At 42.6% G+C, this 568,766-nt stretch overlaps 5 protein-coding genes, 3 long non-coding RNA genes and 3 pseudogenes across 15 annotated transcripts; 9 read left to right on the forward strand and 2 right to left on the reverse strand.

Moving 5' to 3' along the window:
- Positions 1 to 179,098: 179,098 nt before the first annotated feature.
- On the reverse strand, positions 179,099 to 408,197 carry sox6.S (SRY-box 6 S homeolog). Of its 6 annotated transcripts, XM_041591130.1 has the most exons (19): positions 408,028 to 408,197; positions 399,895 to 399,967; positions 394,185 to 394,348; positions 357,013 to 357,083; positions 308,172 to 308,291; positions 291,842 to 292,082; positions 281,923 to 282,133; positions 257,457 to 257,546; positions 248,749 to 248,921; positions 247,347 to 247,418; positions 225,811 to 225,931; positions 220,811 to 220,890; positions 213,219 to 213,368; positions 209,391 to 209,556; positions 208,843 to 209,024; positions 192,580 to 192,688; positions 187,456 to 187,629; positions 183,821 to 184,037; positions 179,099 to 183,216 (listed from the first exon to the last, which is right to left on the reverse strand). In XM_041591130.1, the coding sequence occupies exons 5-19, from the start codon at positions 308,246 to 308,248 to the stop codon at positions 182,913 to 182,915; spliced, it is 2,367 nt and encodes a 788-aa protein (XP_041447064.1). In that variant the 5' UTR covers positions 308,249 to 308,291; positions 357,013 to 357,083; positions 394,185 to 394,348; positions 399,895 to 399,967; positions 408,028 to 408,197; the 3' UTR covers positions 179,099 to 182,912. The 6 variants fall into 6 exon arrangements, with proteins under 6 accessions (XP_041447064.1, XP_041447065.1, XP_041447066.1 ...); XM_041591131.1 differs by lacking the exon at positions 394,185 to 394,348; XM_041591132.1 differs by lacking the exons at positions 394,185 to 394,348; positions 399,895 to 399,967; positions 408,028 to 408,197 and adding an exon at positions 388,206 to 388,470 and having other exon boundaries at positions 247,347 to 247,415.
- Positions 394,343 to 397,089, forward strand: LOC121393195. Its single transcript, XR_005960827.1, has 3 exons — positions 394,343 to 394,525; positions 394,707 to 394,974; positions 396,506 to 397,089. It is a non-coding gene; the product is annotated as an uncharacterized LOC121393195 (long non-coding RNA).
- Positions 408,198 to 408,927: 730 nt separating the features above from the next.
- c11orf58.S (chromosome 11 open reading frame 58 S homeolog) lies at positions 408,928 to 414,163 on the forward strand. The gene is given in 5 exon segments (NM_001093296.1): positions 408,928 to 409,051; positions 409,966 to 410,049; positions 410,362 to 410,422; positions 410,908 to 411,017; positions 413,446 to 414,163. Coding segments are annotated over 5 exon segments (567 nt in total). The 5' UTR covers positions 408,928 to 408,985; the 3' UTR covers positions 413,692 to 414,163.
- Positions 414,164 to 435,762: 21,599 nt separating this feature from the next.
- Positions 435,763 to 436,659, forward strand: LOC108715312. The gene is made up of 2 exons (XR_001935486.2): positions 435,763 to 436,028; positions 436,390 to 436,659. It is a non-coding gene; the product is annotated as an uncharacterized LOC108715312 (long non-coding RNA).
- Positions 435,917 to 448,692, reverse strand: nucb2.S (nucleobindin 2 S homeolog). The gene is given in 13 exon segments (NM_001091084.1): positions 435,917 to 437,393; positions 437,535 to 437,622; positions 438,122 to 438,292; positions 439,779 to 439,868; positions 440,307 to 440,399; positions 441,129 to 441,187; positions 441,827 to 441,917; positions 442,092 to 442,277; positions 443,340 to 443,443; positions 443,829 to 443,955; positions 444,134 to 444,241; positions 444,926 to 445,069; positions 448,606 to 448,692. Coding segments are annotated over 13 exon segments (1,374 nt in total). The 5' UTR covers positions 448,624 to 448,692; the 3' UTR covers positions 435,917 to 437,298.
- Positions 448,693 to 454,941: 6,249 nt separating this feature from the next.
- On the forward strand, positions 454,942 to 506,584 carry pik3c2a.S (phosphatidylinositol-4-phosphate 3-kinase catalytic subunit type 2 alpha S homeolog). 3 transcript variants are annotated; one of them, XM_018260365.2, is made up of 34 exons: positions 454,943 to 455,204; positions 457,629 to 457,715; positions 467,408 to 468,553; positions 471,406 to 471,503; positions 481,496 to 481,653; positions 481,900 to 482,020; positions 484,190 to 484,301; positions 485,703 to 485,782; positions 486,564 to 486,627; positions 486,816 to 486,962; positions 487,991 to 488,030; positions 488,112 to 488,322; positions 488,929 to 489,051; positions 489,971 to 490,138; positions 491,775 to 491,886; positions 492,032 to 492,174; positions 498,187 to 498,375; positions 498,668 to 498,764; positions 498,878 to 498,972; positions 499,068 to 499,248; positions 499,465 to 499,569; positions 499,728 to 499,820; positions 500,167 to 500,296; positions 500,607 to 500,743; positions 502,102 to 502,271; positions 502,454 to 502,610; positions 502,821 to 502,930; positions 503,026 to 503,230; positions 503,394 to 503,518; positions 503,703 to 503,820; positions 504,434 to 504,515; positions 504,783 to 504,892; positions 505,226 to 505,351; positions 505,440 to 506,584. In XM_018260365.2, exons 3-34 carry the CDS (start codon positions 467,474 to 467,476, stop codon positions 505,620 to 505,622), a joined length of 5,070 nt encoding a protein of 1,689 aa, XP_018115854.1. In that variant the 5' UTR covers positions 454,943 to 455,204; positions 457,629 to 457,715; positions 467,408 to 467,473; the 3' UTR covers positions 505,623 to 506,584. The 3 variants fall into 3 exon arrangements, with proteins under 3 accessions (XP_018115855.1, XP_018115854.1, XP_018115856.1); XM_018260366.2 differs by lacking the exon at positions 457,629 to 457,715 and having other exon boundaries at positions 454,942 to 455,204; XM_018260367.2 differs by lacking the exons at positions 454,943 to 455,204; positions 457,629 to 457,715 and adding an exon at positions 465,072 to 465,225.
- Positions 506,585 to 519,773: 13,189 nt separating this feature from the next.
- LOC108714945 lies at positions 519,774 to 530,749 on the forward strand (annotated as a pseudogene).
- Positions 530,750 to 532,850: 2,101 nt separating this feature from the next.
- On the forward strand, positions 532,851 to 535,394 carry LOC108715314 (F-box/WD repeat-containing protein 7). The gene is made up of 2 exons (XM_018260368.2): positions 532,851 to 533,247; positions 533,441 to 535,394. Exon 2 carries the CDS (start codon positions 533,527 to 533,529, stop codon positions 534,823 to 534,825), a length of 1,299 nt encoding a protein of 432 aa, XP_018115857.1. The 5' UTR covers positions 532,851 to 533,247; positions 533,441 to 533,526; the 3' UTR covers positions 534,826 to 535,394.
- A 3,358-nt stretch (positions 535,395 to 538,752) lies between these two features.
- Positions 538,753 to 539,480, forward strand: LOC121393199. Its single transcript, XR_005960836.1, has 2 exons — positions 538,753 to 538,837; positions 539,157 to 539,480. It is a non-coding gene; the product is annotated as an uncharacterized LOC121393199 (long non-coding RNA).
- A 6,189-nt stretch (positions 539,481 to 545,669) lies between these two features.
- Positions 545,670 to 547,768, forward strand: LOC108715315 (annotated as a pseudogene).
- A 7,556-nt stretch (positions 547,769 to 555,324) lies between these two features.
- Positions 555,325 to 557,308, forward strand: LOC108715317 (annotated as a pseudogene).
- The last annotated feature ends 11,458 nt before the right edge of the window (positions 557,309 to 568,766 follow it).

Consider the following 568,766-nt stretch of genomic DNA (forward strand, 5'->3'; position numbering starts at 1 on the left):
GTATAGAGGGGAGACTGACACATCCCTTTGTGAGGCCTCCCTTCATAAATCAAGATATAGATTATACATTGCTTTCTGCACTGAGTGGCAGTTAAGGCTCCCCAGCGCCTGTCGTCTCTATCCTTCTATTCACCGGAATAAACAGATTGTTGTTGGGCAAAACGGTTGTAGGAATCGGCTGATTAAAGCCCTGGCTGTTTGGATGTTTGAGGTTTTATGAACATGCAGAATAAAAGAATAAAATATAATTTTCTGCAAGTGGTAAGAAGAAAATTATTTTAAAAAGATGTTGCTTTATCTTGTGAGAAGCCTGTTATTTTCACCAAGAATTTTAATAGTTTGGTCCAAATCAATCAGAAGACAAACTCCATAATAGGGAAGACTGATTAGAACTGCCACAGATAATACCATGACCCTATATACCTCATTAGTGCAGCGCCCCTGCCTAACCCACAACATCCTATTCCCAACCCAAGGGGACAGTGGTGTAACTGGAGTGCACCAGCCCCCCTGCAAAAAAATCTTCAGAGGGGCCCGGCACACTCCAATCCCCAACTCCTCCTGACTTGCTTTGCCCTTCCTCACTTGTAAGAGAGAGTGGCTGGGGAGGAGGGGGTTTTTATTAGCTATAGAGGAAGCAGACCTGACAGTCTGGGCCCCGTGTTTTTCTGCTTCCTCTATAGTTACAACACTGCAAGGGGTTAATATGAGGTTACCCTTCCCTTTCCTGATATTACTGCCCCTACTCTTTTACAAAGTTCCCAATAAATGTTGGAACATTGTTGCTGGGAGTTGCTTTCATTCAGCCACAAGAGCATCAGTGAGGTTGAATGCTGATATTGGGGATCAGGATCCCAGTCGGGGTTCCAATCCATCTCATGGGGGTTCAGATGGGTTGAGGTCAGGGCTCTGTGTAGTCAGGTTTCCATCTCATTTTGTAGGACCTGGCTCTGTGCATGTGGCATTATTGTGCTAAAACATGAAAGGGCCCCCAAACTGTTCCATAAAATAGGAAACATGGAATTTCCAAAATTCAAAGGGATGGAAAATCTGTTGTTATTAAGCAGGATGGTTTTGCTTTCTCAAATTTTGATAAAGAAAAATATGTTTGCCTCAGGCTATAAAGTGTTGGTATTTTACACTGAAATTTCATTCAAAAGTGTCACTCCTAGTCACTGTTTGTGCTTTTGATCTGATACCCGCAGCCCTCCATCCATTATTTATCTACAAGTCACAACTCTGGTCAGCGGATGATGAGAGTTTTGGGACCAGAATGGGTTGGACATTCAAAATCCCCAAAATCCTTCAGTCTCAGCCTGATTTAAGGATGCTGGAGTCTTCATGCTTAAAGGGCAACTAAAGTCTAAAATAGAATAATGTTAGAAATGCTGTATTATGTATACTAAATATAAACATGAACTTACTGCACCAGCAGCCTAATAAGACAAATGATTTATGCTTTCAAAGTTGGCGCAGGGGGCTGTCATCTTGTAACTTTGTTAGACATTTCTGCAATATCAAGACTCGCACATGCTCAGTGTGGTCTGGGCTTCAGTTGGGAGGTTAAGCTTAGGGATCGTCATAAATTATCAAAACAGCACAAGTCAAATAATATCTGCCATAGAAGCCAATACAGCAAGACTGATTAATAATCATAATATAGAGACTGCACTGCGTCTCTGGATACAAATCTCTACAGGGAATCCAACAATGCTGCTCAAGTTCTGGGAAGTAAGGTGGGGGGGCTCCCCCTGCCATTTGAAAGTATGATCGTTTACCTGCACAGCAGTTGGGGACCATCTGACAATTCCTATCAACAGCAGTAAAATAAGGGGGAATTGCACTGCATACAGTCAGGTTTATGATAAAAACTGTAGACATCTTTTAATTAAAGTATATTGGAGATAGATTTCTTTTTCATTAAAGAAAGTAAAAATGGGATTTTATATTTTTGCCTTTACATGCGCTTTAAGCATTCGGGTCCACAAACCATGCAAGAGTTCCTAAACCTTGGCTTCTTGCTGAGCATGTTTTTTCCCCACAAAGATTTTTTCCAAAAAATAAAAAGCTCAGCACCTAAAACCTGCTGAGCTTTTTATTTTATGGTTGAGGGGAACAACTCTTTACAGGAAACCAAGGTATCCAAAGGAAGAAGTGGGTTTTGGACTCAAATGTTTGAGAATTCTTAAATCTGGCCCCCGGGTTCCATTGCAATGACCAGAAAGCACCAGCAGATGCTCATGTGCAAGTGGACAAACTCCCAAGTCAAAAAGGCAGAGAAGCCTTGAGGAAGTCTGACTAAGACGAAACACGTTGGCTGTGACGTCATCCAAAGGGGCCCAGCACTGCACGCTTACCACGCCAGCTAAAGACCTACTACAGCGGAGCGAGTTCTCTGAATGCTGGACATACCCACGGACTGACTATTTTACATGCTAATTCCAAGAATACACTTGTGAGTGCAATTTAACTCTTTTAAAAATTGATTAAAAGTTTTTTTACACGATGTTAAACATATTTCTTTAGAGCTTGCTGGATACCCACTACGATTAGAATTTTCAATGCAAGTGACATATCTAAACGTTTGTGAGTATAAAATTTGCAACCACAGACGGTGTAATTATATAAAAGCTGATAAAAGGTTAAAGGGTAAATTAACCCCACAGGTGAAGGAAAAAATACACTTTACCTAAGAACAATCTTAACTGCACAAAAGGTGTTTTATGTGTTAAAGAAATACTACACTATATACTACTTTTTTGTCTCTTATTTATCCTGAGCTATTAGCGCTGGTTTATCTATACAAACTTCCAAGTTTCTCCCATGTGCCAGAGGTCTTACTGTAAACAGTATATGACCACTGGTCATTCCTGACAAGTCCATGCTTCTTACTTCATGGAACAGTTTGGGGGGGACTTTCCTGTTTAAGCACAATAATGCCCCCATGCACAAACTGCACAGAGTCCTGACCTGTGCAGTTTGTGTATATCCCTATGGGATGAATTGGAACCCCGACTGCGAGCCTCATTCCCAACATCAGTGCCCAACCTTACTAATGATCTTGTGGCTGAATGGAAGCAACGCCCAGCAACAATGTTCTATCATCTAGTAGGGACCTTCCCAGAAGAGTAGGAGCAGTTATAGCAGCAAAGGGAGGGATTACCCAACAGAACCCTTGTGGGATGAATTGGAACCCCGACTGTGAACCTGATCCCCAACACCAATGCCCAACCTCACTAATGCTCTTGTGGCTGAATGGAAGCAATTCCCAGCAACAATGTTCCAACATCTAGTAGGGACCTTCCCAGAAGAGTATGGACAGTTATAGCAGCAAAAGGAGGGACAACCCAACAGAACCACTGTGGCATGAATTGGAACCCCCAACTGTGAACCTGATCCCCAACATCAATGCCCATCCTCACTAATGCTCTTGTGGCTGAATAGAAGCAACAACTCTCAGCAACAGTGTTCCAACATCTAGTAGGGACCTTCCCAGAAGAATAGGGGCAGTTATAGTAGTAAAGGGAAGGGAAACTTCAAATGAATCCCCTTGGTTTGGGAATAATAATGTCAGGGGGCAGGCATCCCCTTCCTTTTGACCATGAACACTGAACATTCTGAAGACCACTACAGGAGGCCAAGCACTGAGTGGGAATTGCTATACAAAAATGATCCTTCTCCCTTTCCTTCCAACTCCAGATCTGAGGAGACATATGATATTTAGTGCACTGAAAGTGCTGGGGGGGAGTTCTAACGAGTGGCACGCTTTCATTTCTCCTTAAACGTGACAAGAACAGGCATTATATTACTGCTCTTTCATATCAATATTGCACTCAAATAGAAAAACGCCCTGACTTCGTTTTAAATTAAACATATGTCCATGCAGCTGGTGGAATTAAAACAAGTCAATTTCGTATGCTGGGCCCGACGCTCTTTTTTTCTTTTCCTCCCCAATATGTAAGAAATGTGATATTATCAAAAGCAGAATTGGTGAGTCGGAAGCGACGGGCGCCTCTGTCACTGCTTTACAAACTCACAATCCCAGCATAAAAGGAATGCAAATTCTGTATAATTAGACTTTTAGATGGTTACTTAAATACCTGTCTTTTTGCTCTACAGGCACGAAGTTTGTGTCTAAAGGGATGTATACCTCAGATATGCTAATCACCCTAAACGCCATCAGATTCTACTAAAACAGACACGTCGTTCCTCTCTTTACACTCCTCTTGGGCATAGGCACTTTCGAGAATATTCCCACTGATTCTCGCACAAGGATTAAGGCAATTAGACATTTTTTGATTTCTTGTTCATTTGAATTGCTCTAAAGTCATCAACATTTCTATCTGGGGGAGTCAAGGTGCCCAATGAGTGGTAAGTAGGTGCCATCAGCACCCAATCAACATCAAAACTGCGCTCACTGAAGTACCCAGATTTGGTCACCAAGCCAAATAGGCAGTGTGGACTTAAACATTCAGATACGAATATTCCCTAAACCCAATGGACAATACACTTTTTTAGAGTCAGAGACCCACACATGAGGAGCTGTTAATCTTCATGTTCCCACCCACATAAAAGTTCATACATTAAACCGGGTGTACAAGAGATGAGTGTGCCTCTTAGTTCTTCTTTGCTATTGGTACCAGGAAATTCTTGGGAACATCTCTATATCACTAAATGACTGGGTTGCAATACAAGATCTATAGCCCCAAACTTCAAGGGCCAGTATATCTTAAATATCTATGTTCCCTGTTGGTGAACAGGCAATGTATAGGATGTATAGCATCCAATGTATAGCATAGGTATTCCCCTGTATTAAGCACAATTCAGCAGGAACAGCTCCTAAGTTTGCTCATAACCCATAACCTGTACAGAGAGATCCCATAAAATTATGGCAGCATAGGTATTCCCCTGTACTAAGCACAATTCAGCAAGAACAGCCCCTAAGTTTATGGTAAGTGTATGTAATGTTCCTTTAAGTAGGCTTCTAGTATCCCTATATTCCAAAGAAAATCTTGTTGCCAGTGAGTGAATGTACCACTTGCAATATTGCAGCCCTGCTGATTCCACTTCTGCCTCCTGCACCCCTTATGCCACATCTTCTGATTCCTTATGTCTCTCCTGCTCACTTACTCTCCATAGATTCCCAGCTCTCACAATGTCTGCAGTACTGTGAAATGTGTTGACAATTTATAAATAATTAATAGAACAAGAATAAAGAATATTTAGCAGTGTTATCACAGTCTGGAACAAGATGCATCTCCCTCCTGGAAATAACTCTTATCATTAACAAAGTGCAAATTATAAGGAATAGGTTGAACTTTAATAAAGAAACAATTTATAGATGTAGATAGAAAAATGCATAGATAAACAAACAGATGGATGTATGGATAGATAGATGATAGATAGATAGATAGATAGATAGATAGATAGATAGATAGATAGATAGATAGATAGATGGATGGATAGATGATGGATGGATGATGGATAGATAGATGATGGATGGATAGATAGATGATAGATAGATAGATGGATAGATAGATAGATAGATAGATAGATAGATAGATAGATAGATAGATAGATAAGTAGATAGATAGCCTACAGCTTAATTCTTGGGCGCCAAAATATAACACTTTCTTGGCTGTATCGCCTAAATCCAGCTATTCCCAGGCAGAATACAATTGGATTAGAAACCCTCACACTCAGATGAAAACTTGCAAAGATGGAGAAAGGGGTCAATGTAGCTGAACTCTAACTCTACAGACACACGTGGTGCCAGTGGTTCTTAAACCAAATAATGATTTCTTGACAGCCGCAGATACTTCTCAGTATATGCAAAATATCAGTGTATTGTCTCTGAGCGTTTAAGGCGGCCTTAAGGAGGCCTCAATGGGTTACAAACAGAGTTTCTTGAGCCCCTACCCAATTGATTCTCTATACTTGGTGAGCACTTCCTTCTAAACTACCCAATACTACATTTTCTTGGTGGAGCTCAGACTGCTCTTTATAGCAACCAGGCCTATCTAGCACTCCTAATTTGTTCTACTTTGTTCTATCTATACTTTGTTCATAGGGTCCTTTTCCCTGTCTTATCTAAGGGTCCTCTTTCCTTTTAGGCCAATAAGCTTATTCTTACTCCGAAGAGGAAGAGCCGTGTGCTCCCACCCCTTAAAAACCTCTGGACCTCTGGTGAGGAATAAGTCATTCAACTCCTTCGGAAATACTTTCCTTCTCCAGTGCATATGTTACAGCAACCAGGAGCTTTTTGGGGAATTAACTGCAATATGATACAAAGCAAACATTTTTAGCCACTTGGCATGATGCAAGCATCTATACTTGGCTATGAGTTGTGTATACATGATATCTCTGTTTGCTCATAGCAACTGAGTCTGGTGAATAGTGTACAAGGTATGTGTTCTTGCTCTTGGCTGTTTAACTTATTGATTCAGGGATTTTCCCCTCCAGAGGCAAATTGGAATCAGCCGGATATATGTATCTTGTCTCTGGATCAAGGAGAATTTAGGAAGGATTCACAGAAGCCAATGGTATCATCTTGATGGACAGCATATGTTCATCTATTTCGCCTATAGTAACACTTGGGCAGGGGTCTGTAAACACATCACTGAGTGGTTCTGCCCCTATAAGGTGCATCTGTAGTGCAGTTTCACCCATAAAAAAGAATGATGAGAGGCCCTAGAAGCAGCTGCCAGTCTTCCCATAAAACAATAAATCGATCGTAGCCGACCGGAGACATTTTTAACTCATTTACAGAAGAAACTATAAAATTGTTCCTGTTTGGTCCTGGGAATTCTGTACAAAAGATGCAGAAAACTTGGTAAAAACAAGAAAGCTGAGGTTTTTGGCAGCTGGCAGGCGAGGAGACTGCCCGAAGCACATGTGTCAGTTTCAAAGGATTATTTTATTAATCCTGCATTTTGTATTTTGTTAGTGGAAAGATCAGATTCTTTGGGGATTCCTGACGCTACGAGCGGTAAAAAGTCTTGAACCAGCCAAGAGAGGGTTATGGAGAACACAGAGAAGATCAGACGCACGGGGGCTTTTCCCCTCCTTTTCGTTTGTTGTCGGGCCGCTCATCGTCGGCCCTTTGTGCGCTCGCGTGCAGGTGATCACAAAGAGAATCTTTATCTGTCAACTTCCCTTCCACCTGTATCTTAATTATAAAGCACAGCGGTACGAGTCCTACATTATATTAAATTGTTTTCGGTTATGTTCCCCCCGAAGCTTTATCCAATGGAAATAGTTACGTTTTTCTTGTTTGACCTAGTTTTTGTAGAGAGTTTGAGAGAATAAGATTCCACCTCTTGGGGTGGGGTATATTTTGGGTTGCTAGTAAATAGTGAGAGGTTTTGGCATAAATTAACCTTTTCTTGAGTTGATGTGAGATTTTTAGGAGTTGGAAATAAGGAGTAGCTGTGGTGGGCTGCATGGAAACTAGTAGCGATGTATCCTCTTATTAACAACTACATCTCAACAACACAGATACATCAACTGAAATATAAGGGATATTATTTTGTGTATGAACTATAAAATCATATTAGTAACATCTAAATATAGCCATGTTTTAGAAACTGCAGCCAACTCATCTGTAGCCTCTAACTGGGAAAAGACTCCCATCACATCCCCTTTAAGCTGCCATCAGAGTGTCCTAGTCCCACCCACTGCTTGTGTCACAGACTCCCACCTGCTCCCGCTATAAGCTGCCCTCAGAGTGTTCTTGTTTCACCCACTGCTTCAGTAAAAGACTCCCTGCATCTCCCACTGCAAGCTGCCATCAGAGTGTCCTAGTCCCACCCATTGCCTGTGTCACAGACTCATAGACAGATGATAGATAAAGAGATGCATGATAGATAGAAGTTAGATAGATGATATATAGATAATTAGATTATAGGCAGATAATAGATAATTGATAGTTAAATGATAAGATACAAAGGTAAATGGAAATAGTTGCTCAGGTCTGTGCTGTGTCTGGTTTGCCATTCAGTCATTAGAAAGAAGATTAAAGGGGTTCTTCACCATTGAGTTAACTTTTAGTATGATGTAAAGAGTGATATTCCGAGACAAGATGCAATTAATTTTCATTTTTTATTATTGAAAGTTTTTTAGTTATTTAGCTTTTTATTCAGCAGCTCTTCAATTTGCATTATAAACAATTTAGTAGCTAGGGTCCAAATTATCCTAGCAACCATGCATTGCTTTGAATAAGAGAGTGGAATATGAATAAGAGAGGACCTTACTAGAAAGATGAGGAAATATAAATTAGCTATAACAATACATTTGTAGCCTTACAGAGCATTTGTTTTTTAGATGGGGTCAGCGACACCCATTTGAAAGCTGCAAAGAGTCAGAAGAAATTATATATTTATTATAAAACTATAAAAAATAAATAATGAAAACCAATGGAAAAAATGCTTAGAATTGGCCATTCTGTTACATACTAAAAGTTTACTTAAAGGTGAACCACTCCTTTAAATACAAAGAGACAGACTCTCAGAATCTCCTCAGGCCAGAGAGTATCTAGAAAGATTCAATTACAGTCAATAGTCCCTGTGGTTTTGCCTAAAGACATACCTATATATCTATATACTGTTTAGAGAGAGATGCTGAGCCTTATTTCTTATTTACTTTTAAACCAAATGCCAATAGATATACATAGAAATATGAAGTGTGCTCATATATCTGTTGGTGTAACTAAAACCCACTTAGTATTTGGGTCCGATCCATTGCTGATACCAATTATCCTCCTGTACATCCCATAGGGATGCGGCTCACCCAGAGCCTCAGCATTCTTCTTCTTCCAATCAATATGCCGCCGCTGGCCAGCTGATCAGGATACGGAGAGCCAATTTCTGGAATATTTCATGAAATCATTCAAAATGTTCCCACAGTTCACGAAATTAAATCCACAAGTTATTTATATATTATTTAGATATTTATATAAATCCAGCTATAACATTTATTTACAAACTTCTGTTATTTGCAGTTGTGGTTATTTTGTTGCATTTGCCGCAAATCCCCAAAATGATACAGAAATTCTGCAAAACAAAACAGTGTTTGTCTTCGAAACTGCACTTGTGACTTTAGAGGGGCGGCTTCAGCTGAAAAAATATTATCTGTTTATGGCTGGTCACAGACTTTTCTATAGCTGCCCTGACTGGTGTAGAAAAGAGCTTTTGTCACATACAGCTGACTTTCTAGTTCCTAAGAAGAGACGATATACAATAATTATTTGTAGAGATGAGTAGCAGAGAATCGTTAGTTAAATAACTGATTTCCCCAAAGCATTGCAGCACGTAACACATTTATTTTAATGCTATTAATATATTAATGTGCATTCTAACATCTTGGAAATGTGTAAAATTACTTTTTTGGGATGTTATATTAATTAACCTTCACTTTTTCATACTTTCCCCTTGCAGAACTGCCTTTGTTTCCTAACACTGACATCCAAAAAAGAGACTCATCTTCTTTTATTATCCCTATTTGGGTAATCCAGTTAAGGTTGAAATAGTAAACAAAAAACCCATTTGTGTATCTGAGTAAAAAGAATCACAAAGAAGCTGTTGTGTTCTTTGGTACTTGTGCATTCTCCATTAACCCAATGCTTGGGTTTTAATTGCAGTGTCCTTTTATCCTGATGTAGAGCATTTGGTCGGTGCCCATGGGTATTTAGTGAACTGTAGGTAGGACTTGTGGGTCCATACCTGCTTCTACAATTTGTGGACGATGGCAGTGGGTTTGAAGATCACAGGTAAGTTTTCTTCCAAGTCCTCCACCTTCTGATGATGTCACTTGCAGTTTCATGGTGACCAGTGGATAGCGGCTGGCTGGCCTGTGTTTGATATATATGTATCTGAGGGCCTGTGCTTGGGGTGGGGACTCACTTGCAATTTTCCAATTGGAAGGGGGCAGGATAGGGAAGTACAGAAACTAAATACAGGCTAGGGTAACAAGTTGGGTTGTGGATGAAACCATTGCAGGTGCGATCTAGCACAAAATTAATTCTAGTGATGTGTGAAATTTTTCGACAGGTTTCGCAATAAAAAAGACTCCCAGACTCCAATGGGTGAAAAATATTGTCAAACAGCAAAAAATAAAACGTGTCCTCTTAGACCTGAATGCATTTGCCAAATTTTTAGCTGTTTCATTAATTTTTGGTAAGACGAAATCCGTCAGATTCGCCCATCACTATCATCACTGATAAAACACGTAGCTGGGCAATGTGCCCCAACTGCCTAATAGTTAGCTGATCCAGAAGAAGGCAAAGCATGGGACTAGAAACTTTTTGCTGAACCTGGTAGATAGGTAGACAGATAGATAGATAGATAGATAGATAGATAGATAGATAGATAGATAGATAGATAATAGACCATTAGATAGATTATAAAAAGATAGGCGATAGACAGATAGATATGATAGATAGATTAGATAAATAGATGATAGATAAATGATAGATAGATAGATAGATAGAGAGAGAGAGAGAGAGAGAGAGAGAGAGAGAGAGAGAGAAAGAGAGATGATAGATTGCTGATTGATTGCTAGATAGGAGCCTGGTGCTAGAGCCGTGAGTTAACCTTTATTTTGTCATTGTCCCGCACATGTCCCCATCGGGAACTGTAAGGTAGGTCCATTGCCAAGGAAACACTGGACCAAGTACAACCATGCACTTTCCATACCCTTTATCAACTTAAGGTGTCTATACATCTGGGCCATACTCTTTAGCAGTCCATAAGCCAAAGGGATGGACATTGTAAGAGGGACCACATTCATGAATGACCACATGTAAGCTCCTCTTCACCATGCACTGAGAAAGTTTAGAACAAAGATATTGGTCAGGATCATCTATTCAACATATCGCTATAAATAATTTATGACAAACTGTAAAGCTGGATTGTCCCATTTGCTGTATGTCTGTCCAAATGATGGCAGATCCTATTGTTCAGAGGCCATGTCAAATGGATGACTGTAAGCTTTTCTAGGAATAGAACGACTGTTTTTCAGCAATTTCCATGCAATTGCCTTCAACTTTGCCACTGGTTGCAAGTCTGCTTAAAGATCACTGCTCTCTCTCTCTCTTTGTAGAAAGTTCAATAGTTTCTGTACCAAGCATTTTTCCATTTGCGGGCCTCACATGGGGTATCTCAACAGTGGAAAATCATAAGTGTCCTACAAAGTTGCACAAGATTTCTGCCCCCTTTGTGATTATTAAGTGCACAGTACCCAAACAGCATGTTGTATCCATTAGTTCTCTGCAAGCCTCCACCACAGTCCTTGGTGGGGAAACAATATACTCCTTCCATAAAAACTGAATTTTGATCTATCTGGTGGAAATTTTACCTCGCTTTAAAAGTATTGAGAGATAAAGTGAAATTAGATTACAATGTTCGCTTAGATGACTTGAATTACGCAAGAAAAATAAAACAGAGGGTGCCCTGTCCTTTCTCCTGAGAGCCTTGCTAAATTGATCTAGAAATTGTTCGAGAAAATTCTTCATGTCATTGTAGTAAAAATAAATAAAAATATTAGAAATAAAAGCCCCTTCCATTAGTGTTCATTAGTGTTCAAAACCTCAAAAAAATTTTGTCTCTTTTTTATATTCTTCTTTAAATTATATATATATATATATATATATATATATATATATATATATATATATATATATATATTATAAAACCATATATTTTACATAATATTGTCACATTTATTTTTTTTATGTTACTTTTTTTTTTCACTTTAAAGCTATATTGGAAATATAAATTCTAAAAATATCTGAATGATTTACTATAGGGGGACTGGCAACTACTGTAAAATAAACATAAATAAGTATAAAAATATAAAGTGTGGTCTGGCTGAAGTGTTAATGGCACCATTTAATTCTGGAGTGGCTAGTTTGCTGAGCGTATTTTGGGCCACGGCTAACAGCGGGCATTCACGCCTTCCCAGCGTTTGAACTGCTGCATAAATGTGCAAAGAAAATCAACAATTTAAGGCGAGTACAATTGCACCTGGAAGCACCTGCTGACATCTGAGTGGCATGTAAAATATTTTTCAAAGGGCTTTACCATTATCTCTCAGAGGCTGGATGCATGTTCAGTTCCCAAGTCTTCTGTCACTACAAGCAGTAATTGCCATTTGGCCTTAATTTTACAGCCTCGGCTCCCTATAAAAGACTTTATCTCCTCTGAAAGCCAAGTTGCAGTGTTTGTGCCTTTTTACCATGCTGCGGTGTGGGCAAACGACAACTGAAAGGAGATTTCACCATCAGCATAGAAGGCAGTTAAGTTAGAGGATTCCCTACCAAGAGACAGGAATGAGTGATTCAGTTGTGGGGGAAGAAGATTTCCCCATCAGTAAAGGAAGCGCTTCTTTACTGTAAGCACAGTCAGTTTTTGGGATTCCCTACCAAGACAGGGGAAATGTGTGATTCATTGGCTGGCATGAAAGAAGATTTCCCTATCAGCATAGGAAGGGGTTGTTTACTATAAGGGCAATGGGGTTATGGGATTTCCTACCAAGAGAGGGGGAAATGAGTGATTCACTGGCTGAAAGCAATGGAGATTTCATCATCAACACAGGAAGGGGTCCTTTACTGTAGGATACATTATGGTTAATAAAAAATCAATAAGGGATTCATTGGTGGCATATACATAAATGGTCATAAATAATTGAAATTTGTCAAACAATGTTGAGCAATTGATGGAGACAGCAATCTGTAAAAATCCATTATACGGGAGTTACCGACCTCTTGTTGGGCCTGAACGATTTATGTTTATGGTTTATTTGTTCAACCCTACTTTCTATGTATCCAATTTCAAATACATTTTATTTAAAAGAAAACGCAAGCTCAGCGGAACAGTGGTGAAACTGATGCAGTGAAACGGAAAAATAATAGGATCAACATTAAAAAGAATAAAAAAGTAAATATTATTTAAAAACGATTCACACCATAATTTGAGGATATATATACTTCCCTTGCAGGCAATTATCAAGTCTTATTCTCCCACAGAAAGAAATTAACACATGAAATTGAGCTCTAATTTGTTGTGAAACTATTTATAGTCAGATTCTTTTCCCCTCCGATTAACAGAATTATCTCCTGGTTTTAACCACAAGAAAATGATTGTCTCATTTATTTCTAATTCACAAAGAAAATTATTTAAAAAAAGCCTAATTCGACCTAAATAGAGAAGCTGGAGATAATATGAACCAAATATAGTATGAATTGGGGAATGCTCCACTTTATGGGTGTGAAAGAGAAGTCAGTAGACATTGGGGTCTGTTTAGCAATGACATTTTAGAAAATGAAGGCAAAAAAAACATTTTGAAGTTTTCTGAACTCGTTTTTTCAAAAATCTAAAATTTAAATGGAAACATTGCAGCTAAAACCTTACAAGTTTTTATATACCTGTAATGTAATGGGGGAGGGTAAAACAATTTTTTTAATTAATTAAGATGAATTTGTGTTTTAAAAATAATTTCATATGTTTACTCAGCTTTTTATAAATTAAATTCAAAAACTGATAAATCTGCACACTGTCGTCTGCTGAGGGGCCTAGGACTGTAAAATATCAGTAGAAAGTTTTGACTAATACACAGATTAATGTCTGAAAAACTCTTTCCAAAATCTGGGATGATGTGGTGATCAAATTTAGTGGGTGATTTATCAACGTTTTGAATTTTTGCCATGATTTAAATTATTTTGCACAAAAACTTGAATTTGAATTATATTTTCAAAAGCTCAAATGTTTGTTATTAATCTTAAAAAACTTGAAAAACACGACTGTAAAACTTCGGCATCATAAAGCTAGTGAATTCATGTAGAAAAAATGAGAGCTATTTTTTAAATTTTGTTTGTAAAATCACAAATTCTATTTTTTTTTACTTTTTTTTATGATTGTATTCAATCGAGGTTTTTATATTCCTATTTTTTAAATTATACGTTTATTCCAAGTAAAAAGGACTCTTAACGCCTCACAAACTCTCCTACTCTGAATTTTTTAAAAACATTTTTATTTCTATTAATAACATTTAATTATAATTTTGTGTTTGTAATCTATCTATAAAATTATATTTTTATTATTTGTTATAGAATGATCCCAGACTGTTGAATACTCAACTTTAATTTACACAATTTTTATTTCTGTGGATTGCAATATCCTTTATTAATTTAAATTATGCATATATACATTTATATAATCAATTATATATGTTTTTTATTTTAGTGTATTAAAATCCCAGACTGTCTGGAATTTTTTTTTGAAAATATATACATTTTATTTATAAATAATGATATATTTGTAATAATTGTTATTAGAGTATTGTAATCTGATTATTTAATACCCAGCTTTATCAATTCAAATATATATAATATATATTTTTGTAATTTTCTATGATAGCATAAAAAACAATTGCTGAATAATAATAATAATAATAATAATAATAATAACAATAATAATAATAATAATAATAATGTATTTTAACAAGATTATAATATAAAATTACTTATCTATTATGTTTATTTGTGTTGAGTCCTATGTAGTAAATTGTGTACTTTGTGTGTCATTTCCATTGGCATGAAGATCTATAGAAGAGAAATATTTAAATTTATTTAAAAATCCCCTATGGAAAAAAAGCATTAAGATATTTTTCTAAAAATGCAATTTGACTAAGGAAGCCTCTACATCATTTTAATCAATCAAGTTGAAATGAATAAACCACCACTGCTAATGTTTGTTAAATAGTCTCGGAATTATCCACTTTATTAAAGAGCATATTTTCCTAATGATGTAATTTTTTTAATTGAAGAAATCTGCACATTGACAGGGCTAATAGGAAACCCGGAGTTATTTATGTGTACAAAACTAAATGGTAATATGTGTTTTCTGTAATTGAAATTGACTATATTTATCCAGATATACATTGTAAGCAATTCATAGTAATAAAGAAATGATCAACTGGATTTCTGTTTATGTCAGTGGAAAGGAACGGCCTGGAATTGGCAGCATCTAAAGACCAAATAGAACAGTTTGAAGGAGCTTTTAGATGTGTCTCGCCTATGAGATTTGACAGAAAGAGGTGTGTCACCGGAATGAATAACTGTCATTGAAGTGGAAGATTTATGACACTTTCAACAAAAAGGAAAGAACCAAGATCAGCATATTGCCAAAAAAAACGCCAGCAAAGGAAATTATAGGGGTAGTTCTAAAAAAATTGCTTTAAAAACTGTTTCATTCTGTATGGTTATTTGACTTTGTAGTCTTCCTCTTCTTCTTATTTCATATTCTCCCAATATGGAATCTAAATTTTGGGACCAAGGCCAGGGAGAGTAGCAGCTAAAAAGTAGAATGATTGTTTTACTTTATTGATGTTAAAGCTAAAATTCATTTAAGGGTAGATTTGTTGTTTGTACATCAAGGTTATATTGATTTGAAGTTAGATTTCACAGTTGGTTGTTAAGCTAGATGTTGTTGATTATAAAGCTTCATTGATAGCATTGCTAGATTGTTGATTGCAAAACTAGACTATACCGATTGCTATGCTATATGTTATTGATTTTAAGATGACAGTTTATTGATTTTATAGCTAGATGTCATTGATCACACGACTAGACTTTTTTCATGAGAAGACTATACAGTTTATTCATTGTAAGGCTAGCCATACATGAAGAGGTTGACAAACGACATTGTCTTTGTCTGATTTGGCCACCAGGTGTAGTTTTCTAATGGATGGTCTCCACAGGCACCCAATGGATGTGATCCAGACTTTGACCCAACAGCCAGTGTGGTCCTTGCTTGGACTTCACAACCAGTCAGATATTTGGCATGGAGGCAAACTTTTTGGCCTCATAAGCTATGAGCCCGTGTTTTCTGTAAACATCAGAAATTCAAACTTCCCACTGAAACCAGTGCATTGAGCTAATAAGTAGATCCACCTTGTCTTGTTCCTCAACATTTTGCTTGGCTCCTACTGTACTATAAAAACAACATTAATATAACGATACCAATTGCAAGTCAATGAGTGACACATAACTTATACACCCACGTCAAAAGCACCACACATCACATGAATAAGCCATGTCAAATAAAAGAGGCATTATCTTATCCAAGTATTCAAGATCAATGTTGCCATAGTGCAAGGATCCCTTCAGCTTCCCTTATACAAACACAGTATTGTTGATTGAGAAGAAAATGTCATTTATAAGAAACTTGCATCAATACAATTGTATGGCTGCCTACTAGTCACCAACTGGTTGGCTATTAAAGGTAATTGGTTTCCAGTGTGCAGAGAAGCCAAATACACAGGATTGGAAGATGTGTGCACTGAAGTCCTTGTGTCTTCTTGGAAACAATTTGGAATGAATATAATATTGAAAGAAGCATTGGCACTTTTCTTCCCCAACTCTACTCCTTTTTAGGTCAGAGGCTAAAGGAGAAAACGTATCTTGGATCCTATCTGAAAACCTGAGCACCATTGAAAAACAAAATATCCGTCATGTGCATGACTAAACCCCAGATCCACTGTGGTCACTCCCCAATTGTAAAAGAAACTCCACCCGTGACTCAACCACTCTAAAACAAGCCTTGCCCTTTTTGATCATATTTGTTTCATTGCAGGCCAAACTTTGTCATGGACAGTATCGGCTTCATTGATGGAGGCCCTGAGAGGACACGAATGTCAGTGGCTGGGGGAGGATTGCTGGTAAAGGTGAGAGGATCCCATTGTATGTAAAAAAGGTATTTTAATAAAGCGGCAGGCAGTAACCCTTCCAAACACTTTCCCCTTATCTCTGTCCTGGAATATTATCCACCTATCTAGTGCTACCAATCTCTATTTCTGTAGGGAAAGAGAGCAGAGAAGACAGTAACCCTTCCAACACTTTCCTCTTATCTTTATCTCTATATATTAGGTACCTTTCTAGTGCTACCAATCCCTTTTTCTGTAGGGAAATGAGAGCAGAGCAGGCAGTAACCCTTCCAGCACTTTCCTCTTGTCTCTGTTGCTATATATTAGGTACCTATCTAGTGCTACCAATCCCTATTTCTGTAGGGAAATGAAAGCAGAGCAGGCAGTAACCCTTCCAACACTTTCCACTTGTCTTTTTCCCTATATATTAAGTACCTATATAGTGGTAACTATTTTCCTTCACTATAATGGCTGTGGAGTCATGAGGTGTGTCTAATAAAGGCCAGTGAGGGGAATCAGCCACCTATATCGGTATCAAGAGACTGTTAATCAGAAATCCCTTCCCCTTACGTTTACGATGCTGTGCTAATTTCCCATCCCCTCCTCGCATGACTGATCAGATGAGTTCCTACACAGGCTTTCAGCTCTCAGATAAATGAACAGCCAGGAAAGAATATTATCAAATGAGCTGTTGAAGTTACCGGTGAATATGTCAGTGAGTGTGACTGCTCTGAGAATGAATTTAGATTTATCTGCATTATTCCCCCCTCCAGTCCTGGATTCACTGGCTCGGCCCTTGCGCTCTCTGCCTGATCGCTTGGCTTGTAATGAATCCTGACAGACATTTGCTGGGAGCGCTCTGACGCATCCAATTGTCTCGTAACTTGTTGGAAAATTAAGTTGGTTAACATTATAAATTGTCTCATTTGACCAGAGGTATTAACACCTCGAAGCTTTGACACATGGGGATTTCTAAATGTGTTTTGTTTCCATTAGACAGCTGTGACTTCTCAGTATTCTCGAAGGCTATATTGGCCTTTTTTCTTTCTCCTAAATAAAAGCACAACACTGTGGCAACAAGAGCAATACAGGGCGACATGAAAAATAGAGAGAATAAAGTGTGAGCATTTTGTTTTTAGCAACAGAATTGCATCCAGTGAGAAACCTCAGCTCTCATACATGTGTATGGCTTCCACAACAAGAATATTTTGTATCTGTCACATTGTCCTGCAGCCATTAGATAGGCACCTATCTATGCAACACTAGATAGGTACTTAATATATCAGGACAGAGACAAGAGGAACATGTTGGAAGGGTTAATTCCTGCTCTGCTCTCATTTCCCTACAGAAATAGGGATTGGTAGCACTAGCTAGGTATCTTATACTGTATATAGGATTTTTTCCTTATTTAGAAATAAAACAGAACATGAAAATAAAAAACAAAACTAAAAGAAAACTAATTATTGAGACGGATCTCCCACAATTATGAGGTCATGATGAAACCTTCACCAAACCTACCCACATTCTCCCATCAGAAGAACCATTTCTCAAAGTCCAAAGGGTTTTGAAACCTGCTGCACAGAAACAGTTGGATCTTGAGCATGAAGCTGGGACAGGGGTTGCCAATATTTCAGTTCATCACAGATCTCTTCTGGGATTGTGTTGGGGTGAGCACTGTCTCACCCAAATGGCTGCCACCTTGATAGCGTGACTGTGGAACAGCTTTGGCATGGTGAGTAGCAATATGACTTCCATAAAAACTTTCCTTTACTTCACCCTGCATAATATCAGTTCCCAATAGGACTTTTGGGTTGGATGCAGCGAGGGGTCTGGGGTTGAGTGGGGGAAATGCTGCTTCTAATGGTGGGCACAGAGGCAGCCTCTCCAAGGGAAAGTAAAGGCTGTTCATGTAACACAGTTCTGTTATTTGCACTTGCACTCACAACCAGCAGATTCAGCACTTTGCACAAACTTTCCAGCAGTTAAAGGGTCAGTTTTAAATCCTTCCCTCCTGCCTGCTTTCTTTATCTGCATTGAACTTTCCTTCAGCTGCACTTTACTCTATTTCCCCAACATAACAGCAACCCCAGAACCATGTCCCACCTCACATTCACTGCTCACACCCCCTCTTACTTCTTTCTGCGGCTTCTCCTGCACCTGTGCAGGTGATTTGGGCCAATCTTTCCCAGCTGCAGTAGCCATTCTCCCAAGGAGGCAGATCTGGTCTTCACTGCTTTTTCCTCCTTGCCTTTCACTGCTGACCTTGTAGATCTGGGTCCCTCCATCACAGGCCCCAAAGCCTGAGCCTCAAAATATAATTTTTGCCTGCCCATGCCTCACTTGGCCTGGGCTGACACTCTCCATTCCTGCTGGTTGCTGTATATCCGCAGAGCTCTGAAAGCCACCCCTACTCTGCTCTCATTTCCCTACAGAAATAGGGATTGGTAGCACTAGATAGGTACCCAATATATAGGGACAGAGACAAGAGGAACGTGTTGGAAGGGTTACTGTCTGCTCTGCTTTCATTTCCCTAGGGAAATAGGAATTGGTAGCACTTGGTTTAGTCTCATGTCATAGGTTCCAAAACTTCTGCCCTTACAACTGAGATAAAGTGCATTTTTTTGAACTTTCAATACATTGCCTTGAGGTGCATCTCATTCCAGACAAGGAACATGTCTTGCTTTAAATACCTGCATCTCCAGTACTGCGTTCAGATGGGGCGGAGGGTGGACAGCATGTGGACACCTCCTTTGTATATTGTGGAAGGCACAGGAGAAGCCAATACTTACCAGGGTAGAATCCAGTGCAAGATGAAGGGTGCCATCTATACAGACAATTACCCAAGACAGAAAAACACTCTGAATGGATCAGGTCCACTTTTGCTTCCTTAAGCACTTCTTTCTGGGGCAATAGCAAATAAGCCCTTAGATTTAAATTTTTTTTAATGGAACTTATTGTTCTAGGTTCAGTGACTATAACATTCAGATAAAGGATTTTAGGCTTAACATTCCCTTTAAACTCCTTTTTGACTTTGAACTGATCACTGTTTCATGGATATAATTAATAACAATATCACTTTCTGGGTCACCAAATGAGTAGGAACTAGCTTAAAAGCCTTTCTATGTTCAGCCAATTCCCAACATGTTCCTGTCTCTATATTCACGTTTCTGACATGAAATGTACTCAATGAATTACATATGTTTCTCTTAAAATGCCTAGAAGCGGATGATTATTATAATGTAAATAAAGTGGTTAATAATTACATGTGGGAAGGTGCCGCCTTTCCATGGAAAGACTTATTTTAGTGTTACCTTCCTGTCAAAACGATTCTTCTCATCCCTAATACATTTAATATTCATTGTTTGCAAAAAGAACAGCGTTCATCTCCCAGCGCAGATTTAAATGATCTAAAGATTAAATGTTTAAAGGAATAATGTGGCAAAATGTTACATGGACTCCATCGATTTTATCATTGGTCATATTTGGTCATTTATACAGAATGAGGAACCACAGATGGACCCTGCCCAGACAGAGGGGGAAAGTGAGGGGTACATACAGAATGAAGAACCACAGATGGACCCTGCCCAGACAGAGGGGACGGTGAGGGGCACATAGAGAATGAGGAACTACAGATGGACCCTGACCAGGCAGTCAAAGGTGAGGGCCATATACAGAATGAGGAACAACAGATGGACCCTGTCCAGACAGAGGGGAAGGTTAGTGGTACATACAGAATGGAGAACCATGGATGGACCCTGCCCAGACAGAGGGGATGACTAGGGGTACATACAGAATGAGGAACCACAGATGGACCCTGCCCGAACCACAGATGGACACTGACCAGGCGGCGGAGGGTGAGGGGTACATACAGCCCCTGTGCATCAGCTGCTGCAGTCGACAAGAAGTGTCTAATCAATTGATTGTACATGTATTGATGTGCTAATGCAGAATGGAAAAGGCACTACTCAGTTTGATACACATAATCCATGAATCTAGCCTGTCATTCACATTTGAACTCAGCAGGTTAAGTTACCCTTTATTTCTGACAACACAGGCAAAAACACAGCTGGCGTATTCAGCGATGCGGTGGCTCTAGAGCGCAAAACATTATTGGGATTTTTTTGCACAATAATTACAACCAGAACTGCATGAATGGAAAACGAGAAGTTTATTGCTGAGACAGAAGAAGGAAGAATTGGGAATCGTTAGAAAACAAGGATTTCGTTAGCAGTGAATTTTTTTAGGGTAGAAGAAAAGATAAAAAGGAATATCCAATTAACACACCACTATAATTGCTTCCAGACACTCTTTTTATTTAAAGATGAAATAGCTAAGAGTTCTCATCAGAACAAGGGTCAGAGCGTACATATTGAATGAAAGCTGCTGATTGGATTTTATTACTCCCTGACTGAAGCAAAAAAAAAAAAAAAAAGGGGCCTCAATCACGTTCTACCATAAATGTCGCCTTATGTGCCAATAATTGGCCAAGTCAGGGTGGCAACAATAACACCCGGCCATTATCCTGATGAAGCAGATATGGAGATTTTACTTGACAACATGAATGGTGACTCTGGGGAGAGGGGGAGGGCAGACGGCATGAGTCAAAGGAATACGTCATATTCTATTTCATTAGAGCTGTCTAATGCTAAAACAACTGTTCTGTGAAGTATGAAAAAGTTACAAAGGCACAGAGTCCACATTAGGAAAGTGATTTGGAGAGACAGCCATTTACATTTATAATCAAATGATCTTGCATTTTTTATTTGTCTTGAAAATTAATGACTTCCCTAATCATTGTCGATCATGTGTTTTTGATGTCCTTAAGTCTGATGCGGAGTGGCAGCATGGATATGAAATAGTCTTCTTATACTTCCATCTATATCTCCCCTCTCTCTTTTATTATGTATGCTTGGCCCCCACGCTAATGTTCTCACGATCCTTAATTGAATCTCAGGCACTGCACTCGCTACAAAGCCCTGAATTTCTACAAAGATATTTCTGTCTCCAAGAACAGATGATTTATGGAACATCATTTACATGGATTTACCTATTGGTCTTACTGAAATGTCAACTATAATTGAAGGAATGCAGCTTGAGCTGCTACTATAGCTACCATCTCTCCCTACTATACCTGCTATCCCACAGTCACACTCCCTTCCCAGAGATTATTATCTCACTGTTACTATAGGCACCATCTCTCCCTACTATACCTGCTATCCCACAGTCACACTCCCTTCCCAGAGACTATTATCCCACTGTTACTATAGGCACCATCTCTCCCTACAATACCTGCTATCCCACAGTCACACTCCCTTCCCAGAGACTATTATCCCACTGTTACTATAGGCACCATCTCTCCCTACAATACCTGCTATCCCACAGTCACACTCCCTTCCCAGAGACTATCATCCCACTGTTAGTATAGGCACCATCTTTCCCTACTATACCTGCTATCCCACAGGCACAAGCCCTTCCCAGAGACTTTTATCCCACTGTTACTTTAGGCACCATCTCTCCCTACTATACCTGCTATCCCATAGCCACATTCCCTTCCCAGAGGCTATTATCCCACTGTTAGTATAGGCACCATCTCTCCCTACTATACCTGCTATCCCATAGCCACATTCCCTTCCCAGAGGCTATTATCCCACTGTTAGTATAGGCACCATCTCTCCCTACTATACCTGCTATCACACAGGCACATGCTCTTCCCAGAGACTATTATCCCACTGTTACTATAGGCACCACCAGTCCCTTTGCAGAAGCTATGAGTTGTAGTTTGTTTGTGTAATTGTTCTCCTAAAAAAGTTATCCTTGGAAAGAGAAAATAAGGCAGACTGTTAGCTTGGGACAGTACAAGTTGTTGTAGTTAGCAGATTTGGTGTTAAACATCCTTCTTTCCATGTTATACCACTTTTCTTTTATTTAAGGGGCAACACAGGCAGCACAGGCAGTTCTTTTTTACATGTAATAATCAATCACTATCTTTATCCTCATTCTAGTACTGATACTATCTTGCCACTTAGTGCACAAGTAGGTGAGCCTTTAAATTTTCATGTTTGTGCGGATTCCCATTAAGCAATACTTGATTTAATGTGCTGTGTCTTGTGCTGACTCTATAACAGCAACAGAAGAACGTGTCTCTGCATTTAAGTGACTTTGTGTCCTGTCCTGTTACTGTTTCCTGGGCCGGACCTGGCACTGAAAAATATGGACTGACAAAAATGTTGACAGATTAAAGGAAAATTGACATTTTATTGAATTTTTCATGCTTTTGAAGCCAATAGGTTTGGACAGTGGGAACAGGGGATGTTGTAGAGAGCCAGTGGGTCTGGGTCCAGTTCTCTCCCCAACCAAACCCGCAAAGGATTCTACAAGAGGGTATGCAAAGAGAATGAGCTGCTCCAATGAAGGCTGAGGAATACAGAAAGTGCAATTCAAATATTGGTTGAGAACTCCAGCAAAGTAGGGGCTAATCAGTAGTGATGAGCAAATCCGTCTAGTTTTGCCAAAAAATGCATAAAAGTCAATTGGCCGTTTTTTCATACAGCGACTTTTCTGTGAAATTTTCATGTGACTTTTTTGTTACTGCAAATTTTTCCATGGTGAATTTTTGCCAAAGTTTCCCAACAAAAGGTGGAGCAAATCCAAAATGCTTGTTTGTAGTAATTAGAATTGCCATTGTTATACATGGGGTCGTTTAATGTTCGGTCCATAAATCTTTGGACAGAGACAACCTTTTTTTCTAATTTTGGTTCTGTGCATTACCACAATGAATTTTAAATGAAACAACTCAGTTGAACTGCAGACTGTCAGCTTTAATTCAGTGGGTTGAACAAAACGAATGCATAAAAATGGGAGGAACTAAAGCCTTTTTTAACACAATTACTTCATTTCAGGAGCTCAAAAGCAATTGGACAAATTAAAAAACTGAAAATAAAATCGTCATTTCTAATACTTTGTTGAAAACCCTGTGCTGGCAATGACAGCCTGAAGTCTTGGACATCACCAGATTATGGGTTTCCTCCTTTTTAATGCTCTGTGAGGCCTTTCCTCCAGCGGCTTTCAGTTGCTGTTTGTTTGTGGGCCTTTCTGTCCGAAGTTTAGTCTTCAACAAGTGAAATACAGCTCAATTGGGTTCAAACATTAGTGTCCCAGTGCCACTGGCAGCCATGCACACCCAAGCCATCACACTGCCTCCGCCATGTTTTATAGAGATGTGGTATGCTTTGGATCATGAGCTGTTCCACACCTTCTCCATACGTTTTTCTTGCCATCATTCTGGTAGAGGTTGATCTTGGTTTCATCTGTCCATACAATGTTTTTTCAAAACTGTGCTGGTTTTTTAAGATATTTTTTTTTTTTATTTTTTAGCAAAGTCTAATCTAGCCTTTCTATTCTTGAGGCTTATGAGTGGCTTGTACCTTGCAGTGCACCCTCTGTATTTACTTTCATGCAGTCTTCTCTTTATGGTAGACTTTGATATCAATACACTTACCTCCTGGAGAGTGTTGTTCACTTGTTTGGCTGTTGTGAAGGGGTTTCTCTTCACCATGGAAATGATTCTGTTATCATCCACCACTGTTGTCTTCCGTGGACGCTGAGTTCATAAGTGCTTTCTTTCTTTCTTTCTCAGGATGTACCAAACTGTAGATTTTGCCCTCCTTATATTGTAGCTATTCCTCGGATGGGTTTTTTCTGTTTTTGCAGCTCAATGATGGCTTGCAGGGCCGGAACAAGGGGTAGGCAGGGTAGGCAGACGCCTAGGGCGCAGTCCCTGGGGGGGCGCACTTTTCATGGGGAATTTTTTTTTTCTTCAATTTTTACAATTCAGTTTCCAATTCCCATGGCCTTTTGTAAAGTATTACAAAAAAAAAAAATTGCATGCCCCCATTCCCCGTTTAATTCTTGTATAAGTTTGAAAGTGCTCCCCCTCTTGGGAGCGTGAGTTGGTGCCTTCCACTTTGACAATGACATGCGCATTGGGCTGCGGCGCAAGCGTGTGTGCATAGAATGGAATCAGTTGGACCCGGCAGAGAGAGGACCTGCTGTGCACGCCTAGAGGGAGGAGCAGTAACACGGCGCTGAAGACTTGTCTGCTCTGTCCTGCTGGCTGGGGCCCCTAGGTGCTTTGGGCAGCTGCCTACTACCACGAGTATTGAAGTATTGATGAAGGCATTGAAGTCGCTTGCTGGGCTGCAGACACAGGTACATATGGGGGAGGCTTGGGTTGGGCTTACACAGGTACAGATGGGGGGGCTTGGGTTGGGCTGGCAAAGGTACAGATGGGGGAGGCTTGGGACCTTGAACTGCTGGCACAGGTACAGATGGGGGGGCTTGGGCCTATGATGGCTGCTGGGCTGGCACAGGTACAGATGGGGGGCTTGGGTTGGGCTGGCAAAGGAACAGATGGGGGAGGCTTGGGACCTTGAACTGCTAACACAGGTACAGATGGGGGGCTTGGGCCTATGGTGGCTGCTGGCCTGGCACAGGTACAGATGGGGGGGCTTTGGCCTATGATGACTGCTGGCCTGGCACAGGTACAGATGGGGGGCCTTGGGCCTATGGTGGCTGCTGGCCTGGCACAGGTACAGATGAGGGGGCTTGGGCCTATGATGACTGCTGGCCTGGCACAGGTACAGATGGGGGGGGCTTGGGCTTATGATGTTTTTCTATTTTGGTGTACCTTATTTTTATTTGTAAATATGACATATTTATATACATTTAAAAGTTTCATTCAATAATGAGACAGCAGTTCACTTGTTTTGTTGTTCTTTGTTATGGAATACCTCTTGTACGGCGTCTGTCCCAAACAACAAACCAGCTTGGTCATCAGATAAAGATGCAAATGTCTTGTTGTTGATAATCAAGCATGAAACTGATATGGAAATGCTGAGAAACATCTCACTAGTCAGTGGTTTGGCACAAGTTAGTGGTGTTAGTGAATTATATCTGCTGAATTCCCTGAAGCCAGCACTGGTTAATTATTTTCACATCTATTCCAGAATTGAGGTTTTTTTTTACAGCTTTGCTGATTAATAAAATATGCCATAGAAATCTTCACCCTACCCCAAAACAGTAGTATTTTCCTCCGTTTGGTCTCCTTAAAGGGGTTGTTCACCTTCCAATACTTTTTTTCACTTCTTTTGGTTTCAGACGGTTCCGCAGACTTTTTCCAATTACTGTAACTAATCTAAATAAGGGCAGTTGCAGGAAACCTATATGAAGGTGGTATGTAAAGGTGGACACCAGAGAGAAGAGGGAGGATGACTGGGCAGCCTGGGAAGACAGGAGCAGCCTTGGAGATATGACGGAACAGCCTCTGGACAAACAGATGACCCAGAGAGTAGCAATAAGGGGCCAGAGGTAACAGTGTAAACTGTATAAATGATCTGCAATTGTAAATAATGTTTTAGTTTAATTTTAATTTTAACAACCAATTGATTTATTATTAAAGTGGACATGTCACTCAGACACAAAAAGCTGTATAATAAAAGTAAAATTTCAAATTAAACATGAAATCCAATTCTTATTTTTATTAAAGCATTCATAGCTGTTGTAAGCTCATTTAAAAATCTCAGCTGTCAATCAAATATTGTCTACCCTTCCTCTATGCCTCATTCTGGTGCACAAACAAGATTTTGAGATGATTTTCAGGCTTGCCTTAATAAGTGTCCACAAAACGGCTCCTGCCTGCTTGCTATAATTATGAATACCCAGACTGTAGAAAACAAGATTCAAATAATTCATATAGTGTAATTAATAGTGATGGGCGAATTTATTCGCCAGGCGCGAATTCGTGGCGATTTTTTTTCGTTTTTCGTTTTTTTCATCAAAAACGAGACGCCAGCGCCGTTTCGCAAATTTTTTGCCATTTCGCGCGAAATTCGCAAATTTTCGGGCGAAGCCAAACGGCGCAAATTCGCCCATCACTAGTAATTACATTTCATTTTGCTTGACTAATGTGATAAAATATGATTTTTAATAATTTTTTTTGGGTAACGGGTCCCCTTTAAATATAATCACTTTACTATACACTTAATTGTGTGGACTGTGGAATCTTTGTCTGCTTGCTCAAAAGAACTGTAACCATATTGGGGGTATATTATAATATGATATTATAGTAACATCTTACAAGGGTCCATTCTATGTATAATATGCTGGAACCCATGGGAGGAGCAATACAGTGCCAGTTTCCATGTATAATACCCCAGAACACATAGCAGGTTAAATACAGGGCCAATTCCATGTATAATACCCATAACACACAGCAAGATAAATACAGTGCTAATTCCATGTATAATACCCAGAACACATTGCAGGATAAATACAGTGCCAATTTTATATACAATGCCTCCAGAACAAATTGCAGGATAAATACAGTGCCAATTTTATATATAATACCCCCAGAACACATTGCAGGATAAATACAGTGCCAATTTTATATATAATGCCCCCAGAACACATTGCAGGATTAATACAGTGCCAATTTTATATATAATGCCCCCAGAATACCTGGCAGGATAATTGGCTTTTACCCCAGAACACATGGTAGAAGGAAAATCTGGGGCTTTCAGGTAGTTTCCATTGCAGTCTAAAGCTGGCCATAGACGCAAAGATCTGATCATACGAATCGAGGATTCGTACGATTTTCGAACCGTGTGTGGAGAGTCCCAACATTTTTCGTCCGGCGGAGATCGGTCGTTTGGTCGATCGGACAGGTTAGAAAATTTCTGTCGGCTGCCGATAATATCTCTGCGTGTATTGCCGATCGTACGATTTTCAGTGAGAGACTGTCACTAGCTTTGGTTGGACATAGATATCGTACGATTGCTGTCAGGGGCAGAACATTGCTGATCTGTTCTTTAACTAATCTGACTGGTAAGGCTTTGATCTGAATGGTTAGTGGCGGGTCGGGAGATGGGGAAGTCCGATCGTACGATGATTCGTACGATCGGATCTTTGCATCTATGGCCAGCTTAAGGGAAACTTTTAAGCATAGTCTCAGATGCTTCTTCACCAGCTAGAATTAGACGCCCAGCAAACCTTATGTGCTTTAAATATGATGAAGAAACATCATCTGGATTGCCCCACTCAAATAAAACACTCTCCCAAACCTTCTTGCTTGTGTTTTTTGCTTTGGAAGAATTCAGTTTTAACCATAAAACCACCCAAAGTTCCTGTGTTAAAGCCACCAATTCGTACGGTAAGCGAGGAGGTTAATTCCTCTTTCAGGGTAAAACCTGTCTGTGGTACATCTTCAAATGATGAACATTTTAATACTAAATATTAGAGACGAGGCTCTCAGATATATCTTCCTAAACCGTAAATCATTCAGCAGCCTCTGAGATCACTGAACGGAGAGCAGTTTTAATACTTAAAATAATCATTTTCAGGAAAGATACATAATTTAGCAAATTAGTGTTTCACTTTGATATTCTGTATAATGTGCCAGTATATTCTGTATGCACAGAATGATGTTATAGAAATCTAGGCTATGGGAATATAGATACGGAAATGCTCCATATCTTAATAAGGGCAGATTTTAAAAGATATTATTCTACTTGAATATCAACCTCATGCAGCTGTAACTAGTAACATGTAACATCCGTAGTAACATCCGGGTAACGTTACAGTCTAGAGAAAAAAAATTGTTTTTTAGGACACAATCCATTCTATTGATATGAGGGGATTAGAGACACCATTGGAAAGAATTCATGGTCAATTGGGATTTTTCTTTTGTAGAATGCCTTTTCTCGCTCCATTATGTCTGCATTTAAAAAAATCTGCATCATTTCTCATGATTAAAAGTTGTTTTCTTTAAAATTGCTTTATGTTCGTACGACTCTTTCTCTAAAATCATGAATATGTATTATCTAAAACTCGTCTAGGGCTGTCTTGACAGACTATGGGGTCCAAAACAAAATACAAATGAGTGACCCTCTTTACCACCCCCCTGACTTTGTATTAAACCATAATGACCTAGGCATGCTAGTGTGGAAAATAGACACTACATTAACTTCAAACATGATAATAAGATCACTGCAGCAAAATGGATTTTGAGCATTTACTAGTTTTAATTTTTGAGTTTTACATTTTCAAAAGATTAATTTCAGTGATATCAATTCTTTACAGATGATCTCATTTAAACTCTAATCCACATCCTTTGTGCATTACACTATGTAAGATCATCACTCTTCTTTTTATATAGGTGTGATGGTTTCTGGTTACCTCCTCTTTTGCACATTTTCACACCTCCACTGATTACTATGCGTTGTGATTGTTGTGAGCTATGTATAAAGACTGGGCTCTGTGCACACACAGATCAGACCATCCTAGAGAATTTTTCTATAGAAGCAAGTCTAATTTGGGATTCCTGGCTATTGCCACTTGTGGTTTTTACCATCAGGAGCCCAATACAAGCATTTGTATGGGTTGTATTGATGGGTAAGTGCCTATAGAATGTTGCCAGTAGACTGGTGTTTTCTTCATTGTGTTTTATTTCTATAGTGGGTCCCTTTTCTCATATCACATTTTCTTTTCCAGAAAAAAACAGTATGCAGTTGGCTTGCAAATATTACTTCACAATGACTGAGGGGCTTACAGGCCACCTCCATACGTCCTCCGTACATTCTGCAAAAGCAAGAGGAAGCAAGGGCCAACATGAGAAAATTGGTATGTAACCTCACTGTGGTGAAGTACCAGCAACTGAAGGCTGTGGTGGATTTAGATCACTGACCGGATTACTTTGTAGAGTTCCTAGAGTCCAAGGGATGTCTCATAAGTTATAAACCAATTTGGAAATGCAAGGGTTGGCTTTTAATGTTGTACGTCTCTGCTTTATTTCTAAGTTACATATTATATTATATCAAATGGTGAAAACTTACTCTCTGCTTTCTGTTGTAGCACTCAGGTTCCAGCAGAGGAGATGTAGGAGAATCCAGAGGAGGATACTCAGGTGAATCCAAAAGAATAGTGGGAGGAAGTGGAGATTGAGAATCCACCAAGATCAAGACTTGATTGACTGATGATGGGCCTCTGGTGCCTCATGGTCAGGCTCTGTTGATAGCAGCCCTGTCTGTTCTGCTCCTTGGGAGCTTTGTAGATACCGATCCAGCCGGTTTTCAGTCCTAGTTCTGCTCCCATGCTTCCTCATTGACACTTCCAGCTATCACGAGCACTTGCCTTTGTTATCAGAGCAGCATGATCTGCGTCTGCTCAAGTCGCCCTCTTGGCTCGTCCCCCTTTTTGATGTTATCACTCAAAATCCTAAAAGACTTGTTTTCTTTCTTCCTTTCTAGAGACAGAAACCTTGTCAGTTTTAAAAAGGACCTCCACTGTAGGGCTTGGCTGCAAGAGACCAGAAGGAGGGCCCACATACCCACTCCTTCTTCACATTGTGACGCTCAGGCAGATGACATAACCTGGTCTCCTGCAAAAATGAAACCTCTGCCTCAACTCAAGGGAGAAAAAAGAAAGCCGACTCTATAGCACCCACAGACTTCACACTTGCAACATCAATGGTCGCAATATGTATTAGGGGGAACAGCCATTTACAAGATGATTAAGATGTGGAGGCTTCCACCCTCCTCTTTGTCCTCCTGTCATCGTGGGAATATTCCCTTTTAGCAGATAGGTCATAGGGAATTTTCTCTGCAAATTCTGAAGTGGAATCAGAGGAGGAGGCATCAGCATCACTTGAGCGACCCATAATTTCTTCCTCCAACTCCACTCTCTCACTCTAAACCTATCAACAGTGAGCAAGAGGGACCAACCTGCAGGATCTACCCCAGTAGGGACCCTCTGTACTTCACCCTTTGCATCCTTCCTCTCAGGCTGTTACCCGGATCACCTTACTTTCCCATCGCCTACATTTACCCACTCACACTGGGCCAATGCTGAAGGACCAGTCCCTCTGGATGGCTGGGCCCCCCATCCGAATCCCCCTATAACCAATGTCCCTCTCCAACTCTCCCAAAACATCCTCATACCTGCATAACCACTCCTTTAAGTCGGCTGGCGGGATGGATTCATTCTCAAGAATGATGTTAACCTTGACTACTGAGGGTCTCAAGACAGGGATTGCTTCGAAACCCTCCCACAGCCCAGATTGCACCTGCTCAAGCTCCCTATACTTTGCCCAAAATTGGTCAAGCTCTTGGGTCTGGCAAAGCTTATCGTGTAGTCCCAGGATACAATGTTATGCACAAAGCAATAAGTATCCTCAGCCACAAACCCCATCTCCAAAATCTTATCAATCACCATCAGGCAAAGCTCCTTCCCCTATCAACTGTAAACGGATGACATTTCTCCTCTTTCCATGTTCTAAAGTGTATATTCGCCCTCTAGGGGGAAAGCCACCCCTTCTGGCCTTGACACCTCCTCCTGACTTCCCTGGATATTTCGGCCTTACTGGTTCATTCCAGCATACTTCCCCCCTCCAGTGCCTGGGCCAACAGAACCTCCTCTTTTAACAGCACTAGCAAAACTCAGGTTAGATGAAACTGCTGTAGCACCCTTTCCCAACACTGGCCCATCAGATGTTTTGTTGGCATTAACAGCATGAGTGACATTAATGTCATTATTATAATTAGTAGCATTAACAGCAATATCGGCTACATTGGCAGCAGCATTATTAAGATTACCAACCACGCAAGCCTTTGCCACTGTTGTGCTAGAAACACCACCAGCTTTACTCACTTTAGAAGCACTAGCTCCTTTAGTGGCTGGACCCTCGGTAATTAGACCCATGGTTGCCATCAGGCAAAGCTCCTTCACTAATGTAGGCGGAGTTGGATTGAGGATTCCGTTACCATTTTCGCCACCTTTGTTACCTTTGTTTGCTTAGCATTTATTTCCTACACTGATACCCGCAACACCCTCCACCACACACCCCACATTCATCCCAGCACAGGGGGTAACACGTACAGGGCCCCACACACTGTTAACTAGCCCCGCTCTCCCCAGATTTATAGCATGCATTTCTGCTTGTACCACAATGCGCTTGCCAACCATTCCCTCGCCATACGCTTGTACTTACACCACCTCCTCCCGCTCAATCACCAATACCACGTCAGTAACCACCACACCTTCATTCTATTCACACACTCCCCCATACCTCCCAACTGGGCCGTTTTCAGCGGGACGGTCCCGCTTTTGACAGCTAGACCCACAGTCCCACATTTGTACTGGAAAGTCCCTACTTTCTCTGCACTGAACAGCCAGAAAAAGAAATAACGTTTCTAACTTAATTGGCTTTTGGCAGAGAGACCAAAACAGCTAACAGGTGCAAATAAGATACTTTGTAACAATTTTCAGAGATCTCTACTTGCTTTTTATTGACCAGGCAAAGACCTTTGGTCTTTAGTAGCGAAACCATACTCTCCTAGCTTCATCTCCAGGTCAAACTAAGCTTCTGGCCCCCGAGATGTCATTTGGGGCCCTACAGAGGCATTACCCACCTCAGGATTAGATGAGCCTCCAGCAGCCTGGGTTGGCCTTTTTCCCCAGGAACACTCTCTCCTCCTGGGCTACAAACACTCATACCTTAGGGCAGTGCTGTTCAACATCTGTAGTACCGAGGGCCAAAATGTTTCCAGCCTAGATAGTTGAGGGCTGATAATGGAAGCCAGTGTTGACCACTCCCTTTTTTAAACCATGCCCACTTTAAACCACACCCATGTTACCACAAGACTATGTCCACATTAATTGTGGTAGCACACCAAAAAACCAAATGGTTGGTGCTCACTGCAGGAATATCACTTATCACTCATATGTAAAAAAAAAGTCAAGTCATATTAAGACATACCCTTAAATCCATATGCCTCCTCTTCCCCTTGGATAACACAGCACCCCCAGCACATGATTAAACACCTTAGGGGCCCCTAACAATAATTTATTTTCAAATACTAACAAACCCCCAGAACAAATACCAGGTTTATGTTCCACAGGCAGAGCAGGGCACACACAGGCAGAGCAGGGCACACACAGGCCCGGATTTACAAACTTGCCGGCTCTACTCATCCCCCCCGCTCCCCTGCCGGTGCCGTCCCCTTCGCTCCCCCTGTCCAGCGATGTCCCCTTGCCTTCCAGGGCCTTCCGCTATCTGTGTGTGCGCATGCGCATAGCTTAACACTCGGGAACAGCACTGTGCCGTCCCCTTCGCTTCCCCCTGTCCAGCACTGTCGCCTCCACTTCCGGTTTCCCCCTGTCCAGCGATGTCCCCTTGCCTTCCAGGGCCTTCCGCTTTCTGTGTGTGCGCATGCGCATAGCTTAACAATCGGGAACAGCACTGTGCCGTCCCCTTCGCTTCCCCCTGCCGAGCACTGTCGCCTCCACTTCCGGTTTCCCCCTGTCCAGCGATGTCCCCTTGCTTTCCAGGGCCTTCCGCTTTCTGTGTGTGCGCATGCGCATAGCTTAACAATCGGGAACAGCACTGTGCCGTCCCCTTCGCTTCCCCCTGCCGAGCAATGTCGCCTCCACTTCCGCTTCCCCCTGTCCAGCGATGTCCCTTTTCTTCCAGGTGCCGTCCTCTTCCCCCTCAGTGTGTGCACGCGTATGCGCACATCTTAACACTTGGGAACAGCACTGGAGACTGACGTGAGTCTCCAGTGCTAGTTACTGATGCGGCTGGGCGCCCTTGAAATTGCGCCATCCTAGGCCCGGGCCTATGTGGCCTTGCCTCAAATCCAGGCCAGGGCACACACAGGCAGAGTATGTAACACACAGGGAGCATAGGGCACACACAGGCAGAGTAGGGCACATACAGGCCATAAAACTATGGCAGCATAGGGATTCCGCTGTACTTAACACAATTCAGCAGGAACAGCCCCCTATGTTTGCTCATAGTCAGTACAGAGAGATCCCATAAAACTATGGCAGCAAAAGTAGCCCTTTAAATATCAGAATTAAACCCTAACAAGATGCAAATGACTTAAATGCTGCACATAACTAATATTGTTACCTGAGAGCAATTCCCAGACAGCCCTAACTCAGATTTGCGAGAACAACGAAAAAAACTAAATGTAATTTTTTTCTCATCCATTATTTTTTTTTTTAAATGGCAATCATTTTGCTGAGACAAGTAAATTCAAGACAAAACCACGGGAAGTGACAGTGAGACGGGCGCAATTGTAAGATATATTGTACATTGTTTATGGAGAGGCGAGGGCTGTGCCCATCTGTCTGATGAAGTTAATATGCTTTATTGTTAGATTCAAAACAAAAAGCAATTCATATGGCGGACCCTTTTGGTATTATAAATGTCCCTAATATGCCATTTGCACACACGATCTCCCCGAAAATGACAGTGAAAACAGAGCTTTGCAGAGAAGAATGCATTAGGCTTGACATGTTCAATTGTATGCACATTGCAATATAAATACTATTTAGCTTGAGCCAAAATTGCCTGAAACCTATAAGTTCTGCTGCTGTGCATGCTCTCCTGGTGGGACGCAAATACTAATTAAAAGGGAAGAAAAGGAGAAATTCCTCCTTAAACCAACACAAATGTAACAATATAAGTATGGCTTGAACAATGACGGTGAAAAAAGGTCACAGGTGGCAACAAATGAATTTTATTTAACGAGGCCTTATTTTATTATGATTCTTTGTCCCCTTTTTGTTCTGACCAATGGAAATAAGTTTATAGAGCAATAAAGGGTAATTCTACCTGTTTCTATATTTTGTTCTATGTACATTTAAGAAGTAATCTCTTGCAAGCAGGATACTGACCCTGCTGATTTATTCAGTGACCTGTTTTGTAAACAGCTTTGTAACTTACTGGCATTATATAAAAAAAAGCATAATGATGACGACCAGAATTTATAATAAGTGACATAGCAACTAAAATACTGACATTAATGGCTTAATATGCAACATAACTGCAACAGAAACTATGGCAGCTTAAAGGGATACTGTCATGGGAAAACATGTTTTTTTCAAAACGCATCAGTTAATAGTGCTGTTCCAGCAGAATTCTGCACTGAAATCCATTTCTCAAAAGAGCGAACAGATTTTTTTATATTCAATTTTGAAATCTGACATGGGGCTAGACATTTTGTCAATTTCCCAGCTGCCCCTGGTCATGTGACTTGTGCCTGCACTTTAGTAGAGAAATGCTTTCTGGCAGGCTGCTGTTTTTCCTTCTCAATGTAACTGAATGTGTCTCAGTGGGACATGGGTTTTTACTATTGAGTGTTTTTCTTAGATCTACCAGACAGCTGTTATCTTGTGTTAGGGAGCTGCTATCTTGTTACCTTCCCATTGTTCTTTTGTTTGGCTGCTGGGGGAGAAAAGGGAGGGGGTGATATCACTCCAACTTGCAGTACAGCAGTAAAGAGTGACTGAAGTTTATCAGAGCACAAGTCACATGACTGGGGGCAGCTGGGAAACTGACAATATGTCTAGCCCCATGTCAGATTTCAAAATTGAATATAAAAAATCTGTTTGCTCTTTTGAGAAATGGATTTCAGTGCAGAATTCTGCTGGAGCAGCACTATTAATTGATTCATTTTGAAAAAAATGTTTCCCATGACAGTATCCCTTTAAGTTTTCTACTTTACTTAGCCCAATTCAGCAGGAACAGCCCCCCTAAGTTTGATCATAGTCTGTACAGAGAGATCCCATAAAACTATGGCAGCATAGCTATTCCCCTGTACTAAGCACAATTCAGCAGGAACAGCCCCTAAGTTTGCTCATAGTCTGTACAGAGAGATCCCATAAAACTATGGCAGCATACTGTAGGTATTACCCTGTACTAAGCACAATTCAGCAGGAACAGCCCCCTAAGTTTGCTCATAGCCAGTGCAGACAGATTCAATAAAACTATTGCAGGAGATATTCCCCTGTACTAAGCACAATGTGGTTAGATTGTACATTTAGTTCCCAGTTGTTACAAATCAGTCAGTGTCCTTTAGAGTTTAATTTATTAATAACTTAATAAATCAGCTTTGAATAAATCGCAGATTTAAGTGAAAACCCATTGTGCCTCATTTACAGCTCCTGATTGTAAGCTGCACATTATCCAGTGAGTGCTGATGTCTTAAAAGCTTCCAGTCAGACGCACTCGGGTGCGTGGTTGTGTTGGCCATTGTGTGCTCATTAGTTAATGTGCCAGGGCCACTGTGTAGTGCTATTGTGCTTACAACACTAATCTGCATAATGTGCTGAGTGTGTATGAGCAGTGTCTGTATGTGTGTGCACAGTGCTCGTTAATGTACATCTGACAGCTCAGTAATAAGCACTATCCAGAGGGGTAGTACAGTTAGTAAATGGTTGTGCCTTACAACATGGGAGTATCCCCTGCTGATTATTATAGTTACCATTTAGCCTCTTATTGAACTGTCCACAAGCAAGTAAGTTCACATACAATACAATATCACCTACTGTACTTTCAACTGAACGTCATATATATAAATATTATTAAGGAGCCTTATGCAGTTTGTCAATTTACATAGAACAAAAAAAGAAACCCTAATTACAGGATCAGATCTATTCCCTCCAAACCCTGTAACGAGTTAAAGACTCAAGATGGACCCATAAGGCAGAAACAGCAGAAATAAATGCATTCCTGCATTCACACATTTCTATCTGTGTGTCCTTTATGCCAAAATATGTGAGATTTTTCCTGCCGAACCTATCACTATACAGCTATTACCATAATGAGCCATGTGCAACGAGATGGGTTTTTTTATCAGCAGCCTTTGGATTTGTCCCTATAGCCCCTGCTCTCATAGGTACAGAAATTAATTTGCATTTCATTAGCAGCGAGTCTAACTTCTGTCTGTTGGACACATTTGTAGGGATGGATCACAGGACACCGTCTGTAGGTATAATTACAATGAGGCACTTTAATGGTCCAGACAGTATCAGATGGGCCCACCTGTGAATCTGACCTGGAGGACCCATTCTCACAACAACTACATATAGACAGTGCTAAATGGAACAGAGGTTAAACTACACAGAGCCCAAGTTAGGGTCAGACTGGGGCATCCCTTGTCTGCCTGCCCATTCACCTTGTGTGTGCACATTCACTTGCCACTTTTTTCCATTAACTGCAGCTGCGAACAGGTGCAAGACAGTTTGAACAGGTGAGGGCAGTCCAGGAGGGTAAGCAGGCCTGGGTTGGCAGGGCCCACCAGGTTTTTTCCTGATGTTCTGGTGAACCAGTCCACCCTGCCCCAACCTAAATGAACTCCTGAATTGGAACCTCTGATCCCCAAAATAAGCACCCGAACTCACTAATGCTGTTATGGCTGTAATGAAGCAACTCCCAGCAACAATATCTCAACATCTAGTGGGAACCTTCCCAAAAACACCGGGGCAGTAATATCAACAATGGGAGGGGTAACTTTATATTAATCCGCTTGGGTTGGGAATGTTGGGGGGCAGAGATCCCCATACTTTTGACCATTTAGTTTAATAAAATGCACCACTCATAGTCTTGGTATCCCTTGGCCCGGCTACTAACAGAGACAGCCCTGGTGACATGTGATTGAAGCCTTCCTTCCCACGCTGCTTATTACTAGCTTTAGGGCAGACCGATGATAATAAGATAACTATGGATCAGTGATACCAGCCCCTGACATAGAACCCCTGCCATTCTATGAGTGTTACAGTTGTACATGTTAGAACCTAACCCTGCTGCCCAGAGTGCGACTCCCTTCATTAGAGATGCTGAATCCGTCGACAGAAAATAAGCTCCTCTGTTCAGCCAAGTGCAAGAAAGGCATAAATAATGCTCATGTTAGTAATGCGCTCTGTGGCCGGGATGTCCTTCTTGTGAGCTGTGAGATAACAGAGGAATATTCCTGTGTGTAATGAGAAAGGCAGAAAGAAATGCTTATTGGTGTTATTATAGCATGCAACTTGTTTACTTTTATTGTTCCTTCTAGAACCAATTTTCTCTTCTCTTTCACTTGAACTTTGCACTGAAAATCAGTGACGCTATTAGATATAACTGGGCTTCACAGCTAGGGCAATAAAGCACTGGTATATTAGAAATGCTCATTTATTAGGTCCTTACTGGGTCCCTAATACTCCTGGGGGCCTTTGCCACCACAGAGTAAGTTTCATCTGTAGTTACACATAAGTAAATATCAAAGACATGCACAGTTTCTCGCTTAAAAACATTTATTGGTGCATATAAACCACAAAAAATAACATATCAATATTCAATTCACACACACCACAAAGCAGTGTCTCCCCCCAGTCTGCCTACCTGTTGTTAGCCATAGGAGGGTGTGTCTAACAACAGGTAGGCAGACTGGGGGGGAGACACTGCTTTGTGGTGTGTGTGAATTGAATATTGATATGTTATTTTTTGTGGTTTATATGCACCAATAAATGTTTTTAAGCGAGAAACTGTGCATGTCTTTGATATTTACTTTGGTTTAATTGGGCCTGTGCACAGTACTCGCTGTATAGACAGCAGCTACCCCATAATTGATATCTGTAGTTACACCCCTCTCTACCATTAGACACATGACTGGATAATTGGATTGTGGGATATGGGGTCAGAGACTGAGCCTGGTGAGGGGAAGCTGTGGGACAGGTACAGTTTAACATCACATTCACACATACAAATTACTTGAAAATGGCATAAAAATTGCCTCATAGACTGTAGGGGATTGGAAGTTTTATTGGGAATGTTGTCTTCGCCATTCAGAAAAGTCTAGTTATGAAACAGGAGGTTTCCACAAATCTGAGCACTGACATTTCCCAGAATTTGGGTATTTTTGTTGTTGTGGCCCGGGCTCAGGATACTGAATTCTCTGCGGGAGGGTGGTTAGAGTGTAAGCTCTGTGGTGCAGTGTGGGAAGCTGTGTGTTGCTATATGAAGATAAATTGCCCAGAAAATTGCATTTGGGAGCAGGGCAGAGCAGGGGGAAGTGTATTTAGAAAGCGTTCCTGTAGGAGGGCTGTTTCCCACCAGTGTGGCCCTGTAATACAGCCGCAGGAGGAATCTCACACTTATTTGGGAGGTAATTGATTTCTCTGCTTGTCTCCATTAGCAGCAAGTCAGCAGGGTTCACAGAGTGAGAGCCAAGGGATTTGGCACCTTGTCAGACCTGACACACGAGGAATAGCGCCAGGTCTGGGTCCCACCCTGCTAATTATTCACCTTGGCTTTGCTGCCCTCTCTTCATTTCCATCTTGATTGGCTGCGTGCGGGGCTAATGCCTGTATAGGAAATGTGCCACAGACACATATGTAAAGCCTCTGATTAACTCAATGGCAACATCCGCTTTTGGCTACGTGACACCTGTCAATCTCACGTCACTCGCACGATGGCAGCTTTAGGATTCACATAAACTGTCACCTTCCGACAGGCTGCGATGCTGTTCAGCCACAAATGTCAGCGAGTGGGTGATGATGGGACATATATAATGTGAAAGTTGAAGCAAAGAGGGCCCAAATAATAATTCCAATTTGAAATAAATGCCTGTTTGGTCTCAGATGTAATAGAATTAGACACTGTCAGAAGCCTGCTTTCTCTATCTATCTATCTTTCTATCTATCTATCTATCTATCTATCTATCTATCTATCTATCTATCTATCTATCTATCTATCTATCTATCTATCTATCTATCTGTCCCTCTGTTTCTCTATCATCTATCTATCTATCTATCATCTATCTATCTATCTATCTATCTATCTATCTATCTATCTATCTATCATCTGTCTAGCCATCTATTTATTCATCCATCCATTCAGTAGAGTTCATTCCCCTCACTTTATAAAGGGTTTTTCCTATTGGTATTTCCCTGCCCTCACATTAGACATTCTAGTTGAACTAGTCTAGTTGAACTAGTCATTAAACATTTTCTCCAGCGCATTGGTGCTGAAGTCGCCCCAGCAGCCAACATTATTATGATCTGGGAACATAATTACTTTTCCATTTGCTCAGTCGGTCCTTTTTACACACAAGGTATCACGTTGCCTTTTAATTGAAGGTTATGTGCGATAAGGAAGTCATAATAAAATTAGTGATCTAGTTTCAATCCACTGGGCCATTAATTCCATGATAAAATATTTCCTCTGTGCCGCGTCATTCTATAAAATAACTATAGAAAGAGGGAGATACGCCACATAGAATAGAAATTGTACTTGGAGATGTTAGCAAAGACAGCCAGGCTCATATACTTATCACACAAGGAATCTCCATTGCATTTTTATATAAAAGAAAGGAAAAATCTTCAAGTTATTCAAGGTTTTACATAAAGAAATTGGTAATTTGGTTGTAGAGTGTAAAGCACTCTGGCAGGGGAGGAGGGTAATAAGTATTTTCTGTGCAGTGAATTAAAGGGAAAATGCAACACGGCAGTCACAAATTGCATTTTTTGCATCGGGCACAGACTGGGATCAGGGGTTTCTTAGTAATAATCAGAAAAAGTGGAACAGTAGGACCCTGAAGTCGGCCCAAAAAGTGGTTTATTGGTGCTTTAGTCCAGGTGTGAAGCTGATGCACCACCTGACATTTTTGACATAAATATGGTTTCACTTTTTTGTTTTTAAAACTTCTCAGTCCTGTAACACATCTGAAAGAAAATTAATTAATAAAGTCATGGGGTCCCTGATGTCCTACTTTTAGAAAATACATGGGAACTAATTGACTTTCTGATGCTTGCGAATCTCCTGCTGTGGCCTATTGGAATGTTGTGTGACACTTGACATTTAGTAGCCCTGTTATTTCATATGAAATATATTCACAGATCACTATGCCTATACTGGCACTGTGTAATCATATGTTTCTGTACAGTGGAATCCCTATACTGCCATAGTTTTATGGGATCTCTATGTACAGATTATAAGCAAACTTAGGGGACTGTTCCTGCTGAATTGTGCTTAGTACAGGGGAATGCCTATGCTGCAATAGTTTTATGGGATCTCTCTGTACAGGCTATGAGCAAACTTAGGGGACTGTTCCTGCTGAATTGAGCTTAGTACAGGGAAATACCTATGTTGCCTTAGTTTTATGGTGTCTCACTTACAGGCTATGAACAAACTTAGAGGACTCTTCCTGCTAAATTGTGCTTAGTACAGGAAAATACCTATGCGGCCATAATTTTATGGGACCTCTCTGTACAGACTATGAGCAAATTTAGGGGGCTGTTCCTGCTGAATTGTGCTTAGTACAGGGGCATACCTATGCTATCTTCATTTTATGGGACATCTCTGTAAAGACTATGAGCAAACTTAGGGGGCTGTTCCTGTTGAATTGTGCTTAGTACAGGGGAATACCTATGCTAACATAGTTTTATGGTTTTATGGTATCTCTCTGTACAGGCTATAGGGTTGCCACCCGGCCGGTATTTTACCGGCCTAGCCGGTAAAACACCTGCCAAGGCCGGGGCCGGTATTACAAATTTACTGGCAATGTAGCTGCCGGTAAATTTGTAATACGATCAAAAGGAGCCCTTGGCCTGCCCCCAATCCCCTGCAACTTACCTTTTCTTTTGCCTCTTCTAGCGTCCGCGGTGTCCGTTGCGTGGCCCGTCCCTTTTGATGTCACGTCCCGCCCCTTTTGACGTCACGCCCTGCCCATTTGAGGCCCCGCCCCCTAGCAGCTGGTAAAAATTTGTATTAAAGAGGACCTGTCACCTTTAGACATCAGTAATATAAATCTTTTCCCTCCTTAGGTTAACTCTTTAGTCAGCTGTTTTTGTCTATATCTGAACTGTATTAGAAAATATCCTACATATATAAAGGGTTTCATAGGCGCTGCCATCTTGAAACAGGACCCCTCTGTTTTCTTAGTGTGGGCTGTGCCAAACGGCCAATGCTTAGCCATAGAGTATGCTCGGTGATAAGACAGGCTCTGCACCACTCATGTCACACCAGGACTTGATATTCTGTTTGGATTGTTTGAAACACCTTCTGTATTAGTACATTGTGTGTGTGGGCTACTATTAAAAATCGAAATAAACTAGGAAATTTCCGAAACGCTAAAAACTACTAAGAATGTGCAGTCCTTTGGGGCTCAACTATAAACAAAGTGTACAAAATAAAAAATAGCAATCTTTAAAATGTTTGTGTAAAAGTATAAATGTAATGTAAGTGTATGTAAGTGTCTAAAAACTTGCACTTACTGTTTCTTGGAGCAGGAACTTGGCCCTTCAACATGACAGCCCCCCAGCCTCATTGCCCAGGGGGCTGATATTCCTCCCCACTCTCTGCAGAGGCGGCAGAAGCCACCGACGCAGAGAGAACAGCTCGACTGCTGAAGAACGTACAGAACATCAGAGCATTTTCCCAGCAGACAAAGGGTTAATTTTTTTTTTTTTTTTTTTTTTTTTTTTTGTATTAAGTAGATATTAATATTCTGAGACAATTTGCTATTAGTTTTCATTATTTATTATTGTGTTTTTTTTTAGCTTTTTATTTAGCAGCTTTCCAGTTTGCAATTTCAGCAATCTGGTTGCTAAGGTGCAATTTACCCTAGCAACTATGCACTGATTTAAACTAGAGACTGGAACATGGCTTGGAGAGCATCTGAATATAAAGATGAATAAAACAGCAGCAATAACAATAAATTTGTAGCCATACAGAGCATTTGATTTTTAGATGGGGTCAGTGATATCCCCAGCCCTGTGTGCTATCAGTCTTAGCTGCTGTAGGTGTGTGGCTCTTGTGGGGAAGAGTGGCATACAATATGAATGAATCTGTGTGAATCTTTGTGTAATATAACACAAACAGATAAAAACACTGCTGGGATTTAGGGTTAAATACAAAAATACAGCCACCAGGAGGGAGTGTGTGAATGGTAAATTAACCTATTGTCAAGATTACATTAATTTAACATAATTAGTAATTTTACATAAAGAGCAAAAAGCAGCAGCTCTGTGGTTAAATTTTAGCTGCTACTCCTGCTCTGTAATGTGGCAAAAATAAGTAGCTCCTTATGTGAAACCTGACACCCGCACCCCCTCCCTCCTCGGTGCTGATAAACATACCGGTGTCCGTGCTTCCCTGCTGTTTGCTGTTGTTCTTCCTATGGCTGACTCCTAAACTACGATAAAATTCACACATTGAGTCCTGCAGCCCCTGACAACTGCAGAAACTGGGGATATCGCAAGAGAAGTCTGCAGGGCTGATTCTACCCATGATGCCTTGCTCTCACGACTTTCAGTAAAGTCGGGCTTCAGTGAGGATCTTGTGGACATTTTCAAAAGTAGTTCTAAACTGGTTTTTAGTGAGATTTGATTGAAATAAATGTGTTATAAATGAGTTATGTGGTTCTTTTTAATAGTCTTATTACCTTCCTAGTGTTAACACAATGGTGACAGGTTTCCTTTAAAGGTGGCAACCCTAACAGGCTATGAGCAAACTTAGGGGGCTGTTCCTGCTGAATTGTGCTTAGTACAGCGGAATACCTATGCTGCCATTATGGTATGAGCAAACTTAGGGGGCTGTTCCTGCTGAATTGTTATTCCATCAGTTATGTTTTGCTGCTGCTTCCATCAGTTATGGAGAGACCTTAAGGGCTAGTCCACACGGGGCGCCCATACAAAACTGTCGCCTGCGCCGGTCGCGGCGACTGGCGCGGCGCTTTGTCGCCGCGACCGCAAACGCGTGGCTATCTCCCCGTGTGGAATAGCCCTGAGAAAGGTCCCTAATGGGACCGAAACGTCACATTGGTTGTACATGTATTTTCTAATACAATTGTCTTGATTTGAAAAATCCCAGTGTTGCTGGTCTGATTTACTATATTCTGGAACATTTTTACCTTGCACCCGGGGATCCACAAGAAGCGGAGTGCTGCCTTACCCAAAGAGAGAGATATATATATATATATATATATATATATATATATATATATATATATATATATATATATATATATATATATATTGCAGTTTTCTTCTATTCAGCCCCATATATGTATACATATATTTACTTCCATAGATTTTGCGCAGAGAAAACCCTGTTTATGAAATGAAGCAGCACCATGGCCAGAGAGCCATTAAAGATGCATGTTCTCTGTGCCGTTCCCTGCAGTCTTCTTAAATCACATTGTTATCTTGCCCTTTGAAATGTAAAAATACTGTAGCTTCAAACAATTATGTTGATGGGGAAAAAAGCGCTTTAGAAATGGATTGAGTAAATAGTTGATTCTTATTTGAGTCAAGAAAAACTCCCTGCTGCATGGAACAACTGCTCGATAAGTAGAAAACATGGCATGAAATTGTTTTTCTACATGATAGAATGTAAATTGAATGTTAAACACGGTTTTTTTTGCTGAAGCATCAATTCCACGAACGGGAATCACTGCGCAGCATGGAGTGCAACACGTAAGGACCACACAGAGTGCATTGTTGGGCACGTAGAACCTCCCAGTTAATAGGGTGCCCTAAGGTTGTAGTTAAAGGGATAATGTCATGGGAAAAAATGTTTTTATCAAAACCCATCAGTTAATAGTGCTTCTCCAGCAGAATCCTGCACTTAAATATTACAGTTTCTCAGGTGCCCCCAGTCATGTGACTTGTGCTCTGATAAACTTCAATCAATCTTTACTGCTGTACTGCAAGTTGAAGTGATATCAGCCCCTTCCTCCCCCCCCCCCCCAGCAGCCTAACAACAGAACAATGAGAAGATAACCAGATAGAAGCTCCATAATGCAAGATAACAGCTGCCTGGTAGAGCTAAGAAAGCAGTTCCATCCTAAAGTGCTGACCAGTGGCGTAACTACCAGGGGAGCAAGGGGTGCAATTGGGCCAGGGCCCGCACCCCCTCAGGGCCCCCCCCCGGCAGCTCGCGTGCCACAAATTCCGCCGGTTCCAGGCATACGGAGGGGGGCCCAGCTGCACGTCCCGTGCCAGGGCCCGCCCCCCTCTAGTTATGTTGCTGGTGCTGACACTTTCTGAAAGCACATGATCAGGCAAAATGACCTGATATGGCGGCCTACACAACAATATTATAACTTAAAAAATATATACTTGCAAATAAATAAAGTAAATTATTTGCAGTATAAACAGAACAGTGTTATTTAGAAATAAAAACTGCATCATAAAAATCATGACAGAATCCCTTTAAGCACTGAGCTACATGTTATTGTTACTTTGTGTCTATAACATGACACCACTTTTTCTATAATTGCCGCAACAGCTATGGTTAAAGGCAAAAAGTTATTGCATCCACAACTTAACCTTAGCGCATGACAGGTATTTGCATTATTCTGAAAACATAGTAATACTTGGCAGAAATTCAACTAACAAATGTGAATCACAAAGGCTCTGTAGCATTAAATGGGGCTCAGCCCCATTATTATATATACATTATATTTGGTTGGTGTCCTTATTTATTCCCTTTATTCCCTGCAGTGTAAAATTTGGGGTGAGTGCTTGCTTGTGCCCTGATTACCCCTGGAACTATAGCAGGGTGACTGTTACCCCAATTATTCTATATATCTGTAACCATGGTATGAGCTAAGAGGACCCAGCCTGAAGGTCAGTTAGGGGGAGATTTGGGGTGAGTGCTTATTTGTGCCATGGGTACCCCTGGAACTATAGCAGGGTGACTGTTACCCCAATGTTTCTATATATCTGTAACCTTGTTATGAGCTAAGGGGGCCCAGCCTGAAGGCCAGTTAGGGGGAGATTTGGCGTGAGGGCTTATTTGTGCCCTGGGTACCCCTGGAACTATAGCAGGGTGATTGTTACCCCAATGTTTCTATATATCTGTAACATTGTTATGAGCTAAGGGGACCCAGCCTGAAGGTCAGTAAGCCCCGCAGACCCTTGAAGCTATAGCAGGGTGACTTACATAAACTAAAGAGGCAGAAAGAGCTGGATACTGTTTTATATTATAGACATCTACATAACTTAAACCTGGATTAAATTCATTTATTTAACAGGCAGATATTGCAAAATGAATGAGAGAGAGTAGCATACTAGAACCTGTGGTTTTGAAAGAGCAAATTCATGTCTCTATTCAGGCACAGCTGCTCTCTAATAGGTGTTAAATCCCTTAGGTGAAATAACCCACTTTTATATTAGCTGATTTTAATTTACTGTAATAGAGGGATGATTTTATTAACTCTCATTTCAGTCTTCCCAGTTATTCTCCATATCAACTTTGTTGCAATTCCTTTAAGCCCTTCCAGTTACTTTCTACATGAATGTTATTGTCTGTCCCTTTCAGCCCTCCCAATTACTTTCCATATAAACTTTATTGCCTATCCGTTTCAGGCCTCCCAGTTAGTTTCTATATGAAATGTATTGTCTATCCCTTTTTGCCCTTCCAGGTACTTTCCAAATAAACTTTACTGACTATCCTTTCAACCATATCAGCTACTTTATAGTTGAACTTTATTACCTATCCCATTCAACCCTTCCATATAATTTATATTTCAATGTCACTCCCCCCTTTGAGAGCACCAGTTACTTTCCATATCAACTTTATTGCCTATCCCTTTGAGAGCACCAGTTACTTCCCATATCAACATTATTGCCTATTCCTTTGAGAGCACCAGTTACTTCCCATATCAACATTATTGCCTATTCCTTTGAGAGCACCAGTTACTTCCCATATCAACATTATTGCCTATTCCTTTGAGAGCACCATTTACTTCTGATATCAACTTTATTACATATTCCTTTGACAGCACCAGTTACCTTTCATATCAGCTTTATTGCCTATTCCTTTGACATCACCAGTTTCTTCCTATATCAACATTATTGCCTATCTCTAGTATAGGTAAATCTAAAAACAACTGGACTAATATAAACTCTTCCACTAATCCAATCACAATGGCACATTGGAACTCTTCAAAGAGGTGACATCTGAAGAAATTCACAGAGGTCAATGTCACCTCTTTGAAGAGTTACAATGTGCCATTGTGATTGGATTAGTGGAAGAGTTTATATTAGTCCAGTTGTTTTTAGATTTACCTATACTAGAGATAGGCAATAATGTTGAGTTTATATGCCGAGAACTTCCCACACCAGTCAGTTGAACTGAAGAAGCTGCTCGGATGAGTAGTGAAACGTCTTCATTGATTACTCAGCAAGTCCAGTTGTTTTTAGATTTACCTATACTAGATATACCATGACCTGGATGAATGAAAATCTTCATAGTCAACTTTATTACCTATCCCTTTGAGAGCACCCAATTACTTTCCATATCAACTTTACTGCCTACACCTCTGAGAGCACAGTTACTTTCCATATCAACTTTATTGCCTATCCCTTTGAGAGCATCCAGTTACTTTCCATATCAACTTTATTGCCTATCCCTTTGAGAGCACCAGTTACTTTCCATATTACCTGTATTCGCTTTTTAACTTTAACCAGTTATATTTCTTCTCCCATCTCTTCCTACCTTTCTACCGTGGGCCCCAAAAGTGGAGAGAGAGAGAGAATCAGGAAAGTGGCTAAACAAAATGGCAGTGAAACCGAAAGAAGAAGAGGATAGAGACCATGGACATAGGAAGGTAACATGTCCCTGAAATATGTCTATAAATGTGTTCATTCATGCAGGTCACAACAACATATAGTATGCATTAATGCTAAGTCTAAAGCCACTGCACTTTCTGACCCCAAATCAACCCTTGGTTAGAACTAAGGCTATTTGGGGTGGTAACATAGAATGGAAATGATGTCCTGTGTTCGAGTATTCCACTAAGAAATCAATTATATGCACAAAATGGAAATACAATGAAATCTGTACCTGTACGATCCAGCCATAATTGTTTCCATACTGTAATCAGTTGAGTGTATCGATGACTCTAATGCAGCCATGGGACTAACTGGCCAAGCTGAAGAAATATAATTTTTACTGGTTAATCTATATTATATGGCTACAAACATCTTCATACAGTATATACACAATAAAAACAAATCTCCTTATACCTGTTGCAGGGAAAAAAATTAGACATAATCTAGTATTTTTCTTTTCATCATAACAGTCATGGTCTACCTACCCTACCTGCCTACCCTGCTTTTTTCTAAGAACCAACAACAAGATTACTTGCATTTCAATTAAAGTCATAGTGGAAATTTCACTCAGAGAAACAGAGTTATTCTTAGAATCTCTAAATAGCACTCACGCATGTGCTTATCCGTGATTCAGCCCACTCCAACATATTCCCGTATAACAAATCTCCATAAAGCATCTCAATTCTCAAGCCTTATTCCCATCTATACTAAAAGAGGTTTCTTGTTTACAATTTAACATTATCCATTTCATATGAAATTCTGTAAAGGCAAATAAATGGCACATTATCTTTCCTTACTAGAGTCATTTGTAGAAAACAGACTTTTACTAAATACATTCCCATTAAATGCTATCTCTGTGGAAAACATTTAAAAATAGGAATAACGCTTTGTAGGAATATCAGAACCTCTCTGTAGCCAAGAAAAACACCATTACTACCCTTCATAGTATTTATAGAACTTTTCGAAATCTGCCTACTATCATATAGGTGCATAGAGGGCCCAGTGAGGTTCTTGCAGAATATGAAAATATGTGTGAGAAATAGATTATTATTCCCAAGTTTAGGGGGTCCATGGGGTATAGAGTGGCCAGTGGGGTTCCTGATTGATGTACAATATCAATATATGTGTGAGATACAGATCATTATCCTCAAGGTTTGGGGGTGCAGGAGTATTGAGGGGCCAGTGGGGTTCCTGACTGATGTATAATATCAATATATGTGTGAGATACAGATCATTATCCCCAAGGTTTGAAGGTGCAGGATTACATAGGGGCCAGTGGGGTTTCTGACTGATGTACAATATCAATACATGTGTGAGATACAGATCATTATCCCCAAGGTTTGGGGGTGCAGGAGTATAGAGGGGCCAGTGGGGTTCCTTATTGATGCAAATATTTAAAATTTCAATTGCATAAATGTGAATTTGCAAACTAGTGTCTGTATTCAGTTCTAGGAGTATTTGATTTTCTGACATATTTGAAAAAATTTATGAATTCAGGGAAATGTCAGTGCACGTGGCCAGGGCAGCCATCAGGAGGGCACAGGGGGGTACAAGTGTACGGGGCCCAGGCCTGAAGGGGGGCCTTGACAGGGCCGAAGCCGTGTCACCTCTCCTGAAGTCCTGAAGTGGCGAACAGTCGAAGTCCCGAAGCTGTGAAAAGACCCGAAGTCAGGAAAGCAGCCGAAGTTGAAGTCCTGAAGCCACAACTTCAGTTCTACTGAACACCAATATGTGTTTTTTTAAACCCTTGGCCACCAATGTATTATTTTAATAATCTATAGGCCCCTGACACCAATGTTTTTTTTAAAAAAATATTCTCTGGTGCCCCAATTTTTTTTAACTTGTATGGGGGGCCCTGGCGCCAATTTCTTTTTAAAAAAAACTTTTATGGGGAGCCCTGGTGCCAATGTTTTTTTTAACTTATAGGTGGGCCCTCGTCACCAATTATTTTTTTTAACTTGTAGGGGGGCCCTGACCACCAATCTTTTTTTAAAAAAAAACTTTTATGGGGGGCCCTGGCGCTACAGTTTTTTTTTAACTGGCCATTAATGGCTTTTTATAACTTGTGTGTATGGGGGGGTTACCGTTTTTAACGCTGATGTCTGTGTGGTCTTTGAACTGTGGTGTGGAGTGTGTGGGATCTAGGGTGGGGCTTGGGGTCCAGGGTGGGCAGGCCCAGGGGGCCCCAAAAATGTTGCACGTGGCGTTAGACATTACACACCAGTTTATAAGGTTTAGACATTTTGATCTTGAAAATATTTTGCTAAGAGGTGAGTTTAAACACTGAGAATATTTTATTATTGGCTGCTTAACATTGTATCTTTTGTTCATCAGATTTATGTTAACCACTGTGGAACAGATGCATGTTAAAGTTTGGAATTGTTGCCAGTTTGGGCTATTTTAAAGCTTTTGGATCATTTGTTCATTTATACGGGACATGTCGACGTGTTAGCCTCAGGAAACAAGTATTCTGGCAACATAACAGTGGTTTTGCTGTTCAGAGAGCCATTGAAAGAGCAGTCTTGGGCTTTTTGATGGGGCTGTTTTTGTTGAAATCACAGAAATTGTGTGGTCACTGAAACTACTGTTTAACTAAAGAGGCTTCTATGAGGTTAGTGTATTTTTTGTGTATTAGCATTCTAATTTTCTACTACAAATGTAGGCCCATTTATCAACGGTCGAATGTCAAATTCATGTGAATTTTTTTTACTTTAATTAATTCAGGTATACTCAAAATTCGATTGAGTTTAAGAAAAAATTTGAACATCTAAAACTCAAACTAATTTTACTGACTCGAAAACTTGATTTGAATTCGATTTGTATTTCACTAAACTCGAATCAAGTTTTTCCTCCAATAAAAAACTTGAAAGTCAGAAAGGCTATTAACATCTTCAAAAGGGTCACTGGACCTCTTCCATTGACTTATACTGTACATGAACTCGGCAGGTTTTAGGTGGCGAATTCGAATCGAGTTTAGATTATTCCCAATTCGAATTTGTGAGTTTTGACCTAGAAAAAAAATGAGAAAATTCTAATTTGAATTTCCTATGCGACCCTTAATAAATCTGCCCCTTAATGTGAACATTTTATTATCTTAGACTTGGGTTAACTCTGGTGCTTCTACCAAGGCAATGTTGGTGGGAATAGGGAGTGGTGGAATTAATGCTATATGCCTTGACTTAATTCACAGGGAAATGAGAAAAAAATATGCAATTTGTCTAATTTCTCATGTCTTGGTGGAACAATTTGTTCTATCAACTGGAACGTCCCATTGTTATGCTGACAACAGGTGTACACGCTTTGCATTTAAGAGCACACATTGAATATGGAAATAGACTACTGTCTGAATGGGAGATGCATTTTTAAGAGTGTTTAGGCCAATTTTGTAGATAAAGAAAGAAAGAAGAGATGTAAAGTTGTATTATTAGGGAGAAGAATTGTTCTTACGAATCATTGTGGTCCACAATGTAACGTAAAAAAACCCTAGAGAATGCAGGATAATTTCATTGCTAAGCAATGGTCTCCACGCTCGGCACTAAGAATGAGTAATTATCCTTCGCGCAGCGTTTCCTGCACTGTCCTGGTCCCCAACAGCTGTAGGGTAGATCCTGTTAAGACGAGTCCCCTCCTTTCCCTCCATCTTTCAAAATTCAGATCCAGATAAAATCAGAGCACCTGCTAAACAAGAACAGGATTTCTAAATATGTTCCCTGTCTTTGTGCACAATTACGCTGAAGTGGTTGTACTCCATTGTTACCCGGCTATTCTTTCTGAATTGAAAAGGCAAATAAGTCTTCAGATGCAGCTGCACAGACTCAATTGTATAACAGGGCCTGGACGCATGCCAACCTCGGAGAACTTAAGCGCCACCAATAGATACTGCGATTGATTCGCGCCGGAATATAATAGGCCATCAGCTTAATTATTACAGAAGTGACAAGGCTCTGGATATTTCATATTTCTATTTGTTAGGCCTTGTGAAGTGTGAATGTATCTCGTTGAAATGCAGGCATTTACATAACGGCATTCAAGAGGAGCGAACACTCATGGCTTTACAAGGCTGTAACAGGCAGGTCTGCCTTTCAGGTCTCACAAACCAGCCATGAGTTTTTCTATAGATAGCAGAAAATGGCAAGTGAAAGGGAAATTCATTTCATAACAATACAAAGTAGAAAATAAAAAAGGATACAAGCAAATAAACAGCCCCAGGCCTTCATTTGAACGCTGAATTGTGTATAAAATAAGTACAATTATTCTCTGTAAATCATAGATATTTTACCCAATGTTACAAGTAGAATAAAAAATATGGCATTATTGTATCCACTTAGCAATTTCTTTCCCAAAAATCATGTATCCCTTAGGGATTCCAAATCAAGATTTGGACTGAAAAGTCTTAAGAAAAATGAAGGTAACACTGCACTAAACTACCCTCTTTGGTGACAGAGGGTCAATTTTAAACAGATATGACCAATATTCTTCCATTCCATTCACAGCCTAAACAAACTTATGAATTCAAATAGTAAAATTGAGGCTAAGGGGTAAAATAAAGCTATGAGTTGGCCTCTGATTTGTTAATTAAATTATGAGTAACAAACCTTCATGAAAACTTCTACTTAAATTTCTAAAGGATATAATTAGACACACACCATTACATTGTTTGTTGCTTTGGGAGAGTGCCACTGATAACAAAGGAAATACAGTTAATAATATTTCTTTACCTTGAGTTTCTTGTGAAATTAAAGATAGAACTTAGAATATCATTCCCAGATTGTTAAAACGTTTAAATTCCTGTATTATACTGATCTCTGGGAAAATTTGCCATTTTCACCCAATAAGAAGTCAAGTAATGATGAAAAAACCAGTAAAGTACCACAACGAAATAAAGGAATTGCCATATTGTTTAGACTGAGATATTATGTATAAGACAAGCTTTTATTACTCCTCTCAGCCGTTATATTAAAGAACCACTTTACAAATGAAAATTACAATTAGTATAGTCAAACAATGAAGAGAAGATCACTCAAAAGCACTGGTACTTTATTCACTGGTACTTTAAGTACTGGTACTTTATTTAGCTGAAATATTTCAAGCTACGCAGAGCCCTTTGTCTATGTATATAGTGATACGCAAATTACATTCAAGTAGAGTCCCAGAAGGAGTGGTTTACCAATAGACCACCCCTACATGTCTCATCCCTCAGACGAGCCATCATGGAGTTGAGCATCTGTATTTTGGCAGCACCACAAAGCTCAGACATACAAACTGTGTTGAAGAAATATAATCTCCTGGTGTGATACACTGGGAATTTCACACCTACGATAACAGTTACTTTAAAGGGATACTGTCATGGAAAAATATGTTTTTTCTATGTTAAATATGTTTTTTTACATTTCTCAAAAGAGCAAACAGATTTTTTTTATATTCAATTTTGAAATCTGACATGGGGCTAGATATTTTGTCAGTTTCCCAGCTGCCCTAGTCATGTGACTTGTGCCTGCACTTAAGGATGGAATTACTTTCTGGCAGGCTGTTATTTCTCCTACTCAATGTAACTGAATCAGTCTCAGTGGGATTTGGCTTTTACTATTTAGTGCTGTTCTTAGATCTTCCAGGGAGCTGTTATCTTGTGTTAGGGGGGCTGTTGTTCTGTTGTTAGGCTGCTGGGGGGGGTGGAAAGGAGGGGGTGATATCACTCCAACTTGCAGTACAGCAGTAAAGAATGATTGAAGTTTATCAGGGCACAAGTCACATGACTGGGGGCAGCTGGGAAACTGACACTATGTCTAGCCCCATTTCAGATTTCAAAATTAGTATCTCATTAAGGAAACCATTAGAAAGTAATAAACAGATGATCCTCAGAAATATATATACAGTATACATATATACTGTATATAGAATAATGAGGCAGTTATATCCTCTTGTCAAAACCAACTAATCTCTCTGTGAGAAGGTCAGAATAAATTTTATATTTTATGCCAAACATGGTATATGGTGAGGATTGGGGCACATTTCTAATTAGGAATACATACTGTACCTGGGATCAAACAGGATTACATATGGTGGGTTTAGAGAGCTGGGATGGATAGAAGATTTCTGATATTGGTGTTTAAGGACAGAGAGAGGTTTGTTCAGAAGTGACATTGTCTCATTTAAATATGACACCCCTGAAATTAGTAATGGATATTTTGCCTCATGAAATTTTGATCTTCCATTGTTCAACCAATGCTCCACTGAATGGGATACAAGGTGGATCTTGCCATTAAAAGTCTTAAAGGTTTGGCCATTGTAATTTTTGTTGACAGGAAAATTGGTAACAATATCAGTGTCTAATCTGCACCTTGGAAATATATTTATACTTTTTAGCTTTACGCTACCTCAAGCCTAATGGTGGACCTTCAATAAAAAACACCTCCATTTTTTTTCTACTGAACGTAGCAAGAATGATAAAGTCCTTTCAAATGTTTGATCCAAAACGCATCACCAAAGTTTTCTGTAGCATTGACACATGTTGCTTCTGGTCAAGAACCCCCTGACTATATCCGATGTGCCATCTTTTGTTGCCAAATAGAAAATAACCTAAAAGCACAACCTTGAATAGCAGAAACATCCCTAAACACAGTAGTTATTTTAGAAAACTCAGCACAATAACCAGAAGACTTTATGCCAAATGGACTTTTTGACTGACTGCTGAGCAACTTTAAATCAGAGAGATTTATTGTGTCACAGACCATTCTGTCTATTAAATAAAACTGACATACTTGATAACTATTCATGTATCTTGAAATATTGTAACTTCTCATCTGTAATCAACTTTCTTTAACGCCATGACTGAATTAAAATGATAATATTTCCCCTGGCCAGGGAGGCTCGATGTTACGCATGCTGGGAATTCTGTTGACATACCTCATGATTTATGGTCCATTCTTCAGTGTCAATGTCATTGCCATGCTAATTTATGCTTTGACTGTTGTCTGTCTGGCAGATATCGAGAAACACTTTTAATTTATTTTCTCCCCGTCTGAAATACAACTGAAAATACAGTAAGAATTATAAGAGGAAAGAATGAAAGTCATTGGAGGAGCGCATCAATCTTAAAGCATTATTGTCACTACCTGCTCCCTAAATCCAGAACAGGTGCTAGGCTCCCTGGTCTCGGCTCTGCTTTTGCCCTCCGCTAATCGGATGCCACCAGGTCTTAATAAGAGAGGAGCCAAGCAAGAGTTCTGGACTGGCAAAGGGGCACGATTTTTTATCAAGGTTTTAGACGGAAGGCACAGTTTTAGGCATATACAAAGCGTAGTCAGGCAGAACGGGGTCGGTGTGGGCAGGTATCAGAAATCCAGACATTTGTGAAAAAAAATATCTGCACATTGCCTCATTAGATAAATGTGTCCATTATAGAAAAATTTAATTCTAAGATCAACTTTCACTTTAATCTGATTGGCTGGTGTGCCAGGCATTGCGTGAAATATCATGATTGGATTTTTGTTGTCGAATTTTGTAATGTAATTTTAACCTAAAACTTTAATTTAAAAATTTCTGGAACAAAGTCCGTAAGTTATGAAATTGTAAATCAAACTATAAAAATCACTTTAAGAAGCACTACATAGGCACCTTATCTATAGTAGGGATGCACTGAATCTACTATTTGGGATTCGGCCGAATCCCCGAATCCTTGGTGAAAGATTCGGCTGAATACCGAACCGAATCCGTATCCTTATTTGCATATGCAAATTAGGAGCAGGAAAGGAAAAAAGTGGAAAAAAGTCTTTTTTTGTGATGAAAAGTCACATGATTTCCTCCCCTAATTTACATATGCAAATTAGGATTCAGTTTGGCCAGGAGCAAGGATTCGGCCGAATCTGAATCCTCCTGAAAAAGGCCGAATCCTGTCCGAATCCCGAATCAAATCGTGGATTTGGTGCATCCCTAATTTATAGTGAATACAAGTGTAAAAAAGTTTTCCTTTTATTACTTTGTTCTACATAGGTGCCTAATGTGTACCCTTTATTATTTGAAATAAGTTTCTTTGTCCACCTTTAGGACTGAACTAACTTATGATTTTAGTTCTAAATGCAGCAGCCATATTTTACTCCTGAAGGAGTCAATTTGGGGGGTTTGCTACAAGGAGTAGAGGAGAAGAGTTAAGGGTATATATTTTATAATGGTAAATTGTTTATATGTTTTCCTCCTTTTTTTCATGAGAGCGCTGACAACTGAATTGGCTTTTACTGGAAAGAATGCTACCTGAGAAACGCTCCTACAATTAAAGCCATCTTCCGAAGAAAAATCATAGATTGAATAATTCCATCTATTTCCCGAGCTACGGTTGCGGTAAATGGCTACAGTGCCACAAAGAAAGTATATATTTTCCCATCATTGATATTGATAATAATGTTGGGTTTTATTAAATGCACAATGTACAGATAGATTTCCTTTCTGAAAATAAAACAAGAATTTGTATCGTCTATGGAGCTGTCAGATGTCTGACAATTCCCTCTAAGTATCTTTATATTGATAGTCTTGTCTTCCCAGAGTTATACTTTCCTGTCTCATTTGCCTTCTTTAAATGAATCCAGTGTCGGTGAATAATACAGGAAATAGGCCGTTATAAATTGTATCTGGGACAGATTGTTTGGGAGGTGAGACATCATGATATTTACAAAAATAAAAAAGGTTTATTCTAAGATTACAGTGTTCGCCCATGGATACTAAATTGCCTATTCAGTGCAACAATCTCGCCACAGGCTTTCATCTCATAACATTATATTTTTCAAATCATTCAGCCTTTATGTTCTGATGATCCCTTTTGACACGGGGGTGGGGGGAAGAGTGAGTCAGATTGTTGGGAAGTTTTGTTTACCACTGACTTTTATATATCGTTTTCCTATAGTCTAAACGTGAACAAGGAAAGTAGCTTTAAGATTAAATACGTGTGAGGGTACATGTTGGAGAAAAGAGTGACAAAAGGGTGTAAATATTTTCTTTCTATACAGTATTTACCAATTATGTTTAGGAATTCATGGCACCTACACCAACAAGCACTGTTGCCTTACTCTTGGTAAAAATCCCAATAAGTCTTGTTTTATTTGGTTGGACCCATAGCATACCAGCAGTGTTGTCTACTTCATGGTAAATTAACCCTTAATTCTTGTGTTAGCATGCCAACACTGTTGACTACCTCTTGGTAAATCAAGCCTTAAGAGTTGTCTTATTTGGCTGCACACATTGCATACTAGCATTATTGCCTACCTCTTGGAAAAAATCCTCATGTCTTGTTTTATTTGGCTGGAACCCATAGCATGCCTACACTTGGGGCCTATTTATTAAGCCTCAGATTTTTCTGGTCAAGTTTTTTAAAGGAAATAAGCAAAATTTTTGAGGGAAAAAAATGTGAATTTTTCAAGATTTTTATGCTCCAAAACTGCAAAAAATCCAGAATTGGAACATGTTTTTTTGCCATCATGATTGTCCACAGCTTCTGGCTGTGTGATGCTGGTTTTTCTTCGATAATCCAATAAATTTGTGGTTTTCATTCAATAATCAGATAAAGTCAAGTTTTTCTCGCAACCATTTGAAAAAGTTGCGTGATTTGAATTGTCACACGATACTGTTGAGACTTTTCCCATATATACAATTTCTGACCTAAATTTTTAGTAAATCTTGGTTGGGAGCAGATCGTGGTTGGGAGTAAGGTCAAAGTTAAATTTTAAACATAATGAGAAAAATTGGAGTTGTTATAAATAGCACCCTCGGTAAACACAACTTTAACCCTTATTTGATTTGGTCAAATCCATTCAAAAATGTATAGTTGTGTTGTCTATAACCATGCAATTATAAATTATATTTTAAACAAGGTTAGAAAGGTAGAACATAAACATTTTCTAATGAGATTGAAAGAACATAAACATTTTCTAAGAATTCTGTTTGCTGGGAATCATTGACTTCTATTTTATTGGGATCCTTTTAGCCTGCATGCTGTATAAAGAATTTCACTAGAGATAGCAAATTACATTTCATTTGAAGTGGGCAGAAATCGTTATTCACAAAAAAAAGTGAAATTAAAACCATGCTGAGTAATAATATTTCATTATATTATCCCTGTGTAGTTTCTATTTCAATATCTATAATTAGAACCCGACATCTACAAATTACACGTAATTGGGTTTTGATTTTTCATCTCTTGTATGGCTTCTGTTTGCAAGCAGTACAAAGTCCATTGTCTTCACATTAGAAAATGGAGCCCATACACACTCACAAAAAAAACTAATTTTGAAAAAAAGTTTGTTCTAGGTCCGACAAGATGTAAAACAGGCACAATTATAGTTTTAGTAAAAATAAACTTGCTTAATCATTTCTGATAACAACGCATTAGCCTTTAAGTGGGAAATGTCTCAGCAAGAGGAAGCTACAAGGTCTGCAGGACCAAATCATTCCTCATGGAATTAGGAGAGTTCTCTCCCTAAAGCTCTTTGGGCTGAGCAGCTTATAGAAAAAGACCACTAGCCAGCATTTGATCTCCCTCCAGCTGGAAGAGAATTCTGTTCATCAGCAGCTCTTTCTGGCTTAGAAATGTCTTTATGTTTTTGTTCTTTCCTTGATTCTCTCCAGATCCTCCCTTTTATTTCAATTTAGCAGAGGTTAGTGACTGTGCCAAGTGGTTTTTGAACATTAAAATCCCAGTAACACCAGAACTTAAAACATGTCCAAAAACATTTACATGGGGAGGCCCATTTTTAAAGTGAGAATTTATCTCATTATTACTGAAAACTACTCCGACCAAATCTGCACAGGTTTTTCGCCATATTTATCAATACATTTTAGCGAAAATTTCCTGTGCTAAACAAAAAAAAGAAAAAATCGTTGCAAAAACTAATCGTGGACATTTTTTGAATTTTCCATCCGAAAACTCCGATTTTTTCTGACTTTCGCCCGAAAACTACGAAATCTTCGGATTATTTCACCAAACCCAGGACAGATCAAGATATCTTCAAGACTTCTCCCGTTGACTTATATGCAACCTCAGCAGTTCTGAGATGCTGGATTTTCGGATTTGGACTTTTTCCATCCTCAGGGTATAATAAATTCTGAAATTATTTTATTTTTTTTCACTAAAAATTTGGATTGTATAGTTTTCAATTCAAATTTGTGACCAAAATCTGAAAATCTACATGTTCATTGTCTATCACATTTGTTTATATCATTTTAAAATAATATTTCAGTGAATCTGTGTAAGTTTTGTTCACAAATACAAGACGTTGAGCAGGATCGGACTATTCATTTTTTTCATAATATTCCAGGAGAACAGTTTGACAGAACAGTGCCAAAAATCAGAACTTTGTATTTCTTTGTATTTCATTTCCATCAAGAAAAATGATGGGCATTTTATTACTGAATTGAATGGACGCTTATCATAAATTGTGATTTATGGATATTAAATTACATGTTTTAATATTTTATCAGCATAAGACTGCTGTTGGTGCAGATGTTAGAAATTAAATGGTTAAAATGTGAACATTTAGAGAAAGCAAAATATTTTTTACATTTTAAAAATAAGAAAATTTTAATGACTCTATTTGAGATTTATTCACGCATGTGGGACAGGTATAAGTCATTAAAGATTTAATAGTGAAAATTTGTAAATAGACACCTTAATTTTATAATCTGCAAATGTTTATTACATATTTTTGTGGATGTATTAATACATTTTTCATTTTTCAGTCCTGAGTGGGTTAATTCCCCTAGAAAGTCTCACCTGGGGAATAATTAGCTGACTAGATCTGCGAGCTGCTAGAGAGGGGAGCTCTCAGAGTAATAGTGAGCTACACACTGAGAGGGCTGAGGGCAAAAAGCCGCTCCTGTGAGACGAATTTCCGGTTTTGATACCGGAAATTCTGCTTTACTAGTGCGAGAGAGCGCAGGTGCGCTCTTCACACTAGTGTTCCTGCCTCGGATGCCTCCCCTCCCGATAGGTAAGCTGGCGAAGGGGGGGCAGCATTTTGCCTCAGGCGGCTTCCCATAGGCTAACATAGCACTTCGGCAGGTTTAATTTGGCATATTGAAGTTTTTTTTAAAGAGACAGTACTTTGATTATCGAATGGTCGAACTATTTTTACTTTGAATCGAATTTGAAGTAAATTCGAAGTCATAGTATCCTATTCGATGGTCAAGTATCCAAAAATTACTTTGAATTTTTTTACTTCGAAAATTCCCTCAAATTCACTTCGACCCTTGATAAATCTGCCCCTAAATGTGATGCTGCAAACCCAGCAGCAAAATAATGCTAATCGTCGGGAATCCTTAAGGGCCCAACAGGAAACCAGCTGCTGATTACACAAATTAACGCCTAATCTGAAGCCAGTAAAGTTACCTTAGAACAACAACAGCATGTTAACATGCATTTGCAGCAGAGATCTAAATTTCTTGCCGAGATATCACAGGGTAGTGTGGCCCTGGGGCAAGTACCTGTAAATAGCCGCAAGGATATGACCCAGATGGTGTAACCTGTGGAGAAGTACATGGCTACTGAGGGCTACCTAGGAGAGGGAACCTCTGCCCAGCACCCTAGAAAGCCTCAGAGACTGCAAGAAAATCCTGGTAAGACTGTTCCATTTGTTAAAGGGGTGGTTTCCCAAAGTAAAAGGGACAAAACCACGGATGTGACTTCAGGACTGAATACAGGTGCCAAAGCTAGGGTGACAACCAGTCAGGGGCAAGAGGCCTCAGATAAAGAGGGTTACAATGCTGGTGGTGTGGAGAATTTGGTCATTCCGCTGCTAGCTGCCCCCTAGCCTCAGAACCTATGGATTATAGCTGGGGGGAATCAAAAATCCATGTATGCTCAGCCTGCATGCCTGGCTCCTCTACAAGAAGAGATTGGTAAACAGTTTTGCTCGGTAGTCATAGACACCGGGTGACAGCTCTCCTGGAATCAGGGAGTTTGGTATTATTATTTCACGCTAGTTTGGTGGACATCCTTTACTCTATAAACCCACGGGTTGGGGTGGTGCAGCGCCACTCTGGCCATGAGGCAAGGTGAGAATCTTGCCTCAGGCGGCATGGATCGGCCAGTTATCAGGGGTGCCAAAAAGCCGCCTCTGGTGACTTTAAGAGCCGAATTTCCTTTTTTTTAAAACAGAAATTCGGCTCTTCTAGTGGAGCGAAGAAGTGATGCTGCCCCTCCTCGACCCACTCCGATGATACAAGTTAGAAGCATGGAGCAGGAGGGGGGCAGCATCAGGGCTGCTGCCTAAGGCGGCAAAGGGTCCTTCATGCAAGGCAGATGAACCATGCTTGTCCCTAGAACCGTTTACACACCCTGAGAATGATGGAAAAGTAGGGGTGACCTCTGATGTTCCCTCGCCCCTTGAAGTGTTTGCAGGTGTTTGTAGAAATGGTGATTCCACCTATGGCTCTGAACCAGGATCTGTGCCAAAGGAATGGACGGCACTCCACTTGAAGAGGGAAAAATGCTTTATTGCAAGCACATGCAGGGATCAAACGGCCCTACGCGTTTCGGGATACAATCCCTTAATCATCCCTTAATGCCTATGATTAAGGGATTGTATCCCGAAACGCGTAGGGCCGTTTGATCCCTGCATGTGCTTGCAATAAAGCCTTTTTCCCTCTTCAAGTGGAGTGCCGTCCATTCCTTTGGCACAGTTCGAGTAAAGCGGTGGGGACGCTGCGGACAGAGCACCCCTGAAGAGGGGTTGGAGCTGCCATAGGAGGGGGAGGCTGAGCGGTCTCCTAGGAGAGACAGAGGAGTCTGAACCAGGATCTGTTATATCATGTGAGCAAAATAAGGGGCGAAATTATAGAACAGCTGGTGGTACCCCAGCAATATAGAAAGGTGGTATTAGATATGGCACAAAGACATGTACTTGGGGGCCACCTATGAGTCGATAAAACTACAGAAAAAATCCTTCAGAGATTCTTTTGGCCTGGATTGGTGGCAGATGTAAAGTGTATTGTAACTCATGCCCTGGTTGTCAGTTAGCAGTGCCAAGACCACATTACAGAGGTCCCTTGGTTCCCCTTCCAATCATTGAGGTACCATTTGAGAGGGTTGCCATGGATTTGGTTGGTCCCCTGCTAAAATCCACTAGAGGGCACCAACACATACTTGTAATATTGGATTATGCAACCAGATATCCTGAAGCAGTGCCTTTAAAGAATACTTTAGCAAAATGTATAGCCATAGAGCTGGTCCATTTATTTTCTATGGTGGGAATACCTAAAGAAATCCTGACAGATCGAGGCACACCCTTTATGTCCAAAGTAACCAAAGACTTGTGCCATCTCTTAGGTATCAAATACTTACGTACCTCAGTTTACCACCCTCAAACTGATGGCTTGGTGGAAAGGTTTAATAAGACCATGAAAGCCATGTTGAAAAAGGTGGTAGATAAAGATGGGAAAAATTGGGACTGCTTATTGCCTTTTTTTTGTTGTTCTCAATCAGGGAGGTGCCACAAGCTTCTACTGGGTTCTCCCCATTTGAGTTACTGTATGGTAGACACCCCAGGGGTCTGCTAGATGTAGCTAAGGAAACTTGGGAATAGGAGGCTACACCCTATAAGACAGTGGTAGAACATATCGCTCAAATGCAGGAGCGGATTGCAGTTGTGTTACCTATGGTAAAGGAACACATGGCCCAAACCCAGGAGGCCCAAAGCAGGATTTATAATAGGACTGCAAGAGTAAGGACCTTTAATCCTGGTGATAAAGTATTGGTACTTATCCCCACAGTTGAAAGTAAGTTTCTGGCCAAGTGGCAGGGGCCTTATGAAATTAATGAAAAGGTTGGTGAAGTAAACTTAGGTACGGCAACCTGATAAGAGAAAGCAGGTGCAACTTTATCATGTGAATTTACTTAAGCCCTGGAGACCTCAGGAGGTCCTGTTATCAGAACCGCTGCAACTGGACCATTCTGATTCCAGAAGTAAAAATAACCGAAACGCTTTTGGTGTCACAGAAACAAGAAGTAAAAGAATTCTTGATGAGAAATAGCGCTGTCTTTTCTGATCTTCCTGGAAGAACTACCCTAATTGAATATGATGCTGTTACTGCTCCTCGGGTAAAATGTAAGGTTAAACTATATAGAATCCCTGAAGCACGGAGACAGGCAGTCTCTGATGAGGTAAGAAAAATGTTGGGTATAAAAGTAATTGAGGAGTCCTACAGTGATTGGTCTAGCTCAATTGTTTTGATTCCTAAACCTGATGGGACTCTATGGTTTTGTAATGACTTCTATAAACTAAATGAAGTCAAAATTTGATGCCTACCCCATGCCTAGGTTAGATGAACTCATAGAAAGGCTAGGCCATGTGTGGTACCTGACAACTCTATATCTCACAAAAGGGTACTTGCAGGTATCACTAACTGAAGTGGCTAAGGAAAAGATAGCCTTTTCTACTCCTGAGGGTCTTTTCCAATACAATGTATTGCGTTTTGGTTTACACGTGATCCCAGCTACTTTTCAAATGTTTATGGACCACATTCTTAAACCACATAATCCCTATGCCTCATCTTATTTGGATGATATGGTTATCGTCAGCCCTGATTGGGAGTCTCACTTAACAAAAGTACAGGCGGTGTGAGACTCCATACGTAAGGCTGGGCTTCCTGCAAACCCTGAAAAGGGTGCTATAGGAATGCAAGAAGCCAAATACTTGAGCTATGTAATTGGAAAAAGGTGTAGTACAGCCTCAAATAAATAAAGTGGAGGCAATAAAAAAAATAGCCCCAACCTGTTACAAAGAAACAAGTCAGAACCTTCCTTGGGATAGTAGGCTTCTATCATAGGTTTTTGCCTAACTTTGCTTCTATTGCAGCTCCCCTTACAGATCTTACTAAAGGGAAGAGCTCAGTAATGGTTAAATGGTCATCTGAGGCTGAAAAAGCTTTCATAGAGCTTACAAATTCCCTCTGTAGGCAACCAGTGTTAATAACACCAGATTTTCAGAAAGAGTTTTTGTGCAAATTGATGCCGCAGATGTGGGTTGGGGGCTGTCTGCTCCCAAATGGTAGGTGGTGAGGAACTACCAGTAGTTTACTTAAAGGAACTGTAACACCAAAAAATTTTTATTAAAAAATCAATTCTACCCACACTAATAATAGAACTACCCTGAATAAAGTTTATTAATATTAAGGCTTTATTAAAAAAAATACTGTTTGGAAACACTGCTTCCTGTCTACTGAAAAACGGCGATAGGGCGACTCACTCTGCAGATCTGCGCTCCAAATCTTCCCCCTAGCCTGACTTCTGCCAAAATCGGAAGCGATGCGACATTGGCAGCGGCAGGAATGTGTCAGTGACGTCTGTTATCAAACAACGTGTCGTTGTGAAGCTGCTGCTGTCAAACTATTACCCCGTTGTAATCACTCCTTAATGCAGCTTGTCACCCGCAGCTCACAGCCTGCCCACCTGACACACCCACCCTGCGCACCTGCGCTCCTCCAGCTGGCTCTCTGCAGCTCGGCCGCTCTGGGCAGGATAAACCTGGAGGCAAGTAGAATGCCCGGAACCAGCCCTGGCAGTACACTGAGAAATGAGTGGCGACTTCTGGCAGCCATCCCTCCTGTTGCAGTGCAATCTCCAGCGACAGTGGGGCCAATGTAACTTTATACCCCAAAAAATATGATCAAATTAAGTAGAATCCAGGAGGCTCAAAATATTTATATATAGGCTATGATTAAGTGTCCTGTGTGGACACGAAACGCGTCAGGCTTTTATTTTTTATACAAGATGCAATAAAACTTTTTTGTACTACTTTATAAATATTTTGAGCCTCCTGGATTCTACTTAATTTGATCATATTTTTTGGGGTATCGGAGCAGTGCCAGCTCTATTTTTCTGTTTTTGTATTAATATTAATAAACTTTATTTAGGGTAGTTCTATTATTAGTGTGGGTAGAATTGATTTTTTAATAAAAAAAATTTTAGTGTTACAGTTCCTTTAAGCAGAAAGCTTACACCGGCTGAGGGTAGGTATTGTATGCCTTGCCATTAAGTGCGCATTAGAGGCCCTCAAGTACTATTTGCTGGGCCACAAATTTAGATTGCTGACAGACCATGCTTCCCTTAGGTGAATGTCTGAATATAAAGAAAATAATTCTTGGGTCACCAGGTGGTTCCTGGTCCTACAGAACTATATACAGTGGAACATAGATCTGGAGCACTGCAAGGGAATTCAAATGCCCTCTTTTTTTTTGCTTTACAAAGTACAGCATGAGGGTATGGCTTATTGTGTGCCCAGAACAATCCTTCTCTATATATTTGTATATGGGAAGAGGAAGGTGACATATTGACAGGGCTGGATTTACATAGCAGGCGCCCCTAAGCCCACTGTTGTTCGTTGCCCTGTTTCCTCCCTTTTTATTCAATCAGGACCAGAGCTATGGGGATTGGTGTACAGGAAATGTTAAAAACTATTGTATCTCCTGCGCCTCCCCAGTGTTTCTGAACCAATGTGGGTGTGGTTGGGCAGCATCCTGCCCCCTAAAATCCTGACGCCCTAGACCCGTGCCTTGGTGGCCTCTCCATAAATCCGGGCGTGCATACTGATTCCCTTAGACAGAACAGTATGAGGGTATAGCTTATTGTGTGCCCAGAACATTCCTTCTCTGTATATTTATATTTATATATATGGGAGGAGGTGCCATATTGATTCCCTTAGACAGTACAGTATGAGGGTATAGCTTATTGTGTGCCCAGAACATTCCTTCTCTGTATATTTATATTTATACATATCTATGGGAGGAGGAAGGTGCCATATTGATTCCCTTAGACAGTACAGTATGAGGGTATAGCTCATTGTGTGCCCAAAACATTCCTTTTCTGTATATTTGTATTTATACATATGGGGGGAGGGAGGTGCCATATTGATTCCCTTAGACAGTACAGTATGAGGGCATAGCTTATTGTAAGCCCAGAACATTCCTTCTCTGTATATTTGCATTTATGTATAAGATTGGGAGCTGCTATATTGTTTCTCACTTGAATATGAGGGTTATGTGACTAGGGCAAAAATAGAGGAGAGGACACAGGCAGATTATGTAGTGCAATTGTTTTTATTTTAATCTGAACATGGCATTTCTATATCTGAAGGTCTCAAACACAAAATATCCATTTCAGGCCTCTAAAGACATCTGTCTATTGCTGATTATATAACTATGATTTGATTTCACTTGTTCCAAGATACAAAGAAGAGTTGTTCAATGTCCATGTCCCTCATTTTATTGGTTGTCCAATGTTGTTCCTACCCAAAGTCAACCTGGTCCCTTAGCTGGTGGAATCACAATTCCTACCCAATACAAAGAAGCAGGTAGAATGTTTTCAGAGACACAATGCCGGCAGGGTGAGCAATGTGTTCTTCAGCCTCAGAGACAAGGTTATCAAACAAAGCCAATCAAACAAAGAGACTTACGCATAATAGAGGCCAGCCATGGGAGAAATACATGGCATAACCTTCATTTTCAGCCTTTAATTCAGCCTTTCCATCTGCTTATTTTTTTCTCTATCTTGTCCTCGCTAATTTGCTATAATCAACATTTAAAAAAAGTATTCACAGTGTTCCATTCTCATCTCAGTGATGCTTTGTCACTTGGATAAAAATCTTCTGTTCCGAAATAGCTTTACCATTTTAACTGCTTAGGTGCCAACAGCGACTGCTTCTCCTTGGTCTTCTTTTATAACTTTGTTTATAGGAGATCCCAGGTGTGATAGCCCATGGTTTACATGGGTTGTATTTTGAGGAATAAATGGTGCCTTCCAGTTGTAGGAATGGGAAGACACAATTGTAGAAGGAAATGTGTATCTCATACACCATGGGGGATAGGGATCCCATGTTCAAGTGCTATTTAAAGACACTGCAAGGGGACTTTCACTGACCACCTCCCCCCAAGATGAAAGGGAGAAAATGCATTGGCAGAAAACCAAAATGCCCTAGACCAAATCACAGTAGTTTATAAAGCAAAAGGTTGTTAGACTTTTTAAGTTCAAGCCCCAGCCTTCATGCAGGGCCTCCATCATAGGTCATAACAAGACTAGAGTTGTAGTACAATATTGCTGTATAATTCATTCAGCATTAGCTCCAAGTTGAGATTCACCCCAAATCTCACCCTCATTTTACCTGATTTGGTGTGTAAACTTATATGTTTAAGGAAGTAAATTGGCTTTCTCTCCAAATCTCACCCTAAGGCTGAGTCACAAAAGTGACCAACACAACAAGACCATGCAGTGTAAGGATCTCCCTTTATTAAGTCAAATATGGGGCAGGTACCCAGGGTGTGCTATTATGCATATCTGTAGTCTACATATTTGAGCAATATCTCGGGGTCTGCCCTGATATAGGGAGGAGATGTGTGGCTATTCGGTTCCTTTTTCCCCTGAACTTGGCCCACAGTTGGTGCATTTGGGTTTGGGGCTTCTTTTGAGGTCTATTGGCTCTGAACCCCCTCATAAGTCTTTGGATTGGAGGGGATGGATAGAGGGGATCTCCTAGTCTTGCAGCAAAGGTAGTCTAAAGACCCTTGGCTCCTTTGTGCCTTTTGGTTGGGGATAAATGGATTCGCCCTAGCCTTATGGCAAAGGTGAGTCTGATTAACTCTTTTTCATGTTGTGCCTTTTGGCCAGATGATTTGGAGTTTTGGGGACTTTGGGGTCATTTTTAAGGCTAAATCAACTGGCAGCCTTGCACTTTTATGTTTTCACTCTGTGTGACACTTTATGCACCGGGTGATTGAAGCACCACTCAAGCTTCAACAAAAAAAATCTGTAGAGCTACAACTCAGGTAGCCAAAGACATTATGATCCACTCTTTGTCAAGGTGACCAAAACTAGCTTATTTTTAACCAATATGACTACCTTGTCCTTGTGGTGGCCAAAGGCAGGCTGATACTTATGTTTGGCTCTCGTGCTGCAAACTCGGCCAGAGGGGACCAATTAGTTAACTGAAATTTGCCTGTGTATGGGCAGCTTTAGGCTTTCTTTTATTTGAAAAGTGTTATTTGTATTGTATTTGGAAGAAGTGTCCAAGGAGGCAACAACACAGTAGTGTACAGATGTCCAAAAAAATGCTGCCATCACGATGAACTGCAGTTATGGATTTCACTTGCCCTTCAGAACCAAGCAAATGGTTCTTTTTTAACTATTTCTAACTTTTCATAATACTGTATAGGAGAGGCCTTATTTTGGGTTCATCTTCAAACAGTGGGGGTCATTTATAAAGTTTGCGCACTGCATATTTGGTTGTATTGCCCATGTTTTTTCTGAACGCTAAAATATTGCACTTTCTTTTTTTTGCGAACTTGCATTGAGAATAAATTTTCGCAAATGGCTCACAAATGAGACAGGACTTTGCGTGAGTGCACCTACTGTGTGAGGTTGTTGTGTGCGAAAATAGCATTGACAATAACTTAAATTTGCAATTTGCAAAACTGTTTTGCGAATATTTTCTCCGCCACCAAAGTTGTGGTGTAATTCAACACAGAGTGTGCACATAATATTTGCAATTTGTGATTTTTGCCATGCTCTTATAGCATTGCAATTCTGTTTGCACACTCTTATTTAGCTTTACAAATGTAACCATGTGCAGGGCAAATATATTGACTTTGCAAACCAATCTGCCCAGCCCAAAGTTTATAAATAGGAATGGTGAGTTTCAAACCCTGGTTTGTGCATTGTTTGGTTGGTGCAACCTCCCGTTGAGCCACAAGGGACAGCAGCCAATACTTCACTTAACCATATCTTATCTCCGTTGCCTTCAGTCTCCACCTCTAATTTCAGGTGCAGACAATTTAGTAATCAAGCCCCTATATAGACCAACACCTGCTAGTTATTACTGGATCATTGACTTAGGGTAGGACTCTACCGTGCGGTTCGAGCCGACACGTCGCCATGCGAGGAAATGCTGCACGCTGCATTTTCATCCAACAGTTGGATAAATGTAGTTCTTACCTGCGATTTCTCCTTCACTTCCTGTATCTTCAGGACATCCAACACGTTGCATGCGTTTCGTCGCATGGCAACGTGTTAGCTCGAACCACAACATTGAGTCCTACCCTTATGTTAGTGTTCTTTCCACTGATCCTGATTCTTGATTGCCTAGATCCTGGTTCCTTATTGTTACCCAGTACTGCCACCCATCCTCCTTCATTGACATCTTATTCTAACACCCAATATGGGAACACCACGTTACCAAGCACTTTGGCGCCAACCTACTAACCCTATTGTGACACAAATGGCTGTAGCAAAAATGATAATGTAATAATATTAAATGCAGCAATTTTCACTTGTTTTCACGTCTTCCCTGTGTGCTGTATTTTCCAATATAATCTGCAGACATAGAACATAAGAAGCATCTCTCTTAAGTGTGACACGTGCCCAATAACATCTTTCATCCCTAATAAGTACATACTAGCTCTGATATAGATTTTCGTCAAAGGAGATTCTAATAATGTGCCCCACGCCCCCCCCAATCGGTTTATTTACTTTTCAAGTTGTTTGTAATATTCCCTCTGACATCTGACTAAAGAGAAATGAGAGATGTTTGTGTCTCATTAACTAACAGGAACGAGCTGAGAAGTAGAATTTCTTCATGTCAGTCTCCAGTAATTAAAAACATGTCTGCCAACCTTCTACATAAAAAAAAATGTAATCCAATTAAGATAAAAAGGTTATTTATAGCATTAGTTTTTAAGGACAAATCGTGTCACTTCAGATCATAATACAATTACTCTGTTTATTTAAGTGGGAACAGTGTTCAGGTTGCTGGGAAGCTAATTGCATCTCCAGAAAGTCCTGTTTGTTGGGGTTCATTTGAAAAATAAATGTGAAATTATGAAAAAAGAGGTGGAAGGTGGTTATTATATAAGGATAGGTAAAGAAAACATGTTTTTTCTTTATATCAAATAGGGTTACCTCCAGGACCCCCACTCTCTTTGCTATAGTTTTAGATCCTATTCAATATGATATGCTACCCAACAGGTCCCCATAGGACAAAACTACCTTTGGCCCCACCAAAGGTCACTTGCTTGGTGGCCTCCCCAAATGAGTGATCTTTAAAAGTGTAACCAGCTTTACTGGCCAGGCACAATCATGAGTCAGTTGGTTGCACCATAGGGGCAGTAATCAAATGGCAATATTTCAAATTGTAGAACATAGTAATGACAATCTTTTTCTCTCTTTTTGGCTATTTTTTAAATGATTTTCAAAACATGACATGAAAGTAGGAACCAACTACGACTTAGCTACTTTGACGGTTACCCTTACCTATGGGACCAGCTCCTTACAGAACATCTCAGTATCAAATGAGGAGATTCCCAAGTCTCAATGGAATATGCAAGTTTTGACTTTGGTTCTCATGTCTTTCCTGTGATGTTTCTGTAAGGGTACCTAAGTAGTGGGGACGCCCACCACCTCGTTTGCTGGGATGCCCGCTGCTCGCCTCTGCTCCTTCCTCATGTGCGCTGCTCCTTTTGGGTTCATGTGGCAATGGGCGGTCTTCGGCTTTATTTAGCGCCTTCACAATTGACATCATTGCGCTGGCGCCCAACGTAAAGTTCTTTTCATAAGTTCTTGGATGCTTTATTCTGAGTGTATTTAGTTGTTACTGACCCTGCCTGTCCCTGGTTCCATCCTGTCTGCTGCCTGTTTTGACCATTGCCTGTTATGACTAGTCTCTTGACCTGTGACCCTGACTCTTCTCTTGCCTACCGAATCTGTACTGCCTCTCCTGTTGGTTCTGACCCGGCCTGTTCCTCCTAGTTGTTCTACATTCTTGGACCACGAGTGGTTCCATTGCCTGCCCAGAACTCTCTTCCTGGTCCCAGGGCCGGGCCGAACCGACCGGGCTCCCTAGGCAAACCAGTCGGCTAACCCCGCCCCCCACATGTTCCCATGAGTGAGCATGCGCCATAGGAGAGGGGAGGCACGAGAGGGGAAGTGGAAGAGGCAATGCAAAAGGGCAGGTAAGTGAGAGCGGCAGAGGGGAGTGCAGCCAGACTAGGGGCAGCCAGCGCCATAGGAGAGGGGAAGCAAAAGAACATGGGATGCAGTAGGGCAATGCGGAAGGGGAGGGAGGGCAGTAAGCGAGAGCGGCAGAGGGGAGTGCAGCCAGACTAGGGGCAGACAGGAGTCTCGTGAATAGGCCCTGCCCAGCACCTCTACATCATTGTGCCCTAGGCAGATGCCTCCTTTGCCTACCCCTTGTTCCAGCCCTGCCTGCCTGGTCCTCTCACACTAAGACCTGGCAGCGCCTGTGTAGCAGAAGGCTCATCCCGAAGCGAAAGGTGGTTGTTATAGGGGGAAGACTCAGCCGTGACCAGGACCATGGGATTGTTCTGGGTTTTGGATACCAATCGTTACAGTACATTGGGCCATTCATGGACGCATGAATGCTTCCACTACCTCTACCTGGCAAGTTTACTTCAGTGCCTTGGGAAACAAGAGTCTAAACAGGACCAGATAGTTGGATACTATCCAGCAACAACCGGTAGCTTCTATGACAGCTCCAGCCTCGTCAAGCAGGCTTTCGTAACTATGTAACCTCTGGCAAGTAGGTTACATCCTGGTGAATCCTCAATCCTGGTACGGTCAGATTGGATTTGCCTCCTGAACTTAAAATTTCTAATTCTTTCTTTATGTCTCTCTCTGCCAGAAATGTCCGACAGTCTCATTCCCCTGCTCCAGTTGAAGGTCAGCCCGAGTACTTGGTGCAAAGGTTGGTAGACCCTTGTTTTTGGTTCACTAGAAGGGCTATGGTCCTGAGGAGAGGTCTTGGGTTTCTGCATCAGATGTTCATGCAGACCATCTTAAACGTCAGTTTCATGCCCGGTTACCTGACAAGCATAGGGGTCTGCTTGCCCCCTCTAGAGGGGGGGGTAATGTAAGGGTACCTAGGTTGCGGGGACGTTCACCGTTTTGTTTGCAGGGACACACGCCACTCGCCTCTGCTCCTCCCTCATGTGTGCTGCTATTTCCAGGTTCGCAAGGCACTCTGCAGTCTTTGGCTTTATTCAGCGTCTTCACGCCTGACATCAACGTGCTGGCGTGAAATTCAAATATTTAAGGTCACAGGCATCATGTCTGCTGCCTGTCCTGACCATTGCCCGTTATGACTACTCTCTTGGATTCCTGCTTTGTACTGCGACTCTGGTGTGTTTTTGACCCGGCCTGTGACCCCGACTATTCTCTCGCCTACCGAATATGTACTGCCTCTCCTGTTGGTTCTGACCAGGCCTATTCCCAATTACGCTGCTTGTTCTCCATTGTTGGACTACAAGCAGTTCTCTTGCCAGCCCAGAACTCTCTTCCTTGTCCTCTCACGTTAAGACCTGTGGCACCCGAGTAGTGGAGGGCTCATCCCGAAGTGAAAGGTGGTTGTTATAGGCAGAAGACTGAGCCGCTATTGTTTTGGGTTCGGGATACCAGTCATTACAGTTTCACCAGCAGAATGCCAGACTAATTGTATATTGCAAAAAAAAGAGTTTGGTGTTTTAAGAGTGGAATTGCTGTGGATTTTCTAAAAACTGGTGTTTTTATTTATTTCCTGTCCTTTCAAAGAATTAATGTCAAACGTGTCAATTTAAACCGATCCTACATTAAACGGCGCTGTTTTTAATTTGAACCAAACTGGGCCTTTGGAGATATGAAGACTGCAAAATGAAAGAAAAAAAGCTTCTGCAACACAAAAAAAAAGAGCCAAAACACAGAAAAACTGAATAAAAGGTAACGCGGGGAAGATGAGAAACAGAAGAGACCTCTATTTTTGGAGGTCATTGGATAATATGGTATAATCTATAATTAAGTCAGTGCCTATAAGATGTAATTTAAAGGATTTCAGAGAATGAATCATATTGGCATTCTTCTTCCGTATTGGCTGCAGGAAGAGCAAATACCTCTTGTATGACAAATAGGATGTGTTACATTTCTGTTAACAGAGAAATAAGTCAATGTAGTTTCAACGGTGACCTGAATTATACACAGAATATGTCTGTAGTATCTTATGAAACCACTGGACCTGGAAAAAACTATTTAAAGGATGGCTCAATAAAATACCATGCCCCCCCCAAAAAAAATTAAGCCAAACTTCAAAAAATGAGCATGACTTCTGAAAAAAAGCATCTTCTTCAGTTTTGCAATGGTGTAACAATACAGGGAGCAGGCTCAGCAGAGCAGTTGTGTAAATTTTACTCCAGAGGGTCAGTGCAGAAGAGATGCTACCAGCAGACAAAGAGGTAAGGAAGACTTGTGGGAGGTACAAGGGAAAGAAAATCATTTAAGAAAATTATTATTATTTTATTAAAATGGAGTCTATGGCATCACCATAATTTTGCACCAGGGCCCTCAGGACACTAGTTATATTACTGCAGCTGACGTTGTGGGGGTAGCAGTGCCACCAGCCCCCATCCTAATTACAGGTATGAGATCCCTTATTCACAGGGTCAGACTGGGCCGACGGGACATCGGGAAAAAAACCAGTAGGCCCCGGCGCATGTGAACTTGCACATGGGGCCCTGGACATTTGGAACCCAGTGGGCCCCAATACACCCTGTATTCCAGAAAGCTCAGAATTATCGTAATGCCATAGACTCCATTTTAATCATATAATAATAATTTTTCAAAATGATTTAATTTTTCTCTGTAATAATAAAACAGTACTTTGTGCTTAATTCCAGCTAAGATAGGTGGCAAACCAGTCCTTCTGGGTTTGTTCAAATAATGTTTTAGTAGACAAAGAATGGTGATCCAAATTACAAAAAAATTCTTTATCTAGAAACCCCAGGTCCTGAGCATATTGGATAACAGCTCACATACTTGTACAAGTAAAATTCCTATGCAACCCAATATAAACACTGGCTTTCAGTATTTCCCTTTAATTACTGTATCACTTGATGACAGATACCAAACTGGATGGGGTTTCATTACACACCGGCTTCTCAGAGCCAGGTGACTTCAAATTGCCTCCAGTGCTGATTTGTTGGAGTAGCGATTAAGGAATTTCATTGGTCCTATAGATTCTTCATTTGGTTTTGAACTTGTTTCTGTGTTTTTTTTGTAGAAACGTACATAATTCCTCCCAACCTGATGGCAAATAAATGTAGAAGGATAAAATATCAGTTGACTCTTTTTTTGTGTGACACCCCTTTCCAGCATATTTTTGCAATGAATCTGATGCCATTTACTTGATACCCAATAAGCATATTAATCATCTTTTATTTTGCATATCCGCTTTTAAAATCTCCATGTTTGAACATTTGTCAAAAGCCGACGATCCTCTAAAAAGACTCAGGATGTCAGTATATTATCCTCCCTGGTATTTTCTATACTGTAATTATCTTGATCCTAAAACAACTCCATGACAGTTACAAGTACTTTTCCAACTGCTGATTCGAAAATCTTTCCTGACTGAAACCTAATGTGGAGCCTTTTTATAGCTGAAGCCATGTATTAAGGCAACAGGAGCCTCCAAACTTGCCTTGATGGGTTTGTCGTTATCTATGCAAATTGTAAATCTAAAATTTTCAGTATTCTGCTCACATTCTTTCTTTTGACATGATGTATTTATATAATCCTGGATAATCCATGTGATATTTTATCCCACAGAATCAAGCACACTCTTAATCCAACAATGAACAATTTATTCTGGTGCCAAGGTTTAGGTCCTGATGATGGACGTTGTCTTAATAAAGGTTCATTGGTAAGACCGATTTGTCCACTTAATAAATAAATATTTAATTATTAAAAAGGAGACCTGCCTGATTCTGTGGGGTTTGTGGAATCTGTATGATAGCAGGCAATGATAATTCAAGGTCTAAATGGAAGAGTCTGCAACTGATGAGCTGAAGAACATGGCTACAGAAGTACATAAAATGTGACTGTGGCTATGACGTAATATGGAGTATTCTATAACTTTCACCACCTTAAAAAAATTGGCCTAAAAATTTTACCTGAATCTGAAATTTTATTAAAAATGACAGTAGAACCCCCATTTTACACCATAAATGGTGTAAAATCAGAGAAATGCAATATTTCAAAAAAGTGTGAAGGAAATGAAGGAAAACATTAAATTGGGAGATATAAAAATTGAGGTTTTACCATATTTTTATGGAACAGTAATTTTTTTAATTCTGGTAAAAAAATAAAATGTCAGCAATTGATGTATTTCTATTTTGATCTACTGCACTTTTTTCTTGCACCAATGAAATAATAAAAAAGATGTGACTATAACATAGAACAGGTTTTTGTGTATTTGTGAAAACAATGGCATAAGTTTAATTGGATGAATGTTGATATAAATAGATTTATATTATTGATTATATAGTCATTATAATAATAGTTTACCAGACTAAGAAAAGATCAAGGTATACTATAAGCACAAGATTTTCTTTGTTTTCTCATCTTCTCCCTTTCCTTGTATAAACCAATCATCAGGCTCAGCAAGTCAGACCACTGACTAATGTAATTTATCAAATGATCCTAAAACGAATAGGAAACCTCTAAAAATGTGAATCAATTAAAAATCGTTCAATAGATAAGCCCAGCTCCCATTGACTTTTATAAGATCTTAACGGCTTTTACTTGGAGAAGTTCAGTATTAAGAGTTTTTTGTGTTTTTCCCCTTTTTATAGAATATAGAATTTTTAGAGTTTTTGAGAAATAAAAAGGACACATTTTTAGACCAAAAATTTGATTCAGGGGGAAAAACTGTGAATGTTAATAAATATGCCCTTTAATTTAATCCATTTATTTTGATGGGGAGATGGGTGTTTCAAGATAAGAGACCTTTCCATAATTTGAATCACCACATTAAAAACCTCAAAAGGATTATTCTGCCGCCAACATTGATTTCAGCTGCTTAGTTATCAGCTTAGTTTTGATTCACCTGCCAAAACTCAAGAAGAGTGATGAGAAAAAATTGTGTTTTGCTTTGCTGGAAAATTGGCTGATTTCTTCTTACATAAGAGTCAATGGCCGTTTTTTTGGGGGGTTTTTTTCATTTATTTTTCATTATTTTTTCAAGTGCCAAATGAAGTCCAATGAAAAAATGCATTCATCCTTACTCAGGACTTTATGGCTCTACTACTCCCGTCTAGACTAATTAACTATTCCCCAGAGCTGACTGATTTATAGTTTCCAAGTGGCCATATGTACTCAAGCAGTATCAGTTGGCAGAGCATCACCAGAGCTTTTCTGCCACACACACACAATCATGAGAGGTCTGTATTATTTCTTATCTTATTATTTCTCTAAGGGGCAGATTTATCAAGGGTCGAAGTGAATTTGAGGGAATTTTCAAAGTTAAAAAATTCGAAATTCAAAGTAATTTTTTGAATACTTCGACCATCGAATAGGATACTACGACTTCAAATTTACTTTGACTTCAAAGTAAAAATCGTTAGACTATTCGACCATTTGACCATTCAATAATCGAAATACTGTCTCTTTAAAAAAACTTCGACTTCAATACTTCGCCAACTTAAACCTGCCGAAGTGCTATGTTAGCCTATGGGGACCTTCCAGAGCAATTTTGTAAGTTTTTTGGTTTAGAAGGAAAAACGTACGATTCGAAGTACGATGGTACGATGAATAAAATCCTCCGACTTCGAATCGAATGTTGGAGGATTCAATTCGATGGTCGAATTTCAAAGTATTTTCCACTTCGAAATTCGACCCTTGATAAATCTGCCCCTAAATGTTGCGTTTTGAACGTTTATTCTTCTTGTACAGATAAATACAGTTATGTGTCACGATTGTGCAAATATATAGGGCAAGTAAAGTCTCAGCATAAAGTCAAAAATTCATCCATTTGTTATGAATACAATGGAAATATAAGGAAATGAAGATGCCCTGGACTTTGATCTCCTGTCTATTCCTGCTATTGCCCCTCCTTGCTTCCCACAGAGAATCTTCCTAGTTTATTATGGATTATTCACTGCTCATAATGGTGTCCATTGTTCCGTGAGCACTCAAGAGAGGTAAATATGTGTTTCTGCTGCACTTCTCCATAGCTATAATTATATCAGGCATAATTTCCAGCCATTCTTCCTCTGTCATTGCCAAGTGTAGATTCTGAATAATATAAAATATTAATAGCAGGGCGAGTGAATTAAATAATAATTATAGGGTTTTTCAAAATAAATTTCCAATTGATGAAGAGAAGAATAAGCTAATCAAAATCATTAGTTTTGGCTTCTTTAAAATGATACAATACTACAGGGTAAAATATAAAACATACTTACATACCTTTCTCTATCTTCTCTAAAGGCTTTCATCCAAATGCACAATATTGAAAGAAAACGTTGCCATAAACTCAATAAAAACAGGAAATGATCTTCTTTTATTTATTGTTACTATTGTTTTTCTTTGAATAAGTGGGTACCATTTGCATATTTGGGACTGAATAGTGTTGATAGCAGCCAGGGAAGTGTGGTCCTGGGAGTATAGCACAATGGGACAGCCAAAGAGACACAGTTTGGCAGAAATATTTGAAGAGGCAATTTTTGACATTTTAAGATGAAAGATAAAGGGGGTAATGTATTAAAGTCTGAATGCCAAAAACTCGAAAAATTTGAGTTTTTTAAACTCTAAAATCCGAATTTTTAGTGGAAAACAAAAACTCGAATTTTTCAAAATGTATTATGCCTCAAGGATGGAAAAAGTCCAAATCTGAAAATCCGGCATCTCACACCTGCTGAGGTTGTATATAAGTCAATGGGAGAGGTCCCTATCCTATTTGGAAATTTCTGTGGTCTGCGCTGGAATTAGGCCAAAAATCGGACTATTTCCGGTTTAGCAATTAGGGAAAAAAGCCCTGTAAAATCGTACAATTTGAGTTTTCTCTCGATTTTATGAAGTTTTTCCCCGATCCAATTAAATCATGCTTTTTTTATAATAATAAAATAATGTCAAATTGTGGATTCTAGTTTGGTCTAACTAACTTTTGTGTCTGTTGTTGACTAATAGAAATCACGATCTCGGATATACAATCTGGACTACAATGGATTTTCGAAGTCTTCACCCTACGTCAATGGGCCCATGTCCTGGTGAGGTCAGAAAAGACCAATTTCATCTTTTACATCAGAAGATGTTACAATACAGTAACACACAACTCAACTTATTACATAGATACAACACATAGTAAACAAGGTTTAAAAAATACATGTCTTCTTTGTCAACTACTTCAAAGTTATTTTGGCAACAGGGTCAGAGCAAATCATGATTAGGACCTATCTAACCTTGGCTGTCAGTAAAAGGGCACACGGGCAGATTCCGGGAGATTAGTCGCCCCGATGACAAATCTCCTCTTCTTCTGGGCGACAATCTCCCCAAACTGCCTTCCCCTACCTTCCCGCTGGCTACAATGAAAAATCACTAGCAGGATGACACTCACGGTGCTTCGTTTTCCGAAGTCGCCCATAGATTCCTCTTGGGGCAACTTCAGACAACAAAGTGCTGCGAGTTCCATCCCGCTGGTGATTTTTCATTGCAGCCGGCGGGAAGGTAGGGGAAGGGAGTTTGGGGAGATTGTTGCCCTGAAGAAGAGGCGATTTGTCACCGGGGTGACTAATCTCCCCAAATCTGCCCGTGTGCCAATACTCTAATACAGGCAGTTGCTAGGGTAGACCTAAATTATATAATTCCTCCCCCTAAAGGTGGACATAGCTTTTAAGATTTTTTCGTTATTGTAAAACCAAGCTTATCTTGAAATGATTGTTTAAATGTACGATTTGCCCATTAACTAAAAAGACCATTTCAAGTGATTTCATCTACTTAAAGCCAGGAAAACTGTCGGTAGCTTAGCTAACAATTGGACAATGGATACATTTCACTGTGACCAATGAAAATTTTCTAACCTGCCTAATCTATTTTCTGACTGATGTCAGACCATTAGATGCACGAATATTCAGTGCCCACTAACCTCAATAATTTGATGGATTTGTTGTAAAATCAGTCATTAACAAGAGAAAAATCTTAACTTCTATGGTGACCTTTAGGTCCTAAGTCTGATTCTAGTAAGCAAACTATATCCTGTGTGACTACAGTGTTTTTGTGCCATTTTATTGCTTCTTCATCATCTGTTCTGACTTCCAAACCATTGACTGATAACTTTTGTCAGCTACACTTACTTTGTAATAGTTTTTCCAGGAAACAAGTCTTGTCTTTAAGACTGCAATGAAAAAGAAGTTATCCCACCAAAGGAAATATGTGAATACTATGCCTTTAATGCATGACAAACACCACTACAATACATTCTAAACACAATAATGTATGAATTGCTTTTATTTTGTAAAAAAAAAAAATTGCATTTAACTATTCTATTTTTCCTACACCAAACCTCCCCACCCCGTTTTTCCTCTAAGCTATACACATTAAGCTACATAAGGCTTTACTAATAAGATTTCCATGTACACATAGACCCTCTCCTTTGAATTGTCTCTACATAATTTATCTCTGGCAGGAGATTTGACCTGTTGAACTGAAGACATTATTCTCTGTGGTCTCTATCAGCCTCTGATTAGCTCTCTTTTCTTCCCACTGATAAGTACAAGTAGATTATGCCACTGCTGACCTACCCCCATCATTGCACTGCAGCCCTTTGCTTGCTTGAAAGTCCTTTGAAGACATTTCTCTTGGGAGTTTTCAGAAATTATCATGAGGAGTCAATTTAGCATCAATATTGTGACCTCAGCGTGATTTTTTTATGCTTATTGGCGTTAAATTTTACATCTCATTCATCTGACCATTCCTAAAAGACCAAGGGAGAAGGGAATGTTGACTTGCTTAACTAGAATCCAGGATATATTTTCTTATAGGAAGGATTACATTCTTGGTTTTTTTATGATGAATTCATTGGCTAATATTGCCTGCAGGAGATATATCCTTAGCTAAATCTTCGGGATGTTAGAAAAGCTTATCTGAAAAATGAATTACAAATATGGAAGGCCATATGTCATTGGAAGAAGAATTTGGGCAGCAATTTCTTTTTACCATTTTTTAGCCTTCCCCACCTACTAGTTTCTCAACCATCGGTGGGTTGGTTCTCAGCAGGAATTTCATATGTTATGTATTGCAAGTAACTAATCAGTCAGTAATCCAATGTGTATTGCAATTTTCTTTTTGTGTTAAAAATAAACGCGGCACATGTGCACTATGTTTTTGCTGCGACCGGCCGTAAAAAGGGACGTTGTGGCAGGAAGAAGCTTGCAGATCTGGGTGTGGATCTGGGCCGGCCAGGCCCACAAGAGCCTGGGGCCCACCAGGTTTTTTCCTGGTTTCCCGCTGGCCCAGTCCGACCCTGAAAGTACACAAAAAACCCAAATGGTCCCAAAAGACATCAGTTGTGCATCTCCAATTAGGAGAATAGAGAGGTAAATATTTGCAGTGATAGAGTGAGATATACTTTTTGTGACAACTCTGGCTATAGATGGCCATACATTGACAGACACACTGATTTGATAAGAGCTTCTGAAAATCAGAACAGGCCCAACTTGGCCATACATGTGCTGAGCCAATAATTATATCTTACAGTGGGTTTACAGAGTACTGTCAGACATAGGTACTCGTCCACTAGTAAAGCCTGCCAGATTGATATCTAGCCAATTGTCAAACAGATATTGGTTGAGCTGGCTTGTCAGTGTGCCACATACATGAGCCAATATATGGCCATATTAGTCTGGAAGGACCACGTAGGCAGATTTTATCCGTCTGTTAAGTCTCTTAATTATGCAACGTACTGGATAAAAATTCACCTTTTTGATGGTCATTCTTGGGTGGTCAAATTATGTTGATCCAATTGTTTAGACCCCGGGGCCAATGATAAGATCATAGTGAGGGCCTATGGGAATATGTCCAATGGAGGATTCTAGTCTGCCTGATAGATATCTGGCCAACTTTAGTGAGATATCTGTCAAACAGGCCCTTAACAAGTGTCAACAAATTGCCAACTCGAACTGGGGACCTTTACCAGCTTTTATTGTCCTTCTATGGCCATCTTAATTGTTGTTTGTGCAGTAGACATTTTCTAATTACCTCATTAGACAAACTTTCCAGAGAGACATGTGCCAACTACAACCTGCCAACTGCCCTATTGTAATACTCCTCCTACTCGCAATATCGCTTTATTATACACCTATTGGATCATCATGTTCAATACCTACCTATTCCCCACCTACTGATCTGCTGATTTCTGTTCGAAACCAGTCAACGCCCATAGGCTGGTCATCTCCCCAGCCTAAAGTGATAATTTTGTGGTGATTGTAATAGCCTCCCAGGTAAAACAAAAAAAGGCAAGTATTAGTTCCATCGGAAGTGCAGGTATGAAATAAATTACAATTATAAAGGCATAACGAATGTATTAAAAATAAATCATTTCAGAGGGTACATTTTGAAAAAAAAAATCCCCATCATGACAATTTCTCCCTTTCTCTTTATTCAACTTCAAAGTTAATGGTACACTGGAATTCTAAATGGCCTGGCTTTGTAGTGAAAGTGTAGCAAGCTTGTTAAATAATTAAATTAAGTGAGTTCTGAAAATGGAGTTTAATATAATTAGTCACAAAGCTGGTGGATTCGGTTGCTGGGTTATTTTTTTCCCCTCGCAGGATTCTCTGTGCATCTGGAAGCTCTTTGTATGTGCGTGCAGTTTAGACGCCTCATTTGAATGCATTAAAATCAAATTCTCTGGGTTCTAAAGCGTTTGGCAACTTTGTCTGCAAAGAGAGAGACAAAAATCAGATACTAATTTTATTTTCTACTTCAAATCTGCTTGTTTTATGCTACACAAATTAATTACTGCTTATTCTGTTTAAGATCCAGTAAATATTGTGTTTTTGGAGCATTGGGAGAAAGGCAGTCAAGAATAAAATATTTTCCTATAATAAGATGTGCAGTAGAATATTAACCATCTTCTTGTTAAAGAATCACAAATCTCGTATTAATCTGGTGCAGAAGAATGGACTTGTGAAATTGAGCTTTTCTTAAGGTGGTCTTACACGATAATATCAGCTTGTTTGGCGAGGTTGACAAACGAGCAGATATTTCCCCAATATGGCCACCAACGGCAGGGCGGTATCAGGTTAATCTGAAAGTTCGGCCCTAGGGAATAGATGCCAATGGGATGAGGGTCGCATCAACTAGTCAATGCAGTCCTCGATCACCAAAAAAATCAAACCTCTGGCCAAGATATCGATTGGGGAGACCTGTCAAAAGCCCCATACACTAGCAGATAAGATGCTGTATTGGTGTAAAGGACCTATATTGCCAGTGTATGGCCACCTTTAGGCTTTATGATAGCACTGTTAGAAATAATACTAGCAAGGGGACATTTATGCCTTAAACCAGTGGATCCCAAACTGTAGATCGACATTCGAAACCCGAGGTAGATAGATAATCCCAGAATACAAGAAGGTCAACTGGAGGAAACATTTATTTACTACCTTAGGTATTTTTGGAACTGACTGTTAAATAAATAATTTAATTTGCTTGTAACTCTGTTATGAGTTAAGTGGAGCAAATGTTGGATCTCAGAGGATTGGTTTGGACCCAAAAAAAAACCTTTGCCTTAAACTATTGGCAATACTTAACACAAACAGGGGCTTATTTGGACTCATTACAGGTGGTTTACAAATAAAGAACCAAGAAGGGTGGGGCTCACAGACTAAACTGGATTAATTACTACTTTATGGGGGGGGGGGTGGCCAGAAGATGGCCATGCCAAACTGCAGATTTAAAGAATTTCAAGGGTAATTGCTTGGACTATTGATTGAGACCCTGCATTATATGATGACCTGAATAAAACTCTTCCCCTTCACTAATCACCTTGGTGTTATACGGTAGACATTTTACACCAATGATGGCCTTCAATGCAATAAGAAGAAAAGGAAATCTCATACATTGCCACTGATCTTGCGCCTTAATGCCTTGGGCATTAATGACGTGGGCCACTATGCTTCTGTGGAAGAAATATCTACATCCCCACCCTGTAACCTAACAAGTTTAATCCACATATAGTGAACTGACCACAAAGCTTCTCTTGATTGGCTAAGCCTGAGAATATTCTTTCCATCAAGTAAAGGTGAAGAACAAAGGAGCAACTAGTAGCAGTTACTTGTCACGGCTACTTGTCTGTAGCAGGGTATTTTTGGTGTTTTGCAGCCATGACAAGTAGCTGCTACTAGTGTCTTCACCCTGATAGGTGTGTCTTTTTATCTTATTAGTGTCTTATTATTCAAGTGAGAATGCAAAACACTAAGGTTGGTGGCACATGGGAAGATTAGGTGCCAAGAGATAAATTTTTGCTGCTGCGGGCAACAAATCTTCCTGAATTGCCTTCCCACTGGCAAGAATGTGAATTAGGAAGAATTTAAATAGGAATAGAAAAGAGAATATTTATCCAAGCTTTGATTCTCTCTGGATAAATGACCCCAGACCAGTCCTGATAACCCTATTATATAAACCCTTCCAACTTTTCCATTCATAAGCCGATCTTCTTCCCTTACTGTCTTTAATTTATTTGTAGCTACACTAATGCATCCAGCTCATCTTTGGATACCTAAAAGAAACCCATGTTGACAAGGGAATTCTCTTTGTGGACTCACTAACTTGGGGAGAGAAACACCAAACTGTGGAAGGCAAGTAACTTCTGGTGGAACGGGTAAAAGAAAGACTTAAAGATTAAAAGAAGGCCAAAGGTGAGACACCATTTAAATTAAATGCATGAAAGAGTTCATCAACATTTAGGTGGGGATTATTTAAGAGGAAGCAGTGTGCCAAAACAGTAGGTCATCCCATTCAGCTCAGTTCAAAAGTTATATCAGTAACGACTCTAACTCTCTTCTAGTGTGTAATACAGATTTAAAATATAAAAAGGTGTAAAAAATGTTGGGATAAAGCAATGGTTAGTCTAATTAATAGATTAGTAGTGTAGTAGTAGTGTGTAGCTGAATCTTGGCTAATGAGATACCACCATATACAATGGTCAATGTTTCAAATTGGGTTTTTTGCCTTCCTCTGAATCAAATAGCATTTAGGCAGGTTAAAATAGAGTCAAAAGGTTGAAATTGATGGACATGTGTCTTTTTTCAGCCTAACTTACTTTGTTACTATGTTTATCTCTGAGAGGTGAGAAGAGATTTATTGAAGTTGATCATTGTTACTCACTTACCACTGAGTATTTAGATATGTAGTGTAGTGATATTATTGTGTTGAACAGATAAGACTTCAAAGAGCCAAATTGTAAGGGCCTTGTAGAACAGGGGCGTAACTACAGAGGAAGCAGACCCTGCGGCTGCAGGGGGGCCCAGGAGGTACAGGGGGCCCCATGAGGCTCTCATTGATGAGCAATTTGAACATATATTGGTAAAACAGGATAAACACTGGATATGTTTGGGGCCCTAAAATTGATTTGCTGTGGGGCCCAGCAACATCTAGTTACGCCACTGTTGTAGAACATAATAAAGTTGTTCTGATTGGATACTGCCATGCCCAGTTACACTAATATACAAGACAAAGTCAAGACCTTGGCTTGGTGGTAAATTCAACAAATCCCTTGCTGCTATATTTTTACATTTCAAACTTTGGACAAAAAGAAGAGCAAGTTCTTTAGAATAATATGTAACTCCCATCTATAGATAAGATGCAAGAAGAAAAAACTGTAACTGCTTTTTGAATGATAGTGGGGTCTGTTGGGATCTAAGAAGGCCGCTATTTAATTATTACTAAAGAATGTGAAAATATAAACAGAATTCCTTGTAATAAATTTTTAAATCTAGGTTGCATGTTTTATTAAATGTGCTCATCCATTTTCAACTTTAAATCTATGAACTTTTTTTTTTTATTTAATAACCCGCATTACAATTTTTTTTTTCCACCACACAAAAAGAAACATCAATAGTTTGTTTTTACACTGCTCTCTGGGGAAAATACAGTGTATGAATATCCGTTTTCTTCTGCTGACAAGAGAAGAAAGAGAAAGTGATTAGCACCGTACATGAACATCCACATTAATCCTGTCATTTATTCAAATGATGGCTTGCTTAGAATTGGCAAAAACATATCAGTGTGTGAGATGTAAACCAGCATCCAATTCTGATATCTTTCTAAAGGAAAGATAAAGATTATTTGTCTTTTGACATGGATTCATGAAGATACAATTCCCATTTCTCGACTGGGCACAAAACATAAGCACTGTATTATTCCTCACATAAAGGTATGTTGGGTTCCTTAGCACATAGCAATTCAAACGTCTTAAAAAGAAAAATATAAAACTGTTTTACACTACACACAGCAGACCCATAGGCTGATACAGGGCTTAGAAGTGAAGAGAGTATAGCGGGACCCCTGATTGATGTACAGTATCAATATATGTGTGAGATACAGATCATTGTCCCCAAGGTTTGGGGGGTGCAGGAGTATAGAGCGGCAGTAGGGTTCCTAATGGATGTACAATATCAATATATGTGTGAGATACAGATCATTATCCCCAAGGTTTGGGGGCACAGAAGTATAGCAGGGCAGTGGAGTTCCTGACTGATGTACAATATATTATTTAATAATAGTAATTAATATATGTGTGAGATACATATAGTTATCCCCAAGGTTTGGGGGTGCAGGAGTATAGAGGGGTCAGTGGGGTTCCTGACTGATGTACAATATCAATATATGTGTGAGATACGGATCATTATCCCCAAGGTTTGGGGGTGCAGGAGAATAGAGGGGCCAGTGGGGTTTCTGACTGATGTAAATATCAGTATATGTGTGAGATACAGATCATTAACCCCAAGGTTTGGGGTGCAGGAGTATAGAGGGGCAGTGGGGTTCCTGACTGATGTACTATATCAATATATGTGTGAGATACAGATCATTATCCCCAAGGTTATATGGTGCAGGAGTATAGAGCGGCAGTAGGGTTCCTAATGGATGTATAATATCAATATATGTGTGAGATACAGATCATTATCCCCAAGGTTTGGGGATGCAGGAGTATAGAGGGGCCAGTGGGGTTCCTGACTGATGTACAATATCAATATATGTGTGAGATACAGATCATTATCCCCAAGGTTTGGGGGTGCAGGAGAATAGAGGGGCCAGTGGGGTTTCTGACTGATGTAAATATCAGTATATGTGTGAGATACAAATCATTAACCCCAAGGTTTGTGGTGCAGGAGTATTGAGGGGCAGAGGGGTTCCTGACTGATGTACTATATCAATATATGTGTGAGATACAGATCATTATCCCCAAGGTTATATGGTGCAGGAGTATAGAGCGGCAGTAGGGTTCCTAATGGATGTATAATATCAATATATGTGTGAGATACAGATCATTATCCCCAAGGTTTGGGGGCGCAGAAGTATAGAGGGGCAGTGGGGTTCCTGACTGATGTACAATATATTATTTAATAATAATAATTAATATATGTGTGAGATACATATAGTTATCCCCAAGGTTTGGGGGTGCAGGAGTATAGAGGGGCCTGTGGGGTTCCTGGCTGATGTAAATATCAGTATTTGTGTGAGATACAGATCAGTATCCCCAAGGTTTGGGGGTGCAGGAGTATAGAGGGGCCAGTGGGGTTCCTGACTCATGTACAATATCAATATATGTGTGAGATACAGATCATTATCCCCAAGGTTTGGGGGTGCAGGAGTATAGAGGGGCCAGTGGGGTTCCTGACTGATGTAAATATCAATATATGTGTGAGATACAGATCATTATCCCCAAAGTTTGGGGGTGCAGGAGTATAGAGGGGCCAGTGGGGTTCCTGACTGATGTACAATATCAATATATGTGTGACATACAGATCATTATCCCCAAGGTTTGGGGTGCAGGAGCAGAGGCGACCTGTTGGCGACCTGTCGGGCACGGCGCCGGCTCAGTGTGTGCAAAACTGCGCATGCGTGAAACTACGCTCCAGCGCGTATGCGCAAAGCTTTGCTACAGCGCGCATGTGCGAAATTGATTTCGCGCATGCGCAGAGGCGCATTTTCGTGAAAGTTACACTCGGCAGTCTGAGACTGAGAGAGACGGGACCGGACACGGTGTAGGCGACAGAGCAGGTACGTGCCTGGCGCACCCCCAGGTTTGCGCCCTAGGCACATGCCTACTCTGCCTACCCCTAGTTCCGGCCCTGTGCAGGAGTATAGAGGGGCAGTAGGGTTCCTGACTGATGTACAATACATTATTTAATAATAAGAATGTTCCCTCTTGTATTAATGGATTTATTATACAAAACACTCTCTTGGCTTATTCACTAGTAAATATTTCCATGGAACAGGCAGATATCCGTAAGGAAGGGAAGAGGGAAGCTTTCACATTAAGGTGTAGAATGGTTGCTACAGTGAGGAAGTTAGTGAAATCTGCTGGAAGGGGCAGTATTGGCAGATACATTGGATATTTTAGTAAAGTGTTGAATTCCTTTTGAGCAAGGAAGGAGATATAGGGTTCTAGTACAAGTTTATCTGGGGTTCGTGTATTGCCCTTTTTGGGGTCAGAAAGGAATGTAACTGTTCTATTGTCAACTTCCTCTGGAAAATTATTTTTCCAGAGGAGAGTCTGAATTTTCATCAAATATTTATTTTCCAACTCTTCATCCCTATTCTCTTAAAACAATCCCCTTTTTGTTTCCTTTCCCATTGGCGCAACAAACCCAAGCTGAAGTTGCAACATGAAAAGTTTGGGATTTTTTATTTGTCACCAAGCCAATTATTCCCGCTTAGGGGCAGATAAACATGAGAGCTGCCGGCTAAATACACAATGCAATAGAGATTATTTGCTTCTACTCACATCCGGGAATTAATTCTGCCTTTACTCCAAATTTTAAAAGCTAATATCATGGCTTTAAATTCAACATATAGAGCCGGGAATACATATACCCACTTTTTTTACTGCTAGCAACAGGCCATCATCATCTTCAAACAAATAAGTCATATTAACACATCACAATGAAACCCTCATTTCAGAGCCCTGTAGAAATCTCAGTGGGATGTACACGGTTTTGTCTCTAATTAGGCTTTCTCATATAAATGTCAAAGGGAGAAACGGCTTCCTTCAAGCATTAGAGTAAATTAACAATTTGTTTAACTATCATATTTTTCAGACGTTGGCCTGTTTTGATGTGTGGAGCTTAAGTGAATCATACCATAACATCACTTAATGGATAGCCTCAGCGCTACTCCTAAATTAAATCACGTTGGCAAAAGTCAACACGTTTTTTTTTCCCTCTGATGTGCCGGGGATGCTTCTTATTTAAAAAGCAATGGGGCTAAAATTTCCATTTCTATGAGGAAAAAAAGAGATAAACTTTATAAATATTTATAGCAATTATTTTTATAAAAATTACCACTTATTGAAGCATAGTCAGCAAAGCCAAAATTGCCAGCGCCATAGTGCTAATACAGGGCAAGAGATTTAAAGGATTTAGGAAAAACCAATATAATGTGTTTCTGTGTGTATATGGTGACTTCTTATATCCTTATAATATACAGTATGGGGTAATTTATCCCTTATAAAATATGAGTGATACTCAGAGTTTCATGTATAACTCAGCCTGCAGCCTTGTGCCTTTATATGGTCACAGAACACCTCAGTGACTTCTCATATCCTTATCATTTACAGTAGGGGGTACATTATCCCTTATAATACATGAGTGATACTCAGAGTTCCTTGTATAACTCAGCCTGCAGCCTTGTGCCTTTATATGGTCACAAAACCCTTCAGTGACTTCTAATATCCTTATCATTTACAGTAAGATGTACATTATCCCTTATAATACATGAGTGATACTCAGAGTTCCCTGTAAAACTCAGCCTGCAGCCTTGTGCCTTTATATGGTCACAAAACCCTTCAGTGACATCTAATATCCTTATCATTTTCAGTAGGGGGTACATTATCCCTTATAATACATGAGTGATACTCAGAGTTCCCTGTAAAACTCAGCCTGCAGCCTTGTGCCTTTATATGGTCACAAAACCCTTCAGTGACTTCTAATATCCTTATCATTTTCAGTAGGGGGTACATTATACCTTATAATACATGAGTGATGATACAGAGAGTTCCCTATACAACTCAGCCGGCAGCCTTGTGTCTTTATATGGTCCCAGAACACCTCTATGACTTCTCATATCCTTATCATATTATAGTAACAGGTCATTTAGAATCTGCCCACAGGTTATAATGTATAGGGTGCCCTTGCTATTACATTCTACACCCGGTGATTTTGCCATAACAACTCACAGGTTATATAGTCCATTCTCACTGAGCAAGATAGGGATGAGTTCTGATAGGCTGGATCTGCTTCCAATAAGGATTAATTATATCTTAGTTGCAGGGCCGGAACTAGAGGTAGGCAGAGTAGGCCTTCTCTGTTTCTCCTACACCCTAGTCTGGTCCCCGCTTGCAGATGAATCCGGCGTGTGTGTGCTTTTTAGCACACGTGCACTGCTCTTTTCGGCTTCTTATTTTTGCGCATAACCGCGTTGGCTTTTCGCGCATTCAGTTTTTTCTCGCATCTGGTATTTCCGCGCATGCGCACATTCGGTATTTCTGCGCATGCACATCTGTGGGCGTTATGCCCGGCCAGGCAGCCTAGGGCGCCTGCCCGGGTTGGCCCGGCGCTGCTTAGTTGCGATCAAGTACAAGCTACTGTTTTATTATAATAAAACAAATATGTATTATTTGGCTAAACTAGAGTCAATGGGAGAGGGCCTTTCTGTAATTTGGAGCTTTCTGGATATTGGATCCCATACATGTATTATATTGTATTTTATCAGTTACATGGAACAAAGAGCAGTGGAGCTGAACTAGCCATTTGCATGAGAAATAAAAGAGATGGTTAACTTTTAGTATGTTATAGAATGGCTAATTCTAAGCAACTTGGTCTTCTTTATTTATTATTTATAGTTCTTAAAGGATTTGCCTTCTTCTTCTGACTCCTTTCCAGCTTTCAAATGGGCGTCACTGGCCCCATTTAAAAACCAAAGGCTCTGTAAGGCTACAAATGTATTGTTATTGCTACTTGTTATTCCTCCTCTTTCTATTCAGACCTCTCCTATTCATATTCTTGTCTCTTATTGGAATCAGTACATGGTTGCTAGGGGAATTTGGACCAGGACACAATGGATATAAATACATATTTTCATAGAAATGTCACACAATGGCACTTTACTCTGTTTGGCAGTGATCTATAGTTGGGGGGCAGCCCAGGGGGCACGTAGATGATTAATCACCCCTTAGTGCTCTTGCATCCAGGCAATAATTAATAACCCCATAGGTCTGGTTTCATGACATGATCCCACTCTGTTTGATACTAAGGTTATTCCGTAACCCCAAACTTCAATCACACAATTCAGGATACTGAGCCCCCGCATCACTTCCTAAAACAACAATATATTCAACAGTTTCTTGAAGTACAAAGTGGATGTTTGATTGGGCAGCACCAGCTTCTCTCTCTCATTCTCCCCATGCATTTGTTGTTCTGATCTGCCCCTGAAGACAAATAGCTGGCGCCTCTCACATATGCCTGAGGCAGCACTCGCAGCCGTTTCTCACACAGACCCAAGCGCAGGAGAAACAAGCGAGCACACAGCAATACTAAGCTGCTTGTTTTATAGATGGCAACGAGAATGGAGTGGTTTATACCTGTGTCCTGGGAAATGAATGTCTGATAGCAACAATATCACACCACATCAATCTCCCCAAACTTTCCTTCCATCCAACTCAACTTTATGTCTCTGTGCAGTAAAGGTAATTACAATGTCCCTTTAATGCCACCTTTAATGGCAAAAGTCTTCTATAAATAAAAATATACAGAGAAGGAATGTTCTGGGCACACAATAAGCTATACCCTTATACTGTACTGTAATTAATATGGCACCTCCCTCCTCCCATTTGTACAAATACAAATATACTATATTTTGGTGTCTGTTTTTTAAAACTTAATCTTTTTCATAATTTAAAATCTGAAGCTTTGACCTAGTCTTTGAGCAGTAAAACAAATCTACTGTATATTGTGGAAATCACCTTCAATAATGAAAACAGGAAGTGGAACTTTGTATTTGCTGGTTTTTAAAGGAAAATAATTCTGAGCTTTGATAACTGCTAGGAAACAGCAGGCCGTCTTATCCAATAATGCCAAAAATGCACACCAATATGATGCTGTCAATAAGAAATGATCTGTTACAAGTTGTCAATCTTCCAATGACATATCTGGAAGGTGGGAATAGAATTCAACAGGTTATTATGGTCTCGGCACCAGATGACAAAGTATGATCCATGTGACATCTGTCATTTTCTATCTATGTGAGGATTCAACTAGTATTCCTGGAGAATTTCGCTATATGAACTAAAAATGCAACGATACATTACTCATTGTCTCAGCCATAAAGCAGAACAGCTGCTTCCAATGGGGATCAGATATGATCTGTGCAGCCACTGGGTCAGAATGCTCTGTTATACAGATAGCTAGAATCTGAGCTGCCATAAAGCAGGGAAGGACTGCTGCTTCCAATGGGGATCAGATAGGAATATTTCGTTAATAGCATAAGAAAATAATCACAAATAAACACACACCTCAATCAAACGAGTGAAAAATAACAAAGATGAACAAAGTCTTTAGGTCAGGCCACTCACATATAAACAACAATATAACCACAACCACTGCCACTTCTTCCCAAACCCACCCTTCAAAGGACAACCAATGATCAAAGTCCTTCTTCTGTCCTTTTTGGCTTCCTCCCAACCCCAAAAAAAGGCCTAGTCCAGAACCCTTCGCTCATGCCTTTGGAAATCACTGCCAACACTAACCTCTTCCCGCACCCAAAAAAGAATTAAAAACCCAAGGAAAATAAAATTGTAGACTTCTGCTGAGGGGCTGATGAGCAAACTCCTCCAATACAAACTTGGCTCTGCAGCAATGGAAAATAAAGTAGGACCCCAGCACCACTCTCTAGATGCCTTTTTAATATCAGCAGTGGTGGTGAGCCTTGTCACTTGTACAAAGAAGATGTCTGCCTGGAGTTGCCCAAGGGATTGGTAGACTTGAAACGTGGCTTCAGGTGTTTTTATACTGTTGACATTGGATGAAATTATCATAAGAGGTAAGAAAGCCATAATTAAATTTCACTTTTAATGCTTACTTCTCCTGCTCTCCCTTTTATCCTCCTGGCTAGTGTCTCCCTCTAGTTCACCAAATCTTTTGACATGAGTACCTGAGGATCTTCATCACCCAAAGATAACTCATCAGAGTCTTCTATCTGACTCCTACAACTACCCTCCATCTCCTTTCTGAGGTTATCTCTTTTTGATCTTGAAGAAATGCCTCTCAGTTTCCATATCTGATTGAGATTCCTCTCCTCTCTCACTTTTATTGCCTAAACGTTCTGCCACAATGTTATCTGTGACCAACTCCAGCCTACACTCTATTGGGCCCTCACCTCTTGTTTTGCCCCTTCCTTTTTAATTTCAGTGTTTCTTTCTCTTCTTCCCTTCCTAATCCTTTTAACTCCTCCACAGCTTCCCCCCCCCCAGATTTGCTTTCTGATAAGGCATAAAACTTATTTTACAAACTTATTTCCATTGATGGAACACACTTTGGTGGAAGAGGTTGCTTTACCACTTTTTTCCTTTCTTTTTTTTATTTTCTGTAGAATCCTCAGAATCATTGGTAGAATTAGACATGTGACTCACTGCTTGGGAGAAAGATGAGGATTTAAAGGGGCCAGTAATCTCTGGGTCTTGTTCTGAATATCCTAACTGGTTTACAGAGGATTGCTGGTCTTGGGGCAGATCACTATGAAGTTCCTCCTGAATTTCCTCTAACAAATCCTCTGCAATTTCCTCCTCTAGCTGGGGGCAGTCTCTCATGATATTATGGAGAGCTTCTAGACAATCCCTGTGAGGATGACAAAAATGCCCACACAAATTGCACTTTACATCCTCACACTGTTTGCTGGTATGCCCTTCCCCATCACACAGTGAGCACCTTACTACGGGACAGTCTCTTGCTCAGTGTCTGAAGGACCCACACTTAAAACATGCCCTCGGCTGACCAGGATAAAACACTATACCTCACTCACTTCAGATGTACAGTGAGTTGGGCAAATATTGAGGAATATGGTGCCTCACTATTAATTTGTGCGCACCAGCCACCAGACCAGTAGTCATTATTGTCTATATCCATACACAGTGGGGTAAGCACTTTCCAATGTCTCTTTGACCAAAGTAATATGTCCTCTGGTGGGACGCAGTCATTTTTTAATAGAATTGTGACCTTTCTTGTGTGAGGTTTGGTCATTGGAATAACCCTAAAATTCTTCCATGGGCCAATATTCCCAAAATTATCATAGTCCTGCCAAAAGAACTCCAGCCCCTGTGAGGTTTTGAACACCAGGTCCTACTCCAGTTCAGAGAGTTTAATGTAGGCTCTAATATCAGTGGGAGATATAGTTGCTTGCTTTAGCCTAGCAACTCTCTCCTAGGTGGGCCATGTGGGGTCAGTATGTATCATAATACTTTTTAAAAATGTGAATAATAAATATTTATTTTTACTGAAGATGAGCCTTGGGACATATATGTTTTGATATAAATTTTTGTGGGTTGATTGCCTTTTGAACCGGGGTATGTCCCTCTGACTCTGCCTTAGGCTATTGGACTCCTGATTATAAAACAGTTCATGCTTTCTTCTGTCCACCTTTAGTTTTCTCTTTCTTCACTTTCATTAACTTCTCACAGATTTCTGCAACTTTCCTCCCTTCTCTCCCTCAGGCTGCACACGCACCGGTACCTCCCTTGGCTTGGCTCCTCCACTCTCAGCTCCTTTCCATTCCTCCAGCATGGCTGCCAACAATCCTCCCAGAGAAGCAGCCTTGGGCTTCCTCACTCCCTTTCCTGGGACTCCTGCTGCTTCCTTCTCCTCCCAGGCTGACTCCAGGCCTCACCTGGCCTAGGCTAACATTCGCCATTCCCCTGATCCACCGGTTTCCTGCAGAGCACTGACACACGTCTGCTTCCACTGGGGATCAGATAGGGATTTTTATTTAAAATAAAAAACAATACAAAGCATAACAAAATCAAAGCATATCAAAATGACACTATATTACAATATGTACATTATTTACAACGAAAAATTACAAGAAATTGACCAAGAGAAATCAAAGTTCATCCAATTTTTTTCATTCACACTTTTTTTCTGAATCTCATTAACCTTAATAAACACAATTTCCCTTAAGATTTTCCTTATTGTTTGGTCTATTGATTCATTTTCTTTCCCAAAAGTTTTCATACATCGGATAGACCACAGATGGTATCGAATGACTGACAGTATAATAAATACAGTCTCTTGGTTATAGCGGTGCTTCCTATGAATGATCCCATAGGCTCTTTCTGCATAGTCATTAGCACATATATTATAAATACCCAACACCTTCAGTACACCCTCATATAAACAGTTTGACACCGAACAATCCACCAAAAAGTGCTCTTGACTCTCCTCCACCCCACACCCCCAGGGACACTCTTTTCTTACATGACTCAGATATTTCATGTTGCCCCTCACATACAACTTGCCCTGCAGTGTCAGCCAGTAGTTATCAAACAGTTTTGGGGGGAGTCTCACGCTGTTTAAATACTTTAGTATCTCCTCCAGGGTTTTGCTGGTACAGTCTCTTATAGCCAGTGGGACAGTAAAGAAGGATGTTAGTACCCTGGCATAGATTTGCTTCCTTGGGGTTGATGATATTTCTGCTGCCCCAATGTCCCACCTCTTTATCAGCTTAAGGGCATGGGCAATGTGTGGTGGGAAATAGCTCTGTCTACACGGACCTCTTTCGCCCTACCGCCCTGCAGCCAGTCCATGATAAAAGACGATGCCCAAGACCTGATACAACTTTCCCACAGGGAGCTTGTTCCTTGAGTCAGACCCCCAAAGTTAAACTTTAAGAACATGACACCAAAGAAGGTCACAGGACAGACCATCCCCAAACCTCCCTCTTTCCTCTGCAGGAACGTTACCCCTCTTTTGACTGGGTTTAGCCTATTCCCCCAGATCATCTGGAAGAATAAGCTATAGACTCGAGCATAGAAAGATTCTGGCAAAGGGAACACACAGGACACATACAAAAACAACGGGATCAGAAAAGTCTTGATAAGGTTAACTCTTTCCCTATAGGTCAGCTTCCACCCTTTCCAACGCTGAACTTTTGCCGAACCGGTATCCAACTTCTCTTCCCAATTTAGCCTGGCATTATCTTCCCTCCCAAATTTAACCCCTAGTATTTTTACTTGAGAGGAGGCAACAGGGAAGGTTCTTAACTCAAAACTGGGCTCTTCCTCCAGACTCCACAAAGCTTCCGACTTTTCACTATTGACCAGAGACCCTGAGGCCTCTGAGCAGCTTCTGATGCAACAGGAGACTCTCTCCACCTCTTCAGGCTTTGAGATAACCACTGTCACATCATCCGCGTAGGCCACCAACCTCAGGCGCTGACCAGAGGGCACCCCTGTCTTACTCCTGCCCCAACCTGGAAGTCTTCACCCTGCCAACCGTTAATTAGTGGGAAGCTTCTCGCCCCTTTGTACAAAACTTTTATCCAACTAATAAATTGCCCCGGGATACCGTATTTAGACAAAACAGCCCATAGGTACTGGTGATTCACCCTATCAAAGGCTTTTGACTGATCTAAACACAGAAAGTATTTCCCCCACCTTTGAGCTTTGCATAATTCCAGAGCCTCTCTAATGGTAAAGACAGCTCCAAAAATGCTCCGCCCCTTCACCGTGCAGAACTGACAGTCAGACAATAAAGTGCTTGAAAATAAACTTAAACGAAAGAAAATAACCTTTGCGAGAATCTTTCTATCTGTATTGAGCAGGGCAATAGGCCTCCAGTTCTCAATATGCTTCTCGTCCTTACCTTTTGACAGCAAAATCAAAGAGGAAAACTGCATAGATGGCGGGAGGTCATCTTCCTCTAAGCAACAGTTAAACACCTCAACAAGTGCCGGAGCCAACAGATCTTTAAAGGTCTTATAGAATTCTGATGTTAAGCCATCCGGACCTGGAGCTTTCTTATTCTGCAGACTCTCTATCGCCAACTTTACCTCCTCCTCCGTGATTTTAGCTGTCAAGGGGGAAAAATCCAAATATTTGTGTCAGGTCCTGGGGTCGTCTCTAAGAAAGCTGTCATCCTTTCCCTCTCCAAAGTTCTTTCCCCAAACAAAGCAGCATAGTAGGATCTCACGACCTCCAGTATTCCCTCCCTTGTCTTTTGCTCTTTACCCTGGAAGTCAATGAGACCCCTCACCAGTTTCCTTTTAACTGACTCTTTACAGTTCCTAAAAGGATCTGGGGAAATTTTCATCCCAGAATCCCTCTCAAGAACCAGAGACCTCTGGCGGCTGTACTGATACTGCTTCATTTGGTTCTTTAACTGGGTAACTTTTTCCCCCACCACCCCATCCGAAATATAGGACTCCAGCTTCTTTCTCAAGGACTGGTACTGCCATTGTCTATTTCCCTCCCTCTTAACAGATAGGGACTTGAAGAAAGCCCGAAATGACCTCGTGGCCTCTTCCCACCACTGTGTTGGTGAATCATAAAAAATCATTTTTGACAAAATATTTTGGATGACAAACTCAGAAAAGGGTTTTAGTGACTCGTCCTTCAATATTTCCAACCCCAACCTCCACAGCCCTTTACCAACCCCCAAACTTTCTGATATCCCATATTCAAAGAAAAGTACTAAGTGATCAGAAAACCCCACTTCAATCTCCTTAACCCCTGAAAAAGGGGCACCAGCCTTAATATAAATCTGATCAATTCTGCTACTGCGGGAGCCACAGAAATACGTGTGCTTGGCCTTCCTACCCCCTTCAGTAGCCACATCCACCAACCCTGCTGTTTGAACCACCTCATTGAGAAATGCTCCCTCATATTTCCTATACATACCAGATCTATCCCCTGGCCCTGTCACTTGGTTGAAATCCCCGGCTAGGATGACTGGCATTGAGGTATGCAAATATTGTCTCATTTCTCTTATGAGTTCCTTCCTCTCCACCCCTGATTGGGGCCCATACATATTAATTAATCTTAGATCTTCCCCTTCTATCTTAATATCAAGTAACAAACACCTGCCCATTTTAACCTCCACCAACCTCTTAACTTCAATGTGCCTGTCACCATTAAACAGAATCCCCACTCCTCCCGCCTGTTCCTCTGCTATGGACCAAAATGAGGGCCCTTCCTGCCAGTCTCTTTTTGCATTGTAGATATCGTATCTATTAGTTAGGCGAGTCTCCTGAACAAAAATGATATCTACCACCAAGGAAAATAAAAACTCAAATGCTACCAATCGTGCCTTGGGAGACCTAATGCTTCTCACATTAAGGGTACAAAAAGAAATTGGGGAACCCATCATGTTTTAGGGAGTTTTGCTGAAGACTCTTCCCCTCCTTCCCCACATCTCTTAACTTGCATCCCCTGAGATTCATCCCCTTCTACAAAAACCAGAAACTCCTCCTCAAAGGAACCTCCCTCCCCAGAGTCTCTCTCCTTCCTCTTTTTCCCCTGCTCTTCCCCAGTAATTTCTAGAACTTCTGGGATTAAAGTCTGGCCTGCATCGGGTTGTGGGGATATTCTTCCTTCTTTTGTTTTTCGCCTTTTCTTTTTCTTCTCTTCTCTGTCCCTTTCTTCCTTCTCTATCTGCCTTTCTTCCTCCTCCTCCTCCTCCTCTGCCATCTCCCCCCAACTCTTCCCACCTGGGAGGGTAAATCTGTTTGATGTGCTCACACCTGCCTTAGCAACCATCTTTCCCTGTTGTTTATTCCCCTTTGCTCCTACCACAGTCCAGTCCTCCTTCTCTGTCCCTTTCTCCTTCCTTTCCTTCCCCCTAGTTTCCTGAGGGACTGCAGGCTCCACTACTCCTTCCACCCTGGTCTCCAACTACATTTCTTCCTCATGCTCCCTCCCCTCCTCCCTATCCTCCTCCTCCTGAAATTCCCGCTCTAGATTAGGGCAATCTCTGACAATGTTATGCCAAGCATTGGGGCAGTCCCTGTGTGTATGACCCAGAGCATTACATAAGTTGCACCTGACCTCATTACATTCCTTGCTGTTATGGCTTTTAGCACCACACAGAGCACACACCTTGGTTTCACAGTTAATGGCCAAGTGTCTGTTTGACCCACACTTAAAGCATTGGCGAGGTTGGCCTGGGTAAAAACAAACCCCCCGTTCTCTTCCTATGAAAAATGAGTTAGGGAGGTGCTTGGGGACATTGTAATGAACCTCTAGTTTCACTTGGGCTTTCCATCCTCCTGCCCAAAAACCTTCCTCATTATAGATCTTGGTGAGAGATCTCTTTAACCAAACAAGGATATCCTCAGGGGGGACTGATTCGTGTTTGAAAATGATGGTTACATTTTTGGTTTCAGGACGTGAGATTGGGATTGCCTTAAAATTTTCCCACTCTTTTGTGCTTTTCTTTTGGTCATAAAGAGCCCAAAACCTCTCCATCCCCTGGGACAATTTAAAGCTGAGATCATATTCAGTAACAGAAATATCAAGAAAAGCATTGACATCATTGGTAGTGAAACCCATAGACTCTTTCACCAGGTTACGTGCCACATATCTCCAACCTGGGAATTTGTCTTGCTCCCCCTCCCATTTAATTCTCACCACATTGCGCTTCTTAAACACCGGCCCATCAAAGGATCTATTTAGCCCAGATGAGTTAGCAAACAGCCTCCTCCTTTCCCACACATTCACAGGTGCTTGGCTTCTCTCTTGCCCAACCTCTGGAGCAGCCTTACTGCCCACCACAGTCCCCTCTCCCATCCCCCCCACACCAGCACTCTCACCCCCATGTACCCCTTCACTCACAGCCTCTCTCTCACCACTTGCCCCACTCACACCTGCACTCACACCAGCACTCACACCAGCACTCACACCAGCACTCACACTCTCTGGCTGCACAACAACATTAGCAGGGATATTAGAGGAAACATTAGAAGAAAAACGTTTCCCTTTTTCCATCTGCTCAAACCTTTCCCGGTTCTTATAAATCTCTTCCCATGGCTTAATTATAAGGAAAGTCTTTTTAATTTCTTCCTCCAGTTCCTCCAACTCTTTATTGTACATAGCAGTCTTTCTTATTCTCTGCCCTCTTAACTCTCCAGTCGCTTTGGCAGCCAAACTAAGTTCTTTTGCAATCACATTATTTAGTTCTTTTTTCCTCTGCTGCAAAAACTCCATAGTCTTTAGAGCTTTAGCAATTGCCTCCTGATTTACAGAGTCTTTAGAGGTGGAGACCCCAGAAAAGTCTTTAGAGACACAGTCTGTAGCAGCAACAGTCTCATTAGTGGAAACCCCCTCCCCCACACAGGCAATTAAGGAAAAGTCAGTTTGTTTGTTACCTGCAGATTTCTCCTCCAGCACCTGTAAAGCCACAGTCTCTGCCAGGTAGCCACAGTCCATGCTTGCCTCCATTCCTCCCTCTGCTGAAGCAGCAGCAGTCGGTGCCATTTGTGGGGGGGGGTTCCCTGATTCTTTGCTGGAATCTTTCCTTTCTCATTGTCTCTGCTGGACTCTCTGCAGTTCTTGCTGGGTGGGCGGAGCTTCCCCTTTGCTGTGCACAAGCCTGTCTCTGCTTCCAAAATGGCGTCCTCCTTCCCAAGCACATGGCCGGCCTCCATTACAGCAGTGCAGCTGGTACCTGCTTTCTCCCTCAGCTGGGGGTCACTGTCCATAGCAGCAGCTGTTTGTGTGTCAGTACAGCCGCTTGTACCTTCCTTTTCACCCAGCAAAGCACCGCTCCTCTCTGCTCCCTGACTGATGCAAATACCAGACCAGGGGCTCCAGTCTGAGCTGGCCACAGGACTTTCCTCCTCCATAGCTATGGGGGACCTGCTTGTTCCTTGGGGGGTGCTCTCTGGGACACAGGTAGCTTGGGATTCACCAACCTTTGCTGAAGCTCCAGATGTAGAGACTTGTAGTTCCGCAACATGTTGCACAGGGGGCTCAGATGCCGCAAACCCAGACAGACTTGACTCAGGGACCTCATCCAGCTTTTCTTCCTCCTCACTCTCCACAGACACCTCTTCCACCTCCTCCTCCTTTGGCAAAACTTTCCCTTTCTTGTTCACTTTCTTTACAGTAGCAGCCATTTTCTTTTCTGCACCAACTACACCTTTCTGGCTCACTGCTCGCCTGCTGGATCCCAGCCTTGCTCGGGTATTCATTGCCCCTGCTTCCTCTGTTGGGGGCAACTTCTTACCCATTTCCAAAAAAATAAATAAATAAATCAAAAATGAAAAGTAAAGGCTACAAAGCCGTAAAAACAGCTGAGAAATCAACCTCCCCAGACCCAGAAGGGCCTGGGTAAGTCAAAATCACAAGTTCTCTCTCAAAATCACGAGCTCTCTCTAAACACGTCTGCTCCCTTCGAGGATCAGATAGGATCTGTGCAGCCACTGGGACAGAATGCTCTGTTAGGGTAAGGCCAGACGAGGAGATTCTGGGAGGTTTTGTCGCCTGGCGACTTATCGCCACGTCTTTTGCGCGACTATTGAAAACGCATTGCTGCGTGTGCATTAGCGCAGGCGATTTTGCGCTGTAGCCTATGGGGAAAAGACGCTGAGGCAGTTCGGGGAGATAGTTGCGCAAAAGACGTGACGATAAGTCACCAGGCGACAAAATCTCCCCCCGAATTTCCTCATCTGGCCTTACCCTTATACAGATAGCTAGAGTCTCAGCTGCCATAAAGCAGGACAGTATTTAAAGGGATCAGTCGTACTGTATCAGACAGTGCAGGTGCAGCAGTCGCAGCAGTGACAGATTCTCGTGTAAAACAGGGATTTACATGAAGCCTTTTTTTCAGACCATTATAGTTTCTGATTGGTTGTTAGTGGCGCTAATTTGGCGCTGTCAAGAGTCATTAACCCCAAGACATTGGCAACATCTGGGGCCACGTGAGGATGAAATAGCACTGCCACGGCTAAACGATTCTCTCTCTGTGACAGGCTGAGAAAAAGACAAAGATCCCTTTCTAATGAGAGCGGTGAGATGTAAATGAGATTAGGAGGCGCAGAGCTATAAATCTCTGTTCCAGAGCGGAGGGGCAATATAATGAGATTGTAACGACCTTCGCTAAATAGCGCAGTTCTGTTTGGCGAAGCCCCAAATCTCTGTGTGTGCTCAAAGTGACATTAATAGGCTACAAGAGATTATGTACCCAGTGCTGCGCAATCAAATAATAGATCTCCAGGCTGTAATTAGGGACTGGGACTCAACAATGAAGTCACATTAATGTAATTTAGCTGCGAATAACGGAGCCGCCGAGTCGATTGAGGAGCTGCCATCACATCTTTCAGCAACGCCGTGCTCTCTGCGCTCTGTACCTGCTCCCCAGCAACCTGCTGGCACCCGAAATGCTCTCTGGCACCAGTCCCTCATCCAGAAACAGTATGGCACCATGCCACCCGCACCTCGCCTTTTTTTCCCTTACATTTCAGGCTATTAAGTTAAAACAATAAAATAACTATACGCTAATTAGCACGTGGGCCCAGACTGCCTGGAACAGACGCACTTGCTGGGCCCATGTATTCCACTCATTCATTATTACTCCCCAAAAACCACAGGTACTGAAAGCGCTGCATTTCGTCTAAAATTCCAGTTAAAAAAGTTCTGTTTGGTTTTGTTTCATGAAGCAGTGGGATTAGTCCTGCTGGGACCGACAATAGATTTGTTATTCAAAGCATGAGGGCTGCTTGTTATTCTCCCCTTCCCTACTGTAATCATTTCATTCTGTCTGGGAAGTAACTGGGGGCAGATATATGTCAGTGCCACAGATAAATATCACATGGTTAGTTAAGGGCCACTGCACCATCCCCTCTCTCCTACCTCTCATCCCCTCTCCTTTACTCTTCTCTCCCCTTTATATACTATACTTCTACTCCACATTTGTGTCTCTACTCCTTAACTGTTTGGCCTTACTCTCCCCCATTCTCACTCTTCTCTCCCCTTCTATATTTCTCCTCTCCCCCATTTGTCTTTTTACTCCCTATCCCCCTTTCCATTCTCTCCTCCTGTCTCTCATCCCCTCTCCTTACCTTTTCTATTCTCCTCCAACTGTTTTGCCTTACTCTCCCCCATCCTCCTTTTTCTCTCTACTTCTATATTTCTCATCTCCCCCATTTGTCTCTTTACTCCCTACCCCTCATTCCCTTCTCCTCTCTCCTTATGTCTCTCATCCCATCTCATGGACTGGAGGACCAACTGTTCTGCAGGGACACAGGTAAGGGAGCAGGCACTGGAAATTTAATCATACTGGCTGGGGGAAGTAATGATAATTCTGAAATCCCCACTGGAATGGTTCGTGGCCATTCTGCCCATCTGCAGTGCAATAGCAAATCTGCTTTGTGAATAAGTCCGAAAACATGTCCAAAACATCGAATTAAAAACTTACTTTAATGTGCATTTCGTTCTTATTTTACACTGACTGCCTTCATATTTCTTAACCTGAACCTTTTTTTTTAAATTTATTTATTTTTGTGCTCCAAAGAAAAGTGCACCGTCTCTATTTCATGAAAAGTAATGGAGTGAGATTATTCTGAATTACTTCCAGCGAGATGATCTTACGCTTCCCTTCTGTTAGGAAATTAGAAGTAAACAGCTAAACAGCGTTGCTGGAAATAGAAGATCCCTTTCTCTGATAGGGAAGAACATTTCACTTTTAGTTACACTCAATTAAATTCTGAAATAATCAGACCGACCACAGGTGACTGATTCAGCAACATTAAAGTAGGTGTCTTCATTCTTCTTTCAGCACTATAAAAAAGGTTTCATCGCATTGCAAAGCTGCGTGTACAGTGAGTTAATTTATTCATTTTAATCAGACCTGTCTGTGCAGTGAAATTTAAATATAGGGTAACTTGCATAGACCCTGCTCATTGGGCCAGCTAGGGTAATTATTGTCAGAAGGGGGCATAGGGAATAGTAGGGGTTGGTGCATACAATGTTAACACTAGGGAAATATGGAGACAGTAGGGTAAGATGGTGAAGGTAGTGCAAGATGGAGACAGTAGGACAAGATGGAGACAGTAGTGCAAGATGGAATAAGTAGGACATGAAAGAGACTGAAGAACAAGCTGAAGACAGTAGAACAAGATAGAGACAGTTGGAAGAGATGGAGACAGTAGGGTATGAAAGAGACTGAAGAACAAGATAGAGAAAGTTGGAAGAGATGTAGACAGTAGGGTATGAAAGAGACTGAAGAACAAGATAGAGACAGTAGGGCATGAAAGAGACCAAAGAACAAAATGTAGAGAGTAGAACAAGATGGAAACAGTAGGGCAAGATGGAGACAGTAGGGCATAAAAGAGGCCGAAGAACAAGATGGAGACAATAGAACAAGATGGAGACAGTAGGGCAAGATGGAAACAGTAGTGCAAAATTAAGACAATAGGGCAAGATGGAGACAGTAAAATTGTATGGAGATAGTAGGGCAAGATCGAAACAGTAGTGCAAAATGAAGACAGTAGTTCAGAATGGAGACAGTAGGGTGAGATAGCAACACTTTTATATTGGTGCTGTCAAACTTCTTTCTCTTCCCTTTTTTTGTATTCTTTTAGGCTGTCAGAGGGTGCAGGGAGTTGTAGCACAAAAAATGTTTATGGACCATAGGTTACACAATCTTTTTCATATATATATATATATATATATATATATAAATGTAAGTGCACTAACATCTGTTGTGCCCTTCAGCCCTTCAGTCTCAAAATTAGTGCGCTACTTTCACATCATTCCAGACAGCAGTGCACATGAGCTTATTCTATTTATATTCCCTGTTATGTTAATATATTTCATCTGTTTCTGCGTTGGCGTGCTCGCTAATGCTATCCATAATATCTGCCTTATATACATTATGTGTCCCCACACGTCAGTCTTCCCTGCAGTTATAGAATGTTACCCTGATCCCCAGCATCGGCACCTGTGAACTGATACAATCTGATTTAAAGTGATGTTCTAGCACTTTAGATGGTTACCGACCTGCTCTTTTGTCCCTTGCTGTAGCACCTTGGCTACTTTGTGACCTGCTCCTTTGCTCCTTATTATAGTATCTTGGATAGTTACCGACTTGCTTCTTTGCCCCTATCTGTAGCACCTTGGATAGTTCCCACCCTGCCCCTTTGCCCTTAGCAGTAGCACTTTGATAATTACTGACCTGCCCCATTGCCCCTTATCATAGTATCATGGATAGTTACCGACCTGCTCCTTTGCCCCTTGCTCTAGCACCTTGGATAGTTACCCACCTGCCCCTTATCATCGTATCTTGGATGATTACCAATTCTTTGGTCCTAGGTATAGCACCATGGATATTTACCCACCTGCCCCTTTGCCCCTAATTGTAGCACCTTGGATAGTTAGGGCTCCTTTGGCCCTTATCATAGTATCTTAGATAGTTACCAATCTTTGCCCCTTGCTGTAGCACCTTGGATATTTATCGACCTGCCCCTTATCATAGAATATTGGATAGTTACCGACCTGCCCCTTTGCCCCTGGCTATAGCACCTTGGATAGTTACCCACCTGCTCCTTTTGCCCTTATCATAGTATCTTGGATAGTTACCCACCTGCTCCTTTGCCCCTTGCTCTAGCACCTTAAATATTTACCCACCTGCCACTTTACCCATAGCTGTAGCACCTTGGATAGTTACCCACCTGCCCCTTTGCCCCTTATCATAGTATCTTGGATAATTACCAACCTGCTCCTTTGCCCTTTGCTGTAGCACCTTGGATAGGTACCCACCTGCCCCTTGGCTCCTTATCAAAGTATCTTGGATAGTTACTGCCCTGCCCCTTTGACCCTAGCTGTAGCATTTTGATTAGTTACCAACCTTCCCCTCTGCCCCTTTCTGTAGCACCTTGGAAACTTATTGACCTGTCCCTTTGCCCACTCTCCACCACCGTGGATTATTAACATTGTGCCCCTTGCTGTGACAGATATTGTAATAATAACAACTACCCTCCCAACATGATTTCTGGTTGTCAAGGTTATTGATCATAGGTTATTGATTATCGTTTAGTTTGATTTTGTTCTACCGCACCAGCCATCACGGACCTGACTGTCAGCACCACAGAATTTACATGTCTAGGTTGCTCTTTGATCTATGCTGTTTCCCAATACTAGATCAAAAGAAAAGAACCCCAACAGATATGGGTACAGAGGTTAAATATCCCTCGATTTTGGCTTATTGCACTGTGGCTGCTGCAGTTGTGATTGCACTAAAATTGCCGCAGTCAATGCGCAAACTGATACCTTTCATTAAATTAATTCCCCAAGGTCTCCCTTTACATTCAGTGCTGACCCCTGCATATTTATTTGTACTTAATGAGCTTTAATTGCCCTGCGAGAGTGAAGAAACTGCGTTTTATTGCTCCAAAAGTACCAACGTGCAGTTTTATCTTCCTTTTATAGCGCTACATGCTGTTAAGTAATCTACAAATTAAGCAGAACATTGTCGTTTCACTTAAAATAGTATTAATTTGTGGTGTTAAAAACATGCATTTTTTAGGGGGCGCGTTGCAGGTGCACTCGGCAAATCGTAGGGAAATTGTAGATGAGAACAAATCAATCCAATTTGCTGCGAGGATGGCAAAGTGCTGGGGTTTTAGATCAGATTTCTTTCCCTGAGTAGTGGAAGAGCTAATTTAACAGGAAAGGAGACAGAAATTCTTTTAATGTTCCATCCAGTAATGCCAAAGGACAGAAGAGTTAAAAGAGGTGATAATAGACTTACATTATACCAAATAAAATCATTTGGTATTGAAGACGAATATTGAAGACGAATATTGAATGGAAAAGGCCCCCGAGCCTCCCGCTCTGTTTATGTTCCACATGTTCTACCTTTTTTCTTTTTAAGAACAATTACCCAAAGTGGCACATTTTGTATCTTTCTAATGTATGGAATTCATTACATCGCTGCTGAATGAAATTATCACGCTGAAGCCAGGACATCTGCCTGCTGTCATACATCATTCCACTCATTTCTCCCCTTTCATCCTCATATATGTCTCCCTGATAAGACAGATGTTTGGACAGGGTAGGGATTCTATTGGGTTTTTTGCCTCCGAGTAACTTTATACTGTTGATTGGAACAACACACTTGGAAACTTAGAGGCTCTGTTTTCAGATTTTATATCTTTCTTCTGCTTGATGCACCTTCCAGCACCTAGTCTTCCCTTCTACTATATTCTCTATAAATATGGGGGGTAAACACAGCTCTGTTTGGGGAGTCTAAGCAGGGGGTGCAAGGATTATTATACCATAATGAATCACTAATTACTAAATTATGATATTCATTGTGTAGCACCAAGTTGTGGGATAGCAGGTATAGTAGGGAGAGGTGGTGCCTATAGTAACAGTGGGATAATAGTCTCTCTGAAGGGAGTGTGACTGTGGGATAGCAGGTATAGTAGGGAGAGATGGTGCCTATAGTAACACTGGGATAATAGTCTCTGGGAAGGGAGTGTGACTGTGGGATAGCAGGTATAGTAGGGAGAGATGGTGCCTATACTAACAGTGGGATAATAGTCTCTGGGAAGGGACTGTGACTGTGGGATAGCAGGTATAGTAGGGAGAGATGGTGCCTATAGTAACACTGGGATAATAGTCTTTGGGAAGGGAGTGTGACTGTAGGATAGCAGGTATAATAGGGAGAGATGGTGCCTATAGTAACACTGGGATAATAGTCTCTGGGAAGGGAGTGTGACTGTGGGATAGCAGATATAGTAGGGAGAGATGGTGCCTATAGTAACAGTGGGATAATAGTCTCTGGGAAGGGAGTGTGACTGTGGGATAGCAGGTATAGTAGGGAGAGATGGTGCCTATAGTAACAGTGGGATAATAATCTCTGGGAAGGGAGTGTGACTGTGGGATAGCAGGTATAGTAGGGAGAGATGGTGCCTATAGTAACAGTGGATAATAGTCTCTGGGAAGGGAGTGTGACTATGGGATAGCAGGTATAGTAGTGAGAGATGGTGCCTATAGTAACAGTAGGATAATAGTCTTCTCCCATATCGGTTTCCAAATACTATAGATTGATATAAAATTGATGTAAGAGGGTCTTTACTTGATCTTTCTGCCTTGTCAGCACCCTTGGACATAACAGCAGGATCTGAGAGGGTTATGCAAGCACCAGGGGGATTGATTTACATTTTTGTATATTTTAAGCAATGTTAATGCAATGCAGATGAATGTAACGCAATACAATATTTACTGTGTGTGATGTATATTTAATTAGCTACTCCAGGTTATTATGGCCTAAGCTGGCTCCTATAGGGTGATTCTGCTCTCTCTTCCAACCGTGAGTTTCAGCCACAGCTACTTAAAACCATCCATGAGATCCAGTAAATTATAGATTATTATGTACAAATGAATGTATAAAATCCATATTTTCTTTATTGGCTTTTGCTGGATCTCACTTGTGTTCCTATTTCAGAGAAAGTCCATTCGATATTGTTATGTTTTGGGTAGCCAAGGATGAGTAGAGTATAACAGTGTTTTATTAGCAGGCTCATGCAGGCATTACACAACAGTAACTTTTACTTTCACCTCTAAACTGTCCGGAAGTATGCACAGTATAAGTCTGAGCACAGTGACACCCACAGGCCATTTGTATAAACACCACATATTCCCCCTATAGTAGGAAAGCATTTGGACAACTATAATAAACAGCAACAATTAAACAGTATGCATTTTAAAACAATATTATACATTCTTTAAATAACAAAGTACTTGGTCCATGCAGGAAGTTTTCCGATTCTCTCAGCATGTCTGCAACATGTAACTTAGTGCACAATTATTCAGCTGGAGATGATTGGGTTGTTGCATGGCGCATTGCTTTGTAGTTATGTAGGAACTCTGTTGTAAATACTTTCCAAGATTTCCCAGTAAGATTTGCTGTCTGTAGTGCTTCTTTCAGACTTCTGTTGAATCGCTCGATTTCTCCATTTGCTTGTACCTACCTACACAATACACTGAAGATTTCCTATGCAAAATATTCCTCTCTCTCTCAGAAATGCATCTTTTTCAAAGTATTTCAAGAAAATATCCTTTGGTAGTATAGAAACAGCTGAACCTGTATCAAGCACCAGGTTAATGGAGTGTCCCTTGTCAGCAGAAGCAATACTGACACTGACAGTCCATATAAACTTGTCTGGAATAAATGTACAAGCTTTATCCACACTTAAAACTGTGCCATTTGTAGTAGTGACTTCATGAACATCTTTAGCAGAACTACGGCAGATCTTAGCAAAATGTCCTACTTTTGTGCATTTGCGGCACCGTTTAGCTTTTGCAGGACATGTAACATGATTTGCAGTGTGTTGTGTTGAACCACAGCAAAATCAGTATTTTCTATTTGTATTTGCTGTATGGTTTTGTAGTGTAGGTGAATCCCTTTCCTTAGCACTGTATTTTGCCTGTGACTGTGCATTATTAGGCCACAGTGCTGAATTCACAGTCTGTACATTCCCAGCAGTTCCCTGACTGAGAGTTTTAGCCTCTGCCACTGCTGTTTCAATTTGGCTAGAAACTGTAATAGCCTTTGCAAGGGTTAAATCCTGCTCTAGGGGCAGTCTCTCTCTAATGCAAGGTGAGTTTGTTTTTTCCACGATTTGGTCTCTTAGCATTTCAACTGTTAGATTCCCAAACTCCACGTTGGCGGAATTTATATCGTTCAGCAACCACATTTACTCTTGGCACAAAAAAGTTCTTTATAGCAGTAAGACCAGTTTCATAAGTATCATCAGGTAATGGTAATGTATAGAATATACTCTGTCCCTCTGCTCCCAGGCAGTGAATAAGTAAAGCACGCTTTCTAGCAGCAGAAATCTTCCCTTGGTCAGGAGCAATAATGTAATTTTCAAACATACGGATCCAAGCAGTAAAGGGTATGGAAGGCTCATCAGGGTTTGGAAGAAAAGTTGCAGGCTGCTGCAGAAGTAGAAGAGCCATCTCGTCGTCAATCTGTTATGTTTTGAGTAGCCGAGGATGAGTAGAGTATAACAGTGCTTTATTAGCAGAGACTCATGCAGCCATTATACAACAGTAACTTTTACTTTCACCTCTAAGCTGTCCAGGAAGTATACACAGTATAAGTCCGAGCACAGGGACACCCACAGGCCATTTGTATAAACGCCACAGATATGTTAAAGACAAGAAAAACGGAAGGAAAAGTCTAACAAATGGGGATTCGGGCACTCACAAACTACAAAGGTCACCAAAAAATTAGAAACAAAAAAACTTTATTTGAACAACATCTTTATTGAATTATGCATTTCATGCTTTCTGAGCAATAGATTCATTCAGCCCATTGAATGAAGCCTAGACATGCCAAAGAGACAAAAGAAGAAAATAAATTCAGAGCATTCCATGAACCCCAGGCAAGCCAGTAAAATCACTGCAAAAAATAGATTCAGGACATTGCATGAACCCAATACATGCCAGTAAGGTTACTGCGGAAATAGCACTATATTAACCACATATATGCCAGTAATATTAAAACATGAATTCAGTCACTGTTCCCGTTTCGCTAGATGGATGCACTCCAGTAATCACTGCTCCCCAGAGAAAAGTCCTACATCAAAAAGACACTTTTGCATACCTCCCAACATTTTGGAAATAAAAAGTTGCAGCGCGCAGCGTGGTGATATTTTTTCACACCATGCCCATTTTTGTGGCCACACCCCCAATTACTATGTTCATTTTACAAAATTTGGCAGGTTATGAAAGTTTGAACATATTTCTGTGTTTTTTTTCCAGTTATTACAGTTTTGCAATGAAGAGCAATTGGATAAACAGACTGTGGACCCTGGCCTAGAGATTATGGTAATGGATACAACTATGCTACAAACAAAAACAAAAGAACCAAGTAGGCCTTGATAAGCTTCACATTTTCCCTATAGGCCAGCCTTCATCCCTTCCATCACTGGACCGTTGCTGTTCCGGCATCCAGTTTCTCATCCCAATTTAGCCTGCAATTGTCTTCCCTCCCAAACTTTATCCCCAGGATCTTTATGTGGGATGGGGCATTTGAAAATTCAAAGGGCTGAAAGTCGGGCTCACCGTTCAACGTCCAAAAAGCCTCCGACTTGTCACGGTTAATGATTGACCCAGAGGCCTCATAATAGCTTTCAATTGCTTCAAAAGCATCCTCCTGTCCTTCCGACTGGATACTGCTAATGTCACATCATCCGCATAGGCGAGGGATGTCAATGTCTGATATCTGGGGACTGGTATACCCCTCAAGCAGGAATGTGTCTATGGCAAATACATACAGGAGTGGACTTAAAGTTGGCCATAGATGTAAGGATTTTTAAAAGATCTTTTAGTTATCGTAAGACCAAGCTTATCTCGAAATAATCGTTTAAAGGTACAATTTGTCCATCAACTAAAAAGACCATTTCAAGCAATGTTGTCTAGTTGAAGCTAAGAAAACTGAGGGTAGCTGCCTGCTTGGCCCTGCAAACAATTGAACAATAGATAGATTTCACTGTGACCAATGAAAAATCGTTAGATGCACGATCATTCAGTTCCCACTAACCTCACGATAATTTGACGGATTGGTTGGATTGCACTGAAATCAGTTGTTCATCAAAGAAAAATCTTTGCATCTATGAGGGCCTTAAGGGGCAGCCCTGTCGCACTCCAGACTCCACATTGAAATTATCTCCCCTCCAATCATTGACAAGTGGGAAGCTTACTGCCCCTTCATACAAAACTGCCAGCCATTGGATAAATTTGCCTGGGATGCCGTACTTTGTCAAAGTAGACCACAGGTACTGATGATTCATTTGGTCAAAAGCCTTGGCCTGGTCCAAAAAGACAATGTAGCAGCCCTTGCTCTGAGCTTTGCATACTTCTAAGGTCTCCCTGATAGTAAGAAGAACCACAAAGATACTCCGCCCTTTCACCATGCCAAATTGAAAGCCTGACAATAAGACGCCTGAAAACTGAATAAGTCAAAAAGTACCCTTGCAAGAATCTTCCTATCGTTATTGAGAAGGGCAATAGGCCTCCAGTTCACAATATGCACTGGGTCCTTACCCTTTGAAAGCAGGAAAGAAGAAGCCCTCATGGAGGGGGGCAAGATGCCCTCCGCCAGGCTGTCTCTAAAGACTAAAAACTAAAACCCAGCTTTTAAGCCACCTGGCGCCTTCTTTTTATGAAGGCTATCAATAGCTGCTCTTACCTCTGCCTCCGTGATTTCTGCTTCCAAAAGGGAAAAGTCCAAATTAGATGTATCAGGCCTTGGGGTTGCCTCCAAGAAGTCAGTCAGCCTTTGCCCATCCAAAGCCTTGTTCCAGAAAAAGTTGGCATAGTAAGACCTCACAACACCCAGGATGCCCTTGCTGGTAGTCTGCAACTTACTCTGGGTGTCACATGACATGGGGCAGCTGGGAAATTGACAAAATGTCTAGCCCCATGTCAGATTTTAAAATTGAAGATAAAAAAATCTGTTTGCTCTTTTGAGAAATTAATTTCAGTGCAGAATTCTGCTGGAGCAGCACTATTAACTGATTCATTTTGAAAAAAAAAAAAAATTCCCATGACAGTATCCCTTTAATAACTTCCTGGTAACAGATTAATGGTAATACTGAAAACTCCCGTAGTCCCTCTCCAGAACCAAAGATCTGTACAGGCTGTACTGATGCCACCTGATCTCGGCCTTTAGCTGGTTCAGCTTTGACCCATCCACCCCATCTGACATATAGGCCTCTAACTTCTTTTATAGGGACAGGATGGAAGAAGCCTCCCACAGGAAAGAAACTGCAAAGTGGTCAGAGTATTCCACAGCCTGCTCATGCACATCAGTGAATGACTCCCCATCTTAACAAAGGCCATATCAAGATGACTGGACCTTCCTGCACAATACTAAGTGTGCCTGCCATCACGACCATTGCAGATAGCTACAAGGCCTGCCTGCTGGATGATATGGTTAAGAAGGCCTTCTGAGTTATTTACTCTAGTTCCTATCTTGTGGCATTAATACCTGGTTGAAATCTCCAGCCAGAAATACTGGAAGGGAAGTAGGAAGTGTGGAGGACAGACAGCAGTGCACTTCTTCCATGCGCAGATTGTGGCGCAAAGATATTAATAAGGCGCATCTTCCTGCCTCTGGCTGTGATGTCAAGGAGACACCTGCCCACCTGGATTTCCACAAATCTATGAATAACAACATTTAATTCAGCTCTGAATAACACCCCCACACCACCACATGGCTCAGCTGCTATTGACCAGAATGAGGTCCTATGGTGCCACTCTGAAGCTGCCTTCTGAAGACCAGCCCTTGTAGTCAGTCGAGTCTCCTGAGGGAAAAATATGTTTTCATCAGATGATGAGAGACTAGAAAAAGCCAAAAACCTTGCCTTTCGCAGACAGATGATGCACACATTAGATGTGTCCTAAGAGTCCTTACACACGGGCAGTTTTACCTGTGCTCCCCTGCGTTGCACTTTCTTCTATTCAGCTGCAGGGGATCGCAGGAATAGATGCACTCAATTATTGTAAATGGGGTTGCAACACTGGGGGAGTGCAAGTAAAACTTCCTGTGTGTAAGGGCCCTAAGTGGTTGTGTAGCCATTATGTTGTTCTCCCTTTAATTTCACCATTACCGTCAACAGTAGGAACAAGCCCAGCCCTATCTGGTTTATTAGCCAAAGAGGCTGAAATGGGATCAACCACAGAGATGCCTCCACTACCTTCAGGGGTTACCTCCTGGTCCCTACTGCTGTACCTCCATCTGCTCCAGAGAGATCTCACAATCTATTTTATGGCATTCTTCCCTCTCCATCTTTAACCTCCAATCATAGCTGGGAATAGCGATTGGATGTCTCTGGACTAAAGCACATGACTCCAGGGGTCTTTTTTGCTCTGCTAGAGCCTGTAACTACTTGCCAGTGTTTCTCACTAGGGGTCTGTGTTTCTTGCAGAGTATGTTTAAGCTTTCCTTTCTTTTTCTTCTTTTTGTAAGGGGATTCCTATGAGATGGATACAGGAGTCTCATTGATATATTGGGTAGGTTTAGGATTTAAGGTGGCCATAGACGCAAAGATCCGCTCATTTGGCAACATTGCCAAACGAGCGGATCTTTCCCCGATATGCCATTAACAGGCATGGCTATATCGGGGGTAATCTGATTACGATGTGCCATGGGCTCCGGCGGGATCGGTCGGGTCAAAATCAAACCTGACCGATCGACCAAACGACCAATCTCCGCCGGACGAAAGATAGGGCACAAGCGATGAGGATGCCCCATACTGCCACACAGGTTACACTTAATGCCCTTACAGAACCTATTTGTATGGCCTTTTTTCCCAGAGAGGATACACTTCTCTACAGCACAGGAACTGGCCAGATGATTTAGTGACCCAAATTTAAAGCATCTTTTGGCCTGGCCAGCATAGAAACAGATGCACTTTTCTTTGCCTATGAAAAAAGTGTTGGCAGATGTTGGGAGCTGCCCTTATTTTTTAAAATGGCAATTTTCTTTTTATGATTACCCAATGGCACAAACTACTAGAAAAGTATATTATTTTGAAAATGGTTTATTTACATGAAGCATGGTTTTACATATTAGCTGTTTTATGCAATATATTTGTATAGAGACCTACATTCTTTGGGGGGTATAGTTTTCCTTTAATGATAATAGGAAAATCCTCAGGACAGGGCACCGGGGGGCTCTCTGCAGTAGGGGACCTGGGGGGGCTGTTTTGCATGTACCACAAGAGCTGCAGATGCACCTGAGGCAGAAGCTGATTCACAGGAAAACTGAGATTGATCAGCAGATATGTCAGTGTCACAAGCAGTATTAGGTACAGATTTAGCAGCTACAGGGTTAATTGCAGGATTGGGTGCAGGTATTTCATTACCTGCTGAACCCTGAGGTTTAGCCTCCCCAGTAAGAGAAAGCTCAGCAGCAGTAACAATGATCCTGCCAGTTTGACTCACAGCAACTAATTTTCCCTTCCCCACATGAACTTTCCCTTGCTGCACAAACATCATGGGGAGTTTCGGCACAACATCACAAGTGGCTGGAATAGTCCGGCTGTCAGATGTAAGGCTTACAGGGGATGCTGGGAAACCTGAATCATCTTGCACTTTATTCATAGGTGAATCACACACAGCTTTAACCCCAACATTGCCATCACATTCAGTTGGGGGACTTGGCTACCTGAAGCAAGGGTTACAGGGGATGCGTACAGGTGAGTAAGATACAGCTTTAACCTAAGCATTTTCATCAGACTCAGTGGGAGTAATTTGGCTGCCAGCAACAAGGCTTACAGGGGATGCTGGGAAATGTAGTTTACTCACAGGTGATTGTGATACAGCTTCAACCCCACCTTGCTTTCTCATACAAAATCTGCCTTTTGCATTCACATTCCCTTCTCCCTCCACTGCAGTGAGATCAGGTAAAGCTCCCACAGAGGCAGAACACTGGAGTTTCTTAGCATTATTAGAAGAGGATTTACTATTCACAGTTTTTGCACCAGATTTAAAGTGCAAGTTTCTCCCTTCTCCTCGGCTGCCCCAGGGGTCAGATTAGCTGCACCTCTTTGTGTCTTCCTTGTTGTCTCACTCCTCCTCACTTCTGCACCGTCACTTCCAGCTTCAGATTTCCTGCCCCCTTGTTTCTCCCCTCTGAGTTCTCACATGCACCACAATGTCTGTGTGTTCCAGCTGGGGAGACCTCCTTACTCACTGCTTGAGAAGGTCCCCCAGCAGCTGACAGTTGGTCAACAGATCCAAACTCTGAGCTTTTATAGCTTGAAGCTTTCCTCCAGGCTAGGCCCAAAAGCCTGGGCCTGGAGTACTGAAGGTGGCTGCCAGAGTCACAAGATCCTGGGATAATGCTGGTCATGCAGAGAAATCAGATTACACACCTGCTCTGTTCTCATTTCCCTACAGAAATAGGGATTGGTAGCACTAAATACAGAGGTGTGAAAAACTATTTGCCCCCTTCCTGATTTCTTATTCTTTTGCATGTTTGTCACACAAAATGTTTCTGATCATGAAACACATTTAACTATTAGTCAAAGATAACACAAGTAAACACAAAATGCAGTTTTTAAATTAGGGTTTTTATTATTTAGGGAGAAAAGAAATCCAAACCTGTGTGAAAAGGTAATTGCCCCCTGAACCTAATAACTGGTTGGGCCACCCTTAGCAGCAATAACTGCAATCAAGCGTTTGCGATAACTTGCAACGAGTCTTTTACAGCGCTCTGGAGGAATTTTGGCCCACTCATCTTTGCAGAATTGTTGTAATTCAGCTTTATTTGAGGGTTTTCTAGCATGAACCGCCTTTTTAAGGTCATGCCACAACATCTCAATAGGATTCAGGTCAGGACTTTGACTAGGCCACTCCAAAGTCTTCATTTTGTTTTTCTTCAGCCATTCAGAGGTGGATTTGCTGGTGTGTTTTGGGTCATTGTCCTGCTGCAGCACCCAAGATCGCTTCAGCTTGAGTTGACGAACAGATGGCCGGACATTCTCCTTCAGGATTTTTTGGTAGACAGTAGAATTCATGGTTCCATCTATCACAGCAAGTCTTCCAGGTCCTGAAGCAGAAAAACAACCCCAGACCATCACACTACCACCACCATATTTTACTGTTGGTATGATGTTCTTTTTCTGAAATGCTGTGTTACTTTTACGCCAGATGTAACGGGACGCGCACCTTCCAAAAAGTTCAACTTTTGTCTCGTCGGTCCACAAGGTATTTTCCCAAAAGTCTTGGCAATCATTGAGATGTTTTTTAGCAAAATTGAGACGAGCCTTAATGTTCTTTTTGCTTAAAAGTGGTTTGCGCCTTGGAAATCTGCCATGCAGGCCGTTTTTGCCCAGTCTCTTTCTTATGGTGGAGTCGTGAACACTGACCTTAATTGAGGCAAGTGAGGCCTGCAGTTCTTTAGATGTTGTCCTGGGGTCTTTTGTGGCCTCTCGGATGAGTTGTCTCTGCGCTCTTGGGGTAATTTTGGTTGGCCGGCCACTCCTGGGAAGGTTCACCACTGTTCCATGTTTTTGCCATTTGTAGATAATGGCTCTCACTGTGGTTTGCTGGAGTCCCAAAGCTTTAGAAATGGCTGTATAACCTTTGAAATTGAACTCAGGTGTGATAAACCACAGTTAAGTTATTTTTTAACAAGGGGGGCAATCACTTTTTCACACAGACCCATGTAGATTTGGAGTTTTTTTCTCCCTTAATAACGTAAACCTTCATTTAAAAACTGCATTTTGTGTTCAATTATGTTATGACTAATAGTTAACGGTTTTTGATGATCAGAAACATTTAAGTGTGACAAACATGCAAAAGAATAAGAAATCAGGAAGGGGGCAAATAGTTTTTCACACCACTGTAGGTACCTAATATATAGGGACACCGAGAACTTATAGGATAGAGACAGATACATAGACAGATGAGCAGGACTAAGCAGAGGACAGTTATTGTTGAATGTCACATTTTCTTATAAGAATGTCTATTTTATTGGTCCCAGTTGGTGCCATAAGGGAAATTTCTGGCACTTGATGGAAATGTGTTTGGTTGGTGCATCGCTGTTGGAATAGAATCTCCTGTTTTATTTTGCTACTGAGGAAGCTCATGGGATGATGGGCTGAATGTCAGTATCAATTAAGAAATATGGCAGGACGTTTTCCCATAGAAAGAATAAAAAGCTTCAAATAATGACTCCCTGGGGATGGAGGGGATTGGGATTGGATAGTGGGGGGGCGGCATACATACCTCCCAACTGTCCCTTTTTCGGAGGGACAGTCCCTCTTTTGACAGCTTAACCCGCAGTCCCTCATTTGTACTGGAAAGTCCCTCTTTTCTCTTCACTGAACAGCCAGAAAAAGAAACAAAGTTCCTCACTTAATTGGCTTTTAGCAGAGTGCCCAGAACAGCTAACAGGTGCAAATAAGATACTTTGTAACAATTTTGAGACACAAAAACACAGTTTAGATAAGGAGAAATATTTTCAAACTTTCATAACCTGCCAAATTTTGTAAAACAAACATGGTAATTAGGGTGTGTGGCCACAGTAAGGGGTGTGGTCTTTAGCAGAGAGGAGCGCAGTGTAGTGTTCAGCAGGGGACCATTTCCTAACCATTAGCAGCTCGGTGCAGAAGAGGTTAAAGCCTTAATCATTTGTAAATTTACCTGTTTGTCAGGACCAATAATTAAAGGGCGCTATGTGGGAACTGCTATTTCCGACTCCTGATATGTGTCAACATCAGTCTCATTCTGATTGGTAGATGATGACTGCTGGCCAAGTCACCTTGAAGGATGTTGTTGTGAATGGGAAAATCAAATTTATAGAAATTTAGTTCCGCTCAGTGTATAAAGGTTTCCCTGTAATTGTGCCGATACATTGGTGCGGCGTTTGGGTAGCCCGTCCCAAATACAAAGATTTTGTGAAACTTGGGCAGAAACATTAGGTGCATGGTGAAATTTTACTACCCTGTGCAGTTTCATTGTCTAAATATTTAATTTTTTTAATTTATTTAATCTACAAAGTGCCGGACACCTCCCTCCCCCAAAAAGCCAAAAGACAGGATTATATAGCATGAAACCAGGGGATAAAGCAACACAAATGGGCATTGGCTGGTTCCCAATTTGTTTCAATATTCCCCGGGAGCAAGTTTAGATTTATGGCGTATTTGTGTGGATCAGAGCCACTGCCATTGTTGGCCGGTGTTGCACTTTGGGTTCACATTCCTAAAAGTTATGGATTTAATAGGCTGGAAAGTGAGTTGCTCCAAGAACAACACACGGGGCAACGTGAAACTCAGATTTTGTCATAGGATAACAACCACAATGGGTATATATAAATATATATATATATATATATATATATATATATATATATATATATATATATATATATATACACAGTATATAATCAATCTTTTAATAAATTATTCCTGGATCAGCACTCCCATTTTTCATGATATAATGTTCTATTATTTATACACACGTGTTCCAACCTTTCGGTCTACATTAGGACCTTTTTCAAGGATAACATATAGGGGCAGATTTACTAAGTTCGAGTGAATTTTCAAAGTTAATTTCAAAGTAAATTTTTGGGTACTTCGACTGTTCGACCATTCTATAATCGAAAGTACTGTCTCTCTAAAAAAAACTTTGACTTCATACTTCTCCAAATTAAAGCTACCAAAGTGCAATGTTAGCCTATGGGTCCTTCCAGAGCACTTTTCTAAGTTTTGTTTGGTCGAATAAAAATCCTTCGGTCGATTGCTAAAAATCGTTCGATTCTAACAATTTATTCATTCGATCAAACGATTTCTATCTTCAATCGTTTGAATGCTAAATTCTGTGAAAAATCCTTTGACTTCGGAATTCGAAGTCGAAGGATTTCAATTCGAGGGTCGAATTTCGAAGTTTTTTTGTAAATCTGCCCCTTATTGTGCAAATCAACCTTAAATAGTTTTAAAAAACTGCCAAAGTGACATCATAGTGCATGTGATGCAAAGCCAATCAAAACTGATTTCATCTAAATATATTTACATAGTGCTTTAAATATGTTAAAAGAGGAACATTTCCATTAAAGAACAATTAGATATACTATACCCGCTGAATGTCCTCATTGTGTCAATAGTGTATCAATGCGTCAATAAAAAATCGGTTCATAAAATGTTCGTGCATGTTTCCTCCTAAAAAGATATAAAACATATTTTAACATATGTAAAGCACTATGTAAATACATTGAAATGAAATCAGTTTTGATTGGCTATGAATCACATGCACTATGATGTTACTTTGGCAGTTATTTTAAAACTTGTTGATTTGCACAATATATGCTATCCTTGAAAAAGGTCCTAATGTGGACTGAAACATTGGAACACTATACTGTGTATGTGTGTATAAATAAAAAAACATTATATCACAGAAAATGGGAGTGCTGATCCAGGAATAAATTATCCCAAAGTGCGGATGCTTAAGGAATGTGTATGTATATGTGGGAGAATCCCAAGCACAAAGCATTTTGTTGGGGCAGGCACCCTGGGATGGGGAATACTTATGTTCTACTACTTGGAGGACAATAATGTCATATACCTGTAACTTTATATTGCTTGAAAAATGAGGGGTTTAAAGCAAGAAATTATGGATCCTCTGGCTGCTTGGGACTGGCTGGAGAGTGGGAGCAGTAGGTGCCTGGGGCTTATAAAATAGGGCTTCAGTGGCCCAGTAGACGGGGGCCTTTTGGTTCAAATATTGGATGTGGCATGAACTACAAATGCACACTCATATTAGTAACATTCTAAGGCTATGATTGGCAAGGAGTCAATCTAGGCCTGTGAACATCCCTCTGATTGGCTCTAGCTTGGTCTATTATTGGCTACTGGCTGGCTGAGCCCTAAGGTTATTCTAATGCTCTGATTTGGCTCTGGGCAAGTTTAGCCCTTTATTGGTCTAATGCTCTGTTTGGCTATAATTTAGTACTAGTCCCACCCACTCTTGCAAAACAAGACAATATAAATTTGCGTCCATATAACATCACCGCCCTGTAATGGCACTGCCTTATAATCCCACATACTCTATATACTCCCACATACTTGCATATACCAATATACTCCCACATACTCAATATACTCCCACATACTCAGTCAGGGGTGCTTCGCCAATGAGGCAAGTTGAGGCTGTCGCCTCAGGCGGCAGCGCCCCACTAGGTGCTAGGGGCAGCAAAAATGCTGCTCCTGGTACTTTAAGAGCAAATTTCCGGGGGAGGGGGGGCAGCAGCAGATCGCCCCTGTACTCGGTATACTACCACATACTCCCTCATATTCCCATATACTTCCACATACTCCCACATACTCAGATATACTCTCAAATACTCAGATATACTCCCACATACTAATATATACTCAATATACTAAAATATAATATATATCCTCCCACATACTAACAGATACTCTATATACTCCCACATACTCACATGTACCTCCCATATACTCCCACATACTCACATATACTCTATAAACTCCCACAACTAACATATAATCTATATACTCCCACATATTCACATATACTCTCTATACTCCCACATAATAACATATACTCCTACATACTAACATATACTATATATACTCCCGCATACTCCCTCATATTCCAATATACTCCCACATACTCACATATACAATATTTACTCCCTAATATTCCCATATACTCCCACATACTCACATATACTCCTGGAGCATCTCCTGCGCAAAGGTTTGCAATCCAATAGAATCCAAAGTTGCTACTGCAGTGGTCCTCTGATCCAAGATCAGAGCATGAAACATATCCAGCATTATACCTGCCCTGCCCGTAATAATGGATCAGCATTGTGGGCATCGCCCCAGTGCCCAAGGAGTTAAATCATCTTTCTGGTGCCATGAGCTAGGTGGGTGCACCCGGGGAGCTGGCAGCATTGCAATGAAAGGGGAGGGGGGGTAATTAATTCTTCAATGTGCTGTTATGAATAAATTCATTGTAAAGCCCTCCAGCAAATCGGGGTGTTAAAGCTGAAATCATGATGTGATTTATGAAGTAATAAGGACGGCGGTGAAGTCGCTGACTTTAGTCTCTGAAAGGGGCTCAGCTTTTCCACTAACATCAGCTCCTGGGTCACAGCATCACAGCTGGCACCGCTGCAAAGGGTTAATGTCAATCACTCATTATCACATACCTCTATCTCCGAAGGGCACTGCTGCCTGACAGTTAGTCAGGTGTGATTGTGACAGCAACTTTATCATCTCAGGCAATGTTCTATCTTGGCTATGTGCGCAAAAAAATGTTTAGTTTGCATACTTCAAACTTGTTGGTGCTGTTTTTAAAATCTGTGTGCTCAGATCAAAATTCACACAACTTTTTGTGTTTCACGCAAAATTTGTTGTGTGTGCTAGCCTCAAAATTTGTGTTCACTCAAGACCTGACTCAGTACAATAATTATACCACAAAGAACTTTATCCAATCCCATTTTAATCTGATATAGTCCTCCCATAAAAGTGGAATGTCTCCTACATTGTTTCAGCATGTCATAACCAGCAGTGCAGAGTTCTAAACAGCCAGACACAGAACTATAAACCCAGTGAAAATGAGGAATGAATGGCCATTGGGAGGTTGTATCAGGAGTCAGAACCAGCAGTGCAGAGAAAGTGACACAATGACAGTTACACAGAACAAGAAACCCAGTGGGAATGAGGAATGAATGGATATTGGGAAGTTGTATCAGGAGTCAGAGGCAGCAGTGCAGAGAAGAGAAAGGGACAGACACAATGACTGTTGCACAGAACTATAAACCCAGTGAGAATGAGAAATCTATGGATATTGGGAGGTTGTATCAGGAGTCAGAGGCAGCAGTGCAGAAAAGGAGGAATGAATGGATATTGGGAAGTTGCTATCTATCATATGGGTGGAGTTTCCCTTTAAGTTGATTCATATTTTTGTTAAAAGCCTGAAACCACAGGAAATGGTATGATGACATAATACCCAGTGTTACTAATGATGTAGGAAATGACATAACTGTTTGAATAAGAGGCAGCCAGTGACATTATCCATGACATCGCTGATGACATCATAAAATATACTGCTGCTGGCTGATGGGGAAGGGCAATAATTCTTTCTCCCAGAAGCCCGGCTGGGAATTCTGCTGCAAAATAATTTTCCTTTAACAGTTTAGGTATAAACATTAAATAAGTGCCTCATAATCAGGGGAACTATAACCACTTAATCCAAATAATTCAATTTCTGGGGACAATTCATTAGAGAGATAAAACACAGCACCAACAGTATCATCTCCAAGCACATTTGTCTGCTGCTGTTTCTCCATGTTTTTTCCCTAAAAATGTGAATTAAGGGCATTGCCACTGCTTGATTTGGTGAAACATAGAGTTCTGACTGCTGCTCTATTTATTAGGAATGCAGATGTTGCAAGCTGCCTGATTAACAGACCAGGAGGAGAACTGACTCCTGCTTCTTTCAATAGCATTTACTGTACATTTACAAATAATCATTATTACCATTGAATAACCATTGCTTGTTTTTACATTGGCCCTGAGTACTTCTGCACACAGGATTACATTCAACTTCTGGGGAAAATTCCTCTCTAAACCCCAATACTGCCCTGCTTAATGGCTGAGATTCTAGCTGTCAACAGAGCATTCTGTCCCAGTGGCTGCACAGATCGTATCTGATCCCCATTGGAAGCAGCAGTCCTGCCCTGCTTTATGGCAGCTGAGATTCTAGCTATCTGTATAACAGAGAATTCTGTCCCAGTGGCTGAACAGATCCTATCTGATCCCCATTGGAAGCAGCAGCCCTGCACTGCTTTATGACTGAAATTCTAGTTCTATCTCTATTACAACATTTTGCCAAATAATGCTTAAAAAGTAAAGCTTGAAATTACAAACTGATAAATCTCACATGGTGTCTCCCACTAACTTCAGTTAGAACAGACTGACACCATTAGTTCATTATGTACAGTTTTACAAAAAAAATTATTTATTTATTATCAGTAATCAGCCATGTAGTTCAGATGATACACGTAGAAATGCTCCCGGGCTGTGCAGGGTTAAAAATCCCCCAGTTAGTGGCAGTACAGGTGTGCCTCGGGGGATAGCAGAAATGTAATTTTCCTGTTACTTACAGAAGATTTGCAGCTTTCAGGAGCCCAAACTGCGATGTCTCCCGTTGCTGACAAACCTCCGCCCTGCGCCGTGCTGAAATATCTTACAATTAAAATAATAACTATGATTTCTTGAAAGCTCTGCGCTGTATGGCAAAGTGTGAACAAATAGTGGCTGCAAAGGTCCCTAATGTCAGAAATGACAGGACCGCTTCCCTCTGCTTTTTATCCTAAGGTCAGTCCTGTGCTTCGTACAAATGTAAAGCAATCGGAGGCTGACACTTTCCCAAACTTTCCAGCACTTCTGTGATAATTTATTCCTTGTACTGCACCTCCCTGTGGTTCAGCCACAGCCAGAGATGGGGTTAAAATATAACAGTGAAAGAAGAACATTTTATAAAAATGGATGCATTACACAATCTATAGGGTGAAACTAAGTAACAATTTAGAATGGAGAGGAAAAGGGTTAATCTACAGAATAATTGGCGAGCAGATTGGGTTAAAAATGCAGGAAGAAGAGGGGAACCACCTACAAAAAACCCAGATAAACAAGACAAATATGTCGCCACATAGATGGGCACAGGAAAGGGTTAACCTTCATGATGTAAAAAAGGGATTGAATTCAAATAAGGATAGTGAGGTGCTTGTAAAATGACAGCATGAACCGTGAGGTTAAAGTGAGTTCATGTGAAGCAAGAGTAGGGAGAGGAGAGGGTTAAATGAAAGTACAAATTGGAAGAGAAGAGGGTTAAAATAAAGGATAGGTGGTTTAGGGGGTTGTATAACAATAAGGATGGAAAAGAGGGTTAAAATACAGCAAGAATTGGGAGAGAAAGATTCCACAGAGATAGACTAGGGATTGAATTACACTAAGGATTATATGGGGTATAAATTGCAATTGAGGGTTAAACAGTAACGTCAAAAAATAAGTGTTTTAAAGTAATGAAAATATAATGCAGTGTTGCCCTGCACTGGTAAAACTGCTGTGTTTGCTTAAGAAACACTACTATTGTTTATATAAATAAGCTGCTGTGTAGCAATTGGGGCAGCCATTCAAAGGAGAAAAGGCTCAGGTTACACAGCAGATAGCAAATAAGCTCTGTCTGTCTAATGGTGTTATCTGATATCCATTAGTTATACTGTGCCATATAGCCGTTTTTCAATTTCCGCCATTGCTCCACAGCAGCTTGTTTATATGAACTATAGTAGTGTTTCTGAAGCAGACAGATCAGTTTTATCAGTGCAGTAGTGATGTGCGGGCTGACCCGGGTTTACCTGCGGGTCGGGCGGGTTCGGGCCGACCCCTGGACAAAATGCTCGGGTCATGGGCGGGTGCGGGTCGAGCTCTTCTCCTGCTCTCCCCACCCGCGACCTAGTACTGCCAGCTTCCGGCGCCGGAATTTATAGACTTCCGCCTGCCCAGCCCCTTTTGTGACATCACTGCGACTTTAATAACATTCCCCCGATTGGGGTTTAAATGGGCCCTGCCTTTGGTCGGTGGGGACTGGCTGACAACCATCTGCTCCACAAAAGGAATCCATCAGAAATAACCCTTATTCCTTATTATTGCTGCCAGAGAACATGATTTGAGGCACCCGGGGTCAAACTATAATTAGTCAAATGTGGGTGACAATGGGGCAACTGCTAGATTTGTTGAGGCAGGTAGCTGGGTGACAGAAAATCTAGGGTGAGGCAAAAGGAAAATGGAGGCTGATCCGGAGTTTATACATCTCAACAAATTAGCCATATTGTGTGAAGAGGATGGGAGTGTGAACTCTGGATTGGCAATTCTAGGTGAGGCTGATCTCTCTAACAGCCGGGAGACCAGTATATCTAGTAGTGGTGGGGAAGAGAGCAGAGTCAGGCCTAAGCAGATTTTGGTTGTAGGGATTCAATTATTAGGAAATGGATAGGGTAATCTGTCGTCCGGATCTCCATAATTGAACAGTTTGTTGTCTACCTTGTGCCAGGGTTCGGCATGTGATTGAACGGGTAGACAAATTATTGGTTGGGGCTGGGCATGACCCAACTTTCTTAGTACATATTGGTACTAATGACAAAATAAATGGTAGATGGAAGACCTTATAGAGTGATTTCAGGGATCTAGGCTCTAAGATCAAGGGACGGTCTTCCAATGTAATTTTTTTCTGAAATTTTGCCTGTGCCACGTGCAAGTTTAGGAAGACAGCGGGAGCTAAGGGAGCTAAATGCGTGGCTCAAGTCTTGGTGTAGGAAGGAAGGGTTTGGGTTCCTAGAGCACTATTTTGGGTTCCTAGACCTATACAGTCATGGTTTGCACCTCAATGGAAGGGGGTCCACTGTGCTAGGGGAAAGAATGACTAAGAGGTTGGAGGAGTGTTTAAACTAAGCAAGGGGGGGTGAGATAAAGAATTATGGGGAAGCTAGGGTAGACGGGGCAGTGGGGTTAGTAAGGGGTCATGGGGGAGGAGTGAGGGGGGCATACAGTTTACCAGCTATGGAGGTCCCTCTGTTACAAGGAAAACAGAATAATACTAACTTAACATATAATTCTCCACTAAGTAATGCAAGTTTAAAAAGTGAAAGTAGTAACCTCTGCTGTATGCTGGAAAATGCACAGAGTTTGTCAGGTAAAATGGGAGACCTAGAATTAATTGCATGCAAAAATTATGATATAATTGGTTTCACTGAGACCTGGTGGGATGAAACATGTGACTGAACTGTGAATTTAAATGGTTACACCCTTTTTAGGGGGGGGGCAGAGGGATTAAAAAGGGTGGAGCAGTGTGTTTGTATGTAAAGCCTGAATTAAAGCCATGCTCTAAAGAAATAACCATAGCTGGCACTGGTGAGGGTGTGGAATCCCTCTGGATAGAGATTTTGACTGGACAAAAGGTTACAAAGAGAATTATTATTGGTGTATTCTATAAACCACCTCGTATAAGTGACGACTATGAAGCCCAGCAAAAATAGAAGAGGCTTCACTACTAGGTCAAGTTATAACTATGGGTGACTTTAATTATCTGGACATTGACTGGGGTAATGCGGTTGCCAAGACAGAAAACACTAGTAGGTTTGTAAATATGCTGAATGATAACTTTTTATTCCAGCTCATTCAAGAACCTACTAGGAATAACTCTCTTTTGGACCTTGTAATAACTAACAATACTGAACTCATCTCTAACATTTGTGTGGGTGAGCATTTAGGGAATAGTGATCATAACATGGTCTCCTTTGAGATTCTGTTGCAGAAGCAATTCTATAAGGGAGTAACTAAAACACTAAATTTCAGACTTGCAAACTTTGACAGTATAAGGGCATATCTGCAAAATATTAAGTGGGAAATGCTTTTCGCAGGGTTAAAGACAGAACAAAAATGGGAAGTGTTTAAAATGGTGCTTAATAAATATACATGTCAGTATATTCCCCTTGTTAGCAAGGAACGTTGTGGCAAAGCAAATCCTTTTTGGTTCAGTAGAAGTGGTGGTGTTGAGGTGGGTATGAAAAGATGTGCTTTTAAGGCTTTTAAAGGAACAGTAACACCAACAAAAAAAGTATTTTAAAGGAATGACAATATAATGTACTGTTGCCCTGCACTGGTAAAGCTGGTGTGTTTGCTTCAGAAACACTACTGTAGTTTATATAAACAAGGTGCTGTGTAGCCATGGAGCAGCCATACAAAGCTGAAAAAGGAGAAAGGCACTGGTTACACAGCAGATAACAAATAAGCTCTGAAGTATACAATAGGATTCTTGAGAACTTATCTGTTATTTACTGTGTCCCCTGTGCTTGAATGGCTGCCCCCATGGCTTCACAATAGCTTATTTATATAAACAATAGTAGTGCTTCTGAAGCAAACACACCAGTTTTACCAGTGCAGGGCAACAGTACATTATATTGTGATTTGTCTAAAACACTCTCATTTTTAGGTTTTAATGTTCCTTTAAGTAAGCTGGGACAGCCAAATCATTTATAAGGTACAAGGAGGCCAAGACATCATGCAAAAAAGTTATCAGGCAAGCTAAAATCGATATGGAAAAGGATATTGCAGCAAGCAATAAAACAAATCTGAAATTATTTTTTAAATATGTTAATAGTAAAAAAAAATTAAGTAGGAAGGGGTGGAACCTTTAATATCAGAGGGGGGTCAGCTGGTTGATGAAAAAGAAAAAAAAGCACCGATTCTGAACACATATTTTTTGTCTGTCTACACAAATGAGGAACTAGCTAATGAATTCTAGTAATGAAGAAATTCAAAAGAGACATGAACATGTTAAGATAAACAAAAGTCCAGGGCCAGATGGCATTCATCCTAGGGTACTTAGCGAGCTTAGCTCTGTGATTGCCAAACCTCTTTACTTAATGTCTGGCATGGTGTCGAGAGACTGGCAAATTGCTAATGTGGTGCCGCTATTCAAAAAGGGATCACGTTCTCAGCCTCACAACTATAGCCCAGTTAGTCTGACATTAGTGGTGGGAAATCTTTTTCAAAGGATTAATAAAGGATAAGATACTGGACTTCATAGCAAATGACAATACTATGAGTTTGTGCCAGCATGGTTTTATGTGTAATAGATCTTGCCAGACTCACTTAAAGGGGACCCGTCACCCAAAAAAATTATTCAAAATCCTGTTTTATCACATTAGTCAAGCAAAATGAACTTTAATTACACAATATAAATTATTTGAATCTTACTTTCTTCAGTCTGGGATTTCAAAATGATAGCAAGCAGACAGCAGCCATTTTGTGCACACTGTTATTAAGGCAAGTCTTGCCTCATCTTGTTTGTGCACCAGAATGGGGGACCTGATGTCCATCCCCATGCCCTGGCTACACAATTAAATGGTAAAGAGAACGGGGGAATATGTGGAGAGCAGTGACATCTAAGAAGTGTTGAACGGAAAGTGAAAGTATTGTCTGCCCTGCCTCTATGCCACGAGCATAGAAGAGTTTCAGACAATATTTGATTGACAGCTGAGATTTTTAAATGAGCTTACAACAGCTATGAATGCTTTAATAAAAGATAGAAATTGGATTTCATGTTTAATTTGAAAAGGACTTTTATTAGTATTCCCATATATGACACAGCTCCATTCAAGATGATAATTTAAAAAGCCTTTATTAGCATATGGCTTTAGATCTGCAACAAACATGATGTTTCAGGCTCACCTGCAGCCCTTTTACAATTTTGTGTCTGGATGACAGGTCCACTTTAAGGTGAGCAGGGACCTCGATTCTGGCATGGCAGTGGATGTAATTTACTTAATTAAAACTTACTTAAAAAATTTGATACAGTGCCACACAGAAGGTTACTGGCTAAATTAAGGAATGTTGGCCTGGAACATAGTATTTGTACCTGGATAGAGAACTGGCTAAAAGATAGACTACAAAGAGTGGTGGTAAATGGAACATTTTCTAATTGGACCAGTGTTGTTAGTGGAGTACCGCAAGGCTCTGTACTAGGCCCCTTGCTTTTCAACTTGTTTATTAATGACCTGGAGGTGAGAATTGAAAGTACTGTTTCTATTTTTGCAGATGATACTAAATTGTGCAGAACTATAGGTTCCATGCAGGATGCTGCCACTTTGCAGTGATTTGTCTCAGTTGGGAAATTGGGCAGCAAACTGAAAATGTTGGTTGAGGTTGAGGTTCAGTGTTGATAAATGCAAGGTTATGCACTTTTGTAAAAATAATATAGATGCAAGTTATACACTAATAGGGATGTCGCGGACTGTTCGCCCGCGAACATCGACCGTTCGCGTCCGCCGAATGTTCGCGAACGTCGCGCGACGTTCGCCAATTTGGGTTCGCCTTAGCTGGCGCTTATTTTTGCCCTCTCACCCCAGAGCAGCAGATACATGGCAGCCAATCAGGAAGCTCTCCCTCCTGGACCACCCCCACACCCCCTGGACCACTCCCCTTCCATATATAAACTGAAGCCCTGCAGCGTTTTTTCATTCTGCCTGTGTGTGCTTGGAAGAGCTAGTGTAGGGAGAGAGCTGTTTAGTGATTTGAGGGACAGTTGATAGTAACTTTGCTGGCTAGTAATCTACTTGATACTGCTCTGTATTGTAGGGACAGAACTCTGCAGGGATTTGAGGGACAGTGAGTTTAGGTTAGTTAGCTTTGCTGACTAGTAATCTACCTTCTACTGCAGTGCTCTGTATGTAGCTGCTGTGGGCACTGCTTCTGATCTCATCTGCTGACTGCTGTAATAACCCAATAGTCCTTGTAAGTACTGCTTTTATTTTCTTTTTTGTTTTTTTAATTTGCTACTATAAGAGCCCAGTGCTATTAGTCTAGCTGTGTTGGGGAGTGGGACTGGTGTGCTGCTCCTAGTAGTTCAGCACCAACCAGAGTAATTTTTTTTTTTAATATACATATATATATATTTTTTTATTTTACTTATCTTACTGTTCTTTAACGTGTCCAGTGCTGTTTGCTGTTCTTCATAGTAGTGCACCAATAGTAGTGCACTTGCAGGCATTGTTTGCCCAGTGTGTTCTTCAAACAACTGCCGCCTAGCTGTGTGAGCTTTTTCACATTCTGTCTAAATATCAATAATAATACCGTCTCCAGAAACACCACCTGAGTGACGTTTTCCAAGCAGCAATAATATATTCCGTATCCACTGCTGTAGTGTATACGTTGACCTTGCAGGCATTGTTTGCCCAGTGTGTTCTTCAAACAACTGCCACCTAGCTGTGTGAGCTTTTTCACATTCTGTCTAAATATCAATAATAATACCGTCTCCAGAAACACCACCTGAGTGACGTTTTCCAAGCAGCAATAATAAATTCCGTATCCACTGCTGTAGTGTATACGTTGACCTTGCAGGCATTGTTTGCCCAGTGTGTTCTTCAAACAACTGCCGCCTAGCTGTGTGAGCTTTTTCACATTCTGTCTAAATATCAATAATAATACCGTCTCCAGAAACACCACCTGAGTGACGTTTTCCAAGCAGCAATAATATATTCCGTATCCACTGCTGTAGTGTATACGTTGACCTTGCAGGCATTGTTTGCCCAGAGTGTTCTTCAAACAACTGCCACCTAGCTGTGTGAGCTTTTTCACTTTCTGTCTAAATATCAATAATAATACCGTCTCCAGAAACACCACCTGAGTGACGTTTTCCAAGCAGCAATAATATATTCCGTATCCACTGCTGTAGTGTATACGTTGACCTTGCAGGCATTGTTTGCCCAGTGTGTTCTTCAAACAACTGCCACCTAGCTGTGTGAGCTTGTTCACATTCTGTCTAAATATCAATAATAATACCGTCTCCAGAAACACCACCTGAGTGACGTTTTCCAAGCAGCAATAATATATTCCGTATCCACTGCTGTAGTGTATACGTTGACCTTGCAGGCATTGTTTGCCCAGTGTGTTCTTCAAACAACTGCCGCCTAGCTGTGTGAGCTTTTTCACATTCTGTCTAAATATCAATAATAATACCGTCTCCAGAAACACCACCTGAGTGACATTTTCCAAGCAGCAATAATATATTCCGTATCCACTGCTGTAGTGTATACGTTGACCTTGCAGGCATTGTTTGCCCAGTGTGTTCTTCAAACAACTGCCACCTAGCTGTGTGAGCTTGTTCACATTCTTTCTAAATATCAATAATAATACCGTCTCCAGAAACACCACCTGAGTGACGTTTTCCAAGCAGCAATAATATATTCCGTATCCACTGCTGTAGTGTATACGTTGACCTTGCAGGCATTGTTTGCCCAGTGTGTTCTTCAAACAACTGCCACCTAGCTGTGTGAGCTTTTTCACATTCTGTCTAAATATCAATAATAATACCGTCTCCAGAAACACCACCTGAGTGACGTTTTCCAAGCAGCAATAATATATTCCGTATCCACTGCTGTAGTGTATACGTTGACCTTGCAGGCATTGTTTGCCCAGTGTGTTCTTCAAACAACTGCCGCCTAGCTGTGTGAGCTTTTTCACATTCTGTCTAAATATCAATAATAATACCGTCTCCAGAAACACCACCTGAGTGACGTTTTCCAAGCAGCAATAATATATTCCGTATCCACTGCTGTAGTGTATACGTTGACCTTGCAGGCATTGTTTGCCCAGTGTGTTCTTCAAACAACTGCCACCTAGCTGTGTGAGCTTTTTCACATTCTGTCTAAATATCAATAATAATACCGTCTCCAGAAACACCACCTGAGTGACGTTTTCCAAGCAGCAATAATATATTCCGTATCCACTGCTGTAGTGTATACGTTGACCTTGCAGGCATTGTTTGCCCAGTGTGTTCTTCAAACAACTGCCGCCTAGCTGTGTGAGCTTTTTCACATTCTGTCTAAATATCAATAATAATACCGTCTCCAGAAACATCACCTGAGTTGTTGTTGTTGTTTTCAAAAAAATGCCAGGCAAAGGCAGGCCGCCATGCAGAGGCACTAGGGGCCGTGCTGCTATGCTATCCTGTGGCCCTAGGAAATTGCCCAGTTTTACAAAGGCAATTACCCTGAACTCCCAAATGCTGAAGAGGTAGTTGACTGGCTTACACAGCACACCCCATCCTCTACCGTTTCTAACTTTGCCACAACATCCTCATCCTCCTCTGCTATGGGCACCCCACGTAACACTTCCTCCACCACCGGCGCCCCTTCTTCACTGGAGTCAGAGGAGTTATTTACACATGAGTTTCTTGAACTGAGTGATGCGCAACCATTATTGGCAGAAGAAGATGAAGGAGATGAGGACGTTACACCAGATATAATTCTGGCAGACAACACAACAGAGATGGACATAATGAGTGATGAGGAGGTCCCCGCTGCTGCTTCCTTCTGTGAGCTGTTAGAAGAAATTGATGCATCTGAGGAGAATGATGATGAGGAGATTGATGTTTTGTGGGTGCCCAGTAGAAGAGAGCAAGAGGAGGATAGTTCAGATGGAGAGACGGAGAGTCAGAGAGGCAGGAGGAGAATAAGACTTAGAAGAAGCAGGGAGGACAGCTCGCAGGGAACAGTAGGGCAACAACATGTATCGGCACCTGTGGTCAGCCGGCCAACGCACCCGCCATTGCCGCCAACTTCTACTGTTACCGCCAGATTGCCAGCTTCAAAAAGCTCAGCAGTGTGGGATTTTTTTAATGTGTGTGCCTCTGACAAAAGCGTTGTAATTTGCAATGAGTGCAGTCAGAAACTGAGTCTTGGGAAGCCCAACACCCACATAGGTACAACTTCTATGCGAAGGCACATGAACGGCAAGCACAAAGCACTATGGGAGCAACACCTCAAAGGCAGCAGACAAACTAAAAGCCACCCTCCTTCTGGTCCAGCATCTTACTGCTCTACCTCTGCTGTCCTTGACCCGTCTGAACCACCCTCCACTCCGCCTTCCACCTTGACCACCAGTTCCCAGTCATCTGCCCCCAGCCAAGTTTCTGTGAGGGCCATGTTTGAGCGTAAGAAGCTAATGTCTGCGAGTCACCCCCTTGCCCGGCGTCTGACAGCTGGCTTGTCTGCACTCTTAGCCCGCCAGCTTTTACCATACCAGCTGGTGGACTCTGAGGCCTTCCGCAAATTTGTAGCAATTGGGACACCGCAGTGGAAGGTACCCAGCCGCAATTTTTTTTCCAAGAAGGGAATACCACACCTGTACCACCATGTGCAGAGCCAAGTCACCGCATCTCTGTCACTTAGTGTTGGGACAAAGGTCCATATGACTACTGACGCATGGTCCTCCAAGCATGGTCAGGGCAGGTATGTCACCTACACTGCCCACTGGGTGAACTTGCTTATGGCTGGGAAGCAGGGAATGCGTGGCTCAACAACAACAGTGGAGTTGGTGTCACCGCCACGGATTGCACGCGGTTCTGCCACCACCTCTACTCCTCCTTCGCTCTCTACCTCGTCTTCTTCCTCTGCTTCCTCCTCCTCTGCTGCTGGGTCCTCCTCCTCCACACCTGTGCACCCCCAGCTCCCCCTAGGCTATTCGACGTGCCAGGTACGCCGTTGTCATGCTGTCTTGGGGATGACGTGCCTGGAAAGCAGAAACCATACCGGATCTGTACTCCTGTCATCTCTGCAGTCACAGGCCGATCGGTGGCTGACCCCACACCAACTGAAGATCGGAAAAGTGGTGTGTCACAACGGAAGCAATCTGTTGGCAGCACTGAGACTGGGCAATTTAACACATGTGCCCTGCATGGCACATGTTCTGAATTTAATAGTCCAACGTTTTGTCTCGAAGTACCCAGGATTCCAGGACATTCTCAGGCAGTCCAGGAAGGTGTCGGCCCATTTCAGACGTTCCTACACAGCCATGGCACGCCTTGCTGACATTCAGCAGCGGTACAACATGCCAGTCAGGCGTTTAATTTGCGACAGCCAGACTCGCTGGAATTCAACGCTCCTCATGTTTGAACGTCTGCTGCAACAACAAAGAGCCGTCAATGAATACCTGTTTGAACTGGGTGGTAGGACTGGATCTGCAGAGCTGGGGATTTTTTTCCCCCGTTACTGGGTGCTTATGCGCGATGCCTGCAGGCTCATGCGCCCTTTTGAAGAGGTTACAAACATGGTCAGTCGCACCGAAGGCACCATCAGCGACCTAATACCCTTTGCTTTCTTCCTGGAGCGTGCCGTGTGACGAGTGACAGATGAGGCTGTAGACCAGCGTGACGAGGAGCAGGAAGCGCACGATTTCTGGTCGGAATCACCAGAACGAGCCCAGGCACCTGCTGCAACGCAGGGAGAGGTGTCAGAAGTGGAGTCAGAGGAGGAAGGTGGCTTTGTGGAGGAGGAGGACCAACAGGAGCAGGCTTCCCAGGGGGCTTGTGGTGACCTTTTGGGGACCCCTGGTCTTGTACGTGGCTGGGGGGAGGAGACCGTGGATGATATAGTCCTTGATAACGAGGAAGCGGAGATGGATACCTCTGCATCCAACCTTGTGAGAATGGGGTCTTTCATGCTGTCATGCCTGTTGAAGGACCCCCGTATCAAGAGGCTTAAGGAGAAGGACCTGTACTGGGTCGCAACGCTACTAGACCCTCGGTACAAGCATAAAGTGGCAGAAATGTTACCAACGTACCACAAGTCCGAAAGGATGCTGCATTTACAAACCAGCCTGCAAAACATGTTGTACAATGCTTTTAAGGGTGATGTCACTTCAGGAACTCATCAACATTCCAGGGGCAGAGGTGCCAGTAATCCTGCCACGAGCGCACCTGCAAGGACAATGCACTTTGGCCACTCTGTAACGTCAGACATGCAAAGGTTTTTCAGTCCAAGGCAGCGCCAGAACCCTTCTGGATCCACCCTCAAAGAACGCCTCGACCGGCAGGTAGCGGACTACCTGGCATTAACTGCAGATATCGACACTCTGAGGAGCGATGAACCCCTGGACTACTGGGTGCGCAGGCTTGATCTGTGGCCAGAGCTGTCACAATTTGCCATGAACCTCTTGTCTTGCCCCGCCTCAAGTGTCCTCTCAGAAAGGACCTTCAGTGCAGCAGGAGGGATTGTAACTGAGAAGAGAACTCGCCTAGGTCACAAAAGTGTGGATTACCTGACCTTTATTAAAATGAACGAGGCATGGATCTCGGAGGGTTACTGCACGCCGGAAGACTTGTTCTGACTCCCCATGCAGCTGTCCTTCTCTGCACGCCGCATGACTCCACACACAGCTGTCCTTTAGCGTCCTCCTCCCTCCGCCACCGTTACAAACTAGGGTGCAAACCCTACTGGTTTCATTTTAATCAAAACTTTTTGGACAGGTAAATCCTGAGTTTTTCTGGCCTCTGTGCTTCAGTGGCTGCAACCAAAAAAATATATATTTTCAGCATTTATATGGCATATTTTTTCTGGCCTCTGTGCTTCAGTGGCTGCGACAAAAAAATTTATATTTTTAGCATTTATATGGCATATTTTTTCTGGCCTCTGTGCTTCAGTGGCTGCGACAAAAAAAAATTAATATTTTCAGCATTTATATGGCATATTTTTTCTGGCCTCTGTGCTTCAGTGGCTGCGACAAAAAAAATTTATATTTTTAGCATTTATATGGCATATTTTTTCTGGCCTCTGTGCTTCAGTGGCTGCGACAAAAAAAATTAATATTTTCAGCATTTATATGGCATATTTTTTCTGGCCTCTGTGCTTCAGTGGCTGCGACAACATTTTTTTATATTTTTAGCATTTATATGGCATATTTTTTCTGGCCTCTGTGCTTCAGTGGCTGCGACAAAAAAAAATTAATATTTTCAGCATTTATATGGCATATTTTTTCTGGCCTCTGTGCTTCAGTGGCTGCGACAACATTTTTTTATATTTTTAGCATTTATATGGCATATTTTTTCTGGCCTCTGTGCTTCAGTGGCTGCGACAACATTTTTTTATATTTTTAGCATTTATATGGCATATTTTTTCTGGCCTCTGTGCTTCAGTGGCTGCGACAAAAAAAACATAATTTTTCAGGAAAGTACACATGCCTAATTTTTCAGGGTTCTGCAACAGTGGCAAAATCGCATCTTTTATGGTCACCGCAGGTGATCAATAAAGTAGACCAAAACTGGGCCCACACTGCAGAATCAGTGTTTTTTGGTTCACTTCACTGTACATTGAATTACCTCTGCCTGACCGTGCACGTGCGCACAAGCACGGTGACTGCTAAACACACCACTACAGAAATATTGCCACCAACAGGACGAACATCCTGGAGGTGACAAGCAACTAGTAATTAAAAACTATTATTTGCTCACTTGACGGTATCATTCATTAAAGCTCTTTGCGTTTTTTGCGTTGCAGTAAGCGCCGCGTTTTGTCTTTGCGTGTGAACAGGCTGTAACCTTTACACGACTTGATTGGCATGTAGACGCCGGACGTTTTAAAGCAGTTTATTACACAAGTTTAGAAATGTAGTGTGATTTCTGCCCTTTACAGAACTCTGCAAGGATTTGATGGACATTTTAGGTTAGGTAGCTTTGCTGGCTAGTAATCTACCTTCTACTGCAGTGCTCTGTATGTAGCTGCTGTGGGCAGCTGTCCTGCTGCTGATCTCTCATCTGCTGACTGCTGCCTGTAACCCAATAGTCCTTGTAAGGACTGCTTTTATTTTCTTTTTTGTTTTTTTTACTTTGCTACTGTAAGAGCCCAGTGCTATTAGTCTAGCTGTGTTGGGGAGTGGGACTGGTGTGCTGCTCCTCCTAGTAGTTCACCACTACCAGCACCAACCAGAGTCAAAATTGTTACAAAGTATCTTATTTGCACCTGTTAGCTGTTCTGAGCTCTCTGCCAAAAGCTAATTAAGTTAGAAACTGTTTTTTTTCTGGCTGTTCAGTTCAGAGAAAAGAGGGACTGGTGTGCTGCTCCTCCTAGTAGTTCACCACTACCAGCACCAACCAGAGTCAAAATTGTTACAAAGTATCTTATTTGCACCTGTTAGCTGTTCTGAGCTCTCTGCCAAAAGCTAATTAAGTTAGAAACTGTTTTTTTTCTGGCTGTTCAGTTCAGAGAAAAGAGGGACTTTCCAGTACAAAAGAGGGACAGGGGGTTGAGTGGTCAAAAGAGGTACAGTTGGGAGGTATGCAAGTGCCACCTAGCTGTGTGAGCTTTTTCACATTCTGTCTAAATAACAATAATAATTCCGTGTCCGTAAACATCACCTGAGTGATGTTTTTACAGCAGCAATAATATATTCCGTACCCACTACTGTATACGTTGCCCTTGCAGGCATTGTTTGCCCAGTCTTTAACCAAGTGCCACCTAGCTGTGTGAGCTTTTTCACATTCCGTGTCCAGAAACATCACCTGAGTGACGTAGTGTGATTTCTGCCCTTTACAGCACAAAACGCAGCGCTGTGTCAACAATGTATTTTTCAGATACATTTTTGCCCTTGATCCCCCTCTGGCATGCCACTGCCCAGGTCGTTGCACCCTTTAAACAACTTTAAAATCATTTTTCTGGCCAGAAATGTCTTTTCTAGCTTTTAAAATTCGCCTTCCCATTGAAGTCTATGGGGTTCGCGACGTTCGCGAACCGTTCGCATTTTTGACGCAAGTTCGCGAATATGTTCGCGAACATTTTTTCCGCCGTTCGCTACATCCCTATACACTAAATGGCAGTGTGTTGGGAGTTTCCTTAAATGAGAAGGATCTTGGGGTTTTTGTAGATAACAGCGGTATTGTCATTCTGTGGCTACTAAAGCAAATAAAGTTCTGTCTTGCATAAAAAAGGGCATTAACTCAAGGGATGAAAACATAATTATACCTCTTTATAGGTCCCTGGTAAGGCCTCACTTGGAGTATGCAGTTCAGTTTTGGACTCCAGTCCTTAAGAGGGATATAAATGAGCTGGAGAGAGTGCAGAGACTAAGTGCAACTAAACTGGTTAGAGGGATGGAAGACTTAAATTATGAGCAAATCAGTGCAGTGTCTGATCCACGTGCAGAAATCCTTATGGGAGGGGACACCTGGGTGGCCCCACTGGCTCCATTTCCACCTGCTAGGATTGTCAGTTTCCCAAAATCCCACTGACAAAAGACAGCTCTGCTGCTGCTATGGGAATCAACTGCCATATTGATTCACTTTGACAGGACAGTATGAAGATATAGCTTATTATTTGCCCAGAGCATTCCTTCTTTGTACTGTATATTTGTATTTATACTTATGAGAGAATGTGCCATATTGTTTCCCTTAGGCAGTACAGTATGAGGGTATAGCTTATTGTGTGCCCAGAACATTCCTTTTCTTTATATTTGTATTTATACATATGGTAGGAGGGAGGTGCCATATTGATTCCCTTAGACAGTATAGTATGAGGGTATAGGAATGTGCATTAATTATATCTTTTCAAGATTATTTGCCCTGAGGGGTATTGAAATACTGTTAAATTGAAGCCCTGTCTATAGGGAGCTTATTAGTATAAGTACCACCCCTGCTGAGCCTGGCACTCTGGAAAGCACAGAGAAGTTAAAATACCTTATCTCATAACTAAAGTAAATAGGAATAGTTCTGATCCAGTATTCGGCTTGTGCCATGGCCACCCTCCTCTCCCAAATATATATATATATATATATATATATATATATATATATATCTCAACCAATCCCAGGACAGGATAGAAAAGTGAATAATTGGTACAAATCTCCATGTAGTAACAAACCCCCTTATTCATCAATAATTGGGGTTATTAGAGAGAGTGGTGACTGTATTTAGATGTATTAGCCCCCAGGGCCGCAGTTAGACACCTTATACCCAACGCCAGTGTTTATATCTGACGCACAATAAGAATGTTGTTTCATTTTGTCTTTTGATAATCCTTAATCTAATCTCCTGCCCGGGAGTGGCCTTGGTGCATATTTATGGGTTTTCGCTAAAACGCAGTTTTTTTCTTTTATGTCCTGAAATTAAATTGGTGGCGTAGAAATCGGGCTCGTAAAAACCACTGAATCATATAAAAGGTTCTGGAAGTCGACACAATATTGCCGCCACCTTCCCTTTTGTGCTCCAGCACCACAATCTCTCTCAATAACGGCACCGCAAATGCGAAACAATGCATCACCGGAACATCGAAATATCCTTCAGATCAGGGGAGATAATTAATATTGCTTTTGGGGACCATCAAGAACATTAAAATTCCGATCAAATCTGGATTTCTCAGATATTATTGATACAAATGAAACTGAAGAAGAAGCAGAAAAAATCTTTTTTTTCGCCCTAATAAACAATATTAATCTGGCCTATAAAACTCGATATTGGCCCTTGGTCTGCGGTGCAGAGACATCACAATGAAAAGAAATCTATCATTTAATTTGCGGCAGCATTAAGAGACACTCTGATCTCATTAACCCTGGCAGTAAAATCCAGATACAGATATTTATAGATAATTTCCAAGAAACACAGAGTCCATTCGTACAAACAAGTCTGCGTTGTTCCTAGCGCATGTGCCGCTAGGAACAACGCAGAGTTTTATCTGGGGAGTAAAATCAGTGTATATGGGAACTTGTAGAGGTATCAGAAAAAGGGGCTGATAACTTCAAGTGACTAGGCCCTCCTACAAAAGATCTTTAGAGGAGCCCGGTGAGCACGTGTAGCCCCCCAATTGCACCACCACCTGCAGTAAAAATGTGAGTGGGCAGTAGGGTGCCACCTTTTCCAAAAGTTTTTACCGGCTGGTCGGGGGCGGGAACAAAAGGGGGCATTCCATGATGCAAAAGGGGAAGGAGATATAGGTCAGCTGGGCCCACATGGACTGTTCCCAAAAAGTTTTTACCCAGTCATCTGCGGGCCCAGTCCATGGGGTCTGCTGTAATGTAGTTACACCACTACGGTCACCTTTTTATATTCTGAGGAAAGCTATTGCCAGAGGTTCGTTTCCCAAATTCCCTTCATGACACCAAATGCTATGGGGACCCCAATACAAGAGATGTTACTTGTTCAATTCATTTTGTTGGATCAGATACATGGAGCAGGGAGACTGAACATGGAGGGTGGTGTACTAATTGGGAGGAGGGAGATGAAATCAGTTTGTGGCTGGGATCTTGCTCTTCCCTTGCTCCACCCCTGAGGAGCAGCTTTTTATGCCTGACCTACCTCCATCTATCCAATTCCACATTAACAGCAACAATCACTAACACCATCTTGCCCATTAACATTTGTATCTTTAGGGGGCATCACCAAAGCACCCACCCAGTGTGCTCCAGGGAGTATTTCCCAACAGATTGACACTAGGAATGCTGGAATTCCAGCCTGGCATTTCCATTAGCGGGCTGTGCCAATAGCTGTTACCAACCAACTGAAGCAGACACTAATGCCATTATAAATGCCATTCACCAGAAGTGATGCCATTCTAACATACACTCAGGGGTCTATTACATTTATTTCATAAATGTAATAGTGTATCTTCTTGCCAGTGCACCCAAGGGCCCATGATTAGGGTGGCAGCTTTAAGGGGCAGACCTCAGATACCAGCTACTTTCCTATAGCTGGGTGCAATTATGCTGTCTCTGCCCCTCTATATCCACTGGAAGAATGATGTTTTGAGCAGAGCTACAGATACGGTCTGTCTGGAAGAACTGTTAATGCAATGGGGCAGCTCTGACCCTTTCCTTACTTCCCCTTTAATTGCACTTTCCTCCTAAAGTGTCCCCCCTTGCCTGCCCACCCCTAGCGTCTGCTCTGCAGCTCTGTAACGTAATCCTGCAAATGCCAGCTTCCATACAATGCCGGCTCGGGGGCCTCAATAATCCTAATTGTCAGATAAAATACAGAAATGGGAAATCCCGTTGCTTTTTATTAAGTAAGAGGCTTTTCTTTCATTACATTCTTCTGGTGTCTTTTTATATTGCGCAGCAAAACGCACGGTGACCCCATTATTTTATGCTTTTAACACACTCCAAATCTAATGAACTCCCTGCAGCAAATGCATCATAATCATCTAGCTCCAGGCGCTAATGTATTGAAGCACATAATTGCAAAAAAAAGAGAGTTTTGACTCTTTCGCATTTGTTACTTTGTATTAAAATAATGACTTTTTGTAATCTATACAGAGAGAGCAATTTCTCGGCTAAATATACGAATCCTGTGTGTCTGGCTGAAAGCGGCACTGTGGGAATGCCGGATAGATTTCCACGTGGGAACGACGGAGTTGGAATCAAATGAGAGCAAAATGAGTTGGGAATGTATCCCTTCCAAAGCCACAGATTGGGGGGGGGAGAAATAACATTTATAATAAAATAAGGAAATACTTGAGAATTTGGGTGGCGCAGTGCAATGAATTTACTCGCTTTGTCAATCAGTGAATACGCCCCACAATTAGGCGCCACAAACCCAGGGATAATTGTTGTATCATAACCTTGCGAGGAGCAGTGTGTAATTTCGGTGCTTAAACATTACACCGTTGGTTGATCACTTGTCACAAACACTTTGATTTGTGCGCACGGAGCCACGAGGGGAGGAGGGATACAGCTCATTCTGTTGCTTTCCCAAATCTCTCCTATCTCACTCTCATACATCTCCTTCACCTGGTACCAATGTATTGTATGTGTCCATAGAAATGCAGGTAAAACTTAGTCCCTTTGTAAAATGTATAATGAAGCAATAGAATTCTTATTGAATCAGATGAACATTAAGCGTAGGACTGGCCAGATATGGGATGACTTTGATGTAGTTGGCCATCTTAAAATATATTGCCATATATGGACAAACAATCCCTGTTTTGCTTAAAGGGTAAGGCGTTTTTCAGTAGCAGTATGCACAAAATGTCAGTGTCTTAAATATATTGATAATGGGTTGACTGCAGAGGATTCTTGTATTTGTCTATGTGAATATTGTGGTCACAGCCCCATTGCACCCCGAATAATGGTTTTAAAAAATAATGGTGAGCACAACTTTTCCTTGTTTGTCCATAGAAATGTGTATGAATAATTGCATTGCACTGCATTCTGGGGAAGGGAAAGTTGTCTGCCACTACTAGCCCTTACCAGAGCAGCTTCTGCCATGAGGCAAAAAGCCGCCTCTTGTAACTTTAAGAGCCTAAATTCCGGGTTACTGCAAGTGCAGAGAGCGCTAGTATGCTTAATGGACTAGCAATATTGCCCCCTTAGACGCGATCGCAAGCGCAAAGCATTAGAGGAGGGGGCGGCATCTGGCAGCAGCAGCCCCAGAATCGACACTGGACCTTACTATTCCCCCACAGCACACTGCAGCCCCTACTATTCCCCAACAGCACATTTCAGACCTTACGATTACCCCACAGCACATTGTATACCTTACTATTCCCCCACAGCACACTGCAGCCCCTACTATTCCCCAACAGCACATTTCAGACCTTACGATTACCCCACAGCACATTGTATACCTTACTATTCCCCCACAGCACACTGCAGCCCCTACTATTCCCCAACAGCACATTTCAGACCTTACGATTACCCCACAGCACATTGTATACCTTACTATTCCCCCACAGCTAATCACAGACCTTACTATTCCCCCACAACAAATCGCAGACCTTACTATTCCCCCACAGCACATTGTAAATCTTACTAATGGGTGATTTTTGAGAACACATGGTCAGACTTTAGGAGGACACGGTGCCAAATGATGTAACAATGTTAAGTTAAATTCTGCAGAGAGCGTTTGGGGGAGACACAGGCCCCAGAGCTGTTCCCCCGAGGGGGTTTCATGTTGTAGAGGAATATTGGAATATTACTATGATAATAAACATGAGCTCACTCGTTCCTACCTGTAATGTGCACAACAAGACAGCTTCACACTTTGCACAAAGAGGCCAAGTATTTGTGTTGCGGGTGCTGCCGGCCACCCACTCGCCCCTGTGTTGTGGTTTTGCGGATCTGTTGGAAGAAAAAGAAACACCGTCAGCCCCTTGGCTCTGCCAACATCCCGGCACATGATTTAAATTTATCATCATTTTGTCAACATGACTTTGGCACAATTGTGTGTGTGAGTGGCCCAACCCCAGGCCTAATCCACAAACACAAGTAAATGTGACTGGATCTGCTCTGCATTCCTTCCCCAGGCAACTCCTCACTCCGGTCCTTAACATTCCATCAACATGGAGCTCAATATGGAACTGTTTTTCGTGCGGCTGGAGCGCATTTAGCAACTGATCCCACTTGGCTCAGGAATCATTGTCTGAATGACAATGATTGTAATCTGGACAATATCACTTTATTGGGCTACTGTAAATGAACAGAACCATTATGCACATTATACTGAGTACTGCCTGTAACATGATTCCTGGCGAGACCCCCCTCTCCTCCAAACAAAAGCCTGTTATGCCTGGAGTAAGTCCCAATGGGATCAGTTAATCATCCGAACACCGTGCTTCATGTAATCCCTGCACAGCGCAGCGGAATGAGACCAAATAACATCAGAATCTGGAAAAGAACCGAACAGGTTCATGAAGGTCTTTGGTGAAGGTGGTGCTGTGCATTGATGTAATTGATGTCTTTCACAATTTTCTACACTCTCCCCATGGAATTGTTGTAGCAGAGCTGGGACAGGAGGGAAAGAGCAGGAAAGGCCTGCACTGGGACATGGAGAGAGAGAGAGAGCAGGAATGGGCTGCGCTGGGACATGGAGAGAGAGAGAGAGAGCAGGAATGGGCTGCACTGGGACATGGAGAGAGAGAGCAGGAATGGGCTGCGCTGGGACATGGAGAGAGAGAGAGAGCAGGAATGGACTGCGCTGGGACATGGAGAGAGAAAGAACAGGAATGGGCTGTGCTGGGACATGGAGAGAGAGAGAGCAGGAATGGGATGTGCTGGGACATGGAGAGAGCAGGAATGGGTTGCGCTGGAACATGGAGAGAGAGAGAGCAGGAATGGGATGCACTGGGACATGGAGAGAGAAAGAACAGGAATGGGCTGTGCTGGGACATGGAGAGAGAGAGAGCAGGAATCAGCTGCGCAGGGACAGGGATAGAGAGAGCAGGAATGGGCCCTGTCACTATGGGTAGGTGCATGTGTAAGTGTACTTTATGTGGCAGATAACGTTCCACCAATAGTAACTGGGCCCCAGTATATCTTTCCTTGCCTTGATCTGTCTTTTGATTGGCTCAGACATCTGTTTCCTATCACAAATTTCTCATAATCAGATATTTTGCTGGATTTCTGTCCATGACACCTTACTTTATATATATCTGCAGATTTATTCCTGGACTTTTTACGTTTAATAAACTCAATGAAGTCGAAGGAAATGTGCTTCATTTATCTTTCTTCATTTCAATCCGTCCGTCCATCTGTCTGATGAAGTTATGGGCCCCAGTTTTCCAGTGACCAAGTGGAACTAACAGAGATGCACAGCCATCTCTCCCTGTGACCCCCAGTTTATATCTCCTATTTATTTTGGAAGTGAAAATAAAAACCACAACATGTTTACAAGTTCTATTAATGAGCAGTAAAAAGTCCAATTAATCTGCCACTTTCGGGAGCGAGAGAAGCGCACACGCCATACAAATATTTTTTTCCCTTTCCTTTAAAAAAAAAACCATTTTCTGAAGTGCAATCAGCTCGGATCCAGGGATAAATATCAGTCTCCGGAGAAGTACTTCTCAGTGCCTTAAAATAAGATGTAAAATAATCTCAACCAATTAAAATGACGTATGTCTCTCTATCAAATATCCCCCCAGGCGCTTTTTAAATGGTATTAATAACGTACTTTAAAGGTTAATCATCCAAAAATTATGATTTCTGCCTCAATATCTGCCACATTCACGGGTTTTAGAGAAATCAATGCAGAATCAATGATTCGTTCTTTCTATTTATCCTGAAACATAACGTTACACAACACATAACACAACATTAGATGGGGTCAGTGACCCCAGTTAGAAAGGTGGAAAGAGTCAGAAGAAGGTGGCAAATAACTGAAAAACTATACAAAAGAAAATTTGCAGTGTAAACAGTGTAATTTAGAAATAAAAACAACATCATAAAAATCATGACAGAATCCCTTTAAGTTAAAGGTGAACCAACTCTTCAAACCATATCATGGCAGAAAGAGAGCATGGACAGCTTGTCAGATAGGCTTTATAGCTCTTTGATGCCCTTTAAAAAAAATGGGCAGTAAAATAAATGTACATTTATTTTAAGTAACCTCTCCCTTGTGCAACAAAGTTTAATTTGTTTAATTCAGGAGAATATGATTTACCCACCTGAAGACCAACTGCAAATTATAGGGAAAGAATTTGAATGAAACTTCATGTTTGATGTTTTCTCCTTTTCAGGGAACTTTTGTAACTGATTTAAATCAGGAATGAAAGAAATGGCTCATTCGACCGCTGCAGTAGAACGTAGATTTAATTTAAAAGAACAACAAAGTTTTTTCACCTAAAATTGCTTAATTTGCTCAGGGTTCGGCCCACGCGCCACTGGAATTAATGTGGATGTTGCAAATGCTCAAGCCACAGGCAAGTCTGCAATACAAGGGGCCCGTGTGGATATTGGAGTGTTTATAATGACATTTGTGATTCTGTAAACTCCACAGTCAAAACAGAGATTCGGGAGAGGCTTAAGGCAAAAGGCCAATAAGACTTTCCCCTCACCACACGGCTCTCACTCAGCTAAACAACAGGGGCCCCCGAGACTGTCTGACTTCTCTCTAAAATATGTTTATATTTTCTTTTTTTAAAAAGCAAAAACAAAATCCTTTCATATCCGTCTCACCTGAAATGTCTTCAAACAAATCCAAGATAACACTGAGCCAAATTGACATTTACACACAACTATAACCCCAGTGAGAATGAGGAATGAATGGATATTGGGAAGTTGTATCAGGAGTCAGAGACAGCAGTGCAGAGAAGAGAAAGGGACAGACACAATGACAGTTACACAGAACTATAAACCCAGTGAGAATGAGGAATGAATGGATATTGGAAAGTTTTATCAGGAGTCATTTTGGAAGTAAAAAGAGGGACAAAATGTTTTTTTTTCCGCACGTAGCGCAGCAATTTTTGGACCACACCCCTTTCTGTGACCACACCCCCTAATTACCATGTTTGTTTTACAAAATTTGGCAGGTTATGAAAGTTTGAAAATATTTCTCCTTATCTAAACTGTGTTTTTGTGTCTCAAAAATGTTACAAAGTATCTTATTTGCACCTGTTAGTTGTTCTGGGCTCTCTGCTAAAAGTCAATTAAGTGAGAAACTTTGTTTCTTTTTTGGCTGTTCAGTGCAGAGAAAAGAGGGACTTTCCAGTACAAATGAGGGACTGCGGGTTGAGCTGTCAAAAGAGGGACTGTCCCTCTGAAAAAGGGACAGTTGGGAGGTATGGCAGTGCAGAGAAGCGGAGAAGGACAAGACCAAAGACCAGCAAAGAACATGGACAACCAAGAAGGCTAGATATTCAAAAGAAAACAAAATACTCTAAAGTGGACTCTTGTAGTTCAACAATCCTCGATGGTGTTTCTGGTGGTACATGGGCCTGACTGCAGTGAGGAGGAGAATGGTGAACGGCTGCCTGAGGTTTCGGCTGATGAGTGCACTGAGAAAACAAAACCTGCTGGTGCATCTGTAAATGTAAATAAGGGTAAAGTTTTGGGTCAGGCTGAGCAAGTGTCACATGTGTCTGTGCAAGAGGTGAATGTGGGTGTCAGTACAAGTGCTAAGGGTGCAGGTGCAGCAAATGTTGCAGTGGTGGGTTGAGTACAGCAAATGAAGTGCCATGTGGGAGTGGCCAAAGTTTTGCAAATGTTGTGCGTGGCAGGGTGTCTGGGGATGTGAATGGGGTGAGACAAACAAATGTGGCTATGACTGGGGTGTATGTGGGGCGTGTGGATCATACTACAGAGGGGCAGTTTCCGTGGCATGGAAGGGTATATCCCCCCAGATTCTGGGCACCGTAAGAATGTGGTGTGATTGCAGTGGGAGGAGGATGGACCCATGCCTGATAGAAACATCATTATTGATAAGACCTGTGATATGTGCTTCTCTGCCAATAACATCTATTGCTTTGTACATAACAAGGTTTTTAAAGATTATTCCAGAAATTAGATGATTTTTGTAGCAAGTTCAGAGAGTTTTCTGATTCAGGCATGTGGGAGGGTTTCAGAGCCGTTCCAGTATCTAGAACTGGGGTCTGTAGGGTCAACATTCTACTAGAGCAGTGCTGTCCAACTTTTTACAGAGGGTCCCGGAATTTTTCTAATCTACATGGTGGAGGGCCGATAATGGAAGCCAGTGTTAGCCACTCCCTGTTTTTAGACCACACCCACTTTAAACCACACCCATGCAAGACCATGCCACATTAATAGCACACCAAAAAAACAGTTGGTTAGTGCTCACTGCAGGGATCAGGGCCATAACTAGGGGTAGGCAGAGTAGGTGGCTGTCTAGGACGCCATCATTGAGGGGCGCACTTTTAATGGGGGGGGTTTTCATTTTTTCAAGCATTTATTTAAGAATTTGTTTCAGTAATCATGGTCACTCAGTATTAATAGTAATAATGGGTGGCAGAGAGAGGCAGAGAGCTGGCGGCCTGCATGGTGTGGCTCACGATTGCTGATGCTGATGAGCCTTGCACAGTTGCACTGAACTGAAGACATTCTTTCTATTACTGTGAAAGTGTGAAGCTTCCTGCTGGCACAGCCAGGTACACATTTGGGCCGGGGGACATATGTTTGCTGTTGCTGCTGGGCTGGGCACTGGCACAGGTACATAAATAATAAATATGCCTCCTCCTCCCCTGTGTATAATACAGTACCCCAGCATATGATTAAACGCCTTAGGGGGGCCCTAACAATAATTTTCAAATGCTAACAAACCCCCAGAACAAATACCAGGCTTATGTTCCATAGGGATCATAGGTCAGGCAGAGTATGGCAAACACAGGGTGCAAAGAGCAGGCAAAGTATGACACACACCGGGAGCATAGGGAAGGCAGAATAGAGCAGGAGACAGCAAAATAGGGACCAGTCTAATATGTACTACATACAGTGACACAGTGCTGGTGCCCCATTAGCATTTTGAATAAGGTGTGAACAAGTGAACAATGATTCAGTCTGGGTGTCAGGTGTGAACAGTAGAAACAGAACACACCAGCACAACATGGGTACTGCTAGCAGGTATAACCTTGCTCGTTTATTGCGGATGCAACGTTTCGGGGTGTGACCCCTTTCTCAGGTGTGAACTGTACTGTTCACACCTGAGAAAGGGGTCACGCCCCGAAACGTTGCATCCGCAATAAACGAGCAAGGTTATACCTGCTAGCAGTACCCATGTACTGTATAGGTGTGAACAATAGAGGTGTCACAAGTGTGAACAATGCAGGGGGATCAAATGTGTGAACAATACAGGGGATTAGTTTGAATTTGATGTTTAAACAATGCAGGGGCCAGTTAATCTCTGTAGTGATACCTTTTAAATTTTACTTATGGTAAGCAGACAAAGCAGGCAGACTATGATGTGGAGGGCCATATAAAGGGGGCCCGCGGGCTGCCAGTTGGACAGACCTGTACTAGAGAAAGAGTCCAATCCCCCACCCCCCGCAGATCTCAGGGTTTGGCTCAAAAAGTATGGGGATGTGATAGAAGAGTTGGAGAAGGATTTTGTGTACAGGGGGATATGGATGGGAGGCTGGGAAGCCAAAGTCCACCTGTGGACTGTAGGTGATGACCCCTAGCACGTTCCCAGCTCCGCATACATTGGCCGGGATTTAGTCTGCTGCTTTTATCCCGGCCAGCCCAGAGAATGTTGGAAGTGTGGCTCCACCAGGCATTTCAGTATCAGTTGCGAACTGAAATGCACCATGTGCCTCTGGAGTAGGTCATGTTGCCAAACACTGTCCAAGGTGTGGAGTGCTTAGCCATGCCTATGATTCCTGTCCTATGTTGTGGCAAAGCATTGATGAGGAGTTCAGGATGGAAATGGGTGAGCCTGAGCCTGGGTCAGGTTATTGTGGTAAATCCTCTTGTGCCTGACCCTGACCCAATCATCCCCCATACACCATCTCGGCCTCCCAAAACCCCACAGCCTTCCCAAACCCCACAGCCTTCTACATCTTTTAGGCCCACAAGGGGAAGAGGGAGGGGGCAGTCTAGTGGTCAGGTGCCAATCTCCCAAGACCCCCCTTCTGAGTTTCTAAGTGTGGTTCTGTCCATAGTTAAAAGCACATTGGGGGATTGGATTAAAGTGAGTGAACCCCAGAAAGCTGATGCCAAAAAGAAGTGGGGGGAACACAGAATAGAAGGTAATGGGGAATGTGCAGAGAGTGCCCATCCACGTGTATTTAGGAGCAGGGGTTGGCCCAATGCCCCTATAAATTAATAGGTTTGCCCCATTATCTTGGGGTGATTATGTAATCTACACGTGCTCCATAGAGCCAAAAAAGAATGGACACATGGTCCTTCCTACTGGTCTCTTATGACCAGTAGGGTAACAGTAAAACGGGTGATTGATGTATAGAATTTGTAGAATCTTCACCTTATTAATGTGTATGGCCCTCAGACACTGAAGGCAAGGAGGGAGCTATTTAGCAGGATTCTTCTATAGCTCTTTCTTTTTACAGCCTAGCTGATAGTTTTTGGTGGTGACTTCAACACCGTGACTAGGCCTGTGCATAGGGGAGGCGCCACAGGTCAGATGGCATCTTCCTTAATAGCAAGGCCCCTTGTCTCATGGAGTTATTCAATAGCACCCTGGAAGAGGGTCTATTCCCTCCCTCTGTGAGACACTCTATGAGACGTTCAAATTCTCCACTCCAAGGGTTTGGACTAATCTAAGGTTGATAACTGTGCCCCATCGTTCTTCTCAATACAGACAGAAAGATTCTGGAAAAAGTCATGTTTAACCACCGTTTTTCCTTTTGCAGAAAGGTTTCTTTGACCCTCTCAGCACTGCACTGTGAAGGTCGCAGCACCTTTTCCACTGTCCTTGGCATCCGGGAGGTCCTAGAGCAGTGCAAGATCTGCAAGTGGAGTAAGTACTGTATTTGCTGAGTTTGGATCAGTCAAAGGCTTTTGATAAACCACAAGTATCTCTGGTTACTCCTTGACAGGTACGGTCTTCTAGGAAAATGTATCAATTGACTAAAGGTTTTGTACAGAGGGGCCGAGAGTTTCCCGCTTGTGAATGGTTGATCTGGGGAGAGATATGGGGTTTCTTCTGGGGTCAGACAGGGCTGTCCTTTGAGCCCTTTGCTTTATGTATTTGCCTTTGATCACCTCATTAGGCAGATAGAGGGCAATGCATTTGCTCTGTCTCCTGGGAGGGCCCTGAAGGTCTCCACTTATGCAGACAATGTCACAGTAGTCATGTCTAGTGGGGAGGAGGAAGAGACTGTGGCAAGTATGTTAAGGGACCACGAGAGGGCCACAGGGTCCTTGATTAACCAGAATAAGTATGAAACTTTCTGGATGGGTAAGGGAGATCCTGCCTTCAGACTCCCAGATGTCTTCCCAGTGGCCCAGCCCAAAATTACAATTCTTGGTATTGAATTTGATCATGGTGATTACACCGAGCAAAACTGGGAAGGCAAATTGCAAACTGCATCAGTTCTGGTGAACTGGTGGAACAGTTTGGAATATACCCTCAGAGAAAGGGTGGATCTTATCAAAACCTACCTGAGTTCAATCTTTCTCTATATCAGCCATGTGTGCCTTTTGTCAGAGGCTTTCTATGTTAAAGGAATTGTTCAGTATAAAAATAAAAACTGGGTAAATGGATAGGCTGTGCAAAATAAAAAATGTTTCTAATATAGTTATTTAGGCAAAAATGTAATGTAATGTAATGTATAAAGGCTGGAGTGATTGGATGTGTAACATTACAGAACAGAACTCTACTACCTGCTTTTCAGCTCTCGTGGTTTATAACTAACTATATAAGAAAATAAATTTTTATTTTGCACAGCCTATCTATTTACCCAGTTTTTATTTTTACACTGAACTGTTCCTTTAAGACCAAAGATCTCTTCTTGCAATTGTTATGGGGGAATAAGACAAACCTCATTAAAAGAAATGTTACCTACCTAAAAAGGAATGAGGGGGGGCTCGGTATGTTGAACCCTGTTGTGTTCTTTGTGAACACATTTATTAAGTACAACTGCAACAACCTCCTTTTGGAGAAACCTCCTTTGTGGGTAGAGATCTTCCTTATCTTGAGCGTTGGCAGAGAGGCAGCTTTGTAAAGAACGTGCTCTCCCGCTTATGTTGTAGTGAGTCTGTAGGTAGTGAAGAGGTGATGTGTGTCTGTTGGGGAGATCAGGGCTTTTCCCAGAAGGGAGATCAATTGGAGAGTCTTGGGTTCCTACTTTCATCATCACTGGCCCTGAAGGACTGTCCAGACGAAGTGTTGAGATCAGGGCTCTCTTTAGTCAACTCCCCAAGGGTCCCCTGAAGTTTAGGGATGTTGTCTGGCGCTCCTTCCATCGGAAGCTCTATATAATGACAATCTAAAGTACAGATGCACAGATGAATGTGATTGCCCATGGAAGGAATGTTCTGGGGGAAGTGGAAACAATGGATCACTTCTTACTTCAGTGCCCCTTTAACATAGATGTTGTCAGGTCCCAGCAGGTCAGGTTCGGGTTGAACCGACGTCTCCTCTGGCCAACGTCCCCACGCCAGCGCCTGTTGCTAGCGCAGGCGCATGTTCTAATGCTCGAGCGCGTTTTAGCACGGGCGCGTGTTCTCATGCGCGCGCGCGTTCTTGCGCAGGCGCGTGTTCAATGCGAGGTGATCGTCTCTACAGACACTAAGCGTATTTACTACTGATGATTATTCTGATTACGACTACAGCTTGTTCCTGACTATTCTTCTGATTATCCCTGGATTCCTGTGTTTGTTATTCCTGATCTCGACCTTGGCTTCCCTGACTACTCTGCTGGATTTTCCTCAATTGGCACCTGCTTCCTGATCGTTCTCTGTGTATGACCCGGCCTGTCCCTGACTTCGTCTCTTCAACTGCAGATAAGTGCTGAGTCCTTATTATGAACTGTTATTCCGCGGGCTCACCTGGTACTCCTGCTATTCCTTATCTGGGACCGTCCTGTACCAACTTTCAGGGCGCAGCTCAGTGGGAAGCGTGGGGGAGGCTCATACCTTCAGACTCGCCTTGATACCTGACAGATGTCTACAAACAAGTATTTACTGCCTTGGCCATTCCTTGCCCCTGTCGTTGTAGTTACCATGAGTGACACAGGGGTTATGATTTGGGCACTCTTCTCTCAGCTCTGTTGTCCTCTTTTACACCTGGAGAGCATGGTACGAGGTTTCTCTGAGATGTGAAGTCCTCCCCTGTCCAGTGGTGGTAGAGATGATACTGGGGGAGCTTGGGAATATACGTTCTTTGGAGGTACAAAGGATAGAAGAAGCAAGGTGGAAGGGTCTGTGGAGGGGTATTCAGTGTTGGGTTTTCACCCAAGTAGATTTTTGCCTTTTTCTATTTTTCTGAAAGGGCTCATACGGTTTTAGTTGAGTAGCCCAATATTTTGCCTTCCTGGAGTCAGAGCTTTGATTTGTATTTTGTTTTGTTATGATTAGAGTGGCAGTCAGTCAGACTGGGCCACTTATTTTGAAGACGGAAAGAATTGAAAATTTGAGTAATGCTTTATATACAGTATGCAGCTGTATAATGAAAGAGAAGCATTATTCTGTAAGTACAAATATGTTTATTCATATATTGTGTGTGTGTATATATATATATATATATATATATATATATATATATATATATAAATGTTTGTTTATTTGGTATGTTATTTAGCTTTATTGTTGTATCAGGATGCAAGAACTTAATAAAGAAAAATTTCCCCTGTACTAAGCACAATTCAGCAGGAACAGCCCCTATGTTTTCTCATAAATGTAGATACCATAAAACCCTATATAATATATAGAAATTTAAAAAAAATTATATTGGTTAGTAATTTGCAGTTACGGAGCAGTTGCCTTTTCACACAACCATATTATTTGGGTTTCAATCAGATTAAACCAACAAAACTGACAAATGAAAATATTTGGAGAGATTAGGATGAAAGTCTCACTCCAGTAGTTAAAGGAAACATTCACTGGGGAATATGAACTGCATTACTGTCAACCTGTCAACTGTCAATTACTGCATTAACCAAATAGTTTGCGTGAGAATAAATTCTGTTGGTTTCATCAAAGTCTTATGGCGAAACATTAACCCTCTTGCCCCGATACCCTAGAAGCTACAAACGGGGACACCCTGCATGGGGGCAATGCTGATCTCAATCATTAATTCTTCCTTAAAGGAAAACTATACCCCCAAAATGAACACTTAAGCAACAGATAGTTCATATCATATTAAGTGGCATATTAAAGAATCTTACCAAACTGGAATATATATTTAAGTAAATATTGCCCTTTTACATCTCTTGCCTTGAGCCACCATTTCGTGATGGTCTGTGTGCTGCCTCAGAGATCACCTGACCAGAAATACTTCAACTCTAACTGTAACAGGAAGAAGTGTGGAAGCAAAAGACACAACTCTGTCTGTTAATTGGCTCATGTGACCTAACATGTATGGTTTGTTGGTATGTTTGTGAGTACAGTGAATCCTAGGATCCCAGGGGGCGGCCCTTATTTTTTAAAATGGCAATTTTCTATTTATGATTACCCAATGGCACATACTAATAGAAAAGTATATTATTATGAAAATGGTTTATTTACATGAAGCAGGGTTTTACATATGAGCTGTTTTATGCAATATCTTTTTATAGAGACCTACATGGTTTGGGGAGTATAGTTTTCCTTTAAAGGGGGGGGGATTCACCTTTAAATTAACGGTTACTGTTTTAAAGATTGTCCTACTCTTAGCAAGTTTGCCATTGGTCTACTTTATTTTTTTATAGTTTTTGAATTATTTGCCTTGAATTATTTGCCTCTTTTATTCTTCTGCCTCTTTCCAGCCTTTAAATGGGGGTCACTGACTCCAGCAGCCAATAAAAATACAACTTTTAATTCCTTAACCCTTCTTTCATTCCCTCTGCTATTGATATTCCAATCTCTCTTTCAATCCCCTGCCTAGTTTCTAAGGTAAACCTGACCCTAGCAACCAGACAACTGTTGAACTTCCAAACAGGAGAGCTACTAAACAGAAAGCTAAATACAGTAGCTGAAAACCCCAAAAAGATGGGAAATAATTTCAAAGGGTCTTCAAATATCAATGTCTACAGCTTACTATCAGGACTAACCAGACTGACATTCTGAATTCAGAAAGACCCCCTTATCCAGAGCCTCTGGATCCTCAGCATTCTGGATAACAGATCCTATATCTGACATATTCAAATGGAAATGCACAGAACCATGTATATAAATCTGGTACAATTAACCCTTAACAAAGTGGAATTTGTGCCTCTTGAATGCCCCCATTAACTTAAACTGGTTATTGAACTTCAAATCAGCTTCACTTTCCATTCGTATTTCCCAGCGGGACCCCCACTCCCCCCAGCACATTGCCCCTCTCGTCTGGATAATTATCCTAAATAAAGTCTAATGTTTCCCCCAAACAAAACCTTTCTCTCCCCAAACACAGAGTCTGGAGGTTTCTGTGGGTTGGGATTGGGTTACAGACCTCGAAGGGCAGAGAGAGCGAAGCCCAAAGTCGCCTTATGATAAAGGTATTTCCGCAACTCTACCTGCCACCCCCCAAAGAATGAGAACAAGATCCGTTCCTGCTTGATTAGATGCAGAATAAGGGGGGTGGTTCTGTGAAAACAAAACATAAATAAAAGTAAATGATGAAAATATTTGGTATGGGGATTAACTTGATCAAACGTTATTCCAGTCTGTGCCCATAACAACGGCCCCACTAGAGGCAGATTTGATTATGTGAGGGTCAGAGGTCAGACTGCAGGTTCCTCCCATTAATTCTCTCCTAGCAGATCTGTTACTTATGGAATGAGGCCTCGCGCCTGAATAAAGTGTAGCCCGAGCAATATCCATCCTTCCTATTTCAGTCATGTTCCCAGAGAAACATTGAGAGGGTCACTTTTTCCCTTTACAGGCTGTGAGCAAACTTAGGGGGCTGTTCCTGCTGAATGGTGCTTAGTACAGGGGAATACCTATGCTTCCATAGTTTTATGGTGTCTCTCTGTACAGACTATGAGCAAACTTAGGGGTCTGTTACTGCTGAATTGTGCTTAGTACAGGGGAATGCCTATGCTGCCATAGTTTTATGGTGTCTCTCTGTACAGACTATGAGCAAATTTAAGGGCTGTTCCTGCTGAATTGTGCTTAGTACAGTGAATACCTATGCTGCCATAGTTTTTGGATCTCTCTGTACAGACTATGAGCAAACTTAAGGGGCTGTTCCTGCTGATTTGTTCTTAGTACAGGGGAATACCTATGCTTCCATAGTATTATGGGATCTCTCTGTAGAATTCAACCTTTGCACCCTTTATCTAGTATAGGTAAATCTAAAAACAACTGGACTTGCTGAGTAATCAATGAAGGCGTTTCACTACTCATCCGAGCAGCTTCTTCAGTTCAACTGACTGGTGTGGGAAATTCTCGTCATATAAATTCTTCCACTAATCCAATCACAATGGCACATTGTAACTCTTCAAAGAGGTGACATCTGAAGAAATTGTAGGTGGAGGTGTAGATTCTGTGTAGTTACTGTGATAGGATTATCCAATGTGTCATGCAACTCCTAGAAAAAGGTGTTACTTGTGAGAGTTGCTTGAATGGATGTGTGAAGTGTTCTGAAACCGCCGGGGTACAGATGTTAGAACAGCATTGTATGATCAGACAGGTGGTGTCGAAGGCCCCCACCTCTGTTAGGGATGGTTTCTCCACCTTGACGTAAATCGCCTCTTTCCTCACTATTGTCAATCATATAATGAGTTCTTTGCTTTTTGGAATTTGAATGTACAGCCAGTCCGTTGCTTCTTAGATTAAATAAAATTCCTGCCGCTGGACTCAGTAGGAAACCCTGATTGCATCTGCTGCACCAGATTCACCTACCTAATATCCTCTCATTTGGCATCAAACCCCACATGCCGTCATCTACCCAGGGCTGGATTTACGTAGCGGGTGCCCCTAGGCCCGCTGTTGTCATCATGGGGACCGGAGCAATGGGTATTGGCATAGGGGAAATTTAATAAATTATCGTATCTTCTGCGCATCCCCAGTGTTTCTGAACCAATGTGGGTGTGGTTGGGCAGCATGCCGCCCTCTAAAATCCTGCTGCCCTAGGCCCGGGCCTTGGTGGCCTCTCCACAAATCCAGGCCTGACTCAACCAAGTGACCTACAAGGTCATTCATCTCTTTATCCAGCAGATATGTAACAGAGAAACAAAGATAATGTCTTCACTGTCAAGCTAAATGCCAAGATGAAAGAAGATTGGTGAAATGTAGGGTATGATTCAGAGATATAGGGTTTTAAGAGACATGGGGTCGTTGAGTGCAGAATGTTCCAGGGACACGAGGTTGTTGAATGTAGAGTGTTCTTGACACAGAGCATATATGTTACATATAAACGGCAGTATTGAGTAGGGTGTTCAAAGAATATGTAGTATATTGCAGGTACATGGGAAACATAGGTTGCAGAGGATGCTAAACCAAGCAGTGTTAATAAAAGCTAACTAGTAAGGGGGAAGGGGGATTTCATTATCAACATAGGAAGATTATAATTGGGATCAAAAGTGAGTTGGACTCACTTAGCATCTATGATTAAAAGTTGTTAAACAGTAAGTAGCAATTGCCTCGAGTGTTATGAAAGTGCTGAGTCTTTCCTCATGTTAGATAAACCGAGTATATTCTGAATATTCACAATGCCACCAAATATATGAGTGGCGGCCTGCGCACTAATTTATTGCTCCCTGAACTCCCCCTCGTCCCCCACCACCCACCCACTTGACTTATATGTACGTGCGATTAAGCGAATGTGTTTGCTAATCCCTGGCAACGCTGAGATGTTTCTAAGCTCATAACGAATGTTCTTTCCTGAAATAAGCACAACCTGCAAACCGACCCATTTCAGGGGATTGTTACTTGAGAAAAGCTCTAGAATTCGGGCTGGGGGGCATTGCTGAAAGGTTGGCTGAGGTATCGGCGTCCAGCAGAAGTTGTTCCCATCGCTCAGCTGGGAACTGAAATTGCAACAAAAAAAAAAATTTGTTCTGAGTCAGGTGACTCTGCGCCATCGCACAATAAACCGTTTACGGCCATAATGCTCTCACGTATTTATATATCTGAGCTGAAACCCACCACAAACAATGTTTCTTTTTCTCTAATTTGTCCATTTTCAGTATTTTCCTTTTCTATTTATAAGAAAGTAATCTGTCCTTGTTTTATGAAGTGCCGGGGAATAGTCTATTTTCACTGTAAGATATTGGGCGAGCGACTCTATAAATACGCAATAAAACCAGAATGGCTGTGTTCCCAGCTTCTTTAATGAAAAAAGTTGCGTCTAACAAACCCTTTTTATATCATTATTATATTCCCCTGTTCCGAGTACTTGAGATTTATACAAACGTTTCCTTGGAAGGCTCCGCGCGGCCTATTATCAGTTTTTGATGGAATATGGCGCTGTCTTTGGGAAATTAAGGAGTGTGGGGGGAGGAGGGCGACCATATAAAATAAACTTAAATTGTGGCAAGTGATCTGTTATGCCCATCACATGGGTATTTATTTATTTCATTATTTTGCTATTGTTGTTTTTGCCCTATTTTGTCAGTTTCTGAGCAAATGATCTGCCCTTCTTGGCACAGCATAGAGGAAGAGAACAGAACTACACATCAAGACCGGCTGAATGGGATGGTGTTTGTTCAAAAAGATCCCAGCTTGTGGGCACCACCTGCTCCTTCTCCAGGGCTGGGCCAAGCCAGCCGGGCGCCCTAGGCAACCTCGCTGGCTGGCCACCCTGCTCCGGCTCCTCCCTCTTGTGCTCGTGGACGTGTGCTGGCGCCCGCTCCCGAATGCAACTTTGTGCACTAAAGGCAGGATTGGGGGAGGTGACAGAGGCGGGGGAACGATGGGGAGCAAAGTGAGAGGTGAGGGTGTAAGAGTGGCAGAGGGAAGGGGACGAAGAGTGAATACTTAAGAGGACTGCTAAAACAGAATAGGGGTAGGCAAAAGACAATTTAAGAAGTACCTGCCTAGCGCCCCCTATTGTTGCACCATAGTTCGGGCCCTGCCCTTCTCGATAAATTGTATATATAAAGTCAAAAGGTGAGCTTGTACTGTAATTCAACTATATTGACTCTTTATTGACCCCGTCCAAGGATGATGACGCTCAGTTGATTCTCTATCTTCTCCTTTTTGTGTCTTTTTGTTCCCCAAGCCTGTATATTGTGTTTGCTCTCCAATTATCCAACACTTCCTTTAATGTAGGGTCCATATTGGGATGGGTGTAAAAATAGGGGAGAGGCACAATGGCAGGAGAGAGGAAAGTTGGAAGGTCCACCTGCACGTGGCCACGTTGCCACTGTAGACCCTACTGTTTGTACAGACACCCAAGTATTTACAACTTGTAGGCTTCATCACACTAAACACTACATTCCATGCTTTGGGCAGGCTTTTTGGCTAAGGCTAGCCCAACAGGCAGATCTTATGCTTAAACTGGGCCTTAGATACTTAGATGGTCCTAAACCAAGTGAGAGAGGTAGGTCACAATCTCTTACAGACTTTGGCAGCAGGGATTCTCTTACAGATTCTTGGGCACCAGTGGTTCCATCCAAGCATTGCAGGAGTTTCCGTCAACTCTTCCAGCTCTTTCAGAGCTTTCAGAGCTTTCCCTGAGGAGCACGTCAGTACAGATGGAGCTTTGGTTTTCTTGGGATATCCTGGAATGTTAGATCTTATAAACTGACCACATGGAACTTTTTTTGGAAATAAGAGGTAATTGAAAACTATCAGCGATATCCATCTGACCCTCCCTGGTGGAGACCAAGTTTGTTGATTATTTAGTACTCATTACAGTTAATGGTGTCCTCTGACTATGAGGTCCAACATTGAGGAGCATCCCTGTCTAAATAACACCAATTCCCACAATGCCTTGCACCTATTGTTATTTAGTACAAGACTGTGGGTAATGTGAAAGCAAGACCTGAGTGCTAATTAATACAATACCCAACCTCCCCAATAAACAAATATTGCGTGTTCACCAAAATACATAATAGATATAATTAATAAAATATCATAAAAAAGCAATTTTTGTTAATTTATTAGGGTTTTTTTTTCAATCTTTTCACCCTGACAGATTGTTAAAGAGATGCACAAATTATTGGGCAAATAAAATCAATTTATGGAAGAAATCTATTTCATATCTGCAAATACATAATATTTACTTTCATGTAGAGTATTAGATCTGAGAAATTAAATACATCTCCTCGTTTGTAATGTTTGCAGTGGCTTCTATGCAGTGTCACTTTAGCACTTTTATGCACATGACCATAAAATCAATATTTAGGAAATATGTTTCTTCCATAAAAGTCGGAAAAACTTATTTTCACCGTATGTAATAAAACAACCCATAATTTGAAGCCAATTTCTCTTGTGTCCTTTGCACCAATCAGGAGGAATTATTTGACAGATCTACATCTAGACAAAATTACATATTTATCTGATTGTTTAAATCAAATTCAGGAAAATTGTTCAGTATTTTATGGGGCTGCGCGGCCCCCAGCTCAGACCTACCAGCCTGGTTTTTAATTTTTACTGGAGGTCATATATATAATTTGACCCGGCAAAGTGCGGCTGCCAATGGCGACGTCAAAGGATCCATGTTTCAAGGCGAAATAAGGCTTTTCCTGGAATGAAATAAACACAGCACATGTATCAAATAAAAAAACATTAAACCAGGGACAGAGTTTAAATACAGCCTTACATTAGCCATGGAATTAATCTTCCCTCCCTTCATCTTCAATGGTTAAATTAATGTTGTCCTCGAATTTTCAGACTCCCTTATATTTCAGCTTTAACTTTTCATACCAGGTTGAACAGTAATGCAGATATTTCTCTTATCTATTAGGTGCCATCTCTATAGGAGGCTTTGTGAATGGGTCTGTTTGCTTTGTGTTGGTTAGTATTGGTTTCTTCCCATTGGGTGTTAATCCTTTTATAAGAAAGAGGAAGAAAAAAAGGTAAAGGGTGCAATAGAGAAAAGAATGGTTGGAAAAGTGGAAAGGATTAAAAATGAGTAGAAAAAGAAGAGCAAAACTTGACTGGACCTGTCTGGACTGGCCCGGCAGGGTACTGTAAAAATTCTTGTTTGACTCCTGGTCCTGCTGGGCCTTGGCACCCTGTTCTTATCCTGTTGCCTCAATGGGTTGTGGATGCCGACGGTTAACAGTGAGCTGTGGGGGGCCTAGGGGTCAGATGGGCCTAGAGGTACCCCAATCTGATACTGTTTAGAAAGCTATAGGGGGAGAAAATGGAGGGCATATTCATTAAGATAAATCAGAAGTGAAAGAAGTTGGAGAGAAAGGAATTGCAGAAGGAGAAATAGAAATAGGGAACTCAAGATGAAAAGGACAAATATGGGAATAGGAAGATGAGAGAAAGGAAGGTGAGGAATGTAGAGAAAATTTAGGATGAGGAGAAAATAATGGTCAGAGAAGCACATGAGAGTATATAAGTGTGGAAGAAGAAGAGACAGAAGCCACAAAGGGAAAAGGAAAAGAGATAAGACAATGAGAAGAAAGAAGTCAAGTCAAGTCAAGAGTGAGTTTATTGTCATTTCATCCATATACGTTTGTACAGTACACAGTGAAACGAAACAACGTTCCTCTAGGACCATGGTGCTACACACAACATAGATGTACCAGACAACAGACAAAAAGTGCAAGTGCAAAAATATGCAACTCCTGCAAGACAGGACAGCACAGTGCAGGGACAGGAAAAGACAGTGCACACTCAGCAGATGTAATATGTTAAGTAAATAATGGTAAACGTCAGACATGATGGGTGTATCATTGTGACATGACAGTAGCAAGAACATCACAAGAAAGAAGAGCAGAAACTTAAGAATTAAACCTGGGTTGCCACGTAAATTTGAAGGGTGCTATAACTATAAGTAATTAAATAAGTAAGTAAATGCAGGTGCAGCAGGGAACTCTTACAAGAAAAGTGTGGAATAAGGTGAGAAAGAAGCTCAGAAAGGGAAGAAGAAGAAGAAGAAGAGACGGAAGACAAAGGCAATGTGAATTGTCTTCATATAAATTTTGGGGGGCACTGTTGCTTGAAGTAAAAATGCAGATGCAGCAGGGGCCTCTTACATTGATATACTGCTTACACTACTGTGTATGTGGTTTGTAAGGGCACATGGTGAAGTGAAAGAAACGATAACCATGTTTCTTCGCCTTCCAACTATTGTGCCAAGCCTGACTTTCATTCGTTTTTTATTGAATTTTTGAGAATAAACATGCATTTACATGTCAAAATATCAATGACAAAAATGTAGAACATTACAGTTGTAACATTAGGAAAAAGTATATATATATGTATATATATATATATATGTATAAAAGTATATATTATGTATGTATATATATATATATATATATATATATATATATATATATTGTAAACCTGACCCTCAGTATTAAGAGAATGTGGAACCCTCCTGTGTAGCACCAGATCCAAACCAAGCAAAATGCAAAGACAATTCTTTAATGAAATGATTTACTCAGAAGACCCCCCTCACTTCATTTTCGTAAACTTGTAGAATTGGTGAATTCATGTTTCTTCCATACAATGAGCCCCGTTTAGATTAGGGGCCAGGAGTTTCTAATTTTCTCTCGACTACAAGAAGGGAAACTAAAAATCTATTGTCGAAAGTCAAATATCAGGTTGGTGTTTCTTTAAGCGTTTCAAGGGGATTTTCACATCGGTGTGAAGTGTTGTGCGAGAGACATGGGTGAGACCTGTTAATGGCGCTGCTGAGTGGGAGGATTCAGTGGGAGAAGGCGTTGAGGGATGGAGGAAGGTGGGGAACCAAGACAAGGTTAATGGGTAACAGGGCCGTAACTCCACTATACAAAGCTCTGCTAACAACTTTCCCAGATGGGCTCAACCACTTGATCGCTTCGCTTCTATGAATGAAACTGAGTGCCAACAGATTCTTACTGGGAATTTCTTTTATGTCCCCTTTTCTTTTCCAATATGGAATACGACCCATAATTACATTCAGGCCATCAGCCTATAAATTCTCCCCTTTACCCAAAAGCCGTTATTGATGGCTCCTTAAAACGACTGAAAAATTCCGCACTGAACAGTAGATCTCTTTACAAACTGGAAACATATTTTCCGACGCAAGGAAGAAAGAGCGAGGCTGAAAAGCAAATAAATGCCTCATGGCCCCGGCGCGGGGTTGTTTAAACGCACAAGACAATTTGAGCCGCTATCAAAAAACCACAAAGGGGGAAGATAAACATTTCTGGCAATCAGCGAGCTCCCAGCCTGTAATTGTTTCCGCATTAACATGATAGCTTTAACACAAATAAAACTGCCAATGATAATGGCTGCTATAAGTGGAGAATAAAGGGGAAATTAACTCAGGAAGCAAATAGTCAACAAGCCTGACATGATGTATGGAGGAGACGGCTGGTATTTAAGGGACACTTCTGTTTAGAGAGAAGTTGCTGTTATTCTAAAGAGCAGGCTTGAGCCATAACAGATGTGTTTGGAAAACAATGCAGCCCTTCAGGACATTCTACGCTCCCGTTCTGTAACCCTTTCCATTCTTCTCTTAGACCCCTTAACTCTTTGTAGCACTTATTCCTTCAGGTTCTAGGAGCCAAATACAGAAAGCATTTATATAAGTTTATCACATCATCCCCTTTAAGTTGACCAATATTGACCATCCTATATCTCATATGTAGGACGCATTTGGCCTTCAAGCATCGGCTGGTTCTGGTACCAGACAGTGTCTGTTCCTAAAGTTAAACATAAAGGCAGTGGTGTCCAAACTATGGGGTATGGAATAGTGGGTGGAGCTCAGACAAAAGGCCAGTTAAGATGACCATTCAAGACTGACTTTGCTTTCGAACCAATGGACAGAGAGAATATGAGGGGGCTACATATATTCTTCCAATTATTCATGCAAACACCACAAATGATCAGAACAGCAGAAAGTGAGGAGGAAGTGTGGACCTGCTTGATCCACCATGCAGTGGCCTTCATAGTGCATACGCAAATGAGATTTCAATTGAAAATTCCTAAACCAACCAATATCTATTGGAGAAGCAGGGAATCCAACTAGGGGAGCTTGGCAGTGGCTGTTGGGCTCAGCCTGAATGCCAGCTATGGTCACATTGGTGAGAATGCCTCCTTGCTCTGCTAGATCTTCCTGAAAGCCCAGTTTCAATGTCAGTTAGGGTGACTGTTACCTCTAAGGGGGCCCAGTCTGAAAATAAGTTAAGGTAAGATTTGGGGTGAGTGCTTATTTGTGCCCTGGGTACCCCTTGAACTAGCAGGGTGACTGTTACGCCAATGTTTCTATATATCTGTAAAATTGTTATGAACTAAAGGAACCCAGCCTAAAGGCCAGTTAGGGGGAGATTTTTGGGTAAATGCTTATTTGTGCCCTGGGTACCCCTGCAACTATAGCAGGGTGACTGTTACCCCAATGTTTCTATCTATCTGTAAGCTTGTTATGAGCTAAGGGGGTCCGGCCTGAAGGCCAGTTAGGGGGAGATTTGGGGTGAGTGCTTATCTGTGCCCTGGGTACCCCTGGAACTATAGCAGGGTGACTGTTATACCAATGTTTCTATATATCTGTAACCTTGTGATGAGCTAAGGGGAGCCAGCCTGAAGGCCAGTTAGGGGGAGATTTGGGGTGAGTGCTTATTTGTGCCCTGGGTACCCATTGGAACTATAGCAGGGTGACTGTTACCCCAATGTTTCTATATATCTGTAACCTTGTGATGAGCTAAGGGGAGCTAGCCTGAAGGCCAGTTAGGGGGAGATTTGGGGTGAGTGCTTATCTGTGCCCTGGGTACTGCTGGAAATATAGCAGGGTGACTGTTACCCCAATGTTTCTTTATATCTGTAACCTTGTTATGAGCTAAGGGGGCCCAGCCTGAAGGCCAGTTAGGGGGAGATTTGGGGTGAGTGCTTATCTGTGCCCTGGGTACCCCTGGAACTATAGCAGGGCGACTGTTACCCCAATGTTTCTATATATCTGTAAGCTTGTTATGAGCTAAGGGGGTCTGGCCTGAAGGCCAGTTAGGGGGAAATTTGGGGTGAGTGCTTATCTGTGCCCTGGGTACCCCTGGAACTATAGCAGGGTGACTGTTACCCCAATGTTTCTATATATCTGTAACCTTGTTATGAGCTAAGGGGGCCCAGCCTAAAGACCGTCTATCATATATGTATCAGACAGACAGAGAAGGCATTAGGATGGAGAGAGGGAGACAGAATTTCTCGTTGGCCATATGATTTGCTAAAGGCTTGTGGGAATCCATATTTAAGGATCAGAAGAAAAGGGTTTCTGTTCTCGTAGATCAGAGTAAGCAAGGGGAGGGAGAGACGGTTTTAATTGCAATTCACAGCTTTGCCCTTAATAAAAAGTGTGCTCCTTATTAGCTAAAAAAAAACCTTCAAAACTGTCTCCTAATAATTTGTTCCCGTGCATAGAAATGGAGATTTTTTATAGAAAAGCATCTTTTGAAGATGTCGCCGAAGAATGAGAAGCCGAAAGAGAGTCAAATTTATTCGTTGGAATAACGACTCACACAACCTTCTTTTGGCAATGTTTTAATGAATTATGCAAAATGTCTGGAGTATTTTACACTAAATATTATGTATACAGGATGTCGTCTCCCGCAATTAATATCTCTCGCCTGCAAATATTTTTCATTAATTTTATACAAGTCAGATTTTGAAATAATAAGCTAATTTAGAATGGTGGGAAGGTTTTAGTGCAAATCATTCTAGGTATCTTTAAAAGAAGGGAAAAAAACGCAGACTAATGCAGTATTATGTTTTATGACGTAATAAAATAATGTGCTGAAATTATGCTCATAAATGTGGCTAAATGTAAAGCAAGCGATTAGTTATGTTTTCCCAGATAAAAGTCATTAGCATAAGCCATCAAACTCTTCCGAAACGCCGTCCGTCCCTCGACGGAGACTCACGGCACAGAATTAATATAAATTAAGAACCTTCACTTGCACCGTGGAAAAAACACTGGAAAATAATAAAAAAACAAAAACAACAAAAATGGGAAATGGGGAAAGAATATTTTGTGCAATTTTTAGGAATTATTCAAATGTGTTGTGAACTTAATCAGACTAAATATTTAATTATATTTTTTATATAATACAAAAATTAATTTCTCTGTAATCGTCAACATGTCCATCAAACTCTATTACAGTCTCTAAAAGCTCTCATTTCTATTGTCTCTGCTTTCATGATGAACTACAAATCACTGTCCCCTGCTAGAGTACAATACACAATGGAGCATCTTCCACTTTCCCGACTTCCCCTTTTACTCCTTTCAGTTTCTCACCACCCTTCTACTTTTAGATTATAAACTTGAACAAGCAGGGCCTCAGTTTGCATGTGTGTAATCTGTATTCTTTTATGCTACCTCTAAAAATGCCTATTGTATATACATTAAGCAGTCCTGCCCTGCTTTATGGCTGAGATTCTAGCTATCTGTATAACAGAGCATTATGTCCCAGTGGCTGCACAGATCAAGGTCGGACTGGATCACTGGGGCCCACTGGGTTAAAAATCTTTGGGGGCCCCCCTGTGCGCATGCGGTGAAATTCCCTGCATATTTCTTTTTGGGGGTTAGCAGGGGAACAGGTCTGGGCCATAAGGGCCAGGGCCCAGCTGTTTTTTTCCCGGTGTCCCATCGGCCCAGTCCCACCCTGGCACAGATCCTATCTGATCCCCGTAGGGAGCAGACGTGTTTGGAGAGAGCTCGTGATTTTGAGAGAGAACTTGTGATTTTGACTTACCCAGGCCCTTCTGGGTCTGGGGAGGTTGATTTCCGAGCTGTTTTTGCGGCTTTATAGCCTTTACTTTTCTTTTTAGTTTTTGATTTATTTATTTATTTTTGGAAATGGGTAAGAAGTTGCCCCCAACAGAGGAAGCAGGGGCAATGAATACCCGAGCAAGGCTGGGATCCAGCAGGCGAGCAGTGAGCCAGAAAGCTGTAGTTGGTGCAGAAAAGAAAATGGCTGCTACTGTAAAGAAAGTGAACAAGAAAGGGAAAGTTTTGCCAAAGGAGGAGGAGGTGGAAGAGTTGTCTGTGGAGAGTGAGGAGGAAGAAAAGCTGGATGAGGTCCCTGAGTCAAGTCTGTCTGGGTTTGCGGCATCTGAGCCCCCTGTGCAACATGTTGCGGAACTACAAGTCTCTACATCTGGAGCTTCAGCAAGGTTGGTGAATCCCAAGCTACCTGTGTCCCAGAGAGCACCCCCCAAGGAACAAGCAGGTCCCCCATAGCTATGGAGGAGGAAAGTCCTGTGGCCAGCGCAGCCTGGAGCCCCTGGTCTGGTATTTGCATCAGTCAGGGAGCAGAGGGGAGCGGTGCTTTGCCTGGGGAAAAGGAAGGTACAAGCGGCTGTACTGACACACAAGCAGCTGCTGCTATGGACAGTGACCCCCAGCTGAGGGAGAAAGCAGGTACCAGCTGCATTGCAGTAATGGAGGCCGGCCATGTGCTTGGGAAGGAGGACGCCATTTTGGAAGCAGAGACAGGCTTGTGCACAGCAAAGGGGAAGCTCCGCCCACCCAGTGAAAGCTGCAGAGAGTCCAGCAGAGACAGTAAGAAAGGAAAGATTCCAGCAAAGAATCAGGGAACCCCCCCACAAATGGCACCGACTGCTGCTGCTTCAGCAGAGGGAGGAATGGAGGCAAGCATGGACTGTGGCTACCTGGCAGAGACTGTGGCTTTACAGGTGCTGGAGGAGAAATCTGCAGGTAACAAACAAACTGACTTTTCCTTAATTGCCTGTGTGGGGGAGGGGGTTTCCTCTAATGAGACTGTTGCTGCTACAGACTGTGTCTCTAAAGACTTTTCTGGGGTCTCCACCTCTAAAGACTCTGTAAATCAGGAGGAAATTGCTAAAGCTCTAAAGACTATGGAGTTTTTGCAGCAGAGGAAAAAAGAACTAAATAATGTGATTGCAGACTGCGATGTACAATAAAGAGTTGGAGGAACTGGAGGAAGAAATTAAAAAGACTTTCCTTATAATTAAACCATGGGAAGAGATTTATAAGAACCGGGAAAGGTTTGAGCAGATGGAAAAAGGGAAACGTTTTTCTTCTGTTTCCTCTAATATCCCTGCTAATGTTGTTGTGCAGCCAGAGTGTGTGAGTGCTGGTGTGAGTGCAGGTGTGAGTGGGGCAAGTGGTGAGAGAGAGACTGTGAGTGAGGGGGTACAGGGGGGTGAGAGTGCTGGTGTGGGTGGGATGGGAGAGGGGACTGTGGGGGCAGTAAGGCTGCTCCAGAGGTTGGGCAAGAGAGAAGCCAAGCACCTGTGAATGTGTGGGAAAGGAGGAGGCTGTTTGCTAACTCATCTGGGCTAAATAGATCCTTTGATGGGCCGGTGTTTAAGAGGCGCAATGTGGTGAGAATTAAATGGGAGGGGGAGCAAGACAAATTCCCAGGTTGGAGATATGTGGCACGTAACCTGGTGAAAGAGTCTATGGGTTTCACTACTAATGATGTCAATGCTTTTCTTGATATTTCTGTTACTGAATATGATCTCAGCTTTAAATTGTCCCAGGGGATGGAGAGGTTTTGGGCTCTTTATGACCAAAAGAAAAACACAAAAGAGTGGGAAAATTTTAAGGCAATCCCAATCTCACGTCCTGAAACCAAAAATGTAACCATCATTTTCAAACACGAATCAGTCCCCCCTGAGGATATCCTTGTTTGGTTAAAGAGACAGTGCACTGTACTAACCCCTCTCATCAAGATCTATAATGAGGAAGGTTTTTGGGCGGGAGGATGGAAAGCCCAAGTGAAATTAGAGGTTCATTACAATGTCCCCAAGCACCTCCCTAACTCATTTTTCATTGGAAGAGAAAGGGGGGTTTGTTTTTACCCAGGCCAACCTCGCCAATGCTTTAAGTGTGGGTCAAACAGACACTTGGCCATTAACTGTGAAACCAAGGTGTGTGCTCTGTGTGGTGCTAAAAGCCATACCAGCAAGGAATGTAATGAGGTCAGGTGCAACCTATGTAATGCTCTGGGTCATACACACAGGGACTGCCCCAATGCTTGGCATAACATTGTCAGAGATTGCCCTAATTTGGAGCGGGAATTTCAGGAGGAGGAGGAGCGGGAGGAGGGGAGGGAGCATGAGGAAGAAATGGAGTTGGAGACCATGGTGGAAGAAGTAGTGGAGCCTGCAGTCCCTCGGGAAACTAGGGGGAAGGAAAGGAAGGATAAAGGGACAGAGAAGGAGGACTGAACTGTGGTAGGAGCAAAGGGGAATAAACAACAGGTAAAGATGGTTGTTAAGGCAGGTGTGAGCACATCAAACAGATTTACCCTCCCAGGTGGGAAGAGTTGGGGGAGATGGCAGAGGAGGAGGAGGAGGAGGAAGAAAGGCAGATAGAGAAGGAAGAAAGGGACAGAGAGGAGAAGAAAAAGAAAAAGAAAAGGCGAAAAACAAAAGAAGGAAGAATATCCCCAGAACCCGATGCAGGCCAGACTCCAAGAATCCCAGAAGTTCTAGAAGTTACTGGGGAAGAGCAGGGGAAAAAGAGGAAGGAGAGAGACTCTGGGGAAGGAGGTTCCTTTGAGGAGGAGTTTCTGGTTTTTGTAGAAGGGGATGAATCTCAGGGGATGCAAGTTAAGAGATGTGGGGAAGGAGGGGAAGAGTCTTCAGCAAAACTCCCTAAAACATGATGGGTTCCCCAATTTCTTTTTGCACCCTTAATGTGAGAAGCATTAGGTCTCCCAAGGCAAGATTGGTAGCATTTGAGTTTTTATTTTCCTTGGTGGTAGATATCATTTTTGTTCAGGAGACTCGCCTAACTAATAGGTACGATATCTACAATGCAAAAAGAGACTGGCAGAAAGGGCCCTCGTTTTGGTCCATAGCAGAGGAACAGGCGGGAGGAGTGGGGATTCTGTTTAATGGTGACAGGCACATTGAAGTTAAGAGGTTGGTGGAGGTTAAAATGGGCAGGTGTTTGTTACTTGATATTAAGATAGAAGGGGAAGATCTAAGATTAATTAATATGTATGGGCCCCAATCAGTGGTGGAGAGGAAGGAACTCATAAGAGAAATGAGACAATATTTGCACACCTCAATGCCAGTCATCCTAGCCGGGGATTTCAACCAAGTGACAGGGCCAGGGGATAGATCTGGTATGTATAGGAAATATGAGGGAGCATTTCTCAATGAGGTGGTACAAACAGCAGGGTTGGTGGATGTGGCTACTGAAGGGGGTAGGAAGGCCAAGCACACGTATTTTTGTGGCTCCCGCAGTAGTAGAATTGACCAGATTTATATTAAAGCTGGTGCTCCTTTTTCCGGGGTTAAGGAGATTGAAGTGGGGTTTTCTGACCACTTGGTTCTTTTCTTGGAATATGGGGTATCAGATAGTCTGGGGGTTAGTAAAGGTCTGTGGAGGTTAGGTTCAGAAATACTAAAGGATGAGGAACAAAAACCCTTTTGCGAGTTTGTTGTGCAAAATATTCTGTCGAAAATTATTTTTTATGATTCACCAACACAGTGGTGGGAAGAGGCCAAGAGGTCATTTCGGGCTTTCTTCAAGTCCCTATCTGTTAAAGGGAGGGAAATAGACAATGGCAGTACCAGTCCTTGAGAAAGAAGCTGGAGTCCTATATTTCGGATGGGGTGGTGGGGGAAAAAGTGACCCAGTTAAAGAACCAAATGAAGCAGTATCAGTACAGCCGCCAGAGGTCTCTGGTTCTTGAGAGGGATTCTGGGATGAAAATTTCCCCAGATCCTTTTAGGAACTGTAAAGAGTCAGTTAAAAGGAAACTGGTGAGGGGTCTCATTGACTTCCAGGGTAAAGAGCAAAAGACAAGGGAGGGAATACTGGAGGTCGTGAGATCCTACTATGCTGCTTTGTTTGGGGAGAGAACTTTGGAGAGGGAAAGGATGACAGCTTTCTTAGAGACGACCCCAGGACCTGACACAAATAATTTGGATTTTTCCCCCTTGACAGCTAAAATCACGGAGGAGGAGGTAAAGTTGGCGATAGAGAGTCTGCAGAATAAGAAAGCTCCAGGTCCGGATGGCTAACATCAGAATTCTATAAGACCTTTAAAGATCTGTTGGCTCCGGCACTTGTAGAGGTGTTTAACTGTTGCTTAGAGGAAGATGACCTCCCGCCATCTATGCAGTTTTCCTCTTTGATTTTGCTGTCAAAAGGTAAGGACGAGAAGCATATTGAGAACTGGAGGCCGATTGCCCTGCTCAATACAGATAGAAAGATTCTCGCAAAGGTTATTTTCTTTCGTTTAAGTTTATTTTCAAGCACTTTATTGTCTGACTGTCAGTTCTGCACGGTGAAGGGGCGGAGCATTTTTGGAGCTGTCTTTACCATTAGAGAGGCTCTGGAATTATGCAAAGCTCAAAGGTGGGGGAAATACTTTCTGTGTTTAGATCAGTCAAAAGCCTTTGATAGGGTGAATCACCAGTACCTATGGGCTGTTTTGTCTAAATACGGTATCCCGGGTCAGTTCATTAGTTGGATAAAAGTTTTGTACAAAGGGGCGAGAAGCTTCCCACTGATTAACGGTTGGCAGGGTGAAGACTTCCAGGTTGGGGCAGGAGTAAGACAGGGGTGCCCTCTGAGTCCTTTGCTGTATGCATTTGCGTTAGATCCTTTTCTTAGAACGCTGCAGGAAGGTAACTTGGAGGGTATCTGTGCACCCAGTGGTCAGCGCCTGAGGTTGGTGGCCTACGCGGATGATGTGACAGTGGTTATCTCAAAGCCTGAAGAGGTGGAGAGAGTCTCCTGTTGCATCAGAAGCTACTCAGAGGCCTCTGGGTCTCTGGTCAATAGTGAAAAGTCGGAAGCTTTGTGGAGTCTGGAGGAAGAGCCCAGTTTTGAGTTAAGAACCTTCCCTGTTGTCTCCTCTCAAGTAAAAATACTAGGGGTTAAATTTGGGAGGGAAGATAATGCCAGGCTAAATTGGGAAGAGAAGTTGGATACCGGTTTGGCAAAAGTTCAGCGTTGGAAAGGGTGGAAGCTGACCTGTAGGGAAAGAGTTAACCTTATTAAGACTTTTCTGATCCCGTTGTTTTTGTATGTGTCCTGTGTGTTCCCTTTGCCAGAATCTTTCTATGCTCGATTCTATAGCTTATTCTTCAAGATGATCTGGGGGAATAGGCTAAACCCAGTCAAAAGAGGGGTAACGTTCCTGCAGAGGAAAGAGGGAGGTTTGGGGATGGTCTGTCCTGTGACCTTCTTTGGTGTCATGTTCCTAAAGTTTAACTTTGGGGGTCTGACTCAAGGAACAAGCTCCCTGTGGGAAAGTTGTATCAGGTCTTGGGCATCGTCTTTTATCGTGGACTGGTTGCAGGGCGGTAGGGCGAAAGAGGTCCGTGTAAGACAGAGCTATTTCCCACCACACACTGCCCATGCCCTTAAGCTGATAAAGAGGTGGGGCATTGGGGCAGAAGAAATAAGATCAACCCCAAGGAAGCAAATCTATGCCAGGGTACTAACATCCTTCTTTACTGTCCCACTGGCTATAAGAGACTGTACCAGCAAAACCCTGGAGGAGATACTAAAGTATTTAAACAGCGTGAGACTCCCCCCAAAACTGTTTGATAACTCCTGGCTGACACTGCAGGGCAAGTTGTATGTGCGGGCAACATGAAATATCTGAGTCATGTAAGAAAAGAGTGTCCCTGGGGGTGTGGGGTGGAGGAGAGTCAAGAGCACTTTTTGGTGGATTGTTCGGTGTCAAACAGTTTATATGAGGGTGTACTGAAGGTGTTGGGTATTTATAATATATGTGCTAATGACTATGCAGAAAGAGCCTATGGGATCATTTATAGGAAGCACCGCTATAACCAAGAGACTGTATTTATTATACTGTCAGTCATTCGATACCATCTGTGGTCTATCCGATGTATGAAAACCTTTGGGAAAGACAATCAATCAATAGACCAAACAATAAGTAAAATCTTAAGGGAAATTGTGTTTATTAAAGTCAATGAGATTCAGAAAAAAAGCTTGAATGAAAAAAATTGGTTGAACTTTGATTTCTCTTGGTCAAATTCTTTGTAAATAATGTACATATTGTAATATAATGTCATTTTGATATAATTTGAATTTGTTATGCTTTGTATTGTTTTTATTTTAAATAAAAATTCCTATCTGATCCCCATTGTAAGCAGCAGTCCTGTCCTGCTTTATGGCAGGATTCTAGCTATCTGTATAACAAAGCATTCTGTCCCAGTGGCTGCACAGATCCTATCTGACCCCCAGTGGAAGCAGACGTGTGTGTCAGTGCTCTGCAGGGAACCGGTGAATAAGGGGAATGGTGAGGGTCAGCCCAGGCCAGGTGAGGCCTGGGTGGGCAATTTCTTCCCATGAGGCCCAGGCCCTGGGGCCCACTTTACAATGCTAAACAAGCACAAAGTCAGCAGGTTAAGGCCAGAAGGAGAAGGCAGCAGCAGGAGTCTCAGGGAAGGCAGTGAGGAAGTCCAGGGCTGCTTCTCTGGGAGGATTGTGGGCAGTCATACTGGAGGAATATCATGAAAGGAGCTGAGAGTGCAGGAACCAAGCCAAGGTAGGCATACCTCCCAACATTTTGGAAATAAAAAAGAGGGACAATAAAAGTTTTGCGCCAAAATGTTTTGACCATGCCCGGTTTTGTAGCCACACCCCCTAATTACCATGTTCATTTTACAAAATCTGCAGCGCAGAAAGTGATTTCATTCACAAACCAGGACCAACTGCAAGTTGCCTAAGGAAATAAATAAAGTTGTGGCTGCTAGTCAGTGGCCAGGTTAATGGCTAACTAGTTGGGTGGGTAGGCAACACCTTTATGTCACAGTTAAAGGGATTGGTGAGTGCCACCTCCTTTCCTTATGTACAGTACTGCCCTACCAGTCCTATGCCCAGTATCACTGGGTATGCTGGCATCCTGCATGGCTGGGTATAGTGTGTGCCCCCAGTTCACCCAGGAAATCTACCCCTCTTTTAGAAATGGGTAACCTTGTGAGTTCCAGAGCCCAGCAGCTGGTACTGTATAACTGTATAGGGGGGAGAGGGTAACCCTGTGGATGCCAGTGGCCAGGGTGAGGTTGGGTGAGCATTAAGCAGTCGGGACTCACCCAGATGTGTGCAGCTCCTTCCTCCAAGAGGACAGTTCGGTGGTTGTGGCAGTGGGTCTGGCACTGGGGGCAGATGAACACTTCAGAAATTTGGAGACGGACTTCACTGGATAAGATGATAACCACGTGGAAACCAGCGTAATAAAATTGTAGATACTTTATTGAACATCACTCTAAAATCACAAGCGGGCAGGGGATATGTGCTTGACGCGTTTCGTGACAATTGTGTCACTTCATCAGAAGCATGGGTGCCCTCACTTCATCAGAAGCATGGGTGCCCTCTACTGGGCTCCCATGCTTCTGATGAAGTGACACAATGGTCACGAAACACATCAAGCACATATCCCCTGCCCGCTTGTGATTTTAGAGTGATGTTCAATAAAGTATCTACAATTTTATTACGCTGGTTTCCACATGGTTATCATCTTATCCGGTGAAGTCCGTCTCCAAATTTCTGAAGTGTTATTAAGCCGCGGTCAGAGCGGTTCCCCTGGATACACCGGTTCGCAGATTCCCTGCATATGGGCTCACTCTACCGGTTATCAACTGCTCCTAACCTTCATACTGGGGGCAGATGAGCCTGGACTGGGGGTAACAGAACCACAGGAGTTGCTCCCCGTGTTCCTGGCAGGTGCCTGCTGCTTGCGGCTCTGCTGTGCCTGGCTGTGCGGGGATCATTCCAACAAGGTCAGCAGGCTCCTCTTCTGGGCTAGGCTGATCTCCTGTTCGTTCAGGATCCACTCTCCTACCCAGGGCTCCCCATGCCCTTCCTGCCTGATTCCTGCCCACGTCTGGGGCTGCGAGATCATTAACAGTGGCCCCTAGTGCCAAGAAAACCCGGAAGAAGCAAGAAGTGCTGTAAGATCCAAATCGCGGGACATCTTCACTTATTATACGGGATGGCGGGACAGGCAGGCAAAATCGGGACTGTCCCGTGTAATGCGTGACAGTTGGGAAGCATGGGTACCTGTGTGTGTGCAGCCTGAGGGGGAGAAGGGAGGAAAGTTGCAGAAATCTGTGAGAAGTTAATGAAATAGAAGTAAGTAAAGGTGGACAGAATAAAGCAGCCATTAAACAGTCAGACAGTGAGCAAAGCTAGGAGATGGGTGAGAGCTCAGAGTGCAGTGTTACTGGGAAAAGCAAATCACTTGCCCCGGTGCAATCTGCTCTCAGTGAGGGGCAGCCGAGAGTTAAAGGCAGGGGCAAAGCTGTGTCTGCTGATAGTAATACACTGTTTATTGCACATGATGAGCCCTGTAAAGATGGTGGACTGGATCTGTCCTGCTCCAAGTCTGATACTCAGTCTGGTTTGTCTGTAACTGGGAGCATTGACAATGTTTCCCCTGATTGCTCCCAATTTGCCTGTGCCACTGACATGCAGCCTTAGGCCCGGGGCAAACCAGGGGAATCCAAGTGCTGTGTTTCTGGTATGAGTGAGACTGCAGTAACTGGCAGCCATCTTTCTTCACCAAAACTTGTAAACAGTCAAATTGTTACTCCCAGCATCAATGGTGCTTGTAATGAAGCAAGTGCACAGATAGCAAACTCTGTCAGTGGCCATATTGCTACACCCAGTTTAGGGATCGATCATGCTGCTGCAAGGCACTGTGGTGCAATATCTCTGGCTGAGAATGGTTTAAAGTGAGCTTATGTAAATCTTCTGGTTGATGAATCTGGCAATGTTGACACTAACCATCTGGTTAAACTAATCGCTCAAGAGCAGAGGCGATCCTCTGTAATCCAGTTAGGATCTTCAGAACAAGACACAGCGATTACTGGCCCCTTTAAATCCTCTTCATTCTCCTAAGCAGTGAGTCACATGTTTAATTCTACCAATGATGCTCCTTGTATTTAGCCTTTGTTTAAACAGCCTCTCCCCCAAAGTCAAAAACATTAGTCCTCTCTGTCTGCAGAGTTAAATACATTTGAACCCATTCCTCAGAACCAGGAGAAGTCACACTGTTCTCCTGCACCTGAGGAATTTACAGAAATTAAAAAAAAAAAAAAAAAGGAAAAAGTGGTAAAGCAACCTCTTCCACCCAAGTGTGTTCCATCAATGAAAATAAGTTTGCAAAATAAGTTTGATGCCTTATCAGAGAGTAAATCTTGGGGGGAAGTTAGAAAAGAATAGGAAGGATAGAAGCAAAAGAAAGACTGGAGTTGAAAGGAAGGGGCAAAACAAGAGGTCATGGCCCAATAGATTGTAGTCTGGAGTTGGTCACAGATAACAGTGTGGCAGAAGGTTTAGGTAATAAAAGTGAGGGGAGTGAGGGGAATCTCAATCAGATATGGAAACTAAGAGGCAACAGGTCAGCAGTTCTTCAAGCTCAAAAATAGATAACCTCAGAAAGGAGATGGAGGGTAGTTGTAGGAGTCAGATAGATGACTCTGATGAGTTATTATCTTTGGGTGATGAAGATCCTATTGCCTCAGGTACTCAGGTCAAAAGATTTGGTGACCTAGAGGGAGACACTAGCCAAGAGGATAAAAGGGAGAGAAGGAGAACGAAGCATAAAAATTGATATCTAATTATGGCTTTCTTACCTCTTAAGATAATATCGTTCCATGTCAACAGTATGAAAACAGCTGATCCCCAAGTAGGGATGCACCAAATCAACTATTTTGGATTCGGCCGAATCCCCGAATCCTTTGTGAAAGATTCGGCCGAATACCGAACTGAATCCAAATCCTAATTTGCATATGCAAATTAGGGGTGGGAAGGGGAAATAATTTTTTACTTCCTTGTTTTGGATTTGGTTATGCCGAGCAGAAGGATTCGGCCGAATCTAAATCCTGCTGAAAAAGGCTGAATCCTGGCCGAATCCTGGATTCGATGCATCCCTAGTTTCAAGTCTACCAGTCCCTTGGGCAACTCCAGGCAGACATCTTCTTTGTACAAGAGACAAGGTGGCCACCAGTTCTTCTTTCTTTTCCATTGCTGCAGAGCCAAGTTCATGTATTGAAGGAGTTTCTTCATCAGCACCTCAGTGGAAGCCTACAGTTTTATTTTCCTTGGGGTTTTAATTCTTTTTTGGGAAGGGGTTAAGGTTGGCAGTGGTTTCCAAAGGCATGAGGGAACTGTTCTGGACTTGGCCTTTTTTGGGGGTGGGGAGGAAGCCAAAAAGGACAGAGGAGGGACTTTGATGATTGGTTGTCCTCTGAAGGGTGGGTTTGGGAGGAACTGGCAGTGGTTATATTGTTGTTTATATGCGAGTGACCTGACCCAAGGACTTTGCTCGTTTGATTGAGGTATGTCTTTATTTGTGATCTGTTTCTTATAGTAATAAAGAAAAATTCCTATCTGATCCCCATTGGAAGCAGCAGTCCTGCCTTGCTTTGGGGATAATGCAGTGCTCTGAATCCATTTACTACAACGATGTTACTAGCGAGTCTATGATAAATGTAGTACTCATTTACCACCTTCTGCCATCATATCTCTCATATCTTTCATATCTGGGGTTAATGCAATGCTCTGAATTTTTACTGCAATGATGTTACTAGTATGTCTTGAATTAAGGTACTACTCATTTACAGTTTTCTTCAGTGATCTTACTGTCATATATGGTGCTAATGAGATGCTCTGAATCCATTTATTGGAATAATGTTACTAGCATGTCATTTACAATCTTTTCTTCAGTGATCTTACTTTCGTTATTATCCTTGACCCTTTTCTTTCCTTATATCCACTCAATAACTAAATCATTGAACAAAGTTGAGCATCTTGATTTTTTTTCATTTGAATTTTTGGTAAAGCTCAAAATATCTAATCAGAATCTCAAATTAGAAAATATTCAATTCTGTGTTTCTTCTTTTTTGATATTCTCAGCTAGCAATATATATTTGACAAGACCTGATTGAACAACAATGCATTGATGTATTATACAAGGGAAGAGGCTATAAAAGAAGGTGTCATGGGAAGAAAAGTAGTTGGACTGAGCTCCCAGCCATGCTAATGAGGAGTCTTCCTGAACCATAATTAATGTGTAGAACTACGTCGCCCTCCAAAGGAAAACAAAAAACCCAAACACACCTCATAAAACAAAATGAATCTTTAATTTGTAAGTGTCAACAGCAGTACAAAAGATGGAGTGATGGTGAATGGATCGAGGGTATATAGGACAGTCTTGAGGTAAATTAGCATAAATAGGCAGTCTGACAGCCATTCTACTAAGGAACATCTCCCCACATATTCTGTGAACTAACATTGTATGTTGGACATAATATACAGATATCACCTTGACCAAATAGACTTGTATGTACTGCGATGGTACCCACCTGTGTGCATTACAATACAACCCACTTGTGTGCATTGCAGATTTATTCAAATTTAACTTCCAGTCCTTCGAATTTCTCTAAAATCCAGACTGCTATCTTATTTATGAACAAATCTGAATTACAAAAATCTGATTGCGAAAAACAAAGTAAAAACACAGAGGCATAAAAAACTGAATTATTCAATTTAGTTGTAATGGAACGGTTAAAAAAAAAACTTGAAAAATAAAATAAATTGTACGTTGATAATACCCATCCCCACTGACTAATATTGTAGCTCACCAGGCTACAATAAATCCCCAAAAATTTTGAGTTTGGAAAACTTGAATTCAAATTTGTGATTTTTTTCCTGCAATTTTCTCCGGCATTCATAAATATGCCCCATAATGTTTTTTCAGTGTTGCCCGGTAAAACCATAATTTATCTCACGTCAATATTGCACAGCGAGATGAAAAAGGAGAATCAGCTAATACAACAAATCAAAGGTAATAATGACAATATATATATATATTTTTTTTATTTCTGTTCAGATTTATTGAATCTTTATCCTTAGCAAACAGGTACTGTATCGATAGAACAGTGCAAGGGACACGTGATGGCAACTTTGAAGTTCAGTTAAAAACTATACACTGGACTGTACAAGATTTGTTTTTTTTCTGATAAACTATTTACATTTTCAGACTTTAAAACATATTCAAAGCAGCAATAAACACCAGTTTATTTTTTTTTTCTTGTCTTTGCAACACCAAAAGGTGACGAGCCGTAGGCTTCCATGTGTACCTGCATTGTACAGAGAATGTCTACTATACAAAATGTATTTTTAAAGTTTGAGATCAAATTTGACAGCGGAGGTCTTACTCCGACGTCTGAGTTATACCCACAAATTTGTCAGCTAATTAAAAAAAAAAAATTCTAAATATTCTGCAACAACACGATCTGGGTTGTCTCAACTGCTCTAAACAACTTTACACTTTACCAAAAAGCAGCTGCATCTCAGTCCAGCATGTCAGTGAATTGTGCTGATTAAATTAACAAAGAGTACAAATTCACACTATACATCACATAAAAAAATTACAATGTCATTGGGGGAGGGGTTACAGTAAGGATAAGTAGTAACAGCTTGAAGCTTGTCATACGGTATATGACAATACAATAATGAAATAGCATGAATGCTAAGCATCATTTTATTCCACTTAAAGGCGGCAGGCGATAACAACAAACAAAATTAGATTTTTTTTTACTTAATGAGAAAAAAAAGCATAAGAAAATAAGAGACAACACATACAACGCACATTAGAGCAGTCTGCAATGTGCAGCATAAAAAGTTAGATATTTGCACCTTCCCAGACTCAAGAGCACCAAAAGGATTCACGGCTCTTCAGTCAGAAACACAAAGCCGATTAGCATCTTCCGTATTTTCCATACCAACGTGTTTCTACAACAACGACATCAATTAAAACATTGTGTACTTCAACAAGCTCAGCAGTCAAATAACACAAATTTGACAATAAAAACATTACATTGGGATAGGAGGACTATAAAAAAAAGTCTTCTACAGTTGAGTATAAAAAAACCCATAAAAACAATATATTGCAAAGATCTGGGGAGAAAACATAAGTACTGAAATGAAATGTAACAAGTGCTTTGTAAACTGAGGCCACTGATATTTGTTTGACTTTAATCAAGAACACTTGTGTTAGAGTCAGTTTTTAGGTTATGGTTTAACAAGAAGCACCAATGGCCTCTTTTATTCACATTCTAATCATAGTTGTCCTTTAAACCCTTCCAATGTTGGAGGTAACAAAATGCCTTGGCCTCCTCCAGCATCAAAATGGTTCCAAATTTGAACCCAACACTGCAATAGAAAAACAGGTACCTTAACAACATGATAAGACAGAGAAGAATAAGGAGATACGACCAGCTTAGGAAAATGATCACTACCAGGTTCTGCGCGACAAATCTACCCCCCTTTACATTTATTCCATAAATTAAACAAAGCATCAAGTACCATCTGAAAGGGAACCAAGCAGTTTAATTAAAGCAGGACATCATCCTTTAAGTTTTAGATTCAATTGAATTTTAGGATAAAGTGTAACAATTTTACAATTTCATTTTAGTTTTACATTTAAGAATGAAATTTAAAATGTATCCATTCTACAATTTCATTCTAGCTTTAGTTTTCTCTAATAATGACATTTCTAAGTTCATCATTCTACAATTTCATTTTAGTATTACAGTTTCATTTTGAAACATTTAAAATGCAATACATTTTGCAATTTTATTTTTGATGTAATCTAAAAATGAAATAAAAAATGTCACCATTTTACAATGTAATTTTAGCTTTTGAGTTCATACAAATTAAAAATTCAAATGTAACAATTTTACAATTTCATTTAAGTATTAGAGTTGATCTGAAAATGAAACATTTTACAATTTCAGTTTAGCACTGGATGTAGTTTCCTCTAATAATTACATTTTTAAGTTAAGCTTTCTACAATTTGATTTTAGTATTACAGTTACATTTAAAATGTAATACATTTTACAATTGTATTTAAGTTTTCAATTTAATTTGATCTAAATTACATTTAAAATGTAACAATTTTACAATTTAATGTTGGCTTTAATGCAATCTAAAAATGACAATTAAAATGTAACAATTTTAAAATGTCATTTAAGTATTAGAGTTTATTTAATTTAAAATAAAATGTAAAATTAATTTGTCTTATGGCAAACAGAATCCTAACACCTGGTGGCTATAAATCTGATACTGATAAGTCCCCAAGCTCCTTTGCCTGGGTTGTTTTTACAGTCCCTACACTGTGCTACTTGTGTTGAACACTGACTCTATTTACGAGCCCTGTTCTTGCTTCTCTCGGCTTCAGTAGCTGTTTTTCAAAAATGCTGTGTAAGAAATAATAGTTGCTGAATGAAAATGTGAACCCGAATGCTTTCTTTGATAATTATGCTTCATTTTATAACGCATGTAATTTATCAAAGCACTAAATATGTATGTATGTGTTTGTGTATAATATTTAAAAGTATATTAAAAAATTGGTACCATTGTTAAAAGTGCTTTCTAAACACCAGGAAAGTGTTATGTAGAAGTATGACGATGAGAGCTCATTGTAAACATGTATTTTTAGGTAACAATTCAAGTTTAATTACCAACAAATGATAAAAAATCTGTGAAATCAGTTGTGAAAGTCAACTATTATCACCTGAATTTTTCTCAGAGCTGCTTAGTCCCCTTTAAATATTCAATATTTTGGGGCAAAACAAGTTAAAATACTTATGTTGCAAAGAAGGGTTGATCTGATACGATCCTTTCCCTGAATAAAATATTTATCTCCTCTGGGGTAACTTTTGCAAACCAGAAATAAATTATAAGCTTTAAGACGACCCTTTAACAACAAATGATACATTATGATCCTATCCGACATGATTATTACAGTGATTGTGCAGGTTGATTGTACCGAAAACATTTTTGAATACTTTTTTGAATACTTTTAACCCTACTGTTCCTGTAGATGCAAATTTTCATGTCACAATGACATGAAGGAAATACTACACTTTGTGGCAATCCCGTTAACACTGGTGGAAGATACGTTTTTGGCAGCTAATGCAAAGAAACATTGGCATGCCAAATAAAAAATGTACTCCCCATGGGACTGATTGTAGCTCCAAAGCAGTTTTCTCAAATGGGGAGGGGCGATACTTGAAACATCTACATTAGGTTCAGTGTCTTCTCTTCTCAACTATGGACCAATAGATTCTACTATAGAAGCAATAAGCAAATATATAAGTTACTGTATACTTCAACAAGTATCCATGAATGAAAAATAAAATCTATTTCCTATGTTATATTTACACAATTAAAAAATCTACAAATGAGATGTGTAAGCCCGTCACTTTGTTGTAAGCTCCAATTGTCGACAGCAAGACCTTTGATTGTCACTACATACTTGTATTTTAGAGCCGGTGAAGGCTAATAAATAGATTTCACTCGTGATGTGAATTTTTTGGAAAACATATTTTCCTTTGTTTAATATTTATCACATTGGCTCTCATTACAGTGTGCAGAATTATCAGCCAATTTCTGATATATATATTTAATAAGAAAGGTTGCATAACAGATTAAGGGTGGCACTTGGTTGGAGCTCAAACAAAGGATTTTAAACACATAATTTTGCATAAATAAATGAGATAAAAATACATAAAGAAATGACTCAGATCTGACAACTGCAAGGCTTGTCCACACAAGCCCAAACAGATGACTTTTTGTTCATTTAGTTTTCGTACAACAGTTTCACATTAGTCAGAAGTGATAAAAAATACAATTTATATCCAGTGCTCATAACACTTAGAGAAACAGCGTCTGTGGGTGCCTGTGTTTCTGAAGTACAAGCAAAATCAAGTTTCACTATTAAAGAAAAGTCCTTTTGTACTTCTTCAGCCTGTGTGATATATTTTTCTTTCCCCAATGGTCGCAGGGAAGGAAAATAAAAAATGAACTGCAAATTAAAATCTTTGTCTGTGCAGAAAAGTTATAAAACAATGTACACTGGTGTCAAAATATCTTAACAAAATACAAAAAATAGATTGCATTTTAAATACAATTAAAATCCAATTGGATGTAAAAATCTTAATCTTAATACTATTCTTTTGCAAAAATTAAATATATGTCATACGGGAAGAAAGATATCTTGAACTATCAAATGTAATAGTTTTCATCCAAAATCCTAAGACATGTGCAAGACACCCCGTTGTACCAAACCTGAACATTTTGTATGAATAACTGCACCCTGATCACTTGGCGGCCATTTCACCAACTTATTTTATCTCTACAGTCCTGACTTTGCCTTGATTGGGCACAGAGATCAGTCAACAGTCAAATTTCTCAAATAGGAAGAAAATGTGTGAAATCTTCGCCAATGCAATTAAATAGGTTTTAAGGTTTTTTTTTTTGTATAGAATATCCTTAGGAACTACATGATTTCAGATATTGGAGCAATAACTTCAAAGCTGGCATGTTACCAAATGCAAGAAGGGCATGAGGACACACATAAATATCTGGGGTTCACTGCTGTTATGACAAAGCTTTTCACTAATCACACACCTCCTTAACAGAACTTATGACTGGTATCACACAAGTTGTACGTGTCCCAGCTTCCAAGAGACAAAACCAAAGAATATAGTAATAATATATGGTCACGATTAGAGACACTGAGAAGAGCAATGAAATGCTAGGTCAAATGTAAATGCTCTCAAAAGAAGACTTTTGCAAACCTCAAGCGATTCTTCTAGAGGAATGACCCTATACACACCCTTTGTTACATTGCAACCCGAAATTTGGCACATTCTAAACCCTTTTTTGGCTTTATTTCACACGCGACTGGGACAAAAAAACAAAACTAATGCTATGGGTTGTTTAGAGGCTGCAGCCTGCTTTGTAAAGGATGTCCTGCCCATCTGAGGACATTTGCTAATTATACTCTACACATGTCAATTTTTCCCCATGTTAGGTATAAAACACCTTAAAACCATAACATCAAAATGCCTCAAATCTATGCAGCTACAATGTTCCAATCTCCTGTTGATTGTGCAGGGGGCTAAATCACCAAGGTGAGGTGTCTTGGCTGTTCAGACTTTTCTTATAAAGTTTTGTTAGGGGATGTGGCACTTCTATTTACACTTTTACTTACACATACTGTATGAGTGGGCTGACTTCTGTTGAAAGGAGTAGGTGCATTTTGTACCTTTTGAAAAAAACATGCATCATGCACGCCAATGGTGGTGCCCAGACTGCACCATGGCAAAACATCAATTGTGTCAGAGGTTGATGCACTCACTCTAAATCAGTCTCCACCATCTATTATGACATGAAATGGCTCCTCTTTGTGGGGGCTACATGTTTCTAAGGGCTTGCTCTGTAATGCAGTTGCCCAAAGTGAAAACAGAACCTAGACATGAAGAACATCACAACCATATTCCTAATCCCCATCCCTTCTGTGGAGGTTCTAAATGAAGTTGGATTTTAAATTAGAAACACCTAGAAGGCTAAAGGCCCACAGACACAATTCATATATAATAAATATTTTCCAATTCGAAGGAATTTAACACAAAATGATTTCCCTCATAGGCTCACTGACGCTACAACTTTAGTGAACCAATTGATGTTGGCTAGTCCTGTAAGGCATTGGGCAGTGATGCGTTAAGGTTTTGGAGCAAGGAAAGATTTAAAAATGGATCATGCATCTGGACCCTTGGCATTCTGGAATGAACAACAAAACAACATTGAATTAAGGGTAATTGGGGTAAGACTGAATGCAAGGGGTTTCAACACAAAAGAAGGCAACTAATTACCAAATTATACACATTATCTGTTAGTTGTGCTGACTTGCCCAAGATTTCCCATTTCAACATGAACCCACAAGAAACCATGAATAGTTCCTACAGAATCCTTAACATTTTTCATTTTAACGTTCCCTGGGAAAGATTTAGCTGTTGGAATCAAATAAAGAGGTGTTAGCCGTCATGACTTAATAACTGCTGCTCCTTGTGCATGGCCACTTTGTGGTCTTAGGCGACACAATATTTTCAGGCCTTTTAGAGTCTTTCCTTAAGACGTCAGATGCTCAGGTTTAACAATACTGAAAGTTTTAACACACAATCGATGGGGCTGGACGGGAGAAGCTCTGCACTTCGTTATGTATCACAATGAGTACAAATCTATCTTCTAATGAATTTCATCATAAAAACACATTCACAACCTGTTGGCTGACACAGCATACCTGAGTGAGACTGAATAACCCCCATCTTAAAAAAAGTAACTTAGCAATCTACCAGCATTCAAAAAAAGGAAAACACACTAAAAATGTAAGACTTAGAAGACAGTTATGGGTTTGTTTGAGTTTTCAAGTCCTGGCGTCTGATTTTTTTCTACTATGTCTTCACTTAAAATTTAAAAAAAAAAAAGCAAGTTTGAGAAAAACTATGGTGTGTCAGACTGTCTCACACATCAAGAAATATTTAAGACCATTCTGCTGATGGAACTGGGGAAGCCACAGATGCATGCAGGCTTTTTTAAGAACTTTTGTTCAAAACTCCAAAAAAGTCAACAGAGTTAAATTTTTTTCCCTCATTGTTTGCGCTGAGTGTCCGTTAACATTCCTCAGTTGGCACTAACAGCTTCGTTGGCTTCGTTTTCACTGCTATAGTCTGATTTGGGATCATCCTCAAAGTCATCGTACATTTCTATTTCGTCTTCTCCGTTCATCAGGTCATTGCCAACAAGGCTCCCACTGTCCAGCTTCATGCCATATGTGCTCTGTATGACAGGGATGCTGGGTTCGGGGCTGGCGGACGTGCTGGAGCAATCTGATGTCATCTGAGGTGATGGCGTTGTTGTTGTCATGGAAATGGCACCGGGATACACAACCCCAGTTGCTGTGCTAATTGGTATCTGAGGCTGTTGCCTAAAACAGTGGAGAGAAAAAAGTTGTCATAAACAGTATCAATCACAGTAGGTGGCTAGTCAATAAACATATTCAATGGGTGTCCAATCACCCTTGTTCCAGGGGAGAAGATTCTTACCTTTGAGTACAGTATTTGGACTTAATCAAATCTACTTTGCAAATGGTATACATTTTTTGTTTTTGTTTGGTTTTGATGTCCCTAAAGAAAATGTTATTATTTTGCTGGCTTATTGGCCAAGTATCCAAGCTAAATTTTTATAAGTACAATTTTTTTTAAATAAAATTATACTTGGTCACTCTCCCATAAAACCTCTGTTCTGATTGATGCCATTTCTGAAGGGTTCATTTGTGTTTGACTACATTTTGCAGTGGTGAAAGAAGATCCTGATCTCATATCATTAATGTCCTATAAAGAACAGTATACATTGATCATGACGTGTCTTTTCAAAGGCCCCATCAGGAAGCAGATGTAGGGAACCCACTGTCAATTTTCTGTTCCATAACACTACTTCCATAAACCAACATTTTAATTTTTGATGTGACAATGACTTTTGAGAACCTTGTATGGGTAAATAAATCATTGAGAGAAAAAATGTTTCCTTACCCAACAGTAAAGAACTGTCTCATCTCCTGTCTTCGAGACCTCATCAACTGCTTGTACTCTCCAATACGTAGCTTTTTGCCATCAACAATACAGGTACGTTTCGGCCGAGGTTTGTACTTGTAGTTGGGGTATTTCTCGAGGTGAATCTTGCTTAGTCGAGCTTGTTCTTCATAGTATGGTTGCTTCTCCTGGTTAGACATGGATTTCCAACGAGAGCCTGCATTGGTTAAATCAGTAGAGAGTACATTAGTAATCTGGGGGTTTGAAGTCTCTAAAGAGATTTTGCAGTAGGGCCTTGTAACTATTATAAAACATAGTTCCAAATAAAGACTTGGGAGTATAGCGTAATCGATATGATTTAGGTGGCAATGAGAGATGAAGGATAATGAAGGTTGATACCTTTTATTAGCATAATGAGCAGCAAGTAAAAAGTATCGCTTAACCTTCATCTCCTGCATTTGGCTTGTGTTGAGCAACCCTTTTGCACTTATTTTTATTCTTCTTTAGCGTCAGGAATCTTCTATGGTGCCAGTCTTTGTAAGTATGCCAACAAAATTATTATGGACATTTCTGTGTTCTACTTCTAAGGAAGGAACATTGATCTTTCAGAAATAATTATTTTAATAAATTATCCTTGCTTTATTGCTAAATATTGAGACATCCAAGGCCGAAACCATCCTGTTCTGTATGATATCAACTAAGATTCAGTAGGAATATAATAGCTACACTCGACCATCAATGGCTCTTGAAAGGAACTCTTGTTTACAAGCACTTCTTGAGCGACCAAGGATAAGCCAGTTGATTGTTCTCGATTCAGGGAGTATGTGTTGTGTGGCTGAACCGTCTAAAACGGAAAATGTATTATGTGTTATGTGCAGACACATTCTGAAACACAGATCTGATTCCAACCTTAACGTTTATGCGACACAAAGGCTGAAGGCTGAAAGAGATGGAGGGGAAAAGAACACTCAGCAGTGAATATTATTGTGCGCATAACATAAACAGCGGGTATTGTTTGAGTCCCTTTCACCGGAGTTTATTGTACGATTCCTATATTTCTTTTCTGGCAGCAGTGGGACTTGGTGACTTGTCACTACTAAAAGGCACTTGAAAATCATGACAGCTAACAATGGATGATGTGGAGAAAGAATGACTGAATAAACTCTCCTTGCTACTGTGAGTCTGACTTAATTTACACCCAAGATGGCAACAGGCATTCATGTATACAGAAACAGAGAAAAAAGAGCAGAAATACTTGAATTTGCACCCCCCCCCATCATCTTAAACCCCTTAGCTGCATAGCATTTTTCATGAAGAAAAGTTAAAATCACGATAATCTCATCATGCAGTCTGATTTTATTTAAAGCTCAACACCATGTCTTTTTGTAGATGGAATCATCATCTGCTACTCAGTAGGTTACTCTGTCATGAGTCGGTAGTTATTGAGACTGAAGGGAACCCAATCAGGGAGGCCATATTGGAGACACAATAAATTATTCTGAATATGTCTTGAATCAGTTGAACCCTAAACTAAGACTAAGAGTGTTTAGAGGACCAACAGACAAGCCTCAACTCTGTCCCCTGTAACAAACAAAAGGTAGCTTGTTTATTTCATTTGAGTTTCATCTCGTTTAATGTCCCTGTTCAAATCATCTCCTATCCCATGATACCATAAGCCCAACTCTCAAATGGAGGCATCTCTGTCCTCTCCTTGGTTTATTTTCGACATTGTATGGAAGGAAACATTTTTTTCTTCCATAAACTCTCTGGAACTATATATTGAAGACCCATCTGATCAGAATATATATTACTTGGGTATGATCAAACCACACATCACTGTACCCAAGAAGAACCTTTAATTCATCTGAAGTCACAACTTAGGTGCAGAGAATTCCCATAAAGTTGAATGTATAATTGTATCTTATTATCTACAAGTTGTCTCACTCCTTATTTATTGTGTACACATGATCCAAGGATCGATGCCATCAAACCTGCCCCTCCTGTGTGGTAGCTATTAGGCAGGGTGACCCAAATGTGCCTTTCTTAGAGAGTAATTAAATATATCCAGATATTACCAGGGTCACTTACACCCATAAGTGACCTACATCTGTCCAGGAAAAGGCCGTAATTATTTAATGACGTACAGTTGGGGCTTTGCTGGTATAATATTTTATAGACTGTGTTTCTAAAGCAATGTCACTTCCTAAAGTTTTGTCATCTAAGCGAATGTCTACTAGGATACAGAAACGCTATTTGCAGTATTATAATCCTTGAATTTTGCATAAGTTACACTAAATTATCCTAACTTTAGCATATTTTGGCAAACACACTAATCCTTTCATTATACACATATTACTCAACCCTGTCTGAGTGTATTAAGCATTATGAATTTCAACTGGTTAGTTATATTTAAAAAGTACAGAAAAAACAGCTTTAGTGGTTGTATAAAGGACTTAATGTGAACTCACAGCTGCAGATCTAATCGGACCTGTCATATTGGGCTGGGGTAAGTAAGTAACAGGAAAACACTTTGGCTCATCTCCTGTAATTTGTAATGAATTTCCCAAACACTTATAGAGAAGAAACAACATTTGGAAAATTGGCTATTGGTCTTTATACCCCCAAACAATGTATTATAATGAAAAGGAATTATTTCTCAGGATTTATAACTTGACCGTGGGGATTGTGTCTATTTTCAAAGAATATTTACATTTAGGAAAAAAATATAAAATTATAATTATTACTTCTATTTACTTATTTAAATTTCAGGAGAGTGAAACATAATTTTAATTAAAATGACAAAAAAATATTTCAGAAGCTGCTCAGTAATATACAAGTCAATAAAAGAGAAGAAAGAATGGCAAAATGAATAAGTTTTATAAAAGGCATATTTTTTTCCTATGAATGTTGGTGAGTCAAAAACTGTTTATAAATTGGCCGGTCATAGGTAATTTAACTCTTTTGCCTGATTAAACAAATTCATACTGTTCTATAAAATGTTACATTTTGTCACCTTTGGGAAAAAAAAGAAACAAAACATTGCAGGAAAACATTTCATAGGAATGCAGAAAAGAGTCTGATGGGAGTGAGGAAGGGAGTCTGATGGAAGTGCGAAAGTAAGTCTGATGGGAACGAGGAAGGGAGTCTGATGGGAACAAGGAGTCTGATGGGAACAAGGAAGGGAGTCTGATAGGAGTGCGAAAGGAGGTCTGATGGGAACGAGGAAGGGAGTCTGATGGGAACAAGGAGTCTGATGGGAGCAAGGAAGGGAGTCTGATGGGAGTGAGGAAGGGAGTCTGATGGGAGCGAGGAAGGGAGTCTGATGGGAGCGAGAAAGGGAGTCTAAAGGCAGCGAGGAAGGGAGTCTGATGGGAGCAAAGAAGGGAGTCTGATGGGAACTAGGAACGGAGTCTGATGGGAGTGCGAAAGGGAGTCTGATGGGAGTGAGAAAGGGAGTCTAATGGGAGTATGAAAGGGAGTTTGACGGGAGTGTGAAAGGGAGTCTGATGGAAGAGAGCAAGGGAGTCTGATGGGAATGAGGAAGGGATTCTGATGGGAGTGAGGAAGGGAGTCTGATAGAAGTGTGGATGGGAGTTTCATGGGAGCTCAGAAGGCTGATCTATTTCAGAACCTACCTAAAATTTTACTAATGTTGGAGTTGTGCATGTCCGGGAAAGCTTGGAGAATTTTCCTTCTCTCATCCTTTGCCCAAACCATGAAAGCATTCATTGGTCGCTTGATATGAGGTTCACTGCTACTTCTACCCCTTGCGTCCCTGTAGACTCGAGCCTCAACGACAGTGGCGCCTCCTGTTGGCCAGAAGAAATATGGTTGTTAAGTAGTTGCAAACCGACCAACATAAATTAATTTCAAAAATCAAAAGTATTTTTTTAAAAAAATGCCCCCAGTCCGACCCTGAGCTCAGTCATCTACTCACTTCCTACTACCTAAAACCCTCTACTGTACTTCTTCCATTCCATCTCAAAGCTTTTCCATCCTCCTTTCCAATTTAAAACATCTACTTCCTACTAAAATTACACATACGTTCTACCCCAAACCATCCATCATTTTATCTTCACCACATTCCATCAACAAATCTTATATTTCATCTTATTTTTTCTTCTTGATTAAAGACTATCTACCTTTCCTGTTTAATTGAAACCATTTGCTCCTGGCCAAAATCCATTTGAGTATCATTGAGCCATTTGTTCTACAGAATATGAAATCCAATAGTTCTTTGGGCCCAAAATCTCTTTTCTTTCTACTATTCTTGTTTTTTCATTAAAACACTGCAATGACTACTTGTTTTTACCATCTAAAACTTTCTAGTTGCCTTTAAATTTAAATCAAAGTTATCATTCACTAATACCATTTACCTCTTTCTTTTATTTATTTTACTTAAAACTATTCCATACTCCTTCTTTACCTAAAACATCTACATCATTAGTGTTCCATAAATATATGGAGGTAAAAATATTTCCCTCAACATTGTTTATTCAACAATTACAATTATGTTTACCAACAAATAAAAACCAAAATTAATACATTTACTTAAAAAGTTTGGAAGATGTAAGTCCAAACACTTGCAGTGTATGAACATATCTATTGTTATAATTTAATTCTTGACTTATTAAATGTGAACTGATCATGGAACGCTTGGTTGAGTATGGGGTGTATAAGTAATTTGTGTAGCAATGCTAATTGGAGCTAAAGCCTTGGTGTATTTATGGAAGCCCCATTAAAAGGCTCAAACTCCCTATTTACAATGTTTACACCAAGAATGAATAATACATAGGCCACAGTACAGAACAGCTCCAAATTAAAATGAATTAAAAAGCAATTTTAAGTAATTGTTTAATGATGGATATTTGCCTGTAGGCATGGTACCTCATTCACAGTATGTTGAGCAGCCCATCATTCCAAACAGACAAACTTGTTAATATAAAGTCAATAAAGGGTCTTAAACAGTTTGGGGACACATCAGCCTTTATTATATATGGTCATTTCTTTTTAACAGTCTCCTAACTGACTTAAAGTAGGTCTTTTCCTTTCTAGAGATTTCGTAGATTGACGGCAGTTAAAGATGAGGAGCCCTAGAATAAGGCAGAAGTTTTCTCAGCCATATGTGAATGAACACTAGATCCTTACTAAAGCCTTTTGTGGGATTTGCTAATGTTTCTCATCTGAATTTGAAAAGACCTAATGACTTTGCGGTGAGCTGATGCGTGCGGCTCGTGGCTTTGCAAAATGCTGGAAATTCGACTCCTTTCAAAAAACGAACTTTTATTCCTTTCCAACGTCTCCCTCTTTGCAGATTTGCTGTCAAAGCGCAAGTTGACTTTTAAGTAAATTGTAAGTACTTTGGCTCAAAGTGATTTTTTTTTTTTTTTATCTTGATGAAACTTTGTATGAAACAAGACTCTTTCTTCTCCTCTGTCTTCAACACAAAAATGTGCATATCCTATAAATACACTTGGAAAATATTCTAGCCTGCTTTAAAAATAGTGCTGCTTTTCCAAGGGCAGAGAATTTGAAGGCTTGTTCAGGTTTCGCACAGCACAGTTACATCTTTGTCTTTGCACTTTCCTTTCATGAGCTGCTCTCTCTTTTTTTCTGTCCATGGCAACTATAAATATTTAGCCCTTACAAGAATTGACAATCAGAAATATTCTTTTCTAGATGGCAAAAATGCAAGGTCATTAACTTGGAGGATGATTAGAAAGCTACAGAGAGAGCTTCTGGCCTCAGTGTAAAAAGAGTTGGGCTGCTCTACCTGACTGCTCCCTGTGCTTATGCCAAGAGCAACAAAAGCTGTGTCCACTAAACAGTTTTTTGGTGCCATTTAAGAGGGTATCGGAGCCCTAACCAATGGTACATAAACATAAAGAATACTAGATCAAAATCCCTGGTGTCCCTATATGGGCTCTGGATTTGGATGGTTTTATCTCCTATGAAGATTCCACCAAGCAAGTCGGTGCAATATCCCTGAATCTGTAAGGATGGGCATTAAAAGATAAAGCTCACATGCCCATCCAACAATTCAGAAGCTATTCTCCTTCTCTCTGTTCACACGCTCTAGAGAACAAATAGATTGTGTTGGTAATTCGCTCTACTCAGCTGACTAGGTCTACCCTACAAAGACCTACAGGACCTCTCACAGTACAATACAATGCCTAGTTGAATAGAGAGAACAATAAATTAAATTTGGATGGCAACCCTACTGACTTCTTTGCTGGATAAAAAGCAAATATCTGGTGGGGAGGATAAAAACTTTACTGACTCTTTACATCCCACTCATATTTCCAAGACGGATACGTAATTGGTACTTGTAAATCTGCACTAAGCCTTTAGGACTAAACTTGCATTTCTGTCATGGAAATATTCATTAACAGGAGCAAATTGTCTGTCTACTTGAAAAAAAAAGAATGTTTAAACCAGCGCTGACTCACAAAATGAGCCCTAATGTTAGTGGAAAAGTTAAATTGTTTGGGTGGGAGTGAAATACAAAAAGGAGCTGAAATTTCCAGAGTAAACTCTCCAGAATCCTCTACAACCCTATTTTGTAATTTAGTATTGGATTATGGCTGGGTCCGTATTTCACCCATTAAAGACAAATTTCATATCTGATTTATTGCGAAAACATAAATGATCGACAAAAACATTTAGTTCTAGAATCTAGAATGAAGAATATATAGATGGTCAAGGAAGGTGAGAGGTTCAAGCTAAGGCAAAATTCTACAAACGCAACCAAAAGATGAAGAAACTGTGGGGTCCAGCCTTATTTTGAGGATAATTTTAGTGTGATTATGGCACTTAAAGGGGACCAGTCACCCAAATAAGTATTCAAAATCGAATTTTAACGCTAGTCAAGCAAAATGAACTTTAATTACACTAAATAAATTATTTGAATCTTATTTCCTTCAGTCTGGGAATTTATAATTATAGCAAGCAGGCAAGAGCCATTTTGTGCACGTTGTTATTAAGACAAGCCTTGCTTCATCTCAGAATCTTGTTTGTGCACCAGAATGGGGACCAGATGCCCATGCCCTGGTTACACAATTAAATGGTGAAGAGAATGTGGGAATGTGTAGAGAGCAGTGACATATAGGAAGTGCCTAAGGCATAGAGGAAGGGCAGACAATATTTGATTGACACCTGAGATGTTTAAATGAGCTTAATACAGCTATGAATGCTTTAATAAAAGATAGAAATTGGATTTCATGTTTAATTTGAAAAGGACTTTTATTATACAGCTTTTTGCGTCTGGGTGACAGGTCCACTTTAATTCAAGAGTGAGGGTTGCACCCTTCTCTATTACAAGTGGATAAGGCAGAAAAATATCACAAGGGTAGATCCCACCAATCAACCAATAGGACTGGGTCTGAGGGTCTCCTGGTCATACAAGAAAAGGGGTGAATACTATAGGTTGATTTGGCCTTTTACCAGTAGGCTGATCCCTGAGGGCATCTCTTTGGCTAAGGACCATGGATCACTGTGCTCACTAGTATGGATGGGCGAATATTTTCGCCTTGTTTCGCCACAAAAATTACGCCCATAGACTTGTATGGCGTTGTGCGTCAAAAAAATTTTGCTGCGCGACAACATTTTTTTGACGCCCATAGACTTTAACGAAACCGGTCAAATCCGCCCATCCCTACTGACTAGTTGAAAAAACTTAACAAAATGTAGGGTCTTCATTGGAAAATAAAGCCAGTTCTTTAAACAATATCAAAACTTTTTTGTTCAACAGTAGTAACATCGATCCATACAGAAGACAGTATTATAAGAAAAGGTCCAAGAACCTTCAGGTACAGCTTCTAACTACTCCAGTGACCTGACCAGCAACAACGAGAAGCCATTGTGGCAGCCAAGACACCTCCTCGTCGAACCTTGGAATCTTATTCTTATTTAAAGGCATGTGAGTATTGACAGACCTCAAACATACTTGGAACTGCCATAAAGCATTTTGGATTCATTTGAGGGGAAGATGAGATGAACCAACTGGTCCTCCTCTATCATCATATTCTATATGCTGCACTGGCTGCCACATCTGTCGGGTAAAAAGACCCGTTTTATAAGATAATTCAGCTGTGACCCGCTGCCTGGATTTTGTTTTCCATTTCAATAGAATCGGCTGATGATAAATCGTATTCTTCTTCCAAGTGAAACTGCCTTCTGAACTGTTCTGTGCTATTTGCAGAGATGGGCGCAGAGGCAGTGAGCATAAACACATAACCCGAATTAACAAAACCATTAAATATTCATGGTAACATTGTGATAAAGCAGATTGACGATGTATTTTCCACATCATTTGTAAAAACCTTACAAATAGTCTACTTAATGACTCGCTTCTCCCTGGCTGCCTCAATTCATGCTCAAACACCAATTCATCTCTCTTTACATTTCAGAGAATTAAAATTCATGTTAAACTGATTATTGCCTGTCTCCATTCCATTCCCTCTGTACTTTCTGCTGTATCTCTAAAGATTTACCCGCCGTTCCCTCTGTATCACCCACCCACCTGCACCTCCTCTTGCTCTGGAGCTACAGCTATCAAAGGGAAACTATACCTATTATATCAAACAGGGTTTTTAACACATATATTATTTTAAAAAATGTGATTAATGTCTGTGCATATTTCTCATAATTTATGGGGCCTGGGAGCAATAAGAACCCAGTGGGGCTCCTGACTGATGAACAATAATATGTGTGAGATACAGATCATTATACCCCAAGGTTTAGGGGTATGAGAAACTCACCCTCGATATCTTCAGGTCTTGTGAGATCGATGACTCCAGGCCCCAATTTCCCTTCCTTGTTGGGTTTCCCAGTTAAATGAGGGCCGAGATTTTCAAAGTGGGTTCTCTCCTAAGAAGGAAGAAGAAGAGGGACAGAAATGGTAAGACACATGGCAGCACCAGGAAATATTAAAAGTGAAAGCCCTTCAGTTGTAGTTTAGTTGCTGCAATTTGTATGCCAATTTACACTCGGGAATATAAACCTTTATATGACATACAATTCCCATGTATCAGACAAGCAGATACGTGATTATAAGATACAATGAAGGGGCAGGTAGGATGTCGTCTGACTCATCTGCCTGGGATCTCCTATATCCCCAGTGAAACTCAATTGTTATTAATTTAGTGCAGTCACTTATCACAATATGTTCTCCCACATGTCGTGTTGTTCTCGGCTCAGACAAAACGGGCCCTGGTGTTGTGCTGTTGGATCCGTTGTTCGTTACAACAAAACAAAATTAAATGTCATGTCAGCTCCGATTTGGAGACATGAAATACGAGCTCTTTGCTCCGTTAAGACTTTCTGCATGTTAGACGCTATGCATAATGTAGGAGCGCCATACTGATTGCAGCACATCCCATTGTTCAGTGACCTAGTTCTGGAGATGGGGGGGGGGACTTCAAAAGAAACAAGGAATTTTCGTGCAGCTTATTATTTTGTAACTGTTTTGTGTGACTCTGTCAGCTGTGAACATAGTTGGTACAGAATTTTACAGCAGGATTCACTGATATATTTGTATTTCTACATATGGGAGGAGGGAGGTGCCATATTGATTCCCTTTAGACTGTACAGTATGAGGGTGTAGCTTGTTGTGTGACCGGAGCATTCCTTCTCTGTATATTTGTATTTATAAATATGGGAGGAGGTGTCATATTGATTCCCTTGGACAGAACAGTATCTGCAAATGATCACAGCCAATAAAAAACTGGGCTTCTAAAGACTTGTAAGACTGTCAGTAATTAGCCCTTCTCCTTAGAATTCCAGAGATGGCTGCCCCAGGCCTTGGGTACTATTTGCATTAAATGCATCTTTTAACTTGATATGTTCTCCTGATGGTTTCTGTTGTTGTAACAGGGGAGAGAGAAGGTAATTGTTGGAGAAGGGGTGAGAAGGTAATTGTTGGGACTGGAGAAGAGAAGGTAACTGTTGTAGATGAGAGCAAGAAGGTAATTACTGGAGATGGGGTAAGAAAGCAATTGTTGGAGGTGAGCAGGTAATTATTGGAGCTGAAGGCGAGAAGGCACTTGTTGAAGCTGGAGGGAAGAGGGTAAATATTTGGGCTGGAGTAAAGTAAGTTATATTTTGGAGCTGGAAGTGAGAAGGTCATTGTTGGAGATGGAGTGAGCTCAGTAACTGTTGGCAATTGTTGGAAGTGAGAAGGCAGTTGCTGGAGTTGGGGGTTAAAAGGCAAATTTTGGAGCAGAGCAGGGTGGTGAGAAGGCAACTACTTGAGTTTGGGACAAGCAACTAATTATTTCAGATGGGGTGAGAAGGCAAATTGTGAGTGAGAAGATGATTGTTGGGAAGGGGAAATGAGAGTGTCTCTGGCCAGTCACACAGGGAATAGGAAACAAGGTCTGATTTAGCAGGGGCTGTTTAGACTGAAATGAGACATAACTTTCTATAATGGATTTCCCCCTCCCCCCAAATTCTAAGATAAAAGCAGGACTCCTGTATGTATTCATAAAATTTTATATACTGAGCTTTACACACTTATTGGCTGTTCTGTAATAATGGGCACTAAAATCACCACTAAATTGATGTGGGTTATTTATACCTTCCCCCTAACAATGCTTTTTGTTGCAAAAACCCCCCAGAAAATCCCCCCTTTCCATTTATTAATGTAACTTTATCCCCTGCTCCATGCAGAATCCCGGCTAAATTAATGGCATTTTTATTATTTTATAGTATCATTAAATTTTTACTGATCACTCCATCAAACAAGAGCCATAAAGTGGCTAATGCGCAGTGGGACACGGCCGATGGGAGAGCGTTGCATTCCGTGCAGTTTGGAGTAAACGGCTGCCATAAAGGATATTTATGCCATTCCTAAATATGTGTGGATATTTGGGACAAGTTTAGCCAAACTATTTGCAGTTGTGCAGTGAATTGTGTACTTAAAGTGGAGTGTTCACATTCTTTCCTCGAAATCAGCGGTTTTATGTGATTCTCTATTTACCGAACGACATTGACAACGGCCGGTCTTCCCATCCCTAAATAATCCACCCCGGAGTATAGACAGACTCAAAAAATAAATAGGTATCGTATTATCTCTTCCCCCAGATAATGATTTAATGCTAAATTGTAAAGTTTCTGCAAATATTGAAATTACCCGATTCAGAGACAGAATTCAAATGTGAAAATCGGCTACTAGACAAATGCATGCAAAGATTTTGGCTTTTTTTTTTTAATCAATTGAAAATTGTTGAAAATAAAAATGTCATGAAATTCACATAATGTTGGAGATTTTGACTGGCTGATTAACTAGAATACAAGACTTCTTTTTTTCATGATTCCAATTTTTCAAAGGAATTTTTTTTTTACACATTTGAGTTTTCTGATTCTGAATCTTTTAAGAATAACATGCATTGAAAAAAAATTCTGAAAAGCTTGGATCACTTCTAGAGAAAACTGTGGTATGTGTATTTTCAAGATGCAAGCTATTGTCAAGTTTTTGAAAAAAAAAAAAATCAAAATGAATTGGAAACAAATAGTAGGAAGAGATTTTAGTGCTACTGATTTTTAAATACGGTCATATGGTATAGTTACTGCAATATAAGGAGCACACCTTCAATCAAATTGCATTGTCTGTGGTACAACACTAAACTTGGAGACACCAGCGCCCACTGTACCAAGTTAGTTAGTTAGTTAGTATGATGTGTGGGGTCCATGGTTGGAAGCAAGAGAAGAAAATTGTAATGACTTTGTTGAAAGATTCTTCCAATTGTGGTGAAAGAACCTCCATCAGATTGAAGCCTTTGGACAGGTTACAACAATTTACAACAATTTCAATTGGTACTAAAATAATTAATGGGGACTCTATAGTAGGAGACTTAGGAAGCCCCCACTGCTGCCAGAAAATGATATAAGAATCTAATGCAGAGGGGTATCATAGTGGACTTCCAAGTCTTTTCTTATCCTGTGAACAGATGAGGTGAAATTAGAGCTTTTTGGTAAATTGCAAAATCTCTTTGCTGATGGAAAAAACTGAAGCCATCAAAGAAAAGAACTGAACCCCTACAGCTAAATAGGACGTGAAGATTTTTTGGGGTTGCTCTTTGTTGCTGGAACTGGGTGCCTTGAGTCTGAATATGGCATTGTGAAATCAAGAAATTGCCGTGGCAATATGGAGGCCAATATTGAAGCCGGTGTCAGATAGCTGGGCCTCCATCCAAAATCATGGATGGTGGGGAGCAATAAGCCCAGAAATAAATCCCATTAACACTAGTGGAAAGACAGGAAACTGCAGTTGGGCAAAGGCATCCTCCAAATCTTGGGAGACATGGAGCAATTTGAAAAAGAAGAATAACCCAAACTGTCAAAGACATGTTGAAACCTCATTCATGCTGATAGGGGGACACTTGATTTCACTTATTCTACCCAAAGAGAGTGTAATTGTTTTCAGAACATCATCTTAATATTGACACAAGGAATTGTGGCAAACCTGGCCTTTCCAATGTCAAGAAAATTGTGCAGCTGATAATTTGTGGGTTATTTGACCAAAGTGCAAAGTTGACAAATTGATGTATTTGATACGATCCATTAGGTCATTCCTAACAGATTCTGATTTCAATTTTATTGAGGGAAAAGTTGCTTAAAAATGAAAAAAAGAAAAATAAATTTTGGTCAAAAATTGCATGATAATTTTATAGATTTATTGAAGGGCTTGGTGAAAACGAGAACAAATGATTCAATGGGCTAACTACGATTTGTCACGTGACCAGGCGATCGCCACTAAATATCAATGGAACAGTTGGACATTGGTTGCTCGGAAGCCATGGAAGCAGAATGGGGCACCCGCAGGAATAAAGACAGATTGCTCTTCGTTAAACACAATTTTACTAATGTCAGAAATGTGAGATGTTTTCTGTCTTTTTGGAAACCATAAGGCGACTGATCAACAGAAACATGTGAAATGTAAGACTCTCCTAAGGATTACCAAGTACCATGTGCCCAGGTCTTAAATTATTTCAGTATGCAGCCCCTCTTCCTCTGTCTGTCTCTCTCCCTCCATGAATGGCCGGCCGGGCGGGCGGCAACCGGAGCCAGAAGCCAAGTCAGGCCTGGGGGGGAACACTAAATTCATTGTTCTGCACCCCAAACGAGGCATAAGAGGATTCGGAGCAAGCTGTGAATCAGGCTCACTAGTGACAAAGGGGTGCATATGGTGAGTATTCCCTGGAGCTCAAAGGGTAAACGATTGACACCATAAAACTAGACGATATGAAAAATGTTCGCCCTGAATGCAACAAGCCATTGCAGGAAATTCCGTGTGATTGTTGTGCGTTTAAGAGGAATTTCTGGAACCCAATTATTTACTTACTGTAAAAGGCCTCATGAAAACAAGTTGAAGGAGCAATAAAGTCACAAATTAATGTTTGTACACATGTTATCTGACACACATGTTCCTTTGTAAAGCAGCTCTGTGCAGGGAACAAAGATTCTCATGTTGTCCCTTATCCGCTTGTACCCCTAGGTGGGCACCATCGTTTATGCAATGGATCCCAACAGTTCACTTGTCTGGTGCACATGGCTGAAGTGGAGGCTGAAGGCCATTTATGGTGAAACTGGAGGCTGAATGATTTGAGTTTGTGAGCTTGTTATGAGCTAAGGAGGGGGTTGACTGCTGATGAACCCAAAAAAGTCTGAAGACCTCTGTCTGGTGCTTCCTATTACAAATCTTACTGTGACACAACCAGCTGACCAATCCCTTAAGACCTGTCCTGTAAGTCTTAAAAGACAATGCCAATGTTGGAGGCTGCCTCCCAATGACAGACCAGGTCCCTGTTATAGATTGAAATCTTCTGCTAATTAGAAGTTTCTAGATCTGGTTAGCAGAGTCTTGATATGCAGCCCCCGTGATATGTTGTGGTTGGGAACTGATATCCTGGAAGCAAAAAAGAGGCACATCCAAGCCTTGTGGTAACCCAGATGTGGTTTCCAGTGTTACTCAGTGAGGCAGGAGCCTCTTGTCTTTCTTAGCTATCAGAATCTTTTAGTAGCATGGAGAGGCAACAATGAAGTGAATAATGACAAGTTGTGTGGGGCATGTGGGTATTTGTCTGCCAAATCACTCAGATCCTAATATAACCTTACAGAGGGTCACATAGGCAAAGTCTCTCCTACATCCCCCCATCATTTCTCTCCTACATCCCCTCCATCATTTCTATGTTCTGATGTTCCCTACACGTTCTGTAATACGATATGCTGGAATCTGAATTTAGCTTCCCAAGGCTAATCATTGTTAGCCCAATATATGCTTAGATAAATAGATAGATAAAACAGTCACACTGCTATAATTCCAGGGGTACCCAGGGCACAAATAAGCACTCACCCCAAATCTCCCCCTAACTGGCCTTCAGGCTGGGCCCCCTTAGCTCATAACATGGTTACAGACATATAGAAACATATGGGTAAGTCACCCTGCTTTAGTTCCAGGGGTACAAATAAACACTCCCCCCAAATCTCCCCCTAACTGGCCTTCAGACGGGGCCCCCTTAGCTCATAACAAGGTTACAGATATATAGAAACATTGGGGTAACAGTGGGTGGCATCCCAAGGCTACGGGGTTGTTTAGGGTAATAATTAGACAAGGACAATTGACTGTGCCATTCAATAGACATTTCCACTTTTAAAAAAGGAAACAAAAACAAAACTGAAAGTATCATAATCAAGAAAGTTCAAACTGCAACTCTCCAACTGCTGTTCAACTACAACTCCCAGCATGCAGTGTTGGGGAGAACCATCCATATTATAGTAATCACAAAGATATTTTTGCCACAATGTAGCCATCAGAGTTGATTGGGACGTCGCTGCCTTTCTCCTCTCAGGTATATAAACCTCCCGCAGCGTCAGGAATTGGCACCGTGACCCCCTGATTAAATATTTAGCCCGTAACTAACTGGGAGAGCGAGGGGGGGGGGGTTTGGCAGCCACTAGAGGGCACTTCTGCCTTTGATTCACAGGAACTGGCTGTAACTTTCCCTGCACATTCCCTTAGCACCGACCATCCTGTCTGATCTTCCGAAATCCACCAGTTGTCACAGGGTGGCATCAGCAGTGAATTTGTCATATACAGTATATATATATATATATATATATATATATATATATATATATACGTTTTGGTCCCACATGGGGACCTTTCCCAAGGATACAATGTACATAGAGTGTTGAAAATAAATACCCACCCCCGAAAACTGAAACATCGGATAAGATGTGATATTCTGTAAAATAAATCAACACAGTTTCACCAAACTACAGAGTGCTGATCTTCTGTTCATATATTATCCTATTTTGGATCGTGCACCTCTGGCTTCATCCTTTGGATTGATTGCAGGCATTGTGGGACTCTATATATATATATATATATATATATATCTGAGACAATGAAACTAAATTACAGCTGAGCCACAAAGTAACATGTTGCTCCTCCTCGCGGCCAATGTAAATTATTCTCATTCCAGAAGGAGAAACATCTGGAGGGATCGTGGCAAAGAGCTGCTGGGGATGTTGAGGACAGATGTACGGTAAAGAGACATTGCTGGGGCATCTGCTGCTAAACTGTCACTGCTGTCACACTGCAACTGTCACATGCACAAAATGCGCTGGGTCTTATTCATGTGCCCCCTGTACCATGATTTATATCTTATATCTATCAGCACCCCCAGCCTAACTGCTGCCCCCCTGAACAACTCACTCCTGCACCCTACTCCTAACTACTGCCCCCCATGAACTCACTCCTGCACCCTACCCCTGACTACTGCCCCCCTGAACAACTCACTTCTTCACCCTACCCCAACATGATTGAAGACTAATTAAAATATTAACAAATAGAAACTATATATATAAAATATCAATATGGGTGTATTCTTATACTTCAGCCTGGGACAGTATCAGGGTAAAGCTAGTGGACTCCCTAATCCAACAAGCATTACAATAAACACGGAGTTGGTCACTCAATGTGTGTCTACTCCTAAAGGCCATACACTATTAGATCCTCTTTTTTGGCGAGGTCGCCAAATAAATTGATCTAAACCCAATATGACCACTAATGGCTGGGCTAAATTGGGTGAATCCGAACGTTCAGCCCTCGGATTACAATTCTGCAGATGGGCGCAGAGAGGTCGCAGGATGGCATCAACCAGTGGCGTAACTAGATATTACTGGGCCCCACAGCAAATTATTTTTCAGGCCCCCAAAATGTTTAGAGGTTGACTTGTTCTCCAATATTTATTGAAATTGTATATGAATTAGGGCCTCATGGGGCCCCTATAACTCCTGGGCCCCCCTGCAGCCGCAGGGTCTGCTTCCTCTATAGTTACGCCCCTGGCATCAACTAGTCAATGCGGTCTTGGATCGCAGAAAAAAATCAAACTTGCCCAATCGATATCTGCCCAATTTTTGGCCTGATATCAGTCGGGAGGACCCGTTGGCAGGGACCGATATCGGCAGCTTTAGTCTGCCAGTGTATGGCCACCTTAATGCAAATCTTCCCAGTAATGGCATCTACCAGCACCTGAAATACAGTAAATATTGCACCGGCCTTTAGATACACACATCAAATGTCTCACTGCACTTACTATCCCTTTACTTAGGCCTCTGCCACACTGTTACTATAGACACCATCTCTCCCTACTAAACCTGCTATCCCACGGCCACGCTCCCTTTCCAGAGACTATTATCCCACTATTACTGTAGGCACCATCTCTCCCTACTATACCTGCTATCCCACAGTCACACTCCCTTCCCAGAAGCTTTTATCCCACTGTTACTTTAGACACAATCTCTCCCTACTATACCTGCTATCCCACAGTTACACTCCCTTCCCAGTGACTATTATCCACTGTTACTATAGGCACCACCTCTCCCTACTATACCTGCTATCACAAAGCCACACTCCCGTCCCAGAGACTATTATCCCACTGTTACAATAGGCACCATCTCTCCCTACTATACCTGCTATCCCAAAGCCACACTCCCATTCCAGAGACTATTATCCCACTGTTACTATATGCACCATCTCTCCCTACTATAACTGCTATCCCAAAGTCACAGTCCCTTCTCAGAGACTATTATCCTACTGTTACTATAGGCACTATATCTCCCTACTATACCTGCTATCCAACAGCCACACTCCCTTCCCAGAGACTAGTATCCCACTGTTACTATAGGCACCATCTCTCCCTACTATGCCTGCTATTCAAAAGCCACACTCCCTTCCCAGAGAATAGTTCCCACTGCTACTATAGGCACCATCTCTCCCTACTATACCTGCTATCCCACAGTTACAGTCCCTTCCCAGAGAGTAGTATTCCACTGTAATACTCACTATCTCTCCCTACTATACCTACTATCCAACAGCCATACTCCCTTCCCAGAGACGTGTTCCCACTGTTACTATAGGCACCATCTCTCCCCACTATGGATGGGCGAATTTGACCCGTTTCGCTTTGACAAAAATTTTCCGCTGGCGAAATGTCGCAGACGCCCTTTAAAGTCTATGAAATATATCAAAATAATTTTGATGCGCGGGGAAAATTTTTTGACGCAAGTTTTTTGACGCATGCCGCCATACAAGTCTATGGGCGTCATTTCCACGGCGAAAAAATTTGCCCATCCCTACTCCCTACTATACTTACTATCCCACAGTCACACTCCCTTCCCAGAGTCTATTATCTCACTGTTGCTATAGGCAAAATCTCTCACTACTTTCCAGTTGGATAATTAGTATGTTACATTATAAGGGATAAGATACTACAGGAATCAGTGGCCTGAGCTTCACACATAGAAGAATGCTGCTGCCAGTTTCCCGGCAGATAAACAGAAGCCAAAGATTATCTGGAACACACCCCAAGGAACAATTTGCGCACACCTTGGATAATTGTTGGAAGGCACCAAACAGATTCATGTTGAAACACATACAGTGGAGCAACAATGAATTTCTAACCCTTTTGTACGAAAGGAATGAGGAGTTGCCCAGGGGCAATGTATCGATCTTATTGGAGAGCATGGGATGGGGCCTGTGGAGCTCAAATCTACACTGAAACATTGAGTGACGTTGCACAGGGCAGAGAAAGGGAGAGTGAAGACTATTAATAAACAGGGATAATTTTCACTATTATATGTGCACATTAGCCTTAACCCTTGCAAAGGCTATTACAGTTTCTAGCCAAATTGAAACAGCAGTGGCAGAGGCTAAAACTCTCAGTCAGGGAACTGCTGGGAATGTACAGACTGTGAATTCAGCACTGTGGCATAATAATGCACAGTCACAGGCAAAATACAGTGCTAAGGAAAGGGATTGACTGCAAAACCATGCAGCAAATACAAATAGAAAATACTGCTTTCGCTGTGGTTCAACACAACAATCATGTTACATGTCCTGCAAAAGCTGTATTGTGCCGCAAATGCACAAAAGTAGGACATTTGGTAGGATCTGCTGTAGTTCTGCTAAAGATGTTCATGAAGTCACTACTACTAATGTCACAGTATTAAGTGTGGATAAAGCTGGTACATTTATTCCAGACAAGTTTATATGCACTGTCAGTGTCAGTACTGCTTCTGCCGACAAGGGGCACTCCATTAACCTGATGCTTGATACAGGTTCAGCTGTTTCTATACTACCAAAGGATATTTTCTTGAAATACTTTGCAAAAGATCCGCTTGTTGCACCTGCCCTGAAACTGGTCAGTTACTTAAAGGATCCAATCCCTGTGCTTGATTGCTTGCCAGTGACTGTACAATTTCAATCAAATACTGCAAAATGTAACTTTTACATTGTGAATAAGGGTACTGCTATACTTGGAAGGGATCTCTTTGCTGCATTAAGCCTACAATTAGTTTATGGTATTATTACTACAGCACCAGTGCCTGCCACACAGCCAGTGTCTAAATTTCACCATAAAGTAACACTTCACTGGGCTGTGCAAAGAACTTGTACACAAAGTTAAGTTGAGACCAGTTGTAAAACCAGTGCCATTTCCTGATTCAGCATAGGAAAAACTCCTATAGACTGTAGATTTGCTATAACCTGGATAGACTATTACAGTAAATGGCCAGAATTTGCTTTTGTTTCTCATATAACATCAGCTACAGTAATAACATTTCTGTCTACAATCTTCAGCAGAGAAGGTAATCCAAAGAAGTTAATATTATTATTATTTATTATTAACATGTATTTATATAGCGCCAACATATTGTGTAGCACTGTAAAGTAAATGTGATTATACAACTAAATCACATGAATTATATACATAGAACATATGGAGTTACATAAATCACAATCAATACTGGTAGAAAAAGGTGAGAAAGGCCCTATGCCTTAATATCAGACAACGGACCACAGTTTGTCTCATCCAAATTTGAATTCTTTCTGAGAGAGAGGAATATTGTGCATAGGAAATCTTCAGTGTATTACCCACAAGCAAATGGATAAATCGAGCGATTCAACAGAAGTCTGAAAGAAACACTACAGACAGCAAATCTTACTGGGAAATCTTGTAAAAGTATTTAAAACAGAGTTCCTACATAACTACAGAGCAATGTGCCATGCAACAACCCAATCATCTCCTGCTGAATTAGTACATGGCAGACTAATGCGGACTAAAGGTGGCCATACACGGGCCGATAAAAGCTGCCGACAGACCGTGTCGGCAGCTTATTGGCCCGTGTATGGGGGCCCCCGACGGGCTTCCCCGATCGAGATCTGGCCGAAAGTCGGCCAGATCTCGATCGGATGGGATTAAAAATCCCGTCGGATCGCGGCCGCATCTGTTAGTTGATGCGGTCCCGCAATCCGACCGCCCGTTTGGCGAACGCTAGGATCCGATCGTTGGGCCCTAGGGCCCACGATCGGATCAGCCCGATATTGCCCACCTCAAGGTGGGCATATCGGAGGGAGATCCGCTCGTTTGGCGACATCTAAGTTACATGTTGCAGACATCAAACTTCCCCAAAATACTGTGCCTACAAAATCATCTACTGCTGACATTGTGAAACGTCAACAAGGCAAATGCAAGGCTTATACTGACAGAAAATGTGGTGCAAGAGAAGTACACTTTCAGCCTGGATCTTTAGTCAGAATAAAGAAACCAGGAATACTGAAACAAGGACAAAATTTAATTTACTACACCACTTGAAGTGAGACGCCAGACAGGACCATTCACACATATGAACTGTCTGATAGACGCATCCTGTTAGATATGACTTTGGAGAAGCTCCATTTGATGAAGGACATTTTCCTACTCCTGATGTCAACTGCAATAGGCCTGAAGAAAGTTAACCTATAAGGCGTACTGAGAGAATCAGAAAACTACCTGCATGGACCCAGGACTATGTGATGTGAATAATGTATATTATTGCTTTAAGATGCATTGTTGTTGTTTAATACATTTGCCCAAATGCTTTCCTACTGTAGGGGGGTATGTGGTGATTACACATTTATCAACATACTACTAAGCAAGCAAATTTCCTAAAGTACCTCAGGACTATTTGTATCCGGGTTTAATATCCAGAGTAACCAAATGTCAATAAATTTTTCTTGACCTCTCCGAGCTATGTATGTTTCCTTTTAAAATGGCAAAGCCGCATTAACCAGCGCTTTCCAAGACTCTGTGGTAGGTGCCAGTGGTCTGTTCCATTTGAGAACTATCATTTTGTTGGCATAGTATAAAAGAGTTTAAAGGAACACTCTGCCTTCCTTGGAAAAGTCATGCCCAGTAATTAACCCCAGTAGTGCAGCTGTTGGGGTAGGTTCGACTTGAAGCACCATGACTTTTGAGATAAAAGCAAAAAACCTGTGTCCAATAGTCTTGGATTGGACCATGTCATGTGGAGCCAATTTCCAGTTTCTGAGCCACATCTAGGGCAGGTTTTAGACCTATCCGGGTTTACCAAATTGAGCCTCTCTGGTGTCATGTAAATGCGATGAAGAAATTTAACTTGTATCAGTTTGTCCTTGGCTGATACCAAGGGCGGTAGCAGATGTCATAGCACAATCGCCCAGTGTAGGTATGTCCAGGCTCCATTTGGCTTGGCAGGGTAGAATCCTTTGGTTATTTGGGAGCCTAAGGACCTGATATATGGTTGAGAGAGGCTTAGGCATGGTCTCAAGCTGAAGTTTAGTTTCAAGTGCTGTCATCTCCACTTTAGGACCTCTTGCAGTGAATTGGCTTATTGCTGCATGATGGAGCTGGTAATATCAGAAGCGCACATTTTGAGTTATTGGCTCTGTAAGATTCAACTGATCTATTTGTATCAATTGTACCTCCGGGTATAAGTTACTTAATTGCCAACCGTGCCCACTATTGAGTGTCTGGCATGTTCGCCATAGAGGGGCATGTGGCGAATAAGAATGTACGCCTTTTGTCTGAAGCATTTTCTGGGCTGTTATCCAAGCTTTTAAAGTGGTCTTCATTGACATTGTAAGATTTTGGTGTGCCTACCCCCCCCCATATGGCAAGACACGTAGAGCCTCCAGTGAACCCATTACCTTAGCTTCCAACACTGTGGCTGGGTTTGAGTACTGCGATTCAAACCACCATCTCACTGTCACCATAACAGATGCCAAATAGTACATTTGCAAGTCTGGCAGAGCTAGTCCCCCAGTAGTAGTAGTACCCCTCTGTAATGAGTGTATGCTGATTCTAGGGGCTTTTTTACTCCATATGAATGAAATGATTTGGGAGTTCATCTGTTTAAAGAAGGCTTTGGTTAGCCAACATGGGGTATTGCTAAACACATATAAAAATTTGGACAAATACTTAATTTTTACAAGGTTAACCCGACCCATCAGTGATAGAGGAAGCCCCTCCCAGTGTGTAAATTTGATTTTCATATCAGCCATAATGGGATCCACATTATGCAATTTGTATTGCCTAATCTCTCGAGTAACCACTATTCCCAGATATAAAAGATGCTACCCACTTCAGGGGTGTATCCAGGTTGGGGAAGTTCTCAGCTTCCTGTTCTATGGCATACAGATTGGACTTGTGCCAGTTTATCCTAACCCCCGCATACAGACCAAACTCAATTACCAAGTCTAATACACTTTGTAAGGCCGGGCCCGGGTTTTCTAAGTACAATAACATGTCGTCCGCGTAAAGGGATATCTTTTCGCAGAGATTAACCCTTCTTAACCCTTGAACAGTGTTAGTATTGTGGATAGTTTCAGCTATTGGTTCTATAGCTAGGCAAAAAAGGAATGGGGAAAGCGGGCATCCCTGTCTTGTTCCTCTCATAAGTGGGAAGGGTAAGGAAAGCATATTATTAGCACGTATCTGGGCCGTAGGGGAAGAGTATAGTGCTCTTATCCATTTAATATAACGGGGGCCAAATCCATATCTCTTAAGAAGCTCCCAGAGAAAGGTCCACTCAACAGAGTCAAACACTTTCTCTGCGTCTAACGAAGTGATCACTCTGTTCTCACTATTTTCATGTGTTATCTGGAGATAACGGCATTTTTTACCTCCTCACTTGTAATTGGGGCATCTAGAATGGCTTGGGATTCCAGGCTCAGAGGGATTCCCTCCAAATATTGCTGGATCTCTTGGGTTGTTTTAGTTATTTTGGAGGAATATAAGGCACTATAGTAATCCCTAAACACCTCCAAAATTTTACGGGAAGTAGTCACCTCATCTCCCAGCTGGTTCCTTATAATAGATATTGCAGTGGTCTGTTGAGTGTCCCTGCAAATACGCGCTAGCATTTTGCCTGGCTTATCTCCCATGATAAATACTCCCTGGGCCTGTGCTGTAAACTGTTTCTATGCTGACTCAGTGTTGGCCAAAGATAATAGTCTGTCCGACTGGAGCCAGTCAATTTTGTTTATTTCTGAGGGATCATCAAGATAACTTTGCTCTTTGCCTTTTACTTTGGCTTCAAGTTCCTCAATTTTATTTCGTATTGAATTCTTTGCATGCTTAATGCCTGAAATGTACGCCCCTCTGGTTACTGTTTTAAAAGCATCCCATTATGTGCTCAGGAGCACTATACGCATTAATTTGCAAGTATTGGACAACTTCACTGTGCCCAGACTTATACTGTGCATACTTCCTGACAGCTTAAAAGTGAAAATTACTGTTGTGAAATAGCTGCACGAGTCTCTGCTAATAAAGCACTGTTACACTCTACTCATCCTCGGCTACCCAAAACATAACAATACACCAACTCACACACTTGGAATGTAGGCATAAACACACCCAAACACTTGGACTAGAGGCATATGCCCACCCAAACACCTGGACTGGAGGAATACACCCACCCAATACCTAGACTAGAGGCTAATGCCCAGCAAAACACCAGAACTTAAGGCAAATGCCCACCCAAACACCTGTACTGACGGCATACACTCACCCAAACTCCTGGACTTAAGGCATACACCCACCCTAACACCTGGTCTGGAAGCATACACCCACCAAAACACATGGACTGAAGGCATATGCCCACCCAAACACATGGACTGATGGCATACACTCACCCAAACTCCTGGACTAAAGGCATACTCCCACCAAAACACCTTGATTGGAAGCATGCACCCACCCACACAAAAAAGATTGGGGACCCCTTACCTATATCAATGGGCATATACCCAACCAGACTACTGGGCTTGTGGGCATACACCCAAAGAAACACCAATACCTCTGGCTTACAACCAACAGAAGACCTTCTCCAGCTATTGGGAAGAACTCAATGAACGTTATTTGAAAGAAAGTTTTCAATTCCATGTTAGGCAATAAGACAATTAGACAATATTGGGGAGCATTAGCCGGGGGTGGGGCGGAAATGCTAATCTTGCCATTTTCACCACCTACACCGAATTGGAAATAGAATCATCATAAAGTATAAAACTAAAAGCCTTTATAAATAATGAGTTGAGAAAGAAGAGGTTCATAGGAATACAAAGATGCTGCTGAATACAGTGGTATTGTGTGTGGCCAAATATCTGCACCTTCTGAGAAAAGCCAAGGGCTGACGAATGTTCGGATATGAACTTGGGGGGTGGGGTCATAGGAGCCTTTTCTCTGCTCAGATCACAATGTGACCTTGAAGAAAAATACATTCTTTATTGACAGTTCTATAGGGATTGTTACACCAGATGTTCCTTATCTTCCCCCCCCATAAACTTCTGCTGCAGTTACATTATATCCCCTCGCCCCAACGTCATTTCTACTGACCTACAGATTGGCCAACAAGACTGACTTCTTGCCACCAATAAACCCTATGGAACCGATCACACATTTAGATCTAATCTTTTCACCTTTCCCCTTTAAATGGATTTTTCATAACATGTCCTTGTACTGAAAATGTTATATTTAAATATTTTGTTTCCTTTGCCTACTAAATATTTTGCCACCACTAAATAAGGGTTCAGAATCCTGCAATGATGTAAACAAAGTGCGGTTCCTGACTGATGTACAATATCAATATATGTGTGGAATACAGATCATTATCCCCAAGGTTTGGGGGTGCAGGAGTATAGAGGGGCCAGTGGGGTTCCTAACTGATGTACAATATTAATATATGTGTAAGATACAGATCATTATTCCCAAGGTTTGTGGGAGCAGGTGTATAGAGGGGCCAGTGGGGTTCCTGACTGATGTACAATATCAATATGTGTGTGAGATACAGATCATTATTCCAAAGGTTTGGGGGTACAGGAGTTTGGAGGGGCTAGTGGGGTTCTTGACTGATGTACAATACTAATATATGTGTGAGATACAGATCATTATTCCCATGGTATGGGGGTACAGGAGTATGGAGGGGCCAGTGGAGTTCCTGACTGATGTACAATATCAATATATGTGTGAGATACAGCTCATTATTTCCAAAGTTTGGGGGTGCAGGAGTATAGAGTATATAGGATTTTATTATCCTGTCATACAGTCATGGAGACTCAGGAGAAGCTGTTTGATAGCACCTCTGCCCTCCAGCTGAAATATAATACATAAATGGAGCCAGACCAACTTGACAGATAGGCTTTACAGCATAGATATGGTACTGACCTTATCTCCTCTGCAGTTGTTCAAGCCCATGTTATTTAGGGGCAATTTCCCGTCGAGTCCATACGAGGTGTGCAGCTGCTCTCTCTGAATCTGTTCTCTCATTCTGCGAGCCTCCTGGATAGCTTTCATGACTGTGTCCTGGTCCCCAAACAGGGCAGGTGAATTAAGACTAGAAAGGATGTCTGCAAAAATAGGCGAAATAGGTGAAATGAGAAGATGGCATCAGCGGTACCAATCCGTTTATTTGTCATGTACAACTGCCACTTTGTAATAATAAGCAACTGATGCTGCCATGAGACTGCTGTATAATACATAACACTAACCCTAAAAGGTGCTTCTTATTTCACCTACAACTGGGTCAGAAATCAGCTCCTTTCCTAATGATCAGCTGCTCAGGGTCAAGTACAGTAATAGCACAATACCCAGGGGTTATACAACCTACAACACTGGCCTATGGGTCTCCTACAGGCCTCTGCATCCCACCTGCTGGCTAATAGAGCATTCTGGGAAATGTAGTATTATAAGAAGAGACAGAGAGTTGCACTTACCTAGGGACGTTCCCCTTATGGGACTTGGGATTCTGCTCTTGTTGGTCAGACTCACTGGGCTGGTTTTGCTGACTGGGAAGAAGTTTTGGGTGGGGGACGTGGGAGATTTGACGGGGTCGGCTGTTTTCGGCCGGGCGGACAAATTCAGAGGTTGCGCTGCTTCGTCCTATCAGAGTAAATGACAGACAGTGATTACTCACACAACTGGGGGTTCTGCACCCCCCGACACAGACCAGAACCTCATTATTTGCATCAACAGAGTCACTGCAAAGTTCCTTTTGCCTAATTCCCCTAGCATTCCACTCTCAACCCCTAATGTGTAATGAACCCCAGCGCTGCACTGCTATGTGCCGACTTACTCCTTATTGTAGGCTCCAATGGCTCATAATCAACTGTAGGAACAAGGAAATATGTAGGAAAATACAGATAACAAATATTGTAAATGTCCTTTTTTATACCAAACATTGGTAAGGAATGACATTATTCCACTCATTTACATGTTGCACTTTCATTTCACAAATTATTTTTAATTAATCTGAGCTGCTTTTTAGGGTGGGTAATTGCTCTGCGCTCTGTGGAACCACAATGTGGCATTTAGTGTACAGTAGGTAAGGATGGTGACAGGGCCCGAAGGCTCTGTTTGAGAATTACGGACCAAGGAGGAAGCAACAGGCACCAACACAGATCGTGGTATCCAAGAGGTAGAGAAGTAGTGAAGTCAAATCCAGGCAAAGGTAAGTCCGGCAAGCAAGGTTCCGAGGTCAATATCAGGAAATCAGAGTCAGAATCAGTAAATCAGAGTCAGAATCAGTACTATAACGCACCCAGGAACAGACTAAGTTGAACCTATAATCGGTCAATGGTTACAGGGCTCTGATGTCTATTTAAGGGGAATTTTTGCGCCAAAACGGACAGGCTGATGTCCGTCAAAACGTTTCGATATGCTATGCATGACAGTAGGGCAAGATGGAGACAGTAGGGCTGGATGGAAACAGAAGGGCAAGAAGGAGACAGTAGGGCAAGATAGAGACAGCAAGGCAAGATAGACACAGCAGGACAAGGTGGTGACAGTAGCGAAAGATGGAGACTGTAGAACATGATGGAGACAGTAGGGCAAGATGGAGACAGTAGGGCCAGATGGAGACGGTAGGACAAGAGGGAGACAGCAGGGCAAGATGGAGACAGTAGGGCAAGATGGAAACAGTAAAACAAGATGGGTAAAGTAGGGCAAAATGGAGACAGTAGGGCCAGATGGAAACAGTAGGACAAGATGGAGACGGTAGGACATGATGCAGACGGTAGGACAAGAGGGAGACGGCAGGGCAAGAGGGAGACAGTACAGAGAGAGAGAGACAGAGAGAGAGAGAGAGAGAGAGAGAGAGAGAGAGAGAGAGAGTGAGAGAGAGAGAGAGAAGGGCAAGAGAAATCCATATGTCAAGACGGATAGAGCATGGACAAGATGGAGAGAACAGGGTTAGGAATAGACAGAAGAACAAAATGATCACAATAGGGTAAGATGTCTGAAATAACCTTTTTTCAGTTACCCAATATTCATTTTTCCTTCACTGCTGCTCTACAACTCCCAGAAACAATCTAACCTCTCTCTTTTTGTCCCAGCACCTTCCGTCAGTAAAGATGCCTCTTGTTGCACTGATATTGCCTCTGTATTATTCTCTCATATTAACCCATTGTGCAACAGCTATCCGCTGGGACACTGGGAGCTGCAGCTTGTAATTCCCATGAATTTAATGTCATACAAAGGGTTTATCTTTGGTGCAACAGTAACACCCCCAAATCCCAGGAATTGATGAAATGAGGAATAAGTGATTTCAGTAGGGAAATCCCAGGCAATTAGCATAGTGTGTGCCACTCATCAATCAGAATGTGCCAGCTAAGAAAGCCTGGCATCGGCCAGGCACCCAGCAAATAGCGAATCAGGTTTACCCGAGGAAAGTGTTAGTCAGGCAGCGATGGTTTCGTTTGGGTGAAATCCATCTGGCAGCCCCGGTGTCTTATTAGATGTGCTGTGTCCTACAGACTTAAAACTGAATGTTACCCCAATGTTTGTATATATCTGTAACCTTGTTATGAGCTAAGGGGGCCCAGCCTGAAGGTCAGTTAGGGGGAGATTTGGGGTGAGTGCTTAATTGTGCCCTGGGTACCCCTGGAACTATAGCAGGGTGACTGTTACCCCAATGTTTCTATTTATCTGTAACCTTGTTATGAGCTAAGGGGGCCCAGCCTGAAGGCCAGTTAGGGGGAGATTTGGGGTGAGAGCTTATTTGTGCCCTGGGTACCCCTGGAACTACAGCAGGGTGACTGTTACCCCAATGTTTCTATTTATCTGTAACCTTATTATGAGCTAAGGGGGCCTAGCCTGAAGGTCAGTTAGGGGAAGATTTGGGGTGAGCAGTTTTTGCCACTCTTCTAGTGAAAGTACAAACATATTGTCTCCCCGGTTTGCGCAGGAAACAAGTAACATACAGTATAATATAGGTCTGCACTGGGCTTGTAAGAGAATAAAGTCACAGTGGAACATGAAACACTAGTGACACTTGTTTGGTCAGGCTGGGGGTTCTTCTGTTTGCAGAGCAGATCTCCAGTTCAAACAAGGGATTAAAGCGTTTGTATTCGGGGCTCCGCCACTTGCCAAAAAAATCTTCCCACTCTGGCTATTAAGTTTTTGAGAGCCCAACTGTAAAAACAAATTTTATGTTCTTTTTTTACTCTATTAAAATTATTGACGTTTTCAGTGTGCTCGGTGCAGTGAACGAGAAGAGAAAAAATCCCTGACAAGAATTTTCTTTGGACCCATTCCACGTTTGTACGTGAGTTCCCCGGGCGAGAGGCAGAAATACAGCAGAGAGATTTTAGAATCAGATCCCTAAAGTCTTGCCGAAAAATCCCACACGTGGCTGGGGCCCCCCGACACAAGAACAAGGAGCAGCCTGTACCCCGGCACATGTTAAGTGTCTGAAACACGTTTCCCCAGCAAATACACCATCACTTTCCATGACAACATTCTGATTTATTTTACTTTATTCACAAGTTGTTCCTATTCTCAGAGTGTGCAGATGTTCTGAGGCCACCAACTGGGTGCAGAAACCTCCCGTGTATGGGGGACACCTCTACTGCACCCCCTATTTCTCTCCAATATTTCCCCTATCGCTAATACCGAAATAAACCATCCCGACTCATACATTGTGTCTCGGATAATAACAACAGGAAATTGGTCTTCCCCACACTCACTGTCATGAACTCCACTGCCCCTCTATACTCCTGCACCCCCAAACCTTGGGGATAATGATCTGTATCTCACACATATATTGATATTGTACATCAGTCAGGAACCCCACTGGCCCCTCTATACTCCTGCACCCCCAAACCTTGGGATAATGATCTGTATCTCACACATATATTGATATTGTACATCAGTCAGAAACCCCGCTGGCCCCTTTATACTCCTGCACCCCCAAACCTTGGGGATAATGATCTGTATCTCACACATATATTGATATTGTACATCAGTCAGGAACCCCACTGGCCCCTCTATACGCCTGCACTCCCAAACCTTGGGATAATGACCTGTATCTCACACATATATTGATATTGTACATCAGTCAGAAACCCCACTGGCCCCTCTATACTCCTGCACCCCCAAACCTTGGGAATAATGATCTGTATCTCACACATATATTGATATTGTACATCAGTCAGGAACCCCACTGGCCCCTCTATACTCCAGCACCCCCAAACCTTGGGGATAATGATCTGATAATTATATTGTACAAGAACCCCACATTAATTAGGGGGTGTCAGGTCTCTTACCTTAATTTGTGCTACTGGGCTGGTCCCTCTTTTTTCACTTTTCATGGCCGTAGGTGACAGAGCTCCCATGGCGTTTGTCGGCTGTGGGGTCGTGGGCATTTTGGCACCGGGAGACACTTGCATGCTGGCCAGTTGCGCTGCGTACAGTTGCTGGGGATGAAAGGAAAGGGGTGACACTCATTGTGCAGTTACAGAACACGGAGAAACTGATGATGGAGTCTCTTTCCGAGAGAACAATTGTCGTGTCTATTTTTGCACTTTGTGGTTTATCGACACTTCCTGTTTGTGACTTTAAAAACTTTAGATTAATTGCTAATAGCAACACAATCTGGCGGGGGGTATGGCAGCTCCGCTGATTGCTCTCTGAATTGTTGTACGGGAAGATCAAAGTGAATCTTTTCCTATTTTGCAGGTGAAAATATCAGTGACTTTTCTACTGCTTTTTAATATTAACCTTTTCATACAATTTTTTTTCCAAAGCAAAACTTTTAATTCTTTCCTGTTGCTAAGGTCATTGCCTGTGACAACCACACAACATATGTTGTATTTCCCATTTTTCTATTTAGACCTGGTTGCTAGGGACAGTAAGACCTTAACAACCGAAGACTTGTTTAAGATCCAAGATCAGTGAAAATTCGTAAAAAGAAAATACAGTGCAGTATGAGGGTGGAGCCTATTGCTCAGAACATTCCTTCACTGTATATTAAGATTAATATAGTCCTGATCACCCAGAATCTCTCTATTTAATGAAGCACATTCCACTTGGACCTCCCTGCCCCCGTGCTATTCGGTAGATGGTGTAACCTATAGCTATAAGGGATACTGTGTGACTGTGTGTCTCTATTCAGACCTAGTTAAGGAGCTGCCACGCTGCTGCTAAATAAAATATGCAAATGAGTAATACTTTATTTATGGAGCTGGAACTTCAGCGATTCAGACAATGAGTAATTGGGGCTGAGAAGAAAGGAGATGACTCTGAGGGCAATCCGACATTTGCATTACAGAATTTGCATTAGGATTTTGCTACAAAGTAGCACCAACGTGGGGGAAAAACATCATCCTCACTCCTGGATACAATGTAAAGAATCCTTCCCTGCTGCTGATAAACAATAGACAGGACACTTCTCCTCTTAGAGGGGCTGCGGCACATTTTACCGGAGAGATGGATACACTGTATGTAGAGTCATCTTTGTACAGTTGATCCATTATACACAGGGTGGGGGCACGGTTCTATTGCAGCTCTATGGGAACATATGCCACTGGCTGAAAGTGGTAGGAAGCGGTACTGCAGCTATAAAATTTATTGAGGCAACGGAATTCATGGTATTGTTGGTAGAATACATTTTCTTTCATTCAGAAGTTTTTTCTTTAAACTGAGAGCATTTGAACTGGGCATCAGGACCCCAAAGTGGGGGTAGGTTGCAAAGAAAAGTCAGAAGAAACTCGGGGCACAAACTTCTTTTCTACTGAATATTATTGTCTCTGTGTTTGTAATGTGGGATTCCTCTGGCTCCTCCAGCAGGGACAATAATTTGGGACAGGCCAGCCAGGGCCCCCATGGTAGCGGAATGCCCAGACACAGGGTCACCATCAGAGGGGTACTGCAGCCAGGGGCCCCTTGGAAAACAGGTCCTCAAATTTGGGTGTGAAATGGGTAAGGAGGAGTGGGTGGAGTTCAGAAGAAATTTTGGATTTTGGGTGTGGCCAGGGCAGGCTAATTACCCCTGGGTGGGCCCTGCTAACTAAGCAGTATGGGGCCCCTTAATTCCTATTTTCCAGGTACCAGCAACAGTCCCAAAAACACAGATGGTTTCATTAGTGCCTGAATATGGACGTGACAGAAATTAGATTGTAAGCTCTGCATTCTTGAGGACTGACAAGATTAATAATATGACTATTTGCCTGGGAATTGATTATGTATGAGTCCACGCAGGTTGATTGACAGGGAAGTATTTGGGGGTCGGCAATAAGTAATGACATGTAGAAATGGTCGCTGTGCCAAGGGTCTGGGGGTGAGAAGGATCATGTGACCGGGGATTGAAGGGGAGATAAATAGAAGTGGCAGCAGTGGTGCCAAGGGCAGATCAGAACGTCTGTCTGTGGGATACGCCAAGGAACCAGATGCTGCAACTTATAAATATCTAGTGCACAAGCAATTGACTGATGACCCATGTTCCGCTAGGGCCTGTCTCAGCCATGGTGCCAATGTAAGGGCTGGGGGAGGTCGAGGTGACTGGGATTCCCTTGATTTTCAGCCAATAATTCTGCCCCCCCCCCCATAAAAATCTGATAGAAACTTCTCTCTTTGCCTCTGGGCTGAATTAAATTAAGCAAACAAACGAGATAAAAATGAATTAACAGCTGTCATGGCATTGTTCAGCTATAACTCCCAGCAGCCTTCAATGCCTCTCCCTTTTCTATTGCCTTTTAACTCCTTTATTCATGCTCCTCTCCCAATACAGAGGGGGTTTTGTGCACCTCCTCTGTCTCCTTCTCTCCTACCCATTTGGTATGTGCCCACTACAGTCTATGCACTGGTTCTGATCCAACAGTGGGGGGTACCACTTCCTCCTCAGCTTGGCCAGGGGATCACCCTCCCAAAAGCTTCCGCCTTAGGCATGGGCCCTCAGGTGCTTATGCAGATCATACAGCAATCCCACTACAGTACAAGGACCCCATTCTGCAATTGGACAGGAGGTGAAACTCCTGCAGGGGCCCCGGGGAAGCCCATAGTGGGGGTATATATGTGGGGCCCATGTTGTATGTCACTGCTCAGATGTTGGTGCAGGAGGAAAGGGCAGATGGGATGCCCATGGGTTAATAACGCACAGGCTGACAGGCTCAAGTACAATGTGCCGTGGCAAAGATCACGACCTGTGCTGGGGAAAAGATTATTCCGGAAAGAAATATAATTGCAGCATTTACAAATAGTGGCCCCGTCTGTGTCCCTCACCTCCATCCACCATAAAACTGCCGTTTCTGCCCATCCCTTCCAGTAACTGCCAGTGATCATTAGTCACAAGGTTTTATGGATTTGTTTAACTGTAACAATCTGCACGAGAAAGGTAATTAACAATCCAATGTCTGTTCTAGAAATGACTTCCCTGCTGCATTTGCAGGTAGGCAACATGGCAGCTCCCGTGCAGAAATGGGTATATATCTCTTTGTTGGCAGGTATAGGAGTGTATGTAGAGTAGGTGCACTTACCCCCTGTATTGTACCAGGCACATGTCTGTAGATGCCAAACACATATAGAATCAAAGGGAGCCAGCGGGAATTAAGAATTCATGGGTCTGTGTGAGTTGCAAATCCATTTGAATATTTTACCTATGTGTCTCTGTACCCTTGACGCAGCCCCCCGGCCCGGGCATAAATAATGTTTAATTTGAAAGAGAATAAGCTATTTCCCCCAACAAACAGCAGCGCTTGTGATATTCAAATGTCCCTTCCTTTCATTCCTCTGATGTGACTGCAATCTCACTGCTGCCCCCGCGCTCAGGGACTGCCCCAAACCCCCCGGAGAGGCCGGGCACGGGTCAAGGCAAGCCGGGTATCACATGGGTCTGACTGGAAAGAACAAAGGAACTGTCCTGGGGCCCGAGTCCTACCCCCCCAGCCCCACTGTCACTTCTCTGCACAGGCACGGACCCCCTTCTCCTGTATTGTCTCTAAAGGGGCCCCTGCATCTTCCCCCCCAACCCCACTGTCATTGCTCAGTGCAGCCATTAACCCCCTTATCCAGTACAGTCTCATATGGGGCCCCTGAGAAACCTTTGGACACAAGTGAACGGCTCAGGTAATACCTTTGTCCATCTGAGCATTAAATGAGCCATTGAAATATGGCTTAGTTGCAGGGAATTTCAGCTCCCCCTTCCTATTTCCTACCTGCGCAACTCCCCGCAGACTCCTGAACAGCTTGGAAAATGCAGCTCTATAACTTTATCACACGCAAGTGACCAGACCTTTAATCAGCGTTAATTAAATGGAGTCCACTAGGACAGTAACGGGTCAGGCGTCTCCATCTTTAGAAGTAAAACGGGGAACAGAAGCAGTTCCTTTATTGCCGATAAATAATATGGGAATATGGGGCTATTTTACTAACCAGGCCTAGGGGCACAAACTGCCCTTTTCACGGAACCATCATCAGCACATTTGGGGGCACCAAGTGCTAGTCAGGTTGGCATAGCTATGGAGCCTTTCAACTGGGGTACATGGGACGCACCCCCAGTCACAGACCTGAGCTTTACATTGGGCCTGTGTGTGGTTGGCCGAGTCTCAGTCTGGACATGGCACCGACTCCCAGCAGGGATTTAACTATTGTTGAAGGGCAAAGTCAAAACAAACAACGGCACCTGGTACTGCAGAAAGAGCTTGAGATCCACCTGGGTGTTCCCTGACCTCTCCGTGTGCCGCTCTGAATCTGGCTCATAGAACTCAGCTGATTACTGCATATTCCCATGAGTGGTGCTAAACTACATTTCCCAGCATCACCACACAGCCAACTACAAATAAAAGTGTCATGATTTGGACACACACTGGGGTAATTCCAATGACCCTGAGTTCCCCCATAATGACCCGTGTCCTATTGTAAATAGCCCCCTGTGGTTTCTTTACATTGCAGGTTCCCTTGGAACGAGTACAGCATTAACTCTGCTCCAGCAGAGCAGATCCCCTACCCGACATCCATTCAGCTACAGGCACCTTCCAGGCAAGGCTCAGTGACCCAGCAGCTTCCAGATGTCTCTGTGCCCCCCACGCCCCCCCTGGAACATCTGTTTCATCTGCTGCCATACAGACCGGGCGCTGCCATACATTAGCACTGTCACCTCTCTGCTCTTCCTCCAGCCAAACTTTTTATTTGGGTGGATTAACTGGGGTGACAAAGGGACTCAATTCTAAATAAACTCTTGCCTCACGGTCACTTGAATTTGCGGGACCACTTCTGGTTCCAGTTTAACTTCCCCTTTAAAATCAGAGCCTTTCCTGCTTTAGTTAGCGGCAGAACATTTCAGCTTAGGGTTATTTCTTTCTCTGCGAGGGGAATCGAAAATAGCTCACAAAATCCCCGTCGAGTGTAGCATTATCCCTCCTGCGCCACAGACCCAGCCGCTCAATCACACACGGGGCCATTAACACCAAGGAAATGGCCGGGCACGTCGCTCTCCATGATCCCAGCGGCTACAAATAGGAGTTTTTTTTTACCCATCTCTAGACAGGCGCCTCGTGTGATAGAATTTAGGTAAACTACTACCAATTATAATAAGTAGCAAAGGCCAGACAATTGGCCCCTCGCTGGGCTCCAATGGGAAGTAAACGAGATGAAATGGGGCCCCTGACCTATTGATAATCATTTCAAAGAAGGGCCACACACAGGGGGTAACATTTAAAGTTGCTTTTTCTGTCATCTTCTTACTGTAGGCACACCGGGGTCCCCCTGATAAATCATTGTGCTAAAATAATATTTAAAGAGGTGGGGGGAGAGAGAAATCAGCAGTAAATGAGGCTCTTACCAGCCACTGTCACAGCACCTAGTCCCTCTGCATTTTATGTTTCACTCAGAACCACATTCTGTATCATGTACAGTAGATCTGACAACCTATGGCCTGGTGCACAGCAGTTCACCTGTTAATGCCTAGGTGCTGGAACAAATGAATCCCATAATGTTACAACAACAAAAGTAGTCTGCACTCAATAGGTCTTGTGAAGTGAAAAAAATTATTTATTCAACGTTTCGGCTCACACACACGAGCCGTCCTCGAGTTTATATATGCTAAACTCATATAAAATGTGGTAAATTCAAGCTAATGAATTAAAGGGGAACTACAGAAGGATAACGTCAGCATCATTTCCTCACTCTAAGGTAATAGAATTTTCTTGCCTCGGCGTCTGTAGCTTGTGTGTGTCTGATCTAATAACTGTCTGGGGTTAATGAATGGGGAACTGCACAGTAACAATATGACTCTCTCTATCCTGTGATCTCACAAAGTGAACAATCTTCAGGGACGGGGGCCTGCGAAATTACATCTTTGCGAGGAATTTCCAGAGACAGATCGTCACTCTCATTCCTGACCCAGACACCTACCTGCTGTTAAACTCATTTTCCCTGTCATTCCTACCCACCCCTACGGCTGCAGCCAGCCATTCCCATGCACTTAGCCTCTGGCAGTGAAGGGGTTAAGGCAGTGAGCCTTTTCTATGAGAAGTAATTAGATAGATTAAATGATATTTAATAGAGAGAGTGGGATTAAAAGACAATTTGCAGTTGGTCAGTTTAATTTAAATGGAAATAAACATATTCTTCATGGAGTATCAATGAAATATTTCTAATCCAATGCCAAGAACGTGATTTAATTACAGCAGGCGGGGGGCAGGGGGGTTGCCCCATTAACATGAACGATGGCACCAAACAGGAGGGGCAAACCAAGGTTTTTATAGGAATAAATAATTGATATTCTCTGGGGGGGATGAATCAATCGATATTCTCGTCGGAAATGATAAAATAAAAAGACAAAAGAGAAGCTGAAAATAAAGGGAATTCTCGGGGGATCATTAAACTTTTCATCAAAGACAATGCAGAAATCTGCCCCCTCCCCCAGGCAAGGTTACAATTAATTTTATTACCCTAATAACTGATGGATACATGTGGAATTTAGGACGGTTATTGGGGAGAGATAGTGATGGGGTTAAGGCAGTGGAATCCGGCAGGGAGTGAGTAACTGTCAGTTGAGAGTGGCAGTGCCCGGGTGACTGAGCACATTACCGGCACGGCATTGAGGAAATTAATTTTCTCCAATAAAGTAATTTTTTTCAGCCTCATATATTTCCCAATCTAAACATATGTCACTGTTTCATAAACAAAATAAATGGATTAAAATAATGCATTACCAATATGCTGACACGCGGGAAGATTTTAATTAAGAGTCCTCTATTTGCCCAGGCGGGGGCACCTGCACCATTTAATAGGGAGGCAGGTATATCCGTCAGGGGAGGTGCCTCTGCTCCAACAATCAGTCCACATTAACCCCCCGTTCCCCCAAATAACACATCGCTGTCACTGTGACCTGAAAATCTAAAGGGGAACTTGACTCAAAAACAACATTTTGCTTTCTAAGAGGCTCAATGTGAATTAGCAGCACAGGAACAACTTGTCCCATCCTTAATATCCCCATATGAATCTATTGGGACGGGAGAATAATATTTCTCCAAAAAAGGTGGCACCGATCCAATGTAGAACTCGCAGCCTTATTTACGTGACTGTCACATTTCCCCCCACACACACGGCGGTTCTGCTGGGGTTTATCCTAAATAAAGAGCATTAAAAACGCTGAGGGAAGCAGGTGTCACTGGCATCTGCAAATTTACGAGCAATGAACAAATGTATAAAAGCGCAATATATTATTTGCTCAGATCCTTCTTCGGTGTTGCGCAGGTTGGGACCAATTAGAGATGAGCAAAGCACATTCAGTACCCAGTATCCAAAATGACAGATTCTGGCCCAGTTTGTTCCTACATGCCAGTTGTGCCAAATGCCAGTGCGGTGACATCACTAGCAGGAATGTGATGCCCCCCCAATATCCCAAGTGGGTACCTACCTGCAGTTGCAAGGGACTGAGCCCAGAAGCGGCAGCAGCTGCCATTGTAGATGGAATGAACTGCATGGGGTAGTTATCACCTGCGGGGGGGAACAAAGGCCAGAGGGTTAGGTACTGAGCTGGGAACAGCAGGTACAAGGGAAACAGCAATATGCACATACCACATGCATGAGGACAGCATTATCTGGAAGGGTGGGAATTCTAGGGGGGTGTGGGCACAAACACACTGAAGGATTAAAGGGGAAATTAGTACACTGTGTAGATGAGAAAATCTCTTAAAAATTTCTCTCAACAAACAAGTTGCTTATTTGAATTTGGTGCAAGGAGTCATTTAGATTTTTGGTCATGCTGGATACTTGGACCTACCATTTTCCTCATGTTTAGTAGTCTCTGGCCTTGCCCTACTGTCTCTATCATACCCTATTATTTCTATCTTGCCCTACAGTCTCAAACCTTGCCCTACAATTTTCAGTCTTGCCCTACAGTCTCCAGTCTTGCCCTACAGTCTCCACTCACTTTCTACTAGGGATGCACCGGATCCACTATTTTGGATTCGGCCGAACCCCCGAATCCTTCGTGAAAGATTCAGCCGAATACCGAACCAAATCCGAATTTGCATATGCAAATTAGGGGTGGGAAGGGGAAAATATTTTTTATTCCTTGTTTTGTGACAAAAAGTCACGTGATTTCCCTCCCTGTCGGAATCGGTTCAGCCAGGCAGAAGGATTTGGCCAATTCAGAATCCTGCTGAAAAAGGCTGAATCCTGGATTCGGTGCATTCCTACAGTCTGTCTCCAGCCTTGCCCAACAGTCTCCAGCCTTGCCCTACACCTTGCCCTACAGTCTCCAGCCTTGTTCTACAGTCTCCAGTCCTGCCCTACAATATCCACTCACACCCCTACAGTCTGTCTCCAGCCTTGATCTACAGTCTCTAGATCTGCCCTACAGTCTCCAGCCTTGCCCTACAATCTCCGGTCCTGCCCTACAGTCTCCAGCTTTGTCTTACAATCTCCAGCCCTGCCCTACAGTCTCTGTCATGCCTTATCTTCCCCTCTTGCTCAACTCCATGCAGCCCTACAATTTCCAGCTTGGTCTACAGTGTCCAATTTGTTGTTGTGCCTCCATTTTCTCCTACTGCCTTAATCATGCCTCACAGTCTCCATTCTAATATACATCTTGCCTTGAGTCTCCATCTCAACTTGTCCTCTCTATCTTGACCCACTGCTGTTGCCTTTAAGCCAGTAGAAAGACGGGCGACTCTAAGACACCATGTTTTTTCCCCAACAACGCACAAACCTTTCAAGGAGAAACTTTTCTGTCTCTCGCGTGGCCGCATGAGGCGACACCCAGCCAAGTGGCCATTAACATTAGGTTAAAGAAAAGTGAGCTCCTAATCTAAATCTCGCCGTTCTCTTTACATTTTCTCCATAAAACCTGATCAGCCCATTGGGCACAGTGTGTCGTGCAGTACAGTCCAGTAACAATTGGCTTCTGATTGCACATAAGGATTTGCTACAATGCGCTCACTAACGCTATATTGTGCCGGCGTCCCACCGAGCAATATTCAAAATATCTCATGGTATTTTCTTCCTTCCATGAGGTTGATTTTCGTTTGCTGTTGATTTCTTGTTTTTTTAATCCCCTAGGAAACAAATCAACGTAATCTCCCAGAGCGCCGATCTGTGTCCAATAATTTCTCCCCTTTCTCTTACGCTGAATTATCTGCTCACATATAAACGTCCCTATTTGCTTTAAACATTGTTTCCTTCAGATCCTGTATTAGAGTTTAAGGGAATCATATAGGGGGGGGAAGGTCTGGAATTAATGAAGCTTTAAGGAGAAGACATCAGCGTTTGTCAGATCAGCGGGAGTCGCCCTCTTGCCCAACTCAGGGTTTTATTTCTTTAAATATAATGAATTATTCATTTCCAATATTGTAACATATTTTGTTTTTAGTAAACAGAGCAGATCCCACTGGATTTCAGCACAAAATAGCATTAAAGGGACATTCGTAACATGACATTAATATCCATATTTCAGATTCTGCCACTAGGGGGAGTGTAGGGCCAAGGTCTGGCAGGCAGAGCAAAGTCTTGGAATATGGCACTGCTGCAAAGACTTCATCCTTCACTGAAGCCAGACATCTCAGTGGTTTTATCTACATCAGCATTAATGATGGAGGTAATTTGACCAGGTTCTTATGTGGGGCATTTATCCCAATCCCTTTGTGTTGCAGAAAACCTGGACAAAGTGGAAAGTTAATGAGGTGCAGTGAGATACTACAGGGGGGATATTTCGTGCCCCTATGTTAGAAGCAATTAAGAAGAACAGAGAAAGACTCTTACGGTCAAGGTTTGTGTTGGGCACATAATCACCAAGGTCATTATCTGCGCTGGGACAGAGCCGGCTCGGGACTCAATTTAATGGGCTCGTAAAGAGAGAAATATGTTTTTTTAATTTGATCCTTCAGGACTGACACTAAATTGTTTTATTATGGGTGCTGGGGGGGGGGCGCAAGCACTTAGCCGTTTAGGGTCATCATTGTCTTGGAACAACACAAAAAGAACAAAGCAATATCTCAGGAGTCATAAAACTGACACGGCCTTGTTGGCCTGCGCCGGGAGCAGCAAATAGAAATACTAATTGCCCAAACGTCCTGTTCCGCTGTCTCTATGGAGAAATAGACTGTGGGGTCCTAATAATTATATAAAGTAGGGCTGTGCAAAGTATGGGCCATCACCTATACATGGCAACATTTGCCTCAAGGGCTTTTGTGCTTAATCCTGACACTAAATTCTCAATGTTTCATCTACAGCCTCAATCTTTGTCCTACAGTCTCAACCTTTATCCTACTCTCTCCATCTTTGTCCTACTGTCTCCATATTTGTCCTACGGCTTCCATGTCCTACTGCTCCATCATTGTTCTACTGTCCCCATCTATGTCCTGCAGTCTCCATCTTTGTGCTACTGCTCCAGCTTTGTCCTATTGCTCCATCTTTGCCCTATTGCCTCTATCTATGTCCTACTACCTCCATCTATGTCATACTACCTACAGCTTTGTCCTACTGCCTCCAGCTATGTCCTACTGTTTCATCATTGTTTTACTGTCCCCACCTATGTCCTACAGTAATAATATTTATCCTGCTGCCCCCATCTTTGTCCTACTGCCTCCATCTTTCTCCTACAGCCTCCATCTTTCATCTGCCTCCATATTTCTCCTACTGCACAAATCAATAAAAAGGTTTTGGTGGTCCCTCACTCCATACGTTTCAGGGTGTCCTCAACAGAGTAGTGGCCCCATCAAGCCACAAAAGCTTCCAAATCAACTTAAAATGAACTCTGGAGACCCATGGTAATTTCAGTGTAATTTATTTCACATTCAGTGAAAAAAATTACACTGATATGAACATGGGTCTCCAGAGTTAATTTTAAGTTGATTTCTCCTACTGCCTCTATCTTTCTTCTACAGTCCCAATCTTGCCCCATTAATGCCAGTTTATTGAAAGGGGTAGATTGACCTCTGAGTATGGGGGGTGCAGAGGAAAGACTACTGGTAGGGTCAAGCAGCACCCAGGGTTATCATAGCTTAAGGTGAGTTAAGGGGGGCAATTTATTTTTTGCTGGGGGGCAATGCAAATCACTATTAGGAAAATGCATATTAGGATGCTTGAGTTTCTGTCTACTGAGACAGGATCTTCAGGGTTACTAGATTGAACAGTGAACAGATTGTCCTTCATTATCCAATTAATACAATGCTCCCTCTAATTAGGGCAGTGGAAGGTTCAACCTCAGTACAGACTCGTAATTCATTTCTAAAGGAAGAAACTCAAATTTTTATTCTCATGCCAAAGCGAAGGCAACTGATATTAGGACTGAGTTCAAGGGATGCTGGGAGTTGCAGTACACTGGGAGAATGCAGGTTCGACAGCCCTGGCTCTGTGGCGACCAGACATTCTTTGGGCCCTAGTGGCCCCCTCACTTACGCCCCTCTCTACAGACTGTTTGGTTTCTGGAAAAGGTTAAATAGAGCACTGGGGGTGCGGCACCTTGGCATGTGCTCAGCTGACACAATATGAAATCAGATTTAAACTTGTTCTTGTTCCCGCAGAGAATGGGGCACAAGTGCCAGCAGGTCCCCGTCCCTTTCATATGAGTTTGGATTCTGATTATCAGGTCTGAATGGATTAAGCCTCAGCCAATCAGGAGAGGGACAGCAGGGGTGGACCCCACCAATTAATCCTGGCATCGTCTATGAAAATAAGCAAATAAGTTGCTAACTTTTCCTTTATTCTGAGTTGGGGGTTACCTTCTATTCTGCATGTCTCCAACTCAGCATTTAAAGTGCCATCTAGTTGCTAAGGCCAGTCACCTAGCAACTGGGGAGCAGATGGATTGTGATATTACCGTACATTTAAATTTCCCTTTATATTTAGATGAAATGAAGCAGCAACATTAGGTGCCGGTCTCTCTGCCGCTCGTTTCCTCTCTAATTAACACGTATCGCATGATATTTGGATTGACATCTCGCCGCTGCCACAAATGCTGAATAACAGTGTTTATTATTTAGGATTTAACCAATTCCCACTTTTCTGATGAACATGACAATATCTGCAAGTGTCATTGTACTACGGGAATCCATTAGCGCCAAACATCTGCGCCGCTGTCACCAGCAATAGAAAAAGCAATTTACATCGAGTCGCCTCCCGGATTCCCAGCTTATCTGCATATGTCACAAATGTGTTCCCTAACTCATTATTCCTCCCCAATTAAACCACCGTCCAGAGATGCATTCAGTAAGGTTTAGGGATAGTGAGTGCTGCTGGGATCACAGAGGATTCTGGGTCTGGAGCCACATGAGGCAGTACCACAGAGCTAACGTAGGGGCCCAAAAGCCCTCTCTGAATTGCTGGACAAAGTTCCCTTGGGGGTGGACAGATTGCAGACAATCTGATGCCGCAGAACTAAAACTCCCAGCAGCAGCGGGTCTGTATGAGACTTACCTGGTTTGTAGGAAAGTCCTGGGGGGAAGAGGAATCCCTGCTGTGCAGCTGCTGCCGCCGCCAACGTGCGCTGGTCATGTGGGAATATCGGGATCATAAGGGGGGGCATGTGCCCCTGAACCTGCCGAACAAAAGGGTCACCTGTCAGAACAGAAGTAACCCCGCCCCCATGAGATCCAAACAGCCCCCCAAACAACACAGGATATTACAATTCATAATTTTAAAGGGGAAATGTAACTACAAATTCTCACTTTCCATTCCCAGAGTCGCAGTTTTGTTCCCTGCAAAGAAAAGTCTCATTCATCAACCAAAGAACAGACTGACGGACACTGGGTTTGTACTGAAATGATTCCTTGCTCTTCCCCCAATCTGTCATTCAGAGCAAAGCCGGTTGCTAGGGCCATCTGAACCATAGCAACCAGATTACATAACTTTCTCTTACAATGCCGCCTGCTGCAGAGCCATGCCATCCCTTTATATGAGTGCCCCAGCCACTGCTCTGCACCCAGAACATACCTCAGTCACATGCTACTCCCTGCACCCGGTGTAATGAGCAGTGTGTGTTTCACACTCACAGATCAGCAATAATGTGCAAAACTGTTTACTTCCCTCTGCTAAATAAGTGTTAAACATAACGACAAGCCCGCTGTCTGCTCTAATAGCTCCACATACATCTCAGATGCTACAGTATATTTCTTCCATTCAACGTACTGGAATGCTCTGGGCACCTAATAAACTGCACTGTCTATAGGAATCAATATGGCAGCTCCTACCCATGTGTATAAATACAAATCAATGTTTCCTCTGATTGATACAATAACAGATCTGGGGGAGACCTGACTCCTCTTATATTGTAAGTGCCTGAGGAGTTGAGAGAAAGGCAAATCCCTACACGAAATCCCAACGACTTGAAAATGTTGCGTATGTCCCTGGGCCGTGAGGCGCAACACCATTAGGTACCGGTGGCCCCTGTAATTGGCCAAATAGAAAGGGGAGGTGTCTGGGGACATTTCAAGATGGAGGTTGATAAAAGGTCAAGTAAAAAAATAATAAAAGGCTCTGAAATGTATTTTCCTAAATTTGTTTTGCAGGAAAATCAAAGCCCGACAAAAAGCCCAACTACTGCTGCTACTGGCGCGTGAAAGGAACCTGCCCACAGCAGCACAGTTTTAACTGAGTCAGACGGGAAGGGTCCCCTGTCACTAATATAATGTACAGACGCCAATATGTAATGGGGTGTAGCGGCACCGTATTTAGGCACCCACATTGGGGTGGGAATATATATATATACACTAAGGGTTACTGACTGCTCTGCTCTCATTTCCCTACAGAAATAGGGATTGGTAGCACTAGATAGTTACCTAATATATAGAGACAGACACGAGAGGAAAGTGTTGAAAGGTGCGAGGATTGAGGCATTGTGACTGCTTTTTATAAATACAGAATTGTTGGGGAGATGCGACCCCTCCTTCCTTCTCAGTGTGGAGATGCTGCCATCCTGCGCCATCTGCCCTGGTGCTAAACGGGCGCGTTGGCCTGGTGTGTGCAGAGGAACAGGTGCCATTGTCTGTCCCACAAGACCCAAATGGAAGATTTCTCTCAGAAAACTTGAGCAGCTGCAGCCATGAGTCAGGGGCACCTTGGTACAATCCTGTTATGTGCCAACAAGCACTGGCACCCTGAGAGGCAACTCTTTTCCTTTCCATAAAGTCATCTAAAGGCACAATAAAACTCACAGCCACTCCTATGGGGGGACTGTAACACCCCTGTTTTTTTATTGTATCTCAGAGTCAGCTGCAGAGGGGCCACACACTCGCCCACTTGGAGGAATTTAATTCCAGCTACAAAAGTTTTGCTTTGACATGTTTTTGTTTAAATCTGTTTAAAGAAAATAAAAGAGTTTTGCTCCTTCTCCCATCGCTTTGCTTTCTGGGCCTCTCTTAAAGAGAAAGTTAACCTTCCATTGAAATACACAGACACTTTCACCCCCCATGTTTCCCCATTGATTTCTGTTCTCTCTCCAACTGGGTAAAAATCTCATCACTTAGTGACCCCAGGACCCAAAATGTGCCCTGGGAGGGGTTAATTGTGCAAACACTGGGGGCAATGAGATAAAATGAGACAACTATAGGGGGGGCTATAGATAAAACAAGCTGATCTTGGGGAAAGTTCTGATTCTGCACAGGATCATTTGCACGAGGCACATGGCGAGGAGCTAAGAGGGTTAATAATGTGCACCCCCCCCCCACAATATCTCTTTATTATGGAAGATAAATGTCGGGCAAGTGCAATGAGTAGGAAAAAGTAGGGACCAATCTTGTCAATTAAATCTCATTGTTAAGATGTAGTGGCCCCGCAGCATTGCTTTACGGCTCCTGCAGGATCTATTAGCGCCAGGCAAATCTGCATAAAGTAAGCATCTCAGCCTCCCCCTGCACTCATTTGTTTGCTTAGAGCCAACTTGGGGGAAAGTCTGGAGAAGTGGGAACAGGTCGGATCCTAATCAGCGCCAGAGCGGAGCAAAGAGCTGACTATTATGCAAATGGTCACAGTGAGGGGTCCCCCAACCCCCGCCCGACTCGCACCAACTCAATTATCCCTCATCTTCTTCGCGCCTAGTGAAGATTGATGGCGGCTGCAGCGCATCGGGCGCAATTTGTCTGAAAGTGTGGAGCAAATTATGGGCTAATGATGGTTGTTTTGCCAACAGGCTCCTCGTTAGCGGCGGAGACACTGTTTCCTTCTGTTCTGCCTCCGATGCGCCCTGGAATCCCTGCACCTTTAACATTTAGCCGATGCTGACCCCCTAGCAGGGTCCAAACAAGGGCCCTAATGTGTGCACCCATACCTCCCAACTGTCCTGTTTTTAGAGGGACAGTCCCTCTTTTGACAGCTCAACCCGCAGTCCCTCATTTGTTCTGGAAAGTCCCGTTTTTCTCAACAGAAGATTAGATACATTTGTAACAAATCAAATGTATCTAGATAAGCAAATAAGTAATTGTAACAATATAAGATAACAGTCCCTTGGGAAAAGTTAGACTCACAGCTTAAAAGGCAATTCACCTTCATTAGCAAAACTGTAATAACTGAAAAAAACCACAGTTCAAACTTTTATAACCAGCGGAATTTTGTAAAATGAAATGGTAATTAGGGGGTGTGGAAACAAAAATGGGCGTGGCCAAAAATAATTGCCACGATACGCGCGGCAACTTTTTTGTCCCTCTTTTTATTTCCAAAATGTTGGGAGGTATGTGTGCACCCCACACAGTTACCTCTTTATATGGGAAGAGCCATTTCTGCACTGTGAGGCTTGTCCAACATAAAGCCTTAAGCTTTTGCTGAACTACAATCCACAGTATCTCCAGCAAAAGCTGTACTCACAGAGACAGGTGACCATTAGCCATTATCCTTTGGCTGTGTTTTTGGGATGGCCACACCCTGTTACGCCCCTGGACACACCCCAGCTCTGCCTAACACTGTCTGTATCTGCCATCATTCGGTTTGTAGGGATTCTTAACTGCAGATGGAGTTCAAGTTCACTTTTAGTAGGTTATACAATGGCTGATTCTAAAGAACTTTCCAATTGGCCTTCATTTTTTCGTTTCTATAGTTTTTTTAATCATTTTCCTTTTTCGGACTCTTTCCAGCTTTCAAATGGGGGTCATTGACCCCATCTAAAAAAACGAAGGCTCTGTAAGGCTACACATTTATTGTAATTGCTACTTTGTATTCCTCATTTCTCTATTACTCTCCTATTACTATTTCAGTCTATTATTCAAATCAATGCATGGTTGCTAGGGTAATTTGGACCCTAGCAACCAGATATCTGCTTAAATTCAAACTGGAGAGCTGCTCATTAAAAAACAAAATAACTCAAAAGTCACAAATAATAAAAAATTAAGACCAATTGCACATTGTCTCAGAATATCCCTCTCTCTACATCCTATTAAGAGTTCATTTCACGGGGAATAATTGATTTAAATGTGGGTGCAATTTGTGAGGAGGGGGAGACTGGGGGCTGGAATTGGGGAAGAGAAATAGATTTCTGAGTTTGTGATAAAAATATGAATTTACAGAGACACATAAACCACTTGTCTCACTGCACTGCTACTGTTTATTTTAGACAAAGCTTCATGGCATTCATTGGGTCCATTCCTTGGGGGGGAGCCCTGTGCCTACCGGGTAATTAGTCTTCAATTTCCGAGATCATTTTTCCAGAGCTGAGGACGCAGTCGTCTGAGACAAGGACTGAAAATTCCTCTCAAGTGGGCAGCATTAGAGCTTTCAGCTTCAGTAGCTAACTTAATTCCATCTAATTGTTTACAAAGAGGAGCGAGGCTTCACTACGGGGTTTCCCAAGAAAGGGTTAATGTCATATGGGCAGGGGGTCCTACCCTGTGTCACTCTTGTGTTTGGGGGGCTTCAGAGACTATAACTATATACTTATATAAGGCAATTGGTTTCTTGCTGGGGAGCCTCATTCACCCTCACACTTTGTGCTCAGAGCTGACACTCCACCTAAACCTAAATGATATTGGGAGGCCAATGAGGTTCATGAGGGGATGTGTCCCTCGAACTATGGGATCCACTTGCACAAGAGAGTGAGCACTCACTGACCTCAAACACCAGGAGCACAATTGTCCTGGCACTCAACAAGGGGTCTTTGTGCGGCTGCTGGTGTCGGCCCGGGGTCTCGGCAGCCCATATCTGCCTAAGGAAATGCCTGTTTCTAACTGTCAGCTACAGAGATTCCATCTACCGAAGGTGAAACCCAACCTCACTCTGTTGGAATAGACCACCATTGTGCAGCCGCCGTGTTTGTTTATGTTCACAAAGGAGTACCTCTTGCCGGGACAAACGCAATTAAAGCGTTCAGAAACCTAAAGAAAAAGATATGTATATAAACCTTTATTTCTATAGATCTGTACAATAGACATTAGCAGCCCTGTAGCACATTGAATAATTCAGTATAAATACACAGGGATTACGTGTGACTGTGGCTCACTAGGAAGGGGTTCCCTCTAACTCCAAGCACCCAATATCCGCTCATTCCTAGTTATGGGTGATGGGTCTGTATTTGCCTCCTCGGAAGCCCCGCAGCTAAAGGTCGGCACACAACAGGAACCTTTTGTTATTATGGTATTTTTATCATATCACTAAAGTGCCAACCTATCCCCTAGCGTCGTACAAAAGATGGGGCCTACATCTGAGAGATACAAGTGAGTTTACAATCTAAAAGAGACTGCTGAACGCACTGGGCATGTTATTTAATGATCCAAACGTCCCACCGCACAAGTGATGCTTTTCTTTCCACATTAGCAGATGCTGATCACTCCGGCAGCCAGGAAAGGGTTACACTCCAAACTTAAAGACACAGCACACTATTTCCCCCACAAAGCAGCTGTGACTCCTGCAGCCGATTACGAATATATTCCTGTAAAGATAACAAATGGGGCATCGGTGGTGGTGGAATAAGCGGGCGCCTGTGCTGACACTGCTCCTTAATACATTGTGTTGGGCATAAAATTAAAGAAATGTGCAGTAAAGTGGCCGAATCCACAGGGAATCCTACAAACAGCATGGATAATAAGGGGAATCTATAACAGACATAAACAGAGGTGGAAACCTGTCTAGGGCCCGGCATCATTAGGGCAGATTTATACCCTAGATACACGCCAACGCGGCTCACGCTTGGACTGAATTAAATTGGATCCACTCCAGCGTGGTGCGGAGTTAATAAACAAAGCATGGGGCTGGGGGGTACCTGGCACTCCCACCATCTTCCCAATGATGCTTTAAAGGACTCACTCAGATGGGAAAGTGTTCCGAGTCCACTTACCTATTAATGAACTCAACTGTCCATCTGGGTCCAACTGCCTGGTATTGGGTATAACCAACTAATCTGCCCATACACAGGTAGTTCTTTCCTCAAATTGGGCTGATCAGATTGTCTGGGCCCCCACCCAACCATCCCATCATACAACAGGGCCTTCTATAAGGAGTTCACCAGGGCAACATGACAGTGTCTGGGAGCCACACCATCCCTAGAGGTCACTCTGAGCCCCAAAATAAAACCTTAAAAGTTAACACTTTTGAAGAATAAAACAAAAGCCATTGTGGGGCTGAAATTTTGTGGCTAATTGGGGGAATATTGTGGCTGTTTTTTGGATTCCGCCATTGTGTTGGCATTTGCCTTGGAGCTGGAGTGACAAGCGCAGACAACAGAGGCTGCAGTGTTGGGCAGAGAAAGCGCAGATTGTTCCGGGGGTTTATTGCAGGCACATGAGTTAAGGCTTTAGAACACGCATGTCATGTGCGCACCCAGTGACGAGCAAGAATAATTAGGATAACACAAGAATTCAATGTCTTTGGAGCAGCGTCAGACAAAATGCCCATTCATGGGGCCCCGTTGGGAACACGCGGTTGTACCAGCCAAAAAAACAAAATAAAATGGGGGGGGAGGCATTTTCCCTGGCCGAGCGTGGGCTGAATGCTGAGTTTGGGCATCAAAACATAGAGGCCCCTCTCCAGACTGGCGCTGGCTCCCACACAATCACTTCTGTTAATGGTTCTGTTTATCCAGTGGGCCCCTCGGCTTACGCTGCGGCCAATGAAATGTCAATGCAAAGACAAAACAATTTGCAGAGTGCCGGGGCAAAAAATAATAGATCCACCCCCAACACAATTGTGTGCAGGTGCCACGGAACCCTGCGGGGGGGCAATTATTGTACTTTCTGATAAACTACCCGCCCTCTTCATGTTACTGTGAGCCTTTTGGCTCAGTTTAGAGGCAGGTGGGGTATATTTTATACAGGTTTATAGAACACAGGCACCTCCATAACAGGTGCATTACAGCATGAGTGGCCCTCCTGCTCAGGTCTCACAGCATTGTATAAGTTGCCTAATTCCAAGGCTGGAGGAGTCAGTTTTGACCCATTGCCCCAAGCCTATATCAGAGTAAATTATTGGGGCCATCTGCTTGGTTTTGTTTGGACTGTCCGGTTAAAATCCTATAGGCTTGGACCCCTCATCACCCCTCCCATTATAGTTCTGCCCATTACATGACCCTACCTGTACGTGCCAAAATGCAAGCAGGGGATAAAGGCAGGGTTCGCCATCAGGGGGTACAGGTTGTACTGCCATCAGGGATCCCATGGCAGAGGGGCCCTAGGAGATCTAAAGGAGTGATGTGGACAGACTTTGGGTGGGTTGTGGGCAGACATGGCACAATGTGGCATGGCTGGGATGGATCAGGAGATTGGTCATGTGCATTGGCCAATTAGTTTTTTTGGGGGCCCGCCCTACTTGTTGGCAGGGCCCTCACACCAGGTGACTAATGGCTTAGGAATTGGGGTCCAGTTAACACATTAGTATGGGTAATAGCTATGAGTAAGTACTTTGCCTTTAATTTCATGGCTGCCTGTGCTGGTGCCAAAATGTGCCCCCTCTGATGCCACCCCTCACATTTCCACTTAGCTTAATGTCTCCCCTGTGGCACTCTGTGCTGAGCCGCCAATATTAAGCAGTTTTTTTGCGCATCATTAACTTTTAAGCAGACGTCGATGGCTTTATTGTTGGAATTGGTTCTTTATGGGACGTCAGCAATTCTCCTGGTGCCTGACAAACCAGTCACATTTTATATCTAATTAAATTGATCCTCGGGAAGAACCAGCCACTAAACAGGATGATTCGTGCCCAAGTGTCAATATATTAAATCAAAGGGCTAATGAGTGGGGTCACCACTTCCTTTATCTGAAGGCGACGCACTGACAATCCAACCAGTTTCCCTTTAACTCTTAATTTCCTATAAGGAATATACATGCGTGTGCAGGGGGGGGGTGTTAATGGAGCAAGAGTGCAGGGTGCAGTCTCCTGAGTCGAGAGTCACTTTCATAAAAGAAGTTGAGTCTCCCCCTAAGGACTGCGGGGACTAAAGCTAAAAAAACTATTTTTGGTTTTCCGAGATTTTACACCGTCCCTTGGGAAATGTAAAATTGGGGTTCGACTTTATACAGTTTTACCACAAGTCCCTTTGGCTGTTAGTGGGTGCTGTAAGTCGCATAAATGAGTAAAAGTATTTCCAAATTTCCCTACTGTCTACATCTTTTTTCTTTGTTCTCTATATTATTGTACTGTCTCCATCTTCAACCTACTGTCTCTATCTTGAACCTATTGTCACCATCTTCAACCTACTGTATCCATCTTCATCCCACTGTCTACATCTTCACCCTACAGTGTCCATCTTTATCTAACTGTCTCCATCTTTGTCCCACTGTCTCGATCTTCAACCTACTGACTCCCATTTTCATCCCACTGTCTCCATCTTCAACCTACTGTCTCAATCTTCAACCTACTGTTTCCATCTTCAACCTACTGTTTCCATCTTCAACCTACTGTCTCCATCTTCATCCCACTGTCTCCTTCTTTAACCTACTGTCTCCCATCGTCACCCCACTGTCTCCATCTTCAACCTACTTTCTCCATCTTCATCCCACAGTCTCCATCTTCAATCTAATGTCTCCCATCTTCAACCAAATGTCTCCATCTTCATCCCACTCTCTCCACCTTTAGCCTACTGTCTTCCATCTTCGTCCAACTGTTTCCATTTTCAACTTGTCTCCCATCTTATACCTACTGTCTCCATCTTAATCCCACTGTCTCCAGTGCAAGATAGAGACAGTAGGACAAGATGCAGAAAGTAGTGGAAGATGGAGACAGTAGGACAAGATTGAGACAGTAGAACAAGATGGAGACTGAAGGACAAGATGGAGAACGTAGTGGAAGATAGAGACAGTAGGACAAGACGGAGACAGTAGGACAAGATGGAGACTGTAGGACAAGATGGAGACAGTAGGACAAGATGGAGACAGTAGGACAAGATGGAGACAGCAGAGCAAGATGGAGGCAGTATGACAAGATTGAGACAGTAAAACAAGATGGAGACAGTAGGGCAAGATGGAGACAGTAGGGCAAGATGGAGACAGTAGGACAAGATGGAGAAAGTAGTGGAAGATGGAGATAGTAGGTCAAGATGGAGACAGTAGGACAAGATGGAGACAGAAAAACAAAATAGAAAAAGTAGTGGAAGATGGAGACAGTAGGACATGATGAAGACAGTAGGACAAGATGGAGGCAGTAGGACAAGATAAGGCAGTAGGGCAAGATGGAGACAGAAGGACAAGATGAGACAGTAAGACATGATGGAGACAGCAGAGCAAGATGGAGAAAGTAGGACAAGATTGAGACAGTAGGACATGATGAAGGCAGTAAGACAAGATGGAGGCAGTAGGACAAGATGGAGACATTAGGAGAAGAGAAATTAGGACAAGAAGAGCATAGCAAAGCAACATGGAGAAAGTAGGACAGGATGGAGACAGTAGGGGAAAATGGAGACAGTAGGGCATAATACTATGAAATGTGCGGTTCCTCATAAGCCTTCCTTGTTCTAATTTACATATGCAAATTAAGGTTCTTATTTGGTTCAGGATTCGGGCCAACCCCAAAATAGTTGAATCAGTCCATCTACTAATTTTATATAATAACAACCTGTTTTCTCTTTCACAGGATTGGCTGAGGAGAGTGAACTCTTGGCCATTTCTAACCAATCAGCTGCCTATCCCATACGCCCAACCACCCCAGTTGTTGCTTTGGAAAATAAAGTATCTCTTTCTGAAGGCAAAAATGAGTCTTTTCCTCCTGACACAGTGGCCTCTGTTGTTGCCTCAAATAGTTACTCAGGGCCATTTATAAATAGGTGCAAAGAACACAAATGTTTTTTCTTCCCTGGAAATGGCAGATTGTTCCAAGGCCGGGCTGTCGGGGCGCACAATGTGCTCAGTATCCAGAGAAACCACAGGTATCTCAAACCTTATTCCTGGCAGGTTCCACCAAACACACATTAACATTTCAAAGGCAGAATTTAATGGATTAAATAAAAATTTATGTGGATTTACATGTTTAATCAGCGCAGTCTGCCTTTACCTTTAATATAATGTTCCACTGTCCTTCTATGGTACATTCATAGAAATTGTCTCTCACTATGACCCTGAAGGTGCTGAGATGTAACGTGACTTATGGCTATTTATAATGGCTGTGACCTGAAATAATCAAATTATTTTATAAAGAATATTCTACATGTAGATGGGTGCCCAGTCTGGGAGGCATTCAGGGCAGAGAATGGAGAATATAGGGTGGGAAAGGAAAGGTGAAAACAAAGCAAAACAAGAGAAGGAGACAGAATGAGAAACAGAAGGAGAGAAGGGAAAGGGGGTTAGAGAGTAGAGTAGAGAGACAAATGTGGGAGAGGAGAAATGTAGAAGGGGAGTGAAGAAGAAGGATGGGGGAGAGAAAGGCCAAACAGTTGGGGGACAAAGGGATAGGGGGGAGAGTGGGATACCCCATATTGTCATGAGACACAGACTGTGCAGGTACTATAGCCCAACCTCAACAAAACATTTTTCCCTAATACAAAGGAGTTCCTATAGAATTCTGCCCCCGCTCCCAGGAGTTATGGGGGAAGAAGAAACAACCCCCCGGCATCATGATGAGCCATAGATGTGAATTTCAGCATAAGAAGGAATAAATGATGTGAGACCTGTTCTTAACAAACGCAGTGTGAAAAAGCCACAGACATAAACTGTAATTACTTTTATCTGATGGAAGAGACTAACGGCCGCTAATGGATCTTCTTACATAGCCGTGCCGCTGACACGGGGAAGTGCGTTTGTTTTTAGAGTTTATTTTGTATGTCTATGAAATCAAACAGGCACAGCACGAGTGTCACCCTCCTGTCCCCCCATTATTGAATGCAGACAGAATTATGCTGTATCCAGTGCTGTGCTTAAAGGCATATCCAGGGCTATACCTGTGGGATAGTATGTATAGCGAGGCATTATCCTTATCATTTACAGTACGGGGGGAAACATTATCCCCTACATTATCCCTGTATAACTCAGCCTGCAGCCTGGTACCCTTTTATGTTCACAAAACCCCTCAGTGACTTCTAATATCCTTATCATTTACAGTAAGGGGTATATTATCCCTACTAATACATGAATGATACTCAGGGTTTCCTGTATAACTCAGCCTTGTGCCTTGATATGGTGACATAACCCCTCAGTGACTTCTAATAACCTTATCATTTACAGTAGGGGGTACATTATCCCTTATAATACATGAGTGATACTCAGAGTTCCCTGTATAACTCAGCCTGCATCCTTGTGCCTTTATATCCTTATAATACAAAAAAGCTGTGAATATCTTGTAAATTATATCCTTATAAACGGTGAGTAGTGATGTCATCAGTTATAAACGGTGAGTAGTGATGTAATTTCTGTCACATGACTCACTAAAATTTGTGTATTATAATTAATAAAGTACCCCCAGTTGTAAAATATGAGGATATTATAAGTTACCTCGGAGTTCCATGACCTGGTCATGAAACTCCTCGGTAACTTATAATATCCTTATATTTTACAAGAGGGGGTACTTTATTCACTATATAATACACAAAAGCCATGAATATCCTGCAAATTATATCCTTATAAACAGTGAGTTCTGATGTCATCAGTTATAAACGGTGAGTTCTGATGTCATTGCTGTCACATGACTCACTGAAACTTGTGTATTATAATAAATAAAGTACCCCCAGTTGTAAAATATGAGGCCTTCGGCCTCGTGTTTTTATATGGTCATGTAACTCCTCGGTAACTTATAATATCCTTATATTTTACAAGAGGGGGTACTTTATTCACTATATCATTTACAGTAGGGGTACATTATCCCTTATAATACATGAGTGAAATTTAGAGTTCCCTGTATAACTCAGCCTGCAGCCTTGTGTCTTTATATGGTTACAGAACCCCTCCGTGGCTTCTAATATCCTTATTATTTGCAGTCGGGGGAACATTATCCCTTATAATACATGAGTGATACTCACAATTTCCTGTATAATCTGCAGCTTTGTGCCTTTATATGGTCACAGAACCCCATAGACTAAGGAGTAGGTATGACTGCTCTTTAGAGATGCAGCTGAAGAATGATACAGTCACTCAAACTCCACAAGCTACAGTATATAAATGTAGAAATAAAAAGTTTCTGACTCTAGAGTTAAAGAGCTATAAATGACTGGGGATGGAATTAGAATATTTTAGGACAATTCCTTCCTGTTTTGCTCTTACAAAATCGCTCTGATTGGCCAGGGCCTTGGGACTGAGCACGTATGAGAGGAATTAAGGGGCTGATTAGCAGAGACAAGGTGCTGTCAAATGGAGAGGAACAAAGGTTTGTCCCCGAGGGGTGTTGAGGCCTAGGCTGCTGCCACTCATTCACTGTGTATAACGCCCAATAAATCATTCCCCCCTCTGCTTAATGTACTCACCAGCCGTCACCTTCAAAGCCTCCCTCTCCCTGCCGAGGGGCTACTGTTTATTTTCATACAGGGGAATTAGGATTTCAACAGATTTTTACAATTAAATGGAAGTGATGAATGGAGACAGCAGAGGAAACGGCTGAAGCCAAACTCGGGTGCAACCCCCGGCTGATTCTGACTCAGTAGAACACGACTCTATTCTGCACGTGTAAGAGATCTCTTCATTCAGATAAATGCAATGCTGCCGCCGGCATTACTGTTGCACTGTACTGATATATATTGCTACTTAATAACCCCGGGTGCATTCTGAACTGATCCCATTTGCTACATGAGTTGTGCAACGTCAGTGTGTCAAATCTGTCTTTCCTGAAACTCAGGGATTCTGCTCAACGGGGACACAGATAACAAATTCATCAACTCATGTATCATAAACAGTTACAGGGTTGATGACCCCCCCCCCCCACGAGGTGTTCCAGGGAGACATTAGGGGGAAACTAAACTTTAAACGTCACTATTAGAAAAACAGTCAAAATAAAAAATATAAAGTAATTGTATCCAACACCAACTGACAACTATCTTTCTCCTACTGTTTCCATCTTGTTCTACTGTCTCCATCTGGCCCTACTATCTTCATCTTGGTCTTATTGTCTCCATCTTGCCCAACTGTCTTTGTCTTGACCCTACTGTTTCCATCTTGCCCTACTGTCTCCAGCTTGGCCCTACTGTCTCCAACTTGCCCTACTGTTTTCATCTTGGCCTTACTGTCCCCATCTTGCCCTACTGTCTCCATCTTGGCTCTACTGTCTCCATCCTAGCCCTACTGTCTCTATCTTGTCCTACAGTCTCCATCTTGGTCCTACTGTCTCCATCATGGTCTTACTGTTTCCATCCTGGTCCTAATGTCTCCATCTTGTCCTCCTGTCTCCATCTTGCCCTACTGTCTCCATCTTGTCCTACTGTCCCCATCTTGCCCTACTGTCTCAACCTTTATTCCTACTGTCTCCATCTTGGGCCTACTGTCTCCATTTTGGTCTTACTATTTCAAGCTTGGTCCTGCTGTCTCCAGCTTGGTTCTACTGTCTCCAGCTTGGTCCTACTGTCTCCAGCTTCGTCCTACTGTCTCCAACTTGGACCTACAGTCTCCAACTTGATACTACAGTCTCCAGCTTGTTACTACAGTCTCCAGCTTGGTCCTACTGTCTCCAGCTTAGTCCTACTGTATCCAGCTTGGCCTCACTATTTCTAGCTTGGTCCTTCTATCTCCATTGAGTTCTACTGTCTTTAAGTAAAACAAATGGTGATATTGTTGACCATTGTGATAACTGAGGACATTTTGAATACTATAAAAATAAGGGGATTTCCTAAGTGACTGCCCAACTGATTCCCATTAGGCAGAAGAGGGAAGGTGAGATGTATCAGAGGGAAGTGAGAGACTGGGGCTATTGCCCCCCTGTGCCCCATCCACATAACACAGAACCAATTATATTCTTCTTGCACTTTTAGTTCCCTCCTAACTTAAATGTTCTTCTTGATTCAGATGAAATTTATGGGGAGGGAATGACGTGCAGGTGAGGGTCTCGCTTACTGGGTTTAAGTTTGGTTTCCATAGGGATGGGGACAAGTGGGATAAATGATTTTATGGGATGTACATATTGCGACTGCCTCATACTCACATCTCACCAAGCTGTGACTTTTCTTTATGTGGCGTCTTTGTCTTTTCTCTTTTATACGAACAGTAGGAACCGTGAGTCGGAATTTATACCGGAGCTGCCATAGCAATAAACCTTCAACAAAGTTGAACTAAGTCTTTCATCATCAGCTCCACAAACTTTTATATTGGGATTTTTCATAGATGTGTTCTATATTACTTACTCTCTCGTATTGTGTAAACTGGGGTGACTGGAAGAGTAGATAGGTTAGGTGCCTAATATATACAACGAGCATGTATAATATGTATAAGTGGAAAAACAATAGAAGTAAAGTTCTGCTGGGCGTTGACAGAAAGTAAATGAGATGTTCCCCTGGTTGATCCCAGCTGGGGGGTGGGGGCACAGATGCTCACTAATTCTTTATTGCAGCCATAGTGGAAAACTTTGGTTTGTGTTGTGACAACCGACCGGCACATCATTACAAAGCTGCAGTACATTTTGCTGACAGTCATTTCCTCCCTCAGTTAAGAGATGACAAAATGTTACATTTTTATTCCCTCCTGTTTGTTGAGGTCTGGCTCTCTCTCCCCATATTGTGTGACACACCCGGGCGATTTGTTAGCCTTATTTAATGGGTGTAAAATTCCAAATTGGATTCGGTTTTTCTTAAAACTAAAGCCGCGTCAATGCCGGCCCGAGATCTGTTTCCAATTATGGGAGAAGCCGGTGGAACTGAACATGTCGGGAGGAGATTGGAGCTCAGAGCATAGGGTAGGACACCCCATGAAAGTATCACAAGGGGGCACAAGGGGTAAGATGGATATGAGGGGCACAAGGGGTAAGGTGGGTATGGGGGGCACAAGGGGTAAGATGGATATGGGGGGCACAAGGGGTAAGATGGATATGGGGGGATACAAGGGGTAAGATGGATATGAGGGTTACAAGGGGTAAGATGTATATGGGGGGATACAAGGGGTAAGATGGATATGAGGGTTACAAGGGGTAAGATAGATATGAGGGGCACAAGGGGTAAGATGGATATGGGGGATACAAGGGGTAAGATGGATATGAGGGTTACAAGTGGTAAGATGGATATGAGTGGCACAAAGGGTAAGATGGATATGAGGGGCACATGGGCTAAGATGAATAAGAGGGGCACAAGGGGTGATATGTCACCTAAATCCTCAAAAGCAGTAAAAGAATGTTGATTTATAAGGGTTGAGACAGAATGGGGGCATTGTATGGGCAAAATAGGGACATAGTTGTAGGCGGAGAGGTCATGGCCAGGAAGTACCTTGATCTCAAGGGTTCCAGGTTGGTGTTTCTGTGGTTACAACCACAAATGTCAATAAATTTGGGAGATTTTGGTTGTGCCCCAGTTACAACCAGACCAGGATCAATCGCACCAAATTCATACCCCTTACTCTACCCTTGCTGGAAGGATAAACCCAGGTGTCTCCAGAAGAGCTGGCAGATGTGTAAGGGAACTGTGGAATAACTTGTAGGTCAAAGCTGCTGTTAATGTCAGGGCTACCTTACACCTAGGACAGTCCTTACCCATTGTGGTTCCCAGGGTTATGTCACTTACTGTACATTCCCATTACTATATCAACATCCAGCAACAGTGACGGGGCCCTATTAGAAGCATAGGGCCCAGTACAAGATCCTTGTTTGCCAGGACTGCTTGCTTTACTGCCAAGTGGCTGGGCACAGTTTGTGAGTGAGCGATACCCGTCTCCAAGTAAAAAGCTCATATCTCTTGCCCTCACCCTTCCCACCTGGGCTCTGGTACCCACCACACCTACGCACAGTTCTACCTTCAGCCTCGTTATAGCACCAGACAGACCCGCTTCAAACTGTCTAGAAAAATCAGCAAGGCGAAGAATTAATAAAGAAAACATAAAACCCCACTCAGAATGTTCCCCGAGACTCGAGATTTCCCCAATGGCCTCGCTACAACTGCGAAACAAAATTAGATTTGATGAAAAAAAAAGGCAAGAAAAAAAAGTTGCTCTTTGCCAATTACTGTGAGTAAATGTTATTTTAGGTCTAATCCCACACTCGGTCGGAATTCTGTGAGTTCTACATAAATAAATCATTATTTTCCATTATTTATATATTCCTTTGCGAAGCGTAAAGGGCCCCGCGACTCTGCGAGACAATCGCAAACTTTACAGCTGTAACATAGTGTTTTTAATCTCTTCGTAAGGCAAACGAGAGGCGGCTAATTAAATTAGATAATGAACAGCATCAAATTTGCATTTCTCCCCGTTCTGCTTTCGAAACGACCAAAGAGCTGACAAGGAGCTGCCCTGGGGCAACGACAAGGGGGAAGAGATGGCAAAACAAATTTCCATACAGATACACTTACAAAATATTTGAAGATTCGGCAAAGGGCCCCGGGCTGTTTCTAAATGTACATTTCTTTCATGTGAGTTTAAGTCCCAGGATTGTTTTGAAAATAAGCCGTGTGTGTAGATCAATGCAGAGAATAAACATCTACTGGATGGAGAAGCGTGCCGGCACTGCTAGAGAGAACGGCACCAAATTCCACTCAATCACTGAATTACAAGCGGAATTTAAAAAGTGGAGTTTGGGGTTTCTGTCGTTTCCAATCCACAAATAAATCTTCTATATGTAATGGGTGAAACTCTATCAACTGCACTGCAAAACATCAAGAAAGTGTTACTGAAAATGTTCACAACTAAATTCCTGTTTCCAAGACAATTATTGCACCAAAACTACGGTATCTAGAAACAAATCTGAAATACAAAAATTGACACCACTCATACTGAAATGTTCTATACCTGACACTTCAAATATGTGAAGAAAATGTTATTGTAGGAAAAAAAAAAATCCCAATTCAGTTGAAACATGTTTGAAGTTGAAGGAATTTTATGCAGAAACATATTTTATCAACACATTTGAGTAAGTTTAAAACACGCTGGGAATTTATGTTTCAAACGTCATGTTATTCAAACAAAAGGCATTTCAAACACAAAACACCTATAAGAGAAAAAATTGTATATGCTCCGAAATAAATTGAGAAAATTCAACTGTAGAGACATTTTGACAAACAATTCCAAACAATTAGGGCACAACAATATTTTTTTGACAATATTCCTTCATCCACTGCACCAAAATCACATTGTCCAGAAAGATTTTCAACACAAAAATCAACACCACCCAAAAGATAAAATTCGTATACCATGTACTCCAAGATTTTATAATTTTTATAACAACAACATTTATAACAACAACATTTTATAGTGGAAAATATTCACTACATCTAAACACATTTGACCATAGAAACACATTTGTCAGAGGGTTTAAGGTTGAAATGTGTTAGACAACATTTTTGTTGTTAAAAAAAATAATAATTTTTTTCTTGATTGCGTTTCTACATCTGAGACAAAAATTACATCAAAACCTGAGGCACGTTTCAAACATAAAAGTTAGCATAAGCTAAATAAAGATCATTTGTATACAAGACCCGGCAAAATATATTAAAAAATAATTTTGTGGAATATATTGTTATAACCTTTCCCAGCCAAGTTGATGTTAAAGGTGTCCTTCAGGGAAGTCTTTTATGTGAAAACATGGTGGGCTATGTGTTTTTTGTGTACCCACATCTGGGACAATTATTGCACCTGAAATGTGCTATCCAGAAACGCGTTTCAAACACAAACACATGCATCAAGTAGAGAAAAAACTGCATACGGCTCACAATAAGATTCGAGGAAATGTTATTGTAGAAACTGATTTGTCCCAATGCATTTTGATCAAAAAACCTCCCAGACAAAGACTTTAGGCTGAATCAAATTAGAATATGTCGTATTAAACAACCCTCTACATAAACAATTTCCTGATTATGTTCTTATTTCTGTTGCACTAAAATTGCACAGTGTTTTAAAAATAAAACATCACCATCACCCATCAGCCGAATATAGAAAAACTGTATAAAAAGTACTGTAAAATGTATCAGGAAACCATTTGGCTTGAAACGCATCAGGCTTTGTTGCAGAACAGCATTTCTACAATATTTTCCTGCCTATATGAAAAATGTTATTAAACTAACATTACAGAAGACATTTTTGCAAACCATTTTGATCTAAAATAACTTCATCAGTAGATTTTAGCTGAAAATGCATCAGGATGCATACAGAAACAATGTTAAAAAAACACCCTTGATTTTCTACAGTATGTCCGAGGCAATTATTGCATTCCAACTAGGAAGCTTGTTCCAAACGCCATGAATTGACCCCATCCATTTATTTTACAGGTAATATTGTGGATTTTTTTGCAATAACATGAAATTCAGAATATTTAAAATACACATTCTATATTATTCTAATCTATGGTATAATTCATTTTTTATTTCCTCAACCTCAGCGTAGTTTAAAATTGAATTTCCTGTGTTAAAGATGGTGGGGTTTATACCCAGTATTGCCCAAGAAACGCCCCCTTGCCCACCATGTGCCTGTGCCCATACAGCCCCCTCCCCCCCCCAGGATCTTCTGCCCAATGTACAAAGGTAGCCTATTGGGTAACAGCAAATCATCTGCTGTTCCGACTCCAAGCTTGCCCTACTGAGCAGTTGAAGGAGATAAACCAACTCAGACGAGCAATAAACAGAGAGTCCGGAACTTAAAATTAGAGGTCAATTAGATACTTAATGATGAGGCATCTCTTTAAATATATTATTATCCTGGTAAAAAAAAAAAATTAATTAAGCAGGTCAGGCAGGACACGGGGCTAATGTGCAATGTAATTATTCCTGATCTTTCGACATGCTCTTCACATAAGGAGACAGCCTTTATTCCACTCCCAGAGCACTCCACTCTCTAGTGCTTAATCACACGCAGAAAGGAGAAGCCTCTGTGACTCTCTATAAGTGTGTGCTCTCTCTGCTTTGCTGCTTCCTCACGCTCACACACTCTTTATTGTGCATTAATGTCCCTTTAAACTATAAATATTCAGTATTCCAAAGTTTTATAACACACTGTTTAATTAATAGGAAAACACAGGTTTACTGTGTGCCCACAGCATTGCTTCTCTGTATATTTTTACATATGGGAGGAGGTGCCATATTGATTACCTTAGCAGGGCCGGAACTAGAGGTAGGCATATGCCTAGGGAGCAAAACTGGGGGGCGCCAGGCACATACCCTCTCTTTCGCCTACCCCTAGTCTGGTCGCCCCTCTCTGCTCTGAAGGGAGTGCGGTGGCGAGTGCACGCAAGCGCCAGTGCGTGCAAAGTTGTATAGGGCGCCTGTCCAGCCTGTCCCATAAACAGTACAGTATGAGGGTATAGCTTATTGTGCGCTCAGAACATTCCTTCTCTATATATTTGCATTTATACATAAGGGGGGAGGGAGGTTCCATATTGATTCCCTTTGTCAGTACAGTATGAAGGTATAGCTAATTGTGTGCCCAGAACATTCCTTCTTTGTATATTTGTATTTATACTTATGGGTAGGAGGTGCCATATTGTTTCGCTTAGACAGTACAGTATGGGGGTATTGTTTATTATGTGCCCAGAACATTCCTTCTCTGTATATCTGTATTTTTACATATGGGTGGAAGGTGCCAGATTGTTTCCCTTAGACCAGGGGTCCCCAACCTTTTTTACCTGTGAGCCACATTCAAATGTAAAAAGAATTGGGGAGCAACACAAGCATAAAAAAGTACCTTGGGGTGCAAAATAAGGGCTGTGATTGGCTATTTGGTAGCCCCTATGTGGACTGGTAGCCTACAGGAGTCTCTACTTGGCACTATACTCAGTTTTTATGCAACCAAAACTTGCTTTCAAGCTTGGAATTCAAAAATAAGCACCTGCTTTAAGGACCCTGAGAGCAACATCCAAGGGGTTGGAGAGCAACATGTTGCTGGTTGGGGACCACTGCCTTAGACAGTACAGTATGATGGTATAGCTTATTGTGTGTCCAGAACATTCCTTCTCTGTATATTTGTATTTATACATATGGGAGGAGGTGCCATATTGATTCCCTTAGACAGTGCCATATGATGGTATAGTTATTGTGTGCCCAGAACATTCTCTCTCTGTATATTTGTATTTTAACATATAGGAGGGAGCTGCCATATTGGCAGAGGCAAGGAGTTCCAACTGTTTTATACTGTAAACAGGCCACACTATTGGATGAAAGTGGAAGATACTGACATAAACTCCAAAGAAAAAAATTTCATACCTAAGCTTGGCCTGCAAGCCCCCTACACTATACATGAAAGAAGTCCATAGTACAGCCCACCTAAGAAGGCTGCTTTAATGTAGGTGGAAGCTGCCATATGACAGTCTCGCCTCCCCCCAATTCACTTTATGAAATCAGTGGCTGTGAGGCGCTGGGAGTAGAGACATTGGGGCGGGAGTTGTTCCCATTTCAGCTTTACATTACAGTGATGCCAATAGGTGATTGGTATTATTTTTAGTTTAATCCGTGTACAAGAACCCAGGCAACATTAGGAGTATGAGGGTGGTTGCTATGGTAATGGCTGGCTGGTGAATAGTCGGTAATTACTATCGTAGAGCGGATGGGACGCCACGTGCTACTCCCTGCTCCCCCTGCCATGCTCTCACAGCCTCATGCTCTGCCCTCCAGCTGCAACACCGGGGCACAACTATATATTGTGGGGTGAAAAGGAGCCAGTCGGGAACATAGATACTGGAATGTGGCAGATTCAGGCACTTACTTCCTGTTCTTTGGTAGAAAAGGCCTGGGGCCCACAAACCGGAAGAATCACCCACTTTCTGGAAAGTTACATTTGCCTGGAGTCATAATGGTTTTTATCTGCAGCTCCACCAACACCAAGAAAGTCTAAATATCCGGTTAAAATAGTATCCAATATTAGGCATATCCAACCTGTGACCTTCTTGAACTCCAACTCCCAGCATGCCTGCACAGCCTTTGGCACTATATACTATATACTGCGTGTAATATACAGAGCAGGGGTCGGACTAGGTCAGAAGCCTCCAGTCTCCCAATCCAGAAACTTGTCAACCCTCTGTTAACCCAATTGTCCAATTACTGTTTAACAAGACCCCCAGCTCATACCCAGTTAGAACTGGGGCACAGTACTAGTACATACAGTAATCTAGGCCCATCAGGGTACTTCCATACTTTGGTTTAGGGCCACGAAATGGAGGGACCTTCTACAATAGTATCCCCTGTAACCCAGTAGGGCTGTTGAGGTTGCTGTACCTGCAGGGTAGGGTGACAGATAGGGTGGGAAAGAGAGAGAAGAGATGGGAAAAGAGATACAAATCGAGAACATAGAAAGATTGATAGATGAAATCATCTCCTTGCACTGGGGGTTTACAGAAGCTTTACACTAGGAGGCCAGTGGCAGCTTCCTGTTATGAAGAGCAAGAAGAGAAGTGCAAAGGGAAATAACTCCCAGTGACGCCAAAATGGAATCTAATGGTACCGGCTCCGCTTTCCCATAACTGCAGTCAAGTCTTCACGGATACAATGTAACACCGCAGAGGAACAGGAAACTGACCTGAATTTGTTGCTGCAGGATGTTGATCTTGTGCTGCTGCTGCAGGAGTTGCTGCTGCTGTCTTGCGATCTGCTGGATAAAATGCAGACAGTGAGTTGCAGATTCGCATTTCCTCTAATGCAGCAATCCCTGAGTTGTTTCCAGGAAACCTCTAAAAAAATGTACTCCTCTGTTCTGGGTGTGGGGGGAGAAATTGCAGCAGTGCATAGTGACTATGGAACCTGAAGCAGGTACACGACAGGATTAGCCTGTTATCAACATGTCCTCATTGATACCAGCTGGTTTTTAGTGGGTCCTCCAGTTTCGTATCTAACCCCTTCCTCTTCTGCTGGGACGTGGCTCCTGGCACTACAACTATAATTTGTTTATATCAGCTCCTGATGAATAAAACATGGAAATGTTGAACCTGATGGATTTCATGTCACTGTTTGATATCCATCTGCTTTTAGGGAATGTATTCCATCTTTCAGCATTCCATCTCTCTATATGCAGGAGAATACCACAGATAGCAAGCTCTTGGGGGCATACAGTCTGTTTTTAATCTCTACAACTTTTGCCATGGTTAATACCCTTATTAACCATCTGAATGCCAGAATCATCAAAGTTTTCTCCCTGTCCAATGGGCATGGGGTTTATGTGGGCAGACGGGGCTGATTAAAGTCGTATTACAAATAAGCACCATGTGGCCAATCTAGCGGATTTGATTCGCCGATTGGATGAGCTACATTCTTGCTCCGCTGAGCATGACAACCTAGTTAAAAGTGTCATTTAATTTTCATTTTGAAATATAATTACTGAGGCTTCGCTGTAAGATATCACTCGCCTGCAAATGTGTCAGGATTCATTTGTGCTGCTTTATTCACAAGTGTCAATAGTTAATTACTGGATCGTCAGCGAGGAGCTCAGTGACACTGTGACACCCCCTCTCCGCTGTGCCCTTCCCTCCGTTCCTTTATGTGATTTTCCATTAGGGGATACGGCTTGTGTCCCAATTTGGGGAGAAACATCCGAAGTCATAAAACAGCACAAGTCATAACTTATTAAAATCACCCGAGCGTTCAGCGCCCCCCAGCGCCACCTCCCTCCCACACTCACATTACAGTCAAAAATTAATAATTCTGGCAATAATACCAGTTTCTTTAAAAACGCACATTAATTTGGGGCTGTCTGATGGAGATGGGAAAGGGGGGCCCGACTGCACTCAAACAACTCTTTGTAACAACAGCAAACATCCATTTAAAGGGACACTGCACCTTCACCTTTCTAAAGTCCTCTGTCTATTTCGTTGTTTCACCCATTGTTTTCCACCCCAATATTTGGGGCCACTTTTGCACTGCGGGGGCCGATAGAGCAGTAGGTATCCACCTTACAGATATGTCATTTTATACACCGGGTGCATCACCTGTTCCTGCTGCTGCCGTGCCAGATCCATTTGTTGCCTCTGTTTCTCAATCTGTGAAACTGCCAGTTTCTTCTGTTCATCGTGGGCTGCCAGGAGTTGCTCTCGGAGGCTAATGAGTTGGGTGATCATGGTGGAAAGCTGACACTCTTTCTCCGCTAAACTCTCCGGTGTGCCTGTGGAGGGGGCAAAAGGAAGAACAGTGAGTAGGTGAGACAGTGTCTCCAGGACCCATATACCTTCTCTTCATGCATTTAACTCTCTGCTCTTTAGAAGCAAGTGGATGTGGCCTGACAAAGACGTGTCACTATCGGAGCCCTAACGTCTGTCCCAGAGCAACTATTAGAATTGCAACATCAGAGGAAGAAGTGGGGGTTCATGCAGAAACCCCCTGGATGTGCCAATGTGCTGGGCCGGGGGGAGGTCAGTTGGGCACATCAGACAGGCTGTGATGTCTGCGCTTCTCAGAGCCAGGGTATTATTTCACCGCTCATTGCTATCACCCCCCCACCCCCAGTTGATCTCCTTTTTGCTTTCAAATGTCACAAAAGAAAAAGCTGCAGAAAAGTCAAAGGGCTAAATAAATAAATAAAGTGCAAAACAAGAGAAGAAAGTGACAATCGAGCGCGGGGGCCTCACACATATAAAAGGCACTTTGTGCCGCCGCTCTAACGTCGCATTGTGACCCTGGTCGAGTTTAAAAGTCTTTTAACTGAAAAAGGTCCCCGAATGCATGATAAGATAAAGGCCCCCCTTCTCATACAGAAACCCACCACAAAGCTCTGTATTCTCTCTCAACTCCCTCTGGTTACAACAGCTGAACCAATATGATTAAGTTCTGACACCAGAACACTGACACCCCTTTGTCTCCCATCACATGCCCATTGTTCCATGGCCCATATGTTCATTTTGGTCTTCTTTGTCAATGAGAAGTTTCCTAAATGCCCTAATTGTGCTCCGTGGCACAGAACAGCGGAGCAGAGAACACAGCGAGTGAGCTGAGAGCACAGGCTGCATTGTACAGAGAAGGTGCCGGGAGTTTTCTTTTATTATTGCCTCTCTATTTCTTCCTCTGAATGGGAAACAGCGAGGGGCAAACGTATCCACATACAGACATCAGGTATTATGTGCAAGTGTAACTGCTGCTTGTAAATGGCTGCTTCTGTTCTATGCATTGATGCATCTGACTCCAGAAACTATGTAGCACAAACCGTCTCATTAACAGACCTGGAGGGACCTGATTTCTGCTACATTGTTTCAGGAGAACCAGCAGTGCAGAAAAGGACTCGCTGACACTGCCTTCAATAGCACAGCCTCACACACATCACCACTGACCCACGTCACCAGCATTCATAGTGGGTGCCTGACACTACAATCCTATTACATACCCCTTTATTAGGTTTACTTTTTAGACTAGTATGGGATATGTAAACACAAAGACTGGCAGGGGGCACAAGGCCCATTCCCCTGCTTACTTTAGGAATAGGGGCACAAAGAGAGTCTGGAATTCAAGGGTGTTGGGCCCACCTGTACAAATAACCTCATAAAAAAAAACACATTTCCCAACATAATTCCATGTATTTCTATGGGAGGGAAACAACCCCTGCCATTCTATTGACATCAGAGCGGGTACCTGGCAATACTTCTCCTATAAAAGCAGCAACACATTCAGCAACTCAGAATCAGGTCTGGGCTCAGATCCAGAATAGGTTCTGGTATTTCAGCTACACAGAGGCCCAAACAACCCCCCACAGGCCCAATAAATAGTGACTGTCTATTGCCCACTGAGAATACATATCATAGCACCAGCAATGAGCCAACACAACACAACAGACTATATATATATATATATATATCTATATATATATATATATATATATATATATATATCTATATATATATCTATATATATATATATATATATATATATCTATATCTATATCTATATATATATATATATATATATTGAACTAAACAAATTAACCCAGCACTATCATTATATATATATATATATATATATATATATCTATATATATATATATATATCTATATCTATATATATATATATATATATCTATATCTATATCTATATATATATATATATATAGATATATATATATATATATATATATATAATGATAGTGCTGGGTTAATTTGTTTAGTTCAATATATATATATATATATAGATATATATATATATATATATATATATATTGAACTAAACAAATTAACCCAGCACTATCATTATACAACTTTAAGGAACAATTGGATTAAAGAGAACTTATCTGAATTTGGCAAATAGAGACACTTTTGGTTACATGGTTTGTACAGCCTGGGTGCCAGCCTAAATATAAACCATAAAGTCAATCCAAAAGTGATGGCACTCGCAGGAAAAGAAATTGCAACAATCCAATAAGGTGAAACCATAAAGGTTTATTGTGATCCTACGTTTCGGTTCCTTCTTGGAACCTTTCCCTGACGAAGGTTCCAAGAAGGAACCGAAACGTAGGATCACAATAAACCTTTATGGTTTCAACTTATTGGATTGTTGCAATTTCTTTTCCTGCGAGTGCCGTCACTTTTGGATTGACTATATATATGATCCTTGATAAAGGTCCAAACGTGGACCGAAACGTTGGTATGCACAGTGGAATAAATGATTATTGACCAGTAATATTGGAGTGCTTATCTTCCTTATCGCTCTATATATATATATATCTATATATATATACACAGTGGGTATATGTGTATATATATATATATATATATATATATATATATATATATATATATAAAATAGGGTGAAAATTATTAACCAGTCCCAACCCAACACAGTCGGGTTATGGGATTCCCTATGTAGAGAGGGGGGATGAGTGATTCAGTGATGGGGTTGCTCAGATCTGTGATTGGGTAGGGGTTGCTCAGATCTGTGATTGGGTAGGTTTACATGTTGAATTGGGATTGGTTGGTTTGACAGGGCTGTCCCTCAGAAATGGAATTGCCTGGGTTTGTACAGAACAGGGATATGTTGGATTTGGCCTGATCGTGGGCACAGTAGTTGGTTCCAGATGAGGCTTTCATTAACCAAACAAGGCCTCTATGTCTTGGCCCCAATGCATTGGCCTTCCAAGAAACCAAACCTTCAGGGTCACTCAGTGCATAAAAACATCCCAACAACAAATAGTTCCCTGGGGCATTTATTCTGCCCCCCCCATGGACCCCTAGCATTGTGCAACTAAAGGCAAAACCAAGTGCAGGAAATCTCTCTCTCTCTCGGATTGGGATGAGCCATCACCTTGTATACTATTCCAAGGAACCTTCTCCTGGCCAACTCACGGAAAGACGAAACCAGTCTCTTGACATAAACGTTACAGTTTCAACCACAGGTTTCCCCCCCAGTTCTTAAAACAGAGAAACGTGTGTCGGATTTGGCGCTATTGTCTGAGACACTTTATACTTCGTTCCACCGACACCTCAGGCAACTTCCTGTGATTTTTGGTCACAATGTCTTGTTCTGTTGTCACAACCTGCACAGTCACAACCTGCAAAATCTCCATATTCATTTTATAGGGAATTTCACTATTTTCTTTATTAGCGCCCACTATAACCTGCTCCAATGCCTGCCAACCCCAAACCTGCTTCGGCCCCTCACTCTCTCCCCTTCAGCATTTTCCTGTTAATAAACTTCTGTTTGTGTCGCGTTACAATCTCCCCCCCCCCCTCCAACTTGAATCAAAGGTCTCCAAAATTTCAGGGCAGAAATGTGTTTTTTTTCCCGCCCGTTTCTTATGTGAGGGGCCCTTTGTATAACGGCACCACCTCTGGCTCACGGCTCTGCCAGGTCTCACATAAAACCTGCATTTTCTTCTGGTAATGAAGCCGGCAAAGCCAAACATTTCACTCACAAGTATATACTGTATAAGGTCTCGCTCGCAGTTTAATGCCTTTACATTAGTGCAGACGGCATCGCATTACTGAATATTCCCAAAGCCAAGTGCTCTCTCTTCTATAGATACAATGTGCCACAATATACAAGATTCAGACAACTGTCCACTTTCTTTCCATTTCTATTTATTCTTAAAAACACATTTGGCATAATAGTATAAAATTATATTTTTTTAATACATTTTTACAAAAGAATAAACTTTTTTTTAAATTAAATATTTTTCTAATAAAAATATCATTTTTTTTTAAATAAATCATATTTTTATAAAATGTACTCATGTATAGCTTTTGTTACTTTGTTAGTTTTTGTACTGTTCCTGCGTTATTTGATGTAAAAAAATGTAAAAATAAAAATGAATGCCAGCACTAAAAACACTTAAAAATCTTTTTAATATTAATTTGAAAAATATTTTGTGGATTAAAAGTTCTTGGGAGCCTGAAAATAAACATTTTTCCAGTGTATGTGCCTTGGGCAAGTTCTTTCATCTCCATGCACCAGAGTGTAAGCTCTTTGGGCAAGGTGACTACTGCACACACAATAAACTTAATAAAGAAAATAGAAGATTGTAGTCAGGGGTTATTACACTGTACTAAGGAACATTTTAGGCACAGGTAAAAATAATAAAAATACTACACACTATATATATATATATATGTATATATATATAATGGAATTTTTGTACAGAAATGGAATTTCAATGCATATTCATTTACGATTTGTTCTTTCAAATATTTCCACAAACTAAAAAACATATAAATGAAAAAAAAGATATCCAAAAAAAAGGAGAAAAGAGAGAAAAGGCAGGAGGAGGGGAAGGGAGAAGAGGAAGAAGTCCTAAATCGCTTTCCATTCGGGCAAATGACATACACTCGCCTGCTAAAATAACAAATAAATATTTTTGAATATTTAGAAAATAAATTATATTTTTTTATAATTTAAAAAAAACTTTTTTTTTATATAAAACAAGTTTGCTAGTGACCTGTACGTCTCCTGCATTTAAAAGCACATCGGCCCAGTGAGGGATCGAGGCAGATCGTCCCCTGGCGACAGTTTCAGGATAAAAGAGTTTAAGGGATCGTCTTAATATTTTTTCCAGCCTAATTTCTGCGAATTGGAATTCATCCAGTTTTTTTTTCTTTTTGGAGGGGGGCGCGTGCAGCTGACAGAAGCCTCAGAATGGCAAAGATCGCGATAAGAGAGCAGTTACCTACATGGACTTGGAGCCTGACAGATGCACTTCAGCTGCTGGGTGGATTCAGCATGAGCCAGATTCAGCCCCTTCGCTCCATGGCTCTTGCTGCCTCGTTCAGCGTCTCTCAAATAAACCTCCCTCCGTGTCAGCCAACCTTTATATTCCTATTGCCTGTCCTCTCGCTCACAAACTGAATTATTAACAAAAAAAAACAGCAGGTTTTAGGTTTCCGACCTTTGGGTTTTCTAACTGAATGCAGAACTATTTCCACGGAACTCACGGGCAAAAAGGCTTCGGCTGCTGCTGGTGTAACGGATTCTTTTATAGGAATAAACTTTGCCTGGTGTAACGCAGCCTGACAGTTAGGGGACCAAGCTGCCACTTGCAGTCCATACCACAAACAATGAAAACAATCATTTTTTTGCAGAAAATTCTGCCAGAGTCGGAGTCATTCCTGCGGAAATCAAGTGCATTTTAAGTGTCTGCGCTGATTGTTTAATCAAATGGCTGTGCTCTCACCCAGGCTAATTTGGGCGGCAGATAATATTTTACTTATAAATTAATTGCGCACCTGTTGCGAGAGAGAAAGAGAGACAGTGGCGGCAAAACAAATGTTAATAACCACCAGGGCGCAATTTGAATAAAAAGAGGGGTCTGCCCTTATTACACCCACTGAACAGGCAAGCGAAGGGTACAGGCTTGAAAAGCGAATCTCCAGGGAAGCAAATGGCAACACTGAGTACAGTAACACTTTGTATCCTCCTGATACTGTAAGTACAGTCACACTGATTTCTGTAGCCCTAAGTGACACACAACGATTTGTTCAGCTACTGAAACTACAGTGATACAAGGAGATTTCTCTAGTTAGTGATACAATGAGATTTCTCTAGTTAATGATACAAGGAGATTTCTCTAGTTAGTGATACAATGAGATTTCTCTAGTTAGTGATACAAGGAGATTTCTCTAGTTAGTGATACAAGGAGATTTCTCTAGTTAGTGATACAAGGAGATTTCGCTAGTTAGTGATACAAGGAGATTTCTCTAGTTAATGATACAATGAGATTTCTCTAGTTAGTGATACAATGAGATTTCTCTAGTTAGTGATACAAGGAGATTTCTCTAGTTAGTGATACAAGGAGATTTCTCTAGTTAGTGATACAAGGAGATTTCTCTAGTAAGTGCCCACCATCGGACTGAGAACACTGCCCCCTAGAGGCCCTAGATGAGCACAGAAGAAATCAGGTAAAGATGATTGATTTTCCCTGTAGGTTTAGGAAGAGGGGGAAATATGCCACATTATTGCCCCTGGAAGCCCCTCAATTTCAATCCCCTTATATGTTTCAGGAATATCAGAGAGAATTCCCTATGGAAATACAATGCTTGAGAAAGACTTGGAAAATAAAGTGAGTAGATTCCCTACACCGAGAACACAGGTTTTGAGCCCCCTCCACAAGCACAATTTTAATCTATACATCGCTAAATCTACCTGGCTCGGCTCCACCGAAAATCAAAAGGAGCAACGCAGATGTCAGAATGAGACAAGCTCTTGGGTAACAGGAACAAATAAACAGGCAGAAGTGAGCCATTAAGGCTCGTTGCACCCCAGCCTGTTACACGGGGGAGACACACTGACACCACATGCCAGATTTTCTGATGCCTGAGGCTCGGCCTGTTTTTTACACCTTTTTTAGAGCTCCTTGGGAAGGTAATTAAACCATCAGATTAGCTGATATCTTCATTACAATTTACTTCCTATTAAGACATCATTGTCAACGACTAACGACTGGTACAGCTGCCTTTTCACAGCACGTTAATGAGTCACTTACTAAAGAGTGGAGACAAGGAAAGGGCTGCTCGCTGCATCGAGTATTAAAATAACGGGACAACGGAGACGGCAAAGCGGGGGAATAGCTGGCAATTTTTGGACAGAGCTGTGGCTTAGCCTCATTGGTGCATTCGACAGGGCAGGACAAAGCCAAGGCTCCTATTGGAGGGGATTTCCCTCTCACTTTCTCTTTCGTTTAGTTACAGTGTATCAAATTGTACTATACTGTAAAACTATATGGCAGCTCCTACACCTACATATAAATACAAATATACAGGAATGTTCCGGGCACACAATAAGCAAAGCGCCCTGGATGGGTGCAAAACGCGTAGGGTGGATGAAGATGCAGATTTATATTTTTAACTTTGTATAAATAAAAATATTTTTTAATTGAATTTCTCTGGTCCTGTGGATCCTTGAGTGCCGGTCAGTCCTGCTTCTACCTTTTGCCGTACCGCTCCCTAAAGCTGGGGGTCTGGGGCTGGTGCATCCGGACCACATTTTCTACTCGGTGAGTCATTTATAGTTTATTCTGGAGCACCTTGTTCTCTTCTAACTACTAGAAACACAATAAGCTATACCCTCATACTGTACTGTCTAAGGGAATCAATATGGCACCTCCTCCCATATGTATAAATACAAATATACAGAGAAGGAATTTTCTGGGCACACAATAAGCTATACCCTCATACTGTACTGTCTACGGGAATCAATATGGCACCTCCTCCCATATGTATAAATACAAATATACAGAAAAGAACAGCAGTACTGGACAAATAATGACAATTTCTGTGATTTATTTGAATTCGATACAGGATTATATGCAAATAAACATCCCACAAAAATTCCAGAAACAAAACACACAGACAATATTGGGTCCACAGAGTTACACTCTACTGTGGGGCTCAAGCAGGACTTAATTTAAATCGGAAAAGAAGCTATACATAGAGGTTTGTAGGGATAAGGATGAGGGGGGGGTAGAAGGTTCCTTTCACACTATTACAGAAGAAGAATGCTGAGAAATATGGCAGCAGACAGCATTTGCATGCCCAAGTGTTTATGGCAGACGGAAATGATCCACAATGCTTGCGGTAACTACATTATTTTTTATGCTAATTGCAGCTGCAGCTAATTTGCATGCTAATCTTCAGCACAAAAACTCTTTAAACAGGAGTAAAATATGACAGCTGCAGCGAGGCAAAGGGCTCTGTACGCTACAAATTACAATTTAAATCTATGTACAGAGGCACTTAATTCTGCGGCACCCTGAAACCAGTCTTCCTACCCCTTGTGACACAGTGAAGGGGAAAACATTACTGTGGAGGTGGTAGCTAGGATAATGGGAGGGGGGGCAGTGAAGGTGAATGAAACAACTGCTCTGTGGAACCCAACTTAAGGGCAAATTTAATTCTTTCCACAATGAAATAGGTAAAAGCAACACTGCAAGCCCACCCATGCACAAGCTGCACCCCAATTACAAACTAGTCCAAAACTTTGCTCCTCTGTGAACAATTATTCTGTGATGCCAAGAAAAACTTTTGCAATTAAATTCAATAAAATGGACATCTCCAGCCTGGACCGAAACAGGCACGATACCCGTTATTTCCACCACACAAGTGATGTCATTTGCACACAGCTGCAACAGCCAAAAAGGTGCCTCTTATTATATTGGAATTCTAGGGGGGAAAAACTTAATTACAGACTCTTTAAAAGGAGATTCCAATAAATGAATAACGCAGAGCCGTACCTTTAATCTCCCAGAGAAGCTCACTCGTGTTCAGCCGATCCATTTTGTCTTTCCAGTCTTTGGAGAGAATTTTCTCCACACAAGTAGAATCTGTTGGGGAAAAGGAAAACTGGGGTGAGTGTTTGGAGCCACACAAAAAGCTCGAATGTCAATAGCTACAATATCATTCCTTATTATGCATATATAACCCATTCCAAATTGGATTGTAAGGGCGTATTGGGTTGATGCTCATCACTGTGACACCAAGACTTATTTAAAACTTTCATCCCAATTAATTTTTTCAAAATGTTTAAATTTTTTTAGCAGATTCTGCTCAAAAAATGTAGCTCCATTGGTTGTTGAGTTGGGGGCCTCTTAACCCCCATAGAAGACCACCGTTTCCAAATTTATTCAGGGATCTTTTGCGAGTCAGGAGTTTTGGTGGCTCCGAAGGACGTGCCCCTGTAATACAGTTCCCTTAATAGATTGGAACTTGTTTGAAGAAGTAGGAAGCCTGGTTGTTCCACTGTTAACAGCCAAGTGATGATGTATGAAGCCAACGTATGAAACTGAAATCTGACCATACATATCAAGTTTTGTTTTGATAATAATCTTTAATTGGTAGAAAGAGACAGTAGTCGGGTCAAGGATATGTATAAATTCAAGTCATTGGAGCATCTCTCTTGTTTCTAACAGTCTTGCTCCAGGGACTGACTTCATTTTAGGATCTGGTTTATGTTGGAAGGTCAAAGTTTGAACTTACTAAGATCATAAAGAACCTGAAAGTTAAACAGCAAATTCCTTCCCCACAATTCATCATGAAAACATGTGGATAGCCTTCTCTCTGTTATCATGTGTCCATCTCTGACCTCTGCTTCTTAACACCCATAGGTCAGTGTGAAATTGCTCCCAACTCACTTCCTGGCTGATAAATGAAAGGGAACTTCTGCAGCCAGTCCCTTTAACTATCATGTTGGTATTTATATTGAAATGTATGGGAGCTTCTCTAGGCCAGGGGTCAGCAAAATCAGCCCCCTGCTGCTCCTAATTCCATAATTGACTTGGCTTGTTGAATCTCCATGAGCCACAAGGCCTGCAGAATGTGCTGGTGAGAGAGAGAGAGAGAGAGAGAGAGAGAGAGAGAGAGAGAGAGAGAGAGAGAGAGAGAGAGATGAAATAGAGGTAGAGACTAATCTGGTTAGCCACCGTTGGTTACGCCTCTGTAGGTTCAGCCAGATATAAATCTTGGAATCAGAAAGCAGCCCACTCACTGGAACAGGCCCAGGTAATGTAGAGCAATCACCGAGTATTATGTCATGTCTATATTTGCCAAGGCTGTCCTAATTGAGTGGGCAAATTTACATTGGTCACAGACAAAATCATATGCACAGTCAGCAAATTGGTCGTGGTAGATCCGCGGAATTTCAGATCCCTATGCGGAGACCATAGAACAGAAAAAGGCAGAAAATGTTTGTTGGTTCTGGACAAAACAGGAAACATTAATACAACTAAGAGGGGGAAAGTTGTAGCAGAAACAACACACTGCCAAAAAGCCATGATTGGGAGACTTTTTTCTTCTTGTTCTATGAGGTGTCGCCAGAGGATTAACAATGGCATGAATGTGCAGCGTTGCACTTAGCATGACGTGATTGCCAAAGTATTCATTTTTTACAGCGGGAAAAAAACATAAATATGAGTTATTCTGTCACATTTTGGCTATTCCAGTCTCCACAAATTCCCCAAATTCCCTGCGTTTTTCAAGAATATACCGCTGCTAATAATCCACTTATCCGAAACATACAGTCAATAAAAAAATACCTTTTCTGATTCAATTACATCTCTAGATATAGGTGCTGCAAGAGGCATTGTTATAACACCGCAATACAACCATAGAGTGTTGAGGATAATGAGGCCACGGGGATAGCAAACAAAATGACACACATCTGGAACCGCTTACAAAGTTTATGGAGATGACGGCACAAGTATCCAAAGGCACCAACACTTGGGTGGAATTCTTATATTTCAATTACTTTTCGATTTTTATTTAAGTTGATGCTGAAGATCTGCTTGGAGTTGAGGAACAAAAGGTTTCAGGTCAACACATGACTTCCTGAAGGTCACAAGAAACTCAGATACACAAGGTCATCAGATGGTGGCCTCATTAAGACCTCAAGGGCATAAACAAGGAACTTGAAGTTCAGAAGCGTGGAAATGGGATCTTGTAGGTCTAAAGTCTCTATGTCACGATTTTGTATTGAATGATCCAAGAAAAGCCCTTATGAAGATGAAACTAAATGAAGGACCTCCAGGAAAACTTCACATTGTGCAGAAGGTCAAAGGCAGAAGCTGCATCTAGGTTGCTTCTTGGTGTTGGACCCGGTTAGAGCTGAGACAAAATGAAAATGAGCCGAGCACTTTACCCAGCACCGCTGATTACTGTTTTGAGACTGCAGGCCGTATTTGCCGCCACAGAATGACTAAGTAGGTTATAATTGCAACACATTTGCACCAGTTTCCCTCGAAAGACAACACAGCTTGGAAATGTTTTTTGGTAATATTTCAGCAGAAAAGGCAATTTATTTAGTAATTATATCTTTCAGCAAGTGAAGGGAAATTAAGGAGCTGTAACTTGTTATGGCGGGTATCAAAATACTTGTCATGCAATAAAACAAAGAATCTAATTCTAACAATTAGGAGCATATATTACTTTATTGGCTTTGGCCCGATAACAGAAGATTCCTCCCATAACCACCAATTACCAATACAACATTATAATTTGTCCTTTAAAGGGAGAGCATCATCTAATAGGGAGGAGGCATCTCTCTCTCGAAAACACTTAAATATTGGCTTCAGGCATCTCATTTAGTCATGAATTTAACACTGTCAGCTATTGAGCACAAACTCTCTGTGACACGGAAATCCCGATATATAAAAAACAACAAAAGTCAATGTTACATTCAATTTCTTTAATTTTTCTCTCAAATTTTATTTTATTTTGATACTATCTGAAAAAAATTCAGAAACAAAAGGAAACACAATTGTGAATTGCCATATTTTAATCACATCTTATATATAATTATAAATCTAAAACTTAGATATTTATTATTTCATCATGATAAAATGATTTATCAACGTAAAATAAGCATTTGTTATGAAATATTGTATTAATAGGAAAAACAAAAATGGATAATATAATATAATAAATATAACAATTTGTTTAAAAAGAAGACAGAGAGGGATAGGTTGCAGATTTAGACTAAATGGATGAGGGTATCGATAACCCCCCCTAAAAAAATTATAATCTTGTCCCTAAATGACCCTCAAACCCAGTCTGCTTGTCCCTGTTGAACTAGGAAGTGCATATTCATGGCCTGGGTCAGAAAGCCCTAAAAACAAGAATAAAAAAAAATATTTTTAAAGAAAAAAATGGCTAATTTGTGATATACAAACCAAAAGAATGTCATATGATATATATATTTATCTTAAAACTAAAACCATTCAGTGGTTATAAAGAAATGAGACAAAGACTGCGCACTTCTCCTCCCCTGATGCTATGTAGCTTTAAGTACAAGAGGCGTGTTCTTTGTTAAACAGCCCCCCACCTCCTTGTTAGTATAAATCTTTGGAGGGCAGCAGCTACAAAGGATGAGGAACAGGGGTAGGAGTGATTCCTACACTGTAACCAGGGGGATCAATCAGTTGAGGAATGGAAGGAATCTGAATTGATAGGAATGATACGATAATGAGGCATCACCTAACACAAAGCAGCCACCATATAAAGACCCTGTACCAGAACCTGCAAGGCAGTGATTCCCCAGGGCAATAATTGCTTAAAGATTAGGGACTATCTATAAGAAAAAGCTTGGGGTTCTTAAATCAGTGGCAGGTGAGAGGACAAAGAAAATGGTGAGAATTGAGGACACTGACCATTTGCTCTACTACAGTAGATGCACCTCAAAGACCAACTTGATGGTCAGTAGGGTGAGATTTGAGGTGTATTTGTTAACTAGCAAGTTTTGAAAACTATGAGTATGACTATTGAGCCATCACTTACTGTATGTGTACTGTGTGTCCTGAACAAAAGTCGGACCATCAAAGAGGAGCCCTTGTCCAAGAACCTTCAAGTGAGGTTTCAACTAAAAATGTTGACAACCATAGTTCTATATAAAACATGTTATGATTTTTTGAGGGTTCAGGCCCAAAGTAGTCTCATGGGGCTTTGGTACCTAAGGCAAGTGTGTCAATCTGCACCTACTTCCAACCCTACAGTCCAGTCAATGCATTAACCTCTGTTTGGAAGAGTTAGTGGTTCCAAAATTGCAGGGTTGGGAGCTCTGGAGGGCTTGAAACTATGACAAGAAGGGTATTAAAAATGAGAAATGGGGAGATTCGCCATTTACTTTTCTATTTAAATCTTAAAGTCCTTTTTAAAGGTCAGTTAGGGTGAGATCTATGGTGATTATGTATTTTCTGTTCTAGATATTTACAGAAGCATGTCTGAATCACTGATGCATCAATATTTCCCTAAAGCTGTTCCCATATTATAAGATAAGGGGCCATGACCAAAGGTTAGGCATTCAAAGGGGCCATGGCCAAAGGTTGGTCATTCTAGTGGGGCTTGACAACTACTGTAAGACCATGGTTCACAAACAGATGGGCTGGGACCCCAGCTTGGAGCAGTGACAGGAGGGACTTAGCTTGAAGGAGTGTTGGTAAGAAGTGGGGAGAATCGGCTACTAGATAAATCTAAGTTTATTCTATCAGTTATTTAGAATGAGGTCAGAGGTGAATTTGTATTTCTTTACTTAAATATTCTTGAAATTATGAGTGAATTGATGAAACATTTATAATTTCCTATATCTGACCTAAAGAGTCCTTAAACAAAAGATGGATCTCCTTAGGAGGCCCAGGACAATGGTTTGACCTTCAAGAAAAGCTTGAACTCCTAATCTATATGAAAAGTCCTCTGAATTTTTTATGGTTCAAGCCCAGAGCCAGGGGGTTTGAAACCCAAGGCAAGCCAGTCTTCTCCTCTTTTCTCCATACAGGGGTTAATACATTGGTTGGATTGTAGTGATGGAATTAGTGGAAGCACAAACCAACTAAAGACTATGGATGAGGAGAAGCAAGAACCTGGTTGGATGATACATCTCTCAGATAGTGTGCTCATGATGAACCTTGGTTGTAACTAGAGTTGGATGTGACTGCTACTAAACTGGAGAATGTCCGAGTAGGTGCAAATCTACGGTTCTCTGGTGGGCCCTAGAAAGCACAGTCCAATACTCATTTTTAATAGGTATTCACCTAGACTGGATCCCAGGACACTCTGAATGTTTTGTTCCACAATCTGGGAGTCTACTATATACTGTACAAGGATCCTTTGAGGAGGCGGGAGAAAACCCTTGGTACAGTAAAGCCCTAAACAATGAATGGCACGGAATTAAATACATTGAGAGAACTTGGAATTTACTTGCTGGAATTGCATTTCATTTTCTGTATTTCTTGGCCTTTAACACCATGTTTTGTGAGGGCGGTTCTCCAGATACAACAGGGGGCCAATTTTAACTTTAGAGAAAAAGAATAAATGTCACCAACATGGGGGTCCCTTCCCTGCTGAACTGGGATCATAACAGATATTAACTATTCCGAGAGGCGATGGGGACAAGTGGCAAAATGACCGCTGATTTTCCAACCACTCTCCCCCCACAAAGTGACGGCTCAGCAGAGCTACAAATTATTTTTAATTTGCTTAAATATTGTCATTATGCCCTTTAAAAGGCAGCAATAAGGGAAGGATTCCTGCCACATGAGCTTTGTGTTTTCTCGTGGCTGAGTCGCATATAAATGCGGAACCTTAATGCAAGTGTGTCGCGAGGCAACTTCAAAGTCCCTAGTGTCAAATCTTATTATTTCAAATCAGCTTTGACTTTTTAAGACTTAATAAACTGCCGGGATATGGCAGACATATTTATAACAAGCGTATCAATGAAAATAATGATCTGGGCCCAATGCGCTCACTGCCTAATGACTAAACTGTTTCTGTGTTAACAGGAGGCACCGCAAACTCATTCCAAACCTAAACTGGGGGGAGACACAAAGTCAAATAGTGAAGATAGGACTGTACCATAGTTTGTTATTGGAGGGCTCCACTCTCTTGTCCATGAGTGGTAGATATATATATGAACTGTATAACAGTGTGTCTACGGCACATTTGGGAACATCAAGGAACCCTAGAACCTCATTGTACATTGTCCTTTCCCTGATTAATTTGCCTGTTTGCACATTGCAGGTAATACAGAGGCTTGATGGCTTTTCAAGAGAAGCTTATTGAGACTAATCAGCAATTAAATGAAAGTTATTAATAATGAATCTGCTGCGTATTTACCTTTCAGTACTCTCCCACAATTCAAATAACTAACCATAAGTTATTAAATGGCAATTTATTCTGATTAGACAATTTGAAAATTTCATGAAATATTTACATACACACAATACTGTGGGTGCATGTGTAATGTTGGCCTCATCTGTGTGACATCCAGCAACAAAAAACAAATCATTTATTTTAGGGGCAACCGCTCATTAGAATTTATTAGCCACAAGTTACCAATTTAGCTCCAATGAGCAGAACAGACTGAATTGTCTCAACTCTAAATACAAAACCAGTATGGCTAGTAATTTCCCATAATTATATATATATTATGTAATTATATGACCTGGGTGCTCTAGTGAAAAAATTATAGATAGATACTCCAAAGTACTGGCACTAACATGATTTTCAAAAAAGAGGAAAAAATCGATTTAGTGAATGAACAAAAGGTTTATTATGCCGACATTTTGGTTCCGCACAGGAACCTTTCTATATATGGTATATATATACATATATATATATATACATATATATATATATATATATATATATATATATATACAAATATATATATATATATGTGTATATAATTATTATAATTAATATTAACATGTATTTATAAATGGTGCCTAAAGTAACAGTGGGATAATAGTCTCTGGGAAGGGAGTGTGGCTGTGAGATAGCAAATATAGTAGGGAGAAATGGTGCCTAAAATAGCAGTGGGATAATAGTCTCTGGGAAGGAAATGTGACTTTTGGATAGCAGGTATAGTAGGGAGAGATGGTGCCTAAAGTAGCAGTGGGGATAATAGTCTCTGGGAAGGGAGAGTGACTGTGGGATAGCAGGTATAGTAGGGAGAGATTGCGCCTATAGTAATAGTGGAATAATAGTCTCTGGGAAGGGAGTGTGACTGTGGGATAGCAGGTATGGGGGGGCGGCATGTTGCCTATAGTAGCAGTGAGATAATAGTCTCTGGGAAGGGAGTGTGACAGTGGGATAGCAGGTATGGGGGGGGGAGATGGTGCCTATAGTACAGTGGGATAAAAGTCTCTGGGAAGGGAGTGTGACTGTGGGATAGCAGGTATAGTAGGGAGACGTGGTGCCTATAGTAGCAGTGGGGATAATAGTCTCTGGGAAGGGAGTGTGACTGTGGGATAGCAGGTATGGGGGGGGGCATGGTGCCTATAGTAGCAGTGAGATAATAGTCTCTGGGAAGGGAGTGTGACAGTGGGATAGCAGGTATGGGGGGGGAGATGGTGCCTATAGTAACAGTGGAATAATAGTCTCTGGGAAGGGAGTGTGACTGTAGGATAGCAGGTATAGTAGGGAGAGATGATGCCTATTGTAGCAGTGGGCATAATAGTGTCTGGGAAGGGAGTGTGATTGTGGGATAGCAGGTATAGTAGGGAGAGATGTTGCCTACAGTAACAGTGGGATAATAGTCACTAGGAATGGAGTGTGACTGTGGGATAGCAGGTATAGTAGGGAGAGATGGTGCTTATAGTAACAGTGGGATAATAGTTTCTGGGAAGGGACTGGTGGGGTTATTTAGCTAGAGGTCACGTAACGGGCACATACATATATTAGTGGAATAATTGTAGATTTTCTTATATATATAATTCTCCTAAAGTAATTGTCGTGGAACAGTTATTTTGAAGGGCAACACAATTCTGGATCCCACCCTATTTATAGACAATAAGGAGGGACCTTCTGTGTTTCCCAAGAGCAGGGCATGGTATACACAGATGCTCCGTGGGACAGTAAAAACCTGGAATTTAGAGAATCTTGTGCCAGTTAAATCACTTGCTGCTGTAATCACACTCCACCCCCTCAATGGCATTGGTCCAGTCCATCTTCTTTCTTATTTGACCCTTTCGTAACATAAAATTATTTGTAACTTTGTTTCCTTCAACATTTACAAAAAACCTGCTCATCGTCATCTGTCTGTCTAATAATCCACTAGTCACACAGACTGGGTAAAATGTGTCTGACTGATACACTTTCCTCTTGTCTCTGTCCCTATATATTAGGTCCAATACTACCAATCCCTATTTCTGTATGGAAATGAGAGCAGAGCAGGCAGTAACCCTGCCAACACTTTCCTCTTGTCTTTGTCCCTATATATTAGGTACCTATCTAGTGCTACCAATCCCTTTTTCTGTAGGGAAATGAGAGCAGAGCAGGCAGTAACCCTTCCAAAACTTTCCTCTTGTCTGTGTCCCTATATATTAGGTACCTATCTAGTGCTACCAATCCCTATTTCTGTAGGGAAATGAGAGCAGAGAAGGCAGTAACCCTTCCAAAACTTTCAAGGGTTCTGCGCCACTGACTCCCAATTAGGGTTGCCACCTGGCCGGTATTTTACGGCCTGGCCGGTAAAAATGATGGTTGATCCCAATGTTATTAATAGGATAAAAGAAAGATAAATATATAGGAAGGGCGGTATTTTTTTCCAGAAAAGGTGGCAAACCTACTCCCAATACACAAACATACAAGTGGGTGGCATTTATTTATGGAAGAGATTTCACTTCATTGCCGTTTAATTAAAGTTACAGGGAGTGATCGGATCAGGGGACCAGTGCAGCCCCCCCCTTCCTTTCAGAATTGGACCCAATAGCCCATTCATTTACATTAATTGAAACTGAATATTAAAGATAGAGTCAGGGGAACTATGTGCTCTTCACATTCAGCTCTTTCAGTGGAGGCGATCCCAGTCTGGGCCCCACCCAATGAGCCTACCCCTGCCTGGTTCCACAGAGGAGGAGAGAGAGACAGATTAACCCCACAGTCCCCCCAAATTGTTTCATCCACTGACTCCAAAAACTGTTTCTTCCCAGACTCAACTATAATGATTCCTTCCTTCAATTACAACTGTTATATTGGGCCCCAACCTGTGCCGGGGGCCTGAGCCAAAACATGTGGCAAGCATGAGTCAGCCTCACACAACCCATGTGCCCCTATATACTCCTGCACCCCCAAACTTTGGGGATAATGATCTGTATCTAACACATATATTGATATTGTACATCAGTCAGGGACCCCATTGACCCCTCTATGCTCCTGCACCCCCAAACCTTGGGGATAATGATCTGTATCTGACACATACTGTATATTGATATTGTACATCAGTCAGGAACCCCACTGGTCCCTCTATACTTCTGCACCCCCAAACCTTGGGGATAATGATCTGTATCTCACACATATATTGATATTGTACATCAGTCAGGAACCTCACTGGCCCCTCTATACTCTTGCACCCTCAAACCTTGGGGGACAATGATCTGTATCTTACACATACTGTATACTGATATTGTACATGAGTCAGGAACCCCACTGGCCCCTCTATACTCCTGCACCCCCAAACCCTGGAGATAGTGATCTGTATCTCACACATATATTGATATTGTACATCAGTGGGGATAAGGCTGAAGGCGGGGTATTATATAATTCATGGTGTGGTCAATGATGAAGGAAGAGGTGATGGCAGAAAGCAGAATTAAAGGGAACATATACAGTAAGGTTGATGTTAAGTGCAAGCTCTCTGTGCCAGACACAGTTAAGCAGAGACATTTCTGAGGCTAAGCTGCATTTAACAACTCGCAGACGACTGCTGAATCCTTAAAAAATACCTTTAAGCGTGAAATATTCAGTATGTGAAGAAAATGTTTACATAGAAAATGAGAATATGGAGAAAAAGTGAAATAGTCGACTTTATTGTGAGAATGAGTGAGTGGGGGCGCAACCAACTCTTTTGGGGTCGATTACCTCTAAATAGATTTGGAGCAATAAATCAGGGCAGTTGCAGGCGAGGAGCTAAAGTGAAACACATGTTACTTTATGGCATAAAAGGCCAGTGATGGAGCTCAAATGTTATGAATTGAACCCAAGATTTGTTTTAAAAAGCATTTTCTGTCGCTACAAAGGTGATTTACTGTATATCATACAGAAGCCCCGCCCGTCTATGACAAATGAGGCGATTCGGCAGAGGGAAGCGTGTTTTTGGGCAAGTTTCTACTTTTGGCCCATTTTTTCTGTTAATTTGCATTTTTAATAATAATAATAATAGTGAATTGACTCTGTGTGTTGGAACGGGGGGGGGCAGAGAGAGAAAATTTAAGTATATTTCCTTTGTCCTGTTGCAAGTTAACCATTTGATTGGCACCAGCTCAGGTATATGGTATGTGGACCTACTCTTTCCAAGTGTAAATATTTGCCTTCTCGCAGCTCGGACAGGGGAAATACCCAAAACATAAACGGACAGCAAAAAAACTGCTTGGGCACAGCACCCAGATATGTGAGAAAATCTTTGTCTGATATTTTGGGGTCACTGTGTTGCTTTCTTTATCTCCTTAGGCTTTATTTGTATCTCAGAATGTGCTGAGTAATTTCTCCTTCTGTAGAATATACACTTCTCCTTTGCTATGCTTACTGTCCCTAGTAACTAGGCATTTTATGGCATGTCAGAGTGATGTACAAAGGGCATGAGTTGGGTGACGAGTACCAGTGCATCTCCTGTGGTCACCAGCCAAGGACAATGTCCCTCAGCCCTTCCTTATTTTCACCATAACCTCAGTATGGAAGTATTTGGGGGCTAATTATAGAAAATTGTAGAATCCTTCATAGCTTCCCAAGACTGATTCCATGTAAAATATCCCAGAAAGCACAGCAGGATAAATACAGGGCCAGTTCCATGTATAATTCCCCAGAACACACGGCAGGATAAATACAGAGGCAATTCCATGTATAATACCCTAGAACACACAACAGGATAGATACAGTGCCAATTCCATGTATAATACCACAGAAAATATGGCAGGATAATTACAGGGCCAGTTTCATGCATAATAACCCAGACCACACAACATGATAAATACAGGGCCAGTTTCATGTATAATAACCCAGACCACACAGCAGGATAAATACTGTGCGAATTCCATGTATGATAGCCCAGAACATATGGCAGGATAAATACAGGGCCAGTTCCATGTATAATACCTCAAACCACACAGCAGGGTAAATACCTGGCCAATTCCATGTATAATAACCCAGAACACACAGCAGGATAAATATAGTGCCAGTTCCATGTATAATACTGCAGAACCAACAGTAGGATAAATACAGGGCCAATTTCATATATAATACCCTAGACCACACAGCAGGATAAATACAGGGCCAATTCCATGTATAATACCCCAGAACACACAGCAGGATAAAAACAGGGACAATACTATGTATACCCCAGAACACACAGCAGGATAAATACAGTGCCAATTCCATGTAGAATACCCCAGACCAAACAGCAGGATAAATACAGTGCCAATTCCACATATAATACCCCAGAACACAGAGCAGGATAAATACAGGGCCAATTCCACATATAATACCCCAGAAAACACGGCAGGGTAAATACAGTGCCAATTCCAAGTATAATACCCCAGAACACACAGCAGGATAAATACAGGGCCAATTCCATGTATAATACCCCAGAACACACAGCAGGATAAATACAGTGCTAGTTTTATGTATAATACTGCAGAACCAACAGTAGGATAAATACAGGGCCAATTCCATATATAATACCCTAGAACACACAGCAGGATAAATACAGGGCCAATTCAATGTATAATACCCCAGAACACACAGCAGTATAAAAACAGGGACAATACTTTGTATACCCCAGAACACACAGCAGGATAAATACAGTGCCAATTCCATGTAGAATACCCCAGACCAAACAGCAGGATAAATACAGTCCCAATTCCACGTATAATACCCCAGAACACAGAGCAGGATAAATACAGGGCCAATGCCACATATAATACCCCAGAAAACACGGCAGGATAAATACAGTGCCAATTCCAAGTATAATACCCCAGAACACACAGCAGGATAAATACAGGGCAAATTCCATGTATAATACCCCAGAACACACAGCAAGATAAATACAGTGCCAGTTCTATGTATAATACTGCAGAACCAACAGTATGATAAATACAGGGCCAATTCCATGTATAATACCCCAGAACACAGAAGGATAAAAACAGGGACAATATTATGTATACCCCAGAACAGACAGCAGGATAAATACAGTGCCAATTCCATGTAGAATACCCCAGAACACACAGCAGGATAAATACAGTGCCAATTCCACGTATAATACCCCAGAACACAGAGCAGGATAAATACAGGGCCAATTCCACATATAATACCCCAGAAAACACGGCAGCATAAATACAGTGCCAATTCCAAGTATAATACCCAAGAACACACAGCAGGTTAAATACAGGGCAAATTCCACATATAATACCCCAGAACACACAGCAGGATAAATACAGTGGCAATTCCATGTATAATACCCCAGAACACACAGCAGGATAAATACAGAGTCAATTCCATGTACAGTATAATACCACAGAAAATATGGCAGGATAATTACAGGTCCAGTTTCATGCATAATAACCCAGACCACACAACATGATAAATACAGGGCCAGTTCCATGTATAATACCTCAAACCACACAGCAGGATAAATACAGGGATAATTCCATGTATAATACCCCAGAACACACAGCAGGATAAATACAGTGCCAGTTCCATGTATAACACTGCAGGACCAACAGTAGGATAAATACAGGGCCAATTCCATTTATAATGCCCCAGAAAACACAGTAGGATAAATACAGTGCCAATTCCATATATTATACCCTAGAACACACAGCAGGATAAATAAAGTGCCAATACCATGTATAATACCCCAAAACACACAGTAGGGTAAATACAGGGCCAATTCCATGTTTATTAACCCAGAACCAACAGCAGGATAAATACAGTGCCAATTCCATGTAGAATACCCCAGACAAAACAGCAGGATAAATACAGTGCCAATTCCACGTATAATACCCCAGAACACAGAGCAGGATAAATACAGGGCCAATTCCACATATAATACCCCAAAACACACGGCAGGATAAATACAGTGGCAATTCCATGTATAATACCCTAGAACACACAGCAGGATAAATACAGTGCCAATTCTAAAACAGCACGGTAAAATAGGGGCAATTCCATATATTTGTAGGTAGATCTTTACTTAACAATCTTGTCTGGTTCTTAGAGCCACCAAACCTCCATGCCTTGGAATGTGCCCCAAGGGGCTAGAAGATCTGTCAGGTAAATGTTCATCCATGTTCCCTCTTGTTTAGATCATAGTAGTAAATACAGATATTGGTTTCCCATCAGATATTTCAAGTTAAGCCGGTAGAGCCTCAATCAGAGCCCTCTGGGAGCTCCCACAAGTGGGCAGAACCTTTTTACCAACACCTTGATCATCACACAAGTGATGGTGGAGATATAAGAAAAAGCCTGTGCGGGTGAATGAATGAATGACAAAGCAACATTGTCTTTCTGATGAATATTATAATCACAGAATCAATAAGCCCACGGGGGGGGGGGGGACTGGCACAAAAAAACCGCCGTGTTTTGTCATTTTGTGATGAAGTTATAAAAACAACAGACATTCAATATGCCAAGTGTTCCTCAATCCTCCATAATCACAGCCTTATTGAAGGCAGGACAAAAGAGGGCTAATTGCATAGGAGCAGTCTCAATGTAATAGGTTAGACACCCAGGCTGCCATTTACAATGAACAAAACCCGCGCCTCCCCGTACGCGGCAGAATGTCATCGCTCATTTTCACGCAATTACCTTCATTCTTGTCAACAGTTTTAATAACCTCCATCATCTCTAAAAGACTTTTGCTTCAGTTAAATAATTTTCAGCTTTTTAATATGCAAATGCGCTTGTTCGTATGCATGGATGGAGTGGATTCGGCACTTGAAATGTGTCAGTGCGGCGCCGAGCACCTGTGCCCGGGAAACGCTCCTTTTAATTGACACCTAATACTATTAATTATTCCACTTACTGAGCAGCCTTTATTAGTCACCTGGAGGTTTCGTCTGGAGTCTGTGCTCGGACCAGCACCAAGCCGGCACTATAAATAGGAGGGACGGATTTAGCAAATGGAACATCTCCATTACTGAGACCTGGGCAGGTTTTCCCTTTGTTTCCAGACCACTGGGTCAGGGCTACGTGAGACAACAATCTGCCCCTGGGGTGGCATTGGAGATGACACAGGGGGAAATATCGACTGCTTAACCCACAGATAGCCAAGAAAAAGTACTTTTTATTTTGCACTTTTTTGGTTCAACCCTGAGATGCCAAATTATGTGAGCCCCCCCCATTGTATAGTTCAGGCCATTCCACAGTTTGAAATACACAGGTATGAACAGAAGACCAATCAAAACTTTAATGGGAGCTCAGAGCCAGGATATGCAATGGGCCTCCATATTGCCACAGTCTCTGCTCCAGGGGGTTCCTTAAGACTAATGGGTCTCAGTAAGGGCTTAGGGCAGTTCCTCCTAAATCATGTGAGGACTCAGAGTCTTAGATTGTGGTGCCCAGACTGAAGGGTAGTTTGTGGCATACATGGGACCAACGCCCCTTTGCTCTTCGATTCCTCTGGAAACCTAGCCAGGACTAAGAGTAGGCAGATGAGGCACATGACTAGGGTACAACGGTGGGGGGCATTAGCAATGTTCTTCTTTTTTATCGTTTATCTCTTCACCCATTATCAATGCAGCACCCTTTGGTTTCCTAGGGCAACCAGCCGGCTTGGCCTGGCATTGTCCATTAGAGTAGGGAGGCCAGCATTTGGTTGTGGTGGAAACAGTGACATCAGGAGGCAGGCAGATGATGTCAAGGGACTCTTTCATGATCCTTGGATTCTATTCTCTCCAGGGTGTTTTCTGCATGGAGTCTGTATGTTCTCCCTGTGTGTTGGTGGGTGGGGCTTTCATTTCTTAAAAACCTCTCCCTTCTGCATGGAGAAGAGTATTTCCCACCATGTATGTTACTCTCTCTCTACTTCCTTTCTGGCAGAAGCACAGCAGTCTGGTCTTGCTTTCTGGCAGGGATTTCACATACACACACAAGACAAGGAGGTACCCTTTAGCTGAAGGCCTGGTACCTGTCCAATTGCCTTTAGCTAGTTCAAAGATTAGAAGGTGCGGCTAAAGCAGAGGTAACGCAACCATGAAAGCGAGTGCAGAGACACATCTCGATATAAGAGAGTAAACATGTGGTGACAATGATCCTTTCTCTTCTGAGAATGCCAGGCACAACTGTGGGTGATGTGTGGATGGGAATCCAAACCGCTTCTTATTTGAACCAATTGTTGCCAGATATTTTGGGGTATTGAATGGGCTTTAGGGAGCACTCAAGGGTCGCATGTTGCTGAGAGCAGTCATTGTTCCCTGGCGCTAATTCATTCCCGGCTGCCCGTACACTCAGGTACAGATGTTTGACATTCCCCTTATGGGCCGAGAGCATGCGAGGAATGTGCAGCACTTGTCAGAGCACATTGTGCTGTAGCGGAACAGAAACACTCACACCCAAGCTCATTAGCTGAACAATAGCTCTTGGATACGTCTCTAATGTGTGCAAATCACGAGAAATATCCCACAATATGGAATTTCTCCGCTGGGAAACAATGGAACAGCCGCGGTGCAGGGAGTCAATGGGGGGGGATAAGTGGTGGTGCTATAAGCCCCCCAAATATATCTATTAAGTGCTGAGAGCTGCCATAAATCACATTAAATTCTGTGTTTGTTGGGGTCAATAGTGGGACAGAGAAGCTTCTCCTTGTGCCCCCCCCCAAGTAAAAAGGGAAGAAGCAGAAGTGGGAGAGAGACAGCTGGCATAGCAGCTGCTGGGGGAGATTAATGTCAGAAGAAAAATATAAAACTCAGCATATGTGCCGCCCCGCGGTGCCCAGATCCTGCGCACTTGTACCCAGGCACCGAGGGTGTGTGCAGCGCCAACCACCATGCGCATCCTGGGACGCAGGGTCACAGATAAAAGGAACCATCAAACTAATAACTACAAAGTTGTGACTGATGCAGCAAGAACGCCCTGCTGGATGCTTTACTCCCTGCATAACTCCCACAATCCTCCACCAGCACTCTGCATGTCTGCCAAGCTTATCCACCCACTGAATAATAGATAATGGGGCACATTTATAAACACTGGGCTAATTTGCACCTGGGCAGTATCCCATAGCAACCAATCAGTGATCAGCTTTTTTAAGACAACTGACGGTAAAAAATGAATGCATGCATCTGATTGGGTTATTTCCCAGGTGCACATTTCCCCAGTGTTTATAAATAACCCACAGGTCTCTTTATATCTGTCATTATATACATGGGTGCCCAGAACAGGACACACTGGAAGAAGCTGCCATACTGATTATTTCCTGGAGAGAACTGATTTGCCCCAGGGAGTTACAGTACTGATGGGGAAGAATACTACCTATGTGCATTAATTTCTTATTTACATTATGCTTATGAGTAGTGGCACGTGCAGGGAGCAGCCGCCCAGCAAAGTACCGGCCTGAGTGGCTGAACAGGGGAATCAGTAACAGACAAGCAGCGCTGGTGGGTCCATTAGTCTTTATCTCCTGTCAGATTCAGGGCTGGATAATAAATAGCCAAGTTGGGGAGCACACACAAATTCCTGCGGCTTAGGGAGGGTAAAGCACCCAGTGGCTCGGGGAAAACATATAGCAAATGATTGGTGTAAGGGGGTGAGAGTGGTTGTTGGGGGGTTCAGGTAACCCCTTGTGTGCCACAGAGTAGCATTGAGCAACTCCTTTGCTTTTGGGTGGATGCTGGGAGTTGTAGTCCGACAGAGGCAGAAGAGCTGCAGGTACAGAGGAAAGGTGTTTATTACCACTTCATGTTACAAAGGTGCGGCGTAGGCGGGGGGCTGCAATTGACTAATCTGCGCCTCTCACTTAATAGTAGATCTCCATTAGGAAATAAATGATAATTTGAGAGAAGAATGAAATTACTGGTTACCTTGCACTGCCAACGCTCCTTCCCCGTAAGCACCCTGTAATCTAACTGTCACTTGGCAAATCTCTCCCCAATCAGCCGCTCACAACATTTCCCATTTATTCATCTGTGTTAAATTAATAAAAGGTGTGAATAATCCCTGGCAAATTGCTCCTTATCCACAGCCCATTTACTAAATTATACGGCAAAGCTAAATGGGAGAAATGGAGGTGCGGGAATAAAAGGAGCCTCTCCCTCCGCCGCTGGGTTTGTGCCATAACGGAAGGAAAGTGACCCTGGTACCGTATATGTGCCATCACCAATAAGGGCTTTTACTTACACAGTATCCAAACTTTCTGTTCTCTCCACCACAGGCTGCAGTACCGCGGGGCACCCACAATTCCCAGCAGGGAGCAGGTCTGGCTCTACGGGAACCACCAGGTTTTACCCAGTATTGCGCCAGACCAGTCAAATCCCGGGCGCAAGACACATGATATTGAATCATCCTTCCCAGTCCTACCCGAATGCATGGGCTCTGATGCCCAAGTGTCCCCGAAGGAACAGCATGAGCGGGTGGGTCCACCCTCGCCAAAGCTAGGGTGAGCCCCACCATCCCCGCCACCCCCCACAAAGGGGTTTAGGGCCATTTGGACTCCACTTCGGGCGCAAGACATACCTTTTCTACCGCCTACCCCAGCCTCTTGTCCCCCTACTTCCCACTTCCTCCATCCTTGTCATCAATGCGTCGGGGGCGAGGTGTTCAGGACTTGCTGTGTATAGCACTGCCATTTCTCACTACATGAATCAAGTAGCACCAGTCAGCTCCCCTGCAGACAATTATCAAGTTCAACTGATTTTATTATTTAAACTCTTATTTCAGGTTTACTTCCCCTTTTTACTTCTGTGTTAATATTTAATGCTAAATAGACATCAGGTTGCTGAGGATGCTGGGAACGTCAGACCTCCAATACCTACAGGCTACGGCCCTCTTTTCTCTCAAAAAATAATCCAACCTAAATGCAACTTTTTAAGATCCTTTAAGTCCCAGACAGTGACCGATGCCCGAGCAGACATCACAATCCTCTCAATTAACCCCCTTGTGCCAGGGATTGATGGGCACAAAGCACAGTAACATCTGTTCTCATTTAACCAATTTTAATTTAAAGGAAAAACAAGTCGAGTCAGATGCTCAGCTGGTCGGGGGGGGGGGGGGAGCACAATGATAGACTAACTACTCCCGGGTCCGTTTTCCATGTGTCAGCATCTTCCCCTGAAAGGGACTAAAAAGTTACAAGTAAAACTTATTTTATTCTGGGGGGATTAAAGCGTCTGGTCGGGTTCAACTTGACTGATTTACAATGAGAGGATTGTATTTTTAACATCCCCCAGCGATGCTTATGAGTCTCCCACCCAAGCGCCAGCCATAAGAGGCCCTGTCTGTTCTCCTAGATGAGTGATACTCAGAGTTCTCTGTATAACTCAGCCTTGTGCCTTTATATGATCACAGAACAACCCCTCAGTGACTTCTAATATCCTTATAATTTACAGTAGGGGGTACATTATCCCTTATAATACATGCGTGATACTCAGAGCTCACTGTATAACTTTATATGGTCACAGAACCCCTCAGTGACTTCTAATATCCTTATCATTTACAGTAGGGGGTACCATTATCCCTTATAATACATGAGTGATACTCAGAGTTCGCTGTATAACTCAGCCTGTAGCCTTGTGATACAGTGATACTCAGAGTTCTCTGTATAACTCAGCCTTGTGCCTTTATATGATTACAGAACAACTTTATATGGTCACAGAACCCCCCAATGACTTCTAATATACTTATCATTTACAGTAGGGGGTACATTATCCCTTATAATACATGAGTGATTTAAAGTTCCCTGTATAACTCAGCCTGCAGTCTTGTGCCTTTATATGGTCACAGAACCCCTTAGTGACTTCTAATACCCTTATCATTTCCAGTAGGGGGTACATTGTTCCTGTATAACATAGATCAGCACATCCTAGAACAGTAAAGCACCTGATATAACACATATATAGATAGTATAAATATCATTATATTAAACAAATTGCCCACACTTTCTTCTTGTGTTTAGTAACATATTTTACGACAAGTTTTGATCTTCTTGACACAAGGGACAAGTTGCCCTTTGTGCAGCTGCGACTGCTGAATGGGGGAATCATTGGATTGCAATCAGCAGCGCAGAGTAACAATAATAGGAGCCTGAGGAAGGTAATAAGGGCATTATAAAAAAATAGCACATTAATGGCACAGCTGCTGGCTTGGGGTTCAGTACAGCAGTGGGCACAGTTAGGTGCTTCGGATTAACCCTCTCTGTCAGTGGTATGCAGGAGACAAGCTGGCACAGTAGGTTTCTATATATATACAGTATATGGAGACATTTATGGAGGGGGGAGTAGCAGGGGCAAGCTTGGTATCATTTGTATCTGTTCAGCCTGGCCCAAAGCCCACGGCCCAGGGAGAGAGAAAATAATGTCTGGCTCACAAGTGGGCGCAAGGCCTGACTGGCAAGAAGCAGAGAGAGAGAAGGGGCATTACATGAGCTCCTGCCTGCCATTGCCTTTATAAAGACACTCAGACGCTGGGCAGCTTGGCACAGAGGGAGCCAGATTGGGCCAATGAAAAAATGAAAACTTCTCTTCCCAGACAAACAGGTTCCTGAATCAAAGGCAAGTGGCTCATTGCCGGGGTTCCTGGGACGCAGGCGAGTGATGTGTGGCCAGGACCTGTGGCTTTGAGGATTTAGAAAATAAGGAGCAGCAGGGACTGGGGATCCAGGTCAGAAGTCTGTTGGCCAAGCAATGACCACCCCACAGAATCCTTGTTACACATTTATACAGGCCAGGAACTGGTTTGGGACAGAACCAGAGGGCAGAGCCATTATTGCCTGACAGTACCTGTTGCGCCGGTGTTGCCATGTAGCTGAAACCGCCCCTATGGCTGCACTATTGATGTGCTCCTTGTCCAATGGCATTTCCCGAAATGCCTGATTTTTGGGTGCATATCAGTAGAGACACCACCCCCCTTCTTTAATACACCTGTCGATCCTATTCACCCTGATAAAGATAAAGGTTCTGCTGTCAGACACATGATAAATAAGAGAAAATAAATTCCTTTAAAACCCCAAAAAGGCGACACGGGTCGCACAATCACACAGGAACCCGCCAAGCCATTTTTATTTTGCATTAAGACAATTACTGAGAGGAGCTGAAATTTTTACCCCGGCGATCAACGGCTTCTCTCTAAATAATACATTAGCAATGTTCCGTAAATAAGCAAGTGGGCACATGTCGTTATCCGTACTTACAGCGTGCCCCTGTCTAATCGCACTTTCACCGCTAAGGTGGCTATTCAGTCTAATGCAAAGCTCCGTGTGCTCGGGAGCCATTTTCATTCATTACCACGGTCAAAAGCACTTAAGGCACTTTTAGACCTTGTTCCGAAACAGCAGGGACCGCAGGAAACTGAGGCTAAAGAGAAACTCCAGTTCATCCCAGGGAAGAAGAAAAAATAGATCAGAGAGGGTCCTTTTCCCAAACAAGTGGACAATTCACCAGCACAACCAAGCGCAATTTCCCAGATTTCAGCACATTAATGTCTACAAATATCTGTCCTGCCACGAATTTGTCATATGGACTGAGGAAATGGAAAGGGGGGTCTGTGTCTGATGGCGGAGATAAGGGAAATAAATCCCTGATACAAATCATAAAGGGGAAATCAAATATGATAACAATGTATTAGTTTAATTTATATATTTAACTCTTGTCATGTGACACAAGTATTTATATTCAGTACAGTATGAGGGTGTGGCTTACTGTGTCTCCAGAATGGGGGTGAAGGTTACTATTTCTCCAGAATGGGGGTGTAGGTTACCGTGTCTCCAAGCGGCAAATTCACTAAGATGCAAAATTGCGCCAGGCGCAACTTCGCCGCACTTCGCCAGGCGTAGTTTCGCCAGCGCTCCGCAAATTCACTAAAATCCGAAGTTGCGCACAGGGGTAGCGTAAGGTTGCGAAGTTGCAATAGCGTTGATTCGCTATGTAAAGCGAAGTTACGCTAGCGAAGGCTAATTTGCATACGGCGCGAAATTCTAATTTCAATGGAGGAATACGTATCAGCACTACAAATGCCTAGAAAACCTTCAAATCATCAAATAAAAATTTTATTTTGCCCTACACATGTGCCCACTGTCTAGGTAAGTTGCCATGAGTCAGGAAATGTAGGGGGGAAGGAGGGGAGCCCCAAAAAATTTTTCGATCTTTTTCAGCCTATCACCCATAATGTAGAAAACACGCCAGCGTTTTTCGGACTTAGAAAAAATTTTGACTTTTTTTGAAACAATCCCTATCTACTCTATTGCGCTTCGCCAGGTCTGAGGTGGCGAAGGAAGTCTAGCGTAAAAGGTAGCGTTCAGTACACTGTGCAAGTTAGTGAATTTGTGTAGTTACATCGCTAGCGAAAATTCGTCTGGCGTAAGGGTGCGAAGTAACACTAGCGAAACTACGCCAGTGTTCGTTAGTGAATTTGCGCAGTAACGAAAATGACAAACGCTAGCGAATTAACACTAGCGTTCGGCGCTTAGTGAATTTGCCCCCAAAATGGGGGGTGTAGGTTACCGTGTCTCCATATTGGGGTGTTGGTTACTGTGTCTCCATTATGGGGGATGTAGGTCACAGTGTCTCCAGAATGGAGGGTGTAGGTTACCGTGTCTCCAGAATGGGGGTGTGGGTTACTGTGTCTCCAAAATGGGGGTGTAGGTTACTGTGTCTCCAGAATGGGGGTGTAGGTTACTGTGTCTCCAGAATGGGGGTCTACGTTACTGCTTCTCCAGAATAGGGGTGTAGGTTACATGCGTACCCAGAAAGGAGGTGTAGGTTACTGTGTCTACAGAATGGGGGTGTAGGCTACTGTGTACCCAGAATGGGGGTGTAGGTTACTGTGTCTCCAGAATGGGGGTGTAGGTTAGTGTGTCTCTAGAATGGGGGTGTAGGTTACTGTGTCTCCAGAATGGCGGGTGTAGGTTACTGGGTCTCCAGAATGGGGGTGTAGGTTACTATGTAGCAGAAATGGGGGTGTGGGTTACTATCTCTCCAGAATGGGGGTGTAAGTTACTGTGTCTCCAGAATGGAGGTGTAGGTTACTGTGTCTCCAGAATGGGGGTATAAGATACTATGTAGGGGTGTAGGTTAATGTGTACCCAGAATGGAGGCTACTGTGTGCACATATACTGTATGAGGGTTAGGGCTATGTAACCCTTATGTAAAGGGAACATTATTGTTATGGATGCAATAATAATTCTTATCAAGCAGGGACAGACTTCCTATGGCACAGACTAATGACCATGGGCGATTAGATGGAACAGTGACATAACAGTGACTTCATTGTGTGCCAAATCAGATGCACTTTATTCGGCTTATTATCCCCCTCCCGACCCCCACCACACAAGGGGGGCGAGGACACATTCAGATTGTGCGAGGATGATGCCAGATCACAAGCTGCTCTCCTGTTCGATGCCAACTGTTCTATGAACTTGCACTAGCATCGCCTCTGAAGGGAATCACTCTTGTACCCACCCAATTAGACATAAGATGAATGCAGAGTTGGCAGCAATTTGGCAGCAAATACATTTTCTAGAATGACGGATGCAACTGTCAGCTAGGGGCCCGCGGGGCCAAGCGTCCCTCACTCTGGAAAATATTATCTGCTCCCAGGTTAAAGGTTCAGGTTCTTCCAGGGCACATTATACTGAGTGTGTTTAGGTTTAGAACTATTTATGTACAGGCACAAAACCATCATACACGAATAACTGTTCAATGGGCAGAACATTGGATTAACCCTTAATATTACTAGACATTAATCCTATACAAATAACTGGGTAAGTTAACAGGCAGAAAAGGAGCATTAACTTTTAAAATATCCCCTATATGACACGCAGTTCATGGATAAGGACATCATTCTTTAAAGATATATACATTAGATTGTGCATTCAGGTTGGTAGCTGGACACTCTGCAGGGGGGGTTGGCACTGGCTGAATGGCAACCTTTCTGCTGTTTGTGTTTAGCCATAGGGAAGGGGCACAATGCGCTCCCCTCGCACATGCACCATCAGACACTTCTGATCTCGGAAATGTCAGAAAGTGGAAGATTTTATCGATCGGATTCATCAAAGAGCCTGTCTCTTCCCCGGATCCCAACTGCCTTTTGTGCAACCCGGCCGGGGGGGCTGTTCCTCACCTACCTGCCCTGAGTGCACTTAGCCTTGGGGCCCCAGTTACTGAACCTTCCTCGCTGTAGCTCTGGCCAAAGCTTCGCTAACCCTCTCTCCCCCTTCCTAATCCCACAATAACCAAAATATTGGCCAAAAGATTGATGATGAGGTCGTTAGTGCAGAGCTAATGCATAACGGAATTAGATCCAAATTGAATTTTGACCGAGACTGCTCTTCCCACAAATAACAGATGCAAGTGGGTTAAAATGGATCACTTTGAGCCATGAGATTATCCCAGGGATCCAAAAGATACAATAGATTTATATACATTCTGCATTCTTTAGCCTTTTCTTGCAGACGAAGAGGGAAAATAGACATGGTGAAACTGGGAGGTTTATGCTCGCAAATTGGAGTGACAGTTTAATTCCCAGTAATGATGTCAATCTGTTCTGTGCGTGATGGATCCATTATTCAGCGAGTGCTGCAGGTACTTAGCACCGGCATGTGCGGACCGATCACGAGAGCTTCTTCTGCAGGCGCCGTGTAGGGAATTCTCCGGGCTCGGGTTATTAAAGAAAGATTAGAAGAGCTGCGCATGGTGTCAGAGCGCTCCGCAAACAGACGGCACTTACAGCACAAGCTGCACTTGACCATATAAAGTAGATTTATGCAGCTTGGGGGGGGGGCTTTTTAATTTTGAAGGTCAAATCTATTGACGCTCTCCATTGTGGAATCATCATTATGGGCTCCTTGGGTTTAGGTGCTGCTAAAAAAGCAACTTTATATTGCCAATAAGAAATGACCATTAGTGCTGGGAGGCAGTTCTCTGCTGAGCTGTTTTCATGTCCCTGATTGCAAGTTGTCTTATGATACACATTTCCCACACAATTACTGTTTGGTTTGCCCCCCTCCCTCCCTTGATTAGCTGAGTTGCCCCTGCACATACCCAGGGGTGTGGGGGAAAAGAATAGGAAGTAACTTACCCTCCTGCTCGGATCGTGTCATTTCCTCCAGTTTTTTCTGTTTCAGCGTATCCACCACATCCGCCAAACTTCCTTTGCGCCGCTCGGGTGTCCCAAAGTTAACACCGCTCATGAGGTCACTGCGCTCGCGAGCCCCTTCGTCAGGCTTGTGGGGTGAGGTAGACATGGTTCGGAAGGAGTACAGGGAACGGAGTTTATTGCTCTCTGAGTCCTGGGTGATAGAAATAGGGAGCAAGTTAGTATGGCAACTCCTGCTTGGGTCACATCTCTGGCACTGGAGGGGGAGAAGCACTCAGAAAGTGAATCTAAATATTAGGGCAGAAATTCATCCTTTTCCTATACACTTCCATTAGAAAGTTATAGCCTGCCCACTGCCTGAGTCACAGACTCCTTGCCCCATATAGCCTGCCATCCATGCTCTAGTCCCACCCACTTTAGCTAAAGTCCCTCCCTCTGTAAGCTGCAATTAGACTGTTCTAGTCCCACCCACTGCCTAAGTCACAGACCTCTTGCCCCTTTGATTTCCTCAATCACTGAGTGACTGGCGCTGATGAATTTAATTGTTACATTGTTTCCTTCCAAGGACATGCACCCACTGCGCCTTATAGGAAGTATTCATACACAGGGTTCATTCAACAGCGACTGCAGAATAAATGAATGAAGAAAAGGTTTAGAGCTGAAAGGCTGCAGTACCTCATTTTGCCAGTGTGGGCAGCAGCCTGGGTTTCCATAGAAGTGCAATGAAAGAGTACCACCATCTGATGTGGGCTGCAGATATGAGTAAGGCTTGAATAACCCTGGAACCAATTGTCTCACAGGAAGACAGTGGTGGAACTACCGGGGGAGCAGGGGGTGCGAGCGGGCCAGGGCCCGCACCCCCTCAGGGCCCCATGGCAGCCCGCCTGCCACTGAAATCCGGTGTGTATGGAGGGGGGCTGGGGCCCGGCTGCGCGTCACGCACCAGGGCCCGCCCCCCTCTAGTTACGGTACTGCAGGAAGAGGAGAGACCTGGTTATACACAACTCCTTTGACCCATACCATGCCTAGGGCTGTACGTGTGCCAGCAGGGAAGAGGTTAAACAACTAGCGTTGGAGCTGACAATTCCCAGGCACAATTCCCCCCATTGGATGAATGTTTTTGCTGTGGCAAGTGTTTTTTTGTGAGGACCCAAGAGGCCGCGCGAGTGTTTGATCTGGAGACGTATGCAAATGACAATACTTTGATCACTTACACACACTATCAATTAGAGCGGCAGAGGGAAGAAAGAGCAAATGAGAGTAGTCTCTTCCTGCTAATAGTCATTTCTCTCCAAGAAATCACAGCATTAGATTAAAAATGATAATTAGGATTTGTGCAATTGGACCAACAGAATATTAAGTGCCATCCTTTCATTCCGTCCTCGCCCTGCACCATCAATGATTAAACAGGCGCCGCCTGCGTGAGCATCTCTGTATATTCCTACACACACCATCACCAGCCCCACCGCAAATCACTCACTCAACCAACACTACTATATAAACCAGAGGTCCCCAACCTTTTTCACCCCTGAGCCACATTCAATTGTAAAAAGAGTTGGGGAGCTACACAAGCATGAAAAATGTTCCTGTGTTATAGGGGGATATAGGGGAACTAAATAGAAAGAAACATAGTAAGTTAGGTTGAAAAAAGACTCACGTCCATCAAGTTCAACCTTTTAACCCGCCTGTCAGTTGATCCAGAGGAAGGCAAAAAAAACCTCATCTGAAGCCTCTCCAATTTGCCTCAGAGGGGGGAAAAACTCCTTCCTGACTCCAAAATGGCAATCGGACTAGTCCCTGGATCAACTTTTACTATGAGCGATCTTCCGTTACCCTGTATTCCCTCACTTGCTAAAAAGCTACCCATCCCCATCTTAAAGCTATCTAATGTATCAGCCTGTACAACTGATTCAGGGAGAGAATTCCACATCTTCACAGCTCTCACTGTAAAAAACCCCTTCCAAATATTTAGGCGGAACTTCTTTTCTTCTAATCGGAATTGGTGGGCTTGTGTCAGCTGGAAAGACCTACTGGTAAATAAAGCATTATAGAGATTATTATATGATCCTCTTATATATTTATACATAGTTATCATATCACCCCTTAAGTGCCTCTTCTCCAGCGTGAACATCCCCAATTTGGCCAGTCTTTCCTCGTAGCTAAGATTTTCCATACCTTTTACCAGCTTAGTTGCCCTTTTCTGTTTGTTTCTTCTGTTTGAGCACTGGAGACCAAAACTGTACGGCATATTCTAGATGGGGCCTTACCAGTGCTCTATACAATGGAAGAATGAGCCCCTCTTCCCTTGAATCTATACCCCTTTTAATACAGCTCAAGACCTTATTTGCCCTTGATGCTGCTGACTGGCATTGCTTGCTACAGCCAAGTTTATCATCTACAAGGACTCCAAGGTCCTTTTCCATAATGGATTTGCCTAGTGCAGTCCCATTAAGGGTATAAGTGGCTTGGATATTTTTACATCCCATGTGCATGACTTTACATTTATCAACATTGAATCTCATTTGCCACTTAGCTGCCCAGATTGCCAGTTTGTCAAGATCCTGTTGCAAGGATGCCACATCCTGGATGGAATTAATTGGGCTGGATAGTTTTGTGTCATCTGCAAACACTGATACATTACTTACAACACCCTCCCCTAAGTCATTAATGAACAAGTTACATAAAATTGGACCCAATACCGAGCCCTGAGGGACCCCAATAAGAACCTTACTCCAAGCAGAGAATGTACCATTAACAACCACCCTCTGTACCCGATCCTGTAGCCAGTTTCCTATCCATGTGCAAACAACCTCATTAAGCCCAACAGACCTTAGTTTAGAAAGCAGTCGTTTGTGGGGCACAGTATCAAATGCTTTGGCAAAATTCAAATAGATCACATCTACTGCCCCCCAATCAAATTTGTCTGAAATGACCTATCCTTCATAAAGCCATGCTGATTGCTGCTCATAATGCCATTCACTAGGACAACATTTTTAGTGTGATCCCTTAACAAGCCTTCAAATAATTTGCCCACCACAGATGTCAAGCTTACTGGCCTATAATTGCCAGGCTGAGATCGTAATACCTTTTTAAATATTGGAATAACATCAGCTTTTCTCCAATCCATAGGCACCATACCAGATGAAAGTGAATCTGAGAAAATCAGAAATAGGGGTCTAAAACTGAACTAAGCTCTCTTAGAACCCGGGGTTGTATGCCATCAGGCCCTGGAGCCTTGTTTACATTCATTTTTATTAAAGCTTTATGAATCATATCCTGAGTCAGCCACTGACTAGATTGATCTGAGCCATTAGTGCAGCTATAAAGTGAGCCTAGGAACTCAGACTCCTCTATTGTATACAGTGAAGAAAAGAACTGATTTAGCACATTTGTCTTTTCTGTATCTGTTACAACCATACTGGTACCATTATTTAATGGAGCAACACTCTCAACCTGCATCTTTTTACTATTAATATATTTAAAAAACTTTTTAGGGTTAGTTTTCACCTCCACCGCAATTAACTCTTCATTTCCTTTTTTTGCCTTCCGGATTGCTGATTTACAACATTTATTACAGTGTTTATATTCAATTAAATGAAGCTTCTGTATCAACAGATTTGTAGTTTTTAAATGCCTTTCTCTTCTTTCCTATTAACTTCTTTACTTCTGTATTGTTCCTTCACCTGCTAAACACCATTCAACCCCTATTAACTTCTTTACTTCTGTTTTATTTGTTCACTTGCTAAACACCATCCAACCCCTTCTTAAAGGAACAGTTCAGTGTGAAAATAAAAACAGTGTAAATAGATAGGCTGTGTAAAATGTTTCTAATGTAGTTAGTTAGCCAAAAATGTAATGTATAAAGACTGGAGTTAATGGATGTGTAACATAATAGATGAAAAGTGGTTCTGCCTAAATATTCGGAAGGGTTTTTTTGCAGCGAGAGTGAAGATGTGGAATTCTCTTCCTAAATCAGTTGTACTGGCTGATACATTAGATAGCTTTAAAGGAATTGTTCAGTGTAAAAATAAAAACTGTGTAAATCTATTTATACATAGTTACATAGTTAAATTGGGTTGAAAAAAGACAAAGTCCATCAAGTTCAACCCCTCCAAATGAAAACCCAGTATCCATACACACACCCCTCCCTACTTTCACATAAATTATATATATACCCATATCTATACTAACTATAGAGCTTAGTATCACAATAGCCTTTGATATTATGTCTGTCCAAAAAATCATCCAAGCCATTCTTAAAGGCATTAACTGAATCAGCCATCACAACATCACCCGGCAGTGCATTCCACAACCTCACTGTCCTGACTGTGAAGAACCCCCTACGTTGATTCAAATGAAAGTTTCTTCTAGTCTGAAGGGGTGGCCTCTGGTACAGTGATCCACTTTATGGGTAAAAAGGTCCCCTGCTATTTGTCTATAATGTCCTCTAATGTACTAGTAAAGTGTAATCATGTCCCCTCGCAAGTGTCTTTTTTCCAGAGAGAACAACCCCAACCTTGACAGTCTACCCTCATAATTTAAGTCTTCCATCCCTCTAACCAATTTAGTAGCACGTCTCTGCACTCTCTCCAGCTCATTTATATCCCTCTTAAGGACTGGAGTCCAAAACTGCACTGCATACTCCAGATGAGGCCTTACCAGAAACCTATAAAGAGGCAGAATTATGTTTTCATCCCTTGAGTTAATGCCCTTTTTAATGCACAGAAGACAGAACTTTATTTGCTTTAGTAGCCACAGAATGACACTGCCCAGAATTAGACAACTTGTTATCTACAAAAAACCCTAGATCCTTCTCATTTAAGGAAACTCCCAACACACTGCCATTTAGTGTATAACTTGCATTTATATTATTTTTGCCAAAGTGCATAACCTTGCATTTATCAACATTGAACTTAATTTTCCAGTTTGCTGCCCAGTTTCCCAACTGAGACAAATCACTCTGCAAAGTGGCAGCATCCTGCATGGAACCTATAGTTCTGCATATATACAGTTTTTATTTTCACACTGAACTATTCATTTAAGGGAATAAATTGAGAACAGTAATGATTGAATATAATTTTAAATGACAACCATTTCTGTTCTGTGTTTTAGCTGAAAACCTTATGCCCACAATCAATGCTCTGGAGGGCAGCCCTCAAGACACTAACATTAGTTTTTGTTGCCCCAGTATATATTTGTTTTTTGCACAAGACATTAAATGATATAACATTATGGTCACTATTACCCAGGGGTTCAATTACTTGCACATTTGCTATATGTTCTGGGTCACTAGATCCAGAATAGCATTTTTTCTGGTAGGCTCCTCGACAACCTGTGCCATAAAATTGTCATGCAACAGTTTATAAACTTGTTCCCATTAACTGATCTGGCACTACTATTGCTCCAGTCAATATCTGGGTAATTAAAATCCTCCATTATCATTACTTTACCCAAACTAAAAGCCTTTTCTATTTGCATCAGGAGCTCAGCCTCCTCCTCGTCACTTACATTAGGGGGTCTATAGCATACGCCTACAATTAATTTGCTGGACTTTTTACAATTGGTGAAGAACTCTACCCATCAGACTTCAGCCCCCTCATTTTCTAACCTCCTCCTTTATATAAGCTTTTAAATCCTGTCTAACAAACATACATACCCCTCATCTGTCCCTCCGAAACAAAGTATAGCCGCTGCTATTAACTGCCTAGTCATGCGACTCATTCAGCCATGTTTCAGCCACACCATGAAACTATGGCAGCATAGGTATTCCCCTGTACTAAGCATAATTCAGTAGGAACAGTCCCCTCATAGTCTGCACAGAGAGATCCCATAAAACTATGGCAGCATAGGTATTCCACTGTACTAAGCACAATTCAGCAGGGACAGCCTCCTAAATTTGGTCATAACTTGTACAGAGAAATCCCATAAAACTATGGCAGCATAGGTATTCCCCTGTACTAAGCATAATTCAGCAGGAACAGTCCCCTAAATTACTCATAGTCTGTACAGTGAGATCCCATAAATCTATGGTAGCATAGGGATTCCGCTGTACTAAGCACAATTCAGCAGGAACAGCCTCCTAAGTTTGCTCATAACTTGTACAGAGAAATCCCATAAAACTATGTCAGCATAGGGATTCCCCTGTACTAAGCACAATTCAGCAAGAACAGCCCCCTACGTTCGCTCATAGTCTGTACAAAGAGATATCATAAAACTATGGCAGTATAGGTATTCCCCTGTACTAAGCACAATTTAGCAGTAACAGCCCCCTACGTTTGCTCATAGTCTGTACAGAGAGATATCATAAAACAATGGCAGCATAGGTATTCCCCTGTACCAAGCACAATTCAGCAGGAACAGTCCCCTAAGTTTGCTCATAGTCTGTACAGAGAGATATCATAAAACGATGGCAGCATAGGTATTCCCCTGTACTAAGCACAATTTAGCAGGAAAAGTTCCCTAAATTTGCTTATAATCTGAACAGAGAGATCCCATAAAACTATGGCAGAATAGGGATTACACTGTACCAAGCACAATTTAGCAGAAGCAGCCCCATAAATTAGTTGGATTAATGGAACATACAAAACTCTTTTTTTTAGTTTCCAGGCTCACTGCTCATAGCAACTAGACAGCAATATAAATCTTCCCTTGGAGACAGTCAGAATTGACACAAAGGAAGGATCAGGCAGAGATTAATCCCTGTGTAGAACAAAGTAAAATTGAGTTTTTCTGGTAAAAGTCAACTCCTTGGCCGGGCGCCAGTATGACAGCTCCTTCATGTCAGCAGAGATGAATAAAGACACGTATGAGAGGTCTGAGCACTTGATATCAAAGACAAAAGCTTTGCAATTAGCTTTGGCCCCGACCCAAAAGGAAACACACAGCAATGTTAGAAAATGTGCAGCCGGCTCCTCTGCTGCTTGGGTCGAATGAGAACTGAGGAAGAAGCATGAGTTTCTGCACTTTTTAGTAATGCTGTCAAACGGATGTATTATTAGTATAAATGTGTCATTTTGTAGTTGCACGACAACGAGGCAGGGAGTGATGGTTTGGGCTCATTACACTATATAGAAAGTAAACTATCCTGCCAACTGTCCTGTCATTGGCCAGAAAGGGGTGTGGTTTAGTGGAAATTGGGCAGGGCTTCAGTAAGACTATAATTGCGTCATATCCTGGAACAAAACCCACATTGTTTTTTATTGTTATAAAGCAGTGACAAATCATTGTATTGTCTTCACACTTGATAACTCCCCCTGTATTCATTAAACTAAAGATAATGAGCTCTGTATGAAGAAACCCCTCTCTTAACCTCATTGTTATGACTCTTGACTTGCAGATAAGGAGGAGTCCATTATGCAGGGGATTTATCTGTGTATTGGTAAAACAAGAAGCAGGAAGTTAGAAACATAAAGTTGTTTCAGTTTCACTGTTTGGGTTGGGTAATAACAAACACCATCAACAGATAGCCATGATATATGTATCCCAATGACAGTCAGCATATGTCTGGCTGTTTATATTCTCTGCACTGCTGGTTCTGACATTTGAAACAGTGTAGGAGAGACAGCTGATTATCATACCAGGAGGAAAACTGACTCCTGTTACATTGTATCGAGTGTCAGAAATAAGGGATAAAAAAGAACATACCGGCACAATGACAGTTTTTACAATTTTAACCAAAATGTGAATTCTACTTTAAAAAATCGCGCAGTAGAACAACTGAGTGGACATGGTCCAGGGATACCTGTAACTAAGTGTGGGACCTGTCAGATCAGTCAATGAGGGGTAATTTGAAGGCAGCTGCTACAGTATTTCTGATTCCTCCCAGGCTGTTAAGACTTAGTATAAGTGCACAGCTGGAAACGACTGCTGAGTTTGGGTTAAAAGTAGATAATTTTGGGCAGTGCAGATTATCAGGGAGTCTGGAGCACAAACGTTGCCGTTGGCCAGATAAGGCGCAATATGTATGGGAGACTTTAGGGGCGTTGGCTCTTTCTATACAAACACTGAAATTTCCAAAAAAATGCAAAGTAATTTATTTGGTAGAGACTTAAATCTTGTTTTGTGCAGTTCAGGTGCCAGGGGGTGTATTGCAACATAAATATCCTGCCTGGTGCAAAACACTGGAGCCTCCAAACTCCAAGTAATAAATACGTCACTTTCAAACCTCAAAATTAGTTTTAGGGAAAAAACTCAGACACTTTCCCCCTTTTCTTCAAAGTCTTTAGATAAATCCCTTCCTGACCCACAGTGTGAGTGAAAGGGGTAGTAATTTACATAGGAGCTAAACTCAAGCCCCTGTTGCTTTGAGGATTATGACCTGTTACAAAATTACAGTTCCCAGCATGCTTAGCTCTGCATTTTATTTCATTCCACAACTGCACTTGGTTCATTATTGGCTTCAATCCTGTCCCTGAACATCAGTGGCATAATGGAACTTATGGATTCATTATTTGGATCACGTGACCCTGTCAGTCATGTACACAGTATGATATTAGGGTTCCCCTTCACTTACTGGCCAGTTCCATGTATTGTCTATTAGATTCCTGTACTGACTCCTGAAACCCTCTTATGGCTGCTCCAATCCTGAGGGATCTGAGAGGGAGAGGTGGGAAGAGTAAGGGCAGTAGGAAAAATGTAGGAAAATGAAAGGGGATGGGAGAATATAGAAGGGGAGAGAAGAGGGAGGATGGGGGAGAGTAAGGCCAAACAGTTGGGGTAGAAAAGGAAAGGAGAGGGGGTGAGAGACAGAAGGAGAGAAGGGAAAGGGGGTTAGGGAGTAGAGAGACAAATGGAGAGGAGAAATATAGAAGGGGAGAGAAGAGGGAGGATGGGGGACAATAAGGCCAAAGAGTAGGGGGAGAAAAGAAAAGGAGGTGTGATGAGAGACAGAAGGGGAGAAGGGAAAGGTGGTTAGGGAGTAGAGAGACAAATGGGGAGAGAAAAAATATAGAAGGGGAGAGAAGAGGGAGGATGGGGGAGAGTAAGGCCCAACAGTTTGGGGAGAAGAGGAAAGGAGAGGGGAGGGGAGAAGGGAAAGGAGGTTAGGGAGTAGCAAATGTAAAGAAAAAGAGAAGTAGAAGCAGGGAGGAGATGAGAGAGGGTACAATTACAAAAAAGGAAGGGAAGAGAGAAGTAAAGGACCTGTGTGCAGTCTCTGGTGCTCTTGTCGCCCCAACTTTGGCCCCTAACTCCAAAGAGAAAATCTCTTCCATTAGGAAAGAAAGTGAATAAAATGTGATTTGTCTTTCGGTTCCATGAGCATCAGACCAGCAGCACACTGGAGCTTACTGGGAGCCAGCGCTGGTATTATGAGAAATATGTGCCTCAGAAAGACATGTACTTGCCATCCTACTCCCCTCCATGACAACCAAATGTGGTCCCTACACTGATGACAGTCAGACATACGTGGAGAATAATAAAGACACCATTAATCAGTGTTGATGAGACAATAATAATAAGGAGCAGCAGATGAAATCATCCTATGACCTCACTCTCCCATCAGTGAATACTGATAAACCCAATACATTCCTGAAACTCCAATAGGAAGTGACAGTCTGAAATTGCCATGCAGCCCATCAGCACATAGAATTTCCATTCCTCTAGTGTGTGCAGCTGTTTGTATAAAGCAGAGGGTGTCTATTGTTTCCCCCATGCAGAACTATTAGCCCTGAGTGAGGTCTGACACACTGACATCTCTGCCTATTGTTTTTTAAAGGAAATGTTCAAAGTCATAATAATATTGTCTGATCTATGGCTGGAACTGCCATTAGTCTCTGTGTCAGGAATGGAAGCAGCCAGGCATGTAAATAGATCTATACAGGTCCTACCAATTTATATGAATATGGGAAACAGTATGGCAGCTCCCAACCAGATGTATAAATACAAATAGACCAGTCCTTACCATTCTATGTTGGGAAGAGATCATGCTGTCCCAGTCAACGTCGGCCGGGAGGGTAGTGACAAGTGACGGTAGCTCCTCGGAGTGAGGTTTGTTGTGATTGAGGGGGTGCAGGGGCAGGTGGGAGGCCATGATCTGATCTTTGCATTCGTTTATTTCTCGTGACGCTAAATCCCCAGTCATCTCTTCCTCTCCTTCCGCTTTACAAGTGAATGGAGAGGCGGCTTGCTTGGAAGACATCCTTCTGCACAGAAACACAGAGAGCAACAGGTCAATTTACAAACCCAGTACTACTCGGACCCGACCATGCAAAACCACTTCACCCTTGCAATCAAGAACAACTCTGCTGCCCTCCAGCTGCAACCCCCAGCAATGTGCTACAGAAAAATCTTATAACAAGAGCTTCTGGAAAATGGCTCACTATCTCCAAGGTTTGGGGGTGCAGGACTATAGCGGGGCCAGTGGGGTTCCTGACTGATGTACAATACCAATATATTTGTGAGATACAGATCATTATACCCATGGTTCGGGGGTGCAGAAGTAAAGGGGGGGGGCAGTGGAGTTCCTGACTGACATATAATATAAATATATGTGTGAGATACTGATCATTATCCCCAAGATTTGGGGTGCAGGAGTATAAAGGGGCCACTGGGGTTCTTGACTGATGTACAATATCAATATATGTGTGAGATACAGGTCACTATCCCCAAGGTTTGGGGGTTCAGGAGTATAGAGGGGCCAGTGGGGTTCTTGACTGATGTACAATATCAATATTATTTGAGATACAGAACATTATCCCCAAGGTTTGGGGAGTGCAGGAGTATCAGTGGGGGCCAGTGGGGTTCCTGATACTGGTTCTAACTGGGTTCGGGGTACGAGAACCAATGAACCTCTGTAACTGAACGACAGTTCTTTGAAGCTGCCTGTTCTTGATGCTGCAGGGAACGCTGGGATTTGCAGTCTGACAATAAATGTGAGTAAAGGACAAACAAATGGGTCAGACAGATGGAATCAGTGGGTGAATCATTATCTGAGTGGCAGAGACTTTCTCGCCGAGATCTTTCCAGACTTCGTTGTTCAATTAATCATAATTTGTTGGTTTGAAGAAAAAACAGAGAGAAAATCAAACCCTCATTTCAATAATTAATGTCATTTTCGTTGCATTAATCCTCTCGCACATCAATGCGCAACTATTGTCACGGGATGCGATAAAAGCAGATTTAGTCGTATTTTATTGATTACAACAGTTCTGGATCGCGGCCGATGCATTAATAACGCCCGGCACCAAAAAAAAAAAAATGGAGAAAGCATGTTTAATTTTAATGTGAGTTTCTGTGTTTTACTGATTGAAATGTTTTATTCAATGCGGGGGGAGCTCATTAGCCAAATTACCGCGAAGATGGAGGTCTCTGCTGCACAATGTAAGTACCAGGTCTGCAGTTCACAGAGATTCCCAGTAAAGGGTTTCATTACGGGCCAATTGGACGTTACATCAGAACCGAGAAAAGTTTCTTTTTTGGTCCATAAATTCATTTTGTTCTAAATACCGTCTCCTGTTTCCAATCGGCTTTGCTGTAGGGTTGAACCCAGTAAAGAGAAATTGGGGGGGGGGGGGGAGAGGCTCAGAAAGGAATCATGGCGGGAGGAAAGAGGGGATATTCACTGCCTCATAATTAACCTTTAGGCTCATGCTTGGTGGGAGTCGCTGGCACCTGTTTACATGGCAAATAGTAGGGATTAGGGATGCACTGAATCCAGGATTCTGTTCGGGATTCAGCCAGGATTCAGCCTTTTTCAGCAGGATTCGGATTCGGCCGAATCCTTCTGCCCGGCCGAACCAAAACCGAATCCTAATTTGCATATGCAAATTAGGAGCGGGAGGGAAATCGTGTCACGTGTAAAAAAAAAAAAGTTTTCCTCCTTTGCGAAGGATTCGGCTGAATACTGAACCGAATCCTAATTTGCATATGCAAATTCGGGGTGGGAAAGGGAAAACATTTTTTACTTCCTTGTTTTGTGACAAAAAGTCACGCATATGCAAATTGGAATTCGGATTCAGTTCGGCCGGGAAGAAGGATTCGCATCCTGCTGAAAAGAACCGAATCCTGGCCGAATCCCGAACCGAATCCTGGATTTGGTGCATCCCTATCAAATAGGAAACTAAATCATTGAAAGGTTTAATCAGGAAACCGAGGGGTAAAAGCAGGGGAGTAACTACAGACGAAGCAGACCCTGTGTTGCAGGGGTGCCCAGTAAGTAGTAAGGCCCTCATTAATATAATAATTTCCATAAATATTCACAAAACAGGTCAACTTCTAAACATTTTGGGGGCCCCAAGAATAATTTGCTGTAGGGCCCAGTAATATCTAGTTATGCCATAGCAAACACAAATACAGGTTAAATATTGGCAAATATATAAATCTATAGCTATATATATATAGAAGTATAACACAGTCTAGCATATCAAACCTGAGCCCCACCTCCAGCATGTTTTACTAAAACTCCCTGCACACCCAAGCCATTACTGGGAATAATGAGAGATGTAGCTGAACAACCCTGGGAGAACTACAGGCCGAAGTCTCTGATATCCACAACACAACTGCCTATACAAGATGTGTAATTAACCCTGTGTGTTCATGGCAGCAGATGGGCAACATTATAGACTCCCACAGACGGGCAGCAGCCGTCACTATGAGAGAATGCCCCCCATTCAGTAGGAAGGAGCCTGCAACATTGTAGCAAGTTGCCTGGGAGAGGAGTGGTGACTTTCTTCTACAACATTGTATCCAAACAGCAGGAAGTTTCAACAGTAAAACAGGAAGCAAGTGAATCCAGTTACAGGGGCACTGCCAGTTATGAGCTCAGCAAGGGGAAACAAAACCACTTTCATGGTAAATGCTCCGGGCCAGAAGTGTTGGGTATAAGTAAAGAGCATGACTCGACTGATTTCATGGGGTACATCAAGAAGCACGGGAGGCCATGCCAGTATAGTTATTCCCATTAGCAAATCATTTAGCTGCTGGCGCTGTTGCCACAGACAAACAAAGATGGGGGTCTCAGGAGCTGGTTGGAAATGGGGTGAAAGGCGCAGGTGGGTCACGTGGCTTCATGAATATTGCAGTGCGGGAAATATCAGGTGCGAGGAAAAATAATTACGCTGATTCCGATGCCCTAATGAGGCAGCCAACGCTTCACGTCGGATTTCACAACTAATGTTACAATTCTCACAATTAATGAGGGGGCCTGGATGGAAAGGGGGGGGGGTAATATGTATTCAGAAATCTAAATTATTCATCAAAATTAGGTATCTGGTGTCATTAACGAAAGTGAGTCCCTTCCACCATGGAACTGACACCCTGGAATACTGTGTCCTTACCTGGTGGGACAGGGTTATTTGCCCTTGACTTTACAGGTGTCTGTGTGTGACTAGTGTAACTGGAAGAATGAGTGGGAACAGAAACCAAATGAACATGAATTCATGGAAATCTGTTTCCAATAAAGCTGCAGCTCAGTATTCCAACCCTCAGGGGTTGGCACAGGACTGGGGGCAGTTTCATTTTTTAAAGGGTATCATTTGCCTCAGCCAAGCTTTTGTCACTGCCGCCTTATTTATACCCCAATATCATATTGCGCCTGGGATTCCAAGGCCGGACAATGCTTTCTCCAGATGACTCTGCTTTGGTGCCCTCATTGATACAATAGGGAAAGCCAGTGCCCTCACTTCAACTAACAGAATAGAATCGTTATCATTGGGTTTGGATTTATGGGTTTCCAAAGGGCCAAATCCTTTATGATGGAAGATACACGAGCAACACCTAAGGGGGTGGCTGAGGGGTTCTGCAGAACAACAACGGGGTTCTAGTAACCCATAGCAAACAATTACTGTATAAGATTATATGTAGGTGTGTTTTGCCTTTACTGATTCGGTTATACCATGTGACCCATAGACAAAGACGTAGAGTTTCTATGGAATCAATAAGCACCCAGCAACAAAATGTGTGATCGGGCCAATAGCGCCAGTGCTGAATGCATTAATCAGGGCACAATGCACAAATCTGAATGCAAGTGCAAACCTGGCGCTGTCCCCGCCACGCAGAACAATAGGCACCAATTAACCCTGAGCTGTGCAGCTGGAGAAACAGAGAGGGAAGGTGGCGCGTTGTGAGAGTATTTGCTTAAGGAAGGCCGGCTCCTCACTCTTAATCAGCCAATAAATTATTTCCTGCAATTACATTAAATAGAAAATTATCTTCAAATTGGGAGTGTTAATTGAAAATCAAAATTCAGAGTGAAGTTTAGAAATTACACGCTGAATATAATTAGCCGCCAAGGCTTCACCCCTGTTTTATCAACAGCCTCTTAATAATCCCTCTAGTGCCCCGCGAGCTGCCCACTTACTGTGCCCGCAAATTAAAGCCAAACAAAAGCTTTGCCTAGTGAGGGGGGCGAGGGTTATTTATCTCTCATAATCAGCCCCTCCCCCAACCTGCAGCCAATCCACTCGCTCATTCAGCACAGGAAATGTTTTTACTATCTGATTCCCCTTTATTCTATGTCTTCTAATGAGATTATTCTGCTCCCATGAACCTTCTACTCTCACTGTGTCATGTGATACCCAGGGCTGTATTTAGATCCGATGCTGCCCTAGGCACTGGACCTAAACACGCCCCCTACGCGGTGTGCATGACTTCAGCGTGTTGTGCGTGTAGCGTCACATGCGCAGATGTGTGCGCATGATGTCACTTCCGCAAACCAGCCCGGCCCCTTACCCCTCAAACCCCACCCCCCAGCTCTTTCACCACATGTAGTGTAATGTTGTTGTAATGTTAGTCTAAATAATGTTCATATTTTGTTGTAAAGTTTTTAATAAAAAAACATAAAAACCATCTCTTCCCATTAGCCATTACATACATGTTTCCAGGATTTCTAATAAAAGGCCTTTGTTTTTTGGGATCCGCTGCCCAAAACTTGCTGCAGTGCTGACTGAGCTCTCTCAACTGCTATTGCTTTCTCCAACAAAGGCTGCTGGGAAATATTGTATATATTGTGCCAGAGAGAACACACTTTGTTCTTGGGAGTTGGGAGTTGAGCTGCCATTTAGTCAACAGAGATATGAAATCTTACTCTCAGCCCAACCTTCTCCACCTTGCCCTAATGTCTCCAGTCTTCCCCTTGCCCTACTGCCTGCACCTTGCCCTACTATCTCTATCTTGTCCTACTGCCTCTATCTTGCCCTACTCTCTCCGTCTTGCCCTACTGTCTCCATCTTGCCCTACTGTCCCCATCTTATCCTACTGTCTCTGTCTTGTCCTACTGTCCTTGTCTTGCCCTACTGTACCCATCTTGCCCTACTGTCCCAGTCTTGCCCTACTGTCCCCGTTATGCCCTACTGTACCCTTCTTGCCCTTCTGTCCCCATATTGCCCCACTGTTCCTGTCTTGCCCTACTGTCCCTGTTATGCCGTACTGTACCCTTCTTGCCCTACTTTCCCCGTCTTGCCTCACTGTCCCCGTCTTGGCCCACTGTCCCTGTCTTGCCCTACTGTCTCCATCTTGTCTTACTGTCAATGTCTTGTCCTACTGTCCCCATCTTGTCCTACTATCCCCATCTTGCCCAACTGTCCCCGTCTTGCCCTACTGTCTCTGTCTTGCCATAATGTCTCCATCTTGCCCTACTGTCTCCATCTTGCCCTACTGTCCCCATCTTGTCCTACTATCCCAATCTTGCCCCACTGTCCCCGTCTTGCCCTACTGTCTCTGTCTTGCCATAATGTCTCCATCTTGCCCTGCTGTCTCCGTCTTGCCCTACTGTCCCCGTCTTGCCCTACTGTCCCCGTCTTGCCCCACTATCCCCGTCTTGCCCTACTGTCTCTGTCTTACCATAATGTCTCCATCTTGCCCTACTGTCTCCATCTTGCCCTACTGTCTCCATCTTGCCCTACTGTCCCCGTCTTGCCCCACTATCCCCATCTTGCCCTACTGTCTCTGTCTTGCCATACTGTCTCCATCTTTCCCTACTGTCTCCGTCTTGCCCTACTGTCTCCTTCTTGCCCTACTGTCCCACCTTGGCCTACTGTCCCCACCTTACCCTAATGTCTCAGTCTTGCCATACTGTCTGCATCTTGCCCTACTATCCCTGTCTTTCGCCACTATGACTATCTTACCCCACTGTCCCCGTCTTGCCCTACTGTCTCCGTCTTGCCCTACTGTCCCTGTCTCCCCACTATGACCATCTTACCCCACTGTCTCTGTCTTGCCCTACTGTCTCCATCTTACCCCACTGTCCCCGTCTTGCCCAACTGTCTCTGTCTTGCCCTACTGTCTCCGTCTTGCCCTACTGTCTCTGTCTTGCCCAACTGCCCCCATCTTGCCATACTGTCTCCATTTTGCCCTACTGGCTCTGTCTTACCTTACTGTTCTCATTTCACCCAGCTCTACCCGCTTCTTCCCACTCTCCTGTATGCTCCTTTTTGGCCCACCAGTGGAGTAGGGTAACATTTATGTATATCATGCAAAGCCTTCAAAATCTTCACTATTGTCAGCCTTTGGCTCCTGGCAGTGACTCCTATTTGGAGCCTTGATACACAGTGTGGCCTATCAGGACAGTTTGTACTTTATCCTTATACACCCTACTAACACTAGTGTGTAACACAGAATGATGACAAGTAAACACTATTGTTCCCAGCCATAAAAGTCAATGGCATGAACTGGAGGAGAGAAACTGGATCCTCACAACACATGTCTCTGATCACATGACCCTCATGGCCATCGTCACAGAGAAGTTCCCGGGAGCCACTGAACAGAACAGGGGTTTGCGTGATGTAAATGAATCACTTGAAACAATCTCTGAGCCAAACATTCCAGCAGGACATCTGAGCCCGGGAACAGGGAAGCAACATTGTCAGCTAAGTATAAAGCCCACAGCTTACTCTGGGATAGAACAGAGAGAGAGAGAAGAGAGAGAGAGAGAGAGAGAGAGAGAGAGAGAGAGAGAGAGAGAGAAGAGAGAAGAGAGAAGAGAGAGAGATGATGATATAATGATATAGATGGATATACAGACAGACAGATAGATTTGCAGACAAACTGAAAGACACACGGACAGATAGATGGATAGATATGCAGACATCAGAAAGATAGATGAGTGATGACTTATAGACAGACACACAAATAGATAGATAAATAAGGGCCTAATGAAGAGTGTTACCCTGAGAAGTCTAGGAGTGCAAGGGGCAGAGAAATTGAAGGCAGGGGAACGGCAGACTGGTTTAAGCAGGGGAGGGACAGACTGGTTTAAGCAGGGGAGGGACAGACTGGTTTAGGCAGGGGAGGGACACTCAAGATGAGACAGGGGAAACAGGGCAGGCGTGAGAGATAGAAAGGGTTAATCGGGCAGTGACGCACCTTTTTTGCTCCAGAACTATCAATTATTCTCTGTATCCTCTAATCCAGAATATTGTGTAGTTGTGAAACACTAAGGGATAGCTGCTTCTCTTTGGCCATGAATGTTGCCTGTTTATAGGGTGAGTATTCAGGCAAGGCAATGGGTTCCATCCCGTTGTTTAATTCCCTCCCTGGCGTAGACTATGAGAAGCCTCAGCTCCTGCAAAAAACATGGTGCAAGGCAGAGATGGGACAATTATCATGTTCCTACTGCTGTGAGCTCCCTGCAGTTCCTGCCGTGACAGTGGGAATGGTAACAAAACAGTAACAATTGGGAGAGTGCTCTGCACTTCCAGATACCTGATATCTCTGCCCTGCGGGCCCCGTCATTCCTCCCTGCTGCAGTCTGTGCTGCTATTCTGTCGGGACATGCAGGAGGGAGATCAGCCTGGCATTATGTACATACAACATTCCTAAATTAGGGGTCAGCAGGAGCCGCAGAAACAAACACCTGCGCAACAAGAACCGACAAGCACAGCAACAGCCACTCATGTCACTGTCAAGAGTGCCAAGATCCATTGTTATTCTCCCTCTCCACATCCATTGTTATTCTCCATTACATACATACCTCATTCTTCTCCCTTCCCCAGATAGCTAGTTCTTCTCCCTTTTCCAGATCTCATTCAGCTTCTTTCCCAGATACATTATACTTCTCCCTTTCTTAAGATACTTCCTTTTTCTCCCTTCCCCAGATACCTCGTTCTTCTCCCATTCCCAGATACCTCATTCTTCTCCCTTCCCCAGATATCTCATTCTTCTCCCTTCCCCAGATACCTCATTCTTCTCCCATTCCCAGATACCTCATTCTGCTCCCTTCCCCAGACATCGCCTTCTTTTTCCTTCCCCAGATACCTCATTCTTCTCCCTTCCCCAGATACCTCATTCTTCTCCCTTCCCCAGATACCTCATTCTTCTCCCATTCCCAGATACCTCATTCTTCTCCCATTCCCAGATACCTCATTCTTCTCCCTCTTCCAGATACCTCATTCTGCTCCCTTCCCCAGACATCTCCTACTTTTTTCTTCCCCAGATACCGCATTCTTTTCCCTTTCCCAGATACCCAATTCTTCAGCCTTCCCCAGTTACCTCATTCTTCTCCTTTTTCCAGATATCTCAGTATTCTCCCTTTCCCAAGATACCCCATTATTCTCCCTTTCACAAGATACCCCCTTCTTCTCCCTTCCCCAGATACCCCTTCTTCTCCCTCTCCCAGATATCTCATTCCTCTCCCTTCCCCAGATACCTCATTTTGCTCACTTTCCCAGATACCTTATTCTTCACCCTTTTCCAGATACTTCATTCTTCTCCCTTTCACAGATACCCAATTCTTCTTCCCTTCCCCAGATACCTCATTCTTCTCCCGTTCCCATATACCGCATTCTTCTCCCTTTGCCAGATACCTCATTCTGCTCCCTTCCCCAGATACCTCCTTCTTCTCCCTTTCCCAGATACCCAATTTTTCTCCCTTCCTCGAATACTTTATTCTTCTCCCTTTCCCAAGATACCCCCTTCTTCTCCCTTCCTCAGATACCAGATTCTTCTCCCTTTCCCAGATATCCAATTCTTCTTCCCTTCCTCAGATAACTCATTCTTCTCCCTTTCCCAGATACCTTATTTTGTTCTCTTTCCTAGATATATCATTCTTCTCCCTTTCCTAAGATACTTCATTCTTCTGACTTTCCCAGATACCAAATTCTTCTTCCTTCCCCAGATACCTCATTCTTCTCCAATTCCCAGATACCTCATTATTTTCCCTTTCCCAGATACCTCATCCTGCTCCCTTTCCCAGATAGCTCATTCTTCTCCCTTTCCCAAGATACTTTATTCTTCTCCCTTCCCCAGATACTTCATTCATCTCCCTTCCCCCAGATACCTCATTCTTCTCCCTTCCACAGCAACTTATTCTTCTCCATTCCACAGATACCTCATGTTTCTCCCTTCCCCAGATACCTCATTCTGCTCCCTTCCCCATATATCTCATTCTTCTCCATTCTCCAGATACTTCATTCCTCTCTCTTCCCAAGATACCTCATCCCTCTCTCTTCCCCAGATACTTCTTTCTTCTCCATTTCCCAGATACAATGTAACTCTTATTATCACTGGCCTATGGATGTGGAGTGTCCATATGTTACAAATGAAAACCTATGAGTGGCAGTTCTTCTGAGCTGCCCAAGCGTGGGGAACCAGACAATTTGTGTTACACACTTGGCATCAGAAATGAATGAAGAGGAATGATGAACCCCCACCTAAAATCTGTACAGATGTGAGAAATGCCAGTTTTAAAGTTGCCCAAGGCCCAGCTCAGAAACATTATGGACTGAGAAGCCCAACTGGTATATACTAAGGATATGAGAAGCCTCTAAGGAGCTCTGTATGAGACACATGGGCCACAAGGCAGAGATTTTCTACTGATTCCTAATATTCGAACACCACAACATTATTACTAAAACATTGGATAATTTTAAAGTGTAGGAAGAGTATTTGCCCTAGGACCCCAGCACCAGAGTGGCTCCTTGAGGGGACAAAGATAAACGTAGAAATGTCTAGCGGCTGTTAAATATTCCACTAAGTACATCAAGGAGGTTCTTTTATAGGGCTTTCCAGTGCTGTTACAGTACTGTATATTGCTGGGGGCTTTGGGGTGTATAGGAGAGCTGTTACAGTACTGTCTATTGCTGGGGGTTGTGGTGTGTATAGGAGAGCTGTTACAGTACTGCATAATGCTGGGGGCTATGGCATGTGTAGGAGAGCTGTTATAGTATTGTATAATCATAGAAGTTATGGAGTGTATAGGAGGGCTGTTACTGTACTGTATATTGTTGGGGGTTATGGAGAGAATAGGAGAGATGTTACAGTACTGTATAATGCTGGGGGTTATGGAGTGTATAGGAGGGTTGTTACTGTACTGTATAATGCTGGGGGTTATGGTGAGTATAGGAGGGCTGTTACAGTACTGTATAATGCTGGGGGTTATGGAGAGTATAGGAGGGCTGTTACAGTACTGTATAATGCTGGGGGTTATGGAGTGTATAGGAGGGCTGTTACTGTATTGTATAACGCTGGGGACTATGGAGTGTATAGGAGGGCTGTTACTGTACTGTATAATGCTGGGGGTTATGGAGTGTATAGGAGGGCTGTTACTGTACTGTATAATGCTGGGGGTTATGGAGTGTATAGGAGGGCTGGACTGTATAATGCTATACATAAGGGGGTACAAAAAGCAAAAGATGGTGCCTAAAGAAGACTTCGTTGGTTTACTGCGCAAGGTTTGCTGCTTAGGGAATGAATTGTAGTTATTTAACGAGGGCATCTCATTACATCTCACACTTAACGAAGTTGGAAAATGCACTCGAGGGGATAGGAACATTTGATACGAGTGTTGCTTCTCTGCTCTACACAAGGTGCCAGGGGACAAGAGGAATTTGATTAAAGAGCAACAATCTCGGCACAAGCAACTCATGGGAAAGGCGCGGAGCCGCTAATTCTGCGCTCGCCAAATGCATCCAATCGTTTCACGGAAACACAGAAATGGATGGTCTCTTATACACAAGGACAAGTGGGGAAACCTATCATGTGATCAATGGGACTTGTACTATGGCAGGGGGGGAAGCTGGGGAAGTTACAGGGACATCACAAAATCTCCTCTTTTTCATTCAATGTTCATGCAATGTTACCGAAAATCTAAACAATGGGTCATTTTGTCATTTGTACTCGTAATTAGCCCAGTCTGTTCTGCTCTCTGTGCAAATGAAGAGGAATGAGGCCAAAATAACCAGAGGAGCAGTGAGGCCCAGGTCTCCATAACCCCCAAATATTAGTGCTTTCCCTGCTGCCAACTCCCACTCTGTAAATCACCCCCATTCAATTGATATTCTTTGCCAATGAGACGCTCCAGGCTCTGATGAAATGATCCCGAATTACAACAGAAAATGAATATCAGTAAACAGCGTCCTATAAATATACACTCACTAAAAGAACGTCGGGAATTTCTACTTCAAACATGTTCAGAAAAACATGTTTTTTCCAAAACACCATCATTTAATAGTGCTGCTCCAGCAGAATTCTGCACTGAAATCCATTTCTCAAAAGAGCAAACAGATTTTTTTATATTCAATTTTGAAATCTGACATGGGGCTAGACATTTTGTCAGTTTCCCAGCTGCCCCAGTCATGTGACTTGTGCCTGCACTTTAGGATGGAATTACTTTCTGGCAGGCTGTTATTTCTCCTACTTAATGTAACTGAATCAGTCTTAAGCTCCCCATAGACGCAACGATTCTACTTGCCGAACAACCGATTTTAGTGAAGTCCGACCAATCCTTCGAAATGATCGAGCGGTTAGTGGGATTCGAACGATCGAAGATCTTACGATTTTTCGGCCGACATCTGTCAGGAAATTGATTGGCCAGGTTAAAAAATCTTTTTCAGTCCCAGTGCAATCTATATATGTTTGCAGGGCCAAGCAGGCAGCTCCCCTTTGTTTTCCTGGCAAATTGGTCTTTTTAGTTGATGGTCAATTCGTAAGATCGTACGATCTTTCTGAGAAAATCGTGGTCTCACGATGAGGATCGGATCTTTTAAAAATCTCAACATCTATGGCCAGCTTAAGTGGGATTTGGCTTTTACCACGATCTTCTCAGAACGATCGTACGATCGTACGAATTTACCATCAACTAAAAAGACCAATTTGCCAGGAAAACAAAGGGGAGCTGCCTGCTTGTCCCTGCAAACATAGATAGATTGCACTGACAGATGTCGGCCGAAAAATCGTAAGATGTACGATCGTTCGAATACCACTAACCGCATGATAATTTCGAAGAATTGGTCGGGCTTCCCTAAAATCGGTCGTTCGGCAAGAAGAATCGTCGCGTCTATGGGGAGCTTAAGGGAGCTGCTATCTAATTACCTTCCCATTGTTCTGTTGTTAGGCTGCTGGGGAGGGAAAGGGAGGGGATGATATCACTCCAACTTGAAGTGCAGCAGTAAAGAGTGATTGAAAAAAATTGAATATAACAAAATCTGTTTGCTCTTTTGAAAAATGGATTTCAGTGCAGAATTCTGCTGGAACAGCACTATTAACTGATGTGTTTTGAAAAAAACATGTTTTCCCATGACAGTATTCCTCTAAGTAAACAGATAAAAGGTCTATAAACATATTAGCAGGGTGACACCACTGCAGGGACAAATACCTCAACTCCTCCAGGGCAAATCCAGCTCCAGGGCAAGAAATGGATCCAGGGGACCAGGAATCCTGTTTGAAGATTCCTAAAGGTGGCCATACACGGGCCGATAAAAGCTGCCAACAGACCGAGTCGGCAGCTTATTGGCCCGTGTATGGGGCCCCCCGACGGGCTTCCCCGATCGAGATCTGGCCGAAAGTCAGTCAGATCTCGATTGGATGGGACTAAAAATCCCGTTGGATCGTTGCCGCATCTGTTCGTTGATGCGGTCCCGCAATCCGACCGCCCGTTACTATTCATTAGGATCCGATCGTTGGGCCCTAGGGCCCACGATCGGATCAGCCCGATATTGCCTAACTCACGGTGGGCATATCGGGGTTTGGCGACATCGCCAAACGAGTGGATCTCTCCGTGTATGGCCACCTTAAGGCCTAGGGACCCCCAACACTCCAGTCTTTAAAGATAAAGGAGGAATCCAGTTCTGGTATCTGTAACCCAGAGTTCATGGGTTCAACATGTCAGTCCTGGTTCATCCACTCCCCCCCCCCACTCCCAACAGGGGGAATGAAAAGCAGATGCACCAGGATGGGATTTTACAATCTTTTATCTTAGCAGCTGCTGTTATCTGTGTCCTACTGATATTTACCCTTTAATAGCACTCACCTAGGATCATGCGGATGAGGCCCTGGGAGTTACTTATCAAGGGACCCTGGGAGTTACCGGACAATGGACGCTACCGGAAATTAGAGGGCGGCCTCTCACTGTCTCCCTCATCTGCACAAATTCTCCCTCCACTCATTCTCTCCTTCCTTCTCTCATGAACCATCTCCCTCTTACCTTCAGTCTTTTCTTCCCCCTCTCTATTCTTCCTCCCGACTTTCGTGACCCCCTTCCTTCCTTTTTCCTACAGACTTCCAACCTTTCTCCTTTATTTCCCTCTACCCATTGCTTCCTTTCTCCTGACTTCCCTGTTGTGACCCCTTTCCTTCCTTTTTCCTCCAGACTTCCCACCTTTCCCCTTTATATTGCTCTACCCATTGCTTCCTTTCTCCTGACTTCCCTGTTGCCCTTTCAAGTTATTTTCCTTGCCCCATCTCCATCCATTATATCAACTTCCTTATTCCCAGCATATGATGATGACTTCCCTGTTCCCTCTCCAACTTACCTCCTAAATTTACCCTTTATCCTTCCCCCGAACTTCCCAAACCCTCTCCCTCCAGACTTCCATGTGCCCCTTTCCCCATACACTTAAGAGAAGCGAGAGGCGTCCGCAGGACAAACAAACAGAAAGAAAGGCTGCATTTAGGGGCTTGCCAGTAGCATATTTCTGTGGAATTTCACAGCAGCAGAGCCCAGTGGCACTAATTGATGGGGAAATGCCAGTTCAGTCCTGGTAACAAGGGAAACTCTTGTCTCACATGGACCCGAAGACTTTTGAACTGTTAGGGAGATTAAAGGGGAAGTTCCCTTTAACTGAAGCAAAGTGGCCATTGATCTGTACTCTTCCTTCTATTGTGCCACTTAAAATTATTTCCAGACTCGGACTGACCTCACTTGCCCTTTGGTTGTTGGGGTCAGTGACCCTGAACCAAAAAAACATCATTTCATGATTGCTGAATTGCTCAAACATGCCCCTCCTACTTGTATTCCTAATGGCTCCCTGCTCGCTAGGAACATTTCCTCCAGGGATAGAAGCCAGTAGTGACCAATAAGATGTTTGCTTTCAAACAACAAACCAGAACATGCTCCCAGCTGATTGGATGATACAGGTAACTACACCTGATGCCTGTTACCCCCAAAATCCCAAGATGGAGATCTGCTGAACATAAACCATGAAATAATTCAATAAGAAAGAAGGATGTCATAGAGAGTCAAACGTCTGCATCACAACAACAATAAAATATGAATTTCAGCAATTATTGCAGCTGTTTGCTATTGCAAATTCTGTAATTTTCCTAGCATTCCCTATGCTGCAAGTAGATGATGGGACATAGAAAGGGTTAACATGGATATTAAATCCCTTTAAACAGAGGCTGGCCCTTGTGCCACATGTGATATTACTCAAGCAATGGGGTGCAGCAGTCAATAGGGGCAAGGCACATGCCAAGGAAGGGCACCAGAGCTGCCACCCTGATTGTGACTTCTTGAGAGGTTTCCAAAATCCAGTCCAAATAAACAAAAACAAATATAAAATAAATTCTTAGTGGGGGTCGATAACATGACTAGATCATAAGCCACTGAGAGCAATTTTACTTTGTGTAGATTGTAAGCTCTTGAGACTATTTCCTCAACATCTCCAGGGCATGCCAACTTTTCTCCTTGAGAACAGGCCTACTTTCTTCAAGACCTCCTCCGACTGAAAAGATTACACAACATGAGAATACTGCCTTTATTGTGCTTATTTGTGCACTACTGTGCCTGCTTTTAAATTGCAAGTCTGCCGCCCCAAACACAACCCCCTCATGATGGGATCTTTAACTCATTAGTTAGGATTTGGCCTGAGGCTGCCACATAATAACGAGGCCCGTTCCTATGGAGTAGTCTCCGGCTGAGATATTTACACCAATACACAGATAATGGGAGATGCAGGAGGCGAGTAGAGCGATTGTATCAAATACCCCCAGGCTGGCAGAGCAATCACGGCGTAAGCTGCCTCGCTGCTTCACTTCACAGAGATCTAAACAGCAGCTCTGCTCGACCAATAAGAAAGGCAAAGTAAAACCCACAGTGCATTTCACTCTAACACCCTGTCTACCAACTGCAACATGGCACTTAGCCTGGCACACACCAGGGAAAGGTAACCAACCATTGCTCAGCAAACCCCGGGGGTGGGGAGACCTGGTCTACTTAAGCCATTCAGCTCCAAGTCTACATATTAAACTCTACAATCTGAGCAGAATAATATATTATCTTTATATTCCCATCACTCACATTCACCTTCCCAGCGGAAATGAAGGGACAAACACGTTCTTTCTGCCCTCTTAAACAGAAGCATTTAATTGTTTTAACCTGCAAGTCAAGATTGGCCGCTGGATTACAAACTGTCAGCCGGGGCTAGCTGCCTGCCCAAGGCAAAGTGACGGAGCTGCCAAAATCCCCCCTTCCCGACACAATGCCGAATATTCACTCCTTCACACAGCCGGCACTGGAGTGTTACTCTTGCAGTGCACCTAGCAACGCAGCTACATGCACCACGCTGCCACTTAAATTACATCTTTTTTTTATTTTTAATTTTTTTAAATTCCCACTGGGAAAAAAAATTTAAATTAAAAATCACAATTCTGGAGAACCGATCTGCCGCTTAAAATAAAACATTTCAAAGAAGAAAAAAAAATATTCACATAGAAATTCCATAAAAAGTAAATTCAATAATTGTTTTTTTTTTTAATTGATTTGAGCAGCTGATTTGTTGCTTTAAATGCAACATTTTCTAAAGGCAAAATATATATATATACAAATACATACAAATAATCATACTAAAGAAAAAAATAAAACAATAAAAATAACATAATAATCAAGATAATACAATTCTTAAAAAGTATTCTTTTAATTGGAAACCAAATTGGTAATCTGATTATTTAAAAAAAAATATTATTAAATCAAATTCTGGGCAAGAAATATATATATATATATATATATATATATATATATATATATATATATATATATATATATATATATAAATGAAAGGAATGAGAGAGGGGGTTTTACTCACATGAAGTGGTCCTCCTTCCACTCGTCGTTGAGGTGATCTCCTACCACGCCGGTCAGAACTTCAGAGGTTGATGGCATAACCCCCTCAGAACCTTTCCCAATTTGCCAGGAACCACAGTCACTGTGGGGAGAGCACAGCCAATTATCGTCTCATGAGTGAACCCCCAAATCCAAGCGGCAGTAGCAGCAACACTATGACATGTGTAGGACATTGGTAGAGGCAAGGATTAAGTCTTCTATAGAGTGAGTGCAAGAGGTTAACGCGCTGGGGCCTAGGAGGAGAAGTGCTGCACGACTGCCGCCTCTCGCTGCCACTGCCTCTCCGTCAGTTAAGGGAAAGTTAACAGGCAGTCAGGGCAGCATCCAGAGGAGACGATTTGCTGAGCGGCAACAGTAGTGCTCTGTGGTTTGCCTCACACTTGACAGTAAGTTATGAGCCCTTTGTGAGTATAAGGGAAGGAAAACAGAGATCGGAATTTGGCAGGAAAATATAATACAGAATTCTCCTGTCTATGGAACCTGAAGTTTTTTTTTTCTCTTTCCCTTTGGTGAAAACAATCAAGCATTGTTACCAGAAAGAAAAGCAACTGACAGATGAAATATAGTGGGGCCCCTTCTAGGAACACAGTAAACAAGACTCCATTGAGAGCAGATCTTTTTGTCATTTTCTAAAGGGGGGGGGAAAGAAAACCCACTATTTTACGTGCTTGGAGTTTGAATTCAACAAATTAAAGGTAAAGTCTCCAAGAGTGTCGGAAGACTTGGATGGGGTTAAATGGGACCCCATATATAAAACAGAACATGAGCTTAAAATATCAAGTATAAGGTCTGCCAGGGTGTCTGACAGCAATGCGGCTTGGATGGGGTTAACCCAGGCCCCATAGATGAAGTAGGACATTAGAGTGCAGCACTTTTGCTCGCAGGAAGACACAATGAGTGGAGGCTCTAATCAAAGGCTGAAAGAGTCGCCCCATTGTCCCTTATAAAGAGCGAATTCTGTCTGAGGCAGGAAAGGAGCAGGACAGTGCACATCAGTCCCCAGAAATATGAAAGGAAGGAGCCATTCTTGCCCATTGTTGGGTATCCATGTGGACCCCAGTGAAGTCATCATTGGCAGGGACTATCCTGCAGGAAAGAAAAGAAGAGCTCGGATAACTATACATTGGCCATCTGGCACGGCGGAACAGTAGGGCACTTTCTCTACAACTATCCCTGTCCCCCTTTTAATCCAAAAATAGCCGCCCAGGTCAGTCTTCAGCCAATAGGACGGGGCGGAAAAGAAAGAAACTTTTGTTTTTGAAGTTGGAGAGAGAAACAATGAATCAGTAACATTGTATCAAGCACAATCATTCCAGCCGTGATATTTAAAGGGGAGCTATCACGAAAATGAAAATTTAAAATAAGCTTGGTCTAAAATAAGAAACTTTCTAAATATAATTTCTGTACCATTTATGAAATAATCAAGTTACGTTTCACTTTCCCCCTCTGAGCAACCTGTCTCTCTTTATTCTGTCTTCATGCAGTAGGTGGAGCCAGTTTTTGATTGACAGTTAGGTCTAATACATCCTTTGGGAAGGGGTTGCACCCTTAAAGTAGGTGCTCACTCTTTAAAAACGACCTGCTCTGATGGAAATCTTGTGCAGGGTGTTTGCAAAAGTCTGTTATTTTGTGACCTTTTGTTTGTGTTGGAGTTGGTTATTTGAGTTATTCTGCTAAGAAAGGGAGCCGCCCCCCTCCCAGAAAAGATGTATTAGACCTACCTGTCACTCAAAATGTGACCCAGACCTGAGCATGAAGAGTGACAGATTGTTACGGAATTGTTTTATAAACAATAGAGAATTTGTAATTGTTTCTATTTCAGTGAGATGAAACATATTAAATATTCATTTTCGCGATAGATCTCCTTTAAAGGGGAAACCAACTTTAACCTTCCGATGCTTTGGAAGCCAAGAGGTTAACAGCAGCTGGAAGTCTCCAGCGCCTTTTTTTTTTTTTGTCGTTTACACGAGGCGCATGTAACACAATTCCGGCACCACGAGGACCCCACTGAGAATAATCGCTGTATCCACTTGACGTGATTGTTTGTAGTTCGTATAATTCTCTGCCATAATTAGAAGCAATTAGTGCAAAAGCCAAACTCCATAGTGCACTCCCAAATATAAGGTGGTGGTGGGGGGTGTTTATAGCCCACAAAATTCCCATCCTCTTAGCCCTGAGCATGCCAGACTTCTGTCAATTATTTGCCCTTTTTTTGTGGTTGTTATAGTAATACTATTAACCAACTATTACTAATGTGCCGCTCAGGTCCGACAAGGATTTGGCTGTGATGCAGAAAAGGGACCACAAGCCAAATTCCCAGTTTACACTAGGGATGCAACGAATCCAGGATTCAGCCAATCCTTCTGCCCAGCCAAACCGAATCCTAATTTGCATATGCAAATTAGGGACAGGGAGGGAAATCGCGTGACTTTTTGTCACAAAACAAGGAAGTAAAAAATGTTTTCCCCCTTACCACCTCTAATTAGCATATGCAAATTAGGATTCAGATTCAGCTCGATATTCGACCAAATCTTTCGCGAAGGTTTCGGGGGTTCGGCAGAATCCAGAATAGTGGATTCGGTGCATACCTAGTTAACACACACACACAATGCTCCACATCATTTGGAAAACATAAACACAAGCAATTAGCCTTGTCACACCCAACGAAAGTAACTGCCCTATTGTGTGTGTGCCCCACCTCACCAGCTGCACAATAATAGGGGGCTATGAAGCCAGACAATCCAATTGCTGAACTACAATCATGTCACTAAGAAAATCAGGAAAATGATTAATAATGCTTCGTGATATCATAAGTTATAAATACAATTGCTGCTCAGTGCCCAGCTAAACTATTCAATGTATAAAAGATCCAAATTATGGAAAGATCTGTTATCAAGAAAACACCAGCTCCCATACTAGTACCCCCATTTGGGGGGGGGTGCTGCTGTGGTAAACCACCCTGCTTCCCTGCACAAGCACAGTACGGGCAGATAATAAATGGGAGCACTGGGACTTATTCAGGTTCCTATAGTGATTGATGTCGATCCCTTTGGCCTTTCTTGTGTCAACAATCAGTTGGGCAGCAGATAAAGTATTTTACCTTTGATTATACAAAGTAGCAGCCTGTGCTCTGCAGAAGGTCAGGAGCCCCCCCCCCCCATATTAAATCAGATGAAAAGGTGAGAATTGATTAAACATGTGCAACATGGTAGCACTCCTAAATTCTTGGCGCGTGGGTGGGGGGGATGGAAATCTCTGTTCTCTCATCCTGCTGTGATCATTTATAAATACAGTGCAAATTTGCACCTGGGCAGTTACCCACGGCAACCAGTCAGATGTTTGGTGCAAATTTGTTCAGGGTTTATAAATGAGCCCCTATGTGTTTAAAGGGTCAATATCCTGCTATATTACAGTAATATAGAAACATTTTAAAGCGACCAATCACACAGCTGCTTTCATCTCCACAACAGCCACACACTGATTAAAGCTATTTGATAATTGGTTGCTTGAGTAAATGCTGCAAGAACTGCAAGTATATCATATGGTGGGTATTTTGGACGAGGATTTATTCCCCAATCTTTGATCTGGGAAAGGAAACAATTATAAGAGGCACCTATGCATACCTGTCAGATGAGAAGGGAACCAACAGATTTCTCATAATAATATAATAATATATTCAACTCTACACTGTATACACAAGTGGTATATACAAAGGGTTCATCTAACAATCCCTCAGAATTTAGAATAAAATCTTAAGCAGATAATTATGGAAGAAACCAGACTTGTGCGTTGCACACGGCAATGGTCAGCTCTTCAGCCAAGAGAAGCAGGTGATTGGTTTCTGGCAGGAGGAGAATATTCTATGCGACACTTTGGTTTTCAGCTCGTTTCTGGGGATTTGGAGTCAGACAACAAATAGACGCAGGCTCTAAGGTTGCACTCAAACCTTCATCAGATCGGCCGGTGCCAGGAGAAGTCGGGCGCGGCGCCAGGAGATGGAGCGAGGGGACTCGCTGAGAAGGAAAGCGGAATATTTATTTGTTTAGTTAACGTCCAAGAACCAGCGGGGGACGGGGGACGGGAGCTCTGGCCAAACCTGTCCGTGATATCATTACTATAAACACAATCTGCACAACCCCCCCCCCCCCCCACATCATCAACTTGTTTTACCCCAACAGGTGCAGCATGTGTTTATTTCAAAGGGTAAGTCAGTCCTCCTTGTAACAGGGTATTGTCTTCCATGTATTTATTCCATTTAATACAAATACATATGCATAATACAAATATACAGAGACGGAATATTCTAGGCACACAATAAGATATACCCTCATACTGTACTGTATAATGGAGTCAATATGGCACCTCCTATGTATATGTATAAGTACAAATATACAGAGAAGCAATGTTCTGAGCACACAATAAGATGAAGAAGCAGAACGGAAAGTCTCAGCCGAACAAATGGCAAACAGATTGCTCAATTCCCATTATTCTTCTTAAAACAGGGGTGTCCAACTGCCCCACCTACTTGCTGTGTTTACTAACCATGTGAATGTTTTAAAAGACATCACTACAGAGATTAACTGGCCCCTGCATTGTTTAAACCTCAAATTCAGACTAATCCCCTGTATTGTTCACACCTGTGATCCACCTGCATTATTCACACTTGTGACACACCTCTATTGTTCACACCCCCTTATGCCCTGTACTATTCACACCTGAGACCCAGACTGAAACTGCCCACATTGTTCACCTGTTCACACTTTATACAAAATGCTAATGGGACACCAGAACTGTATGTAGTACATATTAGAGTGGTCCTGATAGGTTTCCCTGTCTCCTGCTCTGTCATGCCTTCTATATGCTCCCTGTGTGTTCCATACTGATTGCCCTATGCTCCCTGTGTGTGCCCTGCTCTGCCTGTGTGTGACATACTGTGCCTGTGTGTGCCATGTGCCCTACTCTGCCTGGGTGTGCCCTACTCTGCCTGAGTGTGCCCTACTCTGACTGGGTGTGCCCTACTCTGCCTGGGTGTGCCCTACTCTGCCTGCTTGTGCCCTGCTCTGCCTGCGTGTGCCCTGCTCTGCCTGTGTGTGCCATACTCTGCTGGGATGTGCCCTGCTTTGCCTGTGGAACATACGCCTGGTATTTGTTCTGGGGGGTTGTTAGTATTTGAATAAATTATTGTTAGGGGCCCATAATGTGTTTAATCATGTGCTGGGGGTGCTGTGTTATCCAAGGGGAAGAGGAGGCATATGGATTTAAGGGTATGTTTTAATATGACAACTTTTTCACATGAGTGATAAATGATATCCCTGCAGTGAGCACCAACCCTTTGGTATTTTGGTGTGCTACCACCATTAATGTGGACATGGTCTTGAGGTAACATGGGTGTGATTTAAAAACAGGGAGTGGTCAACACTGGCTTCCATTATCGGCCCTCCACTATGTAGGCCGGAAAATTTTTGGCCCTCGGTACCACAGAAGTAGTACAGCACTGTCTTAAAATATACATTGTGGGAGAAGCTTGCATTAACCCCCACCTGTACAGCTTACAATTAATGGCATACCACAAAAAACCTTTATTGTCAACACAGTAAGCAAATAGAGAGTGAAGGCCAAACAAATATTTGAAAGGGGTATGGGGGGGTATAGGGGACAGATTCTCTACTTTCCATAGGGTTAAACTTAGGAACAGAGTGGCAGCTGCTTATTTCTCAGTGTGCGACATGCATGCACCATCAACAATGCACAGGAGCGGTGCAGAACACAGGGTGGAATCACACAACGGATAGACCCCACCTCCCCACTTTAGCCATTGCCTCTAAGGGGACAGTTATCCGTTACAGGGAAAATGTTCATTATAACAAGAACAGGGCGTATGGGTGATCCTTCAACATTTTTGCATTAACAGGAGCTACCATGTCAGTTTCTCAGCTCAAGTGAAGTCCAGAGTCAAATAAAAGTGAAGCCATAGAGGGCAGAACAGCAAGAAAGATGGCACAATGACCAATCTATGACATACAATGGAGCCTACCGCAGAGCTTCCTTAATATCCACAGAATCAGACAATTCTCCTAAAGGACTTGATTAAAGAGAGAGGCACCTCTGGGAGCAAAGTGCTCCATCTATGCTGTAAAATGAGGCATTGAATTGTAAATATATATGGCAAGGGTACCCAATATCAAACTTCCATCATCTCCAACTATTTCCACCTTCTGCTGTTTCCAACCTGCCCTGCAGTCTCCATCTTTTACTACCTCAATCTTGCCTTCCATATCACCCTACTGTCTATATCTTGCCCCACCATATCCACCTTATTCTTACTGTCTCCATCTTGCCCTATTGTCTCCATCCTTTCCTACCGTCTCTATGTCATCATACTGTCTCCATCTCGTCCCACTGTCACCATCTTGTCCCACTGTCTCCATCATGTCCTACTGTCTCCATCTCGCCTTACTGTCTCTATCTCACCCTACTGTCTCCGTCTCACCCTACTGTCTTCATCTCGTCCTACTGTCTTCGTCTCGTCCTACTGTCTCTGTCTCATCCTACTGTCTTTGTCTCATCCTACGGTCTCTGTCTCATCCTACTGTCTCTGTCTCATCCTACTGTCTCTGTCTCGTCCTACTATCTCCGTCTCGTCCTACTGTCTCCATTTCGTCCTACTGTCTCCATTTCGCCCTACTGTCTCCATCTCGTCCTACGATCTCCATCCTTTCTTTCTTTCTGTCTCCATCTCCCCCTACTGTCTCCATCTCATCCTATTGTCTCCATCTTGCCCTACTGCCTTGACCTAGTACTCCTGCCTCCATCTTGTTCTGGGCACACGAAGATATACCCTCATACTGTACTATCTAAAGGAATCAATATGGCACCTCCCTCCTCCCATGTGTATAAACACAAAATATATAGACAAGGAATGTTCTATGCACACAATAAGCTATACCCTCTTACTGTACTGTCTAAGAGAATCAATATGGCACTTCCCTTCTCCCATTTGTATAAATACAAATATACAGAGAAGGAATGTTCTGGGCACACAATAAACTATACCCCCATACTGTACTGTCTAAGGGAATCAATATGGCACCTCTTCTCATATGTATAAATACAAATATACAGAGGTTTTATTTTGGGCACACAATAAGCTATACCATCATACTTTACTGTCTAAAGGGAATCAGTATGGCACCTACCTCCTCCCATATGTATAAATACAAATGGGCACATAGTAACTTATACCCAGAAACACAGAGCTCAACTCTAGTAGAAGGGAGTAAAAAGCATCACTGGCAATGTTCAGCCTAAATGAATGATATAATATACTCTTACACTTTCTCATCCCACTGGTCAGAAGTTAAATATAAAGAAGCGTTGCTAGGGAGCCAGGTCCCTGCCAATACTGTATATTGTCCCATGCAGTCCCTGAGCCTCTCCGGCTGCCAAGTCTCGGGTGTGGCAGAAATCAGGTACTTCTGAATCCTAGGCCTGGCATGTTTGAATGGATCCCCTATTGCTACTATTTTCATGGTTTCCATGAATATCACACAAACTGGCATATAGGAGGCAAACATTTAAATCCATTTGCTTCCTTTCTCATTGTATTTGCCAAGAATTCCTCTCGCTGTGCCAGGCCTGGGAAATTTACATACCAGGGTGGGCAGCGGTGGTGGCAGAGGAGGAAATAATGGGGCTTACGTAGCAGAAGAAGAATTTCATAGAATTCTGGCGGGAACAGTAAAAATAACTGTTTTTTGTCTCTTGTGAAAACTTTACATTGAGGCAGCATCGAATTGTCACCAAAATCGGTGAAATACACGGGGGATGCAGGGCAGGGGGACGTGGGGCGGGGCAATTCATGGGAGAGGTAAAAGCATTTCACAGAAGAGTCCAATTTCTCTTTCTTCAGCAGAAAGTTTCCACATTAAAAAATGAAAACCCACCATTTGTTAAAGATGTTTTCTGCACAATTGTGAAACCTTAGTGCTGGCAGGGCCCACAACGAGAAGCATCTGGGGCCACATTAGAACATGCACCTGGTGCTGAGCTTCAACACTTTACCCAAACACCTTTGTCGATCCTGAAATATTCAGAATAATACATTTTCTCTGGGCCGGCTCAAAAAGAGCCATTTGTCTTAGTCCCCACATTTTAGGGGCTCCCACCTACCGGAGCCCACTGGCCATCTTGCATTTCTTTTGCAAGTTCTTCCACTGAGCGAGAGAGAGACAAATGGACTGGGAAGATTATGGAAATTTGTGGCATGCATGGGGTTAATGCAGTGCTCACAATCCATTTTCTGCAGTGATCTGCATGTGGGGTTAATGCAATGGTCTGAAACCATTTTCTATTATGATATGTGTGGATTAATGCAGTTCTCATCAATTTCTGGGGTGAACTTCTAACTAGCAAGTCTGGGGTTAAAGCAATGGTCTAAATCCAACTTTTGCATTGATCTTGCTAGCATGGCTGGGGTTAATACAGTGTTCATTATCTATTTCTGCATTGACCTGACTGGCATGTGTGGGGTAAATGCAATGCATTTTCTATGATGATCTTTACTGACAGGTAAAAGCTATGCTCTAAATCCATTTTCTGCATTAATCTCACTGTCATGTCAGGGGTAAAGGCAAAGCTTTAAATCCATTTCTGTAGTTATTTTAATGGCATGCTTGGTTTGTTGTGGCTAAAGGGAGAGCCAAAGAGAGTGGAGTAGTAAGGTGGGGTTTCAAACGGACTACAGCAGCACATTTTGTGGGGCCCCAGCACTGACATTTGCCTTAGGTCCCAAATTTTGTGGAGATGGCCAAGAAATCAATCTGCTGTATTAGATCAATTAAATAGTTACATAGTTACATAGTTCAATCAGGTTGAAAAAAGACAAAGTCCATCAAGTTCAACCCCAACAAATGAAAACCCAGCATCCATACACATACCCCTCCATACTTTTTACACATAAATTACCCATATCTATACTAACTATAGAATCCAAGAAATCATCCAACCACTTTTATAGTCATTAACTGAATCAGCCAGCACAACATCTTCCGGCAGTGCATTCCACAACCTCACTGTCCTCACTGTGAAGAACCCCCTACGTTGCTTCAAATGAAAGTTCTTTTCTTCTAGTCCAAAAGGGGTGGCCTCTGGTACGGTGATCCACTTAATGGGTAAAAAGGTTCCCTGCTATTTGTCTATAATGTCCTTTAATATACTTGTAAAGTGTAATCATGTCCCCTCGCAAGCGCCTTTTATCCAGAGAAAACAACCCCAACCTTGACAGTATACCCTGATAATTTAAGTCTTTCATCCCTCTAACCAGTTTAGTTGCACTTAGTCTTTGCACTCTCTCCAGCTCATTTATATCCCTCTTAAGGACTGGAGTCCAAAACCAGATGTGGCCTCACAGGGACCTATAAAGAGGTATAATTATGTTTTCATCCCTTGAGTTAATGCCCTTTTTTATGCAAGACAGAACTTTATTTACTTTAGTAGCCACAGAATGACACTGCCTGGAATATGTCAACTTGTTATCTACAAAAACCCCAAGACCCTTCTCATTTAAGGAAACTCCCAGCATATTGCCATTTAGTGTATAACTTGCATTTATATTATTTTTGCCAAAGTGCATAACCTTGCATTTATCAACACTGAACCTCATTTTCCAGTTTGCTGCCCAGTTTTCCAACTTAGACAAATCACTGTGCAAAGTGGCAGCATCCTGCATGGAACCTATAGTTCTGCACAATTTAGTATCATCTGTAAAAATAGAAAAAGTACTTTCAATGCCCATCTCCAGGTCATTAATAAACAAGTTGAAAATAAAGGGGCCTAGTACAGAGCCTTGCGGTACTCCACTAACAACACTAGTCCAATTAGAATATGTTCCATTTACCACCACTCTTTGTAGTCTATATGTTAGCCAGTTCTCTATCCAGGTACAAATACTATGTTCCAGGCCAACCTTCCTTAATTTAACCACTAACCCTCTGTGTGGCACTGTATCAAATGCTTTAACAAAGTCTAAGTAAATCAAATCCACTGCCATCCCAGAATCGAGGTCCCTAATCACCTTCTCATAAAAAGAAATTAAGTTAGTCTGGCAAGATCTATTACGCATAAAACCATGCTAGCATTAGTATTATAATTTGCTATGAAGTCCAGTATCTTATCCTTTATTAACCCTTGGAAAAGCTTTCCTAAAACTGTTGTCAGACTAACTGGCCTATAGTTTTGAATCTGAGAACAGGATCCCTTTTTGAATAGTGGCACCACATTAGCAATTCGCCAGTCTCTCTGCAGTATGCCAGACCTCAATGAATCCTGAAAAATTAAGTAAAGAGGTTTGGCAATCGCAGAGCTAAGCTCGCTAAGTATCCTGGGATGAATACCATCTGGCCCCGGACCTTTGTTAATCTTAACATATTCTAGTCTATTTTGAATTTCCTCTTGTGTGAACCATGAGCCCCGGGGCATCAGGGATTTCAGTGGGAACCACCTAATAAAATAATAATAATATTAATAGACTTACTCTATTACTCTAGAATTACTCTATAGAGAGTAATAGAGTAATTTGCTTTCTGGGTAATATCACAGGCTCTGGGCCCTCAGCCAGGTTAGAAAGGGCCCCAAGTGTTTGTTGGTGTTGCAGGTTTTTAGACCCAAGTAACTGCAGCGCTGCAACTCTCCAGTCAGTTCCCCCTTTCCTTCTCTCCAGCCGCTCGGTAACTGTATCGGGTTCCACTTCACTGGGAGAGTTGCGGTTTGTGGAATATTTTATATATGGAGCTTGTGTCCCGTAATGAGACGAGGGAGGTTTTATGGTGCACGTTATATAACATTTTATTATGCGCCAATAATACGCTTTATTAAAGGAGTCCCACATGTACATGTAACGTGAAACTCACCAGTCATTCCTACAGCAGCAAAGCTTCATTGTTACAGTATAATGCCTGTGTGTGTTTGCGTGACCTCCTCTGCTAATGTTTCACACAGAACTACACCTCCCAGTGTGCAGAGCAGCCTGTACAGATTGTCTGTGTTTCACAAGTTGCCTTTGCTGCATTTTTACTGAATGTCATTATTTGGAAACTTTACCAACTCCCAATCTCTCCCCACAGCCAACAGGTTGTTACTCCCTAGTTATATTACAAACCGCTTATTCCTGTATAGGAAATGAGAGCAGAGCAGGCAGTAACCCTTCCAACACTTTCCTCTTGTCTCTGTCCCTATATATTATGTACCTATCTAGTGCTACCAATCCTTATTTCTGTAGCGAAATGAGAGCAGACAGTAACCCTTCCAACACTTGTTGCTGGTTGGAGAAATTTAGGGCCAATGAGAAATCTTTGATACAATGATAGGGCCTCATTTAGTAGTACTACATTTATGTGAGACTGTGGCTCACATGTGTTTCCTATTTTCACTGCAGCTACCTGGTAATTATATGACACATTCATTCACGTTATAGGAAAAGGTGATGCTCCTTGCAGCGCTGAGGGGCCGCTAGTGGGAGACAAAGCTCACTTTATTATAGAGATTTAGATTTACAATTAGCACTTTTCAAATTTTCTTTAGAAAATTTTTGGAAAAAAAAGTGATGTGATTTTGTGCAGAGACATATAGTATCATTCCGAATCTGTCACATACAGCTTATTTAAAGGGGAAATGTTCCATGTTTATAATGTGAGCTGCCATATTGCTTCCCATTTGTGCAGTGAAAAATAATTTTGTTGCATGATTCCCTGACAATACAGTAGATATATATATATAGTAGCACTGATACACGTGTTTCTTACGTTTTTGGGTGAAGAAGGGGCAATTAGAGCAGCGCAGAGGGACCAAGTACTTGCCAGCAGAGCTAATCACACGCTTATCATTTCATGTCTAATTAACGTTTCACTGATAGCTAATTGTTACACAAATGGTTGCGGTGTTGCCATGCCAACAGCAAACAGGTAATCACACAATCATCTCGCAAAGCAATCAGATAACGTGAGCAGCGGAAGCCTCCCATTGGCTGGCCCACATTACTGCCAGTGTTATTATTATGTGCTTAATGCAGGGCTGCAATCCACAGGAAACAATGCAGGAAAAAGAAACGGGCCTCTGCTGCATGCTATGGGCCGCAACTGCCCCAGGGAGGGGTCACTGACGCCTTTCAGCATCATATTAGCAAAGGGAGCATCAGTTTGCATTTGGGGGGACTAAATGCAAAGGATGTATAGAACCAATATAATAGGGGAGGGGTACAAATAGGAACTATTGTGAGGCCCCCAGAGAAGGGCTTAAGGGATGAAAATAGGAAAAAACTATATAACTATAGAAAAACTATATAACTTTGTGCTACTTCTCAATATTCATTCATTCCTCATTCTCACTGGGTTTATAGTTCTGTGTAACTGTCATTGTTTCTGTCCCTTTCTCTGCACTGCTGCCTCTGACTCCTGATACAACTTCCCAATATCCATTCATTCCTCATTCTCACTGGGTTTATAGTTCTGTGTAACTGTCATTGTTTCTGTCCCTTTCTCTGCACTGCTGCCTCTGACTCCTGATACAACTTCCCAATATCCATTCATTACTCATTCTCACTGGGTTTATAGTTCTGTGTAACTGTCATTGTGTCTGTCCCTTTCTCTTCTCTGAACTGCTGCCTCTGACTCCTGATACAACTCTTCCCAATATCCATTCACTCCTCATTCTTACTGGGTTTATCATTACATGTAACTGTCATTGTGTCTATCTGCCACTGTCTCTCTTTCTGTTTTCACTGTCAGATGTGACTCCCGAAGCAATGTAGAAGAAGGCTATTTAAAGGTTCTGCAGGGAGGCATGAAAGTCACCAGTTGCAGTTAGGTAGGAATTAGAGCAATGGCACATATAAAATTCAAGTCATTTTCCTTCTTCCTGCAATTACAGGAAGAAGCAGCTGAGCTGGATCCAATTGAAACAAAACAAAGGGTAACAATGTAACAAGCTGCTTCCCTTGAGAGATAATCACTTCTGTGTGACGGCCGGTCGATGGAGCAAGCGTTTGTGATAATAACCGTGCGCCTGGGACTGCCCTGTATTTATTACTGATCATATTGGTGTTTGCTGACTGACTGGTTGTGTCAATGCAAGTTGCTTACCTAAACTGAGCCCTCCATTCTCCAGAGGCAGGGAGCGCAGAGTGTCTTACCAGCAGGGCACTGCTTCTAGTGCGGGGTTAATCATTAACTTCCTCAGCGGTTAATTTGTAATTGGGAGCAGGTTATCCACCTAATGCTGTTTGTGTTAAATAAACAATGGCAGACTCCCAGGAAAGACAGCTAGAACCTCAGCTGCCGTAAAGCAGGGCAGGACTGCTGCTTACAATGGGGATCAGATAGGATCTGTGCAGCCACTGGGACAGAATGCTCTGTTATACAGATAGCTAGTCTCAGCTGCCATAAAGCAGGACAGGGCATTTGTTGTAATTACCTGCACACACTAGGGTTGCCATCTGGCCAGTATTTTACTGGCCAGGTCGGTAAAAATGATGGTTGATCACAATGTTATTAACAGGGAATAAAGATAAATATATAGGAAGGCCGGTATTTTTTATGGAAAAGGTGGCAACCCTAGCACACACTGATATGATGTCACCAATCCAAAAAGCCACAGGACACGCATTGGAATGCTTTGTACATAATCCCTCTCATAGTTGGGGTCCCAGGCTCATAAGTGACATTTATAAGTGTTTTCCACCTACTTCGCAAGCATAAATTGTGCCCAGTAGTATTAAGAGAGGGAATTGTAGGACGGAATAAACAAATTAGTTATTATTCAGGGATAATAATGGCGGCACAGTGGCCCGTATTATAATTAAGGCAAACATTAACTTAAGTGACATCAATTTATATATTTCCAGGCAACTGCTCTACATGAAATGATTTCCTAATCATTAGTAACATAAAGCCATAAAACTGATTTCTTTCCAACAAAGTGAGGGCTTTCCAGCCCCCTAAACACCAGAACAGAGTTACACAATTAGGGAGGGATTTATATAACCATATGTTTAAATATACAAAGAAGGAATGTTCTGGGCACACCATAAGCTATACCCTCATATTATACTGTCTAAGGTAATCAATATGGCACCTCCTCCCATATGTATAAATACAAATATACAGAATGTTCTGGGCACACAATAAGCTATACCCTCATATTGTACTGTCTAAGGCAGTGGTCCCCAACCAGTAGCTCGTGAGCAACATGTTGCTCTCCAACCCCTTGGATGTTGCTCTCAGTGGCCTCAAAGTAATTGCTTATTTTTCAATTATTGGCACGGAGGCAAGTTTTGGTTGTATAAAAACCAGGTCCACTGCCAAACAGAGTCTCAATGTAGCTTGACAATCCACATAGGGGCTACAAAATGGCCAATCACAGCCCTTATTTGGCACCCCAAGAACATTTTTCATGCTAGTGTTGCTCCCCAACCCCTTTAACTTCTCGATGTTGCTCACGGGTTCAAAAGGTTGGGGATCCCTGGTCTAAGGTAATCAATATGGCACCTCCTCCCATATGTATAAATACAAATATACAGAGAAGGAATGTTCTGGGCACACAATAAGCTATACCCACATACTGTACTGTCTAAGGGAATCAATATGGCACCTCCTCTCATATGTATAAATACAAATATACAGAGATGGAATGTGAGACGCACACAATAAGATTGACCCAAAGAATAAAGCAGGGGCAGATTGAAGTGGGCGCAAATTGATTTAAGAGGAAAGGCAGGAAAAGAAAAGCTTCTTCCTTTGGGGAAAGTGAAGGCAGGGGAATAGCAAGTTGCAAATTGCAGAGATAAACTGGTAAAAGCTGTATTTATTTCAGGCGCAGCACCCGGGGCCCCATGAGACTCCCTTCAAACTGGGGAAAAGTTTAGAAATGTCTGACACTCTGATGTGTTGGTCACATATGTGAGAAAGCAAAACAATGAGAGGCAAGGTCAGGCCACACGGCAGCCTGGATGGACATATTCAGTATAAAGATACTGTATATAGGTATTTATAGGGGCTTCGTGGAGTCAACATTCATTCTATTCATGTTTAAATGGGAAATGTAATCAGTAGGCAACATTCACTCACATTGCTGACTAACAGTCTGTGCGGCAGGTTCTTCTGTGCATGGAGTCTCTCCTACCTGCATAGGCTTTACTTCATTTCTTCCATATTTGTTTCTTTACTACAAATGGCACAGAACTAGATTCTCTGTGCCAAGCTATGTCTGTAGGAAATAATTCTTCTATTTGAGCATTAAGGCAAATAGATTGGGCTGACTTTTCCTCTTTTTTGCACATATCTTTCAAGGACTCAATGTGTGGCACATGCACACAGACAGAACTGTCATTATACAGGGAGTGGATAGGGGTCAGTGACTTCAGATGGCATAAAAAGATGGACACAACAGGACAATATGGAGACAGCAGGACAAGATGCAGACAGTATGGCAATATGGAGACAGTAGAACAAGATGGAGACAGTAGGATAAGATAGAGACAGTAGGACACGATGTAAACAGCAGGGCAATGTGGAGACAGCACGGCAAAGACGGAGACAGCATGGCAAAGATGGAGACAGCTGGGCAAATATGGAGACAGCTGGGCAAATATGGAGACAGTAGGGCAAATATGGAAACAGTAGGTCAAAGATGGAGACAGTAGGACAAGATGGACACAGTAGGACAAGATAGAGAGAGTAGGACAAGATGGAGAGAGTATAGGACAAGATGAAGACAGTCGGGCAAAGATGGAGACAATAGGACAAGATGGAGATGGTAGGACAAGATGAAGACAATAGGGCAAAGATGGAGATAGTAGGACAAGATGGAGAAAGTAGGGCAAATATGGAAAAAATAAATCAAAGAGGGAGACAGTAGGCCAAGATGGCCACAGTAGGATGAGAAAGGTTCTTGAATTACACCCATCCAATCATATAACCCATGGGCTGCTCAGCCATACCTAGACAATACAAAAGTCAGGAGGTAGGACTGTGATTGACTTTTGGATCAGTATAGTTTAACTGAGCCATTGTGTCAATATCAGAACTGGAGGATTATTAATAACTTAATATAAGTGTCTGTTATAGATAGAACAATGTGGGATGGCTGAAAGTTGGGCCCTGTTCGGGGGCGACACATCTCCCAGTTACACATAAAACCTAAGCTGGGAGGATCCATGAGAGCAGCGATTGTAAGACACAGGCAAAGGGAAACTCTACTTTGTACTCTCAAGTCAAAGCTTTGGAGATCAGAGGCCACTCAACAAAAACCTGTCCCTCCAAAGTCCCTCCCCAATGATTGTGCCATTCTGGCGGCTCCTTTAATGGCAAATCTGAGCACAGAGACCTAATACTCGTCTGGCTTGCAGGGAGTGCGAGTGAACGTATGTTTCAATCTGAGGCAGATCATAGTCATTCTTTGTTCCCGCTCAGAACATGGTATCTCTCTCCTCTTTCACCTGATTAAAGCCAAGGTATTTGTTTCACTGGCTGACCCAATGCTTGGCTGGGAATAATAGTGCAACACAATCCCCTATTGTTGCACGAGACAATGCTCTTTAGTGTCCTTGGATCTCAACATGACCTTTCATCTCGGCCATGCCCAATGGTTCCTCCTCACGACACACAAATACACTTGGGCTGAATTCCAGCAAGTCATAAAAAGGGTGGACCCTTCTCTCTCCAAACAAAGCCAATTCTTTCTCTTTTTTACCCCAAGGTGGGGGGAGAAATGCAAGTTTTTTTTCCCTCGCAGATGGAAGTTTGCGTTACTACGGCAACTGTTTTAATCCCCATTTTAACACCTTTTTTTTCTCCTTCCATGGCCTGTCTCTCCAAAGTGCTACCTTTTAACTCATGAGCTCGTCGGCTAACGGGCTGCCCTAATTAGCTACCATTTTCACAGCGCAGACAACATGATGAGCTAATCGAAATTTGCAAAATAATGACGTACCTCCTGCAAATATTCCTCCTCCTGAGGCCCAGTTTAGCCAATGACAATAATGAGGGCATTATTAGGAGCGGCATTAAAATGCTGCACCGCAGCTAAACAGAGCCCTTAATTGTTCCCGACTTGTTCATTGAATCAACAACCTATTGTTGTGCCGCTGGAAAATAGAAAGAGGGAAGAAAGGCTGCCATAATGATTGCTCTGTCCTGCCCAAGCTGCAAACCCTGCAACCCTTTCCTTTTGAATATCTTGATGGACTTCTCCTTCAGCTTCACAAAAAAAACTCATCTAAGAAGTTGATTGTCTGTGAGTCGCACAAAAAAGATCCTATTTATTGTGATATCCATTTGTTCCTGGCCCTCGAGATAAACACAGGCTGTATATGTACTAAAAGCCATGTAAAAGTGCAAATCTATGGAGGGGGGGGGAGATAAGGATCAGGGTCTAGCGAGGGCAGGAACCAAGTTGGCTTGGGTTGTGGGGGCAAATAAAGGGTTGTTGGGCAGTAGAAATACTGGAATATTTAATACACTTCACATTATATCAGTAACGCCTTACAATGTCATCAACCGTGGCTTTCCAGCTCTTAATGTTGTAACAGAACTTATGTTTCTTTGGATGAAAGGGCTTGTAGTTCAGCAACAGTCACTCAGTTTATTTAATGAGGCTGCAAACTAAATATATTGGTTAAAATGCATCCCATCATCATCCTTCCTAGTAATGGCTTTATTTCAATGGATATATTTCAACTAAGCAGAGACCAGCGAGGGCATATACACATGTAACCCAAGTATAGTTTAAGCTTTGCATTTTTGATTACATTACTTAACACTTCTACCAGTCAATGAAAGACTTTCTTGATCAGAAGACTAAAAAAAGAGGCTGAGCTAAATGAGGATCAGGTGGGGCTTATAATAGATCAGGGCGTGACAAAGGAAAATTTAAGGTGTAGCAGAACCTCCCTCTACCTCCCCTAGACTCTACAGAGGCATTCACCTCAACAGGATCACATTTAGTGTTGCTCTCTCCTCTAGGAAAATATCCCAGTGGGCACTTTGGGCAACAGTTCTCTTGCTTTGTGGCACAGATTGTAAATCTCAGGAACCTTTAACTGCACTGCTGGCAAGAGAGGTTCCTCAATTTGGGCAAATGAAAGAATTTTCATCTCTTTTGGAGGCCCTTTCCTTATCAGAAGACTGTGGCACTGTTCTAGTGCTACACATGGAGGCCAAACTGGACAAATCATCTATAGGCCTATTTTACATGATAATTGTGGGCCAATGGTGTGTAAAACCTAGGCCCTGATCAGCACCAACCAATAGCACTGATCAAAGTCGTGTGACATAGCCCTTCTAGTGGGTATTGTTTTCTAATAATAAGTGCCGCAGCCCAACATCAAAATCTCTCTCCTTTTAATCTTCTCCTTATCAAGGGGGGGCTCTTGGTGCCCCCACCCGGCTCTGTGTGTGATATCTCTCTGAGAGTGTCGCCTCTTTAATTAAAGCAGACAGTGACAGAAGGACGCGGATTAGCACCGTAATGAAGCATTTACTTAGATTAATCGCACAATCCTTTTGGAGTAAAAGCTTTGACAAAGAACAAAAAGAAAATTTGTTATGAAACAGTTTTTTATCCTCAAAAAAGGTCACATTATGGGATTTTTTTTGCTTGTCACTGTTACTGTCCGGTTCGCCAATGGAATATGAGATCTCTTTATTCTTCCTCAAGCCCCCAGTCATTTGCCATAATAAAGTCATTAAGGCTTCAAATTAAAAATGCCTGTTTTAAAAACTGGTTGCTTAGCTTCAAGGAGGCTCTAATTAGCATGGGTGGCATTGTTTTGGCAGAATCAAGATTTAATGGTACCGGGCGGCTATACATAATGAAAGGGACAATTTCTAGGAAAAGAAAGAATGGTGAATTCTGAAGTAGGAGCCCATTGTTCATGGCCAATGGCACCAGTGAGAAAACGACTCCGGTCTTTATTTGGAGAGAAAATGATGATATTAAAATGATCTGCATTAGGGTCAAACAAATAGTGCTGTAAATAGGAGCAGAGCTTTTATCCTGCACATGAAAGGCCTTTCATGGTGGGGAGAACCATACCTGGTCATTCCCTGAAAGACAAACAGATTCTCCAATCTCAAACAGGACAGACGTGAGACACAGCCATGAGTGTAGATCGGATTATCTGGAAACAGGTCATACAAATGAGCCATTATTTGGCTAAACTTAATGAGCTCCAGATTCTTACAGGACATCCCCAAAGTAACTCCTTAAACACACAAGACCAGGCCCGGATTTGTGGAAAGGCCACCTAGGCCGGCAGGATTTTAGGGGGCGGCATGCTGCCAAACCACACCCACATTCATTTAAAAACACAGGGGATACGCTCGAGATACAATATTTTTTACATTTCCTGTGCTCCAATCCCCATTGCTCCAGTCCAGATTATCAAAATTTGCACGAATAAAGGGGAGGGTACAGGTCCGACGAACGGCAGTGGGCCTAGGGGTGCCCACTATGAAAATCCGGCCCTGCACAAGACTTGAAAGTTCTAAACTGGTTGCCCAAAGTCCTGTCCATGAGTACAGAGTCATAAACCAACCTGGAAAAGCAAGGCACAACAATTGTATAGAGAGACAAAAATTATGCCCCCACCAGGTAAAATAATTGTAACCTCACCAAATTACAAATCAACAAAATAACAGAAGCAGTGCCTCTACCAGGTGACATAATTGATGCCTCCACAAAGAGACACACAATTAGTGACTCAAAGACTCACTGGTACCTCCACACAGAGGTGGGTACAACCCATGGAACCTCCACCAAAACATCCAAGTGGTACTTCCACATATGTCACCAAATTGTAACTCTACTAAAAGATCCAATTGGTGCTTCCACATGAAGCACCAAGATCTACATGGAAACTTTAACCCTGAAACCCAACAAGCACCTTTAATACACCTACAACAATACAAATTAATGGTTGTTGCACCAAGAGGCATATAGAAAAGTATATATAGTATGTTAAATAGGAGTCCTAGATGACATCAATGGGTACAACATATAATAAAACTCTTAGTCTTATATCTATGGATGGTCATACTTAGGAATGTAACCATCACCTTACATATGATAAGGTTTCCTACCTTCCTTATGAAAACCATTCTTTTAACTTTCATTCCTAAAATACTGCTTAAGTTTTATTAAATATAAATTATCCACCATTCACTTCTTGATTACCAGATAGAGAACGGCTAACATCCATTTCTGAACCACAAAGTGCTTGTTTGGGAGGTAGCCAGGGGCCTCCTACTGAAGTAGGCTTCCACAGCATAGATGTCTCCATATAAGTGTCCCTTTAAGTATATTAGCATGAGCTTTGAGGACTAGACTGCTGATCTCCCAACACAGCTTGAATATACATCAGGATACCGTGTAGGTCCTTTACCTGTGCTAGGGGGGCCCAAATGTGCTAGGTGATCCAAATGGGCAAAACTAAAATCAGTGTGGGACATATATACTGTTTCCCTCCCTAGGGCCCTACTAGAAGACAATATGTTTCCTCGAGTTCAGACAAATCAAGAACATGTTCTGCTTTAGTATGGCCAACAGCTGAAAAACATTTTACACAATACATATTAAAAATATTTGAATTTCTAAACAATATTACACACAACTATCAATTGCAGTGTCCATGTTCCTTTCTGAAAGTTTGGAATGTTTGTACAGAAATTAAAACTTTTGAAAATTGAATAATACATTTTTTACAAAATATCTGCAAAGTTATAAAACTGAATCTTTATTTCACATTTGAGCAAACTTTTATCTGAAAAAAATATTTATATATGTAAAAAAAAAATATTTATGTAAGATATTAAAGGTTCAAGATAAAAAAGATTACCAAAGGTGTTTGTAAAGGAAAAAACTGAAAAGAGGGTGCATGAAAAAAAATTTAATTGTGCCAAAAAAATTACACTGCAAGATAAATAAAATGCAAATTCCATATATAATACCCCAGAACACACAACAGGATAAATACAGGGCCAACTCCATGTAAAATACCCCAGAACACAGGGCAGATAAATACAGTGCCAATTCCATGTATAATACCCCAGAACACAGGGCAGATAAATACAGTGCCAATTCCATGTATAACCCCAGAACACAGGACAGACAATGTCGGACTGGGCCGGCGGGACACCGGCAAAAGCCCGGTGGGCCCCGGGCTCTTGTGGGCGCGGCAGTCCCAGATCCGCTTCTCGGTGTTGCACGACCCCTCTTTATCAGGGGTTGCGGCAAAATAAACATTTTGTGTGTGAGCACAAACGCTGCACGCGCACAAATGATGCTGTGCGCACCCGCAGAGACCCAGTGCACTAGAGCAGCAGCGGGAGGCCGGAGGGGGGCCCTGAGGCAGTAGCCCCCCAGTCCGACCCTGAGGACAGATAAGTACAGTGTCAATTCTATGTATAATACCCCAGAACAAATGGCAGAATAAATACAGGACCAATGCCATATATAATACCCCAGAACCCACAGCAGGATATAGAGCCAATTCCATTTATAATACTCCAGAACCCACAGCAGGATAAATACAATGTCAATTCCATGTATAATGCCCCAGAACACATAGCAGGATAAATACAGGGCCAATTCCATGTATAATACCCCAGAACACACAGTAGAATAAATACAGGGCCAATTTAATGTATAATACCCCAGAACCCACAGCAGGATACTGTAAATACAGGGCCAACTCTATTTATAATTCCCCAGAACACACAGCAGGATAAATACAAAGCCAATTCCATGTATAACACCCTAGAACACACAGCAGGATAAATTCAATGTCAATTCCATGTATAATACCCCAGAACACATGGCAGGATAAATAGAGTATTTGGTGATGTTTTAGTGTTTTTGCCCCAATGAATTTACCTGAATCTAAACTTTCAAAAACGTGTAGGGATTTCAGCAAATTTTTTATGTGGCGTTCTGTATTCACATTACAGGGAAAATATATAAATTGATATAAATTGAATCACAAAAGCAATTCTTTATACCATGCGTCGGCGGACAATAAAACACATTGTATATTCTTGTCCAAAACAGTAAACGAGACGGGATTTAAAAAAAAATTTTTTTTTTTTTTTGCCTGAACAGCCTGCTTTTCTTCTTAAAACAACAATCTGAGGAAAAAAAGCCTCTTTCAATCCGCCAATCTTGTGTTTGGGTTGCAAATCTGATATTTAATGTCTAGCAGACGACAGAGAAACCACAGACGGGCAAAGCGAGGGAACATAAACCTTCTGTGTTAAGTGGATACAAAAACAGCCTAGGCGCGTTCCACTGCTCAACACAAAGTTAATTTAGTTAAAAAACAAACGCATTTGGTCATTTCAACTCTTCGACGGGGGAGGGGGGCGAACAAAATAAAGAAAGCTCTTATTTTGGACAAGGAAACTTTCTTTAATTCGATTTACATTTTATTTCGTTTTTCTTTTGCTGTGTTTCTGGCCCAGTATTTGCATGTGGCTGGGAGGAGAGGCGAGGAAAGGGTTAAGTCTGTCGTTTGTTCTGCACACAAAGGGCTGTTTTTCAATATTTCCACTTTATGTCATTCAACATGTCAGTCAGTGATAATTCTGCAGAGAAATGTGCCGATCACTTGTTTATAGAGCAATTATCCCCCAGTTTATGAAATTGCTGCAACCCCTGGAAATTATATTATTATTATTATTGCACGTACACACGGCTAAAGAAAATAGTGCATAAACACGCAGGGATTCCATACGGCTGAGGGGGAGACAAAAAAAAATAGAAAATCCCCCAAATCAGACATCATTACAAAAAAATTTAAATTCTACTTCAAAATATGCGGCTTTCCTGGCTGCCAAACTGGCACCAAGGAACAAATGTAGACATGTTGTGCCGCCCAACGTTCAGATATCTTGTTACTCTAAGTCATACTGCCCTCTCTGGTAGAGTCCTGTGCGGAACAAATTCTAAGACCCGAACCCACAGCACGCAACCCGAACCGCGACCCGCATATTTACCCACTTTGAGCCTCTACCCGACCCAGACCCGCAACCCCGCATCTATACCCACACCTGAAAAGCAAACCACTTTTTTTGTGGGTAACCCGCGAGTACCCAACCCGTTGCAGGACTCATGAGCCAAAATCTACAAACAACCAACTTTTCGTGGGTAACTGAGTCACTGCAGATCAATAACCCATTGTCTACACTAATCTATTCTGTACCCCCAAAAAAGGAGCTTGGGGTTCCCAGTTTTTGACTGCCCAGGTAATCACGACCCTGCAGTAAAGTACCTCATTTGTCTCATTAGATAGTTAGCTCTTTGGGACTAAGTGTGAACGGCAAGCAACTACAAGCATAAATATAGTATAAGAAGAGTAATATTCATCATGTCAAGTATGGTTATTAGTAATAAAATAATGTAAAGTAAATCGGGGCCCTAAGTGTCAAAGGGCCCTTGAATGAGGTCAAAATGATTTCTTATTTTAAATATATTACTAGGGATGCACCGAATCCAGGATTCGCTTCGGGATTCGGCCAGGATTTGGCCTTTTTCAGCAGGATTCGGATTCGCCCGAATCCTTCTGCCCGGCCGAACCGAATCCGAATTTGCATATGCAAATTAGGGACGGGAAGGGAAATCGCGTGACTTTTTGTCACAAAACAAGGAAGTAAAAAATATTTTCCCCTTTCAACCGCTAATTTGCATATGCAAATTAGGGTTCGGATTAGGTTCGGTATTCGGCCGAATCTTTCACGAAGGATTCCCGGGTTCGGCCGAATCCAAAATAGTGGATTCGGTGCATCCCTATATATTACATACAGGAGAGAAAAATAACCTGAAACACTGCAGTCATCCAAATGGCTGTAATGAGTTTGTTACACCAGGGAACTGTGCCACCTGCTCCCTCAACCTAACACATTCCCCAGCGCTACCTACTGCCAGTCAGTGACTCATACCTTGATTGGCCTCTTTGCTCCTGAAAGCTTCAAGCTCAGGGAAATAAACAGTGAAAATGAAATGTATTTTTATTTTTTTTATAAGGCTTTCCCTTTAAAGGCAGCTCCGCTGAGGATTCGGTCACAAAGCAACATAAATATGCCCCAAATTCACCCGCTGACAGTGCGTCTAATTATTCAGCTATCACCCACTCGGTGGAGCAGAGTCATGCTTTCCAGTGCGGGGTGTGAGGATCAGTTTTGGCAGGGAGAGCAGGCGACATAAATTTCCTAATGAAAAAGATCTGCTTTATTCTCACCCATTCTCTCCCACGCCCTGTTTAACTAGCGCCGGCACAGGCTGGGTATCAGGGAGTATAACCCCTCTTTGGGCAGGTAGAGGGGGAGCTTACTATGAACCCCCAACCTAAAAAACACCAGAAAATGGAGGTGGCTTAACCCTTTAAAATTAAAAGCATATTTTGCACCCCAAAGTCTTAAAGAAAAAGCAACGCATGGCAGAAGGGTGGCAGGGAGATGTCGGTGTAGCTGTAAGGTGACATGGGGGCTTTATTAAAGGCAAAGCGCTGCAGACACCAGTTTGGGCTGATTTATGAGTAAATAGGGGCTGCAGCTCTATCGAATGAAATCTGGCATTTAACAAGTTCTTAGCCTTTCAGCGAGGCGGTGGGACCCTGGGTGCCACATAAATTAATAAATAAAAACTGGTCATTAGGCAAAGGGAAAGTCCCTCAGAAACGTGCACCTTTATGTAAGTGTATATCCTAATAATATATAGAATAAAGTAATATACACTTAGGGGCAGATTAACTAAGTTAAGAAAGTTTGAATTTCGAAGTAATTTTTTGGATACTTCGACCATTGAAAAGGATACTATGACTTCGAATTTACTACGACTCGAAGTAAAAATGGTTTGAATATTCGACTATTCGATAATCTAAGTACTGTCTCTTTAAAAAAAAACTTTGACTTCATAGTTCGCCAGATTAAAGCTACCGAAGTGCAATGTTAGCCTATGGGGACCTTCCACAGCACTTTTCCAAGTCTTTGCATAGAATAGAAATCCTTCGATCGTCTCTAAAAAATTGTTCGAATCGTTCAACCCAAACTATTTAATCGTTCGATCGATCGAATACGCTAAAAATCCTTCGACTTCGATATTCGAAATCGAAGGATTTCATTTCGAGGGTCGAATTTCAACGTTTTTTTTAACTTCGAAATTCGACCCTTAGTAAATCTGCTCTTAATAGTACAGAGCATCCAAATCAGGTAAAGATGGGAGTTGTAGTTTGCCAACACCTATGAAATCCCCCTGTGCCCTTCAGTTGGGGCCCCTGCTTCATACAAAGCCAGGGGCCCTTCTCTTCCAGCCCTGGATATTACAGAGACAAAAGCACTTGCAGCTCTGGGTAGAGGACTAGCACCGGACCAAGGTCATTCTGTCTTTCAGGCTCCAGAGCACTTAGCAGGTCCGGGGCCCCTAAGGCCTGGCAGAACGGAGCAAGACTTTTCACACAATCAGGTAGAGAATGGCAGCACACTCAGCACATGTCCCATCCATGGAACAAAAAGAATATTTTAGTGACAATGTGAGAAAACAACAGGAAGCTCATTGAGAAACCCGCTGAACCGTATCCCCCTTCAGTGCCCGACCAAAATAATATCGTCCCCCGGCGTTGCTCTGCCCCCACTAACTGGGCTGCAGTTAAACATTAGAGCAGTAATATAAGATATTTATGAAAAAAAGTGTCTCAAGGAGAAACTCCAGTGTCAGGGTCCAGTCACCCCTCCCCTCTGTATATTTCTATTTATATATATGAGTGGAAGTCTTACAATGTCTGATATTAAAAAGACAGACCTATGGCTTAAATTCATTATCCTTTATAGGAGAAAGTGGAAATGAGCGGGTGTCATTCTATTGTGAATCAGTGACAATGTTAGACCTGTCTGTGCTCTACTTCTCCACGTCTCCCAGGCACAAATGAACAGAGCATTCGGAGCGTCTGCTAAACATTAAACTATAATCACTGCATGAATTAGCCACCGGCGGCCCAGACCCCATCCCTGAACTCCATTCCCATCTGCGAGTAACGTGACCTCCTGCAGCAAAACATATGGAACTCAGTCCAGCAATTAACACGGCTATTGCCCCGACCACTAACACAATGCAGGATTAAACCAACACATTTATATTGGCTGCTGTGTTACTCCTACTCTGCTTCTCATTATATACAACATACAGGCGCTTCCAGACCAGCCGAAAGAGCTCCTACTCTCACAGCAGCCCATAATCTACTCAAACCAGCAGCGACTGTGCCACATAAACACAAATATCTGTAGGAAATAACCACATACGTCACTTGACTACCCAGCCAATGCAGAAGGGCGTCTGAGGACTGTTAATAGCAGGAAGAGATGGTGCCTATAGTAAAAGTGGGATGATAGTCTCTGGGAAGGGAGTGTGGCTGTGGGATAGCAGGTATAGTAGGGAGAGATGGTGCCTATAGTAAAAGTGGTATAATAGTCTCTGGGAAGGGAGTGTGGCTGTGGGATAGCAGGTATAGTAGGGAGAGATGGTGCCTATAGTAAAAGTGGGATAATAGTCTCTAGGAAGGGAGTGTGACTGTGGGATAGCAGGTATAGTAGGGAGAGATGGTGCCTATAGTAACAGTGGGGATAATAGTCTCTGGGAAGGGAGTGTGACTGTGGGATAGCAGATATAGTAGGGAGAGATGGTGCCTATAGTAACAGTGGGGATAATAGTCTCTGGGAAGGGAGTGTGACTGTGCATGTGAATGTGACTGTGGGATAGCAGGTATAGTAGGGAGAGATGGTGCCTATAGTAACAGTGAGATAATAGTCTCTGGAAAGGGAATGTGGCTGTGGGATAGCAGATATAGTAGGGAGAGATGGTGCCTATAGTAACAGTGGGATAATAGTCTCTGGGAAGGGAGTGTGGCTGTGGGATAGCAGATGTAGTAGGGAGAGATGGTGCGTACAGTAACAGTGAGATAATAGTCTCTGGGAGGGAGTGTGACTGTGGGATAGCAGGTATAGTAGGGAGAGATGGTGCCAATGGTGCCTATAGTAACAGTGGGATAATAGTCTCTGGGAAGGGAGTGTGACTGTAGGATAGCAGGTATAGTAGGAGAGATAGTGCCTATAGTAACAGAGGGATAATAGTCTCTGGGAAAGGAGTGTGACTGTGGGATAGCAGGTATAGTAGGGAGAGATGGTGCCTATAGTAAAAGTGGTATAATAGTCTCTGGGAAGGGAGTGTGGCTGTGGGATAGCAGGTATAGTAGGGAGAGATGGTGCCTATAGTAAAAGTGGGATAATAGTCTCTAGGAAGGGAGTGTGACTGTGGGATAGCAGGTATAGTAGGGAGAGATGGTGCCTATAGTAACAGTGGGGATAATAGTCTCTGGGGAGTGTGACTGTGGGATAGCAGATATAGTAGGGAGAGATGGTGCCTATAGTAACAGTGGGATAATAGTCTCTGGGAAAGGAGTGTGACTGTGGGATAGCAAGTATAGTAAGGAGAGATAGTGCCTATAGTAACAGTGGGATAATAGTCTCTGGGAAGGGACTGTGACATAGCAGGTATAGTAGGGAGAGATGGTGCCTATAGTAACAGTGTATGTTAAAAATATAGTAACAGTGTAATGTTAAAAATACAGCAGTGGGAGCGGGCAGGGGAACTTCCCACTGCTGTATTTTTAACGTGGATTAATAAAGATTCAATTGTTTTTACTCAAGCTTGGTTTCCCCGCAAATCGTTGGTCCGGTGATGTAACCCTTACTATCAAGTTTGTTCTCGAATAGTAGGGAGAGGTGGTACCTATAGTAACAGTGAGATAATAGTCTCTGGAAAGGGAGTGTGGCTCTGGGATAGCAGGTATAGTAGGGAGAGCTGGTGCTTATAGTAACAGTAGGATAATAGTCTCTAAGAAGGTAGTGTGACTGTGGGATAGCAGGTATAGTAGGGAGAGATGGTGCCTATAGTAACAGGGGGTAGCAGTCTCTGGGAGGGAGTGTGACTGTGGGATAGCAGGTATAGTAGGGAGAGATGGTGCCTATAGTAACAGGGGTGTAGCAGTCTCTGGGAGGGAGTGTGACTGTGGGATAGCAGGTATAGTAAGGATAGAATGTGCCTATAATAACAGTGGGATAGCAGGTATAGTAGGGAGAGATGGTGCCTATAGTAACAGTGGGATAATAGTTTCTGGGAAGGGAGTGTGACTGTGGGATAGCAGGTATAGTAGGAAGAGACGCTGCCTATAGTAACAGTGGGAATGAGAATACACGTGGAGCTCACCTAGTCTCTTAGTCGGATTTTCCCACGGGGTATCCTGTGCTTGATATCCCAGTTTAGTCAAACTGTAGAAAATATGAAGGTGTGGGACACATCCAAGGCAGCAACTGGACTGCAATTGTTTCTTTATTGGGGGTAGAGATACACAACATGTTTCGGGCGGCGCCCTTTGTCAAGTGTCACACTTGACAAAGGGCGCCGCCCGAAACATGTTGTGTATCTCTACCCCCAATAAAGAAACTATTGCAGTCCAGTTGCTGCCTTGGATGTGTCCCACACCTTAATTTTTATAGTAACAGTGGGATAATAGTTGGCTGGTATATAAGTTTTATCATGAGAGTGGAAGTGATTAATTGAAGAGATGTAATGGGTCACCCCATGCCAGTCGCTAGGATCCAAGAACAAAAAATATCCATGGATTTTCCCTGAGCCATAAACGATCTCATTTCTGTAACTCTTACCTTTGTCACCTTGCAGCCCTGACAGGTACTTGCTCTGCTGAGCACCGGAGAAAAAGGCAATGACATGACATTTTGGAACACAATTAATAAAGAAATTATTTTTACAGTGCCTAAGAAGACTGGGGTTCTGAAGTTTCTGTGGCACGGGTCCAGGCCTGATCCGCTGACGACCACAAAATAATAAAAATTAAATAGCCCTGGTACTTAAAGACAACTTTAAAGTTTATTGATCAGTGGAGAGTGGCCAAATTTTCTAGCTCCTCTGTTTCCCCTTTAGGAAAGTTCCCATGTAAGACCCAGCCTGGCACATACAAATACCACTGATACTGAAATCAATGGGTTAAATAGTGAAATAAGGAGCCTCGTGTCTTTGTTCCAGTCTGTGAAAGTACAGGAGCAATGACAAGTTGTCTATGAAAGTTACTCATCTGTCCCCAGTTGAGGGAATACTATGCAGAGGAGTTGCTCCCCAGAGGATGGAGCCTCTTGGGGGAGCAGGGAAGTTATTGGGGGATAATCACACACAGCAGCAATATTTGTTATAAATCCAGTTAGTTGCTTGAATGAAATTATTCTGATAGTGGAAGAATTTGGTTTGGGCACAGACCACAATAGAAAGCCAATTTCCATACAGGGAAAGTTCCGAAGATACTACTCAGTCATTTAAGCCATGCGTTGGGATCGGGGGGATGCGGCAGAGGGGACAGTTTGGTGGTGCCGCATCCCGACATCAAACGATCCAGAAAATAATAGCAAGAGACGCACCACAAGGGGCTGGGACGGTTGCCAGGCTCCCTGTGGAATTTAGGTTGGATCATCCCCTTTTCACAAGCAGAGTTTCCCCACCAGTAGCTATTCGCATTATTATTACTCTATCTGTACCCCTCGTTCCATCTAAATAGCCATAAACATGCCCAAGGGGGCACCTCAATCCCCCCAGGCACTTAAGATCTAATACCCTAAATCCTGGATCAAGGATTGTTGGGGGTTCCCTTGACACAGAACTACACCAACCTCTGATTGGTCAATAGCACAGCTCACTCTCATTGGACAAAGGCACAATACAATTATATAGAATAGGGGGATTGGCTCTAACCCAATGATTGGACAGGAGGTCCAGATGTGAATTAGGGTATGGGAAGAGCCAGAGTCACCTGGATACAAATTATATCCTTATATATTATATCACTGATGCCAATTTGGCTATAATTATACCGGAAAGATGCATTTGTATCAAAGCATGTGTGCGGCAACAAAGCCCACTAATCTTCCTCTTGATGTTTCCTGATGTTGCTCTGCTTATCTCAAGCCAAGGCCAAGCTCCACTCCTCTGTGCGGGCAAAATGCCATAAAGACAGATGGGCACTAAGCAAGTAGCATGGAGCCTCTGTCCACGTGCCCAGCGTGCCCACGTATCATGTCATTCCCATCTGAGAAGATCAAACCAGCACCAGGCCACGGGGTTGTGCTTAGTCTAATCCAATTCTAAACTGGATTAACTTGAGAAGGAAGTCAGTGCCAGTTAAATGAGGGGTGCGTTCACACTCGGTCACTACGGGATACCCACACATCATCTCTAGAAATATGCCTTTGCCCAGAGTTGGCAGCAGATGGTGATATATTTAATTTCCCCCTCATTACGGGGGGCGGGAAGAATGAGCTGGAGCAGGTGGGGGGGGACCACATGGTCAGACGGCAGCAAGTAGGATAAATAGATGAGAAAATAGAAGATGACGGTGAGGATTAGGAAATAATGGAAAAGGCAAGAAGTGCAGGAAGGGAAGTCACTGAGCTCATCAATTCATCAACAACATTGTTTGGTCCTTGTTAGTAACTTAAACCACATTACAAACCTGATTTGTGGCCGTAGGAAAACAACGCAGGGGAAGCCTCCCAATCTGCCCAAAAATATACTTACTTTAACCTTTCACATACAGAATAAAGAATGATTAAGATAGGGCTCTACTGTTCTTGGACAAGAGTTTACATATCAGACATCAGTGTAGATATCCAGCAGTGGTGGTGCTGTGCTGCTGCCGCCTACGGAAGAGACTGAGGTGAAACCAAGGTACTGTAAGTGACAGTGACCTCTGCGACACATTAACTTGTCATCTCCTTGTGATGCATAACTGCTTGGTTTAATGAGCAATCTCTACAATATGTGTATCCTCACCAATATATCCCACTGAAAGGTAGGTACTAAAGAACCAGGAAGGAATCCAGCAGCATTTTGGTGGTAAACCATTAACTTCATACAATGAATAACTAATTTTCCCTACTGTAGTACGGTTGGAAAAATGGTGTTATAACACAAGGAGTAAGTCAAATCAACTGGACTTGCTGTGTTTTTTTTCCTTGAAGATGTTTCACCAGTCATCCAACTGGCTTTCTCAATTCAGAATAACTTGTAAATCTTCCTTCAAGAATATATATCCTCTGGAATGTTGCTCCAATCAGCATAATCTGTTTATCATAATCCACAATGATGTCATTAAATTAGGTGTTGATCCAGGAAGAGGTGCCAAAACAGCATTGTATGTGGCAGACAATAGTTGGTTTTTCAGTTTTTACATATATGGCTTCTTTAACACCTCTTTTGAACCAGTCGCTCTCCCATTCTAGAATCTGGATTTGGCAGTCTTCAAGGGTGTGTCCTTTTTCTTTTAGATGTAGGTACACGACTGAGTTCTGATAAGAGGAGCTGGTTGTCCTGTGCTGCACCATATGCTGGTGTAACTTTGTTTGGTTTCCCCCACATACAATTTTTTTTTTGGTAAGAGTCAGAGAGGGTGGAAAGCTGGAAATAGAGGTCTACAGGAAACCTACCCACACAGACCAGTACCTGCTGTTTGACTCCCACCATCCACTAGATCACAAACTGGGGGTCATCAAAACTCTACATCACAGAGCAGACAAGATCACCACCAGCACAGAGGTTAAGTTGAAAGAGATGAAACATCTCAGGGGGGCCCTGAAGACATTCCAGACGATATATATTGAGAAAGCGAGTTCGATGACCGGTGAAACTTCTTCAAGGAAAAAAACACAGCAAGTCCACTTGATTTGACATATTTATATAGATATACCATAACCTGGATGAATGAGAATCTTCACAAACATACCACAAGGAGGAGTCAGTAAGGCAAAATCGAGACAGGGCAAGATGGATACAACAGGGCAAGATGGAGACTGTAGGACATGACGGAGACAGAAGTACAAGATGGAGACAGTATGACAAGACAGACAAAATAGGGCACGATGGAGATAGTAGGGGAAGATGGAGACAGTAGGGGAAGATGGAGACAGTAGGGCAAGACAGAGACAGTAGGACAAGATGGGGACAGTAGGGCAAGAAGTAGGTGGATCTGGACAAAGAAGAAAAAGCTGAAGGCAGTAGGAAAAGATAGAGACAGTAGGGCAATATGGGGACAGCATGAAAAGACTGAGACAGCAGTGCAAGACAGTGAAGCAAGATGACGAGGAAGAGATGAAACAGAAGGGTTAGATGATGACAGAAGGGCAAAATGGAGACAGAATGACAAAGAAGGAGACAGTAGAACATGATAACCAAGAGGAAATGGACATTGGACCCAGATGAGTAAGATGGTGTTAATTGAGGACAATGGATATCATGGGGTAACTTGGTGGCATGCCAGGATACAAAGGATACTTCAGGTGGGTCTTATTGTGGGACAATGCCCAACAACTCTCTTCTTTGCACCATAGTGCAAAGTCACTCTATGTTGCCATGTCTGTTTATATCTAATGGTTCTTAGACTGGGCACTAGATGTCAGGTCCTAGGCCAGTACAGTTATATACAATACTATAGTATCGTCCCAAAGGCACACGTATGGGTGAGGTGAAGTGTCAATGAGCAACACAAATATAACTCTAACATGACTCTGACTAAAGACTCTGGTCTGAAATAAAAGAGTACTGACCCAGCACTTATGTTTCATTACTGCCGACCTTAATTTCACTTCAGTGTGCAGGAACAGACATGGGTCTGGGTGGCAAGTCCAATAAAGTCAACTGCTCTGTGCTGGGCAAGAACATTCCTTTGAGGTCAAGGTCTGGTATTCATCCTTCACTCTAGAGTATATTTATCAAAGAGTGAAGTTAGAGATCGCCCAGTCCTCTAGAGTGAAATTCCACTACTCTCCATTCACTTGTATGGGATTTTGAAAGGCGTATTTATCAAAGGATGAACTTTCACCCAATGATAAATACTCTTTTAAAAACACCATATAAATTAATGGAGAGTGGCAGAATTTCATTCTAGAGGACTGCAGCGATCTCTAACGGCACTCTAGACGTAACAAGATACTTTGGTTTTCTAACCTCCCTTGAGGCCAGGGGGTCTGGTCTTCACCCTGTCCAGCTATAAGTCAATTATTCACCAGAGATGGAGAGGGTGTCCCGAGAAGATACTTTGGTTTTCTGCAATAATGATCTGGTGGAGCAAATCTTCATCGAATTTCAACAGACCAATTTGATTGGCTACACAGAATCCCATCTGTCAGATCTGGTTGGACTCCATAGAGATTGCCATAGTACTGGAATGCAAGGGGACGGATGACACATTATATTTCGGCGGGATGGAGAGTTTTGGAGTCGCTGCGCTCTATTAAAATGATTTTTCCAGCCTTTAATATACAGAAATGAAGCGTGAGCACTAAGCCAACCTCCAATGGGAGCTGCTGAAATTTATTTGCTGCTGACACACAAATCACCCCTACGCCCAGTCACTGGGGTCCCCCAATTCTGCACGCAGAAGGAAAAAGAAAGTCACATTCAAATACACAAAATATCAATTCAATTAGTGCTGGGTGCTGCTCGGTGGGACCGTAGGGGAGAGTTGGTGTTAATTTATACCTTGTTATCATTAAGTGTGGGAAGTTTATCGGGACTAATTATCACCAGGATTTACGTTCTTTCCTTAGGTGTGTGCATAGGTGCAATAAATTGGCCTGGAAATATAGATTATGTTTTAATAACTGTGAAATAAATAAAAAAAAGTCATGGATTGTTTGCAATGGGGAAGAATTAAATATGCTGAGAAATTAGAGGTGATAAAGAAAAGAAAATGCAATAATCACAAGCAGTTTCTGCTGTGCCTCCTCTGCTTTGACACAAACCCATTCACTCTACTTTCTCTAGATTATGTTGCAGCACCACAGATACACCTAGTACTATAACAGCTGCCTAATCTACAACTTCCCCATGCTAAACACAATTCAGCAGGAACAGCCCCTAAATTTGCTCATAGCCTGTACAGAGAGATCCCATAAAACTATGGCAGCATAGGTATTCCCCTGTACTAAGCACAATTCAGCAGGAACAGCCCCCTAAGTTTGCTCATAGTCTTTACAGAGAGGTATTATAAAACTATGGTAGCATAGGTATTCCCCTGTACTAAGCACAATTCAGCATGAACAGCCCCCTAAGTTTGCTCATAGTCTGTACAGAGAGATCCCATAAAACTATGGCAGCATAGGTACTAAGCACCATTCAGCAGGAAGGATCAACCGCCTAAATTTGCTCATAGCCTGTAAAGAGAGATACTATAAAACTATGACTGCATAGGCATTCCCCTGTACTTGGCACAATTCATCAGGAACAGCCCCATAAGTTTACTCATAGTCTGTAAAGTGAGATACCATAAAACTATGGCAGCATAGGTATTTACCTGTACTAAGATCAAATCAGCAGGAACAACCCCCAAAGTTTGCTCATAGCCTATACAGAGAGATCCCATAAAACTATAAAACGATAATGTTCCTATAATTCCACTAAACAATTACAATGTATCCTTAACCAAAGCTCCTCTCCCCATGTCTTTCATTTGGTGAAAACATTTTATGTTGACGAGTCAGAATCGCCAGTGCAATATAAAACGCCAAGCATCTATGATAATAGAGAGACCATCAAACAGATCCAAGTAAAGCGCATTATCACGCGGCACATTAAACCCACGGCTGGGCGGCATTAGCACCTCGCTCTGAAGCCATTTGTCTAGAACATTTTTGGGGTTTGGGGGCGGGGGAGAGGAAGAGTTAAAAAAATAGAGAATTTGCCGTTCACACTGGAATAATTAGAACATGTCAGGAAGAATTAATTTCCTCATTTTTCAAAAGGATCCACTGGAATTACCATGTTATGATATGACGGGCCCCTGGAGGATTGTATTAAATTTAATTTCGGAGTCAGCCCACACAACAAATTAAAGTCATAAATAAGATGGAAGGCAGCAGGACACGGAGCATATGTTTATGGCAATGAGGATGGCCAGGGGACTGGGGAGAGGAAAGAAGAAGCCATCTTCATTTCATTTTATTCAAATCAACCCCACACTGGATGAGAATGACAGCCCTCGTTAGCCGACTCACCATTAATGGCTCCCTAATTACACCATGCACAACAACCGACACCCCATATGTTCATACACACTGCCCTTCCCTCAACTTAAAAGGCCTTTTACATGATTATTTGTATTTGCAATATCTTTAAAGGAGAAGTTGATGTCACAATTAACCTTTACTATGACGTTACATCATAGAATCCAACAACATCTGTGCAATGCTAACACTTGTAGTCCGGCACTAAACGGTTCTGGTTTTAGTAGTGGGCTGGAAGATGAATTAAAGACAATAACAAAAGTCTTTAAAAAAAATAAAATCATGGACCCATGAAACATTCAAAGTTCCACTTTCACAGAGAAACAGAATAAAAAGCAAATCTGTTGCAATCCAAAAAGAATGCACAACAAGGCAAACTACATAATTGCCTACACCCCTCCCATATGAAACGTATCGGGCGAATTTCTTAAAATTTAAATTTGGGTTTTTTCTGCCATTTGAGAAAAATCACGGCAATACGCTGAGAATTAAAGATTTAGGGGCAGATTTATCAAAACGTGAGTTCAGATTTTAATAAATAAATAAAAATTTATGCATTCCTATGGGATTTTTAGAAGGAAAATTATCAATGGGTGAAAATAAGAACTCACCATTTTATAAATACCCTTCCAAAAATCTTATCCAAATGAATAAAATGTAGGTGAGTATTTATTTATCAAAATCTGAACTCACATTTTGATAAATCTGCCCCTTGGTGTGAGATTTCATGCCTGTTGAAATTGAAAAATTGAAAATATTTTTAATTAGAAATTTTTCAAAACTAAATTTCCTAAATGTATCTGAATAGGGAACTTAGTGTCTACAGAATTCAAGGTTTATTTAACTATTTTAAAGGATTTTTCTAATGTAAATTCTGAAAAAATGCTAGTGGGCAACAACAACAACAAAAAGCAGAAAACGAACTTAAATCGTGATCAAGTTTTTGAAAGGCTCAGATTTGAATTTTTCAGAAATGTACCTCATTGGGGCAAATTTATGAAAATAAACTGACAAAAAACACAGTCGCTATTACAAAAAGTTCAAGATTGTTAGAATAAAAATAAAAACAAACCTTGAAAGGCAAAGGCACAAATTTGGCATCTAAATGCTGCGAGTTTTTGTAGAAGACAATGGCGTATTTCCAACAGGCAAGCTATTTTAGAATTGGAATTTTTGAAAAAAATATAAATTTATAAAATAAAACACACAGTTGGGATTTTTTTTTTTATTATTAAGGCAATGGAGTAAAAAACAAATTGCAAAAAAAACTTGACTGTAATTAATCACAATTTTTTTTGTAGTCAAATTTTTTTGTAAAAAAACCAAAAACAAATGTAATTTTGGCAAATGTGCCTCATTGTCTCGCTCCCTGGCTGAAATGCTGAAAGTGATTAAAAGTTGGGAAAAGGTAAAGGTGGAAACCCTACATAGATTACATGTTAAAGCTTAACTTTCCCTCTAGCCAGTATGAAATCTCAGTATAAATTTTACTTTTACATTCATTTACAGGGGTTTCTGGGCTTTGACATTTGGGTACAGAATGCTATGGAAAAATGGCTCTCAATTCCATTACCGTGAATACTACATGTGACAGGTTGAGTGTGTTACATGCAGTAATTCCGGCACAAACATGTGTCACAATTAAAATGCTTTTGCCACTTTTGTCTGCTGTACAATCAGCAATCAATACGGTCCCTGGGCGGCAGTTAATGGGAACTGACAGCCCCGCGTTCGCTCACAACATCCGAATATTAAATACAAATCCTATTAAATAGTGACTTATGGGCGGCCATGTAACGATAATTGTTTCTCTGCAACGTGACCACCATTTAGGAATTTAGCGAATCTTAACCTATGAACTAAACTAATTCACCAACCATTTTTTAAATCCAAAAAGTTGCAGATTTCTTTCCAATCCAAGAAATTTAATAAGATGATGATGATATATTTACTGGAATTTCAGTAACACAAAGCTGACATATAGAACCACATAGATCACTTTTTACCAATTTCACCACCAGAAAAAAAAATTGCAAAAAAGCAAAGCCTATATCAAATAGAAAATAAACACAGAACCAACTTATGGTACGCCCCTCCATGTATAATTTGTATCTTCCGTAGTTATAAGTGAAAGACATTTTCCAAAACTTTTGACAATAATTTATATGTTGATTCTTTCACTGTTCCATTATTCCCGCAAAATTGACCCTTTATAATAGTGAAAAGTGACTCACTCACATTTTTTGCTGATTTTTCACTTTTGAAGCTGTGAAACGCCCCAGGCTGAAATCTTCATGCTAATATTCTGTTAATATTCGCAAGTTATATTTAAAGTGTAAATTTAAGTGGACAATTAGCACAGGCAATTTTGCCATGTTTTACATAGAGACCCATTGCCGGTGACAGTGAAATGTAACCTGGTAACTCAAAAAGCTTTTTGGGAATTTTTAAGAAGCGCCTCTACAACTGAATTCAATTATAAAGGAATATGATCTGTTAACCAGAATGCTCGGGACCTTGGAGTTTCCAGATAATGGATCTTTCTGTCATTTGGATCTTCATACCTTAAGCCTACTAAAAAATCCATTAAACATTAAATAAACCCAATAGGCTGGTTTTGCTTCCAATAAGGATTAATTATATCTTACTTTGGATCATGCACAAGCTACTGTTTTATTATTACAGAGAAAAGGATAATAATTTTTTTAAATTTGGATTATTTGAATAAAATGGAGTCTATGGGAGACAAACTTTCCGTAATTCTGAGCTTTCTGGATAACGGGTTTCTGGATAATGGGTCCCATACCTGTATTGGTATTTAGGTCTACTGGTGGTGGATAGAAGGGGTTTAAAAATAATGATCTCTCTCTTTCCTACAAATTGTCTCCTGACAAACAGATATTTATCCAGTTTTGGGCCAAATCAGGATGATCCAAACAGTTGGCACCTCAACTAACAATCAGATTTTCTTAGGATCAAGAGGTAGCCATGCCCGGGCCAATAAAAGGCTCATGTATGCCAATTCTGGCCAGAAATTAGCTGGATATTGATCAGGCAGGTTCCATTAGGTCAACCCATCCATTCAATTGGGCATATACACATTGAGATCCACTTGTTAGGCATGTTTTGTGTATACCTTTGGTAGAGGACTACATCAACCCATCAATGTGCTCCTCATCCCACTACAGTTTATATCCTGCTTGTTAGATATCTGTCCACTTTTCAGCCAAATATCAGAGGCCCCAAACACAGACCAATGAGCTGCTGACTGTCTGGAGGGGCTGAGTTGGCAGATTTTATCTCATGTATGGCACCCTTAATTCTAGGCTGCAGGGGTGTAATTCATATACCATTTTAATAAACATTGGTAAAACAACTCATCCACTAAACATTTTGGGGGCTTGAAAAATTATTTGCCATGGGGCCCAGTAATATATAGTTATGTCACTGCTAGGCTGAGCTTCGTACTTGAGTGCATGGTTGTGAGCTCATAGAAAATACAAGGGGTGACATTTTCCCTTTATTCCCTAGTTCCTGGTTCCATTCTGGGCTTTTGCCTCAGGGGTATATGGTTTCACCTGGAACACTGTGAGTAGAATTCTACTACATTGGCTCTTCCTATCTACTGAGATACAATGAAAGGAATATGAAGGTGCTAATCATTCCCAGCATGGCTGATGGTCCCTCAGAGACAAGAGTGTGATTTGCTCTGTCACAATGCACGTAGGTAGCCATGGCTAATCTGAACGCCTGGACTACTATATCAAACATATCAGATTTACGGGACGGGAGACAGCTGTCACAAAACCCCATATTCCCTAGAGTGACTCCAAACTCACTATCATCTGAGAACAAATTACAGCCAGCTCCCTCCGTAACTGTGAGTTCACCCCAATTCAAGTCTTAGCCGTTTGATCCAGATCATAACGTTTTGAAGAAAAGTTTCTAATTGAAATAGTAATTAATTGAGAGGTCTATCAGATCCCAGCTGCACAGGAACGGAATGATTTCATTGATCCTTCAGCCTTTGTTCCATCCAGCAGGGAACACACACAGCTATATTAATACATGTATCTATCGTTGGGGCATAAATACTCTCCATCAGTGTTCTTTCAGACTTTGTTGCTAGATGAGTTATTAGAGAACCCACTTAATCCAAAGAGAAGTGACTGCTTTAATTGGCAGGAGGAGGTAGAATGCTGGGGAATATGGCCCATCACTTGAAACAGGGGCAAAATCAAATGGATACATTTATTGGGATCTTTGTAATTGGGGGGAACTGAATTTCCTTTTTTTTTACTCTTACACAATCCCAGGGACAGATTTCCCCTTAGGGCGCCTGGAGGCCAGCATCCTCCAGTGCCTGCTCTGTCCCACAGAATTGCGCACATGTGCATCTTTTTTGTACCGGAGCACTAAGCGCCCAAATTTTCCATGTGGCTATGCACATGCTGCCCTAGGCCTGGGACTTTGTGGCCTTGCGGCAAATCCGAGTTTGTGGTAAACACAGCAGGATAAATACAAAGTCATTCCCATGTAGAATACACACAGCAGGATAAATACAGGGACAATTGCATGTACAATACCCCAGAACCCACAGCAGGAAAAATACAGGGTCAATTCCATGTATAATACCCCAGAACATATGACAGGATAAAAACAAGGTCAATCCCATGTATAATCCTGTGGTCACCAGCCAAGGACAATGCCCCTCAGCCCTTCCTTATTTTCATCATAACCTCAGGATGTATTTGGGGCTAATTATAGAAAATTGTAGATTCCTTCATAGCTTCCCAAGACTGATTCCATGTAAAATATCCAAGAACACACAGCAGGATAAATACAGGGCCAGTTCCATGTATAATTCCCCAGAACACACGGCAGGATAAATACAGAGGCAATTCCATGTATAATACCCCAGAACACACAACAGGATAAATACAGGGCCAATTCCATGTATAATACCCCAGAACACACAGCAGGATAAATACAGTGCCAATTCCAAGTATAATACCCCAGAACCCAGAGAAGGATAAATACACTGCCAATTCCATGTATAATACCCCACAATACACCGCAGGATAATACAGGGTCAATCCCATGTATAATATCCCAGAACACATGTAGTATAAATACAGGGCTGATTCCATGTACAACACCCCAAAGTCCACAGTAGGATAAATACAGGGCCAATTCCATGAATAACACCCCAGAACACATGGCAGGATAAATACAGAGCCAATTCCATGTTTAATACCACAGAACACACAACAAGATAAATACAGGGCCAATTCCATATATACTACCCCAGAACCCACAGAAAGATAAATACAGTGCCAATTCCATGTATAATACTTCAGAACACAGGGCAAGATAAATACAAGGCCAATTCCATGTATCATACTCCAGAACCCACAGAAGGATAAATACAGTGCCAATTCCATGAATAATACCCCACAATACACAGCAGGATAATACAGGGCCAATTCCATGAATAACACCCCAGAACACATGGCAGGATAAATACAGAGCCAATACCTTGTTTAATACCCCAGAACACACAACAAGATAAATACAGTGCCAATTCCATATATACTACCCCAGAACCCACAGAAAGATAAATACAGTGCCAATTCCATATACAATACCCCAGAACACACAGCAGGAAAAATACAGGGCCAATCCCATGTATAATACCCCAAAACACATGCAGGATAAATACAGGGCCGATTCCATGTTCAACACCCCAAAGTCCACAGTAGGGTAAATACAAGGCCAAATTCCGGCAGGATATAAAGCCAATTCCTTGTATAATACCCCAGAGCCCACAGCAGGAAAAATACAGTGCCAATTCCAAGTATATAATAACCCAGAACACAGTGCAAGATAATTACAGGACCAATTCCATGTATAATACCCCAGAACCCACAGCAGGATATAGAGCCAATTCCATGTATATTACCCCAGAACCCACAGCAGGAAAAATACAATGCCAATTCCATATATATAATATAATACCCCAGAATAAACAGCAGGATAAATACAGAGCCAATTCCATAAATCATACCCCAGAACACAGGGCAAGATAAACACAGAGCCAATTCCATGTATAATACCCCAGAATCCATGGCAGGATAAACACAATGTCAATTCCACGTATAATACCCCAGAACACACAGCATGAAAAATACAAGGTCAATCCCATGTATAATACCCCAGAACACATGACAGGATAAATACAGAGCCAATACCATGTACAACACTCCGAAGTCCACATAAGGGTAAAAACAGGGCCAATTCCATGCATGACACCCCAAAACACACAGCAGGATAAATACAAGGCCAATTGCATGTACCCCAGAACACACGGCAGGACAAATACAGGGCCAATTCCATGTATAATACCCCAGAACACATGGCAATTTATCAGAATCTCAGATTTGGTTGAATCCCTAGTGTTCAGTTAAATCTCAATGCCTGCCAAATCCAGAATGATACATTCCGTGCCTCCCTGATTATTTTGCTACTTTGATTTACAAAGCCGTCGTACATTTCTCCATTAATTGCTACCGTATTTGCGCAACCAAAGCAATGTCGGAAGCAAAACTGCTACCGTTTGACCTCTGGCCCATTAGCACCAGTTTATAGTAGAGTTTCAGCACACGTGGGCCTAATGCTCTAACCTTATTATTCATTCATTTATTTTAAATGAGCCTCGTTAGTGAGGCCAGCGCAGCTCCATAAAGCAGCCCAAGGAATGTGATATTGGCTGTTGGGCACGGGGGTAATATTTCTATTATTTTTACAGTCGCACCGTATAGTAGAGAAAATTTTGCAAGAACAAAATAATTGTTTCCAGCCGTGTCATCTTGTTCCAATTATGCCTTTCCCACATCCAATTTAGCGCATTGTTTTAAGGAAGCCTCACTTAGCGCGGCCTTATTAATAAGCCTCTTGTGCAGGCGGCGTGCGGGGGAATCCATTATTAATTATTAAATGCCACTTTTTTTAAAATTTTAATTATTTCCCAGCATAAATATTGATGCCTTTGTGATCTCATTTGTATCAGGCACTCTTGGATTTTTTTTTAATTTTTTTGCTTAAAGGACTTAAAGGGCAACTTCACCCAAAAACAATAATTCAGTGTGATTTGTGTCTTTTTCTATGTATTGGGAATTAGATAATTATGAATAATATTATTCACTCTGATCCTGGAGATAACCTTTAACGTGTTGATTTATGGTAGCCTATATTGACCAAATTTCCTACGTTGTGCGAATATTCACAAGCTGAAACGATTACAATACACAAGTAACGCAAGGCTTCTGTTTGGCTCTTGTTCCTTATCCTTGTGGCATTGATAAATAAGCAACTAAAATTGGCAATATCTTGGACCCCATCCACTTTATAACATCATCATTGCTAAACTTTAGTAAATAGAAACTGACTTTCTATTTATAGGAAGACTATATGGAAATATAGGGCTTAGGTTCATAAATGATGGGCTGACTCTGCCAAGGAGGAGTCAGTTTGTATATTTGGGGGTGGGGTGGAGTAAGCCTTATAATTAGAAGCAGTTACTGTTACATATAGTGCACCTGTCATTTTTGGGTCATAACAGTCAACTGTGAACTCATTTCCTGTTAAAAAGAAGCCACTCCTACCTGCAGGTCAGTTGCTGAAACTGCTAATCAAATATGACCTTTGGGGGGACTCTATGAACATGCAGCCAGTATAGCCCAAAAGATCCAAATGGTGGCTTTCCTCTTCAATATTTATAAAATTTAATATACTATTTAAAAAAAATCGAATTTTGAATTATTATAACCATTTTATTAAAAATTATAATATAATCAAATAATTAATTGCCATTTTTTAATGGATTAAAATAGGCAGGAGTAAATTCTGACAGGTAATTCAAATTGATGTGTGGTTGTCATGTTATTTCAGCAAATATACCAAACAAAAAATGTTGCACTTGATGGGTAAAAAATGTCACAATGTTAAAATGTCATTTTGCAGAAAAAGGAATACCTGGTCTGTTACAGGCCAAGAAGAAGCTGCTATGGTGGATGATTGAAAAATAAAAATGTATTTTGAGCAAACACAATGGATAATTTTTTTTTTTTTTGCATAACAATACATTTAAATAAACATTTTTTAAAATCTGCTAGTTGCCCTTTAACAGATTATCATTACATATATGGTACCTGTTATGCAGAATGCTCAGGACCTGGGGTTTTCCGGATAATGGATCTTTACGTAATTTGGCTCTTCATACCTTAAATCTCTACTAGAAAATCATGTAATAAACCCAATAGGCTGGTTTTGCTTCCAATAAGGATTAATAATATCTTAGTTGGGATCAAGTACAAGTGACTGTTTTATTATTACACAGAAAAAGGAAATCATTTTTAAACATTTGGATTATTTGGATAAAATGGAGTCTATGGAAGAAAGACTTTCTGTAATTCTGAGCTTTCTGTATAACTGTACAAGAATTGGTATCTATCATAATATAACAACTTATTATTAAAGGTGACTGCGTTGCCAACAATTCAGGTTCAAACTTATCCCTAAAGCCACAATTACAGCTAAAAAAATATATTTAAAATAAAAAATGTGATTTACAAAAAAATAAGTAAGTTCTGAGAATTTAAAAAAAGATATTTTAATAGTGATTTTTTAAAGCTGCCAATATATATTTCAGGATTGTTTTAGCAAGCTCGCTGAATAGCCAGGGGTTATTCTCATTAAAACAAAAATGACAAGGTTTAATTAGTTGTAAATAAGAGAAATGAATTAAATAACCCCCCCCCCCACTCTGTACTCCTTCAAGGGGGGGGTCGGCTTGAGAATCCCATCTGTTGGCAATTGTGTAACGCATGTAAAGACGCAGGGCGAAGACAGGGGAATGACAAACAGGTCGCTTTTAAATAAATCTCTTATTAGACGAGTGAAGGAGACTGACAAAGAATAATTTATGCTTATTCAAAGCGCTCTCGACATCTTCAGGTGTTTTCAAATGAGCTCACAGAAGAGTGATTAAATACATGTGATAATAAGCCACACAGTGCTGAAATTACTTACCGCCTCATTTTACGATTAATTAAACATGTAGATTAAAGTTGCAAAAGAATTTAGATTAATGAGCAAGTTAAGTCTTGCTGATATAAGTGAATTGGGAATTGGCTGCTCGGCGGAACTTTATAAACATGCATCTGATAATGAGGAAGACAAGGCTACAACGTCGGCTCCTCGCCACCAGGGCCCTCCGACAGAGCAAGTCTTTTTTAACGTGGTCTGACAGCTTTCACAAAACATCATCCTGCAGGCTTTAAACTTTGCACCGCGGCAAACCGGTGTGGGGCAAGCATAGGAAGAGGGAAAGTCTCTTCGGCGGTGACCCCCTGGATGAGCAGCTGTTCAGAATAATCATGGCTCAGTTGCGATTTCAATCTCTGATGTTTCCCTGGTTAAACACAGTTCTGTAAATCAGATTATACCCCAGTCATTGCCAAATATTCCCATAAAACTCAGCCGTTCAATTGACAGTCGAATCCATTAATGAACAAACGCTAGAAGTTCCACTCAGCCACCAAGGCGTGACGCGCCACCTCCGCACTTCAGAGAATGAAATCTGGAATGAGTTTTCCTCCCAACAGGGCAATTAAAACAAAAAATATCCCTAAATTCACAATGAAGTTCTTACTTTCTGTCCCATCTCCAAATGCAAAAAGGGAAACTGAGTCGGGTCCAACGCTGGTGCTATGGTTGTGGAATCACTTAGGAAAATGATATTATATGACTGAACGCCGCCGCCCTTTAATGCACAGGCCATGCCATTGACTTTATAGGTTTCTATTTTTGTTTTATATTAAAAATGCAAATCATGAATAGTCTGTAAGATGTTGAATATTCCACCTGTGGTCCTAACCAGATCAGGGCCAATTTCCCCAGTTATTTAGGATTCAGCACTTGCATGGAGCACTTTTGGGAAGCTAATTTCATTAGCGCATTGTATTGGGTTAAAACCCAACAAATATTGGTCATTGTAGGGGAAATATTATCCATATTCCAGAACCTCATCAAGGGGACATCGGAGAGTACTAAAACACCTGGATTTGAGCTTTAGGCTATACTTTATCTGTTACCCAAGATTAAGTCCCCAGTTGGGGTGTAGCACGGGACATGGTCAAGCTGACTTGAAGTTAGAAACACGTCCATCAAGTTCAACCTTTGAACTCTATTTTAACATGCCTAACTTCCAGTTGACCCAGAGGAAGGCAAAAAATCCTTTTTGAATTGAAGCCTCTACAATCTGCCTCAGAGGTGAAAAAAATCCTTCCTGACTCCAAAATGCAATCAGACTAACACTAGCCCCTGGATCAACTTGTACTATGAGCTATCTTCCATAACCCTGTATTCCCTCATCTGCTAAAAAAAAAACATCCTTTCTTAAAGCTATCTAATAGGGATGCACCAAATCCACTATTTTGGCACATGCAGGTCAAGGAGAGACCACTCAAACTTGAATTGCAGTCTTCTCCCAACTGTACCAATTTGACTTTGGAAGCATTTACATTTGTTGATGTTTTGACTGCCATGGGTTCTCCATAACTGCACCATGGCCAGCAAAATGATTCAAGTGTCATAGGCACCGACATCAATCACATTTAATGGCTAAAGCAGTTATAGTGGATTGGACCACCATACTAGCCAACTTATCCAAACAACAGGAATCAAAACGATTCTTTCTGTACAATAATATATAATATATTTAAACTGCAGGAAGACTGAGTGCAGAGGCAATAACTGACCCAGCCTAATACATATATTACAAATAATGCCATTATGACAGGATACAGAATATTTTACGGCTCCCATTCCCAACGACATTCTGTGCTGCTGGTTAAAAGCATCACCATGTTCAGTGAGTCATCCAAGTTAAGAAGGGGCATCTGAGTTGAACAGCAGAAGCAGTCTAGCAAACTTGTAGGGGGTTTAAAGAAATCTCAGACCTTGAAATATTAAAGATGACAAGTAATTCGGAAACCGTGTTCAGTAAAAAGCCATAATCCCTACAGTAAATAGAGCATTAGGGGTCTCATAGTTCTTTTAGTCTTCTAATTCTGACATACAGAACACAGCAGATCATATATTCAAGCACAGATTCTAGACAGCAGGTCTCACATTGTAGACATGAGGTCTCAGGAACATGTTCAAGATAGGGAGTCTAAAGAAACAGGTTCCAGATGGTAGATATGAGGAACATGCTCTGGGTGGAAGGCCTTATGGCCCAACCTAGCTGAAAGGCCACACGTGCAAAGTTTTAGATAGGAGGCCTCAAAGTTACATTCTAGATTAAGCAATACAGATTCTAGATTTAGGAACATGTTCTGGATGGAGAGTCTAAAGTAATGAGTTCTGAATGGGTACCTGAGAAACAGATTAGAGGTCTCATGGAGTGATTATAACTTCAAGGTCTTACATACAAAATACAGGTTCTAGAGAGGAGGCCTCTAGAGTGCAAGCTTCATACAATTTCTAGATTTGAGGTCTCAGGAACATGTTTTTTACAGGAGGTCTAAAGGAATGAGTTCTGAATGGGAAACCTAAATTAGAGGCTTTATGGACCGATTCTGGCTGGAAGGCCTACATAAATCTCACATACAGTGCCTGGTTCCTAGGTGGTAGGTCTCAGGAATAGAGACCAGCTGGTAGTCCTCAGCTACCTTCTTCATGACTGTTACTATCCCTACAATGCTTTATTATATATGGACCTGAGTGTATGTAAAGTAAACCTACACAGCCACATAATAAAACATCTGCATAACTGCTAAGTGAGGTTATTGAGCTGTTGCTAAAATATTACTTGTACCCAGTGACAGTTCAGCAGCAGCCGGAGGGCCACAAGTAGTTGAAAGTATAAAAGGTTTCTCAGGATAACACTTTGCTTTCCTATGGACATACTTCCCACCAAGACCGTGACTAAGTGTATATTTAGTTCTTAGAATAAAAAAACAAAACAAACTCCTTTCATTGATTCGCCATTGTGCCCCAAAGCCCCCATGCTGGCCCCTCCCTTGAATCCTCAAGTGAAGTCCCCATTTCACTCCATAAATCACAGGCAAATAATGACAGAACTCACATTCACTACCAGATTTTCCATCACTGGGGATTCTCGGCTCTCTGCAAACCAATGGCTCTGAAAGTGTAGGAAGCACAGCAGGGAGGGGCCATGGCATTCATGGGAGCGATTTTTCCAACTCACATTTCCCTCCCACGTATTTGCCTTACCAAAATGTTAGTGGAGGGATTACAAACTACATTTGTGCAAGTGAAAGGGGGCTCTGTGAGTCAATGAGTATAAATTAAGGGTCGGACAAAGCTTTCCACCCACTAATATCCTAGAATTTATAAAGCAACGCAAAGGCCGGGGCGGACGTGTGACATTGTTGGTTTAATATGACTTGTTGGGCTTCTGCATTGTTTCCAGTCTCTGAAATCCCATCAAGAATATTTCAGCATCTTCTGGCCTTGACCAAATGTAATCTAACCACCAAACATGTCCAATGTCCAGCTGTGGTTGCAGCAAGATGGCGGGAGGTACGATCCAATCAATGAACCTGCCCTTATCCATGGTACAGAGATATCCAGATGTAATAGTTTTATTACATTATTACATGTATTTGATGCTCAAGTACCGTTTCCAATGGACACCAACCAATGAGAAAATGCCAAGGCTGGTGATGCCCAATGTGGTCTAATGCTAAGTAATGAACTTGTATATTGTTATAGAACATAAGCTCAGTGGACTAGATTGGCCTTGCTGAAATTTGCACAGTATTTCAGCCATGGGAAGATTGTAAATACACAAGGAGAGTATAATATTGCAAGGAGTAGTAGTTAGTGGCGATTTGAGCCCCTACATCCCATATGTGCTGACATGGGGGGGGGGGATATTATGTTTCCGAGCTCAGGGCACAGACAGCGGGCAGCGTTATAAATAGGATTTTTAGCCACTTCATTATGTATCTTGATACTTGCCCTCATGTTTCAGACACAACTCCCAGGAACGAGACGACCTTCCCGGAACGCGCGAATACCGTCTTATTGTGAATCTCTTTCACTATGACAAGACCGTGATCTAAATATAACAGCGGATTCCATGCTGAGCTCGCATTCTCCTCGCCTTGGCTCGGGTAACAGGACATTTTGGCATGACAATGAATCGGTTACTTCAGCTGGCTCATGCCGCCTTGGAGGGTGAGTTCAGGTAACATCTGCTTTCTGTCAGAGCTATAACTGGAACTTTTATATGGGAATATGCCGAACCCCCCAGCTCTGGGGCACCGCTAGTCTAAAGTGAAGAGCAGAGTTCACTGGGGTTACCAGCCTACAAACGTAGAGCAGAGATGGATTTGGGGGGGGGGGGTGCTGTGGGGCCCCACTGAAACTCATCCAGCAGAATTGGACACAACAACTGTTAATGCCCTCAAAATGGGACACCAATCCTATACCCTGAGACAGCAACGGGCGAGCAGAAGCCCTCAAATTTAACGGGGAAGTAAACTACATTTATAAGGAAAATGTATCCATATTGTAATTTATGCATGAGATCTAATTTCTACATGAGATACTTACAGATTCTGAAGGAAACCAGTCCTGGCGGCCACAATTCACTGGTCAGTTGCTTCTGAATTCATTAAAATTACCTAGAAAATAAAGGACAATATGAGATGATGGATCAGAGGTTACTTCGACAGAGTAAAACTGAAACTGATATTATTTTCCTATATTAGCTTCTCTCCTACTAATCTCCCAGTCTGCCATTCACACCATTGTCAGGTTGCTATGGGAAACTGGACCTAAAGCGCTAGCCCAGTGCTACAGTGATCCTAAAGCCCAGAATACGTTATACTATAATTATTATTATTTACCAATTATCCCACTGCTACTGATCCATAGCACTGCCAGGTTGCTAGCATCACTGTTCCTAGCAACAGGCTAGTCATTAATCATCCAAATGGGAGACACGTACAATCAAAATGTTAAATAATTTAAAAACCACCAAAAGAAAAAAAATGGAATTTCGGCATTTGCCAATATTTTTTTAGACCATACCAACAATTTTAAGGTGAATTTTCCCTTTTAATCATTGATATCCTAGTTGAAGCCCTTGAATCTGTTGTTGATCTGTAAGTACCAGCTGTTGTTGAAATACATCTCCCAGCATACCTAAAGAAAGGCAGAGTGAAAGGGGATGCTGGGAATTGTAGTTGAATGATGACAGCTGGAGTTTCGGAGGCAAAAACCTGCCGATTAAAGTGCAGCATTGTGACAAGGACAGGGATATGGGGATAGTTGTGCTGAGCTGAACAGCTGCAGGGGCCAGAATAGGCTGTGTTGCTATGCAGAGCGGGTCGGGACAATGGAATAACAGTGGCTCTGTTAGTGCGGGCAGGCAGTAACACAAAGCCTCTGCAAATGACTTGGATGGCAGAAGTGATTCTTGGCCGTCTGCAATTGGAATTTTATTTATAATCAGAAAATTCCTCCCCCCCCATCCTGATCATTCTCCAAAATCATTTTCCACATTTAGCAAGAGGCTTTTTTACACCCCACTAACCCAGCCACCCCCTTTTTAAAAGCCAGGAATCCCACCATGGGACCCTCTGCCATACAGCAGCAATATTTGTTTAAAGGAACAATAACATAAAATATTTTCACCATATCCTCAGTAACCACAGATGGACCCAAACAGAGGGGAAAGAGAGGGGTACATACAGAATGAGGAACCACAGATGGACCCTACCCAGACAGAGGGGAAGGTGAGGGGTACATACAAAATGAGGAATCACAGATGGACCGTGCCCAGACAGTGGGAAAGGTGAGGGGTACATACAGAATGAGGAATCACAGATGGACCCTGCCCAGACAGAGGCGAAGGTGAGGGGCACATACAAAATGAGGAACCACAGATTGACCCTGCACAGACAGAGGGGAAGGTGAGGGACACATACAGAATGATTAACCACAGATGGACCCTGGCCAGACAGAGGGGAAGATGAGTTACTCATATAGAATAGGGAACCACAGATGGAGCCTGCCCAGACAGAGGGGAAGGTGAGGTGCACATACAGAATGAGGAACCACAGATGGACCCTGCCCAGACAGAGGGGGAGGTGAGGGGCACATACAGAATGAAGAACCACGGATGGACCCTGCCCAGAAAGAGGGGAAGATGAGGGGATCATATAGAATAGGGGACCACAGATGGAGCCTGCCCAGACAGAGGGGGAAGGTGAAATATAGAATTAGGCTGATGCCATAAGTACAGCCCATACTTTTACTATTTCACATCACAGTTGGATAACAGGTGTCGCTAGATGTGTGCCTAGTAATGTTGGCATTACAGGTATTAGTAATGTTGCCGATACAGACTCTGCTCTGGTTCCAGGTAAAGACAGAAGGGGGGAAGGAAGGGAAAGAAGATACAGGGAAGAGAAGAAGAAAATGATGGGGGAAAGAAGGAGAGAGAAAGGAAGAGAATGTGAGGTAAAGGGAGAAAAGGAGAGTCAAGTAGAGTAAGGGGGAGGAGAAGGGGATAGAAGTAGAGAGAATGACAGAGAATGGGAGGGAAAGGGAGTGCTGGAGGCTTTCTAAACAATTTGTCCGGCCACACAATGGGGCACTTCATGCAGCCAAATGGGCACCATTTCCTGCAGCAGAACAGACTGCAATAAGGTAGTTTATTTTTATTGTTTGTGCTAAACACAAGCACGTTTCTAGTCTGTGTGAAACAATGGAGCGTTGTTAGAGGAAAACTGAGATTCTTTCACAGAAGAGTTTGGTGAAGCTGAAAAAAACTGCTCGGCTACTGTTTTAAATCAGAACAATTTGGGGTTTTCATTAACTCGTTCCTGCTGCTTTTGAAAGAAAATTAAAGATCTGCGTAACATGGGGGTAATACAATCTGGAAATGTTGCACAGCAAAGGCAGACGCTTTAAATGGTGGTTCACCTTTAAGTTAACTTTTAGTATGTTATAGAATGGCCAATTCTAAGCAACTTTTCTATTATTTATTTTTTATAGGTTTTTAGTTATTTGCCTTTTTATTTGGATTCTTCTCAGCTTTCAAATGGGGGTCACTGACCCCATCTAAAACCAAATGTTCTGTAAAACTATAAATTTATTGTTATTGCTACTTTTTATTACCTTGTATTTCTATTAGAGCCTCTCCTGTTCATATCCCAGTATCTTATTCAAATTAATGCATGGTTGCTAGATTCATTTAGACCCTAGCAACCAGATTGCTGAAATTGCAAACTGGAAATCTGTTTGAATAAAAAACCAAATAACTCAGAAACCACAAATAATAAAAAATTAAAACCGATTGCAAATTGTCTCCGAATATCACTCACTACATCATACTAACAGTTAATTTGAAGGTGGACAACCCCTTTAACAGGAAATGTTAGAAACAATGAAGCAGAATTCAGTTCTCCTCCACGCTTCTTTATTACTGGTTTCTGTTACATATTTAGAGTGAGAATTGACAGTGTGGAGAAGATCAGCCTCAGGGCACACATTGCTTTCCATGAAATTATACTTTCAAGTAACTCTAAGTGAAAATGAGGAATAAATTAATAAGAAAAAGTTGCTTAGAATTATATTTTCTTTTATTATGTTTCTTTTGTGTAAAGTTACCCTTTAGTTTTACTTATCTCAGCTATGTTGCCAGTTTAGGCCAACTTATAAGATCACAGAGGATCTTCTCATGCACCATTGTCAGCCATACACCTGTTATTCTTGTAGGCCGAGAGATCGGATATCATGGAGAATCATCAACTGTATAACCACCTTTACTGGACCAGCATGAGAGGGTCGAAAGTACAGAGGGGTGGGAAAGGGCCAATACAAAATATTTGAGAGACAGAAAGAGAGAAGGGAAAGGGGGTTAGGGAGTAGAGAGACAAATTGGGGAGAGAAAAAATATAGAAGGGGAGAGAAGAGGGTGGATGGGGGAGAGTAAGGCCAAACAGTTAGGGGGAGAATAGAAAAGGGGAATAAAGAGAGAAATATAAAGAAAGGGATAAAAGGGGAAGGAGGCAGAAAAGGAGAGAATAAGGAGCAGAGAATAAGGAGCAGAAATGGGATAACACTGTTAACACAAGAGGCAGAGGGATAAGCTGTATTTTCACCAGTCGGACACTTTGCTGCTAATAATGTTTTGTGGTATAAAACGCAGTTTAATATTTTGGAGCACGGGGCAAGGAATTAGCAAGCAGTCTACACAATTGTGCGACTATACAGCAGGAATGTGATATATTTAACTTGACACCCCTCCAATTTGATCCATCTTGACCTCTGCCATTGATTTTCAAGTGAAAAGATTGTTGATTTCCTGTGCACAAGTCAGAGGCTGCACTTAGGAGCCCCGGGCCCTCACACGCTCTCCCACCTGCCTGTGACCAACACAAAAGCACTTTTGACACAATTTATAACAGGTCTGAGTGTGCGGCTGCAGGGGCAGGTAGCCTGACATCCTTTAACGAACCATTCTTTAATTGCTGCCATAATAAAGTCAATGTGGTTCATATCAATTATACAAACGTAACATCTGCAAACACTTGGGATTGGGGGGCTTTATAGAACAGATCGTTTGATTTTAAAGCTCTTTTTCTAATGCAGGGGTCCCCAACCTTTTTAACCTGTGAGCAACATTTAAATCTAAACAGAGTTGGGGAGCAACACAAGCATGAAAAAGTCTCTTGGGGTGCCAAATAGGGCAATGATTGGCTTTTTGGTAGCCCCTGTGTGGACTGGAAACCTACAAGAGGCTCTACTTGGCACTATACTTAGTTTAAAACTTGCTTTCAAGCTTGGGATTCAAAAATAAGCAACTGCTTTGAGGACCCTGAGAGCAACAGCCAAGGGGTTGGAGAGCAACATGTTGCTCACGAGCTACTGGTTGGGGATCACTGTTCTAATGGAATGTACTGAAAATTCCTGATTCCAAGGATATACATTATTATACAATTCTAAAGAATACATATCCAGTATTTAAAGGTGAAATGCGGCCTCATAATCTGCACAGATTTAATTTATCAGTTCAGAATTCACTTTCAATAAGATGTAGAAAGAGGCAATTTATTTATAATTTTATTTTTGTTTATCGTTTTTTTACTGAATGAATACGATCTTGTGCATCCAAAATATAAGGGATCTCCCTTTGATTGTAAGAGATTTGCCGAATCTGAGCAGATATTGCAGCTAATACCTGCAGGTGATGGAGCAGGGAGTCTGCGCCTCAAACAGTGGGAGGGATTAGAACACTATGATAGAAATTTACAGGAGAGGAGGGGAGTCTGTGACTCAAGCAGAGGGAGGGACTAGGACAAACGGATTGCAGCTTACAGGGGGAGTTGCAGGGAGGGTGTAACTCAAGCAGTGGGTGGGGCTATAACTTAAAGGTACAAGGAGCTTATTAAAGTGCCCAGTAACTCAAGCAGTGGGTGGGGCTATAACTTAAAGGTACAAGGAGCTTATTAAAGTGCCCATAAGTGAATGGTTAGGGTTTAAACCAGCGTAGACTAAAAAAATAAACTATTTCTTCATTCATCATTTAAGATAATACACCATTTTTAGGTGAGAGCACTGGGCAAATCACTACAACACAAGGTAAATGTGTTTTCTCTAACCTGCGGGAGTTGCCAGAAACCTCCCCCACAATAACCCTGATGTAACTGATGAATAAAAACCAGGTGTGTGCAGATACCAGTAATACCAGCAACATGCCAGTAATTCCACTAATTCCACACTGTCAGCTTTACAAGGGAGTAGGATCCTCACAAGCAGAATGCAAACACTTAACCCATGAAGAGCCAGGGGGTTAGTGAGCCCAACTGCTTCAATTTCCTGGACTCACCTTTCAGCCAAATCTTGCTTTATGGCACATTCTTTAGATAATCTAGACACTCAGGGTCACAGTAACTGTCTCACAAGACATGGCAGGATCCCTTATGCAAAAGGTCCATATACCTTTACAGCACTGCTGCCTAGTGCTGGCTATGATGGTTTAAACAATGAAAATGGGAGCAAGCCTGGCTGTGACAAAGCAACCAAAGCTACAGAACTGGATTATAAAAGAATGAAAAATAGAATTGTGGGACAGTTCCCCTATGAAGCTGTAGGTTTCAGACAAACCATGGGGGGTGGGGGGTGGTGTTGGGAGAAAAGGAAAAATAATTTTTAACAGAAATCTACACAAGGTCATCCTGGCCTCCCAGCTGATATCGCATCTCCTGTAGCAAATTCTCACATTATCCAGACTCGACGCGTGAACTTGCCCATGGGCCGGAGTGTGAACAGCACAGAGTAATAGGCTCGGGAGAAGGAGATCATATGGTGGGCTTTCAGGGCAAATAGGTCCAACCACGAGAATGCCAACATTTCCCATTCCATATACAGTCTATATAGGATGTTCACTTTCCTTCTGCTAGAGGTACTGCCATAGCTATAGAAAGTTCTGTGGTCCCCAAAACCTTGCCACTGAGCACTTCATACCCCTGGTACCCCCCTATAGCGTCACATGCTCTACCAGTGAAACTGATCATTCTATACGGATACTTTGTTTCCATATGAAATTTCTGATAACCCCTAGGGATCACAATGATACACTGATCCAACACTGATCTCTGTGTGAGACACAAGTAAAACACCTGTGTGTGCCGGGTGCCCAGGGTGCGCCACGCCGATACGTTTCCCCTGAATCTCCCGTCTGAATCAGCGTTTATTGCCTTACTTGGTGATCAGACGGCAGAGGGAAAATCATGCAGAAGAATGAATATTATATGCGGATGGACATCCAGCATGCCGAGCACAAAGGAGACAGATTTGCCTTCAGGCAGAACATTTTTTCCCTTGTGTTCTTTAATGAAGGAGGCTAATTGCTGCTACTCACTGGGAAATAAACTCTCACTGTCTCTCCCAAAGCACTTAAAGGGAAAGTTCAGTTTATCATAAACTTTGTAACACATAGAAATATATAGACATGTATATAACAACCATATAATTATACACATATATATATATATATATATATATATATATATATATATATATATATATATATATATATATATATTTGTTCTAAAAATACCCACACTCTTCCTCTAAAAATCAATAGTGGGTGCTGTGGTCATATATAATATAAAGCCTTCAGAATGGACCCGCACTCCAAAAAATTCTTCTGATCAAACAATTTTATTAAGCATCACTCATGTATCCATCGTTTCGGCCCACGAAAAAGGCCCCAACGTGTGCTGAAACGTTGGATACACGAGTGAGGCTTAATAAAATTGTTTGATCACAAGAATTTGTCATGTTGGAGAATTTTTTGGAAAATTCGCTAACATGACGTCATTTCGGAACTTCGCTGATTTACTAAAGATCGCTGGCGTAACTTCGCTAGCGAAGGAGATAGACTCTAGAGGTACTTCGCTCCCTAACGCCAGACGAATATGCGCTCTGGCTAATGGATGTAACTACGCAAATTCACTAAGATGTGGATTTTACTGAACGTTACCTCTTGTGCCAGACATGCCCTCGCCACCTCAGACCAGGCGAAGTGCAATACAGTAGATAGGAGTTCCTAAAAAAAATAGTTGAAAATGTTTCTAAGTCCCAAAAAACACTGGCGTCTTTTAATTTCTTCAGGGTGATAGGCTAACCGAGCTCCCCCCCTACATTTCCTAACATATGGCACATACACTATGCACTGGGCTCATGTGCAGGGCAATATAACAACTTTTCTTTTATTAAGGTTTCCCGGGCTTGTGTAGTGTAACGTATTTGTGGCAACATATACCTCCACTGAATTTTGACTTCCCGCCAGTAACGGAACTAGGTGGGGGCGGGCCCTGGTGCAGCAGGGCCCACTCCCACCCTCGTCCGTGTGATTTTTCTCTGCGGCTGCAGCCGACTCCAGCCGGCTGCAGCGCACGCGATCTGCCGGGGGGCCCTGCGGGGGTGCGGGCCCTGGCCCAGTTGCACCCCCCGGTAGTTACGCCCCTGCTTCCCGCAGTATGCAAATTAGGCATCGCTAGCACAACTTCGCCAGCGTCCGGCACCCTGGACGCAACTTCAGATTTTAGTGAAATAGAATTGTCCTGGCGAAGTGTTGTGCTGTGAGCGAAGCCGTCGCTGGCGAATTTTCGGAGGATAGTGAATTTGCCCCCTAGTGTCCAGCATTATTTATACTGGGCTTTGACAAGGAATCTGACTGTAATTCTGAGCCCCGGGTCAATCATTTGGTAAATTTAACCAGAATAGAACCAACTGATCCAGAAACAGGTGTGTTATTGTAAGTTCATCAGTCGCTGCTGATACTTTTACTCTTCCTCTTCTGATCCGCAGGAATCACAAATACAGATGTGACTGTTAAATATTCCTTAGGCCATAGGAACATCTGTAACTACTCAACCCAACATCCTCTCCATCTATTTAATGCATATTCCCCAACATTTCTGTTTGTGCAACAATAACACAAGGATTCTCTCAATACTCCAGGGATCCCCAACCTTTTTTACCTGTCAGCCACACTCAAATTTTAAAAAGTTGGAGAGCAACACAAGCATGCAAAAAAATCCCGGGGGTGCCAAATATAAACTGTGGTTGACTACTGGAGGCTCCTATGTGGACTGGCAACCTACAGAAGGCTTTGTTTGGCAGTGAACTTTGGGTTTTATGGAACTAAAACTTGTTTACAAGCCTGGAATTCAAGAATAAAGACCATGAGCCATTGGTTAGGAATCACTTCTCTACTCCCTAACCTCCTTTCCCTTTCTCTACTTCTGTCTGTCATCACTTCTCCTCTCCTTTTCTCCCCCAACTGTTTGGCCTTACTCTCCCCCATCCTCCCTCTTCTCCATCCTTCTATATGTCTCCTCCCCACTTGTCTCTCTACTCTCTAACCCCATTTCCCTTCCACCCTCCTGTCTCTCATCCCCTCTCCTTTTCTATTCTCCCCCAACTGTTTGGCCTTACTCTCCCCTTCTATATTTCTCTTCTCCCCCATTTGTCTCTCTACTCCTGAACCCCCTTTCCCTTCCATCCTTCCGTCTCTCATTTCCTCTCCTTTACTTTTCTCCCCCAACTGTTTGGCCTTACTCTTCCCACTCCTACCACTTTTCTCCCTTTATATATTTCTCCTCCCCATTTTCTCTATACTCCCTAAACCCCTTTCCCTTCTCTCTTTCTGTCTCTCATCCCCTCCCCTTTCCTTTTCTCCCCCAACTGCTTGGACTTACTCTCCCCCATCCTCCATCTTCTCTCCCGTTCTATATTTCTCCTCTCCACAATTTGTCTCTCTACAGTCTACTCCCTAAACCCCTTTCCCTTCAATCCTTTTGTCTCTCATCCCCTTTCCTTTTCTCCCCCAACTGTTTGGCCTTACTCTCACCGATCCCTCCTCTTCTCCACCCTTCTATATTTCTGTCACTGAAGAAGAGAGAGTAGGTACGTTATCTAGGGAAAGACATCACATATTATCATATGAAAGAATGTCACAGTAACAGTATGGAGCAAACAGGGACAGACAGACACAATGACAGTAACACAAAATTCATGGAACTATATTTTCTTTTATCATGCAAAATTATATTTTCAGATTCACATTCCCTTTAAATTTAAAGAAAAACTCACTCTTATAAAACTGAGTCTGATCTGCAAACATTCTGAGTCCTGATTCCCTTTATATTATTTGCTCCACAATCCCTCCACGGATCAGATACAATGGGCAGATCAGCCCCCTGAGCCTTGCTCTATACATTTCCATACATCTGCTTAAGTGAAAGACAAATAAGGGTCTGGCCCCCCTCCCCGGTGATGACACTGTGTGATTCTCCAGATGCAGCGCAACATGAACTTGTGATTATAGCTGCACAACATACAACAGGTGGGTCACAGCAAAGTGCATGTTAGTTCTCATCTCTGTGCCAAACACACAGAATTCATTATCCTCAATAAAAACAGAAGCAGGCAATAAAAATCTATCAGTGTGGCAGGGTTTGTTGCTGGTGAAGACGCTTGTTACAAAAGAACTACAGAATGGATACATTGTATATTTCTAGGGATACTGTCACTCTTTATAATCACTCCTTTTCCTTAATACACTAAACATATCTGTCCCACTAGACCCCTGCTTCTCAACTTTGGTCCTCATATGTTGTTGGACTACAACTCCCTGCATTCTTTAACATTAACAGGAGTATTAGTGTAGAAGCATCTGGCAACCCAAGGTTAAGAAACACAGACATTTCACTTTTACATAAAGTTTTATTTTAAAGGAACCAAAGTTTCTCTAAACCCTTCCACTCCCACAGAAAAGTAACAGAATTACCCCCAGTCAGCAGTGCTGTAAATTAATCAGCTAATTAATTTGAAATTTAAATAACAGATACAGGAAGTAGAGGCAGTCAAACAAATACCAGGAAATAAACTCCTCCATGCAAAGGAAGTAGAGACATTCACACAAGTACCAAGAAATACACTCCCCCGTGCAATGGAAGTAGAGACAGTCACACAAGTACCACTAAATACACTCCCCCATGCAAAGGAAGTAGAGACATTCACACAAGTACCAAGAAATACACTTCCCCGTGCAAAAGAAGTAGAGACAGTCACACAAGTACCAGGAAATACACTCCCCCATGCAAAGGAAGTAGAGACATTCACACAAGCACCAAGAAATACACTCCCCCGTGCAAAGGAAGTAGAGACAGTCACACATGTACCAGGAAATACACTCCCCCATGCAAAGGAAGTAGAGACAGTCACACAAGTACCAGGAAATACATTCCCCCATGCAAAGGAAGCAGAGACAGTCACACAAGTACCAGGAAATAAACTCCTCCATGCAAAGGAAGTAGAGACATTCAAACAAGTACCAAGAAATACACTCCCCCGTGCAAAGGAAGTAGAGACAGTCACACATGTACCAGGAAATACACTCCCCCATGCAAAGGAAGTAGAGACAGTCACATGACTAGCAGGAAATACACTCCCCCGTTTAAAGGAAGTAGAGACAGTCACATGACTAGCAGGAAATACACTCCCCCATGCAAAGGAAGTAGAGACAGTCACATGAGTACCAGGAAATGCCAGACAGAAGAGGAATGAAGGCAGGTTGAAAAGGGTTAATGGGCCCATGGGTAATGTTCTCCCCAATAGTTTGCAACATGTAATTTTTTTCTGGCTGCCCAGTGCCGTGTGATTGACTAATTCATTAGGAACAATATATGTGAATGTGAAAATAAATCTCTTGCACACAGGGGTTCTGGTCAAACCAGAATGCACCTTATCTGTTCTATGTTTAGACTAAAAAATTCCTACATTCACCGCTTGAAAATTCCGAGTGTATGTGTGGCACCTGGGCGCATATCTTCTCCTTACAATTTAATAAATTGTTGCTTTCAGCCTGCCTCTAGATGCCACAGAAGTTCTGGGGAAATGTGCGGTGACAGCCCACTTTGCCCTTTGCAGCATAAAATAATATAAATTAGTAGCTGAAAAAGGTAAGAGTGGGGGCTTGGGTGGGAAAGAACATTTTCTGTATCCGTGGGAAGCACAGAGCCCGCGGTCTAATGAAAATAGAAAAATATGTGGTTTGTAGCTGACATTTTAAGCAGTAAGTATAGAGTGAGACGTTCCATTGGCCACGGGGCCAATAACACATGTATATTTTATATACTCTCCCAAAGGCCACACTCATCTGCGCTACATTGCCATCTGGGAACAAACTCCATTTTCTTATCTTTCCTACATCAGAAATGTCTAAAAATGTAAATATAATAGTTATGTGTCACCACAATTGCCCCATGCGTATCCCCCTGCCCTAATACCGCAACATTAGACGTCTGGATTTCATAGATTACGTGTTTTTATAAATTCAGTGGTTTTGTTGCCTCTGCCTTGGTCAAATTTCTGAATACCAAGTTAAATATCAGGAGCATCTCCAGGAGGCTGTGCTGTGATCAAGCTTTAAGATTCAGGAGAAGTTATTGTCCAGCTGTAATACAAATGTGACATGGCAGGCCATGTATAAAAGTGAGTGTGATCAAGTGTATCAAATATGGCTCCTTAGTTGTTATATGGATGTATTAGCAATAGTTGGAATAAGGGAACAGCAGGAGTTGAGTTAATTAACTCGTAAACATATTAACATGGTCATTCTCATGATCACAGTTCTGGGCGTGTAGCCATCTATTACTTTGTTATTATTAGGGATGCACCAAATCCAGGATTCGGTTCGGGATTCGGCCTTATTCAGCAGGATTCAGACCCGGCCGAACCAAATCCAAATCCTAATTTGCATATGCAAATTAGGGACGGGAAGGGAAATCAATTGACTTTTTGTCACAAAACAAGTAAGTAAAAAAGTTTTCCCCTTCCCACCCTTAATTTGCATATGCAAATTAGGATTTGGATTCGGTTCGGTATTTGGCCGAATCTTTCACGAAAGATTCGGGGGTTCGGCCGAATCCAAAATAGTGGATTTGGTGTATCCCTAGTTATTATTTCAATATAATAATTCCTTCTTGTATCTCATGCACATGGTTATTTTCATTGTCGTAGTCATTCTCATAGTCACCATTCTGGGAGTGTAGCCATCTATTACTTTATTACATTAATATAAAAAGGAACTCAGCAGAGGGGGCTTCGGGACTTCATCTACAAGCAGACATGTTGTGTAGAACCTCGCCCGATTGATCTGGCTTTAAGAGTTTGCTGTACCTGGCCCGGGGTCCCCCAGCTGATGTTCCTCTCAAAAGTCTGCCAAGGGAAGCTCGGCTAGACGTTGCATTGTGTTCAATCGGTGATGTATTCATTTTCTTACAATATATTATTCTAATATTGATCAGTGTGTGTGATTTATTTCTATCCCTGCATGTGATAAGTCTGCCAAGGAAAGTTCGGCAAGACCCCAGCGTTCCCTTTAAGGTTTCATATGGGACAGACCTTCTGGTCTGATGGCCTGGCTGGGCCAAATTTTCCTACCAGCCTGATCAATATCTAACCAACCCCAACTTATACTGTGATGGCCAGAAGAAACCAGTATCTTTTGTGTATGGGCAGACTTGGACTGGTCAACCAGGGTACCTGGAAAAACCTCGGTGGACCCCAGTCCTAGTTTACCATGTCAACCTCAGCTCATCCACCCCCCATGACAACTCCCGCTGGCCAAGTCATTCATATATTTGTGCCAGCCCCTTTCGTGTCATTAGAACAGGTGGGTTTGGCCCAAGAATATAAAAGATGGCAGCATTGCATTGGGTGGATGGATGGGGGTGGAGACAAGAGGGTTGTGAAGAGCATCCAATGAAATACATTCTGTTCCCCCCCCCCTTAATCACAGAAAGCTGGAAAGCCTTGGGTGACAAAGTGTTTTTATTCATGAAATACAAATGATAATTCCCTTTACATAGCTAAAAAGGCCTAAATAAGAGGTTCCCAGGGGGAGAAGCTGTGGCTCCTCTAACATGGGAATTCGCTCATCCACTTGCAGAGAAGGAACACAGGTAGTTTGTCAGCCCAACTGTGATCTGATGTCATAAAATTGCTCCAGAATATATCAGTGTAACATAAATGGTCTGTCAAACTGGCCATGCCCCAAGATGCCCTACAGACATTAGTCTCTCAGTTGGCCCTGTGAACCTGCTTGAAACCTCAATAGACTGTTAATAAACACAGCCCCTTGGTTCCATGTGACCCATACAGCACCCCATTCATTAAGGGCCAAAATAAAAATATGGAAGAATTTTATTGATATTGCCTAATAATTTCACAAAACAAACAAATCCTTTCATCCCCCACGCAATCCTTCCTATCCTTGCCAATTCACATGAGACACTGCCCTTTCCCGACTCGCTGACTTTTTATTAATGAGCCCTTTAATGTGTCCAGTCCAAGTCTTATTTACATTGTTTTTTAAAAAAAAAAAAATAATAATTGACTTTTAAAAAACAGGAAAAGCACCGGCAATCGCTGCCTTTGGAACAATGGCGGATCTGTTTGAAGGCAGGATTACATTTAATGAGATTCACATACAAACCTCCCTTTTTTCAATAAAAAAGTAACTTTTTTCCCCCTTACATTAAAGAGCAGCTCATTATGTAGTGTAAAGGCAGCTCTGACTTCAATCACGGCGTATGTGCATGCTAATGAACTGGCTGAGCACAGGCAGAAATAAAATTGTTCACTCTTCAAGGAACTAACCCCCCCCCCCCCAAAAAAAAATCTTTAATCAAAGAAACACCTTTTCAGTGGTCATCTAATAGCTACTCAAATCATTCCAAATGAAGCACAAAAAGCACATGATACGGGCTCCTTTAAGACATATCCCCCCCATGGCACATTCTTAAGCCCCTCGTCGGCTGCTGTCAGACCCCCCCTGCCCCCCTGCATAAAGACTTTCAACTTCTATCACGCACAAAGCACCAAGTACAGAGTCAGTTTTATAATAATTTCAGTGCCCCTGATCAAACGTGGGGATGAGCTGGCAAGGGAGCCAGTGACCAGTGACCTCTGCGTTTGGCCATTCTAATAACTCATTCATGGGGGCCTGGCAGGTGTGTCTGCCATGGGGGGTTCCATTCCATTCACCATTGACACCCTCATAATGATTCTTATTCTTCTCAGCTGGAAATCAGTCCTGGTGCTGTTAGAAAAGACACAGAGACATCCGAAAAGGCGGCTGCCCATTCACCGGCACACAAACACCCCATTCTACAGGCAGATATCGGCCGAGGAAGTCAGACGTACTCTCTGCTGGGCTCAAAGCTGACTATTATTCTGAACTTGGCCGGGTTATTTAGGAGGAGCACCTGCACCCTGACTATGGAAGGGGGGGGGACATACACTCTTTTGTATAGTAAAACTCAGTTTCCTCCAAGGCAGCAGTACTGTATCCTATCAATACGGCAGCTCCCATCCATGCACACAAACCAGAACCTGATACAAGGAATTTACACGTTACTTGCATATGAGAATATGTTCTGTATATTCAGCTGAATGTTTCCAAGAACAGCGTCTGGAAACCATAACCATGTGTAATTAGGCCACAGCAGCTCAATTTATGGGCATTTAAGAGAAACCCTCTCAGATGCCCTCTCATTGCTGTTTTGTCTTCCTCGTCATTGTTCTTTTGCAGGATGATAGAGTGCGAGGGCCAGCGGTAACACCCATTTGTTCAGAGGGAAAAGGAAATTAAAAACAATAAAGGAAATGTTTTTTTAAGCAGAAGGGGACGTGTGGGGCATCTGTGAGGAATCCTCATCTCCTCCATCCACTTATTCCTTGCCTATGCCATCCATTAAGTCTGATCATTTATATTTCATCCTATTCTTAAAAATATCAGTATATAACAATCCCAGTAACCTACAAGTGCCCTGCCACAAATCCTTTGATGTGGAATGCAGAGCAACAGGGCTCACGCTAATGGGACATGAAATCAGAGCCGCGTGGATCACTCGATACGGACAGGAAAGAGCAGGTTAACCGTCAGCTCCCTAATGTGACAAATCTGCCATATTGCTGGGCACAGCCAAGCCTGGCACTTCTCACATCAATAGACACTTTTATAGACCAACTGAGACTTTATAGAGCCCTAGAGACTTTATAGACCCCACACAGTTTATAGCCTCTTGAGCACTTTAAAAGACCCCTAGAGAGTTTATAGACCGGCAGAGCACATTGCCAAACCCAATATGCACAGGGGTCACAAACTGACCTGGAAATGTTCTCCATTATTGTTATTCGTCATCAACAATAACAGGCTTTTGAGTGACAATTTGCTGTACCAGTGTAGCAGCTGCAGCCTGTTATGAAACGGCATAAAAATGATTACACAGGAAGTGTCTAAATACAAGTCTGCATCATTATGCCCACTGCCAGGTTGCTGGGGAAAGAGACTGGTCACATTAGTTGATAAGAGAGGGTCACTTGTAGTAACAATGTGGATGCTAATGGATGGATGTATATATTCATATGATTTTTGATTTGAGACTGTATGGCAAGATGGAGACAGTAGGACAAGATAGAGACAGTAGGGCAAGATGGAGACAGTAGGACAAGACGGAGATGGTAGGGCAAGACGGAGATGGTAGGGCAAGATGGAGATGGTACAGCCAGAAAATAGCTAAACTGTAGGGTAATAAAGAGAAGAAAGGGCAAGGTGTAGAGGGCAGGGCAAGATAGAGACAACAAGGTCGATTTATACAGAAGGGCAAGGTGGAGATGCAGGGCAAAGTGGCTTCAGATGGGCATGGAGGGTAAAACAAGATGGGAATGGAAAGGAAAGATGGGCAAGAAAAGATGGAGACAGTAGGACAAGTTGATGACAGTAGGGTAAGATGGAAACAGAAGGGCAAGATGGAGACAGCAAGGATGATTAATACAGAAGAGCAAGATGGAGATGCAGGTTCAGAAGAGCAAGGTGGATAAGACATTAAGGCAAGATGGAGAGAGCAAGGCAAGATGGAGAGGGCAAAGCAAGATAGAGACAGCAAGGAAAATTAATACAGAAGGGCAGGATGGAGGCAGTAGGACAAGATGGAGACAGCAGGGCAACATGGAGACAGTAGGACAAGATGGAGACTAAAGGGCAAGATGGAGACAGTAGGACAAGATGGAGACAGTAGGACAAGATGGAAACAGAAGGACAAAATAGAGACGGAAGGGCAAGACACAGACAGAAGGAAAAAATGGAGACAAATGGGAAAAATGGAGACAGAATGGCAGGAAAATATCTAAATTGTAGGGTAATAAAGAAAAGGCAGGGCAAGATGGAGACAGCAAGGAAGATGAATACAGAAGGGCAAGATGGAGGATGCAGGACAAAGTGGGTTCAGAAGAGCAAGTTGGGGAAAACACAAGATGGGGATGGAAGGGTGTTGAAAGGAAGATGGAGACAGTAGGACAAGTTGATGAAAGTAGGACAAGAGACAACATAAGGGCATGGGGGAGACAGAGAAAGTTTGTCCAGTGAACAGAATGTGATATAAACCAATCCGTTACATTGACTTTCTTCAACGATAAACACCATCAGCTCAAAGAGACTGCCTGGGAGTACAAGGCTGGGGCACACATGGTGTGATGGGAGCGGTGGTTACTTCTGCTAACTATCCTCTACTGCAGCTCACTGGAAAGGACCACTGGACAGTAGGAGGGTTTGCTGCTACTTTCCTGCTAACACACATGGCAGCCCCCCAGCCATACCTATAAAAACAAAAACATTTAAACTCTTTAGGGCACAGTAAGGGGAAAGGAAAGATAAAAGCCAGGACACCCCCAAATGTTCCGCATGCTCTTGTTCAGGTATTTGTTTGATAAATGAAAGTGCATGGGAGAGACCAGAGATTACTGTGTAAGTGATCAATAGGCAGTAAATATTCATATTCCTGGCCGTGCATCAGAGCCCATTGATTTGCAACATTGTATCTCAATAAATCTGTTTGTACTTCCCAACTATTTCTCTCCTATATTCACTCATCCCAGGAATGGAATTAAAGTCTCATTGACCCGACCCCAGTGGGAAAACTGTCAAATGAGCCAATGATCCTCCGTGCGAGAGGCCGCACCCCAGCACGCCACTTGCCTGCGGACAATCCATAAAAAATCTGAATGCAAATCAAGGTTCTGAGATCTAACATGTAAAAACTGGAAACTTAAATTCCATGCAGGAAACAATTTTGTTTGTAGAGGCAAATTCTCCATTAGCAGCACTGTCTAAAGGATCAGATTCAGCCCCTAGGGAACATTATATAATAACATTAATTGTCCCATCTTATCAGCTAATGTCACTAGCTCCAAATTAAATGTTTATTCCACTTCTATAACCTCCGCTTATGTACTCTATAAAGGAATCAATATGGCACCTCCTCCCATATGTATAAATATAAATATACAGAGAAGGAATGTTCTGGGAACACAATAAGCTATACCCTCATACTTTACTATGGAATCACTATGGCTCCTTCCTCCTCCCATATGTACAAATACAAATTTAGAAGGAATGCAGTAAGATATACCCTCATTCATATTACATTTTACAAAAAAAAATAAATATGGAAAGTTTTCCATGAATTAACAATTTCCCAGTAAAAGAAAATATACAAAAATTACACTTCACAAACCTCTGTGTTTCCCATTATTACAATGGAGTGGACCTCTACATGGTTCCGGGAGCTGCCTGAATAATTCACATATCACTCACATATTATATATATATATATATATATATATATATATATATATATATATATATATATATATATATATATATATATATATATATATATATATATATATATATATACTGCCCAATGGCACTCCCTTGCACTGAACTCTAATGAAACTTATAAATGCCCCATGGAGATGGTTTTGGGAAGTTTTTGGACATGCCCTGTTACACCCCAATCCGACCCCCACTTCTGCTAAAAACAGCATGTAAACGTGAAGCACTCGGGTACAATAGTGGAGGTTTCAGAGGCTTCTACACTGATGGGGTAACATATAATTTGGGGGCATTAGGGAGTCTGGTGATTGAGATGTTACTGCGGGCGTAGCAATCTAATTCTTAACTGGGGAGTTACTTTCTGATCCGATGCAGCCACTGGGACAGAATGCTCTGTTATATAGATAGCTAGAATCTCAGCCATAAAGCAGGGCAGGACTGCTGATTACAATGGGGATCAGATAGGATCTGTGCAGCCACTGGGACATAATGCTCTGATACAGATAGCTAGAATCTCAGCTGCCATAAAACAGGGCAAAACACATCAGTGCTGAGAATGGCCTATTTTTTGTGGCATAAATACTACAGTTCAGCCAATGGAGTTAGTACTGATCTGCAGTCACAAATAACAGTGCAGTATGTAGGTACCAGTATTAGTATCACACTGCAGGACACATATATTGGTTGTGAGGGAGTAATTGCATCCCTGTGCTGTTTGCTGCACATACTTCATAATATTCCACATGAAATGGTTCCTACTCTGCCCAAACCCCTGCATTTTAATTACCCAGCAGCCTCCAAGATTTCCCCTTTGATATGGAGATGCCTCTCATCTTCCCATCCAGCCTCATGCGCACAAATCTTTATCCGACTCTTGAAAAATAAAGCAGAATTCTATCTGAATATCTGACCCACGTACTTAGAATTTGTGTTTCGTCTTTGCTCTTTCCCATTACTAAGCATGGAGTCACAATAAAAAGAATGGGTAATACATGTGGAGGGAGGGGTATTTCAGGGTGGGGAGGGATATGTGAGTTTGTGTGATTTAATTACAGCCGTATGTTATTAAAATATGTAGATTTTATATAGAGGCTTTATAGAGGCTTATTTCCCTTAAAGCCAAGAAAGCAAAGCCTCTCTGTCTCCCTGAATCTCCTGTTGAACTGCTATAACTACCAACGGAACATAGGCAGGATACCCCAAATTTTATAAGTCTCTCCTTGTAGTATGGGAGGTGCTTGTGTACCCCACAAAAAGTCAGCGCTCACTCAGAACAGATTGCCTAAGATTTGTGCGGAATATAAAAATGGGGTACATGGCAATATATTCTTCTGGCTTTATCAACATTGACCCCCAAAGCACAGCAACTGCACAACATTTGGAGTTATATTTTGTATACAGAGACAGAAGGGTGCAGAAAAAATTTATTTGGATAAAATGGAGTATATGAGAGACGGCCTTTCTATATAACAGGTTTCTGGATAATGGATCTCATACCCGTCTAACTGTTTTCTCTGGTATTGGCTGGCCCTCAACTTCAAATGAAAGTAAAAAAAAACTTTTAGAATTTTGAGGTTACACAGAGCTGCAGGGTCCATGTCTGCATGTCCCTAGCACTGTCCCTGTTTAGCAAATTCCACTGGTCCAATATGTGCTTGGATAAATGCCCAAGACCAGTATGTGCTGGGATAAATGCACAAGACCAGTATGTGCTGGGATAAATGCCCACGGAGCAATATGTGCTGGGATAAATGCCCACAGAGCAGTAATTGCTTGAATAAATGCCCACGGAGCAGTATGTGCTGGGATAAATGCACACGGAGCAGTATGTGCTGGGATAAATGCACACGGAGCAGTATGTGTTGGGATAAATGCCCACGGAGCAGTATGTGCTGGGATAAATGCCCACGGAGCAGTATGTGCTGGGATAAATGCCCACAGAGCAGTATGTGTTGGGATAAATGCCCACGGAGCAGTATGTGCTGGGATAAATGCCCACGGAGCAGTATGTGCTGAATAAATGCCCACGGAGCAGTATGTGCTGGGATAAATGCCCACGGAACAGTATGAGTTGGGATAATGCCCACGGAGCAGTATGAGCTGGGATAAATGCCCATGGAGCAGTATGTGCTGGGATAAATGCCCATGGTGCAGTATGTGCTGGGATAAATGTCGACGGAGCAGTATATGCTGGGATAAATGGCCACGGAGCAGTATGTGCTGGGATAAATGGCCACGGAGCAGTATGAGCTGGGATAAATGCCCAAGGAGCAGTATGTGCTGGGATAAATGCCCAAGGAGCAGTATGTGCTGGGATAAATGCCCACGGAGCAGTATGTGCTGGGATAAATGGCCACGGAGCAGTATGCGCTGGGATAAATGGCCATGGAGCAGTATGTGCTGGGATAAATGGCCACGGAGCAGTATGAGCTGGAATAAATGCCCACGGAGCAGTATGTACTGGGATAAATGCCCACGGAGCAGTATTTGCTGGGATAAATGCCCACGGAGCAGTATGTGGGGTTCTATAATGTACCAGAGACAGTGGCGGGCATGGCTGTAGTTAGCAGGCAGGCAGCATTTCACATAACTGGATTGTTGACCTGATGTTATTGAATAGAAGAATTGCTGAAGAATCCGAGCACTCCCTGATTCCCTCGCTGTTACAGCCCATCTGAAATATTTTCCCTGCAACTTATCAGTTTGTTATCAGTACCGGTACCTGTCTGTGCCTGATCTGAGCCGCACAAAGACACTAGCCTGACAGCGTGTTTTACTTCAAACCCAGCAGGAGAAATATTGGCATTTTATTATTCAGGAGCCCCAGACTCCTCGCCCACCCGCCGCCGCTCTAGGTTCCCTGTTAGAAAACATCTGAGTAAAGAGTCCCAATCAGCACGGAAGGTTTTATTGATAATAAGAAACAGGCAGAAAATCAGAAGCACATTCCCTGTTGGTACCAGGGCCGGGCTGGTACTGCGCTTACAAACAGCAGTTTCCATTAAAGACTATCAGCTCTTGGGCTCCCAGAGCTTCCCGGCACATTACATACCCCTCATGTAAATTGGGGCCTGAGTATCAGCTCTTGGGCTCCCAGAGCTTCCTGCCACATTACATACACCTCATGTGGCTTGGGGCATGAGTATCAGCTCTTGGGCTCCCAGAGCTTCCTGGCACATTACATACACCTCATGTGGCTTGGGGCATGAGTATCAGCTCTTGGGCTCCCAGAGCTTCCCGGCACATTACATATACCTCATGTAGCTTATAGCCTGAGTGTCAGCTCTTGGGCTCCCACAGCTTCCCGGCACATTACATACACCTTGTGTAGCTTGGGGCCTGAGAATCAGTTCTTGGGCTCCTACATCATATAGTCCAGCCTGCAGTTGATCCCGGAGTTCCTAATGCTACAATGGAGCAACGATGCACCATACCACCCAAACTTTATCTACTGCCATTGGCACCCCTGACCTATAACTTCACCCTTTTTGCAACCCTGAGTGCAGTGCCACACTGTATTAGGGAGAAACTCCACTGGCGATTACATCCTGATCCGGCGCGCTGTGCAAAAACGCAGGCGTCAAGTCGGATGCAATAAAATAAGGTAAGCAACAGGAATGTTGGATGGTGTGACACAACTGTCGGATGCAGACGCTGCGACTTCATCCGCCATTTCCATCTCTTAACTTATTTCCGATGCATCCGACTTGATGCCTGCGTTTTTGCGCAGTGTGTCAGATTGCGCTGAAATCGCCCATTCCTCCCTTAATCAGCACCTACACAGTGTACCTACACAGCGACAAATATCTCCCTGCTCTATATAACAATACTGAGTATCTCTCCCCTTATACTAATCTTCTCACGCTGTATAGCAGCACTAATTATCTCTCCCCTGATACCAATCTCCCCACTCTGCATAACAGTACTGAGTATATACCATCTTATACCAATCTCCCCACTCTGTATAACAGTACAGAGTATCTACCCTCTGATACTGATCTCCCCACTCTGTATAATGGTAATGAGAATCCCCTATTGATGAATATAGTTACAAGGAGTAAATCAATGCTGGTGGATTTACAGGCCTAGATCAGTGGTTACAACCTCATTGCCCAAATGCCCCTGCTCAGGGTTCCATCCCAATTGTTGAGTGTCTGTAGTGCAAACTCCTCGCTGCCGCCGATGTGCGGAATTTATTAGCGCAGGATTATAACGCAGCACAGACGTGGCCTGTCATTTGAGTGCTTATAGCACAAACAATAAGCCAATCCCTGGGGAAGTGAGTGTTACATTGTAGCAAGCAGGGAATGAAAGTGCCGAGAGAGACAGATCAAATAGGATTGAATTTGTACAATACAGTCAATTTCCCTCTCGCCTATAGGTCAGGCACGCGCAAACCCGACTTCACACAAGCTCCTCACTTGACTGACAGATTGTATGTTTGTGTAATAGAGGCAAAACTCCTTGTATTCCATATGAGAGACAAAACAGTTTACTGCCTGTGAATAATTCATATGTTTTGTTGTTGGGGAAAACATTTTGACAGCTCCAGTCAATTCTTGTTTAGCGGCAGAACAAAAGAGCAGTTTTGATGCCTTTTGTTACTTTGGTTTGGAGTCTCGCTGCACGAATTACCAGCGTTTATTTGTATAAAGCCGCAAACGAGCGAACAACGAACACTAAAAGCACAACACATGGCAAATGCACTACACCCAATAGGAGGGGGTCACAAAGGCACCATTATACTGACACTCCAAAAATCTTAAATAGATATTAGCCCTTAACATCCTTATTTACATTTCTTATATATTCTAATATACTTTACTACACTTACATAAGATATCCAGGGCAAGACTGATCTCTGCTAGCTAGAATCTCAGCCATAAAGCAGGGCAAGACTGCTGCTTCCAATTGGGATCAGACTATCTGTGCAGTGACTGGGACAGAATGCTCTTTTATACAGATAGCTAGAATATCAGCCATAAAGCAGGGCAGGACTGCTGCTTCCAATGGGGATCGAGTACACATTAAAGATTTTATTTTGCTACAACTATGGTATTATTATGTATACAGCAATGGCAAAAGCAATACTGTCATATACAGCAATGGCAAAAGCAATACTGTCATTACCACTAGGGGTGCTGCACTTGGTGGAATATTTAAAGGGCATGTAAAGGCAAAAAAATAAAATCCCATTTTTACTTTCTTTAATGAAAAAGAAACCTAACTCCAATATACTTTAATTAAAAAATGTCTACCGTTTTTATAAGAAACCTGACTGTATGCAATGAAATTCTCCCTTCATTTACTGCGGTGGATAGGAATTGTCAGATGGTCCCTAACTGCTGAGCAGGGAAACAATCATACTTATGAACAGCAGGGGGAGCCCCCGCCTTACTTCCCAGACATGCAGAACTCAAGCAGCTTTGTTTATGACGATCCCTTAGCAGCCCAGACCACACTGAGCATGTGCACAGTCTTAGTCTTGCAAAGATGTTTAACAAAGTTACAAGATGGTGACCCCCTGTAGCCAACTTTGAAAGCATAAATTATTTGTTTGATTAGGCTTGTGGTGCAGTCAGTTCATGTTTATATTTAGTATACAAAATACAGCATTTCTAGTCTTATTCTATTTTAGACTTTACATGCCCTTTAAGTGTAAACAGATGAAATATAAAACACAGCCACACTTGTATTGGCTCAGATGGTGTTGTTATGCCTCCCTGTTTTGTTTCTATGCAGAGTAAAACTGTATCCTTTATTCGGCGCGCCCCAAATATTAGCAGCCCCCCAGTTCCCAGAGTGCTGCAATGACAAATGAGAGGCCCAGCAGAGAGACAAGTGACCAGACAGTGCAGAGCTTTTTATTAACAAGAGCTAATAGTTTTACCAGGCAGTCACTAAGGCCCTGAGGCGAGAAAATTGTTGGCGGTTTTTTTTCTATTATAACACACTTCCAGGAACGCGCAATAAACTTATACAAGGGCAATAAACCCTTCAGCTGAGCTGCCACCAGCACGGCCACCGGCTAATAGTAGAGATTCTAAATAAGACAATTTTGTGATTGGAATAGAGAGAGATTTGAGAACAGCTGAAAGGGAATTGGTAAGGGTCGTGCTATTCTGCAAAGTGCTGACTATCTGACTCCGGGGGGGGGATAGGGAGCTCCGAGAGGCCTGACAGGCTGAAAGTGACCGGCAAGAAGAGGAAGGAATGCCCACGGGGCACTAGCACCGGTCTCTGTACAAACGTCAGGATGCCTGTCACTTGTCTCCCAACATTATCCGGCCTGTCACTCTTCTCTGTAATCAAAAGGAGACCTTTCAATGAGCAGGAGCATAGAGCTGCTGCTTCTCATTTACAGATCATGTGTCCGTCTGCAGGGTTCGTCTGTATAACTTCATTCCTTTATATCCCACCTGGAATCACCTTTATAGGAGTTCATGTATTCCCTGTTTATCGTCTGCACCTATCAATCTGTCCCTGCCTTCTCTTCCATCTGTCCATCCACTGCTTTCTGTCTGTCATTCCAACATCTCCATTAACCCATCCAGACAGCACAGAAACCCTTGAACCCAAACGTCTCTCAAGCTCCCTATTCCTCCCTACTACAGGAGTTCCGCCAAACCAAAGCCCAAACAAATTTGTTCTGCCAGTTCAGCTTTAGTGGAAATGTGCAAATAATCAGATTCACTTCCATACTGAACATAACATTTTGTAAATGATTTAGAATTTGCTTGAATCTTCAAGTACATACTGTATATAATATACATAATTTATATCTATCTATTAGGGATGGGCGAATTTTTTCTCCTTGTTTCGCCGCGGAAATGACGCCCATAAACTTGTATGGCGTTGTGCATCAAAAATAATGACGCGCCTTCAAAAAAACTTTCGCCACGCAGCAAAAATTTATATATATATCTACACAAGGGCTTGAACACACACTTAAAAAAGGCATGTATTTCAGCAAAATGATCCAAATTCAAAATTTGATTCCAGTAAGCAAAATCATTTTATTGTTACGTCAAGGTACACTACAAGATCACAAAAAGTCAAAAGCCACTATAGATATTACAGGGTGATGAAAAGCTAAATCTCAGACACAAAAACCAATGTGGGGTTACAAACGGTCCTGTTCAGTGTTATGAACCTAAAGGTGTCATCCTTGGCAAATTAAAGAAAGGTTGTTATAAATGTGGTGGATGTACCACATGTAGATCTAGGATGACTGGCGACATATTTAAACACCCTCATTCAGGCAAATTAATCAATATTAGACATCGTATATTGTGTACATCCACATATGTAATTTATATCATAACATGCCCATGTGGCCTAACATATGTGGGCAAGACCCAAAATACGCTACGTGAAATTTGATTAGAATGCTCGACATTGTAACTCCTAGAGGTTTGAACGAGTATTGTTCTTTTACACCTTTCTTCGATGTCTAGTCAAATTAACTTCTAATGTATCGTTGTAATAGATAACTATGCTGTCTCTTGGAAAATATTCGACATGTGAATTGTTTTTAAAAATCTCTACTTTTAAATATTTATACATGCATGTGGTACTATTTATATATTTATTCACCATATTGACATGTGTTACTATGCGCCACTATTTATTTGCTACATTTATTGTTTTTATTGTATGTTATTAAAACTGTGTATTTTTGGTTCACAGGTTATGCCCATAAATTGAATATATCATGACAATTGAAACTAAGGGCACACGTGGGTTAACACACAAAATTGAGAAAAGGGTGTGGTCTGGTGGGTAAGTCTATATAATGTTTTCATTTGTACTAAGATGTATCTTGATAAAGGTCCCAGACGTGGACCGAAACGTCGATCAAATAAAGTAATAATTTTTAAATGAAACACACCCTGGTGTGTATCAGCATCCAATTATATATATATATATATAGATAGATAGATAGAGCAAAAAAAAAAAAACGCACTCACAGGACTTTTAAAGGTGTAACATATGATATTTATTTCAACGTTTCGGCTATTCACTTAAGCCGTCATCCTGACATAAATATCATTTTTTGATTTTGCACCTTTAAAAGTCCTGTGAGTGCGTTTTTTTTGCTCTATCTATGATTTACCATAACCAGCACCTAGGCAGAAGCGTTTGTTATGTGTGCACCAGAGTTTGGACTCCATTTCCAAAATTAGAAGACAAGGGACCAGCTGACATTATTTTTTGGGCTGAGGGCCCAGTGTCCTGACCAATTTGTATAGATGCAAATTTCAGAAGCCTCCCTTAATTTTTTTCCTATTTATTCTCTTGTTGTGCCAGTGTCACCCCTAATCCCAAAGCAATTCCAGGAAACATCACGCAGGATACAGAGGGTATTAGGGGAAAATCATTCCATACACATGTCTGGAGTATTAGACTACAATCCATAACGAGCGCTCTCCATGTGCCGCAATTACTCCCAGCAGTGCTTCAGTTTTAATGTGCTACAGTATTACCCCCCCCCCACAAGGGTTAATGCCTTAGGCTTTCTGAAGCCCCACATCTAATCACTATAATTACCCTTTATTTTAGAAATTAAAGCTCCAACATATCCCACAACACAGAGACTGATTAATCACTCCCTGCCCCAGAGGAGCTTACAATCTAATATCCCTACTACTGAGGCATACATGCAAGGGTCAATTAGACCGGGGGGGGGGGAGATTGCCTGCCAGTCTGTGCTGCCAATCATAATTCACAATAAGTAGATGGAAGAGAAAATGAAGAGAAGAGCCTACGGACTATGGAATTTGCCTTCAATCAATAATAGAGCGGTGTGTGTGTGCTTCAAATAACTATCAATGTTTAAATGGATACAGATAGAGATATGGACAGTTCATTATTATTACATATTTATTAAATGCCAACAGGCAGTGCTGTACAGTAAGCTGTTTATGTTTCACATATACATATCACTTATACAAACACTGATCCATACAGGGGATAGAACACCGATGAATAGGTAGAATTCCTAATACCCTTTTAAATTGCCGGATAAATGGGTGATCTGCAGTCTGCAGAGGAGATCTGCCTTCCACCCTCCCAGCCAAGGGTTAACAGCTGTGCCTGAGTGCAATGCCTTGCTTAACCCTCCGAAATAACATACAATGGATTAGTATCACACGCACTGCTTCACATTGCTCCTTGCATGTAGGACTGCCAGGCATGCACACCTGTTACTGCTGTTTCCCCCCACTAACTAAAAACATATACATATATTTATACACATATAGATATATATATATATATATATATATACGCCATTGTTATTATTGACTGGGTTCAGGGAGAGGGAAAAAAACAGCTTTTGAAATAAAAAAATAGTTAAAAAAACCAAATATTTATCATTTAAGCCTCCCATTCCCAAACAGCTGCCTGTTATAGTGATTAACCCTTTGGCTACCAGCAATAACCAGGGGGTTAATGACCCCGCAAGCTTGCAGCCGTTTCCTTGGAAGAAAGAGAGACCATTATACAAACGCTTCCCTATTATAACGGGGTAGTTCATTGTGCCGAATGTCAAGACCCGCTCTCTCCGGAAATACAGTCCCCGGGGTGATGGGATGTGAAGTGCAGAAGTGCTGGAGGGCATTCCTTATGGTGACGGGCTCTGGAGCACATCTCCCTGTGTAGATGGATTGGAGGCTGTATATTTAATATCAGGAATTAAGTGAAACGAGAAGGAGTTTGTCGTGGGACAGACTGCCAGCTGATGTTCCTCCCAGTCACTAGGGCAGGGGAAAGGGCAAACGTAGACTTATTATCGCCAGGAGCAAGGACACTAATCAGTTAAATGCCACCTCCCCCCACTAACATATATAAATATACATATTTCTCTCAAATATAGACAATATGAAAGGCCTGGTTACTGACGATCTGATTGTGTGACAAATTTCCTTAAACTGGTGTACTAAATACAAGTCATTATATTTGCAGCTGGGGAAGATGTGACTCTCAGCTATGTTATTCGACAATGTCTGAAACTATTGTTCTCTGTTAGAAATATATTTCTATTTGTCATTTTATGCTCTTCAAATTAGTGCTTACTAAATACAAAGAGGGCTTCAAATTGCAGTGGTGTTGTTTTCTTTGCTGTGCTAAGCTTTCTTCTCTCTCACATACCCTGATTATTATTCCCAAGAAATGCTTGAAATGCCACAGGGATATAAATGATGCATTTCACAAAGAATTTATGACCACTGTGACAAAATGTTTTCTTATACAGATAGCTAGAAACTCAGCTGCCATAACGCAGGGCATGACTGCCGCTTCCAATGGGGATCGGATACTATCTGTGCAGCCACTGGGACAGAATGTTCTGTTATACAGATAGCTAGAATCTCAGCCATAAAGCAAGACAGAACTGCTGCTTCCAATGGGGATCGGATAGGATCTGTGCAGCCACTGGGACAGAATGCTCTGTTATACAGATAGCTAGAATATCAGCGGCCATAAAGCAGGACAGGACTGTTTACAATGGGGACCAGATAAGATCTGTGCAGCCACTGGGACAGAATGCTCACGGCGCTTTGTTTTCTGAAGTCACCTGAAGTTTCCTCGTGAGGCAATTGTCACCCCGAAGAAGAGGCGATTTGTCGCCGGGGCAATTAATCTCCCCGAATCTGCCCGTGTGTCCGTACCCATACAGATAGCTAGAATCTCAACTGTCATAAAGCAGGGCAGGACTGCTGCACTGTGCGAGAGCAAAAAGATTAACCATTTGATTTGATTTCAGTTCTATTTTCCAGCATGCAGTACCACTAAGTGTTGTTAAAAACCTTTTTTTCATTTTCCCAATCTATTCCACTTTTAAAAATGTCAACTCGCTTTCAGGGAGACAAACTTGAAATTATGATGAAAATGTTGCTTTAAGACAAAGGCATTGTGCCCTGTGATCCCCTAAATGTGAGTGCTGGGAGTGGAATGGGAGTGAACACAAGCTATTGAGACAGGGAACACACAGGCACATCCCAGTATAGCAATACATACAACGTGCTGACTTTGCTGTCTAATTATAAATGTGCCATTTTGGACCTTCCTTTCAGACCAAGTGCCATCTTACCTTATGAGGGAACTTTAAGATCAGCAACTGTTCAAAACAAAATGCCATTAAGAGATCGGCTTTACCCAACACAGGAGCAGGCCAGGAGATTGTTTTACAAACACCCTTTCTCGCTTAACACAAGAATGTATTATAAGTTAAGAAGTTTCAGAGAGACGGGGTAACGTTGCGAAACCCTCTGTGGCGTTAGTCCTGTGAGAGGGAAACCTGCCATGACATACACATTTCCCCGTGTGTGTATGTGTGTATATATATATATATATATATATATATATATATATATATATATATATATATTTAAGGAATATAGATATCTAAGGAATACAGATTTGTGATCTGCTGAGGTTTCTTTTCTGAGACTTTGCGAATAAATATAAATTCCAACAGGAAAATCAATTGCAGAGAAAAATAATAAAACTACTCAGCCCAAATGGCATAAACTGACAACAAAATATATAAGCACTGCCAGCGTGTGTGTGTGCGTGTGTGTGTATATATATATATAGCCTCCCCTCTGTGCGTGAAATAGCAGATACAGTATATACTGTATATGTGTTTGTGAGTGTGTGTGTGAGGCTTGTATGGGTCGGAGGGGAACAGAGAAAGCAGATTTGGGAATGTTGCTGTGATGCATTTGGTCACTTCATTAGGAGGTTGGGCGGCATGTTTGTGATACTGACAATTAAATGCCTTATCAAGGGAATACAGGATCCATTCGCTTTTATCTTGTGCAAAAGTCTAACTGTCTGCACTTAAGGAAACACCCCGAAGTACAAAATTAATCTCCCATCCCCAGGCCACAAACCCTCTCAAACACTCACTCACACCAATGGCCCTGACATTCAGACACAACACCTCATATCTACACAATGCCTCCTTCTCCATTGTCCTTAAAGAACCTGAATATCCACCCCACTGACACCAATCAGGCAGGGGCAAGACCTTCGACAAGACACACGCTCCCATGGGAAAATGCAAAATGCACTGAAAACAGATTCTTGGGAAAAGGAAGAATTTTTTTTCCAAAAAAAACCTTCATCTAAATGCTTTAACCAAAGGTTAAACCATATATTTCTACCAACATCAAAAATAACAATTATACAGCTCTAGGATACCATCGGCAGGGCCCCAAACAACCCCCCCCAAGTGATAGATTTTTCTTTTTGCTAAAATATGAAAGCATGCGATCATGTACGCACAGGAATACACATCTCCCAGTAACTTATTGCACAATAAATACATGTCCGTGTCTGTCACAACCCCCCCATACACAGATAAGTTCTACATTAAAACCTCCAGTTACACCTGGGGGGCTGCATTCTGTCCCACACCCATGTAAAACAAAAAAACAAAAAAAACAGCAGTCTCCATATGGGTGTGTGTGTGAGGGGGGGGCTCCTAAATTTATTCTGTATTGTTGCAGATCCCCCTCTATTTATATGGTTTAAATCCTCCATCCCCCAAACATCCACATAGTTTCCAAGCAGGACAATGAGGGAATGCAGGGATTGTTCTATCTGATACCCCCTCATGTGTAAATGGAAAAGCCTGGGAGATTCAGTGGGCTTTGGAGCGATTAGGCAAATATCCCTTATATTCCAGCCCGGCAAGAACTCTGTATGACACCTTGTTCGACAGCAGATGTTCCCATTCGGTGGCGTTCCCCAGTGAGTGAGAAGGCCCCAGCCTGAATGGCAATCAGGAGAACATTTGGGCTGAGAGGGGTGCTGTTGGGGTTAATCCTGCACTGCTACTGCACAGTAACTGTAATGACAATTTTATATGTATTACCAGCCTTGTTATGAATTATGGACGGGTTGTCGGGGATAAATAGTTCCTGGACGGCAAATGGGGGCCTGTTCTTAAAAACTCCCAAATCTGCCCTTTTGATCAGATAGAAAAACAGGGCAATTATGAAACACTCGGCATTGTAATAACTGTATATAGAAGCAGATATGCGACATATAACAATTACGCTGGTTACACAGATCATGGAGAAAGATACAGCAAATATGTAAATACAGAGAGAAACATGGACTGACAGGAAGACAACATGTATATTATTTATATTACGTACGGATCATACTCATAGTACAATATTTATTAGGGCATTCACAATTGAATTGAGGGAACTTTATAAATAGAACCATATTACAGCAGCAGACAGACAGACGTCCATGACTGACATACAATGCCTACACACTGGAACCTACCGATAACCACCCCACGAATGAATTTATATACAATGATTTTTATAAAAGATATGAGGTGCTCCTTACCACTATACATGGCCAGTACGCCTATCAGTGCAGCTGCCGACTTACAGAATAGAGTGAATGTAATCAAGCAAGGAGGCAGAGCCCTGGGACAAGGACTGGTGCCAAGGCTGTGGAGCGGGCAGGGTTAAAGAATTGAGGTGAAAGGGTTAAAGAGAAGAGAGAGACTTACTGTGCGTTGAGCCACTATCCGGAGGGATTCAGGCCCTGCTGTCCAGGTTTAGGGGGATTCTCTGGCGGCAGTTTAGCCCCCCCAGGCACTGGGATCAAGAGCAGTTAAGGGTTAAGCATTACTGGGAGGTGAGAGGCCAGTGCAAAAGACAGGGGTGCAGATCAGGCCCCCATCCCACTGGGAAGAGCTCTGCTTGGGCTGTGAGATGAGCCTGGAAGTTTTGAGCAGAACTTTCCCGTGCTGGCTCCTGCCTGGGAAGATAACAGTGTGTGACTCAGACTCATGCTGCCCCCCTCTGTGGTGGGAGAGGAAACTGCTTCAATTGCTTCAGTTGCTCTTCTTGCTGCTGCTACTGCTGCTGCCGGAGGAACTTTACTTCCACAGCCAGCCTAGGACACAGCAATTTGTGGGTGCACACTACACCCCAACAGGGAAATCTTGCTCCCTAGAGACAGCACTCTGAGCAACCCTGAGTGCCCAGGCAGAGAAGCAGGTGGGGGCTGACACTATACCTACAGGTGTCCCTGGCAGGGTGGCTTAACCCCTGCTGTGCTGAAAGACAGAGCCACGTGCCTCATATTAGAATTCCTGCTCAATCCTGGTGGGTGTCCCCTCTGGCCGCTAAAGGAGTTAACCTTTCTATGCAACAGCTTTGCGCCTTACCAGCAGTTTGGAGGCAGGCACTTTAACTTCTGTGGCAGCATGAAGGGTTAAACCCAAAGCTTCTCAGTGTGCAAGTATTAACCATTTTCCATTGGGGGGAATTAGAAAACCCTTTTTCCGTTTAACGGGGACCCCCAGTTACCTGCTCCTCTTTGCCAACAAGCAGATGCAGTTGAGTCTAGACACAATCCCGGGAGAGGAGGATTCAAGGAAATCGGTAGCGGCCCTGGAGGGGGGGTTCTCCTTTAGTGTTGGGGGATGGGAATGACCCATGGGTTGGGTGGGGTCGGGGTGTCCCTCGAAGCAGGGGGGGCAGAGCCACAATGTCCCAATATCTGAAGCATTTCCCAGCGTGCAACGTCAGACCAGGGGTAAGAGGGAGGAGCAAGGTACCACCCCAAAGGGAGAGGCACAGAGGCAATTGGAACGGAACTGGGCAGTTTAACAGTGGAGTTGGGAAGGGAACTGAGCTGGGGGGGCGCAATGGGAAAAGGAGAAGGAGAAATGGGAAGGAATATGGGGGAGAAGGGAACCACAGGTAATCCCTTTACTCTCCAGCGACACAATAACCCTCGGCTCATTATTACTAATGGAATCACTTGTGTGACGCACGGGTCCGATAACCTGGCAATGCTGGTGCCGATTGGGCTCAGATGGACTCGGGCACCAGAACCGCCCAGTGGGACAGAAAACCGTTCACAACCAAAAAATGTAACCGACACCGATCAGAAGTTCAGAACTATAAACTGTCAGAGACCGAAATCTGTCACTGAGACCAAACAGAACCATAAACTGTCATTGAGACTGAAAACTCACTGAGACCAAACAGAACCATAAACTGTCAGACAGCCAGGGCAGATAGTGTAAGAGAAGGGACAGAGGGATTCGTTACAGCATGGAAGCGGCAGGAGGATGAAAGTGATACAATAGAGGAAACTCAGTGTTACAATATAACACAGAAGGGACTGCAGGAGACAGTGTAAACATGAAGTGGCAGAAGGATACGTTGAACACAGAAGAGACAAACTGAGACTCCCTGTTTATCTAAACACAGTTTTTGGGGGGCATGAATTATCAATCCTATAAAATAAAGAATCCTATCTAGGCCAATACAGAGCTCTGAATATAGTTTCATACAAAGAAGGAAAATGGGATACAATACAGCAGACAGGGGGGACACTGGAATAAAGTGTAATACATGGAATGGGAATGGGGATACAGGAGACACTGAGGTAAGGTGTAATAAAGATAAGGAAAAGAGGGATAAAGTACAACAGGCAGGATAGACACCAGGAAAGTGTAATACAGGGAATAGAAATGGGGTGCAGTTTTATAAAGAGAAGGGAAAACGGTGATACAGTAGGGAGAGAACAGGTGGGAGAGAAACTGGGATAAAGTGTAATATATAAAATTGAAAGGGGATAAAGGGGGACACTGGAGTACAGTGTAATAAAAAAGGAAAGGTGAAGGGGGATACAGTAGGACAGCCAGGAGAGACACTGGGTGTAACAGAGCCGGAAAAATTAAACAAAATTGACTTCACTAAAATAAAAGTATCACAGAATATTTTTTAAATGTGTCAAAATGCCAGTTTCTATTTTTGATAAAAATATTTGTACACACTTTTGAGTGAGCACTCCAACATTCTCCCCCCTGTCTCTGCCCCACTGCTCCCATTCTGACTGTGCCCCATGACTCTCCATTATATAGACGTATCTGCCCCCAGTAGTGCCTGTCATTGTCAAAGTGAGAATAAACAGCTGTCCGTGGTAACCTTAAGTGCAACATTTGTTGTAAATTGGGTTTTTTAATGTAGAGAGTGTGCACTATATAACCAATCCTACATCAGAAGAGGTAAGTGATGAAGGGTGGAATTGGATGCCCCAAGTCACTCCACAGAAAGTAACGGAATATGGCACAAAAAGGATAAAGTCTATTGAAATCCTATGGTATGTGATGAATCCGCACATTCTGACACGTTAGAAATGTTTCCCAGACTGCTTGGCAAAATGCTGACCAAATGTTTTTGCTCCACTTATTCGCAAATTGTCCCATCAGCAGAGGTCAGCATTGGTAGAATGCAACCCAAAAATATAAGTACGAGTCACAGTGTTGGGGTGGAGGATGGAAGGGTTAAAGTGGGGAACCTCATGGCAGAAGGAATACAAGAATTAGAACAAAAAGAACAGGGTTCACACTGCCCTGCTGAGGCAGGTGTGGTGGTAAAGGGGTTAAAAAGAGAATAAGGAGGTTTGCCCCACACATAGTAAATGGGGTGTGCACCCACTTATCAGGTCAGTTTGGGGTATGGGGTTGGAGCTATTTGGGTGAGGTTCATTAATAAAATGACAGTTTCTATCCACCTGAATTGCACTGCCTTACTGTCAGGGGAGAGAGGGTTAATATAGCAAGGCTTTTTAAATTAATTAAACATTCATGATTAGTCCAAGAGCTACAGACACACACACACACACATATATATATATATTAAATAAAATGTTGCAAGTTACTATAAGTGTACTATGGGTAAATCTTATACTTTTAGAGAATAGGGGTGAACCTGAATCCCAGTCAACACCCCCCCAAGCAATAGGGTAGACAGTAAATATCCTTGAAGGGAAATGGAAAGAAAAATGTCATTATTTGGCCACTGCATATCCTGATTCTAAAACCAAAAATTTCTGCCCAATTAATACGATTGACAAATTTACAGAATCTCCCTAAACCAGCGGTGTCATTTCTTACACTTCAGTTTTTGGATGAAAAATATAGAATTTAAATAAATTACTTTTTTTTTTTTGGTAGCGACAAATCCTCCCCCCTATTCCCTTTTCCCCAGGTAGGCTGGTTTAAAAGAAAAATAAGCAATTACAGAAACAAATGTCAGTTCTATGGGAACCAGTTTGATGGAACAGTAAAGATCTGAGGCCAAAAGCTGCGGAATCCCAGGCATTGCCCCATATTAAGCACCTTCTCCTGTATAGAAATCAGAGTTAGGCAAGATACAGTTGAGGTTAATATAATGCCAGTCTGGTACATAGGATGTGGGTGAGGTTAATATAATGCCAGGCTGGTGCATAGTATATGAGTGAGGTTAATATAATGCTAGGCTGGTGCATAGGATACTGGTGAGGTTAATATAATGCCAGGCTGGTGCATAGGATATGGGTGAGGTTAATATAATGCCAGGCTCGTGCATAGGATATGGGTGAGGTTAGTATGATGCCAGGCTGGTGCAAAGAATAAAGATATTGTCAGACCGATGCACAGCGTGTAATATAATGACATTGGATATAGGTGACTGTAATATAATGTCAAAGAGGTGCATAGAATATGGATGAGGTTAATATAATAATATAATGTATTAATATAATGCCTTGCTAATAAATAATATATGGTGAATGTAATCTAATGCCAGGTTGGTGCATACAATATGGGTAAGTGAGTGTAATATAATGCCAGTTTAATGACAGGATATGGGTGACTATAATATACTGGCATGTTAGGCAGGATACGGGTGAGTGTAAGATAATGCCAGACCAGTGCATTGATATGAGTGAGGTTAATATGATGCCAAGCTGGTACATAAGATATATGCAGGAGTAGGACATGATATGAGTGAACATAATATATTGTTAGTCTATTGTATAGGATACGGGTGAGGTTAATATAATGCCAGGCTGGTGCATGAGATATGGGTTGGGTTAATATAATGTCAGGCTGGTGCATAAGATATGGGTGGGGTTAATATAATGCCAGGCTGGTGCATAAGATATGGGTGAGGTTTATATAATGGCAGGCTAGTACATAGGATATGGGTGAGATAAAGATAATTGTCCACTTCCCATATACACAGATACTTCTCTCTCAACAAAGTACACCAATGAATAATAAATATATTGTCTCATCCTGTTAAATTTGGGGGGCGTTTGGTATCATTCTGCTCGGGTCTCTGCTCAGTGCCAAAGGATCAGTTAGACTTGGGGAAAGCTTTATCTGATAATGTCACTGGTACATAGGCATCCCTGTGCAGACCAATTGCAAACTAGCACTACTCAAGCCTGACACCAAACTCGCACAAGGCAATAGGCTGGCACCAATGATTATCACTGTCCAAGGGTGGTAACAAACACTGGCACATGGAGACACAACTATACAAGCCTGGCACCAATGTCACTATCAAAACCTGACACAAAAGCAGCGTTATTAGTTACCCAATGGGTACCACAATGTCCACCTAAAAGTGCACTTGTCCTTGGTGGATAAGATCCGGCAGATGGGGGTATCACAACCCAAGACTGGTGCTGATCTGATTTGTTTGTGGCTAGTGAGCACCGCACGCTTGTACATCCGTGTTCTCACTCACATATCACCTCACTGGGCTCAGCACCTTCACCAACACAAGCAAGTCACACTCACCCAAATACACAAACACACACCATGTGCCTTATTCACACAAAACACTAATTCGCTTTGCACACACAAAAAATAATCAGATATAAATATGGCACCCATGCGTTGTGTGTTTATACTGTACAAATGTACAAATCACACTAAAATGTTTGTACCGATGGCTAAGAACAAGGCAACAACCCTCCAAGTAATAACTTCTGCACCCACCCTGATTATCCATGGGATGCTGAGCCACACACCAGTGTACAAATCAACAAAAAAAAACACAGGCAGAGGCATCGCTGTACCTTGTCTCCATATACAACATGGCTCAATCACTCGCATGAAGTTGGACAGAATGGAACTGAAACACACAGACAGACTGATGCACAGGTGGACAGAAAAACATCAGACTAACACTTGTACAAGCAGGTGGACAGAAAAAGACCAATAAGCAGACAGACTGCCACGTTCTTATTCCTTTTCCAGCTCTGCCCATGAATGAATGTGGCACGGGAATATTAAATCCATTGTCCTGACAACTGAGCCCCCCATCATTAGACGACAGGACATACAGTTAGGGGGTCACAATAAAGAGATAAGACAAAAGCACAAAGTTTCCTGTTGCACAAATGGAGACAAACCTCCTACTCCACAAATTTCACCAAACAAGTAAATAAAAGTAAAATTGTTATCAAACATACAGGAAAAGGGGGCAAATCACTTCCTTTTAAAAATCCACTAGCGAGAAGTCTTTTTTAGAAAAAAGCAGAATATTCTGCGGCAATGAGAACTTTTTAAAGAAAGGTGCGCAGAGATCCGGGGGGGGGGGCCCAGCCCTGGCACACTCTCTGCCTCCCTCCGCCAGCCCAGACAATAGCCCCACAAATGGATGCTGCCAGACAACAAGGTGGTGGTACTTACAGTGGCACAGGCTCAGAAGAAAAGCTGTTTGTGTTAAGTGAAGAGTCACACTGGGCTTCAGAGAGCAAGGATGGGGGTGGGAGTGCCAGCTTGAATACACCTTCACTGTATCTCATCTGACAGCCTCTCTGCTCTCTCCTTACAATTTCATATTCCCTTTGTTCCTGGGGAAAAAAATATCTCCACGTCATATCAGACTCCCCAGATGCAGTCGGCTGCACAGTACGGCAAAAAAAAAATACATTATTCAAATTGTGCCTGGTCTCAGAGGCAGTAAATCTCTGACTCTTATAGAAAGTCAGCGCCACTTATTGCCGGGGCATGGGGGCACACACTGAATGGTGAGTGGATTTATTTTATTTCATAATAAAAGTTGCACTTCTCTCTCCTTGGGCTACCTACCGTCACTGCCTGTGCCACTAAGGAGCATTTTGGGCATTACCATGTCTGTGCTGGGTAGGTGTCATGTAACATGAATATAAAATTCTTCTCTCCACGTCTCTGTACCATATTCCCACTCAGCACACAGGCTGCCATTCATTCTACCTGGCATGGGCATGAACTCCTGTGCCCACAGCCTACACCCAGCATTGGCACTGAGCATGGGGACAGGAGGAGATCAGCTCCCACCTGCCAGGATTCCAACACACTTCAGTATGCTGAATGGAGAATCTGCTGCACTGTTCGGCTATCAGACTGGGCATGGGACCTTATACTGGGAAAACTGGAGTCAGAGGTGTTGGAATCACATCCAGTCAACTGGACTCTGCTTCTCTCTGCACCCCAACAGGTAAGGGACCATGCACCCCAAGTTTTACAGCTGCCAACACTATTCCTCCCTTTTCAGCCACAGAACCATTTTAATTTCATTCATGTCTTCTCTTTTTTTATGATGTTTTTCACTTTCTCTTATTTTGTCTTTTATTGATACAATTCTATTTACTGCTGCGAACAGTAACTTGCTCATCAATTTATTAGTTTTAATTGCTGCCATTTATTTGTATTGAGCATTTTATGACATAATTTTCTAAACTCAGGACTTTCTTGCCTTTATCATAAAGTGTTACCGTTGCCTTGCAATAAAACTGATACAATGTTGCACATTTTGGAATAGTCAGAAAGACTCCAGTAATACAACTGTGCTGCTGTAAAACTGACTCGGGGGCTGTGATTGTAATAAAAAGAGATATTGTGGGGAGAGAGCGGCTTGGCATTGGCGGGTCCATGTGCTTCAAACGCCACCTTGAGGTCACAGCCATAAAGAGCCAGACTTGACCTGGACACTTACAGCCCAGCTGGAAACACGTTTGTCTTCTATTTGCCTCTGTTCTCTTCCTAAAGTCTCTGACAGCCCCCGGTATTGTTCCACCAGCAACGACAAAAGGAACTGAAAATTTCTAAAGCACTTTTTTTTTGTCCAGATTTGATGGGGGGGGGGGGTAGTCTGGTTGATTTGTGCCAAATACATAAATAATTAGCAGGCAGTGTATTTATATTCTGTTATAATTTGATATTGTTTGGTTGCTGTTAGCTGCAGGCACCCTCCACTTGGCATTGCTCAGAAGCAACGCACCCACACACCCCTACTCTCCCTACTAACCAAATCCCAAATTTCTAGCTATAGAAGTCACAACTGGGCTCCAAAATTCTCCCTAAAAAATCCCTAAATAAATGAATTGTGCACCCCCCCAGCAATCATGTCTATGGCTGCTCATATATAAATAAATATATATATATATATATATATACACACTTTAACATTGTATTTTTGTGAGAAAAACAGAAAGAGGAAACAGAAAAACAAACACCAAAAAAAAAAAAAAGATACAATCAGGGGTTTGAAAAATATTCCATTAAAATGTACTTGAATATATTTTTTCTAATTCAGATATTTTGGGGGTTGCATTTAACAATATGTAACTAACTCCCCCCCCCCAAAAAATGATGAAATTATATTTATTTTACATTAGATAAAGGGGGTTGCTGTCTGATGCAAAAGAGGAAGATGGGGGTGATAGCTGTGCCCATAGCAGACCCTCAGAATCCTAATTCCATTCAGGCGTCAGTGGGTGCAGCTGTATCTATATATATATATATATATATATATATATATACACACCCCCACACTTATAGACATTCCGTTATAATATAATATAAAAATATTTATAATTTACACCAAAGAATATTGTCTATTATTTTAATCTCATTGTTCTTGTTTTCTGATAACATTTATATTATGATACTGATTTTCATCAACAGTGTTCTTATTTCAGAGTGCCCCAAATTACTTTTTTTTAATTTATTTTCCTCCCCAAATTAAGGTCTGGAAAAAAGGGGAATCGTCAAGGTGATGGATCATCAGCGTCTTAAGCATTGTATAACTGTGTTTTTCTGCTTTTGTTTATTATACACCCGCATGCACTGGATATTGTAATGTGGAAATGAAGAACAATTTTTTTTATTTATTTATATATTATTTAATACTCTGTTTTGTGTAATGTTTATTAAATGGTTATTAACTAATAATACAATTAGTGGGTATTTTAGATTCTAATTTTAAATTATTTTCATTTTCAGTTTTCAAATTTGTACTTATTTTTTGTCAGATGGAAAAAAAAATCTAGCAAGTAAATTCATTTTCGTTAGTACTTAAGTGAACATTATCTACTAGAAATAGAATTTTATATCTCACTAATTGTATGTAAAAATTGATCCTTATTGTTGGGATTGTTTCAGAGCTGCGAGTTCTTTCTATTTGTTTTATTTTGCTAAAAGGAACGGGTTGAAGACTAAATAAGATGATATATAATTCAGGGAATATCCAATTTACACATATTTGTTGGAGTGCGGGTCTTTCAGGAAAGAAGGAGACAGAGGAATGCTGCGGGGATGGGATCAAATTGAATGGAAAGTGTTGCAAATAAGCTGATGGGGGTGAAGGAAACGAGTTTCAGAATTGAAAGAAAAAAAAAGGAATACAAAGTTCTGTGCACATATTTCGTTGTTGGTTTCATTAATTTGGGGGAAAATTTATTTTTTTCTTTTTCAATGAAAGTGAAAAATACTTTCAGTTAACACAGTAAATTTTCGTTAATCTCTAACTTAATTAATCGGGTCTGTGAACCATAACCATATTGTTTCACTTCTGCGATCTGTAAGGTTTTCTTCAATCCTTCTTAGCAAAATAAATGATTGAAAAGCCGTTAATTGATCTCGTTTGTTTTACACCATTGAAGTGCAGAGGCTGAACGACAAACAAAGTGCCCCGGGGGGTGGGGGGAGATGACTTTTGCTCTTGTTTGCACAGGGAGAGGGGAAAAGGAGGGAGCCCTGCAGAGGGATACAATGCCATGGGGAGGCAGAAGAAATTTAGGTAAAGGATTAGAGGCAATATCAATGCTGGGTTATTAACACATGTTGGTTCATTTCATACTTTTGTTTTTAAAAGAAGAGTAATTGGTTAATTTTATTAGCTAGAAATGGGCAGTATGTGTAGCATAAATCAATTACATTATTGCTATCTAACTTTTTCCATTATCTATCTATCTATCTATCTATCTATCTATCTATCTAATTATCTGCCTTTTATAAAATCTATTTATCTTTTATTTCTTAGACCATTTCTCTATGTTTGCCCACACCTACCCACCTATCCACTGCAAACAGATATTCAGTATGGCTGTAGGCGAGGAGTGCTTGTTTCTTATGTATTTAATCATTTCCATTATATCGATTTATTTCAATATTTCCCTCGTTTACCACTGATTATTCCATACATCCTTCTATGTCTATCTACACATCCTTTATTAACCCACTTTTATTTTCTGTCTACATATTTATCCATTCATCTGTCTGTCTCTGTATCGATCTACCTATCTATCTGTCTATCTCCCTCTCTCTTTGTCTGTATCTCTATCTTTCAATCTATCTATCTATCTATCTATCTATCTATCTATCTATCTGTCTCTGTCTGTCTGTCTGTCTATCTATTATCTATCTCCCTCTTGTATAACAAATTACCCATGACTAAGAAATATAGCATATGGCAGAAATATAAGCAGAAGTATATGCAAAGAAGAATAAGGAAAAGCGGTTCTATATTGATCATAAGTAAGGGGCACACGGTATAGCAGCAGTGAAGGGGCAAGTTTTTGGATTATATATATATATATATTATATATATATATATATATATATATATATATATATATATATATCTCCTTCCAAATGAGGATCCGCACTCCAAGGCAAATAGTTTCAGCAAAGGGAGGGGTGCACGGTAATTATGTATACGCCAATTATTCTGAGACCAGCACTCCCTGTTGTAAAAGCCAATTTGGCTTTTACAACAGGGAGTGCTGGTCTCAGAATAATTGGTATATATATATATATATATATATATATATATATATATATATATATACATACACACACACACAGCAAGAGATAAAGGGAGTACCAAGATAGAAGGGACATGAATATAGTGGAAACTGAGTAATAGGATAGTGGGTGATGGGTGCCATGATAATATGGGTGCCAATTATGGGTGCCATGATAATATGGGTGGCAGTGATGGGTGGGTACCAGGGCAGAGGGAAATAGGTATGTCCATAGTGTACGGAGGGGTACAAGGTTAGTCATGGATGGCTAATGTATAGTGGGGGTGGTTTCCTGGACATGGGTGCGTCTGCTAACATGAGTGTGGGAGGTAGGTACTGGGAGAATAGGAGGTGGCAATGAGGACAATGATGGATGGGTATCAGGATAGGGAGGATCTTGGCACCAGGAGGGTATGTGAGAAATGGGTAGCTAATAGGAGTGGGTGATTATCAATATAGTATGGGGCTGATGTATAGTAGTGGATGAGTACCAGGATGGAAGGGTGAGTATTCACTAAATAGGGCATTAGGGAAAAGGCTAGTAGGGAAATATGGGCAAAATGGTGGCACTGCTGCTTTGCACCCCTGGGGTCCTGAGTTCGATTAAGACCTGGACATTACCTGCAAAGAGTCTCTATGTATCTGAGTGGTTTTCTCCAGTTTCATTCCATACTCCAAAAGCTTACAGGCAAACTATTTGGCTCTAGATACATTTTACCCTAGTGTGTGTACTTGTGACAGCACTTAGACTGCAAGCTCTGCTGGGGCAGGAACACTAATAAACAGTGTTTATACAGCACTGTGTAACTTGTTAGAGACATTGGAATGAAGGATGAAGAGACAAGAAGGATTTCATCATGAAGAAAGTTATCATTGCCAGAAAGAAGGCCACTGCATAAAGCTCATTCCCATTTTGAGATTTTGCATCTTCATCAAACTCATGACATGGTTGTCATAGGAACTGCAAAAATATTCTATTCCGGCTCGTTTTGCATAGTTATAATAATGAGGATTCCACGTCTGCAAAAACCCTCATCAATACAATTAGCACAATTAACATCAGCTCAGCTAATGCCACAAACTGCACAATAAAATCTTTCTCCCCCCCTACTTGTAAGTTTTTCTCTTTTTTTTTTGTCTGAAACAAAGTCCCCTCCAGTGTGAGGGAGAACTGGCTTCCAACACAAACATGGGTCGGAGCGTCCAGCTTGGCTCACGGAAAGGTATAGTGTTAAGGCCATAAATGCACCTACTATATTATGGCAGCCAGTGTTACAATGATATCATTATTATAGGCTCAATGGTGAGAATATGAATAGGGGCTTTCATACCTTCACTCTGCAGTCACTTTGTGTTCCCAGGAATGAGTGGCCCAGCAGGCAGTGGCACATTCACTCACATAATCTGGGGGGGGAGAGAGAAAGGAAAATGGCAAAATTTATGTAAAAATAAAGTGAAAATTCAGGAGATTCTTATTAACTTATTATATACAAGCCAGGATCCTGCCACCCAGGGGCCACAAACATTTCTTTGTATGAAGCCCAAAGCTGGATATTAGTGTCAGTTTAATTCAAATTATAGCCACCAGTACCCCTCCTTGATTGATGGAAATATTGTGGCATATACAAGAATATATTCAGATTCTGGCAAGCCTTGCTCAAAAACAATGGAGACTTGTGCAAGCCTGAAACAAAGCAAGAAGATTAATAATGATAAACTCACCTATTAATATGTTCATGAGACAAATACTATAAAAAGGTTTAGTGGCCTCCCACCTATTTGCCTGTATGTCTGAGATACAGATCATTCTGCACAAGGTTTGGGGTGCAGGAGAATAGAGGGGCCAGTGGGGTTCCTGACTGATGTACAATATCAATATATGTGTGAGATACAGATCATTATCCCCAAGTTTTGGGGGCTCAGGAGAATAGAGGGGCCAGTGGGGTTCCTGACTGATATACAATATAAATATATGTGTGAGATACAGATCATTATAGAGGGAGTATAGAGGGGCCCACAGCAGTTACACCCAGCCTAATATTAAGCTGCACTTCACAGGCAGCTGAGGGGCCACACTATGGAATCTGTGTGTCCATTGCCTGCCCTGCAAGACAACATTTCTGGCCTATAGAGTATGGCACATGGAACAGCTAATGTCCCACCTGCTGGATGAAGTGGGAATAGCACGTGTCTGCACTATTCCACACACTTGTGTTGTTTCTGGCACCTCAACCACTGACCCTGGCTGAGGAAACCACATTCAGTGGAGCCAAAACAACTGTGGACTTGTCCGAATAATAAATAATTCCCCACAACATGAGCCGCGTTCCACTCCAACCACAGAGCCAGAAACAGAGTGCCAGGGGGCGCAGAGATGATAACATGGTGTTCTGTACAGGTTGGTATCAGACTGTTGTACCATGGCAGCACCAGATAATGCCCATCCACTCTGCCCACTTGCAGTAAAATGACACAATGGCATAAGTCCATCAAGTTTAAGGCTGATGGTGCAGTGGCCCAACCATCTTGTGTGCCCTGCAGGCAGTATCTTTATATTTGCATTGTTCTAGAGGGAGATATGCTTTCTCTGCTGGTGTCTAAGGCTCCTCTCCTCCTCTTCCACTGACAGTGTTCTATGGAAAAGAATTTCCCCTGGAAGACCCCAGAATTCACCCTGACTGTTCCAATTCTGATCCAACTGGCGCTCTGATATACCACTATCTCAGGGAAATGAGAGCAGAGCAGGCTGTAACCCTTCAAAAACTTTCCTCTTGTCTGTCTCTATATATTAGGTATCTATCTAGTGCTACCAATTCATATTTCTGTAGGGAAATGAGAGCAGAGCAGACAGTAACACTTCTAACACTTTTCTCTTGTCTCTGAACCCATATATTAGGCACCTATTATAGAGAGAGTGTGTGTGTGAAACATAGAGAAGGAGAGACAGTAAGAGAGACAGAAAGAGAGAAAAGAAGGTAAGTGAAACAGAGAAAGAGAGAGAAAGCTGGAGTGGAACCACATAAATGAGTATTTGGAATAGTTCCATTGCACAGGGATAATTGTACCTTAGTTTCTTATAATGATTTATTGAGGGAAATATTCTGTACGGTTTAACAGCTCCGGCTTCAAAGTGTGAGGCACAGACGGGCCTTTCTTCTGGAGGAGTCTCGGCAGGGAAAGGTGAATTCACCTCCTGTATTCTTACATTTGGCAGAGTCTGTTGTGGAGGGTCTTTCGAAGGGTCTCTGAATGCACATAGAACTATTGAGAAGGGGAGGACTGTGTTCCCTTAGAAAGAACCAACAAAGCTCCTTAGTCATGTGGCAGAAAGGCACCTAAGTACTAACACTACACAGGAGCACTTCTCCCAAATATGCCAGCATCCCCATGAAAAGAGTCGAATAGAGGCATTGTTAGGGCCCTTGGAGTGACACGTGTCAGTGGGGCGAGGGGGCAGAGAGCTGCATTCCTTGGGGTTTCTGTGCAATCACTATGGCCTTCACTTTGTCCCATGTTCAACTCAAATTCTTCTCTTGTCCCTTAGGAACAGCCTTATTTATTTAGGTAGTGCAGCAGCAAATCACAGGTGTCTGACACAGAACCGTCGAATCAATTCTACCCAGCCGGTAATAAATACGGTTTAAAGGGAAAAAAAGGATCAATCTGAAGTTCTGATAGAGATTTCTAATCCCAGAACAAATAAAAAGGCATCCTACCCTTCCTTGTACCTACCTAATGTACAGTATCTGCCAGTACAGCTGCTTTAGAGAGAAACCCCTACAACTTCCCAGCTCTCCCTGTGACACCCCTTTCCCTACTTACCATGGAACCTCCTTTCCTCTAATCTCTCTAACTAATAAAGTTACATTTTATAACAATGTGATTTATCAGCAGAAGCTCTAGTGACACTTTCCTATAGAAAACAAAATATACTTGTTTTGGGGATATGCCAAATTCCAAATCTTTCATGCAGGATTAGAAAATCCCAAACCAAATCAGAACCCTATTCAAATTATAATTAGAAAAGTAAAAAAACTGCCTGCAAAATACATGGGACAATATTTGTGCTTTTCTTAGGGACTAGAAACATTTGGGGTAACATTAACCATGCTATAGTCCCAGGGCACAAATAAGCACTTGCTCCAAATCTCCCCATAACTTATCTTCAGGCTGGGCCCCTTAGCTCATAACAAGTTTACATATATATAGAAACACTGGGGTAACAGTCACCCTACTATAGCAATAGATTGTAAGCTTCATCTGGGCAGGGGCTGATGTATGATGTATAATGTATGTAAAGCACCGTGTAGGAATATGTCAGCACTATATAAATAAAGGATATTAACATTAAATTGAAAAACTTGAATTTATGATCTCCCACAAACAGTAACGCCTGCATGCATTATAGAATATATATAACAAAGAAATACAACCGATTAAAATGCAATGTGTCTATAAACCTTAGTTTGTGTAAACCTCGAGTACAACATTCCTTTATATGAGTGGGTTAGACTCCCAGGCAAAATATCCTAGTTCCTAGACAATGATCCAAATGCTTAGGGCACCCCCTGCTGGATATGTTGAGCGATTTTTCGCAAAGTTCCACTGTGAAAATGACGCCGATAGACTGCGATGGGTGAAAGAAAAAATGTGTTGCACTGCCCTGTGCCTCCAAAAAACATTTGTCACCCATACACTTCGATGCATTTAGGCAAATTTTTCGCCGTTATGCAAATTTTCGGCCAAGCAAAACGGGCCAGATTTGCCCATCACTAGTTGTGAGTATTAACCTGCTGGGTTTCAATGGACTCTGATACACTGGCATTATAAATATTTAGATATAACAGATCTTTGCCTAGAGTCCAACTTTGCCCCAGACCAAAGAACAGGTTAAAATAGACTCTTTGGTGCTAAAAGGAAAAGTGCCACTTACTGGTACTGTGCAATGGACGGTTACCATTAGTACAGGGCCCTTAGTAAATAGAATTATGCCAGTAACAGGTGTAGTGTATAGCCTAGCACTGAACAAACAGCAAAAGGAGGGGAAAGGAATAGGAAGGGGGGGGGAACATAAGGAAATGCTACTTCACAGAAAGGGGGTAGATACAGGGAACAGTCTACCAGCAAGGGCGGTGGGACTAATACAGTAAAGGAATAGGAGGGGAGAGTAGAAGGGAACATAAGGAAGTGCTACTTTACAGAAAGGGGACTAGATGCAGGGAACACTCTTCAACCAGGGGTGGTGGGACTAATACAGTAAAGAAATAGGAGGGGAGGAGGGAACACAAGGAAGTGCTACTTTACAGAAAGGGGATAGATACAAGGAACAGGAGGGGAAAAGGGAACATAATCCCCTGTATTGTTCACACTTGTGACACCTGTATTGTTCACATCCTACAACCTGTACTGTTCACACCTGAGACCCAGACTGAAACTGCCCACATTGTTCACCTGTTCACACTTTATTCAAAATGCTAATGAGCATCAGCACTGTGTCACTGTATGTAGTACATATTAACAATGATAGCTTTCCTTGTCTCCTGCTCTGTTCTGCCTTCCCTTCCTGTGTGTGCCATTCTCTGCTTACTCAGTGCTGCTTGTGTGTGCCATTCTCTGCTTACTCAGTGCTGCTTGTGTGTGCCGTTCTCTGCTTGCTCAGTGCTGCTTGGGTGTGCCATTCTCTGCTTGCCCAGTGCTGCTTGTGTGTGCCATTCTCTGCTTGCCCAGTGTTGCTTGGGTGTGCCATTCTCTGCTTACTCAGTGCTGCTTGTGTGTGCCATTCCCTGCTTTCCCAGTGCTGCTTGGGTGTGCCATTCTCTGCTTGCCCAGTGCTGCTTGTGTGTGATATTCTCTGCTTGCCCAGTGCTGCTTGGGTGTGCCATTCTCTGCTCACTCAGTGCTGCTTGTGTGTGCCATTCCCTGCTTGCCCAGTGCTGTTTGGGTGTGCCATTCTCTGCTTGCCCAGTGCTGCTTGTGTGTGCCATTCTCTGCTTGCCCAGTACTGCTTGTGTGTGCCATTCTCTGCTTGCCCTACGCTACCTGTGGGATGTAAGCCTGTTAGGGGTTTGTTCTTGGGGTTTGTTAGCATTTGGAAATTGTTGTTAAGGGCCCTTAAGGTGTTTAATCATGTGTTGGAGGGTTGTATTATCCACAGGGGAGGATGAGGCATATGGATTTAAGGGTATGTTTTTAACATGACTTAAATCTTTCACATATGAGTGATGAGGGATTTCCCTGCAGTGAGCACCAACCATTTGGTTTTTTGGTGTGCTACCACCATTAATGTGGATATGATCTTAAAAGTTCTTGTGGTAACATGGGTGTGGTTTCTGTGGGTGTGGTTTAAAAGGGGGAGTGGCCAACACTGACTTCTATTATCGGCCTTCCACCACATAGGCCAGTAAAATTTTGGCCCTCAGTACCACAGAAGTTGGACAGCACTGCAGTAAATGAATAGGAGGGGAAAAGGGAACATTAGGAAATGCTACTTTACAGAACGGGGAATATATGCAGGGAGCAGTGGTGGGAGCGGTGGGACTAATACAGAAAAGGAATAAAAGGGAGAGTGAAAGGGAATTTAAGGAAGTGCTACTTTACAGAAAAGGAATAGATACAGGGAACAGTCTCCCAGCAGGGGTAGTGGGAGTAATACAGTAAATGAATAGGAGGGGGGGAGTGAACGGGAACACAACAAAGTGCTTCTTTACAGAAATAGGGATAGATTAAGGCATGGCTGTCCAACTGGCCCCACGGGCCGCATGTGGCCCCCCAGATGCTGTGTCTGTTTACCATATGTAAATTTTAAAAGGTATCACTACAGAGATTAACTGGCCCCTGCATTGTTTAAACCTCAAATTCAGACTAATCCCCTGTATTGTTCACACCTGTGATCCCCCTGTATTGTTGACACTTGTGACACCTCTATTGTTCACTCCCCTAAAGCCCTGTACTGTTCACACCTGAGACCCAGACTGAAACTGCCCACATTGTTCACCTGTTCACACTTTATTCAAAATGCTAATGAGGCACCAGCACTGTGTCACTGTATGTAGTACATATTAGAATGCTAGCTTTCCCTGTCTACTGCTCTATTCTGCCTTCCCTCCCTGCAGGAGGGGGGGGCACACTTTTAAGGGGAATTTCCTTTCTTTCTCTTTTAAACCCTGATTTGCTTGGCCTTTAATAGTTTTTCAACTTTATAAACCAGACAGAATCACTCCCCAGCTCCCTTTTGGCAGCTGCTGGCACAGGTACATATTTGTTGGCAATATCTTGGCTGCTACTTGCACAGGTAAACAGATGATATGATGGATATTTGGCTGCTGCTGGCACAAGTACATATATGGAGGCAATAGTGTGTATTTTTTGGTTGATGCTGGCACAGGTACAGATTGGGGGCAATATAAGGGATTTGCTGCTGCTGGCTCCGGTACATGGAGCAATATGGTGGCTGCTGGCACAGGTACACAGATGTTGAGGACAATATGATGGATTTTTGGCTACTGCTGGAACAGATACAAATTTTGGCAATATGATGTATTCATAGGTACAGATTGGGGGTAAAAATATGATGGATTTCTTGGGGTTTGTTAGCAATTGGAAATTGTTGTTAAGGGCCCCTTAGGTGTTTAATCATGTGTTGGGGGGTTGTTGTATTACCTACAGGGGAGGATGAGGTATATGGATGACTTAAATTTTTCACATATGAGTTGTGAGGTATTTCCCTGCAGTGAGCACCAACCATTTGGTTTTTTGGTGTGTTACCACTGTTAATGTGGATATGATCTTAAAAGTTCTTGTGGTAATATGGGTGTGGTTTACAGTGGGTGTGGTCTAAAAGGGGGAGTGGTCAACACTGACTTCTATTATCGGCCCTCCTCCACATAGGCCAGTAACATTTTGGCCCTCGGTACCACAGAACTTGGACAACACTGGATTAGGGGAACAGTCTCCCAGCAGGGGTGGTGGAACTAATACAGTAAAGGAATAGGAGGGGGAAAGGGAACATAAGGAAGTGCTACTTTACAGAAAGGGGGATAGATACAGGGAAGTCTCCCAGCAGAGGTGGTGGGACTTGTACAGTAAAGGAATAGGAGGAGGAGAGTGAAAGGGAACATAAGGAAGAACAACTTTACAGAAAGAGGAATCGATACAGGGAACAGTCTCCCAGCCGGGGCAGTGAGACTAATACAGTAAAGGAATAGGAGGGGAAAGTGAAAGGGAACATAATGATGGAGATAGATACAGGGAACAACCTCCCAACAGGGGCGGTGGGACAATTACAGTAAAGGATTAGGAGGGAGAGTGAAAGGGAACATAAGGAAGTGCTGCAGAAAGAGGTGTAGATACAGGGAACAAACAACCAGCCATGACAGCGAGGATTAGTTTAGGACTGGGGTGTACAATATACTTATTTATATAAATGACCCAAATGGTTCTTCTCAGCATACAGAGCTATGTTTGCTTCTTAGCCCTGATGGGATCAGATAATACTGAGGAAACAGGCAGGAGGAATGTGCAGAGTCTCAGGGATCTGTAACATGAAGGATCATTTGTTTTTGTATCACTTTCATCTCTTTGTCCTTTACATAAATCTGTCTCTTTGGGGCCCCCCTTGCAGCTAGGGACAGCTCTATCCCGAGTGCAACTTGCCCTCAGGAGTTCCTCTGGTGGTTCAAGAAATCTATTTTGTTATGGGGGGCAGGGTAGTGTTAGCTCCCTTTGCTTCTGTCATCACAGAAAGCTTCATAAATGTTCCCTTGCTCCCCAATTGTGTTTTCTTTGCGTCCCTTTATAGAACGCAACAGCTGATAATGTGGCAAACGCACACACAACAGATTTAGATATATTTCTATAAAGAACCAGGAATGTATCTTGAGAGATTGTTTAAAGGGCAACTAAACCCACTTAGCAATCACAGGCCTCCTGTACAGGCCTAACCTATAGGGGTGCCACCTTTTCTGGAAATGAATACCAGCCTTCCTATAATTTTATCTCTCTATCCTATTAATAACACTGGCATTAGGCACCAATTTTACCAGCCAGCTGGTTAAACACTGGCAGCAATGGGACCCTGGTTCTGTATGTTCTGCCCAAATGAGCTAAAGGGGTCCAGTCTGAAAGTCAGTTAGTGGGGAATTTGGGGTGAGTGCCTATTTGTGCCCTGGGTACCCCTGGAACTATAGCAGGGTGACTGTAACCCCAATGTTTCTATATATCTGTAACCTTGTTATGAGCTAAAGGGGCCAAGCTTGAAGGCCAGTTAGGGGGAGATTTGGGGTCAGTGCTTATTTGTGCCCTGGGTACCCCTGGAACTATAGCAGAGGGACAATTAGAATCGTATTTTTACATATTTGCCATACAGTACATAATAAACAGCAAATGGGAGATGAACCCCTTCTGGCCAGACGTGTCTGTACTGACAGACACAGAGAAGTATGTGAGTATTTCGATGCAGTATTTACCTGCCGGGTACTCCTATCCCGTCTTTTCTCTTCAGCTGTATTCCTGTTACAGTTGTGCACTTTCTGGTGCAGATTCATGCCTACACACACTCATACAGACATGCACACACACAGACACACACACACAAACAGACACATACATACACACATACAGAGACACACACACACATACATACATACACAAACAGACACACAAATATAGAGACAGTCACAAACAGACACACATACAAATACAGACACAAATACACACACAAACAGACAGGCAGACACACACACACACAGAGACACACATACAGACAAGCTGACAGTAAAATGAAACACTTTTTTGATGTTACTTTGCTCCATAGACAGCACACTCTAACCTTTGGCTTTGTGGGCAGTGAAGGCCCTGGTTCTCCATGTTTTGCCACAGAGGTTCCGCTGGAGGAACTGAGTTTCTGTCACAGGCGGGGGGGGGGGGCTAAATAACTGGCTGAGGCATATGTTGAGGGCTCGCAGGACATTACAGTGTAATCTCCCCACGACAGGGACTCTATGAAGCTCTGGATACAATATTTATTATATATATACACGGCTCCCTGGGGAACTAAACAGTGCATCAATAGCAGCTTTTCTTTCACAAGAGACATGTCCCTTGATGCCCTGCACCTCAGGGGGGAACACCATAAGGTTTTTCAGTTTAGAAAAATGACCCCCACATAGGGGGCACCAAGTATTTCCCTGTCGGTAACTCGCCCTGTACCCGTGCCCTTGAGACCCTATTTAGTTCTGGGAAGAGCCTTAACACAATCACACCGCCCCACCCAGCACGCGCTCACGTCCTCACTCACTTTCACACGTGCGCATGAGCTGAACTTCTTGCCGAGGTCACGTCATTTCCGGTGCGCGGCGGAAGCTGGAGATATTTTCCTCAAAACTATAGCATTGCAGTTTGGCGAAATCGCTGAGAACCGGAGAAATGAGTGCGAGGGAGGAGAGGTACCAGCGGGGGAGCAAGAGACCCGCAGCCAGGAGGGAGAATGAGGTAAATCCAGATTAAGGAGCGCAATACCTGCTGAGTAGAGCCCAGGGGCCTCTCCAGTCCGTGGATTTATCTGGGCCTAGTGTCTCTTTGGCCCATCCCACATCTGCGCTTCACAATCGTCTGCTACCGACATAAACATTGAGACTGCCTGCTCCTGTCATCTGATTCTCCTTCTCTCTGTGGCTGTATTTACTGTGTACCCAGAACATTCCTTCTCTGTATATTTGTATGTATACCTATGGGAGGGAGGTGCCATATTGATTCCCTTAGACAGTACAGCATGAGGGTATAGCTTATTGTGTGCCCAGAACATTCCTTCTCTGTATATTTGTATTTATACATATGGGAGGAGGGAGGTGTTATATTGATTCCCTTAGACCGTACAGTTTCAGGGTATAGCTTATTGTATGTCCAGAACATTCCTTCTCTGTATATTTGTATTTATACATACAGTATGGGAGGTGCCATATTGATTCCCTTTAGACAGTACAGTATGAGGGTATATCTTGTGTGTCCAGAATATTCCTTCTCTGTATATTTGTATTTATACATATGGGAGGAGGGAGGTGCCATATTGATTCCCTTAGACAGTACAGTATGAGGGTATAGCTTATTGTGTGTCCAGAACATTCCTTCTCTGTATATTTGTATTTATACAAATGGGAGGAGGTCCCATATTGATTCCCTTAGACAATACAGTATGAGGGTATAGCTTAGTGTGTGCCCAGAACATTCCTTCTCTGTATGTTTGTATTTATACATATTGTAGGAGGGAGGTGCCATATTGTTTCCCTTAGAAATTACAGTATGTGGGAGCTAGTGAGGGCCTATGTAGGGCCCAGACAGTAGCCGGGTCATGTGGTTGGACAGTTATAAATGGCAGTGAATGATTTGATTGCGCTTCTGTGTTACAGTCTGATAATGGCAGCTGGGAACAAGCTGACCTGGGGAATGAAGAAAGGAAGCAGAAATTCCTGCGGCTGATGGGAGCTGGGAAGGTGAGTGTTATACTTATGATTTTTGGGGAATGAGCTGTAGAACTGAAATGGGTCCGTGTTTGGTTCCTTGAAGCATTATGTACCCCTAGTGCTTGGAGTGCGCTCTGTATTGTCTACACTTTACTTTATAGAGACTTCGGGTCCGTGTATAACATAAACTGATAACAAAGGGACTGCTCTGACTACTCAGCATTCTTTTACCAACTAGGTTTGGAGGCCAGAAATATTCACTAGTCACTAGTAACATTACATGTCCTGGGCCTGGTACTGCTGATTATCTGCTCTGTGTCCCTGTTCTGTTTATTCTTCTAGAAAGAACACACTGGGCGTCTGGTGATCGGTGACCATAAATCCACATCGCATTTCCGGTCAGGTGGGTGTGTGCTGTGGAAGTTTCCTGACATTAAGAGGGATTAACAGTCTGAGTCTCTGATCAAAAGCCCTCTATTTTAGATAATGGTTGGTTGTTCTAATATGGTATTTTGTCCATCAGTCATTCCTAGGTCCCCTTGCAGTCTGGAGCTGTTCATATGTGGGCAGCTTGTGTGTGAGCTCTCGGGTAATGACAGTGATAGGGTACCACCCTGTGTGGCCAGTTAGAGTGGGGGTCTATTTGTAACCAGCTTCAATGTCTCCTTTGTTTGTATTAGAAATCTCTGATCCATTCCTTATCTTCTCTCCATGGCTAAGGTTTAGATTCCCGGTGATTCTGAGCACAATCACTGGTACCTGCATTGTGCCTGTGTCTAAATGAACAATAGGAGAAATGGTTAATTGTAGGGCTAAGCACATTGGGTCAGTGGAGTGTCTCACTGGATCTGCATTGAATCAAATGTAACAGAGAATGTTGTATTTCAGGGGTAGAGGATAAGAAAATAAGTGATCAGCTTGAGCACCAGTATCAACAGAGCATGGACAGCTCCATGTCGGGGAGGAACCGGAGACACTGTGGCCTCGGATTTAGTGAGGTATATAGCACTTTTGTACAACTAGAATGGAATAAGAGCCCCTTGGTCCTTGTTTTGTGTGTGTATATACCCATTCTCTTCCCTCTCTATTTTGATGTTAATGTTTAAAATTTATAAACTCTATTGAACAGAACCCTCTTTACATTAAATATACACATTACCTTCTATACCGGATGAGATTTGTATTCGGGTTGCACTGAATACACTATTTTGAGATTTGGCCAAATCCCAAATTCTCATGAAACATTGAGGCCAAATCCTGAACCCTACTTTACATACGACAATTAGGGTGTGGAAGGGTTAAAAGGAACTGCACGTGTGGTTTGCGGTTACTTGATTTTAAAGATTCAGATACAGTTCCACCAGGCACTTGGATTTGGCCAAATCCCAAGCCCAAACTGAATCCTTGATCTCTATTTGTATGCAGATCCATGTATAACCCTGTCATATGATCGTACCTTATAAATTTGCTTTGTTTTTTTTTAAACATCTTTTTTATTGATGAATAGACAGGCATGTCATGTCATATGCAGTGTAGGTTCATGCAATTAGTAGTACAACAGTTTTACAGTTTGCATTGGTTGACATCCTTAAAAAAAGTTTTCCCCTTTTTTTCTTTCCTCCCTCCTCTCATTTTTTAAAATTTGTAAATATATAGTAGTGGAGAGTATCATCATGACCCAAACAGTGTACATTATGAATAAAGTGGTACTTTTCTTGTTTGAAGCAGCATACTATTTTGTTTGATCCACATGAGACAATTTGGACATAAAGAGATAAATGGATGAGGGCTGCAGTTTGACCTAGTCCTAAAGAATAGATTTTTCTCTACTGCTGAGATTATAATTATTAATCTTTTGCTGCTTTTGGTTAGTTTAGATAGACGTCGTGTTGTGAGGCCTAGTGTGGCCCGTTCTGGGGATATTGGGGTATAAGTAAGAAGATTTGCGTTAGAAAAATCGAATCTAATGGACAACTCCATAGGGTGTGGAACAAGTCTGCACCCTTTTGGTTGCATTCTGGGCAGTTGCTATATTGCCACAATTTAATTTGTATAATTTTAGAGGGGAGTAGGATGAGCAGTGAATTTTTTTAAAAAAACTTATCTATAAGAGGGCATGGGGAGTGCCTTTATGCAGTGCCTCCAGGATGTCCTCCATGTCTAAGTCTGGTAACCATTGTGTCATTTTCCGACACCCTCCTTTCCTTTGGTATAATCGTATAGATCAAATTATCTCTTATAATATTGCGAAATAGCTCCCTTACCTTTTCCCCTTTTTTCCAAGAGTCTGTCAAGGAGGTTGTCCCAATCTAAAGCTGACAACTGCATACCTTTTTTGTATAACTTTCATGAATGCTATATTGTGTGAGTGTATAATTGGGGATTTTTCCTGAAGCGCTTGGAAGGTCAGATGCCTTTTGGAGTGTTTGTTATCTGTATGCTTTATAGCTTTCCATCTCATAAAGGAGTATGAGGCCTGGCTATTTTCAATTCCTGATTATTTAAGAAAGTACAGTGTAGGGAGTGGTGGGAGTTTAGATTATGTTTATTTTGTAGAATGTGCCATACCTGCCAAGTATACATTATTAATGGGTTGTTCAATATATCTTGTGGGATTTCCTGCTTATGTAGGTGAAGTACACTGGTTAAATTTAAGGGGTTTGTGAAGCACATATCTATGTCCCACATCATGTAAGTAGAGTGTAGCCAATCCACTAAGATTCTTGTAAGTGCAGCTGTATTGTATTGTTTGATGTCTGGAAAAATTTAAACCTCCGTGCATTGTCGGCTGTTGTAGTTTTAACATGCTAATACGTTTTTTGTTTGTTTGTTTTTTTGCCATTCCAAATAAAGTTCCAAAAAAGTACATGCATTTCCTTTAAATCGTTCTGTTTTAGCATTAATGGTAGTGTTTGTAAAGGGTACAGCAGTTTTGGGAATACTATAGTTTTGATTAAATTTGCCCTGCCTATGTAAAAAAGAGTGTAATGTTTCCAATAAATTTAGCTTTTTTTTTTTTTTTTTTTTTATTGGAAGTCCAGCACACATAAATAATTACTTTCACTTTATTTTCACTTTACAGGTACAGTCATGTTGTTAGAAATTGTATATAAGTGCATAACTAATAAACTATTGATTTACGTATACAGAGGTCTAAAGTGTTCATTTTTAACATACATATATGAATATATACAAAAGGAAGGTACATTAGGTGAAATCTAAAATCTGTTGGGATGGGTGGCTGTGTTCACACTTCCACAATTACCACCACACCTAAATAAAATAAGTGCTGGAGATCAATTTTCTTTTTTTTTCTTTTTTTTTTTTTTGAAAACATTAATAACAAAACAAACAAAGTAATTAAACTAAAATCAAACGTGCCCATTGTTGTCCTAGAATAAATTTGCTTTTATTATTTTCTTTTAGAGTGAAACCACACAAGAGAAAGCCCCACCGCCCCCTCCTGAGCACCCTCCTGAAAGAGAGAGCGAGTCCGAGTCCAGCAATGAGGTCTCTAGTGAGGAGGAGAGTGAGAGCGAGTCAGTTTCAGAGGAGGAGACCGCTGCAGACAAACAGAAGCCGACAAAACCAAATGAAAAGGACAGTTTTCCAGACAGCAGAGATGGCAAGAGCAACTACAAAATGCTGTTTGTCAAGTCAACCGGCTCCTAATGTGATGTTCTACAGGAAGGAGTTAATCCCAGGATCATGGGTCAAGCCAGTGTGTGTCTACAGAGATCACCTGCACCTTCATCAAAGCCAAACTCCTTTCACTCCTCCACTCAGTCCATCAGTCGGTCAGTTTTAAAGGAGAGCGAATATCAAAGTGACCTGGAAAAAAAGCTGAAACATCAGTGGTTGCAGTAGCACAACACTCGCCTCTCTGTGATGCCAGAACTGGGATATTTCAATTTTTATGTTTAGTCAACATTTAAACCTTTTCAGTACAGGATGGGCTGAGCATTCTATTGGAGTAAAATGCTTGTATTTACCCCTTTGTGCTGAAGGGGTTAAGTGATGTCAAGAATAGTATTTGGGTGATGATAATCTCATTAAGAATCCTTCTGTGTCAAGTAAACAGACTTCGTACGTGTATTTTTTGACATCCTTGTAAGTTGTGAAAAAATACCTATTTTTTTAAAAAAAAAAAAAAAAAAAAAAAAAAAAAAAAAAAAAGCCTCTCTTGTGTGGAGTTTTTCTTCTTTTTTGTTTTAACTGTAACTTTATTGTTACAGGGCAATTTAGTGTTTATCTGTGTGTTTTTTAAATATCCATGTCTACAAAAAATTCTCTGTAATCTGCAAACCTGCTATTCTCTATGATCTATCTCTCTGTACAGGCTATGAGCAAATTTAGGGGGCTGTTAATACTGAATTGTGCTTAGTACAGGTGAATACATATGCTGCCATAGTTTTATGGTATCTCTCTGTACAGGCTATGAGCAAATGTAGGGGCCTGTTCCTGCTGAATTGTGCTTAGTACAGGGAATACCTATGCTGCCATTGTTTTATGGTATCTCTCTGTACAGACTATGAGCATACTTAGTGGGCTGTTCCTGAATTCTGCTTAGTACAGGGGAATAGCTATGCTGCCATAGATTCTGTAAGGATTGTAGTTGGTCTGCCTGAAAAGAATATTCAGATTCTGGAGGCATTGGAGTTGCAGGGCACCCAATTGTAACGATACTAAGTGGCCACCCATATCAGGAACCACTCTAGCCTTTGAATGGCAGCACCCTATAATTATAATAGGGTTCAATTAGCAGAGGCCATGGTGTAATGCACATAGAAGTCACTAGAAAGTCTAGTCCACTACTAGCTAGTCAAACTTGTATGTAGAAACACGGAGCACCACAGGAATGAAGTCAGGAGTATTAATAAAAGTCCAAAAATGTATTGATCCATTAAAATCGGCACATCATGATAGGAACAATTAGAGAACCATAGGCTTAACGCCACTTTCTCAAAAGCACATAAGTTCCATCCACACTATGGTTTAAATCACAAACAAACCCTACCCCTAAAAACATTTAACCCACAAGGCACCAATGCACAATAATATAAATTAACCCCCAGTTTGCTGCAAGACAATAACTATATTGAAATACATTGCATTAGGGGGATAAAGTAGATAGAAAAATTAGCCCCACATCATAACGCTAGAAAAAATATATATAGATGGGGTAAGACATAGAGAATAGTATAACATAAAGTAAAATAAAACTCAGAAATAGCATGATAATTCTACTACTACTATTTAGTCTCCTGATTGATTCTGCTCAGTCTCTTTGGTATTGTGCCAGGGGTAGGAGGTGGGTATATTTAATTATAATATGTAAGGGATAGCAGCATTTCTGTGTATTTGCTGTTATTACGCAAGGGTTAAAATTTGGGGTGCACTTCAGCATGAGCTGGGTGTGTCAAATGGCCTCTTAGATGAGTTCACAAGATCAGATCTATGCAAAAGTTTTTAAAAAAAAAAAAAAGTTGAAATATGTTGCTTGTTTATTAAAGCCTGTGCTCTGATATTATACTGTATATAGGGGTGAGTAGCTGCCAGCTCTGCACAAAGAGACTTTGGCCCATTTGCTTCAGGTTCTTCAGATGTCATTTCTGCACCTCAGATTGAGGCCATGGTGGATCAGGCTCTGGACTTTGACCATTGTAGGACATTAACCTTTTTTGTTCTTGAGCCTCCCTTCAATGAGTGGAGTTCCCATCGTGCTGTGGGGCTGATGTTCATTAGCAGGGTCTGAGTCAGTATTATACCTACCATGGAACCAGGGGGCCTGTCCCTGGATGTGGCCTGCAACAGGGATACTGTGGTGTAATCTTGTAGACTTTGCCACCATATGGGGGACTATAGTTATGCCACTGGTCTGGGTTTCATATTACAATAGAAAGTAGAATGAATGGTGCTAAATCTAGAAAAATCCTGGACACAAAGAGGCTCAAGGATAAATCCGAACCTGTGGCCCAATATGAATTAATGTGCATAAGGATCATCTGGCCTACCGCCTGCCTGTGCCCATAACTATCCCTTGTGTTCCGTAGGCATAGCAGAATAAGCTTTATGGGCCTGAAAGATACAATTCATAGTCAGAGATACTGTACCATGGCTGAAGTGGTGCCAGGGCCAATGTTCCCCATTCCCTGTCGGTGACAAAATGTCTGCATTCTTGTTGTCTCTCCCACCAGCAGCTTAACATTCACCCCGTGTTTATCACACAGACTCCCTCAACAGGCAATGTATTAAAAATGCCCTTTAAAATTTCTCTTGCAGCCTTTGAACTAAAGGAATAAGTGCATGAGTTACAGGGAAAGTTCATCTGGAGTCTATTTGGTTGATCCTCGCTCCGACGCACCTTTTCAAATAATAGAGAGAGAAGTGGAGACGGGTCAGAGCCAATCAATACGGCTGTTCAAACAGAATTGCAGGTACTGTGATGTGCGTTACTTTCTCTCCTCGCTCTTTGTACTGAGTTGCTGTGAAAAGATTTTCCTGCTACTTGCGCCCAATAAAAGTGTTTGCCTTTTGAATGGGGAAAATGAGCCCATGCATACATTATTATGGACTGAATGCAGAACCAGACGGCACCGCCTGTTTCTTCTCAACTCCAGAGGCCACACTATGTACTTTCCTTGTACTTTCCTACACTTAATATTTCTCTCTCCTAAACTATTGCATGGACCCAGTTCTTTTGCACAACTTTAGTCATTTTTTAGAATTTTTGTGATAGAATCTCAGCCAGCAGGGCAGGACTGTTGCTTCCAATGGGGATAAGATAGGGATTTTTTTTTTTTTAAAATAAAAAACAATACAAAGCATAACAAAATCAAAGTATATCAAAATGGCATTATATTACAATATGTACATTATTTACAAAGAATTTGACCTAGAGAAATCAAAGTTCATCCAATTTTTTTCATTCAGGCTTTTTTTCTGAATCTCGTTCACTTTAATAAACACAATTTCCCTTAAGATTTTCCTTATTGTTTGGTCTATTGATTCATTGTCTTTCCCAAAGGTTTTCATACATCAGATAGACCACAGATCATATCGAATGACTGACAGTATAATAAATACAGTCTCTTGGTTAAAGCGGTGCTTCCTATGAATGATCCCATAGGCTCTTTCTGCATAGTCATTAGCACATATATTATAAATACCCAACACCTTCAGCACACCCTCATATAAACTGTTTGACACAGAACAAGCCACCAAAAAGTGCTCTTGACTCTCCTCCACCCCACACCCCCAGGGACACTCTTTTCTTACATGACTTAGATATTTCATGTTGCCCCACACATACAACTTGCCCTGCAGTGTCAGCCAGGAGTTATCAAACAGTTTTGGGGGGGGTCTCACGCTGTTTAAATACTTTAGTATCTCCTCCAGGGTTTTGCTGGTACAGTCTCTTATAGCCAGTGGGACAGTAAAGAAGGATGTTAGTACCCTGGCATAGATTTGCTTCCTTGGGGTTGATGTAATTTCTGCTGCCCCAATGTCCCACCTCTTTATCAGTTTAAGGGCATGGGCAATGTGTGGTGGGAAATAGCTCTGTCTTACACGGACCTCTTTCGCCCTACCACCCTGCAGCCAGTCCATGATAAAAGACGATGCCCAAGACCTGAAACAACTTTCCCACATGGAGCTTGTTCCTTGAGTAAGACCCCCAAAGTTAAACTTTAGGAACATGACACCAAAGAAGGTCACAGGACAGACCATCCCCAAACCTCCCTCTTTCCTCTGCAGGAACATTACCCCTCTTTTGACTGGGTTTAGCCTATTCCCCCAGATCATCTGAAAGAATAAGCTATAGACTCGAGCATAGAAAGATTCTGGCAAAGGGAACACACAGGACACATACAAAAACAACGGGATCAGAAAAGTCTTGATAAGGCTAACTTTCCCTATAGGTCAGCTTCCACCCTTTCCAACGCTGAACTTTTGCCAAACCGGTATCCAACTTCTCTTCCCAATTTAGCCTGGCATTATCTTCCCTCCCAAATTTAACCCCTAGTATTTTTACTTGAGAGGAGGCAACAGGGAAGGTTCTTAACTCAAAACTGGGCTCATCCTCCAAACTCCACAAAGCTTCCGACTTTTCACTATTGACCAGAGACCCTGAGGCCTCTGAGTAGCTTCTGATGCAACAGGAGACTCTCTCCACCTCTTCAGGCTTTGAGATAACCACTGTCACATCATCCGCGTAGGCCACCAACCTAAGGCGCTGACCACTGGGTGCACAGATACCCTCTAAGTTACCTTCCTGCAGCGACCTAAGAAAGGGATCTAACGCAAATGCATACAGCAAAGGACTCAGAGGGCACCCCTGTCTTACTCCTGCCCCAACCTGGAAGTCTTCACCCTGCCAACCGTTAATTAGTGGGAAGCTTCTTGCCCCTTTGTACAAAACTTTTATCCAACTAATAAATTGCCCCGGGATACCGTATTTAGACAAAACAGCCCATAGGTACTGGTGATTCACCCTATCAAAGGCTTTTGACTGATCTAAACATAGAAAGTATTTCCCCCACCTATGAGCTTTGCATAATTCCAGAGCCTCTCTAATGGTAAAGACAGCTCCAAAAATGCTCCGCCCTTTCACAGTGCAGAAGTGACAGTCAGACAATAAAGTGCTTGAAAATAAACTTAAACGAAAGAAAATAACCTTTGCGAGAATCTTTCTATCTGTATTGAGCAGGGCAATCGGCCTCCAGTTCTCAATATGCTTCTCGTCCTTACCTTTTGACAACAAAATCAAAGAGGAAAACTGCATAGATGGCGGGAGGTCACCTTTCTGTAAACAATTGTTAAACACCTAACAAGTGCCGGAGCTAACAGATCTTTAAAGGTCTTATAGAATTCTGATGTTAAGCCATCCGGACCTGGAGCTTTCTTATTATGCAGACTCTCTATCGCCAACTTTACCTCCTCCTCCGTGATTTTAGCGGTCAAGGAGGAAAAATCCAAATTATTTGTGTCAGGTCCTGGGGTCGTCTCTAAGAAAGCTGTCATCCTTTTCCTCTCCAAAGTTCTCTCCCCAAACAAAGCAGCATAGTAGGATCTCACGACCTCCAGTATTCCCTCCCTTGTCTTTTGCTCTTTACCCTGGAAGTCAATGAGACCCCTCACCAGTTTCCTTTACAGTTCCTAAAAGGATCTGGGCAAATTTTCATCCCAGAATCCCTCTCAAGAACCAGAGACCTCTGGCGGCTGTACTGATACTGCTTCATTTGGTTCTTTAACTGGGTCACTTTTTCCCCCACCATCCCATCCGAAATATAGGATTCCAGCTTCTTTCTCAAGGACTGGTACTGCCATTGTCTATTTCCCTCCCTTTTAACAGATAGGGACTTAAAAAACTATACCCCCCAAACAATGTAGGTCTCTATTAAAAGATACTGAGTAAAACAGCTCATGTGTAAAACCCTGCTTCATGTAAATGAACCATTATCATAATAATATACTTTTTTAGTAGTATGTGCCATTGGGTAATCATAAATAGAAAATTGCCATTTTAAAAAATAAGGGCCGCCCCCTGAGATCATAAGATTCACTGTGCACATATACAAACCACATGTAAGGTCACATGAGCCAATTAACAGACAGAGTTCTGCCTTTTGCTTCCTCACTTCTTCCTGTTACAGTTAGAGTTGTAGTATTTCTGGTCAGGTGATCTCTGAGGCAGCACAGATAGAGTCACGAAATGGTGGTTCAAGGCAAGCGATGTAAAAGGGCAATATTTATGTAAATATAGTTTGGTAAGATTCTTTAATATGTCATTCAATTTGATATAAACTATCTGTTGCTTAAGTATTCATTTTGGGGGTATAGTTTTCCTTTAAAGAAAGCCCGAAACGACCTCTTGGCCTCTTCCCACCACTGTGTTGGTGAATCATAAAAAATCATTTTTGACAGAATATTTTGTACAACAAACTCACAAAAGGGTTTTTGTTCCTCATCCTTTAGTATTTCTGGACCTAACCTCCACAGACCTTTACCAACCCCCAGACCATCTGATATCCCATATTCAAAAAAAAGGACCAAGTGGTCAGAAAACCCTTAATCCCTGAAAAAGGAGCACCAGCCTTAATATAAATCTGGTCAATTCAACTATTGCGGGAGCCACAAAAATACGTGTGCTTGGCCTTCCTACCCCCTTCAGTAGCCACATCCACCAACCCTGCTGTTTGAACCACCTCATTGAGAAATGCTCCCTCATATTTCCTATACATACCAGATCTATCCCCTGGCCCTGTCACTTGGTTAAAATCCCCGGCTAGGATGACTGGCATTGTGGTATGCAAATACTGTCTCATTTCTCTTTTCCTTCCTTTCCACCACTGATTGGGGCCCATACATATTCATTAATCTTAGATCTTCCCCTTCTATCTTAATATCAAGTAACAAACACCTGCCCATTTTAACCTCCACCAACCTCTTAACTTCAATGTGCCTGTCACCATTAAACAGAATACCCACTCCTCCCGCCTGTTCCTCTGCTACGGACCAAAATGAGGGCCCTTTCTGCCAGTCTCTCTTTGCATTGTAGATATCGTACCTATTAGTTAGGCGAATCTCCTGAACAAAAATGATATCTACCACCAAGGAAAATAAAAACTCAAATGCTACCAATCGTGCCTTGGGAGACCTAATGCTTCTCACATTAAGGGTACAAAAAGAAATTAGGGAACTCATCATGTTTTAGGGAGTTTTGCTGAAGACTCTTCCCCTCCTTCCCCACATCTCTTAACTTGCATCCCCTGAGATTCATCCCCTTCCTCCCCAGGGTCTCTCTCCTTCCTCTTTTTCCCCTGCTATTCCCCAGTAACATCTAGAACTTCTAGGCCTGCATCGGGTTGTGGGGAAATTCTTCCTTCTTTTGTTTTTCGCGTTTTCTTTTTCTTCTCTTCTCTGTCCCTTTCTTCCTTCTCTATCTGCCTTATTTCTTCCTCCTCTGCCATCTCCCACCAACTCTTCCCACCTGGGAGGGTAAATCTGTTTGATGTGCTCACACCTGCCTTAACAACCATCTTTCCCTGTTGTTTATTCCCCTTTGCTCCTACCACAGTCCAGCCCTCCTTCTCTGTCCCTTTCTCCTTCGTTTCCTTGCCCCTAGTTTCCTGAGGGACTGCAGGCTCCACTACTCCTTCCACCCTGGTCTCCAACTCCATTTCTTCCTCATGCTCCCTCCCCTCCTCCCGATCCTCCTCCTGAAATTCCCGCTCCAAATTAGGGCAATCTCTGACAATGTTATGCCAAGCATTGGGGCACTCCCTGTGTGTATGACCCAGAGCATTACATAAGTTGCACCTGACCTCATTACATTCATACATGCTGGTATGGCTTTTAGCACCACACAGAGCACACACCTTGGTTTCACAGTTAATGGCCAAGTGTCTGTTTGACCCACACTTAAAGCATTGGCGAGGTTGGCCTGGGTAAAAACAAACCCCCCGTTCTCTTCCTATGAAAAATGAGTTAGGGAGAGGCCTGGGGACATTGTGATGAACCTCTAGTTTCACTTGGGCTTTCCATCCTCCTGCCCAAAAACCTTCCTCATTATATATCTTGGTGAGAGGGGTTAGTACTGTGCATTGTCTCTTTAACCAAACAAGGATATCCTCAGGGGGGACTGATTCGTGTTTGAAAATAATGGTTACATTTTTGGTTTCAGGACGTGAGATTGGGACTGCCTTAAAATTTTCCCACTCTTTTGTGCTTTTCTTTTGGTCATAAAGAGCCCAAAACCTCTCCATCCCCTGGGACAGTTTAAAGCTGAGATCATATTCAGTAACAGAGCTATCTAGAAAAGCATTGACACCATTTGTAGTGAAACCCATAGACTTTTCACCAGGTTACGTGCCACATGGGAACCTGGGAATTTGTCTTGCTCCCCCTCCCATTTAATTCTCACCACATTGCGCTTCTTAAACACCGGCCCATCAAAGGATCTATTTAGCCCAGATGAGTTAGCAAACAGCCTCCTCCTTTCCCACACATTCACAGGTGCTTGGCTTCTCTCTTGCCCAACCTCTGGAGCAGCCTTACTGCCCCCCACAGTCCCCTCTCCCATCCCCCCACACCAGCACTCTCACCCCCTGTACCCCCTCACCCACAGCCTCTCTCTCACCACTTGCCCCACTCACACCTGCACTTACACATTCTGGCTGCACAATAACATTAGCAGGGATATTAGAGGAAACATTAGAAGAAAGACTTTTCCCTTTTTCCATCTGCTCAAACCTTTCCCGGTTCTAATAAATCTCTTCCCATGGTTTAATTATAAGGAAAGTCTTTTTAATTTCTTCCTCCAGTTCCTCCAACTCTTTATTGTACATAGCAGTCTTTCTTATTCTCTGCCCTCTTAACTGGCCAGTCACTTTGGCAGCCAAACTAAGTTCTTTTGCAATCACATTATTTAGTTCTTTTTTCCTCTGCTGCAAAAACTCCATAGTCTTTAAAGCTTTAACAATTTCATCCTGATTTACTGAGTCTTTAGAGGTGGAGACCCCAGAAAAGTCTTTAGAGACACAGTCTGTAGCAGCAACAGTCTCATTAGTGGAAACCCCCTCCCCCACACAGGCAATTAAGGAAAAGTCAATTTGTTTGTTACCTGCAGATTTCTCCTCCAGCACCTGTAAAGCCACAGTCTCTGCCAGGTAGCCACAGTCCATGCTTGCCTCCATTCCTCCCTCTGCTGAAGCAGCAGCAGTCGGTGCCATTTGTGGGGGGGGTTCCCTGATTCTTTGCTGGAATCTTTCCTTTCTCACTGTCTCTGCTGGACTCTCTGCAGCTTTCACTGGGTGGGCAGAGCTTCTGCTTTGCTGTGCACAAGCTTGTCTCTGCTTCCAAAATGGCGTCCTCCTTCCCAAGCACATGGCCGGCCTCCATTACAGCAGTACCTGCTTTCTCCCTCAGCTGGGGGTCACTGTCCTTAGCAGCAGCTGCTTGTGTGTCAGTACAGCCGCTTGTACCTTCCTTTTCCCCCAGTATAGCACCGCTCCCCTCTGCTCCCTGACTGATGCAAGTACCAGACCAGGGGCTCCAGTCTGCACTGGACATTCCTCCTCCATAGCTATGGGGGACCTGCTTGTTCCTTGGGGGGGTGCTCTCTGGGACACAGGTAGCTTGGGATTCACCAACCTTTGCTGAAGCTCCAAATGCAGAGACTTGTTCTGCAACACTTTGCACAGGGGGCTCAAATGCCCCAAACCCAGACAGACTTGACTCAGGGACCTCATCCAGCTTTTCTTCCTCCTCACTCTCCACAGACACCTCTTCCACCTCCTCCTCCTTTGGCAAAACTTTCCCTTTCTTGTTCACTTTCTTTACAGTAGCAGCCATTTTCTTTTCTGCACCAACTACAGCTTTCTGGCTCACTGCTCGCCTGCTGGATCCCAGCCTTGCTCGGGTATTCATTGCCCCTGCTTCCTCTGTTGGGGGCAACTTCTTACCCATTTCCAAAAATAAATAAATAATTAAAAATGAAAAGTAAAGGCTATAAAGCCGCAAAAACAGCTGAGAAATCTACCTCCCCAGACCCAGAAGGGCCTGGGTAAGTCAAAATCACAAGCTCTCTCTCAAAATCACGAGCTCTCTCCAAACACGTCTGCTCCCTACGGGGATCAGACAGGATCTGTGCAGCCACTGGGACAGAATGATCTGTTATACAGATAGCTAGAATCTCGGCTGCCACAAAGCAGGGCAGGACTGTTGCTTCCAATGGGGATGAGATAGGATTTTTTTTTTTATTAGTAAATACAATATTACTTTCAATTCAGAAAGAAACTAAATATTCAGACCATTTTCAGACTAAAAACATGACCAGTTAACAGGTAAAAAGTTAATCATTTTTCAGTTTGCAGGAGATTTCCCATCATACAAAACTTGAGTCCTTCTGTCCATGAAAAAGATGTTAAACCCAGCCACAAAGTCCCAAGTCCGACTTCCTATTAGGCCATTACACCACCCTCCTCCTTTTCTCCATACACAACATTTTGCATTCACACAGGCTAGGATATAAATGATACATCTGGTCAATAATAACATCTTCCTGGCAAATTGACCTTCTAGAGCGGGATTGCCACAGGTGATACCTCATCACTGATTAATAGGTACATGGTCCCTCTATCCAAGGGGTGTTGGACAGACAAAATACCATAGGCTGCATCAGCATAAGACAGTTGTTTGATGTAAGGAACTTTGAGATTACACAATTTGTGTCACAGGACAATCCACAAAAAAATGTTCTTGGGTCTCCAGTAGGACAACTCCACAGGCACACCATTTCTGCAATATTTTAGTAACGAAGATTGCAATGGACAAAATCTTCCCTGAAGGGTGAGCCAATTCAGATCAAAATATTTGGGGGACACCCTTCTGTTATTGAGCAACAGGAGGCTCTGAGAAAGCATGTCCCTCAAGGCCAAAGGGAAAATGAAATAAGTTCCCAGGATTCTGTGATAAATTTGCTTCCTCGCAGAACTTAGTTCTCCAATTCCTATGTACCACTTCCTCAAAAGTTTCAGTCCTCGCTCAAGATGTGGTGGGAGATGCAATCCACGCACTCTGACTTTCTTCACACTTCCGCCAAGCACCCAATCTCCCACCAGAGGCAATACCTAATTCCTGATGCAACATTCCCACAGTTCTTTGGCCCAGGATCCCAAAGTTGAACTTCAGGAAGATGGATCCAAAGAAGGCCAATGGACATAACATGCCCAACCCTCCCTCTTTCAGGCTGCTCTCCCCGATTTACTGGAAGAACAGGCTTTAGATCCAAACATAGAGAGCTTCAGGCAACGGATACACGTAGGAAACAACCAAAAAGATAGGGACCAGGTAAGACTTCACAAGCTTTACCCTTTCATTGTAGGACAGCTTCCACTGAAAATTCCTGTAGCGGAAAGTCCGGCTCCTTTGGTCTAAAGACCAAAAAGCTTGAGACATATACTGTATGTTGACCTGAGGCCTCTGAGTAACTTCTGATTGTCTCAGACAGCACTCTCGCACATTCCGGACAAGAGACTGGTAATGTGACATCATCCACGTAGGCTACCAACCTGAAGGGCTGGCTACGGGGAACAGAGAGACCCTTAATTCCAATGACCTGCAAATGCTTTAGAAAAGGATTGATCACAAAAATATACAGCAGAGGGCTTAAGGGACAACCCTGGACCCGACCTCAAAGTTTTCACCGTGCACCCATTGATAAGTGGAAAGCTTACTGCCTCTTTGTACAAAGCTGAGCGCCATCTAATGAATGTTCCCAGGATGCCATACTTACGGCCCACAAATACTAAAGATCCACTCGATCAAAGGCCTTAGCCTGGTCCAGAGACAGAAAGAAACACCCAGTGTTTTGGACTTTGCATAGCTCCAAGGTTTCCCTAATAGTAAGGATCCACCCTTTCATCGTGCAGAACTGGACAGGAGATAATAAAGTGCCTGAAATTTAACTTAATCTAGTAAAAAAAGTATCTGTGCAAGAAGCTTCCTATCAGTGTTGAGAAGGGAAATTGTCCTCCAATTCTCAATGTGCTTTGGATCCTTGCCTTTTGACAGCAGGATCAAGGATTCTCTCATAGAGGGGGGCAAGAGACCCCCTTCCAGGCCGCCTCTAAAAACCTCTTTGAGAACCAGAGCCAGCTGATCTTTACATTTCTTCTGAAAGGCCGTCCAGTCCCGAGCCTTCATTTAAGCGAGGCAGTCAATGGCAGCTTTTACCTCATCCTCTGTGATCTCAGCTGTCAAAGGCTCAAAGTCCAAATTAGTTACATCAGGCTCTGGGGTTGCCTCCAGGAAGGATGAAGTCCTCCCCTTATCCAAAGCTTTGGCCTGGAACAAAGAAGTGTAGAAGTCTTTCATAATCCCAAGGATGCCCTCCCTTGATGTTTGCAACTCACCCTTGGGATCAATCAGACCAGTAACAAGTTTTCACCCAACATTCTCTTTGCAGTTTAAAAAGAGGTCTGGCGAGTGAAAACTCTCGTAGTCCCTTTCCTGCACAAGAGATTTGTAGCGGCTGTACTGACATTCTCTGATCTGGGCCTTCAGCTGGGTAATATTTGACCCCTCCACCCTATCTGAAATATGACTCCAATTTCTTTAAGAGAGTTAAGCACTTTTTATACTTGGTACCCTCTCGATGTACAGATAGTTTACAGAACATATCAGCCATTGGTTCAATTCTTGAATTCGAGACTAGAGATTAGTTGATCAGTACTTACAACCAATTGTGTCAAAAATACCCACTTGCTTGAGGGACACAACTGATCTATTAAACAAATTGTAGGATACCACACTGCTACAAGGGGATGTTTATCTATGTATTACAGATATACGAAGTCTATACACGTGGATACGGCAAAAAGAAGGCATTGACTGTATTGAGGAAGTCCTTTTGGAAACTAATATGGCACATCATCTCATATACTTCCTACTTGACTGTTTAACATTGGTCCTACAAAAAAATGACTCAACTAACAATACTTCTGGCAACGCCAGGGCACTCGATGGGTGGAACTGTCGCACTATCATTTCGCAATATCTTCGTCTATGATTTGGAACAAAAATTGTTCATAAAAGGATCATACAACAGTCATATAATTAAGTATTGGAGATTTGTGGACAATGTCTTGATCATTTGGAAAGGAACAGAGACAGAGTTCCACCAAATGATTGAAGAGGCAAATCAGAAATATTCTACTATTAAATTTACTAGTGAGATCTCGGCCTCTTCTATTAACTTTCTTGACGTAAATATAAGTGTCCATGGCCAACAGATTGTAACCCAAATTTTTTCCAACACTACAGTTCGTAATACTCTCCTTTCCTGCGATAGCTTCCATAATCCTAATATTATAAATGCGATTCCCAAAGGTCAGTATATATGTGTAAATAAGAGCGAGACTAATTTCTTCTGATAATAACCAATTCAAGTCTTCTATGCATAGTCTTACAAATAAATTTCTCACTGGAGACTATAGAATAAAGAAATTGGCACCCCTTATGGAGGAGGTTAGCCGATTAGACCGGGAAGGGCTCCTACGGACCAAAGGGGAAAGAGAGAGGTGACATGGAAAGAGTACCCTTTGTAACAAAATTTGGTAAGCAAACAAATTGAAAGGATTATTAAACAATATTGGCTCATTTTGAGACAAGATACCCAATATGGGTTCCTTTATAAACAACCACCAATCTTCTGTTACACCAAAGGTCGATCGCTGAGAGATATACTGTGCCCCTCTAACTGTCTTAATAAAACTACTAGGTTTATGGGAACAACCAAAAAAGGTACCTTTCCATGTCTTAGCTGTATTTGTTGCTCCTCGATCATGAAGGGCAATACGGTTAGTCACCCTACTAAAGGTACCCCCCATAAGGTTGAAAGATTTTCTACCTGTGATACCAAATATGTTGTGTACATGCTGAAATGTCCATGCGGTATGGCATAAATAGGACAAACTATCAATTAAATTAAAGAACACAGGAATAATATTAGGAATTTTAAAATTGATATAGCGACTGATACATCTGTCTCCAGAAATTTTTATAATGAAGGCCATAATGTAAGCCAGCTCAGAAGTACTTGAAAAGATAATCCACACCAAAAGAGGTGAAGATATAAAAAGAATTATTATACCAATGGGAGGCATATTGGATTAAACAATGAATACAGTACATTGGCACCTATAGGTTTGAACGACTATTGGAGCTTATCTCCCTTCTTGTAGCTAAACCATTGATACATGTATCCTCTTATTTTACAGATATTGATCACTGCCCTGATTAAAGGGGTTGTTCACCTTCCAAACACTTTTTTCAATTCATTTGTTTTTAGATTATTACCCAGAAATAAAGACTTTTTTCAATTACTTTCCATTATTTATTTTTTACCGTTTTTACAAAATCTAAGTTTAAAATTGATTTTTCCTGTCTCTGGGGAGTCTGGCAGCTCAGTAATTCAGGTGTAGATTCTAAACTGTTACAATTTTGTTATATTTAGTTGATATATTTCTCAGCAGCATCTCTGTAATATTAGCAACTATTGTATCAATTCTAACACCTGCCTGTAATGAAACCTAGAGATTGTGCTCAGCAGGGACAAAGATAAGAAATGTATCAACTAAATGTATCAATTTAGAACAGTTTACAGGGTCGGCGACCCCCCCTCCCAGAGCTGCTTTAGAAGGTGAAAAATGACACTTCACACTACAATTTCAGAAAAACAATGACACATAGAAAATTGATAGTAATTGGAAAAATTCTTTATTTCTGCTGATCTATCTGAAACCAACTAGTTGTTTGAAGATGAACAATCCCTTTAAGAATACATAGCTGCGAACAGTGGCTCTAGAAAATGGGTAAGAAAAAAGGGTAAGATTTACTGATAAATTTGAGCAATTTATAACAATATAAATTGATTGGGCAGTGGCAACAAGGTACTCTATAGGTAGGCTCTTTTATGAGCAGTTCCTTCATGAAATCATTTTATTGTTTTTATGTGTAGTTTGACTTCATTATTGGGAATTCCCTAGAACAAATATTTATACACAAGCTTGGCACAATGGATGGACTTCGAGGATACCACATGCCATGATCACAATAATATGAACTTTTAAGGGTTTTTTTGGATTTTATTGTCATTGTAATTTTATATATACCTTAAAGGGTTAATGGTGATTGTGTTAATAGTCAATTGTGATAACCCATAATATTAAGGGTTGAAGGGTTTGTTCACCTTCATATTAACTTTTAGTATGATGTAGAGAGTGATATTCTGAGACAATTTGTAATTGTTTATTATTTGTGGTTTCTGAGTTATTCAGCTTTTTTTTCCGCAGCTCTCCAGTTTGCAGTTTCAGCAGTCTGGGTTGCTAGGGTCTGCCTGACGGAGCACCAGAGTGAATCAAGGCTTTTTAAACAACGCTTGGCTTTCTGTGTGTTAACCTGAGAGTGAGCTGTACCCCTTGCCAGAATAAATGAGGTCCCAACTGTGAAAGAAAGTGTCAGATGGTCAGAGTATTCTACCCCTCCTCTCACATCAGTGAATTCCTAGCCTGCCTTAACAAAAGCCATATCCAGAAGGCTACTCCTTTCTGCACATCTGTAGGTATGTATTGCCCTCCGGCCACCCCGGGTCAGGCCAACTTGCTGAATAATGTTCAAATAATAGCTTTCAGATGTCCTTATTCTTCCAGAACGATCTTCTGGTCTAATAACCTGGTTGAAATCACCAGCCAGAATGAGGGGGAGGGATGTGTGCAGAAAAGGTCTGATCTCAGCCAGTAGTGCCCTCCTACCTGACATAGACTGTGGTCCATAAATGTTTATGAGATATAATCGTCTTCCATTTAAGGTGACATCCAACATTAAAGGAGAAGTAAACCCCCTCGGCGCAAAACCCCTCCGCTCCTCCCCCGTGTTGCCCCCCTTCCCTCCTCCCCCCTGCCCTACCTGTCCCCCTGGGCAAATACCCCTAACTTGTCACTCACCCCTCTGCGCAGGTCCTGTCCATGGAGTTCACAGTCCCCATCTTCTCCCACGCACGTCTTCTTCCTGCTTTGAATTGCATCTTCTGGCGCATGCGCAGTAGGAACAGTTACCGGTACGGATCTACTGCGCATATGCAAATTTGGTTCGGCCGGATCCTGCTAAAAAAGTCAGAATCCTGAACCGAATCCTGGATTCGGTGCATCCCTACTTATATCTGTCCAAGTAGTAAGTCGGGTTTCCTGAAGGAAAAACACCTCTGCGTTCGAGTTTGCCAGACTTTCAAAAGCCAGAAACCTACACCTCTGGACTTTAATACTACAAACATTTGAGGTAAGAAATCTAATTGGAAACGACGCATCAAGAACTTTTGGTAAAATTTTACTCCTTTCTTTTGCTGAAGAAACAGCCTTGTCTCCATATCTTTTTTTGAAACGCGTAGAGCCATGCACTTCCCTGCTCTATACATCCACTCCATATAGTAACGATGTTTTTAACGTATATTTAATTATTTTATACCAGTATAGTAACAATGTTTTTAACGATTATTTAATTATTTTATACCAGTACTTATTGTATCAGAGTACCCCATCCTATTTGGATCCAGCTATGTTTTGAGTGCGCCTATCCGTTGTTCCTTTGACTCCATATCTTTTTACCTGGGGCAAAAGGAAAGGGAAATCATCAGCTAAACATTCCACTGGATTTTGGGAAATATCTGCAGTGCCACCTATACCTTTTTTACTCACTGGCTGTTCACCACCTTCGCTAGTTTTTTCTTTTTTAAGCCAGTTGAATTTCCATAAGCTCAGGCTCCAACCTCTCTAACTCCCCTTGTTCTTCCCTTTCTGCCCTATCACCCCAGGACTCAATGTCTAGCACTGAGAATTAATTTCCAGTATTGAGTGAGAATGTAAGTACCCATGAGCCACCTTCCTCTGGATCAGGCTGATGGGCATATTTATTTTTTTTGTTTTGATAGATTTTCCAGCCTTCTACTTCCACATTCTCCTCACTTGCAGCCTTTTCTTTCCTCTAACTTCCTTTTCTGGCCTCTTTTCTGACTATTAACAGGTTGTTTAGCTATTTCCTTTTTGGAAACACCTTCCTGTGATAGAGGCGGCTCTGTTTCCTGTCCCTGTTCTCTTTCTCCTCCCACTGGCTGCATTTCCCTTCTCATTTCCCTATCTATTGCAGGGAACAGTTTGACAATATTGTGATAGGCTTCAGGGCACCTTCTATGGGAATGATTCATACTGTTGCACTTATTGCACCTCACTCGGTCACAGCTTTCTGCCTCATGGCTTGTCGCATTACAAAGTGCACATTTTAGAACGTTACAGGCTCTTGTCAAATGGTTTTCAGCCCCACATTTAAAGCATCAGCGTGGCTGGCCAATATAAAAGTGTGTACCTTTCTTTTTCCCTATAAAGAAAGAATTGGGCAGATGATTTGGTACATTGCCTACTATTTGTAACTTCACCTGCGTGCGCCAAACCCCTGCTCAGACATTGTCTTCATCATATGTTTTAATTAAAGCTTTTGCATTAGCGCCGTAACCAAACCAAAATGTCCACCTGGGGAACTGCATCATTTTTCATGACTATTGTGATATTTTTTGGTTTCTGGTCAACGGTATGACCACTAAATTTTCCCAGTTTTGATGACCTGCTCTCTTTTGTACATTATATATCTTCCAGAAATGGTGTAATGCTTCTCGCAATAACGGCCTACGAGTCATCTGGTGAGAACCCCATTCCATCTAATAAGAGGGATCTTACAATAAAGCACCTGGGGGGCATCCTCTTTAGTACCATCCCACGTCATCTTAACCAAGTTCTTTCTCTTAAAGGGCTCATTGACAAATTGGGAACAACCTTCTTTTCTCCCAAAAGGATGCAGGGTTTGTTTGTACACTATCACCACCTACTTGGTTTGATTCTATTCTACAGAAGCTGCCTCTGCCTGGTCCACCTGAACTTGCCTATTACCTGCTAATTCCCCAGTAGAGGGGTAACCTGTATTCCCACACACTTGCACTTCCACTGTTTTACTCTCACGGCTCCTTCCTTGCACCCCTTCGCCCATCACACCATCTCCACTGTGCCACTCTCTATTGCCCCACTCACTTTCACACTTGGGGGCAAATTTACTTACCTTCGAATTTGCGCCAGCGTTGGCTTCGCTGCACTTCGCCAGGCGTAGATTCCCCAAGGCTGCGCAAATTCATGAATATCCGAAGTTGCGCACAAGGTACCGATCGTTTGCGAAGTTGAGCTAGCGATGTTACAATCAGTGGATCGAAGTTAAGCTAGCGATGGCAAATTTGCATACGGCGTGCAATGGACGTATATGCAGCAGCAAACACATTACACTACGCAAGGCCAGGGAACACTAATAAATGTGTTCTAATGCCCTACACATGTGCCCACAGTATAGTTTATGTGCCATATTTTATCAAATGTACGGGGGGAGGTGGGTATCTTAAAAAAAAATGATCTTTTTCACCCTATCACCCAATAAAAAGTAAAAGCCACCAGCGTTTTTTTGAGACTTAGAAAAAATTTCAACTTTTTTTGGACCATCCCTATATACTCTATTGTACTTTGCCTGGTCTGAGGTGGCGAAGTAAAGTCTGGCGCAAGAGGTTACATTCACGAAAATCCACAACTTGGTGAATTATCGTAGTTACGTTCCTTCGCCATAGTGCAACTTCGTCTGGCGTAAGTAGCGCTAGAGTAGGTCCACTTCGCTAAAAAATTTACACCAGCACCCGCAAATCGGCGAAGTGGCAAAATGACGTCACACTGGCAAATTTTCGTTAGCTTTAGCCACTTTGCCCTTTAGTAAATTTGCCCTTGGAGATGATTTTGTCGAAACTTCCATTTCACTTTCTTCTGCTTCCAGGGCCAGTGTCGGACTGGCCCGGCGGGAAACCGGGAAAAAACCCGGTGGGCCCCGACCCTTAATGGGCCCCCGCCGGGCCAGACCCCTCTCCCGACCATTTTGTTAAAAAAAAAAGATTTCTTTAGGCGCCGCGCTGCGCCATCTGCGCATGCGCGCAGCAACATACAGAGCTCTGAGCGGCGTCTCTCAAGAAGGAGCGTCGAAGCATGCTGTCACGAAGGTGTGCAGTGCGCATCACGGTAGGGGGTCGAGGGGGCCCTGGACAGTAGTCCCGGTGGGCCCCGGGCCCCCCAGTCCGACCCTGTCCAGGGCTCCTTCAGGCTGTTTCTCACTTCTCACAGAAGCAGACTTGCACAGTGACTTCACATTCATTTTACCTTTAGCCTTTGGTAAATCTGGAAAATTCAAAAGGTTTTTTAATCTGCAGATGTTGTTTCTGTTTATTTACTTTAAAGGTTTTAATTACAAATTTACTCTTTTCCTGATTATCCGCATCTTGCTGATCAAAGGCCATGTTTTGCCAGTTTACCTTTCCTCTGCCCCTTTGCATTTTTGGGGGTAATGGTTTGATAAACTCCGTTTCACTCTCGGATGAGCCAGTGCTATTGGATGTACTTGCTTGGTAGGATTTCTGTAGACCAGGCTTTGATACAGAACCACGGACATTAGATCCCATTGTTTCAAATCGTTGTTTATTTTGGTAGATCTCTTTCCATGGACTGACATCTTTATACAGCTCACTTATTTGAAAATTAATCTCAGCAAGTTCACCCCTTAACTCATTTCTCTTCCTTGTGTTTAATTCTTTCATTTTGCCTTCAGAAACTGCTAACACATTCGTTAGATATTTGGTTGACAACTGCATTTTTTTCTTTTTATTTTGCAAGGTGGCTAGTTCCTTTAAGGCTTCAGCTGCTTTTAAAGCAGTAAGGGTTTCTTTACTTTTCTTTACCTTCTCTTCAGTCAACCCCCCTTCACACAGTCTATGAGCTTTGCTGATTTTGCATAAAACGGGCTCCTTTACTGGCACTTGTGCTTTATATACAACTCCTTTACTGGTGTTATTATCAATGCAGGTACCAGGGCCACTGCCTTCTGAGCTCAGGGGATACAGAGCAATGGTGGAAACTGCACTTCTCTTCCCTCCACTGCTACAGGCGCCTGCTGCTCCCTGGTCTGGAGATGTGGGTGCACCAGTGCAAGGTCTGGCAGCTGTATCTGGGGTCCAACTATCTTGGCAAGTCGGCTGTAACACATGCACTGGAGAGTCAATTGCTGCACCTGATTCCTCCCCCGCCTGGCCAACTGATTCCAGCTCACACAGTGGAGCCTCTGCTTGTTTGTCAGCACAGCCCTGGATTCCCTGCTGCTCACAGGCCCCAGTCACACTTCTGTGGGAGATTTTGGCAAAGGTTTAATTTCTTCTGCACAATTTCCTTATGCTTACCATTACTATCAGTTTGTGATACAGACACCGTTTTTCCCTCCAGACACATCCACACTCACTATTGGCAGTTCATATAGATTGCATTTGTTTACTTTGCTTTTCATCCACTTTAACCAGAGGCTCAGTCTTTGCTGCTCCAGGGGTATTGTTCCTTTCCTGTGGGGCACCTCTGTGGGCTTCCACCTCCTGAGCATGAGCTACTGCTGCTCTTCTCTGCTTTTGCCTCCTGCTCTCAGCCACAAACTTCTCCATCTACTTCTCACTGCTGGTTTTTCCCCAAGGTGTCATTGGGGTCCCAGCAGATAAGGATCTTAGTCTTGGCCTTGAAAGTTCAGCCACATGGCTAGGCCTCAAAGCTTGGGCCTCCGTTTTCCTGGTAGCCTGACCAGGCCTAGCAGGGTCTCAGCTGCCATAAAGCAGGACAGGACTGCTGCTCCCAATGGGAATCAGATAGGATCTGTGCAGCTTATGGGACAGAATGCTCTGTAAGGGTTCTTACACATGAGCGTTCTGACCTGCGCTCCCCTGCGTTCCGTGTTTTGGCGTTCAGCCGCAGGGGAGCGCAGGAATAGACGCAAGTCATTATTTGAAATGGGGCTGTACTCACTCAGGCGCGTGTAGGCGCCGAACGCAGGTTCAGACGCAACATGCTGCATTTTTCCTGCGTTCGGCGCCTACACGCGCCTGAGCGAGTACAGCCCCATTTCAAATAATGACTTGCGTCTATTCCTGCGCTCCCCTGCGGCTGAACGCCAAAAAACGGAACGCAGGGGAGTGCAGGTCAGAACGCTCATGTGCAAGAGCCCTTATACAGCTAGCTAGAATCTCAGAGAAAGGAGCAAAGAGTTCTATTCAATGAATAATGATGCCGCTAATTCCCTGAAACCTTCTGGTACAAACAGAACCTCTCTTTGTAGCTGTTCCGACTCTCGCTGCTCTTCTTTCCCGTGGAATGACATTGTGTATAATTGATCAAACTGTTCTTTGAGGAACACAAGCATCTGGCAGAAAGAGGAATAATCAGGCAAATACAGTTTCCCATGGCTGCCGCACACAGAATTGTTGTAATTATCTACTGGCTCCTACTGGTACCGCTCAAAAGAAATAAGGGATGGGTCCTGCCTGCCTTGGGACTGATTCCGTAAGGAGCCCATAAAATCAGAACTTCGGGTATATGTTAGTGGAGATAATTCTAATGTTGCTCACATGAAAAGCAGTTTGTGGGGGTCCTGGTGTCCCCTGGATCAGGTGCAAGTGGAACTTCATCACATGGAATCATTACAGTTTGTGTTGCTGCTGAGTTCCTATTGTGTGGCAGTGCCATGTCAGTGGAGATTCCTTGCTTGGACAATCAGGAATGAGATTGGGTGAGATGGCATGGGGATCCCTGCACCGGTTGTGCTCTGTATTCCCTTAGGAATCCCAGAGGTCCGGATAAATTGGATCTTCCTTCCCACTCTGGATTGTTTCTAATCTGATTATGTCTTTGGACTACAATTCTGGTCTCCATTGGCCAGTCCCTTAAAAACAGTGACAATGACATGTATGCCACAGTCATAACTGGGTGCTGGTGCATGTCCAACTGTTCCTAGGGTCCCTGGAGGATTCAGGGGCCACTTCATAATAGAGTTCCACAATTTGCTTGGCAACTGAAGGGGAAACTTTCTCTGGTTTCAGGCTGATTCATCATCTCCATAAACAAGATACCAACCAGTGGTTAGGGTTGCCACCTTTTCTGGAAAAAAATACCGGCCTTCCTATATATTTATCATATTTTTTAATAACATTGGGATCAACCATCATTTTTACCGGCCAGGCCGGTAAAATACTGGTCAGGTGGCAACCCTACCAGTGGTTCTGACCAGTGTCACAATGGATGTGTGGGAAGCTAAGAGCACATACTGTACACAGGCTAAGACAGGACAGGTGCCATGTTGCACCAAGAACCCAGACAAAAGCATGGAGTGCGAAGTGCGACACGTTTATTTGGCAGGATTGTAATTAATCACATTTCTCTCCAGAAACAAAAGTAAAGAAAGAAAATTCTACAATTTAAAAAAGACAAAAATGAGAAGTACCGTAAAAGTTCCCCCCACACTCCAGCAGCACCAGGGCTTGGGTGGCAGAAAGTGCCTCTTTGAGCAGCTTAAGGGTAGGGGCACACGGCGCGATTTCGCCGCGATTCTGCGCTAAGCGAGTTGTCGCTGCGTTTTTTAAGCCGAAATAGCTTTGCTAACTTTGGCGCTGGCGTCAATGCAAATCGCGGCGAAATCGCTGCGCTAATTCACACGCGGCGATTCGTTTTCTATTGTCGTCCGAAGTTGCCTCGCTGGGCGTTTCCGGGCGACAGTAGAAAAAGAATCGCCGCGTGTGAATTAGCGCAGCGATTTCGCCGCGATTTGCATTGACGCCAGCGCCAAAGTTAGCAAAGCTATTTCGGCTTAAAAAACGCAGCGACAACTCGCCCAGCGCAGAATCGCGGCGAAATCGCGCCGTGTGCCCCTAGCCTAAAGGAACAGTAACATCACAAAAAAATGTGATTTAAAGTAATAAAAATATAATGCAGTGTTGCCCTGCACTGGTAAAACTGGTGGGTTTGCTTCAGAAACTCTACTATTGTTTATATAAATAAGCTGCTGTGTATCAATAGGGGCGGCCATTCAATGGAGAAAAGGCTCAGGTTACACAGCAGATAAGCTCTGTAGAACATGATGTTATCTTAAATACATAATTGGTCGGTATATAATGCCCCCAGGAAACACTCACAGACCCCCCCCCCACAAACGATCATAAAGCCAAATGAATAAATAAAACAGACTGAGCATAAACTCTGATGAAAATAGTCCGCAGTTGCACTGCCTACTGCCACTTTAGTCAGTAGTCATTCCTCTAAATGGCAGCTGGTGGCGCTGTACCATTGCAGCTTAAAGGGGACCATGCTTGCAGCACACAAGCCGGAGTTGGTACTGCAACTGTGCGAGCTCCAGCACTTCACCAACATGGTATTAAAGGAACTTTGCACTTGTACCTTTATTTGGACTTAATAACAAACAAACCTACAGCACAACAGCAACAAAAGGACAATTGGAAATTACTCAGATACACTTATTCTCACTTAATTTGGTCCAAAAATAAAGAAAAGACCATCCACAATTCAGACATTGTTCCTTTCCAACAACCAATATGGCAGCTTCAGAGTCTAGTCCCAGGAATTAGGCAACAAGGTTAATTCTCCAGAACAGAAAGGGGATTTTTCCAAACACTAAACTGGCACTTAGCGAATCTTGAGTGCCCATCTTCTCTGTTTATCTGTTCTTCATAGAGAAGGAGGGACCGGATTTTTTTGTATTTTTATTTTTGAAAACAAGAAAAGAAAATGAAAAACAAATAAAATAAAACTATAAATATTGGAAGAAGGCGGGTTATGGCACTGGGTGGCTCTGTGCTACGCCTGTTTCTGGGAGGTGCCCGGGGGGCAGAGGCTGCTGGGATCCTAAATGGACGGCATGGTCACCAGCTGCAAAAGAAAATGGGTGCAATTAGATAAAGTTGGGGCATTTAGGCAAACGCAAGAGTTACAGGAAAAGGAGCAGGTAATGGCAGAAAGAGCCCCCCATTTGTAGTCTTAAAAGTTGCACCAATTATAAATATCACATACGTTGCTGAAAGTTGACATTGGCATCTGATACAGCAGGTGCCACAGGTTGTTGCTGCTCTAGTTTTTTCTGCTCCATTTGTTGAACCACCTGTAGAGAACAGCAAACTTATTTATAAGGGCTATTTATGTCACACTACTGCCCTGTAGCAGCATCCCTATAAGCAGCAAGAAGGTAGGCTGGTCCAGCAACAGTTCAGCAGTAGCAGCCCCTATAAAACAATGATCCCATAAAACAATGGCAGCATAGGTATTTTCCTGTACTAAGCACAATTCAGCAGGAACAGTCCCCTAAGTTTGCTCATAGCCTGAACAGAGAAATCCCATAAAACTGTGGCAGCATAGGTATTCCCCTGTACGAAGCACAATTCAGCAGGAACAGCCCCCTAAGTTTGCTCATAGCCTGTACAGAGAGATTCCAAAAAACTATGGCCAGCATAGGTATTCCTCTGGTAGCATAGGTATTCCCCTGTACTAAGCACGGTAGGGCATAGAAGTGACATTAAAAGAACATATTTTACAAGCTGCTGATAAGAGAAGTCTCACAGGGGCAGTTACAGACTGGCAGTTGCTATGGGGGGGGAAATCACCTGTTGTAGCTCCTGTTTCTGGGCCTGGATGTAGTCGTGCTGTTTCTGGAGATCCTCCCTCTGCCGGTACAACTCGTCCGCTTTCCTCTTTAGCTCCTTCTCCTGCTGCACAATCTGCTTCTCAAACTCCTGCAGTTCCTCCTCAGTGTAGAGCTGCTGATCGGCCACCGTCTGCCAAGAACAGATCTTAGTATGTGCTAAGCACCCCCACAATTCCAATTCACTGCATTAATAAATGGGGCAGCTCCGCTGGGATACACTGGGTGGCAAAGTGATAGGCTGCACCCAGTCCTCTCCTTCCTGCGCTGCCCAATGAACTCTTCCCTTTAGAGATTTGTCTCATTCTCAATAAGGAATAATATGAGGGGCTGATACAATGTATTTCAGTGGCAGAAATACTGTGGTGCCCAGACTGGTCTCAGGGGATTCTGTGATTGGGAATTGCTGATCAGGAGGAAAGGTAACGTGTGGAGAAGGGCGGAAGGAGAAAGGATAAAGAGATTGTAATTAGCATGGAAATAAGCAGAGGAAAATCAAAGTGTTGAGAGAGGAAGTGACAGTAAGGTAAGAATGAAGATGAGTTGAACTGAGAGCAAGAGGGGGAAGTAGAAATAAGGAAGAAGTAAGGAAGAGCAAATGTGTGTAGAGAGAGAATGGAAAAGGAATTAGGCCACAATACCATGAAACAAGAAGTCACACAAATGAAAGTTGTTGGCTAAAGTTAATTATGTTAATAAAACAGGAAGTATATAAATGAATGGGTGTAGGAGCAGGAAGCAGCTATAAAGTAATGGAACAGGAAATAAAGAAGGAAAAGTGGAAGTGGGGAGTATGAAAGAAACCAGAAGACTAGGAAATAAAATACAAAAGGAAGGAACTGGGGGAGGGGAAGTATCCTGAATGAGACTGGAAATGGTTCAACTTGGAAGACAGTAAGAAGTGAAAATGAGGATGCAGAGAAAGGAAAATAGAATGGATGGATGGAATTGAAAAACAAGGAACAGGAAATGGATATAAAAAAAAGGAAATAACTGAGGTGAGGAAAGAGGCTGAGAGGACGTGGACTAAATAAATATGGAAGTAGAGGGTCAGAAAATTGACTAGATAGAGGAGGAAGTAAGGACTAAGGAAGCAGAGGAGGGAATAGGAAATTAATTGGATGGAAGAGGAAGCAGGGGGTGATGATGAGAAAGTAGGAAGAGAAAATAGGTTAAAGGGCACCTGCTGGGCTAAGCCAAATTTTCAGGCTAATAGAGCACACACTCCAGTTGGGGGTAACGGTAGTTTTTTTTTTTTTTTTTAATTGCCCAGCGCTAGAGCACTTGCACTGGGAGGGAGCTCTCGGTACGAGCATTTATGTTGGGGCACATACATGTGCATAATGAGCCAGTGCTGCGATCAGCATTTGCGCTTGCGCTTCGACTGACATGGCCACTTGCACCGGGAGCTCCCTCCTTGTGTGTGTGTGTCCTATCGCTGGTGGTGGGCAAATTTTAAAAAAAACTCAGGTTACCCCCAACCGGAGTGTGTGCTCTATTAGCCTGCAACTTTGGTTGGGGATAACATTTTAGCCCAATAGGAAGGTAACCATGGGATACAACTCCATTATATACATGAGGGGACGGCAGTTAGTGGCTTCATGAAGTGACACAATTACCTCCCAGCCGTCGGGCTCCAGGAACTCCCTTTTCTCTGTGACCCTGATGAATTCCTGCAGGTCTATGAGCCGGTCCTTGTTTAGATCCACCTGGAAACACAGGAGTCACAATAACAGAGGACTAGAGAATCTCTGGAATCCCCCCAGCAATCTAACATTGGGGTGACCAATCTGATGTCCTACCTGCACCGGGGCCACGCATGAGAAATGTTTCATGCGAGGGAGCCAGGGAGTTTCCAATGGATTCCTGCTGCTTCTTATTGTATTTGTATCCCATGATTTGGGGGTGATACAATCGTTAGGGCCTAGAGCATGGGGGGGGGTTCCAATGCATCCCCTGAGTTATTTCTATTAACAGAATGTTCTTAAGCGTACCGCACAGGACAGACATAACCAATTGGCTTTCTGCGCTGCTGCTGCTGCCTGCTGGGATATTCAGGAATGTCCTGCACCAACTCTACTGCTACTGGCTATTAACCCTTCTATTACATCCAACCCAACTTGTTACAAACTGGCGCCCACCATTACCTCCATCATTACGTGCTCTCTCATCCGCAGTCTCTCCTCCTCCATCTCCACCATATCATCCTCCTCATTGTTTGGGTCATACACTTTCTCCAGCTGCAACACAGAGAGCAACACCATGAGAGAAATCCCAGCATGCACTTCTCACACTCAAGCCTGCGCTACAGCCTATACATTTTATATATATATATATATATATATATATATATATATATATATATATATATATATATATATATATATATATATATATATATATATCAGAAGGAGGCTCGCACTCACAGGTCTTACAAAGAAAAAACCTTGTATATTAGTCATAAATAAGAACTAACGTTTCAGCTAGCACTTTAGCCTTACTCAAAGTGCACAAAACAACAAACAGTAACCTTTTAGACCCCCAGCTGAAACGTTAGTTCTTATTTTTGACTAATAAACACCGTTATTTCTTTGTAAAGTATGAGTGCGTATATACTTATCTTCTGGGCTTTATTTGCACCTAGGCATCTTACACCTCTACACGAGTTGTGCCGGCATCTATCTATCTATCTATATATCTATATATCAGTGACAGACACTCACACTGTGCCAACCAATAAGAGGAGAAGCGCTTGACAACGGACCTGTTTATATAAAGTAGGAATGTGGGCCCTGTGAGTGGTGATTTAGCAACTACTGAAAAGCAATGTTACGGTCTTTCCCTGCTGTGTGTATTAATCTCTTATTCTTCCTGCACACAACTGCAGCGCTTCAGGGTGCAACTGTGCCTAAACACTGTATCTAGAACCCCTAGCTCTGCCCCCCACCCACTCCCACAGTCTCTATTACCTCTTTTGTAAACAGAGCCTCTAGTTCCTGCTCATCAAGGAATCCGTCACTGTTTGTATCTGTAACACAAATTAATTTAACTTTAGTATCATTCCTTGTAATCAGTTATACGGATTTTCTGCTGGGAGGAGCCAATTGCCTATATTAACATGATTAATAGCCACACCACACCAAAACATCTATACCGACATTGGTATTCCCCATATTAAGCTCAATTCAGCAGGAACAGTCTCCTAAATTTGCTCATAGTCTGTACAAAGAGATCCCATAAAACTATGGCACCATAGGTATCCCCCTGTACTAAGCACAATTGAGCAGGAACAGACCCTAAATTTGCTCATAGTCTGTACAGAGAGAAAACATAAAACTATGGCAGCATAGGTATTCCCCTGTACTAAGCACAATTCAGCAGGAACAGACTCCTACGTTTGCTCATAGCCTGTACAGAGAGAGCCCATAAAACTATGGCAGCATAGGTATTACCCTGTACTAAGCACAATTCAGCAGGAACAGTCCCCTAAGTTTCCTCATAGCCTGTACAGAGAGATCCCATAAAACTATGGCAGCATAGGTATTCCCCTGTATTAAGGAAAATTCAGCAGGAATAGCCCCTAAATTTGTTCATAGTCTGTAGAGAGAGGTGCCAGTATGGGCATTATACAGATATACAATGGAAAACTTGGAATATAAAAGCAAACCGTGCAACTTGAAGAAAGTCTTGGGGTCAAACTCTGAGGGATCAAGTCCGTCTGTCTCCTCCCAAACCTCCTTTAATTGGTCTTTGCTCCCCTGTAAAATGGATCAATTAACAGTTGCAATTGTTGAACCCAACAACTTTATCAACTACAACAGCGCAAATAAAATATAAGGGGCTATCGGGGAGGGCGTGGCCTACACAGAACAGTCCGAAGCTCTACCGGAAATCACAGACACAGCATTCCCTGTAGCACAGCAGACACTTACAGGGTGATTAACCTTTGGGTGCTCCCTGTGCTTTTTCTTCATGTCCTCATATTTCTCTTCCTCCTTTTTCCTCTTCTCCTCATCCAGCGTCTTCAGGTACTCGCGTCTCTCGTGCTCCTTCATCATTTCGTACCTTTTAAACTCATCGTGTCGCGTTTTATCATAACTTTCCAGATCTTTTGTTGCCTGGAGACAGATAATGCAAGACACAAACTAGCACCACTGTTCTGACTACTGACACCTACTGAAAACTGTGATTGTTCACAAGAGGGCGCTGCAACCACATTATTATCTATAGAAATTAGGGAAACAAATGTAGGGAATAGAATCTGGGGGCAAGTGAGGGAGTTTGGGGGGAGTACATAGGGAGGAGCACCAACACCTTAAAGGGACAGAGGGCCATGCATGTGTAGCTCACTGCTCCGTCATCTGATGAACGGGGGGTTTCATTTAAAGGTTACACCATTTATGCAGCACTCATCAGAAGGTGGCGCTCTTCCATTGCAGTCCTATGGGAAACAGGGGACTGTCGGCCCCACCTGGTGGAAAGTGGCAGAGCAACTTATAAAGTGTAAACCTGTTTTATGTGCCACTGCATCAGTCAGAATGAGCTACAACCACAGGAGCAGCGCAGGCTGGACCAAAATGGAATATTCTGCCCCTAGCTTCACTCTAACTAAGGGTTTGCACTTGTAACCCCCCATCAGTACTCTCACCAAGGATTGGCCTTTGTACCCCTGTCGCCACTCTCACTGAAGATTGGCCTTCATACCCCCCATCACCTACTTTTATTGATGATTGCCCCTCGTACCCCCCCACTTTCATTGATGATTGCCCCACTCTCCCTGAGGATTTGGCCTTGTACCCTCTTCTGTACTCCCACTGAGGATTGTCCCTCATACTCCCCATCACCTACTTTCACTGAGGATTGGTCCCTGCACCAGCCCCCCTCCCCCCCCGTCCCCACTCTTCCTGAAGATTGGTCCTCGCACCCCCATCACCAACTTTCAGTAATGATTGGCCCTTGTATCCCATACCCCCACTTTCATTAATGATTGCTCCTCGTACCCTCCCTGTCCTCACTCTAACTTTGCCCTTGTACCCCTCATCAGCACTCTTGCGGAGGATTGGCCATCATACCCTTCATCACCTACATTCACTGAGGATTGGTCCTTGTACCCCGTTTCCATCCTCACTGAGGATTGTAGCTCCCCCCATCAGGAACCCCAATAAATGTGTCAGACTCACAGTTCTGATGAGCAAGTCCAAGTCCTGGGGTTCAAAGGAGTGCGGGTTGTTGTGATTGAGGTGCTCAAACTGCTTGAGCAGAGCCCGGTGATCCATTCCTGTATCTGGAAGGACAGAGGGACAGGGGGTTCAGTGCCAGGGGAGCCTGGGTATAGAGATATAAACAATTGCGCCCCCAGTACCACTATATGTGTATTACACAGGCAGAGCAGGGCTAATATTGGGGTAACAGAGTCCATAAATGTATGTACTGAATTGCTGCCCCCTTACCCCATCCAGAGCACTAAAAACCAATTGTCACTTTCTGCTTTTGGGTCACAGTAAAGCACTGCCCACAGGGGATGCACATAAGCTGGATAGGAGCAGGTACACTGGGCCAGGGCCATGTGTCAATTACTAGTACCCCTGCTCCTGCCCATTGACCATCACCATTAACTGTGAGCAACTGATCCGCAAAACTGCCCAATAGAGACAAGGAGCAGCTCTTACTGTCCCCGAGGTCCATCTTGGCTCGGATCAACATGCGCAGTCGCCCCACTTCCTGCCTCTTCAGTTCGTCCAGTTTGGTGCGGATATGGTGGCTCACTAGGTCCAGTTCTTTACTGATCTTCCCACTCTAGGGTCGTTGGGGGTCAGCAGGAAAACAGGAAGGAAGTAGAAAAGGAAGTCATTATTACCAATGTATAACTATACTAATGTCACACTATTTTCAACATCTTTAGGGGTTCAAGTGCACTACACCCACACGGAGACCCCCCACCCCAATACCTTTACCTAGTGGCGCCAACACCCACCTTAATGTCTTCAATATCCGCCGTCTGGAGCTTCTCTCGGAAATGTCTGTCTGTTTCCAGAACTTCCACCACTTCCCTGAGATATCGGTCATAAAAGAGTCCAGTGTCCTGGGGAGGAGAACAGCAACCGGAGGTCAGTCGTCTGTGTTTGTCCAGCAGGAGGCGCCCCACTGAATACGCAGCAATGACAATATGAAAGGATTGGAAAAGGAAAGATGTGGCCAGAGATGAGACTGGAATAGAGGCAGTTACAGATATGTGCGGAGCGACTCATGTGACCCGAGTTGGGGGGGAGGAGTAATTAGCGGCTAATGGATGTGACATTTCATTTAGAGGATTTCAGGCAGTGCTAATTGCTTTTCTATATGCTGCTCCTCACGCCTGACGCCACTCCTGAGATTAGAGCTCAGGACACACAGCAACACTTCTACCGCTTTATCCTCTCACTCTGCTTAAAGGGGAAGTGCACCTTATATTAAAGAGGGGATTCCTAGAAGCCCCTCACAATTACTTCAGATCACACATTAGATTTCTATTGTTTTTCTGATTCAGCGTTTGGCTCCTGTTCTTCCTTCATTATAGCTGTCAAGTTCATGGTTGCCATGGTAAGTGAGCATAGCAACTAGTGAGCTCCTCTAATCAGCAAGCTCAGCCCAGGGGGTACTGGAGGGGCTCTGGGGCACAGGCGGTGGTACTGGAGGGGCTTTGGGGCAAAGGCGGGGGTACTGGAGGGGCTCTGGGGCACAGGCGGGGGTACTGGAGGGGCACTAGAAGGGTAATACATGCACTCACTGTTGAATCAGATTGTTGCTCATCTTCTGTCGGCTCAGCCTTCACTTTCGTCTTGTCCTTATCGATGGGGACGGCGGGGACAGTAACCAATGACGTGAGCAGGAGAAGCGAAGTGCAGGCGAGTGACATCCTCCCCCATCGTACCTGCGAGGGGACACACCTAATATTAGGCCAAACACTGTGAGACACATGATATCCCTGATTATATGGCTCCCTCTGCCTTGATTTAACCCCTATGGAGCCATTTAAAGGGACAGTACACTGACCTATTACAGGTCTAAGAACCAATACAAGGATGTTAGGGCTCGTTTAAAGGCACAGACATAAAAATCTCAGATGGGGGTGCTAATGCTGACCTTGGTGCCACCCCCCCCCCCCCGTGAGAGCCATATACTGCAATTGGCACACAATTTATCCTTGTATCCTTGTATCCTTATACACAGGGTGTATCATTGAGACAAGGGGAAAGAAAGACATGGGGATGGTCCATAAGCGGCACTAATATTTGACCCCCCCCCCCAGGATCCTCCTGCCTGATGCCCGACTCAGCCACTTTCCATATGTTTTCACCCCACGGTGAGATCGGCAGTGGCGTTTGTCTTTCGCAACCTCAAATCCCCTCCCTGTTCCAGAGACAATAACCTGGAGCTGCCAAAGAGCTGACAAACTAGTTGTTTTAACCTTTCCTGGGGGTAACGTGATCCCCGGCACATATCTGCCCCATCACCCCACCTGTGCTTGGAAACCAGCTCAGCCTCTCTGATAAATAACCTGCCCCGTGGTAAGAGGAACTGCCACTTACTGTAACTCACCAAGGGTGCTGGGAAATGTTGGGAATAAACAAATAAACTGTAACTGTATCAAGTTGTGTCACTTTGGGAAAAAAGACACACAAAGTAGGGTCAGTTACCCTTTTTATTCTGCCTGCAGAGGCCGCGACTCACTGATAGGGACTTTGTGTGGCCCCATAACGTGATTATAGCACAGCGCTGCCTCTGCCCACTTGTACTGGTCATTATTATTAATCCCCTAAATGGAGGAGTAAGTGGGGTCCTTCAGCAGGGGCCACAGTAACTGCAAATTAAGCATGACACACAGAGGGAGATCCCAGGGGCCACACTAAATGCTAAGTAAATAGAATGTTATTACATTCAGGGGACGAAGGGGTACGCCCCCGAAACGTTGTATCTGTTTGGCTTGGCATTAAACACGGGTAATAACCCTTAAGCAGATTTCGTGTGCTGGATTCATTCTATTTACTTACCATTTTTGGAGGTGCCGTCCTCCTATGTTCCATGCACCGTGAACGTGATAAGAGGGAACAGGTGTGCATCTGCATTTCGTTTGGCCACACTAAATGCACAATGAGCAGGACACAGAGAGAAGGATCCCAGGGGCCACACTTATTACACATTGAGCAGGACACAGAATGATGGCTCCCAGGGGCCACACATTACAGTGAGTATGGCACAGTGAGAGATCCCAGGGGCCACACTAACTGCCCAATGAGCAGGAAACAAAAAGAAGAAACCCAGGGGCCACACTTATTACACAGTGAGCAGGACACTGAGTGACATATCCCAGGGGCCACACTAACTGCCCAATGAGTAGGACACAGAGTGACGGCTCCCAGGGGCCACACATTACACAATGAGTATGGCACAGAGTGATGGATCCCAGGGGCCACACTTATTACACAGTGAGTATGACACAGAGTGACGGATCCCAGGGGCCACACTTATTACACAGTGAGTATGACACAGAGTGATGGATCCCAGGGGCCACACTTATTACACATTGAGTATGAACCAGAGTGAGAGATCCCAGGGGCCACTCTAACTGCCCAATGAGCAGGACAGAGAAAGAAGGATCCCAGTGGCCACACTTATTACACAGTGAGTATGACACAGACTGAGAGATCCCAGGGGCCACACTAACTGCCCAATGAGCAGGACAGAAAAAGAGGGATCCCAGGGGCCACACTTATTACACAGAGTTACTCTTATTACACAGAGTGACGGATCCCAGATAGAAAGTGCCAGGCACAAGGAGTGGTGGCTTATGATTGGGTGGCTGTTAATATTGGCCAATAAAGCTTAATACGCCACGCACCTTTAATTCCAGCAATGACGTGGGTTAATTAGATAAGGAGACGCTGGGCAGGGAACACAATGACTCATTAATATTCATGCCAGGCCCGGGGGCACATTACAGCACTGCCGGCCGGAGCTTCCTCAATTGACTCAACTGGGGGGTTGAGCTGAGACAGATACCCACAGGGCAATAGGGTGACACCGAGAAGCAAACAGCCAGGCAACTCGGGGCCTCTGGGCCACAAGGAGCTCAGTCACAAGTCTGCCATATTTACTCTACTGAGTCAAATTAAAGAGGTAATTCAGCTGCTATAAAATTAGCAACTTTTCAATTGGTCTTAAAGGGGTTGTTCACCTTAAAAGCAGTTTTTTCAGTTCAGTTGTTTTCATTGTTCCCGAAAAATAAAGACTGTTTTCAATTACTTTCCATTATTTATTTTTTCTGTTTTAATAAAATCTAAGTTTAAAGTCGAATGTTCGTGGTGTTTGAGTCTGGCAGCTCAGTAATTCAGGCGCAGATTCTAAACGGTTACAATTTTGCAACATTTAGTTGATACATTTTCAGCAGCATCTCTGGAGTATTTGCAACTATTGTATCAGTTCTAAGAGCTGCCTGTAATGAAACCCAGGAAAGATAAAAAATGTATCCATTAAATGTTTCAATTTAGAACAGTTTGGGGGGTCGGCGACCCCCCTCTCAGAGCTGCTTTAGAAGGTGAAAATGACACTTTACACAAATAGAAACTAGAAAGCAATTGAAAAAAGTCGTTATTTCTGGTGATCTATCTGAAATCAACTGGTTGTATGAAGGTGAACAACCCCTTTAATGGCAAAATGATTTGCCTTCCTCTTCTGCCTCTTCCAGTTTTCAAATGGGAGTCACTGACCCCAGCAACCATAAAAGTGTATTGTTATTTACTTATTCAATTTACCCCCCCCCCATTCATCTTCCAGTCTCTCAATCAAACCACTAGCTGGTTACTAGGGTAATTTCGGACCCTAGCAACCAAACCGCTGCTGAGATGCCGAACTGGAGAGCTGCTAAACAAAGAACAGGAATATAAAAAAAAAAAAATGAAGACCAAGTGAAAATGGTTTCCGAGCCTCACTGCCTGCATCATACCCAGGGCTAATTTAAAGGTGAACTATCCCTTTCATCCCCTTTATTGGTCGTTCCATATAATTTGGGAGATTTAAATTCCAATGGTGCTACTACTGATGGGAAGGAATTGTTCCAACAGGACTTTTGCCCAAAAGCAACTGCCCCAACACGTATGGATCCCTTCTACCTGCCCGGTTCCACCAGAACAGCAGTGAGAGTAGTTCAGCAGCCCCAGTGCAAGCTCATGATTCCCTTTGGGAATGTGAGGAAACGAACGATGGACATGCTACTACCTGCTCCAAGGCAGGTGGCCTATAGAGTACAGCAGTAGCAGGAGAGACACACTGAGAAGTGGCCAATAGAATGCAGCAGTAGCAGGAGAGACAGGGCAGGTGGCCTATAGAGTACAGACACACAATAGAAATGTGCCGCTACACATACACACACAGTAGGGTACAATATGCACACACACAGAGATGCCGTACCTGCGCGGCGTTGCCCATGGTTTCTCTTCTGTGCCCAGTACCGCCGCCGCCGCTTTTTCTTCTCCTCCTTTGCTCCCTAAACCAGACCCGCCCCCAGTTCTGTCAGCCGCCCCGCCCACTTCCATGTTTACATCCCGTTCACTTCTTTTGACAGGGGCCCCCGGAGTCCCGGTTACCATGGTACAACTGGGCCGAGTCTATTTTTCTATTGGCTGTTGGCTCATTCGACTATCAGTGCGCGGTGAGTTGCGATTGGCTGCTGTCGCTCGTCATGTTAGGCTGCGTTACGAGGCGCAGATTTTCTATGAGAGGGTGAGTGTGTGGGATGGAACGGGTTACTACGGCCGGGCTCAGGCAGGAGGGTTACTACAGGCTCGGGGTTTCATTGGGCACCATGTATGGGAGCAAACTCACATTGATATCTACATGAACGGTGTTTCCTGTAGGACTTGCTTGCTACATTGTGTTGGAAGTCTGGAGCAGCCGTGCAGCCAACATAGCATATTGACTTCCATAGCAAATACCTAATATTTTATACACGAAGAAAAGTATTTTGGGAACTTGTTCACATATTTTATAATTACCTGCTCAGACACATTGATCTCATGTCTGCAGGGCAGCCATCAAGGGGGGACAGGGGGGAGAGTTGTAGGGGGCCCCAGCCACGCCACACTTACTTGATTAGCCGGCCCCCCATCTTCCTGAGAGCTGCTGACTTAGGGAAGGCATGGACGTTTAAGGGGCCCTGGCCATTTTTTTTCTCATGTGGGGTCCTAGCCACCAATAATTTTTAATGGGGGGGCCCTGGCCACAAAAGTTTTTTTTTTTTTTTAAAACATTGGTGGCAGGGGCCCCCTTATAAGTTAAAAAAAACTTGGGGCCCCAACAAAAAAAAATGTAAAAAAACTAAAAAATAAACAAACATTGGTGGCAGGGGCCCCCTTATAAGTTAAAAACAAATTGGGGCCCCAAAAAAAATTTGAAAAAAAATTAATTTTTTTTTGAAAAAAAAAAAAACATTGGCGGCAGGGGCCCCCTTATAAGTTAAAAACAAATTGGGGCCCCAAAAAAAAATTTGGAAAAAAAAATTTTTTTTGAAAAAAAAAAAAACTGGTGGCAGGGGCCCCCTTACAAGTTAAAAACAAATTGGGGCCCCAAAAAAAATTTTAAAAAAAAAATAATTTTTTTTTGAAAAAAAAAAAAACTGGTGGCAGGGGCCCCCTTACAAGTTAAAAAAATTTGGGGCCACCAAAAAGAAAATTAATTTTTTTTTTAAAAAAAACTCAAAAAAAACAATGGTGGCAAGGGGCCCCTTACGAGTTAAAAAAAAAATTGGGGCCCCAAAAAAAAAGTTTTAAAAAAAAGATTGGTGGCAGGGGCCTATAGAATATTAAAATAATACATTGGTGGCCAGGGGATTAAAAAAAAAAAAAACACAAACTGGTGTTCAGTAGAATTGAACTCATGGCTTCAGTACTTCAACTTCGCCTCCTTTCGTGACTTCGGGTCTTTTCACCGCTTCAGGACTTCAATTTCGGCTGTTTTCGTGACTTCGGGTCTTTGCGCTGCTTCAGGACTTCGGCTTCGGCTGTTTTCGTGACTTCGGGTCTTTTCGGCGCTTCGTGACTTCGGGACTTCGGCTTTTTCCGTGACTTCGGGTCTTTTCGGCGCATCGGCTTCGGCTTTTCGGCACTTCCGCATTCGGCACTCAAGAGGAATGACGTACGGCTCGGGCGCTCGTAAGGGGGGCCCGGATCTTCAAAAAAATGCAGCGCTGCCGGGCCCCCCTTCATGCCCGGGCCCGGTACGCTTGTCCCCCCTGTCCCCCCCTGATGGCGGCCCTGGTTTCCAGTAATAGTGGGTTATCTCTAAGAGTTTCCAAGTCGTACCAAGTAGTGTTTTGGAATGTATATGTAGTAAGATATTTAAGTGAGTGTGGGAGGCTGTTGATATAAGCATGCCAAACAGAGAATTTATCTATCTGCTGTGTTTTTTTGACTATAGCCTCGAGCCAGTCCATATGGAAGATGTAGTGTAACTTTTGTCTAGTGAGTAGAAGGGACGGGCCGTCGGGAGATAGCCATTGATGAAGAATTGCCTTCCTGGACGCTGCTGCCAGCCGGGCTGCCAAGTGTTTCTCTTCTCTAGTGAAGTGTGTGTAATGTGTTACAGAGCTAAACATTGCCCACTCCACGGTTGGTCGGATCTGCTTAGTAGTTATCTGCGTCCAATAAGAGGAGATATCCCGCCAGAAGTCTATGATTTTAGGACAGAACCAAAACATATGTAAGAGATCTGCTTTAGGGGCCCGACATCGAGTACATCCATCAGAGGGGAGACTACCCATTATACGAGTTATGGAGAATCTGTTAGGACATTTCTTGATATCTACTAGCCGGGAGCAGGTTCATCATTCGAACATGGGATTTCAATATCTCTGTAGAGCTTATTTGAGAGATGGACAGTGTCCATTTAAACAGGGAACCTCCAGCCGTATCAGTATCTATGCTAGTACGTATTGCGCAATATATGTGTGAGGTGGAGCAGTAGGTGTTCCGATCCTTCCAAAGAGTATCGATCGCACTACCAATTCCTTTATCTCTTATGTCTTTTATGATAGTCCTGACGAAATGCAATAGTTGCAGACTAAGAAAGAGGCACGGCTTCGTGAACGGGAATTTCTCATTCAGTTTTGTCAGAGATAAGACATCTAAATCATTTTTAAGTAGGTTGCCCACATTGTATAGACCATTGGCCTTCCAGGTTTGTAAGATTGGATTTGACACGCCTATGGGAAATTTAGCATTTCCGAGCCAAGTAAGATAGGGTGAATGATGTGGGGAGAGATGGAGTTTTAGCCTTAGGGAGCGCCAGGTTTTGTAAGTGTCTGCAAAAAGCGGATTATCTTTCAAAGGTTGTGGAATGACCGAGAGCGGAGAGTGAAGGAGATAATTTAGAGATAATCCACAGGACTGGTGTTGGTCTAAATCTATTGTAGTGAACCAACTGCGGTCCATAAGCCAGTCCCCTGCATAACGTAATAGTGCAGCGTCATTATATTCCTTAATGTTCGGCAGATTAACCCCCCCTAAACCTTTGGGCAAATGTAATTTATAGAGACTGATCCTAGAACGCTTATTTTGCCAGATAACCACCAATATCTTTTTATTTTTTATTAACATGTGGGAACCCTAGCCACCAATATTGTTTTTGTTTTTTTACTGTGTGGTGGGGGGCAGACCTGTAGGTGGGGCTTGCGGTGGGCGCAGCTAGGGTTGCCACCTGGCCGGTATTACAAATTTACCGGCAATGTAACTGCCGGTAAATTTGTAATACGATCAAAAGGAGCCCTCGGCCTGCCCCCAATCCCCTGCAACTTACCTTTTCTTTTGCCTCTTCCAGCTTCCGCGGTGTCCGTGGCGTGGCCCTGCCCCTTTTGACATCACATCCCGCCCCTTTGAGGCCCCGCCCCCAGCAGCCGGTAAATTTTTTTATAAAAGGTGGCAACCCTAGGCGCAGCCCAGGGGGCCCAGGAAATTTTGTCGTATGGGGCCCTGTGATTTCTGATGGTGGTCCTGCATGTCTGTGGCCAACAATCAGCTTCTTCCCACCCCCCGTGACCTCTGTGTCCTCTGTACTGGCCCAAAGTGACAACAACCGACAGTCTGTGCCTCCCTGTGTTGCACTTTCACTGGCAATTCAGCTGCACCTCTGTCTGTCTGTCTGTGTGTGTCTGTCTGATTTTTCTATGGGGCCCAGACTCCCTTCACCCACTGGGTTACAGATTAGTGAAACAAAAGGAGAGAGGAGAAATATAGAAGGGGAGTGAAGAGAGAGGATGGGGGAGAGTGAGGTCAAACAATTGGGGGAGAAAAGGAAAGGAGAGGGGATGAGAGACAGAAGGAGGGAAGGGAAAGGGGGTTGGGAGTAGAGAGACAAATGGAGAGGAGAAATATAGAAGGAAAAAAAGATAGACTACAAAGAGTGGGGGTAAATGGAACATTTTCTTATTGGACCAGTGTTGTTAGTGGAGTACCGCAGGGCTCTGTACTAGGTCCCTTGCTTTTCAACTTGTTTATTAATAACCTGGAGGTGGGCATTGAAAGTACTGTTTCTATTTTTGCAGATGATACTATATTGTGCAGAAGTATAGGTTCCATGCAGGATGCTGACACTATGCAGAGTGATTTGTCTAAGTTGGGAAACTGGGCAGCAAACTGGAAAATGAGGTTCAATGTTGATAAATGCAAGGTTATGCACTTTGGCAAAAATAATATAAATGCAAGTTATACACTAAATGGCAGTGTGTTGGGAGTTTCCTTAAATGAGAAGGCTCTAGGGGTTTTTGTAGATAACAAGTTGTCTGATTCTGGGCAGTGTCATTCTGTGGCTACTAAAGCAAATAAATTTCTGTCTTGCATAAAAAAGGGCATTAACTCGAGGGATGAAAACATAATTATGCCTCTTTATAGGTCCCTGGTGAGGCCTCATCTGAAGTATGCAGTGCCGTTTTGGACTCCAGTCCTAAGAGGGATACAAATGTGCTGGAGAGAGTGCAGAGATGGGCAACTTAATTGGTTGGAGGGATGGAGGACTTAAATTATGAGGGTAGACTGTCAAGTTTGGGATTGTTTTCTCTAGAAAAAAGGCGCTTGCGAGGGGACATGATTACACCTTTACAAGTACATTAGAGGACATTGTAGACAAATAGCAGGGGACCTTTTTACCCATAAAGTAGATCACCGTACCAGAGGCCACCCCTTTAGACTAGAATAAAAGAACTTTCATTTGAAGCAACGTAGGGGGTTCTTCACAGTCAGGACAGTGAGGTTGTGGAATGCACTGCCGGGTAAAGTTGTGATGGCTGATTCTGTTAATGCCTTTAAGAGTGGCTTGGATTTTTTGGACAGACATAATATCAAAGGTTATTGTGATACTAAGCTTTATAGTTAGTATAGTTATGGGTATATATATAATTTATGTGAAAGTAGGGAGGGGTGTGTGTATGGATGCTGGGTTTTCATTTGGAGGGGTTGAACTTGATGGACTTTGTCATTTTTCAACCCAATTTAACTATGTAAGGCAAAACAGTTGGGGGAGAATAGAAAAGGAGAGGGGATGAGAGACAGAAGGAGAGAAGGGAAAGGAGGTTAGGGAGTAGATAGACAAATTGGGGAGAGGAGAAATATAGAAGGGGAGAGAAGAGGGAGGATGGGGGAGAGTAAAGCTGGCCATAGACGCAAAGATCTCATTGTACAAATCGAGGATTCGTACGATTTTCGGAACGTGTGGGGAGAGTCCCGACATTTTTCGTCCATTGGAGATTGGTCATTTGGTCGATCGGACAGGTTAGAAAATCTCTGTCTGCTGCGGGTAATATCTCTGCGTGTATTGCCGAGGATGGGAGAGAGTAAGGCCAAACAGTTGGGGGGAGAATAGAAAAGGAGAGTGGATAAGAGACAGAAGGAGAGAAGGGAAAGGGGGTTAGGGAGTAGAGAGACAAATGGGGGAGAGGAGAAATATAGAAGGGGAGGATGGGGGAGAATAAGGCCATCGCATTAGGGGGAGAAGAGAAAAAGAGAAGGGGGTTATGTAAAGATAAAAGTGGGGGGGCATTTTTTTCAGTATAACGCAGAATTCCTCTAATTTCTCTATAAACCCCGTAAAACGCACGCACAGTCAGGTCGGAGACTGAGTACAAGTTCTGAGTTGGTCCGTGCGGCAAAGAGAATTCTCTTGCAACTTGGAACGATTGGAATATTTCGCATCAGACTCAGAGTTGGAAGATCAGAGGTTCCATGGGATGGAAAACTCCTCCCTGGAAAAGTTTATTTTTCCTCTCTGAGTGAGAAGCCGCTTCCCATAATAAATGTGATTATTACACACCGCTGGATGCAGAATTACCAGGCGTGAGAATTTTCTTGACTGAAGAACTTGCAGTCTGAACATGGCGTCATATGCGGAGCAACAACAACGAACACCAAATGACTGCCACCCCCAGTGATGCCATGTGTGGTCTCTGCACTGCTGGTTCTGACCTGGAACTTAATTGAGTTTCTTTACATTTGTATCACGAATCAGAATCAGAGAAGAAAAATAGACAGAGGTGAGGCTGTGAAGCCTTGAAGCCCTAATGGGTGAACGTTTATATATAAATTGAGAGAAAACTTATTATGCGGGGGGTAAGACAATGAGGGGACCGGGGCTGTGGTCGCAATAAAGTGTAGAGGGGAGACTGGCAATTCCTCTATATGTTCTGTAGGGAGCAGCAGCACTTTACATATTCCGTCTGGTGCAGGTTCCTGCAGCGCTAAGGAATGGCCGGCAGGGGGCAAGTGGCGCGTGCACGTTTAGATATCTGCGCGTGCGCTTTTCTTCCGGCGGCTTGACCCGGGAGCGCGCCGCACTGCCTTTTGGGAAGTGAGTCTGTCAGCGGGAGGCACAGATGTACCGTGGGCTTTATACCGGCCGGAGACTGTTCTGAGGGGAGAGAGCGGCGGAGGGACAGTTATTAAGGGACACAGGCGCGGAGGAGATATTTTATTTGGGGACCAGGACTCTACGGAGGAGGGAATGAGGGGCACAGACTGGGGAGACTGGTAAGTAGGGGAATAGACTGCGGGAGAGGGGTACGAGGGGAATTAGACAGGGGGAGATGGGTATGAGGGGAATTAGACGGGGAGATGGGCATGAGGGGGAGATAGACTGGGGGAGAGGGGTACGAGGGGAAATCGACTGGGGGAGAGGGGAAATCGACTGGGGGAGAGGGGTACGAGGGGAAATCGACTGGGGGAGAGGGGAAATCGACTGGGGGAGAGGGGTACGAGGGGAAATCGACTGGGGGAGAGGGGTTACGAGTGGAAATCGACTGGGGGAGAGGGGTACGAGGGGAAATCGACTGGGGGAGAGGGGTACGAGGGGAAATCGACTGGGGGAGTTGGGTACGAGGGGAAATCGACTGGGGGAGAGGGGTACGAGGGGAAATCGACTGGGGGAGAGGAGTACGAGGGGAAATCGACTGGGAAAGAGGGGTACGAGGGGAAATCGACTGGGGGAGAGGGGTAATCGACTGGGGTAGAGGGGTACGAGGGGAAATCGACTGGGGGAGAGGGGTTACGAGTGGAAATCGACTGGGGGAGAGGGGTACGAGGGGAAATGGACTGGGGGAGAGGGGTACGAGGGGAAATCGACTGGGGGAGAGGGGTACGAGGGGAAATCGACTGGGGAGAGGGGTACGAGGGGAAATCGACTGGGGGAGAGGGGTACGAGGGGAAATCGACTGGGGAGAGGGAAATCGACTGGGGGAGAGGGGTAGCGAGGGGAAATCGACTGGGGGAGAGGGGAAATCGACTGGGGGAGAGGGGTACGAGGGGAAATCGACTGGGGGAGAGGGGAAATCGACCTGGGGGAGAGGGGTACGAGGGGAAATCGACTGGGGGAGAGGGGTTACGAGTGAAATCGACTGGGGGAGAGGGGTACGAGGGGAAATCGACTGGGGGAGAGGGGTACGAGGGGAAAATCCGACTGGGGGAGTTGGGTACGAGGGGAAATCGACTGGGGGAGAGGGGTACGAGGGGAAATCGACTGGGGGAGAGGAGTACGAGGGGAATCGACTGGGAAAGAGGGGTACGAGGGGAAATCGACTGGGGGAGAGGGAAATCGACTGGGGTAGAGGGTACGAGGGGAAATCGACATGGGGGAGAGGGGTTACGAGTGGAAATGCGATCTGGGGGGAGAGGGGTACGAGGGGGAAATCGACTGGGAAGAGGGGTACGCAGGGGAAATCGACCTGGGGGATTGTAGGGGAAATCGACTTGGGGGAAGGGGAGATGGGAGAGGGTACGAGGGGAAATCGACTGGGGAGAGGGGTACGAGGGGAAATCGACTGGGGAGAGGGGAAATCGACTGGGGGAGAGGGGTACGAGGGGAAATCGACTGGGGAGAGGGGTACGATGGGAAATCGACTGAGGGAGAGGGGTACGAGGGGAAATCGACTGGGGGAGAGGGGTACGAGGGGAAATAGACTGGGGGAGAGGGGAATGAGAGGAAATAGACTGGGGTAGAGGGGTACGAGGGGAAATCGACTGGGGGAGAGGGGAAATCGACTGGGGGGAGAGGGGTTACGAGGGGAAATCGACTTGGGGGAGAGGGGAAATCGACTGGGGAGAAGGGGTACGAGGGGAAATCGACTGGGGGAGAGGGGAAATCGACTGGGGGAGAGGGGTACGAGGGGGAAATCGACTGGGGGAGAGGGGTTACGAGTGGAAATCGACTGGGGAGAGGGGTACGAGGGGAAACGACTGGGGAGAGGGGTACGAGGGGAAATCGACTGGGGGAGTTGGGTAGCGAGGGGAAATCGACTGGGGGAGAGGGGTAACGAGGGGAAATCGACTGGGGGAGAGGAGTACGAGGGGAAATCGACTGGGAAGAGGTACTGGGGGGAGAGGGGAAATCGACTGGGGAGAGGGTACGAGGAAATCGACTGGGAAGGTGGTGACGAGGCGGAAATCGAACTGGGGGATGAGGCGAGGGAATCGAGCTGGGGGGGATGAGGTGGACGAGGGGAAACATCGACTGGGGGAAGAGGGGTACGATGGGAAATCGACTGAGGGAGAGGGGGTACGAGGGGGAAATCGACTGGGGGAGAGGGGGTACGAGGGAAATAGACTGGGGGAGAGGGGAATGAGAGGAAATAGACTGGGGGAGAGGGGTACGGAGGGGGAAATAGACTGGGGGAGAGGGGTACGAGGGGAAATAGACTGGGAAGAGGGGTACGAGTAAGGTTGCCACCTTTTCTGTAAAAATAAATACCGGCCTTCCTATATATCTATCTTTTTTCCCTATTAATAACATTGGGATCAACCAGCATTTTTATCGGCCAGGCCAGTAAAATACCGGCCAGGTGGCAACCCTAGGTACAAGAGGGAATAGACTGGGGGAGAGGTGTACAAGGGGGAATAGACTGGGGGAGAGGGGACATAGACAGGTGCAGTAGCTAAGCAGTTTCTTTGTCTCTCATTCAGGAAGATGTGGTTGGCACAGAGAGTGCAGTTTAGGAATGGGTCCCTGTTAGGGATATAACCTACAGAACCAGTGACCCGGGAGCCAAGGTAAATGATAAGTTGCTGCTTCTAATGATCTGATGGTTTCTCTCACTGCCCTGTATATCCCCATGTGTCTCTCCATGTATCCCTCTATCTCCCCGTATGTCCCCATATATCCCTGTATATCCCTTTATGTCCCCATATATCCCTGTATGGGGACATACACTCTTCTCTCTCACCTTCCACTAGGAGTTTTCTATAATATGTGCACTGTGGTCCTTTCCTCTTCCTCAGCCAAACTTTCATCTGTTTCAGGCATTTCCAGCCAGCAGTGATGTAACCATAATGGAGTCTTTTGGGACTGTTGCTTATATCCTGAATTTATTCCTATAACCCCTCTCATAACACAGGATAAGGCTGATCTTTTCTGCCTGAAAGGGTGAAGAGAGGCATGTGTGTGCCATCAAATACACTCCCCCATGTAAAGGAAGTAGAAACAGTCACACAAGTACCAGTTAATACACTTCCTCGTGCAAAGGAAGTAGATTACACAATTACCAGGAGATACACTCCCCCATGCAGAGGAAGTAGAGAAAGTTACACGACTACCAGGAAATACACTCCCCCGTGCAAAGGAAGTAGAGACAGTCAAACAAGTACCAGGAAATACACTCCCCCATGCAAAGGAAGTAGACACAGTCACCCAAGTACCAGGAAATACACTTCCCCGTGCAAAGGAAGTAGAGACAGTTACACAAGTACCAGGAAATATACTCCCCCGTGCAAAGGAAGTAGAGACAGTTACATGAGTACCAGGAAATACAATCCCCCGTGCAAAGGAAGTAAAGACAGTTACACGAGTACCAGGAAATACACTCCCCAGTCAGAACATTAGATATTTCTCTGTAGCTGCAGAACTTCACATAGAGTTCCCAGTGTCCCTGGGGGTCTTGCTTCCCTCTGTGGTACAGTGTCACATATTTCTCGGTTTAGACATTAGTGCTGGGGTGATGAGAGTTTTGTTGGAACATCCTCTGGTGGGCAGCATTTTCCACAACACTTGAGAGCTGTTTTGTTGGCCTTTAACTTTCAGTTCCATCCAAGCAGAATAGATATAACAGCATGGAGATTATGCTGCAAATATTTTGGTTGGTAGAAGGACTGTTTGCTTTTCCTACGAGCTGCCTCGCTATTCCTTTGTGTGGCATTTAATGGGTTGTGGTTAGTCAAAGGAGTCTCCTGGGGCTGGAGAGTTGAGCACTCTAGTTGGTGGGGGGGGGGGGGGCAGATGTTGGTTACAATTCAAGCTACACAATTGCATAGACAGCAGTCTGTCATTAATCTTTAACACAGGCATTGTCTCCCCCCTGCACATTGTGCACAAGAGAAACCTTGTCATTCCCTGGGCATATCTTCCATGTGCCCCCCCCAGCTCTTTTCCTGAAATCTGCATAACACAGAGCTGCTGGCAATTGAGGATTCATCCGGCGGGGGGGGGGTTGAGGGCTTCTTAAAATAGGGTTTCGGCAAATAGTTTCAGGCCTGAGCCAAGTTCCAAACTCTCTGGAATGGAATGTTTCTGGGAAATGCCCTTTGCTCCTGTGTCTTAGAGACTATGTTCCTCTGTTGTGCTTGTTTCTTACAATGCGGGCCCCCTAGGAGGGCCACCAAAAGATTTGCCACCTTCAGCTTATCACTGTGTTGTGTGTGTGAGCAGCATAAAGAATTGGCTGGATTCTTCTTTGGCTTGAATGGAAATCGCCTTGGAAGGCTCTGTTGGAACTGCCCTTGTCTGCCCTGGGCAACCATTCAAATATTCACATGGTAACAATTAGCCCCTGCCAAGGAATTGCTCCCTGTCTCTACTGCCTCTGTTAACCATTCAGCTGCAACACTTTTTTGAAGTTATCGGAACGTTCAGCAGTGGCACCACAGCAAGAGCCCTCTTGCAAATCATCTGTTCTGTGCATCTTGACTGTGTGCAGTTGTGTCCTGATTAATTTGTGTGTGCGTGACGGTTCATTTCATAGTCTTAATATGGCCTCTGCTACTTCCCACAAATATTTCAGTTGGTCATCAACTCACTTATGTTATTTCCTTACCTCTATAAATGGAAGGAAAAGGGGGAGAATGGGACGGTATCAGTCATGAACACACTATTGTCTTTTTCTCACTACCAAATAGTCCGACATGGAAAAGATCAGCTGTGCCCTTTCTACTGGGGCATACATACCCCTGATACAAAGTCATCTGGCCGGTATTTTTATACTTATTTACACTGAACGCATTAGTCAGTGAGAATCCCTAAAGCACAATCTAAAATACTGCCTGAGGCTCAAGGAATTCCAACAAATTATCCAAGCCACAAAGGTTTGTTTTGGGATTCAAACCCTAATCTGCCAATAATTTTTAAAACCATAGCCTCTACTCCCTACGATACCTGCACCCTATCTTTTTCCAATGGTACCTGCACCCTCTCTCCTTTTTACGGTACCTGCACACACTCTCCTCCATACGGTAACTGCACACTCTCTCCTCCATACGGTAACTGCACACTCTCTCCTCCCTACGGTACCTGCACCCTCTTTCCTCCCTACGGTACCTGCACCCTCTTTCCTCCCTACGGTAACTGCACCCTCTCTCCTTTTTTACGGTACCTGCACCCTCTCTCCTTGCACTTTCATCAGCGTCTTTCTCTTCTGTCTGTAGCACAAACGGAGCAATAAGTGAGAATCAGCTGAGAGGCTCTTCCTGTCTCATTTCCTTTATTTGTTCTGCACTTCACCTCTCGCCGTCTCACCTGTATTGTTAGCATTTCTGTGACGAGCCCAAGGTATACAGGGAGTTCTGTTTGCATGTATTCCCCCCCACGTCTCATTTTCACTGAGCGGACAGAGCAGGAGGAGTTATCTCACCAGTCTAGTTAATTGTGATACGATTGTGATAATGGTGAGCTTACACTTTATTTTATATTGTCTTTTAGTCTACTGTGGTGCTTAGCAGGGTGACTGTTACCCCAGTGTTTCTATATATCTGTAACCTTGTTATGAGATATGGGGGCCCAGCCTGAAGGCCAGTTAGGGGGAGATTTGGGGTGAGTGCTTATTTGTGCCCTGCGTAACCCTGGAACTATAGCAGTGTGAGTGTTACCCCAATGTTTCTAAATATCTGCTTATGAAAAAGTCAGTGCTTTACTTTCCACCTCCTGTAACCAGGAGCCATCATTTAACACAACATAAACTTGTTCAAATCGACATCTGAATCTTCCTTTTTTACTAATTACTGTTTTGTTTCCTTTGGTGACGTCCCCAGGGATAGTGACTCAATACAATAAGTAGCTCTTAAATGTTTCTGACAGCATTTCCCATGGGAGAGTTTCCCGGGAGTCAGGAGGGTGACAGTAGGAGTCTGTTCATGGGGCTGATGCCTCTTGTGACCCATGACAAGTTGGGTCGGAAATGGTATGTTCTCAGGCATTTCCTCTAGTCTTGCACAGGGGAGGCTTGTGCTCCTGCTAAAGGCTTTATTATTTAGAAAGTATTTAGGAGCACTCACGGGTATATTTATTTATACAATGGCGTACAGTGGCTTTGTAATGTTGTGGTATATAGTAAGGTCAGATGGAGTGTGTGTGTGTGAGAGAGATCTGTCCGGTCCCTGAGTATTCAGGAGCCTTATGGCTTGGGGGAAGAAACTGTTACACAGTCTGGTAGTGAGGGCTCTAATGCTTCGGTAACTTTTTCCAGATGGCAGGAGTATGAACAGTGAGTGTGAGGGGTGTGTTGGATCAGCCACAATACTGGTGGCTTTACGGATGCAGCGAGTGGTGTAAATGTCGGTGATGGAAGGAAGAGAGACACCTATGATCTTCTCTGCTGTCTTCACTATCCTCTTTTGGGTCTTGCACTCCATTGCAGTGCAGTTCCCAGCTCAGACAGTGATACAGCTGTTCAGGATGCTCTCGATAGTCCCTCTGTAGAAGATTTTGACGATGGATGGTGGGAGATGGGATTTCCTCAGCTTGCGCATGAAGTAGAGGCGCTGTTGGGCTTTCTTGGCGAAGTAGCTGGTGTTGTGGGACCAGATGAGGTTCTCCGCCAGGTGCACACCAAGGAATTTGGTGCTTTTGACGATCTCCACATTAGAGCCGTCGATGTACAGTGGCAGGTGGTCACTCCTAGTCTTCCTAAAGTCAGCAACCATCTCCTTTGCTTTGTCTACATTGAGAGACAGGTTGTTGGCTCTGCACCAGTCTGTTAACCGCTGCACCTCCTCTCTGTATGGTGACTCGTCATTATTGCTGATGAGACCCACCACAGTTGTGTCATCAGGAACTTTATGTTGTGATTTGTGCGGTGCGTGGCTGCACAGTCATGTGTCAGCAGAGTGAACAGTACAGGACTAAGCACACAGCCTTGAGGGGCTCCGGTGCTCAGTGTGGTGGTTCTGGAGATGATGTTTCCAATCCTGACTGACTGAGGTCTGTCGGTCAGAAAGTCCAGAACCCAACTGCAGAGGGAGGTGTTCAGTCCAAGCAAGCTCAGCTTGTCTATCAGGTGCTGAGGAATGAAAAATTCATTGTGGTAATGTACAGAACCAAAATTAGGAAAAAAGTTGTCTATCCAAGTGTGTGTGTGTCACTTGGGTTTCCTCTCACACAGACAAGGAGTTCCCCTTCTAAACCATCTGCCCCCTCTACACCAATCCAGAGACATTTATAGGGAAACCTCATTTGTTGCACTTTCCATGGTACAAGGGTGCTGCAATACTGTTTCCCTTTACTGTATCATTAAAGGAAACATTAACCCACAAAATAATACTTATTTATGCCTAATAAAAGAAGACACAATTCTAGGCAACTTTTCTCTATACATATGTTACATATGCTGTGTGCTTTTCAAGTTACCGTAGAACCCCTGTTTTACTGCTGCTGACTCGGTCTGTTGGCAGCTTTTATCGGCCCGTGTATGGAGGCCTTTAGAATTAGGTTTTCTTTTTTTTAAGGCAAATGTTTTGGGCTTAATCTTAATTAGGTGTGCCCATTTGTGTAGGCAAGTCCTTGTTGTGTATAAGAGAGTGGCTGTGGTTTATATACTCAGGCCAAACATGTTGTACAACTTGCATAAACATCTGGAGAAACACAAGTGACCTTTGGGGCAGACATGGGATTTACTAGATTTCTGCCCCCCTTGTGGCCATCTTGTCATAACAATAAAGCTGGACATACACTTAAAGGTCTGCTTATTTGGCAAGCAGATCTTTGCCTGATTGGAGCTGGAGGGCTGCAGCTTGCCCATAAGGGTTATATATACTGAGAGTCACCCAATGTCCTTTGTGCTTTTATCAGTATGTACACCCCTGCCACAGGAGGTTTCTGTCCTGGGTTTGCCCAAGTCAAATACTCTCTCAGCCCTATTTTCCAAAGGCACATGGGGTCCTGATGGTTTTGTAACAACCAGACTCAGTGGATTTCTGGTTTGGTCACTTTCTCATGCAGGTGCCAAATTTCTTGTCTCCCATCCACGATAAACAAGAAGTGAAGGCATCCTTCCTCTATCCACTTCTCTCCCCTCTTTCATTATAGCCCTGAGTTTTTTTTATGTCAATAATACCCAACATGTGGCTCCCCAACCCCTTGGATGTTGATTTCAGTGGCCCAAAAGCAGGTGCTTATTTTTTAATTCTAGACTTTGAGGCAAGTTTTGTTGTTTAAAAACCAGTTGTATTGCCAAACAGAGCCTCCCATAGCTGCCAGTCCACATAAGGGCTACCAGTAAAAACACAGCCCTTATTTCCATTACCAGCAACATGTCTCGTGCTTGTGTTGCTCCCCAACACTGTTTACATTTGAATGTGGCTAACGGGTAAATAAGGTTGAGGACCCTTGATCTATGTGATACACCGCAACAACCCCAAAGTGGTACAGGAATAATGGCAGCTTGGAGTTGCCAGTCTTGGATGGATCTACATGCACGATGTGTGCCCTTCCATTTCTAATATAAATGGCCACCAGGGTCCTGTAGAATAGAATTATATTGCTGAAGGCTAATGAAGACTAGAATATTGTTTATATTGCTAATGTAAAGGAGGCCCTGAGGAGAATGTACAGTAGAATGATATTGCGTATTTACAGTAGGTTGGCACTACTGGGAGAGACTGTCCAGAAGGGTGGCACCAAACTGGGAGAGACTGTCCATAAGGGTCGACCAAACTGGGGAAGACTGTCCAGAAGGGTGGCACAAAACTGGGGAAGACTGTCCGGAAGGGCGGTACCAAATTGGGGGAGGCTGTCCATAAGGGTGGCACCAAACTGGGGAAGACTGTCCAGAAGGGTGTCTCCAAACTAGGGAAGACTGTCCGGAAGGGTGCCACCAAACTGGGGGAGACTGTCCAAAAGCCAGGCAATGTAGAAATTCAAATGTAGGTGTGGATACAAACAAGCGCAGGTGAATCTGCTTTGAATTTCTACCACACTGGGGGAGACTGTCTAGAAGGTTGGCGCCACACTGGGGGAGACTGTCCAGAAAGTTGCCACCACACTGGGGGGATACTGTCCAAAAGGGTGGCACCACACTGGGGGAGACTGTCCAGAAGGGTGGCACCACACTGGGGGGGAGACTGTCCGAAAGGGTGGCACCACACTGGGGTGGAGACTGTCCAGAAAGGTCATTGTAATTCTGACCCTTTCTCTAACCCCTATTCTCTGTTTGCTGCAGAGCTTTGGGGGTATTCACCTCCCACCCATGTGAGTCTTGTCTCCCTGCCACTCATGTTCTGCAGTTTTCAGTAAAGTTTTGCATGTATTGAATAATTATTAAAAGATCGATGTTTTTACTTTCTGTAAAATTTCCTTACTCAGCCTGTAGTTTCAGCAATAGAAGAAGAAGTCCGTCTGGGGTGTGGCCTGACAGCCAAGGGAAGTGATGTCATTTCAATGCTCATAAATGGCCTCCTTCATACTGGGAACATCTTGCCAGGTTTTTCTATAACCAGTACAGAGAAATATCATAACTCTGTGCCACCCCATCTATTCCTCTTGGACAAACATCAATTCTGTTGGTAAAATTGAGTTTATAGTGGGCCTTTAATTCCACAACAATATTTGGCAGTTACAGGAGACCTAGTTAGTGGTATTCGGCAGCAATAACTTTGCGTGCGCTTGTGTGATTATTGAAATCATTTCCAGATCATTTACTTGTGGAAAATACCTAGCAGCACGTAAAGCCGACTGAGCCGGTGCTTTCCCCACGTGGGAGTAGAATTGGCTCCCGTGTGAAGGTTCCATTGCCTGTGAGGAATAGGAACAGAAAACGATAAAAGGGACCCGTCACTCTGTAGCTAAGGAAATCATGTGCCTTTTGTTTTCATTTTCCCTTTCTCTTATTGGAAGGGACCGTATAGCCCCGCACGTTGCTGTTTTCAATAAGCCAGCAGCTCTTGTGTGAAGCCTCGGGGCAAGACTATCAGGAATGCAATTAAGGCCTTGCCGAAATCTGCTGAACGGGCTGCTGGCAAAGGCTCAGGATTTGACTCCCTCAGACTGGATGTCTCTGAACTACAGCTCCCATCATGCCAAGTAAGACCCCCAGGGTCCCAGATTGTTGATCACAGCAGGAGCCAGAGAGCCACAGGCTGAATGTCACTGTGAGATTAATAACTTTTTGCAGCATTGCTGCTCTCTGAGGTTGTGTTTGTAAAGTAGGCCTGTCCCAGGGAATGGCTAGCTGAGAATTTGTTTGTTCTGCCTTGTGTTATTTTATTTGCCTTGGGGCCACGGCACTTTACAGCTAAACAGATGCAGAATGTCGGTCCCCTCTGGCTTCCTTTATCTCCCTTTCCTTTTAGGGTAGGACTCCACGAGCGTTTTCGGGCGCAATCCGTCACAGCGTTGCGCCGACATGACAAGGCTGCATCCGACAGTCGTGTCGCGTCAGATCAACGCTGCGACACCATTCGACAATTTTATTACTTACTTTATCTTTGTCTTTTGCCTTTACCTGTAGCTTTGCCTTCCGCATGGCAACAGCTGTGTTTGACTCAACAGGAAGAAACAAACATTAACCCCTTAGGCTGCTTCTGCTGGGAGATACAACCATTGACCCATGGTTTGACTCACTCAACAGGAAGAAACAAACAGTAACCCTAAGTTAGGTGGCTTCTGCTGGGAGATACAGCCATTAACCCATGGTTTGACTCAAAAAGGAATAAGCAAACATTAACCCTAAGTTAGGCTGCTTCTGTTGGGAGATACGGTCATTAACCCATGGTTTGACTGACTCAACATGAAGAAACAAACATTAACCCTTAGGCTGCTTCTGCTGGGAGATACAACCATTAACCCTGGATTTGACTGGCTCTGTGAGGGAAGTTACAATCATTAACACATCCTTTGTTTAGCCACTTTTGAGACCCTGTTGAAATACAACCAATAACCCTTTGCTCTATGACATGGATAGGAGATAGGCCTGGTATCATCAGCTCCTTCTGGCACTGACTGGAGATTATTATATTATTTAACATCCGCCCCTTTCCTATGCTGCATCAACAGCACCGATAGGATACAACTGTTAACTCTTTATTCCCATTAACCCTTTTCTCTCTGATTTCTCAGGGCTGGCCTACATACCTGTATTCTTACCCCCACACTCAGGGGCACAAATGATCCTATTAATGGAGGGGGGCAATATACATGCCTGTGAGCTCAAACTCAACAAACATCATTTTACATATAAGCTATGATTCTGTTTGGGTGGGTGACCCCTGGGGGAACAGTTGCTTCCTGATTTCTGCACCCCATGATTTAAGTGAAATAAATGACTGAGCCTTATTTACACAATAATTGAAAAGTCAGATTGTTTTATATAGTAATATAATTACAGAGAAGTACACTTTTTTTTTTCTTTTACATAGTGTTTCCTGTATGTCCCATATATATATATATATATATATATATATATATATATATATATATATATATATATATATATATATATATATATATATATATATATATATATATATAAAAAAGGAAATGAAGATCGCACTCGCAGGTCTTAGAAACGATAAATATCAATTTATTCAGTGGGCAATCGCTGACGTTTCGGCTGATACAACAGCCTTTCTCAAAGTGAAAAATGGTGCAAACAAACGAAATAAATACCAGATGTGGCGGGAAAACACAAAAAAGCAACTGTAAGCAGGGGGAAGTGACATATATATATACATACATATATATATATATATATATATATATATATATATATATATATATATATATATATATATATATATATATATATACATATGCAGTGCAAGGAGACAGCATACCAAGAAATTACAGCAACAAAATTATTCTGAAGAAAATAGGAGGTTCAATAAACCTCCTATTTTCTTCAGAATAACTTTGTTGCTGTAATTTCTTGGTGTGCTGTCTCCTTGCACTGCTTATCTACATTTTTCAGACTGGCACCCAAGTTTTTGGTTATAGGTGTATTGGTAATAGTGTTCTTTTCTTCTAGTCTAAAGGGGTGGCCTCTGAAGTGGAAGTTGAAGGGCTGGTGTTCAGCCAAAAAGTCTGTATGTTTGCCTACAATACATTATAGCGTATTGATTTATGAGTCCCATGAGTGCGGCCTTCTATATTTTTGGTTTATGTTGCACCCAAGCACGTAATTGATTTTTTTGTTGTGAGTGCCAATGCATTTTTGGATAGATATATATGTATATTGCTTTTAATTTTCCTTATTTTTCCTTATTAGATCCAGTGATGATCCACTGAGCGTACTGGCAGCTCTGAGCTTGTCGATGGTCTTGTCCAGCACAACATGGCTTATATATCCAGCAGCAATGGCTTCAGACAGAACATATCCTCATCTGCAGGTACAACGAGACCTAAAGAGATCGACAAAGAGGAGGCGCTGCAAATGGAAGCGGAGGCTTTAGCCAAGCTGCGGAAAGACAGGAGGCAAGTTAGAGGCCAGGGAAGAGCTTTCATGCCAACCCGGCAAAAGCCTCCAGCTTCGGGCAGACAGGAGCCTGACCTTATGGTCTTTCCAGAGTCCGATGCTAAAAAGAACACAGAGACCCTACTGGGGATCGATGTAGAGAAACTTACAGATGCAGAGATGGAGAGGCTGCTGTTGGATGATTTTTTTGAGCTAAAGAGACCACCCAAGCCTCTAGCCCTATCCCAGGTGCCAGTAGTTAACCCACGTGCCTCCTCCCAGTTTTATGGCCAGCCTTCATTCCAGAGTAGTCAATGGGCCCCTGGAATCCAGGGAAATATGAACTTATTGCCAACATTCTCTGCGTCGTACCCCAAATGCGCTGATCCTTTCCAGAATGGGTACAACGCAAACGTTCCTGCCGTGCAACGCCACAATCCTGTCTATCTCCGTCTTCCAACCTGCACGCAGTACATGTCCTATCAGATGTCAGCCAGTGCCCCCTTTCAACCCCGAGGAAACCTGCCAGGGTACTCCAATACTGTTCCTCCGGACATGGCTAAACTATTTGATAAAATTGCCACTACTTCTGAGTTTGTAAAGAATGGGAGGCTGAGTGCTGAGGCAGATACACCCAAATCTGAGAGCACCTCCCCTACACTGCATGGTGCAGATAATGCGGACAGCATCAATAAATTCGATTGGTTGGATCTTGATCCTCTCAGCAAACTCAAGGCTGATAGCACAGACTTCTCAATACATGCACAGGTCAGTGGGGCAGCTCCCACTGACTCCAAAGCCAAGGATCCCTGGGATGCCGTTCTGCTTGAGGAAAAACCTATAAAACATAATAGCCCCGAGAAGAAACTCAACGGCAAACCTTCTGGAGCTACTGTTACAAGAAGCCTTTCTCTTAACATCCGACCTACGCATTTACAGCAGAAGTGGGACCAAACGGTGGTAAGTGTTACTCTCCTGTCTTTAAAGGATCACCAAATATAATATGTCACCGAATAATTATGAAATCAGTGTGTCATTTTTTTTCTTCTTTTGTTTGTTTTTCCTGTATTTTTGATGTTCCTGACTTGCTATTTCTCTAGGGATCCCCCTGTACTAAGCACAATTCAGCAGAAATAGCCCCCTAAGTTTGCTCATAGCTTGTACAGAGAGATCCCATAAAACTATGGCAGCATAGGTATTCCCCTGTATTAAGCACAATTCAGACCGAACAGCCCTCTAAGTTTGCTCATAGTCTGCACAGAGAGATTCCATAAAACTATGGCAGAATAGGGATTCCCCTTTACTAAGCACAATTCAGCAGGAACAGCCCCCAATACCATAAAACTATAGCAGAATGGTTATTCCCCTGTGCTTAAGACAGTTGTTCTTTAAAATATATAATATAGTACATATATATATATATATATATATATATATATATATATATATATATATATATATATATATATATATATATATATATATATATATATATATATATATATATATTGATTCTACATAATTCGGAGCTTTCTGGATAATGGGTTTCCGGGTAAAGTATCCCATACCTGTACAAAATTAACTGTAGGGGGGTTAAAGGGCAATGTACTATAATATATATATAATTTTGTGGCTGTGACCACAAAATACATATAGACAAATACAAGAGTCCTCTGCACTCAGCCTATTATCAATATATTTAAGACAGAGACATTTTGTGCATACTGCTACTGAAAAATTCCTTACCCTTTAAACAAAACAGGGATTGCTTTTCCATATATTGCAATATATTTAAGCTGGCCAACTACGTCAAAGTCATCCCATATCTGGCCAGTCCTATGCTCAATTTTCATCTGTAAAACCTCAGGTCCCAAGCATTCTGCATAACAGGTCCTATACCTGTATTTATGAATGGTGCACAATAACATTCTGCATAAGTAAATGGGTCTGACTGTGGAAAGAATGTGAGGTTAAAAAGCAGCCGCCGTATTTATACTGGGTGCTGCAAATTATTCCTAATGCATTTTTGGAAAGGGACTGATCCTGTGAGCAGAGACAAGGGGCTTGTATTACTCTGAGCATGAAAGCCGACCTGCCTTCTGAACCGGCACTTGATTTAGTAGTTATTCCCGTGCCGTATCTGCAGCACAAATCACATCGTGGACCTTAACTCTTGCAGCCCTATGGGGAGAAACTGGCCATGTGCCGGCTGCCGTTACAAAACGATACTTACCCCAAGGCTACACAGCAGCTTGTTTATATAAACTATAATAGTACTTATCTGTAAACTACTGTGTATTCTGTGCTTGAATGTCCGCCCCCATGGCTAGACAGCAGCTTGTTTATATAAACTATAGTAGTACTCCTCTGTTATCTACTGTGTATCCTGTGCTTAAATGGCCGCCCCCATGGATACACAGCAGCTTGTTTATATAAACTATAGTAGTACTCATCTGTTATCTACTGTGTATCCTGTGCTTGAATGGCCGCCCCCATGGCTACACAGCATCTTGTTTATATAAACTGTAGTAGTAGTTATCTGTTATCTACTATGTATCCTGTGCTTGAATGGCTGCCCCATGGCTACACAACAGCTTGTTTATATAAACTTTAGTAGTACTTATCTGTTATCTACTGTGTATCCTGTGCTTGAATGGCCGTCCCCATGGCTACACAGCAGCTTGTTTATATAAACTATAGTAGTAGTTATCTGTTGTGTATCCTGTGCTTGAATGGCCGCCCCATGGCTAAACAGTAGCTTGTTTATATGAACTATAGTGTAGTTATCTGTTATCTACTGTGTATCCTGTGCTTGAATGGCTGCCACATGGCTACACAGCAGCTTGTTTATATAAACTATAGTAGTACTTATCTGTTATCTACTGTGTATCCTGTGCTTGAATGGCTGCCCCCATGGCTACACAACATCTTCTTTATATAAACTATAGTAGAGTTTCTGAAGAAAACTCACCAGTTTTACCAGTGCAGCACAACACTACATTATATTGACACTAATTTTAAGTGCACAAGGCAGCAGAATGACTCTCAGGCCCCCCCCCCCCCCCCCAGTCCGGGAAATGGGAGATTCATCCCACAAACACACTCATTCTCTCTGGCTGCAAAGTGCTTCTTTCCAGCCCGGCACTGACCCCTTTACACTGCTGGAAGCAGCACTTAATCCCAGCAGTGTGTGGGCAAAAGCTCTTGGCAGTGAAAATAATAAAAATGAGCACTTTCTGAGGAATCTGAGTGATGTGAATAAGCGTATGATTCAGTGCATTTATCCATTGCTGTACTTTAACCAGATGTCTGCCTATAGCAGAAATTCATTCTCGCATTTATAGGGACAATATCACGAAAATAACATGTGTTTCTGATAACCTCTCGATTTGCAATGTAAACAATCTGCTTCATTCCACTTGTTTAGCTTTTCCAGTCGGGAATTTCAGCAGCTACCTCGTTGCTAGGGTCTAAATTACCCTAGAAACCAGCCGGCAGTTTGAACAAGTGACTGGAAGAATAATAGAAAGATAAAAGTAATAAAACAGTAACAATAAAATCGTGGCCTCACTATAAATGAAGGCAAACTTTCCCATTAAAAATGGGCTGTTTAGGCAAAGTCACTTTTGAGGCCACTTTTCTTTTATATGGGTATTTATAATAGATGGTTTTGTTGACTGCAAGGGACATATTCTATTACTATAGTGACATCTGTTCACGAGGGCAGTTCTGGAAGAATATATAAAATAATGATCTGTCCATTGCCATTATCGTGTGTGCTGCAGCTTATTCTGTGTCTCGTTCTGTTGCAGAGAGACCGTGGGACCAAGGTTCTGGCAGAGAAGTCGCCTCTGAAGGAATTCGAAGCAGATGATGAAGAAGTTGCTGCTTTTTGTGAAGAAGTTGCAAGGTAAGTTTGTGTGGTTAGATATGCACAGGTATTTATTAGTGATGTGCGCCAAAAATACGGCTCACGCCTGACCCTAAACCGATCTGGCCGTACCTGTGTCCTACCCTAACCCGGCTCGATCCCCTCTTTATATACCCACTCCTGCCTGCTTTGACATCACGGAAGGTGCAGGGCCTTCACAAAAATATTAAAAGGAACATACTGAGGCAGAAGTGGGGCAGTAGAAGGCCTTGCGCGGAACAGATGGAGGCGAAAGTTCAACACGAACCTGCCCAAGGACAAGGTGTGGAAGTCAGCCCAAACCAGACCGACCTGTGGTCAGTACATCAGAGACACTTTACAAATATGCCACAATGTTCCCCTGCTGTCCCTGGGTATTATGTTAACCTAGTATGTTAGTGTATTTAGTATAGAAGTGTATTGAGTGGGCTAGTACCCTAAGCTGCAGAAGGCCTGGCTGCCAGAGCAATGCTCTATATAGTATGAAGACCTGAGCAATAAGTACAATAAATAGGAAGATCAATTCAAGATTGGATTTCCGATTGGACTCCAGGGATTATGCCATCCGATGTGCCAGCATTTAACTTGCTGAATATTTCATGGCCGGAGATAATGTTTCTTTGAGTCTCGCTCCCTGAATTTTCATTTATCGGTAGCCTGCTGAGTCTTGTCGGCAATGCTCTTGGCAATTTGAAGCTATACCATTTCTGTGCAAGACATTCTGATCCCTTCACATCTTCTATAACAGATAGCATATTTATTTTTCTGTCCCATTCTGCGCTACTGGTTTTGCCTCTTGAAACAATGTAGCATAAACCTTGCACGGGTCTGTTCATCAACCGGCCTCTGCTACATTATTTCAAAAATTGTGTAAAGATATTAAATGGTGTTATGGGGTAACTAATGTATATGATGTCTGTATCCCCTTCTAGAGGTAACCAAATGCAAGGGCTGCCCACATTCAGTTACACAGTCCGGATAGGAGCTGAACCCCATGGGGCTGTGTTTAATGCATTTTATGCCTTTCTGGTAATAGACATGACTTGCTGGGCTAAAATAAATCAGAATTTGCCACTTGAACACCAAGTCCTCCTTTCATGATTAAGAATCTAGTGGAATTCTGATTGTGAGCAATTGTGCAATGTTCTTCCAGTGGATTTCCTGCCCTTCGCACACATTTCCTGGCATTGTTCTGTTACTTTTAAGATTTCTTGTGATTTTCCAGGTTGTGAAAGAGTCCTTATTTGCCCTTTATCTCGAAACCAGGAAAGTGTTCCATGTTTGTCCATTCATGAAGAAAAGGAGGTGCAAAAAGGCATGGGAAGCCAAGAAACCTGCTGAAATGTGTCCGTATATAGAAAGTAATCCTGTCCCCTATCCGTGCAAATTAATATCAGCTGGTTTAGTCCTAATTGATGGCCTATAAAAAAGTTTCTCATTACCAAGGTATCACATAAAAAGCATCTCATGATGGGTAAAAGACCTTCACAACCTTATTGTTGCAAAACATACTGATAGCATTGGTTACAGATGTATTTCTAAGCTTCAGAATATTTCAGAGAGCACCCTTGGGGCCATAATCCAGAAGTGGAAAGAACTTTTCACCCTAAAACGGCCACAACCAGGTGCTTCTCACAAGATTTCTGACAGAGCAATCAGAAGAGTTGCCCAAGAGCCAAGGATCCCTGGTCAGAGAGCTTCCAAAAGACCTCTTGATAGGTCAGTTTCTGGTTTGAGAGAGAATCATTTATCAATTTTTGCCAATATTGTATTGTAGGAGGGTTGCGTGATTTCCAATGCATTAAAATGGCTTTTTTAGCATAGTATAGGAGCTGTAGGTAACAGGCTCTAGAATAGGAATGTAGCTGCAAGTCCCCTGTTATCCCAACAAACAGGTTTCTGGTGAACGAATAATTGGTAGTGCGAGCTTTTCTTTCAGGTATTGGAGTACAGCACTTCAAAATCTCTGGGTTACAAGACAAGACCAGAATATGTGGAACATGGTACCAGGTTCCACTCTGCACTTGGGACATAGATACCTCGGTACGGGAGTTTATCAAGGGCCTCAAGGGAGTCTATCACCGCAGCTTCTAAGACCACTGCTGAGTTGCTCAGATCAGGGACCAACCACCAATGGGCATATACCAGCTGGGCCGCGAGGAAATAAAGTTTAAGATTAGGTGGTGCTAGGCCTCCTCCAGCTGCAGACGCCTGTAGCACCCTAAAGTTTAATCGTGGGTGGTCTCCTGCCAATAAGAAACTTCTAATTATATTGTCTACTCTTGTGAACCATTGTGCTCGAGGAGTTATGGGAGAATTATGGAGAACATATAAAAATTTGGGTAGAAAGATCATTTTAAACATATTAATTTTACCTGGTAAAGAAAGAGGTAGGTCTTGCCATATGGAAACTTTGTTAGTCAGGGTCTGTACTACTGGTTCCAGATTGAGCTGTTCATATCTGTTAAGATCTTTATGTATCACTATACCCAGTTATTTAAATGAGTCTGCTACTTTGAGCTGTAGTAAGGTGTTCGGTGTGCCCTGAGGAAGAAGGTCTATGGGAAACACCACAGATTTAGAGAGATTAATTTTCAGATCTGAGTATTGGCCGAACTCAGAGACAGTTGTCAGGAGGTTTTCTAGGGCTGTACCTGAGTTAGCTAGATACACCAGCATATCATCAGCGTAGAGTGATATTTTTTCAGACAATTTTCCTATGCGTAAGCCCTTTATTTCTTAATTTGCCCGTATTGTAATGGCCAGGGGTTCTATGGCTAGGGCAAAAAGCAATGGCGAGAGAGGGCATCCCTGTCGGCTGCCCCTTCCCGGAGATATGCATTCCGATATTTGCCCATTGACCAATACCGTAGCTCTCTGATGCGCATACAGTGTCTGAATCCACTTCGGGAGTTTAGAGCCTAACTTATAACGGGTTAATACCTCCCACAAGTATTGCCACTGAACTGTGTCAAAGGCCTTTGCTGTATCCAGTGACACTACAATCCTATTCCCTACGTTATCATGTTGGAACGCCAGGTTAGTAAAAAGGCGTCTCACATTGATATCAGTGGCCTTTGAGGGCATAAAGCCTGTCTGGTTCAGATGTATTAGTTCAGGTGCTACCAGTTTGAGTCTGTTGGCCAAGATCTTGGCAAATATCTTTATGTCACAATTAAGGAGGGATATAGGCCGATATGAATCACATCTATCAGGGGGTTTGCCTTCCTTGTGTATTAGGGTGATATAGGCGTCTGCATGAATCAGGCAAAACCCCTGTTCTATTCATTCCATTAAAGAGATCTAGGAGTTTAGGGGCCAGAAAGTCTTCATAGTTCTTGTACCATTTTATCTGGGCCAGATGTTTTTCTGAACCCATTAATTGCATCTTTAATTTCATCCAGAGTAATGTCTTAGTCTAATTGCGAGGCTAGATCTGGAGAAACTTCTGGAAAATCTACTGTATTTAGGAATTCCTTAGGTCTATCTGGTGAGATAACAGGTGGTGATTGATATGTGGATTGAAAATACATCTCAAATTGTTGTCATTTGGACTGGGTCTGTGATTAGATCGTTCCCACTAGTAATGGCCTGTATCATAGTCTTAGGTACATCTCCCCTAGCCAGTAGAGCCAGCAGCTTCCCATTCTTGTCTCCCTTGTCATACCAGGCAGCCACTCTATAAAGCTCATGCTGCGAGTATTTTTCTACTAGTAGTAAGTCCAGATCTCTCTGAGCTGATTGCATAGCCAGTTTAGTTTCGTCATACTCATTTTGTGTCAGTTCTGATTCTGCTCTAGCTAGAGTGTTTCGGGCAAGAGAGAGGGCCTGCTCTCCCTCTCTACGAGTTGATTTAATAAGGGAGATATATGCGCCCCTTATATAGGCCTTACCAGCGTCCTACACTGTGTGGTCTGCTGCGGAGCCTTGGTTTATTTCCCAGTATTGTGTCAGCAAAGGGAGGAGATGCTCACTAACCTTAGGGTTAGCTATACATTTGGGGGGTAATCTCCATTTATCGCCTCGACCTTGAGTGATCCCACCTAGAGACAGTAATAGGGGTCATGATCTGAACACATCCTTGTCAAGTATTCAACATACGGTAATAATTCAGTTGTACATAGGCATAAATCAATACGAAACATCTCTGCAAAGGCCACAGAATAACACGAGTACTGCTTAAGTTGGGGGTGTCACCATCTCCAGATATCCAGCAGGCCTGTGGTTTCTACCCAACGGGCAAAATTTTTTGTGTCATGAGCAGAGGGGTGTAATCTATCTAGGGCCGGATCCGGAACCAGGTTAAAGTCACCTGCCCATGGCATACGGTAATTGCCCATTTCAGCCACTCTTTGTAGAATTTCATTTAGTATCTGATTATCTGTGGGAGGAGGTAAGAATACATTAACTATTATATAGGTGGTGCCGGCAATTTGGGCTTTTAGGATTAAATATCTTCCTCCCCTATCCGAGGTTAGTGCGTGAAAGTGATAATTTAGTGACTTCCTAATAAGGATAGCAACTCCCCTGGAGTATGTTGAAAAGTCTGCATGATAGGCCACTAAGACCAAGTTCCGTTTAAGTGCACAAACTCTATGTCCAACTAGATGGGTCTCCTGGAGTAATATAACATCCGCCCCAGATTTCTTGGCCGTATCTAATACCACTGCCCTTTTAATTTTATCGTTAATTCCACGCACATTCCAGGATAGTAATTTAAAGCTGTGAGGAGCCATATTTATTTTTAGGGCATATTATATAGACAAATAATATATCCCGGAACATTATACCCCCCACCCAGTATCCTCCTCCCAACCTGGAGATACATTTTCCTTTAAATTTGAACAATCCCAACAGGGGAGTGGATAGCACTTGGCAATAACTCTTAAAATAAGTGGAACAGGGGTAGAGTCTGAGTTTCCGTGGTACCTAAATTAGTATCGGTGTGTCAGGTAGATCTGGCCAAAGTAGTTATAGATCAATTTTGACTTCCTTTTAATTTAGTGGAGAGCGAGGTCCTGCAATCTGTAATTGGGTCCAGCAGCAGTTGCGTCGCCGCTTCTGGTCGCGGTGGTGAGGAGTTCGTAGTAGCTGTTTGGCTTTCCTTCGGTTGGGAGCCATTTTGAGGGGGTTGCCTGGCAAACTGTTCGTTTAGATGCCGCATCAGACTTTGGTTTTTGTGTTTTGCTGCCTCCCATCATGTGGAGAGTAATGTTGTTATAGTAGGTACTGTCTTGTTGTTAAAGTAGGATCTCTAAAAATAGTAGTAGACTGCGGTACACAGACCTCTTGTCTAGGTCCTCTACATTAGGTTAGTGCCCATGTTTGTCCTGTCCCACAGGGCAGGTTAGTGTTATGGCTTCTTTAAGGGTCTTTGGGCAATGGTCCTGGTTAGAATGGTTATTGTATAATCCGTATGGGTGCTTGATTACAAGGAGCTAGGCTGCAGTTTTTATACCATTATGCAGGGTTCAGGTGTATGGGAATAAATCGGGTCTCCCAAGTGCTCTCTCTTCACTTGACCTGAAGTGAGTGTCTATTGAAGCTGCCTCTCCTTTGTGTGCACCCCACACAGGTTATTTCCCCCTGGGTCCGGTCTAGTTGGGACCTCAGGCAGAGACATTGTCCCTCTGTTGCAGGGAGTATCCGAGAGTCCTGCAGTCCTATGTTCCCAAACTAACTAAAGGAGGGAACAGGGATTAGGCCAAATGCGCGCTGATATGAGGTGCCCCAGGGTCTATTAGGCGCTCACCCCTCCTTTTCTCCTTCTATTGGGCTGCACGCCGTTGTTTTTGTCGCTGTTCGGTAGGTCAGGTGGCGTCCGCGGTAGAGCCCTAGGCGAGGCCGCGGCTTTGGGCGCAGTACTAGGCCACACGTTGCCCGGCTGCCCAGGAGGTGGTTGGGCGGCGGTTCCGGGTCCAGATGGGAGCGGGTGACTCCCCAGGGCTCCAGATGGCCACTGTCGGGCTATATACTTCTATTTAGGGGGGCCAATAGTAATTTTCAAAAAGGGACCCTGGGAGCGCCTGCAAATTGCGTTCGCGCTGTTTGCCTGGCTAGCCACGCCCCCTGCCGGGACATTCTTGATAAGAATCTGTTACCATCTGCCAGGATGCTGAAGATGAAACGAGGGTGGACATTCCACCAAGACAATGATCCCAAACACACAGCCAAGGAAACTCTCTAATGGTTTTAGAGAGAGAAAATAAAGCTGCTAGTATGGCCCAGTCAATCACCCGACTTGAATCCAATTGAAAATCCATGAAAAGAACTCAATCAGAGTTCATAGAAGAGGCTCCCGGAAACCTTCACGATTTGAATAGACCATTTGTGTAGAAGAATGTGCTAAAATCACACCTGAGCAATGTGACTAGTTTCTCCATACAGAGGTGTCTTGAAGCGGTCATTGCTAGTGATGTGCGGGTAGAGAAAATCTCGACCTGTGTCCGACCCTAACCCTCTGCACCTGACCCTAACCTGGCACGCACCCCTCTTTATATACCAGCACCCAACCCACCCTGCTGTGACGTCACAAAAGGTGGACAGGGCCTGTGCAAGTATATAAAAAGGCACGAGCAGAGGTGCAGGAGAAGGAGGCTAAAATTCACACCGAGCACGTAGTATAGAAGTCGGCCCGAACTGCCCCTTGGGATTGTGGTCGGCCCACACATCACCAGTCATTACCAACAAATATATCAAATACATTTCAATAAGCATGTTTAATACGTATTACCTGTGTCCTTCCACTTTACTACAAATAACTTCATTTATGAACTTATTTATTTATGGAGTTCTTTGTATGTGTGGGATACTTGGCTTTTTACCGACATCTGCTGTCAATTTCATGTCAATAGCCCCTTACATATAGATTTACTGCGAAAAACGTTGACGTGTTCAATACTTATTTTTCCTGCTGTGTTCTCTGGGCAGTTAAGGCAAACTATTATCCCCTATACAAGCCCCTATTACACATTGATCAGGAAAGGGTTGTTTTGGGCTCCTACATCGGTTCATTGCCTTATGGATTTGGTCATTAATGATAAAATATCTGCCTCTGCATGGGCACTCGAGTTATGTCATGGAGTCTTACTCCTTTAATCGTTTGGGTTTCCTGGTGCATAATCTCCTATATTTTGTAGTAATGTGTATCGGAATGAGTCACCGGGTTTCCTGGCACGAGGGCTCTAGATTACACAGAATAGTGTCACTATAAAACAGACTGCACCTGCCTGATTCATATATTTTCCATTTCACATTGTGCAGTTGCATCACCACTATAATGTAAATTGTCGTTATGACTGCTCTGCAGCAGAAACCGCTTTTTATTGGCACAGCTACAAATCCTCATATCTAGTATCCTTGTATCATAGGAAAACATCTCCAATTGTATTTCATCCTCTTGCTGCAATGGCACTTGGATCTGGAGGAGTTGCTGTTGGGGTGCATGAATCACAGGGCTCAGTTTATCATCCTACATGAACCTCCCCCCAGGAGTGTATTAGAGAGTCGAAGCTGTAGATCCAGTCAATGATAACGAACATTTTAGCAATACCCTGAGGATACAGCGTCCCCATTAACCTTGGAGAGACTTTTCATGGCCGATTTAAAATCCACTCACTATGTCCTCCCTCCAGCCAAAGCAGCAGTTTTTATTGAGCTCTGTGTGAGTAACAGCTGCCAGAGAATTCTGCACTTTTCTCTAACACACAGGATCACAGGCAATAGAATCTGACACAAAAACGAAATTTGACTGGGCTGGAAGGAAATAGACTAGGGATACACCGAATCCACTATTTTGTATTCGGCCAAACCCCCGAATCCTTTGAGAAAGATTAGGCCGAATACCAATCCGAATCCTAATTTGCATATGCAAATTAGGGGTGGGAAGGGGAAAATATTTTTTTACTTCCTTGTTTTGTGACAAAAAGTCACTCGATATTTGTCCCTACCACTTAATTGCATATGCAAATTCAGATTTGGTTCAGCTGGGCAGAAGGATTCGGCCGAATCCTGCTGAAAAAGGCCGAATCCTGGATTCATTGCATCCCTAACATAGACGTATTAAACCCAGAAAGAACCTGCTACAGCTTTGGGATGTTTGGTATTATGGGGTTTCGTTTGAAAGGGTTAATAAGCGTCATGGTATTTACCGTCGCACCCAACCTTCAAATCTCATTTATTTCATTATTTCCATGATTTCTTTTGTTCTTATCTCTCCCTCCCACCCACCTATCTCTATAATCCACAGGCCACCCCAGCCAATAACGGGAAATCCATCTTATTGTGCGTCTTATGAGACATAATTGTTGTTGTAACCGTTTCTGGATGTTGATTTTGTTGTTAAGTGTAGGGGCTGCTTGTTAATGTCATTTCAGGGCTTTGCTGTTTTATTTATAGTCTGATACTTTTCTTGCCTTGCATCAAAGTTGCATCTGTCAGGATACACTGGCTTCATGTGGCCCTTTCGTGGCAAGTCGTTATTACCAGGTCTCTTCATTAACTATTCATTGACTGGGTGCTGAGATGATTATCTAAAAAGGGATACTGTCAGAGATACTGTGTGAGACGCCGTGCGGCTGTTAAAGAGCATCACCTAAATATGGCAGGAATAATGACACTTTCCCTTATACAAGCTCCTTCTTATGTAGAGCACAGAGGAGAACCAGTCAGTTCATTGTGAGAAGCAGCAGTTTCCTAAAATGAAAAACTGATGCATTATACAGGGGTCTCTTTTCACCTCCAACTGCCTGTACTCATATCATGAGGAATATGGTTCCTGCTGGTGTCCTCCCTAGCAATGATTTATTAAATTGATAGGTTCATAAGTAATGGACTATAACCTACAAGCCCCTCCTCACGGTAAACACACACACCCTTAATAGGGGTTACGTTGTTTAAAGGAAAACTAAAGCCTCAAAATAAATGTGGCTAAAAATGCCATATTTTATAAACAGAACTTATTGCACCAGCCTAAAGTTTCAGCTTGTCAATAGCAGCAATGATCCAGGACTTCAAACTTGTCACAGGGGGTCACCGTCTTGGAAGGTGTCTTTGACACTCACATGCTCAGTGGGCTCTGAGCAGCTGTTGAGAAGCTGAGCTTAGGGGTTGTCGCTAATTATCCAGCAGAAAATTAGGTTGTCCTGTAATATAAGCTGATGCTACTGGGCTGATTATTAGTGATGTGCCAGCCCGATACCCGCGGGATGGTCAAGTTCGGCCCGACCTCGCACCCCCATTAACGGGTGGGTCTGGGTCAAGCTATTCTTCCTGCTGTCCCCGCTTCCACCTTCCAGTTTTAAAGACGCTCGCCTGCTTGCGCTGTCCCCTTTGTGATGTCATCGGCGGGGCACCGCAGGTCTATAAAAGGAACCTGGAAGTTGGGCTCAGGGGGGCGTAAGGGAGGGAAAGACCCGAACCCGCACATCACTACTGATTATTAAATTCTGATGCTTATTGCACTGGTTTCTGTGCTGCCGTGTAGTAATTATCTGTATTAATTACTAATGAGCCTTATAATGTGACATTTCGATTCTATATGTACTGTATATTGTGAGCGGGTCCCTAAGCTCAGTAAGCGACAGGAGCACAGAGCATGTGCAGTGAATCAGCAGAAAAGAATATGGGAGCTACTGGGGCATCTTTGGAGACACAGATCTTTACTGCTAAAGTGTTATGGTTGCCTTGGGCTGGTACAGAAGCCCAAAACATAATGTACAACATTTCTAGCTACTTCTTTAGTTAGGCTTTCGTTCTCCTTTAATGAGGACCCAACTCAAATTTCAAAAAGGGCCCATGTTTGGTGCAAATAGGATTAAATATTACTCCTGTGTATTTCGAGGCACTTCCAAGGCCTTCCATAGGGTATCGACACGCCTCCAATTTCCTGTAAAAAAACTGAATGGGATGAAGGTTGGATGACTTGTTGACTGTGAAGTAAGATTTCAGGGAAAAGGAGCAGGTTATAACTTGCCCCTATTTTACTCCCCCAGGCTCAGAAAAAAGTACCCCAGTAACAGTTTGCAGACCAACCCCGGCTTTGTCCTGAGCCCCGTGATGCTGCAGCGCAATCTCAACGCAGAGAATGCCAACGTTAAAGTCTCCATAGAAATTGGAAGCTTACAGCAGCCAGTGACGTTTACATGTGATGGTGAGTTTCATTACTTATCCAGTGCTTTTTCGTCAAAGTTATTCCGCAGCACGAGACTTTGCTGAGGAATAAAGGCAGAAGATTTTGTTCATGTGAGCACGTCCCCCGACATTCATTAACCCACAACCAATAATGCTTAATAACAAGAGAACTAACCTTGCCGATCATTGGCACCCATCCTGTTTATCAGTCTGGTAGTTTAACTTGTTTTGATCCAATCTGTTACTCTTTATCTTGTTTTCACAGTTAGTTCCCCGGTGGAGCTGATAATAATGCAGGCACTGTGCTGGGTCCACGATGACCTGAGCCAAGTGGACATTGAGAGTTATATCCTGAAAGTGTGCGGGCAAGAGGAGGTTTTGCAGAAGTAAGCAAAATAAGAACTGCTAAAGAACATTGTGATTTGTGTACGTTATCATCATCATCATTTATTTATATAGCGCTGTCAAGATACGCAGTGCTTTACTGCAGTTATAGCAAACAGGGAATAAATGGTGGATAACAAACAAGGATTACAGAGTACAATAGGGTTAGAAGGACCTAGAGATTAGAGTTTACAAACTAAAAGGTTAGGGTACAATTGAGACATTAGGATTATATAAACATTTTTGATACAGCAATGATTAATTAAGGTATATCGAATAAGCCTCTTTAAACAGATGGGTCTTTAAGGAGCGCTTGAAAGTTTGGAAAGAATGAGAAAGTCTGATAGCTTGTGGCAGAGAGTTCCAGAGAAAAGCAGAAGCCCGAGAGAAGTCTTGTCGACGAGAATGGGCAGAAGTGATCATAGGAGAAGTGAGGCGAAGATCAGAAGCAGAGCGTAGGTTTCGTGAAGGAGTGTATTTGGAGAGATTAGAGATGAAATATAGGGAGGGGTTTCATTATTAAGGGCCTTGAATGTGAGTGTAAGTAATTTGAATTTGATTCTAGAAGAGATTGGGAGCCAGTGAAGGGACATGCATATGGGAGCAGCTGATGTTGAGCGGCGAGCTAGATGCTAGAGTCTAGCAGCCGCGTTTAGAACAGATTGGAGTTGTGAAAGGTGACTTGTTGGAATACCTGTGAGGAGTAAGTTGCAGTAATCAAGGCGGGAGATGATGAGAGACTGAATCAGTGTATTAGTTGATTCTGAGCTGAGATAGGGTCGTATTCGAGCAATGTTGCGCAGTTGAATATGGCAATATTTTGCAAGTGTTTGAATGTGTGGTGAAAAAGAGAGATGAGAGTCTAAGATAACTCCTAGGCAGCGTGCCTGTGTGGTGGAATGAAAGGTGGTGTTGTTTACGGTGAGTGATATCTGAGGGACAGGGGAAGGTGATACTGAAGTCCAAATGACTGAATAAGTTTTCCTAGTGAAGTTGTATAGAGCGAGAACAGCAGGGGGCCAAGAACAGAGCCTTGAGGAACTCCAACAGAGAGTGGGAAAGTAGTAGAAGTAGAGTTAGAGAAGGAAACTTTAAAGGAACGGTCAGACAGATAAGATGTAAACCACAAAAGAGCAGTGTCCTGAATGCCAGATGAGTGTAGAATGTCAAGGAGGAGTGTGTGGTCAACTGTGTCAAAGGCTGCAGAGAGATCTAGAAGGATTAGAATGGAATAATGACCTTTAGACTTTGCCAATAGAAGATCATTGGTTACTCTGGTGAGTGCAGTTTGTCGAGTGTGATGGGCGGAAGCCAGATTGCAAGGGGTCAAGGAGGGAGTTGTGAGTGAGATGCTGGATCAGGCGTTTGTAAACAAGCCTTTCTAGTAATTTGGATGCGAATGGAAGAAGGGAGACCGGTCAATAGTTAGTGGGAGAGCTGGGATCAAGGGAAGGTTTTTACATTATTTATTTCACGCTTCATAATTTCTCGGTTAACTGTTAAAATTCCATTGAACTCCATTAGAGAGTTGTAGTTCCACCCACAGGTTGACTTACAGACTCTCTGCTCCTCTACCTGTATGCAGAGCTGTGTTTTGGTCTAGTGCTGCCCTAGCTACTGGACCTCAGAGCACCCAAGCCCCAATGCACATGCGCAGGTAGTAAAGTAATGTGTATGCGTGGTAGGAAGTGGTATAATATGTACACATCTTTCATCACTTCTACCATGCAGGCACGCCATGTCACTCTACCGCCATAGGCACAGGCATGGTACTACCAATCACCCTAGGCACAGGCTCTCGAATACCTATATAGGGCCCTGCCTGTAAGCTGCCATTAGTGTTCTAGCCCCACCCACTTCTTGAGTTGCAAACTCCTTGTTCTTCTCCCCTAAGCTGCCATCAGAGTGCCCTAGTCCCACTAACTGATTGAGTCACAGACTTGATCCCATGGAAGCATCTTAGTCCTACTTTCTTGCTTCCCTTTCCATCCACATATAGGCTCCTATCTCTCTGTTCAAGTCCCGCCTACTGTCGAAATCATAGACTCTGTGATAATGCTAATAATTCAAGAGTCATACAAAATAAATAAAAAAAGACCAACTGAAGAGTTGCAGGTAACAGAATGCAAATCGTATGTTCTATTGATTGGCCGTGTGCTTTTATCTAACAGCAAACACTGCCTGGGAAGCCACGAGTATATCCAGCTTTGCCGTAAGTGGGACACAGATATCCGCCTGCAGCTGCTCTCGCACAGCACTGTGAACAGAGACCTGGCTAGAACGGTGAGTTTTCATAACATTGCACATTTACCAATAAGTGCAAAACTGCAGCCAATACGGACACAGAAATTAATGCAGATAACAATTGCTAATAAAATGCAAAAATGCAGCCAACAGGGCCACAACATTGATGGAAATAAATGCAAGTGGCAAATTTCAAAATAAAATTGCAATAATGCAGATCACAGAGCTGCAGCAATGGTTGAAATGAATGCAAGTAACATTTCAAAATAAAAATGCAGCCAACAGGGGCTGCAGCAGTGATGCAATTGAATGCAGGTACGTAACAAATATGCCAATAAAATGCAAAACACAGCCAACAGGTCGAAATACAAATGCAAAAATGCAGCCAACAAGGCCACAATAATGATGGAAATTAATGCAGGTAATACATTTCAAAATAGAAATGCAGCCAACAAGGCCACAGCAATGATGGAAATGAATGCAGGTAACAAATTCCAAAATAAAAATGCAGCCAGTAAGGTCACAACATTGATGGAAATCAATGCAGGTACCAAATTTCAAGATAAAAATGCAGCCAACAGGGCCACAACAGTGATGGTAATGAATGCAGGTAAATTTTAAAATAAAAATGCAAAAACGCAGCCAATAGGGCCATGACAATGATGGAAATGAATGCAGGTAACAAAATTTCAAAATAAAATTGCAGCCAAAAGGGCCCGCAACAGTGATGCAATTGAATGCAAGTAAGTAACAAATGTGCCAATAAAATGCAAAAATGCAGCCAACAGGTCAAAATAAAAATGCAAACTCAGAATAAAGAAAAATAAGCAAACAATATACAGAAGAAATATTTATTCATTTTATTGACAAGCAACTGCAAAATACACACTGTCAAATGCTGTGAAAGAAAACCTAATAAATACAAAGTTTAAAAAAAAAAAAAAATGCAAACATACAGACAATAGGGCCACAGCAATAGCAGAAATAAATGCAAGTAACAAATTTCAAAATAAAATTGCAGAAATGCAGCCAACAAGGTAATGTTGGAAATGACACTGCTGGAAATTAATGCAAGTAGCAAATTTCAAATTAAAATTGCAAAATCGCAGCCAGCAGGGCTGCAATACTGATGGAAATGAATGCAGGTAACACATTTCAAACTAAAAATGCAGCCAGTAAGGCCACCACAGTAATGGAAATTAATGCAGGTAAATTTCAAAATAAAAATGCAAAATGCAGCCAACAAGGCCACAACAGTGATGGAAATGAATTGCAGACAACAAATTTACCAATAAAAGAGCAAAAGCTCAGCCAAAAGGGCCCGGCTATAAAACTGCATAAAATATACTGTAGCTGCAACATTGATGGAAATTAATGCAGGTAACAAATTGACCAAGTGCAAACATGATTTAACTGAGCATACATGCAAATGTTTTTCAGGCTGAAGATGATGTTTCTCCAGTTGACCTTAACAAACACCTGGCTGTGGTCGACAGGCCTTTCAAAAAGCCAATTACCAGGTAATTAATGCATTGTTCCTTTATTATAAGGCTAAAAATCTGATCACACACTGGTGGAATGGGATCCCAACCCTTAACCACACTTTACTCATTTGTTTAATTTAACTTGTGATTGTGTCACAAAGCATGCCGGGAGATGTAGTCCAGCACCACTAAACTCATATTTTAAAGGCATATTGCTCAATTAAACTTTTTCTCAACTTTCTAGGCTCAGGAGCAGTCTATTTAAATGCAAACTTATCCTCCAATGAGAATAATAATTATAATAATTTATGAATTATTTAGCTTCTTACTATTTCCAGCTTTGACCCCGGCAGTCAAAAAAATATTGGTTGCGCAGGGCTTCAGTTTTATTGTTGTTACTTTCTATTACTTCTCCTTCTACTTTCCCTCTAATATCATCTTTCAGTCTCTCATTCACACCATTGCCTGGTTGCTAGGTTAGTTTGTACCCTAGCAACCAGAAAGCTGAAATTACAATCTGGAGAGCTGTCGACAAAAGTCGGAATTTTAAAAAAAAACATATAATTTTTAAAAAAAATGGAAAGCAATTGCATATTGTCTGTGAATGTCTCTACATCAGTGAACATTCATTTAAAATTGAACAACTGGGGAAAGGTGGCTGACCCTGTAAGCAGCATTCTGTTGGTGTTGTAGTTTTGGTTGTCTGCTTCAGGGAAGTAGAGAATAAGTAAGGCAGTTTTATGGAGGGTTTATTTCCCTCTGTTAAAGAACCATCTGCAGCACAGTCATGGAATCATATGTGTTTGTATTGTTACAGGCAGAGCATTGAGGAGCTGCTGGACACGTATCATGAACAAGTCAGCATGTGCCTTAAGCATGAGGTACAATGTCTCTCTCCTATTCACCTATTGTCTTATACTAGTACATGGGATGTCTTTGTCCTGTGTTCCCTGGAAGTGACCAGTATGAAGAGTAAAAATCCTTTATGCACCAGCCATAATATAAAATCATTCAGACTGTTCTATATGTGGACGTGAGCAGCCAGAGTAATGACTGTGTGTTTTCCCAGAGCAATCCATACCGTCTGGTCGAGCAGCTGATAAAAGTGGTGCGGAATATCTGCAAGACGGTGGGGAGCGTGGAAACTCAGGCCATTACTGAGTCAGTGAAGAAGCTGCGCAGAGCTGTCAATCTTCCACGCAGCCGGAGCATAGAGGTAACCTTACTGATCTGATCATCCAGTCATGTGCAGATATTAAGATCAGCCCTATGTCGGATCTTTCCTTTATTCCTGTTCCTTCGCATTCCTTGTCAGACAACTAAATATCCTGGTAATTTGTTTCTTTTATTCCCTCCAAACTCATTTGTTTCCCATTGTAATCTCTTTGGCACAGCTCTTAACCCTACTGCTATAGGCAGTTTCATAGTGACCCTGACTCTCCACACATAGGGTTCCTTTTACACAGCACTAAGATTTATCCCAGACCCACAATGATTGCTTGACACACATGCATGTTTCAGGATGAGAGATTGTTTGAAGGAGAGGTTACCATGTGATGCACAGGCACTGAATTGGAGAGTCGGCATGTAAAGCAAAATGCCAGTCTATGTGGAATAAATGGGATATAAAGAGTCTCAGGGCAGTTTCCAATCTCCATTTTATTGTGTTATACTGAAAATAATCTGTGAATAATGAAAATTTAAAGGTCTATTTATTAAAATCCGAATTTTTCTGATGTTTTAAATAAAAGTAGAATCCACGATTTGCCCTTATTTATCAATTAAAAAAGCCTAAAAAAGAAAACAGGAAAAACCACAACGTTTTCAGATTTTGTTGCACGAAAAATATAAATTTTTCAGATTTGACGCCCAAAAAGTCAGAATTTTTCGTGAAATCGCCGGAAAAGCCCAAAATCTTCAGATTATTGTACAAACCCCAGTGCAGACAATAATATATTCAAATTGTAAATAGGACCTTTGCCATTGAGCTCTACAGGACCTCAACAGGTGGAATATGGTTTATTTTCAGATTCTGACTTTTTGCAGCCTCGGGGTATAATAAATCTCGAAAAAATTAAAAATGTGGATTTCATAGTAAAAAAAAAAAACCCTCAAATTTCGAGTTTTTAGCATACGGACTTTAATAAATAAGCCCCTTAGCTCTTACAGCAATTATTACAGAGCTGTTACAGTTTCTCTTATTTATTACGTGAAGCTGAACTGAATTTCTTTTTTTGTTTTTAGGCTTCGCCCACAAATTTGTCTGACCAATGTGCCCCGGATAGTGAGTATTACAAAGAAATGTTATGATAAAATGTTTTATGTCCGACAGTCTTTTGCAAGCAAGTCCTTGTTTTATTTGCAGGTGCCGGGCAGTGTGACAACCCCTTACAGGAAACTTTAGCCCTGCTGACTACAGACCTCCATAACCTGCTCCAGCTTCACTTTAGCTCTGAAAACAGTGCAGTCACTTCCCCCCCAGGCGGCCGGCCTCTCAAGGAAGCACGATACTCCACTGATCACCTCCAGTTCACCATATTTGCTGCCCATGGAATCCCCACTGGCTGGGTGTCCTGGTGAGAGCCTGTCTGTTTGGGTGTTTGTCTCTGTACTAGTCAAGCACTGATGTGAGTACTGGCAGTCTCTTTGGGCCAAAGTCTCATTCCTGCCAATCTTTTATGCCTACGCTCTTTACTACTTCTCAGTTTGTGCCAGGGTTTCTTTACTGCCTCTTAGCTTGTGCTTGTAATTGTTACCACCTCTGTTTGTGCCTGATGTTGTTATTATTTTTGTGACTAGTATCATTATTGCCTGTCACTTTATACTTGGTATTATTATGCTTTGTCTACATATTTCATTATATTTTAGGCAAAGATGCATTTAAATACGCAGGTACAGGATATGTTGTACCTACAGCAAGAGCAGCAGAGACTGAGCCCACGTTTCCTCAATGCCAATCCATCTAATTGTATAGCTAAGATGGTATGGGCACAAACAGAGAAAGTTTGGGAAATATTTGAATAAATCCAGTTCCTGTATGTCCGCATCCTCTTAATTAGGCTATGTGCATCACTGATATTAAGTTCTCTTATTTTCTGTTTTTTATTTTGTTTTTGTTTTTTTTTTTGTTATTAAAATTTCTTGGTCTTTTTCATCTATAATTTTCTGTGTTTCTCTTTCAGTTTTGAAAAGTACTACCTGGTCTGTTCGCTAATCCATAATGGAAAAGACAAATTTAAACCAGTTCAGTCTAAAAAAGTTGGAACATACAAGAGCTTCTTTTACCTTGTGAAGTGGGATGAACTGTAAGTAGCAGGGGCCATTTCTTATTTATCTGCTTGTATCGTTGAATGCATTGTATTTGCTCTGATTTGTACTTTGCCTGTCTCCAGCCTTCTGCCAGCTGATTCTTGTTTGTACCTGAAAACACATGGTGCAGGGCCTGTTGAAACAGGAAACTCGCTCTTTAACAAGTACAGAATTATGTCAGTTGTGTGGCGGTGCTCTTTTGTTGAGTTTATGAGAGTAATGCTTGAATCAAAGCATATTGTATTTCAAGCACCTGTAGCAGAAATCCTTGTATAGCAGTCTAAGTTGTTATGTTCATTACTGCAAGTGACAAAGCTAAGAGCACCCAGGCCTCGTCTGCTTCTCCCACTGCGCACTCAGGCCTCGTCTGCTTTTCCCGCTGAGCACCCAGGCCTTGTCTGCTTCTCCGGCTGAGCCCCCAGGTTTCACCTGCTTCTCCCGCTGAGCCCCCAGGCCTCGCCTGCTTCTCCTGCTGAGCACCCAGGCCTCGCCTGCTTGTCGCACTGAGCACCCAGGTCTCTCCTGTTGCTCTTGCTGAGCATCCAGTACTCGTCTGCTTCTTCCGCTGAGCACCCAGATCCCACCCATTTAAAGTATTAACATTTTTAACCGCAGAAAAATATGGAATGAATAAAGGATTTTTTGCCAATATTGTTCTGTTCCCTTCCACTGTATGCATGCATATGACACCATGAAGTTAACATTTACAAGAAAAAGTCTCTAAATCAGGGAATTGACTGCTCAGAAGTGTTTTGCCATACAACATGTGTTGAGACGGTGGGAGTCTTTTTTTAACTACAGTTAATTGTATATCCAGAAATTTCTGTTTGAACAGAATTAGGATGTATTATTTGTGTGGATGACCAGAATGGAGACAGGTGTGCTGAATAACCAAGATTTATTTTATTTCCCTAGGATCATATTCCCTATCCAGATTTCGCAGCTGCCTTTAGAGTCCATTCTCCAGCTCACGCTTTATGGAATATTAAATCCTAACAGCGGGGGGTCTCCGGATGCCAACAAGCAGAGGAAGGGGCCGGAGATGCTGGGTCGGGTCTCCTTACCCCTCTTCACATTCAGAAGGTAAGTGTTCCAGGCATGTGCCCACACAGGAATGTATCACAGTTCCAATAGTGGTTTGGGTTCCAGCAGAGCGAATATGATCTTTCACAAGCAGTGTGCATTTGCAGGGCAGTGTTAGTGTGATTTGTTAATGTTTCTGTCTTGTGTGGGTGTAAATCAATTTATAGAATTCACATTGGCATGTGCGTACATTGATCTCTGTTGCATGGGCGTCCCAAGTGTATGAGTTCATGGAGAGTCCTGGACAAAGTCCTCCTTCAGATGAAATGGATCATGCACCCGTCATTCCTTCCACCTTGTTAAGAACTAGATATGAATTATTATTATTAACATGTATTTATATAGCGCCAACATATTTCGCAGCTCTGATGCCACAACACTTGCCTGAGCCCTTCCATTTGCACTGCAGGCAGTCTGTAAGACTAACGAGCCAGACGTGTGGATGGGTCTATAGACCCAAGGCATGGATAGAAGTAGGTTTCTCCATACGATATGTGGCAGTTACAGTCTCCAGTGTTGATCCATTAATATAAGTAGCCATAGCCAGTGTAGGCTGGACTGGAGGTCATTTGTGTGTGAGAAGATAATGTGCCTCTTCTTTACAATCACAGACCCTTACATTGTCTCTCCATGTTTGCATTCCCTTGCCCGCCCATTATTGAAATGCCTAGGAGCCTGTGCTCGTATAGGGAATCGATATGAGGGGATTAATGGGGACAGATGGAGAGTGTCGTCACCTAGTTATAAATATCATTTTATATTCATTCCTCCTTTAAGGCTAGGGCCACACGGGAAGATTCAGGGAGATTAGACGCCTGGCGACTAATCGCCGCGTCTTTGAGGCGATTTATCTCCCTGAATGGCTTGCTGGTATCTTGCACCTGCTATCGCTAAAGTCTCCTGCACCTATTCACACGCGGCGATACGTTTTTCAAAGTCGCTCGAAATTGCCTCACGAGGAAATTTCGAGCGACTTTGAAAAACGTGTCGCCGCATGTGAATAGGCGCAGGCGACTTTAGTTCTAGCGGGTGCAAGATACCAGCAAGCCATTCAGGGAGATTAGACGCAGCGATTAATCTCCCTGAAATCTTCCCGTGTGGTCAGTAAAACTTGTTTCAGTGGTCTGCCCATAGATTTGGCATAAAGCATGTGGGCTTTGCCTTTCTATATTTAAAGACAGGTTGTTTTTTTTTTTTAAATAGGTCAGGGCAGTGTCCCTTTAAACATATTTGTCACTCCCTATAGGTCTGCCCCAGTGTTTGGTGGTTCAGCCCGAGCAAGGATTCAAGACAAATAACCCTACGAGTCTTTGTACCTTTATTCGCTTTGTCGCTACTATGTTATATATAAACCTGGGCCAAAGGGGAATGAGTCTGGAGCCTTGTAGCTTGTTATTCTCACCCCTTCCCTGGTTGTTTTGCTTCTGCCTTTCCAAATTCCAGATGCTCAGTGCGCCCCCTGCTGGATAGTGAATGCTAATTCCTCTCGTTCTGGATGAATGCTTGTGCTTCCCGTTCTTTGTGCCAGTGAAGGCTTGCTGTAGGGATTTCATTACAATGAGTATATAAATAAACATCAGTAATGTGTGTTAGACAAAACATCAAAGGGTCATATTGTCTGTTTGTGTGCTTGTAGAATGCTGATAGGCGGGACCAAGCTTTTACACCTCTGGACATCATTCCACACAGGCCCCGCCCCTGCCGCCACCACTAGAAAGACCAATCTGATGCAGAGAATTGTTTTACAGGTACATCTTCTGGCAGCTGCATCCTTATGCTGTGCTCTGTATGGCAACTCCTGCCATGGGTTCCCAATACTGCTGCATTTTCTCTTTATACAGTGTTTGCATTTCTGACTCTGTGGTTAACTAAGTTAACTTTCCTTTTATTGAGGTTGATTTCCCTTTGCCCGCCTTCGACATTGTGTACATCCCTCCCCATCCGACCAAGAGCTGTGCTTGGCAGAGCATCGAGTCGCTGGATAAAGAGAACAAGAGCAGGCTCCTCTCTCTCCTCGCCAAAGAGTCTGCATTTGGGTACGTAACTTCAACTATACCCTTTTTATTGGGTTCTACAGAAGACACTGTAACCTGTGTAATCTCATTCATACCATACAGATAATTGAACAGTGTATTCCCTGCAGAGGAGTCTTGCTTTATGGCAGTGATCTTGCCTGATGCTGTAATTGGAATTGAGACATTCTGATGTTGGCTGATGACAAAGGGCTGATGCCCTCCCTGTGAGGCGATTGCCCTCAGTCTGATGCTTTAGAACAGAACAAGGGCCAAAAAGAAGTAGAGACAATCCCATTAAGCGCAGTTTAAATGTACAATTGACACTAATAAATCTACTGATTTGATGAGAACTTTGCTCAATGTGGCCCTTCATGTGCTGGTGTAAGGGCCCGAGGGCTCAGTAGAAGTGCGGACCAAGGAGGAGGCAGGTAGTCACCGAGTTCGTAGTACAGAAGGATCAGGCAAGAGAGTAGTCGTGGTTCAGGCAAAGGTTCAGTCCAGGCAGCAAAGGGTCAATCCGAATAACAGGCAAGGTAGGTACACAGGTAATCAGGCAACAATAACACACCCAGGAATTCACGAAGATAAACCTATAATTGGGCAATGTCTGTAATGTCCAGAGGGCTTTATATAGGCCAGGTTTGGACGCAATGGCGTCCTGACGCTGGCGCCCATTCTGACGCCGGCGCCCATTCTGACGCCGGCGACCATTCCGACGCCGGCGACCAATCGGCAAGCGGGAGGACGCAGGCGTCATAGAGCTGCGACCAGCAGGATCCACATGGTGGGGCCGGGAGTCGCCATCTTGGACGCCATCGCCATCTTGGATGCCGTCGCCATCTTGGGAAGAAACCTCTGTTTCCATTACAGTACCCCCTTCCTTAGGGGGGGCCTCAGGACCGCCATGACTAGGACTGGATGGAAACTGTTTGTGAAATCTTCGGATAAGAAGGGGAGCATGGACGTCCGAACTTTTCACCCAGGAGCACTCCTCAGGACCAAACCCCTTCCACTCAATCGAATACTGTAACACACCCCTGGAAATCCGAGAGTCTAGAATCCTCTTGACTTCAAACTCCTGGTGCCCATCAACAAGAACAGGAGTAGGAGAGGAGGAAGAAGAAGAATTTGTTGCAGGCTTGAGGAGGGACACATGGAAGACATTTGGAACCCGCATCTCCGGAGGAAGTTGAAGACGAACTGCCACAGGATTAACAATCTCAATAATGGGAAAAGGACCAATGAATTTGGGGCCGAGCTTGGGAGTAGGAACTCTGAGACGAATGTTTCGAGTAGAGAGCCAGACTCTGTCCCCGAGATTATATAGAGGAGACGAAATTCTTTTCCTGTCAGCGAATTTCTTCTGAGAAAGAGAACTTTTTTCCAAATTGGCCTTGGTGGCGACCCAGATAGCGAGCATGTGGGCGGCTTGATCATTGGCAGCAGGAACGTCAGTGAGAAGAAGATCTTGAGGAAATGCTAGAGGATTCAGCCCATAGACACAAAAGAATGGAGATTTTTCTGAAGAGGCGTGCATAGCATTATTGTGAGCAAATTCTGCCCAAGGAAGAAGATCTGCCCAGTCGTCCTGGCACAAAGACACATGGCAACGAAGAAATTGTTCCAACGCCTGGTTGACTCTCTCTGCCGCTCCATTGGATTGAGGGTGGTAGGCAGAGGAAAACTGGAGAGAGATATGCAGTGCTTTACATAAGGATCTCCAAAATTTGGAAATGAATTGAGAACCTCTGTCGGACACCACTTCAGCCAGGAATCCATGGAGGCGAAAGATATGTTGAATAAAAAACTTCGAAAGTTCCTGAGCAGAAGGCAGCTTGCGCAGAGGAATGAAATGAGCCATCTTGCTGAATCTATCAATCACGACCCAGATGACAGTATGACCGAGAGAGACAGGTAAATCTACAATGAAATCCATCGCCAAATGAGTCCATGGACGGGAGGGAATGGATAAAGGTAGAAGCAAACCCTTAGGAGGAGAGTGCCCGGACTTGGAAGCAGCACAAATGGAACAGGAAGACACAAAGTCTTTGACATCCTTCCGAAGAGAAGGCCACCACACCAGACGAGATAGAAGTTCAGTAGTCTTCTTAATTCCAGGATGGCCGGCCTGCCTGGAATTATGGGACTGGGCAAGGATGGAGTGTCGAAGGTCAGGAGGGACAAATGCGACCCCCAAAGGAGTATCAGCAGAAGACTGAGCGGATAACAACTGGGAGGCCATGGTGGGAAATAAGGCAGCAATAATTTTGACAGGAGGTTCAACGGGTTCAGGGACTTCGGAACTAGTATCCTCGGGAATGAAACTCCTAGAAAGAGCGTCTGCTTTCTTGTTTCTGGAGCCAGGACGAAACGTGATAATGAAGTTGAATTTTGAGAAGAAGAGTGCCCATCTTGCTTGCCTAGGATTGAGGCGTTTAAGAGACTGGATGTATTCAAGGTTTTTGTGATCAGTAAAGATTGACACAGGCACAGAAGAACCTTCCAACAGATGTCTCCATTCTTCAAGCGCAAGTTTAACAGCCAACAGTTCACGATTTCCCACGTCATAGTTCTGCTCAGGAGAAGAAAACTTTTTGGAAAAGAATGCACAAGGATGTAATTTCCCGTCATTAGAAGATCTTTGGGATAATACGGCTCCAGCCCCGACATCAGAGGCATCCACCTCAATGAAGAATGGTAGAAGAGGATCAGGGTGTCGAAGAATTGGAGCTGAAGAGAAAGAATCTTTGAGGATCCTGAAAGCTTCTAAAGCTTGAGGAGACCAACATTGAGGCCTTCCACCTTTCCGCATGAGGGACAAGATAGGAGAAATCTTGGACGAAAAACCCTTGATGAACTGTCTGTAGTAATTGGCAAAACCAATAAACCTCTGAATAGCTTTAGTGCTGGTGGGGAGGGGCCAATCTTGGATCGCCGAAACCTTAGCTGGATCCATCTTGAAGCCTTGCTGGGAGATAATATACCCTAGAAAGGGAATAGAAGAGACTTCGAAGGAGCACTTTTCCAGCTTGGCAAAAAGATTATTTTTCCTCAGACGAGATAGGACTTCCCGCACCTGGATTCGATGTTCGGTGAGATTTGAAGAAAAGATAAGAATGTCGTCCAAGTACACGACCACACTCAGGCCAAGTAAGTCCCGAAAGACATCATTAACTAGCTCTTGAAAAACCGCAGGAGCGTTACAAAGTCCAAAGGGCATCACGAGATACTCGTAATGCCCATCCCGAGTATTAAATGCGGTTTTCCATTCATCTCCTTCTCTAATCCGGATGAGATTATAGGCCCCACGAAGATCTAGTTTGGTAAAAATGCTGGCACCTTTGATCTGATCAAACAATTCGGAGATGAGGGGTAGAGGGTAGCGGTTTTTTACTGTAATCTTATTCAATCCGCGATAATCGATGCAAGGACGTAAGCTGCCATCTTTCTTTTCGACGAAGAAGAACCCAGCCCCAGCAGGAGAAGAAGACGGACGAATGAAGCCTCTCTGGAGATTTTCCTGGATGTACTCTTTCATCGCTGCAGTTTCAGATGGTGAAAGCGGATAAGTACGTCCACGAGGAGGCAGAGTACCAGGAAGAAGCTCAATAGGACAATCATAAGAGCGATGAGGGGGTAGGGTTTCAGCAGACTTCTTGTTGAAGACATCAGCGAAATCTTGATAGGCAGAAGGAATAGCAGAATTTGGAACAACAGAAGAAACCTTGACAAGGGACTGAGCCAGAAGGCAATTCCGTTGGCAGAAGAAGCTCCAATGAGAGATTTGGGTTGCAGACCAGTCGACTGGATTATGGATACGTAACCAAGGAAGTCCTAGGACTACTGGAGTCGATGGGCAATCAATAATCAAAAACGAAAGTCTCTCAGTATGCAAGGTGCCCACTTTGAAAGATAACTCCAGAGAAGACTTGAAGATGAAGGCAGAAGAGAGGAGCCGGTCATCAATGGCTAGGACTCGGAGTGGTACAGCCAGACTTTGAAGAGGGATAGCATGACTTTCTGCAAAGGCTTTGTCCAAGAAGTTTCCTGCAGCGCCGGAGTCAAGGAAGGCTTGCGTAGAAATGGTCTTGGAAGCAAACTGGAACTGTACTGGAAGAAGAAAGCGATGAGCTGAGGATTGGGGAAGATGATCAATTCCGCCCAGGTAAGTTTCCCCAAACTTACCTAGGCATTGGCGTTTCCCGACTTTACAGGACACTCATGGGCAAAGTGGGATTTGCCCCCACAATATAAGCAGAGTCCAGCAGCCCTTCTCCGCAATTTTTCCTGTTCGGAAAGACGGGCCTGACCAATCTGCATAGGCTCATCAATCATAGAGGGAGAAGGAACCGGAGCCGAGGAAGAAGATGAAGCAGCACTGGGAAGAACCGGTCTCTGGAAGCGAGGAGCCAGGGGAGGTTGAAACTTTCTCACACGTTCTTTCACCACCTGGTGTTCCCTTTGACGGGTATCCACCTTGACTGCCAAGGCCACCAGGTCTTCCCAGCGTGTAGGTAATTCTCGTGAGATCAAATCATCTTTGAGGCGCATGGACAACCCATTATAGAAGGCAGCATGATAACTGTCGTTGTTCCAGTTGGTCTCGGCAACCAGTGTGCGGAATTCAATAGCATACTCAGGTACCGAACGTGTTCCTTGACGAATCTGGAACAGGCGGGAGGAAGCCGACGCTGCCCGGCCGGGAGCGTCGAATACGGTGCGCAGATCACGGATAAAGGCCTTGGAGTCGTCAATCAGGGGATCCTCTGTCTCCCTCAACGGGGATGCCCATTCCAAGGCTTTACCAGTCAGGCGGGTGATGATGTATCCCACCTTGGCACGTTCAGACACATATTGATGAGGAAGCAGAGTGAACTGGATCTCACATTGATTGATGAACCCCCTACAAGCCTCAGAATCACCACTGAAGAGCGGCGGTGCTGGAATGCGAGGTTCGGAGACATGAAGCGGTGCTACTGGAATCGTGGCCGAAGCAGTGGCAGGAACCTGAACAGCAGGAGAGAGAGAGCAGACAATTTTTCCAGAATGGCCTCAAGGGCTTGGCCAAAATGCGTCTGCCTAGCCTCATAGGCCTCCATGCGTGAGGCAATCCCACGAAAAGCTCTTCCGAAATCTGGTTGAGCCGAGGCCTCCTCAGATGGGTACCTGGCCCAATTATAATGTAAGGGCCCGAGGGCTCAGTAGAAGTACGGACCAAGGAGGAGGCAGGTAGTCACCGAGTTCGTAGTACAGAAGGATCAGGCAAGAGAGTAGTCGTGGTTCAGGCAAAGGTTCAATCCAGGCAGCAAAGGGTCAATCCGAATAACAGGCAAGGTAGGTACACAGGTAATCAGGCAACAATAACACACCCAGGAATTCACGAAGATAAACCTATAATTGGGCAATGTCTGTAATGTCCAGAGGGCTTTATATAGGCCAGGTTTGGCGCCAAGGTTTGGACGCAATGGCGTCATGACGCTGACGCCGGCGCCCATTCTGACGCCAGCGACCATTCCGACGCCGGCGACCAATCGGCAAGCGGGAAGACGCAGGCGTCATAGAGCTGCGACCAGCAGGATCCACATGGTGGGGCCGGGAGTCGCCATCTTGGACGCCGTCGCCATCTTGGGAAGAAAACTCTGTTTCCATTACAGCTGGGAGCTAAACAACTGGATACTAATGTGTTGTCCTTGTCTTAGGGGATTTTCAAACCTGTCCCAACACGCAACTTTTTCAGCCACATGTAGACGAGGCAGCCCATTACAAGGTCCCCATACTGGGCCAATATTCTGCCAACTTGGCCTGAATGGGTCAAATCAGCAGCTGATATTGGCAGTATATGGCCAGCCACCTTAAGATGACTACACATTTACCAGGTGACAAAACAGCAGAAATAAAATTAGGCAGAATCATTTTGGTGTACAGCTCCAGCACACTGTTCTCTTTATAAAAGCACCATCCTCCCCAGTGCTGTACCTTCCCACTAGAACTACTGTTTTGCTAAGTCTCTGTGTTATGCTTGTGATCCTGCAGGTTATCTAAGGAGGAGAAGGCATTTATATGGGAAAAACGTTACTATTGCCTCGAGTACAGAAACAGCCTTCCGAAAATCTTGGCTAGTGCACCAAATTGGGACGTAGCCTATTTAAGTGACATCTACAGCCTGATCCATGCATGGCCACCTATGACTGCAGTCAGTGCCCTGGAGCTGCTGGATTCAAGGTGAGATACAGATTGGGAGCCTTAAGCCTAACAATACTTTTCTGGAGATTCCTTCTTGCTAGGGAGATTGAAGCTTATAATATCTGTAAGTTCCCTTTTCCTGGGCTTTAATCACTCAGAGCAAAAGATCTTTATTTCACCGTTGCAATGGTAAATCACAAATCTAATTAGGTTTCCTTAATTGGAAAGTAATCGTTCAATTTTATTTTTCTTTCAAATGTTTAAGTAAAAGGTACTTTGTTGTGTACGTGTCAGTTATGTACCACAGTCACTTGGATTCCTTGTACTTTAGGTTCTCTGACCAGGAAGTTCGCACAGTGGCAGTAAAATGGGTGGAAGAGGGTTTGAGCGATGATGAGTTGGTGGATTTCCTCCCGCAGTTTGTACAGGTGAGAACCATGTTTCCAGCCTTTGTGTTACTTTATTCATTCTGTGTGTCCTTCAATCCCCATTCACACAAGCAACAGAATATTCTACATTGTGCCCCTTTCCTGTGTTTCAGGCCATAAAATATGAACTTTATTTGGATAATTCCTTAGTGAGATTCCTGTTAACTCGATCCTTGGGGAATATTCGTATCACCCATTACTTCTACTGGTAAGTAAGCTGATGCACCTTTCTTTGTTTTGTTATTGTAATAGTGGGAGAAAATTATACTGATCCTGATACTAAATCAACTTTAACTGTTGCAGGCTACTGAAAGACTCGCTGAATGATCCCTATTTCGGCATTAGATACGAGCGCATTCTTGGAGCCCTCCTGTCAGTGTGTGGGAAGGGTCTGAGAGAGGAGCTGGAGAAGCAGACCCGACTGACACAGCTTCTTGGCGTTGTAGCAGAAAAAGTACGGCAAGCCAATGGCTCTGCCAGACAGGTACCACTGTTCTCTATTTGTGTCCTGCTCTTATTTAGTTTTAGTCTTATTTGGTTTATTTGTAGTGTTAGTGCTTTTTTCCTCTGTTACTTTGGAACACAAAGTACACTAAATATCATGGCTACACTATGTGCATTCCCAGGTACAACAAAGTGCTCGCCCCAATTTGCTGTAGGGCTTATGGCCCAGTCATCTGACTTCTGAATTCTGTTCCAGGTTGTTCTTCAGGAAGGAATGGAGCGAGCCCAACTCCTGTTCAGTAAAACCAAGTGTCGCCTGCCTCTGAGCCCCAGCCTTGTAGCCAAAGAACTGAACATTAAGGTTGGCTAATACTTAAAATAGTTTATATGATATATTTTGTATGAGGCCCTTATTCTCTATTGGACAGTTGAGCCCTGTTTAAATATAAGATGTAAGGAAGCAGTAGGATTTTGCAGTTTGTGCTATTCCTGTGTAACCCTGTTATTTATTCTCTGCAGGCTTGCTCTTTCTTCAGCTCTAATGCCGTTCCTCTTAAAGTGACAATGATCAATGTGGATCCTTTAGGGGAGGAGCTTAACTCCATGTTCAAGGTAAATAAAGCCCTCTAACACCTCCCTTGTTGCAGTGGAGTTCCCAGTGTGGGCATTCAGTTATACAGCACCAGAACTATAAGAGGTTTTAAGAGGAAGTAAGGCCTTTAACCCCTTACTGGTCCCGGAAATGGCTCCTTGAGCATGCGGGTTCTGAGCCCTACAACCATAGTAAGTAAAGGAGAGTCCAGCCCTTTAGCCCCTTGGTGGGTATTCGTTATAGGAATGGACCTCCACCTGGCCTAGCTAACTACTGAGCAGTTGGGCACAATATTACCCTAGTATAGAGGTGCTGCTCTTCTCACAGGTTAAACACTTTTATCATGGTTTTTGTTTTTTCCCTTAGGTGGGAGAAGATCTGCGACAGGACATGTTGGCTCTGCAGATGATTAAGATTATGGACAAACTCTGGCTGCAGGAAGGCCTGGACTTGCGAATGGTCCTGTTTAAATGCTTGTCCACAGGCAGAGACAGGGGTAGGACTTAGAATCAGGGGGTGACTTGAAATCCTCAAAACTTTGCAAAAATAAATTCTTTGGCCACTAATCTTGTATAGCACCTCCGCCTGAGGATGCATGTATAATCCAAAAGTAGAGTGTACAAGATAGAGGCGAAGGCCGAAATGAACTGCTCAAAAAGTGTTTATTTAGCGCACAACAAGTATAGGGTAGGACTTATGGATACGTTCCCTTTCCACGTATTGTTGCCTGATAATTCGTAACACGATTTCACAGTAATTCAGGTCTGTTTGGTCTTTTGTACTGATTTTTTTTTCTGGTTCTTAAGGTATGGTGGAGCTGGTTCTCTCCTCTGATACCCTGAGAAAGATTCAGGTGGAGAACGGGGTGACTGGCTCCTTCAAGGATAAGCCTCTGGCGGAATGGCTCAGGAAGTACAACCCATCTGAAGAAGACTATGCAAAGGTTGGTTGCACGTCATGTCATTGTGTGATGGACTGATTGGGTAAACACTTTTGCCTTGATCACAATTGGTGGTTTCCTCCTGGTCTTGTGGCTCAGCCCTCAAGGGTTAAAGTTTGTTTGTGTCTTTAATGTGTCCGGCGGCTCAGTGATCAAGGAGCATCTGAACTATTACAATTTGGTACGATAAGTTGGTCAATTTCTCATTGGATCTATGGGGGTATAAGTTCAAGTATATGAGTGCAACTATCGTATCAGCTGCCTTTAAAGGAGACATTTTGTGTAAAAAATAAGAATGTACCAGTGCATTATACTCGTTTAGATAAAGAAGAATTGTGCTTTAAAAAGTAGTGTAGTAGTAGGCTGATTTATTGAATATTTTTGCAAAAACCCTACTAGGCCCTCCCTTCCACTTCCTACTCCCTGAATTCCCAGGCTGAGAAGGGGAGCTGGCGGCTCTCAGCTCACTGCACTGTAGGACAAGAACCAATCAGCAGCTAGCAGGACCTGATAGGGAACTGAAGCCTGTATTTGCTTGTTTGACTGCAGGGCTGTGATTGGCTGCCCCCCCCTCCTACTGTGCTTCTGGCAGGGACCGTTAGGACACACCCACTCCTCATTTGAAACACAGACAGGGACCAGTAAACATCTATAGGGGCTATTTTTAAAGATAGTGTTAATTTTTAGCACCCTGTAAAAGCAACACCATATATTACTTATAATTGCCTACAAAATCAGGGTTTTTTCATTTATCCTATATGTCTCCTTTAATAAAACTCAGGGATTCTGCTCAGCAGGGACAAATATAACAAATGTATCAACTAAATGTATCAATTTAAAACCATTAAAGAGTCGGGGGGACCCCCCCCCTTTCCCAGAGCTGCTTCAGAAAGTAAAAAATGAAACTTTACACTTCAATATTAGAAAAATGGTCACAAATAGAAAGTAGCTTGCCCTGAGGAAGTGACCATTGTGGTTACGAAACGCGTTGGCAGTTTTGTAGACATTGAAAATGTAGCACGTTATGAACTTTGATCTGATGAAATAAAGAAATGACGTTTTAAAGAAATCTTTTGTGAGATTGCAGTGGATTCCGGGTAATGAGTACAGATTACAAATAGAAAGTAGTTGGGAAAAGTCTTTATTTCTGGGGAACTGAAACAAGTGTTTGAAGGTGAACGTTTAAGAAAAATAAAAATGGGCAGAAATTGAAGAAAATAAGTGCAATTTATTTTAGTAATGTATACATTGTTTTGGGGATAAACTGTACATTATGCACATGACCATAAATTTGCTTCCCCTTTAACACATCTTGAAAATGCAAAGATAAGATTTGACAGAATTGTTTTCTGCCTTCAAAGGCCTCTGAAAATTTCATATACTCCTGTGCCGGATGCTGCGTGGCTACGTACGTGCTTGGAATCTGTGACCGACATAATGACAATATAATGCTGAGGACCACCGGCCACATGTTTCATATTGACTTTGGCAAGTTTCTAGGACATGCTCAGATGTTTGGCAGCTTTAAAAGGTAATTATAATCGATTCAATAAATCATCTGCTGTGACTAATTGGACTGTTTCTCTGTGAATCCCTATTTTGGCACTGTTATATGGTATATCTCTGTACAGGTTATGAGCAAACTTTGGGGACTGCTAAATTGTGCTTGTTCAAAGTCTTCCTAAAATCAATTTGCCTTTGTGTCCTTACCAGAGACCGTGCCCCATTTGTGCTGACTTCAGACATGGCCTATGTTATTAACGGGGGAGAGAAACCTACTCGACGCTTCCAGCTGTTTGTGGATCTTTGCTGCCAAGCCTACAACCTGCTCCGGAAACACACCAGCCTTTTCCTAAACCTTTTGTCTCTGGTAAATATAGTTTCTAACCGGACTCTCTATGTAGGCAACAAATAACAGGATCCAGAATAGACTTCACTGTGCTGTTCCCCCTTCTTACAAAATGTTCCTAATAATGTAAACACGCAGGACCCCTGTACAGTCCTTGCCATTGTTTGCTTTTCCTTGCTTGAGTTGGTCCCATTTCATCCCAGGACTGGGTGACATTTTTATTTCTTAAAGATGCTGCCCTCTGGCTTGCCAGAGCTCACCGGGATACAGGATCTGAAATACGTTCATGACGCCCTCCAGCCACAAGCAACGGACACAGAAGCCACCATCTTCTTCACCAGGTACATAGCCAATCAGTGAGCTCATTCATGTCTTCCAATCAAAAACCTGCCTGTAATTATTAACCATTCTGACTGTGGATTTTATTTGTGTTTAGGTTAATAGAGTCGAGTCTGGGGAGTGTCGCCACGAAGTTCAACTTCTTTATCCACAACTTGGCTCAGCGATTTGCTGGGCTGCCTTCCAATGACGAGGCCATTCTGTCCTTCTCTCCAAAAACCTACACCCTGAAACAAGACGGCCGCATCAAGGAAGCCACAATCTTTACCTATCACAAGAGATACAACCCTGATAAGTACTATGTAGGTCTCTGCTTCTCAACAACAGGGAAAGGCTGAGGCCTTTTCTTATAGCAACTGTGGCTTTGGGTAGAATATTGCAAGCTCTTGCCTACTGTGTGTTATAGATGACGTCATTACCTCAGAAAGCTTTTATATGTGTTTTAGTGACCATTTATTTGTGCAGATCTACGTGGTGCGAGTGGTGAGAGAGGGGCAGGATAATTCTGCGTTCATTTTCCGCACATTTGATGAGTTCCAGGAATTGCACAACAAACTCAGCATCCTCTTCCCTCTCTGGAAGCTTCCTGGGTGAGCTCCTGCTGATGGTGTTTCCTTTTAGTGAGGCCTTAGCCAAGTGATAGTGTGTCCAGCCGGATGTATAGTTGTCTTGTTGTAGTTTACCTCTTGGCACAACAGCCGTACTCTACACACTGCCAATTTGCAATGTCAAATGATTCAGATTTGAACCTCTGCCGACTCTTGTTCGTTCCAGATTCCCAAGCAAAGTGGTTCTCGGTAGGACCCACATAAAGGAGGTGGCAGCCAAAAGAAAAGTGGAGTTGAACAGCTACATTCAGAGCCTAATGGGAAGCTCCCCAGAAGTAGCAGAGGTAATGCCCTTCTGTAACCCCCATCTCCTGCCTCTACTTGCATGACGCCACCCCCATGCGTCACATCTAATCAAGGGCTCTACGGATTTTTGTTCACTGCTTTATAAGTTACCGTAAATAATAATTGTATCCTATAGATACCAAGAGTAAGTAGGGACAGTAACAGGGTATAGTAGGGCAACATGACAACTGACCTGCAGACCATTCCAGATACTGACACCAGAAATTAAACTCTTTTTTTTACACCTATCATAATATTGTCTGGTGCCCCATGTTTCTGTATGAGGGAACTGACATATTTGTGCAGCAGGTTAACATTAGAAACTTTAACTGACAGGCTGAGATGGGACAGTCAGGTTGGCAAAACAGTCAGGTTTAAAAACTTCAACTTACAATAACTTACAAAAACAAACCTCTCAGCAAAAACCGATAAACATAACCTATAGGTAACATTTAATTTACATTCATATTTTAAAATGTCCTTTTTTAGTGTCAGTATCACTTTATGTTCAGCTGCAGCAAGTTGGAGAGTCTTCAGGTGGCATCCAGCGTACATGTTTGTCCCAGCAACTAGACTCTTCTGTATCACTAACCTGACACCTCCTTCCTGCAGTGTGACCTGGTTTATACGTTCTTCCACCCACTTTTGAGAGACGATAAATCAGAGGGATGTGATGCAATTGTCATGCCACTTGGTGGGTTTGAATTTATATTTAATCTTTTCCCTAAAATATTCTCATTGCTTCATGCTTAGAAAACATTTGATTTTCCAAATTTTGCTGGCACTTTGACCCTCACTAGCTCTACCATTACTATTAAGTTGTTGAGTGTTGTAGTTTATTAGCTACCCTAAATACTTACCAGTCTTAACCTACTGAGTACTTTGGCACTTCCTCTCCACTCAAGTCTGTCGGTAGAGTCTCCTGTGCCCCCCACTGATGGTGGCCTTTGGTTTGTTACAGATGAACCTCCACTGAGCCCAACGTCTGGAAGGATCGAAGGAGAAATAAAGCTGTCAATCTCCTACAGGAACGGCACCTTGTTCATCATGGTGATGCACATAAAGAATTTGGTAAAAGACTTAAACCTTTTCCTTAACCTAAAGGCCTGTATAGTAACCCAGGAGTTGTGTGTGTAATTCCCTTTATTCTTATGGACGTGACATTAAATAATGCAATGCAGAGGATCTATAGAACATGCCCAACTCTTTGGTATCTAAATAAATTACAGAGTTGAATATTCCTCCCGGGGAGGGGAAGTATTTCTGTACACAAATTGAAAGGTGGGGTATATATTTCTTTTGAAGGTTCTGATTCAGTTCAGCAAATCTTGGTGCATCCCTAATAACCACATTGGTTCACAGTAGAAATGACCCAGTATTCAGGTATCCGTGCTTTTCTTACAGGTCACTGAGGATAACGCTGACCCAAATCCATATGTTAAAACGTACCTTCTCCCTGACCCTCACAAGACATCAAAACGTAAAACCAAAGTCTCCAGGAAAACTTGCAACCCAACGTTTAACGAAATGGTAGGTACGGTTGGCCAGTACCATAAGCTGTACATCCCCCTCGCCTTTATTGGGGAAATGAAATAAAGGTCCATATTTCTCTTTGCAGCTGGTGTATTCTGGGTACAACAAGGAAACACTGAGGCAGAGGGAGCTGCAGCTGAGCGTCTTGAGCGCAGAGTCTTTACGGGAGAACTTTTTCCTCGGGGGAGTAACTTTACCTTTGAAGGATTTCAACCTGAACCAGGAGACTATTAAATGGTACAAGCTTACTGAAGTGCCGTACTTATGAAATTTTTTGCAACTCTTGAAACCAAGAACTTTTGGACCAACACCTGTGAAATCGACTGCTGTTCTTCTTGCATCGCACACTCTAGATTTTATCCATATTAGAAGGCTTTTTTTTTTTTATCGTCCGGGAGAATTTGTTCTGGAATTTCACAAACAGTTGGGGGGGGGGGTTGTTCCTTTCTAGAGATTTCCTCTATCTCCTGTTCATGACAGGAACCACTGGTTGAGAATGTTATTCCATTACTTTCTATAAACCACGTCATTTGCTTGAGCAAGCCAGTTTCCCTACTGCACAATGGTAACCACTATCCATCTGCTGATCCACAACTGGAAGCCTCCACATTTCTACCCAGAATCCCTCATATCTGACTTAGCATGGTGCTGCCTTATACATCCGCCCCTGTGTCCCAGGTGTGGCGTCTGTCCTCCAGACCATTCTACCCACATGTAAAGCCAAGGCAAAGCTGACCACTCTCTGGTGCTACTCTCCTTGCACTTTCCAAAAGCACAATTGTGTCCTGCTCCATTCCCTGCACTGTGTATCTTCTGTACACAAGTCCTGAGAAGCGGCCACAGTTTTGGGCATGTGCTTTATTCGATTAGAGAACAGACAATCTCCGTGCTTGATCGCTTAGCAATAATAACTGGTTTCCATCTGTGTAAAGAAGCACTTCCAAGCCTTACAGTGCCTGCCTTGTATCTGCCCCACATACAGGGGCTCTTTTTGTAAAGAGCAAAAGAATCTTCCTTTCTATTTAAAACTAGGGGCTGCTACGACTTGCACCCACGACTTATGTCCACGTATGAAGGTAAGCGAGATTTAGCTGTGTGTTTAGACCCGCTGTAAGTCCCACTTGTTACTCATAAGCAATTGTTTGTAGATGTTTGTTGTTTACTCGCTTACGTACCTTTAATAAAGAAGCTATTTTATTAACCGGGTCGCCGCTAAACCCGTAGAAGAGACTCTGGTGTCTTTGCAAAAATTTTTTCTTTAAACCAAAGTTTTAGAACAAAGTCTTTCCATCTACAGAGAGAGAGAGAGAATTCTATTTTCTCTAGGTCTGCTTGGGGGACACAGGGACAGTGGGGTATAGCTGGAACCACTAGGAGGCAGGACACAATAAAAAATAGAAACTTGACCCCTCCTCCTCCTGCTATACCCCTCCTCTGTAGGCAGAGACACTCAGTTTTGTTGTGTCCTCAGGAGGTTAGGACCGTCTTCTGCATTCAGGAGTATTTTACTATTTATTTTGCTCTTTTATTTTTATTTCATTACAATTCCTTCACAAAGGTCTCCTCTGCTGACCTTCCACAACGACAGGGCAGTACTTCATACTTCTCCCTCTTTTCTTCCCAAGGTGGTTTCTACTTTCCACCTCAACCAGGAAATTACGATTCCTACCTTCTGCCCATCCCTTTCCAATGCGAAGGAAGCAGCACTGCACACCTTCGATCCCGTTAGGGCCCTCAAGTTTTACCTGCACCGGGTCGAGGACATCCGTCTATCGGACTCCTTGTTCGTCCTTCCCTCAGGCCCTCAGAGGCACACCAGCTACTTAGACCACCATATTCCGATGGATAAAACAGGCCATCCAGAGATCCTATTCATCACAGGGTCAGGTTCCCCCAGATCAATCAGGGCACATTCCACCAAAGGGCTTTTCGAAACCAAGCCTCAGCGGAACAAGGCTACTTTTGCCAAATTTTACCAGTTTGGCACCTTGTGGCATCTGACACCCGCTACGGCAGGAAGGTACTTCAGGCTGCAGTGACTGGTTCCACGTAGGCCTCTACTTCCCGCCCTATATTCAGGGGACAGCTTTGGTACATCCTCACTGTCCCTGTGTCCCCCAAGCAGACCTAGAGAAAAGGAGATTTTGTGTACTCACCGTTAAATCTCTTTCTCTTCAGTCGCTTGGGGGACACAGGGCTTCCCTCCCTGGATAGAGGCCTTCTCTTGGCTTCAGACTTGGTTGACTCTGTTCTTGTAATTAGTTATCAGATTTTCTGTTGATTATTAATAACCTCCTGTTTCTCCTTTGGTACGAACTGAGTGTCTCTGCCTACAGAGGAGGGGTATAGCAGGAGGAGGAGGGGTCAAGTTTCTATTTTTTTATTGTGTCCTGCCTCCTAGTGGTTCCAGCTATACCCCACTGTCCCTGTGTCCCCCAAGCGACTGAAGAGAGAGAGATTTAACGGTGAGTACACAAAATCTCCTTTTACTGCATGTAGAATACATACCTGTGACTTCTCCTTGGCCGGCCCTGTATTGTGACTACTATTCTCATATCAGCCCTGGCGGTACCTACAATTGACAAGACGATCCCGATCTGTAACACCCAATAAAACTGAATTCTAGGGTTTTAACATGTAAATCACCTCTGTGTATTTAAATTTTATAATGTATTTATTATTTTAGTAAATTGCAAGTTTGTATATATATATATATATATATATATATATATATATATATATATATATATATATATAATTTCAGAATGGACCAGCACTCCAGAAGTTTTATCAAAATCTTTTATTCAAACATAACTCCTGTGTACATACTACATTTGACCTTAGCAACCATTTTGGACTGTGGAAGAAAGAGTGCAGGTACTTATAGAACAATTATATATATATATATATATGTGTGTTATATAGTTCTGGAAGCCAGCACAACTCGTAAAAATTGTTATAGCTGCCTGGGTGCAACAAGCCAAAAAGTAGTGGTAGAGCGAAGGATGAAGCTTGCACTCACAGGACTTAAAGTTTTCAAGTGTTTATTTAGTATAAAAAAAACAACTAAAGTTGATAAAAGGCCACATGGCCTGAAACGTTGCTGTGATGCCCTAAGCTGAAATAAAGGCTTTTTAAATAAAAAGATTTACAGTCTGGTGCTGTTCTGCAAACAGATGCGGAAGTCTTATTGTGGTATTGAGTTTATATACGATTTCCCGTACCTGAATTTGGGAGCGATACAGGGCAAGACAAGCTGACGTTATTACCTATCGGAGATACCGAGTGAGTAACTTTACCGATCACAAAAAAGATAGATCGGTTTTTAATTATTTATGTCAGACACAATATATGTTTTCCACTGTTTCATAAGCACTACTTTAACTGATGGCTATGATCCATCGGATGAACAGATACACACTGGTGTTTATTATCGCACAAACACACAAACACGTATGATGTCAGATTCTTTATTCACGCCCCCCACAAACAGCGTCATCCTTGGTCTTTGGCGCTCTTTTTGAATTACAATGCTTATAAATATGTGTGTTTGAGTTGGGCCTGCACCTTCTGATGATGGCTCGCGTTTAGGAGCCGAAACGATTAAATCCTTTTTTTTCTTCACAAAACCTATGTGTGCGGACTCTTCTGTTGTTTATATATATATATATATATATATATATATATGTTTATTTATATATATTTATATATATGTTTATTTATATATATATATATTTACGAAAAAATTTGATTAGTCCCCTGGGTGCAAGTACTATAACGTATTATCCTTAACCTGAAAAATACTGCACTCGCAGGACTTAAAAAATCTATAATTTATTTAACACAAAAAAGGGACTAACGTTTCGGCTGTAAAAACAGCCTTTCTCATAGTGTGTTTGCTATTCAGTGCCCATTCAAATATCGTATAATGGGGGCCATTACACTGTGTATATTTACCTATCTATCGGTATATATATATATATATATCTAATTTTTTTTTTTTTTAAGACTGATCTTCAGTACAAAACTGATCTATGAGGGGAATGTCTACTATCAGAAAATGCCATTTGCTGGCCAAACCAGTTGCTTTACTAAAATAAATGTGGCTAGTTGTGTGCGTGTCAGTCTCTAACCGCCCGGCAATTCATTTTCTGCCATTTATTTTCCCTTTCGGTTTTTAAAGGGGTTGTTCCCCTTTAAATGAACTGTTAGTATGATGAAAGTGATATTGTGAGACAATTTGCAATTGGTTTTTATTATTTGTGGTTTTTGACTTATTTAACTTTTTATTCAGCAGCTCTCCAGTTTGCAATTTCAGCAGTCGCTAGGATCCAGATTTCCCTAGCGACCATGCACTGATTTAAATGAGACTGGATTATGAATAGGAGAGGCCTGAATAGAATCCATGAGGAATAAAAAGTAACAGCAATACATTTGTAGCCTTACAGTGCATTTGTTTTTAGATGAGGTCAGCGACCCACATTTGAAAGCTGTAATGAGGCATAAGAGCAGTCAAATAATTCAAATATAAATAATGAAGACCAATTGCACGGTTGTTAGGGATTGGACATTCTATAACATACTAAAAGTTAACTTAAAAGTGACCCTCCTGCTTATGTGTGTTCCAAGAGTTTTGTACCTTTCCCATGCATGCTAGTTATATTATCATTTTTCTGTGCAGCCTGTGGTCTCTTAAAGTGCCCTGTCTCACTGTCGCTTACTTCTTCACCTTAAAGTAAAAGCTAAAAATATGTTTCAAATACTGGACTTACAGTACCAGTCCAGAGGTTCAGCAGCCCTATAATCATAATGATCCAGGCCTGCACATTTGCCCACAGCAGCTCCATCTTGGATCTTGTCAGGCATCTTTTGTGTGTGTCAGTGGCACTGCACATGCTCAGTGGGCTCTGGGCTGCTGCTGGGGAGATGCCTGGGTGCCTAAGCCCAGGTAAGTGTCAGCAGCTCAGAGCCTGTGCTAGGAATCATCAGAATAGAAGGTGGGAGCTATTAGGGCAGGTACAGAGGCACAGATCTGCACTGCTAAAGGCCTCTTCTCCTTTAACTGGAAGATGAATGGGAGAGACCTGGGCAATAATAATAATCCAGATAGAATAACACAGCTGCAGCATTGCAAATCGGATAGAGACAGACCAGGAATAGTCGGCTACTGCATCTTAGGGGTTTTTCCATCCTTTAAACGGGAAATTCAACTTGTTAAGGCCGGCTGGCAGGCAGCAATGGGCCACTCTCCCACTTCTATTTACAGGTGTCTGAAGATTCTCATTCATCTCATGCCTGACTTGCATTGCCCAGTGCCTTATGCCAGAGGGAAGCTGCCCCTATTGTCTTACTGTAAGTCTCCTGTCAATCCCAGCTGCCTGTAACATGCAAGTTGTGGAAGACGTGGGGAGCTGCTCCTGGCTTTCTATTACAGAGCTACTTATAGTGTAGTGGACAGAAGCACGGCAGCAGCACGAGAGGATAAAATGCCGGAGACGTGCTGCTGGTGATATCTGCCAACCAATTGCCTCTGTAGCACCTCCCCACTCTGCCTCCAGCCAATAGCACTGTATGTCTGCAGCTCAACCTGTCTTCTTATTGGCTCCCATGTCCCAGCTGACTAAAGAGAGGGAAAGGCAATGATTGGCTCAGGCAGGATGGTGGGTGGTACAGAGCTGCAGCACAGGTGACCAAAATATGTGTCATTGCAGGAAGGGGGAGGGGCCAAAGGCTGTAAAAGTGAGAGACTGAGGAAAAACTGGGGCCTAATTACACAGGAAGGATCCACAAGGGAGTCAGATGGAAACTGGGCCTAGTGTTTCTACACAGCCTGAAACAGGTAAGTGGTGTATTTGTGCGAGGAACTGACTGTGTTTCCACAGTGTCCTCCATTGCTCCAACAACCGGCCTGGAGGCCCAAGGGCTTGGGGCAGGTGCCAAGCAGAGCAGAATGGAAGCCAGTGAGCCCCAAGACTTTCTCTCCTTGTTACCTGACTGGCAGTGCAACAATGGCCAATGTAGTTGCTCCCCCCAGCACTTCTACTGAAGGGATCAGCCCCCAGTCTGTTGTTACTAGTGCTCAGTGCCCCGGTCTCTATGGTACTGGCATCAGTCAGAGCCCTACTCTGCACCTACAGTCTCTATGGTACTGGCACCAGTAAGGGCTTGGTAGCGACTAGTTCCAACCCTGGAAAGGACTGTTCCTCTAGTGGATAGGAAATAGATGATTCATATGTCAGTGAGCTAGTTTCTATCCCTAGAAAGGACCTAATGCCTCTAGTGCTGAGGAACCAGGAAAGGATAGGAATTAGTCCAGTCTATATTGACAAAGCTAAATGCCATCCAGTACAAGGACCTTCATAGTAAGGTTCAAATAAGGATAGACTCTAGTCTGTTCTAATAGAGCTAGCTATTTCTCATCCTTATAAAGGCCCTCACAATATACCTTATGGTATGTTAAATAGATAGAAAACTATTTGCAACTCAGAGGACATATTTCTGCTATTTTTAGAGATAGTACTTAGTTATTCATATATAAGATGTGTGAAATCCATCATCTGTGCTAGACTGTTTTACTGCTATTTCATATGAGGTCCAGTAAAGGGATAGAAACTAGTCAGTTCATACAAGCTAATTCCTATTCTGTCTATGGACCTTCTATAACAGTACAGGGACCATCTGTATTAGGCAAATACCTGACAGGTCCAGTAAAAGGATAGAAACTAGTCAGTTCATATATGAACAAGCTAATTCCTATCCTGTCTAAGGACCTTCTCTAACAGTACAAGAACCATCTGTAATGGGAAATTATCTGACAAGTCTAGTAAAGGGATAGAAACTAGTCAGTTCATATAAGAACAAGCTTATTCCTATCCTGTCTAAGGACCTTCTCTAAAAGTACAGGAACCATTTGTATTAGGCAAATACCTGACAGGTCCAGTAAAGGGATAGAAACTAGGGTAATTCTAGGTAATTCCTATCCTGTCTAAGGACCTTCTCTAACAGAGCCATTGACATACATCATAGGATTGCTCCTAGGTACCAGGGTTTAGCAGTCTACTAAAAATATCCAATTCCAGGTTCCCTCTGCCCAGTTATTATGACCTAAGTTTATTGGTCCATACAAAAAGTCTGTCAAGCTTTGTTTAGAGCTGCCAATGGATGAATACTGTGATTTACATTTCTTTAAGTTGCTCCGAGACACCAACTATAGGGTCCAGAGGCAGCCCTTTGGGGGTAACATAACATCCTGCCTATGATCTGGTGTTTTTATGTTGTTTCCATAAACGCTACTCTAAATGCTCTCTACATTTCCTTTCTTTGCCTTCTGGATTGCTGTTTTATAACATTTATTATAGTGTTTATATTATTTTTCTTCCAACAGACTTGTAGTTTTTAACCCGATTTGTCCTAAATGCAAACATCTACTGCCAAGCAGTTTTTAGACAATTTGTACTCTTTCACTTTAAGGGCCTTTCCTGTGGGGGTCTTTTAGTTTACCCAGGAAAACTATACATTGGGGTTTTTTCAGGACAACCTGAGCTTTCAAAATATGCTAGAATTTTGGTTTAATTCCACTTCTGTATCGGCTTCTAAGTGTCTATTAAAATGAAAAATCATGTTTCACATAGTACAATCACATATATCAGAAACATAATTTATTTTATGCATCAGAACACAGCAGATTTGTAAAGATTTTGTGGACTCACCATTAAATCTTTTTCTTCAGTCGCTTGGGGGACACAGCAGTGGGGTATAGCTCGTATCACTAGGAGGCAGGACACAACCAAAAGAATAAGTAGCTCCTCCTCCACTGGCTATACCCCCCAGTGGGTGGAGCCCTAATCAGTTTGTACCAAAGAAAGTTGAAAAACGTGACCCAAGTAAAAATTAATGAACAAACCTGTTGGCTAATGCCCAACCATGTCTAATGAAAACCGTGGGCCTCCAACCAGGGAGGGAAGTCCTGTGTCCCCCAAGTGACTGAAGAGAAAGAGATTTAACAGTGAGTCCACAAAATCTCCTTTTCTCCATTGTCTGTTTCAGTGACACAGGAAACAGTGGGGAATACCAAAGCTGTCCCCAATGTAGGGTGGGCAACAGGTCCTATGTGGAAGAGATCACTGTGGCTTGTAAAACCTTCCTGCCAAAAAGGTGTCAAAGTGGTAAAATTTTGCTTTTCGCAGTTATTCTGCCGAGGCTTGGTTACTGAACACCCATGATGTACAGAAATTCATAGGCATAGTGATCCCCCCTCACCCCACAGAAATTTAGAGGCACAGTGACTCCCCCTTCACCCCACAGAAATTCATAGGCACAGTGATCCCACCCCTCACCCCAGAGAAATTCAGAGGCACACTGATCCCCCTCACCCTATATTCAGAGGTACAATGATCCCCATTACCCATTACCACTTTCCGGTGTTTGAATTTTCCGCTCACTAATAGGTAATCAGCAGTGGAGCGGTCACATGGTAGGATCACATGACCGTGACGTAAGGTGCTTTCTGGTGATTAAGATAGTGGCCTATGACGTGCAGGGACGCTCACCCACTGTGAGGAAGGATCCCAGAGTCCATAGCAGGACCTCACCTCTTATGTACATTATCTGCATCTGACAGCCCGGGACACTTTGCGGAGTGGTTTTCTCTTGGCCCCCCAAGCTGCCTCAGTGCTTCTCTCCACCGTCTCAGCCCTGTTCCGCCAAGCAGCATCATGGGGGTGCAGGGCTTCCAGGAGTTCCTGGAGAAGTGGTGCCCATGGACTTGTTGAAGTTGGCCAGGACCGTAGCCAGACAACAGCACAGGGCCCAGGGGTTCCCTAGCACTGGATTTATTGGGCAGGCGGCCCTGGTGCCTGGCCGCGCAGTCCTAGCGCCCACATACCTCCTCTGGTGCGAGCGCACATGTGAGCCCCCTGGAGAACTGGGGAGCTGTGCTCCCCGGTAAACGGCTGGGCGCCATGCCGCCCCTAATATTCTGCTGCAATAAGGCCTGGGCCTCGCCAATCACACAATATACCCTTTATTCATTTCATAATCACTGCTGAGTGCTTTTTCTAACCAGGCCAGCACCCTCAGCTTGACTTATCCTACATGGGTCATATAAAAAACCATTAGGGGCAGATTTATCAAGGGTCGAAGTGAATTCGAGGGGATTTTCAAAGTAAAAAAATTCAAAATTCAAAGTAATTTTTTGGATACTTCGACCATCGAATAGGATACTACGACTTCGAATTAACTTCGACTTCGTTTCAAAGTAAAAATAGTTTGAATATTCGACCATTCGATAATCGAAGTACTGTCTCTTTAAAAAAAACTCTGACTTCAATACTTCGCCAAATTAAACCTGCTGAAGTGTTATGTTATGTTAAAATCCTTCGATCGATCGCTGAAATTGTTCGAATCTTTCGACCCAAATGATTTCATCGTACGATTTTACTTTGATCGATTGATGGCCAAATTCGGTGAAAAATACTTCGACTTCGATATTCGAATATTTTAATTCGATGGTCGAATTTCAAAGTATTTTACACTTCGAAATTCGACCCTTGATAAATCTGCCCCTTAAACCACATTATTGTGACCAGCTTATAGATTTAGGCAATAATACATGTTTTATGGGTCAGTTTCATGCCTGAGAGACGACCACAAATCCCGCACCTGAGTGCTGCTTTGTGCTAAAGGTAAAACATAGATATTCTGTTTCATATGAGTTTTCGTATGAGTCTCTTATCAGACTGGCACTAGCAGCTGTCCCTTGTAACCATGAATATGGCCTCCCGAGTAGAATACCGGTACAACCCTCTGTATTCCTGCGGACCCTATATAAATGGTTTTTTTTAAAAAAAACTATACCCGCAGAGCAAGTGGTTCCCCCTACATACAATATTTAGTGTTTCACAATTCATTGTGTTGGTGTTCTAAAGGGAAAGTATAAGTATGGGACCTGTTATCCAGAATGCTCAGGACCTCGGGTTTTCCGGATAAGGGTTCTTAATTTAGGTCTTTGTACCTTAAGTCTGCTAGAAAATCACGTAAACATTAAATAAACTGAGTAGGCTGGTTTTGCTTTCAATAAGGATTAATTATATCTTAGTATATAGTGCAAGGTACAGGTATGGGACCTGTTATACAAAATGGTCAAGACCTGATGTTTTCCGGATAACGGATCTTTTCTTAATTTGGATCTTCATACCTTAGGTCTAGAAGAAAATCATGTAAACATTAAATAAACTCAATAGACTGGCTTTGCTTCCAATAAGGATTAATTGTATCTTAGTTGAGATCAAGTACAAGCTACTGTTTTATTATTACAGAGAAAAAAGGAACTCCCTTTTTAAAATGTGGATTATTTGGATAAAATGGAGTCTATCGTAGATGGCCTCTCTGTTATTCGGAGCTTTCTGGATAATGGGTTTCCAGATAATGGATCCCATACCTGTACTGTTTTATTATTACAGAGAAAAGGGAAATAGTTTTTGGGTGATTTGGATAAAATGGAGTCTGTGGGAGACGGCCTTTCTGTAATTCATAGCTTTCTGGATAACAGATCCCATACCTGTACATCCTGATTTAAAGTGGCTATAATTTGCTGTTGCACAAGGTGACCTGGAACCCCATGAAAACTGCGGTAGAAATGTCTGATGTTCCCATAAGCTTATGCTTTAATATGAATGAAGCAAAGACATCCCCGTACAGTGAAACGGAATGTATTTGCTACATATGCCTGGTGTTGTACAGTAACGCGGTCTCTAGTTTGTGTAGGTTTAGGCCTGGTCTTTTGGGTTATACCTGGGTATTCGTGAGTTTTCAAATTGCATTTGGGGGTGGGCTTCGGCAGATATAATATCAAGTTACAGATAATAGTAAGATGTACGTGCTCCATTGAATTGTAAGTTACTATAATTATGGTACAGTTATGGGATCCGTTATCTGGAAACCCATTCTCCAGAAAGATTCGAATTACAGAAAGGCCGTTTCCCATAGACTCCATTTTATACAAATAATCCAGATTTTTTTAATGGATTCCCTTTTCTCTGTAATAATAAAACAGTACCTTGTACTTGATCCAAACTAAGATATAATTAATCCTAATTGGAAGCAATACCAGCCTATTGGATTTATTTAATGTTTACATGGTTTTCTAGTAGGTATTAAGATCCAAATGATGTACAGGTATGGGACCTGTTATCCAGTACAGGTATGGGACCTGTTATCCACCTGTGATCCAGTACGGGTATGGGACCTGTTATCCAGAATACTTGGGACCTATTAACCAGAACAGGTATGGGAACTGTTATGCAAAATGCTCAGGACCTGGGGTTTTCTGGATAATACATCTTTCCGTAATTTGGATCTGCATATCTTAAGTCTACTAGAAAATCATGTAAACATTAAATAAAGCCAATAGGCTGGTTTTGCTTCCAATAAGGATTAATTATATCTTTCATTTTGATCAAGTATAAGGTACTGTTTTATTACTACAGAGGAAAAGCAAATTATTTTTTAAAATATGCATTATTTTAATAAAATGGAGTCTATTGGAGATGCTCATGCCGTAATTCAAAGCTTTCTGGATAACGGGTTTCCCGATAATGGATCCCACACATGAATACATTTCACTCTGCATAATGGAAATTTAAAATATATCGTAAGGTTTGCTTGAAGGCACTTTCTCTGCTGGCTTATTTCAAGATTTTCTCTGATGCCAACTTATGGGCTAGCAACGGGTTATTCTTGTTACTATATTTTTCAGTATTTTTATTGGTTTTGCAACATATTAAGTTACAATCCTTTTGATTAAAGTGCGTTAACATAAGAATTGTTATCAGTGTAAGATGTTGCAGTCAGTTCAGTGTTGGCTAAAAGAAATGGTTGTAATCTAAACAAAATAAAATGTAAGATAATGAGTAAATCAATATACCATAATAATGCTAACAGTAGGAAACTATAGGTATGGGAACTGTTATCCAGAATGCTCGGGGCCAGGGTTTTCTGGATAACTGATCTTTCCGTAATTAGAATCTTCAAACCTTAAGGGTAGGGACACACTGGACGATTTGTCGCCAACGTTTTTAAAAAGCAAATCGCAGCGACATATCGCTCGTTTTGTCTCTGAACAAAAACAAATGAAAGACGCCAGCTCCTGTGCCCACAGCGTGTTTGTGAATCGCCTGTAGCTCTAAAACGCACTGAGACCCTTTTCCGAGCGATTTATCAGAAATAGCATGTACTTAGTAAAGCACTGAAATCTCCTAGACACGCACACACACATACAGATAAGTAGCAGCAATTGTATTCAAATTACAATGCGAACGCAATGACGCAAGAACGCAAGCACGTAAAGACGCCAGGTTACAGCGGGAAGCACAAACCGTTTCCGGTTTGGGTGGAGCACGTACTGCACAGAGTAATGGGATACAAATCGCTCTGTGCCAATAGTCGCTGTGAATCGTCTGTTCAAAAAAGACGATCGTCTTGTCGCCACGATTTACTTTTTTAAAACGTTGGCGACAAATCGTCCAGTGTGTCCTTACCCTAAGGCTACTAGAAAATCATGTAAACATTAAATAAACCCAATAGGCTGTCTTGTTTCCAATAAGGATTAATTGTATCTTAGTTGGGGTCAAGTACAAGGTACTGTTTTATTATTACAGAGAAAAAGGAAATCATTTTAAAAATGTGGATTATTTGGATAAAATGGAGTCTATGGGAGATGGCCTTTCCGTAATTTGGAGCTTTCTAGATGATAGGTTTCCAGGTAACGGACCCCATACCTGTAATAAAAAGTACCAATAACAATACATTTGTAGCCTTACAGAGCATTTGATTTTAGATGGGGTCAGTGACCCATATTTGAAAGCTGTGAGAAGGCAAATAAGTTAAAAAAAAAACAACAACAACAATGAAAACCCATTGAGAAGTTGCTTAGAATTCCATAACACACCAAAAGTTAAGTTAAAGATGAACCACCCCTTTAAGAAGGATATAAATAATTGGAGAAAATGCAAAGATGTGTAACTAAACTGGTGGAAGATTTAAATTATGAGGGCAGACTGTTATGGTGGCCGTTTTATCTTGGGAGGGAAAGACACTTGCGAGGGGAAATAATTCTTCTTTACAAGTACATTACAAGTACTCAAGTGCAATATAGACAGATACTGGTGGATCAGCAGCTAGGCTGACCTGGTAGGGGACACGCATAGGGCAGGCAGAGTATGGCACACACAAGGAGCATAGGGCAGGCAGAGTATGGCACACACAAGGAGCATAGGGCAGGCAGTGTATGGCACACACAGGGAGCATAGGGAAAGCATAGAATTGCACACACAAGAGGCATAGGGCAGGCAGAGTATGGCACATACAGGGAGAATAGGGTAGGCAGACTACAGCTGGAGATGGAAACCTATCAGGACGACTCTAATATGAGCAGTTCACAGGCCCGGATTTGTGGAAAGACCAGAAAGGCCTGGGCCTAGGGCAGCAGAATTTTAGAGGGACGGCATTGTCACTATCGCCACCCGGAGCAGGTCCAGGAGCTCCGGGCGGCGCGTCCTTCCCTGCCGGCGTCGCTTCCAAAATGGCGGCGCCCATGGCCGCCACGTGGGTAGCGGCGCCGGCATGATGACGTCAGCGCGCCGACGTCGGCGCAAGGACGCCAATGACGTCACTATGGCGCCAAATTTGAAAATAAAAACGCTACCTAGACGCCAGAATGGCGCCCAAGTATAGGAATCATTTCCTGTGTGTATCCTGGGTTCCCTGTGAGCTTCTATAGCTTAATCTTGTTCCTGATTGTTATTCTGACCCTTTGCCTGGACTTTGGACTTTGTTGTTATCTGCCTGCCCGTGAACTCTTGCCTGGATCCTGACTACCCCTTCGACCTTGCACCCTCAAGAGGGCTTCCTCCTCGATCCTGACTACCTCCCTGGAGGGAGCTCCCGGCTCCCTGACAGGCATGCATTAGGTGTGAACAGTGTGGGCACTTGCAGTCTGAGGTGTGAACAGTAAAGGGTTTTAGGGGTGTGAACAATAGAGGGGTTATAGGTGTGAACAGTGCAGGGGGGATTAGAGGTGTGAACTATGCAGGATTTTACTAGATGAATTTGAAGTGTAATCTGTGCAGCGGCCAGTTAATGTCAGTACTGATACATTTTAAAGCTTGCACCTGGTAAACAGGTTTTAAATTATGTATTATGGATAAAAAAGTGTTGGAATAGAAATAATGTTTCTCGTGCTAGGGGTGATGTTACCAGTTCAGATACACAGCAGCCCTAATGCAGTAAAGGCCCATGTTTCCTTGTGAAGCTCCATATGTCTTATCTTGACCAGCCTTTTCCTTGGTTCCTTGGTGCCACCCGAGCTCCGCATTCTCCACTTGTAAAGGGCCACTGGTGCTTTCTGGGAAACGTGTCAATCATGTGCATGAAGGCTTATGTCTTGAGTTGGGAGAGGGTCAGAGACTACTTTCTAGTCTTAAAATATAATAACATGTATTGAATATGTTTACTGAAACTCAGTTTCTGCATTTTAGGTATTTTTCAGGTATATTTCAGAGCTGGAAGGACCATCACCTGGAGGTAGCACCTTCTTTTATGAGAATAGTTTTCATGAACTAATTTCTCATGACATCCCTTCATACTACAGCTCCCATGCCCTTAAATTCAGTTGGAATGGGAAGAATTTGACCACCAATCAGTTTCTAATGCAGGAAGTTGCCAAGCAGTTTGGCCTAAAAGATAAGCCACTTCCCAATTTTTGCAGCTCTCTTAGGTAAGTAGATGGAGTAGCAGTAGTGTGAAGAACACGTCTGGTAGTGCCCTAGACCACAAGCTTCCAATTTAAGTAAATGGGAAATTGCAACAAATTCTTCAGCCTTTCGATTAGCCTAAATAATGAAATATATCCTATACACATACTAGTCTCTTTTAACGGAACAGTCATTGATGTGTGCCCTGTTTTGCCGCTTGAGTGTTTTCAGTGCTGTGAACATACACCAAACCACTCCAAATTGCCACCCCACCCAATTCATTTCTGTAGAAATTGTTAGTGCCTGTAAATACATTATTGCGTTAGCTAGCACTTGCAAGCTGTTCCCATAAGAATGAATTGACAAACATTTTGCTCAACAAAACCTTTGGTGTTCCATTATACTTATAGGAGGGAAAAGATATCATGTTATCTCACAATCTCCACAAAGTGCACACATACATTCACTTTATCCTTTCCCTTCAGTTTTCTTAGTCTATAATTTGCCTTCATCTCCCTTGTGCAGCTAAATTTTAACCATATCCTGTCCTGTGTAGTAACCCTTTCCACAATAACTTCTCCCCACTTATTGAAATACATTTTGCATAAAAATGTAGCTGCAGCCTACAAGTGTTTACCAGCCCTGTCAAGTCTCTATAGTAAAGACACTGGGATGACAGAACATATCTTTAAAGCAACAGTAACACCAACATTTTTTAACACTCAATTCATTTTTTTTAAATCTTGAGCTTGAATCTGACTTCCAAAGTGCTCCATAGCAGAAAGGTGACTGCAGCTTGAATTCCTCTGCTATGCTGAGCTTAAAGGAATTGTTCAGTATAAAAATAAAAACTTTGTAAATAGATAGGCTGTGCAAAAAAACATGTTTCTAATATGGTTAGTTAGCCAAAAATGTAATGTATAAAGACTGGAGTAACTGCATATTTAACAGAACAGAAAACTACTTCCTGCTTTGAAGCTCAGTTGGTTTCCACTGATTGGGTTTCTTATAAAACAAGAACATGATCATATTTCACTTTCATTCTTCTTTAACTTTTAAGTGTTTCTTATTTGTTCCATTCTCACCCCCACCCACCCCATCTATAGGTTACCCCTCCCATATGTGATCAATACCCAGAATAAAGACACACACAAAGCAACTTAATGTTAAATCTGTGTAAGTCAGAGTTTTATTGATAATAATTAGATAGCGCTATTTGATCCAGAGGAGGGCAAAAAACCTCTGGCAAGCTTGGGACAATCTGCTTACTAGAGGGAAAAATTCCTTCCTGACCCCTTAACGGCGATCGGATTTGCTCCCAGGATCAATGCACCAAATTAAATCAAGGGAAGCAGGGTGAGGGAAACAGAAGGGAATATGGCAGCATACACATGAGCGCCTTTAAGCTACAAGGTGAACACTACATTCTATTCTATTGGACCCCAGGCAGCCTGTAGACCCGGCTTCTGCAGTCTGAGGGATGGCGTGGACAGGAATGCAGGGTCTACCGAGTGTCTTAAAGGTGCTCCTGTCTATGGAACCATATTTAGGGGGAAAGAAGGGACAATGTGGTTGGAATTGTGATGGAGGGAATGGAAATAGAAGGTAATATGGCAGCATACACACAAGCACCTTTAAGCTACAAGGTGAACACTGCATTCCTCTCCATTCCATTGGACCACAGGCAGCCTGCAGAACCCAGCTTCAGCAGTCTTGAGGAATGGAATGCTGGGTCTACTGAGTGGCTTAAGGGTGCTCGTCTATGAAACCATATTTTAGGTGTAAGGGGGCAGCGCTGGTGAAATTACAGTGGAGGGAATTGAAACAGAGGGAAATATGGCTACATATACATGGGAGCGCCTTTAAGCTGCTAGGTGAATACTGCATTCCTCTCCATTCCATTGGACCCCAGACAGCCTGCAAACCTGGCTTTTGCAGTCTGAGGGATGGAGTGAAAAGGAATACAGGGTCTACTGAGTGGCTTGAGCGTGCTCCTGTCTATGGAACCATATTTTAGGTGTAAGTGTGGCACCGCTGGTGGAATTACGGTAGAAACAATTGGGGAAATAAGGGACACTGTGGTTGGAATTGCGGTGAAGGGAACTAAAATAGAAGGGAATATGGCTGCAGATACATGAGCACCATTAAGCTACAAAGTGAACCCTGCATACCTCGTCATTCCATTGGACCCCAGGCAGCCTGCAGACCCGGCTTCTGCAGTTTGAGGGATGGATTGAAAAGGAATGCAGGGTCTACCAAGTGGCCTAAAGGTGCTCCTGTCTATGAAACCATATTTTAGGTGTAAGGGGGGAGCACCACTGGTGGAATCATGGTGTATTGGAGTGGAGGCACTGCTGGTGGAATTGAGAATGGCTCACTCACCTCTGTGTCATGAAGATCACCTACACAGAGGTAAACAAGTAAACCAAACACCCATTGCCTTAGAACTATAATTTTTTATCGTCTCACTCCCATTAGATATGGCATATGGGGAGATTCTAGGCACTTTGACACCCACATGTGTTAGTTGATTGGGGGTCAGGGCTGCCATCAGAAACCCATTTTCAGGTGATACCCTGTATAAGTGTAATATCTGGGTATCTGTATCCAATTAATACTGAGTTTATTTGAATATATGTTCAGTGTCTCTCAACAGGCTGCAGTTCCCGTGTACAATTGTAGAAATTTCACGTTTAAAAAGTAATACCCAGAGAGCACAATGTATCTTATACCATCATAGTGTATTTATTGCAGGAATGTAATGCCAAGTTGCCTTAAATTACCCCCCCCCATTCCTGCTTGTCACACAGATGCCATTTGGAACAGTTTCATGACAAGCAGCTCCCCAAGCAATTAGATTGGTAGGTAGTGGGGCAATTTTGGGAGTGATGGCCTCTCTACCCAAGCTACTATAAATGATGGGTGCCAAAATACCCGAAATTGCCCTTTGTATCATCTAAATATGCCCCCCTGTTCCCTGTGTATGGATTTGCTGCACTTACCTCTGAATCCAGAAATGAAATAACGGTCATCTGTACCTGAGCCATTACATCACCTTCCTTGCAGCTTTCAGCCAATCAGAGCTGAGCTGGGAGTGATGTCACCGAGATAAGGCATGATATCCCAGTAACTGACAGGCAATCACATACAAATCAAACTTGCACATTCTGAAACAACGAATAAACTATACAACACTAATAAACTATAAACATAAGCAGCTTTAGAACCAGGGCCCCCATCAGATCTCCTGGGACCTTTGACTGGACCCCCCCGTCCCCATTTAATGCCGGCCCTGTTTAGATCTCTGTCTGTAACTGAACTACAGCTCAGCTACTAGTTATCACGGGGACAGCTGGGTAGTTTAGCAATGGCTAGAGACATACAGAGATCTCTGAGGCAGTAACGGGGGCCCCCACTGAGCGGGTACAGGGGGTTCTGCATTTAGCGTAGGAAGTGTAACTTTGGTACCAAATGTCACATATAAAACAAAAAGTTTGATCCTGTTGTGGCAGTTCCACATATTCCTGCACTAGCAGGGAGGATGCTGGTAGTTGTATGCTCCAGTATCTGAAATAACATTTTTTCTATCATATTCTTGCATACCAGCTTAGTTATCACCACATTTGATTTTACATGTCTAGCGGCAGGCTGTGCCTGTGAGGGGTATGGAGATACCTGAGCGGCGGGGACGCCCGCCGCATGGTCCTTGAGCCGGCGCCATCTTGGTTTCTAGGGCGCGCGCCTCTTAAAGGCGCAGGCACGCTGGTGTGTTTGCGCCAGCATGTTTTTGGCGCACGTTTGGCGCGAAATTATTTAAGGGCCATTCTGTGTACAGCCCCATGCCCGTGATAGAATCTTGATTCTGTGGTTCCTGAAGCCTTGTGCTGTCTGTTCCTGTGAAACTTGTGTCTGTTATTCTGGTTTTGATCCCTGCCTGTTCCTGACAATTCTGATATCCGAATCCTGACTTTTGCCTGCATCTTGACTACACTTTCTGCCTGACCCCAGCTGTTTGATTACCCGGCTTTGACCCTTGCCTGCCTGACAATTCTTGATATCTGCCTGCCTCGACCCAGCCTGTTTTGATGATTCCTTTGCCTGCTCCATTTGTACTGTGACCTTCGGCCCAAAAGACTCTGCTAACAGCCGTGCCCCTTTGTCAGCCAGAACATCTCGCCTTGTTCCCCTCGTTAAGTCCAGGTGGCACCCAAGTAAGCTGAGGGCTGGTGGTCACACTACTGGTGAAGCCGAGCCAAGACCAGGGTACTTGGCATCTGTTCTGGTATTGGGTGCCGGTCGTGACAGTGCCCTTACATATGTTGTCAGGGTCGGGCTGGGGGTCCGGGGCCCACCAAGATTATTGTCTCAGGGCCGTTCCCCCCCCAGTGTTAGCAGCTGTCAGTGAGTTTTTGAGAGACACATAGGTACAGAGGATTTTCTGTTCACAGTGAAAGCTGCAGGGGTCTGTTCTGAAGCACTCACTGAAGCACTTAGTTACTCATGTCCAGAAAGAGTCACTGACTAAAGGTGGCCATACACTATTAGAGGTCGCCAAACAAGCAAATCTTAACCCGATATGCCCACTAACGGCTGGGCGATCGGTTAATCCGAACATTCGGCCCTGGGGCCGAACCATCAGATTACAATGCTGTGAATGGGTGTCGACAGGTCACAGGACCGCATCAACTAGCCGATGCGATCCTGGATCAAAGAAAAAAATCAAACTTGCTCGATCTATATCCGATGTTTGGCCTGATATCGATTGGGGGACCCGTTGGGAGTCCCTACACATGGGCAAATAAACTGCCGAATTGGTCTAAAGGACCCATATCAGCAGCTTTAATCTGGCCGTGTTTGGCCACGTTAACTCAGAGTTGGAGATCTGAAAAGCAGGAAGTTGGGTTCTGTTCGACAGCCAATCACTCCAGCCTTTATACATTACATTTTTGGCTAACTATATTGAAAACATTTTTTTATTTTGCACGGTCTATCTATTTAACCAGTGTTTTAATTTTACACTGAACTGTTACTTTAATACATGCTCACAATATTACCCCCAAAACTGTCTGAAGGAAAAGAAACAGACATTTGAACTGCGGATGCTTGAAAAAAAAAAGCTTAGGTGCTTTAGGTCATCCATGTGAAGCGGACTTCTGGTTCAGCACACAAAGGAATTCAAGCGGCCGTCACCTTTTCACATTCTGTTATGAAGCACTTTGTAAGTCAGATTGAAGCTCAAGATTTAAAGATAAAACCATAGGGGAGAGTAAACCTGACTTATATAGAAGTTTGGGGGGGAATTAAGTGTTAAGATAACTTGGTGTTACTGGTCCTTTAAAAAGGTTTAAGGGCAATGATCCTCTCCTTAAATAGAAGGATCGTTATCCCATGTTCTATTACTTGACTGGGCGCTCCACATTTTCCGTCAGCTCATGAAACACCAAGGCAACAGTTTCTATACAATTTATTGTTCCCAAGTTGTCCATTACATTATTCTCCATTAAGGGAGACTTTCAGTGCATGGCAGAAAAGCAAAACTGTTTATGGTTAATGAATATGTTATTATTATAGCTGTGTCAGTATGTCTTGCCTTTCATTTTTATCTTGCCATTGTTGCACCGTAATTGTGCGAGAGTAATGGTAAAAAAAAAAACCAGCTCCAACAACAATATTGTAGCTGCATTTGGGTGTCTAAATATTTAATTCACTGTGATCCTCCCTCACCCCACAGAAATTCAGAGGCAGCGATCCCTTCAATTCCTAAAAACATCCAGCGACACAATGAACTGCCCCCAAAACCTGAGGTAGAGGTTGCAACCAGTACTAAACCTACAATACAAGTTGGCAACCCTGGGAATTTAGTTGCAGGTCCTGTCAAGAGTCCGCAGCCCGCCACTAGAACCATTACCACTTTCCCATGTTTGAATTTGCCTCTCACGAATAGGTAAGCCGCAGTGGAACTGTCACATGGTAAAATCACATGACCGTGACGTCAGGTCCTTTCCTAGGATAGGAACTAGCCGCTACTGTAAGGGCTTCACTCCGCAGTCTATATGGTACTGGCGTCAGTCAGGGCCCCACTCTGCACCCACAGTCTCTATGGTACTGGCACCAGTAAGGGTCCCGCTCCGCAGTATTTATGGTACTGGCATCAGTCAGGGCCCTGCTCTGCACCCGCAGTCTTTATGGTACTAGCATCCGTCAGGGCCCAGGTCCGCAGTCTCTATGGTACTGGCACCAGTAAGGGCCTCACTCCGCAGGCTTTATGGTACTGACATCTGTCAGGGCCCCTCTCCACATTCTCTATGGAACTGGCACCAGTAGGGCACTGCTCCGCAGTCTCTATGGTAAAGGTGTCAATCAGGGCACTGGTTCATGGCCTCCCTGAACTGCATTGACCCCAATCCGTGCTGCCTGTTACTCTTAATGTCTGCCATAGGCACAGTGTCCCCCATCCTTGGTGTTGGTGTAAAGAGCAAGGCGTGAAGGAAAGAGCTAGGCAGAGAGTTGAGGGAAAACACAAGGCAAAGTTGTGAAGGAATTGGGGGGGATAATGAGGATCAAGGATAAGATTGATTTAATATTTTAAATGACACACATTTCTGTTGTCTGTTTTAAGATGAAAACCTCTTGTCCCAGTGTGATACAGAGAGTGGGACATATTGATGTTAGTTTTCATGTTTTATTATTTGTGGTTTTTGAGTTATTTAGCTTTTTATTCAGCAGGTCTTCAGTTTGCAATTTCAGCCATCTGGTTGTTAAGGTCCACATTAGCCAGCAAACCATGCACTGATTTGAATAAGAGATTGGAATATGAATAGGACAGACCTGAATAGAAAGTATAAAAAGTAGCAATAACAATACATTTGTAGCCTTATAGAGCATTTGTTTGTTTTTTTAGATGGGGTCAGTGACCCCTGTTTGAAAGCTGGAAAGTCAGAAGAAGGGGGCAAATAATTCAAAAACTATAACAAGTCAATAATGAAGAACCGTTTGGAAAGTTGCTTAGAATTGGCCTTTCTTTAACATATGAAGAGTTAATTTAAAGGTGAACTAACCCTTTAAATGATATAACATTATTGTCACTATCACCCAACTAAAGTATGATCTGATCTTGGATTTGAACCACAAATGATTTGTACTGTAAGGAGCCGACAATGCAAAGTAATGGCTGCTCCTGCTGTAAGGTTTCTACAAATCCCAAGTGGCTATAATGTGTTATTTGCACAGACTCTAGCACTACAGCTGCCCTCTCCTTGGGGTATGCCAGGGAAGGGGTGTTTATGGCAGGTAGTGGGTGGAGACATAACTCCAGAGTTATAGAATGTGTGAGCATTCAGCAATACACACATTGTGCCAGAGGCTGGAACCGAGCACAAGATTAGCCTGATGTCCGATAGCCCCCTGCTTCCAGTACTACTCCCTCTGACTCCACTGCTCATGGGATTTTCATGGGTGGAGTTAGTCAACTAGTGAAACTTCATCATTATCCTGCCAGCATCCTCTATAGCTCTGCAACTTCATCTCTTTATCCTCCAAACAGCCTCTTTTCCTGAGAAAGTTTCTGTTGGGCACTGAGGGGCCCGGACAGGACCGCCATTAGAAATCACGGGGCCCTGTACAACAAAATTTTTGGGGCCCCCTGGGCCCCGCCCACGCTGGCACCAAAGCCCCACCCCAGATCCCGCCCACTCCACATCACAGTTAAAAGACCACACAGACATCAGCACTGAAAAAGTAATCCACACACACAAGTTATAAAAAGCTATTGATCGTCAGGTCTCCCTTATAAGTTAAAAAAAAACAGTGGCGCCAAAAAGCCCCCCATAAAAGTTTTTTTTTAAAAAGCATTGGTGCCAGGGCCCCCCTTACAAGTTAAAAAAAATTGGGGCCCTAATAAATATTTTTTTTTAAAAAAACAATGGTGGCATGGACCTATAGAATATTAAAATAATACATTGGTGGGCAGGGTATTAAAAAAAAAACACACAAATTGGCGTTCAGTAGAATTGAACTCTGGCTTCAGGACTTCAATTTCGGCTGTTTTCGTGACTTCGGGTCTTTTTGTCGCTTCGGGATTTCAGCTTCGGCTATTTTAGTAGCTTCGGTCTTTTCACCGCTTCTGCATTTTGGCTTCAGCTGTTTTGTGGCTTCGGGTCCTTCGGCTTTTCGGCACTTCCGCTTTTCCGCTGTTCAGGACTTCTAAAATGGCCGCATCTCAAGGGGCCCGGCTCTTTCAAAAGTGCAGCACTGTCGGACCCTACTTCATGCCCGGGCCACTTGTCCCCCCTTATGACGGACCTGGGCCCAGATATAACAAGATCAGCAGTGGGCACCATTTGACTCTCAATTGGCTCTAAAAGAGCTTAAGTGAATAAGGGCTTAGGGCAGGTTCCAAACAGAACAGAATGTAAGCCCCAGGACTGAGTTGCCAGATGAGTTGGCATTGCGCATCCTCTGGTACCTTGATGGCAAGGATATCCTGCAGGTGGCACAGACTTGCCAGCGCTGGAGACAGTTGGCTGAGGATGAAGGCCTGTGGCAGGGAAAGTGCAAGGCTCTTGAGGAGCCTCTGCACATAAGCACAGCTACAGGCTCTAGGTCTGGTCCATGGAAAAGCGCTTACACCGGCTCAGGATCCATAACAACTGGTGCCGAGGGAGGTTCACATCAATCTCCCTGAATCTAAGTAGGTTGGATCTCAACCATTTGTGTGTAGAGTTTAAAGGGGAAGGAATTGGTCGGTACATCACATCATGAAAGGATTATAAAGATCTGGTCGGCGAGTGTCTTAGGACCCTTGTTGGACAAACAGATGACGTCACAAAAATACAAATGAGAGATCACATCGTTGTCAGAGTTTCTCAGGATCTTACGCTGAAAGTGTGGAATGCATAGAGTGGGGAATGTATATATACTCTGCGTGCCCATACTGATAAAATCGACAATGTACATCTCCATGTGCAAAGAGTCGTAAGTTCTGCAGGGGATTTCACCATCCAACATATTGAAACATGCTTACAAGTGCTGTCGGGGCACACAATTACAATTGGCTATCATGGCCGAAAGTTGGTGAGTGAAGATGGCACTGTATGAAAATCTGGGACCCTGAAACAAAAAAACCTTTTTGCAATAATGGGCCCATTACCACACAGCTTGATGGGAAACATAGTGAGAGTTATTGAGGATAGGGCAATAGAAAGTACCCACACAATAACTGGGAATGAGCCCTACAGTCACTGTGAAGAACAGCATTCTGGGAGTGGTAAAACAGAGGTCTTTCTGCTGAAATATGGAACGTTGAAATGGGGCAGAGCTTGAATCTCCTGCAGGATCCGGATGGATTTGAACTCCGTGAACCAAGCTTAGTTCTCCGGAACCATTTCCTCATAAGCAGCACTGACATCAGGTGGATCACTTTGTGGGACTGGAGAACAGGGGAGTTTCTGCAGAATCTGTTTGTTCCGAAGAGAGAAGATACTCTGCCACTTTATTTACAGGTCTCTGATACATAATTAGTCTGTAGTTGAAGAGAAAGGATGCGGAGACATTGGCCAACCAAAGTGGTGGTGCTGAACTTTGATATGAAATAATGGGCAAGAAGACGCATCTAGTCAGTATTATAAACTGGGCACTTATTCTCCCCCCCCAGTGAATTTTATATTATTGTTATTAGCCCATTGTTGGACAGGAGGCCACAAGGGTCATCTTCTTATTCCCCAGTGTTATTATTTGTATATCATCAAATCCACCCATCTTGTTACTAATTAATTAGCATGTGAGATCTAACAGCGCAGCCATGTCTGGGCTTAAAACACAATAAAACATATATCACAGATCTGTCATGCTCTTGTATTGTTTGTTATTTTATTTATATTGGGCGAGGGGAAAAGGGGTTCCAGAGTGGGCACAGCTGCCATAGTACAGTATAGTAACCACAATGCACAGTTTATATTGACTTTATTATATTCACTATTGCTTTCCATTCACATAATACTGTCCAATCAGCTTTTAGAAATTCAGTCCATTGAGGTTACCCGCCCAGCCTCGGCTGCCACATTCTCTATCCACGGAATCCTTATCTCTTGCGTTTTGCATGGTGTTGCCTCACAGTCACAGTCAGTTAATAGGAGGCAGCAGTAAGAGGCAATTTTAATTGACAATCAATTGTTAAACAGTTCATTTTTGTCCATTTGAAACACTTCCTTAAAGCTCTGAATAAAGACCCCCATGCGCCCGACTCCCCAGATCCACCTTCTACACTGTCTGCTCTTTATATCATGAAATTACTCAGTACCATAATTGTTCTTCTCTCTCCTGTATTAATGTTGCCTCTATGTATCAGGAGTCCAAATCTGCTACTGGTACCAATCAGCACTCTGATCCACAGCCTCAGACTCCCTGCCTTGTACACCAAGCGTTAATGCCTACCAGAGGCACAGTGACCCCCATCCTTAGTGTAAGGAACAAAGAGGGAAGGAATAAGCTAGGCAGGGAGTTGTGAGGGAAAGGACAAGGCAGAGATGGCGGGGAGTTGTGAGGGAAAGGACAAGGCAGAGATGGCGGGGAGTTGTGAGGGAAAGGACAAGGCAGAGATGGCGGGGAGTTGTGAGGGAAAGGACAAGGCAGAGATGGCGGGGAGTTGTGAGGGAAATGACAAGGCAGAGATGGCGGGGAGTTGTGAGCGAAAGGACAAGGCAGAGATGGCGGGGAGTTGTGAGCGAAAGGACAAGGCAGAGATGGCGGGGAGTTGTGAGCGAAAGGACAAGGCAGAGATGGCGGGGAGTTGTGAGCGAAAGGACAAGGCAGAGATGGCGGGGAGTTGTGAGCGAAAGGACAAGGCAGAGATGGCGGGGAGTTGTGAGCGAAAGGACAAGGCAGAGATGGCGGGGAGTTGTGAGGGAAAGGACAAGGCAGAGATGGCAGGGAGTTGCGAGGAAAATGACAAGGCAGAGATGTCGGGGAGTTATGAGAGAAAGGACAAGGCAGAGATGGCAGGGAGATGCAAGGGAAAGGACGAGTCAGAAATGTCGGGAGTTGTGAGGGAAATGACGAGAAAGAGATGTTGGGGAGTTGCGTGGGAAAAGACAAGGCATCAGTGGCAGGGAGTTGTGAGGGTAAGGACAAGGCAGAGATAGCAGGGAGTTGTGTGGTAAAAGACAAGGCAGAGATGGCAGGGAGTTGCGTAAGAAAGGACAAGGCAGAGATGGCAGGGAGTTGCGTGGGAAAAGACAAGGCAGAGATGGCAGGAAGTTGCCTGGGAAAAGACAAAAATCACATAATGACAAATGAAAACCAATTGCAAAATGTCTCAGAATATCCCTCTGTCTCTACATCATACTAGAAGTTAACTCACCCCTTTAAGGAAACAGGCACCATATAGGCTCCAGCACCCGGGCACTTTGTTTTCTTTACAATTAGACTTTGGATTTCTTTCTGTTCTTCACTGTAACAGCTGGAGGGCCACTACCCACACAGAAGAAACATGTTTTTTTGTTAGTATGTATTAGTGCACATTAGAAGGCAGCCCTCCATCTGCTGGGACACAAATCATGGCGGCGCACACAATTGATAAAGGAGACTTATTTACTGGGAGGGAATCAATGGTTCCCATATATAACCATGCATTAATTAATCCATGTGTATTGCCTGTATTGTTAGTCAGTCCATATGTATGCAATAAACAGGTGGGACATAAACCCAGGGACATCTGCCAATTAAAACTGCTGCGGTTCATCAGGTTCTGACGACTTAATTAAACCAGCCCAATCCCTAAACCAACTGCTACACACAGTACATGGATATTGGTCTGAATCAGCAGGTCACCATTAAAGGGGTTGTTCGCCTTTAAATGAACACTTCGTATGATGTAGAGAGGGATATTCTGAGACAATTTGCAATTGGTTTTCATTTTTTATTATTTGTGGTTTTTGACTTATTTAGCTTTTTATTCAACAGTTCTCCAGTTTGCGCTTTCAGCTGCCTGGTTACTAGGGTCCAGAATACCATAGCAACCATGCACTGATTTGAATAAGAGACTGGAATATGAATAGGAGAGGGGCTTAACAGAAAGATGAGAAAAAAAAGTAGTAAAAATAACAATGATTTTGTAGCCGTACAGAGCATTTGTTTTTTTAGACAGGGTCAGTGACCCCCATTTGAAAGCTGTAAAGAGTCAGAAGAAGGCAAATAGCTAAAAAAAAAAAACTATAAAAAAGAAACAACAAAGGCCAATTGAAAAGTTGCTTAGAATTAGCCATTATATAACACATTAAATGTGAATTGCCCCTTTAAATAACTCCCTGGAAATTGCTCTGGGCACAATCACTGCAGTTTGTCGCATTGTTTTGTTGCAGTTCAGCTTGTGGGGAGACAGCCGCTCTTTACGTCTGACTTACAACTCTTTATGTGACTTATTAGGGGGGGGAAAAAGTGCAGAAAGTTGCCAACAATTGGCACTAAATGATTTCTGTTATCACTCACTGCCGGTGATGCCTCTTGAAACAAAGTAGCAGGAGTCAGTCGTGAGTCAGCGGGATTGTGCTACATTGTGGCAGGAGTCAGAAGCAGCAGTGCCAGGGACAGACAAAAGCCGCTGCCAATAGGAATTCGCCGTTGCTAAGGGCTGTATCACAGGCAACTAACAGGAAGTCGTCACTGCCCAACATCCCATAAAAACAGATTTTAAAAAGTCTTAAAGAGACAGTGAGTTCCATACGTAACAAAATGTTGGCATAAAATCACACACGGGTGCAGAACCTGCGCAATATGCTGTAAATAGAAATACATATCTGTATTGATACCGAGCTGTGTAAACCGTGTCACCGACCTCCCCACCAGCCCCGTCTCCACACTCTGCTTCCTCCCGTGCTGGGCCGGGGCACAGAACCGGGAAAAGGAACGGGGATAATTTACTAGCTCCTCCCACCGGTACCTGAGCTCAGAGGACCAGGAAATCAAGTGACTACAGCGGAGGCGTGTGATTGGCGGAATACATAAAGGGGCGGGGCAGAAAGTTGAAGAATTAGGAATTGGCGCCAATTTCACAGACATTTACTGTATAGCGGCTTTGTCTGTTCCAGAGCAAGGAATAAACCCAGTCCCACCTGATTCCACATCACAGGGAGCCCAAAGCCGGATTTGGTAATTTACTCCTTATGGCCATTCGCTCTCATTCCTGTGTCTGTCTTCCCAGCATCCTCTATTACTGAGTTACTTCCTCTCTCCAACTTCCCAGCATCCTCCACCACTTCCTCTCTCCAACTTCCCAGCATCCTCCATGCATTCCTTCCTGTGTGGCTATTGACTAACCTCCATTATTTCTGTTGTCCCCCAGGGGAGAGGAGCAGGATCATCAGATCCCATTACTGAGGCCCCTATAGAGAACACAGGGCCACATTATCTGCTTCCACCAACCAGCCAATGGAAAGGACCAAGAGGACTCAGGCAAGTGTCAATCAGAGCAGAATGGAAGCCAGTGATTACTTTGTCTCCCAGTTGCCGGATGAGTTGGCTTTGCGCATCCTCTGGTACCTTGATGGCAAGGATATCCTACAGGTGGCACAGACTTGCCAGCGCTGGAGACAGTTGGCTGAGGATGAAGGCCTGTGGCAGGGAAAGTGCAAGGCTGATGGCATTGAGGAGTACATGAGCACAGCTACAGGCTCTAGGCCCCCCACTCCATGGAAAAGCACTTACATCCGTCAGCTCAGGATTGATTCCAACTGGCGCCAAGGGAGGTTCGGAACAATCACATTGAATGAAGATAACCCGATTGTCCTGTGCAGTCGCTGGGACTTTGATGGGAAGGAAATGGTTTATGTTGAATATGAAAAGACAATACAAATCTGGTCGGCAGTTACAGGCGAGTGTCTGAGGACTCTTGTTGGACACACTGATGATATCTATGTAATGAAAATGAGAGATAACATCATTGTCAGTGGATCAAAGGACCGGACAGTAAAAGTGTGGAATGCAGAGAGCGGGGAATGTATACACACTCTGTGCCATACTGATGCCGTGTGTTGTGTATATTTCCATGAGAGAAGGGTAACGAGTGGCTCACGTGACGGCACCATCAGAATTTGGGATATTGAGACCGGACAGTGCTTACATGTTCTCATGGCAGAACTACACATCACATATATTCACTATGATGGTCAGAGGGTGGTGAGCATTGATGTCAGATCCAACCTCAAAATCTGGGACCCCGAGACTAAGAGCTGTTTGGTCACTTTCCCTATTCCCAGTGACAGTGTCCGACACTCAGAGCTGAAAGACAGGCGTCTATTACTGGCCAGTGACAATGGAACAATAACAGTGTGGGACACAGACACAGGGCATTGCATCCAAACGATAATGGAGCTTCAGCGCTACATAGCAGCAATATCACTGAGGATTAATATACTTCTGTCAGGAGATGGACTACCTCCCGGTTTTAATTGGAGGAAATTCGAGCGTTATATGAAAAATGTGCGACTCCGCAGGAATTTTGTGATAAGCAACACAGGGTTTGGGCCAGTGCCGCTCTGGGAGTTTGGGCCCGATTTAGTCTGGGACAAGAAAGCAGACAGATTTTTGTACCGCTTGATGAGAAAAAATGAACTTATATATTTTTTCAGGATCACTCAAGCAAAAATCATCGGTGTTATTGGGGGGAGAGAGGATCTAGAGGAGGTGATCGTGTTGGACTTTGACAATTCAGAGCCGTGGAGGAGATAAGGGTTAAATTTATACATTATGTAAAACCTGCAACATGTCCGCGTCTCATTAAAGGACAGGGAAAGCCAATTTGTTAATTACGTCAAGATGTTAGTCACCTCCCAGTAAAATAATTCACTGTGTTGTTCCCCAGGGTGGTGCTTTTCAGGAGAAACTGAAATTGCTGCTGGCGGTATCTAACGTTTTGCCCCCACTATAGAATTGCTGTTCATTGTTACATAAGAGATTCCGTTTATATTATACTGTATTGTTGTTAAGAGATCTAAACACACCCTGACACACACACACAAATATATATATAACTATACAGTTATTAACAACATAATGTTGATGTTATTGCCCACACTATTTGTAAGCCCGTATGTACACAAAAAGAGGTGGGGCATTATGTAGCCACGCCCTGTTTCTAAAGCATTTGCCTGTGGTTCAGCAGCACATAACTCCCTGGAAATGTCTGAGTTATAACTGTTGCACTTCCCATTTCAGGTCAGGTTTCAGTTAAACCTATGGGCACCTTTGCACTTGTTCCAAATAAAGCACCAGCTGTGCCACAAATGTGTCGCTCTTTATATTTGTATTTCTTTTGTTTCCAGTTTCAATCTTCTCTTATTTCTCACACAAACCCTAAACTGGACTTGGCACAATGTGGTTGGGGGGCACCTATTTCTCTATGTCACATCTTGTTCTATGTCAAAAGTGGTGTAAGGCTCCCTGGTGCCAATGAAAGGCAGAGTTCAAGCTCCTGTGGGGATATGTATGGATGGTGTATGGAACACAGGGACAGGGGGCTCTATGTACACTCTGGGGTGTATATATTAACATTGGAGACAAAAATCACCAGTGCTGTTGCCCATAGCAACCAATCAGACGTTTACATTTGTTTACTAACCTGGAGGTGATTTATGAAATCGAATTGCTTGTTGGTTGCTATGGGCAACATCGCCGGTGATGTTGGTCTCCCTTTCATTGTAAGGCAATTAAGCTCATGATATATATATATATATATATATATATATATATATATCCTCTATAAAAAACGTACTTCCGCCCCTGGCCGCCATCTTTTTTCCTCCCCCCTGAAGTCCAGCAGACTGCCTCTCTTCTGCTGCAGCTCCTGAGCCAAGGACTGAGTCCTTATGTGAGCTCTTGGAGAAGCCAACGGGCTTATGGCCAAAGTGTGCCTCCAGTGCAGTCAGTCGCAATGCCGCGCTGGCAGCGTATGCGCAATAGGACACCGATGCTCCCGCTTCCAAGATGGCGACGGACGCCGGCGTGTTTTCGCGGGCGCAAGTACGTGTTCACGCAGGCGCATCTACGCGGGCGCACGGAAGTGGTTTGGCGTGAACATTTAAAATCTTTGCGCCTTCTCCCCCCAAAGCTGCCAAATCTGGTAAGACAAACTGTTTGCCTGGAGTGCCTTTGTGCGGTTCAGAGGGTACAACTGTAAGTACATCTCTGTTTATTACGTTAGCCCATATGAATGAGCAGGACACCCCCGTGATACATATATTCCTCTCCTTCCAGGGTCAGCATATAGGATTCTTTTTTTTATAAATATGTCTTTATTGAAAATTTTTAATAACAAATAAAATAAACAAATACAAAGGAATTTGGAATAATGAAAAGAAAAGAATGATGGAGAAGTCCATTGTCAATACAATTCGAACGTACACACACGATAACCAGAGCAGTAATCTCCTCTTAATGGTACATTGTAAAATATACTAAGGTATTATAGTACACAACATTATTTCTCACATACATATCAGTGGAGGGAAAAGGAAAAACAATTAAGAATACCTCGCTCTTAACATCTGATTTACGTGGTGGCTCCTGGGGGGCATTCGTGAGGTTTGGTCCCGTGAGCGTAGGAGATTTTGAACATACTGATCTGTTTCATGGACACTAGTATTGTTGAGTAATAGTTCCGTATCATACCACGTAGTGTATCTAAACGCATATATCGTTAGGTGTCTAGTATGAATCGGGAGCAATTGGATGTAACTCATCCATGTCGAAAAAAATTTGTCAGTAAATTGTTCTTTATTTGTAGTGGATTCCACCAATCCATGTCAAATATATGGTGTAGCTTTTGTTTGACCAAAGATAGTGGGGGTGCAGATGGGGAAAGCCAATGATGCAGAATGGTTTTCCGAGTAGCAGCCATTAACCTTTCCGCCAGCTGCCTTTCAGAGCGGGAAAGGTTCAGGTGTGGAGGGGGAGTCCCAAAAATCGCCCATGTTAACGTAAAAACGTTTGCTCGTCGAGTCAGAGACTTCCAGTATATCTGAACTTCCCCCCATAATTGTTGAATGATAGGGCATAGCCAAAGACAATGCACAAGATCAGCCCGGGGTTGATGACATCTCGGACAATTATCCGAATTTAGGGTACCCATATGATGCCTCCTAAGAGGAGTGAGATATGAGCCATGCAATATCTGTAAAGCCATTTCTTGATATTTGCTAACAGGAATAGCTTGCATTGTTTTTGCGTGATACTGAAGTATTTGGGAGGCCTCTGTTTGCGGGATTACAGAAGTCCATCTGAGTAAAGATTTGTCCTGTGCTTCAGTCGATAGTGAGGTCCTAATAAAGCGGTCGTGGAAAAATGCCTCAACACCTTCGTGGCATAGTGGGTAATTTGGTTCAGCAACATATAGCCATTCGCCAGGAATGGGAATTTCTGGAGAAGCTTGTCTTTGGGTAATACAGTGAAAGTGTCATCGACAATATCTTTAACAATTTTCAAATTTCGGTTATGCCATTCCACTAGAGTGTTATTATGTTTCCCCATCGGAAATGTTGGATTATCGAGCCAGGACAGATAAGTGGAGTAACAAGGTGTTAATTTAAATCTGCGCCTCACTGAATTCCATGTTCTATAAGTGTCTATAAATAAGGGGTGTTCGCGCATATCTTGCGGAATATCCCTTAATGGAGAATGCAAAAGAAAGTTAAGGGAGAGATCTCCTGTCAGGAGTTGATCAAGCTCCGTTGAGGCATATGCGCTTCTATCATACATCCAGTCCCCAGCGAAGCGTAGTAACGCTGCCTCATTATATTCCCGAATATTTGGAAAGTTAACCCCACCCAAGGCTTTAGTCTGCTGTAATTTGAATAAACTTATCCTTGGACGTTTCTGTTTCCAGATAAAAGTACGTAACATTCTAGATAACCTTTTGTAGTCGGATGGTTTTATGCTGTAAGGTAGCATTTGTAGTTGATAGAGCAATTTAGGAAATAAAATCATTTTGATTAGGTGGATTCTCCCCATAAAGGTTAGGTTTAGTGAGTCCCATTTATTCAGATCTTGTTGAATATTGTCAATAGTATGTCTAATATTGAGCGAATAAAGCTCGGTATGTTTTTTCGCCAGTTTGATACCCAGATATGTTATATAGGATTGTGCCCGCTTAAAAGGGAATTCGGTAGTCCCAAGTGTCGTAATCCCCGGGCTACCAAATTCCAATGCTTCAGATTTATTGAGATTAATCCGGAAGCCTGCAAAAGTACTGAATACCCGTATGGTATCTAGAATCGCAGCTAGTTCTATGTGAGGGTGATGAATAAACAGCAAAATATCATCCGCAAAGGCTGTTATTTTATGTCTAATATGTCCAAGTGGTATGCCTGCAAATGTTTCATTTAAAAGAAGATGTTTTATGAGGGGGTCTAATGCAATGTTGAATAGTAGAGGTGAAAGAGGGCAACCCTGTCTAGTCCCTCGTTGTATTTCGAAAGATTCAGAATTGTAGCCATTAACTGTTATAAAAGTCTGAGGAGCATCATACAAGGTTTTAAATAGGTTAAGCATATGAATTCCAAAATGTTGGAATTTTAAAAGTCTACGAATGTGTGCATGGGAGATCCTATCAAAGGCCTTATCAGCATCCAAATTTATCAGTAATCCCTGTCTTCTTTTTTCTAGGTTACACTGATAGATTGTGGCGATAGCTTGTCTGATAGCCCGAACCGGATGCCTGTCCTTGAGGAAGCCCATCTAATTAGAGGTAAGTATACGGGGAAGAATGTTTTGTAATCTAGTAGCCATAATTTTCGTCATAATTTTAAGGTCTTGATTTAATAACGATGTTGGTCGATATGAAGACGGATCAGTAGGGTCCTTGCCCTCCTTATGTGGTAAAATAATTCTGGCGTCAGCCGCTTTGTCCCATAATGGGTTACCTTGTAGTACATCATTGTAGAGAGACGTAAGTAAAGGAGTCGTTTCAGGTAACAATAGTTTATAAAATTCCACCCCCAATCCATCTGGACCTGGGGATTTGCCGTTTTTAAGTTGTGTGACAGTCATTGAGACTTCTGTTTCAGTTATAGGTGCATCTAAGATTTCCCTATCCTGGACCGTAAGTTTGTTCAGATGGGCTTCCTGAAGAAATTTAAGACCGGGCTCAGGAGAATCAGAAACCCTTTGGTAAAGCGTTTTGAAATGTGTCGTCATCAATGTGGCAATGTCAGATGTATCACGTGCCCACCCGGTGGGTGTTTTGAGTTTCTGAATGAAAGTAGACCCTTGCTGTCTCTTGACTATATTAGCTAATAATTTACCTGACCTGTTGCCCCAGCGATAGAATCTGTTTGCCGTATGACTTAATTTATGTTGCATTTGTTCTGTCAATAAAGTGTTAAAAAGAGTCTTCGTTTCTGCGTATTTTTTTTTTGCAGTAGGAGAGTTAGTAAGTTTGAAGGATTTATAAGCATGGGTGAGCTCGTTTTGTAGTAATTTGTACCTTTCATCAAATAATTTTTTCCTTTTAATTAAGTATGCTATTACGTGACCCCGTAGGACTGGTTTGGCAGCAGCCCATAGTATATTCCTGTCATCCCAGTGTACCAAATTATCATCGATATAATTAGCCCAGTGTTGTTTAATGTAAGTTCTAAAATCATCGTTATGATACAGATTTGCTGGAAATCTCCAATTAGAAGAGAAAGGTTGTGGATTAAATAATTTCAATGTCATTCTCATAGGTGCATGATCTGAGATGTCTATATTACCTATACTGGAGTCTTCTATCGATGCGAGAAGGGGAATAGAGAGAAAAAAGTAATCAATTCTCGAATGAGAGTTATGGACTGCAGAATAAAAGGTGTAATCTCTAGTGTCAGGGTGTAAATATCTGTAGACATCCTTTAATAAAAGATGGTTACAGAGGGTGTGGAGTGGTTTGATACGTCTCAAGGTGTGGATGAGAGATGTACCTGATTTATCCATATACGGGTCGTTCACTGTGTTCATGTCCCCACCAAGAATTACATTCGAAGCCCCCCAGGAGTCCAACCGCTGAAGCAATTCTGTAAAAAAGGATTGATTGTCATTATTTGGAGCGTATACGTTTACAAGGGTATAGTTTGTCCCATGAACAACCAAGTCCATAATCAGGTATCTGCCCAATTTATCTTTATAAGTTTTTCCCCTCCTGCAATTTAAAGAAGCATTTATTACAATTGCTACCCCTCTGGATTTTGATGTATAGGAAGCAGTCGTTAATGAACCTATCCACCTATCTTTCAGAGAAATCGTATCTTGTCTCCGCCAATGCGTTTCCTGAAGAAATGCAATATGTACTTTCTCTCTCCTAAGATGATCAAGTACCTTACGTCTTTTAAGAGGTGTATTTAGTCCCCCAACGTTCCATGAAATAATTTTTATACTTTCAAGGGTTTTATCAGAAGTATAATCCGTATTATCACTGTTAGCCGCCATTTTAATTTATCCTATACCCTTCAAGAAGAAAACAAACAAATTGATTCCAATATAATGCCCGGTCTGGCTGTCCCAGCGAGCAGACCAGGGTCCGGGACTTAGGAAGGATATGGGAAAGTATGTTGTGTGTAGATAGAGTTTAGATTCCAAATTCCAAAACATAACATAAAAAATACAATAACAAAAATATTTACATGACTCAGAGTTTAGCGACAGTGTAACTAGCTGTCACTGATATATCACACCCGTGGTCTCGCTATGTACTAGAAAATTATAATTAAGAGCACAAGGCAAGCAGTAGATTTTTCCACCTCGTAGCCATAATTGAAGACATTCCCAATCGTGTTCCCTATTAACCGTGGAACATATTAAACATAACTGATTAATTTTTTTTTTTTTTTTAAAACTATAGCTGAGACAGGACAAGTACTTTAAGAAAGGGAAACTATGCATCCCAGTAAACAGAGCTAACATGGTAGGCCTTGCATCTAGATTATCCCACTAAAACAGAATAGGTAAGACAATTTAGCATATTCCAAGTCACCATCTTTGTGTCTGAAGGTCAGCTTGTCCCAATGAGGTTGAAATTCAGCATATGGATACCCCAGACCGATATCCCATTCGCCTGAAGAATCTTGGGTGTTTGTAATACAGGATGCATAGTCTTGTAGATATCAAGTCCAGCAACAGACATCCCATAATTGCCCTCAATGAGGGAACAAGCCTATATACGTAAGTTCTAGATTCCAGAGAGAGATAGCCAGAAAAAACTAGTAAAACTTTCGCAAGCAAAAAATTATGGTAAAAGGGTCCAAAGCCAACAATGGTGGGTAGATGAATCAAATATGGGGAATGGTCTTGTGTCCCCAGAGGTTGAACAAACAAACATCATAGACATTTCTATAAACGAACAAATTCGGGTAATGGCAATCCCTAAATGTAGCCGAAGAGGGAAAACGTCCATCAAAAGTCGGATGGCTATGGTGGAAAAGGCGGAAAGTCGACAATAAATTGTCAGCAAACTGGAAGACGGGTAATATTCCCTGTAGAAGTAAAATCAGCCCTCTTGGATGGAATAATGAGCATTTAAGTATTCCAGTGCCTCGTCTGAATTTTCAAAGAACTGTGGTTTTCCATCTCAGCCATCTTGGATGGAATGATGAGCGTTTAAGTATTCCAATGCTTTGTCTGGAGTTTCAAAGAACTGTGGTTTTCCATCTGTTTTGCTGATAACTTTTAGTTTGGCTGGATACAGCAAAGAAAATTTATAGCCAGAGGAGTAGAGAGATTTACAAACAGGTGAGAATTCACGCCTCTTTGCTGACACTGATGCCGAGTAGTCCTGAAAAAGAGAAATTTTGTGTCCATCAAATTGCAGATCCTTCGTTTTGCGGTAAGCATCGAGGACTTTGCTCTTATCGGCAAAGTTAAGGATGCGAAAAATAACCTGTCTCGGTCTATTCGCCCCTTCTTTCAAAGGCGGGCCGATTCTATGGTAGCGTTCAATTTGAAATGGGGAAGGTGAGAGAGGCAATTGGAGCTCCCGGGGTAGCCAGTCAGTTAGGAGATCTTCCAGATCCTTGCCCTTGATGGTTTCTGGGACCCCTATAAGTCTCAAGTTGTTTTGTCTACTGCGATTTTCAAGGTCTTCCACTTTGTCGGCCAAAATGATGATTTCTTTTTGTTGTGTGTCAATGGTGTTCTGAGCCTTGTCCAAGTCATCCTCCAAAGTTGATATACGGTCCTCCGCTTCCTTCAGCCGTTGGGAGTGGTGTGTAACTTGTTGCAAGACCTCAGTCAAAGATTCCTTTATCGGGGCTAGTTTTTGGTCGAGCAGGGGACCAAGGATATGGACCAGATCTTCTGCGGTAGTGGGATTATCCGCCTGAGAGTGTTGTGAATCAGATTCCACCTCCATTTGTCCAGTAGATTTTTTATTATCTTTTGGTTTAGTTCTGTTCGGCCTTTGTGGTTTAGTTGCAGGTTGGCCGAGAAATTTATCCATGTCCCTGTTGGAAGTGAGGGAGATTTCGAATGAACGAGCTCCAACTAAAACATCCCGCTTCCTATTCAAGATGGAGAGTGGTGTAGTAGTATATTTATGGCGTGACACAGTTCACTTGAAGGCAAGACCTCGGGTGTGTATTAGGTAGGTATTTACATATTCTTCATCGAGTCAAGGAGTGTGCGCTATAGACTCTATACCAAGTTACTATGGCATAAGCAAAATTAGCAATCTGGTGAGCAACAGTTTATGCAGTCTGTTCCGCCTCCACTGTAATCCCCGATGTAAGATAAAGTATGGCTGTTGATATCATTATAACTGCCACATAAAATTGCCCGTGGCAGAGTAGTTGTGTCTCAGAATCAGTGCGTTTAAAGCACGGACTATGTCTAGGCAACGACCCCTGTAAGGACTTCAGTGCCTGTTGTGTGTGTGACACTTTGGGCATATGCAGTGGAGAAGGAGTGGTCGGGTCAGCACTGAGGCCTGAATATGGCGCCTCCACTAGGCCTGTTGGTAGTACCTGCGTAGTTGTTAATGGCCTGTGGCAGTGTCGGGGTTCCGTTACTGAGTCGGAGCAGGGTAAGCCCTTGATAATACTGCTGATAAAGTACCAGAGCCTGCTCCGTGAAAAGTAATTGGCAGATAAGGAGGCGAGGCCAGACGGAGCCGTGTACAGGCTCAAATATGGCGTCTCCACGTGGTCCGCAGTCTGTGACTGCGTTATGTCTAATGGCCTGTGGTCTCCTGGGGGGTATCGCTGCCTCGTCGGAGCAGCTAGAACTCACGTTTGAGAAGATGCGGTAACACGCAGCCGCTGGGGTTTCCCGACCTGTCTCGTCCTGCAGCGTTGCACAAATATGGCGCCCGAGCCACTTCTCGAGCAGTTGCAGCAGCGGGGACTTCCAGGGTCGCAAGGAGGGGGAGCCGGTGGTAAGGTCTTGTCCCCTTTTCCCCTCAGGTTATCCGCCGTTTCCTATAGCCTACAGTCCAATTTCGCTGAAAAAATGGCAGTATTCAGCGTAGATGTGCGCTATGGAGCGAGGAGCTCTTTCTAAAAAGCAGCCATCTCTTGGGCCCGCCCCCCGGAAGTCCCGCATATAGGATTCTTACGTTTCTTCATGAGTTCCAGACGCTCTCAAGGGGGTGAGTTATTATGAGAGGCGAAGATGGATGTTCTTTTGCAAGGGAATAAAACATAATGAAAAATGTTCCGCTGGATGTAATCAGATGCTTATCTATCTATTTAGACAGGGTCAAGGCCTTCAGAAAGACCGACTCCCGTCTGGTGATCCCGTCGGGGAACAAAGCAGGAACTCAGCCTTTCAAGTCTACAATAGCCAATTGGATCAAGCAGTGCATACACTCGGCTTATAATTCTCAACATGACAGTGTACCCTCTAAGATAAAAGCGCATTCCACGAGGGCATTCCATTCCAGGGCTTCGGCGGAAGACATCTGCAAGGCAGCAGTCTGGTCCTCTCTTCACACCTTTGCTAAACACTACCAATTTGATGTCTTTATGAAAAAATGTTCCGCATTTGGCTTAGTGGTTCTGCAGTCTGCTTTACTTGACGATTAAATATTCCCTCCCAGCATTTTGTGTTGATCTTTTGTACATCCCATAGTGTGCCCACTGCCTTGTGGAAGGAACAGGAAATTAGAAAATCAATTCATACTTACCGAGATTTTCTTTTCCTGGACTGTAACATGGCAGTGGGCACAGCTTTCCACCCTGTTTTGGGGGAGACTCCAGTAGGTCAAAGATGGCGGCCAGGGCATCACTCCACTTCTTGTGAGTCCCCAGGTGCAAGTTAAAAATGTTCCAAGATATAGTAAATCAGACCAGCAATACCGGGATTTTTCAAAGCAATTGTATTAGAGAATGCATGTACAGCCTATACATGCATTTTCTAATACAATTGCCTTGATTTGAAAAATCCCGGTGTTGCTGGTCTGATTTAGTATATATATATGTATGTGGGTGTATAGACATAATAGTGAGAGAGACACACATGATGCAACTGGAAGAAAATAAAGTGTTGGGAGGAGAAGGACTGCATGGCTACCCCCCAGTATTAAGCAAGCAATACTTCTCGGGGGCGGGAAGAAGCTGCAGCTGGGGGGGGTCTTTCTGACACAGCCAGGGTGCACCCTGATGTCTGTCAAGAAAATGCCCCTAACCAGGTGCTACACCTGCAGTTTCCTCAGCCTCTAATGCAACAACAACCCCTTCCAACACCAACAGCTCTTTGTTTTAGTAGAGGGAGGGATTTTGCCAGACCCCCTGGAATAAACTGCTTTGCCCCCTGTGTAGCTTCATTGGGGGTGCGGCTGAATAAACTTGAGAGGCTTTGACTGTTACATCTTTGTACTGAAAATAGTGCAACAACATTTCATCTGCCAAACAACTTGTCCTTTTTTATTGCACCACTGGTCACCCCTCCGTTGGACATGACAGAGTAGGTGGCTACTGGCCCCAAAGGGCCAACTGAGACAGACAGTTCTGCAGAGTTAACCCCACAGTGTACAGTCCACTGCAATGATACCCCTTCCTATCAGCCCTTTACAGCAGGATTAATGTCCAAGTCCCACTGCTGCCCCTTATTCCAGGAATAACCCCCAGTCCCATAGAGTCACTATCAGAGATTTTTGTGGCCCATAAATCTCATGGCGTATCACCCTACCTATATGTCTACAACTGATGACAATCAACCAACCCACTCTGGGCCCCACACCCTGCTGAGCCTGGGCAGTGTGTTAGCATGAAGGGGCAGTTATGGAGCAGGAGGGTTCCCTCTCTATATGTTATACATATATATGAGAGAGAATTTACTGGCACTTCCTTATTGTTTGCTAAATGCCGGGGCCACATGGGAGGGGTAAGATTAGGGCAGTAGCAGCACAGACACATTCCTGGGAGAATAAAATGCAGAAACATCTGCCAACAAATTGCTTCTGTAGCTCCTCCCAGCTCTGCCTCCAGCCAATAGCACTGTCTGTCTGCAGCATAGTCTCTTTTCCTATTGGCTGTGACTTCCCAGCTGATGAATGTAGTGGAGGAACATGCAATGATTATTGGCTCAGACAGGATGGTGGGCAGAGAAATATTATTCCTAAATGGGGAGGGTCATGGGATGAAACAGTGAGGGACGGAGCAGAAATTCAGAAGCCATAGATTTGGGTGTTACTACACAGCCTGGTGACTTCACTGAGCAACTTCGTGGTGGGAATCTTTAAACTGCAACTGCTAGTATTGATCTATCCAGCATGCTCCATTCCAGGGGAAGCTACTATGAAGAAGCAGAAACTCCTGTAAATGCCTTGGGGACTTCCTGAGTCTGCCTTCCTAGGAGGACTGCACCCATCTGCTTTTCACCAGCACAGAACAGTTTTCAGAATGGCAACAGTCACGTCATTGCCCTCACCCTGCCCGGAGCTGCACAAATAGAAAGGTGGCAGCTTTATTTCCAAGCATCCTCCATTCCTCCACCAGCCGGTTTTACAGGAGCAGCCTCCTCACATTGCTCCAGAGCTGGACTGAACCAGGACTATGGGTGCCAAGCAGAGTAGAATGAAAACCAGTGAGGGCTCTCTCTCCCAGTTACCGGATGAGTTGGCATTGCGCATTCTCTGGTACCTTGATGGCAAGGATATCCTACAGGTGGCACAGACTTGCCAGCGCTGGAGACAGTTGGCTGAGGATGAAGGCCTGTGGCAGGGAAAGTGCAAGGCTGATGGCATTGAGGAGCTGCTGTACATAAGCACAGCTACAGGCTCTAGGCCCCCTGCTCCATGGAAAGCGCTTACATCCATCAGTTCAGGATTGATTCCAACTGGCACCGAGGGAGGTTCAGAACAAAAACACTGAATGTAAATAATCCGGATTTTATGTACAGGGACTGGGACTTTGATGGCAAGGAAATGGTTTGTCTGTTATTTGGGAATAACATACAGATCTGGTCAGCAGTTACGGGCGAGTGTCTAAGGACCCTTGTGGGACACACAGACGTGATTGGCTCAGTTCAAATCAGAGATCACATCATTGTCAGTGGATCTTGGGACGGACATTAAAAGTGTGGTATGCAAAGAACGGGGAATGTATACACACTCTGTGTGGCCATACTGATGCTGTGTGGTGTGTATATATCCATGAGAGAAGGGTAGTGAGTGGGTCACGTGACGGCTCCATCAGAATTTGGAACAGTGAGACAGGACAGTGCTTACACGTGGTATTGATGAAGCAACATTTTATTATATATATTCGCTATGATGGCCGGAGGGTGTTCAGCATCGATGATGATTCCGTTCTGAAAATCTGGGAGCAGGATACACAGACCTTTCTGCTGAGTTTCCCGTGCTCCATTTGCAACATCCGTCACTTTGAGTTTAATGGGACCCAGATATTGGTGATAACCAGGGATGGGGCAATAACAGTGTGGAAAAGGGAAACAGGGCAGTGCACCCAAACAATAATGGACCTTACAACTTACATATCCGCAATATCACTGAGGGCCAATATGCTTGTGTCGGGGGATAAGGACCCACCCATCACTTCATTACACTTTAAGACAAAAGTTGAGTTGAAGAGATTTCAGCGCCATGTGGAAAATGTGCGACTCCGCAGGAATTTTGCCTTGAGCAACACAGGGTTTGGGCTGGTGCTGCTCTGGGATATGAGCTCAAAAATGACTTTGGCAAAACAAAGTGTCGATCGTTTCATCGTCTCTAATACCAAACTGGTCTGTTTAATGAGGAACCTGGAGGAAGTCAAGGTGCTGGTGTTGGACTTTAGTGAATGGAAGGAGAGGAGAGAGATTCCTTATTTAAAGTCACACTGAGACATTCCAGGTCTGGATCACTACAGAAACATGTTGGTTCTCTTCTCAGCCTTCAAATGTAATTCCACCCCCCCCCCCCAATCAGGTAGTGATCTTGTTTAGACCCAGACTTGCCTCTTTCTCAGGTTTAGAAGTGGGGCAATGTGTGACTACAATACAATGGAAAAGTTCTGCATCTGTCATTCAAGATTCACAAGTCTCATTAAAGGTTACTGTGGGGAGTCGATGTGCTGGTGCTGTGTTAATAATTCTCCTGTGCAGACACAATAGAGAGATTAATGGGGATACTTAGCAATTTTAGGTGGGGTGAAATAGAAAACCGAACCTGGTTAGGATGAGATGGGCTAAAAGGAACCAAAAAGCCCATCACAAGCAATTACATGCAAAGTGAAGCCTTCTAAAATCAAAAGGTATTTACTTGTCTGATGCTATACACCAGTGATCCCCAACCAGTAGCTCGTGAACAACATGTTGCTCTCCAACCACTTGGATGTTGCTCCCAGTGACCTCAAAGCAGGAGTTTATTTTTGAATTCCTGGATTGGAGGCAAGTTTTGGTTTCATAAAAACCAGGTGTACTGCCAAACAGAATCTCAATGTAGGTTGACAATCCACATAGAGGCTACCAAATGGCCAATCACAGAACTTATTTGGCACCTCAAGAACACTTTTCATGCTAGTGTTGCTCCTTAACTCATTTTACTTCTGAATGTTGCTCATGGGTTCAAAAGGTTTGGGATCCCTGCTATACACACAGCACTGCCTAGATACCAAAATTGAGAGTTTTAATTCTCCCATAAGGCATGTGGGTGCAGCGTGCAGGTATACAAAAAGGAGTGGCAGGGTGTGGGCCAGAACTGGTTGGGTTAGGGTCCTCCTGCACAGGGGTCCCCAACCACTGGGCCGCGGCCCAGTACCGGGACGCGGACAGTCCTGAAGTGGGCCGCCGAACAATGAACCCTCCCCCCCACACCCCTTGGGAAAAAAATTGGCACTTTTTTGGTCCCCGGGCCAAAGAAGGTTGGGGACCCCTGCTCCTGTACATCACTAATATATATATAAATATAGGCTGGATGAGGTATTACACATTTAAAGGAGAAACAAACCTCTTATTAAAAAACCCTACCCCCTACCCCACATATACCCTCCTCCCCCCCAGCCTAGCTGCTACCCTGGGCAAATGCCCCTAACTTTTTACTTCTGCGCTAATCTGAGAATGAGACTGGCAGAGCGGCGCATGCGCAGTTGGAGCAATTTCCCGTTTTGCGACAACTGCACATGTGCCGAAATAAACGCAAATTGCCAAAGCGCCTGAAGAATACACAAAGACCTGGAAGATGGCTGCCGTGAACTCTGATCACTGAATCTGCACCGATGGGTAAGTAAAAAGTTAGGGACATTTGCCTGGTGTAGCAGCTAGGCTGGGGGTGAGGAGGGAGTTCTATGTGGGGTAGGGGTTCTCTCTTTTAATTGCAATGCATTTGCCAGTGAATGTGTAACTACTGGATGATCCAATCCTCCAAGTCATGTCATTCCTTCCCTTATACAGAACCGGTTTGTCCAATGTAATCATGTGAGACCTGTACTTTGCCTTTCATGGGGCCCATTTAGTTGGTTCTGGAACGATAATACAATAGGCATTTGAGGTGAGGAAACATTTCCCACTGAGGGCAGATGGGTGCTACACTAGGGTGATAGAGGAACAATATTGCCCCCCAGAGATGGGAAAGGTGCAGGATACAAGTCTGTGACACAGTATTCTGAGCCCAGGGATTTAATGGGTCCAGTAAGAAAGGTCTGGGGTGACAGGATTAAAAGCTCAGTAGGGAACAGTTCTAGGATAAATGGAGGTGTAACCTTAATAATATTTACTGTAACTAATCCTCCCACAGATGGTACCAATGGCTCCAAACTGTAATGCTCCTGCAACTGGCATCTGGTATACTGACACTGAGCTGCTCATGGCTTCCTACTGTAAGGCTGCCAAGCAGGGCTTGTACACTAGGCAAGAGCAGCTGTTCCGCTGGTCCTGATGTCAGGCTTCTCTGTATAAAGGACCCCCCAAATGTACAGTATGATTAAGCCCCGGTTCCTTCCAGGAGGATTTGCATAACACCCCCCCAGCACTGGGATTAAGCCTAGTCCGTTTGTCCGGTGCAGTTTGAGGAAGTGCTGAGCAGGAGGGGCTGTAGAAAGAGCAGATACACAGCACTGACGCGCTCTTCCTCACTCGCCCCGCCCACTCCCTCCTACAGGAGTCTGAGCTCGGAGGGGCGGCGAAATCAAGTGACTACAGGGGAGGCGTGTGATTGGCGGAATACACAAAGGGGTGGGGCAGGAATTTGACGCTTTAGGGGTTGGCGCCAATTTCACAGACAACTGAAAATCATATCATACTTACCGAGATTTTCATTTCCTGGACTGGAACATGGCAGTGGGCACTCAAAGGGTTAATCCCTCCTGCCGTGAGAAAGGCACAGGAAGTGACGCAATAAAAGGACTTCCCCCAGCTCTGGCGCCCATTCTTTCTGACTGATAACAATACCCCTGGGAGGGAAGCCCCTGCCCACTGCCATGTTCCAGTCCAGGAAATGAAAATCTCGGTAAGTATGATATGATTTTCAGTTTTCCTGTTCCTTTCACATGGCAGTGGGCACTCAAAGGGACTTAACAAGCTTCTTTTTAGGGAGGGAACACACACACACACACTATTTACTGCATTTAATATTTATTCAGCAGTTGCCGCCTCCAAAATTGAATGCCCGAAGCAAGCTAGATCCTTGGAGTATGTATCAAACTTGTAGTGTTTGGAGAAAGTGCAAAATGATGACCAAGTGGCTGCTCTGCAGATCTCTTCTGATGACACCTGGGCCCTGAGTGCCCAGGAAGCTGCCATCCCTCTGATGGAGTGTGCTTTCGGTGCTGGTTCTGGTGCTGACTGTAATGAGTATGCTGTTCTGACGCACTGCTTCAACCATCTTGCAATAGTACTTTTAGATGCTCTGTTTCCAGAGTTCTTATTTCCTATGGTCACCAAAAGGAATTCTGTTTTCCTGAAGGATGCTACTTTGTCTAGGTAGATTTTCAAACATCTGACTACATCCAACGAGTGTAGCCTATGTTCTTCTTGGCTCTGTGGTTCTGGATAGAAAGCAGGCAAGATTAGATCCTGCTGTTGATGGAAACTGGATGATACTTTGGGCAAGAAATTATCCTCTGTTCTGAGTATCACTTTGTCTGTGAAGAAGGATAGCTTCGAGGGTTTAATTGATAACGCTTGCAGTTCTCCTACTCTTCTGGCCGATGTGATGGCTAATAGGAATACTGTTTTTAGGCACAGATGCTTCAAGATGCTTCCTCTAATGGTTCAAAAGGGTGCCCCATTAGTGCTTTTAAGACCAAGGTAAGGTCCCAAGGCGGAACTTGTGATCTGATGATCGGACGAAGTTTTTTCAACCCCTGGAAAAATTTTCTTACCAAATTTGATGAAGCCCAATGAAAACCAGTGTGTGCTGAAATTGCAGTTACTTGACCTTTGAGGGTAGAGATACTTAAGTTGCGTTCTGACCTCGGATATTCTGAGAGGATCATAACTCTTTGTTTTGCACCATTCCGCAAATACTTCCCAAGTTCTGGCATACTTTATGTGTGTCGATCTTTTCTTTGAAGCTAATATAGTCGATACTGTGGAGTCGGATAGTCCTAATTGATTAAGTTTTAGCCTTTCAACTTCCAGGCTGTTAAGGCCCATTGACCTGGATTCGGATGAAGTACTCTTCCTTGGTGAAGTACCGTTGGAGTTATTGGAAGGTGGAATGGTTCCTCCTGTTTGAGCTGCATCAGCATTGGAAACCAGGCCCTTCTGGCCACCAAGGTGTCACAATGACTACTTTCGCTTTGTCTGTTTTGACTTTCTTGAGAACTTTCGGTATCACCGCTAAAGGTGGAAAAATGTAAGCCATTTGAAACTTCCATGGGAAAGAAAAGGCATCCCAGAATGTCGTCTGACTGTTCGTTCCCCAAGAACAAAATGTCGCCAACTTCTTGTTCTGGGACGTGGCCATCAGATCTATGGAAAAAGGGCCCCATTTGTTGTCGATCAAGTTGAAAATCTCTTGACTGAGTTCCCATTCTCCTACCATTGGGAATTTCCTGCTGAGCTGATCCGCTAGGCAGTTCTGAACCCCCGGTATGTAACAGGCTGATAGACCTATCAGGTTCCGTTCTGCATACGCAAATATAGCTATGGTCGTGCTCAACAAGGTCTTTGATCTGGTGCCCCCTTGTTTGTTTATGTAGTTGACCACCGTAAGATTGTCCGACTTTATCTGGACTTCTTTCCCTCTGACTACTTCGTGAAATTTCATCAGGCTCAACAGCACTGCTTTCAACTCCCTCCAGTTGGAGCTTTTCCTGCTGTCCTCCCTGGACCAAATGCCCTGGCATGTCCAGCTCTTGCAGTGTGCTCCCCAGCCCAATTTGCTGGCATCTGTCGTGACAATCTCCATGATTTTGGGAATGAAAGATATTGGTTTTTTCAAGTTCTCTTCCTTCAACCACCAGGCTAGGGATGAAATGGTTTTCTCTGATAAGACAATGACCTGGTCTGAATCTGGACTGTCCTTTTTCCATTGTGTCAAGAACTCCATTTGCAGAGTTCTTGAATGAATTCTGCTCCATTTGACTGCATCTATCGTAGAGCTCAGTTTCCCCAGGACTTGCTGGCAGAATTTCACTGAGACTTTGGGTTTTGTACATATTTTCTGTACTTGATGCTGAATGTCTGGTATTTTTTCTGAGGGGAGACTTAGGTGGCCCTCTTGTGTGTTGATTATTGTTCCCAAGAACAGTAACTCTTGAGTCGGGGTCAGGATTGACTTTTCCCAGTTTATTATCCAGCCCCAATTTTGTAAAGTGGTAACCACAATTTTCAAATGCTCGATCAATAACTGGCATGATGGGGCTTTTATGAACAGATCGTCCAGATAAGCAAATATCTGTATTCCTTTTATCCGTAGGAACGCCAGAAGGGGTGCCAGGATCTTTGTGAATATCCTGGGACCCGTTGCCAGACCAAAAGGGATTGTCTTGTATTGGAAATGTTTTCCCAATATGAAGAATCGAAGGAATCTTCTGTGGGGTTCCCATATGGGGACGTGGAGATAGGCGTCCATCAGGTCGATTTTTGCCATCCAATCTCCATGGCAAATATTCATCGCGATAGTTCTGATGGATTCCATCTTGAATGTTTTTATAAGGAGATTTTTGTTGAGATCTTTCAAATTGAGTATTACACGATTTGATCCATTGTGTTTCTGTCTGAGGAACAAATGGGAATAAATCCCAGAAAACTGACTTCTTTTCGGGACGTCTTCTATGACTCCCTTGTCCAAGAGCTCCGAAATGATTGTGTGGATGTATTTTTTGTCTTGTTCTGATCTCTGTTTGTCTGATGACACAAATTTTCTTTGGGGTGTATTCATTAGTTCCAAGGCGTAGCCCTCTGAAATTGTTTTGAGGACCCAAGAATCTTTTATGTGTTGAGCCCACACTGTCCCAAACTCCTTTAATCTGCCACCTACTTGGTCCAGAGGGGCTCGCGCACCTTCATGCTGTTTTCTTTTCAGGTTTCTGATCTCTTTTGTCTTGGTTACGAAACCTAGATCTCCAAGGCTGATTGAAAAAACGGCTTTCCTGGTTTGTATTGCTTGGAGTCCCGAAATGAAGGTTTTTGGTTTCTGAAATTTCTTCTATCTTTCCTGTCTTGTGGTAAAAAAGCGGATTTTCCAGCTGATGCTTTTGAGATTATTTGATCTAGTCTTTCCCCAAAAAGGAATTCTCCTTTATATGGCAAAGAACAAAGGTTATGTTTGGACTGCGCATCCGCGTGCCAATGGCGTAACCACAGGGCCCGTCTAGCTGCCACCGCGAGGCCCATAGATCTGGCTGCCACTCTTGTTCCCTCAAGGGAGGCTTCAGCAGCAAAATTATTAGCCGTTTTTATGTCTTGAATCATGTCTAATATTTTTTCCTGGTCTGCTCCTTCTTTGACTGCTTTCTCCACTTCAGAGATCCAAATACAGTTGGCCCTGGTGAGTGATGTAGTTGCTACCGTCGTTTTGCAAGCTTTTCCCCCTGCCAAATATAGCTTTTTCAAGATGGCATCTTGCCTTCTCTCCATGGCATCTTTGAGGGAGACACCTTCATCTACCGGCAGTGTTGTACGCCTGGCCACTCTGGTGATCGATGCATCTACTTTGGGCACGGAATTCCATGATTTTATATCTTTCTCTGCAAATGGGAACATCTTATTGAACCTCTTGGATTCCCCCATTTTTCTATCAGGAGTTTCCCATTCCATATTTATCATGTTTTGAATTACGTCATGGACTGGAAACACTTGTGTTTTCTTTTCCCTTGATCGGAACATTCTATCTTGTTTGGTTAGAGGCTCCTCCTCATCCAAATCCAATGTGAGTCTCATTTGTTTTATGAGTGGCTCAATGTATTCAATGTTGAAAGCTGACTCTTCTGATTCCTCTGTGTCTGCTTCTGATAATTCTCCTTCAGAAGAAGTCGGCTCTCTGTCTGGAGTGATTCTAGGTGGTCCAGCTGTTTCCGTACTAGCCGCAGGTCCTTGTTTACTTAGGTTCTGCATCACCTTTCCCGTAACTTCGTCTACCATTGAAGCCATGGATTGCTTGAAGGTGGATTGCATCCAGTCCATCATGTTTTTAAGTTGTTCCGTGGGAGGATTGCTGATTTCATTTAGGCATTTTTTACACAGCCTCTTATCCAGCATGGCCGGTTCTCCACATGCTGTGCACTCCCTTCTGGAACTTTTGCCTCTTTCGGGTTCTTGAGATGGGTTCCTGTAAGTCAAAAAATGAAATTACTTACTTTTGAACTTCAGTTTTTTTTCAAAGAAGCTCTCTCCTTAGACATGCTTACCCCCTGGAGCCTGAGTGTGAACGTCTGTGACTCATTACAGACAGCCTGCAAAAGATATGTACACCACAGGTTAGTTATGTTTTACCAAACCTGAGCTCCAAGCGTGATTGAATCCATATCCACAGGTAACTACTTACACCTGGGACCAGAAATGCACTACTATTAGCACTCTGCTTTCTTTTCACAGCAGTAAGACGCCAGACTTCCAAACAGCATAAACTGAATTGTTTGTCTGCACCACGCCACCCGTCCCTTTAAACCTTACCAGGAAGTGCGCACATGCGCAGTAGTGCGTCCGGGTTGGCGCGACGTCATTGGGCGCATCAGCGTCTTATCGCGCATGCGCCGCGCGAACGTCGGCATTGCGACTTACAGCGCTGTTGGCAACGGATGGCCATAAGCCCGGCGGCTTCTCCTACGGCTCACATGAGAAGCAGTATCTCGGCCTGAGGAGCTTCAAACAGAGGAGAGCGGCTCTGCTGGTATATTGTGGGGGTATTGCCTGACAGGAAGAAAAAGAATGGGCGCCAGAGCTGGGGGAAGTCCTTTTATTGCGTCACTTCCTGTGCCTTTCTCACGGCAGGAGGGATTAACCCTTTGAGTGCCCACTGCCATGTGAAAGGAACAGGAAATTTACAATACAGCGGCGTGTTCTGCTATGAAGCAAGGAGTAAGTATATAGTCCCACATGGTTCCGCATCATAGGGAGTTCAATCCCGGATTTGGTAACTCAGTCCTTCTGGTGCCTGTCAGACTCTCTCATTCCTGTGTCTGTCTTCCCAGCATTCTCCATTCCTGAGCCACTTCCTCTCTCCAACTTCTCAGCGTCCTCCATTCATTCCTTCCTGTGTGGCTATTGACTAACCTGCATTATTTCTGTTGGCCCCCAGGGGAGAGGAGCAGGGACATCAGATACCATTACTGAGGCCCCTATAGAGAACACAGGGCCACATTAACTGTTCCCACCATCCAGCCAATGGAAAGGACCAGGAGAGCTCAGGCAGGTGTCAATCAGAGCAGAATGGAAGCCAGTGATTACTTTGTCTCCCAGTTACCGGATGAGTTGGCATTGCGCATCCTCTGGTACCTTGATGGCAAGGATATCCTACAGGTGGCACAGACTTGCCAGCGCTGGAGACAGTTGGCTGAGGATGAAGGCCTGTGGCAGGGAAAGTGCAAGGCTGATGGCATTGAGGAGCCACTGTGTATAACAAGGAGAAAGGCTAAAACCTCTAGATCCAGCCCTTGGAAAAGTGCTTACATCCATCAGCTCAGGATCGACTCCAACTGGCGCCAAGGGAGATTTAAGACAAAAACACTGGATATAAGTGCGTGGGATATGGATTTCACAACCTGGACCTTTGATGGGAAGCAACTTGTTTGTATTGTGTGTGAAAAAACAATAAAGATCTGGTCAGCAGTTAGTGGAAAACATCTAAGGACCCTTGAGGGACACACAGATAAAATCTTTCCAATACAAATGAGAGATCACATCATTGTCAGTGGATCTAAGGACCGGACAGTAAAAGTTTGGAATGCAGAGAGTGGGGAATGTATACACACTCTGTGTGGCCATACTGATACCGTAAGGCGTATAAATATCCATGAGAGATGGTTGGCGAGTGGGTCACGTGATGGCTCCATCAGAATTTGGGATATTGAGACAGGACAGTGCTTACACGTTCTCATGGTGCAGCTACACAATGTTAGATATATTCACTATGATGGTCAAAGGTTGACAGATCCGTCCTGCAAATCTGGGACCCAGAGACACAGAGCTGTTTGGTCACTTTCCCAGTTTTGAATAAAAGTATCCGACACTCAGAGCTGAAAGGCACACGGCTATTACTGGCCAATGAGGATGCTACAATAACAGTGTGGGACACAGACACAGGGCAGTGCATCCAAACAATAACCGACCTTCAGCGCTACATAGCCGCAATATCACTGAGGGCCAATATACTTCTCTGGGGAGATGGACTACCTGTCAGTTTTGATCGGAAGAGATTCCAGCGCTATGTGGAAAATGTGCGACTCCAATGGAATTTTGTGATAAGCAACACAGGGTTTGGGCCGGTGCCGCTCTGGGATTTGGAGTCTACAACAGTCTGGGATAGGAAAGAAGACATTTTCTTGTGGCGCTTGAGAAAAAAAAAACCGACTTGTTTGTTATTTCATGGTCTCTCAAACAAAACTGATCTGTGTGATCGGGGGGAGAGAGGAACACGTGAAGGTGAAAGTGTTGAACTTTGATTTTTGGGAGACGAGGGGGAGAAAAAGGTTATAGTTACCCATTCATGTAACACCTGCAACATGTTCATTACCCTCCAGTAAAATAATTTGTTACTAGGGTGGTGCTACTTTTTGGAAAATGCTGTACTGGACTGTGGAGAAAAAAGTGCCGCTGGGTAGCAACCCACTAACACCCCCAGTGAAATTGCCTTTTTTTTTAAGGAGACTGACGAGATTCCATTTCAGGTTCTATAGTAACAAACTGAACCTTATTGTTAAGAGATCTGTACACACCCTGATTTTGTTTATTTAAATGTGCAAACATTATAGTTACAGAGATACATAAAAGACCAGCATATATTGTAGTGTTGAAAGCAAATTCAGCAATAAATCAACATTGAGCATTGAGTGAGTCAAGACCCCTTGTTGCTCGGGAATATTCACTCCCGTGAGGGTTTCTTTATACTGTTGGTGGGGCAGAACTAACTTTAGGTACAGGACACTTTACCAGTGGGAATTGGAAGTGGGAAAGGACATAACAAAACCGTACTACACAGGACTTGTAGGTGAAAAAACTCAATCCATTTATTCCTTCAATGTTTCCACTCCTCACTCAAAAGACGAGAAGGAATAAATGGATTGAGTTTTTTTTTCACCTACAAGTCCTGTGTAGTGTGGTTTTGTTATGTGAATAGTTATTACTTTTTTAACCAGCACCCAGGCCCTGACGAATAGCCTGTGTGTGTGTGTGTATATATATATATATATAATGTTCAAAGTGGACCAGCACACCGAAGTTTTCAATCAAAAGAGTTTTATTTCAACATCACTCCCTAATGTGGGCCGAAACGTTGGACACATGAGTGATGTTGAAATAAAACTCTTTTGATTGAAAACTTCGGTGTGCTGGTCCACTTTGAACATTGTATACGCTGATTGACCAAGCACCCACATTCGAATAACAAGGAAGGAGTGCAGGTACTTTGTGAATGTTTATATATATATATATATATATATATATATATATATATATATATATATATATATATATATATATATATATATATACATACACACACAGTAGTCTTGGATCAGAACACTCGTAGAAGTAAATAAAGTGTTTTATTGGTAACACAGCATTATTATCCGACATTTCGGTCCCACCTGGGGAACTTTCTTAAGGATAGTGTGTACATATTGCATAAAGGTTTAAATACCCACCAGTGAATTTTGGCGCCAACATGACGTCATCAGTCCATATATAGATGTGTGTTTTAAAAAAAGTCTCTTTAGTTTCATGTGAAGAGTGTCATTCCATTTCTCCACCATTAGGTGTTAGCATTGTGCTTCTGTGAACTTTCTTTTCATGTATATACAAAAGAAGTTACTTTAATCACATAGAGTTCTGATACTTTGTATATGCTTTTCCTGCAAAGTGAAAGAGATACAATGAGATCTTTGCTTTCATTTGGTTAAAACCTCAAGTAAGAAAACAGTTTAGTTGTAGTTGTCCATTTAGTCCCTTGGGTGTGCCACAGTCAAGTTCGTGTATCCAGAAAGCTTCACGTTTCAAAAACAAATTATCGATATCACCACCTCATGGTGGTTTTGGTACATGGTCAATTGGCACACACTTGAACGCTGACCGGTCATGCCTTGCCTCCTTCCAGTGTTTAGCCACAGGTTGCTTTGCAATATCGTGTTTGTTTACATCAATTTTTCTCTCCGTGTCTAGTGCTGCCCTGATGCTGGCTCTATGCATGTTAATTCTCTCCTTCAATTGCCTGATAGTCTTTCCGCAATGAATCAAACCACATGGGCATTTGATGACATAGATTATCATTGTGGACATGCATGTTAACCTGTGTTTGATAGTATATTTTCTGCCAGTTCTTGGGTGCCTAAACTCCTTTCCCAGTATTAAAGTTTTGCATACTACAGTGCCTGTGCGTTTGTACACACCTGGACGGGATGTCAAAAAATGTTGTGCCCTGGGTTGCGTGTATTTTGCCACTGGGTCAGAGGGGCTTAAGTGTTCTTTGAGGTTTGTATTCCTTGAATAGCTAAGTTTCGGCTTATTCGGGATCTTTGTGTTTAGTGCATCATCTTTGGCCACTATTTCCCAATATTTAATTATGGCACCTTTTGTGGCTTTACTTTGGGGGTTGTACTTACTTACATAATAGATGTCACTGCGTTCCCTCTTGGGCCTGTGTTTTGTAGTAGTTGTTCCCGTTCCATGGGCATTACTGCATTGGTTGTTTCTTCAACCAGTCCGGTGGGATAACCCCTCTCTAAAAACTTTTTCCCCATCATTATCAAATCCTCCTTTCGCTGTGCAGGGTCACTATCTATTCTAATGACCCTCATCATTTGCGATCTGGGGAGTGAGTTGAGTAGGTGTTTGGGGTGGTGACTTTTGTAATGCAATAGAGTGTAAATTTGGACATCCAGGAAATTAATTAGCTGTGAGTTGTAGTTCAGTGTCAACCTCATTGATGAGTCAAGGACATTGAGGCTGCCCACATACCTTTCTAGCTCGCTTGCTGTCCCTGTCCAGATAAAGAACAGGTCGTCAATATAACGCCTGTAGAAGCTTCCATGCCTTTTAAATAACTCATTCCCATAGTCACACATGAAAGCATTTGCATATATGGGTGCCACTTCTGAACCCATAGCGGTCCCTGTCCGCTGTATATAGAATTGGGTTTCAAATTTGAAGTAGTTATTGCTTAATACAAATATATATTAAACTAAACAGTTATTAACAGAACATAATGTGTATAGTTGTTGCCCACACTATTTGTCAGTCCATATGTGCACAATAAAATGAGGTGTTACATTCAGTAGCCTGCCCTGTTCCTAATGGCATTTGCTTGTGGTTCAGCCGCACATCATTCCCTGGAAATGAATTGAGTTCCTTTGTTTCCAGTGGAACAGCAGCAGCTCAATCTTCTCAATCTTTTTACACAAATCAGAAACGGCACTGGGCACAAGAAGTGGCACCTTTTAAAACATTCCGTGCCTATGGTTGGGGGCACTTGTTTCACTGGAAGTATCAGCTGCACTGGGATTAGGATCAACGGGTCTCCCACCTTTCCCCAATGACCGTGCTGCTGGTGCCACATGGAAAGGAGCTCTCACTGACTGGGTAATATGGGAGAAGGGTGGCACTGAGTTCTGGGCTCGGGTTTGAAATACACACATTTGCCAGCAGCATAATCAGTATTTATTGCTCATTCATAACCAGCAGTGTATAATTCCATTCCCAAATCTATTCTTTGCTCCCAAATGGGCACTCATTGTTCCCTCTGTCATAATACCCCTCCCAACAACAGGCTGCTGATTAAGACCCTTCAGAAACTTTCCACTGGATATTGGTCAAGTCTGGAAATTCCATCAGCCAGGGACTGCATCTCCACGTTGATCATCTCTTGATGGAACTACATAGGCACCCGCTGTGATCTGAATGTTGGCCTGGGGGCCAAACTATTGTGTCAGCATGATTTAGCCCAGAATGTAGGCACTAAATAGGGCAAAGACCCACTTGCTTAGAATTGACCTATAACATACTAAGAGGTAAACTACCCCTTTAATGTAACTGTGCATTTTGTATCTGTCATTGGATTGATCCTGTATTGCTGTGCTGTGTGCACAAGTAGTGATATAGATATACAATATATATTATACAGCTGACAGTTGGTGTATAGAATACAGGGGCTGCATATACACTCCATTCAGTTGGTTCAATTGCCATTTGGGGAGAGAAAGCAGGAGGACCCCAAATCTGTGCCTGTATCACATGCAGTATGAGGCCCCCTGGTGTCAGTGCCCATGTTCCCAACAGGGAGTCTGACAGTGTAACATGACCCGACCAAAGTTGGCAGCCTGGGCTCATTCAGTGCAGATGGGTGCTACACTAGGGTGATGGAGGAAAAATATTGCCCTCCAGAGAGGGGAAAGGAGCAGTGCACAAGCCTGTGACACAGTCCGTATTCTGAGCCCAGGGGATTTAATGGATCCAGTAAGGAAACATTTGGGGTGACAGGATTAGCAAAGTAGGGAACAGCCCCAGGATTCGTAACCTTCAAAATATTTACTGTAACTAATCCTCCCCCAGATACACTATGGGAGGGGACTGATGGCTCCCTACTGTAAGGCTCCTGCAACTGCCAGCTGGGTATAATGTGCAGCCTCATACTCTGACACTGAGCTGCTCAGAGCTGGGCCAGAGCAGTCCCGCCATTTCCTCAATGGCATTGACGTCACAGAATGCGACAGCTCAGACTTGTTGAGGTGTTTATTGTCATGACAACGTGCCGCACATTCATGGGTAGAAACAGTGACTGAGTGTTGCACTAAAGCAAATAAACATCGGGCTCTTTTCAAGGGACTCAAGCCACATGCAACCTCAAGAGACTGGGGTAGTTCACCATTTAGTAACTTTTAGTATGTTATAGAATGTCCAATTATTATCTATTTTGCAATTGGTCTTCATTATTTATATGTTTTACTTTTTAGTTATTTGCCTTTTTCTTCTAACCCTTTCCAGCTTTCAAATGGGGGTCACTGACATCATCTAAAAACAATGCTCTGTAAGGCTACACATCTATTGTTAATGCTTCTTTTAATTACTAATCTTTCCATTCTGGCCCTCTCCTATTCACATTCCTGTGTCTTATTCAAATCAGAGTATGGTTGCTTGGGTAATTTGAATCCCAGCAACCAGATTGCTGAAACTGCAAACTGGATAGCTGCTGAATAAAGAGCAAAAACCAATTAAAACCAATTGCAAATTGCCTCAGAATATCACTCTTTATATCATACTAAAAGTTCATTCAAAGGTAAACAACCCCTTTAAGTGACGGGAGCCCGAGGGGTAGTCTAAATCGGAGAACCCCCGATGAAATAGGCGATACTGACTGCACTAGGCCACTGTGTGTAACATAAACCACAGACCCCTCCAATAACCTCACAGAGTCCAGTCCCTGTACCCCACCTGCCTCTATCCGACCCTTACAGTAGCATTAACCTGACACACTCTCATTGGAATCAAGCCGAGTCTCTTTGTCCGAGGCAGCTTAAGGCAGTGCTGGCGCTCTGGGGGCGGAGCTGGAAGGGACATCAAAGAAGATTCTCCCACACCGAACACTGCGCTCTCCTGCTTTACTGGCTCCTCCCACCGCCTCACTCCGGCGCCTCAGCTCAGAGGGCAGGGAAAGCAAGTGAATAACTAGAGAAGGTGTATGAGTCATCATTTATTGATATAGCGCCGACAAGTTATGCAGTGCTTTACCTTATTCATAACAAACAGGAAATGAATGCTGAATAACAAACAAGGGTTTACAGAGTAAAATAGGATTAGAGTGCCCTACACACAATAGATTACAAACTAAAGGTTAGGGTACAATTGAGACATTAGGATTTTAGAGTTGGGTGTCATTAGCATAGGGGGAATGAAGCCCGCCTAGGGACGAAATGGGGTTAGGCAAGGCCCCCCTTCCCCCTAAGGTGCAGCTTCTCAGTCTTCCCCAAACCTTCCCAGCTAGCCCCCAGGTGAGGACAATGGAAGGTGGCTAGCAACATCGGAAAAAAGATGGGTGGGCTGGGGGAGTAGTGTTTCCGCAGGAAGGGGTTCTTAAGGGGATGCCGTTGTGAAGAGCTCAACCTGTTTTTTGTTTCCCATCCTCCCTAGCCAAAGAGGTTCTGGGATGACTGGGAGAAGGATGCGGCGACGTCGGATGGACCCATTCAGAAGAGGAGGAGGAGGTTAAGGTTTCTTTCGCAGGTGGAGAGATCCGTGAGGCAGCCAGCAGGGGGAAAATCGGTGGCATACTGAGAAGAGCAGGAGAAGCATCACAAGATTGCGGAGGAATGCCGGATGACGTATGGAGGTCCATCGGTGAGTGCGGTAAGCTTTGGGGAGCAAGGGAAGGATGTGGGGGGCTCACAAAGGAGGGAAGGGGGCATGGACAGTGCCACTGCCACCAATGTTTCCCGGCCCATGGCACAAAAAAGGAGGGTGGGGGATTGGGGTAGTTTGGCCACTGCCACCAATGCAAGCCAGGGACGCAGAGGAGGTGAAGTGGGGGGGGGGGCAGGGGGGAGTCAGGTAGGAGCGGCTTGGCGGCAACGGGGGGGGGGCCACTGGCTCCAATCTTGAGTCAGGGGGAACCCTTTGTGGAATGGGGGGAGATTTAGATGAGGCAGATGAGGGTGAGTGGGGCATGGAAGCTGCCCCCTCGCCTAGGGGGAGGGGTTTCGGAAGTAGGAGAGCTAGGGGGGTTCCAATGTCAGGCTTAGGGGAAATGGTCGTTTTAGATATGGACTGGATTCATGGAGGCCCAGGCATGAAGTAGGCCTACAATATGGAGAACATGACGGATATGAGGTTTACCGCGATGATGATTATTTTGATGAGGAATATGATTATTTTGATGAGGACATTTACGAGGCAGATGATTTATTTGGGCATGGTGGCGTGCATGTGCATAGGCCTTGGCAGTATGCAAGGAGGCCTAGTTGGGCGGACTGGCAAGGTAATAGGTACAGTGGTAATAATTGCGGCCCAAGTTTCTTTTTCAGAAATAAGGAAGAGGAGGAAAGTTGGAGACAATGGAGGAGCAGGGCCGCCATTAGACATCACGGGGCCCCGTACAACAAAATTTTTGGGGTCCCGTACAACAAAATTTGGGGCCCCGCCCACCCTCACGCCCCATCCCATATCCCGCCCACTCCACATCACAGGGACAAGGGAAACCGTACCGGCCAAAGAGGATGGGGTTAAGATTGAGGGGGAAGGAAGGAGGAACAAGTCGATCTTTGATTGGTTGAAGGTGTTTTTGGTTTTTGCTAGCGTTTATCTAGAAAGAAAACCAGAGCAATGTTTGAATGTGATAAAGTACATAGATACTATAGTGGACACATATCTTTTTTTACAAAGGTACTTTGTTGTTTGACTATGACAGAGCTTTTAGAAAGAAGATCGTTAATAGCAAAGTATTGTCATTTGGGCAAAAGGACATAGATTTATGGACTAGGTGGGTTTCAAAAGAGCAATGCGAGTAAAGGGTTTATGGCGTATAAACCAAAAAATTTTTGTTTTGCTTACAATGAAAAGAGATGCAACAGGGGGTATGCATGTAAATTCAGACATGTATGTTCTGCTTGTGGTTTGTCCCATGTAGTAAGCAAATGTAGCAAAAGGAAGAAAGGGCAAGTGAATCGGCAGCCCTTTCAAGCAGCTCAGCAGAAGAGCGGAAACGTCAATACAGGTGGGCAAGCTAAGTGAGGCATTACAGGGTTACCCAGATCAGTATATAGCGAAATGTTTGGAAAAAGGTTTTAGGATACCAGTTTAAGTGATTCAACCCCCCCAGTAAAGTTTACAAGAATTTAAAATCCGCCAGTCAGCATGAAGAAGCTTTGAAACAGAAATCGGAGGAGTTGAGTGCAGGGAGGATTGCGGGACCATTTGAGGAAGTACCTATAAAGGATTTGGTAGTGTCACCATTAGGTATAGTACCCAAAAAAGAACCAGGGAAATATAGGATGATTCAACACTTGTCATATCCAGAAGGGGCATCAGTAAATGATGCATTGGACAAGGAGCAATGTTCAGTTCAGTACCAGTCTTTTGATAAGGTATTGGAGATAGTTAAGATGCATGGGGAAGGGGCTTTGATGGCAAAGGTTGACATAGAATCAGCATTTAGGCTCTTGCCATTGCACCCTGATAGTTTTAAATTGACAGTTTATTTTCAAGGAGTTTTTTTTATGTGGATATGTGTCTTCCAATTGAGGCTTTTAGCACATTCCTTCATTGGATATTGTACAAAAGGTCAGGGAGTGTAGCTATAGCCCATTATTTGGATGATTTTTTGATCGTTGGACCAAGATATGGAGATACTTGTCAGAAGACGTTGTTAATATTTTTACGAATGCTGAAAGATTTGGGTGTGCCAGCAGTGGAGGAAACCAACAACAATATTGACTTTCTTGGGAATTGAAACAGATACAGAGGCAAGGGTATGTAGGCTTCCAAAGGATAAGGTGGATAGGACAATGCAGGCAGTCAAAAGAACGATAACAGCCGGGAAGGTAACGTTGAAGGAAATGCAGAAATTGATGGGTTTACTAAACTTTGTGTGTAGAGTAATTCCCATGGGTAAGATTTTTAATAGGCAATTAGAGAAATCTACAGCAGGGATAAAGAAGTTGTTCCATAAAATCAGGCTTACAGAGGAATTGAAGGAGGATTTGATGGTGTGGGATAAGTTTTTGTCCAAGTTTAATGGGATAAGAATTTGGATTGAGGAGGCTAGGCTTAGCTAGGAATTGGATTTCCTTACGGATGCATCAGGGAGCATTGTTTTCATGGCTTATTTTGCAGGAAAGTGGAGTGCTAGTAGATGGCCACAGGTATGGCATGTGAAAGGGTTAACGAAGAATCTGACATTGTTGAGCTTTTTCTTATTTTGGTAGCTCTGGAATTGTGGGCGGAAGAATTAGAGAATAAAGCGATAAGGTTTTTATCAGACAATATGGGAGTAGTTCACGCAGTGAATAATTTATCATCTGATTCACCTCCAGTAATTAGGTTACTGAGGCAGCTGGTGCTGATTTGCATGAGGTTTAATATATCGTTTAAAGCACAGCACGTGCCAGGTGTAGAGAACACATTAGTAGATGCATTGTCAAGGGAAAAATGGGAGTATTTCTTTAAACTGGCCCCTAATGCAGATAAAACTGCTCATGCGTGTCCTGGTAATTTGTGGCAGATGATGAACCCATATTAGAAGAGCTGTATGCAAGGTCGTTGTCGGAAAAAACACTGGCCAGCTATAAATGGGCATGGAAAAGATGGCGGCTATTCTGCACTGGTGGTAAGAACAATTATGCTTTTAAGGATTTGTTAGCCTTTTTGAGGGAACTTTACAAGGAGGGGAAGTCCAAGGCAGTGGCTGCTACTACATTAGCGGCGATATCACATTTTTCTTTAGCAGAAGGTAAGCCTGACTTGATGCATAGTCCTATCATTAGAAAAGTGTTGAAAAGTTGGAGTAGATTGGAGGGCCCTAAGGTGGATAAAAGGGAGCCCATTGTTAAAACTAGGTTACAGCAGATATTGTTATCCTTAGGTGGGATTTGTTTCGATCAGTTTGAATGTGTGTTGTTTAGAGCGGTGTTTGCTTTGTCGTTTGGAGGAGCATTTTGTATAAGTCAGTTAGTGCCACCTTCAAAAAAGGCAATAAAAAAGGGGTTATGGTATAAAGATGTGTCGATACAGGGTGCTAAATTGTTGATTTATATTAGGAGTTCTAAGACAGACCAGATGAGTAAAGAAAAATGGGTAACTATTCAGGAAACAAGTGTCATGCCCCGTTAGGTTGGTAAGGGAATATATGGCGGTGTGTCCAGAGGCAGGTCCGCTATTTTTGTTGCATGAAGGCGGTTCTCCCCTTTCATCTTTCCAGTTTAGGCAGTTATTGAAAAAGGCGGTGATTGATAATGGCTGGGATCCAAAGAAATGTGGGTTTTATTCTTTTAAAATAGGTTCAGCAACTGAGGCAGCAATTGGGGGGGGGGATGTAGTGAAAGGATAAAAGCATTAGGAAGATGGAAGTTGAAGGTTTACAGGAATTACATAAGACCCATAAACGATGCAAGGGAGGAGTATTAACTAATGTTTTTTTTTTGTCTCATTAGTAGGTGTGACAACTTGCAACGTTTTGATATTAGGCCATTTATTTATTTTTTGGCCAATGAAGCATGCAGGGGTTGCAGAACAGCAGATGGGTTTGCCAAAGGAACACATGAAGATCACGTGGCCTGGTAAGAGAGGGATGAGATGGGAACAGCTGAGAGGTATGTCCTTTGGAGCAGCAAACCAGAATCCTATACATTTGCTAATCATACATGCTGGGGGGAATGATCTTACGTCGCACAAGACCCCAGCCCTCATTGAGACCATACGGGCCGACTTGACAGATATTTTAAGCAGTGGGAGAATCCATTGTATAGCATGGTCAGATATGATTCCAAGGAGCAATAGGCGAGGCTCCAATGTTCCCCAGGGCATAGAGAAGGTCAGGAAGAAAGTTAACAGGGCCATGCATAAATTTATGTGTTCCTCCGGTGGGGGTGTTATAAGGCATGAAAATATAAAATGTTTGCAAACACGGTTGTATATATCCATCAACAGCACTCCAAGTTTTCAATAAAACAGCCTTTAATATTTGCAAATATTTGCATGGCAGTACAGCAACATTTCGAGTGGCACTCCACTCTTTATCAAGCATAAAAACACGGTTGTACAGAGAGGATGGAGTTCATTTATCTGAAGAAGGTTTGGGTCCGTTCATTGGGAACATTAAGGTGTTTATTGAGGAAGGGTGGAGGTCACGGGCTGGGTAATGGGGCCATTGGAAATAGATAGGTGTCATCCCTCCCTTGTTTCCATTGGGTGGCGTCAGTGCGGCTCTAAGAGTACAAATTGGTTACAGTGCAGGCCTACCTTGAGTGAGTCACGAGTGTGCATCAGACTGGGACTGCACGGTCTTCTCTGATGCATGCAAGAGACTGGGTTAGCGCCATTTATGCTCAACGAGGGAGCAGGGGGATGAGCAAAAAGGTGGTCACTGAGTGCGCCCGGCTCCGTGATCCCTGCTTCATGTTTGGAAATATTTGGGGCATTGAGCCCACGTTTTTTGTTACAAATCTTTTGGGCAGTGAGCCCACGTTTGGAGAATAAGAGCCGCAGCTGGGGTCAGGGTGTACCTAGACTTTAATTCTTCAAACTGTTAAATAAAGCCTGTGACCTCCACAGATTTTTTGCCATAATATGTCTCTGAGTTTTTAATTGAGTGGTAAAGGCCCAACGTGAGGGATAGGGGGGTTCCTTGGCCTAGGGGGAATGAAGCCCGCCTAGGGACGAAATGGGGTTAGGCAAGACCCCCCCTTCCCTCTAAGGTGCGGCTTCTCAGCCTCCCCCAACCCTTCCCAGCTAGCCCCCAGGTGAGAACAATGGAAAGGGGCTAGCAACGGCAGGAAAAAGATGGGCGGGCTGGGGGAGGAGTGTTTCCGCAGGAAGGGGTTCTTAAGGGGTTGCCGTTGTGAAGAGCTCATTACTTACCTGTTTTTTGTTTCCCACCCTCCCTCCCTCCCTAGGTAAGACAGATCCAGACGAGAAGTGGGTGCTCCAGGGTTGTTATGACCGATTGCCTGGATGGGGTCAAGAAGGAATGAAAAGTACTAGAGTTTTTGCCTTCCTTTGGAGTACGATTATCTGTGGTGGTCAACAGATTGGCAGGGGTCGGCTGCGGCTCTGCGTCAGTGCGGCTCTAAGAGTGCGAATTGGTTACAGTGCAGGCCTACCTTGAGTGAGTCACGAGTGTGCATCAGACTAGGACTGCACGGTCTTCTGATGCATGCAAGGGTTAGCGCCATTTATGCACAACGAGGGAGCAGGGGGATGGGCAAAAAGGAGGTCACTGAGTGTGCCCGGCCCTTGATCCATGCTTTATGTTTGAAAATTTTTGGGGCATTGAGCCCACATTTTTTTGTTACAATTTTTTTGGGCAGTGAGCCCATGTTTGGAGAATAAGTGCCGCATCTGGGGTCAGGGTGTACCTAGACTTTAATTTTTTAAACTGTTAAGGTTTTTTGAGGATAGGAGTGATTATTAGAGTAGGACTTCAAGATAGTTTTCGGCGCAATCCGATGCGCTGCGAGAAAACGTGTGCAGCGTCTGCATTCGACATGTAGTGTCGGATCAACGCTGCAACACCCATGCGACAATTCTATTACTAACCTTATTTTTGTTGCATTCGACAAGTCGTATGCGTTATGTCGCAGCTCAACGGATTGCGCCGGAGTCCCACCCTTAGGATGGAAAGGTAGCAGTAGAGAGTGAAAGGTTAAATAGGTAGTAAGTGCAGGAGAGAGTGTATCAGAGATTGGATAAAGGAGGAGAGAGGGTGCAGGGTCAAGGGAGCAGGTTGTGGGTTTTGAGCAGGCTAGAAGTTTACTTACTTTATCTAGTGTTGTGGGGGTGAAGGAGTGCAAAGTGGATTGTGAGTGGACTGCACGTTAGTCTGAGATTGTTGTCAGATGGTATGTTCAGCCTAATGAGATTTTTTCATTAAAGAAATGAGCAAGATCTTGAGCATTTACATTAGACACTAA

This window comes from Xenopus laevis, chromosome 4S, assembly GCF_017654675.1.
Source record: "Xenopus laevis strain J_2021 chromosome 4S, Xenopus_laevis_v10.1, whole genome shotgun sequence".
Taxonomy (NCBI): domain Eukaryota; kingdom Metazoa; phylum Chordata; class Amphibia; order Anura; family Pipidae; genus Xenopus; species Xenopus laevis.

What these genes read in the sequence shown, in the direction of transcription:
- pik3c2a.S (XM_018260366.2), top strand. Translation starts at nt 467,474, where the DNA reads ATGGCTTATATATCCAGCAGCAATGGCTTCAGACAGAACATATCCTCA. An exon ending in CCCACTGGCTGGGTGTCCTG is followed by an intron (nt 488,323 to 488,928) that starts GTGAGAGCCTGT and finishes TTTCTCTTTCAG; the next exon opens with TTTTGAAAAGTACTACCTGG. An exon ending in GCCACCATCTTCTTCACCAG is followed by an intron (nt 502,931 to 503,025) that starts GTACATAGCCAA and finishes ATTTGTGTTTAG; the next exon opens with GTTAATAGAGTCGAGTCTGG.
- LOC108715314 (XM_018260368.2), top strand. Translation starts at nt 533,527, where the DNA reads ATGGAAAGGACCAAGAGGACTCAGGCAAGTGTCAATCAGAGCAGAATG.
- sox6.S (XM_041591131.1), bottom strand. Translation starts at nt 308,248, where the DNA reads ATGCCATCAACCTCTGAAGTTCTGACCGGCGTGGTAGGAGATCACCTC. An exon ending in CACGGCAGCAGCAGGAACAG is followed by an intron (nt 247,419 to 248,748) that starts GTGATGCACCCG and finishes CATTTTATCCAG; the next exon opens with CAGATCGCAAGACAGCAGCA. An exon ending in GCCCAGTAGCACAAATTAAG is followed by an intron (nt 209,557 to 213,218) that starts GTAAGAGACCTG and finishes TTACTCTGATAG; the next exon opens with GACGAAGCAGCGCAACCTCT.